This window comes from Equus asinus, chromosome 11, assembly GCF_041296235.1.
Source record: "Equus asinus isolate D_3611 breed Donkey chromosome 11, EquAss-T2T_v2, whole genome shotgun sequence".
In the NCBI taxonomy this organism is placed as follows: Eukaryota; Metazoa; Chordata; class Mammalia; order Perissodactyla; family Equidae; genus Equus; species Equus asinus.
Genome location: NC_091800.1, coordinates 68,792,471 through 69,246,340, shown reverse-complemented (window position 1 = coordinate 69,246,340; position 453,870 = coordinate 68,792,471). Strand labels below are relative to the sequence as shown.

The window sequence follows — 453,870 nt, the reverse complement described above, 5'->3', positions numbered from 1 at the left end:
CAGGCCAACCTCAACAAACCAGAAAAATCTCAAATAAGTAATCTTAAAGGGCACCTAACAGAACTAGAAAAAGAAGAATAAAAAAAGCCCAAGGTCAGGAGAAGGAGGGAAACAATAAAAATCAGAGCAGAAATAAATGAAATAGAGACTAAAAAAAAAAAACAGTAAAAAGGATAATGAAACTTAAGAGCTGGTTCTTTGAGAAGACAAACAAAACTGACACACCCTTAGGCCAGACTCAGCAAGAAAAAAAGAGATAAAGCTCAAATAAATAAAATTAGAAATGAAAGAGGAGAAATTACAACAGATACTGCAGAAATACAAAGGGTTATAAGAGAATACTATGAAAAACTTTACACCCACAAATTGGATAACCTAGAAGAATTGGATTGATTCTTAGACTCATACAACCTCCTAAAGCTGAATCAAGAAGAAATAGAAAAAAAAATAAAGAAGAAGAAATAGAGAATCTGAATAGACCAATCACAAGTAAAGAGATTGAAACAGTAATCAAAAATCTCCCAAATAACAAAAGTCCAGGACCAGATAGCTTCTCTGGAGAATTCTACCAAACATTCAAAGAAAATTTAATACCTATCCTTTTCAAACTATTCCAAAAAATTGAAGAAGATGGAACACTTCCTAATTCATCCTATGAGGCCAACATCATCCTGATATCAAAGCTAGACAAGGACAACACAAAGTAGGAAAATTGTAGGCCAATATTGCTGATGAACATAGATGCAAAAATCCTCAACAAAATATTGGTGAAGTGAAAACAGCAAGACATTAAAAGGTAAAAGGATCGTACACCACGATCAAGTGGGATTTATTCCAGGGATGCAGAGATGTTTCTCGATTCACAAATCAATCAATGTGATACATCACATTAACAAAATGAGGAATAAGAATCACATGATCATCTCAATAGATGCAGAGAAAGTATTTGACAAGCTCCAACATCTATTTATGATAAAAACTCTGAATAAAATGGGTATAAAAGGAAAGTACCTGAACATAATAAAGCCCATATATGATAAGCCCACAGCCAACATCACACTTAATGGTGAAAAATTGAAAGCCATCCCTCTGAGAACAGGAACAAGACAAGGATGCCCACTCTCACAACTCCTATTCAACATAGTACAGGAGGTTTGGCCAGAGCGATTAGGGAAGGAAAAGCAATAAAAGAAGTTCAAAATAGAAAAGAAGAAATGAAGCGCTCACTGTTTGCAGATAACATGATTCTATACATAGAAAACCCTAAAGAATCCATTTGAAAATGGAGTGGGTTTCTTATTGGGCCCAAACCACATCTGCGAAAGGGTGTCAAAAATTCCCCCTTTTGACTGCCGTATCTGTTTCTCTTGTTCCGTGGCAATTTCTTGAGCCTGTAGAAGGAAATCTTTTACTGGGTTAGCAGAGTTAACAGAAAGTAGCAGGCATTCTTGAGGCTAGACAGTATAACATCCTCACTTATCATTTAGTAAGACTCATTTGTAAACCAAATTAAACAATAGAATGCAGTCATGGTCTTCTCTCCCTTGTGATGTTGGAAGCAAGGTAACAAGGTTAATGGTTGGAGCAAATTATAAATTAGTTCCTGCGTCCAGGGAGCAGGTAGTCAAGAAGACTTCTAGATGTCAGAGTCAAAGCATCTTTTTGCAGCTTGAAAGGTCTCTGATGATGTCATCGTGTATTCAGGTATCTTTTTGAGTGGCTTACAGCTTACACAGCAACAGATAGGAATCTCTCTTAAGTTTCTATCAAGTCGTTCAGCTTCGGTTTGCAAGGTTTCAGGAAAAAGAGCATGTTCAATTCTCAACGATTCCAAATGAAAATGAGGTAAAAATTGAAAACATTAGTTTGGAGATTTGTAACCAAATATTTCAGTAGAAGAATTCAGGATCCAGTTCAGTTCACAGGTAGAAAAAGCCTCAAAAACAATTAACAGAACTAGGATCTAATGTCTACAAATGTGCATTATAGTTTTTTCACTGAAACGTAATTCTTCTCTCTAAAATCACCCTCATTTTTACCAAAGATAGTCAAATTAAGACTAATTGGTTTGCAATATAAGTTTAGTTTCAATAAACTTGGCCCAATTATTTACATAAGTGCAGCAAGAATAGCAATTGATCATACGGCTCTTAAATCTGCTTTTGCTGGAATTTTTTTATGAGAAATCTCAGATTGAACCTTAAAGACCTCTCGAGGCCAGAAAAGCCAAGCCAAGGATTTGTGCTATCAGGCCTTGCCTGCAATACCTTAGATTTGGGTGAATTTCTCTCCTTTCTTGAGATTTCCCAAAATATTTCTGGGTTCATTGCACCAGCCAGATAAGCAAGCTTCCTTACTTACCAGGTAAGATTGCTGGAATCTCTCTCTGTAAAGCAAGGTACCAGGCCCATTTTTCCAAGTGGCTTTATTTCCCGAAAGTCAACCTTATTCCTCAAAGGCAGTATTGTCATATCTGAGTCTGTATGTTTCTCTCAAATATGACATTCCAGTCAAAGTTTTGGTAAGATAACAAATGTCCTGTTATAAGGAGAACAGATTCTTATTGAACTTATGCAAATAACTATATTGCCACGAAATAACCATACTCACTCACAAAGAGTTTCCAAATTCTGGAGGGATCAGGTAGGGAGAAAAAGATATATCTTTCAGTTTTGCTCATAAAGGTATAATTCACTAATTGCTATAAGACATAGTTAGCATAAGAGAAAAGATTTCCTTAAATCTGAGAAAACAAAACAACACATCAAAAACAATATTTCAAACAAAAGTCGTAAAAAAATTATAATCATCCTCAGTTCATTCAGTCCTGTATAACCGGTTCTTGATCTTAATCTTCTGTTAGCAGATTTATGAGGTCATCAGTTTCTCCATTAGATTTCTGTAATTTCTTACCCAGTTCAGTTCTATGATCTGAAAGTTTGTGAGAAACCTGTGTTCCAGAGTAAGCGTCAGAGTCCTTTCCATGAATCCCTCCGAAGATGAGACATATTTGCAAAAGCAAAAAGCACCAGAGTAAAACAACTGACTGTAAACAACAGAAGACTTAAAAATGACAATTGACAGAGAAACTTGGTTATTTCTGTGATATACAACAACTTAAACTAATAATTAGAATTATGGCTGATAGCCAGGACAGATCAGAATTTTAGGAATGTTATATAATTTTCAAAACACTTATATCAATAACATTTACCCACATAATACCAACTAAGAAAGATTATCATCACTTATCTGACAATGCTTCCAATGTAATTTAACAGACCAATAAGACTAATTAGTTTAGAATCTTCCACCTTATAGGAAGAGAGAGCAAATTTATCTGTGAAGTCCCCGGGGCCCTCTGAAAATCCTCAGAGAAATTCTCTTCCTTCATTCAGGTCAAAGGAAAACCTTTATTTAGGACTTGAATAATTTTTTTTGAGAGAGAAGCTTGTCAAAAATATCAAAAGGTTTTGAAAACACTTATTTAAGCAACGCTCACTGTGAAACAATGCTTAGGTATCAACAGCAAAAAAAACCTTAATAGAGACACCTCTGTCTTTTGCACCTAGGAAACATAAACATAGATACAACAAAACACAGATCTTTTGTAAACTTACTCAGAAGGAAAACCTTTTATAATCTCGTTATCAAGAGCAGACTAAGAGTTTAAGAAAATTATCCTTTTAAGAGAGAGCGCCAAATTCTAATTTTTGTACCAGTTTACTTTTTTCATGTTAAAACCCATTTACTTAATTAGATTCATCTCAATCTTAGCCAACTTGACCAGGTACAAAACTCTTTAGAATTTCTTTCACAAACCTTCTACAACTTTCTTTTTGCCTTCAGAATTTGTCCCATGCTTTCTTTCTTCCCTTCTAGTACATTAGGACAAATTTATCTTTCTTAACCAAACAAACAAAAATATTTCCATTCTTTATACCTTCTTTACTGAAAACACACATTTTAACTTTCCTTGAATGCAAAGCTGTTTGCCTTATTAATTTTCAATAGCTTTAATTATATATATTAATTAGAACTTTTAACCATTAACAGACAAAAGGTAAGCAATTATGAATTGTCCTTTATATCAGCATTCTAAACACTTCATAATTTCTAGGAACACATCACTTTACAGTAAAAGACCCAAAGACTTTTAGCATCTCTGCAATAAAAACCAAAAGCAGATAAACTTAGATGTTTAGCAACGTTTGTTCTATCCAATCCAAAAATTACCCAGATACTCAGATTTTTATCACTTAACTTAGCAGAACTCAAGATTGTTACCAAAAAGAATTTTGAAGCTGTTTTTCCCTCCCCACCACCATTTTTTTTTTCTTCAGTCTTAGGAATTAGTGATGGGCTAGGTGGTAGTTCCTGGAGAGGGGAGATGATAATCCTTTTTGAGATAAAGGCACTGGGTGGAATCTGAACTGCCTCTAGAGCAGTATTTCCAGTCTTGCAAGGATTTTCTAAGGACAGTTGCTCTTGATTTCCCAGAAACTGGATTGTAACTTGAATGACATTCTAGGTTGATCTACCTGCCCAACTGCATCATAAAGGCACAGAGAAACTCCTCAAGTTTTCGATTTTACAGAAGGTCCAGGTTCTGGTCATGTCCAGCCTGAACTTAACCTTGACTTGGTGACAACAGAAGAGATGATGAGCAAAACAGACAAAGAAAAGAAAAGAAAAGAAGAGATCAGACCTCGCCCCATGGCCTCTTCCAGAGCGTTATCAAGATAAGAGTCACACAACAGTTCCTATGCTGGGCACACAACCCCAGCAGGACAGTTCACAGAATAAATCACAGGTCTCCTACCCTTATAACTGACTCAGTAGGTGACTAAAATACTCAATGAGTCAACTGTCAAGAGAGGACACCCCACTTAGGGTTGCTGGGGTGATCAGGCCCAGAAACCCAAAGTTGGGGCTCCCAGGGGTGGAGCGTTTGACTCTAAAGATTTCTTTGTTTCCCGGTTGCAAAGCTCAAAAGGAGACGAAAATGGCCACTGTAACTCTAAGAGAGATGAAGACATTTGGGTTAGTTCTATTCAGAAAAACCTTTTGTAAGTGCTTACTTTAAGTCAATGGAATAGAGCTCTTTAGAGAAGAAGAAGGAGATGAGCTCTGAGATTCCAAAGGCAGCTGCAGAGGAGATGGAAGGGATAAGCGGGCTGGGACGGTTTCTGACTTCTTATCCTTTCTTTTTTTTAAATTCAGATACAGTCTCTGCCAATTTACAGTTAGTCTCTTGTAAAGAGTTCACTTTATCATTATTATGTTTTGAAGCCTCTAAATGCCAATCATAATAAGCTTCCCATTCTTTTGCTTTAGTTTTAGAGCCAGCTCTGTCTACTTGTGCATGCAAATACAGTAGCTTTGAGATATCGAACATTCCCCACTTTGGCCACTTAAGTCATTCTTAGTTAATCCTTCCCATTTTGTTAGATACTTGCAAGCATTGTTTCCATACAGGAAACCAGGTGGAGTCCCATTGGGAGGTTGTCCATCTGGGAGCTGGCCGGCTTTAAAAGCATGGTTTTCCCATTTTCTTTTTGCTTGTCTTTTTTTTTTTTAAATGAAGTCTGAACAACTTCTAAGGACAGTGTAGTGGGTCAGAAGTGTGCTGCTTGTTGAGTGTTACTCCCTATAGAAAGGTCATAAGCACTCTCTTAAGTGCCTCGGTTTTTCCTCCTGCAGTCTAAAACCACCGTGGGGCTTGGAGCTCAGGTGACCAGCCCTTATGTGTGCGTCCCAGGACGAGCCTGTAATTAATTACCGTGAATGAGAGTGGAGTTCCCTATGGGACCGCTGCACGTCGTGAGGATTGATCCTCTGACACTCCCGCTGAGGTCCTTAGTCACCTAAAGGCACCTTTTGGTAAAGGCTGGGAGGAGCAAGTGTCCCTTTTCTTCGGAGCTGAACACTTTCAGTCTCTCATTTCTCTATCAAGCAGTTTGTTCAGACTTTATAAACACAATTCTTTCCAATTAAAGCCAAATTAAAAGGACAACCAACCCAGCTCACTCCAAGCTCCTCTAAGCTCCTGCGGCTTAGGAATTCTCTCTAGGTTTTTCTCCACCTAGGAAATGTACCGGTACCCCTCAAAACCTCTAGTCTTAAGACCTTACCCAGCTCATATAAACTCTTGGACCGTCAACTTAAAGTAAGGAGTTCCAGGTTTTAGGAGAACTCACCAAGGTCACCTGAAGAATGCAGTGATCCAGGGGGCTCAATGGGCCCTTATTGGTACTGAATGCCGGTTCAGTATAGATTCCAGGTGGCCTCCGGTGGGTTTCTCTGAAATCCTGCCACGACTACGCCAAGAACTGTCGACGAAAATAATCCATAACCAATCTATAAATGAAAATTTGGGTGAGTTTATTTTGAGCTTAAATCTTAGGATTATAACCCGGGAGAGTCTTTCCACAAAGGAACAGAGCACTCCAAAGAAGTGGGGGTACACAGGGTGGTTATATACCCTCAAAGAGGGTGTTTCACATATGATTGAAATGTCCCTCCCACAATAGTCACAAGATTGCCCTGTCGGCACAGCACTTGATGGACACAGCAGGTAGTGGGTCTGCTATCTTGGTGGGCATAGCAGGAGGCAAGTCTATTGTCTCAAGCTGGGCGGTCCCAGGTGAGCACAGCAATCAGTCTCTAGCCTAAGGAAAGATACTTAATTCTTAAGGAGATGCCAAGTTGGGAGGGGGAGGGAAGTTGCACCTTTATCTCAAGGGCCTTTGCTCTTGCCATAGGGAATCTCTAAAGCAGATATACAATGCATGCTCAATGGCCTTGGTCAGGCCCTTTTGGAAAGACAAGGTCAGGCCGAATTAGGTTTACACCAAATGGCTTCCTCATATATTCCAATATATCCTATTACTTGCCATTTTTATTTGTCACCTGCGACTATTATTACTGTGATGGTTGCCACATGGTGATTTTCTAGTTTCTGCCATCCCTTCTACATTTACTAATTGGAATTTACTGTAAAAAAGAGTGTTATGCTCACTTCTAAGTGAGAATGGGTAGGACTGTGTTCGGCTTGCTGGCTGGGTTGCTTGTGGTGATAATTCGTGGTCATCTTTGTCTAAGAAATCAGGAGGTCAATGGAAAGGCACTAGCCTTCTCACTCTGAAGAGAAGAATTGCTTTTCAGATTTTCCATATTGTTCTCTAAATTGTGATATGGTTACATTGCCATGAATTTAATGATAACACTTCTACAGTAAAATAGACCGTAACATGACTGACTAGCTTCTGGGTGACTATATTCACTAAGTCAGAAAAAAAAAAAAAAGAATGAGGGTAGGGTAGAAATAAAATGAAAATTTCACATTCAGTGTCCCCTGCATGTCAGAAACAGAAAAAAGACACACTTCTCAAGCTCAGCATGAATGAACTGATAACCTTTAGGAACTCTGATTGCTTTAGATAACCTAACAAAAGCCTCTTCACTGGACTTGGCTGGAGGCTCAGGAGCTGCCTTTGACTCAAAGAACAAAACTTTCATTTGAAAGAGGTTTCAGTTTCTATCTTTCCTTCATAAGATGAGGAAATACAACCTTTCCTGTCTTATAGAAAACTGCACTCTATAGGTAGAGAAATAAGAGCAGGATCTTTTAAGGGATGAATTCCCAGTGTTTTTGGGTTGGGAACTCACCATTCCTCACAATACTTCCTTACAGGCAGGCTAGGAATAGAGAATGATTAGTCTTTGTGTAAAAACCAAGGGGAGTGGGACACTATTGTAATAAAGGAGAACAAGCTGGGCTCTGCACACAGGCAGACTGGTGGCTAGACATCGGACAACTGCAGCCTTCACTGGTAAGGTTTGTTGCCAGTGACTTATACACCTTCATTCCAGAGCCCTCTCTCCATGGCTGTCATTTCTCAGGGTTTGCTATCCTAATCTCCTGACTTCCCTCATTCAAAAATAAACTGGGAAACGCCCTGCCTTGCTTCATATCAATTCCTTGATAGGACTTTGACCCCACATGAGCATTGCATCGACAAACTACAAAGGACTGAAAAGGAACTCTATATTCCACCTGTTATCTTTTTGCCATCTGGCTATTTCCTGAGACAAACAAGACCAGATTCTTTGTTCAGAGTGGGTGGAATGTGGAAGGAGGGAAGCAGAGAAAGGAGTTGAGGATTGGATCGTCATGATGGATCTGTCCACTGAGACACTGTTGAGTTTATCTTCTTGTCTCTCAAATTCTATCTGCTTATCCCAGCTCCACCTCCACCACAAAGTCCAAGTGATGAATATTTCTCTCCTGGATGACAGTAATAGTGATTAGAGAAGCCCTGCATTCACTCTAGCCCAGTGCTTCTCAACCAGGGACAATTTCGCCCCTCAGGGGAAATCTGGCAATGTCTGGACACATTTTTGGTTGTCACAACTAAGAGGAGGGGGCTTATGGCATCTAGTAAGTAGAGGTCAGGGATGATGCTAAACATCCTGCAATGTATGGGACAGACCCCCCACCAACAAAGAATTAGCTAGTCCAAAATGTAGATAGAGCTGAGGCTGAGAAATCCTGTGCCAGTCCCCCTGCAATACCTCGCATACATAACCATGCACTTTCTTTAAAGAGTGAATCAGGTCATGCTTACAACCTTTCAATGGTTTCCCATTATTCTTAGTATGAAGATTAACAAAAATATCCTTAGTTCCTTGAACCTGCATGATCTGGCGCCCACCCTCCTTCTTTTCTTGTATTTTGTGCAGTAACCAAACTGACTTTATTCCCTTTTTTCTAGAAAGCGTAATACTTTCTCCTACTCACAGGGTCTTAGCACATGTTACTCTCTCTTATAAATCATTTCCCTCTCTCTTGCTGTTACTGAGCCCCAAGGCACTGGTAACTCGCAAGTGAGTCCTTTTGCCTGGAGCCACCCATGCCAATAGAACAAGACTGGGTTTGGAATAGCAGAGCAGAAATATTATTCATTATTCAATGAAAGGAGGAGGCAGAAATCGTATTCTAAAACACCTTCTCCCTGAAGGGAAGGCGAGCAGGGTCCTTATGGGATGTGAAGGAGAAGAGGTCTTCATGTCATTGCTCAGGGAAGGGGCATTTGGGAGCATGCACAGATCTTCCTTCTTGCACACAGCACCTTTGCACACATTTCCTTTTGCACAAGGCACCCCACCGCCATCTTGGACCTTTCTGGTTTGGACTGGTTCTGCCTTTTGGCCACCTGGCATTGTTCTGTTCTGGTTCCTATAAGCAAGCACAACTTAAAAACAAAGCATTAGACATAGAAAATGTTTTAGGGACTTCCCTGTGTGACAAAATCCCTCCTCTGGCTATGTCCTGCTTCTCATTCTTTAGGGGCAATGGATGAAGGTCCATCTTCCATAACTACTTCCAGCTGACCAGGGCCATCATCATAGGGGCCCATAGAGGAGCAGAACTTATCCTTAGCAACTTTGAGATACATTTGGTTGTCATCCAGTTGGACTCCCAAACTATCATATCCCTGGTTAATACCATTTGGAATTTAATTAGTCTTTGGCTAACAAAGGAAACCAGACAGTTTAGGATGCAAGGCCCAAAGAGTAGAAGAAGCAGAATAGCCACTAGAGGCCCCAAAAGTGGTAGAAACCAAGTCAAGCTGGGAAGAGCCTGTTTAACCCCATTCTAAATCTGTTTTGTTGGATCCGGTTGGCCTTTTTCATTTAACCAACTTGCCTCTCCTTGTAGCCTAGTGGTGCTATAGATATAGGCACTCCAGGGGGAGCACAGGTCAGGGTGAGGATAAGTATAGTTATGAGATATCACAGAAGATGAGTCCCAAGACCTCCATGGGGATAGGATGCCAGCCCACCAAGGACTTATCTATGTATCTCTGGAATAAGAGCTTCAGGTCTGAAAGGAGCTCTTACGACAAGTCAGGATAGCTTGGAGTTTCCAAGTCTTCTGGTTAGGGGTCCCTGTTGACTTGGGCATGGTGCACCCAAGGAGTGACTCCCTGTAATTTTAGGGCAGAGTGAGTGGTTAGGATTACCAGATAAGGCCATTCCACTTAGGAATGAGCTGGTCCTGTAGGCTCCCAGTTTTCCATGTTTTTAAGTATAGCCAATCACCAGGCTTGAAGGGATGGAGGGCCAGGTCCATGGGGCCAGGCAGAACCTGGTTGCCATGTTCTGAGTGCTTTCACTGTTTCCCCTACCTGAAGGGCATACTCTAATTGTTCTCCTCTACCTCTGGTATTCCCCAGTTGGCTTTTTGACTGGAAGAATTGGAGTGTTGCCTGACAATTGGCATGGCCTGATAAGGCTTTGATAGATCAAGTTCTTTATGACGGGGCCATACCATTTAGGGCATCCTGTCTGAGAGGATATTGTTTAACATTTGGGCACTTGTGCCCAGGTTTTAGTTCAACAATCATAGGGTGTGCTCAGATGACTTGGGTATTTACCTCTGGTAATTCTATTAAGTTTCCCTTTACATCTTTTGACTCAGTCCCTTTTGTCAGGAGTGTAATCAGCTGGTGACCAAAGGCTGAGGGGACATTTACCTCCAATTGGTCCCCTTTCAAATAAATGGAGGCTCTTAATTTATGTAGTAGGTCCCTACCAAGCAAAGGAATAGGACATTCTGGCACATATACAAGGGAATGGGTTAACCGTTTTTCACCTAATTTGTAGCTTAGAGGTTTAATAAACTGCTTGTTCCCTGGGGCCCTTGACACACCCACTATATTACATTTTTGGCAAGTGAGTTTGAAGATCTGTAGCCATATATTTGAGGTAACTAGAATATTTTAAGATCCAGCCCAGTTTACAGGTAGAAAACAAAATCCTAAAATATAATTAATAGAACTAGAACCTAATATCCACAATTGTGTATTATAGTTTCTACTGAAACATAATTTTTCTAAGATTACCCTCTTTTTTACCAAAGATAGCCAAATTAAGACTTATTGGTTTGTAAGGTAAGTCTAGTTTCAATAAACTTGTCCGAATTCTTCACATAAGTACAGCAAGAATAGCAATCAATTATACAGGCTCTTTCAAATCTGCTTTACTGGAACTTTTTATTAGGAATCTCAGATTGAAATTTAAAGGCCTCTTGAGGCAAGGCCAAGCAAAGCCAAAGACTTGTCATCAGACTCTGCCCGCAATATCTACAGATCCTTGAGGTTCCCTGCAACTGTTGGAGGAGTGTCCTTCTTTACTCACCTGGTGAGGTTGCTGGGAACCCTGTAAACAAGGTACCAGGCCAATATCTCCAAGTGGCTTTATTTCACAAAGTCAACCTTTATTCCTCCAAAGCTGTGTGGTCATAGCTGAGTCCATACATGTTTCTCTCAAATATGACATTACAGTCAAACCTTTGGTAATATGACCAATGTTTCCAATTGTGTCCTGTTATAAGGAGAACAGATTTTTATTGAACTTATGCAAATAACTGTAGTGTTATGAAAACAAAACTCAGTCACTAAGAGTTTCCAAATTCTGGTGGGATCAGGTAGGGAGAAAAAGACAGCTATTTCAATTCTGCTTACAAAAGTATAATTTACAAAATTGCTATAAGTCATACTTAGGTTGAGAGGAAAGAGAAAAAGATTTCCTTAAATTGGAAAAAACAAAACATTAAAAAATCAGCAATATTTCAAATGAAAAAGTCATAAAAATGACAATCATCCTCATCAGTTCATTCAGTCCCATGTCACCAACTCTTGATCTTGATCTTTTTTTAGCAGTTTCATGAAGTCATCAGTTTCTCCATTAGAGTTCTGTAATTTCTTATCTAACTCAGTCTTAGGATATGAAAGTTTATAAGAAATCTGTTTTCTAGAGCAAGTGTCAGAGTCCTTTCCATGAATTTCTCTGAAGATGAAACATATTTTGCAAAAGCATCAGAGTAAAATGATAACTGTCTGTAAATGACAAAAGACTTCAAAATGGCAATTGACAAAGAAATTTGGTTAATTCTATGACATACAACACTTCAGGATAATAACTAGAATTATGACTGATAACCAGGACAGATAAGAATTTTAGGAATGTCATATAATTTTTAAAACACTTATATCAATAACATTTACCCACATAATACCACCTACGAAGTTTTATCACCACTTATTTGACAATGCTTCCATGTAATTTAACATACCAAATAAGCCTAACTAGTTTAGTACTTCTTGATAGGAAGAGAGAGAACAAATTTCTTTGAGTAGTCATGGGGCTAATTGGAAATTCTTAAAGTTTCCCCTCTCTCCTTTTTTTTTAAGTCAAAAGAAAGACTAATTTGGGGGGAGGTTCATCAAAAAAATCAAAAAGTTTTAAAACATTTTAAAAAGTTTTAAAGCATTTAAAACAAAGTTTAGTTACCCATTCAATCAAAGTGACAACAGAAACAATCAAAAAAACCTTAAGAGAGAGACGGTCTTTTTGAACATAGAAAATTATTTTAGCAAAACATAGATTTTCTGTCTTTCAGGTAGACTTACTCAAAAATAAAGAAAAACCTTTTATAACTTCTTTATCAAGAACAGAGAAAAAATTCAAAAAAATATCTTTTTAAGAAAGAAAGCCAAATTCTAATTTTTGCACCAGCTTACTTTCTATATTAAAACACATTTACTTAATTAAATTAGTTTCAATCTTACCAACTTGACCATACACAAAACTCCTCAGGGTTTTACTTCCATCAACCTTCTGTCACTTATTTTTCACACTCAGAATTTGTCTCATTCTTTCCTTTGTTCCCCCCTCCTAGTACTTTAGGACAAATTTATCTTTCTTAACAAAACAAAAATATTTCCATTATTTATACCTTCTTTACTGAAAACATATATCTTACTTTCCTTGAATACAAAGATGTTTTCCTTATTAAATTTTTAGTAGTTTTAATTACATATATTAATTAGAATTCTTAACCCTTACAGACTTTAATTTTTAGTGAAAACTGAAAAGCAAGCAATTATGAACTGTCCTTTACATTAGCATTCTGTGACTTAGCAAACTCAAATACTTTTTATAATTTCTAGAAACATGTTCCCTTTGTCAACACAAAATAACTACTAAGCATTCTATAGATAAGAGAAATAAGGTGAGTTGTACTTGAGCCAGAGTGATGATTATAAACCAGGAGGGCCTTAGAAAGCATTCCAGAGATCTTTTTAGAACAAAGGACATATATCAAACACACCCAGGATACATTTTCATCAAAGTTTCAAAGAGGAATTTAGTTGCAAATTAGCAGGTCAACATGATCCTGATGTTGGCAAAGGGACTAATCCCTGCATTACCAATAGGGCAAGGAGGGGAAGTTTGCATTCTTGCGTTAAGAGAGTCCATTCTTTACTTTAATGGATATGCAGATGTACAATGCATTTTTGATCGGCCATAAGTCAGGCTTCTTTAATACAACTCAAATCAGTTTTGAACCTGAATAGCTACCCCATATACCTCAATATGTGAAAATCTCTTGTCACCTTAAAGTACAATTTTTTTCTTTTCTTTCTTTTTTTTCCCTTTGGTGAGGAAGATTGGCTCTGAGCTAACATCTGTTGCCAATCCTCCTCTTTTTGCTTGAGGAATATTGTCAATGAACTAACATCTGTGGCAATCTCCTTCTATTTTGTATGTGGAACACCACCACAGCATGGCTCGATGAGCAGTGCATAGACCTGTACCCAGGATCTGAACTTGTGAACCCTGGGCTGCCAAAGTGGAGCATGCAAACTTAACCACTATGCCACCAGGTTGGCCCCTATAGTAAAATTTTTTAGTAAAATATGGGACATGTTTACTAATAGACTCAAACATCTTTTAGTTTCTCTGTAATAAGCAGCTAAAAGTAGATAAACCTATATTTAATAATTAATGTCTATCTTATTTAGAAATGATATAAATACTAAAGGAATCTTTATCATTTAATTTAACCTCGCAAAACTTCAAAGTTTCAAGTTACCAAAGACATTTTGGAAGCTGTTTTAGGTACTCATGTCACAAACTATAATTATTGCTAGAAGTTTATCTATAAACCCTATCTCACTTACATCTACATTATTTGCTTGTAGCAATCATATTTAGATTACTCACAAAGACTTTATTTGACACTAAAGCAGTTAGCCATCATCTAAAGTTGTTTTAAGTACATACATCATAACACATAATTATTGTTAAAAAGTTTCCCCCATAACTTTTACCTTTTGTACATTTATTTAGTTTACCTGTTTCCAATAATTATTTAGATTGCCTATAAAGCCTTTGAGACATCAGACAAAACAAGTTATCATTTTAAGCTATTACGTTGCTCACAAATTTGCAACAGGGATACCACAAGCTTATTTGACTAGCAAACTCAGGCTGCATGCCTGCATCATATCCAATGCTGATAATTTTAAGACATGCCTATTTTAATCAAACCAACTAACTTAAATAAGCTTTTATTTACCAAAGCTTATTTCATATCACATTAACTTTAAAGATATTTGGGTAGTTTCTATTACATTTAGAAATAACTTATGTAAATGCTTACTTTAAGCCAATTAAACAGAGCTCTTATCTTCGACCATACCATCCGGAGGCAGAAAAATATCTCACATTTATAACATACATATATAGACACACACATAAACAACAGAAAGATGAAACAAAGATTTTATAGCCTCTGTTTTAAAACTTTTCCTTAGGAGTCAGCCCCTAAGGAAGTGGTGTAGTGGTTAAGTTTGCATGCTGTGCTTTGGCAGCCTGGAGTTCATGGGTTTGGATCTCGGGCTCAGACCTACACACCACTCATCAAACCATGCTGTGGGAGCATCCCATACATAAGATAGAGGAAGACTGACACAGATGTTAGTTCGGAGACAATCTTCCTCGAGCAGAAAGAGGAACATTGGCAATAGATTTTACCTCAGGGCCAATCCTCCTCACCAAGAAAAAAAAACCCCAAACAGGAAGAGAACTGGATTTGAAAATTACAAGTCGATACCAATTGAGATTCATTTACTAGCTGTGTGACTCTGATCTGGTCCTCTGTTTCCTCATCTATAAAATGAAAAGAATAAAGTTAAAAAAATAATAATACTAAATAAAATAATTAAAATGTTCCTCAGATTTTTGGGCAAGGGTGTTTTCATAGCCGTCGCATCTCCAAAAGCTTCTTTCCCCATTTTTTTTCTTTCCGTCTTAGGAACCTGGGATGGTCTGGATAACAGCTCCCACAGGTCACAAGTTTTTGAGATTAATAGGGGTGGTTAGTTACTTATCAAAGGACTGATACACTATCCAGTTACATTATCCTTAATTTGCTTCTTCCCTCTTGGTACCTAGTGTTATCTTAATTTAGGGAAGAAGATCAAGAAAAAAACCCTACCCGCTTCTAATTTGACCAAATTTCTGATCATAAATTACCAAATCTTGTCAAGTTTCAGCTGGGACAAACAGTAACTATTCTTGACAGCATTAAAAACTCCATTATTATTATTATTATTTATTTCAGTTTCCCTTGGCTGTTTAAGGGTAGCAGTTTCCCAGAAAGTCTCTTGGAGTCTCATTCACCCTGGGAGGGGCTCATATTGGGTCCTCCCTCCAAGGTGGACTGTTGTAAAGCCATCACTTAATAAGTGCACTTAATGATTTTACCTAATTGGAACGTTTCTTCTAACAGCCAATGTACAAGTTTTGGAGGCTCACAGGAGCCCCAAAGTGGCCACTGAGATTTTAAATTATCCCTGGTTATCTTGATCCAAAGATTCTTTTCTTTTTGCAATAAGAATCCTTTTTAGAGCTGTTTTGAAGTCAATTTGACCATTTTAAAGTGAGATCTCCTTTACCATGCTTTATTAACATAGCCTGAAGGGTGGATTTCTACGCCTTCACAACATCAGGCAAAGGAAACGTTTCCCAACGAGACACAATATTTCTCTTCGCAATATAATTCAAAATACAATCAGGCATAAGAGATGTAATAATTTTATTCAAAGCCCATCACTCCTAGCAGGTCCTGCTAGAAGAAGATTAGCAAAAACACATAAAGGAACCAAAACCCTGAACAGCTGTTCTTTCCTCCTTCGGTCACCTCCTCAAAACCTCCCACTGCGATGTCTTGGCCGCCAGGGTCGGGCTGCCCCAGCTGTCACCTGGGGTGATCAGGCGTCCCTGATCCCTCACCCAGTCCATCCCTCACAGACTGGGTACCAGTCCTTGGGAAAGGGCCTCCACTAAGGGACCGGCAAAACTATTCCTGATGAGAGGGGCTCCCTCAGTCCACTCCTGGGGAGAAGCCCCTCTTCTCCCTTAGTCCTGCGTGCGCACACACACCCTGTTCTGATGCTACAACGAAGGTAGGCTTTATGTTGCCTCCCAGGAGAGCCTCCTTGACTGGAGGGCAGAAGACAAGAGGCTAAGTGCGGCAGCAGGTGCCGGTTTGGTAGGAGTCAACGGGGAGAGTCTCGAGGCCAAGCCCCGGGCGGGACAGCCCTGGTTTCCCTCCCATTCACGAGCCTCCAACAACCTCGGTGGGTTGTCCCAGGACGTGGTTCCACACCCCACTACTTCACCTGTTGGGAGGCCAGAGGCCAGAATCAAAGCGAGGAGCCAGCGACTATTCCAGTTCTGCCAGACTCGCCATATTGTGTTAGTGAGCCCCAAGGGACTGGTGACCTGCAAGTCCTTTTGCCTGGAGCCACCACTGCCGACAGAATGAGACCAGGTTCGGGATAGCAGAGCAGAAACGTTATTCATTGATGAATGCTTGGCAGAGGCAGAGCTCGTGCTCTAAAACACCTTCTCCCCAAGGGGAAGGTAGCAGGGTTCTTATGGGATGTGAAGGGGGACACGTCTCTGTGTCATCACTCAGGACAACGGCATATGGAGCACGCACAGATCTTCCCTTCTGGCACACGACACATTTGCACGTTTCCTGTTCTGGACGGCACCCCATCGCCATCTTGGACCTTTCCGGTTTGGACCGGTTCTGCCGTTTGGCCACCTGGCATTGTTCTGCCTTGGTTCCCGTAAGCAAGCACAACTTAAAAACAAAGATTAGAAATGGAAAATGTTTTAGGGACTTCCCTGGGTGACATTACCAGCCTCTCTCCTTTTGCCTACTTAACTACTGCCTTCTAATCCTTTAGAAGACCTCACTCAGCTCACAGGCTACTCCAGCAAAGAATCCTTCCCTGACCACAGTGCTGTGAAGTAGCCCAAAATGAAAGGCCCCTTGGAGAGAGAAACCAGTCCATCCTGGCGCTCTCAACCATCTCAGCTCAGGCCTGAAATGTTAGTGAGGCCGTCTGGACACCCAGTGCCCACTGTCCACAAGCACACAGGTGAGCCCAAGTGAGCCCAGCAGCCAAACTGCCTAATCAATCCTCACAATTGTAATAAATAAACAAATAACTGACCATTGTTTTAAGCCACCTATGTCTTGGGGTGGTTTGTTATGAAGTAATAGACAACTGGTTCATTCTTACTGGAATTCTTGAGTTGCGCCAAAAGAGAGCTCCCTGATCAGAGGTGGAATTTTCCCTTCACCTCCCGGCTCTGTCAGCCCTCACAGGACTGTTGGTCAAGACCTGAGCTTCTGAGTCACGGTCCACTTGAAAGAATGCTGCTCTTGTCCCAGCAGGTCAGTGAGTAGAGGGGGAGACACGGTTCCTCCTTCCCGTTTCGCCATCCTGTCCTACCAGCCTCCCTAAGACTGCAACTCTACGCTGGACAGGAATCTTCCAATTCAGTTAACTCAGGAGTTGGAATAAATTCAACAGGGGATTTCAGTGCAGGAGGGAATGGCTAAAGTTTTTGACAACTTGTCTTTTCCCAGATTCTAAGAGAGAAATAGCTTAAAGAATTAGGTCCTTCACCAAAAGATCCCTTCGTGGGAACTCCCCAGTGCCAACATCATTCCTCTTGCCCTTGGGTTTTTATTGAGGGCCCTCCTTCAACTCTCTTCCTATGAGTCTGTACCCACCACCTTCGGGAAATCCATCCTAAAGGAAAGCCTCATTCCCACAAAAGTCTCATCACCTGAATCCATCTCCATTCCTCTAGGCAGTCAGGCAAGTCTCAAGTCTACACCACTCAGTGTAGAGTGGTGGGGGTGTTCCTTGGGGCATGGATCAGTAGGGTGGGGGCGTCTGAAAGAGAAAATGCTCTAATGCTGGTGGCTCCTGGGTTGAGTGTGAGTATGGGTCTCCAGGACAGTGGATTTCGTTCAAGAATTCCACCTCTGGGGGCCGGCTCCATGGCTGAGTGGTCAAGTTCGCACGCTCCGCTGCAGCGGCCCAGGGTTTGGATCCTGGGCGCGGACATGGCACCGCTCGTCAGGCCACGTTGAGGCAGCGTCCCACATCCCACAACTAGAAGGACCTGCAACTAAGATATACAACTATGTACCGGGTGGGTTTGGGAAATAAAGCAGGAAAAAAAAAAAAAGATTGGCAACAGTTGTTAGCCCAGGTGCCAATCTTTAAAAAAAAAAAAAAAAGAATTTCATAAGTGTCTGTTTCTTTGTTTTTGACCTGATGGAACGATATAGAGTAGGTCTGTATAGCTCACCTGACTTTGATCAAGAGGTAAGGCACAAGTTTCCAAGGATGGACATCACTTTTCAGGGGAACAATGCAGACTACACTCATATTTAAGAAAGAAATAGGGGCCAGCCCCATGGCTGGTTAAGTTCACGTGTTCCACTTTGTCAGCCTGGGGTTTGCCAGTTCAGATCCTGGGCATGGACCTATGCACCACTCATTATGCCATGCTGTGGCAGCATCCCACATAGAAGAACTAGAATGATCTGCAGGTGGGATATACAACTATGTACTGGGGCTTTGGGGAAAAAAAGAAAAAAAAAGGGGAAGATTGGCAACAGATGTTAGCTCAGGGCCAATCTTCCTCACCAAAAAAAGAAAGAAACAAGCAAATAATTTCCTTAACTATCCCAGGGCTTCTCCCTTATCTGGATCTCTAGGACATATTACACTCCGTTATTGGGCAGAAGAGGGTTTGATTTCTTCCTGCCCCATCACAGCATGGCCTACTAGAATATGAAGGGGACTACCTTATTTATTTCTTTTCCTTCTTCTCCCTAAAGCCCCCCAGTACCTAGTTGTATATTCTAGTTGTGAGTGCCTCTGGTTGTGCTATGTGAGATGCTGCCTCAGCATGGCCTGATGAGTGGTGCCATGTCCACATCCAGGATGCAAACCGGTGAAACCCTGGGCCAAGGAAGAGAAGCGGGTGAACTCAACCACTGGGCCACAGGGCTGGCCCCCAGGGGACTACCTTATCTTTACTGACTGGTTCCTTTGTTATCCCTAGAGATAATCCTGATGAAGAGGAAGAGACCAATTTCTTCCCTTATGCCTGAAGGTCTCATACGGGAAAGTATTAATATAATATTTTTTGTTTTGTTTTGTTGTTTTTTTACCCATAAGGTAACTCCCTTTTGGTAGAGGCTTGATGTTTCTCCTGAAGTGAGCGGTAATCCCTGGTGTCCTTCACCTGAGGGAGAGGAGTGGGTATTAGTTAAGTGGAAAGGAAAGGGCGTGGACATTAGGGTGCATAGGGAACCAGGTGGGCTCCTGGGGGATGGGCTAAGATGGCGCTGTCAACATGGAAACAGGGTCGCTGTGCTTGTCATGCAGAGGATGAAGAACAGGGATTATACCCTCAAACAGATCATAAATAAGGTTATCTAGATTTAAGAAGAGTTCTTGTTTATCTTCCTATTGTTGTCTCTTAAATTTTAGCAAAGTCTTGTTTCAGCTTTCCTGGGCAGATTTTTTTTTTTTTAAATCAACTTTGCTGTGGGATTTTAAAGGAAGGATGTAACTGGGCCCTCGTCCACTCCCCAGCTGCCCTATACATGCTTCATCTTCTTCTCTGGCATTCTCTCGTCCTGGCTCACACATCCCTGTCAGCCTGCTGCCTCCCATCTCTGAATTTTCCAGACCCCAGGTGGGAAATCAGGGTTTTTCTGCTTTACTCATAACACTAGCTGACAGCATGGAGGTCTCTTCTACAAAGCTGCCAGCTCGCCTGGCTTCTCTCAGGAGGCAAGGCATGAGCCCTCTCTGGGGAGGTTTAGGGGTGGTGACAATTGGTGGCAAGGATCTCCAGCTCTCTGCCTCTCATTCCCAAAGCGTTACTCTCCCCCAGCTTGGGTTTTAACCTCTCTCCTGTGGAGGAAACCTTGGTTGGCTAAGTATTCTTGCAAATTATGTTGTTTGTGCCAGCACTGGTGCCCTTCAAACTAAACACTCAGGAACTCCATTCTTTCCTTCTTTTTGCCCTTTGTGTGGCCTCCTATTTCTCTGATGCCAAGTGGTGAAGGAGAAAGGGCAACAGGGTAACCAAGGCGTCACAGGGATGCAAAAATGACATTGTGCTATTGTGTAAGGGCGCCTTTCCTTCCAGTCACACGAAAGGGTCCAACATCAGGCCATTCCCGCTGCTGCTCCAGAAGACAAGAAGGATTATACAGAAGAGCATGTGACGCCCGGGATCAGACCACAGGCCCCAAGAACTTCAGAAGTTGTTCAAGGAGGCAGAAGATCCCATCAGAAACTGTTGAGGGGGAAGAGGAATCCTCTGACAGAACAACACGCACATAATAGGGAGGAGTTAAGAAGCTGCCAAGCAGGATTTAGCCTACAAAGGGCTTTTATGTCCACCTCTGCCCTGTGTGAGCACAATGTGCACATCAGCTGTTGTGTCCCACCAGGCTGGAAGCTGAGAAATGGAACCAAAACAGAAGTTGCCTGGTAAATGTATTTATTCTGGAGTTTTTCTAGCCTACCTAGCAGCAAAAGTGGCAAAGCTCTGAAATTGCCATGGAGACCTAAATCAACTTTACAAATGCTGGCCCCTGGCCTGATTTCCAGACAAAGGTTTTCTGTATCAGATAAAGTTTCCAGATTCCTGTGCTAATACGTACTATTCGTATAAGCAGGAGACTGATAACTACATGGAGACAAAATGTTTATTTAATATATTCTAAACAAAATAAGACATCCTAGTAGCAAGAAGAAAACATTAACAGCCACTATTTTAGTTTTTGGATAGTCTTTAAAATTCGAATTGAAATAATGATTAAAGGTAGAAAAAATGCTCTATATCCTGTGTGACCCTTGAACCAGCAGCAGCAGCCTCACGTGGGAGAGAGTAAGAAATGAAGGGGCCAGCCCCATGGCCTAATGGTTAAGTTCAGTAACCTCTGCTTTGGCAGCCTGGGTTAGGTTCTTGGGCACAGACCTACACCACTCAGCCATACTGTGGCAGTGACCCTCATACAAAATAGAGGAAGACTGGCACAGATGTTAGCTCAGGGCAAATCTCCCTCAACAAAAAAAAAGAAAAAGAAATGCAGATTCTCAGGCCCCAACCCAGACCTACTGAATCCGAATCACATTTTAACAACATTCCCAGGTGGTTTGTGTAAACATTGAAGCTTGCGAGGCACTGATCTCTGCAACTATAAAACTATTATAAATAGTAAAGGCACATATATGTTCATGAGAACAGACTGAAGTCTTTGGAACAGGGCAATTAATATGTTAAAATAATATTTATTTCATATAAGATACAGGTTGTTATTGTAATTATTACATAATTGTTCTCCATAAACCTTGCGTAGTTTTGATTTTTAAGATAAACATTTACTTTTAGTTCGGAATCCTATGTGTTGGGCAAATTCGCAAAGGCAAGTTGCTTCTAATTTTCAGATCTTCAATTTGAAGACAAATGAGAATGCTTCTTTTTTTCTTTACTTGAGAGTAAAACCAAAGATGATGAGGGTCTTGGAAACCAACTCCAACAGCAGCTCTAGGACAGAGGGTGTGATGGAGGTTGTGAACTAGACGTTGAGCCGGGTCGGGGAGAGCAGGATTCTGAACAGGAAGATATTAAGCTTATTCTGGATGAGAGCCAGGCACATTCAAACAAAATAATGCCTCACGATCACTGGCTGCACCTCTCCCTGTATGTCATTGCCCACAGGAGGACATAGCTGTTACCACCAATTTAAAAAGCAAGACTGAGTGCAGTCCATAGACACTGGGTCAGTGCACCATCCTCATGCTGGTGGGCAATGCTTTTGTTTTATGCAGCTGCCCAGAAGAGGGCATGGCATGGTTCAGCTGAATCCTTGACCACTTCCAGTGAAAGGGACATTCAATGGGCGAGACAGAGAGCATCATGGCAGCCAAGTTTAGGCATTAGGTGGAAATTTATTTTTAGCTGAAACCTAGTTCAGCAGTTACTCTTCTTGACAAATGAACTGGATTTTGAGCCCAATTCCACTGTCACAGTGGGCAGAAGGCAGCAGGCTGTGAGCACAGATGGCTGGGCAAATAGAATCCACATGATCACGAGGCTTGCACATTCCATCCCTCAGTGATATATAAAAAGTAAGAGCAGGCTTATTACAGAGAATTGGAGAGAAGAAAATCCTCCCTAAAATTCCATTGAGTAAAAGACTCTTCTTAGTGGGAACCTTGAGCAATTGCACGCAGAAACCAAGAAATTATTCAACCATGAGTAAGAATGACTCTGATAGAAGGAAGCAAATATCCAACGGACCAGCAAAAGATGGAGAGTGGAATCAAGAGACCCCAAATACTACAAGAAAAAGGGCCGCAAACAAGTCATTTCCTTAGCCATATATGCCTGAGAATGTCCCCAGGTTCCTTATTAAAGAACAAGAAGTTAATATCAGAGTTTCCACTGTACATATTCATAGTTTGTTGCAAATAAATATGTTTAAGTAAATGTTGTAGCAGCAATTCTCAAAGTATAATCTGAAGACTCTTGGGGGTCCTCCAGACCCTTTCAGGAGGTCTGTGAGGTTCCCCCTTTTCCAATTACATGTCAGGGTGAGGACAGATTTTCCTCATGTCCTTCAACTGAAACAACAGATTAAATGCAAAAAGCAGTATGAGAATCCAGCTGTTATCTGTTAGGCTAATGGACACTAAAGAGATTTACAAGTACGTAAAACAATGCCACTATCCTCACTAACATCTTTTCTTTTAGAAAATAGAGTGATTTTTAAATAAAAATATTTATGTCAACCTGAATGGGTTTATCATTGTTATTTTTAAGTGACAATAAACATTTTAAATACTTCTTAGTGTTAATCTCTAATATGGCAAATATCAATAGATTTAACCATACAAACAAAAGCTCTTCAAGAATTCTCAATAGTAGTTAAGAGGGTAAAGGGTTCCTGCAGTCAAAAACTTTGAGAACCACATCTCGAGAGTTTCTCCTTTCACAGTTAGAATCCCTACATTCTCAGTCTGTATGTTAGTGCTTTGAAAAGCATTCAGAAAGTTCCTAGTGGAAGAACCCTGGCTGTTATAAGGGTGTCCCAATGCGAGCCTGAACTGCCAGGATAAATCAGAACTTCTTGAATCTGTCTGCTTTCTTCCTCAAAACCTCCCTGTCTCTCCAATTCTCTCGATAGCATTCTCTATGATCATTTATTATGGCAAAAGACTTCCAGACAATCCATAGGTCTGTGGACTTGTAGTAATTCAACACATTTGCAATGATTTTAGGAATGCCTCTGTTACATCTATCATGAAAAATTAAATTCTATGTTCGCCAGGCAAAAAATCCAACAGGTTATCTCAGCTGTGAAGTTTATCATTAGGATGCACGAGATAGGATTAAAAGTAGCTTGTCTAAACATGGAAGTAGCTCTCACGGTTAATCAGAAAGTGGAAGATCATTCAGGTTGTAGCACAGTTTGAACCACCAGGTTGTCTGTTGCACCACGTCTAAGGGGACCTACTGCTTCTTGGATACTCAAGTGCTCTCTGTTTTCGATGCTTCTGCTAAAGGACTCAGTATGTGTCTACTGAGAGAGAACCGATAGTCAAGGAGTAATCTTTTAGCACAGGGGTTCTATGGGGAGTAGCTTTCAGTTGACTCCACTCAAAAGCTACTGGCCACCCCGTAAAGGATGGTGAGTCGGGCGCCCTCATTGTCTCGCATGGTAGTGGTCTATTTGGGACCAAACATGTCTACCCATGTGTGAAGAACCATTCAGAAGGGGCTGTTGGCATTGTAGGTGCTTTGAGGCTTCTAAGAAGGGAGCTTGACCTGTCCAATGGAAACATGTCATTCTACTGCCTTAAAAATCTAGTTTCAATCCACTTTTCCAGCCATAATAGCTTCCACTTATTGAACATCTTCTGCATTCCAGGAACTGTAATAAGCACTGTCACATAAATAATAACTCTATGAAGTAGGTACTACTTTTTAGTACCCATTTTACAGATGAGAAACTGAGTTCAGAGACTATAAGTGTCATTCAACCAGAGGTGGAAGAGTTGTAAAAGATAGAAGACATGAATATGAATCTAGATAATTTAGATGTCAAAGTATAAAGTACTCATCTTCAAAGTGGGGCTCAGCTTCTGGGACACGAGGGCAGATTAACACAAGGGAACTGGGAGAGATGGGCTTTTGCATGTTACACCCAGGCCACCCGATCTTAAACATCACAGCACACTGCTGGGTAGAAGGAAGAGACAAATTACGCATAAGCAACAGGGACCTATCTGGGCAACAATCAGGGTTGGCTCAAAGCAGCAGGGTGATGAATAGGGGAGATTTCTTTCTTTCTTCATTTCCAATACCTCCATCTGTGAACCCTTCCTGTCCAAGTCACCCAAGACAGGTATCCTGGACTCCTTTTGTGTCCCCATTTTCTCTGCATCTTCTTGGGGTCTAGCTGACAAAGCTCCTCAACCAATTTACCTGTGATGTTTAACTGTAGTTTAACATGAGACTTACCCTTGCCGAGGTAAGACATCTACATCTGGACAGTGAAGAGCCCTTGTTGGCTGGTGAAAAGCCAATACAACTGGCTTTGAGTCAAACGGTTGTGGGTGTATGCCCAGCTCTGAACTGTCACTGAGAAGATGTGTGGCCTGGGCAAATCAGGGGACTTCTATAAGCTCAGATACTTTTATTGTAAATTCAGATAATATCTTCCAACTCACAAGAGTATGTGGAGGATTGCCTGATGTATCCTACCTAAGAAAACCAAGCACCATCCCTGAATTCTGTGAATTCAGTGACAGTACTTGGATCTGAATCTTAATCCATAGGAGAGGGAATTTTAAGTCATCATTAATCAGTCATAGACATATTGGGCAAGGAGCAAAGTCACATTGTGTGGAGATTATATGGGCTAAGTTAAAATAAAAAGAAAGAAAAACTGAAGGTCTCAGGCTAAATTACTCAGTTCTGATGGGACAAGAGAGGTAATGGCATTGAAGAGTAAAGGAGGCACTCCAAACTTTTCTATCACTTTATTGGAAAAGAGAACAAACCTAGAGCAATGTTGGGGGACTTAGCTGTGCAATGATATATTAGAGGTGCTTACAGGGCTTGCCTGACTTTAATTTCACAGTGTTATTGTACGATTCTTCTTTGGTTGAGGCTTCTGAATAGGTTGCATGAAGAATGACGACACTTCTAACACTCAAGAGTTCCAAATGAATCTTTGCCAGGTGTCCATGCCTGACAGCAACTCTAAACAGTTTATTCAATGAATAGTATCGTGACTTCTATAGTTTCAGAACTATGTTTTTCCACATGGTTCCTCTGGAACAGAAGGAGAACTGAGAAAAGGAGACGCTGTTGTGATCACCAGGATCGGCTGAGATAGAAAAACATAATGAGTTTAATGGGTTTGAGCTGTAACTTAAGTAACTTCAATGGAAAGTCTATGTCCCTGCAGCGGGATAAGGGCCTGAGCTGAGGAAGGAGTTACAGAAGGGATCTGCAGACCCACGCCCCTGCTCCTGTAGCATATGCAGGCATCCTTGCCCTTTAAACAGTCTACCTCATAATCATCTCTAGGTGCCTGAAGACTTTCAAATGCCCTCAGCCTTCTAAAGGTCCCTGAACCATTCCACATGGGCATTTCTTTATGGGTGTGTGGTTGTCTCATACTCTTAGGAAGTTCAGTCAAGATCATCTGAGGATGCCAAGTCTAGACTACAGCCCACATACCCACGGATGAGTGCCAACGGTCAGTAGAGGCCTCTAACCTCTTCTGCTATTAGTACGTTATCTTCAGTCTGCATATACTGTAACATGTTCCTCAACAGCATCCAAACACTGACAAAATAGACAGATTCTTCACATCCTGAGATGCCCCAAATAATCCATATGTTAGGACAACCACATCTTTGTCGAGCGGGTCAATGTAATAATGGGAACTGGGCTTTATTATGAAAGAGAAAAATCTTGTGTTTGGCTATGGAACTTTCTATTTCAGAATGGAACCTCTCCATCTCGCCTTCCAGGAGAGGTCCCCCGAGCCCACCTGCAAAGAGAGAGACAGAGGCATTACAAACCAAGAAGGATTTTTGCTCAGTGCACAAGGTCACTCCTTCCTTTGTAGGATTTACAGAACTCCCTTGAAAGCAGAATTAAATCTTCTGAGGTCAGCTTTAGTTTATCCAAGCGAGAAAGTTAAAGCTCAAACTGAGGATTTTCTGGACAATTAAGCTGTAAAATAGCGTTACTAAAATGAAGTTCTCCACTTGCACATCTAAGTTCTGCATGGTCTTTTCATACATAGCATTCTGACTTAGCCCCTCAGAAAGGGACAAGAAACAGAATCCAACCCACTAACTTAAGCAGAAAAAAATTATTAAAGGCTTTTGAATAGTTCACGGAACGTCCAGAAGTGGGGATAACCAGGATTGGAGGCTGTGTCTGCAAGGAAAATATGTCCAAAATTCTGCCACCCATCTGGGCTTGTGAAGATGCCCTTGCTACAGTCACTGGGCACAGACATGGCCCCTCACACTGTTCTTGGACCCTGGATGCTGTTAGAACCATTACCTCCACACTTCTGGAAACTGGCTGTAGTAGCGCTATCCACACGAGAATGGATTCCACCCAGGACTGCCTCTTTGCATCATTAGTTCCTGAGTCAAAATCTTGTGTGGGTAAGTCCAATTGACAGAGTTTGGGCAGGTATCTGGCCAAGTGGGCAGGCGAGGAGACATTGCTGGGCATTACCCTTCTTGGCCCAGCTCCAATTTTGTTCTGGTGTCTATACTCCATGCAGTCCTGTGATTCAGAAAAAATGGATCCAACCATCAAGGAGATGAATCTAGGCCTTTAAGGAATTCTATTCTCTTGCCAAGTAATTGGCTTAAGAAGGGACATATAATCCAATTCTAATCAAGAAGATGTGAGGATAAGTCTGTTACAGGGGGCACTTCTGAGAAAAGTTTTTTGTTCTGAAAAAGAGACATATCAGAGATAGTAGGTTCTTTCCTTTCCTTTTCTTTCCTCCCTTTGCATATTGGTGTGATAGGATATAGTGCTTGGAGCTTTTGCCACCTTCTTGTGACCAAGAGGCAAGGTAACTGACATTCCAAGGATGACAGAGCAGAAAGGATCTGGGTCCCCAGAGATATTTATGAACCATCCCTATAACATTGAGCCTTTGGAGACAATATATTCCATTTTGTTTAAGCCAATCAATTGAGTTAAAGTAATTTTCAGCTAAAAGCATCCTATCTGATACATGGAGGACTCATCATCTCCATTTTGCAGACAGAAAACTGAAGCTAAACAGGGTTAAACAACTTGCTAAAATCCTGTAGACTTTTGTTTTAATACAAAGGAAATTCACTCCTTTAATAGTGATGTGTATATGCCTTATTTATGAAATCTTCTATGAGAATCTGAGCTCCTGACAGTCATCTCCTTTGTTAAAAACCAGTAGTAGGCAGCACCTGCACTGTACCTCCTAGCATTCAGCTGTACACTGGGTCAAATGATTCTGTAGTTGTTTTTCAAATGGTCATCTTTATCCACAATTAGAAAGTAAACTCTTTGAAGGCAGGTCCATAGCTCCCCTGGCCTAGCACAGCACTGGGGTACACAACAAATGCTTAATATAGACATGGAAAACTGATTGACACATGACTGAGTTTGGATTGTACTAACACATTAATAATTTAATTTTATGGGGATAGTATAAGTTTAAAACTCTCTGAAGAGTCCTTTTTTTCTTTTAAGGGTGGCTACCATACATTCATGCTCTATGTGATTGATAATAAAATTATACTAACTACAGCAATAATAGAAACTGCTATTTATTTAGTGCCTATGGGCCAAACTTCCTATGTGTGTGTCCATGTATAGATACACATGCATATGTTTATATACACACACACATATATCTGCTTACATAGATATGTAATTTTTAATCTTCGTAACAGCCTTGTGAGGGACATATTATTATCTCCATTTTACAGATAAGGAAGCATTCTCTGAGAGAGCAACTTAATCATGGAACCCAAACAGAGTGGCCAAGTTCGAATTTAAAAACATATCCCTCTGGCTCCAAGGCCATACTTTTTCTAGTCTACCGTATTGTTTCCATTTATGCTGCCTTGACCTGTTTAGAAGCAAAGAAGGGATGGCATTGATGGTGACAAGTCCCTACTCCCGAATCAGCTCTGGATGAAATTCCAATAGGACCAACTGATGAGAAGTCTACTGCGTGAACGAAGGGGCGTGTTCACATGTGTCTGCATGGGGATTTATCACATTTCATTTAAGTCTGTTAAATGGTAAAAAGATTTCAGTCCTTTGTAACTTTCTACCACAAAATAAACGCAAAATTTTCTTCACCCACAGCCTTTACTAGACACCAAGACACTCAGTTTTAACTTTAGGTAAACAAAATGGATGGAAAAAAGACCCTAAATGTCCTCTGCACCAAACAGACCCTCATTGTGTGTGTGTGTGTGTGCGTGTGTGTGTGTGTGAGTGTGATGTATTGGGGGAGGGCTGGCCTGCTCTCCCCAGGGGATGTGTCAGAATAGGAGTGGGGTGCCCCATACCATCTTTTCCCTCATTAAGTGCTCTAGTCACAGCGTGTGGAACCTTGAGTGTTTCAAGGGCCTATCCCAATATTTGGGTCCAAAAAGTAATTATCAGCTTCCATATATCAAAAGAAAACTACAATATTGATTTCTAGTTATTTAGATATTCATACAACATAACTGGCAACAACTCCGTTCATTGCCAATCTAAATATTCCTAAAAGTTTTGTTACTGAATGCGATTTTAAAGGTCTGATTTTCTCACTGCATAGGAATTCCTAAACATACACACTATTTGTAGGGGTGTCTATAATAGAGACTTCAGAGCCAATCATAGAATAAATGAGTTACTTATAGCCACATAATTTCAAAGCAAAATCCTTTCAAAAATGATTCCAGGGGCCAGCCCAGTGGCACAGTGGTTAAGTTCACGTGTTCTGCTTTGGTGGCCCAGGGTTCTTGGGTTTGGATCCCAGGCACGGACCAACCCACTGCTCATCAGGCCATGCTGTGTTGGCATCCCACATACAAAATAGAGGAAGACTGGCACAGATGTTAGCTCAGAAAACAATCTTCCTCAAGCAAAAAGAGGAAGATTGGCAACAGATGTTAGCTCAGGGCTAGTCTTCCTCACCAAAAAACGCCCCTAATAACCAAAAGTGATTCCAACAAAAAACATACTTTATATAGGATGTGAGTGCCTTTTGACATGTGATCTAATGTGGGTGGGAACCACCAGAAGTGTCCAGAGCCAAGGCCTGCTTTGTGGGCATGAAACCTGTGCATTAGCCCAGGGCGCCATGTTTAGGAGGGCCCTGAGACTGGTTTAATGCTCTGCTGTTGTCCTCTTGGAAGTCTTAACAATTTTTGAACAATGAGCACCGCATTTTCATTTGCACTGGGCCCTACAAATTATGTAGCTGATCCTGTCCAGAAATTAATAAGGTTTTAAAACAGCCCTGGGTGGAGCTATGTATCATTATAAAACAATAAAGCCGTTGCTTCCTTATGCTTTGGCTTGTGTTTAGTTCCTGTGCTTAATTCATTTGAACAATGTTTGAGATTTTTGTATTTCTTACAGGGTAGCCCAGATTTTAAAAGCTGGGGACACTTTATACTACACGAAAAGACAAAACTCCCGTTAACCAGAGACACAGACCAACACTGGGAGGCATTACAAACAGCACCAAGAATTCATGAAAAATAAAGGGTACTTCAAAATTCAAGCCAGACTAAGCACTTCAAAAGGTATTGGAGGCCAAATTGCATCTAGGCTAGGACCCAAGTGTGAACAAACATTACCTCCACAAATTAAGTTTTAAATGGTTGCAGGACATTTTCATCCAGTTCAGATAAAGTTTTAAAATGATCGTATCTACAATCCATCAAAGTACTGTCTAGACAAAGGAGAGCATTTTCTGTTTGGGGAAGCCAGGGGAGGAAAAACCTTGGGGCCACATCCTGCTGATATCCTAGGAGACTCAATGGCAGGATAAGGCCCTGAGTGTTCAGGACCTGGCACAAACGACACTTAACCCTCCCCTTTCCTCCCACGCCCTGAGGAGTCAAGGGCCAGGTGAGGACATTGCCATTTGAGGACGTAAAAAGAGAAGCCCAACCTAGGGATTGGTAAGCAGGCATACACACCCTAGAAGTCTTGAGTGCTCTTTGCACAGGATGAAGAGAAGGTTAGCCAGGGGGAATGGTGTCATTCATCATCATCCTCATCAGTTTTATTATTTAACTGAAATTATTTTAACTTGTGGGCCTATTTTTTACTCTAAAAATTATATCTGCTCATCGTGGAAAATTTAGAAAATATAGAAAAAATGGAAGAAGAAATCACCCATAATTCCACTTCTTTAAGCAAAACCATTATATCATTAATACTTGGGTGTATTTCCTTCTGGTCTTTTTTCCACAATATTGTTTATTTTTACACAGATTGTGTAAAATATATATTCGTATTGTATATGTATAATTTTGTTTCCTTTTTCCTCCTAAGTGGCACAGCACAATCAGGATAAATAAAAAGTAGAAAATAAGATGGTTGAAATGAGGCCAAATACATCTGTTATATAAGAAGTTAAAATTGATTAATTTCACCAAATAAGAGAAAGAAATTGTCATGTTGGGTGAATAACAAAAGGCAGACCTATACTGTTTACAGGAGACAAAATTAAACCATAAGAAGCTATAAAGTTGAAAGAAAAAAAAGGAACTTCAATTACATACCAGGTACTACCAGCTAAAAAATAGCAGAAGCCATAAAAATGAAAATATTACATATCAAATCTTGTGGGATATGGGTGAACCATAGTTATCAGGAGTTATCTGGTATCTGTATCTGTTTTGCAACAAAATGGTTGTTCCAAATTCCTTGATATTCTTGGCACATGTTCCCACCCCGCCCTGCCTCACCCATCTCAGCCTGTAACACACGCATATTTTTTATAAAGGAATGATCAAAATAATCTTATTTGGATAGTTGCTACATAATGGTTACAGACAAGCATGTTCCTAATCCTTTCTACGTTAAAGAGATTATTCTCTTTAGACTTTCTGAGTGCATCAAAGGAAGCTATTGAAGGAAAGGTGAGTTTTCCTCCCATCCTTGGCCCCCTGGTTACTCTCTCCAGGGGGAACAATTGTTAAGAGTTGTAAAGTCTTTTGTTTATACACATACGTGGATGATATATGCAACTGTTTTTGGTCTTTCACAAATGAAACATATATAAATACTATTCTCCCTCTTGCTCTTTTCAATTCATGATACATTTTGGACAGCCTTCCATATCAGCACAGAGAGAACTACCTCAATTTGTGTTTCCTTGGTGCTGTATTCACACCCCACATTTATTTAACCATTCCTCCATTGATGAGCACACATGCTGTTTGTGGTCCTTGCTATTATAACCAATTCGATGCTAACATCTTCCTTCAGAGATGTTGACACAAATGCATGATTATGTCTTTAAGATGTATCCCTCAGTACATAGCTGTGTCTAAACACACGTCCATTAAAATTGTGACATTACTTTTTCCAGAAATTTTCACCAAGACTTATAAAGGTGACTGTTTCCATACCCTAGCCAACACTATACATTTTTTTATCTTTTGCACTCCATGAGGTGAAAAATTGTATCTCATTATTGCTTTAATTTGCATTTCTTTAATTATGAGCAAGGTTGGACATCTTTTCTCCAGTTAACTAATGATTTGCATTTTTCTGCCTATGAACAGCCTTTGGGATGTTTTGTCCAATTTTCAGTTGGGTCGTTTGTATTTTTCTTACTGATTTATACTGTATCATTGTAAATTAAAGGAAAAACTCCTTTTATCTGCAGCATAGCTTGTAATTAGTTTTTCCTGGCTTGTCATTTATATTTTGATTTTTCTTTATGTGATTTTTAACAGTTTTGTTCTCCATGGTGTCTGGGTTTATGTCTCTTTTGGAAAGTCTTCTCTAAGCCAAGATTATTAGAAACAAACCACCTATGTTTATTTCTAGGACTTTTATAGATTCATTTTTAAACTATTTAAATCTTTGATCGATATATATTTTTTCATGTAAGATGGGACACATGCATCAAATTTTGTCTTTTCCAAATAGTTAGCCTGTTACCACAACAGCTTTTCTTGAGGAATGTATTTGTTCTTCAATAGTTTGAATTGCTGCCTTTATCATACACAAAATTCCTTCATGCATTGTTGTTCAAAATTAAAGTCTATTGTATTTCATTACCGTGTTGGTGCGAAACTTTAATTATTTTAGCATAGGTTTTCACATTTCTTCTCTGAAGTGCCAACTCATTTCTAGACCCTTTCTATTTTCTTATCTTCAAGCACATTTATTCCTTAAGCCCTGGAATTTATTCTTGGAGCTTTTGTTTCAGACAGACCATATTTGATTTAATGAATTAGTATTTCCCATTTCACTCCAGATTACTGACATGTGCTGTCAGTGATTTCTGATGGAGGCTTGGCCCCTCAGGGCGAGACTACTCCTTAGGTAAATAGGTAGGTTCCACTGTCTTGGGAGAAAAACTACCTACCTTGGAATTTTCTCCATTGTGCAGGGAGGAGTTGCAAGACTAGTGTCTCCTAATTATGTAAATATATGGCTAGTGGGCCTCTGAGACCTGTAACATGATTTATCTTGCAGTAACCTTGATCGCTCAGCTTAGATCCACATAAGTTATTATATATGATGACTAGACCCATGTTTCAGGGAGTAAAGGTTAACTAGATTTTTTCTCTGTTGAGTGGCTTCAAGTCTCTCCTGTGGAGGAAGAGGGGGAGGTGGATCTGGTCTGAGAGGCAACAGACTCTAGAACATTCCAGATGCAGCCCTTCAGAAACTGGCCAGTATTGTGGGAAGTGGTTGGAGGGCCAATTCTGATTCCCCACAGTCCTGCCTTTAAAATTTTAAGAAGTTTCACAGTCCTTTTGTTTTTTTCCCAAGGAAGATTCACCCTGAGCTAACACCTGTGCCAACCTTCCTCTCTTTTGTTTTTTTGAGGAAGATTAGCTCTGAGCTAACATCTGCTGCCAATCCTCCTCTTTTTGCTGAGGAAGACTGGCCCTGAGCTAACATCCGTGCCCATCTTCCTCTACTTTATATGTGGGACACCTACCACAGCATGGCTTGCCAATTGGTGCAACCTTCCTCTATTTTGTCTGTGGGACACCAACACAGCATGGCTTGATGAAGGGTATGTAGGTCTGTGCCTGGGATCTGAACCCGTGAACTCCAGTCCACTAAAGCGGAGTGCACAAACTCAACCACTATGCCACTGAGCCAGCCCCTCACTGAACACATTTCCAGTCCTGATACTAGATTAGTCCAGTTAAATTAATTTCAGGAGGCAATGATGCAAGTGGGCTCCCAAAATTAGGCCTATATTGTGGAAACAAGCAATCAGGTATTTAATAAGAAGAAGTTCTATGGAAACAAAAAGAAAAGTAAGGTTAATACTTGGAGCAAATTATAAACCAGTTTCTAAGCCCAGGGTACAGCCAGTCAAGAGGATTTTTAGATGTCAGGCTTGAAGCATCTTTTGCAGCTTGAAATGTCTCTGATGATGTCATTGAGTGTTCAGGTATCCTTCTGAGTGACTTACATAGCAACAGGCAGGCTATCATGGTGATCTTTACAAAGTTTATATCAAGTTATCCAGCCTCAGTTTGTAGGGCTTCAGGAACAAGTGAGGTTTCAGTTCTCAATGATTTCAAATAAAAGTGATGGAAAAAATTGAAAACGTTAGTTTGGAGATTTGTAGGCAGTTACTTCAGGAGACTAGAAGAATTCAGGAACCAGTCCAGCTTACAAAGAGAAAACAAAAACCTCAAAGACAATTAACAGAACTAGAATCTAACATCCACAAATGTATACTATAGTTTCTACTGAAACATAATTTTTCTCTCTAAAATCATCCTCATTTTTACCAAAGATAGCTAAATTAAGAATAATTGGGTTGTAAAGTAAGTCTAGTTTCAATAAATTTGATCTCATTATTTACAAATGTACAGCAAGAATAGCTATTGATCATAGTGGCTCTTTTAAATCTTCTTTGCTGGAACTTTTTACAAGGAATCTCAGATTGAACTTTAAAGGCCTTTCAAGGCCAGGAAAGCCAAAAACTTGTCATCAGACTTTGCCTGTAATGCCTACAGATTTGGTTGAATTTCTCTCTTTTATTGAGGTTTCCCAAAATATTCTGAGGTTTCTTGCACCTGCCAGAGAAGTGACCTTCTTTACTCACCTGATAATGTTGCTGGAAACCCAGTAAACAAGGTACTAGGCCAATATTTCCAAGTGGCTTTATTTCATAAAGTCCAATCTTTGTTTCTCAAAAGCTGTCTGGTCATATCTGAGTTTATGCCTGTTTCTGTCAAATATGGCATTCCATTCAAAGCTTTGGTAATAAAACCAATGTTTCCAATTGTGTTCTAAGGAACAGATTCTTACTGAACTTATGGAAATAACTATATTGTCATGCAAATAAGAATATTAACTCACTAAGTGTTTCCACATTCTGGAGGGATCAGGTAGGGAGAAAAAGATAAATGTTTCAATACTGCTTACAAAAGTACAATTTACCAAATTGCTATAAGCCATAGTTAGCTTAAGAGAAAAATTTTCCTTAAGTCTGAAAATTTCTTATAGAAATTACAGTTCAGTTTTATAATCTGAAAGTTCATCAGAAACCTGAATTCCAGAGAAAATGTCAGAGTCTTTTCCATGAATCTCTCTGAAGATGAAAACATTTGTAAAAGCAGAGTAAAACAATAACTGTAAATGACAAAAGACTTAGAAATGGCAATTGACAAAGAAACTTGGTTATTTTGTGACATATAACACCTCAGGATAACAACTAGAATTATGACTTATAATTTTTAAACACTTATATCAATATATCTACCCACACAATATCATAGGTCCTTATGAAACAATGCTTAGTTATCCATTTAACCATGGTGACAATGAAAAAATGTTAGTTGAATGCAGAAAATTAAATATCTGTAAGAAAAACCTTAGCACATGTGATTAAAGACAAGATAAAAAAATACAGGAAATTTATTTTTTTACTTTTCTTTTTTGAGGAAGATTAGCCCTGAGCTAACATCTGCTGCCAATCCTCCTCTTTTTGCTGAGGAAGGCTGGCCCTGAGCTAACATCCACGCCCATCTTCCTCTACTTTACATGTGGGATGCCTACCACAGCATGGCTTGCCAAGCGGTGCCATGTCTGCACCTGGGATCCGAACTGGTGAACCCTGGGCCACCAAAGTGGAACATGCACACTTAACTGCTGCACCACCGGGCCGGCTCCAGGAAATTTATTTTGATAAAACACGAAAACCTTTCATAATTTCTTTACCAAGAACAGACTAAAAGTTTAAAAAAATTATTCTTTTAAGAGAGCAAGAACCAAGTTTTAATTTTGTACCAGTTTATTTTTGATATTAAAACTTATTCACTTAATTAAACTTATTTCAATCTTAGCAAACTTGACCACACACAACTCTTTCCTATGGGTTCCTTCTCCACAAACCTTCTACAACCTTTTTTTCTTTTACATTCAAAATTTGTCCCATGTCTTCTTTTTTTCCACCTAGTACTTTAGAACAAATTTATATTTCTTAACCAAAAACATAAAATATTTCCATTTTTTATAACTTTTTTACTGAAAACATACATCTTACATCTTACTTTCCTTGAATACAAATGTTTTCCTTAATTTTTAGCAAATTTAATCACATATATTAATTACAATTCTTAACTCTTAGAAACCTTAAGTTTTAGTGTAAACCAAAAACTAAGCAATTATGAACTGTCTTTTACATTAGCATTCTGTGGTTTGGAAAATTTATAAATATTTTTCACAATGTCTAGAAACACGCTATTTTATAGTACAATCTTTTAATAAAATACAAGATACGTTTTTAATATACCCAAACAATTTTTACTTTAGTTGTAATAAGAAGCCAAAAGTAGGTAAATCTATATTTAATAATTAGTGTCTAATTTATCTTATTTGGAAATGATTTAGATACTCAATGAATTTTTATCATTTAAATTAACCTAGCAAAACTTCAAAGTTTCAGTTACCAAAGAGATTTTGGAAGTTAAGTACACATGTGATAAACTATAATTATTGCTAAAAGTTTATCTATAAACTCTTATGTCACTTACATCTAAGTCATTTATTCCCAACAATTGTATTTAGATTATCTACAAAAATTTCATGAGACATTAGACAAAATTAGCTATCATTCTAAGCTATTTTTGCTGACAAATTTGTAACAGGGATAACATGAGCTTATTTCACTAGTAAACTCAGGCTGTATGTCTGCATCATATCTAATGCTGATAACTGAGGACACACCTATTTATTTTATTTTATTTTTTTGAGGGAGATTAGACCTGAGCTAACATCTGCCACCAATCCACCTCTTTTTGCTGAGGAAGACTGGCCCTGAGTTACCATCCATGCCCATCTTCCCCTATTTTATACCTGGGATGCCAGCCATAGCATGGCTTGGCAGGTGGTGCATAGATCTGCACCCAGGATCCAAACTGGTGAACCCTGAGCCCCCAAAGCAGAAAATGCAAACTTAACTGATGCACCACCAGGCTGGTCCCAAGGACATGCCTATTTTAATCAAACCACCAAATTTGAACAAGCTTTCATTCACCAAAGATTATTTCATATCATGCTACCTTGAAAGATATTTGGGTTAGTTTCTTTCACATTTAGAAATAATTTATGTAGGGGCCAGCCCCGTGACTGAGTGGTTAAGTTCGCGGGCTCTGCTTCAGCAGCCCAGGGTTTCCCCTGTTCGAATCCTGGGCCTGGACATGGCACCGCTCATCAAGCCATGCTGAGGTAGCATCCCACATGCCACAACTAGAAGGACCCATAACAAAAAGTACACGACTTGGGGCTGGCCCCGTGGCCGAGTGGTTAAGTTCGCGCGCTCCGCTGCAGGTGGCCCAGTGTTTCGTTGGTTCGAATCCTGGGCGCGGACATGGCACTGCTCATCAAACCACGTTGAGGCAGCGTCCCACATGCCACAACTAGAAGGACCCACAACAAAGAATATACAACTATGTACTGGGGGGCTTTGGGGAGAAAAAGTAAAAAATAAAATCTTTAAAAAAAAATACACGACTATGTACCAGGGGGCTTTGGGAGAAAAAGGAAAAATGAAATCTTAAAAAAAAAAGAGGTTGCCCTATCCTTCCAGCTACATTTTTCTAATTGCTTCTTTATATCAGGGAAATTTTTAACTTAAGAGGTGAATCAAAAGATTTGTATGTTCTAAAACTTTCAGGACAATGTACCACATCTTTAAAAGTCTGCACAAAGCACTTAACAAAGGCCCTTTTTCTAAGTGTGCAATTTATCCCTAGACCAATTTACTGGGGGGTGGGAGGAGCTTTTATTATCTTTTTTATTAGCACCTGATGTTAGCCTCTAGTTTTTATCTCCTATGGTGTGGCCTTAGGGCAACCCTATTGAGTTCCCTTTGGTATGTTTAATTCACGTTATCTTAAGGGCAGATTTATATACTGTCTTATAATCAGGCAGGGGAATCATCCCCCAGTGAGACACAGTGTCTATCCACATAATACAATCTCTAATACCACCAGGCAAAAAGAGATGAAATCACTTCACATAAAGCCCATAAACACATCAATTTTCTGCAAAATTTCATCTGAATTCCATCAACTCTTATATCTCTAATCATAGCTTTCATTAGGATTTTATCAATAGGTCTTGGTCTTATAATATTAGATAGGGGAAGCGTTTCCAATCTGACTTTTCTTTTTTTTAAAAGATTGACGCCTGAGCTAACATCTGTTGCCAATCATCTTTTTTTCTCTCCCCAAAACTCCTCAGTACACAGCTGCATATGATAGTTGTAGGTCCCTCCAGTTGTGCTATGTGGGACGCCTCCTCAGCATGGTCTGATGAGCAGTGCCAGGTCCATGCTCAGGATCCAAACAAGCAAAACCCTGGGCCACCAAAGCTGGAGCATGCGAACTTAACCATTTGGCCATGGGGCTGGCCCCCAGTCAGACATTTTTAAAATGTACACAGGCAAAGTTAATATAAACTCTGTCTATAAAATTAGCTCAAACATTCCAACCTTTATAATCTTATCAACATTTATACATTTACATTTTCTCAGTTTAATTGTAGTCAGAGTCAGGGTCTTAAGATTAGTCATTATTATTTTTTCCTTTTTAATTTGGGCTTTTCATAGGTACCAATAAAACAGTTATGATGAGAGATCTCAAAATTTTTTTTTTCCAATTCAGAAGCTTTTCCAATTTTAAATGATCCATCATTTGGCCACATTGATGAGTAGGATCTTAATATCATAGTGACTCATACCAATAAACTTAACCATGGAGGCACGAGGTGTCCCCAAAAGAGATCCAGAAAGTTTACACCCAAAAATAGTCTAAGAAAGCAAAGGCCATCATTGAATAATAAGCAACAAAGTTTGAAATGACAAAGGCCCCTTATAAAAGGAACTGGGATTCCTTATGACAAACTTCTCTGAGAGCTGACACAGCTGGACAAAGAGAGTGTGCCCCAGAACCCCAGTCTATTTGAATGGCCTCCAAGATGTGTGCCAGTACATGCATCCTCTGGATGGCAGAGACCAGAAGGGTCACAAAACCAAGCTCTCAAGATACAGAACAAGACAAAAGAAAAAAATCATCTTATATGTACATTAACAGCTTTAGCTAAGCCTTGGGTCTCTTGGAGCCAATTAATACCAGGAGGGAGTTGCCACAGGGTTGGGGAATGTGTGTGGTTTTAGAGAGTATTTCGTCATTGCACGGACATTTTCTTGAAGTTGGTGGAGGACCTGTGTTATCTACCCAATTTGGTGACCTAACTTATCCTATCATGGGAGACTTCTTGAGGTGGTGAGTGCCCTAATTGCTCTTAACTGCTCCACCCACACTCACCAAATTTATGGCCTTTTTGGCTTCCAAGATGCCCTCAGCAACAGCTTTCACCTCATGCACATATTCCCAGACAACAGGCTTACAGATGCCTGCGTCTTGCCCTATGGTTTTTCCTTTTTATGACAAATGACAAAAAAAGAGACACAGAAAAATAGTGACTATCTCTGGGAGGAAAAGGATCAATTACCAATGAGTACTCAAACCAAATCCTTGAGTCGCTGAATCTAAGAAGCTGGCTTCACCAATATTTTCTCCAGCCAATCTAAATTTAGAAAAGGAAAAAAAAAACCTCACCACTTTCACTTCTCTTGGACCCTGCAGGCAAGGATCTGGGAGACTGATGTGGTAAGAACTCTTACCTCCTGCTAACTCTTGTCAGGAGTCTAGGATCTCTCAGCTGTCCAGGAGCCAGCAGTGTCCAGCCAGTGAAATTTTATCTCGTCCAAGTTGCCAAACTGTAGGGGAGGAAGATAAATCCTCTACCCTCTAGGTCCTTTTGGCAGGTCTATGAATTAAATTTACATGAGACAGAATAACAGAAGAAAATCAAACAAAGCTTTATAACATGTATACATGGGACAGACCCAGGAAAACTGAACAACTCTCCAGAACAGCTGAGGTTGCCAACTTAAATATTATTTTTAGTTGGGGGTAGTGGTTGGGACTTCAAGGGAGAGGAAGGCAATTTACATGGAGATGGAAATGCAAATGGACCAACTATAGACAGTGTGACTTGAGACAGATTTTACATTACATTACAGTTATCTTATGGTATTACCTCCTTCCTGGAACAGGCCCTCCTATTTTAAATTATTTTAGGCAGTTGGGGGGAGGTCAAAGTTTTTTCAGAGTCTTTTGTTCTTAAAAATAATCAAGTCAAAGAGACACATTTTTGGGTGGCCAATTCTGATTCCCTACACATATATGGTATCCCCTACCCCTATATGGTAAAATATATATAATGTAAAATTCAACATTTTAACCATTTTTAAAAGTATATTGTTCTATGGGATTATTTACATTCACACTGTTGTGTAACCATCACCACCATCCATCTCCAGAACTTTTTCACCTTCCCTAACTGAAACTCTGTACCCATTAAACAACTCCCTATCCCCCCTGCTCTCAGGCCCTGGTACCTACCATTCTACCATTTCTGTCTCTATGAATTTGACTACTCTAGATACCTCCATAACTGGAATTACAGTATTTGTCTTTTTGTAACTCAATACTTCTGGCCACCAAATGTGTGGGTGTTTTCCCACAGCAAATAATTCTCCAACTCTCCAGACACCAACTGGGTATCCTACAATTTAACTCAATTTTGACACTATTGTGGGGGATTGGAATTGGCCACCCCAAGATATGTCTCTTTGGCATGAGGATTATTTTGGGCTGGTTGCTTTTAAAAACTAAAGACATGAGGGAAACTCTGAACAGTAGAAGTTACCCTTTGTTAAGAGACATTTACATTTGTAAAGGAAATCTCTGTCTGTAAAGGTGTCTCCCTCTCTGTACCAGGAAGGAGGGATAACCTTCTCTCCAGAAACTCTTAATCAATGTGGAAGGCAAGGACTTAAATCTGCATAATAACCTTACTCTTGTTTACTGTGCTTTTCTGGTAACTTCCCATAACTGACTCCCCCCACCCCCAACATCCTCCTTTGCCTTTAGCTGAGGAGGGTATTTAAGATGAGAACCTCCACCATTTTGGCAAGTTACTCAGTCTTCCTGGGTCTCTCCCATGTATACATGTTATAAAGCTTTGTTTAATTTTCTCCTGTTATTCTGTCTCATGTGAGTTTAAGTCATAGCATGGCCAGAAGGACCCAGAGTGGGTAGAGGAAATGTCTTCCTCCCCTACACTATCTACCTGGTGTTAGTGTTACATTCCACGGGTTAAGGGCTCAGTCCCACCAGACTACCCACCCCTGCTTCAGAAGCCAATTGCAAGTCCAGGTTGTCACTTGTGCTTCTGACCATCTGGGGTTCCCACAACTCCCTCCTCAAGTTTGGTGAGTTTCTAGAGTGGTTCACAGAACTCAGGAAAACAGTTTACTCACTAGATTACCAGTTTACTATGAAAGGATACAACCCAGGAACAGCCAGAGGGGAGAGATGCATAAAGCAATGTATGGGGAAAGGGCATGGAACTTCTAAGCCCTCTCCAGGTGCATCCCTCTTAGCACCTGTGTTCACCCATCTAGAGGTTCCCTGAACCCCTTCAGTTAGGGTTTTTTATGGAGGCTTCATTGCACTGCCATGATTGATTACATCATTGGCTGTTGGTCATTGAACTCAATTTCCAGCCCCTCTGTGGAAGGGTAGGGAGTGGGGCTGAAAGGGCCAAGCCACTAACCATGTGTTTAGTTTCCTTGATAACCAGCCCCCATCCTTAGGACTTTCCAAAAGTCACTTCATTAACATAAACTCAGGTGTGGTTGAAAGGAACTCGTTGTGAATAACAAAAGACACCTTATTATCACTCTTGCCCTTAGAGCTCCTAAGAGTTTTAGGGGTTCTGTGCCAGGAACAGCATGAAGGCCAAATCCATACTTCTAATTGTTGTGTGTTGATTGATTTGATTTCAAATCCACTTGTTTATGACTTATGTGAAGTTGTTTTAATCCACTTGTTTAGGACAAAGAGAAAAAAAAGTTGTTTTGATTTAAGAATGAAGTAAGTAGTGTCAGGATGTCATCATCTCATCCGTGGTAGATAAGAACTCAGTAACTCAGCTGCTATAAGTATTTCATAGATTTTTTTTAAAAGATTCTTTTCTCTCCCTTTAGAATTAAACATAGAATCAACCAGCTTACTTACAATATGCATCCAACCGTGACTGCAGAGGCACCTCCTCTGGTCTCCTGCATGCTCTATCTTTGCCTTAGTTGCAACACTGCTAATATTAGCATATAAATTTTCCCCATCTTCCATTTATTTCTTTTAAACAATGCAGGACAATGTAACAAAACACTCAAATGGATCTACAAACAAGTGTCATAGTACAGAGATGGTTGTTTTGTGGAAACTCAATAAGTTGACTGGTAGGCAGAGATGGACGGCAATGCTTGATATTTAGTTGCTGAGTGAAAGTCTACATTTGAAATAAGAAAAGTGGTTTGAGGTTAGCGGAGTCAAGGGTGAGGTCCCAGAGGACACACAGACGTGTGCTAGAGTAGCCTGCCTGGCTGGTTTGATTAATGACTAGAGACTTAAGTAGCACAGCTGTTGGAAAATGAAAAATCATACACATACACACCTGTTGGTGAAAGGTGTGAAAAAGTGAAAACTTCTGGACCCGAATTTGGTCTAGTTGGGGTCCAGGGCAGGCCACCCCAAAATATCCCACAATGACATATTGATTATTTTGAATTAAAGTTGCCTGAGAAGCAAAAAGGGCATTCTGACCCTCCTGCCTCTGTTTCCCCTGAGAGCAGGAAATGAGTCTCCCACTTGAAAGGTGCTCTCCCTGCATCCTTATCCCCAGAGCTGGGGATTCAGGGCCCAGAAGCTGCATAAACAAACCTTGCTCAATGACTACCTCAAGTCTAAAGTCAGCTTCAATTCCTCACTATTTACATACCCCAAACCCAAGTTTCTTTGTCCTGTCAATTCTTCACAAATTTGTTTCTTTGCGTAAAAGATACATATACTGCCTGCTTTGTTCACTCTCTGAGCATCATTTCCTTATGATCTCTCATATGTACTTATGGCTAATACCTTTTATTAACTCAACTGTGGGTTGTTTCTGGGTTCCTAACATTTGACTGTGAATGCAAATAATCCATAATCAATGCAGATGAAAATTTGGATGAGTTTATTCTGAGCCAAAATGTGTGGACCATGGCCTAGGGCCTTCCCAGGAAGGAAGAGCCCTCAAGATCTGGGGTGTACAGAGCAGTTATATATTCTCAAAGAGGATGTTTCACATATGATTGAAATGTCCCTTTTACAATAGTCATGAGATGGCTCTGTCTGCACAGCAATTGATGGACGACACAGCAGGTCTGCTGTCTCGGTGGACACAGCAGGGTGGCAGTTCTGTTGTCTTGAACTGGGTGGTCACAGTTGAGCACAGCAATCAGTTCCTAGCCTAAGGAAAGATGCTTATCCTTAAGGAAATGCCAATGTGGGGAGAAGTTGCCCCTTTATCTTAAGGCCATTTGTTCTTGTCTTTGGGATATAGCAAACGCTTAAGCAGATAGACAATGCATAATCAACAGCCATGGCAGGCCCTTTTGGAAAAACAAAGTCAGGCCAAATTAGGTTTACACCAAATGGCTTCCTCATATACTCCAATATATCTCATTGCTTGCCATTTCTATCTGTCATGACTATGTCTGTGCTCTGGTAAGTAAGGATATTATTCTTTTTTATTGCCTGCAGTGGGTTTCACTGGATTCTGCCAGGTGACAGTATTTTACCACTGACTACAGTCTACCAAATGAAGGAACCAAGATAAGGTGGCAGCTTTGGATAAGAAGCAAGCAATATGTTAATCTGGTCTTGTGTCAATTTTATTATTAGTCCAGCCATAAGAATCCAAGAAAAGAAGGGGATTTTCCCGTGCCCCAACAGTCTCAATTTAGAGAGAGGAGCATCTCTCACTGAATACTAGCAAACTATACCACGTAGTTTGATTCTGAACTTTGCATAGATACGTGACATAGGGTTAAATGTACCCTTACAGACCAGCTCATTTGAAGAGGTGACTCGTCAGACTTTCTGACCAAAACTACCAGCTTTGGACCAAAGGCCAGCTATGTGTTCTCACTTGCTTCCTATCCAAAGCCATCCAGCCTTCAGGGCTGTAAAAGTGAGTCAATATACAAGTCAAATAGCTGGCTGATCCTGAGTCTTCAGGTAAGGTGACAGACAACATGTGGCTGTCATGAAAGAGAAGAGAATGAATAGAAATGGTGGCAGAGTCTAATACCCTCGCTGCAAGAAGACCTCGCAGCTTCTCTGTTGCTTTCATCACAACACTCTCAAGATAGGACTTTCGTAATTTTTCTGCTTCCATTTCGGCCATTGTTCAAAGCTTGCAATACCATTTTCTCTCTTCCTCTTGCACAATTGTCCTTTCACTTACCTCTTCTTGAATGCTCTTCCATAATTCATGTAGATCTGAGTTTCTGACATTACTTTCCTTCTCTCTAAAGAACTTTTAACTTTTTTCGCAAGGCAGATCAACTGGCAAAAATTTTCCTCAGTTTTTGTCTGAGGAAATCTTTATTTCCCCTTCGCTTTTGAAAGACCATTTCACAGGGTACAGAATTCGAGGCTGGTGGGTTTTTTCTCTCAATACTTTAAATTTTTCACTCCACTTTATTCTTGGTTGCATAATTTCTGACAAGTGGATGTAATTCTTATCTTTGTTCTTCTGTAGACAAGGAGTTTTCCTATAGTTTGAAAATTATATGTATTATATGCCTATTGGTAGGTTTTTTTGGCATTTATCCTGCTTGGTGTTTTATTAGCTTCCTAGGTCTTTGGTCTGGTGTTTGACATTAATTTGGGGAAATTCTGTCGTTATTGTTTCAAATATATCTTCTGTTCCTTTCTCTCTTTCTGAAACTCCTATATGCATATGTTATACCTTTTGAAGCTGCCTCATAGTCCTTATATATTCTGTTCTTTTTTTGGTCTTCTCTTTGCTTTGGTCTTTGAGGATTCTATATATCCTTTAGCTCAGAGATTCTTTCCTCATCTGTGTCCAGTTTGCTAATAAGCCCATCAAAGGCATTCTTCATTTCTGTTACAGTGTGTGTGTTTTTTTATCTCTAGTTCTTTCTTAGGGTTTCTTTTGGTTCTTTCTTAGGATTTCCAAGTCTCTGCTTACATTGCCCATCTGTTCTTGCATGCTTTCTATTTCCTCCGTTAAAGCCCTTAGTCTATTAGTCACAGTTTTTTCAAATTCCTGGTCTCATAATTCCACCATCCCTGCTGTGCCTGGTTCTGATGCTTACTCTGCCTCTTCAAATTGTGCTTTTTGCCTTTTGGTATGCCTTGTAATTTTTTCTTGATAGCCAGACATGATGTACTGGGTAAAAGAAACTGATGTAAAAAGCCCTTCGTAACGAGGTGGTGACGTGGTGGGGGGGAGGTAATTCTATAGTCTTATGATTAGGTCTCAGTCTGTTAGTGAGCCTGTGCCGCTGGACTGTGAACTTCACATGTGTTTCTCATCCTTCCCCTCCTTATGTGGGACAGGGTGTCTAGAGCCAGCTGGAGTTGAGTATTTCCCTTCCCCCAGGTTAGTTAGGCTCAGATAACACCTCAACAGGTTAGGCTCTACTTAACTAGTTTCCCCTGAGGGAGGCCTTCTTAAGAAGAACTGAGTGTTCTGGTATATTTCAAAATGGTTCCTTTCCCCTCCCCCCTGCAGGAAGCCTGTGGGGATGTTCTCTGATATTTACAGAAAGAAACTGGTGGAGCCCCTGGAGGTAAATCTCATAATATAGGGAGGTCTCTCCTAGACTGGGCCTCTCCTGGAGTTTTTACCTCTCAGACTTGTTCACACTGAGCCAGTAATTTGTCAATTATAGTTCCGATTTTCCTGCCCCGGGCACTGGTTCCCTTGGTGGTTCCACTCTGAGTCTGCTCTGGGAAGCCTCGACTCCCTGTCTGCCTCCCCAGTCTTGGGGGAGGTGGTTTGCCCCATGTCCTCCCCTCTCTTACAGGTCCAAGAACAGTTCTCTCTTCTCTTTTTTTTAAATCTACACTCTCCCCCAAGTTATCTTATCCAATGCCATAGAATTTTTGCTTTGTTTTTTTTGCTCCCAGATTTGCACAAGGCTGGCCCTTCCTGGTTTTCATGTTTCAGCTCAAGTTTCTCTTCTGAGCAGAGTTCTTGACTTCCTAACTTAAATCAAGGCTTCCCGTATGCCTCCAAGTACTCTCTTTCACTTCCTATTTATTTTCTTCATAGCCCTAATCAAATCTGAAATTATCTTCATTTGCTTGTTTACTGTCTATCTCCCATTACTTGAGTGTAAACACCGTGAGAAGATAAACCTCATACACCTTGTTTACCATTCATCCCCAGTGCTTTGAAGGGTAGCTGATATATGGTAGGTGTTCAAAAAGTACTTGTTTAAAAGTGATTCATGATTTATTTAATCATTCTGCTATTGCTGAGCTTTTAACTGTTTCTAAATTCTATTATAATAAGCACTGCTCTGATAAACATATTTATACATAAATAAATTTGTACATAAATTATTGTCTATACTGACTTTCTCCCTTAATAATCCTATAAGTGGAATTCCTATAAGTAAAATTATTGACTCAAAGAGGATGATTTTTTTTTTTGAGGAAGATTAGGCCTGAGCTAACACCTGCTGCCAAGCCTTCTCTTTTTATTGCTGAGGAAGACTGGCCCTGAGCTAACATCCGTGCCCATCTTCCTCTACTTTATATGTGGGATGCCTACCACAGCATGGCCTACCAAGGGGTGCCATGTCCACACCTGGGATCCGAACCAGTGAACCCTGGGCCGCCAAAGTGGAATGTGAGCACTTAACGGCTGCGCTACCGGGCTGGCCCCAGGATGAATATTTTTAAGGCTCTTTTTTTTTTTTAAAGATTTTATTTTTCCTTTTTCTTCCCAAAGCCCCCTGGCACATAGTTGTATATTTTTAGTTGTGGGTCCTTCTAGTTGTGGCATGTGGTACGCTGCCTCAGCATGGCCATTTCTGTACCCAGGATCTGAGCCGGCGAAACCCTGGGCCACGGAAGCAGAGCATGCAAACTTAACTGCTCGGCCAGGGGGCCAGCCCCCAAGGCTCTTAATAGATATTGCCAAATTGTTTTCTGAAAAGGCTATTCTAATATACTTTTTTTTTTTGGTGAGGAAGACTGGTCCTGAGCTAACATCTATGGCAATCTTCCTCTATTTTTTGTATGTGGGATGCCACCACAGCATGGCCTAATGAGTGCTGTGTAGGTCTGCACTTGGGATCTGAACCTGTGAACCTGGGCTGCCACACTAGAACTTAACCAGGCCAGCCCCCCAATTTACATTTTACCAATAGTATATTACAGTGCCTATTACCCTTTGCCTTCATTATCCTGTTTTTAAAAAAATCTTTGCTAATTTGATAGATGAGAACAAATATATTTGTATATTTATATTTATTATTTGTATTATTTTGCTGTATTTCCTTTTTACCTATTCTTTTTCCAGATGGTGAGCCTACCAAAAGCAGGGATTTCATCTTTTTTGGTGTATCCTTTTCTGATGACATCTTGGTCACTTTTAGCAGTTTCTGGACAACTCATCTTAGTAATGGACTAATTTTCCAAAAGACTGAAAACAAGATAACTCGAGCTTCCAGTATTATTATCACATCTTAAAGGATGACCAAATAGAATATACTGACCTAAACTGGCCTTTGTAAGCAGTTTTACTTAATTTTTCATACTAGTGGCTTTCTATGATAGTGTCATAACACAGACTGAGGTCAAATGGGAAGTGTGAAGGAAGTAATTACTAATAAAGTCCTGAAGTCTGAGGCTGACTTCTTTTCATAAATTAGAGCACACTCAAGGTTATTGTATAACATGAACGTTATCCATTTGCTTCTTGAGTGGGAGAGAAATTAATGGTGTTAGAGCCTATCCATTAGTTACAGCAGTGCTGTCCACATAAATACAAAGTGAGCCACTTCTGTAATTTTAAATTGTGTAGTAGTCATGTTAAAAAGTAAAAAGGAACAAATGAAATTGAAATTCATGTTAGCAAGATATTTAAAAACCAATGGTCAGGGCTGGCCCCGTGGCTGAGTGGTTAAGTTTGCACGCTCACTTCTGCGGCCCAGGGTTTCACTGGTTTGGATCACGGATGCGGATATGGCACCGCTCATCAGGCCAGGCTGAGGTGGTGTCCCACAACCAGAAGGACCTACAACTAGAATATACAACTATGTACTGCGGGCTTTGGGGAGAAGAAAAAGAAGAAGAAGAAGAAAAAAATTGGCAACATATGTTAGCTCAGGTGCCAATCTTTAAAAAAAAAAACCAGTGTGTCCAAAACACTATCATTTCAACATGTAATCAATGTTAAAAGTCATTAGTGCGACATGAAAAATTGTTTTTGTACTGTCTTTGAAATCCGCTGTGTATTTTACACTTATAGCACATCTCAGTTCAAACCTTCAGGCATTTCAAGTCCTCAAAATCCACATGTGGATAGCACTGCTGGATTGGATAATCCAGAGTTTACAGTACCAGGACTGTTTGGTTTTTTTTTGAGGAAGACTAGCCTTGAGCTAACTGCTGCCAATCCTCCTCTTTCACTGAGGAAGACTGGCCCTGAGCTAACCTCCATGCCTATCTTCCTCTGCTTTATATGTGGGACGCCTACCACAGCATGGCTTGCCAAGCAGTGCCATGTCTGCACCCGGGATCCGAACCGGTGAACCACGGGCCGCTGAAGCAGAACATGTGCACTTAACTGATGCGCTACCGGGCTGGCCCAAGTACCAGGACTTTTGTGGGTGAAAAGCAGTGAAGATATTTTTCAGTATCTGGAAGGACGTTTCTGATAGGAATCTTAGTTTGGGTTCCCACAGTAGCAGACTTTGAGACAAGGATTTGAGTGGAAGTAGCTTATTTTGGAAAACACTTGTAGGGAGCAGAGAAGTGAGACAAGAAAGAAGTGAGAAAAGAAGGAAGCCAATAAGCAGTGTGTTAGCAAGCAAGGTAGTGCTTAGGTAACCGGGCTCCATCCTGCTGGGTAACACTGGGAGACAGAATTATTTCAACTGGCTGGGGCATGTATCTACCAACTCCCCATCCATCATTGGTTTGGGGTTCACAGAGTTACAGCGTTTTGGCTTGCCTTGCATATGGCCCCAAAGTGCCTCCACAGTTAGAAAAAGGCCCTTAAGCAGAGTTGCAGATAAGCAGTAAGCTGTCTTAGTCCTGAAGAGGTGCCCAGAGGATATGAGCTGAAAAGTAATAGCTTCTGCTACAGCAGCTCACACAATCTAAGCAGGGATCCTTTAGCTTCAGGAACCCCAGAGACTCTGATGCCACCAAGACCCTCCTTTATTCACTCACCTGTTTCACTTATATATCCCTAGCTTCTGGAACAGTTCTTGGCACACAGGTGTTTAAAACATAGCTGTTGACTGATGACTTTCCTTTGGGTAGCTGCATTATTCTTTCAGGCATCTCCATCATAATGGAGACATGGCTACTAGCAGTTATGGGTCATATCTTTAAAACTCATTGATCAGAAAGGAAAGTGAGGCTTTCTCTTTCTAGCTCCAGCCAAATTCTCAAAAAAGAAGGCTAGTTGGCCTGGCTTGGGTCATGAGCTTATCTCTGGGATAATCCCTTTGGACACACCCATGGCATATTACGATTGGCTAGATTTGAGTCATATGCCCACCCCTGAGGTTAGGGAGGCGAAGACTATTACTATAAGGTAGTGGAATGACAGAACAAGTGTCACCATATCTGGAACTATGGATGCCCAATGGAGTATGTTCAAATTGTGAATGCCCGGGGCTGGCCTGGTGGCGCAGTGGTTAAGTGCACACGTTCTGCTTCAGCGGCGCAGGGTTCGCCGGTTTGGATCCCGGGTGCGGACATGGCACCACTTGGCAGGCCATGCTGTGGTAGGCATCCCACACATAAAGTAGAGGGGGATGGGCTGAGGGCCAGCCTTCCTCAGCAAAAAGAGGATTGGCAGCAGATGTTAACTCAGGGCTAATCTTCCTAAAAAAAAAAAAATTGCGAATGCCATTTGTCCCATATGTGTTGGAGAAAAATGCTTGAGGACAAGCACTGTCTTAGCTGAAGCATTTTAGTACTGCATTATTAGCTCTTATACTTACTGCAGATTTAACATTTGATGCTTTTGACTATTTGAGAGGGATCCTGTAGATACTTTGCAGAGGCACAAATTTGTATCACATGCCCCCGAGGTTTGTTTGGGAATGAATCATCAAGCACAAGATCGAATCTCTCCCTAGGTGTTCTCCCCTCATCCTTACCAGACTCAATGACCAGCTTCATTGACTCAGCATCATATTTGCAATCTTCAATGTTCATCCATGTTGTAGCATGCATCATATTTCATTCCTTTTTATAAAATGCCAAATAATATTCCATTGTATGTAATGCTACATTTTACTTATCCATTCATCAGTTGATGGACTTTTAGTCTCCCCCTCCACCCTTTTGGCTTTTATGAATAGCTGCGATGACATCTGTGTGTAAGTTTTTGTGTTGACCTATGTTTTCATTTATCTTAGGTATATAACCAGGAGTGGAAGTGCTGGGTCAGATGGTAACTTTATGTTTAACTTTTCGAGGAACTGCCACACTGTTTTGCACAGAGGCTGTACCATTTTACATTCCTTCCAGCAATGTATGAGGGTTCCAATTTCTCCCCGTCCTCTCCAATACTTGTTACTGTCTTTTAGTTATAGTAATAGAACAATTTAAGATCAGTAAACAGCCAAAGCAATCCTGAGAAAAAAGAACAAAGCTGGAGGCATCACAATCCCTGACTTCAAAATACACTGCAAAGCTATAGTAATCAAAACAGCATGGCACTGGCACAAAAACAGATACACGGATCGATGGAATAGAACTGAAAGCCCAGAAATAAAACCATACATCTGTGGATAGCTAATCTTTGACAAAGGAGCCAAGAACATACAACAGAGAAAGAAAAGTCTCTTCAATAAATGGTGCTGGGAAAACTGGACAGCCACATACAAAAGAATGAAAATAGACCATTATCTTGCACCATACACAAAAATTAACTCAAAATGGATTACAGACTTTAATGTAACACGTGAAACCATAAAACTCCCAGACGAAAATATAGGCAGTACACTCTCTGACATTGGTCTTAGCAGCATCTTTTTGAATACCATGTCTACTCAGGTAAGGGAAACAAAAGAAAAAATAAACAAATGGGACTACATCAGACTAAAAAACTTCTGCAAGGCAAAGGAAACTATGAACAAAATGAAAAGACAACCCAACAACTGGGAGAAAATATTTGCAAATCATATATCCAACAAGGGGTTAATCTCCAAAATATGTAAAGAAGTGACACAACTCAACAACAGAAAAACAAAAAACTCGATTAAAAAATGGGCAGAAGATATGAACAGACATTTTTCCAAAGAAGATATACAGATGGCCAGCAGGCACATGAAAAGATGTTCAACATCTTTAATTAGATGTTCAATGTCTAATAATTAGGGAAATGCAAATCAAAACTACAATGAGGTATCACCTTACATCTGTCAGACCGGCTGTAATTAACAAGACAAAAAAAAAAACAAACTTTGGGGGCCAGCCTGGAGGTGTAGTGACTAAATTTGTGTGCTCCACTTCAGCTGCCCAGGGTTAGCTGATTTGGATCCTGGGTGTAGACCAACACACTGCTCATCAAGCCATGCTGTGGCAGCATCCCACAAAGAAGAACTAGAAGGACTTACAACCAGGATATGCATCTATGTACTGGGGCTTTGGGGAGACAAAAAAAAAGGGGAAGATTGGCAACATATGTTAGCTCAGGGCCAATCTTCCTCACCAAAAAAACCCAAAACAACAACCTGCATAAAAAAATAACAATGCATACTTTAAAAAAAAAAAAGGAAATAAATGTTGGAGAGGATGTGGAGAAAAGGGAACCCTCATACGTTGCTGGTGGGAACACAAACTGGTGCAGCCACTATGGAAAATAGTATGGAGATGTCTCAAAAAAATTAAAAATAGAAATATCATACTATCCAGCTATCCCACTACTGGGTATTTATCTGAAGAACAAGAAATCAACAGCACAAAGAGATCTATGCACCCCTATGTTCACTGCAGACATATTCACAATAGCCAAGATGTGGAAGCAACTCAAGTGCCCGTCAACTGATGATTAGATTAAGAAGATGTGCTGTTTATATATAATGGAGTACTACTTAGCCATAAAAAAGACAAAATCATCCCATTCATGACAACATGGATGTAACTTAAGGGTATTATTTTATCTTAAGCCAGACAGAGAAAAACAAATACCATATGATTTCACTCATATGTGGAAGATAAACTAACACATGGATAACGAAAACAGATTAGTGGTTACCAGAGGGGAAGGAGGTGCAGGGATGGGCCAAAAGGGTAAAGGGGTACATATGTATGGTTACGGATTAAAAACTAGATTATTGGTGGTAAGAACAATGCAGTCTATACAGAAACTGATATATAATAATGTACACTGAAAATTACACAATGTTATAAACCAATATGATCTCAATAAAAGAATTTTCAAAAAAAGACCAGCCAAATTGTTAAAAAAAAAAAAAAAGAAAAGATCAGTAAACAAGTGCAGACAGAGGTCTTATGACATCTTCCCCATCTTTACCAGCTCCATGCCTGGCCTAGTGGTCAAGTACCTAGAAGGCATTCACTAAACGTTTGTTGAATGAATGAAAAAGCCACCCTTTTCTTTGTACATTGCCTTAGGTTTTACAAAGTGCTTCCCCAAGTTGTGAGACTCACACTAACCCTGTAGGAAGTGGGAAGAGTGGGGATTCTGATCCCCATTTTAGACCCAAGGATAGTAAAGTTCAGACAGATTAGGTAATAAATGAAAAGTCTAGCTCTCTGGTCCCCTGGCTCCATATCCATTCTTCTCTCTACAATTCAACACTAGTTCTCAGTATCTCTTCTAAACACCGTATTAGTTAACGTCAGAAAAGAATGTTAAGAAGTTTCAAAAGATCTTAGTTAAAAAAAACTCAGCGGAAGCTGAAGGGACTGAGTGTTTCTGGCAGTTTGGGGACTGCTACTTATGGTTCTGAGATCTGTGGGGACTAGAAAGAGCAGGCTGGGACAGACTCACAAGGGGAGGCACCAGACTTCTCACTTTCTTCATCTTTGAAGTAGAATTGGTAGCTGAGCATTTACAGGGCTGGAAAATTTAGGGAGTTTCAGAGAGTACTGTAAATCAGGTATGGGCTGATGATTTAGAGTATAGATTGCATTATCTGAGAAAGAGCTAATACAGAAAGGTAATTGAATAATCGTAGTTTTCTTACAGTGTTCAGCTCTAACTGTCTTTCCTTTTTGTGGGGGAAATTCTCAAACATCATGAAATAGCAAGAAAAGAGCTTTAATAAACCTCCAACACCCATCAGTTGAAAAGTATTCTCAATATTTTGCCATTCTTGTATGCTTGACTTTTAAAAAGTGTTTGAATATAGTAAGGCTTTCTTTAAAAGCCATTTTTTCCCCAGTTTTATTGAGGTATAATTGACAATTAAAAATTGTATATATTTAAGGTGTACAACCTGATGACTCGAAATACGTACACATTGTGAAATATTCACCACAACCGAGCCAACCAACACATCCCTCACTTCACACCTTAACCATTTTCTTATTTCTTCTTTTTTATGTTGATAACTTCTAAGATCTACTCTCTTAGCAAATTTGAAGAACACATACAATATTGTCAATTATAGTCACATTGCTGTACACCAGTTCCCCAGAACTTATTCATCTCGCATACCTGAAAATAAAAGCCATTATTAATGACATCATTTCAGCTAATGTGCATGGAAATTGTCAGAGAATAATAATCTTGTAACAAGCACCACAAACTCGTAACCTTTGATCTTTCTTCATTTAGAGTTGAAGGGAAGAGAAGCTGTTGACCTGGTAAGATGGCCTCGCCAATAGGTGAAAACTTAGTGGGAGTCCAAGATTTTGTTCCCTCAGTCCTACAATCATGCCTTCATTCAACCAGTGTATTCTAGGCAGCTTTTAGGCACACTGACCATCCACCAGTGAGACAGACCATGCAGGACTTGGACTTGAGTCCAAATTGGGTTTCATCAGGTTCTGTCCTTGAGCCTCATCTTTCTCATCTGTAAAATAGGGACAACAATACCTTTTTGACTGGGGCATTGTTAGAGATCAAAGTAAGGTAAGGTCCCCAGAAATGCGCATAACCCGTGTTCTGTAATGTATGTTCTGTTTGTTACTGTTATTCTGCTAGGCTTTGAGGGAATGATGAAAGAAATCACAAGGCGGAATCTCTCTGCTCATATCCCCCTTTCCCAGTCTAAGAGGGTAGCAAAAAAGCTCTCAGAGGTTCCCCTGTACAATGCAACATGTGAGATACCAAAACTCTGCCCCCAATGACGTGTATTCATCTTTCAAAATCATTTGAGTTGTTCTAATCTTCTGTTACCTTTCTTTAGGTCTTGCAGCTCTACAAAGATAATCTGCTAAATCCTGCTGTTGTCTGAGGTCAAATGTTTGGCCCGCAGGTTGGAGAACAGCCCGTAGGTTGGACAATCTCCCACAGCACACCCTTTTTGGTCCTGATGAGGGCAGCGAGCCCAGAAGGCGGGCTGCTGAAGCTGTCATACAGCTTCCTCCTGGTCTTCTGAGAGCCGCAGCCAAGGGGGCGTTTCTGAGCAGCAGGGGCGGGCGGCGCCGGCGCCTCCCCGCTCCACCTTCTGGGTGGGTGCCTTGGCTCCGAGCACCAATTTCGGCAAGTTTGCAGTCAGGTGCCAGCACGTGGACGCCTCCGCGCCGCACCGAGCGTGCTCAGCCCACCCACCTCCATCCACCGGCGCCAGCCGCCTCCCTCGCATCTGCGCGGGGCTCCGGGCAGCGGCGGCCCAGCTCCCGGCTCCCGGCTGTCGGCAGGCGGACCGGGAGGCGGGAACGGGGCGGGCTGCCGGCGCTTCGCTCCCGGAAGCGGGTGGTTGTCAGGCTCCCGCCGAGCGGACCGAGCTCCAGCATCCCTGCCCGCGCCTCCAGGAGCAGCGAGAGCCGCACCGCCGCCCTCAGAGCGCGACCCCGGCTCGCGCCCAGCCCGGCCGGCAAGATGCTGCATGTGTACTCAGAGGGGAAGCCCAACCCGCTGCAGGACGCGAACCTCTGCTCGCGCGTGTTCTTCTGGTGAGCCCCCCGGCCCGAGCTGCGACACCCCGCCGCCGCCGGGCCCGTGCCTGACGCTGCCCGCGCCTTTTGGGGGTGGAGGGCCGAGGGTCTGGGCCAGGGAGCGCTGTCTGCCGGCGCCCGCACCGCCGGGCTTCTTGTTGCCACTGGCGCACCCCCGCCAGCCGGCTGCGTGGTCCCCGCCTGCGCCCCCGCGCGCGGGAGTAGGGCCGGGAAGCGGGGCCGGGGGACCTGGTGGCGGGGGCGCAGCGTCTCCCTGCCTTGCCGCTCGCGGCTCGGTCCACCTCCAGTGCCCAGGAGGAGGAGGAGCAGCAGGAGCACGAGGTGGGGAGACAGAGAACCGAGGCTGCCTCGGGGAAATCACTGCCCAGTGGGAGACAGACTGGCCCTCCCACTCTCTGTCCTGGCCAGCTCGCCGGTACCGCGCGGGGATTCGCGGGGCTCCTGAACTAAAGCTGCACCCTTTTTTCTCCGAAGCAAGCAGCTTCTGAACAGCTTGCTTTATCTAATCTCAATCAAAGCATACTTCGTACCCTGGACCATTGCCATCTCCCAATAGTGTCCCCACCTCTTCCGATATTCCTTACGTGACAGCTGGGTTTCAACTCCACTGGCCTTTCTCTGTGTCTCTGACCATGTCTGTCTGCCCGCCTACCTCTCTTTTTCTCTTTCTCTCTCCCTCCCGTGTACGCCTCTCACTGTGTGTCCTGGTTGCTAGTTGCGGCAAATTGCATGTGGGTAAAAAAACAGTTTATTTTTTATTCAGTGAATGAGGACACTGTTCTTGAACCACTTTTCCTTCTGCCTGGGGCGCACGCAGCCACGACTGCAGGATATCTTTGACCAGCCCCTTTCCCCTGTTAATATTGCCACTACCAACTTGGAGGGTCACTCTCGGGATGGCATCCCTGAAACCTGTGGGGTCTTATCGGGATCTCTGGCCTTTAGAAGCGATCCATGATCTTGACCGCAGGTGGTTCTAAAACTACTGAGGGGTCGGTCCCTGAGCTGGGAGGAAACACACAGGTGAAAACGGTCCAGAGATGTGAGGCTCTTAGTTTTCCGTCTAGTTCACTAATTAGGTGGGCCTGAACCTTTGGCCTTTAATCACACTTGGTTGATTATTAGATCTGTCTTTCTCAACCCTAACCCTAACCTTTTCTTGTTTCCCATGTGTTCTGATCATTACCTTTTTTTAAAAAAATTGAGGTCATATTGTCTTATAATGCTGTGTACATTTCAGGGGACCATTCCTTTTTTTTGGTGAGGAAGATTGTCCCTGAGCTAACATCTGTGGCCAGCCAACATCTGTGGAAATCTAACTCTATTTTGTATGTGGGACACTGCCACAGCATGGCTTGATGAGCAGTATGTAGGTGCACACCTGGATCCTAACCCACGTACCCTGAGCTGCTGAAGTGGGGCAATGGAACTTAACCACTATGCCGCCAGGTGCTCTGATCATTCCTCTTTTTTTGTGGGAGAGCCTAGGGGATCCCGAGGGGATGAGTGGGTCCACGCTTGATTGTGGTGTACTCAGTATGTGTAGGGACATCTCTTGGCCGTATGGTGGCCCTTAGGGAAAGAAGGCGTAGAAGAAGGAATATGGATGTGGCTACTGTAAATAATGAAGTAGACAAAAGTCTCCTTAACTTTAGGCAGGGCATGGGACTCTGGAAGCACTTTCTGTTTGTGGATTTTCAAAATCTGTGCATGGAAATGGGGAGGGGAGAACTTCTCGTTGCTCACTTTGGTAGGCACTCATTTCTGGTTTCCCTGCCTGAGAGAAAGGGGCTCTTCTCTCGGTTTCACACTTCAAGGCACTTGAAGGTTGAGCAACTTGCCTGGGATCACAGAGCTAGTAAGGGGTAGAGCAGGATCCTAAACGAGGCAGTCTGGCTGCAGAGCCTGAGTTCATGTGTTAGCATCCCCTGTCCTGAGCTGCTCCTGTTGGGGTTCTCCTTAAATGCATGGAGACAGCTGTTCATTCCAAGCACAGCTTTGTTCTTGTAGGCTGGAGTTCCTTAAAGCTCCTGCTGTTGGAGATAGTGCACGGGAAGCATCTATTACCACGCTTTAGGGCAGCAATTCTCAGAATGTGGTGCTCACACCTGCAGCATCCGAGGATCCGGGGAGCCTGTTAGACGTGCAAATCCCCTGGCACCCTTTTCAGACCAATTCTGTAAAACCAGAAACTGGGCGGGGTCAACGAGAATTTCAGGTGACTCTGATGGAAGATTGAGGCTCGCTCACTGCTCTGAGTTACTCCTCCCATTGGTGTTGTTATTCCAGTATTAGATTTTTGAGTAAGGGGTGAGACTTTGTGAAGTCAGTTGTTGACCATGATGACCATCCAATATTTATTTACCTTCTTCAGTTTGATAAAATTTAAAGTCTGAGGGACCTTATTGATTTCCTTGTGTACCCCCCTGGCTGCAGGTGGGCAAGCTGAAATCAGCCCAGCCAGGACGTGCCACCCTGAGACAAGGCCCACTTTGTTGAGGAAAAGCGAAGTTTTCATCTACTCATTGGTATTTACCTTTCTTCTCAAATTTCATCTGCTTTCCAGACTTGTGAACTGGTAGCTACCTACCCAAATGATGCCGATAACTAGCTTACTGACCTTTATACAAATGACTCTACTGAGTTTTTGGTGTTTTCATGTCTCTGTTTAGACTTGGCGTCTAAGAGGAGTCGTACATTATGGCTATTGGTAATTGTTGTGGATTTTTGAAAAGAATTTTTTTTTCTATTTCTGTAAGAAATTTAAAACTTTAGAAAAGAAAGGAATAGGATGATTTCTTGCTTTTTTTTTCTTTTTTTTGTGGAAGATCAGCCCTGAACTAACTGTTGCCAATCCTCCTCTTTTTGCTGAGGAAGACTGGCCCTGAGCTAACATCCATGCCCATCTTCCTCTACTTTATTTGTGGGACGCCTCCCACAGCATGACTTGCCAAGTGGTACCGTGTCCCCACCTGGGATCCAAACGGGTGAACCCCGGGCCGCCGAAGTGGACTGTGCGTTAACCGTTGCACCCCCAGGCCGGCCCCGGATGATTTATTTCTGTTAGCCAAGTACACCTGCTGATATTTTGGTTGTTTCTTAGTCTTCCTCTAAAACTTTTTATATACCTGTGCGCACAAATCTTTTCTATAAAATTAAATAGATTTGGGTCCTGATTCCTTCCTAATTTTCTATGGTTAACATTTATTAATGGCATTAAATAATCTTCAAAACATGATATTTAATGATTACGACTTATACAGTCTGTCACTTTTGTTGAACAGAGTTTATTTCTAATTATGATGTAATGCATATCCATACGCATATATTTGGGTGCATAGTTTTTCTGTGTTCCCAGAAGTAAGATAACTGGTGAAAGGTCAAATTGCTTACCAATAGGATTGGACCAATTTGCCCTCTTCGTAGTGGTTCGTGTGCTTATTTCACTGTCAACTTTGAGTTGAATTCAAAAAAAATTTTTTCTGAGTCAAAAGGTTAAAAGAATTATCAAACAATTTTATTTGATTTATAGATGGAACTTTTTTGTATCTATCGATCATTTATTTGTATTTCTTTGAATTGTCTGTTAATAGATTTTTTCCTATGAGGCATTTATAGTTTTGAAATAACTTGTAATACAGTCATGGCAGCATAAAGGGTTTCCATCAACAATGGACCGCATATATGACAGTGGTCCCATAAGGTTAGTCCAGGTGTGTAGTAGGCTATACCATCTAGGTTTGTCTAAGTCCACTCTACGATGTTCACGCAATGGTGAAATCACTTAACACCACATTGGTCAAACATATCCTGTGATTAAGTGGCGCATGACTGTAGTGCTTATAATATTTTCCAGATTTTCAGTTGTCTCAATTTAGTTCAGAGGTTTTAAATTTATGTATCATTAATTACATTGAGCTTTTCTTTTTAGTTTCGCCTGTTGCATTTGTAGTATATCTTTTTTTTAAAATTCTGGCATCATCTAAATCTCCATAAGCATTTTCTTTAGCTCTCTCCTGGTTTTGTATCCATCAATAAAGGCAGCTAGAATTTCATCTAGTGTTTGATGTAAGATAGGCCTCGTTTTTCCACAACAGCCCGTTTTCCCATCACGGTTTATGAAATAATTCCTCCTCTTCCGCATTATTGGAAATAAGTGGCACAGCTTGTGAATCCTGTCTAGCTGGGCCCCAGACTGTCCCATTCCCTGAGGCTGTCCCTGTGATGTACCCGCTCCCCTGCTGCGCCTCTTGCCAGGGGTGTGCTCTGAGTTCCTCTGCCCACTCTCCCCCCGGAGGTCAGCAGGTTGGGGGTTAGCAGCGCAGGACGTGTCCCCAGAGACGGGGGTGGAGGAGGGTTTGGGTCCGATGCAGTTGGCTCACCAGAGAGTGGTTAAATCCTCACTCCCCTGATGCCGGCTCAGTCGGTGAGTGTCACCTTGCCAAGCGAATGCTGTTGTGGAGACGGCCACTGGTGTCAAGACAGACTCTCTGGAGACTTCTCAGAGAAAGCTGCTGACGGAGGGGGAAATGCAAGTGGCTGAGTGCTGAGATGGTTCAGAGGGGTTGGTTGCATTAGGCCCGCAGTAAATATTGCTTGTGAATGTGTAGAAATGTTTTATTTTAAACTAGGATTTTGGCAGCATTTTCAGGATACCTCTTATATTAATCTCTTGGTTGTTCTTCATTCACATTCAGAAACTCAGAGGTTGCAGGTGGAGGCTGGGTTAGCTCTCCAGGGCTCTTTCTGTGGCCTCCGTCTGTTCCCCTTTCTTACGCGTTTAGTTTGATGAGTTTTGGCAATTTTTACAATAACTACAGCCCCAAGCAAGATGGAGAGCGCCCCAAAGATGTATGAAAACTTACTGCTGAGTCTCTGCAGCGAGTAAACAGCAGAACAAATTTTGTAAGTTTATCTCCTATAGTTTGTTCTTGATTCTTTTTGTTTTGATCTTTATCCTTATAATCCTGCATCTTATCAGCCTCAGAGGTGTTCACTGGTATCCATTCAGATGTGTCCAGTGGATAGTTTGTCTTTCTGAGTCTTCCAGAGGGCTCCCCTCCCTCCTTGTGTATCTCTCAGGCTCTGTGGGGTGTGGGGCGCAGGGGTACCAAGTACCAGGTGAGCCTTCATCCTTATCCTCATCTGTGACTTTTCCATGGGGCCAGGGAACCCTGTCCCTCTATGAGGATACCTCCGGGTTTTCCTCTTTGTGTGAGCTCCAAACCCCTGCAGGTATTTTCTGTGTGGACGAATAGCATCAGGGTGGATGCCGGGAGCACCTGTGGGAAGGGCTGGGCTTTGCAGTTGGGTGGACTCAGGTTTTCTCTTCTGTCCTGCAAGTTCTGTGTGCCTCCATGCAAGTGAATCTGAGCCTTAAAATCGGGAGACTGGAGATGCAGCTCACCCAGTCAAGAGTTAAGGCCTCAGGTCCTTGTGGCTGCAGGGTGCCAGAAGACAGGAAGATAAATTTTAGATCCATTTAAAGATTGATCCTTTTAAGATCTCTTTGTATTTTGTACGCACATAGGCATACAGTAACTGACAATGGGAGTATGCAGAGGGTAGGCTTAATGTTTTCTGTAGATGTTAAAACTCATGTTTACCTAGTTCAGCAGTGTTTTCTGATCTGTTGTTAAAAAGCAGTTGCAGAGCCCCTCCCCCCAGGTGTTCTGGTTCTGGTAGGTCTAGGTGGGACCTGGGATCTGCAGTTTAAGTTACTTCAGGGCTGGATGCAGGCAGTTAGACCTCGGAGATCCATTTAGGTAACAATGCTGATAATCACTACCCCTTATTGAATGCGTCCTATGAGCTCAGAATTCTCTCACTGTTTTACCTTTGCCTCATTTAATCCTCAAACAATCCTCTGAGGCAGGCATCCTGAGAATACTTATTTTACAAATGAGGAAATCCAGATCAGAGAGGTTGGGCAGCCTGTCAGGAGCCTCATGGCTAGGTCCAAGTGCCCCAGTTGGGGTTTCACCCACACCCTAAGCACATACTGAGTCCTGCAGTGCTCAGGCTTCTGTCTGCCTGGTTCCAGCTCTGAGAGGTAAATGTTGGTTGACTGAATAAATAAATGAATAAGCTGACTATCCAGCAGACATCTAAAAGTCATGTTAGTGAATGAATATGCTCTTTACATATGTGTGCATCCAAAGCATGTTTTCCTACCTTTTCTTCATTATGCTACCTCCCAAATTGCTGTGTGGATTGTTGGCATCCTTACCCATCCAGTTTTGTTTTTTTTTTTGAGGAAGATTAGCCCTGAGCTAACATCCACTGCCAACCCTCCTCTTTTTGCTGAGGAAGGCTGGCCCTGAGCTAACATCCGTGCCCAGCTTCCTCTACTTTATATGTGGGATGCCTGCCACAGCATGGCTTGACAAGCGGTCTATAGGTTCCTGCCTGGGATCCGAACTGGTGAACCTCGGGGCACCAAAGCAGAGTGCACAAGCTTAAACCCTCTGCCACCACTGGCCCCTCAAGAGTAATTCTTTAGTGTGGCATTCTGGATCCTTCAGAATCTGCGTTCTGAGTCTCATCTTCCATCATTTCTCACACAGCTGGACTTTCCTGATGAAGTGAGGCAGATCTTGTGAGTATTCTGCCTTTGCTGGGCCATCAGAGCCAACCAGGATTGGCGCCCTGACTGATGAAAAGCAGCTGCTGCTGAGCCCGCTGCTGGGTTACCAGGGTCCTGGGAGTAAATGCGAGAAAGCAGGCCGATGCCCACGTCGCTTTCCCAGTACCGTGGCCACAGGCAGGTTTCTACAACACTGAGCCCTAATCCAGGTCTGGTACAGGGGAGCAGCGCCCCATCTGAAGCTAGATTGCCTGGGTGTATATCTGAGCTATGCTGCCTACCTGACCACGGGCAAGTTTCCTCATCTGTAAAATGGGACTAATCGTCGTACCCACCTCATAGGGCTGTTGAGAGCTTTACACGAACCAAACAGCGATAAAACATTTAGGATAGTGTCTGGCAGATAGTAAGCAGTAAATAAATGTTAAAAGAGAGCCCTGCCACCTTCCTCTTGTTACCTAGCAGTTGTAAGCTAACATTTTCATTTGTAAATTGCCACGGTTTATTTCCCAGATAGGTTACAAGTGTAAATTTGAGTCTCATTCCTTACCCATAGGATCATCATCTCTTGGGGGTTCAGGTCAGGGAGAGGTGGTGACATCCTGACATGTTAATTTTTAAACGTGCTTCCTGTGTGATTCAGATCCTAAGTAAGGTTTGGGAACCACTTTTCTCAGGTCTTTCTCAGCCCTCAAAGTCCATTTCTACTTGAGAGCACAAGGGTGCAGATTGGACCCCTCTGTGGATTCAGTTATTCATTCAGCACACATTTGAGTGCCTCCTGTGTTGCCGGTTCAAAACCATGAAAACAAGATTCCTTTCTGAAAGAGCTCAGACAGTTTACTGGGGAAGGCAGTCATTGTACTGATTCTGTAAATAGTGCCAGCTGCTGAAAACACGAGGCCCAAATCTTAGGGGCTGAGTTAAAAAGAAAACAAAACAAGCAAACGCTACACTTTTATTCTCATGTTGTAGTCCACTTTGGGTCGTCTTGTTGGGGGAACTACACCACACACTTACTCAGTAGCTGGACTTTTTATATCTTGTGGCTCGGTCCTTGGGTCCTCTCCATGGAGCCCTCTTTGTTCAGCTGGCAAGAAGTTACATGTGGTTGGTTTTTGTGTTCCAGGCTGGGAAGTGACACACATCATTTATACTCATAGCCTGTTGGCCAGGTCTCAGTCAGATAGTTGGCTGGTGACCATGAGAGTGGGCCTTGTGTCAGCAGGTCAGCTGCAAGATTTCATGACAGGGGCCAGCCCTGTGGTGTACTGGTTCACGCTCTCTGCTTTGGCGGTCCACGGTTCGCCAGTTTGGATCCTGGGTGCAGACCTCCACACTGCTCATCAAGCCATGCTGTGGTGGCATCCCATATAGAAAAACTAGAAGGACTTACAACTAGGATATACAACTATGTACTGGGGCTTTGGGGGGGGGGGAAGGAAGATTGGTAACAGATGTTATTTCAGGGCCAATCTTCCTCACCAAAAAAAGAAAAAAGATTTCATCATAGCACATTGGGGTGTGTACTGTAATAGAGGTATGAATAAAGTATGCATCATTGGGGTCTTCCAAGAAGGAGTTGAATGGAGGAGGAGTCATCCCAGGCAGGTGACAGACATGTGCAGGACACAGAATCATACAAAGGGGTAGAGTGTCCTGAGAACAGCGAGAAGTGTGCTGTGGATAGCCCTCGGTCGTCATACCCCTTCCTGCCAGCTGGTGGTGGTGGATATCATTCAAGGTCATACTTCTCTCGTTTCTTCCCAGCCGATGTTTAGACTTCGCTTCTTCCATCTCCCCACCTGTGCACCATGAACACCTGCAGCCCTTCTCTGGTTTCTGGCTTAGCTCCTTATTCTGTTTCCTGGTCCCATGGCCGCTTCTGTGCTGGTCTCTTGGTGGGGCTAGTTTGTGTCTCCTCTTTCTCTCCAGGCTAGCTCCTGTCTGCTCTCCTTCCTCAGGTCCTGGAATTATGGGGTTGGAAGGGAGAGATCTAGTCAGTACTGGAATACTTTCCAGCTATTGTGCAATGGGGAAATTTACTGCTCTTATGTCTTCATGTTAGAATGCCAGGATTATGTTGTATTGGGGCTGGCCCCATAGTGTAGTGGTTAAGTTTGCATGTTCTGCTTCCGTGGCCTGGGGTTTGTGGGTTCGGATTCCAGGTGTGGACCTATGCGCTGCTCGTCAAGCCATGCTGTGGCAGGCGTCCCACATATAAAGTAGAGGAAGATGGGCACAGATATTAGCTCAGGGCCAGTCTTCCTCTGCAAAAAATAGAGGACTGCTGGCAGATGTTAGCTCAGGGTTAATTTTCCTAAAAAAAAAAAAAAGTTTGTTGTATTGAGCCACAATTTTCTTTCTGGGCAATTTCAACCCATTGTATCTTCTTTTTTATTTTTTGTCAACATGCAACAAGTTGACTCCGCCCTTTTGTATCGTGGCATTTTGGTATTCAAAGACAGCTATCATGAGCCCATTAAATCTTGTCTTTCAGAGAAATGTTTAGTTCCCGTGCTGCCTTTAAATGAGGGTTTTCAGACCCTCTTCCACTTGGTTGAACTGAATGCTTTTTAATTTATCCATCTTTATTCTAATGTGGCATCTGGAACTGGACATAGTCCAGGTTTGATCTGACCAGGTTTGATATTGAACAGATATTTTTGAGAGCTTGTTGTGTACCAGGTAATGTTCTAAACCAGGAGTTGGCAACTACTCGCAGGTCAAAGGCAGCCTCTTGTCTGTTTTCATAAATAAAGTTTTACTGGAACACAGCCACGCTCATTTATTTATGTATTGTCTGTGGGCTGCAACAGAGACTGTGTGACCTGCAAAGCCTATGATGTTTATGATTTAGCTCTTTATGGAGAAGGTTTGCCCACCCCTGTTCTAGACGTTTGGGATATGGCAGTGAGCAAAATAGGTAAACACTCCCTGCCTGCATGGGGCTAAAATTCTAGTGAGAGAAGAAACACTAAACAAGTAAGTAAAATAGAGTGTGTGAGATAGTTGTAAGTGCTGAAGAGAAAAAATAAAACAGGGAAATGGGTGAGGGGTGTGTATGGGGAAGGGAGATGACAATTTTAGGAGGGGGGTGGGGGAGAGCTTCACAGGGAAGGTGAGGGAGTGAGTTGTGCACGCTCTGGGGGAATGGCCAGCGCAAGAGAAGAGCTCTTGAGGACTCTGTTGGCCACTAGAGGACTTGGGCCTTCCTCGGAGTGAAGTGGGGACCCCTGCAAAGTCTTGAGGAGATACAACGTAGTCTGCTCAGGACTTAGTGAGATTGCTCTGGCTGCTGTGTTGAGAATAGACTAAAGGGAGTCATGGGCAGAAGCAGCGAGGCCAGCAGGCGATTTCACAGCAGTTCAGGCAAGAGACAGTAGTGGCTTTGACCAGGAGGAGTGGCAGTGGCAAGTAGTTGTGATGCGGGGTCAGTGAGCCGAGGAGTCAAAAGAAAGATTTCTTGGACTCTCAAGGTCTGGCAGTGGTGCTCCTTTATTTAGAGAATAGTACAGAATAGCATGGGGACAGGACCCATGGGCAGTAAAGAGCTGCTGCCTGGGGACAGGACCCATGGGCAGTGAAGAGCTGCAGGCATGGGGACAGGACCCATGGGCAGTGAAGAGCTGTTGCTGCTGCTGCATAGGGACAGGACCCATGGGCAGTCAGAGCTCCTGCTGCTGCCCTGAGTTGAGGGTTAGGGCTAAATTTCTAAGGCATGGGTACGTGACTTATTTTTACTGGAAAAAGAAAAGATGATGTAAAAAGTCATTAAATGATTTCAGTGCAGATGGGGTCTGATTATTGTGTGGTCATTTAACTTTAGATATGAATCTGGTCGTATAGATCGGCATGTAGGTGAGGATGCCCTGGTCTTCTCTCCCTGCGGCAGCCCTAATTCATACCATAAAAATCCACCGGGTCATATAGTTCGGCATGTAGGCCAGGTCACCTTGGGCTTCTCTACCTGGGGCAGCCTTAATCCACATCAGTTGGAGTCAAGGAAGAGCTTATTTGAAGCTTGATACTAGACAGACTGTGAAACTTGATAGGAAGAGAGAGTCCACGTCACTTCCAAGGGTTCGGCCTGAGTCCCTCGAAGGATGGAGTCTCCGTTAAATGAGATGCTAAGCCTGCAGGAGGAGCAGTTTGGAGAAGACCAGGAGTTTGGTTCTGACCATGTTCAGTTTGAGATGCCTGCTACCGTGGGAGAGGTCGAGCAGGCAGTGGGTCATGAGTCAGGAGCTCAGGGAAGAAGTCTGGGCTAGAGATAAAATCTGGGCACCCTGCGGACAGTTGAGATATACTGGACACACAGTCAGTTGACTTCACAGTCCATGGGGTTTATTCCCACACAACTGCTGTTTTATCCCTGTTTCAGGTCATTTTGTTGATGTCAAAGTTCAGTGTCTCATTGTTGCCTAATGAGAGTTCTTTGGAAACTTCTGTGGTCTCAAGCCAGGAAGGACGGGTCCTGGGACTGTCCTCCAGGTTGTGGCTGATCACTCATGAACACCCTGGGCAGTAGATTACCTTGGCCACGGGTGTCCAGAGCAGTCGTGCCATTTGTTTGATGGGAGTCCAGAGGTATAGCTACTGGGCAGTCACTCTGAGACCCTACGAACAATTGAGGTTAGTTTGGTCTGATTTCCTCTTAATGAACCCAGGTTGGCCCTTGGTGCTGTCTTTCCTAAATATACTCGCAAATTGTCTCCTTCAAATGGTTGTTGACGTGTGTTATTTCCATTAGGCTTGGTAGCTCTCTTTTGTCCAAGTTCTTACTAGTTAGCATGCAGCAGTTTCTCAACCCTCCCTGTGATTGAATTACCTCGGCAGGCGTAAAATTCAGACGCCTGGTGCCTCCAGAGGCCAGTTTGAATCTTCATCTCTGGGGGTGGAACCCAGGCATTGGTATTTTCAAAAGGTTCCCTTGGAGTTTCTGATGGACAATGAAGACTAGGAACCACTGATTAACAGCTGGCCAAAGCTCAAACACATTTCCGTGCCTCTTTCCATTTTTCTGGCCCAGGGTTCCACACTGCCCTCATCACCGCTCCATTTTCAGTCTCCTCTCAAAGCGTGAGAACAACGAGCACAGCAGGGCCTGTTCATCCCTTGATAAGGCATTGGGGGGAAAGGGGGTTTGCTGTGTGCGGGGATCTTAGAGGTGCTTGGTCCTTGGGTTCTTATAGAAACCCCTTGTTGAAGCTGGCTTTGTCCTCATTGTACCCAGGTAGGACATCATGGAGCTCAGAGTTGAGTCAAGTCTGACAAATTCCGGAGCGTGAGCTTCGGTTCCGTGTCACTGTGTTTATTTCCTAGCCCTGGTCAGACAAGGATGCCCGGATTGATTGTGCTTACGAGGGTGATTGAGTGGAATCTCACATTTGTCTATTGAAAGTTTGTGAGTATAAAATTGCTCACCTAATAAATTGCTTTTATTTGCAGACCTTTATTGGTACGTTTTATTGGTCAGGATGTGACTGAGATTATGCAATAAACCCAACTGACTGCTTCTTTGAAGTCTCCCATGAAAGAGATCTTTCACCAGCTGGGCAGTGTGCACTCTTCTCTCTCTACTGATGGTATGAAAGGTGCCTGTCGTGTTTCAAATGGTAGAAGGGAGGTTTATCGATGGCCTAAAACTTTAGGCTGGGCCTGGAGGGGTCTCCGTGTCCCAGAATCCACTGTGGCATTTATACAAATTCTGAGTGTTCACTGAGTGCATAGTATGCTTACCTATAAAATAGACAATGCCTTTTTAATAGACGTTATCTGGAATAGCACATGTAGGTGCCTGCTACATATTAGGGCATCAGTAAATGGAGAGGGCAGAGATTATTGCAAAATTCACCTCTTTATGATGTCTTTTTTATTGCTTTCAATGATCAGGTGTTATTCAAGTCTTTATTCGTTTGTGACTTTTTTTAAAAACTAAATTTTTAGCTCTTTGAGGGCAGAAACCAATGCCTTTTATATCTTTCTCTCTCACTGCCCAGCTGAGCATCTTGTAGTCTTGCACTTAATAGGCTTACTCAGTGATTGTAAATTATTTAATCTTAATTCGAGTTTCTCTAATTTGGAATTGCTGACACCTCTACCTGAGATAAGAGCAAACTGAGTATTATGGCGCGAGTGTCAGATTGGAGCCAGAAGACCTGCATCCTAGGCCATGATCTTGTACTTATTAGCTGTATGACCTTAGGCAAGATACTTAACAACTCTTGGCTTCCATATCCTCGTCTACAAGTTGGGAAAATTAAACCTACTTATGGTGTGTTCCCAAAATTAGCAAGTTCTATATACTTATTTTCTCTGCCACTTGCAATCAAACAGGGCAAGTCAGCAGGGAGGTAAAGTGGAAGTGGTGGAGTATGTAATGTTTATCTCTGGTGAATGGAGAAGTGACCTGTTAGTAACTGCCCCACAGAAATCAAGATCTATTACAAAAAAAAAAAAAAAAGCAACAAAGGGAAATGGAATTTATACCCAGAACGGGGCCATCATCTGTGGAAGCACTTTGAAAATTATCAGATGGTGCTTCTACATCCGCCCGAAGTCTCCTGGAAAGTGGGTTCACAGTGGCGCCCCCGGGCTGAAACCACCCTAGCCACCTTCTCCTGGCAGCTTCCGTCCCTCGGTTGACGGCACTGACACCTCGATCTCGGGCTTGGAGTCAGCAGAACTGAGAGAGAACACATTTCTGCTGGTTGTTGCGCCGTCTGTGGTGCTTTGTTATGGTGGCCCGAGCAGGCTCCAGCACCCCGCATGCCCCATGGAGGCCTCGGTGGAGTTAGTGCCACTGGTTGTCATTGATCCCAGCTGCTCTGTACTGTGGTCGTTTGTTCTTTATTAGACTGAACTCGCCAAGGATTGTGACTCCACAGCCTTACCTTCTACCCTGTTTGCTCCTTAGAGACCCACCTCCTCATATCGTTGGAGTTGACTTCAGGTAAAATCTCTAAAACTCTGCAGATGTGGAGCCAATACTCCCCATAAACCCTTCAGAGTGCTTTGCTTAGGAGGAGAGCGCGTTCTGTCCCTGCCAGGCGGGCCCAGCGTTCCAGTGTAATGATTGCTCGTGAGGTGAGATCACTCATCCTTGTTGCCCTTGGCTCCCTGGGCCCAGGTGGGTGCGTCTTTGGCAGCAGGCTCTCCGGTGTGAGCTGTTGTGTTCTTTCAGGCTCGGAGGCAACTCAGACTGCTGCGCTGAACTTTCTCTTTCATGTCTACATGCAAATTTACCAGATTATTTTGCTTTTGGAAAAACCCCGTGCAAGCCCTTAGTGTATCCAATATTAATAGCCAAAAAAAGAGACAGCTCTATTCTCAGGCAACCTCAAAAACGTCCTTCCCCTTCCCCTTGAGAATATAATGTAGTTGTAGTTTTTCCTTAAAACAAGTATTTTAAAAAGAAAATTTAGTCCCTTTGAGTACGCCAAGTTCAGATTCCTCTCCTCCTCCTCTACCTCTCTCTCGAGTGGATTTTGGTCGTCTCTGCTAGGAGCCACTCGGAAAGTTGAGTTGCAGTCTTTTGAAGGGAAATTCCACAGGGCTGCCTCATCTGCACGGTTCCTCGGGAGCGATTCCTTTCCTGTAACGGGGAGGCACATTTTCTAAGAAACCCTTCCAGGAAGGATGAGGTGCAGCAGGAAGGACTCCCGCAGAGCAGCCGACTCACAAACACAGAGAGGGAATTATCGCCTTTGATTTCTGGGAATTGGCGTATTTGGGAGGGCAGAACAAAGTGAGTAAATCGCAGGCCCGTGTGAATGTGTCGGGCTGTGGGAAAGGTCGCGTGTGAGGTGGGTGAGTCGTGCTGGTTAGGTGGACTCCGCCTGGCCAACTTCACCTGAACCCCGTGCTGATTCTCTCGGAAAGTTTTGCTTTGAGAAGTTGGTGACAGGCGAAAATCAGGAGGCCCAGGCAGGTTGAAGTAAAGTAGGCCAGAGTCTCACAGACAGGAGGTTTGGTTCAAAGCCATTATGTGGTTTCCTCCCTCTCATATATTTAGATCAAATTCCTGGCAGGGATTTCCAGGAAGGAAGAGGTGAGCGCAGACGCTGTCGCAGTGCCCCCGTATGTTGAAGGACCGACCTTGCCAGGCGCTGTAGAGAGTGTAGACATGAGTGAGGGCAGTGTGCCCTTCTAGGATGGTCATCCTGGGTCAGGAAGCAAGACAGCTGCCTCAGCTCGGTCCTGTGGCTCCCGGGGGCCTGGTGAGCTTGGCTGGAGGTTGCATCGCACACTTCCTGCCGCTTCGGTGTCCACTTCCTCAGGCCTCTTTCTGCCTCATGCTCCCGCCTTCCCCTGTGTTGTTTTGAACTGTCTTTGCTCTCCCCCCACCTCAGATGGTCAGCCCCGGATACTGGTTTCCACACACATCCAGGTGCGGTGAGGTTTGGAGATTTTTGAAGACTTGGGTTGAGAAGTATCAGGGGAGGGCTTTCCCCCCTCCCCGCCTCCGTCTTCCTTTCTCAGCTCCCCTGCTCTCTGAAGCGAGGGCACTTTCCCCCCTCATCTTGGGCACTGCCGTTCTCACCACTCCAGGCCCCCCTGAGACTTTCATGAAGAGTTTTCTGTCTTATGCAGATTCCTAAAGTACAAGGTAGAATGCTCCCGTCACCCTGATCATCATTGGTAAACGCTTTGCCACGTGCGCCCACTTTCTTTGCCGGCAGCTGAAGGAATGGAAGTGCAGAGAGGTTAAATTTGTGCCCAAAGCAACACAAGTTAGTACATGGAAGGGGGGTGGGGCTGATTCCCAGCTTCAAATGTTGAATGTCACGTGCAAAGGTCCTTGGAAGGCAGAGGAAGGAGAGTAACATTCAGATGTGTGTTTGCATGAGGAGCTCGTGTGGTCCAGGAAAGGCTTCGTGCAACAAGTGGTGCTCATAAAACTACCCTGTGTTCGAGTTTGTGCAGAAATTCTCTTTCCTGTCCTTAGACCCCTTAAGCGTACCTCTCAAAGCACATCGCCCTACAGATGATGACTCATTTCCCTGGGCTTAGCAATGTGGGGTGGGTGTTCAGGCTCGATCTTTGTTTCTGAAGTGTCCCCTGGTTCTGGACGGGTGTGAACATTTGGTCAGATTGTAGAGAAAAGGGTTTGTGTTCTTTCTCTCCGGGCCTCCTAACAGGCCATGATCCTATGTGTTGTACCCGCATCTTTTATTTCAGAAGGAGACGATTTGGTGTAGTAGCTTCCCTTCCACCCCTCTCTCCAGAAAAGGAAAAAAAAAATCTTACCTTGATTTGATATGAAATCAGACTAATGGTCAACTTTTTGATTGTCTGAGGTGGTAGAGCTGGCGTCAGTCTCTTTTTTTTTTTTTTTTTACCACTTGTACCAGATGGCTCTAACTCTTGGCTTGCCCGGGACAATCCTGGTTTATACCCCTATCACACTGTAATTATTAACAAACCCTGTTTTACTCCTAAGAGTATCTTGGGTTCGATGATAAATAATATGATTGCTCTAACTAAGTTGAAGTTCATAGTCCATGATGTATGCCCTCCCCCCACCATGCCGTGGAGCATGGGCAGGAAGTGTGGACCGGGTGATGCCAATAAAAGGGTAAAAACTAAGAGTAATGACTAGTGAAAACCTACTCTTATCTCCCCTTGAGCAGGTATCCTCAGAAAATAACCCTTCGCCTGTGCTTTGTATGTAAGAATGATGGCTGTGAAAGCTGCAGGGAGAGCGTGTGGTCCTTGAGGTGACACCTGGCATGCCAGGTGGTGCATGCTGGGTGCGTTGGTCCCCCCCGGGTTGTGGGACCCGGGAGAATGTTGACGGTGTAGGGGAAGTGGGAGAATTCTTCCCACCCCCCTGTCCCTTAAGGTTCTTATGGCTGGTCAAATAATTAAAAAGGCAGGTTAGCAGGAGAAAATCAAAGTTTAATAACAGGTATACATGGGTGAAACCCGGGAAAAACTGAGCAACTCAGCTGTCAGGCTGAGGCTGCCTGTTGAAGTATTTTCAGCTACAGATAAGGAAGTTGTCAGGGAGGGGAGTGATTTGGGATTTCAGAGGGGAGGGAGACAATTTATATGGAGACGAAAATGCAAATGTGCGTTAAACAGGTTTTGCTGGGCCAAAGAAATGGGTTTGTTGGTGTCTTTCTATCACAGCTGTTTTACATTATGCTAGAGCTGTCATATGGCACGAGCTCCTTCCTGGAACGGGCCTTCTATGTTAAATTCTTTTAGGCATTTGCTGGGGGGAAGGTTGAATGTTCTTCCTGCATCTTCTGAGCTTATTGCCTTCAGCTCAAAATAATCTGCGTATCAGAGTGGTGCATCTTGGAGCGGCCTGCCCTGAACCCCATCAACAGTCGCTGGGCACACCTCTCACTCATGGTCCAATTCGTGAGGTTGGAGGGACGGTACCTGAAGGGGTCTCCTGAAGATGTGTGTGAGTCCAGCCAGCGAAAGCAGTTGGAAATCAGCCTTTAGCTTTGGAGGTGCGGGGCAGAGAGCGCCAGCTGAATGGAAAGCCAAGGTGAGGGGACTGTGGTGAGCTGTCTGAGGACCATGGTGAGAAGTCCTGGGTAAGGTGGAGAGGCTGAAGGCCCCCGAGATGACTCGGACCTTCACCATCTTAGCTAGCTTAGACAAGCTGATTCCCTTGCGGTTGGGGTGGACTGGGAGAAAGAGTTGGCTGAGGGCTCCCAAGGGCTTAGGTGGCCCCCTCTGCCCTTGGCATCTGCTCAGACAGGCAGCGGCTGAGGAAGCTGATCCTCAGCCCTGATGGAAGGACCCTGTGTCTGAGAAGCCGGGGAGCTCAGTGGACAAGGTCACGCTCCATGGTGACCGTCCTGGCTGATTAGCAGCTGTGTGATCTTAGTCCAGTTCCAGTCTGAGCCAGCGTCTTTGTTTGTCAGTTGAACGTATGAGTATTAACCCTGGGGGTGGATGGAAGAAGATGTTAGCTGTGTTGGCCGCTTTCCTCCAGGACCTGGAGCCTGGCTACCTCTCCCAGATCCTCGATTTGCTTCCTCCTACAGGACATTCTTTTATGATCTCTGCTGAATTTAGAGGCAGATACTTAGTATTTCAGGATTTTTCTATAAGTGCTTTAGGCCTTAGGGCTTCTGCACTTGCTCTTCTCTTTGCTTGGAACACGCTGACCCTGCTCTTGTCCTTTGGGCCTTGGTCCATGCCTGGCCTCCTGGTGAGCTCGGCCTCGCCACCCCATCTCAGGTAGCCGCCCCCACCCTCGGCCATGTTTTATTTTCTGTCTGGTTGTTATTGCTCTGAGCTTGTCTTCTTAGTTTGGTCGTCTTCCCTCTTCCCCTCCCAAATGTGAGCTCCATAAAAAAGAGCCCATTGGAGCTCTGGAACCTAGTTACATGGTGGGCACTTAAGAGTTAATTCAAATTAGTGAATGTTATAACTATAATTCCAGTTTCCAGTCCCACTGTTGAGATTCCTGGTAAAAGCAAGTTGTGGGTTGCATCCTTTTTTATAAATAAAGGCGTTAGACAGTATGCCGTGGTTTGAGAGCATTGGGGGCTGCCTCCTTTGGGATGAAGGAGGAAGATCCCATTTGGCTCTGGCCTCTTTAGAGGGAGAAAGGGGTGGCACCTCTTCTGCTCTTGGGTTACACAGCCGGGTAGTGAAGAGTTGCCCGTTTCACTGTTCTTTACCCTTGCTGGTGGGGTGTGTGTGTGGTGGTCTGTCTTCTCTCCATCCCCCCTTCTGAGGAGGTGCAGGTGACCCCATGGAGGGGTGAGGAGCAGAGAAGCTTGTGAGAGGACATTGGATTAGCTTGAAAACAGCGTTCAGATCATGGGGGTTGGTTTTAGGACTGTGGGGAGACAGGACAGGCCAAAGTGGGGGGTGACAGGCCACCTGTAAAGTATCTCCTACAGAACATTCCTTTCACTGACAAAACCTGTTTGTGGTGTTTTTTTGTGTGTGTGAGGAAGATTGGCCCTGAGCTAACATCTATTGTCAATCTTCCTCTTTTTGCTTGCGGAAGGTGGTCCCTGTGCTAACATCTGTGTCAGTCTTCCTCCCTTTTATGTGGGATGCCACCACAGCATGGCCTGATGGGTGGTGTGTAGGTCTCACCCAGGCTTCAAACCCACTAACCCTGGGTCACCGAAGCAGAGTGTGAACTTAACCACTACGCCACTGGGCTGGCCCTGTTTGTGGTGTTTTTAGTTGCCTTTTTTTCCACCTCTGTGAGTTTTTGTGGTTTTAGGAAACATTTCTTAACGCAAATAGGTGAAGATACCAAGGTGATTAAGAAGGCTGTTTTAGTGTGTCCGAAGATTCACTGTGGAGTTTTCCTCTCTTGATTTATCTCCTACCAGATAAACCCTTTAATAAACCATGTACAGAGGCTTTTCAAAGAATGTTTTTGTTCTTTCTGAATATGCAGCTCTTCAAGCTAGGGTTATGTTCGTAATTGACCCAATGCTTGAAAGAATGAACTGGTTCAGCTGTAATTTTCCTAAAATCTGTCCCATTGGCATAGTATTGGCCAAACAGAAAAGTCTATGATTTATAGTTAGCTTTCACTCCTTAACTCTGAAATAGCAGGCAGAAAGGTTATTACCTTTTAAATTGGTCTTATCGTTTTGGACAGCTGTTCTCAATATTGGGCATAAAATATGGTACCCTGGTCTTACACTTTTTGGTACAGTTGTTTTTGCTTGTCAGAATGCAGTGGACAGATTCCATATTCCAGATCTGGAATCACTCTGAGAGCCAGAAACAGTTGGCGAGGAGAGGGATGGGAGTGATGGTGGTCGAGAGGGACTGACTGGTGTGGAAGAGTGGTGTCGTGTTCGAAGCCAGCACGGGCACTGGGGACTTTTCCATCACCCCTTTACTTCTGTGTCAGGGCTGTGGGGGCCTGTGGTGTTTGTTTATGGAGCTTAAGCAATCTCAGTTATTAGCTCATGGATAATTATCAGAAATACGGACTCAAATCAGTGCTTATTTGTTTAACCTTTTACCTTTTCTCCTAAGAATGTAGGGTGGAGACAGTATAAAAGTTCAGCAAAAAAAACTAGGCTCAACTACTTTAACAGTTCTTCTGTTTACTTGAAGTAAAATCATAGCAGTGTAACCAACTGCCCTTTGTCTCCAAACCTCACACCATTTACCAAAAAAAAAAAAATATATTGGATTGTAGGGCAACCTTGGCCAGGGGCTGAAGTCTCTGTCTTAATGTTCCTCTGTGACCTTAAATATTAAAAATTGACATGGAAGGACCCTATAAGGGTTCGCCTGGCTGTATGATGATACAAGAAAAATCTGATGGCCAGGCCAGAGGAGAAAGGGTTTGGGCAGAGATAAGAAGAGCTGAAGCAGGCTTGTGAAGGAAAACTGGAACCAGCCGGAAGAGGCACTGGAGAGAGGAGGGTCTTTGGTGCTGAACCCAAGTCTTAGGGTCCTCAGCTCTCGCAGTGGACCGGAAGGAAATGCATCCAATGCTGCCTCAGTGGGCATGTTGCCTTTAATTGTAACTTTCTGTATTTTCAATGACCTACTCCTCCAGGGAGTTGAAGGCACAGCTTGAGTCTGATAGGTGGACCTGAACAGTCCTGACCCCAAGGGAAGGGACCGGGAACAAAAGGAAGCAATAACGGGATATTATTCAGGACTTCACACCTCAGCCAAGTTGACAGAGCTACGGTGAGGCTGGGCAAGATGGAATCGCACCCTGAAATTCACTCCTACGTTGCAGGTGGCCCTAGATTGTCAAAGCTGAAAGAATCATCAGGAAAAGAAAGTGTCAAAAAACTGAACATATGTGCTGTTTGGAGACTTTGGGAAAAAAAGTTTGGAAGTTCCGACGAAATTCCAAATAAGTAGGGACCTTGTTCAGAATAAATTGCTTTTCCCTTAGGAGAATAAACTGATTGCTATAGATGCATCTTCCTGAATATTTTATGGCTAAATATCTGTTTGGCTTTCTTGTCTCTTGAGGACATAAAATAAATGAGGTCACATGTTTTGTGTGTGTTACTTTTCTAAGTAGTTAGTATTTAGGTTTGCCTGGCACGTATTTTCCATTACACGGGGTGCTTGGGGGAAATGAAAAAAGTTAAAAAAAAAAACAAAAACCTGTGGCCTCGTGGGGCTTATCATCCACTGGAAGTAGAGGGGATTGATTGAGATTGCATGTTTGAATATAAAATTTGTGATTATTTCAGCAGAAGCTGGCCTGGGAAGTGCTTTTTCCCTGGCTGTGAAAAGTTTTTCGAAGGCACAGGGACAGCATAAATGAGATGGCCTGGAGGATGCTGTGGACTTACTTCCCTGCATGCTGGGTGTGCCCCAGGAGTGTGGTTCTCAGCTCCCTTCCAGGGCATTTCCCCCACCGAAGTTATCTCAGTTCCTCTAGGTGAATCAGCCTGCACCTCTTTGAGTACATTCAATACTTTAGATTTCTCATGAATTCAAATGGCTTTTTCCCAGAGTTAGTGGGCAGAGGCTTGAGATCAATTGGAGTTCCCGGGGGCCGGGGTAGGAGTTTTTGGGATGTTCTGCCTGTTTCCCAGGCTTTTGACTCACAGTAATTGAAGGCTGAGGGAATCCTGGTCCTTCCAGTTTCACGCGAAGCCGTGTAGGGCTTTGTGCTCTGTTTCTTTTAGGCCCAGTGTCTGTTATGTAAATAGAAAAGGAACATGAAGTTGAGTAAACTTCAACTTATCTTTTTTTATTTTTGTTTTTCTTTTTTTAATTTTTTCTGAGGAAGATGAGCCCTGAGCTAACATCCGTGCCCATCTTCCTCTACTTTATATGTGGGACGTCTACCACAGCATGGCTTGCCAAGCGGTGCCATGTCCGCACCCAGGATCCCAACCGGTGAACCCTGGGCCGCCGAAGCGGAATATGCGCACTTAACCGCTGCGCCACTGGGCTGGCCCCTAAACTTAGACTTAAACCCAAGAAAGTTCCACTGTAAACCAGAACGGCTCAATGTGTCCTTGGGGGTTTACTGCCAAGATCTCATCTGCTTCCTGCAAATTCTGGACGAACATGGTCATATTTGTACACAGGTTTTGTAAACACCAGACTGCTAGGATTTTGAGTGCTGAGGTGATGGAAGTATTTGCTGAGGTTTTATAGACTAATAATCTGTTAGTCATAGCTGTAGTCTCAAAGTCGACAGCCTCCGTATGGGTGTCTACGTAAGAACGACATAACTGGTGGGGGCCGCAGTGTGGCCCAAGGTCCATGTGTGACCTTCTTGTCCTCTACTCCTAGGCCAGCGGTCACTGTTCCTGTGCTGTGGCGCTGACCGCCTTTGGAGATCTCACTGTTTACAAGCCCATCCTCTGACTCAGGGTGGCAGATACTGCTTTGATAGAATCCAACCAAGCCGTATCACGTTGCATACACTGGTGTAATCTGTCTGCAGCTGTCTCCAGATTTGTTTGCTGGCTGCACTTTAAGACTGGAGTTAATCATAGGTCTGACCCATAAACTTTATTATGGGTCAAGAGAGAAAGGCCAGCTGGCTGTTTCTCGTTGGGTCTTTTTTTTGGTGTGTCTTCTTCTGCCCCTCCTTTGACCACCATCTCTGAGGCATCTGAAATGAGAACCTCTTTAGTAGGTGGCTCTGCCTAGAGCCTCGATACTCAAAGTGTGGTCTGCAGACCAGCCCCATTGCCGTCACGGGGAGCTTGGGAGAAATGCAGAGTCTCAGGCCACGCCTCAGACTTAATGAATCAGAATTGGTGCTTTTAATAAGATCTCCAGAGGTGATTCATATGCACGGACCTAGGCCAGGCCCCTGTTGTCCTCTGGCTGGTTGAAGCTGGGTTGCTGCCTCATCCAGGTTCTGAGGGTGGGAAGAGGAGACCACAGAGGAGGTGTGCTCGTGGTTATAAGGCGTGGGTCCTGCATGTGAGCAGCACATGTCCCTTCCTTTCTTATGCCACGTGGTCTCACCTAACTGCAAGCGGGCCTAGGAAATAGAGTCAAAACATGTGCCAGGAATCTGGGGAGAAGGAAGGGTCAGACTCATTAATGGCCAAGGAGTGGATTAGGTGAGCTAAGCTGTGGGTTGTAGTTCAGTGGTCAATATTATGCCCCGCTTTCTTTTTGCTGCTGCTTTTCTATTTTTCTTAAATGACTGTATGTATTAGAAGATTAAAAAATAGTACTGCTGATTAGAGAAAAAGATATTCATTTTATTTCTCACAATGGATAGCACCAGTATTAATAGATGAGAGACTCGCTTTTTAGAGAAAACACCTAACATCTACACAAATGTGGACTTCCCCCCAGTTGTCTTCCTTCCCTCCCTCCCTTTTATGATTGAAAATGGCAAGCATATACAGAAGTAGAGGGACCGAACCCCTGAGTACCCATCTATGAGTGTCAGCAATTTTCAACTCATGGCCAATCTTGCCTCCTGACTCTCCTCATACTCACTTCCTGTCCTGGATGTGAAGTGTCTACTTTTTTTGCAAGTCTGATGAGTGAAGAGAATAGTGTTTTGGGCTGAATTGTGTCTCCCCAAAACTCATGTTGAAACCCCAATGCCCAGCATCTCAGAATGTGGCTATATTTGGAGATAGGGCCTTTAAAGAGGTGATTAAATTAAAATGAGGGTGTTAGGATGGGCCCCAATCCAATCGGATGGGTGTCCTTATAATAAGAGGAAATTTGGACACACAGACACCAGGGGTGCACACACACAGAAGAAAGGCCATATGAAGACGCAGCAAGAAGACAGCCATCTGCAAGCCACGGAGACACTCAGAGGAAACCAACCAGCCAACACCTTGATCTTGGGCTTCTAGCCTCCAGAACTGTGAGAAAATAAATTTCTGTTGTTTAAGCTCCCCCGTCTGTGATATTTTGTTGTGGCAGCCCTAGCAAACTGATACAAATGCTATTTCATTTCATTGCATTTTTTTAAAGGGAGGGTAGCGAAACCCACTTTTGTTATTAGATCACTGTATACATTTGTTATGCAATTTTCACAAATATTTCTAGGAAATGGTCAATACATGATTATGTATGCTGTTAAATTAACCATTGAATATCTTCTTAATGTCACAGTTTTTTTTTTCTTTTATGTTGTGAAACAGGCACAGAATATTATGCAGAACAAAGGCATAGTTGAGAGAATTATTTATAAGGGTTAACACCTTTGTAACTACCACCCAGGTCACAGAATAAGATTTTTGCCAGCTTCCTCCCTCTGCCCCTGCAAGTGTCCTGTCCCAATGACAAGCCCCTCCCTTCCTTTAAAAAGAACTAAAGGTCAACTTCAAACTCTTCATAGTCTATATTTCTTTTAAATCTTCGTCGATATGCCTGTAGTGTGTTTCTTTTGTCATAATTTTAATTAGCCTCTGCATAGTCTGATGGATTCATGTTCTTCTTTTAAAAGTGCAATATTGTTTAATATAAATACCTTTTGGTAACATAGGTCTTATGTTTGTCTTTTAAAGCAGCTCTGAAATATATCTTGTTAATATATTTTAGCCACATCCCTTTTTGGGCATTGTAATTTGGCTGCTTTTCAAAGTAGTATTTTGAGTATAATCATCAAATTCTCTGATTCTTTAATTCTGAATCATATAATCATTCATCCTGAAAGTAACGTTCAGCACCTTCTGTGCCTCCGCGTACTGGCCGAGGCACTGGCAAGAGAAGGTGGCAGCTTTCTTTCACAAGAGTTAAAGCTTAGTTCTGTGGAGTAAATTTCTAAAAGCTAAATTTCAGAGGCAAAGGATACACTAGCTTTGTAGATCTAATGAAATATTCCTGGATTGTTTTAAAGAAAAATTGAATCAGTTTGAAATATGCCAATCTTCTAAAGTGCTTTTGTTAACTCATAGCCTGGCCAACATTGGAATGAAACTCCCCCCCCCCCCATTTATATGTATATAAAAATAGTAGGTCTGGTGGTGGTACCTTCAAAGAGATTCTAATTTTGATTCCCAGCAAGGCCGGTGGTTTTGCAGCATGATTTACTATTGGGTTTTCTGTGCATGCTGGCTGCTTATCTCCGACGGCCCCTGAATCAGTGAGGTGGTCCCAGTTCTCTCCTTACAGGTGTCCCTGACTTGAATCCTACCTTCTTCCTGCTGGTGTGACCCTACGTGTTCATATTTCCTTCATCAGGAGCCCTTCTTCTGGGGCCGGCCCTGTGGCCGAGTGGTTGAGTTTGTGCGCTCCGCTTCAGGGGCCCAGGGTTTTTGCTGGGTTGGATCCTGGGTACGGACATGGCACCGCTCATCAGGCCACGCTGAGGCGGCATCCCATGTGCAACAACTAGAAGGTCCCACAACTAAAAAATATGCAACTGTCTACTGGGGGAATCTGGGGAGAAAAAGCAGGAAAAAAAAAAAAAAAAAGAGCCTCCCTTCTGCCTCATGCATGTGGCTGCTGTCACTTCCCAAAGCTGTCTGGAGCCTTGGCCCTGTTCCTCTTCTTCTGAGTTAGTGGCAGTGGTGCCAAGACTGGCAAGCATGAAGGGACACCAGTGACTAGGGCCCGGGGGTCCCCCATTCAGTAGCTGGTCTGCTAGGCAGTGTCCTAACTCTCTGCTTCCCTGCCCTTCCCTTGGCGTCTACCACAGCTAAGTTCTAGGGGGAGAGAGGGATCTCTGACCTATCCTCTCCGAGCTTCCTCAGAACAGGTACCCCAAAGCCTGGCTCTTTGGTCCTAGTTCAGTCATTTAACTGACCTGGACATCTTGGGCCAGTTTTTCTTTCTTGGGCACATGGGCTGTACTAGGTTTTTCAAGCTGTGTTCTAGCTCTAACCCCCTCTGATCAAATAATCGTTTACCATCCACTTTCCTGTGACTGTCTTTCCTAGAAGCATAATTCTCCATGTGGTTCCAGATTAAATCCATGAGGAGTGCTTTTTTTTTTTTTTTTAAAGATTTTATTTTTTCCTTTTTCTCCCCAAAGCCCCCTGGTACATAGTTGTATATTCTTAGTTGTGGGTCCTTCTAGCTTGGCATGTGGGATGCCGCCTCAGCATGGCTGGATGAGCGGTGCTGTGTCTGTGCCCAGGATCCGAACTGACGAAACACTGGGCCGCCTGCAGCGGAGCAAGCGAACTTAACCACTCGGCCACGGGGCTGGCCCCAGAGGAGTGCTTGTTTAAAATGCAATCTTGGCCTCAGATCTGCAGAATCAGAACCTCAACCAGCAAGTGGGGTCTGAGTTTATTTTATTTTTTATTTCTTTATCTATTTAAAGATTGGCACCTGAGCTAACATCTGTTGCCACTCTTTTTTTCTTCTTCTCCCCAAAGCCTGCCAGTACATAGTTGTGTATTCTAGTTGTAGGTCCTTCTGGCTCTGCTATATGGGATGCTGCCTCAGCATGGCCTGATGAGTGGTGCTAGGTCCGTGGCCAAGATCTGAACTGGCAAAACCCTCTGCCGCCGAAGCAGGGTGCATGAACTTAACCACTTCGGCTACACGGCTGGCCCCCTTGGGTTTATTTTTAATAAGCTTCTCAGGTGATTTCATTGCAGATTAAAATGTGAGAGCTCTTTCCTAGAGTTAGAATGCATGGCCGCAAGACAAGAGGAGGGAGTTTTTAAGACATTCCTAGTCTTTTCTTTCAGTGCTAGCGGAAGTGGTGTTCACAGTGACAGCGATGGGCTGGTGGGTGCCAGGTCTGGGACTGTACTTGTGCTTTAAGTGAAGTGAGGTCAGGGAGGCTGTCGGGGAAAGAGGCAGTAAGAGCAGGGGAGCCGGTGGGAGATCTGACCTCAAGGCCAGCAGAAGCTAAGATGTGAGCGCCTGGTGCTGTGTTCTAGGGAGAGACCCCCATGCACTGACTTCTGGCTCCAGCTACCTGGAGTTGATCCAAACCTCACACACACATCCCTCCGTAAGAAAGGCCCTCCCTTCAGACACCAGCTGTGACTTCCGGGGTCCCCAGGCCACCCTCATTTCTGACCAACTGGCTACGAGTTCAGGGGTTCCCATAACCCTCTCATGTTCAGTAATTTGCTAGAATAACGCACAGAATTCAGAAAAGTGCTGTACTTGCAATTACAGATTTATTACAGCATACAGAGAGAAATCAGAACCAGTGAGAGGGAGAGTCACAGAGAGTGAGGTCTGGGAGGGTCCCCAAATCGAAACTTCCTTATTTTATCCCCATGGAGTCAGGACATGTCACCCTCCTGGCTCATCAGTGTGACAATACTCAGAGTATTGTCAACCAGGAAACCTCCCCCAAGCTTTGGTGTCCAGAGTTTTTACTGGGGTTATATTATGTAGGCATCATCAATTGAACCATTGGCCCTGAGATTGATCTTGATCTCTAGTCCCCCTCCACCCGAGGCTGGACTGATGTCACTTAGCTCAAAGGCCCAACCCTCTAATCACTTGGTTAGTCTTTCTGGCCTAGCCAGCCCCTATCCTGAGTCATCTGTTAGCATAAACTTTCCTGGGGCCAGGATGAATCACCTTGTTAGCATAAACCACCAGGGCTCACACTCTCGTTGCTTGGAAAATTCCAAGGATTTAGAGGAACTGGGACAAAGTTCAGGAACTGGCGACAAATGCCAGCCAAAGTCCTTTTTTTCCCCCTAGCTTTATTGAGGGGAGATATAATTGGCAAATAAAATTGTGGGATATTTAAAGTGTATTACGTGATTTGATAAACATACACGGTGAGAGGATTCCCCCATCTGTTAATTAACACATCCATCACTTCACATACTTACCCTTTTTTTGTGTGTATGTGTGAGAACATTTAAGTTCTCTCTTAGCAAATTTCAATTATACAATACATTGTTATCAACTATAGTCACCATGTTATGCATTAGATCCTCAGACCTTATTCATCTTATAACTGAAAATTTGTACCCTTTTACCAACCTCTCCCTGTTTCCCCACTCCCAGCCCCTGGAAACTGCTGTTCTACTGTTTCTGTGAGTTCCACTTTTTTTTTTTTTTTTCCAGATTCCACATATAAGTGATACCATGTGGTATTTGTCTTCCTCTCTCTGGTTCATTTCATGTAGCATAATGTCCTCCAGGTCCATCCATGTCACAAATGGCCGCATTTCCTTCTTTTTTAAAGGTTGAATAATATTCCATTGTATATAGATATATACACACACCACATCTTCTTATCCATTCATTTGTTCACGGACATGTAGGTTGTTTCCTTACCTTGGCTGTTGTGAATAATGCTGCAGTGAACGTGCGAGTGCAGATAACCTCTTTGAGATAATGATTTAATTTCCTTTGGATATATACCCAGAAGCGGGATTGCTGGACCATATGGTAGTTCTCTTTTTAATTTCTTGAGGAACCTCCAAAACTGTTTTCCATAGTGGTTGTGCCAGTTTACATTCTCAGCAACAGTGTGGCAAGGTTTCCTTTTCTCCAATCCATGCCAGCGTTTGTTACCTCTTGTCTTTTTGATAATAGTCATCCTAACAGATGTGAGGAGAGATCTTGTGGTTTTGATTTGCATTTCCCTGATGATTAGTGATGTTGAGTATCATTTCATGTACCTGTTGGCCATTTGTATGTCTTCTTTAGGTCCTTTGCCTATTTTTTAATTGTCGTCTTTTTTTTGCCATTGAGTTGTGTGAGTTCCTTGTATATTTTGGATATTAACTCTTTATCAGATATATGACCTGCAATTATTTTCTCCCGTTCAGTAGGTTGCCTTTTCATTTTGTTGGTGGTTTCCTTTGCTCTGCAGAGACTTTTTAGTATGATATAATCCCACTTATTTTTGCTTCTGGTGCTTTCGCATTTGATGTCAAATCCAAAAAATCATTGCCAAGACCGATATCAATTTTCTTCGAGAGTTTTATGGTTTCAGATCTTAAATTCAAGTCTTTAATCCATTTAATCCATTATGAGTTGATTTTGGTGTATGGTTAAAATACAGGTCCAGTTTTATTCTTTTGCGTGTGATTATCCAGTTTTCCCAACATCATTTACTGAAGAGATTATCCTCTCCCCATTGTATATTCTTGGCTGCTTTGTTGAAAATTAATTGACTGTGTGTGTCTGGTTTTATTTTGGTGCCGTTTTCTGTTCTATTTATCTGTGTGTCTGTTTTTATGTCAATACCATACTGTTTTGATGACTATATCTTTGTAATGTAGTTTGAAATCAGGACGTGTGATGCCTCCAGCTTTGTTGTTCTTTCTCAGGATTGCCTTGGCTATTTGAGGTCTTTTGTGGATTCATACAAATTTTAGGATTGTTTGTTCCATTTCTGTGAAAAATGCCATTGGAATTTTGATAGGGATTGTATTGAATCTGTAGATTGCTTTGGGTAGTATGGACATCTTAATATTTTTCCAATTCATAAGCATGGAGTATCTTTTTATTTTTGTCTTCTTCAGTTACTTTCATCAATGTCTTTTTTTTTTTTTTTGAGGAAGATTAGCCCTGAACTAACATCTGCTGCCAATCCTCCTCTCTTTGCTGAGGAAGCCTGGCCCTGAGCTAACATCCATGCCCATCTTCCTCTACTTTATGTGTGGGATGCCTACCACAGCATGGCGTGCCAAGTGGTGCCATTTCTGCACCCGGGATCGGAACCGGTGAATCCCGGGCTGCTGAGAAGTGGAACATGCGAACTTAACCGCTGCGCCACTGGGCCGGCCCCTCATCAGTGTCTTATAGTTTCCAGAGTACAAGCCTTTCACCTCCTTGGTGAAATTTATTCCTAAGTTTTTTTTGTCGTTGTTTTTTCTGCTGAGGAAGAAGATTCCCTGAGCTACCATCTGTTGCCAATCTTCCTTTTTTTTTTGCTTGAGGAAGGTTAGCCCTGAACTAACATCTGTGCCAGTCTTCCTCCACTTTGTATGTGGGTTGCTGCCAGAGCATGGTTGATGAGTGGTGTAGATCTGTGCCTGGGATCTGAAACCGCGAACCCGGGCTGCTGAAGCGGAGTGTGATGCGGGGTTGTCCCCTTTTTAAAATTGTTTTTGATGCTGTTGAAAATGGGTTTTTGTAGTTTTTCTTTCTGATAGTTCATTGTTGGTATATAGAAAAACCACTGATTTTTGCATGTTGATTTTTCTATGCTGCAACTTCTATGAAATCGTTTATTCTAGCAGGTTTTTGTTGGAGTCTTCAGGGTTTTCTATATATAATTTCATGTCATTTGCAAATAGAGACAGTTTTACATCTTCCTTTCTGATTTGGATGCCTTTTATTTCCTTTTCTTGCCTAATTTCTCTGGCTAGGACTTCCAATACTATGTTAATATGAGTGGTGAGAGTAGGCATCCTTGTCTTGTTCCTGATCTTAGAAAAGCTGAAAGCTTTTCACCACTGAGTATGATGTTAGCTGTGGCTTTAATGTATAGAGCCTTAACTGTGTTGCAATATGTTTTCTCTATACCCAGTTGGTTGAGAGATTTTTATTATGAAAGGATGTGGAATTTCATCAAATGCTTTTTCTCCACTTATTGAGAAGATATGATTTTTATCCTTCATTTTGTTGCTATGGTATATCACATTGCTTTTGTGCGTGTTGAACCATCCTTTTATCTCTGGAATAAATTCCAGTTGATCATAGTGTATGATTCTTTTAAGGTGCTGTTGAATTCAGTTTGCTAATATAGTTGTTCCTTGTTATTGAGGAGGATTGGGTCCAGGATTGGGTCCAGGACCCCCCATGGATACCCAAATCCCCGGATGCTGGAGTCCCTTCGTTGGCCCTTCACATCTGCGGGTTCTGCACTTGCAGGTTCCATATCTGTGGGTTCTGAAGGTTGAATTCATGAGCGCATAACCGGTGGATATGGAGGGCTGACCGTGTTTTGTGAAAGATTTTTGCCTCTGTGTTCATCAGGTATATTGGTGTGTAATTTTCCTCTCTTTTAGTGTACTTGTCTGGCTTTAGTATCGGGGTAATGCTGGCCTTGTAAAATGAGTTTGGAAGCATTCTCTCTTATTTTTTGGAAGAGTTTGAGAAGAATTGGTATTAATTTTTCTTAAAAATTTGGTGGAATTCACCAGTGAAGCTGTCTGGTTCTAGACTTGTTTTGAGGGTTTGATTACCGATTCAATCTTTTTACTAGTAATCAGTCTGTTTAGATTTTCTGTTTCTTCATGATTTAGTCTTTGTAGGTTATATGTGTCTAGGAATTTATCCATTTCTTCTATGTTGTCCAATTTGTTAGCCTATGATTGTTCACAGTAGTCTTTTATGATCCTTTGTATTTGTATGGTATCAGTTGTAATATCTCCTTTTCATTTATAATTTTATTTGAGTCTTCTCTTTTTTTTTTTCTTGGTAAGTCTTGCTAAAGCTTTGTTCATTTGTTTATCTTTTTGAAACACCAGCTGTCAGTTTTGATTACCTTTTCTTTTTTATTTATTTCCGTTCTGATCTTTATTTACAATCATGTGCCACATAATGACATTTTGGTCAATGGACCATATATATGATGGTGGTCCGATAAGATTAGTACCATATAGCGTAGGTGTGTAGTAGGATATACCATCTGGATTTGTATTAGTACACTCTATGATGTTCTCACAATGATGAAATCGCCTAACGACACATTTCTCAGAACGTATTCCTGTTTTTAAGTGGCGAATGACTGTATTTCCTTCTGATATCTTTGAGCTTTGTTTTTTCTTCTTTTTCTCGTTTCTTGTGTAAAGTTAGATTGTTTATTTGAGGTCTTTCTTTTTTTTTAATGTAGGTGTTTATCACTATGAACTTTCCTCTTAGAATTGCTTTTGCTGCACTCTGTAAGTTTTCATATATTGTGTTTCCATTTTCATTTGTCCAAGATAGTTTTTGATTTTTCTCTGGATTTCTTCTTTGACCAGTTGGTTTTTCAGAAGCAGGGTTAATCTCCACATATTTGTGAATTTTCCAGTTTTCTTTTTGTAGTTGGTTTCTAGTTTCATACCATTGTGGTTGGGAAAGATACTCGATATGATTTTAATCTTCTTAAATTTATTAAGACTTGTTTTGTGGCCTAACATATGATCTGTCCTGGAAAATATTCCCATTGTGCATCAGAAGAATGTATTCTGCTGCTTTTTGATGGAATGTTTTGTATATGTTTGTTAGAGTCATCTGGTCTAATGTGTAGTTTAAGATCAGTTTCCTTATTGATCTTCTCCCTGAATGATATACCCATTTGTTGAAAGTGGAATATTAAAGTTCCCTGCTATTATTGTATTGCTGTCTATTTCTCCCTTCAGATCTGTTAATATTTATATATTTAGGTTCCTATGTTGTGTACAATAAGTATTTGCAAATGTTACGTTCTGTTGATGACCCTTTTTTCCTTATATAATGACCCTCTTTGTCTCTTGTTACAGTCTTTGGCTTAAAGTCTATTTTGTGTGGTCTAAATATAGCTACCCCTGCTTTCTTTCAGTTTCCATTTGCCTGGAATATCTTTTTCCATCCCGTCACTTTCACTGTATGTCCTTAAAGCTGAAGTGAGTCTCTTGTACAAGAGAGCATATAATTGGGTCTTTTTATCCATTTAGTCACTCTTTGTCTTTTGATTGGAGAATTTATTCTATTTACATTTAAAGTAATATAGATATGAACTAACTTTCATTTTATTAATTGTTTTTTGGCTGTTTGTAATCCCTTTCTTCCTTTCTTCCTCTATTCCTTTGTGATGTGATGATTTGCTCTAGTGATATGCTTTGGTTCCTTTATCTTTTGTGTATCTATCACAGGCTTTTGCTCACTGGTTACTATGAAGCTTATATACAACATCTTATAACAGTCTATGTTAAGCTGATAACAACCCAACTTTGAATGCATACAAAATCTCTGTATCTTTACACTTCTCTACATTTTATGTTTTTGATGTCAAAATTTATATTATTTTACACATGTACACTAATAAATCATTGTAGTTATAGTTATTTTTAATACTTTTATCTTTTAACCTTTATACTAGAGTTATAGAGGAATCTACCCACCAGCATTACAACATTATTCTGAATTTAACTATAAATTTACCTTTGCCAAGTGAGTTTTATACTTTCACACGTTTTCCTGTTACTTATTAGTATCCTTTCTTTTCAGCTTGAAGAACTTCCTTTAACATTTTTTGTCATGCCAGTCTAGTATATGTGATGAACTCCTTTAGTTTTTGTTTGTCTGGAAAACTCTTTCTCCTTTAATTCTGAAGGACTGCTCTGTTGGGTAGAGTATTCTTGGCTAGCAGTTTTTGTTTCAGCACTTTGAATATATTTTGCCACTCACTTCTGACCTGCAAAGCTGTTACTGGAAAATCTGTTCCATATAGTTTGAAATTCGGGAGTGCAATGCCTCCAGCTTTGTTGTTCTTTCTTAAAATTGCTTTGGATATTTGGGGTTTTTTGGGATTCCATACAAATTTTAGAATTGTTCTTTTTTGTGTGTGAAAAATGCCACTGGAAATTCGACAGGGATTGCATTGAATCTATAGATTGCTTTGGGTTGTATGGGCATTTTAACAATTAATTCTTCTAATCCATGAGCATGGAATTTCTTTTCATTTATTTGTGTCTTCAGTTACTTTCATCAGTCATTGTGTTATAGTTTTTACTGTACAGGTTTTTCACCTCCTTGTTTAAATTTACTACTAGATATATTATTCTTTTTGAAGCAATTGTAAATGGGGTTGTCTTAATTTCTTTCCTGATAGTTTCTTATTAATGTGTAGAAATGCAACAGATTTCTGTGTATTGATTTTTGTATCCTGCAATTTTACTGAATTCATTTATCAGTTAACAGTTTTTTGGTGGAGTATTTAGGGTTTTCTATATATACTATCATGTCATCTGCAAATTATGACAGTTTTACGTCTTCCTTTCCAATTTGGATACCTTGTATTTCTTTGTCTTGCCTAATTGCTCTGGCTAGGACTTCCAATACTGTGTTGAATAAAAGTGGCACAAGTGGGCATTCTTGTCTTGTTCCTGATTTTAGAGGAAAAGCTTAAGCTTTTCATCGTTGACTGTGATCTTAGCTGTGGGCCATAAAGGTTTATTTTTCTTTTCCCCAAAGCTTGCCAGTACGTAGTTGTATATTCTAGTTGTAGGTCCTTTTAATTTTGCTGTGTGAGATGCCGCCTCAGCATGGCCTGATGAGTGGTAACCATGTCCGCACCCAGGATCTGAACTGGTGAAACCCCAGGCCGCCGAAGCAGAGGGCTCGAAGTTAACTACTTGGCCAGGGGGCCAGCCCCCATGGAGTTTTGATTAATGTCTTTGAAATGTTTTAAGGTCTGGTAGTTTCTTTTAACTTTTGAGATAATTTCAACTTGACAGAATATTTGCAAGAGTGGTGCACAGAACTAATATACTCTTCACTCAACTTCCTTAACGTGAGATTCTACCATATTTGCCTTTCTCTCTATTTATATACATTATTCCTTTTTTATCTGAACTATTTGAAGGTAGATTTTAGACATGATGTTCCATTACTTCTAAACATTTAAGGCCATATGTCTTAAAAAATAAGGGTACTTTCTTGCGTAACCACGATATACCATCAAAATTCAAAAATTAATGTTGATACATTGCTACCATCTAATCCTCAGACTGCATAACCAATTTCCCCATGTTACCCTTTTTAGGTCATGTGTTGTATTTAGTTGTCATATTTCTTTAGCGTCATGCAGTCTGGAATGGCTCCACAGTCTCTTGTGTCCTTGATATTTTTCGAAGACCATGTAGATTGTTACTCTGTAGAATGTTCTTCAATTTGCGTTTGTCTGCTGTTTCCTCATAGTAAGAATAGTAAGAATACCAAGAAGCAAATGCTCTGTGCATCACGGGTTCACTTGTCTCCTTGCTGGTGATGGTAACGTTTACCACTTGGTTAAGATAGTATCTGCTAGGTTTTTCCATTCTAAAGTTAATTACTAACATTTTTTTTTAACTTTTTGACCACTTATTCTTTGAAGTTAATATCATGAGTAATTTATCAATAGAAGCCACCCCCCCGCAGTATCATTAGAATATAGTAATGCAGTTGATTTTCATTTATTTATTATACCTCTTACAACTGATGTGCTAGTTTATTGCTCTTAGTAATTTTCAGTTGGAGTTTCTCATTTCTTAAAATTATCTATATACAGATTTTGTTAACTTTTCTTTATCTGTACTTTTTTTCTCCTTTGATAGCTGTTGCCATCATTACTAGTATGTTGATGAGCCATGCCTTTCTAGTATCTTATTTTAATAGGAATGAATTTAATGTGTGTTTTGCTGGAAAGCAAAGTTGCTCGTGGATATAGTTAGAGTTTTTTAATATATGAATTACTGCTATACTAGTTTTAAGGAATTTAATTAAGACTAAATTTGATATAGAATTGTTTCTTCAGCTTATATTAAACAGGATACTTAAAGTTTTTTAAAGGATGATTTGAGTTGCAGCGTTTTTGTTGGTTTCAACTTCCTAGAGTAAATTAGTAATAGGATGTTGAATTTTAAACTCTGATTTCTGATTCACTTGGGTTATCTTTATGGTCGAGTGGTAGAGTCCCAGAGTTAGGATTGGGACCAAGCAAAGGGAGGTGAGATTAGTGTTACTAGAGGGCAGTCAGGCTGCGAGAGTGAATTGGATCTCGTTTACCTGAAACAAGGAATGTGGCTAATTGTACTGGTCACACCTTCTTTCAAATCCAATTCCTCACTGGTTTCCTTGCCTTCCACAGTCCATCATCTACAAAGTGGCTTAAAAACTTGAACTGTTTCTCTTTTACCTTCAGGGTAAAGTCCAAATTCCTAAGTTTGGAATACAAGACCTTTGGATACCCCATTACCACAGCGAAGTCCATGAAGTTTCGAACCTGCTGTTGCCAGGCTTTATGTCTTTGTATGTCTGGTTTTGTTTTTTGGAAAGCTTCTCTCCTCTTTCTCCCCTGTCTCCTCAGTGAACTCCGAATGATTCTCCTGGAGTTCACCGAAGCTGTGTTTCTTCCTGGTCACCCTCCCTAGCATCCGTTGAGGTCCCCCAGGCAGCTGCACATGCTTTTCTTTCTTCTCTGCGCAGATGGTTTCCGGACCTGGCTGATGACCAGAATTAGTGGTGCTGGTGGTAGTGGTGGGAGGGGAGCTTTTAAAAAGGCCACCAGTTAGGTTCCATCTTGATTTAGTCTGATTCAGTCATTTGGGATGGGGCTCCACATATTTGCTGGTCTTTATTTTAAAACTCCCCAGGCTGAGGTTGGGATTTTGATATTTAGCCAGAGTTGGGACCGTTTGGCATATACACCAGATGAGAGCTTCCCACTTGGCATGCCAAAGCACGCTGTCCACCAGGTTCTCAAACTTGAGCCTGTATCAGCATCCCCTGGAAGACTCGATGGGATACAGTTTGCTGAGTTCCCTCTAGAGTTTCTGCTTCGTAGGTCTAGGGTGGGGCCTGAAAACTTACATTTCTAATGTATTGGGGCATGCTGATGCTGCTGGTCAGGGCACCCCACTTTGAGAATCCCTGCCATACAGAAGATGGGTTGTTGGTGAGTGGGGTATTGATCTCCTAGCCCTATAGAGACCTGAAAAAAGCCAAGAAGCAGATCCTGTGCATGGCTCACGACCAGATTTGCCGTGTCATATTGCAGTTCTTTGTTGACGTAAATCCCTCGTGCATTGGACAGTGAGCTCCTGGAGGTAAATTGAGTTAGTGAATACAGTAGTGGGTTTATACTGTTATCTGTGTTTGGGTGGCGCAGGGACTGCTGTCAGTGCCCTGCGGCCTCTCTTTGGGGCCAACCATTGAAGTAAGTTCTACAGCTTTTCCAGAAAGACAAAAAGCTGAGGAGAGTGGTTCTGACCCACGGGATCTTGCCACCCAGGCAATGTCTGAAGGCATTTATAGTTGTCACAACTTGGGGTGGGGAGATGCTACTAACATCTTGAAGATCGAATACATGTTAGATGCTGCTAACCATCCTTCAATGCACAGGTCAGCCGCCCGCAACAAAAGAGGCATCCAGCCTAAAATGTCAGTAAGTGCTGAGCTTGAGAAATCCTACCTTAGGGGGAAGGGCTTCTAATAAGGTAGGATGTGTCTTACTGTGTGATCTCTCTGTGTGCCTCTCATTGTTCCTCATCCCAATCTCTGCTCTTGGACTGCTTGACCCTGAGCGCCCAACTCCCTCTGTCTCCCTGTGCTCCCAGGCCTGCCCTGATGGAGCCTCCAGGCTGGGCCACAGGAGCCTCCAATGACTGGGGCTGGCAGAATCTCCAGGGACAACTAACCAATGATTAATTATTTGTCACAGCTAACAGTGCTTTAAAATACGTTATTCTTTGAACAATAGGTAACTTATTTGAGTGGAGCTAGGGCATTTGTTGAGTGATTGACTGATCTTAGCTGACATAGGTCACATTCCCCTTCTCATATGGGAGTTTAGAGAGTGGGTGTGAGCGTTCTCTGCTTCTGCTTCGCCAGGGGAGAGTCATTCATTCATTGATCCAGAAGAGTTTTAAGTGACTCACTATGTGCCAGGCCCAGTGAACACTGCAGAAAGATGAGTCCTGCCCTCATGGAGTCCTTCTAGAGGGGAGAGAGGCTACATAAGTGGGTTATTTTTTCTCTCAACAAATAGATTGTAGTAAATAGGTAAGGAAAGTAAGAAGAGGGAAATAGAGAATCAAGCTGTGTTTTTTAAGACAAGGTGGCCCAGGGCTTTCTGCAGAGGCGACAGTTAGATTGAGACCTGGAGGAGAGACGGTGTAATCATGGAGAAAATGGGGAAAACATTTGTTCCCAGCAAAGTGAACAGCAGACAGGAGCTTGGAACCATGGCAGGCCAGTGTGGCCGGAATGCTGTGAGCGAGGGAGACTGGGCAGGAGATGGGGTTGGTGAGCAAGGAGGAACATGGTCACAGATGACACCCCATCAGGAATTGAGGTGTGATCCCGCTGCAGGAGAACAGCATGGTCTTGCATGTTTAAGAAATCCTTCTGGCTTTTCTGTGGAAAGATCTTAGAGAAACGAGGAGTGGAAGCAGGTAGCACTGAGGACCGATGGCGGCTTGGGCCTCGGTAGGGGAGCAAAGATGCAGGGCAGGGGATGGGTCAGGCTGCATTTTGGAGGTAGCAGCTGCAGGACTGGTTGATGGGTTGGCTGTGAGGGTGAGGGAAGGGAGGCATCCAGGGTGGCTACCAGGTTTCTGGTTTGAGTGGTGGGCTCTGTGGGGTTGATGTTCACTGAGATGGGGAAGAGCAGTTTTGTGGGGAAATCAGGAGTTGCGTTTTGGACATTAAAGTGGAGATGCCGATTAGACCTCTGAGAGTAGGCAGTTAGCCATAGGAGTCTGCAGTGTCGGGGAGGGGCCTGGCTTTCGGCATTTGGACCGTATTTGAAGTAGTGGATGCACAGGTATCCGCTAGGGAAGGTGTGAGGCTGTGCTCACGTCAGTGGCCTGCAGGGGCCAGACCAGCTGATTAAATAAGAGGATGGCAGGTGCAAGGTCACAGCCATTGGTGGGTATCATGGAGGTCTGAAAGCCCATCTTTAATATATTCAACAGAGATAGAGAGTAAGGAAGGTTCCAGAAGAGACGAGAAGAAGAAAGTGAACAGCTGGAGTTTTGGGGTGCCCTTTGTGTTGGGTGTGGAAGTCACTTGTAGTGATGCTGGGAGTTGGGGCGAAGGGGAAACCTGATCCAGCAACTGATGAAGTTGCCAAAGAATGATAGAATTTTCTAGATGGAGTAGTGAGTAGCCGATGCCATGGCCTTTAGAGGTGCCAGGGGTGTTTACAGCTAGGAGGGATATGGAGGTGGAAAATGGAATTAGAGAAACTGGAGTGCCACCCTGAGGCTGCAGGCAAGCCGTATGCCCTGGGGGCAGCCAGGCCTCCTGCCAAGAGCAAGGCGGCGCTGAGGGCTTGAGGGAGTTTGCTAATCATAGAGGAGTCCCAGGGAGTTTCGTGGGAGGGCAGGGAGGCAGGGTTGGGAACCGGGGTCAGAATGTAGGTGGTAGAGGTTAACCAGGGAGACTTGGTCCCCTGGTGCTGGTGGAGGGGAGCAGGATGTGACTTACAGAGAAGTGGGTGATGTGTGGTCCTCAGTGGGTGGTTTAGTCCAGGGTCTTCATGGAGATCACTGCCTTGGGTGGCTTGTGGCTGAAGGTTGGAGGTGGGGGTCAGAACAGCTAAGCCCTTCGTGGGGCTCCATTATTGGGAAGCTGTACCCATTTGGTGTTCAGAAAGTGTAACAGTGAAGCCATTGCTTTTTCACCTCTCTTCCCCAGAGCTCCCTGAGGGGAAAGGGGGTGAAGGAGTACCCTTAGGAAGTGTAGAAGTGTTAGCAGAAGCAGCTCCCTGCAAGCATGACATTTCTTTGCCAATTTTTCCTTTTTTTTTTTTTTTAAAGATTGGCACCTGAACCAACATCTGTTGCCAATCTTTTTTTTCTTCTCCCTAAGGTCCCCTGTACATAGGGGTATATCCTAGTTGTAAGTCCTTCTGGTTGTGCTATGTGGGATGCTGCCTCAGCATGGCTTGATGAGCGGTGCCAGGTCCATGCCCAGGATCTGAACTGGTGAAACCCTGGGCCACCGAAGTGGTGGAATGCATGAACTCAACCACTCCACCGTGGGACCAGCCCCAATTTTTCTGTTTATTCAGTGTTGATTTTTTGTGTGTGTGAGGAAGACTGGCCCCGAGCTAACAGCTTTTGCCAGTCTTCCTTCTTTTGCTTGAGGAAGATTGTTGCTGAGCTAACATCTGTGCCAATCTTCCTCTATTTTATGTGGGATGCTACCACAGTGTGGCTTGACGAGTGGTGCTGGGTCCCTACCTGGGATCCGAATCTGCCAACCCTAGGCCACCAAAGTGGAATGTGTGAACTTAATTCCTATGCCACTGGCCTGGACCTTGCTTTTTTTTGACTTTACAGTTTACTAAAACGTCCAGGAAGTTGTGCCAAGTGTTTCTGTGGTATTGTGTGCTCCTGGGGCACTTGTGAACAGTCCTTGGGGCTTGCCAGTCGGGCACCTGCTCCATGGGGCACTTGGCCTGGGAACTGCTTATATTGTTTTAGTCATTTTACATTTCACTTCCTTCTCACTTTATGGGAAACAAGCTAGGCGAGAATGGCAGCCAAATCTGAGGTGTGCAAGGAGGAAGGCCTCCACCGAAGAAGCCTCGTTGCAACCCTAAATGCTGATTTATCATCATGGCTCATTTCTGTGTGGTGCAGATACTCACTGAGCTCCAGTGTGTTCCAGGAGCTGTGCTGGGCACTGAGCATGCAGAAATGGCTGAGAAGCCACCCTGCCCTCGGGTGACCCCTGCTCTGCTGTGGAGATGATGGTGTTAAGGGCAGTGTCTGCACAGTAGAGAGCCGTCTATACCCGTGTTTTTCAGACATAAGGTCTCAACCCATTAGTGCACCAGGAAACTAGTTTAGTGGATTCTGACTGGTGTTTCTCTTTAAAAATGAAGAAAAAATTGTGGTAAAATACACATAGCACAGTATTTACCATCTTAACCATTTCAAGTATACAGTTGAGTGACATTAATTATGTTACGCTGTTGTGCAACCGTCTTCACCATCCATCCGCAAGATTCTTCCCATCAATAAAACCGAAACTCTGTACCCGTTAAAGTACAGCGCCCCATTCTTCCCTCCCCCTTCCCCTGGCAACCTCCATTCTGCTTTCTGTCTCTATGCATTTGACTCTTCTGTATACGTTGTATAAGTTGGATCATATGGTATTTGTCCTTTTGTGGCAGGCTTATTTCACTTAGCAGAATATCCTCAAGGTTCATCCATGTAGTAACATGTGTCAGAATTCCCTTTCTTTTTAAGGCTGAGTAATGCAGCGTATGCTTATACCACACTTTGTTTATCCATTCATTTGTCAGTGGATGCTTGGGTTGCTTCCAGCGCTCAGCTATTGTGAATAATGCTATGATTACAGACGTACAATGACTGGCATTTCTTTTTTAAGGAAGTGGGGGTAGAATTGAAAATATCAGAGTAGCATGGGGAAATGTGTACACAGCGTGGGCAGACCTTCTGAGTGTTCAAGAGCACTTGGGAATCTGGATTTTTATGGGAAATCTCCTTATTTCTTTTAGCTAATTTTTAAAAAATAATAATGTGTGCCACACCAAATATATTTGTTGCCAGGATCTTATGTGTGGGCCTCCAGTGGGTGACTTCAGGCAAAAGAGAGTACAAGGGATTTTTGATAAGTGCCACATAGGTTGCCCATGAATCCAAGGAAAGAGAGGTTTGCTGGCAAGAGGGGTCAGAGAGGGCTCCGTGAAGGGGCTGGAACTTGAACAGGGATTGATTAAGTCAGATTTAAAAAAAGGGGGTACAGGGACTCTCATTCATTGCTAGTAGGAATGCAAAATGGTGCCCCCACTTTGGAAGAGCATTTGGTGGTTTCTTAAAAAACTCAACATACTCGGGGCTGGCCCCGTGGCCGAGTGGTTAAGTTCGCGCACTCCGCAGCAGGCGGCCCAGTGTTTCGTTAGTTCGAATCCTGGGCGCGGACATGGCACTGCTCATCAGACCACGCTGAGGCAGTGTCCCACGTGCCACAACTAGAAGAACCCACAACGAAGAATACACAACTATGTACCGGGGGGCTTTGGGGAGAAAAAGGAAAAAAAAAAAAAAAATCTTTAAAAAAAAAAAAAAGAAATGATTAAAAAAAAAAAAAAAAAAAACTCAACATACTCTTAAACCATATGATCCAGCAATTGTGCTCCTTGGTATTTACCCAAAGGAGTTAAAAACTTAGGTCCACATGAAAAGCTGCACACGGTGTTCTTTTTTTTTGTTTTTAAGCAGTCATAAGTTTTTGTGCGTCATATGACATGGCAGTCAAATACATAAAGCTAGAAATAAAGACTTGTTAAAACTATACCTTTCAATAAACACATTGTGCTAACTACACACCAGCTACCATTCATTCTAAGTACAAACACAAATGTCAATTTAATAGGTGTGCATAGACTATACATACATGCTAATAGATGTTAATAGAATATATGTTATTCTCTTGTTAATTCCTTTTTTAAAAATTATTTTACACATGGATGTTTATAGCAGCTTTATTCATAGCTGCCAAAAGTTGGATGCAACCAATATGCTCTTCATCAGTGAATGGATAAATAAATTGTGGTCCATCCAGACAATGGATATCCTTTAACAGTAAAAAAGAAATGAGCTATCGAGCTATGAAAAGACATGGAGGAGTCTTCGGTGCATATTATTAAATGAAAGAAGCCAGACTGAAGAGGCTAGATACTGTGCGACCCCAACTATATGACATTCTGGAAAAGGCAAAACTGTGGAGACAGTAAAAAGATCAGTGGTTGCCAGGGATTGAGGGGAGGGGAGGATGACTGACAGAGCAGGGAGGATTTTTAGGGCAGTGAAACTACTCTGTGATGCAATAAGGGTGGATACATGTTGTAATACATCTGTCCAAACCTATAGAATATACAACACCAAGAGGAGCCCTAATGTACACTCTGAACTTTGGGTGATAATGACGTGTCAACATAGGTTCGTCGATTGTAACAAATGTACCACTCTGGTGGAGGATGTTGATAATAGGGGAGGTTGTGTGTGTGTGTGTGGGGAGGGGCAAGGAGTATATGAGAACTCTCTGTACTTTCAGTGTTGCTGTGAACCTAAAAGTGTGATAACAAAGTTAAGTCTATTGAAAAAAAAAAAAAAAGGATGAAGACCTACCACGTGTGGGAGGAATAGAGGTAGGAGTGTCAGGGTGTGTGCACAGGATAAGATGGAAGCCTGGCCGGGAAAAGGGGTTCCTGTTGGGACAAAGGGATATGTGACTGAAAGGGCAGGTTGGAGCTGCTGTAAACATGCAGGCACTCACACTGGCGATGCTTCTACCAAGGCACAGCTTGGCAAGCTGCATGAGGTGATGCAGCTCCTAAATTAGCCTAAAGGCACAGGTGTTTATCTCCCATGGACTGATAAACTTTAAGTCTATGAAAGCATCAAGATAACTGACCAAATTATATCAGTTCTTTGGCCTTGAGTTAGGTATCCCTTTCAGTTAAGAAAATGTGAATTGCATGTTCACATGCAGGTAATTCAGCTTCTGGAGCAATTCTTTGATCCAAGTAAGGTACTTTCTTTTCTGTGCTTGAGTGGCGTCAAAGGCTGGCCTTGTTAGGCAGTCATACTCCTTACTCTCAGGAGGGATACCTTGAGTTTGGAAACAAGACCTAGGTCATCGCTTATGGGGGATGGAATTTAATAGTTTGCAAGGAAGTTCTTGATTGGAACAAGCACTAATGGCCAGATCTTCAGAGGAGGGTCAGCCCCAGGGACTGATGGGCTCAGAAGTGATCTTGGTGACGATTGAGTCCTGCGCCTTGTGGTGGCCATGCAGCCTGTGCTAACTAGATGGGGTATCACCTGCTGGTTGTGGGGTCCCTTACTTGCTAGTTCCAGCCAACGGTGCCTTAATCCCTTCACAAACTTGTGAATTGGCTAGCAAGAATGGTATCTTACTCATGATTCCTCGTTTTGTTCTCACTATTACTAAATTGTGTGCAAATGTGTCAAGTGTGTGTGTGTGTGTGTGTGTGTGTGTGTGTGTGTGTTTAAGAAGAGGATTAGGATAGTTATCCATGCCCAGTAGTTGTAGATTTTTGGTGTTGGTTGTAGTGTGGGAGAGAGTGTTGGGAAGATGTGTGTTGATAGCACAAGGACACTAAAGAAGTAAAAGGCATGGATTAGCTCAGGAGAGAAAAGGGAGACAAGAAGACCAGGGGTGAACCAGAGAAAGGCTCACAAGCTCCAAGGTAGGAAGTCTCTGCAGTGCTCACAGCCTGGGAGGACCCAGGCAGTGGGAGTGGAGGGAGCTGGGGAGCGCTGGGGAGGGAGGGGCACGCAGTCTGCAGGCTGCTTTGCTTATTTTGACGTGGAAAGAATAGGTAGTAGATGGAAGGGGAAGGGATGAGAAAAATGGATTTCGAGCAAGTTTTAGGAACAGAGGAAAGTCACAGGCACGAGGGAAGAAGATTCTAGCTTGAGAGTTGCCACCTACATTTAATTTGATCTGGCTGTGGGTCGCTCCAGGAAACTTGGGGTGGTGACCCATTTTGAGATAGCTCACCTGTGGTGTGAGGGTTTGATCTCACACTGAATGGATTCCAGTGATGTCTGTGTCCAGGCACCACGACATACCAGGCACTGTCTGGTTATGGAGAGTCCAAGTGGTGTGTGAATAGTCATTGCCCTGAACAAGTTGCGCTGAGGCAGTTGGGAGGGAAATGCTGTTGCTGTCTTCAGTGTTGCAGGAGGAGAGAGTAACACCAGGGAGAGAAGGACTGTTGGGGCAGAACTGGGTTGAGGGAAGGTGCAGGCAGTCAGTGGGTCTGGAATTGGTGAGTACCCTCTCTCAGTTGGAATTAAGGTATCAGTTGACTCAGGTCTCCATGTCTAATTCCTTACTTAGGTGGTGACAGATAATTTAGGCTCCTGTCAAAGTAGGCTTGCCTGAGATGGAAATGAAAACCTTTAGCCCTTGGTGGTACCTGTGGGGCTCAGCCCGGCCTTTTGGGATTTGGGCAGTGAAGGAGATTGGGAGGTCCTTAAATCAAGAGCCATGGTGGGAGAAATTTGCTTAATCAAGTAACTTTATCTATCAAAGTTATTACAGGCTTTCTAATGGGGCCCAAATTGATGACTGGGGAGCTGTCGTGGTCAGGGCTCGTATTTGTCTGGGGGGACTTCGTAGGGTTCGGAGCAACCTGAGCTGACCCTCTCACCAGCCTTGGGAGGTGTTATCTCCAGGTGTTCTGCCCATTTGCCAGAGGCCAATACTGAGAGATTACTATTTATAGCTAGTTCAGGGTCATACAACCAGAAGGTGACAAAGTCTAGACTGTAATGCAGGAGGATTTCCACCTGAGGTGCATCAAACAAAAATTTTTTGTATGTATGAGGAAGATGGGCCCTGAGCTCACATCTGTTGCCAATCTTCCTCTTTTTGCTTGAGGATTGTCACTGAGCTAATAACTGTGCTAGTCTTCCTCTACTTTATGTGGGATGCTGCCACAGTATGGCTTGATGAGCCACTGGGCTGGCCTCTAAAATGTAGACCTTTTAAATGAAACCCATGCATGTAGGATTCTAATTAGATACAGATGTGTAATTATGGATCCATGTCACTTCCCTTTTCTCTTAATTTTTAACAGGTGGCTAAACCCCTTGTTTAAAATTGGTCATAAGCGGAGATTAGAAGAAGATGATATGTATACAGTGCTTCCAGAAGATCGCTCAAAGCACCTTGGAGAAGAGTTGCAAGGGTAAGCAACAGGCAGTAACGAGAAGGGTCAGAAGAAACAGAACTTCTAAGTCTGTGGCTAATGGTTTAGAATGGGGTTTGCCTTCCTTTGGGCCCTTCTGCAGCTGACTTCCCCTGAGGCTGTCCAGACTTAGCCTACTTGGGCGGCTGAGGGAAACTGTTTCTTGTGCATTTGTGGAAGTAGGGGAGCCAGCATTGAAGGCCCTGGATGCCAGGATCTGTCCTTGGAGCTGGTATCACTGGAGGAGGTTGTCTGTACCCATGTCTGCCTTCTTGGGTGGCTCATGGCATGGCAAATCCAGCAGAGCTTGGCAGTAACTTCTTGTTTCCCGAGACTGGGACTTTTTCCCTCAATGCCGGTTGTTCTGGTGCTTCAGATTCTGTGCCACACATCTTCGAGGAGCCCTGCAAACAATTAGCATTTATGGGACAGCCACAGAGTGCCCTAATAAATGCTTGTCTTTCATCCTGCTGCCTCTCCCTGTGGCCTGGTGTGCTGCCTCTTATTGCTTTGTTTCTCATTGCAGGTGCTGGGATAAAGAAGTTTTGAGAGCCAAGACAGACGCACGGAAGCCTTCTCTAACAAAGGCAATCATAAAGTGTTATTGGAGATCCTATTTAGTTTTGGGAATTGTTACGTTTATTGAGGTAAAACCTTTTACATAAGGTCGTTGTTTTTCATTGGACTCAGATCTGTAATGAGATGGGTGGGACTGTTGGGGAGAGACAAATAGTTTAAGGTCTGAGGATAAAGCATGTCTAAGAAACATGATGTAGCTCAGCGGTGGTATTTATCTTTAGAATGAGTGCTGACCTCAGGGGGATTGTTATTTTTCTTTTTTTTTTTTTTAAAGATTTTATTTTTCTTTTTTTGTCCCCAAAGTCCCCCGGTACATAGTTGTGTGGTTTTTTTTTTTAAGTTGTGAGTCCCTCTAGTTGTGGCATGCGGGATGCTGCCTCAGCATGGCACGATGAGCGGTGCCACGTCCGTGCCCAGGATTCGAACTGGCGAAACCCTGGGCCGCGGAAGTGGAGCGCGAGAACCCAACCACTCAGCTGCGGGGCTGGCCCCTATTATTTTTCTTTTAACCAATTAAAGTATGGAGTTGTGGAAGAATAGCACTGAAAAGGAAAGGCATTTTATACCATATTAGGGCATTGTTGGTGCTCAGTAAATGTTATAAATGCTGAGAGTGATCCTTTACCAAAAGGAGATCCTATAACCTCAAGGACTAGGTGCCCTGTGGTTTGGAGGAAGGAAATTTGGCCCAGAGCCCAGAATAACATAAGAATTTTGCAGGTGCTCAACAAAAAATTAACTTGACCAGGCCATATGTTGATAAATGCTTTCCCAAGCTGGTACTCTCGCCTCTCCCCTTCCAGGGGGACAGAACCTGGGACCTTGAGTATGGGCTGGAATTGCCCAGATCTCCCGAGGGCACACACCCCATTTCCAGTTGGCCAGGTTCCGTGAGCCAAAGTCCCTTCTGTGGAGGGGTGTGGGCCTCACCATGCATCCTGGCAAATCCGCGCATCGCCCATTCTGGTTTCTTGTCCCTGGTTGTTGGGGTGGATTGGTGGTTGGGGGGTAGAGTCTTGGTAGCGTGGCATTGCAGAGTGTGGGAGTGGATGTGCAGTGGAAAACCAAAAGCAGAGAGCCATGAGGTCAGTGAACTCCGTCACCCCAAGGGCCCCCGTCAAGATCTTCCAGTAACACAGCTTTCTCCCTGGGGGCACAGTGCCAGTTCGCCTGCCTGTTCTAGGCTGCGGCCTCCTGGAGGTATTCTGAAAATCCGTCTGGGTGGCTTGTGCGCTCTGTGGTACCTTAGTGTACTACCTTAGGAACATTCGTGGCCCTGCAAGTGTGTGAGAGTAGTAGAGATACAAGTTGCAGTTGCTGTGCAAGGGTTGTTTAAGATACAGAAAGGCGGTGAGTTGTCCTTAGTGCATTTTGTTGGGGTGAGATGGGTTGGCCATTTGATTTGTTTGTGGAGGGTGTAGCTCCTTGAAAAGGCTCTGTCCTGAAGGGCACTGTGGGCAGTGGGTAGCTAGGTAGGTGAACTCTGCCCAACACAACTGGAAAAACCGGAGAATCTGTCAGCTGACAGGTGATCGATGGTGCTGGGAGACTGAAGTGCTTGTTGATGGCAAAGGCAGGTGGCCAGTGTGCCAGAGGGCGGGGACAGGTATATGGGGCAGAGTGCCACCTTTGAGAGGGCACCGAGCACACCTGCATACTGCTGTGGACTTCTGAAGGCAGGGTGAAGATGCAAACCAGTGGGACTGACTCCAGGGTCTGGGGTTGCCAGCCTGTGTTTAACCTGTGCACAGGTATCCCAATGATGGTGTTTCTACATGGTGACAATAAGTCTTAGTTTGAAGTAAGCTGGTGTCATCGTGGCCTGTGTGTGCAGGATTTCCTGACCAAATCTGGCGGCCCACATCATAGAGCAGAGCTCTCATGGATTCTGCTTTTCAGGAAGCCCCGGAGCCTCACTATGTGCCTGTGGCCCATGCCAGGTATCCAGTTGGGGGTGGGCAGGGACGAGTGGCCTTGGGGTTTTGTGTTGGATCATGTCCTGGAGCAGGCCTCCCTCTGCTGCCCCTGGCTCTGCAGTTTCCCTTTGCTACCAGGTGCTGAAGAAGCTAAAGACAGCTGGATCCCAAAGGGTGGCCCATGTAGCTGGGTTTGAACTGAGCTTCTGCTTTTCTTCGCTTCATGGGCTGCTGGTCCTTGGGGTGGGGTCTCCAAAACCTGGATGGTGACTCGATCCCATCTCAGGACGAGCTGCAGGTCTTTGTGTGCCAAGATTTGGGATAAGTAGACATAGAGGTCGAGGCCGCAGGAGCTGGGGTTCTTCCTGAGAGGGGACAGGCCCCACTGTGGTGCTGGCAGTGTTGATTTCAAAGTTGTGCAGCCACGGTATTACTTAACAGATGGGGGATCCAGGATGGCCAGAATGGGGGTGGAAGGAAGGTGCAAGTGGAAGAGCACTGGGCTCTCTTTTAGGAGGTTGGTCATTGGGCAGTCATGGCAGAAAAGTGGGGACTAGAGTACCTGACAAATGTGGGAGCTTATACTCACTAGTTTTAGTATTAGTAGTAGCAGCAGCAATACAGGCTCATAGTCAGTAGTAGTAGTAGTAATGGTACTCCTCCTCAGTAGTAATAATACTCAGCAGTAGGAATAGTAGCAGCAGCAGTAGTAGGGCGCATACTCAGTAGTAGTATTACTAGTAGCAGCAGTAGTAGGGCTCATACTCAGTAGTAGTATTACTAGTAGCAGCAGCAGTAGGGGCTCATACTTGGCGGTGGTGGTGGCGGTAGTGGCATTGGCAGCAGCAGCAGTACTGGTTGCAGTATAGTAGTAATAATAGTAAGTACTTGAAAAATATGTATCAGGAACTGCTGTGAACACTTTACATGTAATATTAGTTTTATTCCTTTGGCCGACTCAAACGAGGTGGAAAGTATTACTATCCCCATTTTAGAAAAGAGGACACATAGTGCCAAGTAATTTCTTAATGTGCTCAGGTCACACAAAGCATAAAGGACGGAGCCAAGGTTCGTCTCACGTGCTCTGACATGAGCCTGACTATCTCTAGGACTGATAGCTCGTCCACTGTCAGGAAGGCTCCTCTCGAGAACTTTGTCTTCAGGGTCTCAGATACATGCATCTTGAACTTGGCCTAAAGATAGTAAGTAGGATGCAAAGAACTCCCTGGAGCAGGAAGTCAGATTGGGGATTGTAAGTTAGGACGGAGTCCAGGTGACCATGTCCCTGGGGTGCTAGAGGTGACCAGGGCGTTGACACTAGCAGCAGCAGCGTGGTGTATTCAGATAGACCAGGAGTCCTTTAGAAAGTAGATGAGGTTGTGGCTACCCTGGTGGCGTACGTTCTTAAACATCCACAATCTTAAGACACCATTCAAGGTTGGCTCCCTGAGACGGACCAGTGGGAAGGTAGTGGTCTTGCATGGGACTCGGGTGATCTGAGCAGAGGCTGAGTTCTCGATGTTATTACTTAGTGCTCCTGTGAGCTGGTGTCTCTGAATCGTGGATGGGGTGTGCATTTGCTTGGCTCAGATGAGAACCCCCGGTCAGTCACTAGTGTGGGGGACAGTTCTCCTGTTCTGGTGTCAGAACATACTTTCCCCAGGTGGGATGTGCACCAGGCCTGAGATGTCAGGGTGACAGCTGGGTGGAGCCAGGCAGTGCTGGTAGCAGATAAATCAGAGGTGAGGTGTTGCTGGGCTTTCTCCCACGAGGGTACCTGTGCTGTGTTCGGGACAATATCTTGGTGGTTTACAGTATAAAATTAGACAATGGCTTAAAAGAGCTTGATGACTAGCATATGATACTTGTTCTAACTTTGTCTTTAAAATAATAATTGGCAGAACTCTTAGTTTGGATGCAGTGAAGTTCAGGGAGCTGAAGGTCGTTAGAGTTCAATTAGAAGTAAACCTTGAGGGGCCGGCCCAGTGGCGCAGCGGTTAAGTTCGCACGTGCCGCTTCGGTGGCCTGGGGTTCGCCGGTTTGGATCCCGGGTGTGGACATGGCACCACTTGGCAAGCCATGCTGTGGTAGGCATCCCATGTATAAAGTAGCGGAAGATGGGCATGGATGTTAGCTCAGGGCCAGTCTTCTTCAGCATAAAGGGGAGGATTGACAGCAGATGTTAGCTCAGGGCTAATCTTCCTCAAAAAAAAAAGTAAACCTTGAATTTTTTTTTTTTCTGGCAGTCGAAAGAAGACTGAACTCCAGCGCAGATACTCTTGTTTTCCTAGACTTGCCTGTTGATACTCTGCTATTTTGGAGAAGTTAGAGAGAATTGATTTCTTATGGTGAAGCTAGGAAGGATCAGTTACATTTCAAAAATCATTTTCAGGTGCTGTTTTGGGTTTTCAAGGATTAAAGCTAGTTCCTGAGTTAGATGGAATGAACATTAGTTTAATAATTGATTTTTTTTTTTTGAGGAAGATTAGCCCTGAGCTAACATCTGCCACCAGTCCTTCTCTTTTTGCTGAGGAAGACTGGCCCTGAGCTAACATCCATGCCCATCTTCCTCTACTTCATATATGGGCCAAGCAGTGCCATGTCTGCACCTGGGATCTGAACCGGCGAACCCTGGGCCACCAAAGCAGAACGTGCAAACTTAACCCTGCAGCACCAGGCTGGCCCCTTGATTTTTTTTGAAGTGGCTTCCCATTTTGTGATCTTGTATCGCCCCTGCTTGTTGGTCTTTGTGTTTTAGATATTGGAAGATCTGAACTCATCATAGGGTTTGCTATAAAGTAGACGTTTCCTTTGTGACCTCCAGCCCTGTTTTAATTCTTCTGGTATACAGAACGTCTGGCAGGTTATCCATGATTTCCCAGCACAGCGCGGGTAGGGCCCTCCCTGGGCACTGCTGGCAGCACCAGCAAGAGGCAGGATGATGCCAGGCTAGGCTTCTGAGGTTGAGATTTCGAAGTAGTGGAAACCTCTATCCTATGAGAATTGAGGAATGATTGTAACGCTCAGAGAAAGAAGTACCAGGCCGATGTTGAACGTGCTACTCCTGTAGGCCCACTCTAAGTAGAACAGAACAGCAGCCAGTTCCTAGCGCCCCTCTGTGCACCTCCCCGGAAACTGCCTTGGGGACAGAGCAAGTCTCCACCTGCCCAGAGTCCTCAGGGTAAAGAGGAGGAGCTTGAAGCCTCTGCATGGGCCACATGCCTCTGAGGCCACCTTCCCATGTCATCAGGGCCTTTTCTTGGAGAGATGAGGTTTCTGCCTGCTGGCGTGTTAGTGGGGTCTTAGGAGTCAGTGTGGGTTCGCCCAGTCCCCTTCCACAAGAGAGGAGGAGCACCAGGGGTCAGGTCCTGTTGCATTGATTATTAGTAATGTCCTCAGTGATAACCCTGAGTCATGCTGGAGGGTAATGCATTTCAATCTATCTTCTTTAAGAAGTCAGGGAAGTAGGTGGTTCATTTTAAAAAGATTGTGTTCATAATGGTTAAAACTTAAAAAAATTTGCTTGGAAGTGAAGCATCTGATTACTTGCTTTTTGTGTGTGTGTGTGTGTGTGTGTGAGAGAGAGAGAGAGAGAGAGAGAGAGAGAGGAAGATTGGCTCTGAGCTAACAGCTGTGGCCAATCTTCCTCTTTTTGCCTGAGGAAGATTTTCACTGAGCCAACATCTGTGCCAGGCTTCCTCTGTTTTATGTGGGACACTGCCACAGTGTGGCTTGACAAGTGGTGCTAGGTCCATGCCTGGGACCCAAACCCATGAACCCCAGGCTGCCGAAGATGGGCGCACGAACTTAACCACTACGCCACCGGGCCGGCCCCCAGAAAAGCTGGCTTTTACAAATGACTATTCTGGGAGTTGTTCTACCATGATCGCCTGTAAGCAGCAGTGAGTGAAAACAGCCTGTGCCATTTAGCGTGCAATAGGTCTCTTCCCAGGACTTGTGTATAATAAAAGGGATCCTAACTTCCACATATTTTTATGCTGGTTTGAGAGCACTTTGAGCTGTCATAGCTCATTTAGGTGTCCCAAGATTCCTCTGAGGTAGACAAGGCAGATATTTCCACAGTTAAGGATGTGGAGGTGCAGGAGGGAATGAGATGGGCTCAGGGTCTTGTGACTTGAAGTTGCCGACCTGGCTTCTGAAGCAAAACATTGGTTCCTGGGCTAGTGCTCTTTGCATTCTGTCCCGACACTTTCTCTCCTGCCACAGCTGCCACTGAAGGGTCAGAGAGCCGAGAGTAGGTGTTTTTTTCTGATGACGGATCTGCGCTCCTCTGTCAACTGTTCTTAGGTTTTTAAGAACATTTCAAAAGTACAAGAATAGAGTAGGATTGAAGGGTAGCCGAAAATGCCTCCCCAGAATTTGCGTTTTTGCCATAAAGACTATTTTGAGTTGATTATTTCTGAGAAACAGCTGACACTGGAGAAGCTCTGAAAACAGAGTAGAAGTTATCCTTCTGTAGGGACATAGACATTTATAAAGGAAATCTCCAAGTATGAGGGCATCTCCCTCTCTGTACCAGGAAGAGAAGGATGGCTCTAAATCATAAGAGAATCTTACCAATGGCTAAGGCTTTCAGAAGACTGAAATCTGCAAAGCAAACCTTACTCTTGTTTACTGTACTTTTCCTGTTAGTCTCTCACAGGTGACCCCCCGCCCCCCCCCCAACACACACTTTTCTTTCTTGTCTTTAGCTGAAGATGGTATTTAAGGTGGTGGCCTGGGCCATCTCAGGGAGGTCAGTTTTTCTGGGGCTATCCCTTATATATAGGAGTTGTACATGTTAATAAACTGCTGTTTGCTTTTCTCTTGTTAATCTGTCTTTTATTATGGGGGGTTTATTAGCCAAGAACTCAAAAGGGTAGAGAGAAAATTACTTTTCCTCCCATACTGAATAATGAGCCCCTATGTAACCCTAAACCAGCTTCAATAATTATCGACTCCTGAGTAGTCTTGATTTATCTGAACCCCTACTCATTCTCCCTTCCCAAGATTATTTTGAAGCCATGCCTAGACATCACATCATTTTATCTATAAATATTTTATCATGTATCTTTAAAAGATATGGAATCTTTTCCCTATATAATCTTAATACTATTATTATGCATTAACATTAATGCTAATCCTTTGATATGATCATTATCTAGCCAGTGTTCACATTTCTTTCTCTTTTTTTTCTTGCAGTTTGAATCAGTATCCTAATAAGGTGCATTTGATATAGGTTGTATGGGTTCTTTTTCTGTTTCCCTCTCTCTCTGTTTCTCTACTATTTTTTTTTCAATTTTTTTTATTGAGTTCATAATAGTTTACATCAATGTGAGATTTCAGTGATATTCTAAGTTTTCCCTTCTTCATTTACTAGCTGAAATATTTCCATAATGAGAAACTTTGCTGTTATCCAATCTTTGGTTACTCAGAGGTATGTATAGGAAGGGCAGGGAGAATTCTTAATCTTATTACTTTTTTCTTTTTCTAAATTAGCTTTCAAAATAATGAGTTGGTTCTCCAGCATTCTCCTCTGGGGTTAATGAGTTTTTGCCGTTTTTATGAGTATCAGCGTGAGCTCATGGAGTTAAACATTTCTGAGGTGCTTCAGTCCATTACAGTTGTCATCTGTGTGCTCAACTTTGGCTGTCTTTGGCCACTGGGAGTCTGTTCAAGTTGAGTCCTCAGTCTTTTGTACATACTTTGGTAGTCTTCGCTAGTTTCCTTGTTTTCTGGTGTAATAAGATGTTTCTGGCTCTTCCTGTGCAGTTTTGGCCCCAGTCCTGGAACCAGCCATTTCCAAGCAGCCCTGGCTCCTTTTCTTGGGAATGCTATTTAGAGACTATAGTCTGGGCACTAGAGGTGCCCATTGCTGCTGAGTTAGTTATTGTTTTCTTGCTTTTTGATTGGACAAAGCTGGAACACATGAAAAAAAAATAAACGGGCTGGCCTGGTGGCGCAGTGGTTAAGTGCGCATGTTCCGCTTCAGCCGCCCAGGGTTCACCAGTTCAGATCCCAGGTGCGGACATGGCACTGCTTGGCAAGCCATGCTGTGGTAGGTGTCCCACGTATAACGTAGAGGAAGATGGGCACTGATGTTAGCTCAGGGTCAATCTTCCTCAGCAAAATGAGGAGGATTGACAGCAGTTAGCTCAGGGCTAATCTTCCTCAAAAAAAAAAGGAAATAATCATATCATGAGCTTATATGGATATTTCCAATCCAAATCAGATTCAGGACACTAGTGTTATAACTTGATATCGTTACTCTTACATCTCTGTCTCCCCCCGCCCCCATCTAGTCTCTTTCCTCCCATGCCTAATCCTAGTTCTCAATGATATCAACATAATTATTCATTTTTTTATCTTATAGTATCAGCACTATCCTATCACCCATAATGTGACTTCTGGAAGCACTGTAAGATTTTTTTGCAGTAGTTCTTATTATCCTTAGGGTGGGTATATCACACAGGGAATGTATTTTCAAATTTTGTTTAAAGCTACTTTTAATAGTTCTTTTTTGTATGGCTATGCTAACAACTGGATGGCTGTTTATTTAGCTACATTTGCTTCATTTTACTCTGAAATTTTAGTAATTTCTTTTTAAAAATTTATTTTATGTTTTTATGATTTCAAAGTCAAATCAACAAAAGAGGCTTTTTTTTAAAGAAGGCTGCTGTTATTGTGCCTTCCACTGGATTCCCTCTCTCCTTTTAGAGGTAACTTTAAAAACAAATTATGATTCATCTTTTCATTTTATAAATATGGTCTTTTCTGAACATTGAATTTCTCCTGCTGTGCAGATGGAGGGTTTCAGTTTCATCACCGAAACCTCAGGACTTTGAGTTCATAAGGGCTTTTCTTGGAAGCATGATAATGTGGCATGTAACTCTGATTAAAACTGTTTGTGGTACTTGTCAGTCCTTCAGAGCAGATCTGCAGCCCGTCCAGGCTCAGATGCCGTGATGGTGTGGGAAAGTCAGCAGATGTTTACATGGGGTTAATTTATGCACCGTACAATCTTCAGGGAGAGGCAACTTCAGGCTCCGACCCTGATCATTGAACCTCCCGTCTCTGGAGGCTGGATCTTGGGCATCAGAGTGCTCTTAATGGCTCCAGGGGATGCTGACGTGCAGTCAGGATGAAGACGGCTGATTGACAGAGGACACAGGTCTATCTAGAATCTTGATGGTTATTTTTTCCCTTGATTTACTGCTTTTCCTCTTTATTTCTGGATCTATCTTAGCTCTGCCTTTGTCACCTGTTCCCCCATTTCTAAAAATTAACTGCCTATTCATTTTTCCCAGAAGCTCACTCTTTTCTGCCTATGTTTTACTCAAGCATTTTTTTCTTTGATAGCAGCTGCTTTTTTTTTTTTTTCTTTTGGTCAGGCACTGTGTTGGATGTTTTATAGACATTATTTCTTATAATCCTCCCCAAAGTGAGAGAGTTACTACTGTTATCTGCCTTTTATAAGTAGAAACTAAAGTTTAGAGGTTAAATAAATATCTAAGGACACACAGATACTCAGGGAAAGATTGGTATTCAAACCTGGATCTAGTTTTCCCTAAAGCCCATGGCAGTAACCATTAAATTGTGTGCCCTATGTCCCACTTTATCAGGATCTTCCCATGGATGAAAGTTAATCTTACTTCATGTAACAAATGTTTGCTGAATGCCTCCTCTCTGTCGAGTACTCTTCTAGGCACGTCAGATCCAGCAGTGGATGAAGTGGACAAAACTCCCTGTGTTCTGTGGGGCTCACACTCTGCCATGTTGGAAGTAGCCCATGGCCATATAACTGGCTTTGGCTGATGAAATATAAGCAGAAATGTCACTTCCAGGTGCAAGCTTTAAGAATCTGTGCATAATTCACCACCTTCCCAGCCTTCTGCTGTAGTGATCAGTTCTGGTGGCTGAAATAAGGGTGTCACCATGGTCAAGTTCTGGCGAGGACCATCTTCCCGATTGCAGATGGCTGACTTCTCCTTGTAGCCTCACATGGTGGAAAGAGTGACAGTTTGTTTCTACTTCTTGTATCTTCTTTTTTTTCTCATGAATCCCGGATGGTGGAGTTGGATGGGAAGTGTTTCAAATACATGGGGAGACATGGTGGAGGAACTGTGCCCCCTGGGGAAGTTTTAACATCTAGTTATGAAGGAAGTTACCCTAAGAATCAAGGGGTGGGGCCCAAATGTCAGTTTCTTGAAGGAGGCTGGATACCACCTACTCGACGAAGAAACACCCGCCTCAAAGACCCAGACACTGGTCGAACCTTGAGCCGTGGGGTGTTGTGGTATTATATGGAGCTCTTTTAAAGATCTCTTCTGGTTTCCCAGTTGAGAAAAGTTCTTGTGAAGGAATAAGGACCATATTCTCTGTTGGTTTGTGGAAAGAATCTTCACTAGGTCATAGGTTGGTGTCACAGATGAAGGGTTTGTGTGAGCATTTTTTGACCTTGTTCCTGCTATCCAGAAAGTTTTAATTTGGTTAGTTTCAAGTTCAATAATGAGTATTTTCGCAGTTGTTTTATTTCTTGCTGGTTGAGGGTTAGGATCAGGAATTGATAGGTGAGTGGGAAGGTATGGGCTGTGAACTGGCATTACTCATTAGTGAGCCTGTTCACTTGACTGGATTATTAAACACTCAGCAGAAAACCCTAGATGCTTAGGCAGTAGTGACCTGCCTTCATTTTACATTCTTTTTTGCTGGATTTGTTGCATCTATCAGTATTCTCTTTGATGGGGGACATCACTCTTACTTTCTCTTATAATTACACCCATGTTAGGCTCAAATGGAATGCTCAGTAACAGGCAGCAGTGATTCACAGAGATAGTCATAAGTTACAGGAAAGTTCGGGAGAGCAGGCATTACTGCTTGGCTTCTAGTGGATAGCCCCAGGCTTGCGTGCTGCTGCCTCAGCTGCCTTTAGCCACACCTGGGCTTGGACTGCCTGTGTGTCCAGTTTGGTGTTCTTGCTTCTTTGTATAAACCTCCAGGTTTCCATCTCAGTAAACTCAAAACAGTCTGTTTTACAACCTAGAGTATTAGGGGCTCTTCCACAGACTCTTAATGCCTCTTGGGATGAATGATTGGGGCATGCTGGAAATCTAACAATGGGCCTTTGTGTTCTTGATCTGATTGTCTTACTCGTAGGACTCGAATTAAACAGTGTTCCCAGACCTCTGTATAGTAGATGAAAACTTTCATGACCTCATGGAAGGCGAGGCAGTTGGTGAAGCCTGTGAACGTGTGTGTGCATGCATGTACAGTGGGACAGGAGGGTTGGAGTTGAATGTCACACCCATTTGAGGCATGGGCACCTCTTTCTCTAAGTATCCTGTTAGGATGCTGTTTGGCTGAGAAGATGCATGTTAGTTTTGTTCCGTTTTTGGTGTTTTGGATTCTTCTTCCCTCTCGTGCGTGAGTTCCTCACTTCAGACAAACAGAGGAGAGCTATCAGAAGCAAATTTGTCAGATGTTTACCAATTCTTTATTAATGTGGTGGGATTGCTTAAAAGGAAATGCTTGTTTCAAAGTCCAGTTTTTGAAAGATTTCCAAACTTTGGGCGTTTTGTCTTTTGAGAAGTCCGTGGAGGAAGTGATGTTGAGGTTCTGTGTGTTTGCTCTCAGTGACTTGGATTTGTGTTGAGTGCTTGGTTTTCTTTAGTGGAGGAGATGGGTCCCTTATAAGGAGTTACTAGAGGAAGGAAGTAGGTTGTGGAGTGGAGAGGCCATTTGACAGGGAGGGGCGAGTTTTACTGTTTCTTTGCCTTCAGTCTTGGGAAAGAAAATTGCTTTCCCTAAGCTTTATTCAGGAGGTAAGCCCCAGTGCCTCCCAACTCACTGGTTTAGGATTCTAATGTTTACCTAGGGGAATAGATTGTTAATATTTCTTCAAAGCCACCACCTGGGGCTGGCCTCATGGCTGAGTGGTTAAGTTTGCACACTCTGCTTTGGCGGCCCAGGCTGGTTTGGATCCTGGGTGCGGACATGGCACTGCTCATCAAGCCGTGCTGAGGCAGTGTCCCACATAGCAGAGCCAGAAGGACCTGAAACTAGAATATACAATTATGTACTTGGGGGCTTTGGGGAGAAGAAGAAGAAGAAAAAGAAGATTGGCAACAGCTGTTAGCTAAGGTGCCAATCTTCAAAAAAAAAAACCCACCACCTGCAATGTGTGGCTGATGGAGCACCGTTGATCACATTATTTATTAGCTTGGCTTCTCCTGTTTAATTTGTGACTCCAAGGAGGCAGTACTTCTGGGCATATCCCAGCCTCTGGGAGGTAGAGACATACTCAAGCAGTGCCCCTGGGGCCAGGAGCCTGGGAACCTCCAAAGCCTGGTTTCTTTTTAATACTCTGGCAGATACTCAGTTCCACTCTCTGTGGAGTTTGAGTTGGGAAAGATTAGAGGGCTCTCTCTTCTGATCTGTGTTTGTGCCAATATCTCAGTTCATAAAAGCTATTGAAGCAGGGTATTTATCCAAAGAAGATGGAATCAACAATTCAAAGAGATTTATGCATCCTTATGTTCATCGCAGCATTGTTCGCAATAGCCATGACATGGATGCAACCCAAGTGCCCTAATATGTATGAATGGATAAAGAAGATATAATACACACACACACACACACACACACACGCACACACAATGGAATACTACTCAGCCATAAAAAAGGACAAAATTGTCCCATTTGCAACAACATGGATGGACCTTGAGGATATGATGTTCAGTGAAATAAGCCAGACAGAGAAAGACAAACACCAGATGATTTCACTCATATGTGGAAGATAAGCAAACATATGGACAAAGAGAACGGATTAGTAGAGGGGGAAGGTGGGGTGGTGGGCAAAAGGGGTAAAGGGGCACATACATATGGTGAGAGATAAAAACTAGACTATTGGTGGTGAGCATGATGCAGTCTATACAGAAACTGATGTATATGATGTACACCTGAAGTTACACAATGTTATAAATGAATATGACCTCAATAAAATAATTAAGTAAGTAAAGCTTGTGTTAAGAAAACTAGTATGGCTTGTATTTCTTTGTTTTTGCTGGGAAAAATTTACCCTGAGCTAACATCTGTTGCCAATCTTCCTCTTTTTTTTTCCTCCCCAAAGTCCCAGTATAGTTGTATATCCTAGTTGTAAGTCCTTTTTGTTCTTCCATGTGAGCCACCACCACAGCATGGCTTCTGACAGACAGGTGGTATAGTTCCACAACTGGGGACTGACTCAGGTCACCGAAGCGGTGAGAGCGCCGAACTTTAACCACTAGGCCACCAGGGCTGGCTCTGGCTTGTATTTCTAATTAAGGCTTTTTTCTTTCCTTTTAGGAAGTCATCAAAATAATCCAGCCCATATTTTTGGGGAAAATTATTGATTATTTTGAAAAGTATGATCCCACCGATTCTGCGGCTTTGTATGAAACGTACGGCTATGCATTCGTGCTGACTGCCTGCACACTCATCTTGGCCATCCTGCACCACTTATATTTTTATCACGTTCAGTGTGCTGGGATGAGGTTGAGAGTAGCCATGTGCCATATGATTTATCGGAAGGTAAGTGTCATTCGGTATCAAAATGTGTACCTCACCTGAAGCATCAGTAGTATCTTGGAAAAGTTCTGTGTGATTTAAAAATTTTGTAAATAGAATCATTTAAACTCTACCAGGGAAGCTAACTATTTGTATCAGACTAATTTTTCTTTTTCTTTAAGCAGACTTTACCAATATATGAAAGTTTTCTTCTGAGATCAGATCAGGTCTGCCTTCGGTAACATATGGTCACAGGCTGTTGCAAAATACTAAATTTGTAAAAATCTAATGAAAAAATAAGAATCAAATTGATTTTCAATGTTTTCATGCCTAAATCTCATTTGTGTTTATGGAAATTTTCTGGTGGTTGTTCATTAAAACCTTCGTTTACATCAAAGTTGTATCTGAAAATGACCTTCAGTGAAATTGGATCTATAAAGTTTAGGAGAAAAGAGTGTATTTGAGAAAGGGAATGATGATATTTTTTAAATTAACTATTTAATCATCTTCAATGTGACTCTGTTAACTAAAAGAAAAATACAAATGGAATTCATGCCAAATACAGAATCACTCACTGTATTCTGTAGTTAAGGTTGTTTTTAATGATATTATTGAAAATAGATGTTTGGGATAAGGCTTTCAATTTTACATTGTTTTTAGTAATTTGGAGAGAACTTATGGTTTCATCTATTTTATGTTGCTGTTTATTCAAGTTGTTTTTTTGTATAATATGTTCTTTCCCTTTATTGTGCCTTATAGAAGTTTTAATGATAGGACCTGATTTGATGTGTTCAGTGTTTCTGTATTGAGAAATGCCATAAAATTATCCCTTAGTTTACCCTGGTCTTAACTAACATAGAAGGATTAAGGATTTTAGGTGTCTTCACAAAGGAGTTGCCACAGATACATCAGTCATTAGCTGAAGGGCTCATTATAAACTTGATCCTGGATATCTCTTTGCCTGGGCTGTGTGCCTTAAAAAAAAAAGCAGAACCTCATTTAACTGTATTGTGTTGTTGAAATTTGCTGAAAGAGTAGATCTTGTGTTATATCGTACACACACAAAATGTGATGGATATGTTAATTAGCTTGAGTATAGTAATTGTTTTCCAATGTATATCAAAACATCACATTGTATACTTCAAATATATACAATTTTTATTAAAAAATAAATAAAATCCTAATTGAAAGATAAACCCAAACAATTGAAATTTAAAGTATTGCTGCTTTTATCTAGTTGCTACTTATCTAGAGCTTCTGTTTCTGGTGAATACTTTTCTTGGCAAAATGCAAGATGTCTCCTCCACATCTTCCTTTGAGCAGAGTCTTATTAATCTTTGAATTCTGTGCATCCTGGAGGCCTGGTATCCTCTTGTCTATGGTAGGCTACAGCATGTAAGCCCGGTTTCCACTTCTGTGACAAAGGAATGTAGCAATGACTGTACGCTCTCATCAAGGGGTCTTCATTGTCACCATCATCATCATCATCATCATCATCATCATCTTTGTTATACTCTTGCATTCCTTTCTACCATTTAGGAGAATACTCAGATTTCTCTACAAATTAGCTAGATTTTGTCTTTCCAGAAATAGGAAATTTCACTAGAACTCTACTCTGAAAGCCTTAAACACTGAGGTCAGGTTTGAGGTGACGACAGTTCAATGAAACAGAGCTCTTTGCTGCTCCGGTGAGTTGTCCACCTGTTTTTTCTCCTTTCCCCACTAACGCTTTGGACACTTGCCCTTGGGAAATCCGCCCTGACTTGGCACATTTGCTTACCTGAATGTAAACAACTCCCAAAGGTATCAGTTTGCCAGCTAGGTTAGTCTGAAAGGGTTGTCCCTTTGTGAAGTCAAAAATTGCTTGGGTTAAACCAGAGACGTAACCTGAAATTCCAGGAACGTGGGAAAGACAGATTTCCTCGTGCACTGCCTTGTATCTAGAATCCTGCTGAGGTGGAGAAATAAGACAGTTCTTCATCACAGGTGGGCTGATTCCTTAGGGCAAAAGCTGGTGCTGCAGCGCAGCTCCAACACCCCGCTGCCCTTCCACCTCGGTGAACATTTGCAGGTTATTCTCAGGCCCCACCTCCGAGTCCCTGGTTCTGGGAGAAAATCAGGTTGGGGGTTCTAAGTGGATTGGCTGCTAAGCTCATAGTCATAGTTTGTAGTATTGATGACCTCGTGGGATGCGTCATATATAAAAATGGCTTCTGATTTCTTTACCGGTGCAGAGCTTTGGTAAAATTACTTTCGGCTATTGATCATTAACATTTTTTTTATTGTGGTAAAATATGCATAACATAAAATTGGCCGTTTTAACTCTTTTGAAGTGTACTGTTCAGTGGCATTAAGTACATTCACACTGTTGTGTAGCCATTACCACTATTCGTTGCCAGAACTTTTTCATCTTCCTAAACTGAGACCCTGTGCCCATTAAACAGTAACTCCCCAGTCGCCTCTCCCCACAGCCGCCATCATTCTCCTGTCTGTCTCTGAATTTGACTACTCTAGATACCTCATATAAATGGAGTCCTACAATATTTACCATTTTGTGTCTAGCTTGTGTTATATGGCATAATGTCTTCAGGGTTCATCTAGGTTATAGCATGTGTCAGAATTTAATTCCTTCTTAAGTCTGAATAATATTCCATTGTAGGTGTATACAGCGTTTTGTGTATCTATTGATCTGTCAGTGGACATTTGGGTTGTTTCCACCTTTTGGCTGTTGTGAATAATGCTGCTGTGAACATGGGTGTACAAATACTTGTTCAAGTCCTTGCTTTCACTTCTTTTGAGTACGTCTCCAGAAGTGGAATTGCTGGACTATATATATAGTCATTTTATGTTTAATTTTTTGAGGAACTGCCATACTCTCTTGCACAGGAGCTATGTTATTTTACATCTCACTTGATCATTGATTTTTCTGTTTAACTTCAGGACTAAATGAAGAGAAATTTTTAGGAACTATGATATTTTGTTTGGATCAGTGGCTCCAGTTGGCAGTCTGTTGAAATAGCTCATGGTGGTCTGTTCAGGTTCCTCAGATCTCTTGGGCATTTTTCAGAACATTTTACCAAATAAAGGGATTGTGCAACACAGGCTATACTTTTGTAAAGTCAACAGATTGGCATTAAGAAAGAACACAGGTCCTTCACAGCAATAGTGTTTTGCACATTACACTTGCTCATTTTAGAAAGTCACCACCAGTTGCTGGTCATATTTCCAGCATGGGTTGCTGTCACCTCTGCAGTGGGACCAGTGGCTTACTTTCTGTCTTGTCCTTGACCCAGGAGAAGGAGGACATGTCCAGCTTTAAATCTTGAGGGTTAACTTCCCCAGCTTTAGAGCACAGAACGTGGAGCCAGGCTAGGGGAAGAGGCTAGCTACAGGCAAGGTGCACCTGGATTGAAGGCAGCCAACCGTCTCCAGCCCCAGTTACTAGTGGGAATGCATCTCCCATTTGCCAGCCCCAACCTCAGGCTCAGGCCTGGGTAGAAGTGAGCCTGAATGTTACGGGCCTCTAGACAACATGTAATCGTTCTTGGTAATCAGAATGGTCTTGTCATATGGCACAGAGGTTTTTCTGTATCATAAAATGCATATAGCATAAAGATTTTTCCTTAAGATCGTTAGCCTAGTCGGCTGTAGGTTTCCTGACCTTGTGTCCATGTTGAAGAACTGTGGCGGTTCCCACAGTGGATCCTGATGATGGATTGGTTTGCTCTGAAAGCAGGTAGAGCCACGGCAGTCACTCACTGGGGTCACTGACCCTGTTCTGTGTCACTTGTTACCTGATGTAGATCCTTGTAGAATTAGATCAGTTTGGCCAGACGTCTTATTCTGGCTAAAATCTTTGTCTCCACTCTTTCTAGAGTTCCTCAAAGGATAGTTTGTGGGAGAGTATTTGTCCTTCTTTGTTTCAACTTGTAAGATGAGTTGACTCCATGTGAACATCCTAGTTTCCCTTCATCCTTTACTATAGATCTGTCTCACGAGAATTTACATACGGTCCATCCTCATTATTCATGGATTCTGTTTTTGCAAATTTGCCTACTTGCTAAAATTTGTTTGGAACTCCCAAATCAAGACTCAGGACTCTTTCACGATTGGTCGTTTGTGTGCGTGCACAGAGTTCTAAAATTTTGTCACTTGACACATAACCCAGCTGGGGTCAAACAAGATGACGCTGCCTTCTTGTTTTAGCTCTCATACTGTGAACAAGTGTCCTTTCCATGGTCTATTTAGTACCTTGTTTTCCACATTTTTGTGCTTTTTTTGTTTTGGTGATTTTGCTATTTAAAACGGCCCCTAAGCAGAGTGCTGAAGTGCTGTCTAGTGTTCCTAAGCACAGGAAGACTGTGATGTGCCGTATGGGTTAATACGCGTACACGTGTTGGGTGAGCTTGGTTCAGGCATGAGTTATACTGCTGTTTGCTGTAAGTCTCACATTAGTCAATCAACCATAGATGTTAAATAAGATGTCTTTAAATAGGAACACACACAGAACAAGGTTGTGTACGTACTGATCAGTTGATGAAAATGTTACCAAAGGCTGGCAGAAACCTAACCCTGTATTTCCCCTGGGAGCAATTAGTAATCACTAATTTATTTTCACAGTGACTTTATGAAACATAACTAAACAAATAATGAGAATCGACTGTTGATATTTATGTAATACATCTCAGAGGAGTGACCTCTGTAGATGAATATCCTGTTTAGAGAAATAGTTTTACTTACATGCAGTTTTAAGCATTTAAGTGATGTAGTTCTATTTTTAGAATTCTGTGATTTTGGGGAAAATGGACCCTCCTTGTATCCACACTATTTAGATTTCGTGGTTTTGGGTTCTCTTCATCTCTCTGAATAAAGGACTCTTCCCCTTTCCTTTAATCCTTTCTTTTAAGACCCCTTTTCTCTTGACTATTTTAGTTCTCGCATCTACACACTTCCAGCTCAGTTATATTTTAACATCAGTGGGTAGACCCGCAGCCTTCCTTAATCACAGACTCTGAGAAGGAGGTGAAGGAGCCCATCCAGGATGCAGAGAGCTAAGCTTGCTGATTTCTCCTGAGCAGTGTCTGCAGTAAATGGAGCCTGAGTTTAAAAAAAATCTCTGCCCAGGAGTGTGCAGATTGTGAGAGGGGCGGGTTTCCCATTCCTGCAGCCCCTCCCACACCACACTCTTGCCCCCTTCGTCTCCCTCTGAATTTGCTCTGTGGATTGTGGAAGTCATTTGATAGAAAGTTTTGTCAGTGTCTCAGCCATAAGATGTCATTTCATAGTTCTCAGAACTTGATTTTGTTTTAAAGTTAATTTTATTTCAGTGTAGGCTCTATTGCTTTATATTTAGTCTGGACAATATGAAATCACAGACGTTCAACTGTTTCGGGCTTACAAAAACAGCAACTTTATATAGTTCAATCTAATATTTTGCTTATTAGTCTGTGGTTGTGTTTCCTTTCCGAAGACGTCCAGGGACTGACACCTTGAGAATGTGCCACAGTGGAACTGTGTGGTATTTATGGAAATTAGTGTCTGTCTGGAAGCATGTGATACTTTGGTTGGCCTTTCTCTTCTAATGGTATTTTCTAACCTTCTGACAAAATTAGAATGAACTAGTAATGCTTCTTACACTGGTTAACACTTTCTTTTATATACATTTTTTTCCCTCCATTTTTCTGTTTTAGTTCTGATATAAACTTGAATTGGTGCATTTTGTGAAAAGTGAATCTCATCAAGTGATGATTTGTCAGTGTTCTAGTTTGCTGGGGATGAGCTGAGAGGGGCTGTCAGATGCGGGTGTAATTTTCCATAGTTAGGAGATTGAGCTAACACATCCGAGTTAAGGAAGGAGAGGCTGTTTGGTCTAACTTTCTTCAAAGGGGAAATACCTGCTGCTGGAGAGTTCCTGCAGGCTCCTTGCATTCGGCTGTCTGATAACTTTATCTGCTCAGGGTGGCGGGGGTGGGGTACGGTGCAGCCTGGAAGGGAATCTCTAGCTCAGTGGTTCCCAGAACGTGCTACACGTTGCATTCATGTGGGGGAATCTTTAAAACAACACTGACGCCTGGCCCCTATCCCCAGACATTCTGTTTTAATCGGTATGGGGGCATTTTAAAAGATGCCAGGTGATACTAATAGGCCTCAAATCCATGTTCAGGTTAATTTTATTTTATACCTTATAACCAAGATCTTCCAGTACATAGGGGTAGCATATGGGTTCCAAGTTTAACCCTTCTCATTGGTGAATAACCCTTTTGAAATTTAAGCATCAAGGATGGTAGCCATTCATCAGTCCCCGTGTCTTGGAATCTGGGCTGGGAATCTCAGGCACGCAGCGCTCAGGTGTTGCGTCAGGCGCACGAGTACCTCATAGAAGACACTGTGCCAGGTCGGATGGGGTTGAGATTGTGAGCATGGACTCTGAGAACAGTCAGACCTGAGTTCAAATCCGCTTTTGCCATTTGCTAAATTGTAACATCTTAACAGAAATGAATTCACTTCTCAGGGCCTCAGTTTCCTGATCTTTAAAATGAGGATAAAGAATATCTGCTTCATGGCGCTGTTGTGAGCGCTGGATAACTCTTGCAAAGCACTTATTCAGAAGACTTTTATTAAATTTAGGAAGGTGGGAGGTCATAAACGTAACAACCCTCTGTAGTTAGACTGCTTTTATATGGATCTTAGCTTTCCTCTTTCTGGCTATTTGCCTTAGGCAAACTGCTCTAAGCTTAAATGAAGATAATAGTGCCCAACTCTCATGTTTGTGGTGAGGGTTAAATGAGTCAACCTGTGTAAAGCATTTACTCTAGTGCCTGGCATTTAGCTAGTGTTCATACATTCCTATCATCTTTATTATTGTCACTCAATCATAGAAGGCCTGGATACATATAATTAGAGTAAATGGCAGCATAGGTGCGAAGTAGTGCACAAGTGTGCAGACTTAATGGTTTAGGAAAGGATCCCACTGATTTGTGAAGATGTGCATGTGTGTTGGGGGAGGCATTCCATACATTGAACAATGCTGAGATGGAAAAGCAGAGAGAGTTTATTGAGAGAGCGGTAGTAGCACATTGGCGTAAGAATTTAGGAGAACACTAGTAGGTAAATCTGGAAAGACATGTTGAGGCCACATAATGGAGGACCTTGATCATGAGCTTAAGGTCCTTTGGTATATTTAGTTGACAGAGGTGAGCCACTGGAAGTTGTTAGGTAAAGAGATAAATGGTCAGAGTAGCGATTTAGGAAAATGCATCTTCTGATGGCCTACTGCATGTGGCCACACGTGAAGCGATAAGGGGCCACGTGGAGATGACCATGGGGTTGGAAAGGAGAAGTCAGGTCTGGGAGTATCTTATGGGCTATTCATTCATTCACTTTGAGTATTTCTGCCCATTTGATGAAGCATTTAGTTCTCATGAACTGCTCCTAATGTCCAGCAAATGAGAGTTGTGGGTCATTGTAAGAAAATAATTGTCTTGTTTCGTCTAAGACAGGTGAACCAATCTTGTAAAATGATGTGTAGAAATAAATTTTAAATAAATTAGCAAAATGAATTAGTATGTAGGTCTTTTAATGCATTGTAATGTTCATGACAGATGGAGAAAGAAGCCAGCCTTGGGGGATTAATTAGAAGGGGAAAAAGTCATGTTAGAAAAGCATAGTTCTGATAGGAATCCACAAAGCCAGCCAGTTTTGAAACTTGGGCATTTTCTTAAGCATTGCTGTTTTTGCTTAATGTTGTTGTTCCAAAAATTTGGGAGGACCCCAAAGCCCATCATCCTAAAATGTATTATTTTTGCAGATTCTTCCAGTCTTTGTCTAGCTGCACATACTTATGCACTTACAACCTTATTATGATCACAGTTCGTATACAGTTCTGTCAGTGTATTGACTTCATTCTTACCCCCTCACTGGCTGCATTGTAGTCCGTCCGATGGAGTGCCTGTGTTTGCTAATCGCAGGGTGAAAGGTGTTTATTTTCATGGCCTTACTTTTACTTACATGGTCTGCCTCTTTGGCGCATGGTTTGGGCTGCATACGCCAAAAGTCATCTTCAGATGGGTTTTTTTGGTTGTAGCTCTTTGCTGGTGGCTGAGAATGGCAGTGCACTGTGCCATCCCGCTGTGCTGATCTCATACAACGTGAGTAGTACCCCCTGGAGGCAGGCTGTGTGTGATTCAGGGTAATAGGTTTTCACTAACCAGCCAGTCTCAAAGCACATTGGTCATAATTGCCAGTCTTCCTCTATTTTGTATGTGGGATGCCGCTACAGCGTGGCTTGATGAGCACTGTGTAGGTCCTTGTGGGCCCAGGATCTGAACAAGCGAACCCCAGGCTGCCGAAGCAGAATGTGTGAACTTAACCACTATGCCACAGGCTGGCCGCCATCATGTCTTTTAAAATGTTCTATTCTGGCCCATTCTCACTCTTTTCTCTTTCTTGGACTCCCCTTACATGTATGTTAGACCTTTTGAAATTGTCTCACAGGTCCCTCTATCTTTTTCTCCTTATTCAGTCTTTTCTCTCTGTTCCTTAGGTTGGATAGTATCTATTGATTAACCTAACTCTTTCTTTTCTCATCTTCAAACTGCTATAAGCCCAGTGAGCTTTTTCACTTCAGATTGTACTTTTCAGTTCTACAATGTTCATTTGGCCCTTTTTTTTTTTTTTTTTTTTTACAGTTTGCATTTTTCTACTGAGAATCTCTGTTTACTTATATTTCCCGTTAATTGGTGAACATATTTCCCTTTAACTCTTTGAACATATGTATTAGTTTCTTTATGTCTTTTAAAACCTAACACTTGAGTCAGCTTGGGGTTTTTATTCTTATTCTTTATTTTGGTGGGTTTGCTTTTTATTGTAATGACTCCTTTCTTTCCTGCTATGGGCTACATTTTCCTGTTGCTTTTCCTGTCTAGGACTTTTAAATTGTTTCTTGGACACTATGAATGCTACACTGGAGGTCTGCCTTCTGATCTTCTGAAGATTGTTGAATTTTGTACCAAGAGACAGCTTAATTTTACTGGCTGATCACTTTGAACTTTGCTTTGTTATGTTAAATCTTCAGAAAGCCTAAGATGTTTTTCTCAAACTTCTCTAACTTGGTGAGACTCACCCTTCAAGTCCTGTGTCCTTTGTGGGTCTTATTAGGCCTTGGTGTTAGTCTTTTCTAGGACAAGTCTGGAGTAAGTCTGTTTCAGAGGAGGGTTTCTCAATCCCCAGCACTGTTGAGGGCTGTCTAATTCTTTGATGTGTGTGGAGGGGGTGGAGAATGTGGGGGTGGGCGGCCCTGTGCACTGTAGGATGTTGAACAGCATCTGTGGACTCTACCAACTAGATTCCAGTAGCACTTGTCTAGGTCTAACAACCAGTAACGTCTCCAGATGTTAGCAAATGTCCCCTGGGGTGGGGTGATGCAATCTCCCCAGTTGAGAATCACTGTTCTAGAGAGTGGTCTTTAAGGCCTGATCTTTCTGGTGTCTCAGCTTATACCAGACTTGTTAGTGATACATTAATAAGGTTTCTCCACTCAGGCTGGGCAAGAACTCCAGTGCCCCAGCTCTGCTTGCCCTTCGGGGTCTGTGTTCTGGTGGATGGCACCAGCCCTCTGGTCAGCCCTGGGCAGTCTTGGCCTGGGCCTTTGCAGCCGCTCCTCAGCCAAGGGCTTGCAGCTGCACCCCCTCCCCACCACTCCCTAAGACTGGACATCCTTCCTTTCTGTGCCCCTGTTGACTGTCTAGTGCCTGGCCGTGGAGATGCCAGCTGCTTCGGCTGACTCCAACTCTGACTCCTGCCTTCTTAGCTCAGTGGGGGTGCTGTGTTTTTTGGACTTCAGCTCTCAGCCACGATTCAAAAATGGTCTCCTGGCTGAGAGCCAGAGTGATGGTGGCATTCACCTCCCAGGCATCCCTTCTCTCAGGGGGCAGCCTTGCACTGCCTGTTATCTGATGCCTGAAAACATAATTTTGCCCAGCTGTACGGTTGCAGATGGCGGAGGTAGACGCAGGGGCTAGTCTGCTATCAGTTGCTCACCGGTCTGTCAGAGCAGCAGTCTCTTCACTTCTGCTAGCTGGCTCTTTACGAGCTTTGCAGCCGGGAGCGCTGTGTGTACATACAGGGCGAGGTACTCTGAGCTGTAGGACGTACCTGTTCAACTTTGTTGCCCAACAGGTGGAAGGGTGAGTGTGCGTGCTAGGCTGAGGTTTGCCAAATTCTGTCATGAGTCACCTTCGTGCTTAATAAAAACCCAGAACCCCGGTCTAATGCCAGACCTACTTCCTTGGAATTTCTAAGGAAAAGGGCTGCTAATCTGTATATTTAATCTGTCAGGGATCACGGATTCCTGTCATGGGGACAGTTTCAGGAGCACTGTCCTAGAGCCCTGTCAGCAGTTAGGGGCGGGGGCCGAGGTGGATGCGGTGCCTCCTTGGAAAGTGAGAGGGCGGCGTGAATATCTGCATTCCTTTCCTTGGATTAATGCAGAAATCATGACTGATATTTATTTTTTAAGTTACTAATTAATTAAAAAAATGTGTTTGAAAGTATTTTTATTTCTTCATTCTTTTAAGATCTCTAGATTTAGAATTTTTGGTTGGTGGTTATTTTCTTTCAAGTCTTTAAAGCTATTTGTTTTTTAAATTAAAAAATTTTAAATTTTTAATTGTGATAAAATACACATAAGGTTGAGCATCTAGCATTTTTTTTTTTTTTTGAGGAAGATTAGCCCTGAGCTAACTACTGTCAGTCCTCCTCTTTTTTGCTGAGGAAGACTGGCCCTGAGCTAACATCCATGCCCATCTTCCTCTACTTTATACGTGGGACACCTACCACAGCATGGCTTTTGCCAAGCGGTGCTATGTCTGCACCCTGGATCCCAACCGGTGAACCCCGGGCCTCTGAGAAGTGGAACTTGTGCACTTAAGCACCACCAGGCCGGCTCTTCTAGCATTTTTGAGTTTACAGTTCAGAGGCATTAAGTACACTCGTGTTGGGGCCGGCCCCGTGGCTGAGTGGTTAAGTTCGCACTCTCCACTGCGGTGGCTCAGGGTTTTGCTGGTTCAGATCCTGGGCGCAGACATGGCACAGCTCATCAGGCCACGTTGAGGCAGTGTCCCACATGCCACAACTAGAAGGACCTGCAACTAAGATATACAACTGTCTACCGGGGGCGGTTTGAGAGATAAAGCAGGAAAAAAAAACCCAGAAAAGATTGGCCACAGTTGTTAGCTCAGGTGCCAATCTTTGGGGGAAAAAAGTACACTCATGTTGTTGTGCAACCGTCACCACCATCCACCTCCAGAACTCTTTTCATCATGTAACACTGAAACTCTGTGCTTATTAAACTGCAACTGCCGGTTCCCCCTCCCCCGGCCCGTGGCACCCTCCATTCTGCCTTTTGTCTCTGTGAATTTGTCTGTCCTAGGTATCACATGTAAATGGAATCATACAGGATTTGACTTTGTTTCTCTGGTCATTTAGCATAATGTTCTCAAGGTTAATTTAAGTTTTAAATAGGTATAGGTCATACAATTACTTAGTATCCATTGAAAAAATTCCCATTCCCCGTGATCCTCAACTCTGTTGGTGAACTTTGTTAGTTGTGGAGGAAAAGGAAAGCGTTTCAGAGAGGATTCCACACCTCTCTGGCTCCGTGCGCTGAGCAAGCAGCTCTGTCCTGGGTATGTTTTGAAGTCCTCGTCCGTCTCCTTCTTTCTGCTCCCTCTGGGACCCATTAGCTGAACCAGCTGGGTCATTTTCTTTGTTCACTATCTCTGCGTCATAACAGCTGTTGGCACTCAGCTGCTATTTGGTACCCTGCCCCCAGGGAGAAGGAGCATGTGGGATTTAGAAAAATGGAATCTGATGCGTGTGATGTTTTCCTCATTGCTCTGTGCACTTTTCTCCTAATTCCTTTGTATAGACTGGTGATAGAAATTAAGGCAGCGCTGCTTTTGGTAAGTTTGGTTCTAAAACTGTGTATTATGAATAAATCATAATTTAGACGGCATCTTCTTTTGTCATTTTTTTTCTTTCTGCCGCATGGATTTCTTCATTTTCCAAAAGCTTCAAAGATGATGTTTAAAAGGCAACGAGTCATGCAGCTAGTTTTGCAATATTACAGAAGTGTGCCCGGTTACGTTAGGTTTGCTGCATATCCATCCTCCTCAAGTCCAATACTTTGATAAATATAAACCATTAGGAAAAAAGGAAAATCCCATTTGTAAAATATCCTCATTTTGATGAATTCTCAGTAGAATTATGTACAATGGTTGAGTATGTAGTGGGCATATTAGTTCCCTCTTGTGTTCTTTTGGTCTGGAAGAAGGCACATGATAAGCAAAATAATGGTAAACTTCTTAATAGAAAACATAGTTATAATTGTTATGAAAGACTTAGCATATGGCCTCATGTGTAAATTTTTATGGCTAAACATGCCGTATTTGAGATTGATTATAAACACTTTTGTTTTCATAATTTTTTTTTAAGAAAAATGTGATTAAAAAGGTTTAAAAACAAAGTTGATAGAGGTTTGTTTTTTCCTCCCTTCTAGTGGGAGCACAGTTCATTTACATTCTCCTTGTGATTATCTTCTCTCACCTAACCCTGAAATGTATATTTGCACTTGTGTGTGAACCTGCTCTCCTTTCTCTCTCTGTCATGGGGCTTTTCACACACTCTCTATTTTTCTTTCTTCCTGTTGCCCTCCCAGCTCACCTTTGCCACAACTGTTATGTACTGCTCATTGCTCTGTACTCTCTCTTGTTTGGTAACCAGTCAGGTGGGCCTTCTGTTTCAAACAAGGAAATTAGCAAGGCAGGGTCTGGGTGTGAGGGGTCTTTCAGTGTTTCTCTGGGAATGTGGTACTGCTTTGAATATACTACCATCAAATTGCCTTACATATTCTTTGCATCCGTATTGGTAGGCTTCATTAATTAAATTGTGGTAATTTTCCTCAAAGAGTAAACATTCACTACTTCCCCACTCTTCAAAGCACCTGTTTTTAGTTCAGTGATTAGATTTTCTGAAATGTTCCCAAGGATGGGGACACTTTAGGCATCCAGAGTATGAAGTGAGCGTTTTTCATGTAGCATCGTCACTAGCAAACGGTTGGGTACTCTGTGTAGCGGTCACCAGGATGGGAGCCTGACCGTGCTTTGCTTGTCTTCATCCTACAGGGGCTGTGGAGCCTCAGGGTTTCCAGGGTGATGGAGAAGGCCCCCACGGTGATGGAGAGGCCACCCATGGCCCTAGGGAGTGATGAGGTCAGGGAATGTGGAGAAACTCCTCCTGAGGAGTTCAAGTCTTCAGCCTGACCTCGGAGCAGATATTACAGACTCCCAAGACCCCAGTGATTCTTGGGGGTCCACACTGTGGCCCTCATGCCCACTCTGTACATGTCTTTCTGGACTCTTGACTCTCATAGTTCTAGAGGAATAATGGTAAAAGGTGGCAAACAGAGTTTAAAAAAAAAAAAAAAAGCTAATGATCCTTCCAGGAGGTAAATGCCAAATCCTTCAACGCTTGCAGAGAGCTTTCTGTACAGGTGTGTTTGGTTGTGTGCCAGCCATGGAAAATCAGCAATCCCCCCCGCCACCCCCCCCCCAAAACAAAAAAGCAGTGGAGCTGTCAGATTCCAGAGCACAGGTTGCTGATTTTGTATGGACTTTGTTTTTCATTTCCTTGAATCTTTTTACTTCTACAGAACCATTGGGGGAATCTGACTAACTTTTTGGCATTGTCCTCCAATCATGTTCTTGGGGATGGAAGTTATTAGGCAGTCCTGGGCCCTCCCCTCAAAAACAGAGACTAATGGCTTTAGGTTATACACTCATGAAAGTAGATGTGGCAGCATTACTAAGCAACTCTGGGCAATGATATTGGAAAAATGCAGGCAATTTTCTGCTTCAAGCTAAACATACTCGTTGTAGTTGCCTGTTGCAGGAATACCCAGTTTACCTGGAAAAAACGGCATTACCTGACAAACTCAACTCTGGGGTAGGGCCATGAACCAGGAGGAAAGCCAGAAATGCAAAATAGGTGATACAAGTACCCGTTTTCTGTTCTGAAAGTCTTTTGGGTTCTCAGAGCCTATTTTCTCTGACTACTTACAATATTAGGAGGCTGTATCGTAGCTTAGAGTAGTAGGTAATGGTCAGATAGTCTGATGAAAGTTTGAAGGGGTAGCTTGACAGCAAGGGACAGGATGCAAGTATAAAGTATGCAAAACCCAAAAAGCGGGGCCATCTGGGGCACTGGGAGGAGCGTCCACACACACTGGGGGTCATTGACGTTGGGTAAGGGTCATGTTGGTAACCAGGAACTTGCATCATGAAGATGGTAAACTATACTTTGCATCTTCTGTTTGAAAGGACTGATAGAGAAGGGTTTGGGGAGAGTTTCTATTAAAATAAAGATTGGATTCTTGAAGGGATAGTACTTTTCACCAGTCTGGAAAATTCACTTCTGCAGAAAGAACATTCCTTTCTCCCCATTCCTTTGGTGGTGATACTTAGGTGTCCACACTTGGGTTTTGTGTTCCATTTCTGCTGATTAAAATAATTGAGAAAGGAGAAACAGTTTATTTTTCAAGTGAATGACAAATATTACTTACATTTGCTTCTAAAAAATTGAACGAAATTAATGTTTTGGCCTAGATTATAGAACTCTCTTATAACCCCAGGTGTATTTTCATGGTCCCTCATAGTAGGAACCAACCATAAGTGGATCCCTGCTCTGATGGAGTTTGCATTCCACGGTTCACAATATTGTTCTTAATGGCCATGTAGATTCTATTATAACCAATAATTAGATATTTAGATTGTTTTCCAGTTTTTCTGTATTAACATACAGCAGTACAACGAACATTATTAAAGCTAAACCTTTGGAGACATCTTTAATTTCTCAGAGTGTATACATTTTAAGACTTTTGGTATGCCAGATTTCTGCTCAGAGAGTTGTTAGTTATTAAGATTCTCTCCAGTGAAATGAGATGTCCCCACACCCTTGCCAAGATTGGGTGTTATATGTGTATATGTGTGTGTGTGTATTTTTTTTTTTTGGTGAGGAAGATTGGCCCTGAGCTAACATCTGTTCCCAATCTACCTCTTTTTGCTTGAGAAAGATTGTTGCTGAGCTAACATCCTTGCCAGTCTTCTATTTTGTATGTGGGCCAGCGTCCCAGCGTGGCCCAATGAGCAGAACGTAGGTCTGCACCCAGGATCGGAACCCGTGAACCTTGGGCCGCCAAAGTGGAGCGTGTGAACTTAACTACTATGCCACCGAGCCAGTCCCCTGGATGTTATATTTTTCATGTTTGCAGTTTCACTGATTTCTAGGTGAAAAATAGTGCTGCTTTGTTGTTTTAATTTACCTTTAAGTAATAATGAATTTGAGTATTTGCAAATTTTCATTAGCCATCAGTGTTTTCCTTAGTGAATTTTCTGCGCGAGTTCTTTCTGTGTGCCTCACCCCTCCCCTTTTATTTGGTAGGCTTTTGTAATTCAGATTGATATTTAGGTGCTCTTGATTTATTAAAGATAATAACCCTGGGTTTGGCATATGTAGTGCAAATATTGACTCCAGTTTGTTTTGTTTGACTTTTATTATTCTCATGGTGAAACTGTTTTGCTTTCACAAGGAACAAATTTGACCAAATAGTATTCTTTTATAACATGTCAACTTAAGGAAATGTAGAACCAAACATTAGCAGAACAATGATGCATTGATTATATGTTATTTTTCGCTACCCTGGAGGGGAACTATTTTTAACTATAACATATACACTTTATTAGAACCAAACTTTAATTTTCTACATTAACAAGGAACAGCAGTAAATTGTCTTCATTAAAAAAAAGTACTGAGAGCCTTTTCTCTGTCAGGCAGTCATACTGCCAGTTAATTTTTCATCTGCAAAATAAGAATAATTCTTACTTTGTAAGGTTGTGTCCTATTCAGTTGTTGGGCTTGCAGTAGGTGTTCAATAAATGGTAGTTAGTTTTGTGATCATGGTGGCATAAATGAGTATGACAGCGTCTGCGCACTCACTGAGCTGGTAGCTCCCAAGGTCAACAGGCATATAATTGATTACACTAGATGCTCTTCTGAAAGTGTGAACAGAGTGATCTTTTGGTTTGGTTTGGTTTTGTGGGTTTTGTTTTTGTTTCTTTGGTCTTGGTCTTAGGTAGAATCTTAGATCATCAATTTTCTTTCTTTCTTTTTTTTTGGCACCTGAGCTAACATCTGTTGCCAATCTTTTTTTGTTTTTTTCCTGCTTTTTCTCCCCAAATCCCCCCAGTACATAGTTGTATATTTTAGTTGTGGGCCCTTCTGGTTGTGGCATGTGGCACAGCACCTCAATGTGGCCTGATGAGCGGTGCCGTGTCTGTGCCGAGGATCTGAACCGGCGAAACCTTGGGCCGCCAAAGCAGAGTGCACGAACTTAACCACTCGGCCATGGAGCCAGCCCTATTTCTTTCTTTTGAATGTAAAGCATTTAAAACTAGAAGTTGCCTCTAAGACTTGTTTTAGCTGTATCCTACAAATTATGATATGGTGTATTTTCATTATCACTTATTTAAAAATATTTCTGATTTCCCATATGTTGTTAATTTCCAAATATTTGGGGTTTTTAGAGAGAATCTTATTCCTGATTTCTAATTTAATTATCTTGTCATCAAAGAACATTCTGTGTAACATTTTTATATTTAGAAATCTATTGAGATTTATGGCCCCAGCATATGATCTGTGTTGGAGAACTTCCAATGTGTATTTGAGAAAACTGTCCTGCAGTTACGGTTGCTGGTTCAGATCTTCTGTCTCTCCTTACTGATATATATGTATTTTTTCTGCTTGTATCAGTTACTGGGAGAGGAATGTTTGAAATCTCCTACTATGATTGTAGAGTTTCCTGATCTTTCTCCTTAGTTCTGTCTGTTTTGGTCTCATATGAATCCATGCACATTTAGGAGTGGTTAAGTTGACCTTCTTATCATTATGAAATGTCTCTCTTAATCTCTGGTAATATTCCTTGTCTCACTGTCTGCAGTGTCTGATATTAATATAGCCATACCAGGTTTCTTGTGCCTCCTGTTTGCATGGCATATCGTTCTCTGTCCTTTTACTTTCAACCATTAGTATTTAAAGTGCATCTCACATATACAGCAAGCTAGGTCCTTCTTTTGTTAATCCAGTGTGACTGTAGTCCAATCTCTGGCTTTTAGCTGGAATGTTATTCTATTTACATTTAGTGTAAATATTGATGTGATTGGGTTTAAGCCTTTCAGCTTGCTAGTTGTTTTCTGTTTGTTTATTTTTCTTTTCTCCATCCCTGACTTCTTTTGGGTCAATTAGATATTTTTAGTATTCTATTTTGATTTCTCAATTGGCTTTTTGGCAGTATCTCTTTTTTGTATTTTTAGTGTTGCTTTAGGGACTGAAATAGGCATCTTAGTTTATTACAGTCTTTAAAATTTTTTTTTATTATTTTTGGTAAGGATATTCACCCAGAGCTAACATCTGTTGCCAATCTTCCTCCTTTTTTTCCTTGAGGATGATTAGCCGTGATCTAACATCTGTGCCAGTCTTCCTCTGTTTTGTGATGCCTCCACAGCATGGCTGATGAGTGGAGTAGGTCCACGCCTGAGATCCAAACCTGCGAACCCAGACTGTCAAAGCGGAGCACAAGAAAGTTTAACCACTTGGCCATGGGGCTGGCTCCTGTTATAGTCTTTTTAGTGTATTATTGGAGAAGGGTAGTAAAATTCTGTTACCCTGTTTATTGTAATACTGGACAAAGATAGTAAAATTCTGTTAGACTTCCCCATCCATTGTGCTGTTGTTATTATATATTTTATATCTATACCCACAATCCAGTGTTACTATTGTTTACTTTAAGCAATCACTTATCTTTTAAAGAAAAGGTAAAATATAATCTTTCGTGTTTACCCACATATTTGCCATTTTAGTTTCTCTTTATTTCTTTCTGTACATCTGAGTTTCCATCTGGTATCGTTGCCCTTTAACTTGAAGAATAATCTTTTATAATTTCTTATAGTTCAGATCTGTTGGTGATAAATTCTCTCAGGCTTTGTTTATCTGAAAATGTCTTCATTTCACCCTCATCATTTGAAGGACTGTTTTGTTGGCTATACAATTCTGGGTTGACAGTTACTCTTGTGGATGTTGTTCCACTGTCTTCTTATCTCTGTTGTTTCTGATAATTCAGCCATCAGTTTTACTGTTGTTCCTTGGCATATTATGGGTTTTTCTATGGCTCCTTTCAAGCCTTTTTCTTACTTTTTGGTTTTTGGCAGTTTGACTGATATGCCTAGGCATAGGTCTCTTTGTTTTGATCCTTCTTGGGTTTGCTAAGATTCTTAGGTATGTAAATTAATACTTTCTATCAAACTTGGAAAAATTTCAGCCATTATTTAAATTACGTAAATTTTTTTCTTCCCTATTTCATTGTTGTCTTCCAGGACTCCAATTGCCCAATATTGTCCCACTGAACCTTCAGGTTTAGTTTTTTTGTTTTTTTCCTTCAATCTTTCTCTTTGTTTCCTGTTTGTTCTTCAGATTGTAAACTATAGAAGAAAGGGTTAATGAATCTGGTGACAGATCAGTAGAAATTATCTGCTATTAAAGTTATCTAGGGTTTTTTTTTTTTTTTAGGAAGATTAGCTCTGAGCTAACTACTGCCAAACCTCCTCTTTTTGCTGAGGAAGACTGGCTGTGAGCTAACATCCATGCCCATCTTCCTCTGCTTTATATGTGGGATGCCTACCACAACATGGCTTTTGCCAAGCAGTGCCATGTCCACACCCAGGATCCTAAATGGCAAGCCCTGGGCCACTGAGAACCCTGGGCTAAGTGTGCACTTAGCCACTGTGCCACAGGGCTGGCCCCCCTAGGGAATTTTTTGTGTTGTACTTTTTAGTTCTAGAATTTCCATTTGCTTCTTTTTGATAGTGTCTATCTCTCTCCTGAAAGTACCCATCCATTCTCTTATTATAACTATGTTTTCCTTTAAGTACTTGAATATATTTATAATAGTTGTTTTATAGTTCTTGTCTACTAATCCCAAAATCTGGGTCATCTCAGGATCTATTTCTATTGCCTGTGTTTTTTGTCCTTGATTATGGGTCACATTTTCTTTTTCTCTTTTTTAAAGATTTTATTTTTTCCTTCTTCTCCCCAAAGCCTCCCAGTATATAGTTGTATATTCTTAGTTGTGTGTCCTTCTAGTTGTGGTATGTGGGATGCCACCTCAGCACAGCTTGATGAGCGGTGCCATGTCCACGCCTAGGATTCGAGCTCGTGAAACCTTGGACTGCTGAAGCAGAGCCTGCGAACCCAACCACTTGGCCACGGGGCCGGCCCCATGGGTCACATTTTCTTCCTTTGCATGTCTGCTAATTGTTTACTGTGTTGGACATTATGAGGGATAACATTATAAGGAGTCTGGCTTAAAGGGTATTGAGTTTTGTTCTGGTAAGCAATTCCTGGCAGATTGGTCCTGTCAAGATTGGTTCATTCTTTCTACTTATCTGTCTGTTTATCTCTTTCCATACCTACTTACCTATCCACCTAGGGCAGATATTTCCACTTTGAACTTAGTCTAAGTGCATGGCTCTTTCTCTGGAGTGTGATCTCCGTTACTAAGGCATGGCCCTACTTGTATCTAAGTTGAATGTCTAAGGCACTTATAAAGATGTTTTTCTTCTAGTTGGGCAGATGTTCCAGGGTCTCCTAGCACTGTGTGACCTCTGGAGTCTCCCTTCAGCACTCAGCCCCACTGCCCATGTACAGTGAAGCCCTGGCAAAGTACTCACGGTAAATCCCCACAAAACCTTTCTGGGGCCTACCCTCTACTCCTCTGGCCCACAAATTTCAGGTGTTTCTGCAACTTGGCACATCCATCTCTTCCTCCTTGGCGGGAAACTGCAGTGTTGCCTGGGCAGAAAATGCCCCCAGGCAGAAAACCAGGCCAGTCACTGGGCTTGTTCTTGTATTTCCCTTCTCTCAAGGCTCACAGTCCTGTGCTGCCTGTGTGCAGTGCCTGAGAACAGCTGCTACACAGATTGTGTCCAGTTTTGTAGTTTCACAATAGAGGGCAAGTCCAGGACCAATTATTCTTTCATGGTTGGGAGCAGAAGTCTGGCAGTTTGCCTGCAAGCTGTGTCTTCCTCATTAATAATATTAATGAAACTTCACAGTTTTTTTACTCCTTTATGGAGTATGACTGATTTTCTTTGGACAGATCCTTTATTTCTGTGTTGGCTGCAGAATTATTGTTAACTTATGTTAATACCCAAGTGTCTGAGTTTCCAGAGCCCAGCCTTTTAATCCGTCACTATACCTGGTCATAGAGGTAGCTGAATGACCAGTAGTCCTAATGGTGCTCCCAGAGGAACTTTGTCTTCTGCACAGATTGTCCTCTGCGCCATCCTACCCTGTCCTTCTCATTGTCAGCAGTGGTGGTAGTCTGTAAATGATAATTCCAGTTGGGGGCAGTTGTCTTGAGATTTTTTGAAAACCTTCAGTTTAGAGTGCCATTCTGCCTTAATTTATTTGTTAAAATTAGATATCACGTATCTACTCCATAATGTATTTTCTGCATGAGGGATTAATGTGTATTTGTATATAAAATTGGCTTTAAAAATATTTTCAAGATAGTTTTCAGTAATTAAGGCACAATAAGATATGTTTGTTTCCTTTACAGGCACTTCTTTCTTCCTTTTTTAGGGGATCTGTGTGTATATTTTGTGATTGACTCACTTGCATTTGTATAGCATTTTTTACTTTCAAAGTATTTTCTTGTACATCTGGTCCTTCCTTTCCATTCACACAGCCCTGTGCACAGTCTCGTTACCTCTTACATGGACTGTTTCAGTGACCCCTAATTCTCCCTTCTTCTAAGAATCTTCTGGCCCATCACTTCTACAGTTTAATCTTCCTAAAGTTGAGTTTCTTACTCTTATGTACAAACATTCACTAGTCTGGGTTGCCTTCCAAACTCTTTAACTGTTTTCCAGTCCACCTTTTTAGCCAGATTTTGGGTATTCTTTACTCAGCTGCCTCCACGTTTTCCATTCCCTGACTTCTCTGTGCACTGTTCTTTTTACCCAGTGTGCCCATCCTTCTCTCCATGCAGTTTCTTCTCTTAATCGTCCGAGGTCTCCCCACAGTGTCACTCAGTTGAACCTTTCCCAGTTCTCCATGCCAGTAGCGTCCTCCTGTCCAATTCACGCTTGGATTACAGGTGTTTGTACATATCTGTCCCATCTCCAAAGACAGGAAGACACGAGTCCTCAGTCATCGTATCTCCTGAAGACCTGGTGTCCTACACCTAATAGAGAACAAATATTTGCCATTTCACTCTCGCAGGAACCTTATGATCTAGGCGGAGTGAGGGGTTATTTCCATTCACAGAGCGAGGAAACTAAGGCACAGAGTGTTTAAATGGTGCCACACACAGAATTAATGACTGATTCCAGATTTACAGTCCAAGTTCTGTAATTTCTTTCCTTAGACAGCCTCTTCACTCTCACCTAATTTGGCTCAAAATTACTTTAGTTGGCTCCTAAAAGGATCAACTTAGATCCTTTGATAACTTTGGGCATGCCTAAATTCATCAAAAAATGGGTGGGAATTTTGCTCCTCCCTTTGCTATTCTTTGTGGAGCGCAGTGGCCACCACATTGAGGAGCTGAAGCCTGAATGTGGGTCCCCAGAGCCCTGCCATCATGGGTCCTCCTGCTCATCTTCACGCCACACCAGACCTGGTGCAGAAGCTCTCCGTTTTGCTGTGTCTAAGGGTGACTGACCACTGTAGGCATCCAATTCTCTATTTCCCTCTCTTGTTCCAGGCGCTTCGCCTTAGTAACGTGGCCATGGGGAAGACCACCACAGGCCAGATAGTCAACCTGCTGTCCAACGATGTGAACAAGTTTGACCAGGTAAGCTGCACTGAGGGATCCATTTTCATTTCCCGCTTTTCTTGTGTAGTTTAACTTACTGGAATGTCCCGTGATGGTTTTTGGCCTAGGCCAGGATTTCTGTTGAGGACATATGACCAAGGGTACTTTTTATCCAACTCTCATTTCTTCTGTGTGCAACTTAGAGGTAGTAATACGTGTCGTCTTGTAAACTAGCGTTAGGTTTTTCTAATGTTGCCTATGACATGCTTCAGTAACAAATGGGCAGACAGCAGTGTGCTTGCCTGACTTAGTTCAATGCACGTAGTAGTCCTCCTGGAGAGGCCCTTCTTAGCACGTGGTGCTGGGATTGCTGGCTGAATTGTCTTTCTCCTCCTCTGGATGATGAACTCCTGGTGGGCAGGGTTTGTTCTTTTTCCTGTGCCCTGTACAGTGCCTGCCTCATAGGAAGCCTTTGATAAATAATGCCAAGTGGGTGATCCCTAGCCAGAAATAACCTGCTCTCCTCTATCCTACCACACTTTTTCTTTTTTTTTTTACACTTACCGTATGAATGTATTGCATTATCCAGGGCATTGTAACTGCTGGTCAGATCTGTATTGCACTAGACTACTTCTCTTTCAATTATTCATTCATCAAACATGAACTGAGGCCCCCTACTCATTTTCAGGGATGCATAAGACTTGATTTCTGCCCTGGAGAAAGGGCAGCCTGACAGGGAGATAAATACACAAGTAATTATGTCCTCTGTACACAGGAACAAGTCCTGCCTTGAGGGAGATCTGGCCATTTCCATTTCACCACAGTCCCTTCCCTGTATTAATTACAGCCATTGTTCAGTAGGAATTAGAATTCAGTGGGAGAGACTGGAGAATGTGGGCAGGTATCATCATACAGGCTTTCCTGGGGAGCCACAGGGGAGATGAGGCTGAATTTTGTGGCAGAGAGAGTTTAGGGGAGTCCTGAGCTCATCTGTGGGATAGACAAAATGGAGATCTTCTTTCCAGCCCTGCTGGTTGAGTTCTCCCTGGAGGAGCCGGAACCCTGCCCTGAGCTACCCAGGAATGGTGGATGCTTGGGTGTCTGCTTGAACAGCTTTAAAGCCCATTGTGATCGTTTCTGTTTAGTTTCCTGCCTGTTCTTTCAGAGACGACTGTTTCTATACTGTGTTCTTACTGGTTTTGTTTTTATATAGTCCTAAGAACACTCTGTCTTTTTCTTTTAAGGTGACAATATTCTTGCACTTTCTGTGGGCAGGGCCACTGCAGGCTATCGCAGTAACTGGCCTGCTCTGGATGGAAATAGGAATTTCATGTCTTGCCGGGATGGCAGTTCTCGTCATTCTTCTGCCTTTGCAAAGCTGCTTCGGGAAGTTGTTCTCGTATTTCCGGTAAGAGAAACATTGGTTTAAAAAATAGGTAATGTGGGGGCTGGCCCGGGGCTATAGTGGTTAAGTTCGTGGCCTGGGGTTCACAGGTTTGGATCCTGGGCACAGACTTACACACCGCTTGGCAAGCCATGCTGTGGCAGCATCCCACATAGAAAGTAGAGGAAGATGGGCACAGTTGTTAGCTCAGGACCAATCTTCCTCAGCAAAAAAGAGGAGGATTGGCGGCAGATGTTAGCTCAGGGCTAATCTTCCTCCAAAAAAAAAAAAGGTAATGTGTATTTGGTAACATCCACAGTCTGCCCAGTGGTTTTGTTCAAAAACAGAACACTTTTCGTGTGTCGTTGACCCTTCAGGCTTAGCCAGTGGAGGCTCCAGCTGCAAGCTGAAGGCTGATCTTGAAAGGGGGAAAGGTGGAGACGTTTACTGGCTCCTCCCAGCTAACTTTTCAGGCCCCATCCCTCAGTAACTAGAGTGTCCTTAAGCAGAATTTACATATGTTGTAAATTCTTAATGTTGTAATGTCTTAAGTAATAATACATTTACATATCTTTGAGGCCCAATTCTAGCTGCATGTATTTTTGTTTTGATTTGTATGATTTGTTTTGATTTTCAGGTGTGTATGTGTGTGTCTTGTTTTTAATTCAGTGTTTCCGTTAAGTTTATAAACTCCCTGAGGGCGAAGTTGATCATAATTGTGTCTGATAAAGTCCCACAGTCCTGGCAGCACGTGTGGTAGAAAAGTGGCTGGTGATGAAGAGCCTCATGGTGATGAAGTGAATTGACCTCAAGCAGGTGCAGAGGGTTGAAAGTGGGTCATTGTCAAGGTCGTCAGGAGGATGGAGAGGTTGTGCTCTTAGATGTACACTGAGGTTTTTTTTGTGCCTTTAGTGTGGTGTCTTCTCTCCTTGGAATTTCCTTTCCCCTCTTTGCCATGGAGAAATGTTCCTTATCCTTCAAGGCCCATTCTAAGGCTTCCAGAACCCTGAAACTTTTCTTGCTCCCTCTTTCCTAGTAGAGTTAACAGCCCTTTCTTTTCTGCTCCCTTGCAGTTTATTCCTGTTTTATTATACCATGGCCAACTGTATTCTTGTTATATTCGGGTGCTTTTCTGCCTTCCCTACCCAGCCATGACCTCCTTGAGTGACAGTTTGCATCCATCTCATTTCCAGTCTTCCTTAGCAGATATTTCAAGTTCTCCAAATGACTTCTTGAATTGGGATGAATTGTTGACTTCCTAATTGAAGTCATTTTCCATTTGTACTTTGAGTCGGACCTGCCCGTGTTGTCATTGTGAAAAAGCTGTAGGAACTCGTGATCTTTAGTCTCTGCCTGTGCCCGCTGCTATCAGGAAGTCGGTCTGTGGTCACTGTGGCTCATCTCTTACGTCTGTCCCCTTAGGAGTAAGACCGCAACCTTCACAGACATCAGGATCAGGACCATGAATGAAGTTATAACTGGCATAAGAATAATAAAAATGTATGCTTGGGAAAAGTCATTTGCAGAACTTATTACCAGTTTCAGAAGGTAAGTTTTTGTACGTATCACACCATATTTTTGTACTTTTCTGCTTCCTGTTTTTACTGAATGGTTTTAGAACTCTTACTAAATTTTTGCATGAGGGTGAATTTAAATACTGTCCGCTCCACCCCCGACTGCGTGTGGCAGTAGGGTTAGGTAGAATAGCACAGCACCTCATTTTAACCTGCTCTTCCCTTTAGCATCGTCTTAAAGGAAAAAATGTACATGCATACTTATACAGAAATGAAATTCCAAATGTTCCTTAATACCTCAAATCCCAAACAAGCAGTGATTCTAAGATGTTTGTATTTGAGACTAGGACATTTAAACTAAGACTATCATTTATATTAATGTAGCACAAATAGGAAGATTATAGAGATTGGGTATACTGTATCGGGCCAAACTCTATGAATCAGTATTATTCATTTGAAACAGAGCCATGGAAATACTGCTGCTTCTATTTGTAGAATCTTTTTTGGTCTTTCAATTTAAGTATTTGATTAGTTTTTGTTCTCCAGCATGTGGTGCTATAATTCTCTGCCAGCGCCCTGCCAGCTCTCACATTTGCACTTTTGTGGGTGCACCTCCCTCTGCTGCGAATTCATGCTCACCTTCATCCTTCTCTGGCTCCCACCAGGCCCGACTAACCCAACTCATCCTCTCAGGTTCCATGTGCATGCAACTCACCCTGACTCCACTGTTCTGAGTTAGATGCATTGTCTTCTCCCACAAGTTCATGGGCTCCTGGAGGGATGGGCTGTATCTTTCTGTCATCAGTGAGGTGCCCAGCACAGGACTTGTGTTTACGAATGCTTGTTGAATGAATGTTCAAACCCAGTTTGATTGACCCAAAATGTTAAAGGGTCACATAAACCCTCCATTTAGTTGGGTGAGTGAAGCGGTGATGAAGTGTGTGATCCTTGTGTTGGAGCTGGCCCCAGGGTGTGTGCTGTAGAATATTTCCACGATGTAAGGGATGGTTTTATCTTAATCTGTGTCCACTCCTTAGAAAGGGACCACATGCAAAAGGCACTTGAATTCATGACTTTAATGTCAGTGCTTCCTTTGAAACCTATATCCTACTCTCTTTTCCAGGAAGGAAATCGCCAAGATTCTGAGAAGTTCCTACCTTAGAGGAATGAATTTGGCGTCATTTTTCATTGCAAGCAAAATCATCGTTTTTGTGACCTTCACCACCTATGTGCTCCTGGGCAATGTGATCACAGCCAGCCGTGTGTTTGTGGCAATGACACTGTATGGGGCTGTGCGTGTGACCGTCACCCTCTTCTTCCCGTCGGCCATTGAGAGAGTGTCGGAGGCAGTTGTCAGCATCCGAAGAATCCAGGTTTGGTGCCCAATAACTTTTTTTTTTTAAATTTTTTTAAATTTTAAATTTTAAACTTTTTTAATTGCAGTATTATTGGATTATAACATTATATAGCTTTCAGATGTACATCGTAATATATTTCAAAATCTGTGTACATTACATCATGTTCCCCACCCCAAAATTAATTATAGTCCATCCCCTCACATGTGAGCCTAATCACCCCTTTTGCCCTCCCCTCCCTTCCCCCATGGTAACCACCAGTCCAATCTCCACTGCTATGTGTGTGTTTGTCATTTTTATCTTCTACTTATGAGTGAGATCATATGGTATTTGACTTTCTCCCTCTGACTAATTTCACTCAGCATAATCTGCTCAAGGACCATCCATGTTGTCTCAAATGGCCGGATTTCATCATTTCTTATGGCTGAGTAGTATTCCATTGTGTATAAATACCACATCTTCTTTATCAGTTTGTCCCTTGATGGGCGCCTAGGGTGCTTCCAAGTCTTGGCTATTGTGAGTAATGCTGCAATGAACATAGGGGTGCAAGTATATCTTTATGCCTTTGCGTTTTCAAGTTCTTTGGATAAATACCCAGCAGTGGGATAGCTGGATCATATGGTAGATCTATCCTTAGTTGTGGGTCCTTGGGTCCTTATAGTTGTGGCATGTGGGATGCCGTCTTAGCATGGTTTAATGAGCTGTGCCATGTCCGCGCCCAGGATTTCAACTGGCGAAACCCTGGGCCACCAAAGCAGAGTGCGCAAACTTAACCACTCGGCCACGGAGCTGGCCACTACTTTCATTCTTTTGCATGTGGCTGTCCAGTTTTCCCAACACCATTGATTGAAGAGACTCTCCTTTCTACATTGCATGCTCTTGGCTCCCTTGTCGAATATTAACTGTCCATAAATGTGTGGGTTTATTTCTGGGCTCTCAGTTCTGTTCCATTGATCTGTGTGTCCGTTTTTGTGCCAGTACCATGCTGTTTTGGTTACTATGGCTTTGTGGTATATTTTGAAATCAGGGAGTGTGATAACCCCAGCTTTGTTCTTTTTTCTCAGGAATCCTTTGGCTATTTGGGTCTTTTGTTGTTCCGTATAAATTTGAGGATTCTTTTGTTCTATTTCTCTGAAAAATGTTGTTGGCACTTTGATAGGGATTGCGTTGAATCTGTAGATTGCTTTAGAAAGTATCGACATTTTAACGATGTTAATTCTTCCAATCCAAGAGCAGGGAGTATCTTTCCATTTCTTTGTGTCGTCTTTGATTTCTTTCAAAAATGTTTTTTAGTTTTTGGTGTGCAGATCCTTCACCTCTTTGGTTAAGTTAATTCCTAGGTATTTTATTTTTTGTTGCAGTTGCAAATAGGATCATATTCTTAATTTCCCTTTCTGCTACTTTGTTGTTAGTGTATAGAATGCAACCGATTTTTGTATGGTGATTTTGTATCCCATGACTTGAATGTATTCATTTATTGTTTCTGAAAGTTTTTTAGTTTATTCTTTAGGGTTTTCTGTATATAAAATCGTGTCGTCTGCAAAGAGTGACAGTTTCACTTCTTTTCCAGTATGGATCCCTTTTATGTCTTTTTCATGCCTGATTGCTCTGGCTAGGACTTCCAATACTGTGTTAAGTAAGAGTGGTGACAGTGGGCATCCTTGTCTGGTTCCTGTTCTTAGAGGGATAGCTTTCAGTTTTCTCCATTGAGAATGATATTTGCTGTGGGTTTGTCATATATGGCTTTCATTATGTTGAGGTATTTTCCTTCTATACCCATTTTATTTAGAGTTTTATCATAAATGGATGCTATATCTTGTCAAATGCTTTCTCTGCATCTATTGAGATGATCATGTAATTTTTATTCTTCATTTTGTTAATGTCGTGTAGCACGTTGATAAGTTTGCAGATGTTGAACCATCCCTGCAACCCTGGAATGAAACCCTCTTGATTGTGATGTATGATCTTTTTAATGTATTGTTGTATTTGATTTGCTAGTATTTTGTTGAGGATTTTTGCATCGATGTTCATCAGTGATACTGCCCTGTAATTTTCTTTTTTTGTGTTGTCCTTGTCTGTTGTTGGTATCAGGATGACATTGGCTTCGTAGAATGACTTAGGAAGCATCCCCTTTTCTTCAATTTTTTGGAAGAGTTTGAGAAGGATAGGTATTAAGTCTTCTTTGAATATTTGGTATAATTTACTAGGGAAACCATCTGGTCCTGAACTTTTATTTTTTGGGAGGTTTTTTTTTTTTTAAGATTTTATTTTTCCTTTTTCTCCCAAAGCCCCCTGGTACATAGTTGTGTATTTTTAGCTGTGGATCCTTCTAGTTGTGGCATGTGGGATGCCGCCTCAGTGTGGCCTGATGAGCGGTGCCATGTCTGTGCCCAGGATTCAAACCAGTGAAACCCTGGGCCACCACAGCAAAGTGTGCGAACTTAGCCACTCAGCCATGGGGCCGGCCCTTTTTTGGGAGGTTTTTGATTGCTGTTTCTATCTCCTTACTGGTGATTGGTCTATTAAAATTCTCTACTTCTTCTTGGTCCAGTTTTGGAAGGTTGTATGTTTCTAAGAATTTATTCATTTCTTCTGGATTATCCAATTTGTTGGTGTATAGCTTTTCATAGTATTCTCTTATTGTCTTTTGTATTTCTGAGGTGTCCATTGCAGTCTCTCCTCTTTCATTTCTGATTTTATTTATTTGAGCCTTCTCTCATTTTTCTTGGTGAGTCTAGCAAAGGGTTTGTCAACTTTGTTTATCTTTTCAAAGAACCAGCTCATGGTTTCATTAATTTTTTCTATTTTTTTAGTCTCTATTTTGTTTATTTCTTCTCTGATTTTTATTATTTCCTTCCTTCTGCTGATTTTTGGGCTTGCTTTGTTGTTCTTTTTCCAGTACCTTTAGATGCGCTTTTAGATTGTCTATTTGGGATTTTTCTTCTTTGTTGAGGTAGGCCTGAATGGCTATAAACTTCCCTCTTAGAACCACTTTTGCTGTATCCCACAGATTTTGGCATGTCATATTTTCATTTTCATTTGTCTCCAGGAATTTTTTGATTTCTTCTTTGATTTCTTCATTGACCCAATTGTTCAGTAGCATTTTGTTTAATCTCCACATTTTTGTGGCTTTTCTGGTTTTCTTCCTGTAGTTGATTTCTAGTTTCATACCTTTGTGGTCAGAGAAGATGCATGGTATTATTTTGATCTTCTCAAATTTATTGAGACTTGTTTTGGGGCCTAATATGTGATCAATCCTGGAGAATGTTCCATGTGCCTTTGAAAAGAATGTGTATTCTGTGGTTTTTGGATGGAATGTTCTGTATATATCTACTAGGTCCATCTGGTCTAATGTGTTATTTAAGGCCTGTGTTTCCTTATTGATCTTCTGTTTGGATGATCTATCCATTAGTGTAAGTGGAGTGTTAAAGTCCCCTACTATTATTGTGTTACTGTCTGTTTCTCCTTTTATGTCTGTTAATAATTGCTTTATATATTTAGGTGCTCCTGTGTTGAGTGTATAGATATTTGCAAGTGTTCTTGTTGGATTGTTCCCTTTATCATTATGTAGCGCCCATCTTTGTTTCTTGTTATAGTTTTTGTTTTAAAGTCTATTTTGTCTGATGTAAGTATTGCTACCCCCGCTTTATTCTCTTTGCCATTTGCATGCAATATCTTTTTCCATCCTTTCACTTTCAGTTTTTGAGTATCTTTAGGTCTGAAGTGTGTCTCTTGTATGCAGCATATGTGTGGGTCTTGTTTTTTTATCCAGTTGACCACCCTATGCCTTTTGATTGGAGCATTTAGTCCATTGACATTTAAAGTAGCTATTGATAAATATGTATTTATTGCCATTCTGTCCCTTTTTTTTCTGGGTGTTTTAGTAGTTCTTCTCTGTTCCTTTCTTTTTCTCTTCCTCTCTTCCCTTGTGGTTTGATGGCTTTCTTTAGTAATATTTTGATTTCTTTTGTCTTACTTTTTTGCTTACTTATTATAGGTTTCTGATTTGTGATTGCTATGAGGATCCTATTTAATATTCTACGTATATAGCAGTCTGTATTGAGCTGATAGACGCTTTAGCTTGACCTCTTTCTAAAAACTCTACTTTTTCACTCCCCTCCTCCCACATTTTATGTTTTTGAAATCATATATAGTCTGTTTAGTGTGTGTCTGTCCCTTACCCTCTTATCATTGAAATAGGTGATTTTAGTACATTTGTCTTTTAACCTTCCTATTATCTTCACAGGTAGTTGATCTGCTACCTTTACTATATTTTTACTGTTACAAGTGATTTTATTGCCTGGGTTTTTTTTTGGTTTCCTTTTTTTTTTTTTTTGGTAATTTTTTTTTATCTCTATTTGTGGTCATTGCCTTCCCACTTAAATAAGTCCCTCTGGCATTTCTTGTAGAACTGGTTTCTTGGTGATAAACTCCTTTAATTTTTCCTTGTCTGGGAAGCTCTTTATCTCTCCTTCCATTCTGAGTGATAACCTTTATGGATAGAGTATTCTTGGCTGTAGGTTTTTTCCTTTTAGCACTTTAAACACATCGTGCCATTCTCTTCTCACTTGTAGGGTCTTGGCTGAGAAGTCCACTGATAGCCTTATGGGCTTTCCTTCGTATGTCACTTGTGGCCTTTCTCTTGCTGCTTTTAGGATTCTCTCTTTATCTTTAATTTTGGACATTTTAATTATAATGTGTCTTGGTGTGGGCCTCTTTGGGCTTATCTTGTTTGGAGCTCTCTGTGCTTCTTGTACTTGTATATCTGTTTCCATCCTTAGGTTAGGAAAATTTTCATCTATTATTTCTTCAAATAAATTTTCTGCCCCTTTGTCTCTGTCTTCTCCTTCTGGGACACCTGTGATCCGAATGTTAGCACACTTAATATTGTCCCAGAATTCCCTTAGTCTGTTCTCATTCTGTCTAATTTTTTTTTCTTTGTTCAGTTTGGGTGGTTTCCTTTAGTCTTTCGTCTAGCTCGCTGATGTGTTCTTCTGCATCCTCTGCACTGCTCTTGAGTCCCTGTAGTGAATTTTTCATTTTCAGTATTCTTCATTTCTGATTGGTTCTTTTTTGTATTTTCCAGTTCTTTCCTGATGAGCTCGCTGTGTACATCCAATTTTCTCCCAATATCTGAGCATCCTTATGATATTTTGTTTGAACTCTTTGTCGACTAGGTCGCCTATTTCTGTTTCATCTAGTCCTTTTTTGGGGTTTTGTCCTGTTCCCTTGCTTGGAATGTAGTCCTTTGTCTCTTCATTATGCCTCTTTCTCTGTGCTATTTTCTTTGTATTTGGTGAGTCCTGATCTTGGAGAAGTGGCCTTATGTATGAGATGTCTTTTGAGGCCCAGCAATGTACTTCCCTCTCATCACTGGTTCAAAAGATCCAGGAGTGACCGCTTTGTGGGTTACTTGTGTCCTTCTGCTGTGGCAGGTTTGCTCTTAATGCAGGTACCCAGGGAGTCTAGTCTTTCCTTCCCTGGCCAGCTGTTTGTAAATCTGGTTTGGGGAGCCTCAGCACCATTGGCTACAAGGTCTAACAGCACACTCCTGTTGCAGTTTTCCTCTTAATTGGGTTGGTACCCAGTGTAGCTGGTTGCTAGGCTCAGGGGCTTACATTTGCTATAGGCCTCAGGCCCACAAGGCTGTTGTCAGTTCTTTTAGGAGTGCAGCTGAGTGGGGCTTGCCCTAGGCAGGGAGCACTCAGTTGTTTCAGGCTTTGAAAGGTGGGGTGATCCTTTTTCTGGCTATTTGTGAAGCACAGGTCTCCTGCTGCTGGTAAGCCTCACCCCCAACAGGACCACACACACCATCAACACAGTCCTGGTCTGTGGACACTTCCCAACCCCCTGGAGCATACCCCATCACCACACTGCAGATGTCCCCACATCTCCACCAGTGCCCCCACAGTTCACCTATTCCTCACACAGGCCCTGCCCCACAGAGGTGGACACATTCACCTGCCTGTAGAGGATCAAGGCACCCAGTCAATGTAGGCTGAAAAGTAGCCTGAAGGTTTGCTGTTGCGTGGGGTTGGTCCCTAGGGCGGCTGCCTGCCCTGGCTGAACTAGATTAAATCTGCACTCTAGTGAGTGTGGCAGACCTCTGGGCTAACAGGCCACTGGAAGAACCTCAATGGCGTCTACCAGGGTCTGTGTCAGCACGCCTGGACCAGTTCAGAACAATGGCCCCTACCAATGTCTCAGTCTCCGGAGAGGTCCGTCCTCTTACAAAGATGCCCCCAAAGCCCACCAGGTGAGTCTCATTCACCAAAAGACTGTCAGCCGTCTCTCTGGTGATTTTAGGTTGCTGAAATGAGTGAATTTGTGCATGGGCCCTTTAAGGTCCGGGTCTTTTCAGCTTTCATCTGATAGCTTTTCTGGGGGGTATCCCTGCTGCAGCAAAGCCAGATAGTAAAACCCTCCTCTCAGTTGGGCTGAGTCTGAAGGATGGTTATAGCAGTACCACCCCCGCTCTGGACCTCACTCCTCCAGGGAGGGCTGCGTACCTTAGGGTGGCTCCCGCCTGGCCAGCTGAGAAGCTGCGCTGTTCCCAAAGGTGGCTTTGTTCTTCTCTAGCAGGAATTTCTGCCTCTTCTGCCTTAGTCAGGACTGTCCCTTGTGGTGGGGCTTCTTTTTATCCAGTTTTCAGTTTTGTGTCTTGGGTAATTTTTCCGAAAATAGTTGTGACCTGGTTGTGTTCGTGGGAGGAGATGAGTTCAGAGTCTGCTTATGCCGCCATCTTGACGAGATCCCACCAATAACTTTTTAAAGTTGTTGGTGGATTTTAAGTAAAATTGCGCCTCCTTTGGTTTAGTGTTGGTGTGTTCCTGCTGGTCAGGTTTAGCTCTCTCAGCGCCACAGCTGCCGTCATTCCAAAATGTCGTACAAACTCCCCTGTCTTCTTAGGTCGAGTGTGGTACAAATCACATAGGATTCACTGACCATTTATGATGTAAATGGCAGCAGCACAGGACTCTTGATGTACCGGTGATAACTGTAGGGTGACCAAAATGTCAAAAAGCAGAAGCAGCAAGCAGGTTTCATCTCCTCTGCCAACTCGAGCAACTGGGTAGTGACTGCATGCAGTCCTGGGGTGAACAGGATTCCTCTCTGGGACAGGAAGAAAAGAGCGTGCTCCTTGGGCAGGGGGAGTGGCGTCAGCCTCACCTGGTTCTCTCTGTTTAGAATGGATTCTATTCCTCCGTAGATGCTTTGCACGTTGATTTCTGAGTATGCCTTTTGGATCTCTGCCTTTGCGTCCCTGCCCCTGTTCTGTTTTCACTTTTTCTTACTGTCTGAATGTATCTCTGGCCGGCCTCTTCCTTTCAAATTTGTTGATTTCCATCATACCCGCTATCTCCTTTTCCTAACTAGCTGTCGCTAAATTCCCGGGGACCAGTAATTTATATCACCAAGATAAGGGCCTGACACACAGTGGGTGCTCAAGTATTTGTGTGTTTATGAATAGGTCTAAAATGATGATTAATTGGCTGTGTGAATGGCCTGGGCGTGAACCTGAGTGTCCGGCCTTTACGAAAACTCTGGTTTGTTCCTGCTTCTCCACAGTGATGGATGCCCGGGAATAGATCTCTAAGTGGAGTTAGATAGCTCTGGGTGTGATTTTCTTTTTTTGAGGTGGGGGAGGATGGGGAGGGTCTTGTCATAAAAGCTGAGATTCTTTTATTATGAAATTTTTATACTATAAGATAGTATTACCCATAAAACAGATCAGTTCTAAGGGATCAGTCCTGGTCCCTGAGTTAATCATTCTTTCTGACAGGGGCTTCTAGCAACATTGTTAACAGATGGCCCATGCAGTTCAATAAAGTATCTTTTATGTAGCTTTCACATCTTGAAAGAAAGCATGTAGAAATATACTTTGACCATAGTGACTTTCTAAGTGTGCACTATCCCTTTTCCAGAAGGGTAGCCTCACATATAAATTGAGCTGCTGTAACTTTGTTGTTGATGCTGCTGCAGCCGCCATCTTTGATGCTCCTGTAAGTGCTTACGATGGACCAGGCTGTCGGGAAGCCTTTGCACATTTATCTCATTTAATCCTGACAGCAGTGGAATGAGATAAACATTAATGTCCCCACTTTCCAGGTAAGGGATCAGGTTCCTGGAAATGGTGAAATAGCTTGCCCAACCTCACATTTGTAAATGATAGAACTAGGATTCTGCATCAACCCTGGTTTCTTAACCATTGTTACATTCCTGCACTGCCTTCTTCATACTTTCTGACACGTTGGCTATTTCCTTAAGTGTGGTTTTCATCATCTAGTCTTATTCTGAAGGCCTTCAGATGTTTCCTGTTTCCTGAAGAATGAGACTTTTAAATTCTAGACCGGCCGCACTGTGTTTCCCAGCATGTGACCCTCTACTCTGGCTGGGGTGTTGTCTCTGCCACGTGCCAAATTCATCCCCACTTGTGGGTCTTTGCTCGCTCTGTTTGGTCCCCTGGGTTGCTCTCTCTTCTGTCCTTGATTTAGGCAACTGCTGGTGGGCCCTCTGGCCGGCCCCCACGACGCTCTTCCAGCTTCCACGACTGCTGTTCATGCTGATCTCAGGCTTCCATTTATGCACAAGGCCAGTGCCACACCACTTAACATTACGTCAAAGGGGGAGAATCTGGCTCACCAGGAGTATTTTAAGCCCCTTGACAGCAGATGGCATCTGATAGTTCTTTTGCATAGTGCATGGCCCATGTTGGACACACAGTGGGCATCAAATACTGCATTACTGAAACCACACTTACAGGAAAAGGCTGGGACCTAACAGAGGCCCAGGGTGGCCCAGGCTGTGCTAGAAACCATGGAAGTGCAGAGTGAGGGAACAGATTGGCATTAGGCATTCTTGAAACATTGGGCCTCGGCAGGGGGTTCTTCACCCAGGGGAGCTGGATCTTGTCCAGAGTGGGGATGAATCTCAGTCTTTCCCTTGTTCTCTGTGTCCATCTGTGTATCTCAAACCAGCCTAATGGGACTTGGTGGACTTGTGCCCTGCAGAGTCTGGTGCTAATGTAGACTCTGCCAGCCTGGCTCCTGGGCTATACAGACAGCCTGGCCTTCCTTGGGCCTTTAGGTAAATAGAAACACTCACTTGGTTAACAAAATAAGTCTCACTATTGACTGTCTTACTGGCTGTCATGAAATAAAAGAAGATTAAAACAGTGAGGCTTTACTAAAATGCATCTCAGGTCCAAAGGCAGTCTGGAGACAGAATTCCCTCTTCTTTGGAGGAGGTCAGTCTTTTTTCTCTTAAGGCCTTCAACTGATTGCATGAGGCCCACCCACACTATAGACTTTACTGAAAGTCTACTGATTTACATGTTAATCTCATCTAAAATACTTTCACAGTAACATCCAGATGTGTTTGAGCAAATTTCTACAGACCGTGCCCTAGCCAGTTTGACATAAAATTAACCATCACACCCTGTTGAATCCCCATCTCTTTCTTTGAGCTCCCCAGATATGATTGTGTCCTCCACCCCATATATTGAAACCATCTGTATGGATTTCTTTCCCTCCTTGAACTCTAGACTTCTAAAGGGCAGGTACAGTACCTTGTTCGTCTTTGTATTCCTCACAGATAGCAGGTGCTCAGAAAATGTGCAACTGAAGGAATCTTCCAGCTTTTTCATGTCTGTGGGATTCTTCAAATGCCTGACAATTGAGCACTGTTTAAGTGGAAAGCAGTAACTTTCATTCTCTGATGGGTTACATTGTACATCAAAGAGTGCAGCACAAAAGGGCTCCTGCAGAACGTTTTCAGGGAATCATGGTCAAATATTTTGGTAGGATTTTTTATTTTTTCCAAAATGCAGCTGGACTGTGTCTGAGGCTTGAGATTCCTTCCCATATATATGTGTGCTGTAACATTAAAATTATGACCTGCTGAAAACTTTGACTTTTCCTGTGGCTAACTTTGTGAAGTTACTTTGTGTCCTGATAAAGGAAGCATCTTTGATTTGGTTAGGAAACCTCAATTTCCCCTCACGTGCATGAAGTTTCTGGCAGGAAGGTGGATCTAGGAATTTAGAGACCTGTTCAACAGTCATTATTTTCAGTAAAGACGGGACAGATGGCAGAGAATGAGTGGCGAGAAGGGATTGATGTTAGCATGGCGTACTGCTTCATGGTGGGGTTGAAGTAATTGTTGAAATAGTTTTTTCTTTTAGATCTTAGACTTTTTTTCCAGCCCAAATGGCTTCTACAACCCTTTTGAAATTTTGTTCCCTGGGTCATCAGAATCGCCTACGGTGCTTCTGAAAGCACCTTACCTCGAAGATTCTCATTCTCTAGGTCTTGGCTGGGTCCAAGGTCTTTATTAAGTGCCCCATGTGCCTGAAAATACGCCACATTTGAGAAACATTGTCCTGGTTGCAGAAAAAAGGACACAAAGCCAAAATGTGCTTAGCAAATATAAAAGATGTTAGGATCATGTTAAGACTAAAATCAGTTGAGAGGAAAAGCACAAACCCATGTCTTGGTCTAAGCTGGACTTTTATGGGCATATTTGGAATTTATTCAATCACTCCACAAAATAATTGAGCCCCTAGCTTAAGCCAGGTGCTGTGTTGGATGCATATATACAGTGATAATCAAATGCACAAGAGTTGTTTCTGCTTAGAGTTTATGTGTATCATCAAGCAAGGGGTTAATCAAGAATCAAATGATTAAACTCACTGTGGTGTGCGTTTGTGAGTCCTTAGTCTTTGGGAGGAAAGGGCCGAGGTGCTATGGGATGCTTTGGCAGAGGTGCTGGTGTAATTTTGGAGGTCGTGCTTCCTGGGGAGGCTGAAGAACTTACCTGGAGACTTATGTGCGTAGGGGGTGGGGAAGGTAGGAGGCTGATGCTTTGCATTTTCGTGGGGATAATTATGTGACAGAGGCTCTTAGTGAACAAGAAGGAGATCATTGTATGTGAGGAACCAAAAATGTCTGATGCTGTAGAGTAGAGAGTGCTGGAGGCCTGAGCAGGGGACTCCACAGGGCCCTACGGACAACACTGAGTGGTTTAGATTTTCAGAGCTCACCCTGGCTGCAGCCCGGGGAGTGGGTCAGGGGGTGGCGGTGGGGATTCAGCGTAGAGGTGGGGACATGGCGTCAAGAGGCTAGTGCAGTGAGTAGTCCAGGAGCAAGATATGGGATTTGGATTAGGGTGAAATAGACTTGGCCAGAAAGAGCACGTCCTGAGTTGGGTATGGAGGGTGGGGAAAGGTTTGGCAGAAGGAAGAATCATAGAGTGCTTTGGGTTTTTTGGCTGCAAAAATCACCGGGGGGCTAGCCCTGATGGCCTAGGGGTTAAGATCAGTGAGCTCTGCTTCAGTGGCCTGGGTTCAGTTCTCTGGGTGCAGACCTACACCACTCTGGTAGCGGCCATGCTGTGCTGGCAGCCTGCTTACTAAAAAACAGGAAGATTGGCACCGATGTTAGCTCGGGGTGAATCTTCCTCAAGAAAAAAAAAATCACCTGGATTCATTGAAATATGGAATATTAGAAAAGGACCTTATTTGGGGAGGAGAAGGGCATGATTTTGGTTTTGAAGTCTGAGGCTTTTCAAATACCCATGTCTTTGCCATAAGACCCACTGATGGGCATTGATTCAACCTTCTTTCCTATTATCTGAGAGATGGTAGGCAGTGAATTTAATGAACTGATCTGAGGTTCTCTTCCTTTCCCTGCCTCTCACATAGATGTGTTAATGTGCAATTAGAAGGTGAAAATGTCAGCAGGAGAGGAAGGAAAGGTCGGCTGAATTATACTGAATTAGGCAAGATTTGGCCCTGACCATAGATGAGCCAGAGGCTTGGTAGGCACGTAGAGTTTAGAGAACACTGTCATCTTAAAGCGCGCTGCGGCAGTCTTCTGCAGCCTGGGGCTCAGCAGATTGGGCGGGCCATCTTGCATGATTTCCAGTAAGATCATGTTTGGGAACCCTAGGAAGTAAATCCACCATAGCTTTCCACCTTTGAGCTGGTGTTGTGGTCCATTCCCATGGGGCACACCTATATGTGGGCTTTCTAGTGTAGTGTCTTCTTTTTCACACATGCTTTTCAGTTTCCATTTTTCCATGCACAGAAAATGAATGATTTATTGTGAAGTTACAGGCTCAAGAAGTTCGCTCTATTTTTCTGTAAGTAAGGAAAGAGGACTGATGGTGTTGGCATTGAACGGGTCCAATAGGATTATAAAAGATCTTGTCTTAACTTCAAAGCAATGAAAGTCTTCGGCGACTGCTGCATCGAGTAAAATGTGTCTCTGAGGTTATATTGTTCACAAAGCTGCTTAGGTTTTTGCCTACCAGCCACTCGGAAGTCAGTTTTTTTGGCTCGAGTTCTGACGTCTGATACTTTCCCGCATGGCCTGTTCTGGGTATGCACTTCATGGCTCTAATGGCAATTTAATTTTAGCTTTTGCATCAGCCTGAGCACAAGAGAAAAATCCAGCGAGCGCTTCTGGCACCTTTACAAGCTGTTCGTGTGTTGAATGGAGTCTTATTTAACCACTGGAGATTGTGACTTCTTTCTCCATTCAGACCTATTGCTTACGGGCAAATGCTCAATAGATTTACTGCCTCACTTTGGGCATAGTTTTTCTTTCTTTCTTTTCTTTTTTCAAGGTGGGGAGTTCTTTTTCTGTTATACACACACTGAATATAGAACTTTATGTCTTGGTAATGTGCTTAAGCTAAAATAGAAATTTTATTCTGTCTAGACAAGATTCATAACATAACCTTTTGCTCGTTGCTGTATTAAACTCTGTAAGGCTGTAGCGAAGTGGTCAATGGTTTGACTAACTTGAACCAACCATATGGTCTGTTCATCCCTTTAGCAGATATCTGTGATGTGCTGACTCTGCAAGGCTCAGCATAGCTGGAGTTGGGACCGTGTTTGTAAGTGGGTGAATGCCATAGTGTCTACCCTCTACATGACTTAGTGCCCCTCTGGGGATTCAGAGGTAGGAGGGCAGTGGCAGCTGCGGCCATCCTGAGCTGGTTCCCAGGAGCATTAGCATTTGAGATGGGCCTAGAAGGGTGATTGGGTTTGGTCCTCAGGGGAAACAGGCAGAGGCCACTTTGGAGCCTGGACTTAGGTGCTGATGGGTCACTGAAGGGTTTTAAGCATGGTGGACGTTCTCAGAGGCGTCTTAAGGAGATCAACAGGGAGTGGTGTTTGGCGTAGGTTCCGCAGTGTTGGGGAGTGCTGGGGAAGGAACTGGAAAGGATAGGGAGACAGCGAAAAAAATCAGTATTGTATCAGAATTTCAAACAATTGGTAGGAAGTGAGATTCTGAAATGATGTTATTTCAAGAGGACTGGGGAACTGGGGAGAGAGATGAATTGCGGCAGATGGGCAGGAGATGGTGTCTGGTTGACTATGGGAGAGGTGGTGTGGAGAAAAGAATTCAGGCTGTGGTGTGTTTCAAGCCTGCAAAGGAGCTCTCACCGTCTTCTTAGTCTGTCCTTTCTGCCTCCTTGCTAGACCTGGGCTTGGGACAGGCAGGAATAGCCGTGCCCAAGTTTAAGGTTCTCTGAGCCTGGATGAGTGGAGGAACAAATGAGCAATCTGTCTCCTGTTAGCTGGGTCTTTCAGAGAAATGCATAGGAATGCATTTTGCTTTTCCTACACAGAAGTTGTTTTCATGTTCAATTTTTACCAGTTGTTCTTTTGAAGTAGAATGTTACAGTCAAATTTGTAGCTTTGTGTCGTCGTAGACAAGGATTTTAAGGACTTAAAGGATGTTTACAGTTTTATAGAGTGGTTGTTTTCCTTATTTATGTGTTGTTTTCCTTCTCAATCATTTTCACCTGCTTCTTTCAGTTGCCTCCTCTGGTGATTAGGATTAGGTTTGCCTGTGGGTCCTAGAATACCCGTGTTAAAGCTGCTCACACAAGGTAGTTTCTTTTTCTCTCATGCAAAAATCCGTGTGAGGTTCTCTATTGCGTGTAACAAAGTACTGCAAACTGTATGGCTTAAAACAACAGATATTTACTGTTTCGCAGTTCTGGAGGCTAGAAGTCTGAATCAAGGTGTCCTCAGGGTCACTCCGAAATCTGTAAGGGAGAATCCTTCCTCGCCTCTTCTAGCTTCTCATGGTTGCTGGCAAACCTTGGCGTTCCTTGTTTTACAACTACCATCACTCCAGTCTCTGTCTCCATTGTCACAGGGCCGTTTTCTGCCTGTGTGTAAGTGTCTACATCTCTCTTCTCTTCTTACAAGGACACCAATCATACTGGATTTAGGGCCCACCATATTTCAGTATGACCTCACCTTAATTAGTTACATCTGCAATGACCCTATTTCAAATAAAGTCACATTTTAGGTAACTGGGGTTAGGAAAAAAACATAGCTTTTTGTGGGGAGACACAATTCACCCCATAACAAGTTCTGTAGCTAGCAGGATGCTCCATGGTGTCAGAGACCCAGGCTCGCTCTTTTTTATTACTCCACCGCATGTGGCCTTGACCGAGCTGGCAGTCTCCAAGTGCCAGGCCATTGGGTAGAGGAAGATTCCTGGATGATGTTCTGGCCTGAACCTAGTCACTTGGCTTCACATGGCTGTATGGGAGGCTGGGAAGAGTGGTTCTGGTTTTAGGCTGTCATGCCCCAGTTAAAAATCAGGGGTTTTGTGACACAGAAGAAAGAGAACAGATTGTGAGGATGGCCCACAGTCTCTGCCACACCTTCAAAGTTTGGGTGGGGGATGAGGGTGGCCTGGGTTCTTTAGTCAATTTCTGTACCACCGTAGCTTTTCTCGTTGAATTATGTCAAGCATTTGCAGAGCCAGAGGGAATTTTCCTATGTATCAGGATGTTAGATTTGTAATGGTTAGCAGCACTTTGTTTTATTTAGCTGAATTGCGTTGAATAGCTGCTAACTAGTGTGGAAAATAGTGAGCTGTGGAAGATAACAGCCATTTCTGCTGTTGAGGACAGGTCCTTTACTAAGGAGAAAGGATAAGCGATGGTGAAAAGATGCTTATAAAGGATTATTTTTTTAAAGATTGGCCCTGAGCTGACATCTGTTGCCAATCTTTTTTTTTTTCTCCTTCTTCTCCCCAAAGCCCCCAGTACATAGTTGTATATTCTAGTTGTAGGTCCTTCTGGTTGTGCTGTGTGGCATGCCATCTCAGCATGGCTTGATGAGAGGTGCTAGGTCTGTGCCCAGGATCCAAACTGGCATAACCCTGGGCCACTGAACCGGAGCGTGTGAATTTAACCTCTTGGCCACGGAGCTGGCCCCTAAAACATTTTTTAAGATATAGAAACTTAATAAGATTATTTTCTTTTTAAAACGATGCCTCAAGTTAATGCTGAGTAGTGATATACTGATTTGACAGGCACGAGGAGAAGGGCACAGTGAACTTCAGCTCAGCTCCAGGTCACAGCAGATACGGGCCGGGCCAGGCTCTCATTCATAGTCTGCCATCCGTCTTGTGTTCTCAGCCTGTCCTGTGCTGGCTCGATCCCCAAAGGCCCTGGAACAGCCTGCATCTCTGTGTTTCTCGCATGTTACATGGTACTTGTAACATGGTGGGATTCAGCAAATGTTTATGGAATCATTTCCTGCCAACTCCCGTGTTGATTGTTAGTAACACAAAAGTAAAACAACAAAAATGTCCAGGCTCTAAATGTATTCGAGTTTGGAGCCATATTTTCTCTTTAGGGAAGCAACCGGTATGCGTGTTGAGAAAGTCACAAAGATAGCCTTGTGGCCGTGAACTGTTTATACGTATATAATACTATACACACACACACACACACACACACGCGTGCACTATGTATACTGTATTATGTAATCATATACTATAAAATATATATTATACTATTATATATACTGTGTATTATTTAGTTTGTTGTGATGTGAACCAGTATTTTAAGTTCAGATGATAAAATGGTATTGTATAAAGTTTTTTGTTGCAAATTCCAGGAAAGCGGTAACTTTTGTTTGTGCTATTTGTTCCTGCAGTTTAAACAATGTGTTTCTCCTTTTTCTGCAGAACTTTCTGTTACTTGATGAGATATCACAGCATGACCCTCAGCTGCCATTAAATGATGGTAAAATGATAGTGCATGTGGAAGATTTTTCTGCTTTTTGGGATAAGGTAACAGATCCTCCATTACAAGATCGTGACTGTTAAAAGACAGCTGGTGACAAAGATTTAATAGAGAATGTTGAGATTTTACACATGGTATAAAATGTGACTTGCTCATTTACTGAAAGTATCTTATAAAAATTCTCAAAACCAGGAATAAGATTAAATGCAATTAGATTGAATAGAAAATCAGCCTAAGGCGTTTAATATGTTGTTCTTTGTCTCATTTTCAAGAGAACTTTCAAGGTATTTGAACTTAAAGTATATAAGTTTGGAAGGTTGGAATTTTCAGGATTGGATAAACAAGTGCTGTGGGATGGAATGGGTTAACTTACAAATGTGTTACAAATTGTTAAAGACAAGAGACTTTGGGGAATCAGTGTACGTTTTTTATGTTGATGGTATCAGACCATCTTCTTGCATATTGAGTGAAGCCGTGATTTGGGTCTTTGCTGTGGGGAAGGGTGGGGGCTCCCCATTCTTAGCTTCTGGATGGCACTGGCTACTTTGGTGGCGGTCAAGGGCAGGGAGGAGGCAGCAGGTGGGCATAGTAAGAGCCAGTGATCCCTAATTTAAGGCTTTCACCATGTGGCAAGCTGGCAGCTAGAACTGATGAGCTCGCAGGGATTTTCCAACGCTTGGTTTAGGTATGACGGTTAGGCAAACAGGGAAAACAACAGGGACTGCTCTCAAGAAGTTCTCAGCTTGCGGACTCAGGGCAGCCCCCTTTATGGACAACTGGAACGCTTTTTCTCCTGGTTCTGTGGTCCTTTCTGCACGTCCTCCCATATTAGTGTGGATTAGTCAGGAAAACGGAACCCACACCGTGGGAGAGGGATTCCATGCAGGGAATTAGTTACATAAGGTGATGAAAGAGCCAAAAGGGCAAACGAGTGGGCAAGGCAACCCAGAGATTAGCGTTGGCCGGAAGCTGCTCCCACTTCTAGGCTAGAGGGATGCAGGGAGGAGCTGGCATCTACCAGTAGTCGCCCGTTGGGAGCAGATCCCGGGAGCCCATCTGTTGGCAGGAGTGGGGACCATGGTGCCAGGGCCTGTTCTGTGGGCGCTGGCACTGCAGAGGGGATGTGGTCATGGTGGGGAGGCTGCTGGAAGCAGGTGGACGTGCTCGTGGGTACCAGTTTCTCCTGTCTCCCGGCCTCCAGGGCTGAACTGGAGTTGGCTGGAAAGATTGCAGGAGCCAGCGATCTGGAGCTTAACAGGGAAGGGCGGGGAATGGAGCTGAGAGCCAACGGGTGCTCCACCAGCACTCCTTCCCACCTCCACTCAGCTTTCCCTTCTCCAGTGGTGTGAGCGTCCACACTCTGTAAACTCTTCTTCTCATGCGTGTGCCTCTGAATATTGTGCAACCTGCATCGTGTTCGTCTACTTCTGGTTTAGTGGCCACCATCTACACCAAGAAAACAGTAGTGCATTCCCAAATATGTAAAGCCACATCGTTGCACCTTTGCATGTGGAAGCTCACATAGGCGCATATGAACCCGACAGTTTCTCCTTACCTTAGTCTGGGAGACTTACCTCCTGCTTGGTATTTCTCATCATAAATACACTGTAAGCCTTTATAGAAAGTACCATTAAAATTCCATTATAAAGGCCTACTCTCGATGAATGCTGTTGAGTTAGATAAAGCACCGAGGTTGCTAACATATACTTTGTATGACCCATTACCAAATTTCATCCGTACCAAACCATGCAGCATTGTAAAATAAGCTGTTTTGTTCTTCTAAGTGCTTAACATGGTCTCCAACTTTTTTGCAGCTTGCATTGTAGTACAGAACACCCCATTCTGTTGTCCTGTCCTTGTATCTGGAAGGATTGTGCCCTGTGCTAGGGGGCGATTAGGACCTGTCAGGCCATGTATGAGAGAGCCCTCGGGTGGGCCAGGGGCTCAGACAGTGGGGGTTTTGGAGAGCAGCTGAGGCAGAATGGAGCACATGCTGGGCTGGGAGAGAAGAGAAAGACGTGGACTCTCTCGCCAGCTCCACTAGACATCCAGGCGGGTAGGTGGGAGAAGGTTTTCTCACCAACACACGCCTCATTCATGAAATGATGAGACTTGGTTTCAATCTCTAAGCTTTAAAATCTATGGGCCAGTGGGAGGCTGTAAATCTCCACAGGACAGGGGCTTTCATCTGTGTGGGTCCCTGCTGCATCCTCACGGCCTAGAACCGTGGCACAGAGTAGTTGTTGATGCTCCTTGTTGCATCAGCCACGAAGCCAAGTTGATCATGAGGGCAAGGGGCTGGGCACCGCTGAGCTGTCGAGTGCTGCCCCCTTCTGGTCACACTCCAGCAGTGCCCGGTCCTGAAGCCCACGCTGGGGAGGAACTCCCCGCCTGGCCCTGACAGGAAGCTGTGAGATGTGGTGACAGGAGGCTGCCGTTTGTATGTGGCTCATTATTTTGCAGTCAGAACTAAGTAAAAAGGGAACTAGTTGTTAGACATGAAGAAAGGAATGGAGAAGCTTAAAAAAATATTTGACGTATTAAAAATCCAGCTTCTTATTGACAGTTTTTATAATTCCTGTAAAGTCTGGGGCTTTTTTTTGTGCTTAGAAATAATCATCATTGTTTTAGTATGTGACCATTTGATAATTAATTCAGTTATTTCCAGAGAAATTTTTCGTTTTGAAGGTTATCCAGACCTCTTCTTTCTCCCTGTGCGTGTAGTTTTTGGGGCATTTTAGCAATCACATGTACCCACTTATTTTTTAACATCAGCAGTTACTGAGAATTTTCTTAGCACTTAGTATATGTGAAAACGCACGTGCACCCTTCCCTCTCTTTATCTTAGAATTTATAGATTGCTCAGGAATGCAACTTCTGATTCACATGAGTACTTCATCCTTCTTCCCCTCATATTGGATTGTATGCTGTCGCCTGTACTTCCATGGTTTTTGCTATGGAAGTACTTTCTTGTCTCTGTTTACCCAGGACAGGCAATGCATGCTACAGGTATAAAACTGAGACTTTTATCCCTTTGACCTATGATATGATACCTCATTTCCTTATTCCCACGTTTTTTTGTGGATGGTATTAAATTAGAGCTCTGGTAACAGTCTTGACCATCATTTACAGTTTATTTGCTAAGAGTGACTTTATAAAGTGCCCTTTTGCTTGCTGAGCATTCCTGAGATTATCAAGTGAAAATGGAGATTAGTGATTTCATGCCATGTCCTTGTGCTGCCACCTTGTGGAGATTAATGAAATAGAAGATTAAAACCAAAGGTCATAATGAAAACTTACACATGATTAAAAAACCTCCCATATTGAATATTCTACTAGCATATTATTTTAATGAGTTAGTGTGCTCCAAGAAGTTTTCATTGCAAGAAGGTGCCGTGTCATTTATGCCACTTAAATTCTGTGGATGTCTAGAGCTGTGTCCGTATGGAAATCTGGTAAAAGAACAGGGCTTCCTAAAGGCAGCTAATGCTGCCTCAAACCCCCAAAGAAATATGATGGAATGAAAGGGACTCCAGGACACAATATCTTAAATAGAAAGGAGAAAGAAGTGGGTTATGTTCACGTACCAATGACTATTATGTTATTTTTTCCACTGTTTAAAGTGATCTGTGTTGCTTTATTGAAATGGGCACATTTTTGTAAACTTTAATTTGTAGGCATCAGAAACTCCAACCCTACGAGGCCTTTCCTTCACTGTCAGACCTCGTGAATTGTTAGCCGTGGTTGGACCTGTGGGAGCAGGAAAGGTAAGTTTAATGGCTTTCAGCAGCTTGATGGTATGAGGAGTCCCATATTAAATTATTGGGGTTGAACCCCAATATGTGTGTGTAGCACAGGTTTGAATTAAGTGTATCTAGAATGGCATTTCTCAAAGTGGGTTCCGTGGGACATTAGTTCTGTAAGGAGTCGCATGGCCAAATAAATCTGGGTAAGGCGTGTCATGTTTTCCTTCTTGATGCTTCAAGTTGCAGTTGGGAACTGCTTGTCTGGGAGTTGGACATCTCAGTGAAGGAAATTGTTAAAGTGTGACAGCTCTTCAGGATGGAATGACTGAGAAAATGGGGACTTCTTTTTGTCACAGTAGACCTTACAGGAAGTCTGGAGTTTGTGAAGCCTCTTCCAGAAAGCTTTAAACATTTCCTCATTTGATTTATCCAAGTCACAGCAACACGTGTGTAGTCAGTGTGCGGCCATGTGCTTGGCCCTGTGCTGGGAGTTAAAGATACAGATACAAGCAAGACCCAGACACCTTTGCCCTCTAGAAGCAGCCAGGTTCTGGGGCGAGACAGAGACAAACACAGATTACTTCAGCTCAGTGTTACAAGTGCTGTTATAAGTGGCAGGCACAGACTCATCACATCTGTACGTTGTAAAAGATTTGAAGGACATGTGCTTGTGGATTTAGTGTCGTGTGTTCTGAAACAGCAACATAGAGAAGTCTAAACGTATACACATAGCTTTTCAGGAACAAGTATCTTGTTAAGGATACCTGGGTGCAGGAACAAGTGCATTGAACATCACACATATGAAATATATATATCACGTGGGGCTACTCTGTTAAGGATGTTAAACGTTCTTAATTAGTCTGAGTATAGCGTTTCATTTAGAGGAAACTCTTTTTGGGTGGAGTAGATTGTTATGCAGTCATTTGTTGCTTAACGATGGAATATTCTCTGAAAAATCAATCATTAGGTGATTTTGTCGTTGTGTGAACATCACAAAGGGTGCTTACACAAACCCAGATGGTAAAGCCTACTTACTACACACCTAGGCTCTATAGTACTAATCTTGTGGGACCACCGTCATGTATGTGGTCTCTTGACCAAAATGTCGTTATTTGGTGCAGGACTGTACTCTATTTTATTGATGATCCTTATCAACCATTAGTTTACCAATAGTGTTAATTTCTGTTTTTCTATTACAGCTTCCAGGGCCACAATGTTTATCAAACCCCCTCGGGGAAACCCCACTTAGGGGAAGGCTGTATTGCAGTGGTTTATTCTGTCCTGAGTGTTGCCTGTACACATGTGTTTGTTTATGATCTATTTCAGTCATCACTGTTAAGTGCTGTGCTGGGGGAACTGCCCCCGAGCCAGGGGCTGGTCACTGTGCATGGAAAAATTGCATATGTTTCTCAGCAGCCCTGGGTGTTTTCAGGAACTGTGAGGAGTAATATTTTATTTGGGAAGAAATATGAAAAGGAACGGTATGAAAAAGTCATAAAGGCTTGTGCTTTGAGAAAGGTGAGTATTGACTTTTGATTTGCGTATACTCGAATTTGAAATAATACTAACAGAGTTGATTTAAACTATATGGTTTGTTAAAAGTTTTTTTGGGGAAAGATCTTTGAATGTCATTTAATATTTGTTAGTCTTCTGGGTAAATATACACATGCACACACATACACTGCTGTCTTAATCCTAATGTGATAATGACATTCACAGAATGCTTTTTTTTGGGGGGGGGGAGGTTTGTTTTAGTTTTTAGTTTGTGAAGTTTTATTCACTTTTAACTTTTTTTAATGGACAATTAAAAATAATGTAGAAGTAGAATAGTGTAATGAACCCTCATGTACCCATCTCTCAGCTCAACCATGATCCGCTGGTGGCCAGTCTTGTTGCATTGGTTCCCTGCCCCCTGCTGGCCCCACCCCACCCTAAATTGTTCTGAAGCAGATCGTAGACCTCATATTAGTTTATCTAAATATTTCATTAGTTATCTCTAAAAGACAAGAATGCCTTTGAAAAAAGCACCGTATTATCACACTTGAAAAATGACTGAAATTCCTTAATATCATCAATGTTGTAGTCAGTGTTTCATTTTGTTAGTTATCTCACTAGGAAATCTTGTCAACCACTGGTTTGAATCAGCTCCACATAAGGTCTGCACTTTCTTGCTTTGTCTCCGAGGTCCCTTTCAGTCTATAGGTTTCTCTCCTCTTTGTTTTTGACTCATAATTTATTATTGAAAGAAAACAGAATGCTTTAAAATTTATTTTTAATAATGCATCATTGCATGAAGGAACAGATTGTTTTCAGAAATGACTGAGTTTTGAAGAACATGGCAAGATGAAATGTTTAATTGTACTTTGGGATCTAAATAAAATTGGTAAATGAGTGATGGGAACTGGACTTATACCTGATAGGAGAATATAATTTAGCAAAAAGAAAAAAAAAGGGTACATACTGATAAATACTGTGTCATTCTCTTTGGGTTATAAATATCAATAGTAGCGTTAAAGGGCTGTCCCCGGGGTCTGTTCAGTGCAGTCTGGACGTCTGACTGTTCTTTTATATTGTGTGGAAAAGGCTGGGCAAAGCCTTTTCAAAGTTATGGTGTTGAGGGCTCCAAACCTGTTTTGTCAGGAAATAGTCATTTTGCTTGAGCATCATAGATTGTATCAGGTGAGTAGTATTTTGTGATGATGTGGACAAAACATAATAGCTTGTTCAGTGGAATTTCTTTCTTTCTCCCTGGTTATTGTTAATGACAGATTGCGTGTTTTCAGAAATGATACTGTTAGCGGTCATGGGCCAGATTTTTATGAAATAGGTGTATATTTACTGTAAAATGGCTAGTAGACTCACTTACTCCTCAATAAACTAAGTCCCGTGGCCTTACAGTCGTGTGTGCTAACAGCTCTCACATTTGTACCTCTAGCACAGACCTTCATATCCAGCTGCAACTTGACATTACCAGTAGGCATCTCCACTTACCCGAAAGCGAACTCTCCCAAACCTGCATCCACTACCTTCCTCAGCTCAGTAAATGATGATCCTCTTCTTCCCCTTTCTCATGCCCAAAACAATGTACTTCTCCTTTTCTCTTACAACCCACACCCACCCCATCAGCAGGTCTTATAGGCTCTACCTTCAGAACTTGTCCAGAATGGGACCACTTCTGTCCATGTCCACTACTCACACCTTGGTCCTTGCCACTGTCATCTCTTGCCTAGATTGTTGCGGTAGTCTCCTCCCTTGTATCCTGCCTTCACCTTTGCCCCATTTATCATCTGATTTCCAAAAAGAGGTGAGAGTGATTCCTTAAAAACCTAAGCTGGATCATGTTGGTCTTCCTGTAAGTTCCCTCCCCATTTCACTTGGAGTGAAACTGTGGCCCCTCCTGTTTGTGTCTCTGCTCTCATCCCCCAATTCTTTATTCACTCTGCTCCAGCTCTCCTGGCCTTCTTGATAATCTTGGAACACCTTGGGCATGCATCTGCCCCGTGGCCTTTGCACTTGTCCATTCTTTCACCGGGAACCCTCTTTGTGCAGTTGTGTGCAGGCCCACACTACCCTCCAAGAGGTGTCTGCTTAAACTGCCTCTGATCAGAGCCCTTCCCAATCCCCATGTAAGATGCACTTTCTCTGCTTTACTCTATATCCCCCTAAGCCAGCTCCCTTTTTCTTCTTAGAACTTAGTACTTGTGCTCATGTTACTTTTTCATATTGTTAATTTTCCACCATGGGAACCCTAGGGACTTTTTTTTCACTGCTGAATTCATTGTGCTTAGAGCCATGTCTGGCGTGTAGTTGGTGGTCAATAAATATCTGTAAAAATGGTTAAATGCATAAATGCTGTGAAGACCTGCAGAATGGAAACAAAAAGCCCTGAGAGTTTTTGAGAGGTTCAGGGTACCATTGAGTCACTATGAAACATATCCATTGCTGTTGATCAAAATACATGTGTTAACTAACGCTAAAAGTTTAGGATGACAGTAGAATGCGTTTTAAGTCTTTTTTCCTTTTCTATCTCCTGATAGGATTTACAGCTTTTGGAGAATGGAGATCTAACTGTGATAGGAGATCGAGGAACCACGCTGAGTGGAGGACAGAAAGCCCGGGTCAACCTCGCAAGGTAAATCGCGTTTCAGTTGCCAGTCTGCACATGCCTCTTACGCTGCTTGTAGTGGTGGTGAACTCGTAGGCCCCGCTTACTGTATGGGGGCCACTGTGTGAAGCCCTCGCCGTGGATTATTTCGTTGGCTCTTGTTATGAATATTATCCGAGTTGTTGAACACTGTCATGATTCACAGATGAGATCCAGGGAGCGTGAAGCGTTCTTCTGTCTGATACCTCTTTCTGTTTTCTAGAGCCGTGTATCAAGATGCAGACATTTACCTCCTGGACGATCCTCTCAGTGCAGTGGATGCAGAAGTTAGCAGGCACCTGTTTGAATTGTGAGTTTCCTCGTGCTTTATGTCATTTCTTTTCCCAAGAACTCTGTAAGTGCGCTCAGGAAAGCTTTTGCGCTTCAGAAGATTCATCTCATCCTGCTCTGGTGTCCCTCCTTCCCCTCCCTTTCCTCAACACAGAAGATCATTTTAAAGAAGTTTTGCATTAATATAAGGTCAAGATAGGAAAATACAGAAGGTGCATGCAGTGTGTGGAGGTGAGTGGATATATGCCTTAGGGAGTTGAGAAATTGATGGCAAATCTCCTCCTGCTCCTTGCAGTTGATAATCAAGACACTGTGGGTAGGTCAGACCCCAGGAATAAGAAGGATGATGAGCAGTTTTTAAATGGAAGGGTGGGACTCATACCCTGGGACTTGGCTGCTGGCCTTTTCCTCCATCATTTGTTTATGGCACGTTACAAGTGAACTTTTCAGTCCCAACATAGGGTTTCCATGGAAAGGCCTTGTTGGTTTATGCTGTTTATTCTGAAGGTTTGGAAATACTTAGTAGAGCCTAGAATTTAAGAATGATTTGTTCCTTATCAGAATATGACTTCAATAATTTAATGTTGCTTCATGGATTCTTACTAAAATTAGTACTTAAGACCCACACATGTAGGGTTACCTTGAATTTGAAACTAGGTATCTAGAATCTGGCTTAACTCCTCACTCTCACTTTCTCTGTTTCTGGAATTTATTTTCTTTGGCTCTTGCTTAGCCCCTGAGCCACTGGAATAGAACAACTCTGGAATCTTTTCTGTGTATGTTATAATGTAACAGATGCAGACTGACGCTTCCTGTGTAGTCTAGACCGGCCTTTTCCAAAGCATCGTGAACTTGCGCTTGCTCAGACAGCACCACACCTACCTACTCCACAGTTATCTTGCTGCTGTTCACATTGTTAAAGCCAGTGAGCCCTTCACCTGTCCTTACTGAAGCCCTCCTATGTGCACTGAGATTGATGCTCTTACAAATGTTATTTCACAGACATCTTAGTTTACAAAGGCGGACAGTAAGCCAAGTGAGGGCAAGGGCCCCTACTGGGCAGAATAAGGGAGACCAAGTTTAGATCTTGTTCCTGCCCCTAGGAAATTTGACTCTGCATGGAGTTTGTCAAGACAAATGCATGGGAAAACTTCAGCATACTCAGGCTGAAGGTGGTTTTGCTGTAGGTTAATGAATGCTAAATGGAAGTAGAAGTGGGCAGCCATAGGCATTCACCTTGGAATGGAAAGCTCACTGTGGACTGGGCTTGGCGGGAAGTGCCCTGTGGTCCTGCAGGCTGGGAAGGGTTTGTACAGGCTGAGAATAGGGTTTAGTTTCTTCTGCTAAAAGGAATAATAGAAGTAAAGGTGTAGGAAGAAGCAAGACATGTGAAAAGAACAGCAGGCAGTCCCTGTCAAGTGGAGGATGCATGTTACATAGCAGAGAGAAAGCCGTTTGGAAAGGTCCTGCATTAGCTTGCTCGGGCTGTGTCTTAGTCTGTTTGTGCTGCTGTAACAGAATACAGTACACTGGGTGGCCTATAAATAACAGAAATTTATTTCTCACAGTTTTGGAGACTGGGAAGGCCAAGATCAGGGCAGAGTCGGTGTCTGGTGAGGGCTTGCTTCCTGGTTTATAGGTGGCTGTGTTCTCTCTGTGTCCTCACCTGGCAGAAGGGGGAAGCCAGCTCTGAGTTCTCCTTTATAAGAGCACAAATTCCATTTGTGAGGGCTCCATCCTCATGACCTGATCACCCCAAAGGCCCCACCTCCAGATACCGTCACACTGGGGATTGGGTTTCAACATTTGAATTTCGGTGAGGACACAAACATTCAGTCTCTAGCAGGCTGCCGTAACAAAGTACACCCACAGCGGGGCTTAAACAACAGAAATCAATTTTCCCACAGTTCTGGAGGCTGGAAGTCCAAGATCAAGGTGTTGGCTGGTTTCTCCTGAGGGTCTCTCCTTGGCTTGCCAATGGCTTCCGTCTCACTGTGTCCTCATGTGGTCTTTCCTTGGGTCTTGTGTGCCCCTGGTATCTGTCTCCTTATGTCCTCATTTCTTCTTCTGAGGAGGAGGCCAGTCAGATTGGATTAATGCTGCCTCTTACAGCCACATTTTCACTGAATTACGTCTTTAATGGCCCTGTTTCAAAATTCTGAGGTCCTGGGGGTTAAGATGTCAACATGTGAATTTTGGGGGGACACAGTGCCTTCACAACAGGTCCTAAATAGCGAAGTAATGAGATCCAAGCCATCAGTAATGTGCGCGTGAGACAGCTCTGAGCTCTGGATCCCAGGAGCTGGGCCTCCCTGGCATCCACTAGGCATGGGTCCTGGCCGGGTCCCCTGACGTTCCTCCACCAGAGTGTGTAATGTAGAGTGTGCGTAGTGTTGGGACGATGGAAAAGCTCTGGAGATGGATGGTGGCGATGGTTGCACAGCAGTGTGAATGCGCTTAATGCCACTGAGCTGTGTGCGTAAAAGTGGTTAAAAAGGTAAATTTTATGTTGTGGTTTTTTTTTTTTTACCACAATAAAAAAAAGTGTATAGTGGTGTTGAATCTTTCACAATGCAGAGAGCAGGGCAGCTGACGCTTGGCATGGCGTCCAGCTCTCTGATCTTTTCTGCTCCCTCCTGGTTGTGACTTGAATTTCTCCTTAGGCAGAGAAGCGCCTTGTGGCTTGTTACTGAGTTCAGGCACAGGGTGCTAATGCTGTGACTGAGATCCCCCCCCCTCCCGCCTCGGCACCGTAAGTGGCTCAGCCTCCCTGTTCCCCACGCCCCACCCTGGACTCGTGAATGTCTGTTACCCAGCCTTGTCTGCGTGAGTTCTCCATCACTCCAAAGACAGTTTCTGCTGGCCATTGCATTTGTGTCAGTAGGGAGGAGAGGGGAAAGCATTCTGTTGACTGGGTATCAGTGTGCTTATCGCGAAACTCCAAGTTCTTCTCTGAACATGGGAGCTATTTATAAAGTCCTCTTGCACCTTTCGGGTTTAATGACTTTGGATATACACTTGATAGAAGCAAGCTTGTTAAAATTGTTGTTTGCTAATCAGAACCACATTCTTTGGGGAAACTTCGGGCAGGGAGCACGAATGCAATTTAGGAAATCACTCAGCAGCAACTGGAGAATGTTCTCAACGAGTTAGAAAATTGGATTGAACAATATGCTATGAAAGATGGCGGTTGTGTTGAAGCTTAGTAATGTGAAGTGTTTTGTATTAAAAGTGAATGAATTACACTTCCACTTGCCATTAACACTTTACTTCAGTCGTGAATGTATATCCAAGGTTATTAAGTTCTGCAAGTTTTAACTATATGTTAAGTGGCTTCTATGACATACCGCAGATTAGGGGCCCTTAGATGAACTGATCCTGCTCGAATCTGTGTCTAGCTGTGGATCCTTTCATCGTTTAGAAAGCACCGTATCACCGGATGCCCCCACCTCCGGCGGCATGAGCTCTTGGTAATCAGATCTCCCTTGTTGCTGGCTGCCCTGTGCACCCTTCCTGCTTCAGCCTCCAGGCTCCCCTTCACCTTCCGAGTGCAGCCCCAAGTCCTCAAGGCAAATGAGGTTCTTTGCTTTCTGCCCCCATGAACCTTTCCAGTGTGTCCTCACACAAACTCGATATTCCAGCCCTGCTGGCTTTGGTGGAGGGCCCTGAGTGAGGCGAGCCCTTTCTCCTATCTGCCTGTCGGTGTAGACACTGTTCCTTCTAGCCGAGAGCCAGGGGACCGTGTGCCAGGGCAAAGGAGAAAGCTGAAAGGTGCAGATGCCACCTTCCTGCCTCTCCCTCCTGTCCCTATGGGGGTAACCGTGTGCTTTCTGTCTTCCACTGCCCTCGGTGGTTGTACTTGATCATTTTCGTGTCCTCCACTAAACTGAATGCACGAAGGTGTCTTTGCACAGCTTGTTTCTGTCTCAGGACCATTGCACCTGCCGTACCTTCTTCTAGGGCTATTTCCCCAGATAGTCTCACAGCTCACTTGTCACCTCCATCTAAGATAGCAACCCTCAAGCATGCATCACGACCTGATAGTGCATTTTCTATATTTATTTAGTGTGTCCCCCCCTGCACAGTGCAGAGTATTGCCTGTTTTCTTGACCAGTGGATGTGTTCTCAGCACTTAGAACAGTGCCCGGCACCTCAACAAATGTTTGTTGATTGAATGAATGAAGGTAGTGACTCTTTTTTTCCTTATGTGTATCACCTTCACCGTGGTATGTGATACCTCGTAACACAGTTCTTATATGGGATAAGTTAAACAACTCGTTGCTGAATCAGTCATTTTATATGGCCTGACTTGGACTTTTTTACTCTTAAAAATGAGGAAAATAGAGTATTTTCCTGGAAATTTTGATGAAAAGCATAATTTAGAAAAATTTAAAGCCATCATCTGATGACATCATTGTAATTATTTATATTACCTCATCTGTGATGGAATGGTAAGAAGAAAACATTTAACATATTTTGAGTTGGCCCATATTGGACATAGCAACCCATCAGATTAGATTACCATCCGCCTTCAGGGATTAAAGGCAGGTAATTTTAAATTAAGGAGAAACAATTCCATTTAAAGCTTTAGTACTAAGCCTGAAGAGGGGTTTACTGGGTTAAGAAACTTAGGTATAAAAGCCAAAGGAAGACGTGTCAAAGGGGAAAAAGTAACCCTTTTGGACTTGAATGAAATATTATATGCATCTACATCCTACTCCCTCTACATTCTGGTTATAGCCCAGTCTCAAAAGTGTCCCCTTAGGACTTTCTATCCTGAATCCAAAGCAAGTGGCTGCCTACGGGTTAGGGGAAGAGTGGAGAATGGAGCTAACATTTCCTGAGGGATTAGTGCTTTTATTTCTCAGGACATGCCTGTGAGTTGACATTCACCTTAGTTTGAGATGAAGAAACTGAGGTTCAGAGAGGTTTAGTAGCTCATCAGACATTATTGGGCTGGTGAGTGGTAGAACAGGGATTTGAACTCTTGATCTGACCCCCCTCAGCAGGTCGAGTTATGGCCCATGTTCCTGAGATTTGCTCTGTGTGGGACTCAGGGAGCCCAGCCTGTGGTCACTGGGGCCCAGTGTCTGGCTGCTCGTGTGCCTAGAGGGGTTGCAGACCATTGTGGGATGCAGACTGGGGCTGAGTTCCTAGGGGTCTGCATTTAAAACATAGGAGCACTTTGATGAGTTACCTTAAGAAAAAAAAATAACCTATCAAGGCTCAATACTGAAGTGGGTCTTGGCTAAGAGAATTGGCGTGTCCTTTGACCTATTGGATGATTATCCACTAGGATTTGGGCCATTTGGATTCTCTTCTTTCACTTTCACGTTCAGAAGGATTTTTCAGTCCTAATGAAAGATTTGCTTCCTGAAAGGGATTGGAAATATTGTAGGGACTGAGGGAGGCTGTGCCAGCATTCATTTTCTATCTAATAGTATTTGGGAAGAAGTGTCTAGAAGGTGCACTCCGACAAAGGTTACCGAGCAGCCAAGACTTTTTTATTTTGGTTTATGTGTTCATCACAAGTTATCATAAATAATCACATAGGAAACTGTCTAAGAAAAATGTACACATTTTTATATAATGTAAATCCATCCCTCTGCTGTTTGTCCACAGTGGTAAAGTGATTGTATTTTAGTCCAGTCAGATTTTGGAATCTCAGTGTTGCTCAGTTGTTTTTCATCATGAAATATATAAATAATTGTTAATCTCAGTTTTAGGGGGAAAAAAAACTTAGTGGTTTTTACCTCCTGCACTGGACTGCTTTTTAGAATTTCTTGGTGGAGCTAGACTCAAGTTAGCTGCTGGTGCATTTGATTAATTAATTAGTTAATTGCTGGTGCAATTGCTGGTGCATTAGTCAGTTTCATTGGTTTATGTTTGTATTTAATTTGTATTTGTATTCAGTTTGTATGTAGGTTGGTATTTAAACTACAGGTTTTGGGGGCCGGCCCCGTGGCTGAGTGGTTAAGTTTGTGCACTCCTCTTCCGTGGCCTGGGGTTTCGCCAGTTCGGATCCTGGGCGCAGACATGGCACCACTCGTCAGGCCACCTTGAGGCAGCGTCCCACATGCCACAACCAGAAGGACCCGTAACTAAAATATACCACTATGTACTGGGGGGATTTGGGGAGAAAAAGCAGAAAAAAAAAAAAGATTGGCAACAGTTGTTAGCTCAGGTGCCAATCTTTGAAAAACAAGCAACCAACCAACTACAGGATTTTGACTACTGTGTTGTCTTTGTCTCGTTATGTTTTCAAAATGTATGTTTTTCAATTTGGAGTGCCTGCATTAATGTGTTTTGCATGCTGTACCTTTTACATTTATAGGTGTATTTGCCAAACCTTGCATGAGAAGATCACAATCTTAGTGACTCATCAGTTGCAGTACCTAAAAGCCGCCAGTCAGATTCTGATAGTGAAAGATGTAAGTAATATCTAGAAGTCTGTGGAACTTGCTAGCACTCAGGTATGTTGAAGGCAAGGCTTCCCAGCAGGTCACTCTCCTTGGGTTCATGTCAACTCCCTCTTCTTCCACAATTTTATGTCTTTTCTCCTCAGAGCTGGTATTCATGCCTTTGAGAATTAATCCAAAGACATGTAGAAACGTCACTTACATTCTAAGCCATATAAACCCTAAAGTATGTAAAATTGCTACCTCAGAGTTACTAAATTGTATCTGTTCTAGTGAAATTGTTAAAGATAATGATGCTATTTTATTTAGAGCTTTTTGTTTTCCTCTTCCATGACTTAAGTCAAAGTGTATTATTTGGAAATTAGAGATAATAAGACATGTGCGTATCCATTTGATTGTCGTATGCAGTTTCCCTAAAGGGCATCTTCTGTTAATAACAGAGCGTGATTGGATGGCCCAGCACCCCCTGGTCAGAGGTGCTCACTCTCCTGGTATAGCCACTTGCTGGTCTCACTCACAGGTCTTTTTACATGTCTCATGTGTGGGAGAGCCTGTGCAGCAGTAAGACAAGTCCTTGCCATCCTGGGGCTCCATGGGGTTTTTATGGGGATAGATGTGACAAAAGAGATAGAGGGGTGGGGGCTGATATCATGACTCCTCCCTGAGGAGGTGGCGCCTCATGGGACCTGAGTGACATGGAGGTGCTGGCCATGCAGTCACCTGGGGGAGGGGCATCTGAGGCAGGGGTTCCACGCGTAGGTCCTAAGGAAGGAACTGACCTGGCAGGTGAGGGAGGCCACTGCGTCTGAGGCCGAGTGAACGGGGATATCGTGGAGGGAGGTGGTCTCAGAACAGTGGGCAGCGGGCCCGGAAATGGGACGGAAGTCATTGGACGGTCCAGAGCGGAGGAGTGATGCGTGATTTTGAAAGATCCCTCTTGATGTTTGCTGGAGGGGCAGCAAGAGAAGCAGTTAGAAGTCTAAGTAAAGTTGAGAAGACGACTTCTCAACAGTTTCTAAAACTGCCATAACAAAGTACCACTAACTAGGTGCCTTAAAACAACAGAAATTTATCCTCCCACCATTCTCGAGGCTACAAATCTGAAATCAAGGTACTGACAGGACCTTGCTGTCACTGAAGGCTCTAGGGGGAATCCTTCCTTGCCTCTTCCAGCTTCTGGTGTTTGCCAGCAGTTCTTGGGATCTCTTGTACTGCAGCACCAAAGTCTCTGCCACTGTTGTCAGATGGTGTTGTCCCTGTGTCTGTCTGAGTTTCATGTCTTTTTATAAGGACATCAGTCATTGGATTTTAGGGTCCATGCTACTCTGGTATGACCTCATCTTAACATGATTAGATCTGCAAAGACCCTATTTCCAAATAAGGTCACCTTCCCAGGTATCATGTTTAGGACTTGAACACATCTTTTTGAGGGGGCCACCATTCAACCCACTACAGCTAATATGGTTGGGGGAGGGGTGGAGATTCGTGAGACTTTTTCAGGCTTTGTGGTTGCTTGATGCATCAACCTCGGTTTCTTTGCCTCTGTGCCTCAGCACCTCTGTCGTTAACCATTGTCTGTTTTAACAGGCCCTTAATCAAATCCCTCACTTCATCAAGTGAATTTCTGCCAGAAGAAAGATTATAAAAATGCGGAACCTCTGCCTCTTTAGAAGCAGTTCCATGTCTCGACTCTTCCCCGCTTGTCCAGGAACAGGGAGCTCAGATTCCTCATGCTTGAGAAGGATTAATCTCATGCGGAGGGGTGAATCTACTGTGGTAAAACCCCAGTGTTGGCAGTGTTATGAGCAGGAGAATAACCTGTTCAGCCAGTCCCTAGGTGTTTTGTGGTCCCCTTCTTGCTGCTTTTGAGGACATCACCCCCAATTTTAATAGCATCGAAACAACCATTTGTCCACTGGAGAGCACCATGGATGGGGTGGGGTCCATCCTTACTGTTTGTCTGGCCCCTCTCTAACCGCAGAGGGGGTGGCTGGCCCCTCGGCCCCTCTTGGAATTGTCAGTGCTTGGCTGCTGAGTGGAATTGCTCTCTAGACCGCTGGTCATTCCTGTGCATCTTACAGATGCTAAGTGATAATTTCATCCAATAAGGTGTATGAATTTTGCCTCCTAAGTAGAACAAGTCACAATATATCATGAATAATTTTCTAATTCTGCAGTAGCCAACAGTTCTCAAAAGCTTCACTGGGCTTTCTCAGTGGTCTGACCACCTTGGGATTGGATGAGGGGGTACCGGGTGGGATCCTGGGCCACCGTCCTCCGCCTGACCTGCCTTAACCAGAGCTGCCCTCCTTGGATTTGTTTTACATCCTGGGGTTTTGCCTCATATTTTGTTTGCCACTGAGTAAATCAGCTGAGTCTTGTTTCATGGGGTGAGAAAAGAGTGAAAACACCTGCATGTTATTTTATCTAACTTCATGATGAAGGGAAACTGTGCCATGAGGTGTCACGTGTGTTCAAAGGAAATTATTTGATTGGCTATAGCTTAAGCAGTTGCCTGGTTGGGCAAAGCCTTGGCTGCTGCTGATCGATTGTTCTCAAGTTTCATTGTCTTGGATTTGAGCGTGTGGGCTCTGGCCTGGGTTTTGGTTTGCTTCTGTAGGCTCCCAAGGCATTAGAGCCACCTCCACCTAAGGACCTCATTGTTGGGTTACTTTAACACATGGAATGTTGAATTTTCAGTTGGGAACTTCCTGAGTTTGTAGGGCAGTTTTAGAGTAGAGACCATGAAGATGCCACTCATGGGTTCTGTGTCCAGGGCTGGTTCCCGCACATCTTGTCCCACTGGGGCCCATGATCTATGAGAATGGTCAGCAGAGCTTTGAGAAGTGACTCTTAGCTCTGTAGATGTGCTTGTGTCCAGCTCTGTGTCTGTCTCAAGTTTCTTTCCTGGAATATCCTCCCCAATTGACTCTGTTCTTTTAAATTCTGCTTGTTACGCAAGGCTTCAATTTCCGTGTTGTCTTAAAAGACTGTACTGATACTCTCACCAACAGCCGTGCTTTATGCTTCCTTAAGTGCCCATGAGTTATGTCGGTGACCTCCAGCTTTAACACATGGTTCCACCTTTACATCCCCCGGCATGTGACATAGGATTTGGCAGAGAGCAGAATGCTCAGTTCTGTGTCGAGTTGAATTGAACTAGATTTGTCAACCAGAATTTCAGATCTAAGGATAATTTTCTTACAAAAGTCATGATTTAAGACCAGTTAACTTTTCTTGATTAGTATATTATTAGATTAGTATTATCAAATGCAAATGTTCTCCTTTCAAATTCTTATTTTTATTTTAGGGTGAAATGGTGCAAAAGGGGACCTACACTGAGTTTCTGAAATCTGGGGTAGATTTTGGTTCCCTTTTAAAGAAGGAAAATGAGGAGACTGAACAATCTCCAGTTCCAGGAACTCCCACACTGAGGAATCGGACCTTCTCGGAGTCTTCGGTTTGGTCTCAACAGTCTTCTAGACCGTCGTTGAAAGATGGCACTCCAGAGGGCCAAGATGTGAGTTTCTCATCTTGCAACACGGCCTGGTTCTGTACGCTCCTAGTGACTTCAAGATCTTCAGTTTACACCACTCGTGACATCTTCGTTTGTCCCAAAGTAGATTCTAAGTTTCCAAGGCTTTATTCCATGGAATTGGTAGAATTAAAACAGAATGAAGGGAGCAAGCCTGGTTGGGATTCTCCTTTGGGTATCAGATGGAGAACAGTAGTGGGTGTACCACTTTACATTCCTAGGTGTATGTGGCTCACACTGATACTAGAACTCTTGAATTTACTGTAGGTAAATCCCACTTGCTCTGGTGGTCCCAAGTTTCTCTTCTGCATCCAGAGGCTTAATCTGAAGACACCCTCAGACTGAGTCCTGGTGTGGCCCACATTAAATCAGCTACTTTTCTTATATGTTGGAATATTCTGGTACTGTAGGTGACTGCTGGTATTATTTTGCCCCCTTGTCAGATGGTTTGTGATAGGCCAGAAGTAGGATGTGCAAAGGCCCTGGCACCCAGTAGACACTGTAGAGTTAGTTCTTGTCTTCCTTTCTTACCCTTCAAGACAGAGAAGACATCTTATCTTTGAATCCCCAGTGGCCAGCATAGAGCCAAGGACATCCTGGGCTCATGTGAATCTATAATGCATCCTAAGTCCTCTGGACAGAAATGCACTAGAGCTCCCTTAAAAATATACATGGATATTCCTCAATATCCAAATTCTCACCATCAAAATCCAAAAGCCTGGACGATTCTGCTAAGTGTTCCAATTAGTCCCTCACATTCAAAACTCAGGATCTCTCTCTGAAATTCAGGAACCCAAAAGATTTGGATCATAGCAAGCTCCCCCTTGCTATCCAATCTCTCATTACTCCACCTCACTATTTGAACTCAGTTTGCTGTATTCAGCCAATATTTTGAGTCCCCCACTATGTTTTATGTTTCCATCATTAAGTGACACAAATAATCTGGAGTGATACGTTAGCTCCATACCGTTTTATGTATTATTTTGGAACAAGCTTCTGCATTTATACTTGAGTCGAGTATGTGCATGTGCTAGAAATCACGATATTCTACTTTAAACAAAGCCACGCAACAATGACTAACCATGTATAAATGATATTTCCTTATTTCTCATAGATTCCTAGAAGTGGGGTGGCTGGGTCCAAGAGAAATGTATATATGGTTTGGCTAGATATTTCTATACTGGTCTCCATAGGAGACGTGCCATTTTGCACTCCTACCAGTGTATGAAACCAGTGTCTGTTTTCCCACAGCTTATCCAAAAGAGCACATTGTTTACCTTCTGAAGTTTTTGGGTTCATTATTTAAAATTTTGTCTCTCACTAGACTGAGAACGCACAGGTTACGCTATCAGAGGAGAGCCGTTCTGAAGGAAATATTGGTCTTAAGGCCTACAAGAATTACTTCACAGCTGGTGCTCACTGGCTTATCATCATTTTCCTTATTCTATTAAACATCATAGCACAGGTAAATAAAGACATTTATTTTGTTTTGTACCCTCAGCTTGATATTTACAGTACTGTTTATCCTGTGTTTGTTTATATAGTCATGTGCCACGTAATGATGTTTAACGATGGACCGTATATATGGTCCCATAAGCTCAGTACCATATAGCCTAGGTGTGCAGTAGGCTATACCATCCAGGTTTGTGTAAGTACCATAGAGGAGGAAGAAATTTTCATTTCCCCTTCTGGCTTCTTCTGGCTAGTCTGAGAATTAAATTGACATGAGACAGATTAACAGGAGAAAAACAAAAGTTTAGTGACATGTATACATGGGAGAAACCCAGGAAAACTGAGTAACTTGCCGAAATGGCCAAAGCCCTTGCCTTAAATACCGTCCTCAGCTAAAGATAAAAGAAGATGTTTGGTGGGCTGGGGGGCATCAGGGACTTCAAAGGGAAGGAAGGCAATTCACAGGTAGGTGAAAAGGAGCGAACAAGACATATTTTCCGAACAGAGGTAAAGAACACAGAGGGAGTCCAACAAACAGGCTTTTCTAGGTTCCTCCCTGTCTACCACCTAGTTCATGTTATGCTAAGGTGTTAGCTCACTTCCTGACGCAGATTTTTTTTATCTTTATTCTGTTAGGCAATTAAGGGAGAGGTAACAAGAAAGACTTTGAGCCTTTTGTTTCTTAAAAATAATCATCCTAATGTAATCGTCATGTTAAAGAGACACATTTTGGAGTGGCAACTTTTGTTCCCCTTCGGTACACTCTGTGATGTTCACACAACGACTCAATTGCCTAATGACACGTTTCTCAGAATGTATCCCCATCGTTAAGCGATGCATGACTGTACTGTATTTTGCAGTCCACTTGGATTTGCCTTGAAACGTGCTAGCTATGGGGAACTAAATAAGTGATGCTTGTGGGTGTTGCATGTTTGTTACAAATAACTTCTAGGAAAAAAAAAAAGGATGTCTTTTAAAGATTTTAAAATGTAGTATGAGTTTATTTGACCTGTTATCTGGGATGCTGGGCTTGGCACAGACCTGAGGTGGAAGGATCATCTCTTTTGTTCTGGAGCCTTTCGATGATCCATCTTAGTGAGTGAGAGTTTTGAGTTGGTAAGTGATGTTAGTGTTTGATTTTTGTTTGTTTGTTTCCTTACTCTAGGTGGCCTACATTCTTCAGGACTGGTGGCTTTCATACTGGTGAGTTCTTTCTGGTCTGACGCGAAGTGCTATAAAATTGACGTGAAGCCTCACTTTCGCTCGGAGCTGGGGAGTGGTGGGCTAACCTCCTCTTCTAATCCTCACTTAGTTTCCCTGAAGCAAAATTAAAGTTCTTGCTGGTGGAGTATGACCCGTAATGGTCTCTACCCATGTCTGAGCCTCAGCAGCATCTTCACAGTTTTGAGAACTGAAAGTCAGAATTCAAATTGAATTTTTGTAAGGTAGATGTACACAGGACCTTGTGAGCTGGGAATCATTTTCCAGCATAAAGCGTGTCTCCCAAATTGAGTTTAACTTTTTTTTTGGTATTTATCTACATTCTGTCTATAGTTTAGTATTTTTTCTCCCTTGTTCCATAGGGCAAATGAGCAGAGCGCCCTGAATGTCACTGTAAATGGAAAAGAAAATGTAACTGAGAAGCTCGATCTTAACTGGTACTTAGGAATTTATTCAGGTAAAGTTTAATCATTTTGGTCTATTATACGAGAGTCAGAGGTGCTTACAATGAGCCTGTGTGAGTAACTAGGGCTTCCAGGAGTAATTCAGTAATGTCTTAACAGATTAAGAGTCTGAGTCGCATTTACTCTGTGAATTAATTAGAATAATTATTTTTAAAATCTACTAGAAGAAAGAGGTTGAATGAAGACTCTTAATTTGCTCTGTACTGGATTTTGGAAGTTAAACCAGGATTGAGCATTCAGGAAATCAGCCACTGGAAATATGTGGCTATTGTCTATTCTAATAGGTTGCTTTCGCTAAATCTTATATCATTATATGGATGGGCAAAGGGATTAGAAACGGATCCCCACCCTGTGGTTCGGATTGTTCCAATTCTGTCTGAATAAACCCTGGCTTTTATTGAACTTGGATGAAATCCCCTGGCAGCCAGGCCCCCCAAATAAAAGCATTATTCCCTCGCAGGTATGCAAAGCTCGCTTTACCGAACTGCTCATCTCTTGGGCTTCACTAATTACTTAAGAGAGAAGCTAAGCAGGGAAGAATCCAGTGTCTGGGAATTAGGATTCCTTCTCTTTCTTACCTCAAGATCACAATGTTATCGCATTCCCAACTACGTGATTAATTTAACATTTGGCTCGCCAGACTTATATTAACACAGGGCTCTGTTTTCACAAGAGTGCTTAGCGTGTGTGTAGCATTACATACTTTTTAAAGGAAATCCTCATCTAAAATTTTAAATATTCCCACAGGAAACGCTCTTACAAGCTTTCTGTGAAGATAGAGTGAGTTATCTTTGTAAGAACCCACTCACTGAAATTTGGTATTTATTTCCTTGATCGCTTGCTAAGAAATCCAAATCCATTAGCTGTTTACCTTCCAAATTGGTGGACGATGCGAGACCTAAAGGGAGAAGGAAAATGGTGCTGTTCTACATTTATGGAGGATGGCTGGCGAAGGAAAATGCCCTTGAGGGAATTTAGGAATTTGAGCAGCTTTCAGAGTTTAAATAACAGTGATGCATCATTGGAAGGGGGAAAAGTACATGATGGAATATTTATTACAGAGGTTATCCCCACTCTATTTAGCATTGTGAGATCAAGAGGTGTTAGGAGAACTATTTTAAATTTTATGTGCATAGTTGATATTCATTTATGTCATTAATGAAACAATTTAAATGAATATATGCATTTAAAAATGATTTATATTTATATAAAACCCTTAATGAAAGATTAGTTGCTCATTTAGATTAATTATCTCATGTTAAAATATAATTTGTGTTTTCTTGCATTTCAGTTATTTAAGAGATTTTTCTATGTGCAACTTAATATGGTATTTTCATATTCTTTAAAGCTACTTGGGCATTTTCTGCAAGGAAATGGTAAATCATTTCTCCCGTTTCCTATTAATATCCCATGCTGATATCAAAACACATCACAATTTTAGACCATGGGATATGTTGTAAATAGTGAGATTTGGAATATGGAGACGGGAAGATCAAGTACTTTTGGTAATTTTCCATGTAGTTTCTGTTTAATGAGAGAAATAAGTTATTTCATATTCTTCTTTATAAATGTATTTTGTGAATGCATTAAACTCTTATAGACTTCACATACTTTATGGAATAAAATATACGTCTTTATAAAACTGCCTGACATGCTTTAGCATAATTGAAGAAAAGGCAGAGATCCAGTGTCTCTGAGTGATGTTTCTTTATTTCAGGTTTAACTGTAGCTACCGTCCTTTTTGGCATAGTGAGAGCTCTGTTGGTATTCTACGTCCTTGTTAATTCTTCACAAACTTTGCACAACAGAATGTTTGAGTCCATTTTGAAAGCTCCGGTATTGTTCTTTGATAGAAATCCAATAGGTAAGTCATACACTGAGTTTCTTCGTAAATATGTCTTGTTAACACGTTTAGTATCTGATTACATTTCAGTATTTGAAAATGGAGGAGATGCTTGGAAGAAAATCACTCTGCGTGTTGATTCATTTTCTCCAAAAAGCTTCGTTGATATTTTTCTCCTACCAGAGGAAATCTGAATAGAGGGGGCATACAAGCTTTTATTCCAATTTATGTGTGTGTGGAAAAATAAATGAATGTTTACTTTGCAGAATGATTTAGGAATCCATTTGTTGTGTGGCATAGGAAACACCCTGCATTTGATGCAAACATCTTTAAACGTGGCTGGCTAGTTGCTAAAACATTGGCTGTATCACAGCGTTAAGCAAGGCCATCCTTTAGGAATGACCTTCTTACAAGGAACCTGTCTGACACGAGACAGCCTGGGTGTTTCTTTCTTTCGTTGCCCATCCATTTCTGGAATCACAGAGCTCTTGCATGTGCCTTGACTATGAGGTTTACCTAAAATGGTAGTGAAAAATTAATTAAAATCCAGGATTGGTGAAATGTAAGCATCCTCTTCAATAAAAGTGTTTAACTCAATAATTTTAAAATAGACTTTTGGTTACATATTAGAGGCTTTGTCATGCCTGCCAGGTGGATCTTGTGAGGGTCACAGGGGTTTCCAAGTACTTGATGCCTCTGCCTTGAAGCCTTTCACCTGTCTTGCTTCTGCAGGTAGCCTCCTGACCTGGGTCCCTTTGAAGAGTCAGTTCAACAACGTGTGTCGCCACCTGGTCAGTTGGTTAGACTTGTGGTGAGGCCCAGGGTGGCTTTGTTTGTGCAGGTGATAATCAACAGGGTCTGTCAAGGCAGGGAGGTGGGCTGGAGGGAGCACAGGAGTAGCCTTGGCCTGGTCATTAAGTAGCCTTGTGACCAAGGCAAAAGCATGCAGATACTATTGGGCAGAATCTCAGGGTAGGAGGTTGTTGTGGTTAAAAGTGTGGACTCTGGAGCCAACTGCCTAGGTTCAGTCCTGGTGCTAGTTACTAACAGTAATAACTGGGTATAGTTATATTAATACTTACGTACTAGTTACTTAATTTCTCTGTGCCTCAATTTTCGAATCCGTAAAATAGGGATACTATTTACACCTACTTTATTGAGATATTGTAGGAATTAAGCAAGTTAATCCATTCACAGTGCTTAGCACATATCAGAGTCAAATGATTCTTAGCAACGATGACAACATGATATCTGAAAACCTGTGAAATGCAACTAATAACTGTTGCCCTTCTTGTTTCACAGGACTGTTGTGAGGATTAGATAAGACTGTTCTGGAAAGCATCTTGCGTAGATTTATTCAGCAAATGTTTTTTAGTGCAGGCACTTTGCGAAGTGCAGGGAATTGTAAACTGCAGAGGACCACAACAAATCTATAGTCTTATTATAGCTGTGGTTAGAAAGTGATTGGAGCACTTACGTACTATTACAGCTATAGAGTTGCTCCACTTTGCCAGTTAATTTGAAAACTACTGTCATAAAGTTTGGAGCATTAAGTGGGACTGAATTTCTGTTATTACAGCCTCTGAATGCTCATGACCACAGTTAACCAGGCTCTTCGTGTTCAAGACCCGTAGGCTTCTCCATGTACTGATTTATTTATTATTTAAGGATTTGGGACCAAGTCTCAATCTTTGAGGGCACTAATCTTCGAGCAGCACCCTCGTGTTCTCTTGCCTCCTCCTCCTATATCTATTAGTAGGACTTCATTCCTTCAAGAAAATAGAAGACCAAATGAAGTACTCCAAAGATAGGCCTAGTTTGCCCAAAATGTTTAGGGGCCATGAATTATTTACTCTTTCAGTGGTTAAAAATTTTTTTTAATTGAAATACATTTTAAGTGGTAGATTTTAAGTTTCCATTTGGATAAAATTTGTGCACTTTTTGCAATGGGAAGAACAAGCCAAAACTATGAATTATGCCTCATAGTTGACATCATTGATTGTACATACTTTAGTGGTTATATAATATATAGAAAAATTCCCCTCCAGAGTAGAGAAGCAGACATGCTTGATCTTTAAGCACAATTAAATATCTACATTAAATGTATGCAAGTGCCCTGCATAATGCTGCGGCTCCTGAGTCACAGAGTGTGTTCTCTGAGCAGCATGAAGAGGTCAGGAAGCATATCTTTGTCTTCTCAACACTTCCTTATTCAGAGCATGCTCTCAGGGGGACCAGGGTGCATAAGTTTCCTATGAGCTCAGGATCTTGACAACCTGCCGTGTTTTAGAAAACTGAGGGGACAGGAATAACTTTTGCCAATGTGTAGTTTCCAGCAAACTAGACTTGGAGTGATGACTGGTACAGAAACCAGAAACTCCAGGCAGAGGCCCACTGGACAGGCCTGAACCGCACCCTGGCTTGGAATTGCAGAGGTTCTCAGAGTGCTTTTCTTTACCCATCTCCAGTTCCCACTTGCGCTGGAACATTCTCAGTCATCCTGAGCTGGATTGTGGAAATGCCTTTTATGTTCATTCATGGTGCTCCCACCCCAGATGTGCTGTCTCCCTTCTCATGCTTCCTCCCAGATCCTCATGCATTTTGTTACCTGATGGGTGACCCTTTGCACTGATGCGGAAAACCAGGCCTTCAGTGGAGGGTCCTGAAACACCACTGCCCCACTGAAGGCCCAGGTTTCACGTACTTGGATTTAAGGATAAGGGCAAGGTAAACCCAGAAAAGTGCTTGTTTCTTCTCCATAGCAAAGCTTCTCTGACTGCAGTTTAACCATTCCAGAGAGCTGGTTTTTAAGAAGGTTCCAACTCTCCAAGTGCGTGACTTAGTTCCCTCATTTTGAACTCATGAAATTTGGGCTGCATGAAGTTTAGTTTGTGTAATGCGGTATCTTATTGTCTACTGATCTTTCAAAACCCTGTAAATCTTAAGCTATCTGGGTAAAATTGGAATGAACTAGTGTGTGGCCTTAGAATGGCAAAAGCTAGTTTTCTTTTTCCTTCCTCTCACCCATCTGTCTGTCTTATCCTTTTCTCCTTCAGTGTATTTGAGTAACAGTATTGTGCATGTCTGTTAAAGAGCCACACGTTTTCAGCGGCCCAACATTTCCTATGCATTTTGATTGCACCTTGACTTGAATAATGCCTTTTCAGATGTGATCTGCATCCTTGTGCTGTTCGCTGCATCTGCCACTTCATAGTCAACATTAGTCTTCTATCCTAGCCCCATTTCAGTTCTATCAGATCTTAATAACACAGGTAACACATATCAACAGGACAGCTGTGCATCACTTAACGACGGGGCTCCATCCTGAGAAATTTGTCATTAGGCGATTTCATCATTGTGCGAACATCATAGAGTGCACTTACACAAACTAGATGGTGTAGCCTACCACACACCTAGGCTCTATGTTACTATCTTATGGGACCACTGTTGTATATGCAGTTTGTTGTTGACTGAAATGTTGTTGTGCGGTACGTGACTGTGAAACATTCAGAAATTGAGATGATTTCTGTTTTAAATGTAAATCATGTTTTCCTTGCATAGGCAGAATTCATTTTATTTTTTACATCTGGCACAAGAGGGCAGCATGATCTACATTATTTCAGGGATATAATGTAAGAGCACCTTATTGCAAAACCTGGTTGTTTTTATTTTAAAGCTTTCTTGGAAATTTTGTTGGGTTTTTGTATTTTGCAGCATTGATACAGAATTTTAAAAGCATTGTCATGGTTTATTATGTTTGAAACATTAAACTCTTTATTAAAGAATTACTCACAGTGTTGTCCCGGAATGTCTAGCATTTCAAACAAGGTCACTTGGGTTTCTTTAATTGACATCTTCTCACCTGGTAACTGGAATAGGCAGCCATCGACATCTTGACTGGATAGATTTTAATTCCTAATGAGTAGATTATGGTCGTTTATGTGAACTGTTTCTGTTTTCTTCTTAAACATGAGTCTATAGGGAGAAGTGTGACCACACAGTTTCTTCAGTTTTCTTCCACGCCATCAGTCAGCAGGTACATTTTATTCTCATCAAGTCTCTAGAATTTCATCCTTTGTTCTGGAGACAAGAAGAGTGGATAGTTACCCTTTATTTTATGCCTTATTATGGTGACATAACACCTGGCTGACTGCATTGACTGTAATGGATTCCAGATAAATGTTTGTTTATTTGCTTTTTGTTTGTTAATTTGGTTGTAAGAAACTGAGCTGCTGGTGTTGGTGGATGTTGCATTTGTTTGTTCTCTCAGGGGAGTGCAGCGTTAATAACGGGTGGCGGCCAGTATGTTCATTTCACACAACTGATTTTTTTTTCGGTGGGGTGTGCATGTGTTTGCTTATTTATGCATCCACTGTTAAAAAAAAAGTACAAATCAGTATGATTATATAAGTTTTTCTTTACAGATCAAGTTAAGTTGAGGCTAAAGCACTATAAAAAGAGGAAAAGGAATGTACAGATTTCTTCTTTTGTCATTTTTATTCTCTAGTGGAAGGTACTGTGCTCATCGAGGTATGGAACAGGAATGATAAATGTGTTTGAGGCATATTCTTGTATCTTCCCTAATCAAAAATCTAGAATTGCCCCGAGGATTAAGATTTCCAACTTGATTGAGTGGGAAATGAGGCTCTATAGGTGATTTCACAAATCTAAAATATCCTGAATGAGGATGTGCATCTTGTAGGGATTGAGGGTTGGGGAGAGGAGGATGGTAGAGATTTGAACTGTGGTTCTGTTTCTTGATGCTCCTTGGCATCCACTATAAATTGCCAAATAACTCATGGAGAAGTGGAAAGTGAGCTGAAGGCAACATGGTGAGCTTTTCGTACTATCAGAAAAAGTGTCTTGCCTATACTATTTATAACATCGATTGTTAACATGCTGCTGCCTTGCCAGAAAAAAGAGTCATCAGGAGAGAAAAAAGATAATTGTAGGGATACCTATCTGTTTATTCAGTCCAAAGGACCACTGGAGTGAGTGCTAAATGCATATTTTTAACAAGTATAATATTTCAGCACTGTCAAAATTACCTTGACGATAATAGGTCTGTTAAATTATAGCTCTATAAGTTAGCAGGTAAGATGGCTCTGCTTTGCACACATTAATCTATGCCTGTTCACACAAGTGATTCTGCTGAGCAGGTAGCATGTTAGAACAAGAAATACTGGTCCTAAAACCTCTGATTTATGGTAGGTGTTGTTTTGACACAGCATCATTCAGACGATTTACAAGGCAAGGCTTCATGTTAAAATATTTCACCAATGTCATCATTCGTCACCGACATAAATATTCAGTAGTGATGCCGGAAAATTGGTAATATGCCCATTCATGCCAAATCACTTGCTATGTTTCCTTTCAAGTGAGATCTGTTGTGGATATGGCTAAAAGAAACTATGATTTTTCTTCCTTGAGAGCAGATGAGCTATAAGAAATTGAGAATAAGAATAACAACCATCCTGACAGCTTTCATGTACTCATCTTGCCTAGGTTGCTTTTAATTCTGGCTTAAGTCCCACAGGCTTTCTTTTTTCTTCCTTTCCCTGCTTAGCGCACATTGTAAAGGACATATTTATATGTACATTAGTTAAAGAGACTTTTTGTGTTCAAAGGAAGAAGTTAGTCATCATCAGAAAAGCTTTGTTACAAAACAAAAACACACATTTCCCCTTTCATTTTTCCTTGTTAATAATAACAAATGCAAGTGACTATAAAGAGAATAACACAAAAGATTGCATCAATCATAATGATTCTGAATAGCCACATAAATATTATTTTTTCAGGTTTGAATGAAACAGCTAATAGTTTGAAGTAGGTGTGGTAATTAAATCCTGTTGGGTTGTCACATATTAAAAATAATGTTTTTTCACATAACAATGGTTATGTGTACTTAAACTCTTATCAGAGTGATATTAAGTCATATTTTTATGGGAGTTTCTCATTTACTACTAATAGTATCGTGAAAGCCTTTGTTACAAGTTTAAATAGTTACATAGTTATATATATTTGATTACTATTGTTATTTTGTCAGTAATCTCTATAAAGGTGATTATTATAGCACTTGTCTACAGCTGGTAAATATTGCACCATTTTGCTGTGCGTTTTTAATCTATTAGAATATTCTGATTACTCTTTATTCATATTTTTTCTCCATAATAGTAATACATGAAAATACTGACAACTTAGTAGCACTGTGTTTGTGGTTGTCCAATAAAATATTAAAAAGATAAGATTTGGGAAGCTTGTACTTTATTCAAAGTGGTAATCATGTAATATCTGAGGAAAATGGAAGGATGATATTTTACTTATGTTTTTTATTTTCCAGTAGTGAATATAGTAAGTGACACATATATATGTATCCTAATAAGTTCTTTACTTCATTGTAATATTTGTGTGTTAATATTGTTGAAATTGTTTATATTGTGTGTTAATGCCCCCAAACTCCTAGGTTTTTTTTGGTTTGATATCTGTGTTGTCTTAGAACTTAAGAGCTGGGTACTCAAGACTTCTCTGATGTATCCCAATTTCTGGTGTTAGTATGCTCAATAATTTGGCATTACATGGGATGTGTGATTTATAGTAATTTATTATTTATGACTTAAATAATTTTATAAATAACTTATAAAATATATAAATAATGTAACTTATTGTAATTCAAATACTGCCACCTAGAAGTCTGCCCCCAATTATTACTTCAACATTTTAGCTTTTTGTGGCAGTCAGAAAACACATCAAAGTGTCTTTATGGCATAGTTCATTGCTTTTGTACAACCTTTTCAAGAGAAACTGGAATATTATGTCTGCCAGTTTCAACATGAATAAATATTGATAAGTATATTACTGAGAACCTAAGATATACAAAGCTTAGTCTTCTGACACTAAGTGGGAGTAGATGGGGATTTGCTGGATTTCAATTCCGCGTGGTTTACTGTAAGGCCAGGTGCTTCCCCTCAAAGATTTGATTTTGAAGCTCTGTGGTGAGACCAGGGCTGAACTTTGATTTTCATTTTATAACTAGTCTTCATCTTCTGTTATGATTTCTTCCCCACCCCCTTTATTTTAAACATTATTATTTATTTGCCATGAAAAAAATGGAAGAAAACGTGGATATTTATAACATTGAACCTGTGACATTTTATTTCACATAAAGTTTAAAATTTGGTTGTGTTTTTAATCACTTCTTTATAGTACTTGTCACAATTACAGTTAAATTATAGTTTAGGTAATTATGTGTTGACTGCCTGTCTCTTCTCTTAGCCTTGGGCTCTCTGCCCTCATAGCGCGTATCTATTGTGTTACTGAGAAGTCTGCTGAACCCAAGATCGAACACATTTTTGCTGATTAGTAAATATTTGTTGGCTGGCTAGAAGAAGGGATGGTTTCAGAAGTGTATTTGCATTGCTCCGTGCTGCGCCCATAAAGAACAGGGGAACTTCACAGTGTTGAAAGAGACTTTGAGCCATTTTGTCTTACACTTGGTGTTTATATATTACATTGAACTCCTTCCTATAATTTATTTTCAAAAGTAGATTTTGATAGATTCTACTAAATAGAATAGATTATTTATGGTGGACTTTGTTTCCGGTATGTGATAACATGAAGAGAAAACCATATATGTTGTTTCTTTGGAAGTTCATGAAGCTAGACTCTACAAGGTTCCAAGTTCCCCTGTTGGTACCAATCAAGGGAATGAAACTGTCACACCCCTAATACATTTCCTTGGGGTTTAATTTTGCATTGAAGATGAATTGTTGGCACTGCTGTGGGTTAAATATTTGGTACCTTTTAGTTTTACCTTATGAACTACGTGCCCTTAATTAAAAAGGAGGAATTAATCCATTTTGAAACAACAGTAGAGATGTTAACTTTATTATTGCACAGGGAGTTGAGACGTAGGCTGAGATGTTGCCATATCGAAGTTCTGCTAGGAACAGAGCTTTGGAATAGCTGTGCCAATCACTTCCTTTCTCTTGACCTCAGGTTTCTAACGGGTAAAAAGAGGGGGCTTTTTCACTCATCCTGCGTTTATTGCTCATCTAGTAGTTGTCAGTTGTGGTACTAAGCCTTGGGACAAAAAGACCCTGTCTTCAAGGCATTTGCAAACTTAAACAATTGCAGACAATGGATTGTTTCAAACAACAACAACAACAAACAAACCATCCATCCATTGTCAGTATTCTATGATTCCATATGGAAAGGATACAGACTCAGAATTTAATAACAGCTGTAGTATGGAGACCTCGTATACACACACACACACACACACACACACAATACACAAACAAATAAACATATAGCCTTATAGTGTATTTCTTTTTCATAATCAGTTACGTAAGTGGTTAGCCTTGATTTCATAAAACTCCCAAAAACTGTTCTCGTGCAACTTCAAAACAAATTGTTTTCAAAATGACGTCATGCCAGTGGGAGTGTGAGAGGAATTTAGGAAACAAAATTAAGTGATTCTTTATTTAAGATCCTAATCTCTAACCTTACAGCAAACTCAACGTGGTTTCTAACCGGACTCTTGACTACTCAAATGCTTTCCTGACCCATCAGGGACTGTTTGAGTGCTGGATCTCATCTCCAAAGAGCCTGTTAGAGAAAGGAGAGAGAAGCCAGCACTTCCACTGTTGCCTTTTATAAGTATCAACACACACTTCTCTTTGGGCTTTTTAGAAGTGTGTTACAAATGCTTTGACAGTAGGTAGAACATAAGCAGTGACGTTTTCCCCATAAGTGTTATCATGAAACCTCCTGTGATCTGTTGAGTGTTCTTCTCGTTCTTTGTAACCAGGATTAATTCTTTTAAGAAATTTCCCCCTCACTTAAGTAGGATCTTTTTAATATCTAAAAGAAAGACGACAAGCTTCAAAGTACACTTTGAGTAGAAGTTTATTAAAATACTGTGGTTAAATGGAAAGCTATCAAAAAATCAAGTTCTCTGTTCTAGAAATATTTTCCTTTCATTTCTTCTTTGCATTTGCATTTTAATAGATTGTATCACATGGGGAATGTTTCAACCTCTTGAACACCTGGAAAGTCTATTTTAGACTTCTCATGTGTGTAAGAATCTTTATCCAGACGTTCTTCCAAATACAGTCATGCTCCACGTGATAGGAAAATCCTGCCTCCGGGTTCGCTGTTGGTAGAAAGCGGTGCTATAGAGCAACCTGTTGTTACTACATCAGTAGAAACCAGTGTGTTTGTCTTGGTTGATTTTCAGCCTAAGTCCCTGATTTGGGGATGTTTAAGTCAATAATTAGTTAATAATTTCTCTCCGAACTTCAAGTGGAAGTTTTTAGAAGCTTTCTTTTGATTCAGTGACAGATCTCATCCTTAACTCTTTGACTGAAACATATAATGAAAAAGTACAGTGATTTTGAGGGTGTGGTAAGAAAAACAATGCACACGCTTCTTTCTGTTCTGCACAAAGATTTTTTAACAGATACTGCAGTGTATGTGAATTTGTCCTTAAATATATTTTCTCACCTATTTAGTTCGTATATCTAGATCAGTAACGATGCTTTGAGATGTAGAATCATGGATTAATTTTTTTCATTACTTTTAACTATTTAAAAATAGATTCAGAAGGAAATGGTTGCTTTCTTGTAAGTAGTCATTATTTTTAGAATTTTTTCTTTTTTCTCCTGTTCATGTCAGAATGGCTTGGGCTCATTAAATTTATTTCCTTTGGGGGAGCTATAAATTTATTAACCTCTTTTTTGAGAATAAAATAGTAACATCTTAAATTATATCTCATGCTAATATGAATATTCTCTATATTCTCCCTTTTACTTAGCATAAAAATGAAAAGGGAGTCAAATATGGTTTAATGAATTCCACCAATGAGCTATATTGTAGACATGTATTTCTTATTGGTACCAACTTTTAAGTGTTTGTCTTGGGTAGTCCTGTAAATGGAAGGAAAATAAACACATATTTCAAGATGATGAGTAATTAGTGTTACTAGAAAATTGTTCTTCCTTGACTTCAAGATTAAATAAAGAGTTGTTGACATAAATAGCCAGAGTAATAGAATGGAGCACCTGTGTAATCCAGACAATCAGCAGTTTATTGTACCATCAGATACGCTGCTGTTTACTAAGGAATTGTCAAGTCTCAAACCAGGTGAATAGATTTAACTTATACATTAGGGAATTCTAAAAATTGAAGAAAGAAGCTTTACTTTCCCCTGATGCCAGATTTTCTAACCACTCACCTCTCCTTTCACAAACGAGACACTATAGGAGTTTAATGCTTAACTGACCTGGCCTTCAGGTCTGCCCTCTTCTCTTGGTTCTTGGTATATCAGAGTTGCTAAATTTTTAAAAAATATAGCTCATCTTTTCTCTCCCCTTAGTACATATGTCCACTTTTTATTTGATGCCAGATGAGAACGAACTTTGTCATCAGTAGGCGTTTTTAAACTATCGTTGGACAGGGAGTTGAGATGTAGGCTGAGATGTTGCGATGTCCCAGTTCTGCTAGGAACACAGCTTTGGACTAGCTGTGCCAGTCACTTCACTGGCACAGTCCAAGATCCTCTGGATTGAAGCACAGTTATCTTAAACAGCATTGATGTGGATGGGGGTGTGTGTGTGAGAGAGGAAGAGAGAGACAGACTCATTAATAGTTAGATTGTCACACCACAATAAGATCTATATTATTGGATTCTATTAAAGAGATGTGAAATTTAAAGTTCTAAAATTAACCAGCAAATAAAGTGACCTTTGACTTTACCAACACCAAATGGAATGGTTTTCCTTTATTTTCCAATAGTGGTTTTGAACCACTGTGTAATTCGAGATCCATGGTGCCTGGTGGAAAAGAGAACAGACTTTAGAATGAGCCCACCAGAATGCGAGTCCCAGCCGTGCCACTGACAGATCTTTGCTGAGTTACTTGACCTCTTTTTGCCTCGACTCTGTCTGCTCAGTGAGGATGATGGTACAGTAGTTCTAACCATTTTTATGCTTGTGAGAATTAATATCTGTAAAGCATTTGAAACAGTTCCTAGCAAATAGCTGACATTGATTGGTTTTTGTTTAAGTGACATGATAAAATTTTGGAGGTATTTTTTTGCCTGCTCCCCTTTTTCTTTACAAAATCCAAATGAATATGCTCATTTTGATAAAATAGTGGGGAACAGTGTGTGTGTTTTCCCAGATGCGAAGAAAAATAGATAAATGACCGAGACTAACAAGCCACGAAACAAAATCAACAGTGTGTTTTTTGACTGTTTGCTTGTTTTGTTTTTGTTTTCATCGGGGCTTAGCTTCATTCTGGAGTTGATTTTAATTTAATTTGGTTTCACAATGAGAGCTCAATTTTGCATCTAAGTACCAAACATCTGGTTTACTTTTTGTTTGAAAATGATACGGCTGAAGTTTATTACAGAAGTCTATTGTGTCATTAAGGAAAGACAGTTTGAAATTTTATAAAAATAAGTTCTGTTTAAATGGAGCATTGGAATTATTCCAGGGAAGTGGATATACTTCTTAAGAGTAGCAGGATCTTATTTTTTTTTTAAATGCTATAACTGGTCAAAATGTAGAATTTCTATGTATTCACCTTTTTTAAAAAGCATGAAAAATGACAAATTTCACAAGTGAAAGTTAAAGTTGACCTAAGGCAGTTTTAGATTGTCGAGCCTTCAAATTTTATTCATGGAATGTTTTTAGAGACATTTCGTGTTTTGTTCACTCCAGGTAATTCCAGGCAATCCTTCTGCATTTCTATCAGATGGACATCCTGATACTTCAAAACTTCTTCTTGCGCAAAATATGGTTAAAGCAGCCTGGGAGGCAAATGAGATTTCTGGTTAGTTCTTGTAAACTGTAGATTATATTTTTAAAGCAGTTAAAGGAATAATAAACTCAGCAGAAGAAATACAACTCTTCTATCAATACTGCCTAATTAATGTTAATAAACTAACAATTTAAACACCATAAATTACTAGCTTGGTGTAATAGCATTGAGGTATATGAAGAAATACATGGTTTTGGGTGGAGAGACCTAAATGAAGACAGAGTGCTTGTTAGTTTAACACTTGCCAAGTAGTTGTGTTAGTGGTTAGGCAGGGAGCAACTAACTAGTCCTGAGTCTTAGTATTCAACTTTGATAATGTCTGAGAGGCCTTGGGCTCTGAAATTCAATGATTCTATCATCCTACAGAACTCGCTTAGGAAGACTTTGATAAAAGCTTAACAAAACCAAAAATAGGTTGTTTGTAAAGACTGCAGAGGATTTTTATGACAGTGTTAGTTTCCATACACTCCCTAATGTTTTAGAGATCTTTTGCATGACAGAAGTTTCATATGTTGGCAGTTATAAAATAGTTCCCTATCAAGTTGAAGATCATCCGAAAGTATGATAAATTTGGAATATTTCCCTGTGTCTTGTCATTTTATAGCAATGTCATAAATTTGACAGTTTAAACTTATCAAAATACTGTCACTTCCATTGTTTTCATTTCATCTTTGATAGCAACAAAGCAACAAGAAATCTGCTGCAGTCTCTTATGCCTCTTGAACCTGTACACAGCAGATCCATGCTCTTCTTTACCTTCTTGCTCAGTCCCCTTGTTATTGTCCCCATCAGCTTTTCTGTGGGAACCATAGAGATATGATGCCTGTAAGTGAAAATTAAAGAACCAGATTGTCCCAAATCATTAATCGGCATACAGATCCTAACTCAACATTTATTAAGCATCTCCATATGCCAGTGTGCTGGGAATTTTGCATAAGGTAACAAGATACTGTATTCTGAATTCTTCATGGGCATTTTATACAGTTATGTCACCCATTCCTGTGTATTACAATATCTTGCACAATAATGGTGGCTCTTCAGGTAAAGATTAAATTATGCTTACCACAGTTATTTTCTATGAAATGAATGTGGACATCATATTAATCAGAAGTAATTTCAAAACTAAGAACTTGCATGACCTAGACAATCCATCATATAAAACAGGTATTACAATGTGTATGTAATAGCTGAATATGTGTATCTAAATGTGTGTCTGTGTTGGTACATAAATTTTAATTTGAGTTACAAATATGAGAGTAAGAAATAGTTTAAATTGTTTGGTCTTCACCGTCCTCATTCTGTTTATCCAGCTTTTACATGAGCTTTCTTACTTGTACCAATTTTCAGAAGGATTTCACATTTGAAAATGAATTAGTCCCAGAACAGCGTGGGGTGGATCTTTCATCTGTAGGAAAGGTTGCTGTTTCTGAAAACTAGATGATCACTTTAGCCTCCTCGTGGCCCTCAATTTTTAAGAGACTTTCACCAGGACATTGTCATGACTTTTTAAATAAAGTTTCTGTAATTTCATAACTGATCATATGTTAGGAAGATGTTAGCTCTGAAATATATAGTATTTGGTATTATAAGAGATAATGTGGGATTCCGGTATCCTAGTGAGCTCTCCTTTGGTGTTTGAGTCCTTCCTGGGAGCAAAAACAACACAGCACTTGATAGGAGCTTTTTATATATATATAACTTAAAGAGAGGGAAAGAGGGAGAAGGAGGCAGACAGAATGTTAGTTCTCAAATCCTATCCAATTAGAAATACTGTTAACCATTCTAAGATATCTTTAACCATTTGCATGAAGATCAAACTGCCTTTATGTTTATTTACTTTGGAAATGAAGTTCAGTGTTTAATAGGGCTCATATGAACTTTGAACAGGAGAATAACATGGTTAGAAGTCTTAGTAATTGGAGAGAACAGAATGGAGGTCTGAGAAGTTTCCTGCTGGGAGAGCCACAGCAAAATGACTTCCAATGTTGTAGGAAGCCATCCAGGTGTTCTGTAGATGTAAGGAAACGTGGGGGCTGTAGAAGATTGGGTAAATTCTCCTCTTGGTCTAGACAAACCCAAGTTCAGATAAACCACGTTACTAGTGTCTGGTGGTTCATTTCCGCTCTTCCCGTGGGTTTAGAGCTTATCATAACAGTAGCCTGGAGCCGTAGATGCATTGATCCAGATGAATTTTCACTTAAAAACACCTTTCTCTTTCTTTTATTTATTCAGGCTTTGATATATGATTCACTTTTCAGATACTTACCCTCCCCCACTCACAAATTATGGTGACGGGAATGACAAAGAGAGTCTTCCGTTACCTGTTTTTAGACTGCTTGTGTCTAAATTTTTTTGCCATAATGTTAGAGTTTTCCTTTCTTACTTGTTTGTCTACAGAAGTCAAACAGCATTTGGAAATCTGCTGGAGAATAGTGTCCAAGAAATCTTATTATTTAATCTTTACGTAAGGTTCCATATTTTATAGTGAGATAGTTATTTTTTTGCTCATTTGCTTTATCACAAGTAGTATAAGGACAGGATCTAATCCTAATTTTAGCTGTCTTTTTGTCCTTTATTGTAAACTTAGGTATTTAACTTAGATGTATCACTATTTCCTTTACTTCCAAGAAAACCTGTTTCCAGTGTCCTTTATGTTTTAATAGTCTTTTTAAAAGTAAGAAATGCAGGAATAGGTTTCCTGAACAAAGCCTGCCATTTGCTGTTGGGGGCGTGGCCAGTCCCTGGATGATTGGACCAGCTTCTCCTTAAAGTGACACAACATTGTGGTCTTTTTACCATCTCCCCTCAGCCTCACATCTAAGATTGTTTTCAGATATTGGCTAAAACATATTGAGGTTTGTTTATCAAAAACATCATTCATCCTCCTCATCCCCCATTGTAATATGCAATTGAGTGAGAATACATATGAAGTTTTATATTCACGGCATATTCTGTGTTTTCAGTCTTTATATGGCACCTCAGAAGAGTCTTAAATTCTTTAGCTTTTGAACCTTTTTGTTTTATTCTCTTTGCTGACTTTGAGGACACATGCTAGGCAAAAACAACTGGATGATAAAGAATGCATCTGGACAAAAAGTTAGAGACACAAAGTGAGACCCAGAAAAGAAAGATGCTGTGTTGGGCTCCGCTTTCCATTTGGGTTTCCATGATGCCTAAGGACATTCAATAGCTCGGCCCAGTCAGCCTTGAGCCGCCTTGACGCCTCCAAGTTGTAGCATCTTGGTGAATTAAAGCTCTCTCAGTCCTTTCTGATGAAAATATTAGCAATTTCAGATTTGTGACTAGTGGATCTATTCAGCTCTCAGGAAACCTTTCAGTGAGGAGCAACACGACTTTTCATCTGAGGCCTGTGGAGTCTGTGACTGCTCGAGAGATTGGGATCCTGCGCGGATTTTGCTTCAATATGAGCCTACACCGGTATTATTTAATGCGACCAAGTTTTGAATGCTGGCAAGGAATGCGGTTAAGGTCATGGTCTGAAAGGACTTTGATGTCCTTCGGAAGCCTGATTTTCCCCTAATATGCATGAAAAGCTTGTGCAGTATAGCTCTTAGGAGATGAATATTTGTTCATGTAGGTTACAATAGCAGACGTACCCTGAGAATGATGGGAATGTTGGGCAGAATGTGCATTGGGAGGAAAAAGAAGAACTAGTATGCAAAAATTAGCCATGGAAATTCATAAATACCAGGCCAAGAATATTCCTGCAAACATGTCAGCTGGGTTTTATCGGAATGACGGACACTTTTGCAGATCCTGCCAATACAGAATTTCTGATTTTCTTACAAGTTCAGCTAAATGATTTCCTTATAGATTTCAAACGCTTTTCAAGCCCTTTTCTCGTTACATAGAAATTTCTACTTTGTTGGTAGTTCTAGATTTTTGTGTTGAACACATGAAAGGCCATTATCCTGTGGGTGTCCTTTTAACTGTCCATAAAGAAATGCATGTTAATTCTCAGGGCCAGCCCCCTGGTGCTGTCTTTAGTAACTTGGGCTACTGAGATGGTTTGCTGTTTGTATTGTGTACTTGTGCAAGGAGAAATTTTAGTTCCACATCAGTTTTTAATACACATGCAAATTCCTTGGGTAATCAATAGCTTGCCAGTAGACTATCTTTGTGGCCTCTTATTGAGAGGCCGAGGAAGATCCGTGGACTTTCCCTCCCCTCTGAGGGAGAATGGAGACAGCCCCTCTCACAGTTAAGTAAATGTAATGCCTAGTGAGTGTGTTCATTATGCGGGATGGTGGGCGTGCACTGGGCTGGTGATGATGTGACAGACTTTTGGTGGCTGACATCGTGGTGAAGAGAGACTTTGGAAAAAGGGGAACTTGAGGGAAGGCTGAGGAAGTGGAACCATTCCGAGTGGAATTGGGAGAGATGGGGCATGAGGATGAGCCAAGCAACATACAGAATTCAATTTTGGCGGTGGATTGTAGAACAGATCAGAATGAGTACTAGAGGCCAGGAGGTCAGCACAGAGTCAACGAAAAGTTTTCCATTTGAGTTCTTGCCAGCTTCGTGCTGTGGCAATTATGGAAGCACATGTTGTATAGATGTGATTAACCATTCAAATATTTGGCTCCAGAATCTTTCCCTTATATAACAGCTACCAGGATGAGGAGTGGTATGGGTATGAACTGAGTGGGGAAGCGCAACTGAATACAACACTGGGATGGTTAGCATATCTTGAAGCTGCAAAGAAGGAACATAGAATGAAGAGTAAGATGAATTCTTTGATTTGTTGAGTTTGAACAATTTCCCTAAATCCCGTCTTCCTTGAGGTGGAGGCAGACTAGAACAATGTAAATGTGCAAGTTGTTTCCCAGCGCTCCTGGCCCCATTCAGCATGGGCAGTAGGGGTGCCCAGGCAGGGGATGCTCCTGGAGCTGGGGGTATTTTCGCTCACCCCCCACATAGCTTATCCTCATGCTTTTGTCACAGAGCCAAGTTTCTGGGTTACAGCTGCCACAGGAACAAGCTGGAACATTCCTCTTGTTTTGAATTTGACTAATGGTTATTTTTCTCCCACCTTTTATTGACACCAACCTTTGGTGACCTCTTTCATAATTCCTTTGGGTGGTCAATGACAGCCTCTTGCAAATTGGCCTCAGTTCTCATAATGAAGTTCCCTTAATGTCCCTTTTCTAATGCTGAAAATGTCAGTTTCTAAACACATTCACTTAATCTTCCATCCATCTGTTGAGAAATACTTACTGAGCTCTTATCACAAGTCGGGCATGGTGTCACCAAAACCTGTGTGTCTTCTGCTAGATACCATAATAGTAACAATAGAAGTATGGTGTCATCAGCATTGTGGAAGAGGAGGCCCCGGGGACTTGAGAGTGTTAAGGTGACCTGAGCAGATTTGAGAAGGGGTTTCTGTTGGATCTTCTTCAGTGGAACTGACCAGAGAATGAGTAGGGGTTATCCAGAAAGTGGGAATGGGTGATTGGAGTGACGCTGGACCTGGCAACCAGAACACAGGCTGCTCAGCTGGAGTGGGGTGAGAGTGGGCAAGACTGGTGGGAAGAGGCGTAGCAGAACTTGGCCAGGGTCCAATCGTGTAGGTCGTGTGACGAATTTTTAAGTCGACCCCTAGAAAAGTAGGAAGTCTTTCTGTTGGGTAAGATGCATGATCACACAGCCTTTCGGAGCTTCCCAAAGCTCCATCTCGTCAGGAAACCTTGTAATAGGATAGAATGAGATTTTTGGTTTTGTGGGGTTTTTTTAAACTTGAAGGTATTTTAACATGTCACAAGTTTGTAATTGTCTGATTCCTAGTTCACAGTTAACAACATGGTTTGTGACCATTTGGTTCTTTAATTGTAATTTAATTGTATCAGGTATAACTGTGGCAAATTCTGTCTTCTCTTTGATTATTACTCTTTAAAGGGCCTCACACAACATGTTTCATTACATCTTTAACCCAGAAAAGTATTGCATAATGAGTGAAAATCTGTACGTGTGCACATTTAATTTAAAACTGCAGGACAGATTAATATATTGCCTGGATTTATTTTTGTAGCTATAAATAACGACTAATATTTCATAGATACTCATCTACCACTGGTTATTTAAAAAGTGAATTGCAGTAGAGTTTTGGTTCTGGAATGGCATTTAAGTTGCCTTCTTGTGGGGAGGCAGTTACAGAACACTGGCATCTCTACTCTCCATGCAATTTATAGACTTGAGCTTTTTAAAAGTTTTATTAGTGTCAGAGGGGGTTTATCATAAGGAAGAAATAGGACGTTTTTCTGTAAAAATAAAAATGCTGTTCAGTGATGTTTTTTCCCTCCGCCCCTCCTTCCCTGAAAAAAAATAAAACTTTGGTGCTTAATCAGGGTTCCAGATGTTTGTATGTATGTATTTATTTGGATATTTATAGTGTTTTCTGTCAAGCAGTTTGCCTCCCTGAGTGCATTCCAGAAATTTTGAAAACATACATGGCAAAGCCACAAAGATCAAAGACCTGTGTCTTATGAACTCTTCGCAGCACTTTAGGCCAGTCCCTAAAATGATTTATATGAAAAGAACTGAATAAGAGTCTTACTCTCCACATCGTGTTTTGAAGAATGTTCTGGAAGGGGATGGAAGACCACATCCCAGTTGGAGTTCTTCCTCTGTGTTGAGTGAGAGGCCTTCGTCTGAAACCTTTGTACAGATCGAGGACCTCAGTTAACTCACTGGGACATCTCCAGTCTATTTCTACATTCTATTGTTGATATTTCTGTTATTTCTTCCTTCCTTTAAAATGCAGGAATTGATTATTTCTCCACCTTCCTTGAATTGTATTAATTCTACCACATCGAATTTTAAAGACTGCCCATTGAAAGTATGGATTTAATTTTTTAATATTATTTTTAAAGTATGTAATATCTACCATCTAAATGGAAAACAGCAAGTCTTTTTGTAGTAACAAATTAATGCCACTGTGACTAATATCTCTGAAAGAGGAAGTGCCTTAAGCAGTTGAGGCCCGACAGAGAATCAACCAGAAGCAGGACAATGCAGAACCATTCTTGCCTTCTGAGTAAGAAAGTCCCAAACGAAAATGGCCGTCTTTGATGTTCTTACCTGAATGTTATAAGGATCATGGATTTGGTTTAATGAATCATTGATAAATGTTATAAAAGTAATCAATAGATATTTTCTTCCTTTAACTCCTTGCTGTAAATCTTCTCTTCTGGCTGGGAGCCAGGGTGGAGGGAAGAGGAGCAGGTAAGTGTGTGAAGTGACAGCCTGGAGCAGAAACCTGCTCACCTGCCTTCGTGCCTGTCCTGAATGATGTACACAGGATTCTCCATAGAGCAGCTCATGTAAAGTATTGCCTTGAACCTGCTTTCCTTTACCCCCGGCCCAACTCCGGGGTTCAGCTGTCCAGAAGTATTTGGTGCCTTCCGCACCAACTCGGGAACCCTTTTGCAATAGCACGCAATTGTTGTGATGTGGGGTGTTAACCCAGGAGGGTGTAGCAGGTCAGGCGTCAGGCAGGCTTGCTCTTGGGCACTCTCCATGACTCGTTACATTTTAGAGTGTTTGATTCTCACCCCCCTCTTCTGCCCAGCATGTCGACCACCCTTAGGTGAGAAAAGGGAGTTGCACTGTAGCTAGGTGAATTTAGCTCTAAGGGCTGTGGAATTCCGTGTCTTCTCCAAGTTAGCATGTTTGGAGAGGAACCCTTCAGTTGGAGGTTGGATCTCCTTGGAGGAATCCAGCCTTGTAATCAGTGACTTTAAGAATATGACTTGGCTTAGGCTCCACGGCTGCCAATACCCTCAGAAATGCTCCTCTCTGCCCAAACCGCAGTGACCTAGCTTTTGTTCGTTTGTTTTTGAGATCTCCTTTCCAAATAATAAAAGCCTTGCTATCCCTTAAATATTTATAAAATTATTGGATTACTTTTTCACTCAATGGCTTTTGCATCAAATTATGTCTGAAAACATCATGGTTTATGGACTGTGAAAAATCTATTGTGTTTTGATTTTGTTAAATGTATTGTAAGATACAGGTTGAAATTTAACTAAAGATAGAAGCTGCTTTCATGACCTAATGTTTGGAATTCTTTCAGCCCCAAAACTAGTGGGGTATTTTTTAAATATAGTTTTTATGTTTTATATCTGTGAGATCAGTATTGGTTTCGGGCTGCTGTTTACAAGCACTTCTCTGCAATCACACACAGTAGATACAGGTAATTTTTATGCCTAAGAATCAGGAATTATCAAAACATTTTCTGTTTCTAGCTGTGGTGTTTGGAATGCTAGCAACATCTTGACTTTCTACTTGAGAATTATGGTTATTATTAGAATTTCACCTGATCCTGAAATGTAGGGTTCAGAGAAGGAAACTTTGAGTTTGTGAAATTAGAATTTCTGTGCTCTGAAATTAGAATTTCTGTGCTCCTCGTTTAATTTTTTTTTATTTTGACATCATTGTTCCCTTTAGATCTTTAGCTAAGAGTCTTATTAAATATCAAATGAGCAAAAACTTGAGACAATTTAAAATGGCATAATGGTCAGTGTCATACTAGTGTCTACTGGCGGATGCTGAGTGGTAAAGTAGGTGAATGAATCATGAGATCTCTGGGTCTGGTCTCTGCTACCTTCCATCAGAGCTTATTCAGAGGTTTTCAAACAGCTTCTGCGTTAAGGGAGAAAACAGCTAGTTTTCTTATTGTGGTAAAAGAAAAAACCCACAAAAACTACATAAGCTAATGACTTTTACTTACTGCCTTTTGAAAGTATAAATTAAAATAGATGCCATTTGCTGTCTTCTGTGAAATGAACCTCTGGGGACAGGAGTCCCTCTGTTCTAGACTAGTCATTTAGGGATCCCCTCCCCCCCCCGAGTTTAGACCGAATCAGAATAGTTACACATACTCTGAAAGAGGCCTCAAGCTCCCTGGGAGTTGATCCCTGCTTGGCGTTCCCTTTGATGTTTGGTGCTGCCTCTCTCACCTCTTGTCCGCCCCACATGACATCCCCACATTTGCTTGGAGGGTCCTTTCCTCTATTCCTGCCCACCAAGCTACAAGACTCTTTTTGGCCATTTAAGTGGTTCTGAGGATCACACTTCCCTCAATACACGTTCCTAGATACTCTTTTCTAGAATATTCTGTGGTATTTTTCTTCTTTAAACTCAAGACTAGCCCATCTCCACTTCCCTTGATCCATTGATTTATTTATCTTTGCTATTCATTCCAAGAGACGCATGCACTGGAAGTGCAGAGAGTGTGCACACTTCACTGTCTTCATCCATTCAGATCCACTTTTGTTTCATTTTGGTGTTTCCCCCAGCTCCCTATTCTTATGTTATATAAGCTCACAGAGGGCAAGGGCCGTTAGCACTTCTCAGAGGCTCTTAATCAAGCTTTGGGTGTTGACGACCAAACTAGATTACTACTTACTGGGTTCTGATGGGGCTTTCCTTGACTTGAAATTGCAGAGAAGGGGAGGCTTTCAACATATCCTAGTTGTATCGATTTAGCTATCGTCCAGTGGGGCTGAATTCCGTTTATATTGATCTTTTGCTTTTTAACTTGAAAGTTTTTTCAGGGTGTTGGGGAGTGGACAAGGGGCGGGGGTCAAGAATATTGATTGTGTAAAATATTTTCGAGAAAGGTAAATTGCTGTAGCATTTTCTAAAGGTCAGCCAATGCCTTGCAGACTACAATGTTAACACATTTTACTCTCTCTCCTTTTCTTCACTGTGTGGTGGGTGGCATTTCTGTCTCTGGGGCACCTCTCTCTGCCGAGAGCAGGCAGCCTCTCCCCTTGCTCATTTCCCCCCAGCAGATGCTCTTCATCTTCACTCTGGTACCCTTACCCTACAGAAAGGAAGTTCTCCTCTGTTCAGGGGCCGAGTGGGTCTCTGGAACCTCCTGGTCCCCATAAGTGCACAAGTCTTTCGTCTTCCTGACCAAGATCATGACAGAGGTGGCTGCCACAACAGGCCCCTCCTTTTTGCCCCTGGATCACTGGGGGCTAAGTGTACACATGGAGCTAACCATTCTGCTAGGGTCACCAGGAGTAGATGGGTGTGACAGATAGAGTGGATTCTGAGAGAAGGATAGCTATAAAGTTTGAATCCTTTCCTTTTTCTAATTTTTAAAAATTGTGCTAAGATACACTTACAAATTTACCATCTTAACCGTTTTTAAGTGTACAGTTCAGTGGCGTTAAGTATATTCATACTGTTGTACGATCATCACCACCATCCATTTCCAGGCTTTTTTAATCTTCCCAAACTGAAACTCTGCACCCATTAAACAATAACTACCCCATGCCCACCCTGGCAAGTGCCATTCTACTTTCTATTTCCATGAATTTGACTATTCTAGGTAGCTGATATAAGGGGAATCATACAATATTTGTCCTTTTGTGTCTGGCTTATTTCACTTAGCGTAATGTCCTCAAGGTTCATCTATATTGTAGCATGCATCAAAATTTCCTTCCTTTTTAAGGCTGAGTAATATTCCATTGTATATATATATATGTATACGCACGCACACACACACGCACACACCACATTTTGTTTTTCTGTTCATCCATCAATGGACACTTGGGGTTGCTTTGACCTTTTGGCAATTGTGTCTAATGCTGCTATGAACATGCATGTACAAATATCTGTTCAAGACCCTGCTTCCAGTTCTTTTGGTTATATACCCAGAAGTGGAATTACTGGATCATGGTAATTCTATGTTTAATTTTTTGAGGAGCCGCCATGCTGTCTTCCATAGCGACCACACCATTTTATATCCCCACCAACAGTGCACAAGAATTCCAATTTCTCCGTATTCTCGAAAGCACTTGTTGTTCTGCTTTTTTGTTTGTTTTGATTGTAGCCATCCTAATAGTTGTGAAGTGGTTGAATCCTTTATTTTCTTGAGTAAATCACAGGAGTTGGGTTTGGGCGCCAGTCCTTAGTGACAGCTGCTGTTAGGTCCCCTGGAACAGCTGGGCAGCACATCCCTGCAAACAGGCTAGCCATGTTGGGCCTGTGCTCAGAGGGCAGTTTCTTTGTTGCTAGTCTCCTGTTGTCGCCTTTCCTTGGCATGCTTCCTCTTTTTTAATCCTACACTTGAAAATTAGATCAAATGCAAACCGTGTTTAGATTTATTTACAGTTTCTTAACTCCTTTCCTGTTTTCCTTTTGACAGGCTTGGCATAAGAAGTCTTTTTCAAGTACTAAATTAATTTAGGTAGCAAGCACCCCACCTGAATGTTGTTCCATGCTGGCAGTTTAGATAAATGGATATTATAATCTCAGCACATTTCTGCCCAACGCTACTGTGCTGATTCGCGAGAGTCTACAAAAGTGATAATATTCTGTCAGTTTGGGGCCTAGAAGAAGAAAAAAACAGGGCATATTTTCTTATTTGTATTTATAGGATGCCTGTGGGGAAGCTGGAAATGCCGTATGGCAGTTTACATGGCTAAATACACACGAGAAAAGATAAGACATTTCTTTGTAGGCACATGGAAGAAGAGCGGCGTCAGATCAGTAACTGTCAGCTGTGTTGGAGATGCATTCTCCATTGCGACCAAAGACTTTTTTCCCTTCAAATCACCATTTCCTTGAAGAATGCAGTCTATTTTTAATGACTTTATTGATTTGACGATTGGGTTACAATGTACTTGATTTACTGCTAGAATGTTTCATTCCTGTCAGCGTTTAATGGGAATAAATCTACTTATTTGCACCAATCTGATAGACTGTAAAACTGCTTATATTTGCAGGAAAATTTGTTTTGCTATGGTGTGTTTATGTACAGACGCAGTGTGACCTCCCCCCGTCCCAAATCATTATATGTCATAGTTTAGCCGAGAAATAGACACGTGCAAGGCTGTTGCTATTGTGTACTGTTAGCACAGCATAAAACAAAACATGAGTTTTATGTCTGAGGAATCGCAAAAATAGACTTAATATTCATGATTAAAGTCAGTTATTTAATGCTTAATTCTTTTGCTACTGTGTTAAGACTTTGCAGTTTTCAATTCATAATATATATTTTTTTAAATAGTAAATATACAGTATGTCCTACATTCACTGCTATGGTCTGCCTATGAATATAATATTTTATATCCAATGAGACCCAGTAAAAGTGGATCTTTATTTTCCATTGTCCAATTTATAAGCAAAGTTAAAATACATTTTGCCAGTAAGTTTCCCATGAAGTTTCTTAACTTTTTCACAAAAACAATGTCACATATGTTTAGTTTTGGCTGATTATAATAAATTCATTTAGGGAGGAAGATGATATATATCTCATCTTTTAAAAAATTCTTTTGTGAAACATTACCCTACCCTTCTAAAAATATTACCTAGTACATGTTTTGTTCTTAAATAAAGAGAAGTACAATTTTATTTTACTTTTTGAGTTTTATTTTTAAATGCATGATAAAACTACTGATGACCTAGCAGTTAACAATGCTGGGCTGGGAGCCCCTCTCTAATGAGAGGCAAGTAGAGTCCTGGACAGCATTGCAATGTAACACCGGAAAGCCCGTTTTCAGCCAACTCTGCGATCTGTAATTCAGACTCGAATCAGCAAGGAAGAGCGAAAATCATGCATTTTAAAAATAGCATTAGTGAAACTATGAAAGTGCTTATAGTGCTAGTGTAGGCAAAACCCAGCAAATACAGAGCCCGTGTCGTTTTCCTTGATACGTTCTCCATGGGACGAAATGAACTTGCAGGAAGGTAAAAGAGTCCTTCTGAGAAATGTGGTGAAAAGTCTGGGAATTATCAGCAGAACTTAAAATGGACCTCTGGGTTTTCTTGGCGAGTTGTGTTGTAAAGGGACCTTTAATTTAAAGGAACCAAGTTGATAGGGTAGATGCAGGAAACCAAAAATGCTGAACGGCTTTTTGATGGACAGACAGTTGTGCAGATCAAGGGTTTTGTAGTAGGTCATCATCTGCTGCTTGAGAAATGGCCATAGCTTGTCTTTCCTTGTGGTAGGAGGTAGGTTTCCAGTCTGTTCTTCTTTTCCTCGCTCAGAGTGAATAAACATTTTACATGGGTGTGGCTAGCTGTCCGGCTCTTTACTTTTTTCATGTGGGGGGAAAAAGAGTTGCCTAGCTACAGTATTGAGAACCAAGGAGGACTTGCACACACCCGTGTGCCTAGGAGCAGCTGAGCATATTCTGAATCATTCAACTGAGCAGTCTGCTAAGTGAGGAAGGAAAGAATATCACGAATATGGTTTGATGTCTTTTTGTGGGAGAACAAAAGAGTTTCGATTCTTTCCCTTGGAGTTGAGCCTGGCCATTGTGTGGCAGAGGAGGTTTAATGAATCATTGTTTAACTAAGATCCTGCCAAGTATTTGACCATTAAATAGCTTCCAATGTGTATAGAGTTCTTCTCTGTCAGATTCTTATTTGACTGTGATTAATTGGCATTGAATTGTTATTTAATTACCTCCGTAGAAATCTAAGAACAGTTTGTGTTCTGATCAAGTTATTTGATGTAAAAACATGCATGGCGCTCTGGAAGTCAGCTCCGTCCTTGCTACTGACAGGCCGACCAACTTCTGTGGTTGCTCAAAACCCATGGAACGTTCCTGAGGATGAAAAACCCATACAGAATCTGGATTTTAATATTATAAAATTGTTTTTGGAACTTAAAGTGCGTAAAGCTTTTCTTTTATGTTGAAATTCTTTTTAAATTATCTGTTGGACTATGTTAAACATTTTAAGCAAGTGTATTGGCTTCCTCAGTTCACAGTTAAAAGGTGTTACCCATTTGAGGTGTCCAGGGGGAAGGTCCGCCAGCCGGATGCGTTGACAATGGAGAGGAAAGACAGCAGTTGCCAGGTCTGATTTGGGAATCTCTGTCCCTAAGAGAATAGCCAGCAGCATGAGAGGGGATGAGATGACCATTGTGGGGGTAGAATCCTGGGAGGTGAGAACCTTGAAATACAAGGGAGGCAGTTGTATTTAGGGAATGAGCAAGGTAGCAGGAATGAAAAGAAACAGATATTAAAAGAAAAAATAATTAGATCCCAGAAGCCAGCATACATGAATATTTCAAAAAGAGCGTTATTAGAAGCATGAGATGCTACAGAAAAAGTCAAAAGAATGTGGATCGGGGAAAGCTGGCTATTGGTTTTAGAAACTAGATGGCTAGTGTGTACTGTGGTGTGACGAGGACAGAAGCTGGACTGGACTGGAAAAGATTGTGGCATATGTGGATAGGTCATGATTCCAAGTGAGAAAAAGACGATGGTTTGGTTCAGAGATAATGCGTATCCTAAGCTTCTATAACCAACAGCAAGTAGAATTATAACACTCAGATCAGTGTTTCCAGTTCTTACACCTTTTATTTGAATTTTTAAAAGAAGTAATGCAGTATTTGAAAATGCTTTTTCCCCCTTCCTTTTTAATGTTTTTTTCTTTTTCAACAAAGGTCCACGCGTTTACACTTAACACAGCCCAGCCAGTTTTGTGTAACATTTGTTGGCAGTTTCCAGATATTAAAATGATGCTCTGGAGATAGAACTGACGATCAGATTTGGGTGTTGGTTGGTCCGTCTCCAGCACACCTTCAGTTATTTTACATAGGGTGGGTAGTGGGAGGGCCCATTGTCTTCAGGTTGAGTCATGTTCTCACACCAAATGTTTTTCTGTCCTATTTTTGAGAACTACATATACTTGTATGTGAATCGGAGATAGGAAGAGTTGATAATCACATGCCGAATGGTAATTTCCAATCAGGGTTTTCTCAGTTATTGGGTCTGATACTTGCCTTTGTGGAGGTGGGAATTCTTTGCTTAGATGAATGCTTTATAAACAGGTATTTCTGCCACCACCTTTCTGGGCACACATTTCAGACGTGAGACTTTTCAATGTATTAACCCCTCAGTGCTTGTTCTTTCAGAGATATGAAATAGAGACTTTCCAGTTAGCCTTGCAAGACAGTCGAGGTACAACAGGCCAGGAAAAATTCTTCTGAGAAACGAAGAGGCGCATTCCTACGGCAGGAAAAGTCAAGTGATTGGTGGATTCCTGTTCTTTTAGAATCAGAGGTTCTTAGCAGGACTCTGTGGCCACTCCACTTCCTGTGGCTCATGCCAGGATTTTAGGAATCCCCTGAAATCATGCACGCTCAGTGCATGGGCATTTTCCAGTGGAAAGGCTCCGTAGCTTTCATCAGACACACAGTGTTTCAGAACCACCATTTCAGGGACTCTTCTACCTGTTGGCATCCACTGTTCTCACTGGTCTGTACATCCTCGACCGTACGTGAGCTGTGAGCCAGACTCCTGTGTGGTGTATGCATGAGATCCAGGGTAAAGGAAGTAGTCTGGTCTGGCTTCCTAACTTTTTTCTTTTTATTGCTTAGGAAATATAAAATAATGATCACTTATGGAGCAAAGCATTTATGGCTGCTGTAGTAAAGTGGTTTCCTGGGGCAATTTGTGACGGGTATCCACTCCTTCAAGGTTAATCCCCTGCCATACTTAGCAATAGGCAATTTGGCTTGCCCTGGGTCACACAACAAGTTAAGGCCTGGGATGAAGCAGAGCTAGAGCCCCTGGCCTTTCCTAATCAGTTATTCCTTTCATTAGACCTTAGGTCTTCATTCATTCGTTCACTTGTTAATCTATTTCTTCAGCCTATAGTAATTTAATTTTGAGGTGGAGTTATTTTAAATTCTTTTACTTTAATTATTGTTAGCCAAGAGAGAATTCCTGGAACTCTTCTAACCAGGGGTGATATTCAAAGTACTTAGCATCCAGTGTAGCAGCATTAGCCAATCAGAAGGGTCTTGGGCTGGCAGTGGCTGGTTTGGCCATAGCCACTCATACCAGCTTAACACCAGCCCTGCCTATAAATTTATTGGCTCATCCTTATTTAATAGTGGGTATTTAATAGAGCATTCAAATGTCTCCGGTGAAGTAGCACCATGTCAGGATGTGTTGACATGAGCTTTCTGAATCTCTGTAATGCTGGGTGTGAGTCCTGGCTTGGCTACGGTACAGCTGAGTATCCTTGAGGTTTTTTTTTTTTTTTACTGTCTCTAAGCCTCAACTGCCTGTTCTATAAAATGGGGACTGTATCTCGCTCATAGTTTTGAGATGATATGTATGGTGTGGTTAACAGTTCCTGGCAATTACTTGGTGCTGATGCGGCGGTGGTGGTGGTAGTCTGGAAGCCAAGTGTAAGTGAACCACAACAACCACGAGAAAAAATCCTGCTCAGATCACTGGTGTGTAGCATAGGCACAGTGATGAGTCAGTGTGTGGGGGTCTGTCTGTGCCCAGGAGGCTGAGACAGAATTGGTCCTTGGTCATCTTCTGTAGAGTTCTTCAGACTTTTTCCAGCCTAGGTCAGGTGTGTAAGATGTCCCTCCATCCACACTCCACTTGGCTCCCTCTAGTACTTCCTCCTTACAGCCATGGCTTTGAAGAGACACTGATGAAAGAGGGCAATTAGACCTCTTTCTGATTAAAGGGAATTTCCAGTAAAGGCCCCTTAATGCTTCACTCTTTTCCACTCCTCTTCCACACCCAAGTGCTCGCCAATCTTTGCACACCTTAGGTCATGCGCTTTCCATCAACTAGGCAAATATTTGTCATCCTTTTCCCTTTCCCACCTCTTAGTCTTCACAGATGTCATTTCTCCCACCTGAACAAACTCCACTCTCCATCAAATTGGCCCTCCTTCCAAATTCTGAGGCTGTGTTTTCACCACAAAAGCTTGTTAGGCTAACCCTCCCTAACCCTGTAACTCACACCGTCTGGTGACATCCACTGCTGCTGTGGCTCTCTCATCGCCACTTGCCTTGTGCGTATTCCATGCCACCTGGCTGTGTGCTGGCAGTATTCTGCGTCATTGTGTATTCACGTCTGTGTATTCTATTAACCTGCCACTAAGGTTAGATTATGAAACACCCCAATAGAGATTGCCCTTTATCTTGAAGACATTTGAGTTTTTAAAAGTCATCTTGTTTGGGCAATCCCACCTGGTATCTTCCAGGTGGGGAAAAAAAATGAGAAACATGTCATTAGACAAGGAAGGAACACACACATCCTTTTGAAACTCCTTTCCTCTGATCTGTCACATCACGTAATGAAACCTTGAAACTACAATTTTTAATATGTCTTAATTACATGAAAAGTCAAGAGACTACTAGATTTTGAAAACACAGGGTAATTATTCTAGAAAGGCATTCTTTCACATCACTAGAGGAGAACCCACAATCCCAGGATGGTTTACTGCAGTCATGGTTTTATCTTAACTCCTAGGGAATATAGCAATCCCAGAACATTAGGTGTCTGCCTGCCACCACCACCACTGGGCCCACTCTACCAGTGTATCTCTTAGGTCAGTCGACCCGTGGCTTTCCCCTACTCTCTCCCCCATCAAACTGTAAGCAGGAGACATAGCTGGGACCTGCCCCCTGGACCTCAGTTCTGGCTTTCCCCAGCGTGTAAGCAGGTAGATGGGGTAGGTTGAGGAAAACCAGCAACTGTAGGTACATTTAACCCGTATTTGCTGTGACAAGGATGAAGGGCCCATTGAGGGCCATCTGTAGGACACACTGGGCTTTTTCCTCAGCACAGGGCTAAGCTCACCCTCTCAGGCTTGGTGTCAAGTTCAGTGCCTTAAGAAAATGGTCTGGGTTAGGATGTACTTTTTTAAGCTACCATTTAAATCAAATGCCACCTGTTACGTGGTTTTACCTTTAAGTTCTGGGAGCAGTTCCCAGCTTTAGAGGAATTATAGGACTAGGCCATGGGTAGACCAGAACTTTCCCTCAGTATCTGGTTACCTATAACATTATGATCTATGCCTTCCATTTCCTCTCCTGTCTGTTCCTTCCGTCCTTCTTATCTGTTTTCGTTCCCTGCTTCCTACTCCCCACGTCATCTCTGTCTGCCCTACCCCTATCGTTTGCTTTCTTCTCTATCAGCTGCCACCCACCAAGCACCAGGGACTGCTGCCCCCTCACTCCTCTTTCTCCTCTTTGAGGCCCTGGCTTCCTCACTTTTTGGAGTGCTTTCCTGCTGTCAGGCCTGCTCCTGTGAATTGCTGTATCCAAACTCAGTCAGCAACTGGAAACTTCAAATGCCCTTTGAAGGATCACAGACACATAAATTGCTTCAACAACAGCACAAGGCAAGTGACATGTATGACAAACCAGGCACTTCATGTTGCAACATGAATTTCCCCAGATCAGAAAACAACTGCCAAAAAAAAAGACTGCATGAAATATCAAGCATTAGAAATAGAGACTGAAATTGGAAAACAAGCATTTGTTACTTCTAGCAGAAGGGCTTGTTTTATTTACTCATTCCACATGGAAAAGGTTCTGTGAAACTGATTTTTAAAAAGTTCCATTACTTAAAAAGGTAGTTAGTAACTTGGAAATTTAACTTTGCAAAATCCATCCTTTCCCCAACTAATTTTAGTATCGAGTCTCTTGTTGGACATGAGGTGATTGTTCTGGTCAAGGCTTTTGGGTTGCTAGAGGCAGAGTCTATGCAAGTTAGTTCAGATGAGAAGGGCTTGATGCGAAGGAGGCAGGCATCTCCTGGAGCTGCAGCAGTGCTGACATTCCTGGGAACTTGAGTCGGAGCTGTTGTGATAGGGCTCGAGATGCACCCAAGCCCCTCTGCCTCTCATCTTAGTGTGGGATGGTGAGTCTGCTCCACTTTCCTGCTTCTCTCATGGCCTCAAAGTTCTTGAGACGGGAAATAGAATGACTTGGCAGCTGGTCAGAGCGTTAGCTCCCTCTGGGCACTTTGGGTTGCCTGGCTGTGGCCAGGACTGGGGAGAGTTCCTGATAGGGCAGCACAGTAATCCCAAGCCTGTCCAATAGTGACAGAGAAGTTCAAACGAGTGGCAGATTCCTGGGAGCTACATTTGTCTGCAAGAGTTTTGTGGAGGAGGAAGGACTAAGGCGGAGAACTGGATAGATGGAGCTGAGCAGGGATTGAGGGCTGTTCTGGCAGGTGAACAGGAGGAGGCACCCCCCACCCCATCAGAACAAGGGTACACAGGCAGGAGTGGTGGAAGGGAGGTTAGGGAGGTACCTCTCTTCTGTGTCTCCTCTCCTCACTCTTCCTAAAACTCGATGTATTGATTTAATAGATAAAGAAACAAGGATGTAAATGAGATTATTTTAAATGATAAGACCTGCTGGTAATTATGTGAGATAAAGATAAGTCAAAAATGACTCAAAAGTTTTCATGTTAGGTGTTTGGGCAGAGGTCTAAGGCAACATTTGAGAAGTTGGGTGTGGGTCACTGTGGGTCAGCTTCGAAGGATTCTGTTCAGTTTAGATGTGTTGAGCTTAAGGTGTTTTGTAGGACAGTCAAGTGCCAGAGGAAGCCCTGGGAGATCAGGAGTGGTGATAAGATTCAGGATGCATAAGCAAACAGGAAATGGTTGTAATGAAAGTGAGCAAAGTTTAGGAAGAGAACCACAAAAAGAAAAAAATGGTCAATGCCTCTATCCTTAGAAAAAAATAAGAGCCAGCAAAGAATATTGAAGGAAGTTGTCCTGAAAAGTGGGGTTTCTCATGCCTCCTCTCTCTGCTGTTTGGAAATCCCAAGACGGCTTGGCAGTAGCTCCCATCCCATTATGAAATATTGTTGCATCACCCTGAGCAAGGTTGGACCTTGTCTCCTCATCTCTATTGCAGGGAGCTTGGGCTACAAAGGCATCTGAACATTTCTGTTAGCTGCAGAACCCTTTCTTCAAAGGCCATCTCTGTATGACATCCAGATGGATATAAGGGGCTCTGTTTGGGAGGGGATGGGGGAGTATGGGAGAAAGGTGGGGTGTCTGGAGCTGGGCGGAGTTGGCCCTCTCTTCCTCCTCTTCCTCATTCTTCTGAGATTCTATGGAGAATCTCAGAATCTTCATAAGACCAAGTTTGGTAATTACCAGCCCTGGTGACTTCATGCCCCTAAAGCTCTAAAATCCCCTAATGATAATATGAATGACACCTTGCACATGGGTGCTACTTTACAGTTTAGAACGTGCCTTCATGGGCTCTTTTATCATCATGATCTTTTATCCTGTGAAGTAGTCAAGGCAAATATTATCATCTCCCTTTTACAGATAAGGGATTCGTGTCTCAGTGGAGCTTGGGTGAGTTACCTAAAGTCTATTGCTACTGAGTTTCAGAGGAAGACAAGAACTTTGTGGGCTTTCCACTGATGGTTTCCTAATTCCTGCTGCTCTTTCTGTTTCATGACATTCTCTGAGCAGCCACCACATTGGTGACCAATTCTAACAGTGAAGACGAAGATAATGTTGAACTCCCAGACTTCTGCAGCTCCTGTTCCTGTTGTTAGGCTAGTCTAAGCTGAATTAGATGTGTAGAATGATGAAGAAAGTCCTGGTTGGCTCATCACCCTCATGCACATGGCAATTCTTTTCAGCCTGGTGGACATCTCTGGGCTCCTCTGAACACCCTCTCCTTTGGACCAATCTGCCCCATCGTGTTGCCTGGTACCTGGAATATACAGGTCCATTCTCTTTGCCCTTTTGGAGGGACTCGGTACTCTTGGATTTAGACACCACTACTCACCAAGACTGTAGATTTTTTTTTATGTGTCATCCCCACCGCACCCCTTTACACTCCCCTGGACTCAGAGCCCCACCCAGACCCAGCACTCCTGTCTGACTCTGCAGGGCTATCAAATTAGTCTTATGAAAAGAATCAGGTTCTAGAACTATCCATGAAGCTAAACGTGGGCACATATAAAGAAGTTCATAATATCAAAGAGTTCATGAAAAATATCCACTTTTACCCTCAAGGTCATATGGTGTGGCCTGATGCGGCCTTTTTGCTGGTACCTAAGACCACTAATGTGGTAGAAAATGGGGCTCAAAAGTAAGGAACTACTGACACAGGATACGTCATGGATGAACCTCAAAAACATTAGACTAAGTGAAAGAAGCCAGACACAAGAGACCACATATTGTACAATTCCATTGGTTGGTATGTCCTGAAAAGGCAAATTTATAGAGAAAGAATGTAGATTAGTGGTTGCGTGAGGCTGGGGTGGGAATAGGGAGTCACTGTAAATGGCATGAGGGATCTTATTGGGAGGATGAAAATGTCTTAAAACTGATTTTTGGTGATGGTTGAATCACTTAGTAAAGTTACTAAAATTCATTGACTTATACACCTGAAATGGGCATGAGATGTAAAATATACCTCTGTAAAAATATACCTCAATATTCTGATATGTAAATATACCTCTTTTTTGTTTTTTTCCCAATAAAAAAGGAGGAAGAAGAATAGGACCCAAAGTAGACATGGGAACTTCCAAGTTTTAAATTACAGTTTGGTTATAAGTAAGCTGAGGAATCCTAGATATAGGAAAGGTGTCGGAATTCCAGAGGTGACTAATTCCAGCTTAGATTGTAGAATCAGTTCTTAAAATATGATCACTTAGGAATTTGTATTTTGACAAGAAGTTTGATGACTTTCATGATATTCTATCTTGTGGACCAGATAGAAAAATGTGCACCAGAGCAGTTAGGAGGAGCCTTATTGGTTCTCTGATAATATGGACTTGAGGGTGATCTCTCTCTGTCTATGTCTCTCTCTCTCTCTCTCTCTCTCTCTCTCTCCCTCTCTCTCTCTCTCTCTCTCTCTCTCTCTCTCTCTCTCTCTCCCTCTCTCTCCCTCTCTCCCTCTCTCCCTGTCTCTTCTCCCTCCCACCTCCGCCTCGCCCCCATTTCCTTTCTTCAAAGTGTTTCTCTCCCCCGCTTTACTTTCTTTACACAGTGCATAGTCACAGTAGAAAAATAACATAGAGAAAAAATTAAAATTGCCCATAATACATTATAGACATTTTCAGGCATTTAGGTTCTTTCCTACTTCTGACTTGCCAATTAATGCCATATTGAACATCTTTGATGTACTTACTAACTCCTTGGGATACATTCCTAGAAATGGAATTTCTGAGTCAAAAGAGATGTACTCTTAGAGTTGTTTATACATATTGCCCAGTTGTTCCCAAAAAATCTACCTGTGCAATACAGATGGGAGTGATGTGTCCGCATTGTGATCTGGCCACCAGAATTTACTATTTGTCAGCTTCACAATTGGCTATATCCTGTGCAAACTGGGAGAGATGATCTTAACCACTTTACCCCAAGGTCATCAAACAGTGCCTGGGGTATTGATTTTAATGCTGGGCCCAAGGCATCATCTCAGACTGGCCATGTGAGTCTGGGCAGGAGGCAATGGCCAAGATGGGGCACCATGCCTTCTGAGGGACAATGGAGGCACCAAGGACGAGTTGATTGTGAGAAGTCTGGAAAAGATACAGTAAACTTCCTTCAAGCATTTGAAGGGCTGTCGTGTCAAGAGAAATTAGATTCACTCCTATGGTTGTGAGGGACAATAAGCAGCAGAGATTGGGTGTTCTAGGAAGGCAAGATTTGGTTTAATGTGAGAAAGCTCTGTCTAACACAACTGTCTGAAAACGGGTTGTGTTCTTCCTGTTCACCATGAATCTCCCTTCCTTCTACATCCCTGGAGATATTCCAGCAGTGCCAGATGTCGTTTGGATGAAGAGGCATAGCGTGTGCATCAAGGGAATTCATCGTAAGGATTTGTTTTGGAGACCTTTGAGAAAACTTTATGACTACGAGGCCATGAACTTGAAATCATAGCTCTGAGTTTAACAGTCTATCGCAAAGCCAGATGAAATATTCTGTAAACACCGTTCGTTCTCTTAACGAATTCTCATTGTTTCTGAGAGCCAGGAAGTAACTCTCGAGCCTTCCAATCTCACGTTTTCTACACCTCAGCTCAATGGTGAATAAGAGTTTAGTTTTTTGATCATCTTTGACATTTAGTTCAGTTACTGTAGCTGCTATACCAGGAGATGGTTTTTTTAGTTGTGTTTTCCTTGTATTTTACACTGTTTGCCAACCATGGGTCTCTCAGACCTTAACACTGTGGCATCTGGTAAAAGGTAAAGGGGTGGTTTTTATGTACTATTCATCTCTGGGTAGTTTTGTTTTCTAATTTGACTATTGCTTTCAACATTTTTTAAGCAGAACCATACTTGTATTTCTGAGTCCTGCCTATGTTAAAAAGTTGCACTTTTCCAGTGAGGAAATAACAAGCATTTAAACTGTCTTTATTAACATTTTTTGACATGTATTTTCCTTATTTTGCTATTGATAATTTGAGAAATTAAAAAATAGCTAGGTAGGCCACAGTATCCATAAGAATGTGTGAAAAATCGCCCCTGTGATTTTAACATTCCTAAACTATAACTGATTAAATCATAGTCGAACCTCTTGCCTCTCGGAGCCTGATCTGGGAAACAGCAGAAAGGGCATCACCCCGGGCTCGGGAGGAATGCAGAATCTGCAGCTCTGGCCTATAGCTACCGAATCAGAATCTGCATTTTAACAAGTCAACTTGTGGCAGTGTCTGGTAGACTTTCCCAGGTGACCTGCCACAGAACCTGTGGGTGACAGTAATTATCTCTCACCTTGGACTTGGTTTTTGGTTTTTTTTTTTTTTATTTTGAACACCTGTTAACCTGCCTCACATTATGACTAGGTTCTTTCACTTGCATGAGCCCATTTAATCCTCAGAATCACCTTCTAAAGAAGGTATATTAGAGGCTCAGAAAGTTTTCACTGGGCCTGCTAAGGGTGTCGCTAAAAGACAGTTTCTGGAGTCTGTATTTCCTAAGCCTGAGACAGGAGAATTGAGGCCCAGATTGTAATGGCGTGACCTGGACAAGCACGGAAGCTTCCAGTTGCTCCAGCTTCTCACTTGGGCACACCCTGTGCTTCCCAGCCGAGCCCAGGCTCCACGCCTGGTGGGAGGACTGTGGAGGCAGCTTCTCCCTGCACTGGGAGCTCAGCCCCTAGCCCCTGGCCATTCACCGTCCACTTGGGGCTTGGTGTGAAGGACCTTGGGAGGAAGTCACCTCCGACAGGCATTGGCCCCACATTTCACCTGCAGCGTAGCTTCCTGAAGCATCAATTACAAGAGAAGTTCAGGACCTAGCTACATGCATTTCTCAGGAGTTGCCTACACCAAAATAGGCTGTGTGTGTGTGTGTGTTTTCAAATTTTTTGAATTAAATCATTTGGAAGACTAGATATTTCTTAGAAAGCAGTTCTCATCTTCAGATTCTGAAGCCTTTAGGATATACTGTTTTCTTGAATTCTAAGGGAGAAAATAAAATCAATGATAAGAAACGATTAAATGCTTAAGTTAACGATGAATTAAATAATGATATTTCTGTCTTCCTGTCTACATTCCTCTTGTCTTCTTGGATGTGTGGGAATAAGTCTGTGTTTGTCATACCTGGTGCATCTCTGAAAATAATGACTTATTACCCCAGGTAGTAAACTCACAACTTGAAAATGGCAGGATTCCAAATTTTCCCAAAATGTAAGGTGCCGTGAACCATCCTGGGGAAAAAAAATACAGAGAGGTTACAATTACATTTATTTTAAAAAGTACCAAATAGTAAAATTAATTCTGATACCTAAAGCAAAATTAGTGTGACAATTAGGATAAATGTATGTATTTTGCAGTTGTTTGTTTACTTACTTAGCAGTTGGGATCTAAAAGGAAGGAATATTCTAAAATCCAGCAACCCTTCCTGATACTGTTGCAAGATTCTTTTCCCTCCTTCTTTCAAAAATCAGGGCCAAGTTTCAACTCTCTGCCCGCTGCCATTTGGTGGTATTTTTGTTTTTCTTTAGGTTTCGTCCTTCTTTCTTTTTCTTTACCACTGACGTTGGCTTATTCACATGAATGAGTAATATATTAAATACATATGCATTTAAAATACTGTTTTGATTTGTTTGTGAATTGTTTCTCTTAAAGGGCCTATCTGGGGAAATGAGTAATTTCTCATATCCTGTTCTTGCAGGAAGAATTTTAAATCGTTTCTCCAAAGACATTGGGCATATGGATGACTTGCTGCCCCTGACATTTCTAGATTTCATCCAGGTAATGTAACAGTAATGTCAAGTTCTCAAATGGAAAACCAACATTCTTATTTTTTCGAGGCCCTTTCCTGGGGGCCAAGGGTGGGCCTTTCCGCCTGGCCGTGTGTCCTGTTATCTTAGTAAAAGGCTGTGTTTGTAAAAGAAAGGTGCGGTTGTGATTTGCAGGCTAAGTTAACATGAGTAATACCTCGTGTGTAGGAGTGGCGACACAGTCATGTCAAGGTTGGTTTGAAGCAGCTACATGCTTGGTAAGTGCTTCTCCATCTGCCTTCCAGGTATCTGGCATGGATTTCACTTGACTCGGAGCACATTTCATAATATAGAAACAATCACTCTCACGGAAAGATAGCCTAGATTAACTAAATTATGCATTGTATTACCGCAAAGGACAAATATTTACTGCACCGGTTTTTTTGGATAAAACCAGGTGTGGTTACTTACAAAGAAAAGATTAGTAATAATAAGGTGAAAATAATACTTTGTTAACAAGGACAATAGAGAGCAGTTACTGCAGATACAAAGCCGTGAAAGGCAAGTACGTTTAAGCCAATAATTTGAGTACAGGATCAAAGTCATCTCAGAAAATGCCTTTTTTGTTTGTCTAGGCGGCTTTTCTTTTCACACGTTGATTGCTCCAAGTATTAAGGTGTCTTTTTTTCTTTAAGAAAACCAACAATCCCACAGAAATACCTTCTATAAAGCATTTGTTTTGTCTGTGAACTTGGGGTTCTAAAGAATAATGTTGGGCCAGCTCATCTGTCATCTCCTCATTCAATATTGCTGCTCACGTGGGATGTTTTTTCTGTTGTTTAATTCTGTCTACTTTTCAGTGATTCAGGCTGGGGGACTTCTTCATTTCCAAGTGTTTATTTTGGAAACGAAACGCATTTATCAAAGGCCGCACATGCTCTGAAATCACAGCTGGTGCTGCTAACTCTTCGTGACCCTCTTTCACTTTCCCCAAGCGCCAGTTTACAGTAGTCTAATCAGGAACTCATTTTAAGGCCAGGAAGTTAGAAACGCTACAGTTGGGGTGTGCAATTGTGGCTTGGTCCCGATGGCCCACCCCCCTCTTTTTTTTTTTTCAGTGTTCAAATGCTCTTCAAGTCAAAACTTAGGATTTCCTCTGCAGCCACTGTTAGAAGATGAGCCAGAATTACTTATTGGAAAATTAGCTGTATCAGAAAAATCAGTAATAGGCCTGAAGTCATTACAGGCATTCCTGTTAGTCACACAGACGTGCAGCAATGAATATCTGACTGCATGCAGTGTAGCCCATGGGCAAAGGCATCCTCTGTCTACCAACATGAAGTAAGCTGAGACTCAGAGGCACAGTACTTTTACTGCAGACAAAGTTGTCTGATTTGTTTTTTCCTCTGCTGCAAACTTATTTTATAAACGTGTCCTCCTGGGTTTACCTGTTTAATTTATCCCCCAGAAGCAATCTTTCACCAAAAACAGTTTTGACGTGATTGTTAATTACTTTGAGAAGATTTTACGAAAGGTTCTGTTTCTTTGCAACTGAAAGCTGGGCCAAATTGGGTTTCCAAAGCTGGCCGGCCTGTGCTTAGCACGGAGTTAGCCCTCATAATTAGAATCCTCCACACATTTTTGCATGACGTGTGGAGGGACAGGGGTAGATGTTACCTGACTTCGGTATAAGACATTCTCAGCAGCGTGAGGAGAGAAAATTCTAGTCTTGCTGTACTTCTCTTTACCCCAAGAGACAAGGGTCTTTTTATTATCCGCTCACTTAGTCCTGGTGAAGCTTATCATTGTTGAATACCAGTGGTCCCAATTAGCTGAGTTCTTGAATCTAATAGGAAAAGTAAATCTCGATGTTATTGTCTCCATGATAGGAGTTTTGTATAAAGGATAACTCAGTTATCAATTATGATAAAGATCGATTGTCACTTGTTTTGTTTGCAGGTGTCTTTAATAAGACTTCCCATAATCCCTTCAGGAAGAAATATTTTTCTCCTTTTAAAAACAGTATTAGCAAAACAGAAAAGCTCTGATCCCGGCCATTGTTGTTGATTCTTTGAGGGACATTTCCCAACATCCATTGTTTAAATGGTTGTCAGGAGGAATCAAGTGAAACTTGGTAAACAATGCGGTGACCAGTCCTTCTGACTGTGTGCAGAAGCCTTTCTCCGGAGGATTTGCATTCGATGAGTGGGCTTTTGACGGAGGTATCACTGGGATCATTTTGAAGTATTTGGGCCTGTTGCTATATTAGCAAGCAGAGACTTTTATTAAAGCCACAAAAATGAATTTAACCTGCTCTCAAATAAAGGCCAACAAAAATCAAAATGTAAATTGATTTTTTTTTTTTAAGTTGGCTAGGGCTCTGTAAGGATAAACAACCCGGTGGTGTTCTGGGACTCTTAATGGAATCATGTAAACTTAAAATAAACACTATGATGGTAAGCACATAGAATGAAAACTAATTTTCCAAATCAAGTACATTATATTCAATTCATTTTCCCCAATCAACCAAATGTTTAAAACCTGTTAGTTATAACAGCAATCTTCTGGAAATTAATTAGAAGCCTATTAGCTCTGCTAGCTGAGCCGAATGAAGAGAGTTGCTCCTTACATTTCTAAATAGGCTCCTGAATTAAAGGAAAGCAAGGTCAAAATGACAATGAGCTTCACTCACCTCATGACTTTGCTTAAGTAGTTGATCTAGTTTTTGGGGTTTTATCTGTGGGGGTGGGGGGGGGCGGGAGGGGGTTGTTAGCTTTTTAAAGGAAATTTTATCTCCTTTGATTCAACCCTCTAATAAGTTTTTAAAAATTAAGTGCTACTCAGATAAAACATACAGGTATTATGAATATTGTCTGTATAAACAATAGCACACTCTCCGTTGCTTGGGAATCTGGAAAAAGAAATGACTTTCAGGCCCCTGGTCTAGCTCGTGAACTATTGGCAAGAGTTTTGTTAGCTCCTTTCGGAATTGAGATAGTAGAAAATTTCCTGTCTGCCTTTGTTTTCAAGTCATTAGCAAAACCTGCTGCTGAATCAAGAGGCCCTCCGTTTTGTCTCTCATCAGATTCTTTGGGTCAGAATCCTCATGACTTAGCAGCTCCTCCTATGCTCAGAGAAGCTCACAGAATGTGAAGCCGGCTAAACCTAACAGCTGAGTTTAATTGAAAGAGTTACGTTTTAAAAGGACTGGGAATTTCCTTGGCGAGAGAAGACCCTTGGTGTTATCTCGCAGGAGATGTGGTCCTTGCTGATCTACATATCATCTAGTTTTCTTGAGCCAGAGAGAACTTGGCAGATTTGTATAAGGAATAGAACATAAACCAAAACTCAAAGCTGAGATCTCTTTATGAATAGGGGAGTTAAGCTTTCCACTTGTCAGAATATTCAAAGGAAGACTGTCATGTTTAGTGTTTTTTTCTTACTAAAGATATGCATATGATCATGCTTTTCTGGAGAATTAAAATCGAATAGATAAAGAAATAATGTAATTACATTTATCCATGTGAACTTTTTAATCCAGAGCATGCGTGTTTGATTACTCTTTTTGTGAGACAATAATAGTTTTGTTGGTTTCATAAAAGTTCAGAAATGTGGACCATTGGGTTAGAACTTAATTGTGTTTCCAATTGAGTCTGATGCTGAGGAGTTGAGAGAGACCTGAGGACAGACCCTCCATTTGTGCCATAATGGCGAGAGCTGGTATACTCTGTAGAAGCAAGTCAGAAATCAGCGACAGATTTTATTACTCCACTGACTAAGTGACTGAGGTAAGAAAATTCTGTTTAAAATGTGAGCAAATTTCCTGGCCAGATAGAGGTTATTTACCTAACTTTGTCCCTTGGACTTTTGAACAAAAGATTTGTATTTGTGTGACCATTTGTGGGTTTTTTGTTTTGTTTTGTTTGAATAGTTAGCTGTTCGTATCTATGCTAATAGGAAACAGTGACACAGCTAATTTTGAAAATGTCATTTACTGTTGTGCTACCAGAGTGAGAAATCTACAGGAACAGGGGGGCTAATGTGTGGGGTTTTGGAACCTGAATTGACACAGGTGTGGAACAGTAATGAATAAAGATCAATTTTTTTTTTTTTTAAAGATTTTATTTTTTCCTTTTTCTCCCCAAAGCCCCCCAGTACATAGCTGTATATTCTTTGTTGTGGGTCCTTCTAGTTGTGGCATGTGGGACGCTGCCTCAGCACGGCTTGATGAGCAGTGTCATGTCCGCGCCCAGGACTCGAACCAACGAAACACTGGGCCGCCTTCAGCGGAGCGCGCGAACTCAACCGCTCGGCCACGGGGCCAGCCCCAAGGTCAATTTTTGATTGCCAAGGCATTTTGGAAGGGTAGGCCAGAAATGAGGGAAGTTTTTGAATATACCATAGGAAAGAAATAATTTATCCAATGTAAAATAACAATGGTCTGCAGGTTCCCCCGGGGTTGCCCTGGGCTTATCAGATAAGTTAGCCAATGGCTGCACCTGGCTTATCAAAGTGTTGTTGAAACATGTTTGCTTTTTCAAAAAGCGTAGCAGCTTTGTGTAGTAACAATATTTTAAAAATCAAGTCATCTGTCAAGCTAGAACGTAGTTCTTCACACATTAAAACTAAATATCTTTATGAAAATAGGGATTGAAATACAAATAGTCTAAAGATCATCTAGATCTCAGACATGAGAAATCATTAAGGGGGGAATTCTTTTAATAGGACTTCGGCCTTCAAAACATAATGTATTTGGGTAAACAAACAAAAATATAGAGGCAGAAATTAAAATTAACATTTTTAGGTGTTTGACTTCCTAATACCATAGCACAAATATCAGCAGAATAAACCTACTCTTTTCATTTTCTTAAAATAATTAAAGATACCATACATATGGAATATTTGTGATGTTTAATAGTATTTTAAATGTAAAATTTTTATTAATGATTAAAATAATTTTAATGATTTAATTTTAATAATACTGATATTTGTAATATTAGATTGGCAGATATGTTGTTTTATGAATATATTTGCAAGTAGACATAATGGAGAATCTCGGAGTTTCTCCCAGAAGGAAAAGATTGTTTCTGTTATGTATGTGTATATGTACACTGTTAGATATCTGTCATGTGGATTTGTAATTTTTTTGATATTTCTCATTCCTTAAATGTCTCCCTTTTTGTTTTTTTCCACCAGTCTTTTACTGAACTCCTACTGTGTGCTGGGGATGTAGGGATGAAAAAATGAAATGGAGCCTTTATTTTTCATTTATCCAACAAGCATTTATTGAGTGTGTCTTGAGTGCTAGACACCATGTTGGGCTTGGGGATGTGGAGTTGAATGAAATTTAATTCCCCTTTTCCATGAGACACACACTCCTGGGGGAGACAGATAGGAGGTCAACGATTACAATGCTGTGTGATCAGAGTTATAGTAGGAGGGACACTGTATAGGAGAATGGGTAAAGCTTTAGCTTGAGACAAATCTGGTTTCCAGCCCCAGCTCTGCCACTTTTAGTTCAGCTATCTTGAAGTTTCGGCTCCTCCAGGTGGAGTCCTGTAGGTAGTTGGAAGTATGTGTCTGGCGTTTGGGAGTCCTGGGGTGAGTGTAGAGCCTGTGTATTCTTTGCTGAGCAGGTAGTAGTAGATTCTGTGAAGATGGATAAAATTGCCCAGAGATAGTGAAACATTTTTAGGGGCCAAGATCAGAACCTTATGGAAGCCTCGATATTTAAAGAGAGAGCGAAGAGAGAACCCAAGCAGGAGACACAGAATGAACAGCAAGGAAGAGAGGATGAAAACTGGTGTTGAGTTAAACCAAAGGAGGACAGGCATGTTAACTGCAAAGGAGAGGGTAAGCGGAGGGTTGGCAGTTGGATTTAGCTGTTAGGATGTATCTAGTGACCAGCCGGAGCAGGTTTAGGATAGAAGGAGGTCAGTTTGCAAAGGCTGAAAAGCCAAGAGGAATGGAGGAAGTTGAGGTGAAGGAGCATAGGCCCATTTGAAATGTAGGCTCTGGGGAGGTGTCCTGGGTTGTTTGGGTTTTTTAGTTTGTGTGTCATGTGTGGTGGTGGTGGGTGGTATATGCCTTCTGCCTCCTTCCCGCCGATAAACAAGGATTAGCGTTAAGGTCCACCCTCATGGATCTCCACCAGCCCCCCAGTGGTGGGAAGTGTCCAGAAATTCATCCTTTGCTGAGTTTGGAATCCTGACATCGCTGAGTGCCACAGAGGAAGTCTTGGAAGACAAACTGGTTGTGGGGACTAGAGGCAATTAGGGAGCATGGTCCAGGAGGTGGGCAGAACTTCTAGGAAGTGACCTTTGATCCGAGATGAGAGGAAGAGGCCACTGTGGATGGTGAGGCGGGAAGTGCTGCCGGAAGCCAAGTTTCCACTTGGGATCCACTCTTTTCTCTCTGTCATCAGCTGGGAGTAGGGTCAGAAAGGGGAAGGAGCTTGAAGACAGTTGTTCAGCTTTTGTTTTAAAGGATATAGTTAGTGCCAAGTGTGTTCAAATTCATTCTTGATAATTTTGTTCATCCTTAGTATATTTCATAAACCTTAAAAAATACTTATTTTAATTTTTGTTACTTCTAAAGTGTTTATTCTGTATACTTTCCCTCAGCTGATTCCTTCTTATTGCCTTAAATGAGATCTCAGATAATTTATTGAACATTTTCTAATTGTAAGAAAGGCCCGTCTTTTATTATTTGTTTCTTCTGTCTCTGCCTTATGAATACCATGGTCCGTGGTTAGCCTGCCCATGATCCTCTGAGAGCAGCAGATACCTTTGTTCTGGGCTTTCAAGTGTCAGTATATTAGCTTATTTTGGAACTTAAGTATATTTTCTTCTCTGAACCAGAGACTCTCATGTCACAGAACGTGAGACTCTTGAAGGGATCATCGGATTCTGGCTTCCTCCGTGAGTGGCTGTGGAGCCGTCCCCAACACTAAAGCAGGGACTCACAATCTTTTCTCACACTGCTACACTATCTTAGAATATATATCTAAATAGATTTGTTTTGCTTTGCTTGCCAGTGATTTATGTTACAGAGGAGCCCAGGCTTAGAGAGTAAAATTCAAATTTCCTAGCCCTTAAATCTAATCTCTACAATTCCTGGAAAATAACTTTACATGCCCACTAGACTGACTGCTGATGCACTCCGGTGTGTGTATGTGTATTTGCACATCTTTAACCCATTCTCACATGTACCCTCTTAATTCTTCATGCTTTAAGGATCAGCAGAAGCCTTTCTTCCCCATCAGTGAAGCTTTCCTTGACTGCTCTGTTCTGCAGTAAAACAATCTCCATGCCCTACAAAAAACCAGGGATCCTGTGACAATGGGCCAAATGCTGTGCTGAGTGTGTTTCATTTAAACCTCACAACCAGCCAGTCAATATTTATTGAGTGCTTCTGTGTGCCAGGCACCTTGCTGGGACTTGGTGTGTGAGCAGGGAACCAGGTATCGACTTCCAAGAATTTACATTCCGGTGCAGGAGACAGATAGTGACCAGGTAAATTTATAAGGTAATTCCAGTCGACTGTGAGTGCATTAAAGGAAGAAAGTGTTTGCGGGTGACTTCGGGGCCTGCTTGAAACATGGTGGTCAAGGAAGTGGTGGCATTTGAGTTTGAAAAATAAGAAGGGAACAGCCATGCAAAAGGATTTGGGGGCAGGTGAGCGGGGGAACGTCTGAGGAGGAAGAGCTGCAGAAGCTCAAGATGGGAACAAAGTGGCATGTCCTCGGAAGAGAGAACGCTGAGCAGTGAACAGAGTGGAGAGAAAAGGAAGAAGAGGCTTGAGATGGAGGCAGGGCTGGACCACAAAGGCTGCCCAGGTTAAGGGGTCAGGGCTCTAGGTGCAGTGGGAACCCACTGGAACATTTTAAACGAAAGAGGAACATTGTGCTCACGTTTTAGATCGGAAATAAAAGTATATTTTATGCTTCTCATAGGTTTTAAAAAAATTTCTTAAAATGTTTTAAATCTTCACTATGTGCATAATCCCTTGTAGGCAGGGCTCCAGGGCTGTATTCTGTGTTATGCCCTCACCCACTGCACAGCTTCATAAACCCAGGGAGATCAGTACTTAGCATTTCAGTCATTGAGCTCATGCAAACCGTATTGAGTCAGTCCACAGACGGGAAAGTGGTTCTGTGCAGGCAGGGTGGGCATCTCGTCCTTCTAACAACCCACCCTTTAAGGCAGTGGCTCTCAACAGCAGGTTGCACCTAGCTGGGTTAATATGAAAAAATAAGGGTGATGTAGGGTGTTTTTCACAAAGCTGAATTTACTCAGTTTTTCTGTTTGGATGTCTTGATTTTTTAAATACAGTGGAGCGGCTCTTACCCAGGAGTTCTGAAGTCAGCACATAAAGTGAAGTCTTTTGTAGTCCAAATTACCCATAAATAACAGTAATCCTACCTAACACTTAGTGACTGCTTCCTTGGTGCCAAGCCTCGTTTTAAATCCTTTATTTGTGTAATCTCTCATTTCATTTTCCTGGTAACCCCATGTGGTACACACAGTTGCTGTGCTGTTTTCACAGATGCAGGAAATGAGGCCCAGAGAAGTTACATAGTTTGTCCAGGATCACACAGCTAGTAAGTGATCGGTTGGAGATTTTTATTTTTACATTTTTGAGTTATTCTCATGATGCCCGTGAAGGAGAAGCAAACTGCCCCTTGCCGTGTTTTGAGACCCCCAGAGTATCGTTATTGGTGGAGGTCCCAGGCGGAATCTCTAATAATCATCAGATTATTTGTCCAACTGGTGCCTGCACCTCCTCCCTAGCAGAAGTCATAGAAGTGCTCATATGATATGACCCCAGGGCATTTGAGATACCAACCTTTGTAAAATTGTGGTAGTAGCCTTTTTTCCCCCTGTCTTTAGAATTAAAGGTGGAAAACCTACTTTTCTTCTCCAAAAATGCTTTTGGAAATTTTTGCTGGTTGTCCAATCTAAGAACTACTATTTTCAAGAACTTTCTTCCTTGGCTTTGTGATAAGCCTGGTCTCAAATCCAAGTACCAGAGAAACTGTGACTGTTTTTTAGGCATGAGCATAGTTGCACATTTTTGATGCCCTTTTGTTTGGGTTATGACATATATAACTCTGTAGTAATGCTGTGTAAACAAGAAAGAAGAATTGGCTGTGACGAAAGCAAATGCATATTTCTTGAGATTTTGTTTGAAAATAGAAGCTTAACTTTACATTAAAACTTTATGAGCAGTGGATGATTCTACACTGTTCTAAAATTGGTAATTGGAAATGCGTTCCTTATAGAAAATGACTTGTGTACTAAAGTCAAATTGTTAAATTTAAATACTAAAAATAATGTATTAACTGCATATCATATATCATTTTATTTTAAAAAAAAGCCACTTTATGGTTTAATTAAACTCAGTGTCCAAGTAGCAGTTTGAATTTTGAATACTCTGAAAAACTATCAAGAAAGCATCTAAACTCCCAATCCCAAGATTTTATATTGTAGATGGTAGCATTCTTTTCTGTGAAGATAGGAGTTCTGATATGTTTGCTTTCGGGCAACAGAGCTTGTCAATGCTTTATTATATGTATATTATATGTATATGTGTTTATTATATGTATATGTGTGTGGACGTGTGTAGCATAAATACACAGGCAAGGAGCAATTACACTGTGGATATGTAACCCTTTCAAATCAAGTAGCTTGATGCCCATCTTAAACTGTAAAGCTAGGAAGATAATGTCTGTGGCTAGAACATGGGGTTTATGTAGGGCTCTAGGCAAATCAGGGTCTCCATTTTAAACAGCCTTTGAAACTTGTCTCAGGAATTCATATTTGAACGTACAGACAATTGGCCCCATCCAAGGTCTTTGAGCATGTAAGTGACCGCTCACCATGTAAGTTTAAGGGAAAACAAGAATGTGTGTGTGTTTCTCTCTTCTTTGAAGATGTTATCATTCCCGGTTGGGGGACCTTACTGAAAATCAGCAAGGCTGATATCCTGGTTTGTGTCACATACACACAGTAGTTGCCCCTTAATTGTGCCCATAGTTGCTTCCTGAAAATGATCTTGATGTTTTCAGATTTCTCTCTATATGTGGTCTCCTGAAAAAGTCTTTGTGGCAGAGGACTTCCTCCTCCTCCTTGTTGGCTCTAGCCAGCGTCTGCACCAGTGTCTCAGGATTGGGTAGCAGGCCCCCTTGTTCTGTGATGGGATTCAGCTAGGCTTCACTGGGCTTTTCACTATGCTTTCCCAATTCATTTCAGTGTATGGCAATGCTGGGGCCCCCAGGTTTATTGGAAACCTGACAGTGATTCATGATCTGATTCATTCTATGAGGCTTTCTGTTTTTAGGAGAATTATGGATGAAGCTAGTGAAACCAGTGGTGTTGCTAATATCATAGCTTAATACACGTTTGAGTGAACCTGAAAGTTAAGACGTTAACTACAAACTTGTCCTTGAACCTCTAGAGGTAAATGTTAGCCTTTGCTTGTTTCTTAATTCCCTTGCTAATAAGTGCTCTAGATGGGATGGCGGAGTCAGCAACCTCTCTGATTGTTTAATCATTGCTTCATTTTCACCTGCTTCTGCATTACATGGTCCTCTCCATTCCCACTGTAAACGTGCTTCTGGTGGCTGCCTCTGGTGTGCCCACACTTTCTGCTCCAGAACTCAGCCTTGTTATCTTTCCTTAGTGTCAGTTGTGATTCTCCCTAAACCTGTTCATGCTACCTGCCCTTGTTGTAATTCCATGACAGTACTCATCACCTGAACTGAAAAAATAGGAACGCCAAGTGGAAGAGTTGTTTGCTTGCCAAGTGGAATGCTTTGAAAAGACTTAATAAAGTCTTCACTTAAAAAACAAAAAAGGGCAAAAAAGCTAATTAAGTATGGATGAGATAACAAATGAGTGGGGTAGGGGAAGGAATTGGAGAAATATAGGAGAATTCTGTGCTCAGAGCTTCCCAAGTGTCTTAGAAGTCGTAGATGATGCATTACAGCTATGATTTATACCAAGAAGACCATGACAAACTCCAACATCAGACCTTGTATATGCTTTTAAATTAAAGCAAAACTTTAGGATTTTGTATTAGTTATTATTAGTTCAGATCGCAGCAGCTAGGAGGGCTTCTTCTGTAACCTTGCCTGCGGAAGTTGAGGACAGCTTCCCAGTGATTCCTGAACCTCGGTGTGGGAGGAGGGGACACAGATGGCAGGAAGCCCAGGAGAGCGCAGAAGGTTTTCAGGGACGCCATGGTGTAGAGCAGCTGGATCATGAAGTCTGAGATCAGGCATCCGAGGAGATACAGATGCATAGGCACAGAGGGAGAACATCACAGGAAGACTTACGTCTCAAGCACAGGAGTGTGAATTTGGAGTGTTGAGTGGAGGGCTATGACAAGAAATAAAAGACCACCAGAAGGATGGAGTTTTGCCGACATAGGGAAGACAGGAAGAGACACTGGTTTGGCCAAGTTTCCACTTGGTACATCCGGGTAGTGATGCCAAGTGTAGCTAATGAAAACTTTTGATTCTGGATAGTAGGTCCACACTGCAGGATAGTCCATCCCTTCAGGCAGTGTCATTCATAAAGCCGTATCCCAACACAGGGGCAATCATGTGTTCGAACACCATCATGGATGTTTTTTACACCAGCTCTTATAGCTGCCAGTTATGTTGCCTGTCCAGTCAAATGGTAGCTGCTGGCACATTGGAGCTGTTCGTAATTCCCAAGGAAGAAGGAAGGCGGCATTAAAAAACTAATTTATGTAGTCTATTTAGTGCATTTCTACCTGAGAATGTGAGCACCCTGAAAATGGTTTTTGCAGATGCTCTTGGTTCCCTAGGAAAAGCTTCATATTTTAATGGTGTGAGGGTTGAGTTTGCTCCAGTAAATATGATTATGTGTTAATGGATATCATTTATAATGTAAATAGCTTTAAAGTATCACGGAGTGCTAGAGAGGGAGGGCCTTGCAGTCTCCCTTTCTAAGTTTGAATCCTAGGCTCTACCTCTTACTGTCTCTGTCCCCCAAGAGCCCCATATTCCTTATCTAGAAAATAGAGAAAATATTAACGACTTCATAAGAGTTATTAGGATAAAATGAAGTCATTTTAATGAAATTCTTAACATAACCTCTAAGTACATGTTAAGTACTAAATAGTGGGTAGTTATTTTTAAAACAGTATATATATTTTTAAGGAGGAGAAATGGTGTGATGGTGGCATTATGTTGCATTAAAGTAATTGTCACACACAGTTTTCAGGCCTATAAATATCACCATGTGAGTTAGCATCACGGAGATTCGGTGTTATCCTGGAAGATTTTAACGGGTATTTTCCCATGTAGACTCACAATCAGAATCAGTTGTTTTCAAAATAGACCATTGAGCACTAAATATTTCATGTTCATGTGACTTCTGTACAATTTCTGAAACCTTTGACGTCCCAGATAACGTTCAGTCAGGAGTCTCAATTATGTGGAATTCTTGCCATTAAAATCATCACCTCCAGGATGTCTTCCTACTGGCAAAACAAGTGAAAGTGAAGGTAAGATGCGGAAGTTGGATTTAAGCATTTTAATATTTTTTTTAGCATTTGAGATTGCTTGAGCATGCAAACTTGCACACAGCTGCCCTCAGCAAAATGCTGTAATTTATTGAGGAAAACTGAATTGCAAAACCTTTCTTCCCCACACACCCCTCATCAGGGGGAAAAAAAATCAACAGCTTGACTGAGCTTAAATAACTGACTTTTCATATCCTTTCATGGAACACAAAGAACTAATCCTGAGCCTACTTGAGCCACCAATGCAGGCCGTGGTGGAGACCACCATGGAACGTGTCATTCCCTCCTCACCACACACAAAACACATTGACTGCAGCTTTATCAAGTGAAAATGCCTGAGAAAAAGAAAATGTGAAGGAGGTGTCCTCAGTCATTTTTTTTCCAGAGAGGGAGCGCAAAAGAAAGAGCTGCTGCATCTGGGTATTGAGAACAAAACAATCCTAAGACTTGCGTATAATAGGGCGGGTCACTTGCTTTTATAGAAGCAAAAGAGTGGAACTGCCTTTACTTGTCTCAGTACCACTGACCCTTGCATTTCATTGTGTAGAGATGTCAGGGAAAGTGTGTAGAAAGCATTCCAGCCTCTTTCACTGAACAATGACTTTGTCATTTTGAGATTTCTATGGTGTGTTGACCCCTTCCCCCACGCCCTCCCTCAAATCCCCATTGGACAAAAGAGACTGCCTTGCCCTCATTGGAAGGATCTCTGTTTTACTGACTCTTTAAAAGTAAACTCCTCCATTTTAACCGAGACACAGTGTTTTCATGCTTTTGAAATCAACAAAAGCGTTTTAGTCAGAGCATTTGCAAGGATGGAATATTCCGTGAAAATGCCAGTTGTAGAGATGATTCATGTAAACTGCCAAGTTAAAGTGGGTTTCCTTGTTAGTGGAAGGGAGACTTGACAATATAGGTTACTAGAAATATTTACCAACACTTGACCTTCAGGTTTCTGCTATCGGGTGATGGGGTTCACACATGCCCACTCTTAGGATTCCTTTACCTTTCTTTTTTTGATGAGAGGTGAGATGGTTGGTTTTTTCCAGTGTGATAGTTAGCACACTTAGAAAGCACCATCAACATCAGCATGTGACAGTTAATCACCAGGGACCCTCCCAGGCTGGCAACCCGTGTTCCAATTTGTCTGTCCCAGCATGTGTGCTCCAATGATAATGTTTTTACTTTAACAAGAAGCTAATTAAGACCTAAAGGAAAAAAAAAAAAAAGAAATTTTTATCAAGCCTAGTGGTATTGTGCAGAGCATAGAACTTTACGTTATGGGACTATTGAATGATGTTCATTGCAGAGCAATAGTGGCCGCTTATGGGGCTTTCTCTCCTTGCCATCTTACATCTTTAGGAATGACACAATGGACAGTTGTTACTAGAGAGAGGAAAATGTCTAAATATTTACTTACATTGAGGAGCTTTAGAGTCTCCCTATGCTGTTCTTGATGACATTCAATTTTACCTACCTCATGAGTTTTCTTGATAAGATGATGAAGAAAGTGATGGGCTGGAGAACTTGCTTCAGTTTTAGTAAAATCTTACACTTGCTATTTTATGTATGGTTGTGTCTCTTAAATCTGATGGAAAACATGATTAATTATAATTATACTGTCATGTGATATCTTCTGCTCATGAGTTTCATGACTCACTTGTTTCTTGCAGCCTTTTCTCTGGGTTCATTGATTTAATATTCTCTGATTGTCATCTGCATTGAGTCTCGAAACAGTTAGTCAGCTCTAGCCTCAAAGCTAAGGGCCAGCACCCTATGGGAGATATGTCAAATGTGGCTCAGGCGCCGCTTTTTGTCTGTGACACACAGGCTGGTTACCATCAGCCCTCATGTGTGACTCCACACTTCCCTACCCCCAGTGCACCCAAAGAAGTCACCATGTAACACTGTGGCTGTATTTTACACATTGCCAACACCTGGCTGAGCATGACCTAAGGAATGGGAGTAAAATTCTGGTGTCATAATCTTTTTTTTTAGCCTATTTATATTTTTATTGAGGTATCGTTTACATACAATATAGTCAGTTTTTTCTTTTAGTTTGATGAGTTTTGGTAATTGTGTACATCCCTGTGACTACCACCTAAAACAACATATAGAACATTCCTGTCACCTCAAGGGCTCTTGCCACTTTGCAGTCAAATTCCACACCCCCCACACTTCTCCCAGATATCTGTCAACATAGATCAGTTTTCCTGTTCCTGGGCTATGTATGTGTAAATGGAATCGATACAGTACATGTTTTTCTGTGGCTGCCTTCTTTTGCTTGACATGTTTTCAAGATCCATCTGTGTTGCATGTTTCATTTTTTTTTCTGAGTGATATTCCGTTATATGAAGATAGCACAATTTGTTTATCTGTTCTCCAGTTGATGGGCATTTCGATTGTTGACAGTTTTTAGCAGTGAAATCTCTTGTATTTGTATGTACATAGGTTTTCATTTCTCTTGGATCAAATATGTAGAAGTGGAATTGCTGGGTCATAAGATATGTGTATGTTAACTTAAAAAATTATCGTAAAATTTTTCAAAATAGTTGCCACCATTTTACACACCCACCAGGAATATATGGGAGTTCCAAACATTGCTAATCATCAGGGAAATGCAAATCAAAACCACAGTGAGATACCGCCTCACACCTGACAAAATGCCTGTTATCAAAAAGACAAGGAATAACAAGTGTTGGCGATGATGTGGAAAAAAGGAAACCCTCATGCACTGTTGGTGGCATTGTAAATTGGTGCTGCCACTATGGAAAACAGTATGGAGGTTCTTCAAAAATTAAAAATAGAACTACCATGTGAGCCAGCAATTCCACTTCTAGGTGTATATCTGAAGAAAACGAAAACACTAGTTCGAAAAGATATATGCACCTCTATGTACACTGTAGCATTATTTACAATGGCCGAGATGTGGAAGCAACCTAAGTGTCCATCGATAGATGCATGGATAAAGAAGATGTGGTATGTGTATAGAATGGAATGTTACTCAGCCATAAAAAAGAATGAAATCTTGCCATTTGTGAGAATTTGGATGGACCTAGAGGATACTATGCTAAGTGAAATAAGTCAGATAGAGAAAGACGAATGCCACATGATTTCCCTTATGTGTAGAACCTAAAAAACAAAGCAAACAAAATAGGAACAGTCCTATAGATACAGAGAACAAACTGGTGGTTGCCAGAGGAGGGGGATGGGGGAATGGGTGAATCAGGCAAAGGGGATAAGAGATACAAACTTCCAGTCATAAAATAAACAAGTCACCAGGATATTGTGTACAGTATAAGGAATATAGTCAATAATATTGTAATAACTTTGTGTGGTGACAGACGGTAACTAGACATAGCATGGTGATCAGTTCAAAATGTACAAAAATATCGAATCACTATGTTGTAAACCTGAAACTAATATTATATGTTAATTATACTTCAATAAAAAAATGGGAGTTTCAGTTGCTCCACATCTTTGCAACATTTAGTGTTGTCAGTCTTTTTGATTTTAGCCTTTCTCGTGGGTATGATTGATCTCAGTCTGGTTTTAATTTGCATTTCTGTGGTGATTAATAACATTGAGCTCTTTTTCACGCATACTTATTGGCCATTCAGATATCTTCTTTTGTGAAATAATGCTTCAGATCGCTTGCTGGTTTTTAAAACTTTAAAAAATTGCTTCTATTGTTTATGTATATATTTTTTAATTCTAGTTTTTAATACTAGTCCTTTGTGAATATTTCCTTACACTTTGTGGCTTGCCTTTTTATATTCTTTTTTTTTTTTTTTAAAGATTTTATTTTTCCTTTTTCTCCCCAAAGCGCCCCAGTACATAGTTGTATATTCTTCGTTGTGGGTCCTTCTAGTTGTGGCATGTGGGACGCTGCCTCAGCGTGGTTTGATGAGCAGTGCCATGTCCGCGCCCAGGATTCGAACCAACGAAACACTGGGCCGCCTGCAGCGGAGCGCGCGAACTTAACCACTCGGCCACGGGGCCAGCCCCTTGCCTTTTTATATTCTTAATGGAGAGCAAATTTTAATTTTGTTGAAGTCTAATGTTTACCTTTTTTTTTTTTTTTGGTAGTTCATGTTTTTTGTGTCCTAAGAAATCTTTGCATATCCTTAAGAGGTGTGAAGATACTTCCCTGTTGTTCTGTCTTTTTAAAAATTGATACATCTTGCATTAATTTTTGTGTAAGGAATAAGGAGTTAGTGGTTGAGGTTTATTTTTTTTTTTCCAATTATTCTACCTATGTTTGTTAAAAAGACTTTTATGCATTGAACTCACTTGGCGCCTTGGTTAAAAATCATTTGACTGTATGTGAGCAAGTCAGTATCCGTATACTTCAGTATTTTGTTCCACCAATGAGTTTATCCTTTTACCAATACTTCAGTCTTGGTTATTGTACATTTTAGTGAGACTTGAAATCCAGTAGCTTAAGTCCTCTAACTTTGTACTTTTTTGTCCAGATTGTTTTGATCACACTAGATCCTTTACTCTTCTGCATAAATTTTAGAAGCCTTTTAATTTGTTTTTTAAATAAAAACCTGCTGGAATTTGAATTAATAGTTCCTTTTAGCTGTAGATCAATTTGAGTCTGTGAATTTTAACAATATTGTGTCTTTCAATTATGAACACGGTTTATCTCTATGCTTATTTAGGTGTTCTTTAATTTTGGAAGTGTTTTTTAGTTTTTAGTATAGACACCTTACACTCTTGGTTAACTGTATTCCTGAATATTTCATGTTTTTAAATTCCTCTTATGGGATTTTTTCTTTTTTAAAGATTTTATTTTTCCTTTTTCTCCCAAAGCTCCCCAGTGCATAGTTGTGTATTTTTAGTTGTGGGTCCTTCTAGTTGTGGCATGTGGGATGTCACCTCAGCATGGCTTGATGAGCGGTGCCATGTCCACACCCAGGATTTGAACTGGCGAAACCCTGGGCCGCCGAAGCAGAGCGCATGAACTTAACCACTCGGCCATGGGGCCGGCCCCCCATTTTTTTTTTTTTTTAAGATTATGGGATTGTTTTTAATATCATTTCCCAATTTTTTGTTGCTAATATATAGAAATACAATTGATTTATGTATATTGGTGTTGTGCCTTCAAGCTTATGAATTCACTTTGCATTTCCTGGAATTAGTGATTTTTAAAAAAAATCTGTAGAATTTTCTACATGCACTATCATATCAGCTGTGAATAATGACAGTTTTACTTCTTCATTTCCAGTATTTATGACTTTGTTTTTCCTTTTCTTGACTTAATGCTGTGGCTAGAGCTTTCTGTATAATGTGAATAGAAGTGATGAGGTAAGACGTTCTTGTACTCTTAGGGCAAAATCTTTCAATATTTTTCCATTAAGAATGATGTTAACTGCAGATTTTTGGGTAGATATCTATTATTAGATTGAAAAAGTTTCCTTAAATTCCTAATTTGCTGAGAGTTTTTACTTTTTCAAACGAAGAACAGATGTTGAGTTTCGACAAATATTTTCTCTAAATCTCTTCAGATAATAACATGATTATTCACCTTTACTCTTTTAAATGTGGTGAATTATACTGATTTGCAGGTTAAATTAACCTTACCTTCCTGGAATAAACTCCATGATGTAGCATCTTTTTTTATGTACTGCTCTATTCAGTTTGCTGATATTTTGTCAAGAATTTTTCTGTCTGGGGAAATGCAAATCAAAACTACACTAAGATATCACCTTACACCCATTAGAATGACAAAAATATCTAAAACTAATAGTAACAAATGTTGGAGAGGTTGTGGATAAAAAGGAACCCTCATACACTGCTGGTGGGAATGCAAACTGGTGCAGCCACTATGGAAAACAGTATGGAGATTCCTCAAAAAATTAAAAATAGAACTACCATATGATCCAGGTATCCCACTACTGGGTATTTATCCAAATAGCTTGAAGTCAGCAATCCCAAAAGTCCTATGCACCCCAATGTTCATTGCAGCATTATTTACAATAGCCAAGACATGGAAGCAACCTAAGTGCCCATCAACAGACGAATGGATAAAGAAGATGTGGTATATATATATATATACAATGGAATACTACTCAGCTGCAAAACAGAACAAAATCATTCCATTTGCAATAACATGGATGGACCTTGAGGGAATTATGTTAAGTGAAATAAGCCAGCTAGATAAGGATAATCTGTGTATGACTCCACTCATATGAGGAATTTAAAAATATGGACTAAGAACAGTTTAGTGGATACCAGGGGAAAGGTGGGGTGGGGGGTGGGCACAAAGGGTGAAGTGGTGCACCTACAACATGACTGACAAACATTAATGTACAATTGAAATTTCACAAGATTGTAACCTATCATTAACTCAATAAAAAAAAAAGAATTTTTCTGTCTTGTTCATGAGAGATATTGGTCTGTAATTTGCTTTTCTTGAAATATTTTGTCAGCTTTTAGTATCAGAGTTATGCTGGCCTCATAAAAAGAAATGGGAAGTGTTTCCTCTTTGTGATGGGCAGTTTCATGTGTCAGCTTGGCTAGGCTACAGTCCTGTTATTCAATCAAAAAATAATCTAAGGGTTGCTGTGTAGATATTTTGTAGATGTGGTTAAAGTTCATAATCAGTTGACTTTAAGTAAGGAAGATTATCCTAGATGATCTGGGTGGGCCTGATTCAGTCAATTGAAAGGCCTTAAGAGCCAAGACTTCCCTGAAGAAAAAAATTATGCCCATGGATAACAGCATCAGCTCCTGCCCAAGGGTTCTGGCCCGCCCTGAGTTCCAGCCTGCCCTGTGGATTTCACACTTGTCTAGCCAAGTTCAGTTGTGAGGTATTATCCTTTTTATATTGTTAGATTGAGTGTATTGGTGTGTTTCTTAGTGTTCCTAAGATAGTTTGGTTTCTAATTTTTCTTTTAATATCTTTGGTTTTTATATCATGATAATGCTGGACTCAGATTCTCTGGAAGAATTTGATAAAACTCTTTTGTACAATCTACCTGCCAAGCCATCTGGACCTAAAGTCTTTTCTGTGGGATATTTTAAAATTATGGATTGAAATTCTTAAATCGATATGGAATTATTCAGATTTTCTATTTCTTCTTATGTCAGTCTGTCATTTTTTCACAAAATTTACGTTTTGCATTAAAATTTTTAGATTTATCAGCACAATGTTTATTATACCCTCTTTTTAATACCTGTTGTATCTCTTGTGTTTCCCCCTTTTAATTCATAGTAATGGTAATTTTCCCCTCCTTTTTTCTTGATCAGTCACCGTAGGAGTTTATTAATTTCATTGCTGCTTTCAAAGAACAAAGCTTTGGGTCTGTTGATTTTCTTCTTGGAAGTTTGTCTTCTGTTTGATTAATGTGTGCTTTTCTCTTATTTCCAGTCTTCTGTATACTTTAGTATGATGTTATTTTTCTATCTTAAGGTAGATTTTTAGACCATTGACTTTTAGCCTTTCTCTCTCTCTTTTTTTTTAACTTTATTTTTTTAGAGCAGTTTTAGGTTCACAGCAAAATGAAGAGCAAAGATTTACCACGTACCCTTTCTTTTTTTAAAAAAAATTTAGAGCTATAAATTCACCTCTAAACACTTTAATTGCAGCCCTCAAATTTTCATATTAGATTTTAATTTTCTTTTATATCAAAATGCTTTCTAATTTTACTGTAATTTCTTTGAACCAGATGTTATTTAGAAGTGTATTACTGTATTTCCAAACATATAGTGACTTTCTAGTTACCTTTTTGTTAGTGATTTCTTGTTCAGTCCACTTAGGTCAAAATATATTCTGTCCTTACTATGAATACGGATTTGTCTATTTTTCCTGGGTTTTGTCAGATTTTGCTTTATACATTTTGGAGCTATGTTGTTAGGTTTATATAAATTTAGAATTTTTTTTCTTTTTTTTTTTTTTACTATCTTCTGGGTAAAATGGCCCTTTATTCTTATGAAATGTTTTCCTTTATTTCTAGGAACCCTTCCTAACTTAAGCTTCTGCTTATAGTGGTATAGATAGATACTCCAGCCTTCTTTTGGTTAGTGTTTTCTTGGCGTACCATTTTCCAACCTTTTATTTCCACCTTTATTTTTAAGGTGTGCCTTTTAAAAGTAGTATATGGATGGACTCCAGCCCTAAATTTTGTAAGCTCTAACACTGAGAAAAGGTAGAAAGGAAGCTGTTGATAGTGAGATATGCTGAACAGGAAGGAAGGACGGAGTACACTACCTTTCCCTACTGATTTCTGTTGTGTTGGTTAACAAATTGTAAACCAGACACCACCCTTCATTCTTCAATGGACTTAGCTGTAACTCAGGCTTAAGAGCTAACTGAAGGATACACAAGTCCCAGAGCTGGTGTGGATGTGAAAAGATTGGAGACAACCAAAGGAGAAAAGAAAGGAGTAATTCCTGTATCTCAAGGAAAGGGCAAGGTTAGAAAAGCATAATCTTAGAGTTTGTATAGATCTCTTCATACAAATAAGACACACTAAAGTTCCATAAAGTTCTGATTTAACAGAGTTAACTGAGTTGGGTGAAGTCAGAAGAAACAGAGGTGAAAAAAGGAGGGATCTGGGAACCAGAGTTGGTCTCTGTACTCCCCGAGACACGCGTGGTGCCACATCAGAGTGTAACTTACACTTGCAGACTCAATACCAGCTAGGTCCCTATTAATTTAGGAACTTACATCTAAGGCCTTGCATATTTTTCCCTTTGGTTCTGTTTATCATGTAATTAAAGGGTAGTGAGTATGTTACGATAGGAATTACATTTTATTTCTCTTAATACTTTGAGAGTTTTGTATAGCCTGTTAAAATTTTATTGCCTCCACAAGAATCTTGTATTAGCCAGCAGCACAATCTATGTGATAGTTATTTTGTTGAAAGGTTATTTTTTAATCTCATATTTTCTAGAATAAATAGGTACAAGAATCTCTCCTACACTGACATTAGTAAACAGCTCGCTGATCAAAAACTAGGCATAATTTTTTTCTCTCTCTAAATCAGAAGAAAATCTTACCGTGTTCTCTTTCCAAGAAGTGAATCTTGCTTTGTTTATTGCATTTAAGTCATATCTTCTGCAAAATCAGTAATCGTTTAAGGCAATTTGGATGATTTGTACTTATCACAACTTGGAACAGAATTCTTAAGAGTCTGACTGACAGCAGAATTAAAAGCTTTGAAATTCCTTTGGGGTGTTAGCAATCTTAATGATCCTGATTCTATTTTTTAATACTGTAAACAGATAATAAAAGTACTATCTCCTGATTGTGGCCTTATGATTAAATACGTATTTCACTTTGTGCCTTATATGAGAGCAAGCAAGAAAGAGTTCAAATAAGAATTGAGTGAGCCAAAAGTATGGATGACATTTATTTGCATAAAATAAGAATACATTTTTACTGCTGTTTATAGAAAACATGTTTTTTGGCACAAGCTTCACAAAGACTATCAGGAACAGACTCCCATGGAATTAAGTTTAAAGTAAATTGTGAGTGGATACCTAGGAATTCCTGCAACTGTAAGCAGTTTGGTAGTTAAATGCCAAACAGACAAACAGGTCCTCGTGTTTAAAATTGTGCTCGTGAAGGAACTATGTTAAAATCTGTAGTGCTGGAATACGATGTTAATTCTAGAGGAAGACACTTCCTGGGGGAGATTTTAATGTTTTTACCACCATCCGAATACAGATATTGAACATGTAAAATACTCAGCATCATCTTGTGTCCTTAGGTTTTATGCATTTATTAAAATTAAATTTGGTTCTTTTTTTTTTTCCTTCATGTCATTTTGCTTTCTGGGCTCAGAGCTCATCTTTCTTATGAAACTGGGGTTTTTTTCTTATTTAAAAAACAATTTTTAAATCAAAACGTGTTAGTGTGTCCTATTAGCAAGCATTTTAAAGAGCTTTTTGGGGGGCTGGCCCCGTGGCCGAGTGGTTAAGTTCGCGCGCTCCGCTGCAGGTGGCCCAGTGTTTCGTTGGTTCAAATCCTGGGCGCGGACATGGCACTGCTCATCAAACCACGCTGAGGCAGCGTCCCACATGCCACATCTAGAAGGACCCACAACGAAGAATATACAACTATGTACCGGGGGGCTTTGGGGAGAAAAAGAAAAAAAATCAAAAAAAAAAATAAAATAAAGAGCTTTTTAATGATCAGCTCTGCGGGCTGAACAGGCTATTAGCCTCTAATTAGCTGGGAGTCTGGGACTGGTCACCTCATGGAAGAGACCAGATACAACCACCAGAAACCCAACAAAAATAGAACCTGCAGTCAAAAGAGAAAATATATAAAATAGTATATTTAGGTATTAATTTTGTCTCAAATATGAATCCTGTCTTTTTATGGGATACAATATCATGCAGAAATTAAAAGAATAGGCTTGGAGTCAAAAGGACTCTGAATGATCTCACTTCGGGCAAATTATTAAACTTCTCCGAGATCAGTTTCCTCCTTTGTAAATGGAGATGATAATCCCTCCTACTCAGATTTGATGTGAGAGTGAAATTAAATAATGCATGTAACATACTTCAGAGGTTGGACACATGGCAAGCCTCATGAAATGTTGTCCATTACTGGTATTTGGGAAGGCGGGGCAATTGTACCTTTCTTTGGTTGTCAACTAGCTCTAGAGAATTGTGGAATTTCTTCAGCATTATGAGGAAATTTGCTATTGCCACTAGCAATAAAGCAGTGTCTTATTTTTCAAATTTTTTAATTGGGTGGTTTTGAAAACAAAAAATTAACATGTTTCATTAGCAGTATTTTCTTTTCCTTTATTGCTTTTGTGTACCTTTTTAACAGTTCACTTAGATGCCAGTGTGGTTTGTCAGAAACAGCTGCTCACAGGACAGCATCCTTTCTGAGGATAAAAGGTGTACACTCGACATCTCTTCCATGGGTGGTGGTGAGAGGGTCCTCTCCCTTAGTCATCCTAACATCCAAATCAGGAGGCTTGCTTACCACCTGGAGTGGACACAGTTGAGTTTCCTGGGATTCACTAGTGTGCAAAATCTAGCTTTTGTATTTTTCTTGATATTTACATACACGTTCTTGATGTATTAAGTGTAAAATGTCCAATTGATCTTCTCTTTGGGATATATTTGAATAATCTGATAAGCAGGCATTTGGTTGGTTTTGTTGATTCAGAGGTCCACCACCTTTTTCCTTAGACTCCCAGAAATGCTCAGCAATTTCAGAGCAAGTAAGTCTTCACTAAGAAGCAGCAAGGCTTGAGACAGAAAAAAGGATATGGAATAAGAACAGAAACATCTAAAGAAATGCTTCCATTTCCCTAAGGTTATCAATCTTTTGGAGGCCCAGAATTGAGGAAAAAAAATATGGAGAGGACAGAAATTGTAGTAGGTGTGAGGTTTGTTGGCCATTTTTTTTAACGTAATTTTAATGCCCTCTTCCTCTTTTTTCTTTTCTTTCTTCTTCTTCTTCTTTTTTTTTTTTTTGGTGAGGAAGATTGGTCCTGAGCTAATATTTGTTGCCAATCTTCCTCTTTTTGCTTGAGGAAGATTGTTGCTGAGCTAACATTGGTGCCAGTCTTCCTCTATTTTGTATGTGGCACGCTGCCACAGCATGGCTTGATGAGCAGTGTTGTAGGTCCATGTCCAGGATCCAAACCTGTGAACCCCAGGCAGCTGAAGTGGAGCGCATGAACTTAACCACTGTGCTGCCAGGCCAGCCCAACCATTTTATTTTAAAAGTGCATCTTTGGACAAAATAGACCTCAGATACAGTAGCCAGAGAAAAGCCACAGTCACTTTGGTATGTGTGACGACATTACCACATCTAGGAAACAATAGCACGTGCTCTGAATTGTCCCTGGATAGTACTAAGCTGTTCCACTGGTTAGAATGACCTACCCATGAGGGTCCAACTTCCATGATACTCTTAAGATTCTTAGAGGCCTGTAAATCTATTAGTGCACCATCTTTCTTCCCCCAGCTCTGGCTTCCAGAGCACACTGGAGGATAGTAATAATAGAAATGATAATTGGAGCTTGTATTTGTTAAGCATGACCCACTAAGCACTTTATATACATTATCTGATTTAATTCCCATCACCATCCTTTTATGTTGTTGGTATATTCCAGTTTTTACTGAGATTAAGAGTGGTGGAGGGTCTCACCCTCCCTGTTAATATTCCAAGGGGTTGGCCCTAAACCCTGTCAGATAGCTCAGTACCAGGCTAATGGAATTTCCCCTCCAGGTCCAGGATGTCATTCTCGCAAACTACAGAATTACTTCAAATTGTGAAAAATCAACATGTACTCCCAGGTGAAAGACTTCCTCCAAGAATCCTGTGTGTTTGTTCATGTGGGTTCATGGAATTTGGAGAGAATGCCCAGCTGGTGTGCTCCACATGGGATCCAGGCATATCCCAGTAATGATTCCCCATCGATCCTGGGCGGCAGGGCTTGCATCACTTGCCTCTGGGTCAGCATGTGTCTTGCTGTATGCATATCATTGTCTCTCTGTGCTGTCACATGAGAGAGGTACAGAAGTGCTGGCTGTGGCGAGTGGGTCATCGCATGGGCTTTGAATTGAATCAGATTGGGGGAGTCGTGTGTAGCTTGGGTTAGGCTCCTTGGAATCCTGGGGAATGTGGAAGGAAGAAATGAGATTGGTTTCAAGGAAAGGTTGTTGTGCATTAGAATCTTCTGTTTCCTCCTTCAGAGTGTTAGCATTTTGTTTAGATATTATTTTTTTCCTCTGCCAACTTCCATAAAGAGTTTGAGACACCTGACAGTAAAAGATTCACATAAGTATATACACAAATGCATATAAATGTATACCCATACATTGTATATATGGTTTTTATAATATATCACATCATATCATATCATATATATCCAGTCACCTGGGATGCTGGCTATAGGAAGACATACAAGCAGAAAGAAAACTTATCAGAAGGCCTCTTTGAATGGCTTCAGAATTTTGAAGCATCAAATCTGAAAGAGCTAAGCTGACTTGGGAGCTTCTGAGGACACAGTTACTGGTCTTAATGGGTCCCCAGGAAAAGAGTGTTGGCACAGACCCAGTGGAGCCCTTCATTTTGAGCTTCCCTCTGCCACCCAGGTCATCTGCCAGGCTGAGTTAGCCATAAAAAAGCCTTCACCCTAGGAAGAGCCCAGATAATTGAAACTGGTGAATATTGTCCAATCAAGTGATGTGAGTCTGCTAAAAAATTGTAATTTTGGATTTTTTCATAATTGACATTTCAGCAGTTTTTTTCTCCCTGACAACTAATGATAGCAATCAAGACTTTATGTAAGGCCAGTCTTAGAAGGAGCTGGAAGGATCCCTCCCATGAGCATGAAGGAAGAAGCTTGGCTTCCTAATGTAGGGTGGGATGCATCAGTTAATCCAGTAGCTGTAAGAAATTGTTCAGCTGTAGGTATAAAAGGAGGGAGGTCAGAAAGCCCTATTTTCCTCCATTTATGAGTGGAATTTGTGCCTTCAGAATTCTGTTCCTCTTCACCCATGGTTTTTGATTGATACCACAGTAGAGACTAGGAGAAACACTAAAAGCACATGGGTCTGCATCAAGATGATGCAGTTTGAGGGGGCCGGCCATGTGGTGTAGTGGCTAAGTTCAGCACACTGCTTCAGGGGCCCAGGTTGGTAGGTTCGGAACCAGGGGCCCAGACCTACACCACTACTCGTCAGCCATGCTGTGGCCGCAACCCATGTACAAAATAGAGGAAGATTGGCACAGATGTTAGCTCAGGGCGAATCTTCCTCACCACCACCAACAACAAAAAGATAATGCAGTTTGATTCATGGGTGCTCCTGGCCACGAAGTCACAGTTCTGGAAGTTTCTTCCTTCCTGTAGGCTCCTCCTGCCTGCGGCGATGGCACTTAGATTCCCTGCTTGTGAGCTGCTCCTGCCTTTCTCCACTTAACCTTCCAGCTTCACGTTCCTTATCTGTAAGCGGAAATGGCAGTTCTTGCTTTTCTCATTCACGAGATGGTTGTGAGGATCCTCTGAGAAAACTGGTGTGGAAGAGCTGTGAGATGATAACGTATGTCTCCATAAGGCATTACCCTGCTAATCCTTCCATTGGAGATGTGCCAGGGGCCTGCTGCCCTGGGTGGCCTAGTGGGGAAGGCCCTGGGCTGGTGATCAGAGGATGCAGGTGCTGGTGCTGAGAAGACACACAACCACCTGTGTTAATGTGAGCCAGCAACTTCACCTTTGCAGCCCGGCTCCCTCTTGGTGAGAATTTCCATCAGCTGTGATTACTACCTGCAGATTATTCATGCCGCTCTGTTTGTTAAGCCAGCCTGTGAAATTCTGTTGTAAGTCCTCTCTTGGAATTCTCTAGAAAGTGTGCACGTATTCTTCCCTGTATTTCCATATTGCTCTGTGCCTTGTGGGGATGGTCATGTATTTGTCTCCATCTAAGATCATAAACTTCGGAGCCCTTGGCCCATGCCACGTGAATCTGCCTGTCTGCGCCATCCGACCCCACTGTCATAGGAGGCAGACACTAAGCGTTGAATTGCAGTCATATTGCTTTAAGCCATATACCTTGATATCGTACTTTTCCTGATAAAGATGGATACTTAACTCACCATCATCCAGTGACTTGGGTTTCTGTTCTGCCTGCTGTCTTTTTAGACCAAGATCATTTCCCAAGATAAAATCACCTCCTGGGATGAAGGCAGGTAGAACTCTTAGCATAATGCCTTACGTAAACAGCTGACAGCTGGCATCTGCTATTGTTATCATGAGTAGCCTTTGCAATAGACATTTTAAATACCTATTCTAATGATGGAAAATTTAATGTATATCCAGAGTTTTTTAAAAAACCTTTTTGGACATTGTAAATTGTTTCCTTATTATCAAAACTCTTCCTCAGATTTCTAAGAAATATCAAAAATGTGTTTCATCATATTTCTCTTCTCTTGTCTGTTCTTTATCGGGCATGCTGGTGAACTCTGACATTCCTTAAGTAAGATATTTAGAGGAAAAATGAAAGACAAATTAGGAGGTTCGGAGAAGTCAAAATGTTCTTCCTGAACGATAAAAAGATGGTTGTGTATTGGGGGCAAGTTTCAGTATACCATAATGGCTAATGACGTGGCTCCGTGACTTATGCTTTGCGGTTTTGATCAAGTTGCTTTTCCTCTCCCTGTGCCTCAGTGTCTCCATCTGTAAAATGAGATACTGCTACTGCTTGATAGGGCTATTATGAGGATTAAATGAATTAATAGATGTGAAGTAGTTAATGTGTGGCCCTGTGTGCAGTCAACGCTCAGTAAATGTTAACTATGAATAGAAAACCAAGAAAGAGGCATCCCCACTTCCAAAGGTAAATGGTTAACTTCTTGACCTCTTTTCTGAATGCTAAATTTGTAGTTCACCGCTTCTTTATCCCTACATGTGTAGCTGAGTCTTCTGGATTCCTCATCTGTGATAACCTGCTTGCTAATTTCCCTTGTAATATCTCCTGACTCGTGATAGTTTGGGATTCAAGTCCTACTTTCTCTGAGTCTCAAATTGTCTCATCTGTGAAACAGGGAAAATAGTAATGTCTACCTCATAGGGCTACTGAGTGTATCAAAAGAGTTAATACCTAGAAAGCTCTTATGGTGTTTGGTACATAGTGAACACGCAATAAATAACATCAGGACCATCTGTACTTTTGTTATTTCTTTGGATAGGAAAGCATTCCCTGACATGCCAACAAATCTCTTTAGGAAAGGAGTTTAATCCTAACAAACTAACCCATTAACGTCTGTTTTTGAAAAGAATTCTTGATAAGGATGCCTCTGTATCTGTTTCCGCTATTTCAGTCATTTCTACAAGTGATCGGTGTGATGGGTGTGGCGGTGGCGGTGATTCCTTGGATTTCGTTACCCCTGATTCTCCTCATCATCATTTTCTTTGTTCTTCGGCGATATTTCTTGGAAACATCAAGAGATGTCAAACGCCTGGAATCTACAAGTGAGTACCGGACCTCTCAGGTTGGGGTGGCAGTGCAAGCTAATTTATGCTCTAATTAAGGAGACCCCTGAAAGGTGTAGGCTCTATCTTCTGGAATTTCTCTCTAAGTTAATATAAGGTAATTGAACATTATGGCCCCCATGAGTCAGTGTGGCCCTTAGGACAGATGGAGCTGGTGGCCTGCCAGGTGCAGCTTTGCAGTTTTGCTTGAGGAAGGAGGGAAGGACATCTGTGCAATGATGCTCCACTGCAATGTAAGCACCATGAAGATGAGGACCATTTCTGTCTTATTCATGACATCCTTCCTAACATGGAGCAGGCACTCAATAAACATTTTTAGAAGGAAAATAGGGAATTTTTCTTCCTCTGGAGTTACTAGAAATGATAAGGAAAGGAAAAGATGAGGGAAAGGGAAGGAGATGTCAGGAAATACATGTTAAAAGTGATACACGTGAGGGGCTGGCGCCGTGGCTGAGTGGTTAAGTTCGCGCACTCCGCAGCAGGCGGCCCAGTGTTTCGTTAGTTCGAATCCTGGGCACGGACATGGTACTGCTCATCAGACCACGCTGAGGCAGCGTCCCACATGCCACAACTAGAAGAACCCACAACGAAGAATACACAACTATGTACCGGGGGGCTTTGGGGAGAAAAAGGAAAAAATAAAATCTTTAAAAAAAAAAAAAAAAGTGATACACGTGAAAAATGTATTCCTTTCGCGTGCTCAAAAAATGATAAGTTGCAGTTGTTAAATGTTTTAAAAAGATAAGCATTATTATTTTCAGTTTTGCTCTTTATTGTCACCAATATTTGGTGTAACGCCACACTGTTTGAGGTTTTTTCTCCCCAGGCTATTCACATAAATGGATGCTGAAAATAATCTCCTTAGCTGGAGGACATGGGAGAGGGATCTGTTCAGTGTGCACTTAATCTGCTACTCTGTTCAACTTCCTAGTTTTGAAAGAATGGGGCAAACATTTTGTGATTAATCATTCTATGGGTAATCACAGAGGATGAAGTAATTCAGAGCTTATCTCCTTATTAATGCACAAACATACTGCATTATTATTAAAATAAAAAAATCCGAAGGAGAGTAGAATAGTTGTGTCTTAAAAAAAAAGCTATAAGGACAATAGCCAAAATGTGAGGAAGGAAGGCATTTGTATCAGAAACTTCAATCATAGATAGCTACTCAAATTAACGCCAACTTAGCTTTCTGGAAGCCAAGCTAAGGACAGAAACATATTGAGTCCCATGGTTCTCCGTTTCTACTATAAGTCCATCAGGACAAAGGAGTTTTTTGTTGTGGCACATGTATGTTTCTTTTTTAATAATAATCTCTTGAGAGGTATTTATTGTAAGCATTTGCTTAAAGGGATAGTGGGTGGCAGTTTCATAAAAGCTATAAAAACTTTTTCCGGTCATCGAGAACCAGCTAAACCACCATGCGGTCTGGTTTTGTGAGTTCTTTTGCTGGGATGATGGTGCAGTGTAGTCCAGGTGTGTGTAAACATTGTGCTGATATGACTTGGTATGAAGATAGGACGTGGAGAAGGCGGAAGAATAAATGATGAGCTCCAACCAGTCTTTTATGTAGACATCAAGGCTTCGGACTTTTTATGATTTATTGGCCACTCATGAAATGGAATCATTCATCAATCTGGTTGCAAAGGAGGGACCTGGTATATTTAAAGAAAGGTTGTTCCAGAAGGAATGCTTGATGTAGATTTTTGCCTGGGGCAAGGGTCGCTTCCCACCCACAGGGAAGTGGAGAGAAGGGGACCTCTTGAGGCTTTTTTCAAGAAGCAGTGTAGGGTTTTCTTATTGTTTAATTTGGAGATTCTGAGAACTTTGGCACAGTCCCTGTGGAATATTGGGTTTTCCTGCACCCAAGTAGGCTGCTACAATAAATTAAAGATGGCGACTCCCCCATCCACGCTCCCAGATAACCAAATAGCCAGTCGATTGGTTCTGTGTATTGTTATCTATCTGGGTGGGGGCGTCTGTGCCATAAGTAACAATTCCACTGTTTCCTCTGAGCAATAATTGATAGTATTTCTTGAGGCCACTGCTGGAGCCACCAGCAAAAAGGACACTTGATTACTGTGGCTAGAAGGTATAAACCTACTTCATCCTTGTGCTTTGAAGGACTACTGAAGTTCCAGTGGGTATTTCCAGATGATACTACCTGTCTGCCTCTGGAACCTTAGGCTGACATTTAAGCTGTCTTAATGACAAAACTGCAGTTGATTGTAATAGTTCTTCAGTTTTGCAAACGGGAGTGTGGCAATGGCCAGTCCAAGAGAAGTGCATAAAACCAGGTTGACTTTTGGTTGCGTCACCCTAGTTGACTCTGCTTGTTTGGCAATGTGTGAATTATGAAGGCATATCCAAATTCTGTCTGAAAGGATGTTGTGATCAACTAGTAATGTCTGCCATGGGCATTACTGGGGAGGGTTAACGTGTGTGCCACAAGTTTTCAGGCCATAGATTCTCAAGTGTGCTGTTTTAAGGAGTTCTCATGCCAGACTCCCAGGGACTCTGTTCACCTCAAGGTGCTTAATAAGATGTACAGTAATGGGTAAGGCTGTGGATATTAGCTAAGTAAGATTTTGGGGTTTTCTAAACATAATCTACAAATTCTGGAGAAAAATGCATTTAGTCACACATCATCAACTTTAACCCTGATTATTCTTTCTCTGAGATACTGACTGGGACTAGAAGCACAGCCTTAGGAAGACAACAACTGGGTCTGACACCCGTCTTTACCACTTACTCGGGTTAATTAACTTAATCTTGGGCAGTGCTCTTAATCTCTCAGTCTGTTTTTCCCTCTGTCAGGGATATAATACCCGCCCTCTAGGGTTCTCAGGAGGATTGCTTGAGTTGATCCTTTTAAACTGCTTGCTGGCCAATATGAAAAGCCCTAGAACCTTGAACACGAGGGAGTGAAAAACATATAACAACTAGCAGGTCTCGCATAGCGTTAATGATAACCTGCAGCAAGGCTGTCAGCCCAGGTCCCTGCCTTCCGTCTCCCAGGGAAGATTTGCAGTCCATGTGGGGTTTGTCCCAAAGAGTCCTCGGGGTCGTGGAAAACGCAACTGTCAGCCTTGTGAAATGTGGGGTTACCTTTGTGACTACTGACTGATGCCATGGGTGTTTATGCAGATCTACTTCAGGATAGCCAGCTCAGTCTTTGTGGGGAAAAGGGTATTAAATTCGGCGAGGTAATGCTTTGACACCCCCTCTCCCTCTGTACTAGTTAATTTTCTTTGCAGACCCTCCAATTCACTTGTGCTGGTATCCTGCTCAGCCCTAAGTGGGATTTGAAAGGGACTGCTTTTCACAGGGACAGATTCCTGCTGGGCCACTGTGATTCTTGGGTATGAGGTGAAGTAGCTGATGTGGTTTGCCCGACAGTAGCTAGTTAAAATCTCATTCATCGTGGGGAATGATAACCGTAAAGGATCGTCTCTGCCCAGCAGCATGCAGCCCACCTGCTCCCTTGAGGGGCATGAGCCAGAGCCTGCTGCTCGTCCACAGCATGCTCTTAGAGAAGACAGCAGGGAGATAAATGGCCAGTTGTGTGATATCAGGTCCCAGACCAATGGGAAGTTACTCCAAAAAGAATGGCCACTAAGGCCATAGTCAGATTTTGAGAGGGCGATATCAATGTCATGTGCCACAGTGACCTCCAGATTCCAGGACAAGGTCCAGCAGGGCAGTTATAAAAACACCCATCAGGTTCCCGGAGCCGAAGTGGACTATTCAAAAGCGCTTTGGCTGCCCAGGTCCTGTGGGCACAAGGATGGTACAATACCTAGGTGATCCATCACCCATGAAGAGACTCCTGGCGCAGGAGCAGGCCTGGGGAGATGCCCCAGCCCGTCCCTTCCCCTTACTTCTTACTTACCATGCACCTGTCCTGTGCCAGGCACAGTTCCAGTTTTGGAGGTATACTGACTTTATCCCAGACCTTAGGAAGTTAATAACCTAGGGTGGAGAAGACACATGATAGCTAATCATAATTCCATGTGGTGAGTACTCTACCAGAGAATTAAATTTAAGACCGCCACTGACTCAAAACTTAGTGAACAATAATTTCCACCTGGAGGGGTGCCAGGGAAGAATATGGAGGGAGGCCATGTTTGAGGAGGATCTTGAGTCAGGGAAGAAAGAATTTTGTTATCTAAATCTAGCTATGATTTGAATTTGGTCAAAAGATAGGTTCAAAGAGAAACTTTCATTTGCAGGTCATTAAAGTGAAGTGTGGTGTGACCAAGAGTTTGAGAGTTGAGCTGAGGGTCCTCTCCAGAAGGGGCATCGTCTCTTCTCCCCCAGGCAGCCTGCTGGGAAGCTCCGGGTGTGCTATTTGGTGGGACCACAGAACGCGGGAGGCAGTTGGTTTCCTTGCTTCCAGCCTCACTGACTTTCTCTTTCTTGTCTGTCTCTGCTTCCCCAGCTCGGAGCCCGGTGTTTTCCCACTTATCGTCTTCTCTCCAAGGGCTCTGGACCATCCGGGCATACAAAGCTGAAGAGAGGTTTCAGGAACTGTTCGACGCACACCAGGATTTGCATTCAGGTCTGTAAGTTTCTGGAAACGGTTTCAAAGGATGAGATATGCTGCCTTCTGGGGCTTGACCATCCTCTCAGGTGTCCTTGCTAGCCAGCACCTCTGTCTCGGCCCCACCTACCCCCCACCCCCCAGCCCAGCCCCACATCCTGCCTCTCATGTGTATTATTTTTTGTATCAGTGAAGTTTTTTCTATATAGAAATTTTAGAATTTCCTCTAAGTCTATAAAATCCTGGCCCAGCTTTCCTAACTCTATTGTAATTTGAAGACAAAAATGGCATTTTGAAAGCCACTTGCAGATACTTTTAGTGAGATGGTCGTTTAGGTACTGGCTCCTAAGGAGTAAACACTGTGTTCTGGGCTTGTAGGAAGGGTAGAAGGTGCTGGAAACAAACTGGGAACTGTGTTCTCTGCTGTTGGAGAACTGAGAACAGTCCACCACGTATGAAGATGAGCTTCACATTGAGGCCCAGCACTGCAAGGAATGCACTGATGAGACTATTTTTCCGTGTTCTTTATTACGATCATATATTTGTTTGTAACCTCTGGGTTTAATTTTTCAGTGTGTGCTTCCCACAAAGCCACTATACTGATTCCTGTATGTACTATACATTGTCTTGTGTCACAGCTTAGTTTTCTGGAATCTTCAGGTTCCTTGGGTATGCAGCTTGCTGTCCTGCTTTGTGTCGAAATCTCCTGTAGCTCAAATGAGCAAAATACTCTTCCTCGTTCAAAGCAGTTAACGAGTTTTTCTCCTTATTCATTACGCTTATTACGGTTCACAAATCCAGAGGCTTGGTTCTTGTTTTTGACTACGTCCCGATGGTTTGCTGTGCGTCTGGATGCCATCTGTGCCATCTTTGTCACTGTTATTGCCTTTGGATCGCTGATTCTGGCAGAAAGTAAGTACAGATGTGAATAACTATTTGTGGTATGATTACAATTTATGGGTGCATTTACGGTTATTAAATTAAACTCTTGCCACCTTGTCTAATATCATATACTGTTTAGTTCTAATGAATTGTATTAAAGTATTTGCAGTATGTCAGGTTGGGTGTGATTCTGCAGTGTGGCCCATGTAGAGGAGTCCTTGGGTCTTGATGAGTTCCTTTTTTCTTTCTTTGGATGGATCGAGGTCTGTGCAGGTGTAGAAGCTGACCTTCTGAACATTCCTGGTAGTGTCTGGCAGTTGTGAGGAGAGAACCAAGTTTACTAGTAAGCTTTTTGTCCGGCTTAGAACTGTAGGTTTTAGCTTTAGAGCTATTCAGGTCTCTTGGTTGTAGGAGCGTGGTGCCCTGGGATGAGAAAGATTCTCAGCAGGAAAGAACATTATCCTCACTGCCTCCTGGGTACCAGATGAACAGGTGTGGCATGCATGGCTTGAATTTGCCATCCCTAACTATTCCATAGTAACAACACTGAATCACAATATTTAATAATGCAACAAAGGGAGTAGTATTTTAGATTTAAAAGCACTGGCTTTTACAACCCGTTTCCTTATTTTTAGTGGTTTCCAACTGTGGTTGCGTTAGATGTAGAAAGTAAAATGATGTAATGGACCTTGAAACCATAATGACAAAAGTCTGAATAATGACGTTATTCCTCATCTGTGTAATACTGTCAAGTGTATTATCGATCCTGTTGAGATTAATAAACTCAATTAATTGTCTGAATTCAAAATTTTTCATTTCTCATTGTATCATGGTCTCAATCAACAAATAGTAAAAGTATAATAACTATTACTATCATTATACACAAATTACTTAAATATAATAAAGGGGTATTGTGGGTACAGTGACAGAAGGAGCCAGGCTTGGGGTTAAGAATGGGGCTGACTTTATTCCCCCTCTTCTTCCTCATTTAGCATTGGACGCTGGGCAGGTTGGTCTGGCATTGTCCTACGCCCTCACGCTCATGGGGATGTTCCAGTGGTGCGTCAGGCAGAGCGCTGAAGTTGAGAATATGGTAATGTTTATCGCAACGTTCTTAACCTTTTCAAGTCTCCTTGCCATTAAATGGCATAAAAGCAATTCTTATGTAGAATATTAGAACTGTTATTTTTACATCATAGCTAACAGAGTTTTTTAGATCCTTCCTCCATCTGTTTAAAGTTAATGTAAAATAAAATATATACTTTTTTTCTCAGTCTTATGTATGCAATGTCAGCAGGTTTTATACTCATCACAGGCTGTTTTCAAATGTAATAAATGTCTCTGTAGGAGGGAGGTTCTGAAATCTTGGGGAGGATATGAGCTAATTTCTTAGAGGCCTGTTTGTTTATTTTTGTTTCTTAATGGATACTTCCTTATTCCTGGTAAAAGAAGAATTCAGTTTTTGGAGGTTGTTTCTTTAATTAATAGGTATCTCCCCCGCCCCTACACACACACATTTCAGCATTTATTCTTGTATGTTTTGAAGAGAAACAGAATTTGCTGGTTTCCCTTTCAGGTAGAATAAGCACCTTCTGGGAACGGGTGGGTCAAAGGTGTCGTGTCATGATTGTTTAGGAGGCCTTAGTCAGTATGTAAATTATCTCCTCTTTTGAATATTTGCACCTTCTCCTAAAGGTGGAAAAACAATGAAAACGAAATCTTTCCGTTTTGTTCTTCTAATAGAGTAGAAAGTGACTGATTATTAAAATGAGGTTTGAGAGCCATTAGTTTTATTCTTCTCTAACAGATGGCCCTCCTGTAGCAAAAGATTACTCATGGGTGGCCATAGGATTCTTCTTTTTTTTTTTTTTTGACAAAATCCTCTTGTTTTTTATTCAAGTGTGGAAAGTAGATAAATAAAATCCTAGCATTTATTTCTTGAATTCTTCCAGTTTTAATATGATGTTGAAGGAAGTTGCCGTAAGTGAAAGTGTTAGAAGACGGTGAACAGGTAAACCATCAAAGGTCTGCTCAGACTCCTGCTTCTCTCCTTTGGGATGTTAAGACCTGAGAGATCCTTCCCCAGCTGTGTCAAAAAGCAGAACAGAACGTCTCATTTACAGTCTCTTAACATCAGTAAACGAGACCCACCCCCACCAACCTGTGTGATGTGCTGTGTCTTTCAGATGATCTCAGTGGAACGGGTGATTGAATATACAGACCTCGAGAAAGAAGCGCCTTGGGAATACCAGAAACGCCCCCCGCCCAGCTGGCCCCACGAAGGAGTGATTGTCTTTGATAATGTTAACTTCACATACAGTTTAGACGGGCCTCTGGTGCTGAAGCACCTGACAGCGCTCATTAAATCAGGAGAAAAGGTTTGTTTTGGCCATCGCGTCTCTTTCAAATTTCATCCACAGAGTTAGCACCACGTCTGCTCCTTGGCTTCCCCGCGAATGTGTCCAGGCGACTCTGTTCCTCTGCTGATGCTGATTAAATGCATGATATTATAGGTGAATCTTTCTTGGAAACTGACCATGGAAGGTGGATACCCACATTTCTTTCCTGGTGTTAAGTTCCCCAGGGCTGGAACTTAACCCGACCCAAGACTCTATCCGATATCCGATTATTCATGCCTAAGTCTTAGAAGTCAACCCTGGCTCCTCGTCACTAACCCTCTAATATCTAGTTCCTGTCGATTCTTTCTTCTGTGTCTTTCTCAAATCCTTCTCTTCCTCTCCGAGGTGCCCGTGGGCTGCAGTGTTCCTCCTCCATCCTTTGGATTTTGCACAGACCTGACCTCTAACCCATTCCTCGCATCATGGCCCTGCCCTCCTTCCTGTAGACTGCTGCTTTCTGAAACAGATCCACTCCCTGCCGGGCCCCCTGCTAGCTCCTGGCGTGGATCAGCCGCTGCTGGAACCATACCGTGGCCCCAGGTCCACTCAAGCAGGGGCTGCCTGGCCAGCTCTGTGCCACCAGAGAAGAGCTGGGATTCCATGACCCAGTCAGGCTGAGGATCTGCATTCCCCACCTGGAGGCAGTAAAGGGCCCAGAGACCCCTCACAGTCCATGAAAGGAAACCCAAGGGGGCAGGGGATGATACACGTGGGAGATGGCCGAGAGCTTTGTGACATGGTCCCACCAGTGTCTTAGTCTGCTGGCAGTCCTCCTTTCACCTGGACAAGGCAGTAGGAAGCTCTTCCCCCACCTACCTCTCCAGCCTCGACTCCTCGCATGCGCACACCCCTACTCTTGGGTGGTGTAGGTTCTCCTAAAGCATCGTGTCCTCCCTGCTCCCAGCGTGTGCCTGCTGCCCTTCTGCCTCAGAGACTTCCCTGCCATCCTCTGGCTGGTGAAGGTCTTGTTTTCAGTCACCTCTAATGCATCTGCCTCCGTGAGACTCTCAGTTCATCCAGGGCATCTTATCTATTCTTTTAAGATAGTGTTTATGGTACACCCGTGTTCAAAGCAGCGTAATTCACAGTAGCCAAAAGGTGGAAGCAACCCAAGTGTCTGTCGATAGATGAATGGGTGAGCAAAATGTGTGATGTACATACAGTGGAATATTATTCAGCCTTAAAAAGGAAGGAAATTCTGGCACCTGGATGAACCTTGAGGATGTTATGCTAAGTGAAATAAGCCAGACACAAAAAGGCAGATACTATATGATTCCACTTACATGAGGTTCCTAGAGTAATCAAATTCATAAAGACAGAAAGTAGAATGGTGGTTGCCAGGGGCTGGAGGTGGGAAATGAGGAGTGATTGTTTAATGGGGACAGAGTTTCAGTTTTGCAAGGCCAAAAGAATTCTGGCCATTGGTTGCACAACACTGTGAATGTACTTAACACTATGAACAATACACTTAAAAAATAGTTATGTTGTAGGCTGGCCTGGTGGCATGGTGGTTAAGTTTTCAGGCCCACTTTGGGGGCCCGGGGTTTGTAGGTTCACATCCCAGTGCAGACCTATGCACCACTCATCATGCCATGCTGTGGCAGCATCCCACATACAAAATAGAGGACAATTGCCACAGATGTTAGCTCAGCAACAATCTTCCTCAAGCAAAAAGAGGAAGATTGGCAACAGATGTTAGCTCAGGGCTAGTCTTCCTCACCAAAAGAAAAGTTACGATGGTAAATTTTATGTTATATGTATTTTAACACAAAAAATAAACGATAGCATTCATGGCATGCTTTGTAATTTTGGATTGCTATCTCATCATACCCTGAGGCTTCTTAAGGTCAGGGAGCACCTTATTTTCATCTTTGTTCCCCAGAAAATGGCATTCTGCAGGGCACATGGTGGGTGCCAAGGGGCTGCTGGCTGGGAGAGTGAGTGAGTAACATGCAGGTGTGAAGCAAGCAGTAACAGAAACATACCCACAAGACAACTCCTGTAAACAACCCATTATCTAGATATGTTAAATACTTTAAGAACTTCCCCTTTAAACTCTCTTTCCACCACAGACCCATTTAGTGGACTGTAGCCATAATTTGATGGATGATACCTTTGTGACATGAAAGAATAAATGTTCAACTTAATGCCCAAATTCTACCCAGGGAGCAGCTTTAGAAAGTCACATGGCAAAAGCTGGTTCCTAATCATATCCAGTTTCATTGCAGATGGGGCAGAAGGTATGGACCACTGTGTCAGGCAGGCGTGAACTGCAGCTCCTCATTGTAACTCTGTCCCTGAGCACGCTGTGGGGGATGTTTGCATTTTCAGGGATGGTGTATCCCTCACATTTCACGTTGTAAACGTTGATTCTGTTAATGTGCACGTCTTAAATTTCCCTCGAAGCCATAAAATGAGTTACCAAACAGACTTGGTAGTACAACTGAGAAACATAACAGATTTGTATTCTTCAATTTTAAAACCCCCAAATCATTGGATTATCTGCGCTTCTAAAATGTTTGAGGGAAAATTGAATTTGGAGACTGAATTATGAGAACTGCAATAGCTTGACTTTTGATTCGTGTCCTGGTCCACTCACAGCATCACCTTGAGCTCCACTTACGTGTTGAGAGATTGTATGCAGGCAGCGTCGTCAAGAAATGGTTTTGCTCTGCCTGTGTGGGTCCCAGGCTCATCTCCTCCACATCTGCCCCAGCCCCCATTATTCCAGGACACCCCGTTGGCGTTGCGTTTGATTGAGAGAGGCTGTTGCTGGGGAGGATGTGGGAATTTGCCAACCCAGCAGAAATGACGCTTTATTCTCTTTCAGTCTTTTCCTCTGCTTTCCAGACTCCTGGAAGTTACAGTAAACAGGAAAATGTAATAGGTACGAAGCAGGTTTCTAATTCATGGAAGAAATAGCAAGTAAAAATAAAGAACCAAAATGAGGTAAATAGCACCCTGGGCTTCTTGGTTAGACTCTAAACACTGGCTGCATTTTTCATTTAGATGATTTTGTGGTTGATTTGATCATTTTAGAGAGTACTGGGCCATTTTAAAGCATTTTCCAGCTCTAGAGGTAGATTGGTTTTGGTTTGTTATTTTTTTTCTTCTCAGAGCTATTACTTGGATAATACATTTTTACAGATGTGTACTAGACCTTGCTATAATGTGCAAAAATATTAGTTTCCTACATTTTCATCTTTTTTTACATAATGTTTTCTCAGAAACCCCTCCTCTCACTCCAAGATTGGCCCACTTCCCCCGCTGGCTTTCTAATTCCTTGTTATTCAAACTGTGCTGCCAGGGCCTGCATCATCTGGGAGTTTCTTAAAAATGCAGAGTCTCAGGTCCTGACTCAGATCACATTTGAAGACGCCCCCAGTAAAGCCATCTCTGTCTCATAGGCAATTTTTGACGACTGATAACCTGTGATTTCCAAGAAATGTCCTTTGATGATTTGAAATCGAGCTCATGAATTACCCCAACCCCTTTTGTGACTGACCATGAGGCTCTAGAAAGTTCTATGCTGCTTCCCACCCTACAGATTTATTTACTTTTATGTTTTGCAGATCATGAATTTACATTATAACTTAATTCTGTGTGATTCCAAGTTTACGCATTTATTTGTGTCTTTTCAGTCTAGTCTGTCTTCATCACAGACAGCTTTCGTCCTGCTGTCCAGCCTTCTCCACACCAGCCTCCTGCAGGCACTAGAGGTATTTCACCACAGGCTGGGCCCCACCTGTGCCCGGAGTCAGAGACAGCCAAGCGTAGCATTATCTTTCACCACCTGATGGGATCAAAAATTAGTCTCATTGCCCCAAGCAGGGCACTAGGTCTGTCTGGCCTGTTTCCCAGGTACCATGTGCCCCACTTAGCTGCACATTTCTCTCCTAGCCCCAGCTGTGGGTGCCTCTTCTTCTTGCTGACAGCTAGTCCACCCCACCTCGAGAACCCTCTTTGCTCAGAGATGTTGGCTGTCTTGTCTCACCCGCCACATTGTACCCACCTGTATCCACATTGTGCTTTAAATGTCTGACAGTAGGGTCTGTATGGCAGACCAGTTCCTTTAACTGCCACCATACCTCTCCCCAACTTTCTCTCTTCTAGCTAGACAGAGGGACGTAATAAGGTGCCAGCCGAGTGATAAGGAGGCCATAAGCAGAGTGGGCAAGAGGCAGGCAGACCTGGGTTTGAGTCCCATCCTGCACTTAACAGGCTCTATTATTTCAGACAGGCTAATCCATCGTAGTAAGCCTCGATCTTCTCTTTTGCAAAATGGAAATAAGAGGACCTAACCTGTAGGATTGTTGTACAACTTAAACAAGATAAGACCTGTAAAGCACTGAGACCAGCGTAAACTAAATGCTTGGACAAAGATAGCTGTCCTTACTGTAAGACCATGAGCACTTACACTGCGTCAATTCTCTGCCCCATGAACATGAGAGATTGGCCATTTGCAATTGTATTCGTGGTTATAGGATCAGTCTGCCATGTCTGTCTTCTCTGTCCAGCTTATCGTATACCAAAACAATATGGTAATAGATTTTTCCATAAATTTCTCCAGCCTGAGTTAAACTCCTCAGCTGTCCACAAAATGCTTATTTTGCACAGGATGCCACAGGTAATACAGATGATACAAAGGTGAATCCAGTACGGATTCTGGGGTCACACATGCAGTCCAGTAGAAGACACAAGGGTGTATAAAAATGGCTGCTAGCTAGGACAGAAGGAGGTCACAGTTCTTATGGAAGTTTAGAAAAAGGTGACGTAACACCTGTCAGGGGCAGGAGAGGTCCACATGAGGGGACAGGTAGAGCATTTCCGTGGAATTGGGCCTTTGGGACAGACTTCATGACATGCAGTTAGGATTTCCGCAGGTGGAAATGCATGGGAAAGGCATTCCTGGTGGCAAGACCAGCGTGAGCAAAGGCAGGCTCCCGTGAACCAGTGAGGGAAGGATTGGGCGCCTATAGAGTGCGTAGGTAAATGAACTACCAGGTGTTTAACACACATTTCCATGTTCAGTCCTCACAACTGCTAGTAATCCCAAGGAAGCTGACTGGTGGCACTTAAGCCTAGAGAGGTTAGTTGGACAGTTTAGTAGAAGAGACTTCCTGGGTGGTGTGACCGGCAGAGAGCTGTTGTTCAGAAGTTTAATCTGAAGAGTGAGTGCATGTGGATCATGATGGGAAGATGCAGGAGCCAGGAAGCCAGCACCTGTTGTGTACTCTTAGCAAGACATCTGGGGAAAGTGATTCCACTTTTTGGAATCAAACTGATGTCGATTAAAACAAAGTTAAAACACCCAGGTTTGTGACTGTGCAGGAAAAAGGGTGGGAGTCGAAATTGGTGTCATATTTCTGGAGGGTAGTTTGGCAGTACTTAACAGCCTCCTTTGAAAACGTTGATACCTGTTTCTCAGCAATTCCACATCTAAGAATTTATCTTAAGGAAGTAATTATGGTTGCTTGCAAAGATTTAGCTTCAAGGATATTTAACATGGAGTTATTTAAAACAGCAAAATATTGGAGATAGCCTAAATATCCACAAATGGAGGGTTTGTTAAATAAATGATCACATATACTATAATATGTGGCCACTAAAATGTTTTTATGAAATGCTAAATGAAGACAGATTAAACAATGTGTTCATATTGATCCCTTTTTAAATATATGAGCTTGTATCTTTAAGGACACAGGCACAAGTGCAGGAAGAAAATACATCAACATCTTAAGAATGGTTGTACCAGAGTGCTGGGGTTATGGCTAGTATTAATTGACTTCGCACATTCATTTGTACTGGTTATGATTGATAAAAGGGTTGATTTTGTTTTTTAAAAGATAATGCAGCCTTGCACTCAGTGAAGACTGTGGGGTTAAAATGAGGGGATCGAGTCTTGAAACGTGGTGGAGGTAGGATCATCAGGGCTTGGTGCCGCACTGGACTGGGAGAAAGCTAAAAGTACGGTGGGCGTTTTGATCCCGTGAGCCTGGGAAAGAAGTTACGAGATTAAAATGAGGAGGTCAGCAGAAGCAGCTGTTTTGAGTGGGCATTGGGTACTGATTTTGTTGAGTTTGATGTGTGAAGAGAAATCCAAGTACAAATGTGTAACATGCTGGTGTGGTCATCACAGACCAACCTTGGCCTCGTTGAGAAAACATAAGGGAGTGGTTGCAAAGCAGCTAAAGTAAGAGCATCTCAATGTGTCTCTTTGATGTTATGAATGTAAACTTACTGATATTGGTGATATTCTCCATGGGCGATTGGTAAAACCCATGGTGACTTGTGAGAGACTCAGGCTACAGTTTTGATAACTGAACAGCAAAGGGAAGTAGCCAGAGCCAGGTTTGCTTTGAGTTGCCTTTTTCTTATCCTCAATTGAGTTTAGAGCTCACAGTCCTGGGGTCATGGGCAGCTCTCAGTGCCTCCGGTCATATTTTGGCCATTTACCAAAAGTCTACTAATGTTCCAGTTTGTATAGATGGGTCAGTTTCCGTAGAGGTGATGGCACGGGAGCATTTGCACATTCTCAAGAGACGTGGTTCTTGTCTCTGTCTTGATGTGCGTTGATTTACATATGAGAACACCCAGAAGTACACAGACACCTACCTGAGCCGTGCATATATGCGCTAGGACCTATCTATATGCAGAAATTGGTCCATCTGTGAAATATAAATGAGGACTTATTATAAGGTACAAAATGGCTACAAAGGTAATAAAATTAGCTAAAGCCATTTTTCTTACATTTAATCACTATAAATTCTTTTTTTGAAATGCCATTATTGATTTTATGGATTAAGCATTAAAACTTTGGAGGTATTCAAATGAGAAAATATGTAAAGTTCCCACCTGATAATCAGTGCTCAGAAAGGTTTAGTTTTTTGCTGTTTAAAGCTGTAAGTTTTTTAAATTTACTAAATTAATTTACAAATGGTTGAAAGGATGTCTTATGTCCCTCTTTGATTCCAGATTCCTAAATAGAGATAGCATCTCCTGGGAAGCTCCCGCCTGGGAATTTGCAGTTAGGCAAGCTCATTGGTAAAAAAGGCCAGTTTCTGCCTACCAGTTTAAAGGCACACAGCCAAAAGCCCATTTTTACAATACAGTTTCGTTCCTGATCAGCATTTTACCTGCATTATATTGATTCTTTGATCTTATTGTCAGTGCACCTAATTTCTCTCTACTTTGGTTTTAATAACTAGACTGATACTTGAAACATATCTTTCCCAAGGGGCAACTGTAGGTATTAATTGGTTTGTAAATGCCTTTTGAACTGCTCAGATGAAAGGCCTCATGTAAATAGCAAATGTTATTTGTGTTGACGGTGTTGTTGTTGATCTCATTATGTGTATTTTGGCTGCTCACTACCATCTTTTAAGACACTTAGACCTGCACTTTAAAATTTTAAGATGTTTCCTTTCAAGACAGAACACAACCAGATCTTTAACATCCAGAAGTGATGTTGTTTCTCTACCAAAGATTAATTCCTCTTAAATGATAGAAGTCTGGGAAAATGAATACTTGTTTATGTATACCACTTCTGGCTTGACTTGTCGACATCTGTATAAAATTATCCAAGCAATTCTCAAGGTTCAAAATACCCAGATGCTAGAAATAAAGGTAATTTAAAAGCTGGCTTCTTATTGACCACTTAGGAGACTGCTGGCTTTTACTGCCAGTAGATTGATTCTGTTATTTTTAACTTTTCTTTAGACCAGTGGATCTTAACCAGGGGCAGTTTGTCCCCCACACTCCCCAAGGAGACTTTTGTCAATGTCTGACATTTTTAGTTGCCACAAGTTGTAGGGTGCTACTGGTATCTGGTTGTAGAGCCCAAGGATACTGGTAAACATCCTGCAGTGTGCAGGACAGCCCCTCACAGCAAAGAATTATCTGGCCCAAAATGTCAACAGCACTAAAGCTGAGAAACTCTTCCAGACTACCTTCAATATAGGACTTCCTTAATTCATCTTCAGCAACCAAAGTTTCTCCTAGGTCTGTTGCATATTATTGTTCCTTCTTAATCCCTCCTGGATCTCTCTACAGGTTGGCATTGTGGGACGAACAGGAGCTGGAAAAAGTTCCCTCATCTCGGCCCTTTTTAGATTGTCAGAACCCGAAGGTAAAATTTGGATTGATAAGATCTTGACAACCGAAGTTGGACTTCACGATTTAAGGAAGAAAATGTCAATCATACCTCAGGTATGCAAGTCAGAGCATTCTCACATGTTCTTTTTAGAAGCACACCTAGGTTTAATTGCTTTTAATTTTACTCCCTTTCTTTAACTGAACAAAAAGATTGATCCTTTCCCCCCAATAGAGTGTATTTTTAACAGAAGTTATTCTCAACAGATATTTTCATTAGATACCAGGCTCTGTTTGTTTGTTCATTTCGTGTGTGTATGTGTGAAATTTAATCACTTACCCAGTTAGATTTCTGGACTTGGACTTCCCCAGGTACCAGAGCTTTATGCACAGATAACCACATAATTTGAAGAACAAAATGATAAATGGTTTGTTTAGCACTCGACAGGTTTCTATAGGGAAACATGGATTTTAAGTGTCCTGATGGAATTTTGCTGTAGGAAATAAAATCTACCTTTTCAAAGGTGATTATCTCCTTGGAGGCCTTTCTGTGAAACTATGGGGCTTTGAGAATTACAGAGTGTACACATGATTTGGGGGAAGTTTTTAGAATCTAGCCATTAGTAAATGATTTTTACCAAGGAGGCCACAGTCTAGTGAAGAAGAGCACGGGACCAGGAATTCCATCTCCGCACTTCCCTTTTCTCTCCCTTACAAAGCAGCTAATACCTTACAGTCTCAACTAGAGCTGTTGTGAGGGCTAAACAAGACAGTGTGTGAAGTGCTTCTCACAGACCCAGTGCGTGGTTGCTGTAATGGTGGAGGGTTGAACTGACCATCTCTTCCTGGGCTCTTCATTCTGATTTCTTTTATTCTGCTGCTTAAAGAAATAGGACTTTCAGGAAGTGTTCTAGAGACTGGATTATATGCACAATAGAAGCTCCTGTCATTCCTTGTGGTTAAACCAGTCAGGATAAATTCAGGAAATATTTATTGACCAAGTACTGTCCTCCATGTATATAGTCAAGGGCAACAGACCTTGTGCCCACCGGCCTGTGGTCTCACGTCTTCCATCCTTCCCTCTGCTTTGACACATACATACTCAATCCCAGACTTGCTGTTTTGTTTTTTTTAATGTGGGGGTTTCTTTACACTCTACCATCATCTGACCATCAAGGGAAGCTGAGAACCATACCCACACACTCTCTTGAGATGAGAGACACAGACAGGAGATGACAAAAAGAGCCAGGCAAAGGTGCTTCCCAGCATGTGGATATCAAGAGCTCTGAAATGCCTGTTTATTAGGAAGCATAGAGAGAATGTGGACTTGTATCTCATGACCAACTGCAGCTATTGCTACCTGCCACTGGCCTCTGAAATAATTGAGATTACTGTAAGTAATTTTGAAATCAAGATATCCCTTTCAGAACCACAATGAGATGCCACCACACACACATTAGGATAGCTGCTGTCAAAAAACCAGAAAATAACAAGTGTTAGCGAGGATGTGGAGAAACTGGAACCCCTATGCGTGCCTGATCAAAATGTAAAATGGTACAGCCACATTTTCCTGTGGAAAACAGGATGGAGGTTCCTCAAAAAATAGAATCGTCATATGATCCAGCAATTCTGCTGCTGGGTGTATACCCAAAAGAATTGAAAGCAGGATCTTAAAGAGAGCTGTACATGCATGTTCATAGCAGCATTATTCACAATAACAGAAAGGTGTGAGTAACCCAAGTGTCCACTGACAGACGAATGGATAAACAAAATATGGTATATCCATACAATGGAATATAATTCAGCCTTAAGAAGAAAGGAAATTCTGATGCATGCTACAACATGGATGAACCTTGAGGACATTATGCTAAGTGAAATAAGCCAGACACAAAAGGACAATACTGTATGATTCCACTTAGATGAGGTACCTAGAGTAGTCAAATTCATGGAGACAGGAAGTAGAATGGTGGTCACCGAGGACTATGGGGAGATAGGGAATGGGGAGTTGTTGTTTAATGGGTATAGAGTGTCAGTTTTGCAAGATGAAAGGAGTCTGTCACTGGTTGGTGGTGATGGCTGTGCACCAATGTGGATGTATTTAATACCACTGAGGTCTATACTTAAAAATGGTTAGGGTGGGGTCTGGCCCCGTGGCCGAGTGGTTAAGTTCGCATGCTCCGCTGCAGGCGGCCCAGTGTTTCGTTGGTTCAAATCCTGGGTGCAGACATGGCACTGCTCATCAAACCATGCTGAGGCAGCGTCCCACATGCCACAACTAGAAGGATCCACAACGAAGAATGTACAACTATGTACTGGGGGGCTTTGGGGAGAAAAAGGAAAACTAAAATCTTTAAATAAAAAAAATGGTTAGGGTGGTAAATTTTATGTTATGTGTATTTTACCATAATGTAAAAGAATTTTTTTAAAAAAAGATATCCCTTTCAGGAAAAACAGGAAGAATATACAATCCCTGTATTTAAAGATTCCCTCTGGCTATTAGATTCATAATGTAGTGATTACAGTAGAAAATATGAGCTTAAATTCCCAAGTTTTATATTTTGGTTGTACCCATCTCTGAAATGGGCCAAATGAGATTCCCTGGCAGAAATAATGGGTGTGTCTGTGAAGTACTTTCATATCCTTGGATGAAAGGATCTAGAAATGTGTCCCGTGTTACTTTTAACGCTTCTTAATAAGAAATGGTTGTCTGCTTGTGTACATAAAAGAACTCTATAAGTAAAGAAATAACGTTAGATGATTCTTGGCTCCGCGGGTAATGTTTTGGAAGCACATCTGAGCAAAGACTAAATATACCTTGACATCACCAGGCTTTGGTTCTGTTCCACAGGTTTCCACCCTAGTTTTGAGCAGCCTCTGTGTACATACTCCAGAGAGCGTGCTTACAAAACAGTGCTAAGCTTTGTATCCACGTAGATAATGATCACCAACCATTGTAAACACAGAACCTTTATTTTTTCACCTTATTTGCCTTTGTCTGCAAGGCGCATTGTTGGTTGATTAAAGAAAGAAAGAAAGTCTGGAGAGATGGTGCGATGTGTAAAGGGTCTGAGGAAGCTATTTAGGATGCAGCCAGGGATAGAATCTTTAAGAGCGTAGACTGAGTGTCAGCACAACCACTTTTTTATTCCTGCTCTGCCTCCTCCGAGAGTGTGACCTTGATGAAGTCACTCAGCTTCCAAGCTTCAGTTTCCTCTTCCTTACACCAGGTCTAGTAATTACCACCTCACAGATTTGTTGTGAAGATTTAACTGGATGTTTGTGGCCCCGTGCCTCATTTTTAGGAATGCTCAGTAAATAGTAACTATTATTATTATTAAGGATTGGGGTACTGGCCTTTCGGGTAAGCTCAAAATAACAACACACTCTGGAAGGACTTTGCTCTATAATTTCTCTTTATGTTTTTGTGGTCTCGGGAGATCTTCTTTTCATTTTTTGCTTATAACATAAACCAAATTATTTATATAAATTTAAAGAGTAGAACAAAGAAAGTGAGTAGATTGGGAGTTCTAGGGAAAATTGTAACAGAGAAATCTATCCAACGTCTGTCCCTCTAGGAACAAGAGTGGAGAATATCACTTGTTTTTTCTTCTGTTTTCTGGCTCCCCTCTCAGCAGAGTTCTTTCCCGACCACTACTCTGTATCCCACTGATATGTTGCATTCCTCCACGAAGACCCCTGGCATTTTCTCTCAGCCCTTCCCATATTTCTGGCTTTTTTTTTTTTTTTTTTTTTTTTTACCTCTCTGTCAGGACGGGGAGCTGTGTCTCTCATTTCTCTTGCTCTGATACTTCTTGCAGTCTCTGACAAGTTGCACAGGTATTAATAATAATTCCTAACCTTTGTGGAATCCTTAACACGTTTTAGCTTCTTTCCCTACTATCTCCTACTTAATCCGTACAACAATTCTGTTGTTATCTTTATCTGATAGATTTAAAAACTGAGGCACAGTGAGCTTAACCCAATTACCCAGTAAGCGGTGGAGCCAGGATTCAAATTTAATTTAGAGAGATTCCCGACTCCAGCTCCTGAGCAGCTAACCACTCTGCCAGGGACTTGAACACACTATTGACTGCGGTGCACAGTCAGAACTACTTTATGTGATTCTGTGGGTGCATGTGCACACACACAGATGCAAATAGTTCACAAAACAATATTATTCTTACTCTGTGCCCTGCACTATGATATTTTCTGTTACATCCATTTTATTCTAGTTCATATAAAAGATAAAATGATGGTTGTGAGGCACAAAATTGATTTCATGATCCATTGGTTGCACCTGCAGTTTGAGAAACATTGCCCCTCACTGTTGCCCTATTTAGCTGGACTCCTGGTACGTGTTAGCACCACGCCAGGAGCTTCGTGTATGTTCCAGCTTCTCACAGCAGCCCTGAAAGGTTAGCCCCATTTTCCAGTAAGGAAACTGAGGCTTGGGGAGATTATTAACTTCCCCAAGTCAGACAGCTAATAAGCAGTAGAATCAGAACTCAAGACTATCTGACTCCAAATATATATATATATTTTTTTAAGTCACTATTTGTTGAACTGAATGATGTTCTCATTAGATATTTTACCCACTCTTTTCTGCCACCTCACTAGAAAAGGATTCCTCAAAACCCCAACAGAAGAGAATAAATATAGAGCAAAGTCGGAAGATACTTCTCCTAGGGCTGTGTCCCTCATTTGGACAATTTGGTAGTTTTGAAAGACTGAATTGTTTGTGACTTTTCCCCAAAAAACTCAAGGCACAGTCAGCGCTAAAAGAAAATCATTTTAGAAACAGGTTTATTCACTTAGGTGTCATGGGCTAGTAAGTGTCAGGAGAAGATACTCAAAATCTTACCTTGCCGGAGCCAAGAGCCCTTTCTCGTTGCAATGTCTGACTGGCTGCAGACATGCAGGAGGTCTGTTGGCCGGGTTACTTGAAGTTACTTGTCCATGCTGTAGAAAGCTTACATCCCTCTTCCCCCAAAATGCGCAGGAAGCAGTGTTGCTTGTGTCTCAACACCTTGATGTAGGGACCCTAGGAAGTTTAGAGCAGACTCTGCTGAGGAGGAGCCCAGCGCTGCTTCCTAGAGTTCCCAGTTTATGTGAACCAGGCCCCCATCATCTTCCCTGGCTCCCTGCTCACTGTGACCCTGGATGCAGCAGCGAGCTTTCCGTGGTGCTCTCCCTCTTCTAGGCTCATCCCCGTCACTCTTGACCCCACCATGAGCTGGTCAGACTTGGGGGGAAATGTAACAGCAGCAAGGACCTGCGTAGGAACAGAGGCAAGGGAGTGGTGACATGTAATCAGGGGCCGGTCCTGGAGGGAACCTTCAAAAACAAAAACTGTATTTTTAAGAATATACTCCTCAATTTGCGTTCAGAGTTTCAGGAATAAGCAAAAAATGAAAGCACTTTCTAAATAATTTCCTTAAACAGAACAGATATGTTCAGAACTGAAATGTATGCTTCCTTTGTGCTCATGACTCAAAATAGTTAAATATGTTCCTCAAAGAGAACACCAAGATGAGATTATATTCAGGCAATAGCTTGCTTATCTGAAAGGATCTGGAAAAATGGATTTCAAAAGTTCTTTGGATGGATTCTCTACACCCAGAGCCCCTGTCCTATTGGCACGAGGAAAATGTTTTCAACTGAAGAGGGATTCCTTGCAAATTCAGTATGTATGATAGCACCCCAAGGGTTGGCACAGATCAACAGCTGTCATCTTTATCATGATTAAACAGACTCATTTTTTCTACTTAATAGATTTTTTTAATTCAAAGCAAAGGCTCAGTAGTTTTTAAACAGTCCGCTCTGCTCTTTTGGTATTTCCATTCCCTGGGTTTTCTTCAGGAGGTTGAAAAAGATTAACTAGAGCTGTCTCTTTAAGACTTCTTCTTGATTACCTGGTTTTCTTTCCCTTTTTTCCTTGTTGAGAACAAAAGTCAAAGAGAGAAGAGGTGGGTATGCTGTTACTAGCAAAGAAATACAACTGGATTCTAGCCTAATGCAGTCGGCCCTTTGTTTCTGACACTAAAGTCTTCATTAAAGCCCGCGGAACTGCTCCCCGGAGCTCCTGACCTTGTTGTATCGAAAGAGGACTTTACACGACTTAAATTCTTTTTCCTTTGTTGGCGAACAATGTCCTTTTCTTCTGAATGTGGATGATTATCGGTTCATTCAGAGGCTACAGGATTAGAAAAAAAAAAAAAAAGGAAAGCAAGATTTAAAGTGACTTCAGGTGATTCCCTCCTTCTTGAAACAGGGAGATGAGCTGCCCTTAATAAAAGTTCTCAGATTGGAAGTGAAAATGTAGCTCTTAGGACTCGGGGAAGCGGCAGCTACTCTCTATGTTAGCAGAGGGCCGTTTCCTGGATTGGGACTGAAATGATTAGGGTAAAGTGTGCTTTATCTGGCTTGTCTGTAACCACTTGTATGGTATTTGTCTTGGTCCCGGGTTGTTTGGAGTGTTTGAAGGTTAGTGGATAGGGTTTCTTTTTAGGATAATGAGAGGCTTGTCTTCCAGCAGCATATACAAAAGGTCTAGCAAGACAGCAGTTTTCGGTCCTGCCGTTGTGTCGAGGGATTATCAATTTACTACACTAAGTGCTTTGATTCAGAGTGGCCCTTTTTGGGTCACACGCTTAATATGAACTCGTGTTATGTTAGTAACAAAGGAATAATTACTACTGAATATGGCACAAAGGATTAAAAGAAGTATAAACTTTAAACTGTGATGAAAAACAGGTTGAAACTAACGCTCCATTTAAAAACATTACCTTGAACAAGAATATTTGTTTTCCTGACTGTACCAGGCCACTAACTCTTATTAAATGGGGTTTAATTGTGTACCTTCAGAAAAAATATACTTGGGCTAATAAATTTAGTATATATTTACATGAAGGTTGTGTGTCCTCTCATAAATCTCTACACCGAAATATTCTACTTGCAAACATTTTTACAACACTTATTTATAAGATTAGTTTATTAACTTCATTGCTTAGAGATCGGTACTTTAAATAATATCTATCAGAAATGATAATTAATTTGACCCTTATCTGCTCCTGCAGTATGTGTCTACTGTGAGCACTTTTATTACCTTTTGAAGATAATATAATGGTTTCTTATTTGGCAAGTGGATGAAAGTAGAATGAGTAGAAACCAAAATGCACACCATGCATAAAACACATTGGCACATTAAAGCAGACATTGTCAACAAATTGCCTGCTGGCTTTAAAGAAAAATATAGCTTCAATCAGTTAATGTTTTAAGAAGTCATTCTTTTCATTCAACAAGTTTTGATTGAAATTTTTCTCATTTTGAAATATATATTTGGCATGTCATAAAGAGAAATATTCGTATTTAATAAACTATTTTCTTCCATCTAATGCGGCTTAAATAAACCTGAATAGTTGCCCAATATAGCCTTTCAGATTGACAGTATAGATTTAAGTCGGGACAGTTATTACAGTGGGAAATGCTTACACTTAATTTTTTCGTGTTTGTGACAATCAGCAGTGATTTGGTGATAATTAGCAGAACCTCCTTCAGGCCCTCAGCTTATGTGAGGCCTGTGTTAAAGCTCGGCATAAAGCAGCTGCAGGAGTCACTCAGTGAGCAGCTCCTCTTTCTGCAGAGAATCCCACTTTAGTCCCTCACTCTGGAGGGATTCGTCCACTCGAGTTTCCTAAAGAGAAGAGGTCCTGATTATGAAGTAGGTGATTGATCTTTGAATGTGTGTCCTTGTTCTCTCGAACCACCAAAACCACCATTCCCAAACGTGCTAAATCTGTGAGCCTTTTCATCGCTTAACCAAGAAAGAAAGGTCGGCCTTTAAAAACAAAGCAATTTTTATGTAGATTAGCTTAGGTACCGCCTCTCTAGAGGGTACATTGAAAACGAGGTGAACACTTTCTCAAACCCTAGATGACTTGGTGCGTAAGAATTTGCTCCATGAGAGGAACCTGAGGGAAAAAATGTTCAGGTCATATAAGCCATGATGGGCAAGCAAACATTCCTGTCATTAATATAAGCAGAGACCACCTCTCACTTCTCCCAGTGGGTTCAAAGCTGATTGTTGCACCTGTTCTCTGTCAGTTCGTTTACCTCCTCGGACATCAATCTTCAGAGAGTCCCTCAGTTTGAGCCCCGGGGTAGAACACTGCCCGTAGTAGAGCCTTGGATGGAAGATAGGGGGAGAGTCAGAGGAGAGTGAGGAATAATGGGGACCAGCCTCCCCTCACCTGGCCACATCATTTCTGTAAATCTCATGAAAACAACTAAAGGAAGAGAAATCTCCTAGCTTGTTGGCCATCTTAGAGTTGATAATTACAAAGAATAAGATAAGTTTTTTATTAAATCTGAAGCAGAATGATGCCCTGAAAAGGAACTCTTACCGTTGCTTAGATGATTGTTCAGTCTTTGATCCTAAATTTAGTAGTTTAAGGGAGACCTTAAATTTGGGTCTTGGGATTATTGAGTTCAGTTCAATAACCATTTTGAAACATCGGATGAGCAGTGATTTTTCACTATTTTGGGGGCATATTGGCCGCTTAACTTCATGCAAATAAAGCACCGTTTTAAATTTTTTTTTTAACTTTGGATTTTGCTTAGGGATACATATTTTTTAATGGCACACCATGTGTCTTCTGCATCCATATCTCCCTCCCCAGTCTTAAAACTGAGACAATAGGGAAAGAAGGTATGGGAGGCTCTTTGAGTGTCATTCTTCTTCATGACTAGAGGAAAGAAAAATCTTCTTCCTGATCTCTCTTCTCAGGCTTTTGAGAAGTGAGGAGGCATCGTCTGTCCCTAAGACCAGGTGAGATTTGAGGCTGGTGATTCCCTTGAGCAGTTCTCGGGCACTTGTGGAAGAGTCAAATATTTTGTTCCCGCTTCTGTGCATCTCATTGTTCTACCACCTTCATTGAAAGTAGCCTGTTGGGCTCTTCTCTGCTGCCTATATGCTTGCGGCCTGGGTTATTAGAGCTTTCCAGAAGAAAACTTAAATGGCCTATATAAGCATATGTACAAGATTCTCTCTTGAAACTGAGAAAGGCATATATTTCAAGGGTAATTTAATTATGGCTCCTCCTGAAGCAGATGAATAGGAAGAGCTATTTAAATTAAAATAATTTCATTATGACACACGTCACAATGGGTTTCAGGTTATCCTGCCCTTGCAGTTAATTAACGAGGTTCTTTGAGGTTTGTAATCCTGATGCACAGACAAGATAACATAGGGATTAGATGATGCAAAATCAGAGGCAATCTCTTCATGATTAGAGGTGCCACTGGCCCCATTAGTTTACGTCGTCTTTGGACAACAAAACAGGATGTCCCATTCGCACATGTAGAGAGATTCCCAATTCCAGAAGACTGTTTTGCCAACGGAAAAAAATCACAGTTTATTTTCAGTGCAAATGTGCAAATATTTAACAATTTTGCTTTGAGGCATAAGCTTTAATCATGCTATAGGCATTTTCCAATATCACACCAGTATTCACAATTAATTTATATGGCTCTCTCCTTAAATAATTATATCATTATTTTTCTGGTTAAGCAGATATTTCCAGGCAAGCATTTTTATAAGCCAAATCTTCCTTTTTTCCTTCAGTTTCTTCATAGGATGACACACTTCAACAGTTTCTTTTTTAGTATTCAATCATTCCAAAGATATTTTGGAGTGCATTTTGTACGATGGAAAATTCATAGAGATAATTGTTTTGTAAACAGGTATTTGCAGCCTTATAATTAATGATTATAGTAATTTTTTTAAAAAAATTCTGTTCTGGAATAAAATGAAAAGAGGCTACGGTAATAACATTCACTATTTTGGGTATTTAGGAACCTGTTTTATTCACTGGAACAATGAGGAAAAATCTGGATCCCTTTAATGAACATACAGATGAGGAACTATGGGATGCCTTAAAAGAGGTAATTTATAAAATGTAATTATCTAACTTGTTAGCAGTATATGTATATTTTTGTTTATAACATTGCAGGTAATTAAAGGGAACTTAATGATTTAACTGACTTTGTTCACTACCCAGGAGAGCATTGATGACATGGATATACTTAAAATGTGTATATTGATGATGATGAAATCCAAAAATAAAATGTCTCATGGTTTCATTCTAACTTTGTTCCTAGAATCCAAAACAAGTAGATACGTTATTTACTTGTCCTTAGCAGAACACTAAACTAGAAGTTATGTTTACGCGTTCAAATTCTGCTAGTGACCTAGTGACTGGTTACCTTGCAACATTCATTTTACTTCTCTGTTCTTAGGAAATGCACTAAATGGAGACAATAATAGTTTTTCATTATTAACTAAAAGATAAATGAGATCACACTTGTAAAATGCCTTGAAGTTTTATAAGAGAGTGTTTATAAACGTAAATTATACAGTTAGAATGTAATAATTATTTATTGGCAAACATGTCATTTTAATGCCAGGTAACAGAAACCTGGAGCTTTTGTAAGTTTTTATGCTGATATTCATTCTAGAGGATTTGCTATTATTTGTGTAGTGCTTCCCTTTGGACCACTTCTTTGAATTTCTTCACCCTTGCATAAAAAGGATTTTGACTATTAAGGTGCTGTTGGTTTGTATATTTTAATACTAATTATTTTGTGTACTCACTCTAGTTCTGCAAATTGACTCTAAGCTACTGAGTGGCAGAAACCTCATCTAGACTTCTAAACCATAGACAGACTTCTAATCCCTCATAGGACCTAGCTCAGTCTTTTGCTTTTCAAAAGTCAGCACTTAATAAACATATACTGAATGTTTGGTGGATCTCTTCATTTCAGAGAAGAGTGGCTTATTTCTTTAAAAAAAAAAAAAAAGGCACAAATCCCAGTGACCGGTTGCTCACATCGTTGTTATTTTGAATTAGAGTGTTTGTCATTTAGTGTCATCCTTCCAGGGATAACTCTGAAATCTTGAACTTGTAGATGAGCTTTGACTGTGAGCAAGCCAAGTGGGAGGCCTGGCAGTTTCCTGCCAGTAATTCTGGTTTCTGAAGGCATGTTGGTGCTGAGCCCTTACACACCCACCCTGCTTTCCAACAACTGTGGGGATTTTATTTTCCTAAATCAAGTGGATTACTTTACCTTTTCCTCCTTTAAAAGCGACTGACCTCGGATTTCGCTTAAGTTTGTGAATCTTTCCAGAGTGAAATTTAGAAGAGGCGGGAAGACAGTTAACCATCAAATATAAAGAAAGATAGGATGATCCACTGCTCTTGAACTCACAAGACAAATTTAATGGCGAAATTGTGACACACCTTAAAAAAACAGGAATTACTGGTAAATTATTTTTCTGTTTGTTTCAGAGCTTGAGCTCTCTCTTCACAGATTCTCAGTAAAATTACTGTAGAAATACATTGTTCCATGGGCAGTGAAGAAATGTTAATTGAGAGACAAATCCTATCAAAAACTATCTTAGAACTTGGCCATAACTCATACTTATTTCATCTGTAGGAGCCAAAATTAAAATAAAATTTAGTAACCTCTCAATTCTAAAAATGGTGAGGTGGAGGAAGTGTGGTAGATGATACTAAAATCTATCTTTATTTCAACTACGTTTGTAACTTTCTATAAATAGAAATGGGAATTTATTTCACCACGTGGAGGCAGTGGTTTCTGTGTATTGCTCCTGGAACTGACCTCGTTGCTCTGGTGCTTCCTCTCGGAGTGAGAAATCATCCCGTCATCGTGTTTCTCTAGGAATTATTTCTTTATGACTTTTGTATGTTTTTCAGTGAAAGATTTGGTATCCTAAGTTTTAGAAAACCTACCAAGTCTTTCATTGAAAAGCATGTAAAGCAGTGAGGCCAATTTTCAGGTGGACTAAAAACCCTAGGCAGCTGGTTTATAAATGGTACCAAACTGGAAATGGAAACCCAGACTCATAGAATTGGCTTGAGAGTCAGTAAGAGGTCACTATGTTTTCCTCTTTAAGAACTTAAAAGAAAAGGTACTTTTTTGGTTTGTTTGTTTTTAAGTTCTCTTAGTTTTATCTCCTCCTTCTCCCTTGGATGAGTTAGACATTCAGAAGGGAGACAGTCCTATGGATGTTGCCCATCTCATCTTAGTTATTTTTTTTAATTAATTAATTTTTTTTTGCTGAGGAAGATTAGCCCTGAGCTGACATCTCTGCCAGTCTTCCTCTACTTTATGTGTGGGTCAGTGCCACAGCATGGCTGATGAGTGGTGTGGGTCCTTACCCGGGATCTGAACCTGTGAACCTGGGTTGGTGAAGCAGAGCACGCTGAATTCAACCACTGTGCCATGGAGCTGACCCCTTGGTTCTTTTTTCATATACTGAAACATAGTCAGCTATAAACTGAAGAAAGTCTGTTAGAAATTAATGCCAGTTGGGGCGCCTACAATGCAGCAGCAGCAGTTCTATGAATATAACATCAGTACTGACTAGAGATGAAGCTTTTTATCAGTAAAAGGTCAAAAGATCCAGGTAGATAAAACTCTGAAAATGAATCAGCGGTGTGTTGCTTCTGTTTAAAAAACAAAACAAAACAGCTTTAATACTGGGGTATACAATTAAGAGTGTGGTATGTCATGCTAAGGCTAAACCCCAATACTGTGTTTCATCCTGACTCAGAATTCCTATTTCCTAGGATTAGACTTCCATCATGAGCACAATTCAAGATCACTTGCATAGAAGTGCTTCAGGATTCAGGACACCCTGAAAACGTTGTCCACTTAGTTTTGGTGTTTTGTTATTTGACATTGTAATTCTTTGTCCCTCCTTACCTGGCCATCACTCATCAGTCTGTTAACTCTTAATGTGAAGTGTATTTACTCTCCGTTCCTCTGTAGCTTTCAAGTACAGCCTGAGTCTGGTTCTTGCTCTATAAACTTTCTCTAAAACAAGTATTCATTGAACTGAACTACTAACCACTGTAGTTGCAGATTAACTTTCGCAGTTAACAGTTTTTTTTTTTTCATTTATAATTACACTTTTATGAAGATAGATTGATATAAACACCATCTATCCCCATAGTCTTGGGGAAATAAGATGTTATGTTGCCCTGTTTTTCATTGAGGATTGACGTAAACGTACTTGACTGGCCTGACACTATGGGATTGAACTTGGGGAAGAACCATTCCCAAAATAGGCTCCGGGTATACTAACATATGAGGTGCAGTTTGCAAATGTGTGAGTTTGTATTTTTTTTAAACTTTAAAACCTTTCAAAATGGTAAAGTGCTGATAAGATTGTATCTTTAGAGAAATAGACTTCCTGCAGTAATTCTTTTAAAAATTTTCCCTTTAGTGTATTAACTCCTATACTAAATGTACTTTGGGAAACTTGACTTAGCCATAAAGATCTTTTTAACTTTTCTCTTTAGACTACATTGAGAGAAGTAGCTTCATTTTTTGAGAGACTTCCTTAACTAATTCCTGGAAGGGATTCCTGGTGGAAGTCATGTGACAAGGATGAGGGACACTAAGCTGATTTCTTTTCACCAGCTTTCTTGAAGTATAATTTACATACCAGAAAATTTCCCCATTGTAAGTGTGATTCAGTGACTTTGGTAAATTTATAGTTAGACAGTCATCATGACAATCCAGTTTTAGAACATTGCTATCACTCCAAAAAGTTCTCTTGTGTCCATTTACAGTTAACCCTCCAGCCCCTGGGCAACCACTATTCTCCTTTTTATCTCTATAAATTCCTGCAGTTAGCTTTTGACTAAAAATTAAGGAAAAGCATTTTTAGTTTTTCTATATTTTGCCTTGAGAATCATTTTATTTAGCATACTGCATATTTCTTAATGAAATTGGCATGCTATGGACAGACTGTGCCTACTGATGGCCACAGTGAAGAGTCTTGACTCCCATTAAATTTGTGCTCTTAAGTTAGAGTATTTCTCTCCTGAGTTAACTCAACGGTCTTTCTCAGTGAACCTTAATTGGAAGTAACTCTCCCCATCACATCGCCACACATATAAGATACATGAGAAGTCCTGAGGACTTCAAACTCCAATGTCTAGGAGGCTTGTCTGCTTCAGTATTAGTTCATTTAGGAAAAGGTCATTTTTCTTCTTACATCCACAGGTACAACTTAAAGAAGCCGTGGAAGATCTTCCTGGTAAAATGGATACTGAATTAGCAGAAGCAGGATCGAACTTTAGTGTGGGACAGAGACAGTTGGTGTGCCTTGCCAGGGCTATTCTCAGGAAAAATCGGATATTGATAATTGACGAAGCGACAGCAAATGTAGATCTAAGGTACGGAGCTGAGGTCCATGTAACCTGGAATATGAATTTTTAATGTGGTGAATGGGAAACATTTAATGATGCTGAGAAATTTTTCTAAGTGCTGTCTTTGCCCAAAAGATCTCTCTTAATAATCTCTTTAATTCTGGAAATCAGAGGAGGAAACCAAAACATGTTATATGGTGTTAATGATATTGTTAGGCATCCTAAGAGAGCTAGATTCCCAAATTCAACTCCTGATAGTTTCAAGCAGTTTGGAGGGAAGAGTATTTTCTGTTGTCTTATGAAAAATGATTTTTGTAAGTAGACTTTTTGTGCTTAGTTTTTAAAGAACAAAATCATGCTTAAAGTATTGATTTTTAAAAACATTATAAAAATATCGTATGATCTTTTTAAGTCTGGTCTGTCTTTCCTGAACTAAATTCGACTTCTTTGATTCCAGAACTGATGAGTTAATACAAAAAAAAATCCGTGAGAAATTTGCTCATTGCACTGTGCTAACCATCGCGCACAGGTTGAACACGATTATTGACAGCGACAAGATTATGGTAAGACTCTCACCTCCGGAATTGTAGTTGTTTATGTTCAATTTTTCAATTTATGCTTTCTCGTTAAACTTGATAGAGAGGGGCCGGCCCTGTGGCCAAGTGGTTAAGTTCGCCCGCTCTGCTTTGGCACCCTGAGGTTTCACTGGTTCAGATCCTGGGCACAGACATGGCACCGGTCGTCAGGCCATACTGAGGCAATGTCCCACATAGCACAACCAGAGGCACTCACAGCTAGAATATACAACTATGTACTGGGGGGTTTGGGAAGAAGAAGAAGAAGAAAAAAAAAAAAAGATTGGCAACAGTTGTTAGCTCAGGTGCCAATCTTTAAAAAAAAACTTGATAGAAACCTCCAATAAGTTAATTTTCTGTTAATTTTTCCTCTCATTCCTGACAATAATTCAAGTACTTTACTACACATTCGGAATATGCTATTAAATAATATACCTAGTAATTTTACATTTTCATATTAAATTTATTTGAATTGTCATTTTTCTTTAAGATGGCCAACCATCAAAATATTTCAAATCCAAGATATGGCCTCATATTACAGATTGGTAGAATGCAGTCATTTTTGCTGTGTCACAGTTGTGTCAGCATTTTGGATTCCTTTAATCAAAAAATTAGCCTTTTGTTTAGACTGCCAGGAGGTTGTTGGGTAAGGTTGCAGAATTTCTCAGCTGTTGGGACGTTCATAAGACATGCTGTCAGATTGGAATCTATGAGGAGAAAGGGCCTAGTCAGAAAATAAAGTATTTCAACGGAAAGGATTTAATATAGGACATTTGTTACATAGGAATTGGAGGGCTGGAAGATTGAAAGGAAACACTGAGGTGATAATTTTAGGAAACAACTACCATGCCCTAGACAGATCTCCAGGCCTAGGAACTAGAGGAGAGGCCCTAAAGAGTGTACTTAGACCTCCAAGGACGGGCCACCGCCCAGCTGCTGGTCCTATTTGTGAAGCTGGTTCTCAATGTGTTACTAGAAGACGGAGGCTGGAGCCAGATCCCACTGCTGGGGTGATGCTCGAAGGAGTAGCACAAACCAGGTAGACACTTGCTTTGCATTGCACCTTCAGTCTTCCTTCTAGTGCCTGCTACTGGCAGAACCTAACAAAGAGCCAATTGGCCAAAGAACCTCTGAAATGTGGTTTGCAGCCCCAGTGTCACAGACGAAAGTGTAGAAAGAAAGGTAGATTGAGGCTGAGAGACTAGATAAACAACCAGCAAGTCTTACACAGTAGATCCGGGCACTGCACACATGGCCGGCCCCAAGCTTTGGTCTCTAGATTTAGTATGTAGTATCTTCCTTCCAGGTTTGATTGGCTCTTTCTTCTGTAATAATTCAGTCTCTCCTTATCTTTATTTCCTTCCTCTCTCCCTCCCTTCCTCTCTTTCTTCTTCTCTCGTTTTCTCCTTTCCATCTATTGCTTGCTCAGTTTCAGTAAATCGTAGGATGTAGCTATACAAAATGAAAAGGAAATCATCCCTTAAAGGAAAAACCTTTGGCTGCAGATAAGCCCAAACATGGGAGTTATTTTCAGGCTAACCCCAAGCCTGTGGCAGTGGACAGATTTTCATACATCTTGTGGACGCCAGCTGTTGTCATTAGATACCACAGTATCCAGTGATACTCTAGTGATGAAGAAGGAAATAGATAAAGAAGGCCTGCGTAGTACATGAGAAGCAACAGATGGAGTTAACCAGATTTTTATGGTCTATGCTAATCGAGGTTAAATGATCAGTAATAAAACGATCATTAATATCCATACTTCCTTATGGCCAGTGATAGTGGAGCTGTCTCTTGACTTCTTGGGCATTTTCTGGAATATTACTTCCCACCCTTCTTCACATGCATTGTTGGATGTAATAATCAGTGGGGGCATTGAGAAGATACCAGACTGTCAGCACTGAAGCAGTGCCTTTGGCCTTGTCACTCTCCAGAGCTGGACGTGTAGAGAAATGAGCTCTGGCGAGGTAGACAGCAGGAATGGGGCCTTCCTAACCAAAAGGATGTTTTGAGCCTTAAGCAGTGCAGCTGGTCATCTGGATTAGAATGTCATAGCAGGAAGCAGACCACTCCAGTAGGCCTTTGTGAGTGACCATGTGACATTCCAAGACTGCAAGACAGTGACTCTTAGATTCCAGAAACAGTGTTTATCATTGAGCATCCTTAGTCATTCATTTTGTGTTCTTGAATGATGATTGGAGAAATAACTTTTCATTTCTACTTTTTACCTGTCACTTTGTTGTTCTCATCTCTCAGCGTTGGTTTTCTCAGACTGTCCCCAAAAGTATTCTTTTTCAACAATGAATGAGTGATGCTGTGAAGTGTACCTGTTTCAGGTACTTTGTCAGGCTTTAGATGCAGCAGCAGAAAGATGGCTTGATCTCTGGCTCAGTTGGGGGCCCATTCAAATGAAATCTTTGCTCCTAGATGTACCATATACATTTATTTTTGGGTTTTGGTAGTACAACATTGATGGTAGCAGCTTCCTTTTATTATAGAATACTTAGAAATACTGTCACTTGGGAACATATGGTTGGTTAGGGTAACAGCAGGAAGGACAGAATTTGGCAGACTTACCAGATGGCCACTCCTAAATCTTATCCATCAGCACTTGACCCACAGGCATGAATGTTTGTATCCCCTTAACCAGTCAGCTTTGTTGCCATTATCTAAATATGTCCCGTTGTTGAATGGTTTACTTACCAACATCTGTGGTAAATTTCAAGAACCTCAAATTTTTCTCTCTTGATCAATATCTTTGTCCGAATCCTTAACTTGGTTTTACAAAGCACTTACAGTCAAGCCCCTCCCTCCCTCTCTAGGCTTGTCCCACTCTGCTCTCCCTCTTTCCTTTGTGGTTAAAACCATGTTGATCGTCGTTCAGTTCTTCAGATGCAGCATTCACTCTCACTCTTAGAATTGTGTCCTCTCTCATGACCGGTTGTTGGTGGCTTAGACTAAAGTGCTTGCAGTGGAGGTGATGAGATGTTGGATTTGGGATAGAGAATGCAGTAGAGTCGAGTGAGCTGTGTGATGGATTGAATGTGGGATACGAGGGGAGAGAGGGGAGTTGCTGCTGGTTTCTAGGTATGGGGCCTGAGCATCTGGGTAAGTGAGGAAGACTGAGGGAGAAGTCAGTTTGGAGAAGGCAAATGCAAGAATTCTCTTGAGAGCATGTTACCTCTGCATTGGCTGACCTTGTTGTCTGTGGTGGACCTTGCGTTTTACCATGGAGCTGCCCTTCCCACTCCCAGCACCAGTGTTGAGAGACCTTTCATTTAGGGCTCACTGGCCAAGAGTTCATCAGTGATGTCACAGGAGGTCCCACCAGGAGATGTCAGCTTGGCCGCTTGTTTACATCCTGGTCAGAGCTGGTTTCTGTTGCATGGTAAGGAATGGTAGGATTAGACTTCTGGGGACCCAAGAGGCATGCACTCCCTAGCTTCAGAGTTGGGCACTTGTCCTCTATACTCCACCACCCCAAGTTTCAGGCTTATATTTTAGTCTAGAGCTTCTGGTTACCAGTTGGCTTTCAATTCGACAGAACACCATAAATAATATTCTTTCTCAAACCTGTGATTTTTGAAGCAATTTTTGTTTTCTTGCTTGCTTTAGAAATACCTGTTTCCTTTCCAGAAAGCAAGCAATTGTCTGTTCTGTTATTCTGAGAGCTTTAAGGACATAAAGACAAGTCAATCAGCTGCAAAGCCTAATGCTCCAGAGGGCAGGCGGCCAGCCTTGGGGAGTGGCTGGGGAAGTGACGGATGCTAATGAAGGGCATAACCAACAGTGTTGTCATCATAAAGTCGCGTAATTGCAAGTGCTTAAGGTGTAATAATTACATTTTGTTGCACTGGTGAATACTTCTGCACAAAGACAGATGGATATGGTTTTGTTTACTGTAAGTAAATCAGACAAAAGCCTTGTTGGGAAACAACTGTGACCTAATTAATAGCTTTGCTTATGTGTTGGCTTTCCAAAGGGATTTACCCAGTTTTGGTTCATTAAGCACCATTAATGTGTTAGGCTTAGAATTCTATTTTACAAAGATGTTCTCTCAATTTTAACTTTATTAAACATGATGTAGTCATAATGACAGCTAATTTAATCTTCCTCATTTGCTCAGTTGCCACAAAACAGTGGAGCAAGACAGACAAATTAGAAATCCTCTTTCTCCTAATACTCACCACTATCTCTACATTAAAGACAGCTTCTTCCTTGTAGTTTTTAGGATTAGCTGGTTACTCGAGACCTGTTTTCTCTTCAACCAATAGGACAGCTTTTTCCTCCAATCCCTGCACACCACAGTCCTTACAACACCCATGGATTCCCCCTAGGAGGGTGAGCAAAGGAAGAACATGAGAATCTGTAGCTGTTCTAACAATATTGTTATCTGTATTCAACGTTTTCACTGTCAGCATTAGGTAATTCTTTGGGAATGAATTATGGAGGCCCAAACCAAGGCTAAGAAACTCAGTTGCCACCTCTTCTGTTTATAGGCAATCTTACGGTTTTATCTTCTTCACCTTTCTCCCTAAACACAAACCTCTTTTTAATAGAGTTTTTCCCAGAGAAATCAAAACTAGAAACTCTTGTGACATACCCACCTGGAAGAACACAAAACAACTCAGAGCTAACTAGAGTTTTATTTAAATTCTATTTTTCATCTTCATGCAACTTTTCTTTAATACATGGCCACAATTAGAACATTTCAGAAGAGAAAAAAGCTCCTTTCGAAATAGGCCAAGAGATTTCATTCAAGTTTTCGGAGGGAAAAATAACTAATATGAAGGTAGAAGGCATACACTGGGAGAAGTACTTTATGAGAGGGGGGATACAAGCAATCGCTGGGGCTTTGGGGAACAGCTGTGGAGGTCACCTTGACCCGGCTGAGAAGAATCATTTGCCATTTCAAGATCTAAGGAAGAATTTTGAGTAATACTTCCCACAGAGAAAATCACAGGCACCCATTTTACCAACGAGGGACCCCACTTCCGAGGATTGAGAACTGTCCCTGTGCCCCCTCGTCAACTGGCAGCCGAAAGCAGAAGTCTGACTCTCAGATCCTCTCCTCCCCGCTCGATTTGTCACCAAGTGGGATCTCCCTTTATTGCATGTCTCCATGTTGAAAGCTGTTCCGAACATCTCTTGTCCTGTCGTCAGGCTTTCCTCCACCCTGCCCTGCCCCTCACCTCTCCCTGTAGTCACCCCACTATCACGGATGGCACCCTGCCAATTAAAATGAATTAAATTATTTTGCAATGGCTTCATTTAGTTTTTATATCTAGGACAGCTCCCTGGAGTATCTGCAGATACACAGGCCCGATACACACATCTTCCTTGAGCTTATGTAACTGACTGACTCATCCAACATAATGTATTTTTCCCTAACCCACTAGAGAGCTACAGCCGATTTGAGGTTGGCGTTCCTGGAGAGATCCTGGTCCCAGGGATTGCTGTCACACTGACTTGAATGTGTGGTTTAGGTTGTAGTTTGAGTTGGGTTACAGGGAAGAGTGGGAACACAGCGGGAGACTTCAGGAGCCTTTTCTTATGGATATAAAAATTCAAAATTATACTTGTTTTTCTGTGCAAAAAGGAAATTCGGAGTTGCTTTATGTTTACTTATTCTAAGAACTCTAGAATCTTTGAGGAAACCAGTAAATGTAAAGGCTGCGTGGGTAAAATTCTGTCCGTGGCCTGATTTCCGGCTGTATCCCAACACGGTTGGTGAATCTCCTGACCTTAGTCTGCACTGTACCCTTACTCCTCCCAACCCTCCCTCCTCTCTGACTGTGCCTTCTCTTCTTTTTCTTTTCCAATATTTGGTGTAAATGAGTTTCAAGCCTCCACCTTCAACCCTGGTCTCTCTCTCCCTCACTTTTCCTCCCCTTCTTGCCCGTAGCCATCAGCCTGAGGCATGTAGTCCCCCAAGTGTATATCCATAATCCTATAACCCCAGTATCCTGCTGCCTTAGCATTTCCCAGTGCTGGCTAGACTCTTTCCCCCCTTGATCTCACCCTGCAGTCTTGCCAAACCACACCACTGGGCAGTTACCCACTCATGCCCTGAATTTACTTTCCTTTGTATTTAACTTGCAACCAGCATATATTGTGTGCCTGTTTCTTCTCATGTACAAGACCAGGGCCTGGAGATGCTGCAGTGAACAAGGGAAACCACATAACCTTCCCATAAGTAGTTGACAGGCTCGCCTCCAGCCTTCTTGTCCCATGCTGTTCCCTATGTCTGGAATGACCACTGTCCACCCCCCCACCCCCCCCCAACCATTTCTGCCTGTCCAAGTCTATCCATTTTTCAAGGCTCAGTTCACTGCTCTCTCTCCTTCTGGAAGCTTGTCCTCAGAACCTCTGGCCACATGTCATTTTTTCTGCTGTTAGCCTCTTTTTTGTTTGCTTTTCTTCTTGCATTATAGACACTTGAGGATTTTCTCCTCTCTTTTTTTTCAATATAGTCTCCCTAAAAGCAGAGGTTGTAGCTTACATATCTTTGCCTCTTCCACAGCATCTAGCATAATGACATGAGTGCAGTTAAGTATGTAGTAAATGTTTGCTGAATAAATTCAGGAATTAATGAGAGTTTACTTAAATTTTCTCCAAATGTGCTTTGGCTGTGTATTACTTACTCTTTTAAATCCTGATAGTTTAATAAAATTGATTTTCTTTTTCTGTGAGTATATACCAGCCACACAGTAAATAATTTGAGCCCCGAACATAGTAAAGTTGCAATGGAAAGTGGACAGAGGAAATGTTAATGTTTATAGGCATATTTTCTTAACTTATACAGAGTTAATATACTATCCATATGGGAAGGTATCTTAGGAAATTGAATGTTAAAATTCTCATCTCCCTTATTTCACTTCTGATAATAAATAATCTAACAGTGTAATTCTCTGGGAACTCACATGGAGAGGAAAGAATATAGGTTCAGACCTGGGTTCAAATCCTAATTCTGCCATCTACAGATTCTGCAGCCTTGGTCAAGTTATTTAATTTAACTGCACTTCTGTCTTCATCTCTGGCCGTGAGCTTCTTGACAGACTGTGCCTTGCTCATCTTTGAATCTCCGGTTCCTAGAACAGTGCTTTGGTAATAGGTACTCACTTAATATTTGATGGATGGATGGATTGATGGGAGGATGGAAGAAATGATAGAGGAATGAAAGGATGGGTGGATCGATAGATGAATGGGTAGGTGGGTGGATGGTGGGTGGGTGGGTAGATGGATGGAAATTATTTACTGTGTTTGTCAACTCTATCTTGAGAATTAACAGTGATGACTGTAAAGCATGTGGCACAGTGAGTGCTCAACCCCCAACGATTTTTATTTTCCTCTTCAAATTCAAAAGACTGCTAGTTATGGGATGATTGTATTGATCTTAAAGTAGCCATATTCTTTGTTACACTGCATTTATATACCAGGGCATCCCATCTCTCAAACCTTGTGAATTCATCTATTTGGGGCTATACTAATGCAGTTCATTTGAAAATACTATATTTTGTTTTAATGCATATCAAAAGAGCATTAAAGAGGTATATTTATTTTTACATTTTTAAAGTATTATCTTACAGAAGTTAAAATTTAGCTTTTAATAAATTATCAGGCATTATAGCAAATTACCACAGTTCTATCATCCCCCCCCCCCAAATTGAAAACTCCCCTTATAAAAGATAATGCACAGCCACTAGGTTGCTAAGAGTTACAAGGCTCAAAAAATTTGGCCAAAATGATCTTTCTGTCATTTACATTGTTAATCCTGTTGCTTTTTGAGAGTATTCTGGGTTTTTTTTCTGGTTCTGCCTTTTTAGATACAGGTCAGTTCTGAGAACTATTCATCTCAGTGGCAGGCATGTGTTTTCAGACAATATGAGAGAAAATGGAAAGATTTACTATTCACTAAAATTTTAATAAATAAAGTAGAAAGTTGGACAAGGACAAAATATTAGTAATACTTTGCTTTCATTAAAAATTATATAAAGTCTTTTTAGTCAGAGAACTCATTTTCCACCAACTCTGAAGTGGTGATTTTTAAAAGTTTACTTGTTGGTTTTGCAGAAGATAAAGTTCTTCATTGTATGAAGTAATTTGATTCACTTATTTACTTAGTCTTTGGCATGAGAGAGACCTGTATTTTAAAATTGCATTTTTTCTTCTTCTTCCACGTCAGGAGGAGTGGTTATGGCCTGTAATGCCGTGCTTAAGTAAAATTACACATTCGGGGCATCTAAATTGGCATGCCAAATTATAGGACATTTTAATTATTATGTGGATGTGACAGATTCAGTTATTCTTGAACTCTTTTGAGAAAGCTGCCCTGAGCAGTGATTCACAGTAGTAAACAAAAGATTAACAGGAAAATGCCCTTTATGAGACTTAATAAATGTTTCCGATTGGATACCATGGGACAGAATTAACTGCCCTGCCTCGATGTGAAAAAACAACCTGAGTGTTGCTTAGCGTTTCAGCATATTCTCTTAAGATAAATTCACTCTAAATATGGCCTAAATGAAGAACTAAGTACCACTTAACATCAGAACTGTTTTCCTAGGTATGTCATTTGGGCCAATTGTTTCAGACGCTTTCTTCCCTCTAAAACCATTAGCTAAAGCCCCTAATAAGTAGCAATGCAGAGTTAAGAGCCCCTTCTTCTCCCTTTCAATTTCCAGTGGACGTATTAATGAGCAGTAAAATGGCTGAAAGGCAGGCAGCTGAAGAAAGAGAAAAGAAGAAGCAGGGAAAGATAATTGTGAAAACAGATACTCAGATCCTCCGCAATTCAGATCAGGCTGCCCCCGCGTGCTTTGCGGGCTGTGATCACTGGAATTTGGAGCTCAATTTCTTAATTACTTCTTTAGTCTTATCCAAAAAGAAAATTGGATTTCTGGAGATTTCTTCTGTGCAGAGCAATTATGCTAAAGCTGCTTAGGTAGCAGCTCTTTTAGCCAGCCTTTCACTCTCCGAATAATAAACCACAACCAAAGCCAACTGCACGAAACACCTTAACCTCAGCAACAAGGGTTTTGTCCCCTCTTACCAGCTGACATGTTCCGGGACCCTAAAGAAATTCCAGAAGCATTTCCTTCTTTTCCCAGCATTGCTCAGATTCTGTCAAACCAGCTCGGCAATTAATTTGCTGTCAGGTCACTGCCCTCTGGTTTGTATGCCACCACCCTACTTTTTAGATAAATTGAGTTTGATTTTCTTAAACCAAGAAATTTCCCAACTCTAAATGTACGTATAAATAGCCCTCAAAGCTCAGAGTCTGAGAGCTAAAAGCACTAACTAATGATAACAACCCAAAATGCCCTTGGCAGATAGAAAATGCCACGGGACTGCTGAGTGCCCATAATCAGAGTCTAAAACTTTCATTTTCTTCCTTTCCTATAACATTATAATAATAAAAGGTCGGGTTAGGCCTTTGTCTGCCTAGTAAAACAGGGTAATCAAACCATTTAAACACCAGCCAGACCTACCACCCAAATAGATTCTCTCTATTCTCCCTCAGCTGCCTCTTTCCGAAATATTGTCTCACTTATAATATGTTGCTGTGAAACATTGTGTGCTAATGGGTTTCTTTCTGCTGATTAACAGGTTTTGGATTCAGGAAGGCTGAAAGAATATGATGAGCCGTATGTTTTGCTGCAAAATAGAGATAGCCTATTTTACAAGATGGTGCAACAACTGGGCAAGGCAGAAGCTGCTGCCCTCACTGAAACAGCAAAACAGGTGAGTGGGCCTCGAGGAGTTGTAATTAAAGTTCGTCTCCACCGTTCACTCCTCGCAATCTGGCACCAGGGGTACGGTAACGAGCACTCTGTGCCCTTTTCAATTATAAGTCTCCGGAGATGAAGCTTCATGACTGGGTCTTAACACGTCCCACGTTGAAGTCAGGTCTGCTGAGACTTGGCAGAAGCGGTGGGGGTGGGGTGCAAGCAGGTACCTCTGAGAGGAGAGAGATTTCAGATTGGCCTTTTCGCACATTTGGACTCTAGGATGGGATTCTCATATAGCACAGAATAGTCATGTTTTGCAGACCCATTACATTTCATTCTAATTGGTGCTCAGCACATTTGAGATGGAAATGCTGTCAAGGCACATGCAGAAAATTTGAGAGTTTGAGGGAAAAAATGTGGTATGTTGTTCATTGGGTCTGGAAAGATCTACCACGGAAACGTGTAGATTGCTTTTGTTTTCTATTTTATAATTTGTAAAGAAAACTCCTACATGGTACTGTCACTTTCTCCCAGGTTTCTCCCTCCTTCTTCATTGTTTAGAATTAGGGCCATTTGTTCCTCTTATGCTTCCTCTACCTTCTAGAAGATGAAATTGTTATCAGGAGAAATCCAGAATTTATAATACCTTAATGCTATAGTCTGAATGGTGCTGGAAGAGTTACAACGCATTTTCACAGACATGATGTGTGGGGCAGTCCTAAGCGCTGTATATGCTTAATGACTAACCTTCAGTTTACATGGTTTCTTTCCAACAACCATGATGTCGTAGCATTTCATTCTACAGATGTGATATCTGAGGTTTGGTTTGAGGGCTAAGCCAGTGTCACGCAGCCACCTATAATTCCTTCTGGAAAGAGTGGCAGTTGAATTGATGGAAGGATAGCAGAAAGGAAGGAAAGTGATGTTCTTGGCACTTGAGACACATGGCTTGGGGTAGAATGAGACTTCCAGCTGTCTGTGGTGAGGCTCCCCATCAGAACTGTTCATCTCTGGGTGTCAGAATTATGGGTGCATTTTTCCTTCTTCATACTTTTCTGCGTTTCCCAGATTTTCACTGTAAGTAGACTAAAATTGCTTGTGTAATATTTAAAATATCTATTAAAAACAACAGAATAAGAAAAACATGTCCCGGTATATGAAAGATTTATCTAGAGTACAGCCTAAATTCCCTTCTGTCACTGTTTCTCCTCACTCCTCCTTAGAAAAGAAGAGCTGTACCTTTCACTGTTCATACCTTATTTCTTTGAATCCTGCTTCCATCCTAAAAACTGTTCAGTAAATGTGTGTTTGTGTGTGCACAGTGCTACGCTGGGTACTAACAAATGTGTTAGACATGCTCCCTAGACACTGGCAGTGTAAACCCAAGAACCGAGAAGAGCAGAGATATTCGGTTTGTGTGTTGAGCAACTGCGAAGATGAGGGAAGAGGAGGTTCTGACAGTTCCGTGCCATGCACTGCGCTGTGATAAAGGTTCTCTCACTGTTAGACCTATCTGACAGGCCGAGACTTGGAAAGGGAAAGGAAATTGCCCGAGGTCACATAGCTCTGAATAATTGGCAGAGTCAGAGCTCAAACCTAGGTTTAGGGACAATAAAGTCTGCGTTCTGAACTTTTCCTAAGTACTTACACTCTGTATGAATGTAAGAGGCTACACTTAGAGCCCTGTGTTTTTTTAATGCCTGAAATTCACGGTGTGCTTTCATCTACTGGAGTGTCTCCCAGTCGAAGCTTCCCTCGTAAGACCTGATCAGTCATCTGGGATTCCCTGTATTATCTAGTCACACAACAGCCAGGAATCTTGCAAACTCTTTTGTTCTTTGACCTCAGGCATTTCACTTCAAAGAGATGTGTCCTCACCCACATGCCAAAGTCTCCCATTTTAAGAATGTGTGATCATCTTATATTATCAAGACGTTGAGTAATGAGAAATGGATCACAGAATTTTAGATTGGTCCAGATAACATAAGATAATAGAGTTCAGCACCCTCATTTTGCAGATGAGGAAACTAAGGCCCCTTAGAAAGAAGGTCGCCCTCTCTCTACATAACTAGTGTTACACTCGTTTGCAGCACATACCGAATTTAAAATCTGTTCTTTCAGTAAATGTTTTAATTCAAGTGTAATATTCATACAGAAAAGTACGTAGCTCATAGAATTAGAAATCTTGTGATTCCTGGTCCAATAATCTTGCACCTAATTTAAAAATATTGATGGTAAGTTACATTCGTGTAGTTCTTTATAATTTATTTTACATAGTTTATGCAGTTCTAGCGTATATGATTTCACTTAATCCTCATGGCAGTTAAGTGGGGGATAATCCTTATCCCACTTCAGGGATGAAGAGAGCGGGTCAAGGGCTCACCTAACATCACAGAGCTGGTCCATGGAGGGCAGAGGGTGAATTGCTGGGCAAGGTTGAGTGCCACCCTAAGTACTGCGTTCCATGTCAAGTTTGAAAACGCTGCTCCTTCGTTCGTGTGATATCCAAGGTGGGGCCAGTCACCCAAGTTCACACGGTGGCAGTACATCACTCCTGGGTTTCCGTCCTACCACTGGCTTGGGTCATCTCCATGGAGAGACATGAGGAAATACGTACCTTGATTCTTATCCTAGTTGAATATCTTGACATTATTTCTGCAGATGCTTGGTCCTCTTAGGAGAACAAGCTGTCAGGTTGTCAGCTTTTAAATGTGCAAGCATCAAATGTCAATGCATCATTCAGAGCTGTAACACAGGAGGATTAACCTAAGTCAACAGGCTTTTCACTCTAACAGATTAGAGTTCATTTGTTTAAAAAGGAAACTCAACATCTGGGAAAAGGTACCTCCAAGTCACATTTTCTTGACCACGCAGTTGCTTTTCTGAAAATGCTGGTGCAGCCAGCTGAATCACTCTCTGATTGACCCTTATAGATGATCCGTGAGATAGTAGAGAAGGTACTTTTTGGATACATAAAGCTGAAGGGCGCCTTAGTCTACTAGGGCTGCCATAACAAAGTACCACAGAATACGGGGCTTAAACAGAAGTTTTTCCTCACAGTTCTGGAGGCTGGAATTGTGAGAGCAAGTGTCAGCAGGCTTGGTTTCTTCTGACGCCTCTCTCCTTGGCTTGTAGATGGCTGTCTTCTCTCTGTGTTGTCTGTATCCTAATCTCCTCTTATAAGGACACCAGTCAGATTAGGGCCCACGTATATGACTTCATTTTAATTAATTGACCTTATGTCCAAATACAGTTACATTCTGAGGTCCTGGGGGGTTAGGACTTCAACATATAAATTTGGGGGGCATACAGTTCAGCCTATTAGAAGGAACAAATGCCTATCCTTCATCCTTTCTTAAGATGAAGCAGACCTAAGTGAGGCTTTTTGAAGTTCCTTTGTTCCCAATGTGTAACAGAGGTGCCATTTTTTCTGTTCATGAAATCACCCAATACAACCCCAAAGTTACAGAATCCTAATATCCTAGGTTTGAGGAACATGGACCAATTTGAATAAGTGGAAGAGGCACTTAGCAGCCACATGGCCTTTTATGTCACCCAAGGTCTCTGAGCCCCAGGGTCGTCATCTGTAATGAGGATTTCCAGGACTGCCCGGCTTCTTCACACCGTTATTACAAAGGTCGGATGAGACAGTGTGTGTTCAAGGGTTTTGAAGAATGTAGAGCATTTTACCAATATAGAAGAATCCTACCTGTCGATAATAAAAGTTGGATCATTTTTTTAAAGGCTATAGATTGAACCCTTAATTTCCAGTAGTAACAAAAGAAGTATCCAAAGTTCTTCTAAGTAGTTTAGAGACTCTAGATAATTAAAGTTTAACAATCAGTTTTTTAATAGGTGACTCTTGCTAATGCTACAAAATTCAAAAAGTTTACAGTTTTTTAAAATAATTTTTAAAAATTTATAAATAAAATGTAAATCATTCTTCTACTCCTCTCATGACACAGCTCCTCCTCCAGGATGGAGCCCAGCACCATTTTCAGCTGTTCTGCTGATGTCTTCTGTGCATCAATATGAACATATGCATCTATGGCCTTTCTGTTTTTTTAAGCTCAATATTAGCTGTTCCTTACTTTTTTCATTTAATATTGTATCAATTCATGTGGTTATCCCATTCTTTTGAATGGCTACATAGTATTTATGCTTTCTCCTCTCCCTGCTACCCATTTTTTCCTTCTAATTAAGTCACCTTTTTTCTTTTTTCTCCCCAAAGAATGAGCTCTCAGGTTTACTTACTAGCTTTTGTATTCTGTTTTACAGTTTGTCAATTTCTGCTTTTATCTTTATTCCTTCCTTTGGTTAATTTTGTTGTTGCTTCTTGAATGCATTTGTTTTCATTCTTTGTTAGTATGATATTTTAAGGTTGTGAACTTTCCTCTGAATACTGTTCTAGCTATATCGCATAGGTTCTGGTGTGTAGTGCTTTTGTCATAGTTAAGTTTCTATATATAAATTCTGCAATTTTGGTTTTGATTTTTTCTTTGGCCCAAAAATTATTTGAGAAGGAGGTCTTTAAATTTTTTGTTTGTTTTCTATTTTACTCATCAGTGTTGACTTTCATTGCCTTGCGATCAAAAAGTATGGTCTGTACTGTTTCCACACATACATAGTATTTATTATTTTTTGTGTGTGTCCTAGTACCTCAGTAGTTTTTGTGAATATTCCTTGGGCATTTAAAAAGATAGACTGTTGTCTGTTTAAGGTGTGGAGTTTAATAACTTTTAATTAGATCTACTCTGTTAATTACATTATTTCAGTCTTCCCTGTCTATATCTGTTTTGGTCCATGTGATATGACTTGGACTTAGAAAGGTGAATTAGTCTCATATTCTAACAGGTTTCACTTTGTAGTTCCTGTAATGTTTGTTTTGGTAGTTTTGATGCTATGATTTTTCAGTCTGTAGATATTTATGACTTGGGTTTTCTCTATGAATTCTATTTTCTACTATTTTAAAGTGCCTTTCTTTGATTCATTTAATGCTTTTGATCCTGGATACAGGCTGGTTCAAAACTAAGACGGAGTCCCCTGCTTCTACTTTGTTTTCCTTTACCTGGTGTGTCTTTGATTATTTTTAATTTCAGGTTGTACATGGGTCTCCTGTAAATGGCATGTAGTTAGGTTTAGCTCTGAGATTTAATCTTAGCCTTTTTTTTTTTTTTTAACAAATGACTTGACTCCATTTATATTTATTGAGGTTATAAGTATGTTTTATCTTAGCTCTGTCATGTTATGCTTTCAATTTTTAGTGTTCTTCTTTTTTAATCTTTTAATTTGTAGTCTCTAATTTTTGTTTCTTGGCTCATTGTTTTACGTATGTTCCTCTCATCTAGGAATACTCTATTTCTTTTTTATTGACTCCCGTTATAAACAATGACAATATATCTTCCCTCTCTCTGTTCTACCACCAAATTTAGTTGTTTAAATGGTTTTTTAAAAATTTTTACAATACTTAAGCCTCTATTCTTTGGCTTACTTCTTTTAAATGACACTTTCTTCATCTCTTAATTGGCCAAAGTTTGTCCTCTAGTATAGTGTTTTTCAAACTTCAGATTGTGATCCATTAGTGGGCCTGCAAAATCTGCTTAGTCAGTCATAACCAGCATGTTTAAGAAATTAAATAGAAACGAATGGAATGGAAAAAATAACAATGCATCTTTTGTAGTAATAGTAAGTATTTCATGAAATTCCTTTCAGTATAGATAAATATAGACAATGAATCTGTACGAGTCTCAATGTAAAGTGAAATGGATTTATTATTGTGGGTGATAGTAAAAAAAAAAGGGGGGGGGTTTAAAAACAATGCTCGGTGCTGTCTTAAAGGAGGGTTCATTGGAACTAGAATCCCTGACTTATTGCACATTTGAAATATTTGCTGCATCTCTAAATTTGCTGGATAAAATTCTTGGGTCACATTTTCTTTGGCTTAGTATGTTGTAGTCTTTGTTCCAAGGGCTTCTAGCATTGTTTATTCATATGGAGAAGCCTAAGCCCAAGTTAGACATAACTTGATCTTCTTTCCCAGATGCCCAAAGTATTCTTTATTTTGAAGGTCATTAGTTTTTCCTAGGATATCACGTACTCTTTTGGTCTCTGGATTCAAGTCGTCTTTTGTTTCTGGAACTTTACTTGAATTATATCTTTGAATTTTTTTTATTTGATTAGATTTGCCTCTTTACGGGTATCTATTTTATATGTGTTATATGTCCTTTGACTATTTTATAAAGCTATTTTCTTCTTAATCCTTTTTAATTCTTGACTAATTTTCAATTATTCTGCTTGCTTTCTTAATCCTGTCCTCCATGTCTCATCCTGTTTTTTCAACAGTGGCTAATCTTCTCTGTACTGCCTTCAGTAGGACTCTCATTTCTTTGATGTTTTCGTTTTTCTCTTCCACTTCACTTTTGGCCTCTGTCAACTCATGTTTCATCATCTTCTGTTGCTGTGCCATATTTTCCTATACTTCAGGATCTCTGTTGTCCACAGGTTGATCTACATTTTCTTTGAATGTATTACATTATATTTTTTTTGCAGTTTTCATCTGTTTAGTATTTTTTCATCCCTCATGTGCTTATTTTGTTCCTTTTCCTCACTTTGTGTATTTTACACATCCTGTACTACTTCTTTATTATTATTTCTACTACTCACTTTTGAATTAAGTGAGTTTTTCCTAGACCATATATTTACAGGATAGTTGTACCTGGGGCGTCATTTCAGGCTAAAGGGAATTCTCTCTGCTTGACGTAGAAGCTCCTTATGATCCGGAGAGAGAATGTGTGTGTGTATGCGAGAGAGAGAAATTGAGAATGCGTGTTCATTTAGCCTGTATTCCTCCCTAACCTGTAGAGATGGATGGTCACAATGCTACTTGCATTTCAGAATCTCACTTCTCCTAGGACCTCACCAATGTATGTGCTTCAGGCAAAGATGGGGATTCTCTGATTCCTCATTGACATGCCTTAGAATTCACCAGTTAGTTGGAGAACTATGCCTCTTCCACGATTGCTGAGATCTCCTCCCATAGGTAGCCTCTCTGTGTCTCGCCACAGCCTCATTGGATCCACTTACATATGGCAGCTCATCTGGGTATTTTTCCTTTTGGAATTTCATCAAAGATTGGGCTTATTTTTTACCTCCCAATCTTCTTACTGTTGAGGGTGATTTCTGAGAGGATAAAGGGAGAGAAAATTCATTATTCCATTAACTTAAAAGCAGAAGTCCTCTCTAACTCTCCAGTACTCTGTAACTTTCATAATGCACCTGCCAGCATGTACAGCAAAGTTAGACCTGCTTGAAAGGTGAAGAGTTTGTGAGTTACTGGGATTGACCTAGGGCCATACAGTTCAGTGAGAAGGAACTGACAGAGTCTTGAGCCAGAATTGAATATATTGAATGATGCCTTATGACTACAATGTATATCAAAGCTCTCTTGCTGGCCTTTAACCACGCAAGGGAGCTTTTATTGCTCTGTTGCTTTTAGTAAGATCTAGTTCCATGATGATGACTTTATTGACAAGCTAGAGTTTAAATACTAAACTTAGTTTCATTCTACATTAGAGGAACTGGAGTGAACCAAACCCAAGAGAAGGAAGGGAAGAGGGTCAAGAAAACCAACACCCACGGGTGTTATATTCTGCTTGCTCTGAACTTGAACTTTTATGGTATTGTCTGCTTCAATCTTGACAGCCATACTGAGCTGCCATTATTATCCCTTTTTTAACAAATGGAGAAACTGAGGAAGAAGAGCCCAAGTGACTTCTTAAAGTCACCAATTAGTGAGTGTTAGTACTCCAACTTCCGTAATTTTTTAACTATCTTTCTGCCTCCCAGGTTACCATAGTCACTGAATTAAAGGTGTCTCCACTATGACTCTGGGCTTCTGTAAAGATAAAATCAAAAGATCCACAAAAGGGCCTCCTAGACATTTTGTTTTCATTATTCAAGCCAGATAATGCTGCTGCTTTCCGTGGGCTAAGGGGCCACTTCTCTGAGCAGCATTCATAATCACACCCCACACTTAGCTCGGCGTGTTTTCAGCCTGCAGTGTGTAGCCATTAATTAGCTCCTATGAGGTAAGTCATTGTCTCATTTCACAGATGAGGCAGCTGGGATGGAGAGAGGTTAAGCGATTTTTCCAGGATCAGCAGTGAGTCCTAGGAAAGAGAGCTGAGACTGGACCTCTCCGACCCAGGCTTAGCCGAGGACTCTGCTGACGACTGTTGAGCCAGCTCCACCACCTTCCTAGCCTGCGCTGTGAAAAAGATGCCTTCTCACTTCTGCTGTTAGCTGGAGTGTGCTATAAAACAGGGCAACAGATGGGAAGAAGGAAGGTCAAGGATTTTATACGTCAGGAAGCTCGTTTTCAGTATTCACTTTCAAGTATTTCAGAGCATGAAGCTAAGACCATTTCGGTTAAAAGCTGCTAACAATAACATTTTCTTTATATAAAAAAAAATACATTGAAAGGGTTATGGGGAAAGGAACTAGCTTATTTGGGGAGGACTGTTAAGCAGTAGAAAATGAAATGTATTTCCATTGGTTCTTTTGGCTGTTTTTAGTTTCACCAAGAAATAGCTTTTTTGGAGTACATAAATATGCAACTACATCAAATATGGCTAGCATAAAAAAATAGGTGAGGGGGCCAGCCCGGTGGTTAAGTTCGACACACTCTGCTTTGGCAGCCCACGTTACCTTCCCCAGGGCGGACCTACACCGCTGGTCACTGTAGCGACCCCCATAGAAAATAGAGGAAGATTGGCACAGATGTTAGCTCAGGGCCAACCTTCCTCAAGTACAAAGGGGAAGATTGGTAATAGATGTTAGCTCTGTGCAAATCTTCCTCAGCAAAAGAAAAAAGGCAAGGGGGTGGAGATGATATGAAATTAGCCCCCCCAAAAAGGCCTTATTTTTAAATATTTTTGTTATAAATGCCCTCAGATTTTTCCCAGTGGGGTCCAAGCATTATTGGAGAATTACTTTTTCTCCTTAAGTGACTTTTTAGTATATAGTCTTTCATATGTAATGATGTTTTTGGAGTGGCAAGTATGCAAGCAACAAGAGAAAAAGAAAGTGTACTTAATATAAAGGTAGGTGTCCCCACACTTTTCTTTTTTGTATGTGAAGTCCATTATCTCCCATGGTAACTTTGTTGACAGCACCCACAAATATATTTGAAGCCAGGTTTTATAAAATAGATCCAGAATCTAAGAGACTCAGCTCATGACACGTGCCAGCCTCAGATAGATGGTACATTTTCTGTTTTAAAGACTCAAACAAAACTTTCACATTCTTCTTTTGAAAAAAAAAAAATTACATTTGAAGTCCTTTTTCACCCAAACACATTTTGAGATAAGAGCTCACAAGTCTTGACATTATTTCATTTTGTTATGCGCATCTGTCAAGGAACTGAGATACGATACAGCTACTAAAAACTGATGATTGTGGAACAGAGAAACTTGACAGCATTTCATTTCCTTTATGTTCTGATTATACGTTTATCAGAAAACCTGTATCTCTTCTAGTTCAGCTAGAAATTGGTAGAATTCAGGAACTCAAAGGCTTGGCAAAGATCTGTCCTATTATTTGGTATCGTCTTACATTTTAGAGAAGTTGCTTGGTTGAGTCATTGTTAAAGCTTTTGCTTCTCTTTTCATTATTATGGCCCACTATCCCCAGATCACATTTCTATAGGCCCTATAACTGCTTTGCGGCACAAATTAAACGCCGGGACATTTCATACATGTACGCCAGCATTTCAATGCTTGTCAATCAGAGTTTATAAAATATAAGGATTACAACCTGATATTAACATCCAAATCTATTGTGCTCATTTTATGTGTGAAAATGAGAAACCCTTGTGCAGACACTAGATTTCCCAGTCTCTTTGTCGTCCTATTTTTAATTTCTCTCCAGGTTTTGAGTCAGTAAAATGATTTTGCTTATCACTTTAATATAGTGATAAAACATCTGTGAATCAGAATGATCAGAACTGAAGTGGATCTATAGGTTGTTTGGCGTGAAAGCCACCCCTGTTGAGGGTTGTAATAGGGCTACTTCCTCCAGAGAATAAATGCCTCCTTGTTTTTTGGGGTTTTTGGGGGAGGAAGATTGGCCCTGACCTAACATCTGCTGCCAGTCTTCCTCTTTTTGCTTGAAGAAGATTGGCCCTGAACTAACATCCGTGCCAGTCTTCCTCTATTTTGTATATAGGACACCATCGTAGCATGGCTTGATGAATGGTGTGTAGGTCCACGCTCAGGATTCGAACCTGTGAATCACGGGCTGCCAAAGCTGAGCACACGAACTTGACCACTACGCCACTGGGCTGACCCCCATTCTTGTTTTTTAAATTGTGCCTCTACTAGTGATATAGGATTTGCTTCACATGAAGAAACGGACATAGAAATGCATTACCTCAGGGAGGAGGACTTTAGAACTTTTAAACATGTTCTTTGTATGCTTTTTTTTTTTACAGGTGTACTTCAAAAGGAATTATCCTGCTATTACTCACAATGGCCATGTGGTTATGAACGTGTCCAATGGACAGCCCTCAGCCTTAACTATTTTTGAGACAGCACTGTGATTCTGCCGCATTGTCGTCTAATCTGAAGGCATTTTTTCAATGGTTTTTGCACTGTATAAACTATATTGTACTTTTTTCACACTAGCGAAACATATTTACACAGAGATGTTAGTTTATTTGAATTTTTCCTCCAACTTCACCCAATCATTTCAAACTCTAACAAAATGTTGTATTGTTTTTATTTATATGTGATAGTATTTTTTTTCCTTATCCAAATCAGAGGTGCAGGCCACCCATAAAAACTGTCTACCAGGTTTTGTGCCTTAAGAGACCCCAGACCCAAAGCCCATTTTATAAGGTGTAAGACAAATTGTCACAGATTTTTTTTTTTTACTGCCCTCAAGATTACATATTACTTTCCAGTTTTATCAGGAATTCTGTTTACTTGAAGACTGTGTGACGTTGCCATTTTGTCTCACCACTTTCCTTAACATAACTAGGATCCGTTATTTTCCCTAAAGACCTCTGGTTAAAATAGTACAGATAAAACTAATGGGGGGAAAAATATATATATATACACACACACACACACACTTTAGTTTGTGACATTATAGTAGGAAGGGTCTGTCCCCCAGCCCCCAAAAAAGATAGTATGGTTAAAATACAGAAGGACAATATTTAATTGCATGTTCTAAAAGAGAATGAAGAGAAAATAATGCGTTCTCAAAATAGGAGCCCTTATAGGTGATTTGATATTGAAGGACTCAAGTGTGGTCGTTGATTGACGTATAGACTGCACGACTCTGACATGGTAACCATTGCAGTTTTAGACTCAGCATGGCGATATTTTCAAAAAAGCCCAAACCACTAACTGGAATTCCTAAATAGGAAGTAGTAGTCTTATTTGGATTTCTGGTTTACTGACAGTTAACCCTCTGTTGACTATAAGCCTTTTGGTTTAGCCTTTATTGAAACCCTTTCCCAATTGCATGCATAGGCTCTCCTGACTTGGTGGTGAGAACTGAAAATTGTTGGAAACATTGACTGTAATTATGTTGTCTGTTCTCAGGATGCACCCAGAAGGTCCACTTTCATGAGCCTGCCCCGGTCAGTTTACTTTGGACCACTAAGAGCAGTTTGTTTCAGGTCTTTCTGCTTAGTGATTCAACAAACCACAGTACTTCCTATGGCCTGCTGTGTACTGTATTTGAACTCTGGGTCTTCAGTTTTTCTCGATGGTGGTGTCTATGGTATGTTGAGCTCAAGTTACTAAAGGTTTTACTGTCACGATTTTAAGTAGACTCTCAAGACCTCTCAGAATAAGGTGTAACCACCCTCAAATTGCATATGTTAACATATGTGCCTTCATATAGCGGGTTTGGGGACTCTTCAACAGAGAGAAACAGATGTTTTCTAGAATCAAGCCTTAAAAAGCACACCCACAGCAAATTACCAAAATACATTGAGTGCAGTTGCTGTTTGACTCTTTGTATTTAGGAATAATATAGTTAATGTTTAGTCCAGTAAATTGTTTAATAGTCATGGTGAGTATTTCAGGAAACTGACATGACAACAGTGATAATAATGCGGTGTGTTAAAACAGTGGAAATATGTGAAATATGTCTGTGTTTATTTGGTCTTTATAGGTTAAAAGCAGTTAAATATGTTTCTATTTTATTTCTGTTTTAACGTCATCATAGAATTTTTTAATGAAACGAAATTCAATTGAAATAAATGACAGTTTTCATCTCCATTCAGAGATCTGTATTTTTGTTCTTAGAGGGATAACTGACTCATGTCTCTGCTGTTGAAAGCCAGTGAGTCTTTCTGAGATCAAAAAATATCTTCCATTCTCAAAGGTTCTCTTAGCTAATTAGGTGTACCAAATATTATAAGCAAATAGGTAGGTTTCAGACGGATTGAAACAGTTGCCATTGAAGCAAGTCCAGTTGCACCCCTTCCATGAAGGAAGAATATTAGCTTATGCCCTAGACTTGAACAAGTATTAAATTGTTGAAGTTTTTGTTTTTTGAAAGGTAACTTTGCCCTAAACTAGCAAGAAACATCTGTTGCTGCTACATTTAAAACACTATGGAATAATGGTTCTCAAAGCGTGGTCCCTGGACCGTCAGCATCACCTAAGAACTTGTTAGAAGTGCAGATTCTTGTATCTCACCCCAGATCTACTGAATCAGAAACTCTAGTGGGGACCAGTAGTCTGTGTCTTAAAAACTCTAAATGTGATTCTGAGGCAGACAGAAGTCTGAGAACTTAGCTAGAACATAACTCCTAAAACTCATCAGGAAAAACACAGAAAGCCCAATTAGAGAAATGAACAAGAGACTTGAATAGGCACTTCACAAAAGAGAATATCCAAATGGCCAATAACTGGAAAAGTGCTCACTCTTATTAGTAACCAGGGAAATGCAAATTAAAACCACCATGAGATACCACCAGACATCCAATGGAATGGCTAAAATTAAAAAGATTGAGAAGACCAATCAAGCACCAGTGGAGCAGTGGGAACTCGCATGCCCTGCTGTGTGTATATTGACAAAACGGCTTTGGAAAACAGTCTAACAGCATTTACTCCAGCTGCGCACCCTGTGATCTGTTGATTCTACTCCAAGGCTGTACACATGTGCTCCAAGAGATGTGTTTAAGGATGTTCCTAGAAACATAATTCTGGATAGCCCCAAACCGGAAATAATCCAGATGCTCAGCAGCGACAGCTGGTAAATGAACTATGATGCCATGGAATACTCTACAGCAATGAAAGCGATTCAACTACCTCGACAACGCAGGTGAATCTCAGAGACTGAAGAAGCCCGACCCAAAAGGATATTTATGATTCCATTTATACAAAGTTCCAACAACTGAACAACAGTGTTCAAAGTCAGAACAGGGCTTCACTTTGGGGAGGTGGAAGGTGGTGGTAATTGGAAGAAAAAAAAGGGCAACTGCTAGGATGCTTAAATCATGGGGGTTTTTGGCTGCCTGATGGTTAGATCGGTATTCATTGGGCTCTTCATGTATTTTCTGCACTTTTCTGCTGTATGTCGTACTTCACAATTGTTACCTAAAAAGTTCTCAGCCTTGTCTTTCTTTTAGAATCTCATTCAAGTTCAGTGGCTCAGTCGTCTAACACTGAATATGCATCTGGGAAGTTATCTCTGCTGAGGTCTTAAAATGTAAGGCTGTTCAAGGGTTGTCTGGTGGCCCATAGCAGATGGCCTCATTTGAAGCTCTTGGGGCATGAGTAGTCAAGGTCTATTTTTTCTCTAACCAATTAATAAACCCCACTTACTCTCTTCAATTGCAGCAGAAATTAAAAGAGAACTGTAACATTTTTCTGGCTTCTGGGTTTTTTTTAAATCACTTTGATTGATTTACAAAAAGCTGTACTTCTGTAATATATACAACTTGATGAGTTTTGGTGGTAAGTATACAGTAGTGAAACCAACCCCAGAATCCATGCCATAAACTTAGCCGTCACCTCCAAAGGTTTCCTCCTGCCCTCTTCATTTTTTAATCTCCACTAATAGGAAGGATACAAACAAAAATCAATCTAATGCTAAGTACTTTTAATGACGCCATAAATGGTTGGTATCTTGTGAAAAAACAATTTAAGTCAATTCAGTGAAGCAGTGAGTTAGACTCAAGTATTGTGATGATTTGGTGAGTTGTTAATTTATCAGCTGATTAATTAGTCCCTATGTAAGCCAGTGAAAATCGGTGGTTTTCTTTCAGAGGATTTGACTGGAGATGTTAGAAGCCCATCTCCTCAAACCTGAGTATTTATTTTCATGTCTAATTGGGAAAAGTTTAATGATGTTCAGAATCTTATTCCCTGAAGTGTTAGATTTAACACCTGAATATGTAAGTCACTTTCCACAACCAATTCTGTTTTGGAGTGTTTTCAGTTTACATTTTTACCTAGAAAACTGCATGATGCCTGGATACCACATCTCAAGAAAAAACTTCCTAGTAATTCCTCTAACGTAATTCCAGGAATGGACGAACTTATATTTGACTAAAGGGAAAGAAATCTTTCACTTGGAATGAAGAAAACTAAGAAAGTTCAAATTAAACCCTTCCACCCCCCCAAAAAAAATCTAGAAGCCATGTTTATGGTCAACCCAGTTTAGTCACCAAATGACCTAATTCTCAAAGTTCATTTACTGAAAATTGTGTCAAAAAAAGGAAATTACATTCTGTTCCATAAAAGAGTTATGGACTACATTATTCCACAAGTAGAGATTGCAAAATAGTTATAGTTTTCCTCAAGAAGTGCAATACATGGATTAATTTCCACAAAATGTGGTATATGCATTTTAATAGGCAGTTGATCCTTATCAAATTGTGGATTGTAAACCAAAGGGTAACCACATTCACACACAAAGTCCTTGTTTCCACCATTTTATATTTCATTCTGGATTTAGAAATAAGTACGTGTATAATAAATAATTTTCAAATAAAAATCCTCCCCAAGTTCTGGAGTCTTTTAAATACATGTTGCAGTTTGGTTCTCTAGGATATAGACTCTGACATGGAGTTTAGTATTTGGGATTTTTTTTGTGGGTGCCCTTGGGATCAACACCTGTGGAATCAAGAGGGATAGGGCAGAGGGAAAAATCAAGCTGGAATGCTGGCCAGACTACCATGGCTGACCCCACTGGGGACTCTGGGACTAAGATGTCTCATCAGGGTTGTCCTGCCATGGGCCAGTGACCAGGACTTTATACCTCCACCTTGCTTGGTCATTGCATATAGATTCCCCCTGAAGGGCTGGTGGCTGAAGGTTGCCCACTAGTAGCACTTCCAGCAGCTGGGGAACAGATCTCTAAAGGGAGATCTGGGCAGCACATCTCCATGTTCCTCATGATATGTGTCACAGCTCCAGAGATAGGCAATTAAGATATACTGTGGCAGAAAACTCTTGGTGATTGATGTTTAAGTCAGAATAACTAAGTGATTGTCCTCAATACCCTGTGGTCTAAAAAATAGACAAGGTCCATGTAGGAGAGAGATCCTCATTCTCTAGGGTCAGTCTAGTTTTCATCTCTTGTAGGAAGCCATCTTAAGATCAATCTTCATCCTAGGCAACTTCTATGTATTTCTATAATAATTTGACCATCCCCTCCTTGGTTAAACTGAACCATACTTGATTTAATGTCCTGTTGTCGCTGTCTTGAAATACTTAATTTTCAAACAAAGGGCCTTGCTTTTTCCATTTTGCACTGGGCCCTGTAAATAATGTAGCCTGCCCTGATATAAGGTGGTCTGTTCTCACTAAAACATGAGCTTCTAAAGACTTGAATTGTGCCCTCTTCAGTTTTTAGCCACATCTTCTAGCACAGTGTCACATAGCGGGTGCTCAATAAATGCTGGCCGAATGAATAATGACTGAGAACAAATATTCCTTCTAAACTTTATAATTTTGAAATTTTAAGAGGTAGCCTTGGATTATAGAAAGCCCTCATTTTGGAGTCAGTCACACAGATCAGAATGCCAATTGTGTCTCTGCCACTCGCTAGCAATGTGGGTGACCAAAGAACGTACTGCCTAAAGTGGGACACTGGAGAGTGAAAGGAAAGCCCTAATCAGCCAAGGTGCCAGGACAGTAAACTGGCTCCATACTTGACAAAAGGGGGCACGGTCACTCTATAGCCATGTAGCCCTAGTTTCATGCCCAGGTAAGTGTCTCAACCTTTTAACCTCAGCTTGTGTGTCTGGAAAATGGATATAGTTCCTGCCCTTGCACAGTTACTTTGGTTGGGATGGTTGATGGACCGAGAGCATCCAAAGACAGGTTGGAATCATTGACGCTGGATGGGAAGAGAGTCCCCTCTGCCACCAAGAGAAGAGAGCAAGATAAGTGTAGATAAAGGTGGGTTTCTAGACTGTAGAAGGTATATTGGAGGAAGTCCTTGTCTGACGGCCTAAACCACACTGTTCTTCACATATGGTTAAAATGAAACAAGTGCATGGGGAAGAGCGCAAGTTCTGGAGTCGGTCCTCCAAATTCAAATCCTGGCCCCTCTGCATTGGCTGTGTGGGTTTGGATACAAGTTCTGCTACCTGCTAATTGCAGGCTCTTGGGGTTGGGAAGCACACTATGCTTCAATTTGTTTGTCAAATTGAGATGGGGATAGTACTTTTCTCAGAGGGCTGTTGCAAAGATTCAATGTGACAGTGACACAGTATATGGTCTGTGGGCTAGTGCCAGTCCATGAACTATTTGTAACTAGGAATTTCAAGAAAGCTAGAAACTTTTCAGCCATTTGATATTGCCATGACATCCCAACTTAGGATCGGTAGAATCTTGTTGAACAGGATAGAGACCTGTCTGAGAGTTGAACTTGCATGGTGAGGCGTGTGTAGCTTGAGCCACTTACTGGCCACGTGCAGTTGAATCATCTATTAGTTTGCAATGGCTTAAAATTTTTAAATAACTAAACTGTAATCCCAGACAGTTAAGAAGCACTGCTTCAGAACAGTGCTGAATATGTGGTTAGCTCTCAATAATTACTAGCCTCTTTATTAATTGCTACCTTATCAGGCAAAACTGTTTCATAATATTTGTTTAAAATTAGACCACATAGGCTTTCAAAAGGCTCTATTATACATTACCAATATTTAATAGCATTAAAAAGTTAAAAATAAACTCCTGCTCCAGGTTAGAGTTTTTCTTAAGTCTAAAAAGGTATTTAAAAACAAAATACTGTGCATGTGTTTACACCTATGTTATTGAACCTACAGTATGGTCTTGTTGGAGAAGATAACTGGGAACACATCAAGTCACTTAAAACCCCTTTGGATAACACAATGTTTTATGTGGGAACTGTTGATTTTCCTTTAAAAGCAGAAAGAATATGTATTAACTGATATTTTGCTTTTTAAATCTAAGGATCTAAGGAAAATAACCTCATTCTTCCAAGAACTAAAACAGGAGTGTGTTGAAAAGCCGAGAGGAACATGTTTATTTGAATTTAGAACTAAAAAATAACATTAATAAAAGGAATAACATGCTCCAGCCCTATAAGCCCTCCATGTATACTCCAGGCCCATCTAACTTACCTTGGGGGTCAACATTGGGATTGTACAATTTTTCAAGAAGAACCAAGATCAAGACTTAGATACACTAAGAATGTTTTAGAGAAAGCTCACATTGGACCATTCTGACTAAATTCAGTCTTTCACTCAGCAACCATGCTCATAAAACTAGCCAGCTCACAATTATCCATCCCAATAGATGGAAGCTTTGGGTATTCCAAAACAGTGTTAGATCCAAAAGTTAATCATATTTCATTTTGGAGGGCATTACGTGAAAAACATTTTCAAAATTAAATTTTGCAGACTACCTAGACAAAAATTAAAATGAGTTTCTAAGAGACAGTTTATACCATGCTAGGAGTGTTGTAAGGAAGAAAGGAACAGTCAACAGAGGACTGAGGATTTTAAAACTTTCCATTTTATAACACAATAAATTTTTTAAAATCCATGCTGATTCTAATAAGATAGATGAGAGAGAAACGGGAAAGTTCTTTTTTGCGGTAGAATGCCAGCTAATAAATGTGGAAGGATTGACAGGAAAAGTACCATGTCGCAGCCATCATTGTCATCAAACAAAATTCAACCTTGGCTGCTAAATGGGTGAATGTTTGGGGGGTTAGGGAGACAGGGAACTTTCATAGACTGAAAGTATCTTCCCAGATTAATTAGTTCATAAGGGGAGAATTGTATCTTTAAAGTGGAAAATTCTGCCAGACACCACCCTAACGAAGTGAGCAGAGTTAACATTACCAACAATGGATCAGCTGACACCTTTGTTTCTTGATGTGTGAGGCAATGACAACAACACATCATTTCTGTGGTATTCCTGCCTCCCCACAAAAGAAAAAATATATATAGCCTAAATCAACAGACAAATCCAAATTGAGGACATTCTACAAAACAATGGGGATGTGCTCTTTAAAAATGTCAATGGCAATTAAAGGCTGAGAAAGTGTTTCAGATTAAATGGAAACTGAAAAGATATGACAATTGAAAGCATTGTGTGATGCCGGATAAAAAAAAAATACAGTAAGGACAGTACTGAGAGAAGTGGTAAAATTTGAATGAGAACTGTATAGGAGATAATAAAGTTGTATCAATGTTAAATTTCCTGAATTTACTCATTATACCACGGTTATGTAAGAGAATGTTCTTAGGAAATACTGATGTCTTGAGGGATGAAGGGTTATGATGTCTGCAACTTACTCTCAAATAGCTCAGCAAAAATTATTACATATGTATATATGTTATATATATTACATAAAACATATAACATATAATCATTTTTATTATATGTGATCCCGGATCAGAAATAATATGTTCATCTATTTATAAAGAGAGAAAGCGAATGTAGGGAAAATGTTAAACATGAAGGATACACAGGAGTTCATTGTACTATTACTGCAACTTTTATGTAGATCTAAAATTTTTTCAAAATGAAAAGTTAAAAAAAACTCTGCACAACTCAACCACAGAATGAAGAATCCGCATCCAGAGGAGCAAGAGTTGACTCTATGGTCTGCGTGACTCTATGCGATAAAAATCATCAGACAAGTTTTAGTTCTGTGAGTATGGCTCTCACAACTTCCTCCCAGCTGCAGTGCTCCGGTCTAGCTGGAGGCGAAAGCACACCTTGAACCAGGGAGCAGGTGGAGTCAAGGTGCGTCCTCCAAACAAAATTATTTTTCACAGAGGCAAGATGCAGTATTATGTGATCTTTTAAGGATATAAAAATGCCAGATGCAGATCACTGATGGGCCAGATTTCCAGGACTGTGTCATTCACTCCACTGTTGTTGAAGGGTGTGGCCATTTGTGGGATCCGCCTGCGTTTCAAGTGGAGGTTCTGTCAACGACAGAGCTGCTGTGAGGAGTGGATGCCCAGGGCCTCCAGGGACAGTTGAAAAAAAGCTTGCTCCTCTCTGCTCAACAGAAGCACTGTAGACTATCCCAAACTGTGTGTTCTGATATAAATTCATTTTCTCCACAAGGCTCTCTTTTTTCCCATGATACATAGATATTTCTATCTGGAGTTGTGCCAGTCAAGTTTATTCTGGTGTGCATTTTCTGGATATGAAAATAAACGAACTCCTTTTTACTTGTTTTCTTAAGGACTTGGGTTAACTGATCTGACTCTGCCACTAGCGGACGTTATAAAAAAGCATCATGGCTCTTTTGAAGCTTCTTGTAGCTGTAGTAACCAAGCCAACACACAAGCACCCAAGAGAAGGGTATTGATTCTAGAATTCCTTTCCTCCAAAGAGGAAACCATTTTCAAGGAAGTTCTCCGTGGCAATTTGAAATAATGCTGAGAAATAGAGATGTCTGATTTCACAAAACAGAGATTAACATCTCTAGTCACGTTAAAGTTATATTTATATTTGCTGCTTTCTTTTATGAAACATTTCCAGTTTTTCTTCCTTGTTGTTTTATGGTGAATGCAGTGAAAATAATGAGAATACATTGTGTTTTCCAATTCGCAAGTATTAAAACTCCATACTTACTGTTGGCAAGGCCACAGCAAACCAAGCTCTTTCAAACACGCTGGTGGAAGTGTGAATTGAATAAACTTTCTGAAGTGTCACCTGGTAACAATTGTCAAGGTCCTTAAAATGTTCCTATATTTTGGCCCCAAAATTTCTCTTCTAGGAATCAACCCAAACAATATAACAATAAATTCCAACAAAAAAATACATTTAAAGATATTTGTTGCAATATCAAAAATGGAAATAGGCTAAATTTCAACAAGAGTCCAAAGTTGCTATGTTCATGCAATAAAATATTAAGCAGCCAATAAAATAATCTTTCCAAGATAATTTAATGGTGTGGGGTAAATACCCATAATATTGACGTGAGAAAAATTATCTAAATTTTTTAACATTTTGTAAAGCACATTTGTATCTTTAAAACTCTTTAAAATTAAATAATCGAAATGTTAACAGTTATTTCTGACTGGTTTGATTATCACTGACTTTTACTTCCGTAGGTTTTCTGAATTTTCCAAATTGCCTACAATGAGCATGGTTAATTCTAAAGTCCAGAAAATACATAAAGAGAAATCATAGTGCCTCTTTCAGTTAGAAGAAATTAGTGAGTTTCTATTTTATTTAGGTACATAAATTTATTTTATTTTATATATTTACATATATATTTTTATATATTTTATTTATGAATAATGTCTTATCTTTTTTATAAATACATAAATATTACTGCAAAAGAGTTAAGGGGCCGGCCCATGGCCGAATGGCTAAGTTCCCATGCTCCACATCAGCGGCCCAGGGCTTCTCTGCTTCGGATCCTGGGCGTGGACATGGCACTGCTCGTCAGGCCACGCTGAGGCGGCATCCCACATGCTACAACTAGAAGGGCCTACAAGTGAAATATACAACTATGTACTGAGGAGATTTGGGGAGAAAAAGCAGAAAAAAAATAAAGATTGGCAACAGTTGTTAGCTCATGTGCCAATCTAAAAAAAAAAAAGAGTTAAGAAGAAAATCAAGTTAACAGTGATGAACACAACCGACTTTGTCAATGCAGCTTCCAAACAGCAACAATAACGTTCTGTTCTATATCAGATCTGTTTAATACTGAAATTTTGGTGTCTGAATTACATAATGGGTCTAGATTTCCAGCCACATGTCTGTTGGGGAAGCACCTAAAATCAGTTCTAGGACAAAGGAATATGTTTAGCCAAATTTCCCTGAGAAACTTGGTGTTTCCCCATATTCTCATAATGTTTGTGCCTCTGATACATATGTGGGGGCAGAGATGCAGATGACAACTAGGAACCTGAGACAACTATGCACTTCTTCTGGTGGAATTTGGACTTTCAAGTCCTTCTCAAGCAGCTGGGCTCCAGAGGTGAGGACCGGTAGATAGGTTGTGTCAACCAGCCAGCCTGGCCACGACGTCCAGCCTATGGAGGAGGACAGGTTAGCTGTCTGCAGGTAGCTTTGGTTATCTTCTTTGCCTTCTTACCTTTGTTCCTTCTCCTCTTAACTAGAACATAACTCCAGCTGAAAGGATTTCCTGACTATTAGTCTTTGGGATGGAGATAGTACAGTCTTTTGAGAACAAGTTCTATCTTGGATCAGCAATTGATTTCATCAGTGCTAGGAGCCTCTCCAAGGCTCAGTTTTGGAGGAGGTAGACCATGCATTGTGATTTAAGGAGCCCTGAGGAAATCCTCCCACTGATGCTTGAGGGGCCATCCTTGGTGATTCATTCATGTAGATACCTTGTGCTCTTTCCTTGACGTCCTTTTAAAAATAAGATACTGTATTCTTATGAAGGTATAAAACATTAAACCACTAACACTTCAACGCAAATGAGTTTACCATATTGCTTTCTCCCTAATAGAAGAAGCAGTGGATTCCAGGCATGATTCGGGGAAGTGGGTGTTTGTGGGTGTTTGTGACACATCTGGAAGAGAAGAACTCATCCTTGGTAAACATGACAGAAACTTCACCAGTCAAGATATCTCAACAACCAGGTTACATAACAATATCAAATCACAATAAGGAAATCGCCAATATCCTGGATAAAACATAGGCAATTGAATTTGGCTTCACTTTGTACATCCAGATAAACAGATTTGAGTACCACCCATCTGCCAATCTTGCCTATGAAGGCAAATTATCTCTCAAATCCACTGGGGATCAGAGTTGGTTGAAGGATATTGTAGGACTTGACTTAGAGTCATCATTTTGGGGAGAAGGAACTTGAAGAACCAGGCCTGCTTAGTAGAGAGGTTTAGCTTGCTTAAGGTGCCAAGGGAGTTTTTGAGGGCATCAGAGCCTGGCTAAACATGGCATCTGGACCATAGGAGAATAATCAGTGTTGGTCAAAAGAATGAATGGCTTTCACACTGAGTATTAGCTGAACAGGTTGATCCTTGTGTCAGGCAAACAAGTGCCACCTACATCTCAAAATAAAAAAATTCAGACACGCTTTAAACTTTTGGATAACTAATTGGAGACAGTGCATTTATGTGTTAAGCGTGCTATGTTAGATCAGTTCTTTCTGGTTTTTCTCTGCTTTAATGTAGGAAGTGTCTACTGCTGGCAGGACCCACCCCTAATATTTTCCCACCCACAGCAAGAGCACAAATGGAGGACCACATATCACATGTCTGAATAGATAAAGCTAAAAATCAAGCTAACAAAGTCGTTCAATAAAATATGTGTTATCCTCCCACCTTGATAATCCTTCAGAACTACCTGGAAGGCTGTGATTCAAATTTAGAATTCATGAATTCTCAGAGTTCTGTGCTGAAACATGGAGGCATGGGGAGAGCTGGCCCATGTCCAGAGCCCACACCTTAAAGAGCCTCATTTGAACAAGTAAGGACATCCCAGATAGCACAGTCAAGTTCTGTCTACCCTGCCGGACCCTCACAAATGGGCCCCCAGGCCCAGGACTCCTCAAACCAGCAATGTTGCCTGGGGCTGTGCTGTGGCCCTTGGAAGGATGGACTCGGGCAACAGGCCATGTAAATTCTTGAAGTGGGCTGGGGCTACGTGTGCAGGCCATTCTGGGATCCTGTGTACCTTGAGTGGTCTAGATCAGTGCTTCTGGATCATTAATGTGCATAGAATCCACTTAGGGATCTTGTTAAAACGCAGACTCTTGTGAACATGCTATAGGTCTGAGGGCAGGGCTGAGAGCCTGCATTTCTAACAAGCTTCTAGGTAATGCTGACGCTGCTGGTTTGTGGACCACACTTTGCTTAGTGAGCACCCGAGGAAATGGGCTCTGGATGGGTGTGTCCCCTTGGCTCTCAGATGCTTCACCCCATGGGGACTGGCCAGGTTAGCGGAGGGCCAGAAAGACGTCCTCTAAAGTATGAGCTCAGGGCAGAGGCCTCTTGCCCTGGTCTAAGGGCGGTTCTAGCCCCTTTGCCTACATTCCCATTGCATCACTGGGCTCTGTTCCCACACTGCTGGGCCCTGGTCCTTCCTCACCAGCTCAGCCACCGCCACGCTTTGATCTCCCACCCACTCTCCTCAAGTCAAGTTTCTCTTGGCTCCTCTCTCTGCAGTGTTCCCACTGCTTCCCCCGCTTTTCTTTAATGCCACAAAACAAATGTAAAAATAACATTTCAAAAATATTGAAAATTGATGATGAAATCGTGTTTTTATTTTCTTGGGATGTCAGCAGGCAGTAGCAACAATCAGAGATACAGCCTCTCCAGGGCCTACCTATTGTTTGAGAACAAAATCCTATCTGCTCACCCATTACATGGAATCAGGATTTTCAAACATAAATTCTTGCTGGATTAGAGCAGGGCAGATTTTTCTCCCATATTTTTATTTTGACAAGGCTATGAAAGCTGCTGTCTCACCATCTCAAGGGATCAGATAGGCTGCTAAAAATAACCCCTGCTGGCTAGTGTTACAAACGGGGAGCACCTCTCCCCCGCCCTGCCAGTTACTGAGATGAAGAAGCTTAATCCTTCGTCTTGTGTTCAAGTATTTGCCCTGGTTTTGGGTTCTTCTTCCCAAGGCTGTTTTTCACTATTTGCCTGAGTTATTTGAACAGGTGGCTTTGCAAAACCTATGCTAATGTGCGGCTTTTGTCTGCTTTCAGATTGCATAGGGAGTCGTTTAGGGAGAAATGTTTCTTTCTCACTCAACGATTCACACCTGTTCTGATAACCACCCTGTGTTGAATTAAAATACCACGCCAGAGAGGTCTTCCTCGAACCGGACACTGCTCAGCAAGCCAGGCACTGCCGACAGCACCTTTTCCTCTTTTCTCATGCACACGACAAGCAGCCCAAGGGCCGCGTTCTGTGGCTTGGGACTGGGTGGCCTTGGGATCTGTCTGGAAGCGAGCGGACATTAGGGATCCCTGCTGGGAAGGTTTTGGGAGAGCCTCGCTGCACTTGGCCAATGGTGGGGTGCAGAAGGGCGCATGAGGCCTCCGGGGGGGCCGCAGCAGACCAAGGCCGCCGGCCTGAGCCCGGTTCCCAGATCCCTTTGTCCCGGCCTCTTTCGGCGGGGGCACCGAGCGCGGGGGGCGGGCTGCGCGCTGCGCTTGGCCCGCGATCATAGGCGGGCGGGCGCGGGCGCCCCAGGACGCTCGGCGCGCGCGCTCCCTGGCCGCGGATCACAGCGCCCGCCTTCTGCCGGGCCGCCCGGCAGCCCGGCTGCTGCCTGGAACGCGATCACAGGCCCGGCCTCCCGGCCCCGGGGGCGGGAAGGGCGCCGCACCGGCCCCAGGGGAGAGCGATCGCGGGCGCGTTCCCACGGGGAGGTCCCGGGCTGAGCGAGGCGTCTCCCAGCTCTCCCGCAGGGTGTCCTCCGCCGGTGGGAAGGTGGCTCAGGGAAGAGATGGGAGGCCTTCCGCCTCTCGAGCGAAAAGGAGGCCAGTGCTAAGCGGCCCCAGAAAGGGCTATGTAGACACAAAGGCAGTCATGGCTACAAGGTAGCCACTGAGGATGGACTCCTAACGAAGGGCGCGCTGAGAATAGGCTTTTCTGGAATTTTTTTTTTTTTTTTTTTGAGGAATCTGCACTCTGTTAGTTCCCTGGCCACAAGAAAAGAATGAGGTACGCTTAGGAATAGGCAAGGCAGGCTTGGATATAGTTTAAAGGGATCCCGTCCTGCCCACAAAACGGAGTGTGATGATGCCCATTCCGTTCTCACCTGGTGCGCTGTAGGTGGGCTCCGGAGCTGCCTTCCCTCGTGTTACCCGCAGGCACTCAAGGCAGCCTGAAAGTGTGTGTGTGTGTGTGTGTGTGCGCGCGCGCGCGCGCGCACACACACACACACACAATTACGGATAACCTTCCGAGATCCTGGGCGCTGCAGGGAAGCCGGAAGTGCCTAGCACGCTTCACTTCTAGGGACGACCCATATCTCTACCATGACCGTTCTGTCCCTTATCATCTCTAAAGGAGGCCTAAGAAAGCTTGCAGCTGGTGTATGAATTTAAGGGTTCTCATCCAGTGGACAAAGGCCACAAAGAACTGTTGGGAGGCCATTCCTGGCTGTTTGATGAGCACCAAGCTGTACGTGTAGAGGAAACCAAATGGACTGTCCAGAAAACTTGTAGTGCTGTTCTTCAACTTTATGTAGGGGATGGATTCATAAAAAACAATTTCGTTTTCAAGTGTTGCTGAATGCAAGGTAGCTCTCTTCAAGGAGCATTTGCCTTATCAACAAAACATAGCAGTGCAACTGTAATTGTGCCGATGGTCTCCCAGCATCCGTCTACCCCTCCCCCAATGAGTGGCAGCCACTTGTAGTTGTCTTGGATTGGCCAAAGCCAATGGTTCATAAACCTGGCTACGTATTAAAATCACTTGGGGAGCTTCTCTAATGCCCAGACACATCTACAACTGAATCGGGATCTCTGGAGTGAGGGGTGATTCTAATGTGCAGTCAGAGTTGAGAACGGCTGGTCCAAACCATCGGAGGAATTTCACCCCCTTGCCACCATATTGATTCAGAGATGGGCAGTGGCCTGAAGCCTAAACCAATCAACATATGATGAGGTGATTGGAGGGAGGGCATACTGAAAACCAGAAAGAATATAAGCAAAATCACAGGAGTATGAAATGCACTGGATGTAGGAAATAGTAAGATGTTCAGAAGTCAGAAACAAAGAGCGTGCATTCCGGAAGGTAGTGGATAATGAGGCTGGAAGACAGGTTTAAGGGTGTATTATTAAGAGTTCTAACTGGCACAGCGTATGAATTTATCTTACAGAGGGAAAAAACAAATAATTTTTAAGCCTAAGATTCACATGATCAGATTTGGTTTTTAGGAAGGTAATTTTGGTGTCACTATGGAGAAGGAATCTAGATGGAGAGAGATGAAGGCCAGAAACTGGTTAGGAGATGGATGTGGTGGGCTGGGAAAGAAATTCTGTAGGGCTGCCGAGTTACAAGAAATTTAGAGAATTTTCATGTACTCGAACAAATGTGGTCTTGGTATGGAATTCTTCTTCTTATCTTCTTCACAGTGGCTGATGATGTATTCCAAGGAAGAGAGACAGAAGAAGGGAAGGAAATTTTCCCAACTTTTTTTAAGCCACAGACCAGTGAAAAACTACAACATCTTGACAGAACATTATCAGGAGCTCAAAAAAAGTCATCTTAGATTAAATGCCTGAAATTATCAAAACTTGATTGATACGCTTATTTAAAAATGGGTTTATTGAGGCATACTTTATATAAAATAAAATCCACCAATTTTAAATGTACAGTTTGATGAGTTTTGAAAGGTATATAGTCATGTGACCAACACCACAATCAATATATGTAACATTTCCATCACCCCCAAATTCCCTCATGTCCCTTTGAAGTCATTCCCTTTCTTGCACCTCCAGCCCTTGGCAACCACTGATCGGGTTTTTATCCCTATGGTGCTGTCTTTTCTAGAATATCATATGAATGGAATAATACAGTTTGTAGTCTTTTGAATCTAGCTTTTTTTACTGAGCCAGAGTGCTTTTGAAATCCATCCATGTTGTTGCATTTATCAGTAGCTAGTTCCTACGTAAGCCTGAGTGGTATTCCACTGTATGGATGTATCACAATTTGTTTATCCATTCACCAGTTGATGATTATGGATTATGTAGTGGGCTGAAGATACATCTGTATCCTGATCCCTGGAACCTGGGAAAATTACCTTATGTGGCAAAAGACGTGGTTAAGTTGAAGACTGAGAGGAGGAATTTATCCTGGACTTTCTGGGCAGGCTGTAAGTGCCATCACATGTATCCTTATAAGAGAGAGGCAGAGGGAGTTTTGAGAGAGACTCATGGAAGAGAGGTGATATGATGATAGAGCAGAGAGAGATGCAGCCAGAAGCCAAGGAATGCCAGCAGCCACCAGAAGCTGGAAGAGGAAGGGTTCTCTGCTAGAGCCTCCAGGAGCAGAGCCCTGTCTGCACCTTGATTTTGGACTTCTGGCCTCCAGAACTGTAAGAGAATAAGTTTCTTTTGTGTTAAGCAATGAATGAGAATTCAACCTTCTCTAAATCCTCACCAACTCTTGGTACTGTCAGTCTTTTTAATTGTAGCCATTCTGATAGGTGTGTAGTGGTATCTCATTTGGTTTTGATTTGCAGTCCTTAATAGCTAGTGATGTTGAACATCTTTGCATCTGTTTACTTGCCATGTAGGTTTCTTTAATGAGAGGTCTGTTCGAATCTTTTGCTCAATTTTTATTGAATTGTCTTTTTATTATTGATAATTGATGTGCTTTTTATATACACTATAACTAATAATAACATGCAAATTCAACTTTATTGAGAACAAACTTTATAAAGAATAAGGTAAAGCATCTTTTAGTTTACACTGTGCATTATAAATCACAACAAACTGAATAGATTTTTAATGAACTCTATTTTACATCTCTCTCTTTATCAGGTATTAACGTTGGGAACAATGGGGCTGAGTCAGAACTTCATATCAGGTGCAACATCAAGTCTATTCATTTACTTTGTTTTTGTTGGAGCCCAGAGGGTGTTGTAGCAAAGGGAAGAAGAGCACCACACCACATGTTTTGCAATATTTGGATATCTTTGCAATGTGCTGCTCCAAAAATCATTAATTATTTCATCTTGGATAGCTCATCTTCCAGTTTTTCAGGATGTGGAGGCTGAAATTATTCACCTTCGTTCTAAACTTTTTCTTTGTTCAGAGCCACAAGATTGGCTTTTTGTTTAAAACTGCCATCTTTTAGATCCATTCATGAGAAAAGTTGAGTAGAATAAATTGTTTTAATATATAAAGAACATTGAGTACTGTCACAAATATATGCTGAGATTATGGGTGTCATAACAAGCTGGTAATTATTGAATAGACAGCATGCCGCAATGAGTTGACAAATGTGCTTGCATATCCACGGGCGTCGTACCTTAACACATCAGGTGACCTTACTTCCTGGTCTCCCCAGGTGTGTTATACCATTTTAAAAGGGAGATTATCCTATTTTAACAATAACCTCTGTATAAACATATTTAATGTTGGTCTTACATATATATTTTAAACACAGTTTAGAAGATATATCCCTGCATCAAATTTTTGTTTAAAGAATTGCCTGTTAAAGTCATGGAGCAGTCTGAGAAACCCTGTACCAAACAGATTCACATTCACTATTTCACAGAATTTCATTTAAATTGTAGATCAGTTGAATTCAAACTTTAGCATGTGTCATGGTCACCTGGGGAAGGGGCTTGTTTCAATGCAGATTCCTGTTGCAACCCCCCAGGAGTTCTGACTCAGTTGGTCTGGATGGGGCCTCCGCATGCTTCCCAAGTAATTCTGAAGAGTTTGTCAAGCTTTGAGAAACAATGCACGAGGCCCTCAATTGTCTCAAACTAGGATTGTTAAATTTTCTGATAAAGCTTTCCTCTGATACAGGGAAGGAAATTTAAAAAAAATTAAAGTCTAGTAATAAGCAGGACAAAAGGGCATAAGTCAAGGACCATGTAATAACAAGAAGTCTAATTTTTTTTAAGAGTGCAACCATATGTTCTACACATTGGCACAAACCCTCAGGTCCTGTTGCAACCATAGTTGCCTAGCATGAGAAGATCTGGGTTCCAAGCCTTTACCTAACAACACAAATGGCCTGTGTGGCCGTACATGACCTCCTCAGATCCAAATGGAAAGGAACAGCTTGGGGATCCCCCCTAGTAGATTGGGTCCTCTGAGCGCTGTTTGAATTGGCTGATACTGTAGATCCTTTCCTAGAGTTTTCTGTGATTCTTGATAGGAAGGGCAAAGGCAGCAAGTAGCTGACTCCACTCTTACATCTTTAGGAAGATTAGAATCACCACTGTTCACAAAAAGGTTGGCAAACCCCAGGACTAGATACATTTAAGGGCATTTCAGTTTTACGATTCAGTTTTACCTACAATATAAAACTCAAAGCAGATGACATTTTGGTTAGAGGAGAAACTGAGAGAAAAGGGAAAGAAATATAAAAGTAGAAATAAAGATGGAGAACAAACAGATAAAAACAAAATGAATTTGCTTCACAATGTTCCTGTCTCCCCCTCTTCCCTTCTCTCTCTCTCTCTTTCTCTGTGGTAGGCAGAATTCTAAGATGTTGCCCAAATTCCTGGCCGCTAGTGTACACACATCCTTTCTTAGTTATTCAATAAGATACTAATCTAATTGTTGTTGTGAAGGGATTTTGCAGATGTAATTAAGGTCCCAAATCAGTTGACCTTAAAATAAGGAGATTAACTCGTGGGCCCGACCTCTGCATCTAGAAGCCAGAATGAAGGAAGTCAGAGAAATTTGAAGTATGAAGGGACTAGATGTGAGGCAGACGGTAGAGCCATGTGGCATGATATGCAGGCAGCCTCTAGGAAGTGAGCACAGCATCCAGCTGATAGCCAGCAAGGAAACATGGACTTCAGTCCTACAACCACAAGGGACTAGTTTCTGCCAACAATCTGAATGAACTCAGAAGCAGAATCTTCCCCAAGCCTCCAGATGAGAACTCAACCTGGCTGACATCATCATTAATGATGTTACAACAGACTTCTAACCTTCAGAACTGTGAGCTAATAAATGGGTATTGTTTTAAGCTATTTAAGATAGTGCTAATTTTTTATGCAGCAATGGAAAACTAATACACACACTCTCTGTCTCTCTTTCTTTATCTCCTAGTGTGGACAGCTATGTTTTTGTTGAGACTCCTCACCTGAAGATTAGAAGTTTTAGAGCTGGTTGATCCCTAAATTTGTTACCTTTTAGAGGCTTTGTTTAAAATGCATATTGTATTTTTGCAACTTCAGTCATAATTAAGGACCTCGTATTTTGCCTTGCTTTTAGGATGAAATTAAGCCAAATGTTAAATACAGTTACATCATGTAAGTTCTGTCTCCATTCTCTCCTGCTTTAGCTTCCTCTCCCTCCACTAAACAGCCTTTAATAGCAAATTTATAAAGTCTGGAAATATGATTTGGCCATTCAATTGTACACAGTGTACTATTTCAGCTACTGTGAAAGAGGATAAATGGCCATGAAATATGAGAAAGTAAATTGTTTCCAGTGGCTAGCAAACTATGAGAATGAAGAGCCATTTACCTTTATAAGCCACTTTGTAGAAACATTGTTAAATGGGAAACAATGTAGTAGAGAACTGAGCATGAGCTGTGACTTCAATTAAAACTCTGTTTTCAGCACGGACGCACCTGTTCCGTGACCTTAAACAAGTTACTCAACCTTTGTTAGCACAGGATGATAATCTTAACTTCCAAGATTGTTGTGGTGATTATATAAGATCATTTATGTAGCCCATAGTAGTTACTCAATAAATGATAGACTGTCAAAGCTTAAACATTTTAAAGCAGGACAATTTATATGTTGCCTTCGACCCCAGTTGCTCATCATTGCCACCTATGGAACTTAACAGAAAGTGTCTGAACATCATCTCAGATCTCCTGAATCTGAATCCTGAAGTGCATGGCCCAGGCGTCTTGATATTTTAAAAGCTTCTCAGATCAAAACCATTGTGTCAGTGGTGCTCTTCATGGGCTACTCACCAGCAGCACATTTTCTGATAGGACAGAGCTCTGTTGGCAAAGGAAGAGCTAGAAAGGATGTGTTTCTAATCGCAGGAGTTCGGTTTCATTTTCGTACTGGGTTTGTTTGAAAACTGGTTGTGATAAAGGAGCCAGGCTCCTTGGAGATATGGCTACTTCTAGGGCTGGGGCAGGGAACATACAAGATGAGCACAGAGTTTCCTGAAGTACTAGAAAGTAAGGAAGTGTTCAAACACAAAACAATGGGGCCATATAAAAGGGACACGATAGCCAACCTGAAAGCACTCTTGGTGGCCAAACCTGGGACAATTCTAGTACAAAATAAATGTTGGATTATAACCCAAAGTATTTTGAATAACAAAATAGTGTTGGATTATAATCCAAGGTATAAGACAGATATCTATGGGTCCATACTGATACAAATGAATGATTATAAATAAATAAGTTAATGGGGAGAAGAGACAAATATACTGTACAGAAGAATTCCAAATGATTTATGTAGATATGTCCCTCAAGGAGATGGAGCTTAACTTCCCATTCCTTGAGTGTAGGCTGTGCTTAGTGACCAGCTTCCAAAGAGATTATGGAAAGGGAAGTGGAGAAGAAATGGCAAACAGTTCATCTGCCAGGTGATCAAGATGAACATTATCAGTGATAAGTCATGTTTTCATGTTGCTAGCACGTTCTCTTGATCTGATGTGATGACAATGGTACTTCACCTCTGTGGTCTTTCTCCCCAAAATATATAACCACAGTCTAACCGTGAAAAAACCATCAGGCAAACCAATGCTAGACAACAGTCTACCAAATACCTAACTGGTACTTCTCAAAACTGTCAAAGTCATCAAAAGAAGACAAGTCTGAGAAACTCTTGTAGACCAAAGGAAGCTAAGCAAAGATCGTTACTAAATGTGGTGTGTTACCCTGGATGGATCCCGGAACAGAAAAGGGGCATCAGGAAAAAACTAGTGAAATCTAAATAAAGTATGGAGTTTAGTTATTAGTAATGTGCAAATGTTGGTCCCTTAGTTGTGACAAATGTTCCATAGTAAGTAAGGTAAGATGTTAATAATAGGGGAGACTGGGTCTGTACAACTTTTCTGTAGATCTAAAACTATTCTAAAATAAAAGGTTTATTTAAAAAAAAAAACGTCGTGAAAATTGATGTCTTTATTGTATAGAGCCTGAGGCTAAGAAATTACAGCTGCCGTGAAAAAAATCAGACAATGGTCAATTAAATTTTAGCAGCAATTAGATATAAAATAAAGACTATTTTTATTATTGTCTTGTTATTTAAAACTCCATCTCTTAAAAAACACAAAGCAATCAATTGTTTGTTTTTATTTTACAGAAAATAGTTAAATTTATCAATAAACATTTACTAGCTTTTACCAATATACGTTGTTCAATTTCTGGGCTTATCATTGTTTCCAGGCTCACACCTTTATCCTGGATTTATTTGTCTTCTTATAAAGTGCTTTATTTACATTCTTTTATTGAGGATACAGAGGTCGTGTTATGGACTGAAAGTCTGCGTGTCCCCTTTCCCCCCCTCACCCCCATCAAATTCATATGTTGAAGCGCTAACCCCCAATGTAATGCTATTAGCAGGTAGGATCTTTATGAGGTGATTAGGTCATGATGGTGGGGTCCTCATGCTGGGTTTAGTGCCCTTATAAGAAGAGACACCAGAGAGCTCTCTCTCTGTCTCTGTCTCCCAGCCTTGTGAGGATACAGCAAGAAGATGGCCATCTGCAAACCAGAAAGAGGGTCTCGTCCAGAACTGAATTGGCTGGTACCCTGATCTTGGATTTCCCAGCCTTCAGAACTGTGAGAAATAAATGTATGTTATTTAAGCCCTTCAGCCTATGGCATTTTGTTATAGCAGCTCGAGCAAACTTAGACACGAGTAGTCAACTTTCTTAGTTGTTGTATTTCTGGAGAAAAAAACAATTCTGCCCATTCCCTTCCCCCATCACCACCACCATTACCACCACCACCAGCAGCACCAGCACCACCACCACCAACAACAACAACAATAACAACAACAATGTTGATTATAGTTTAGCTGGGTGTAGGACTTAAATATGGCAATTATTTTCCCTCATCATTCAGGAGATATTACTTCATCATTGTCTCCTGGCATCAAGTCTTGATGAAAAGTCCCCTTTAAGTTTAATTGTTTTTACATTGTAAGTAATCTGTCTTTTATTCATGATAGCTTTTATGATTCTTATCTTTGATGATGTACTATTATGTTATGATGTATTAAAATGTGAACTCATTTTATTTTGTCCTCCTTAGGATTCTGCTTCCTAAGTCTGGAAAGTCATCTCTTTCATCAAATGTTCTTTTGAATATTATTGCTCTGTCATTTCAGAGAGCATTCTCTACTTCTCTCACTCCTATTAGGACTACATTGAAGCACCTGAATCTATCTTGCCTACACGTCTTCAATGTATTTTCATAGTTTTCATCTCTTTATCTCTGTGCTACGTTCTGACTGCCTCTCTCAAGTAGTTGATTTAATTCAGTCTGGAGTTTAATACAATTTTGTATTACATCCATTCTTTTTTTATTTCCAAGATTTCTATCTGTTCTTTTGCGTATATGCTTTTGTTTTATTCCTGCCTGGGGATTTTGACACTGAAAGAGTTACATAGTACAGTGGCTTGATATTGTGATTGTTTAGCAAACAGGTAGTAAGTATTTACCCATTGCCATTATTCTGCCTCCTATTTTCCTCCTTTTTGAGACTCTGATTTCCTTCAGCTATCCATGACGTCAAGAGGCTGGGAGCACTAATGCTTGCTCTCTTCTGATGTCTTGCTTCCTTTCAGAAGCCCCAAAGAAAGATCTTCTGGCTCTGCACTGTGTTCTTTGTTCGGGCTTCATCAGTGAGCTAATATTGTGTCGTTCATGGAGACTGTGAAATCTCCTAAGGCAAAGGCCACATTTTATAAATATTCATTGCTCCTTGGAAGCAATGTGCTTCCCCAAAATGTGTGCTCAATAGACGTTGGATAACACTCTTGCAAGTCAAATAAAGTAGAGAAATATCCATAGACTGTGATCAATTAAGAGCATAACTATACTAATTTGACAGTCAATCAGCGACTTCTGGACATTATAGTCTGATGCCCTAACAGTCATTTGGAATCTTTCACAGTCATAAATTTGGCCAAAAGCACTGATCTCTGAAATGTTAGTGGCTTTCCCTTGCTTTTCGCCTTCTTAATAACTAAATTAGGTCAGATGTGTGGCATTCCAATCAATTCTGCAATGGCCCAAACAACACAAATCAACCGACTATGGGAACTGTACTTATTATGATGACTGAATGGAAAATTATTATGTGTAAACTTTTTTCCAGGCCACACCCTCTACCCATTGGGCATTTGAGGACAGTGTTACAATGCAGACTCTCTTGGCAAGCCACCATTCGAATTTTTGGATCTCATTTCCTCAAACCATTCAGACAGATGAGGACTGCCCTCTCGCTGAGCACATCCAAAGGGGAAATTTTAAAAATTTCCCTGCTGAGTCCTTTCTGGAAAATATGAAGTTGCACAATTCTTTCAGAAGATAGTTCCATAGGGAGCTATTGTTTTCAGAAACTTGCTCAAATTCCGTGTTGTTGCATGAGGGAATAAGGTTGTATGATTATCGTGTGGGACCTTTGGCCCATTTTTCTGTGTATCAAGGCAGAGAACAGATCTGTGACACATCCTCAACTTGGGGGCTTTTCCTATTCTGTAGAAGGGCCCTCTCAGTGACCCTTTCTTCCATTTGGCAGGACCCAAACTCAGGCATTTGATTTGATTACGACTTACTACTATCAGCTGAGCATTCTGCAAAAGAGACTTCAGTTTGGAAGAAACTCAGAAGCAACCACACCAGATTTTGCTTCCTATGTCTTCCTAAAGCATGTAGCTTACACAGATAAAAAGTGAATCCCATGAACAGCCTTGAGTAGCCCCTAGTTCTCTGTGGAAAATATGCAGACAAACTCTAATATAATGCAAAATAGCAAAACCATAAACGTTGCACGTAATACGTTTTTTGCAGACAAACCTGAAAACTGGGAATTTCTCAGCTGAATGGTGTCAGATGAGAGAAATCATAATGAAACGTCAAGTACAAGAAAGCCCAATAGACTCACATTCAAAAGCACATGGTTTGTGGGAAATGCACTGATAAATACAGAGCACTAAATAAGATATTGTAATGAATATTTGAAGCACATCGGCATAGATACCCAAATTCCTTAATTACTGTGTTCAAAGAAGCAAGTATGAAGGTGCAATAACTGTCTCCTAAATGTTTACTTTGGGGATAAATCTTTCCATGGTTGCTTTTAATCCTTAGGCAGTTTTTACAGAAAAAAAGTCATATTAAATCTATCCAGCCACTTCTAATTATGCAAAGGAAGGAAATAATATGCCTTTCTTAATACAAAGAAGAAAAATTACAATTGACTCCATATTCCTTTGATGGAAATAATGTCTTTCATTTTTGTCTCTGTGTGTGAGTTTTTGGTGATGTATTTTTGATATGTAACTTTCCACAGACAAAGATCTAGAAGATCTCTTTCTTTAGGAAGCACCTGGGTGATTATTGACCAAAAGAACCAGAGAAACTGAGCAAAGCTGGAGAAGAAGCTCATTCATTCATTCATTCATTCATTCATTCCTATATATAGAACTTGATGAGAAAATAAGCTGGTAATCGAAGTCACTTATCTTGCAGCTTCCAGAGACTTCGTGGGTAAGTATAAAACAGGACTTGGGCTTTGACACTGGAAGATCTGGAGGGTCATTTCTGATCATTGAATGGAATTAATCTACTTTGGAGGACTTCCAAGGAAAATGGTATAGAGCATGGAAGCCACAGTTTTGGTTGAGAATCCCAGGTTTCCTTGATCCTGGCCACACTAAAGAATTACCTGAGGAGCTTTTAAAAAAGCTTGACACTCCCCCTACCCCCGCCAAATCTGGCTTAATGGTTCAGGGCTGGACTGGTCATCAATTATTTTTTATAAGCTCTCCACGTGGATCTGACGTGAAGCTAGCGTTAAGATTCACTGACCCAAGGACTGCTTAGAACATTCAATAATGAAGCGAAATTGTAGCCCTAACTCTAAGAATCCATTCAGTCAACATGTCTCAGGTGGGACTTCCAGCGCTCTAGAGGTTTTAAATTTCTATGACAGAGAAGCAAAGGGCAATGTAGAAGGCAGGAAAAACTGATTTGTTTTTTTTTTTTTGAGGAAGATTAGCCCTGAGCTAACATCTGCTGCCAATCCTCCTCTTTTTGCTGAGGAAGACTGGCCCTGAGCTCACATCCATGCCCATCTTCCTCTACTTTATATGTGGGACGCCTGCCACAGCATGGCTTGCCAAGCGGTGCCACGTCCACACCCGGGATCCGAACCAGCGAACCCCAGGCCACTGAAGCAGAATGTGCACACTTAACCACTGCGTCACCAGGCCAGCCCCAGGAAAAACTGAATTTGATGACTGATTCCACCTCTAACTGGTGCTGGACTTAGACAAGATACTTCTTTAAGCCTGCATTACCTGAAAAATAAGAATAATACCTCACAAGGTTTTTATGAAGAAATCAGATAGTTAACATAGTATCTAGCATTGTATCTAGTTCTTAGCAAGTATGGGAGGCTGAAAAATAATGACTCTGAAAGATATCCATGTCAAATCTCTAGAATCTGAGCATCTTAATTTTTCTGGATAAAGTGTCTTTGCCAATGTGATTCAGGATCTTGAGATGAGGAGATCATCTTGGATTTTCCAGGTGGGCCCTAAATCCTATAACAAGTATCTTTATAAGGAGGCAGAGAGAGGGGTGAGAGAGACAGAGAGGAAGACAACTACAGAGGAGAAGACTCCCACAGAAGAGAAGACACTCACAGAGGAGAGGATACTCACAGAGAAGGCTCCCACAAAGGAGAAGGCACCACAGGGGAGAAGATTCCCACAGAGTAGACTCTCACAGAGAAGACACCCACAGAGAAGAAGACACCACAGGGGAGAAGATTCCCATAGGGGAGAACACACCCACAGAGAAGATACCCACAGAGGAGAAGGCACCCAGAGAGGAGAAGACACTCACAGAGGAGAGGACACTCACAGAAGAGAAGACACCCAGAGAGGAGAAGACACTCACAGAGGAGAGGACACTCACAGAGGAGAAGGCTCCCACAGAGGAGAGAAGACTCTCACAGAAAAGAAGACACCCAGAGAGGAGAAGACACTCACAGAGGAGAGGACACTCAGAGAGGAGAAGACTCCCACAGAGGAGAAGGCTATGTGAAGACAGGCAGGATTGGAGCAAAGCAGCCACAGGCCAGGAACACCTAGGACTGCAGCCCCCACCAGAAACTAGAGAAGGCAAGGAATGGATTCTTCCTCAGAACTTCCAGGAGGAGCCAACCCTGCCAACACTTTGATTTTCGACTTTGACCTCCAGAACTGTGAGGGAATAAATTTTTGTCATTTTAAGCCACTAAGTTGGCACTAATTTATTCTGGCTGCCCTAGCAAACGAATACAGTAAGAATTCAATGAATGCTGGCTTGCTTCAGATCAGGACAGAACAAGAAGCTCTGGAAAGGAAGCATTAGGGAATATTTTCAGGCAGAAGCCAAGCCCTTTTACAGTGGGTCTAAAGATATTTCTGGAGCTGAATGAACACTCAAACACAGAGAAGAACAAACCATCCACTCAGAAAGTTGGACTAGTGGGGGTGCTTGTCATCCTTCCCCAGGCTCCCCTCTGTGTTTCACACAGAGACAGGATTGGGATGCAGAGGCAGGACCCACAATGACATATCTATACATACCCACCAGAGCCTCTAAAGACTGAATGTGCCAAGTGATGGCAAGGATGTGGAGCAACTGGAACTCTTATACACTTCTCTGGGTGTGCAAAATGGAAAACTGTTCGGGATTTGCTTAAAAAGGTAAACGTGCACCTAACATGTAGCTTAGCCACTCCACTCCTAGGTATTTACCCAAGAGAAATGAAAACAAATGTCCACACAAAGACTTGTACTGAATTTTCATAGCAGCTTAATTTGTAATACCTCCAATGTCCATCAACAACAGGTGAATAGGTAAACAAAATATTGTCAGTTCATACGATGAACTATGGCTTATCAAGAAAAACGAACCATCCACTGATACCCTTAAAAACTGGAATGAATATCAAAGCCATTATTCTGAGTTGAATAAACCAGATACAAAAGAGTATATACTGAATAATTGCATTTATATCAATTTTTAGAAAATGAAAACTAATCTATAATGACAGAAAGCAGATGAATGGTTGCCTAGGGATGCGGGAGGGGTTTGGAGATAGCCGGGAGGGAGGGATTGAACATAAAGGGGCACAAGGAAACTTTTGGAGTGATGGAGATGTTAGTATCTTATTAGTAGTTGTGGTTTCACGGGTGTACACATCTGTCAAAACTGTTCAAACTGCATATATTAGATATGTGCGGTTTACTTCTTGTAAACTATGCTTCAATAAAGTCGTTACAAAAGAAATTTCAGCGCCCACCTCCAGGAGAGCAAGGAGGCCAATTCAGAGGCCAGTGGGAATCCAAAACTTGGGAGAATTTAGAGTCGCCTGAAAGGAGTGAGAGAAGGAAAGGTTTTTTGGGTCAGCATAAGCAGAGGAATAGTGAAAGTTAACAAATTTCATAATGTTTCATAATAATGATTTAAATGAGTAACTGAGCAGTGCGATGAAGCACAGGGTTTCCCCATTTCAATCAGGCTCTCATTTCTCAGTCAGGAGCCTTCCTGAGTGTTGCTCAAGTCTGCTCCCTGGTGCTGGAATAGGATCCTTGTTGTGGGTTTGTCTTATCAAGGAGAGGTGCCCTCGGATGCTCCTATTAATTACTCCTCTCCTCTTCTATGGCTCAGGCTGAGCGCGGGGTGGGGAGAGCTCTCCTGCTCCCTTGGCCTGGGTCTCCCTATGGAAGAAAGGCCGGAGGAGGACTGTGAGCATCCTCACTCCAGCCTCTTGAGCGGATAGCCTGCTCTTCTCGGTGTTTGAGTGTTTATTTTGCTCCAGAAACGTCTTTAAACCTACTGCAAAAGGACTTTACCTTAGCTATCTTTGAACAGAGCAATACAGTTGTTTCTACTTTTCCACTTTAAAACAGGATATGCTTATAGCAAAAATTGAAAAGTGTTGGAAATGGTAATAAGGGAAACAATTCTTGCTAATCCCACCATTCAAATATACATGCATATAACTTTCAATATTTTTTCCACTCTTTTTTCAATTTAAAGGCTTCAAAAAAAAATAATTGTCATTATGCTATATACGCAGCTTTGTCCATGTTATTACACAGTCTTCATAAATATTACCTTTAATGGCTGCACAATATTTCATTGAGTGGATATGTCATTGTTAACCATGGGCCTATTAGCAGAGAGTTTGAAACACAACGAGATGGTGATTTTGCACAAGACAGTTAGATTTCAGTCAAGGTATAGAAGGAGGAGTCTTGATGGGTGAAGGATCCCTGGACTGGAGTAGGTCTCAGGACTTTGGTTCAAGCTGGGTTATTAACTGATGACCTTGAACATGTGTCATTACTTTATTATGGTCTCTTGCTTGCTCATCCATAAATCATAGATCTATTTGCTGTTTAAGGCCCTTCCAGCTTTAAGATTCTGGGATTCTATGATCTTCTCTACTAAACCAACATGCCTGATTTTGGCCATCCAGGCTCCTTACCAATCCATTCATTCTTTATACACCTGAAGCAAAGTAGGTGCATAATGTATTATTTTATATTAATCTGAATTGAAGTCACTTGAGTTCAGTGACTTGAGCCCACTTCAATAGACCTCTTCAGGAGTAAAAACAATTTAATTCCTTCATTTATAGAAATAAAAGTGTTTTAAAGATCTGATTTGTGTCCTGCACAATCACTCAAGATAGTTCTAATTCATTTCATGTCACATCATTGAGAATGACCAAAATCAACACAATGAGTGTCAATTTCAACTGTGACACAGAAATCTGGCAACATAAAAGACCAGGTGAATGAGGACATGGGCAAAAATACACATATTATTAAACATCTGTAATTAAAATGAGTCTTCAGGCTTGGAAAGCTCCTCTGAAGTACATGGAGATCACTGGATTCATTCCATACTTAACAACTTTAAATTTGCAGGATTGTACGCCTCCAAAAATAATAGGAGACTCCTGCCTGGCTGTCTGGAGCCTGATAAACAACTCTATTAATTAAAGGTGCAAGTCATTAGCATATGTTACTACTATTATTCTGTACTTCTCTTTAATGTAACTTACATTTGTTTCGTTATGCCAGGTTAAACTTTCTACTTCAAGTTTTTCCTTTTTTTTTTTTAACCAGCAGTTTCTATTTTATATTTACTGAATAGATTATTATATGAGAATAAATCTAACTTTCAGAATTTAATCACTATTTATAGAAATTTAATATGTGGAGTAAATAATGCTTCAAAAGTAGAAACATTGAAGCTTAGAAATATAAAATCAATACATGCAAATGGCTATTTAACCAATACCCCCAAGTGATACTGCTGTCTAGGGGTTAAAAACTTCACTTATAATATCATATCATGGTCAGAATAACAAAAACAAAAAATATATAGAAAAATACAACAGATACAAAATGATGGCATATCCTTGGTGGTCCTCAACAGAAAAAAATGAGAGATGGTGGGAAACAATGAAAGTAAAAATATATATTCCCCAATTGTTTTATAATTTTTAATAAGACATTTTAGCAAGCTGTTTTCCTATACTGGAATTAAATTTGGTATAAATATACAATCACCGCATTTTCTTTTAGTCTTCAGTTTGCTCTTTATGAAAGGTAGAAGCTTTGGAAAATTGAACTCTTTAAATTACTATGAAAGTCTGTCCTCTCTTTCAATCCTGGAAAAATTTTTATAAGTTATCAGAATCTTAAGAAGATCAGCAATCCATATTTTATATAAGTTCACTAAACTTTAAACAAGAGCCATCTTAATTTTGCTACCTGAGTTCTAATTTATTAAGAAAATTACATTTGAGTTGGTTTAAATGACCAGAAATAATATGTCTATTGATTTTTCATGAGAAGAAAAGAAATTAAATGTTCCTGCTGGACTTGGAAATGTCTTTATTTGCCACAAAAATGCATGGCATGTCGCATTCAATTACTGACGGTACCTTAGGGTAGGAATTCATTCAGTCAGGAGAGCCACTGATCAATAAGAAAGCGGGAAACCCATTCACTCAGTTCATTCATTCAACATATGTGTGGAGTGCTTTCCCTGTGCCAGGTACACAGGAGAAAAAGATTTACTTATGAAATCTTAGACCATGAAATGTCACCATAAAACCTTCCCAGAAACACCTCCTCCTAATTTTAATTCTCGGAACGAATTCTAGGAATTGCTTTCACACATGTAACATATCCTTTCATACATGTCATCAATAATTGTTTACAGAGGGCCTCCTATGTATAAAAAGCTGTGGAAGATTCACAGATAAGTAAGATAAATTCCCCACCATCAAAGTGCTTACCGCCTGCTGGGAAGGGGGAACAATGTTACTAATTACAACAGTCGTTGGGGGTAGAAAGCGCAAAGTGTATGCTGAGGGCCTGCCAAAACTCAGAGAGGAAGGAATTACTTCTGTTTGGGGGTGGATTATAATTATTTGTTAGATTTTCTTTCTTCCCTGCTGTAGTGTAAGCTCTGTGAAATCAGGGCATGGGTGTGTCTGTCTTAGTTGAAACCTCAAGAATGAATGCATACCTGACACACACTAGGTGTGCAAAAGTATTTGTCTAATGAATCAATGACTTGGCACTTGACTTAGGTCACAAAAGATTAGCATTTGGTTACATGGACAAGGGAGGAGGTGGGGGCATTCCTGATGAGGGAGGTGTGGACAGAGGCTAAGCACAGGTGCGTAGCACAGCTTCACATTTCCAGGTTGAATTAGTCAAAGTTAGTAATACAAGATGCTGCCAAACATAAATCCCTACATCTTAAAGGCTTAATACAATAACATGTAATTTTTTTTCTCTCGGGTCAACACTTTTGTGGATTGGGCAGTCCTCCCTCCTTGTTTTGAAGCTACACGGCCTCCAAGGTTGCCATAGCAGTGGAAGAAAGGGGTGGAGGAGCCACCCTTGGTCTTAACAGCCTCGGTCTTTGCACAAAGTCAGTTAGAACTAATCACGTGGCCAATCTAACTGCAAGGGAGGCTGGGAATGTGGGGAAGGACATAGAATATTTGGGAGCACTACTTCTCCGCCATTCAAGTCTCTGTTTATTTGCATATCACGTGTGTGTATACAGTTTTCATTTCCCTCCATTTCTTTACCCTTTTTCAGATCACAGATCAAAACTCTTACTTCCTTTGTCACTCTGGCAAACTAAAAGTAAGTGCTTTATTCTATCTAGCTGCTTAATAAATGCTCACGATAACAATGATTACATTCAAATCCCAAACTGTGCACATGAATAATCTGAATCTTATTCATAAATATGAGACAGATTCTCTATTATAATTTATTTGATTATAATGTATTTGAGTTGGAAATATGACTTAAAGGGATTTTCATTTGGAGCCAACCAAGAGAGAATTTTGGCTAATGTTCATATTCAATCAATCTTTCCATGCCTCAGTTTCTCATCTAGAAATGGGATTATGGTACTCATTTATAAGATACTTTGGTCCTTCAAATAACCCTACTGCTCTGATCAAAGCTGAACCTTGTAACAACTAAATACTTGACTTTTATACATTTCATATAAGCACGTGAAACAATTGGCAGGATGATAGATTTAATGGAAGAGTATAGATAAATATATCAGATATGTAGACTGTCTATTGTATAGTATATATGTGGTCTTTGATATTTTCCTATCATTTTTTCTTTAATTTGATTTTGTTTTTTTATTTTCTCTGAGGATGGAAAATGAGTTGGATTAGTCAGAGGAATAAGAAGTGGATGTTTAACTGTCTGAGAAGAAGAAAAAAGTGATTTCTCTGCAATTTAAACTCAAAAAATAGGAATTAGGATTGATTAGCTGAATATCAGAAAAAACATGTACAAATGAACAAAATCTCATGAATTTTTGGAAAATCCTAGGGTCTTAGTTTTCGGACATAGTGTTAGCATGCAGTTAAAAGGAAATTCTGGTGGCAAAATATCCCCTAAAAAGAGAAGCCATCGAAGGCCCAATTGATAGCTTTGCTTCTAGACTCTGTATGTGGGAATATTTCTCTCAATCGTTAGTTCTCCAACTTCAGGGTGGATCCAAATTACACAGATGCTGAGGTGCCCCCACCCCAGGGATTCTGATTCTCCAGGTCTGGGGTGGGACCTGAGAATGTGCATTTCTAATATGTGCTGCTGCTGCTGGCCTGAGGACCAAACTTCGAGAACCACTGTTTTAGATCCTTGTTTGCAGAAAGGACTTCATAAAGGCGATAACAAGAAACTGTGCACGAAACAAATGTTTCTGGACTTCACACCCGGGTTGTATCTGTTCCTGGTCACTCCACTGGCTGTGCCGGGTTCCACTCAGCCTTTCTTATGATTTAACTTCTGCAGCAGTGATGGGATAAAGGTAAGGATGGCAATCTGGATTGCTTGTGGATAGAGACAAATGAGGAGATCACTTTAGGTTCCACTTATTTCATGGAGTTTGGGGGGTGGGAGAGATGTTTCAAGTTCTTTGATGGACCCTGAGGCTTTGAGAAGGATGTACCATGAGAGAGACAGCTGGGGCTCAGCTGAATCCATTCGGGTTACCAACGAGGTAAGAGAGATAGCTGCAATAGGGTTCTCACAGTCAACACAACACTTGCATCGACTAGATCAACATTCTGTAGGACAGTGATTTTAAAATTATGTCGATGCAAGTTTTGTAAAACTCAGATAGAGACTTTTTCAAGTGTCCAAATCCAAAATACCTGGTTTGGGAGGGACAGAGTAATGACTGAGATAAGTCTGTCCAAGGAATTCTGGAGAAATCAGTCACTTAGATAGCTAAAGAAGAAAAACTAATCTCCAAATTGCTAATTAAGTCATTATGCATAAAGGAATCTTCCATCTTGCATATAAGTAAGTCCCCTTTGCTATAAACAAATAGCGCTACTTAGTAATTTTTATTAACAGAGTTTCTGTATATACAATACCACTTTTAAGTTTGATATCGTATTACACAAGTGCCTTGTAAAGTAGGTAATAAACGCCCAAATTATAAGGAACGTGGAAGTGCTAAGGCAGCCTTGTAAATCTGTATGAAAATAAATCAGGCCATAGAAAGTTTTAATCACCCTGCCACCCACCAGAAGGTTCACATGTAATAAAATAGTGAAAACTATATGGTTTTCCACTTGCTGACGTAAGTTGCTACTCTCCAAATGCCACAAATTATTTTTCATGGAAAAACTAAAGAGATGAGCACATGCCATTTTTCACCTGGAGCCATTCTGGATATTAACTGGTCTAAAACCATGCCTATAAATTCTTCCTTTAGGCTGTCAGAGAAACTCACTGACAAAGAAGATAATTCAATAGAATCCAGAAAAATATTCAGGGCACGATTCCAAACCCCACACATGGTTGGGCTTTGAAAAGTGCCACTTATTGGTAAAGGTTCTTAGGCTCAGGACCTCTGACCTTCCATCTTTGTTCTGATCTCCCACATGTAATTAGAGGAAACACACACACACACACACATTCATTCAGTCTATGCGTATATTTGGAATAGGCAAAGACCTCGTACCTTCAGTTTAAGGGAATCACAGTACATAATTAATGCAAGTGCTTCTTTCACATTCTGGGAGATTCTTGGCACCCTGCCCCCTTAACAATACTTTCTGTCCACTCACTTCCTTCCTCAGATCTGCCTCTAGCCTCCACTGGCACTAGCAGTCTTATGTATTTATCTTGAACTGCTGAGTCCTGCCATACCCTGCTTTGAGCCCCAGAACCCTGTAATTCTTGTAAAAAGTTTGGCAGTCATGCCCCACTTCTCAACAAGACTTAATAACAGTGATCTTCTGTAAGGTCTCGTAATACTAGGTCATCATTATTTGGATAATATGTGCTATTAAGAATTATCACAAATAATTGAAACTAAACTACATTGTAAAAATGAAAGAACAAAGTATATATTGTGGTATGGCCTTGCAGGATGATTCTCCTGGACACAGGGATGAATTAGGAAAGGGTTAAATGAGTGTCATGAGAAACCGACAGTCAAGAAGAGTTTCACTCAACTGTTGCAAGAAGCAGTTTTGATTTGTTGAACTTTGCTTTGGTTTTGTTCACTGATACTTAAATAAAATATTATGACATTTTTAATAGATGATAGCCTAGTAATCTGTACCCATATGCATAACATTCTGGCTAATTAATTTCCTGAGAATAGTAGAAATAAAGTGGATGGCAGTGGTGCAAAATGACAAACTGAGTAATCATGAGAAAAAAAACAGACTGCTGGACTATAAGCCAAGGAGAGTGAGAATGTGACCATGGAACATCCAGTTTCATCAATAATATTAATCATGGCTGTTGTTCATTGGGTGCTACGCAAATGCCATTTTGTCGTTGAAGAAAGAGAGGTGTAAGATGACTTGTCTGAGGTCACATAGCAATTGGCGGAGCTGAGATGTGAACACAGATAGGCCTGCATCGGAAGCTTTGCTGTTAACCAACAGCGATGTACTCTCCTTGAGTAGGAAAATGAAAATTCAGTCACTGGAGGGCCGGGGCTCTGTGCAGTGGTGGGGGCTGCCTCTCTCTTCTCCTGCAGGTCTCAGGCCAACACCCTGACCTTCCCTGCCACACAAAAGTGCAGCCAGTGACTCAAATCTCCATGTCCCAGCAAAGGAATTTGGGAGGTTTTTCCATAGTGTTTCCTGGAGTCTCTTTCTACCACTGTCATGGCAATTGAAAGATGGATTCTCCTGTTGCCCCTGGGTTAGGGAGAGCTCCCAATTAAGGATTAAGGAAAGGAGAGAGATGCCATTCTAGGCCACCACTGCCTGTCAGACAAGCTTAGCCACCCTGAAAGAGCTCAAGGTGAAAATGGGCTAATGTTCTGACGCTATTACAAGGCACAGTTCAGGGATTTACAGAAGTATCACTGCCCTCATCAGCCAGAGGAAGAACGGGAAGTAGTTTCAGTTCGTTTAGGTTCTCATTGTCCCCAAAGCTATATATGAAAAATATTTACATGGGGACTAGGGATGGCCCTGCCAAGATCTAGGAGAGAGACTTGAGGCCTGAGTTGGTGCTCAAACCAGATTTCTTCAGGTAGAGGCTGGCGGAGAAGTTGGAATGAGAATAACCTTGTGTGCACCCTCTAACTCACCAAGTTCACTGCCCACTGTTGGGGAGGACTGCAAACACAAAGCAGTCTCACATAGTAGGCTCATTAGGCGAATGGAGGTAGGGGTGGGGAGGTGGGGGAGCAGGGCATTACAGTAGACCCAGAATGTTTCCTTTCTTCTTTCCAAGTAATGCAGAACGTTAGGTAAGTAGCTAAATACTCCCAGGATTGGTTTGGTCCTGCCCAACATGACCTGGTCAAGAGAACATGATGCACTTGGCTCAGGTGGCATCAAGAAATAAACCATCAATGTCTCCCCAGATTGATTTTGGGAATGCCCTGCCCTCCATCACTGGTTGCTTATACTCCTTCATTTCTAAGATTCCATAACATCTTATAGATGCTTCACAGTGGAGCTAATCCTAGCTCAACGGATGTTCTTTGTATTTTCCTATAAAATCCTCATGACTTTCCACCTGTTCAGTCACCATCAGGAGGACCACTCTTCTTCCACTGGTATGTCATTAAGGTCTGCACAATCATCTTTTTCTCCTTTTATGAATTAACTCATCCTTTTCCAGTCTCATTTGTCCTTAAGTAACTTGTGCCTCATTGCCAGCCTTCTGCCATGAATTTTACTCAAGATGTCTGTCTTTGATGATCCCTTTGATTGTGTTTCTGCCTTCTCAGAATGTGTTAAAAGATTTTTTCATCTTATACTCTCAGCAAATGACACTTCTGATTGCAGGCCCAGCTTCTGTTCTCCTTTTCACTCAACCTGGTTATCATTCCTCACTCAGTGCTTGCTCTTTCCCCCCTAAGAGTTAATGCCTACCACCCTGCCTTCATAAAATCCTATTCTTTACTTTAAAAACAATTCAATAATTAAATAAGTTGGATAAGAGAAAGCTCTTCTTCATAGCAGAATTCTGATTTGTAAGTGTGGGAGGAATGATGGAAACAGAAAATTACCATTTGGCAAACACCACAGTAATAATTGTTGTGGGCAAGAATCATGGGTAGATGATAAAATTAGTGGGCAAAACTATTATGAGAAACAGGATATTTGCACAATCTCAAAGTATCTTCCCATAAGAGATGTATTAATTACAAAGGGAAAATAGCAACCTTTTAGTGGAGAAATCTGTCAGATACCGCCAACCAAATGATCAAAGCTCACGCCACCCAGGGTGAGACATTGTGACATCGTATGACTGAGAAGGGCACACCAGTGCTTCCGTGGAATTCTCGCCAAAAAAGACATCACCTAAATTTAGTGAAGAGGATATATCAGACAAATTCAAATTGAGGGACATTCTACAAAATAACTGGCCAGTACTCTTCAAGTGTCAAGGTCATGAAAGACAAAGAAAGACTGAGGAGCTGATTCAGCTTAGCAGTGAACAAGGCAACATGACTGTGTAATCCTGGATTGGATCCCACCTCAGATAATGGCTGTTAGTGAGATGATTGGTAAAATTCGAATATTCTTATATTAATAGTATCGCAACGATGTTCATTTTCTGGCTTTGATAATTATCCAGTGATTATGTAAGATGTTAACATTTGAAGATTAGTAAAGGGTATCTGGGAATTCTCTTACTGTATTTGCAACTTTGACAGTCAGAAATTATTTGAAAATTAAAGATTAAATTTTTTTTAACCTACTTTAGAAACCAATTTAAGTCTTACCTCCCTAAAACCTGCTATATAAACTTTGGGCAGGCAAACCACACACGCAACCACCTTGGCAGCATGTAAGTTCAGGCTTGGTAGTAAGTGAATAACTATTAATTTGACAAACATTTATTGAGCATCTACTATGCCTCAGTAATTATCCTAGATACTGGGACATCATGGTTGGGTGCTATGCATATATTTAATTCTGTATGTATGCCTTCTTTCCCCACCTATTTGGAAAGCTCCTAGAAGATCAATTTAATATTTCTTTGCACTTTTCCACTAGATGCCTGGGACAATGTCATTTACGTAACAGCCCCTTGGTAAAAATATATTCGGTAATTGGATGAATATTTCTGTCATTCCCTTTCTGTAAGTAAACATGGAAGGTTGATTACTGGCCAGTCCCATTGCCCACTTAAAGGCAGGCTCTACCTGGACCTCTTTCTTCTCGTACCAAGCTGCCCTGGCTACTTCTCCATAGCATAAGGCACACCAGGTCTTAGCTGTGTTTCCACCAACCTTCTTCCTTTTGCCCTCTCCTTCTGCTAATAGCTTGGTGGAAACACTTGGTTGTCCCTGAGACACCAAGTGCCATGGAAACACTCTGGTGAAAAGGTCCGCTTCCTCCCTGACCTTGGGCGAACGGCTTGACCTCCTTGTGTTTCCTTTGCTCTGCCCCTAAAATGGGAATCCTGATAATGATTGGTCAAGGGCTTTGACATCCTTCTTTCCCAAGTCTAAGTGGAAATTATCCCTAATTAAGAGTAAAGATAAGCTGAGCTCCTTGAATGAGTCCGCTCTGCTCCTGGGGAAAGGCAAGCCCATTTCAGCTGCTTAGTGAGAGAAAGCTGCTTGTGCTTAAGATGCTTTTAGTCACGCTTCCTCCTGGGCAAACCATAGCTGGCAAATGCTGGTTTATTCCTAAGAAACTTTATCTAGAAAGTACACAAAATCACATCTCAGATCCCTACCTCATCAACTGCTCTCTTTCAAAAGATCAAAATCGTCAGGATAAACAGAGTAGATTATACATGTGCCCTTAGCAATTTTACAGTAGTCTGAAAAACATAAATAGGAATAAAAAATAGTTATTTTTAAACAACTTTCGTATAAATTGGTCATCTCATAGATTCAGTTGGAAAGAAAAGATGTGCCATTCTAGGGGCATTTTGGGCTAAAAGCAGGTACCCCTACTCCTGCCCTTCTTTCCTGATCCCGAGTTTGCCCCTGTGATGAACAGTGCTGTTTATAGGAAAGCCAGTCTGTTTACTGCACACCTGCAACACCCAAGCCGTAATTCTCAATGGCATTTTAGTGCCTCTGTCATTGCCTAGACTAAAGGGCTCAGCGTACAAATATAAATCTGCTACTTCAGATAGGATGGTTTACAGAACTGACCTGATATTGGCAGCTTAGGAATAGCAAACTAGGCCTTAACCAAGAGATTGGTACAGACATGCACATCCGAAACAAACAGGCGAGGATTTGGAATGAAGAAGGATGCACATTTTAGAACAGCTTGTGAGCTGCTGTGCTTATGGAAACTGCAGCAAGAGATGCAGTGGGACTAAAATCAGCCAGAAGACACAAGGCAAGCATGCATAAAATAATCGCATTGTGGTCGTGTGCCAGAATTCAAAGCAGGCAGGGGCATGTTACTGTTGTGGGAAGGCTTTCTGTAACCATTTCGAATATACATTCAAAGATGAGTACTTCGGGAGATGTAACAGAAAAGGGAAAATCCAAAGATTTTGCTACTCAAGGAAGGGCACAGAGAGAGGATTCCCTAAGGACTGGAAACTAAATAAAAATATGCATGCTGTGGTTGCCGATAATAGAGACTCAGGCTGTGAGAAGGGGCTAGCCGGTTTAGAGATACAGTATTCAGCATATTCGGTATGGGCAAGAGTGATAGAAAAATAATCTGGTTAACACCCCAGGTGGAGGCTGAGATGCTACAGATGCAGCTGGATACAGGATCAGCAGTGTCCATCATCTTATGGCAGGGATGTGGAATATCCTTCAAAAGTGGTAAATTGATGGAGACAGACCAGCTAAAGATGCATGTTTAAGAGAAGGAAAAAAAGGAATCTCCTTAAGTAACTGCAAAAAAAAAAAAAAACAAACAAACAACAAAAAAAACCCAGCACCTAGCATCAGATACACGTGCTCAGGAGAATGCAAGCTCCAAACATTTTGTTCCTGTGAATAACTCCTTAAAATTCAGCTAAGCTGGCACTATTTTAACATAATTCACTCACCCCCACTGACCAATAGACCAATAGCTGGACAGCTAAGCAGCTTTTGAACATGAACCTGAAATATCCTACAGAGCGGAAGCAGCAGTTTAAGCCGACTGAAAATAAACATGGCTCCCATCAGGCACAGATTGTATATTATGCCATCTGGTCGGAAATAAAAAATGACTTGAAGAATTAAAGGTTGCTTTAAAAGATCTCATGGGAAATGGAGAGTTGAACTTTTCCTCTTTTGGTTAATAAAGCTTGATAATGCTATCATTTATGTCTGAGCAGATCATGGAACTTGTAAATGGAAAATCTGACAGCTCACTGTGGAGCCCAAAGTGGTTTCCTCACAGAGGTGGCGTGGTTAGGGGACCCACCACTGGCACACTGGAAGGAGATGCACCGACTCCAGCTCTCCCTGGCTGTCTTGCCATGGCAGAGTTAGGGCATCTCTCTGAATCTCAGGTACCTTTTGTCTCCGTTTGCAAATTAAAGAAAACATCAGTAGCCCTTTCCACCTCCTAATGGTGTTATGAAGATCAAAATGAGAAAACATTGTGGAAGTACTTGGTAAGTTGTGAAACACTGTACGAAAGATGGGCTTCCATGAAAATGTACTAGGTTAGGTTGACAGAAAAGGCTTAGCTTCAGCTGGATGTTGGAAAAGGAACTCAGTGACATTGGAAGCACAGACAGAGTGAATCTCAACAACTGTGTTTAAGAACCAACCTGCAAAGTAACCTTCTCTCTGGACACAACTTCATACAGCAGGTACACAGGAAGGAAACGTAGATGCAAGAAAACTTTAGAGAAGAAAAGAAATAGTTTAGAATTTATTTTTGCCTTAAACGCCTTATAAACTTATGTGCACCATTCGATGTTGCATCTGCCTTACTTTCAAATCACCTATAAGATATTTGATTCTCCTAAGCAAACTTTTCATCTTACATGATTGAAAATCTCCGCAGTTGATTCTTTCAGTTTGGTTGATTCTAACTTCCTCAGAAAAAGGAAACAGTGGCATAAGTTTTAAGGAGCTCATCATTTATTCGTTCAAACCTGTGACATGACAGCCTGCTCCACCAATCAATGCCCAGTGGAGAAACTTTCCGAATCACTATCATTTGCCCAGGTTCCAAAGATTCATTTGTATTTTTTTAGAGTGTGGTAATTAAATTGCAAAGATCCCTTCTGTCCCAAGGATGCTCCTTGACATTCAGATAATGCTTAACTATGCTGAGAGGTACAGCAAGTGATTATAAAGAAAATTTAGTTAGTAGCTGTGGGGTTGTATAGAAGGTGCAGTATGTAAGTAGCTGGAAATGAGTCTGTTTTCATTCTAGTTGAGTTCTTTTTGGAGGAGTGCCTTAATTAGAAGAAACTCAATTTTAACATAGTGGAATAACACACACAGAGCCTGGACCAGAGGTATTAGCTTGAGAACACACATTCTTTGGTACAGACCACCCATGGATAGAAAGATAAATTATTATATTTGACCCATTTCTATACAATTAATTCAAATGAAAAAAATTACATGAGAGGAAGATGCTTAGGAATCATTTCACTAACAATAATGCAATGATAGTCATGTCTGGGTATTTCATCACTATAAGAATTGATATTTAAAAACAAACTAAGAATTGATGGTGAATAGAGCTGCCTAACTTACATTCCTATAACACCTTGCAGTTTATAAGGTGACTTCACACAGGTCGTTGGATTTTCATGCTGCGGGAGGATGGGCTTTGGAGGACCAACTTAGGTTCAAAATCTACTTCTCCCACTAAATAGCTGTATGGCTTGAGAAAGAAATTTAACATCCCTGAGCCTCGGTTTTCCTCATCTGTGAGAAGGTGATAATAACAGCTTCGGGGGGTCATTTTGTTGATTAAATGGGCTAATGTTGCTAGTACCCCCGGTGCAGGTGTAGGTGCTTGAAATGTTAACTCTCCTCTCCCTTTGTGAAAGTTGATGAGTTTAGACAGCCTTTGGAAACTGAATTTGAATGAATCAATAGGAAAAACTCCATCTGGAATTTCACTGATTCCACTGAACAGAGGGACACTACAGTTCTAAAGCAAAGCATAGAGTTAGTACCTCGTGATAAATTATGGATTGCTTTTTCTCTCTCCTAGCAATGCACCTAATGCAGGCGTTAATATTAATGAATGCAATGGAAGCTCCATTCGGGAAGGGTCTGTATCCCCAAAGCTTGATCAGTAACTGGAGCTAGTAGATGCTCAATGAACATCTGTGGAACAAATAAATGAACAAATGCCTCCTGACCCCCGTAGTGTCTTTTCTCTTCCCTACCCTTTACAACCAGTTTTGGCCATTCCTATAATTTACACCCATACCTTTAAAATATACTTTTTTTCATGGATTTTCCTACCTTCTCGCAAAAGGTTGAGAGGACTTCCTCATCTAGACTAACAAAAACAGGTTTGTCATTTAATTTTCTGTAGACATTCCCAGTGCAGAACAGCTGCTCTCTACAGATGAGCATGCAGCAAGCTGTATGGTCCCTGCCCTTGGGAGCGTCCATGCAAGGGAGTCCGTCTGCAGAGTTTCTGGCATGATCCTCATCTCCCACGGATGGACTCGCTACGGCCTTTCTCCTCTGTGCCATTGACACTGTCCTTCTTCGAAGGAGACCTTCACTGCTTCCTGGTTCCAGCAGTTGATAGTCACACCAGCTTTTGATTCAGAAATGTTTCACCAGGAGAAGGATATGGGCCTGTTTTCCAAATTAACTCTAACGGTTACGTGGGAAGTGACAGCTCCTTTAATGCCACTTCCGATTTCCCAATGTTGGATTTTACAAATCAAGGGAAAGTGATATTTGTCTGGTAAATGTCCTCATGCACATGGTTGTTTTTAAGACGTATTTGAGGGACAGAGGGGCAAAAACTGCACTAGTAAAGGAATTAAGCCTTATACAGAGGGCAGCAACCTGTTTATTGATTGTTTTAGTATTCCTAATAACCCGTTCTCTGATTCACACCATCCAATATCCAAACCAGGTGAAATGGCCATTTAAACAACATAACATAATTTCAAAAAAAAAATCAAGAAAATATAGAGTGATGGTGGGGAATCTTCAGTTGTTCACTGCTAATGGTGTGTCTTCAGTATTACAAGACTTCAAGGCAATTCACGAGATGTCAGAGAAGAGAGACTGAAGAACACAAACCTGCATTTTTGTTATAGTATATAACACAAGTCAGACTATTTGTTAATATTTTAAAGAGATTTTGCATTTATTAAGTATTCCATTTACATATACTGTCATAGGTCCGCATTTACAAATGTTGCTGCTTTGCATGCATTTTCAGATTGAGAAAATGCAAAGCTAATGGGCTCAGCTTCCTGACATTCCACCCCCTCTCGGTGAAAGGGTTCCCTTAAAAATCAACAGCTAAAAAATAAATTGGCTTGGGCATTTTTAGAGGAAAGATCAGAACAAACGTTGCTTTTTCTTTTCTTTTTCCTTTGAGGTCTGCATATAATTCGATATTTTAAAATTGAAAAATGTGCTGCCTCATGGACACGCCAAAATCATGGCCTTTGGAAATTTTGGAAAAAGAAAAGAAAAGGAAACTTTTTCTTAAAATGTGGGTGTGCAATATAGGAATGAATGTGTAGTCAAAATATGCTCTACATATAAATTCATCAGAATTTCCAGCATGATGATCTATTAAGCGTTAGAGTTTTAAGTCCATTTAAAAGGTCAAAGCTCCAAGTACTGAGCTGAGATCCTCTTCAGGGCAGCACCTAGTAAGTGATAACTTGCAGGATTCATAGTCGTTAAACCACCATTGACAGTAGAGTTCAGATGAGTTCTGAGGAAGCTATTCTAGCCAGTTGGAGAAGTAATGCATGTATTTAAAATACATTAAGTATTGTTATGCAGCCACTCATTGCTTTCAACAAAATAAAATGCTTTTAAAAACTGCCTGAACCGTGACCAGGGTTCTGCCGAGCACGGTGTCTGATTCTCAATAAATATCTAATGAATGAAATAAAGCTTTGCTAATGTTGATTAAAAAAAATTAAAACCAAGCCTAAGGAGTTGTTACACCTCTGAGCAAGTGGAAATCCACAGAGCAAATGAAAGGGTTTTGTCTGGGGCCCTGACCATCCTGCGGGCTGAAATGGACCGTACTTAAGGTTGAAGAGCCGAAACGCACCAAGCAAGAAGTGTGCCCTCCTGTCTTCTCAGAACTGTAGCTGACCCGAAATAACACCCGCCAGCTCAAGTTCGGAATTTCAGAGCAAGGGCTGGGTGCGGGATAGAATTTCAACCTCAGCCTTTGGCCGGCACAACTGACTTTTGTACGTTCCACCCGACGACTCCTCCCCGAGCCCCGAGCTTTGTGCCGACTCTTCTTAAGTTACGCGGAGTTAGAGCAAAAGGGTATCTCAGATGGAGCTGAAATGACTTCCTTGCTTAGGCGCTCAAGGTAGTCTTTCATTTCTCCCTCTCTCCCTTCCTGCCCCGGGGAAATGAAATGCTGAGAAGGAAATTTTAGGGTGAAGATGAGGGGTCCGTGACTGCAGAGCGGCAGAGCCGAGGTTTGACGACGCCTGTCTGCGGGCGGCGGAGCAGGCGCTCCCAGGCGCTCCGGGAAGTGTGGGGAGAGCTAGGACACGTCTCCGGGCGGGTTACCGAGGCGCCCTCGGGCCCACGGCGGCGGCCGCGGCAGCCGGGAGCTCCGGGCAGAGGCGAAGGGGCTGCGGAGGCGGATCCGCGAGCGAAAGCACCAAAGCCCCGCCTGATGGTTAGACCCCAGAGAGCGAGTGCGCGCCCCCTGCGCCGCCGCCGCCTCTTTCCCGCGCGCCCTGGAGTTGCTGGGCCTGGCTCCGAGCATTCCCGCCCGGGGAGGGGGCCCCCTCGCTCCTCCTGGGACTGGAGGATTTAACTCGCTGCCCGCTCCTAGCTTCCCTTTGCTCTCCGACGGCGGGCCCCCTCTAAGCAGCCCCCCAAAGCGCCCGAGACACCCTACTCCCGTGGGAGGCCTCACGGTGCTGGGGCGACGACAGAAGAGGGAGCGAGGACTGTGCCCAAACCCTGCAGAGGACCAGGAGTGGAAGTGAAGATGGGGAAGCGGGGCCTGCAAAGTCCCCCTGTCCCGGTGGAGCGTGGACGCGCCAAAAGGAGAGGAGGGAATGAAACGCCTGTCTGCCTTCGCCCCCAAACTTCGGGACCGGCCCCGCTGGCATCTGCGATCGTCGGCAGGGAGGCCGTGGGTGTGAAGGGCACCCTGGATGCGACCCCGCAGAGGCAGGGGGTGGGTGGGCAGCAGAGGCCCCGGCCCGCGCTCGGCCGCCGGCGCCACCCTGCGCGGCCGTTCGGTGCCCACTGGGCCGGGTAATTAGGCGCCCCGCCATGTTGTCTTCGCAGCCCTACACTCTGTGGGGCTCGGCATTGGGAAGCGCAATGTCGTCAGTCTGCAGGGAGCGGCCAAATGACAGCGCGCTCGGGCGCCCCGGCGCCCGAGTCTCGGCCGCGCAGCCCTGCCGGGCGCCCGCAGAGCAGGCCGAGCTGCCACCATGCGCGCGCTTTTGCCGGCTCCGGCGCCCGGTCTATTGCTGTGGCTCGCGCGGGGTGGAATAGGGAGGCTGAGTGGTCCCAACGCCCTGTCCCCCCCCCCCGCCCCCCACCCCCCACCCCCCACCCCCGAGAGGCCCCGAGGGAGCCCTGGGGGTCTGGGACGAGCTGGGGGAAGAGACCTGTTGAAAACTCTTAAAGCTAACTTGAAAGACAATCAAATCGCCGGAGCAAAACCCTCTCTCCAATTCGATATTTTGAAATGTCATAAACGCTGCATTGCAGTAAGATTGCGGCTCCCTTAAATGGGCCAATAATTTCCAGCTCTCGCACAAATTCCTCCAACCGGGGATTTCAATGTAAAGCAATTCAAATAAGTAAAAAGCACTTTATTGCTATTCGAAAATTCGCATGCATTTATTCTGCTTAAAATTTGATATAGGGCATTTTTTTTGTATTCCCATTTATCGCTTGCCAAGAAATAATTAAGAATAGGAGCTCGAAGATTAATTTTAAATAAAAAATCTTCTCAAATGAAAATGTCAGGTCATAAAAATTCCTTTTAAATCATAACAGCATATAAATCTTTGAAATTAACCATGTAATTACAATGTCTATCAACTTTTACCTTGAGCTTTGAGCCTCTCTTTTTAATCTTCCATTCTTTTTTAATGAATAGCTATTTTGAAATTAAAAAGTACTGTTCATTACACATGCCCCACTATAATAGGGTTTTTATCATATTTGCTCTATGTAAAAATACTTGCTACTTTGTAATTATTCACACGCCGATCCTTTCCTATATTGAGTAGAAAATAAAAAATGAAATAGAAGTCAAAGGTGCTTTAGAGCTGAATGATTTACACAATTCATTAAGGACGGTGATTTTTCAGTTAGCATCAGATTAAATGGTTACTTACTCTCAAATAGCCCTTGGGGAGTTGAATTGCTGGGTAGCAAACAGATTAAAGTTTGCATTGAAAGAAAAATTGAATTCAGAGGTAATCAATAGCATAATAGGGGCAGTGAGTGGTGCCTGCTGCCTGAAATGAAATTACCATATTTTTAATCTTAATTTTCCACTCTGTTTATCTGACAGTGTGGATGTGCAATCCAAACAGATAATGAGAGAGTGGGATATTGACACTGCTGTCCTCTGGAGTGCTTGTTTTCAGTGATTAAATGCTGTGATCTGTGATTACTTTGTGCAAGGATGTCGGGGCTGCTGGCCAGAACCATGGGAGGGGCACTCACTCAGCAGCTGTAGCTCCCGGCTCTCCCAGGTCCTAATGTCTGAAATTCATTTTCCATCGGCAGTACTGAAAAAATAAAGATTACCTATTTATATATATACCTCGGCTGCACAAATTACAATAATTAATCCCATTATTATTGTTGTCCTGACTCAAAAACGTTTAATTAGATCGATACAAAGGGAACCCTCTCTGCAAGTTTTGTATTAATGAGCCAACAAACTTGCTTCTTATAGGAAGATGTGAGTTATAGAAAGCAGTACGTCAGGACACTTTGAAGAGAAAGTGTATTATCATTAGAGAAGCAGTAGAGAGAAGAAAACCAGGGCCATTGTTAAAGGCATCCAGCCCCGGGGGCTGCAATTATATAACAAGCTGTGATAATTTTTAAAAATGCAGATAGTCTTCTTTGGGTATTGGGAGAAAGTCCACTTGTACATTTAATTAAATTAATATCTCTAGCCAAATAACAAAAATACCCAATCACAAAATTTTAAAGTTATATAAATCCTGTATTTTCTAAATTCATTATCTTTTGATATCTAAATGCCCCTTGGGGTTAGTATAGTTCAGACAAATACCCTATGTAGAAAGCATTATTCCATTTTTGCAATGAGGAAATTTACAATGCTTCATTTTAGATAATGTATTATGGATGCGTCATTTGAATCTGAATTCACTTAATCCTGCTATGGGAATAGATTGACAATAGATGATGTTCATCTACCACTTACACCAACAACTTGCAATGTACTGCCTACTTTTGCTTTCTCTGGGTAAAGTCTGCGTGTGTTTGGAGAGTTTGGTAATTATGCATCGTTAATTAATTTATCCTCTCTTTATACATATGTGGACCCGAATAAAAAGACATGAAGAGAAAGAGTGATGGGAAGCACTGGCTGTCTGATGATAGATTATTACACAGCATTTATTTCTCCAAATTGGAGAGTAGTCACAACGAAAAATGATAGTGCCCAACCTCATTCGGTCATTCCTTAACCTTGGGTAGCTGTATTGTCTTCAATTTCTAATGCATATAATAACTTTATTTTTTTCTCAGTCATTTCTGATATGCACTAATCTAGTAGAGGGAAGAGAGCGATAGGCTAAGTACTCAGAAATGAAAAGTGCAAAATAACTTGGTGAAGAAGTGAAGGAGCTCCATGACTGACTGTCCATTCAAGTTTATTAACTTCCTGATTTGCATTCCTCCCGCAAATCCCCAACTCCCCCAAAGAGTCAAGTTGTTGAAACTGGAAAGTTTTAATAAAGTAATATTTTAACTCTTGAATGGCCCCAGGCAACTCTGCTCTTCGTACACATGTTTACTGGGTAAAGAAATTGGAAGGCATGTATTCGGAGAAATATTGACTGATGACTGTCGCTTTGTTTCGTATTTTAAGCATAGACTACAGATTTTCCCTCATGTTATATAAAACCACAATGAGAATTGTACGTCTTGGTTTTACCACTTGCTTTAGATATGCTGCATGCTGTGTTATTTTGTAAATTGCTCTAAAGAAAGGGGACGTTACATCTACAAAATAAATGAATATAGTCAAATCCCAATGAGTCTATACAGTAATGCTGAAACGAGCTCAAAACTTTTGCTTAGAGTCTTTAAAAAATCACAAAAAGATGTATCAGGCAGATTAACCGTTTGGACTGATTCTTTCACATAGAATTGTAGTACCATTTTGACAATTTATTCAGTATACAGGAAAATCCATAAACTTGAATATAAACTGCACCCAGGCCTGTCTTCATTACAACAAACTCATCCAATTTTTTGATAACTTGCATTGTGTCCTTTAAAAAATTTTTTTATCAATACTTAAAAATGCTGATTCTTATAGCTGTGGAATGTAGCTGATACATATTCATTGACGTGGAAAGTAGTCAAAGTGCTATTTGAACTTTTTTCCCTATCCCTTGACTACCTCTATAATCCAACTGAAACCTAGGTTTTCTAAGGATACAAAAGGCTCCCTTCCCCCTATACCTGCAGTCACCATTCGAAGTTTATTGAGCTCTGGAGCACACAAAGAAAGAGAAAATCCAAACCAATCTCTTTCCTTTCACTTTCTAAATCCTGACATGGTCCATCACCTTTTAAAAATAGTGAGCTGGCCTTCCCCAAAAAGGAGAAAGGAAACCAAATCTCATGGAAAACAATGGGAGAAGGATAATCTAATCTTTAAATAAGGAGACGTTGCTGAAAGCTTAAGAAGGGTGAGTTTCACACTGATGTCACCTTCTCCTGAAAAATGTGAGCCCTCCAGGAGGTGAAGAGGGAAATATTAATGCCATTAATCCATTGTCCCCGAATTCTCCCTAAATAGATGGAATTTGAAGGAAGGCTCTAGGTCACAAGAAGTGGAAGTATTCATGGAAAACAAATGGTTTGCTCCTGACTGGAGTTTAGTTTGTTCAACCATTTACAAGCCAGTCCTGGGAAAACCTAAATGTTTCAATGAACCACACACACACACAAACACACACACACACAAATGAGTAGCCGTTTCTTCCTATAGGTAATCCAAGCCTTCCTTCCAATGCCAGTTTTTTGCAAGCCAGAGAAGAAAGAAAATGTCCTTATCACAGACTCTGGATAATTATGCAGATCATTCTGGATATTTCTGGACTCAGGATAATTCTGGAAATGAAAGTCCAATTTGGGGCACCACTAGGAGGCCTAACGTCTCCTATATATTTTATGGTAAGGAAACAGACCCCAAAAAGTTTTCTTCAGGGAATGCTGGCTCTACTAGACCCAGCTTGACGGCGCCAAATACTTTCATGAATTTTCTTTCACCTCTGGAAGCCAGAGGTGTTTTGGTTAACTTTTGAAGTCTATACTTCCTTGTAGCATTAGGCAGAACCTTGGCAGCAAGAACTAGAAAATAAAGCTCCAGTCATGCAAAAAGAGGAGTGACAATTTCTATAGAGTGAAGGGGAGGAGTAAACTGTGGGCTTCCTAAAACCTGCTTGGGCACACATCTGAGTTATTTATTGCTCTATCATCAGTCTCTAGCACAGTGCCTGGCACATGGTAGATATTGATTATTTGGTTAATAAATGAATATACAAATACAGCAAGAGTTTGCGAACTGTCAGATTTGAATTTAAGCATCGTTAATAATCCAGACCTCAAATGTTTAAGTTATAAGAAAAGGCCAAGATTCTCAGGGCTTGCGGCATTCCCTAGCTTCACTCTATCTAAAAGTTTACCACTCTGCCAAATAACTTGGAAGATGAAGCAATAGCCTAGTGAATGAAGTAGGCTTGCAGATACTCAGCTTCAGAAGGCTTACTTACTCAGATAATAAAGCACAACTGATCACCTTCCAGACACCGTTCCAACTGTTACGCGCCATGTGCGTGGGCTCCACTCACTCAACACATTGTCCCTTCCCTCTCCCCTTTGAGAAGATGAGTTCCTTGAAGACAAGAACCAAGTCCTATTTTATGTCCCCTTTCCTTGGCACAGAGAGGTCTCCTTAAGTATCTGCTGAATGAATTAAGACAAGCCTGTGTGGTATGTGGGCAAACTCTTATTCTGAACTGTTCCTGGTTAAAAAATATAAATAGCATCCCTTTGAGAGTTCCATTCTGAAACTACCTCTGTCTCAGTGTCCCCTTGGGAAGGCAGTTACCGATCAGGATCCCCCTTTCTTCATTTATAAAAGGAAGGCATGGCTCCGCATAGCTTCCAGCTTTAAAATTCTATAATCAAAGTTATTTTTCTTGAAAATTTAGCCCCTGACTAGACTTATTCACAGAGTAAACGTTTTTGGAGACTGAAGTAACTACAGGTGAAAGTCGAATTTTCTAAATCACTTTTGCCTTCATTCCATGTAGAAGAGTCTTGCGATGAAAGAAGAGTTTTCCAAATTATAATTTCTTTCATCTTATGTAGAAAAGCCACAGGAAAAACATATTTTCCTTGGAGAAACATAACTACAGTAAGTATCTTCATGAGTGGATTCATATTTAAATGACTGTAAATAAATCTTTTCATTTATTTTGCTCTGAGCAAGACCCTTCTCACAACCATGAGGTCTGTCTGTCCTCTTTCAGCCAGAGAAGACTCACAACCTTAAAGCAGAGAACAGCCCTTTCTGCTGTTAACTGCTTGGGTACTGTGGTAGCCAGACCCCAAAATGGCCTGCAATAATACCCACCTCCTGGTCTTCACTTCTTTGTGTCATCCCATCCCATATTGTTCCAGAATTATCAATGTGATCAATAGAATACAGAGAAGTAGTCTCATGCCACTTCGTAGCTTGGGTTATAGAAGATTGTGGCTTCAAGGTTGGGCTCATTCTGTCTCTCTCTTCACTTGCTCTGGAGGAAGCTAGTTGTCATGTTGGAAGCTGTCTTATGGAGAGGCCCACATGACCGGGAAGAGCAGCCCTCAGTCTAAGACCCCACAAACTGCTGGGGAAACAAGCTACCACGTCCTTGAAGACATTCAGGTAACCTATGGAGAGGCCCACAACGCGGAAAACTGAAATCCCTGTTAATGGCCAGTGAGGATCCCAGGCCCACAAATAGCCCTATGAATGAGCTTGGAAGCAGATCTTCTCCCAGTCAAGCCTTCAGATGAGACAGCAGCCCTGGTCCACAGCTTGGCTACAATCTCAAGAGAAGTGATTCTTGAGCCAGGATTACCCAGCTAAACTGCCCCCAGATTTCTGCCCACAGAACCTGGGGGGGCTCATAAATTTGTTGTTTTAAACTGCTACGTTTTGTTTTAATTTTTTATACAGCAAGACCTCATATCGAAATACAAGTATCAAGGGTTTTACCTTAGCATCAGATGATATCAATTGCACATCTTCGGGAACGCTTTTTATTTTTAATGACTGTTTTTTGCCTTCTTTAGTGGATGGGAGTCTAAGTATCCTAAACTGTGGAATCTAAATTAATAGTACCTTAAGATGTGGAGGCTGCACAATCAAGATATTTGTTTTTAAATTTTGTGGCAAAATGTCTTCTTGATATTATGCCTCTAGTATTTAAGTTTGAGAACTGCTTTGCTGGGACGTATATTTATAAAATCTCATAGAGATTTGACCTGGATCAATAACTATTTCTCTGGTCAATTAAAAAAATTATTCATGTATCCAATAGACTTCCAGTTTGAATAAGAACAGGAAAAACTATAAGCTATTCATGGATACCAGTTCATTCATTTTGTACTACATTTTGAAAATAAGGGTAATGGACCTATATGGAACCAGAGGAGGTGCTAAACACAGGACATGGTTGTAAGTGCAATCCTTGATATTATTCAAAAGACTGTTTTTCCTTTTAAATTCTCCAAAACCCAACATGACAAGTACTTACGAACAGATTAAAAACAGGCAACTGGTTTGAGGTTTTGATAGAATAAATATAACACATTTGTTCAAAGTAGAGAACTAGAAACCCATTCTACTTTGAATATAAGATATTGCCCTTTTCGTCTTAACCTGGTTATTAAACAATAGCTGTGAATTTATGACAATACTAATAGCGACTGTTTACTAAGAACTTATGTGATTTGCATACACATTTTCACATCTAATTCAAATCTCCCTTTAGACTGAATTTCAGTAATAGATATTATTAGCCCATTTGATGGGTGCGATATTGAGGATGAGAGGATTTAAATAATTTGTCCAGGTCATGCATCTTGTAATAATGGACCCAGGACTCAAGGCCAGGCCTTTCTGAGTCCAAAATTCATGCTCTTAGTACTATGCGATGTTGCCTTCCTATATTATTATTTATATTGTTTTTAGTAATGACAATATATTAGCAACTGGTGAATTCTTTAGTACAGATTTGTAGCAAATCCATAACCATCACTAACAACAAAAAAAATCCTCACGTTCAAAAAGATTTCATATTAAGCTCAAGGTGAGAAAAGGAGCTCCACTTACTGAGAAGATACTCAGAGGGGAACAGTGAAAGGATGATGGTTTTTAGCTTCTAAACTCTGCCTACATGTCTGATGAGAAAGACACTGTCAGCATTTTATGGATACACTTTTATCACATGCCCATGTTTTGTTACTGTCACCGTCTCTGAGTTTGACAGTTGGCCTTTTGTCTCAGAATATTATTTCCTTTTCAATTTTCCTATTGAGGGTAAATATGATTCTAATATATTTCTGAGTATTCAGTGCCAACCTTTAAAAAAATCTATACACATATAATTAGATTTTCTTTTTCCGGGGGAGAAGGCCATTTCTGTTATTCATCTTCCCCTGGAGTCTGAGCTGGAGTCCTTTGGTTTTCTCGTTAGGATTCAAATCAGGCAGTTTCATCAGAGAATTTCCGGGCAGCAGGCACATTGGCGCTGGGCAATGTTTGTTCGTCAGACTTTGAGGGGAATTTGAAAAAGGAGGATGGCAAAGATGGCTAATACTCTTGAGCATGTTAGCACCCTCAGGATTCTGCTTTGTCTGGGGCCCGGCGCTCTGCTTCCTCACTGCTCTGTGAGAGGTCTCAGAGGGAAATGAAGAGGGAAGCAATGCACCTCAGTAATCGTACAAAAGGAAGTTGCTGACCATTTGTTAAAATACATATGGAATAAGGGCAATTATCACCTATTATTCATCAGTTCCAGTAACAACAGCCTGTGTTTTAAAACTCAGAGATAACAAGCACGTAGCTGTTCAGCGCTTTGGTTTTTTGTGTCACTGTGTGTGTGTGTTATTCTTTAAGTAAGAAGTGCTGCAAATCCACTGAATAGTTAAGTAATGTGATTCTCAAGTATTTCTTTTTCCTGCCTATCACAGTGAACTGCTCTATTTTGAGGATGATTTGCTGCAATATTACTGCCATTACTGTGTGTAAATGTAGCTGGCAAACTGAGAGTACAAATATTTTTCAAATAACTGTACCTGGCTCACCCCTCCATAAGGTTTCTACCTCAAAATTTTTACGTTCATTTCCTTGATTTCCTAAATTTTTGGTTTTTGTTGCTTTCTTCTTTTACACCAGATGTTTCTTTGTACCTTCATGCCACTGTCTCCATTTTAAAGATGGTGAAAGATATAAAACATTAGCACTTTATTCGGGACAATGAAGAAAAGTCCCATGGCATAGATGTGTAATATCTGTGAAACAGTCTATGTCTGCTTTATGCACATTGCTCCAGAAAAGATAAAAGTTGTCCCTAAATAATCATTGCCAACAATCTCTATTAAAAAACATTATCTTAACTCAGGTAACTCTTATAACAGCAACAAGAATGTTAAATAGAAGAGTCAAATCAATGATTTCTAATTTGATTAAGTCAGTATGCACCTTTGACTATTTATTTTTTGTGAGGATATTAACTAAACTTTATTTCCATTTGTCTTACTTTGGAGGGCTCTAGACAAACTATATCTATTTGATTTACTTATTTAAACAGCTAATGTAATTAAAAAGACATTAAAATCCATTCTTGATTTTCGTTGTTGTTGTTGACACAATCTTAGACTACCTTGTGAGAGCTCTCTGGTGTGTTGTAGGACACTAATATCCTTCCACATTCCTTACACAATTTTGCAAGTTAGATAGTGAATTAGTAGGTAATGAACGCAGTTTAAGCCAGAGGTCTCCAGACATTTTTGATAGTGTATCCTTACAATTAAGGAAATCTGAGCCTGTACCACCAGCCTATGCACGTTTATTTATAAAGTAAACACATGTACTACTTCATGTAATAAATATCAGTAGGGCTTAGTTCCTTTCTTATCTTTTGGTTTTGCTGAGGATGATTCGCCCTGAGCTAACATCTGTTGCCAATCTTCTTCTTTTTTTTGCTTGAAGAAGAGTAGCCCTGAGCTAGCATCTATGCCAAACTTCCTCCAATTTATATGTGGGTCACTGCCACAGCATGGCTGATGAGTGGTGTAGATCCACACCTGGGATCTGGACCTGCCAACCGGGGTTGCTGAAGTGGAGCGTGCTGAAACTAACTACTAAGCCAGAGGGTCAGCCACTCTACTTTTTAGAGTAAGAAATATCAATAGAAATTATATTTCTCTTCCTGCACTATAAAGGATGATTTTGGGGGTACCCCATTTTGGAGACAACTGATGTAAACTATGGTAGAGTTTCTACTTTTCAAGTGGAGATTTTTTTGCTTTATTTAATGTATTTATATTTTATCATTTATGTACTTAAGTTACAGATATAGCTTTTTAACTGTGATTTTTGGTATTTATGTAGTTTTATTGCAATGTAAATGCAAATGAGAGCCACAATATTAGAGATTAAAGTGTAATGCAGTCCTCTGATATGAAGCGAAGTGCCATGCAGTGTGTGTAATCGGAATGTCTGTTTATCCAGGGTTGCTGTATGCATGGAGGCAAGAAGACATAAGTATTGTCAACTATCTGGAGGTCAATGAGAAAGAGGCTCCTGTTTGTCCCATCTCTTTCTGGAAAGACCATTTGGAATCCAGTGGAAGTCACTGGGAGGCAAACTTTGCTCAACGAAGGACATTTTAATTTACGGATTTATTGACAATACCGGCTGCCCCACAGCAGACCGTTGTCTTCTGATGTAATGAATCCCCCATCTCTGGGACTGTTTAAGTAGAGGTTGTAGCTGTTGAGAATATGTAGATAGATTCCTACATAGTGAGGAAGTTGGAGCAGGCAGTCTTTCCCATGCTTTTCAATTCTTAAGTGTGTAATTTTGTAATAATTAAAGAACAGTTATCCAGAAGGCCAGTCACTTGGAATCTCTTTGCCACGAAGAGACGTGTTGACTATGCTCGGAATTGTGAAGGTTCTGTAGGAGGCAGAGGTTGAGGGGCTGTTCCACTTGTCCAGAAAGACAGGAAGAGATGCAGGTTCAGTTAGACACAGAAACAGTTGGGAGCATCAGTCATGAGCATTCTAGGAAGTGAATTTGGGAAGGTTCTTCCCTTAGAGATCTTTGCAGAGGGAATAAAAAATTATCCCTCTGAGAAGGTCTGAACTTAACTAAGTCAGGGGTAAGCTGATTTTATAAAGTCCCTTCTGGTTCTCTGTTCTTTGGATTATTATGACCATCTGCTATGGTTAATTAACTAAAACTACCAAAACAAAAACGAAAACCAAAAAAAAGGGAAAGAAAATTTCCAGTAAAGTACAGAGGAGAAAGTGTCATCTTAATGCTTTCCTTTGACTTGCTTCTTTAGGTTATGAGAAATTTACTACGAGTCAGTGGGCAGGAGCAGACTAATAATGCATTATCTTTTTCTTTTTTAATAATTAAATATTAGGCTGCATCATTCTGCGTAGATCTAGAACTAAAGGCTGTATGTGGGCTCCTGGTCTCCTCAGTATCTTACAAAAATAGATACACTGAAAGATAAAGATAAAAGTTCCATCACTTGGATGAGAGGCAGAGAACCTGGACCCCTCTTCCCCGGTGATAAACAGGGCCGCTTACCCAGTGAATAGTTCCACTTATTGAGGGTTTCTGGGAGCAGAAATCAACGCTGTTGCTCACGGGGCAGGTGCAGTGCAAATAAAGCCCCTCAGTGCTGTCCCCGGGCTCAGAAAGGCATGAGATCATGCAGTTCACAGGGGCCGCAAGGAAGCTGCCAGCTCTGCCCATCTGGAGGCCGCTGTCATGATAAATGCCCCAAAGGAGCTAGTGCCCGGCTCTTCTGCCTCTTTTACTCAGATCACAGCTTCCTTCCTCAGCATAGGCAGAGCAAAAGCAAATAGCTTCTTTTTCGCGGCCACTAGCTGTTATAAAACACAGATAAAGGAGTGCGTTCCAGTTTTACCAACTGGACAGTCAGCGCTCACTGAATGATGCTATGGTGATTTGTAATCAAAGTTGGGGTAATTTAACATATAAAACGAAAACCTCTATGTCTAATATATGCCAATGATGAGGAGAAACATTTAAGACTGTGCACTCAATAATTATTTAAATATCAAGAACAAGCCAAGTAATGATTTAAGTCTTGGATTCTTTAAAATGTTGCCTGGAATATTTTATTAATAATCTTCTTTAATATGCTCTAAGCCATGAATATTGTCTAAATTTGTGCATATATTTGGTTTCTGCTTGTATTTAAAATAAATCCTTTATGTCATGTGAATATAATTATATTAAGTTCAAAGTTTATGAGGTTAGAATTATTATAATTATTTTTTGCCCTTTCTATTTCTTTTTTTTCCTAAAGATTGGCACCTGAGCCAACATCTGTTGTCAATCTTTTTTTTTTTTCCTTCTCTCCAAAGCCCCCCAGTACATAGTTGTATATTCTAGTTGTAGATCCTTCTGGCTCTGCTATGTGGGACGCCGCCTCAGCATGGCCTGATGAGCAGTGCTAGGTCCGCACCCAGGATCCAAACCAGTGAAACCCTGGGCCACCAAAGCGGAGCGCACAAACTTAACTACTCAGCCATGGGGCAAGCCCCTAGAATTATTTTTAGAGTTTTAGTGGCTTGTCATATTACAATGAGAACAAAAATATAGACAATAATAGTCAATTCTATTGTGTCTCATCTGTTAACTTTGACAGTTATTAAAATTCTGTGTATAATTGTGTGTTTTAAAGTCTAATTGAGTTATTTATTTTATAACAATAATTGAGAAATTGTAATGACTTAGGCAAGAACTGAGCTAATGATATTAATTAACAGTGAAGCATCAAGTATGAGTATTATCCAGAAGATAAAACTATCACTAAATAATCATTAAAAAAAGATATAATTTTCATAATGTGAAATTCACCCATTCTAAGTGTATAATCAATGATTTTTGATAAATCAGAGCTGCACAAACATTGCCACACCCAGTTTAAAATATTTGCATCACTTCAAAAAGATCCCTGGGTGTTCACAGTCCATCTCTGTTCCATCCCCACCAGGCAACCACTAGTCCATATTTTGTCTTGATGAATTTTCAATTTGGGGACATTTCATACAAATGCAACTGTACAATATGTATGTAGTCTTTTGAATTTTGTTTCTTTCAATTAGTATAATGTTTTTGAGGTTCATCAATGTTGTAACATGTATCAGTACTTCTCTTCTTTTTATTGCTGAGTGATATATCATTGTATGGACACACCACTTTTTTTGTCCATTCAACAGTTAATGGACATTTACGTTGGTTCCACTTTTTGGCTACTATGAATGGTGCTGCTGAAAACATTCATATACAATCTTTGTAGGGATGTATATTTTCATTTCTCTTGGGAGAATACCTAGGAGTGAAATTGCTGGGTCATATGATAAATTTATGTCTAACTCTTTATGAAATTTTCAACCTGTTTTCCAAAGTGGTTGTACTGTCTTACATGTCCATGAGCAATGTATGAAAACTTCAGTTCCTCCTTATCTTCACCAAAATTTGTTATTGACTACTTTTTTGGTTATAGCCATTCTATCTCTAATAGTTATTTCATGCCCATTATCTCATTTAACATGTTGGCTAATTGGGGCTCAGGGGCCCTAAGCACCACACCCAGGGCAACACAGAGGGCAAACAGTGGAGTTAGTGCTCAGTCCACTCCATTGAATTTCTCAGCTAAAGGCATTGGCATAATCTCCCTGAGGAGACAGGGAACTGGACATTGGGAGAAAAGACAGGACAAGAACTGCGTATACATTGTATTTGAGCTTATTTAAGAGAGATAATGAAGAGTCATGAGGTTTCCAAAGGAAGAGAGTGAAAAAAAGATAAGAAGAAGGTCAAAGGTGGTGTCTTGGAGAGATTCCATTTTGGGCCCTAAGAGAGTTCGAGAAGTGCTGGTGAGAGAATCAAGAAAGTCAGTGCTGTGGAAACCAAGGGAGACAAGCAGTTCAAGGAGAAAGGGCAAGGTTGAAAGCGTCAAACACTGCAAACTAGTTGCAGGAGATGAAGCTTGAAGAAAGCCATTGGGTTTCAGTGCTGGGATCAACAATAACCTTGGGAAGGTCAGCTCAGTAATGTGTTGGGGAAAAAAAATTTTCAGGGGCTACGGGAATTGGAACCAAGGGTTGTAAACTACCCTTTCGAGAAACCTGTAGAGAAGGGAAGAGGAAAGAATGGTAGAAGAAAGAATGGTAGAAGAGTCCTGAGGAATGGCTGGGTTCCCCTTTCCCGCAAACTCCTGTAGCCCCAAGAAAGAGGGCGACTTGCCTTTGTAGATAAATTTGTAGATTCAGGTTCTAGATCTATGAAAATAAGCCCTCTGTATCGTACTCATCACTACTTGTTGTTGGTTGAATGAAACAATACAGAGGCCAACGTGAGACTCCTCTTGAGTAACCAGCTTACCTGCTCTGGCAGTTTCTGCTGTTTCACTTCAGCATTTCCCAGTCTCCTACACTATAAACCGGGACCTGGGCCCCTCCCTCTCCTTCACCCCACTAAGTGGCCCAAACGAGTTGATTCCATGTCTGCCATATTTTGTGCGTCTTCCTGCTTCCATTTGCACAGACAGATCCTGCTCCCTGGATTGCCCTCATTGGAATGGCCTCTCTGCCTCCAGTCCTCGCCTCACTCTGGCCCCTACCTATGCCACTTCCCTCAGTGGGATGAAGGCATGCTCCTCAGCCTGGCACACAGGTTTGCTCTCCCTCCTGGCCCTGCCACCTCTCCAGGCTCATTGTCCCCCTCCCTGCCCATGCATGCTCTACTCCTAACAAAAATATCTCCAAACATTGACTAATATCCCTGGTGGGTGAGAGTTACAGAATTGCCTCTGCTTGAGAACCACTGTTTTATCATCAGTTAAGGGGTTGTCATTACAGAACTCCTTACACTGTGTTAACATAATCTCTGTCTAGTACTGTACCTGGCATATAGTAAATTTACAGAAAACAAGAATTGCAACATGCACAGAAGTGGAGTCTGAGAACTTTTGAATCAGACTGGGCTTCATTCTCTTCTCTAACACCAGCTATGTGATGCCAGAAAATTATTTGACCTCCCCAAGCCTCGGTGTCTTCATTATAAATGGGGTAATAACGCCATTAGGCTTATGTACAAATTAAATGATGCCATTATTCAAAAGGTCTTATGAGTTAGAGTCATAAAGATTTGGGGCAGAGAGAAAACACTAACAAATTGTCCTAGCAAGAGTATTCCTGCCTGATTGACCTCAGAGGTCCTATTTATTCCTTTCCCATTACTGGGGCTGCGCACAGTGCCTGGCACAGGACGCTTGCTCACCACACTTTTTTGGATGGGGCTAAAGTGATATAGCGAAGATGTACTTACACAAAGTTTTCAGAATTCACAGAAGAGTCAAGCAAACACGAACAGGGAAGAAGTGGACGGGAAGAAAACTGCCAGCAGATGGCCTCTTCCTGCTTTATCTTCTTTGCTCTGGCTTTTCTCCCATTATCTGATCCCTGTGTTACTTTAAGCAACTTCAGGAGAATGGAGATAGAAATCAGCAGCTGAACTCGATGGAGAACCTCCTCGGTGATACAAAGTGCCTTTTATTCAAAGATAAGTGTGCAGATGTTTTACTCTCCTGCCTCGATTACAGCCTGCCTGAGGGTTGAAAGTATTGTGGCTTGTTTAGTTTTATTCTCTGTTTTCTAGAACCATAGTTCTTGACATAGATGGTCAGTAGATGAATAAATGAGTGTCTGATGTTGATAGACCTGCTATCCAGCAGAGCGTGTGTTTTATGGAACTTTCCTCCTGCGGAGGTCTTCGCGATGATCGTTGTACTCGCTGTCACATAGACCTTGTGCTCACGTTGGCAAGATGATGGGCTAGAGTTAGTCAGAATTCAGGGCTTTGAGATGGCTAAATGGGTGCAGCTCCAGCAGAACTAGCTTTTGCTAGTTAATTTTCACTGGTATAAAAGAATTCTCCTATGTGCTAGCAAACCAAGTTAACTGGCAACAGTTGACCCAGAGGACAAATAAGAAAATTAAATGCAGATCCACCAGAAGGTGGAGGTGGGGAGGAAGGAAGGCACCTATACTCTAAGGTAGTTTTTCTCAAAGTGTGGTCTTTGGACAACTTACCTGAGAATCACCTGGAGTGGAATGGGGTGTGTGCTTTTTAAAAATACAGTTTCCTGGGCCCCACACGAGACCTGTGGGATTAGAACATGTTGGGAAAGACCTCCCACGCTTCTTCATTTTTTTCTTTTATACACACTAAAATTTGAGAACCACTGCTCTAAAGAAAAGAGAATTTAATGTATACGGTGAAATTCTGTCAAGAGCCTTATTATACATGGTCTGTGACAATGGGCAGTTTCACTGTCTTTGTAGAGTATTTTTTAAGGTCTTAGATATCATACAGTGTTAGAAAAAGAGCTCTGGTTTGCATTAGAAGTTCAAGAACTGGTCCTGTCAGTGTCCGTGCCTCGGGCCAATCAAACATCCTTGGTCTGCAGACCCCCTCACCTGCCAGAGGAGCTGTTGGCTTTTCTGAATGATCCAGATGTTTCTAATGGCCCCAGAATTCAATGAGGCTGTGGTCTTCAGAACCCTCTGCTGTTTTCTAGCCAAACAATAAGAATATCAAGCATTTCTATAGCGCTTACTCGGTGCTGGGGAATATATGCATTGCTTCTCATACACTGACTCATTTAAACCTCCTCACCAACCCTAGGAGGGAGGCTAACCCCATTGTAGAGATAGTACAACTGAGGCACGGGAAGGTTAAGCAACTGCTCAAGGTTCAACAACTAAATAAGCAACTGAAAAGTTGGTTTCACATCAAAAATAATGATTTCTATATTCAAAAAATTAAAAACATTTCTATATTTTATGCTTCTATAATCAAAATAGTAGAAAGAACGCTGGACAGGGAGGTCTGGGGTCCAGCCTGAGCTCCTAGTATAGTTGTGTGACTATGGCTGGTCACTTAACTTCCTTGAGCTTGTTTTTTCTTCAGTAAAATGACATTCCAGAACATTCTAGGGTCTTTTCTAAAATCTTCTTGTGCTTTCATCACTAATCTTCCTCAATGTATTTGGTATACCCATTATGCTTAAAAAAAAAAAAGCAGCAGCTCAGTATGCATCAAAGAATGATTATCATTACAGATTTGCTTCAAAATTACAGTACTTTAAATTCCTACTTAAAAACCTCCATATAAATTAATTTCTACTAGACAGAGGGATAAATATTTTAAAGAAAGGCATAATATTTTCACGGGTTTATTTAACTTAATAAATTACTTAATTTTCTTTTTCTTTATGCACCTGGTAAAAAATGAGGGGTGTCCTGCCCTGGACACCTCATGTACCAAAAAGAGGCTGCCAGAAATGGTGAATAACTTGACTAATCCAGCTGCAGTTAGCTCTTCCTGTTTTAAAATGAGGGAAAAGCTTCTACAACTATTCATTTTGCTGTGAAAATTTCATCTGTTTTTATAGATGAGTTTTCCCTATGGGTGATATAGAATCCTATAAGTCAGCACACCCCAAACGTTTCCTTTTCATAATTATCTAAAGCACAGACGAGTCTTGAAAAGACAATTGTATAGTTTCTTGTGTTGCTTCATGGGCTTTAAGTGCCCACAAAGAGGATTCCTTATGCTTTAATTTCTCTTTATTTTTCTGACTGTAAAGACCCTTGGGGTAAATGCCAGCCCCACAATCCCGCCGTTATATGGTTACTGTCAGCCTGCCGCAATCATGCTTCCTGTTCACTAGGCCTCCTTTCATCTGACCACAATGTCCTGGCTTTGCTGCAATTCTTAGTCAACGCCCATCTCTTCAATAGCCTGTGAATAGTATTAAATGGTGTTTATGCTAGCTATTGTTGCCTTTTGTGTGGTTTGTCTAATTCACAGAGAAAAGTCTGCTTTTGTGGTCGAAGACCAGCTACGTCATGGCACACCATGTGCCTTCTGATGGGACCCAGTCCTGCTGAGTGATAACATTGCAGGCCTGAGCTCTTTTGCAACACAATCCCGCATTCTTAGCACAGTCAATACTCTCACAGGCAGACTGGTTTACTCTTTTTATTAAGAGGTAGGGGGAGATAAAGCACAAACAAATACCAGATCCTGAAACAAAACAGAAAAGAAGGGTAAGTTCAGCTGATTTGCAACTAACTCAGCCAGGCAAGAAGTGAGAAAAGAAAATCACAGATTTATTCTATTAGCAACCAGACGCGCCAGGTGTACCCACCGTGGCAGCAAATACTTCACATTTCGGGAGTAAGATTGCATTATGGTTTCAAAGTATTGTTTAAAATGACACTTAATACCAGAGTCACTTCTCCACCGGGCTTTTTCTAAAATGCTCACAAAAGAGAAAGGATATAGTATTGATGATTACATTATCCTCTGGTTCAAGAGTCTTTGCAGGGCAGGTATGTTGCTATGTCTTGAAAGGGCTTTTGATGTAAGAAGATCATTACGGGCTCAGTGGTAATTGATCCCTAGCAGGCCTGGCTCTCGGTGCTGTGGGTTATTTCATCCTGCTGCGCTGCGTAATCCGTTTTCCAGCTATCTGCAATCTTTTTTATACCCCTAATGGTGGCTTATATTTTAGTTTATTTTTTTTTTCCTTTGAGAAGAGAAGTGCTTCCCAGACAAAAGGAATCAGGTGCACAGAAAGGGAAAGACTTTACTGTCAGCTGATGGTACTTGTCTTTCCATATGGAAATATGTTTCTGAATTATGGGCCCAGCTAGTTTTCCTCATCTTTCTACTTCCTGACATCAAAACCATCCCAGTATAAAACTGAACCCAGGCACAAAGAAGGAAAAAGAAACCGGGAACCTTTGCTTAAAGATGTCAGAATACAAGTTTTCTGGAAGAGAAAGAGTGCCAACTATATTATTACTTTCAAAAATAGTGACAAGGGGCTGGCCTGGTGGCACAGCGGTTAAGTTTGCACGTTCCACTTTGGCGGCCCGGGGTTCGCTGGTTTGGATCCCGGGTGCAGACATGGCATCGCTTGACAAGCCATGCTGTGGCAGGCATCCCATATATAAAGTGGAGGAAGATGGGCACGGATGTTAGCTCAGGGCCAGTCTTCCTGAGCAAAAAAAAGGAGGATTGGTGGCAGATGTTAGCTCAGGGCTAAGCTTCCTCAAAAAAAAAAAAAAAAAAGAAAAAACCTGACAAAACAGGATGGTTTAATTCCTGTTGAAAATTCAGTTCTTTTCTTTAATGAGGAAGTTAAAGTGAAAGAGTAGAATCCTCCAACTCACCTTCAATCCAAGAAACCAGGAGAACTGCTCTTCAAAGGATCTGGAAGTTATTTTTCTGAGTCATGTCAACCCATGAAAAGCCACCCCTTCCAGCTCGAGTGACAAATATTTATTGTGCCTGGTCTGAATCTAGCATGGGGTTAGCTGCTGTGGTGGGTTTCCAAGAAGTAGAGTTTGTAGTCTCTTGGGGGAAAAGCAACACTGTGAAGAAATCAGGGAGAATTATGTACTAGTGAGGCTGAGTGAAGACAAGTAATGGCAAGTGATGATGTGGAGGCAGGGCAGCCAGTGTGAGCAGGAATAACAGAAGCACAGGGTCGTATGGTTCATCCTGTTCTTGTTCTGAAGACTTGTTCCTCCTGTCTTTAGGCCTGAGCACAGGGAGTGGTACATGATGGGTTCTAGGTAAGTATCGGACACATTTAGATGTCTTAGGTCACTATGTGTCTTGCTGGGAGGATAAAATTTTTTTAAATAGGGAAAGGAAAGAGGGGTCGTTACAAATGAGGAAATAGCTAAAACCTTGCCTGGTGACAGGAATGAACTTCAGGGGAGAAGACCTGAACCTCAAGCAGGGGAGTCCCGAAGGACATAGCCTTTCCTGAGAAGCAGTTCTCCTCTGGTTGGCAAAGTCAACAGCAATGGGGGTGGTGGCACAGTGAGGAAGAAAGGGGAGCCACCAGAAGGGATGAATGAAGTCAAAGCTGGCGACCAGACACGGGTGGGGGGTAGGGAGCGGTCATTCCATCTGAATCAGCCACCTATCTGACCAGACCGAGAGAGGAGAGAGGGTGTCTTAGAAGGAAGTGAAGTAAGGCAGGGGCATGGGTAGATAATGGGAGGCACCTGGATTTAGGAAAAACAACTGTACTCGAAAAGTGTAGTTTTCATCCTTTTATTCATGCATTTGTTCATTCATTTGCACAAATACATGTACATATAGTATCTACCATAATATTTATTAGGCAAACATTGTGTCAGGGACTCTAGAGGACTTCAGGAAAATTTGGGAATCCTTATAATGGCATGCCTGGCTCTCTAATTCAGAAATAGTTCCATCTCCACAGTTGGGGCTACTCAGCTGTCACGTGAGGACTCATTCCTCCTTATGGTTCACTGAAGGAACAGAACACCTGTATCCACAGCATAGCCTCAGCTGTGCTGCTGTTCTTCGACTCGTTCACTCACTCATTTATTCATTTGTCAAATATCTATTGAGCCACAAATATGTACTTGGCACAATTTAAACTCTGGTGACAAAAAAATCAATAGAGCATGGTTCTTAGCTTTGAGGTGCTCATGATCTAATGAGGGAGGCAGACGTATTAAGAATAATTATACTAATGTGATCCTTATGTGGAGGTGCTATTGCAGCACAGAGGATGGAGTGCTTAGCTCTGCCTGGAGAGGCCTGGGAAGACTGCACAGACGAGCTGATGTGTGAGTGATGTCTGGGGGAAAAACTTATCGACCCTGGTGGATAAGGGAGGGAGTGGCATTCCAGGCAGTGGGGACAGCATGGGCAAAGAGAAGGCTCCACGTGTTCACGGAACTGCAAACAGTTTGATGTTGGCAGGGCAAGAGTAGAGGATGACACTTAGAAGGTTAGGCTGGGTCAAGACCACAAGGAGTCTTGGTTTTGCTGAACCTACTTCCAAAAGTTAGTCTCTTGCGTTTTTCCACATGGCCAGACTCCACCTTCTATGTCTGCCTTGGTTCGTTTGTTTACTAACCCAGTTCCTACCTTCCTCTCTTGAAAACTTTCATGTGACCAAACCCCTCCTCACCTCAGACGCCAGCTACCTCTTCCTAAATGTCTGCCAGCTGGCTCCAACCAGCTTCTCCTAACTGAAGCTACATCAGCGTTCCCAGATGCAGAATCTTAGATTCTTAGGAATTGAAGGAGTTTTTAGGAGCATCAGACTAGTGATCTTTCATCTGTTTTTTCTTGCATTAACAGACACGATGGATGAATTTCTCCTGCAAGACATACTTCTCGAGTTGCACCCATATCACTGGCTGCAGCACAAATAAGAGAGGCTGAAACCCTGGTCCTCTCTTTCTAATTCAGCTAATGCTTAATGGAATGCTAGTAGTGGAAAGTGACATTATTACAGGACCAACACTGAAGGTGCAAACATTGGCCCTGTTTAAACCACATGTCACAAATTCCCTGTGAGTGATCTTATATCTGATCTCAATCAATGCTTGGCTCCTCTTACAGCACCCCGAACCTCAGCTTGAATATTCTTGATGATGTAAATCTCACTCTGTCATAAGGCAATCATGTAATTTGTGGACAGCTCCTAATATTCGATGATTCTTTCTTAAACAGAGTAGAAGTCTCTCTTTGTATGACTTCATTTATCCCAGTCCCACTCTCTGTGGTTACAAAGAATAAATATCATCATGCCTCCACACGACAGTCTTTCAAATATCTAGAGATGATCACTCTATCCGCAATACCAGTTTTCATTTTCTAGTTTAAATATCCAATGACATGGTTTCCATTCTGGGGGGAACTCCATTTTGTCAACGAATCTCTTACAATATGACATTCAGGACTGAAACAGTTCTCCCAGTGGAGGCACACCGGCAAAGCATACATCTGGGACTATTAGGTTTTTATTCTGGGTGAAATATTCCTATTAATGTAATTCGAGATCTCATTAGCTCTTCTGGCAATTCTGTTTATTGTGCAGTATTGCAATTTTCATTAAATTAACCCCCCTAAACAATTTTCTTTGAATTACCAATGGCTCAGGTGTCTCTCGTCTTCTAATTGGTCAGGTAGTTTTTTAACCTCATTGCAGAATTTTACATTTATCCCTATTAAATTTCATCTCATTAGTTTTGCTGATTGTTCTAAGCTGTCAAAATCAATTTGAAAATGTATCTGACATTTAGTATAACCATCCTTCTGACTTTGTGCCACTACTAAACTTACCAAGCATGCCTATTTTATTTTAAAACAAATATTTAATTAAAATATCGAACAGGATGGAACTAACACAGAGACTAGCGGCATGCCACTAGAGACCATCTTGTCCTTCTAGGTTGCATTGATCTTAATTAATACTAATAGTGTAAAATATTTTAACCAATTATGAATCCACCAGACCATAATGTCATCTATCCCACTTGGCCATAGAAACATCATGAATGATATTTTTGAAACAGTATCATTTTGGAAGTCAACATAGGCAACTCATTTGGAATAAAATTATTTTGGAAATGCAAATTGAGATTGCCATATTAATTCAACGTGCCCTTATAGGGGAAAAGATGCTCTTTGGAGTTTTCCCTAAGAGAATCAGAAAGAACAGAAACTGTAAAATGAAAAAATGATCAATTTGCTAAATTTTCCTCACATAGAAAAAAATCTTAAAGATAAAAGGTAAAAAACTGGGGAAACTATCTGGAACATATATGACAAAGGGCTAATTTCATTAATATCAAAGAGCTCGTATGAGTTAACACACAGAAAAAAGATGAATAACCCCCCCAAAATGGGCAAAGGATGTGAATAGACAGTGCATGCGCACACACACACACACACACACACACAAATAGCGAATTAACACAGGAAGAAATGGTCAATCTCACTTGCAATTAAAGACACGGAAGTTAAAACACAGATGAGATGCCATTCTTCATCTATCAGCTCGGTAAAGATTAAAAAATCTAATTGTATGCAATATTGTTAAGAGAATGTGGAGAGAAACCCTCTCGTATTATAAATTGTAAATTGGTACCACCTGTGTAGAAAGCAACTTGAAATTATCAATCGAGATTGAAAATACACATACATTTTGATCCAACGATTTTGCATTGAGGATTTTATCCTACAAATACAGTCCCATGAGGTACAAAGAAACAGAGAAGTTATAGAGGATGAACTGGATTTATCGCTTGTCAGCTGTGTGACCTTTGGCAAGTTACTTGACACTTCTGTGCCTCAGCGCCCTTATTCAAAGACTTGGGATAATAATAGTATCTGTGTGGAATTGGAATGTTGTGAGAAATAAATGAGTTCTTCAGAACAGTGCGGAGCATGTACTGAGTGCTGTATTTGTGTTCACTTTTTTACTGCTATCATTTAGAGAGTTGTCTATTTCAACCTAAAAAAATGTCCATCAATAAGAGATAGATGAATTAAATGGTATATGCATACAATATAATATTGTACAGCCATTACAAAGAATCAGTAGTTTTGTAAATGTTGATTTGAACTAATGTCCAAGTTATACACACACTTAAGAAAGAGAAAAAAGCAAGGCAGAACTGTATGCACAGCAGTCCCCCTTACCCATGGGGATACGTTCCAAGACCCCCAGGGGATACCTGAAACCATGGATAGTACCAAACTGTATATATGTTATGTTTATTCCTATACATATATACCTATGATAAAGTTTAATTTATAAATTAGGCACAGTAAGAGATTAACAACAATAACTAATATTAAAATAGAATAATTATAACAATATACTGCAATAAAAGTTACCATACATCTTAGCAACCTCAGCATACCATTTTTTCCTTTCCTTATTAAGTTGAGAACTTTCACCTTTTCACTTAAAGGAAGCACTTAACAGTGTCTCTTCGGCGTATCTGAATTGCCAGCATCACTGCTCCCGTACTTTGAAGCCATTATTAAGTAAAAGAAGTCACTTGAACACAAGCACTGTGGTACCACAATGGTCGACCAGACAGCTACTAAGTGACTGACGGGCAGGTCGCAGGTACAGCGTGGTTACAGTGCACAAAGGGATGATTCACGTCCTGGGCGGAGCAGAAGGGGATGGCATGAGATTTCATCATGCTACTCAGAATGGCGCACAATTTAAAACTTGTGAATTGTTTATTTCTGGAATTTTCCATGCACTATTTTTGGACCATGGTTGATTACCAGTAACTGAAACCTCAGAAAGCGAAATTGAAGACAAGGGGGGATTACTGTATCATATAATATTTGTGTAAAAAATGGGATATGTCACGCATATGTCATATACGCATTAGTTTATTCCTAAGAATAGACTATTGACAGTAGTTATAGCTGGACTGTGACACTGGAGAGGGAAAGAAAGTCTTTTAATTTTCATTTCCTTCTTCACAGTTTCAATTTATAAAAAAATCACATACATCTTGTACTTTCATACTGAAAAAATTTATATGCTGCGATCTAATTCTTACAATCAACCCAAAATAATTTTTTCATGAAAGAGGGCTAAGCATCTGAATATAACGTGCAGGAAAGGGAAAACCAATGAGGAAAAATGTTTCTGAGTGTCTCTAGCACTCTACAAGAAGGAATGGGGTCTTCCGGCACTTGGGAGGTGTGGAACACCCCACAGCCAATCCATCTATAAGTCCTGTTGGCTCTCCTTTCAAACTATATTGAGAATCCAACAACTTCTCACCATCCCACTGCCAGCACGAAAAAGCGAGCCATGTCATCGCTTGCTGGGATTACTGGAATAATTATTGCAATAGAGCCTCTCTCTGCCCTTCCCCACAAAGTCTTTTCTCAAAGGAGCAGCCAGAAGAATCCTTTAAGCGTAAGATCATGCTACTTCTCTGCTCAGAATCCTGCCAAGTCTTCCCGTTTCACTCGGAGCAAAAACTCCAGTGTTCACAGTAGCCTGGAAGGACCCTCATCCTTCTCCGGACATCCAACCTGGGCCCTAACGCTCTCCCCCTCATTCTGCTCTGGCCATAGGGGCTCCTTGCTTGGCCTCTAACATGCCTGGTTGACTCCTGCTTAGGGCTTTTAAATTTACCATTCTTTAGCCCAGAACACTCTGAACACACCAAATACTTGCATGGCCAATTCTCTCACCTATTCAAGTCTTTGCTCAAATCTCATCTTCTCCACGAAGCTCACTTGGGCCACTCTTTCTACCATTGTATTGCACCCCTTTCCCTGCAGAGTTGCAACACAATCCCTCCATCTTCCCCATCCACACTCCCCCCTACCCCGAGTCCCTACCACCTTCTAACATCGTGTATGAGTTTGCTGGGGCTGATAGAACGAAGTTTACAAGTTGGGTGGCTGGAAACGGCAGCAATTTATTCTCTCACAGTTCTGGAGTCTGAAAGTCCAAAACCAAGGTGTCAGCAGGCCCACGCTCCCTCTGAGACTCTGGGTAGAACACTTCTTGCCTCTTCCAGCTTCTGGTGGTGGCCATCAATCCTTGGCATTCCTGTCTTGCAGCTACATCTCTCCAGTCTCTTCCTCTGTCGTCACGTGTTGTTCTTCCACTGCTTTACCAGTCATATCGGATTGAGGGTGCCCCCTACTCCAGTATGACCTGATCTTAACTAATTACATCTGAAATGACCCTATTTCCAAACAAGGTCACATTCTGAGACATAGGGATTAGGATATCTTTTTTGGGGACACAATTCAACCCATACACATACTATATAATTTACTTATTTTATCAGAATTTCTGTTTTTATTGTCTGTCTCTCCCCATAGAAATGAGCTCCACAAGGAATTTAGTTTTTGTCATTTTTGTTCACTGATGAACCCCAAGGGACTGGAACAGTACCTGACAATTGGTAGAGATGCAATAAATATTTTCTGACTGATACTGGCTATCATCACGTGACTGTGCTGTTCATTAACATCAGTCAGTTCCCCCTGCCCTAGCTATCCAACTACTAGGCATCTTTCAGTTTCTTTCTAAAGAAAACACTGACCAGCTCGTGAAATATTCTAGTTACTTCATAGTTACATTTTCCTTGAAAACTTATTCTGGCTTACAACTCAGATTCATGAGTTTGGTTGGCGTGAATAAACCTTGGGTGAGCTGATAAAATCAAATTCCTGAAAATGGAAAGCTGAGGTCATGACCCTGAACTCATGCTCTCAGGAGACCTGAATGAGGAAAAAGGTGGTGGAGATGTAGAGAAGGGGACAGTTGACAATGGGAGCCATTCTGGGGTGTTTGAAGGGGAAGAGCATATGAGCGGCTGTATTTTAGGATGATTAATCTGGCTGTGGTGTGTGGCATAGGGAGGGTGGGGACAAGGAAACAAGTGTGAAGACAATGAAACCCTTACCTTGGGGTATTAGGGGTGTCAAAGGAATGGCAAAATCAAATAACATTGCAAATGGAAAAAGTTAAGACAGAATTTAGGGAGTGGTCCATACACCACAAATAGCAATACGGGCATTACATGAGAGAAGATGGGCTTAAAGAGAACAGGAAGTTAAGAAGGAAGACCCTGTCTTTATGAGTTAATATGAGTTGTTAGCCTTATACTCAAGATGCTGCTCCTTCTTATTTCCTATGTTGCTCTTCCGACTCCCCCCTGGGAGGTGGTAACAGTGCAGGTGGCATTACAACATGCATACTCAGTCTGCGTCTAAAAGGAGCAATCACAGTGAACGAGTGGTTTCGTTTCATGTTCTTCACGAGTAGCTCCAAGTTCAAAGTAGCCCCCCACAGCTCTGCAGACCGGTTGAAACCAGAGACAAGACTCCATGTCTGGAAACATCACATCTGCATTGACACACCTGCCTAGGTGTCTCCAGTCATTCCAACAACCCAACTGATCCACGACGAAGTTAGGATGGGACTGTGGGACTGTAGTGGGATATCAGACTCTCTGAGCTCCCTGTTGTATGTGACATGGTTTAAAGAATCAGAATTTTCCCAGAAAGAAGTAAGTTAATCTTGATTTGCAGAATATTTGGACAATCATGAAAAACCACAGTAAGTGATAATTGTAGGTTCTGTTGGGATTTTACCAGATAAAAATCAGACATTGGTGTCCACCCCATACATCCCCCTCCCTCTGTGCATAAAAATTAATTTCCAATGGTTGAAATTTACATAATAAAGGCAACCTTTGTTTTCAATTCTACTGATAAGAGAGACAATATATGCGACCTCCTCATTGATTGACTGTTCTGTTTTCTGAGATTCACTTCTTGAGAGAATCATTAAACATATGAGAAAATTATTTGTTTCCATTGGTTGGATGATGTGCCCATCTGACAGCCATAGTTTTTATATTAAAGTTATTATGTCATTAATGTAATTTGCAGAATCAAGAAGAAATGATTCAGGTTTTGACTGTATTGCTGGTTATGTTTTTTTAATAAATAAAAGCATTTGTAAAGGAAATAAATCTTGTGACAACAATAATAGATGAAAAGGTCAACAGCTCACTTTATAAATCACCCCACGCTAAAGGAAACTTCCTCTGGTTACTTAAGTGGTGAGTGCTGGAAAACTGGGTTTCTCAAAATGTCCATTTTCATAGTGTGAAATTCTTGAAATTAGTGCTAATTGCAAGTGCTTAGCTAGAACGACTTCCCATTGTTCATTTAAATCCCTTTCTCATTCTCATAACCATTTCATTACTTAAGGTTGATAAGTTATGTAGAGCGTGGTGAAGCCAGGCTTGGTGTGGGTCTCCCAGAAGCCTCCCCTGAACTATGGGTTCATATTGACTGGGGACATTGTGTGCTTGTCTAATTCCCATAACTTTTCTCTTCTCTGGCAATGATTGCCAAGAAATTAATTATGATAGGCAGGGAAGTAACTCTGCTCTGTAGCTTGGCTCTGGCTGACTGCAAAACTCCAGCCTCGCAGTGAATGTTTGGGTGTTGAAATTAAGTGATCCCCTGGAATTTTCTAGAGAAAATTTGATATCAATAAGTGCAATTTGTCGACCGTCTTTCCCTATAACATGTTAAAGCCTTAACTATCACTCCTACTATTACTTTGGGAGCACAGGACTGGTTATGAATATTTTTCTGACACATGACACGTACCCAAAAAAGATCTTCTTTTCTTTTTATCATGGGGGCAGGGCTGGCTTCACAGGCATGTGACTACCCTCGACTTAGAAGGTCCTGGCACTTGGTTTAATGCTCTGCAGTTGCTGTCTTGGAATTCTTAATAATTTTTGAACAAGGGGCCAGGCATTTTCATTTTGCACTGGGCCTGAAAATTAAGTAGCCTGTCCTGAGTGGAAGGCTACTGTGTGGCACATGTTACACGTCAAAGTGATCCCGTTGATTCAATAAGCACAACCCATTTGCACAAGTCAAAGTCTAAGTCTGGAGTGACCACTACCCCTGCAGTGTGAATTTCTTTTTTTTCCCCCTCCTTTCCCTTTTACAATAATGGAAAATGCTGTGATAGCACTATTCATATCTTTGAGGAGTGAGGAGAGGTTAAATACTGAAGATTAATTTTGCTGACAGTGGATACAAAATTCCTTAAGTATAGGCAGACCCTCTATTCTAGAAGAATGAATAGGAATTTTTGAATTTTTCTGTTAAGCAATATACACAGTTTTGCTGTGTTTTAACTATTTTATCATTATTAAAATGTGACACAAGTATTAAAAAGCGAAATTGTCTTTTGTATTTGGGTCTCCTAGGAACATATACCAAGAGAACCTATACTTTTTTCAACATTGTAAAATAAATGTGGTACCTACCCATTATGTGGATAAGAAAGCATAGTCTATGAAAAGATGCTCGACGTCACTAATTGTCAGGGAAATGCAAATGAAAACGACAATGAGATATCACCTCACACCTGTTAGGTTGGTCATTATCAAAAAACCAGAAAATAACAAGTGTTGTAAGGATGTGGAGAAATTGGAACCCTAGTGCACTGTTGGTGACACTGTAAAATGGTACAGCTGCTATAGAAAACAATATAGAGGTTCCTCAAAAAACTAAAAATAGAACTACCATACGATCCATAAATCCCACTTCTGGGTATACATCCAAAAGAGTTGAAATCAGGAGCTCAAAGAAAGATTTGCACTCCTGTGTTCATTGAAGCATTATTCACAAGCTCCAAGAGGTGGACACAACATAAATGTCCATTGATGGAAGAATGGATAAAGAAAACGTGGTGGATACATACAGTGGAATATTATTCAGCTGTAAAAAAGAAGGAAACTTTGTCATATGCTACAACATGGATGAACCTTGAAGACATTATGCTGAGTGAAACAAGTCAAACACAGAAGGACGAATTCTACATGGTTCCAGTTATATGAGCTATCTGAAACAGTTAAACTCATGGAAAAAGAAAGTAGAATGGTGAGGTGCTGGGGTTGGAGGGAGATGGGGAGTTGCTGTTCAATGGCTGTAAAGTTTCAGCCGTGCAAGATGTAAAAGTTCTGGAGAGCTGCTGTACAACATTGGGCTTATAGGTAAGAATACTACATTATAAACTTAAAATTCTGATCAGAGGGTAGATCTCAGGTTATGTGTTTTTTACTGCAAATATAAAAATAAAAAGAGAATAGTTAATTCCTGTCACCAAGGGCCACGCAAGTTGCGTCCATTTGCTTGTTCGCTGTCTTTTGTGGCATACCTGATGCCTGTTTCCTCAACATCATCAACATTCACACACTCAGTGAGTCAGTCTCGATTACTTTAGTGGCTGGTCTAGCTCTACTTTATCTAGAGGAAGGAGTTATATGCAGTTATATCCAAAGATGAGTGCGGCTTCGGGTATTAGTTACCTTTGCTGGGCAAGCTCCAGTTGCTGGGAGAGGAAGAAGTTCAGTATTTTTCTGCACGTATATACAATGTGAGGTTTCTCTTAACTCAATTGATGGTTGAAGGTGACTGTATTTACCTTTGACCTGCTTCCAACAACCAAGCAAGAAGTGACAAATTTCCTGGTGTTCTCTGTGTCAAGTGCTCTAGTAACTGGCATCCTGGGACCCACACTGACTGTAGCTGCCCCTGTCTCTGAGTGTCTCCTGAACTGTGGGAGGTATTATGAAAGGACTAAACAGGACTAAATTCAGCAGTTTATCACTTCGTTAACATCCTCTAGATAAAGGGTGATGTTTAGAAATTGTTACGCAATATGATTCTTGTTCATTGATTTCTATATTTTTCCACTGACATATTTTATAATAAAAATAACTTACATTTGGGGTTCTTAGTTTTGCTCACACATGCGGTAGATTGCAAAAAATAGCCCCAGACCCTTGCCAGTCCCTGCATCCATACCAATTGCCAGGTCACATTGTATGACCCTTCCTTTCTGACAGAGTTTGGCCGTGTGACTTACTTTGGTCGATGAGATGTCAGCTGATGTGATACAGGTAGAAAGTGGAAAAGCACCTTGCCTTATCTAGCTTTCTCACTCTTGAGCTCTGTCATCTTCATGAGAAGGACATGCCTAGGTTAGCCTGCAAGTTCTTGAGCTGAGCCATCAGGGATCAACCAAAAGTCAGCCAACCCCCAGACATATCTGTAAGCCCAGCCCAAACCAGCAAATCTAGGTACTAACCTGCAGCCGGGCCTCAGCTGAGTGCGGCCAGATCAACTTAACCTCATAGACCCCTCAGCTGAATAAATGTGTGTTGTGATAATGTATTGAAGTGTTATGATTGTTCGTTGTGTAGCATTATTGTGGCAACAGATAACTGATCTACATGCTGTTATGTCAGCAGGATGCACATTTCTATGCAGGAGACCAGGAAGGATATGTGGAACGAGGCCCTGAAAACTCTCTAGTGAATGTAAGACTGTCCACGAGAGTGACTGACATAACCAGGTGGGACAGAATAACCAGAGAGGTGGAGAAAAACCCCTCTGAAGTAGAAATGTAGAAGCGTGAGAATTATAGTTGAAAAGCCAAGTAAAGGCAGTAACTGTGTCTCTGTCATCTTTGTAGCTCCAGGATCTAACAGAGCGTGGCACTAAGAGGGAAGGAATTGATAAATGTTACTGGAGGACACTGGAACATTTACTCTTTGCTTTTGTTTGCTATTTTGCACACCTCAGTTCTGGTCTCTACAACTTAGAGCCACCTGCCTATACTCAGACGTTTCCTGAAGCATATCATTTCCTTTGGGTGGTGGCTGAAAGACTGGTTGTTGAAACATTTAAAAATCACTAATTCAGATTCAGTATAACTAGCTTTAAATTTCTCTCTGCTGAACCAATTCATTTTATAGAAATTATGCAAAATAATAGTGCAATTGTTATTCCAGAGTGAGTTTTTAAAATGTTTTAAAGAGTAAATAGTTTTATTCACTCTTGCTTCCAAAACAGACATATTTATCTATTCCTAACATTTGGTGCCTTTGAGGCAATATTTAGTTAATTCTAAATATTAAAATACAGTTTATACTTGAAAATACTTAACTGCATTCAAAAAACTGTTTAATCTTTTTTTTTAAACTTGGCTGGTTTTATTTTTAGCAAATTCAATTTAGTAAAGTTCTATTTCACTTAGAAAAAAATTAATCATGAAACTCTTTTACTTATTTTGAAAGAATCCTTTTTTAAAAGAGTTTAATTTGGAAATCTTAAATTTTCCAGAAAATACCATCCTGCCTCGAACTACCTCCAGGTAGGAATGCTATAGGAATGATCTTGGTGAATAATGTTCCTCTGTCTGAAAGTAGGTTTATTACAAAAGCTAATTTTGTAAAGTATTTTAGAACATCACGTGAAGTCACCTTTTCACCATTTTGTCCCCTCCTCAACCTATTTCTTATCTTTCTTGTAGGAAAGAAGCTGCCACGGAGGATTCTGGAATTGCAGTGTCCTGGAACATTCCAACAGGCCAGCACTGGATGAGGTTGTAACTGGTCATTTCTATACCTGTACTTGAAGTAGAAGGGTGAATTTGGGGATCCAAATGGCTGATTTGGCCCATTCTGACAGCCCCTAAATTATTTCTAGAGACTCTTGCTTCTTCTCTTCAGTGGCTCAGTGATGATCCCAAGAGAACTTTATCTTTAAAAAGCCAAATAGTAAATATTTTTGGCTTTGTGGGCCACATGGTCTCTGTCATAACTATTCAACTCTGCTGTTTTGGCACGAAAGCAGCCTTAGATGACATGCAAAGGGGTGAACGAGGCTGCTGTTCCAATAAGACATATGGATAGTGAAATTTACATGTTATCTAATTTTTACATGTCACAAAATATTAGGAGCACAGATGCTGAAGCCAGACAGCCTGAGTTTGAATCTCAGCTCTGCCTTTTACTATCAGTGTGATCTTGGGCAAGTTTCTTTATGTGAAAAAGCGGGGATATTAATAATCCACTTCAACACCGCAGTGAGGATTGAAGGTATTAATGTAGATAACATGCTTGACATCTAGCAAATACTGTATACATGTTAGCTGTGTTGGTTATCATTGTTACTTACCACAGTTTGGAATTCTGGTTTATTTCGAAACATACAGAAGAACTAGGCTGACCCCATGGAGTCAGAACTGTTGATTCTAATTTAACCCACTTGCCCTATGTTGGAGATTCTTTAATGTGTTTGCTCTTGCAGTTGGCACGATAGTTCACACTCACGCTTCTATAGATGCACCCAGATTGTAAAATTCCCAAATAAAGCCACAGCATTTTCCCCTGAAGCGATATTTATAAAATCATTTGAAATAAAGTTAACCAATTTTAATATCTCAAAAAAATCCTATCACTTTACGAGGAAGAAATAAATACCCTAACCAAAATTTTTAAATGTTGATGCTTAGTTTGTAAAAGGAGTCTTGATTTTTTTCCCCCCAGACCATCCTTTCCAAGGTAATGTTAATAAGGCATGTGGTATATACTATTGGAAAATAAACACAGATAACTCATATTTAATTGCTAATATAATACACAGAGTTTGTTGTTCTCGTGTGTTTTTATTCATTCTCAGAGGATGTTTACAAACTCAATCTAGATTATACGTTGCTTTTGGTACCAAGAGAAATGTTTATGGCATCTTTCTTGATCATAGCACAATGTAGACACACTATTTGTGTCTTCTTATCTGTCTTGGGCTTCTTATTAAAATTTTATCCACCAGTAAAATGAAAAATAACATGGAAGCAACTTTGAAATCAGGCCGTGCAGCCCACACAGCCATGCACAGGGGCACCAACCACTGACTGCACGCCCCACGCCTGGCTCACTGGCCTGAGACAAGGTGACCCAGACTGCAGACAATGTGTCATTCCTTGCCCCCTTTTTGCGACTCTGGGCACTTAGCTGGGATGCCACTCAAGGCAGCCTTTCAGAATATTGGATACAGACAGTTATGGAATGGTCTGGACTTTGCTTTGGTTACCCCACGCTTAAGCCACCCCTTCCCCGACAAAAATAATTCACAACTCTTTGTTATTATTTAGCAACAACACTGACCCTGACACCTTGGTGTGTCATGACTCTGTGTGACAGCCACTACTGTAAACAAGCAACACCTAAGATGCTACTGTCCTGAGTTGAAACACTGACAAATGAGCTTATTTCAGAGGCAGGCTCTTTAGCCCTGTGACTTCTGTCTCTGTGGCTGGCTTAGCATCATAAGGGTAGATCACATTGTATTCAAAGCACATGATGTAACAGAAGCTGCTTTAAATTTTTTTTATTTATAGGAAGGAAAATATGCTCAGTTTAAACAAATTATGCTAAATTAGTATCATATGCTAATAAATATATTTTTCAATAATAGAACCCTAAATCTTTAATAAGTCTTAAACTCAGCTATTTATGTTACATAACGGCAATGGCAAAACTCTTTTATTAATAAATCAGCAATGAGTTGGGAAAGTAATGCCACAGTTTACTGTATAATCAGCAACGTACAATTCATCCATGGATAAATTTATACTCAAGTATGTTTTCTTGGTTGATAAACATGTTAGCCCAAAACAGTAAACCAACAAAACTTATCCCCCTCCATGCAAAATAACAAGGCTTTAAAAATATATGCCCATAATTTAAACACTACTAATTTTGTTTCGCTATTTTAATAAGGAAAAACACATCTGGAAAGTCTGTAGCCATGATGTAACTTCAGCACAAGGTAAATAAAGAGCAAGGATGACTTTTCAGGGCCTGGTTTAAAACCGAGGGGCTTGGCTGTCCTGGTATCAGAACAGGTAGTTTAACTTCCTGAGCAGTCAGGAAAATCATTGCTTCTATTAAATATGTTTTCTGAATGTCAAAATACTAGATTATGAGATGGGGTTTTATTAGCACGGGTACTAATTCTAAATCTTACTGAACCTCTGTTATTAAAACTTTTTCAAGACTTGAAAAGGAAAGACTATCTGTAATATGCAGATAATTGAGGAAAAATTATTTCAAATGTTCCAGATTGTCTGGGTAACTACCTTAACTATCTGCTGCAGGGTGCCAGTGTGGCATCTGTCCCGAGGTGACTGTAAATCCCAGATTTTGGGAAGAGTGACTTTAGGAGACTGACATTGGTGCTAAAGAGGGTAAATTCTGGGACCAGAATTTATGGGGATGAGGATGATTGACTTCATTGTTGACTTCCTGGCCCAAGGGGAACTAATCTTAGACATTTTTGAAGAGAGAAGTATTGAGGTTGCTTTAAGGACAATTAACCTAATGTCTATTCCAATATAAAGTGTCCTCTCTCCTCTGAATGTGCAAGTGTACCTCCAACTCCAAGATCAACATTACACAGATGCTACTGTGCTGCCTAAAAGCATCTGTCAAATCTACACAGTGTGAAATGTCGCTACCAATGGGCTGGGGCAGTGAGCAGATATCAGCGGTCTAGATGTTGCTAAACCCCTGGTTTGACTGACTCATTGATGAATTTTTTCGACCCAACAGACCTTATTTTGGATTAGCTTAGCTGGCAACGTGTAGACTCAGAGCTCTGTCAACAGAGTTATTGGGAGAAGAGTGGGGTTCTGGACACAGATAAGGATGGGCTGGTCTCCAGTTCTTCAAAGCACTTCAGCTTCTTGCTTTGCTCTTTCATAAATCTCTCCCAACAGGGAACTGCAGAGCACACACAAAAGAAAAAAAAAGAAACAAACCAGCTCCTGTCATCTCTGTTGATTTTTCACTTAGTAGACTTCTTTATGGATTAAAAACTTTTTTTTTTCTGCTTCTTGTAAAGCAGTGTTCATTGGAGCTTAGCCAATAGATGGTATCGCCCCTTCCAGAGTCTATGCTCTGGGCGACCTATGGAAGTATATCTGCTCAAGGCATTCATGCAAATTATTGCTTACTGCCCTGTATGCTCATAAATTAATAGCTTCTCTGTGATGAAAAACAGAAATTAGACAACCATTAAGGTTGAACAATGTTTAAAGAATATTAAATATTAATATATGAAATGAAAAAATATTGCGAGTGATATCAGTAGATATGCCAAAAGCATAACAAGCCAAACCTAAGAATGCAAATAATAAAAACATGTTTTCAGCTAGATATTCTGGATGGTTTAATATTCAAATTAAAGTTGATTTTTTTTCCCTTTCAGTAAAAACAAAACAAAGTATTTACAGCTGTTGTATTGTATGAGTGTTCATTTTCATACCCAGAACAAAAAGGAACTTAAGGCGAATAAACTAATAATAAGGTCTGGGTTATTTTGGTCATTGTGCTTGTGAGAAGAATTTTCTTTGCCATATTGAAAATGTATACCGTGAATATTTAGAAAAAGCAGTTTTTTTCTTAATCCAGCATTTCAGTAAATAATTGTCAATTTGACACGTGCGTCCTAAGGACTTTGTCTGCCAGACGCTATAAAATTGGAAGGGAAATTGGGGAAGACTCTTCCGGGTGACAGAATGGAGTGAGCTGCTGCTCCTGGGGTGAGTGGGCCTGGTCATTGGTCTTTGGCAATAAGAAGTTTAGGAGAGAGGTTTTCGTGATGCCCACCCTTAAAATCTGTGTTTCCATTTGGCAGATTTAACATCAGGAGTATTGACCCTGCACAAGCAAGAAGCCAAAAACAGCTCTGGCTCTGGCCCCGCCCTCTCCTTTGAATTAGCTGTGAGGTCCCACGGGAGGGGAGCTCTCTGGTCCCCTCCCTCACTTATGATGTGGGGCTAATAATTCAAACTCTAGGAACTTCACAGTAGTACTGGATTTGGTTGGTCAAATAAGATAAAACTCAAACAAGCATTGTAATATATTCAATTATTCAATATTTTATTTATAGAGCACCTACTTATGCTAGGCACTCAACCAGTCACTGGAGGTCCAAATAATTTAAAAATTAAAAAATGATAGCAAAGGGGCTGGCTCGGTGGCACAGCAGTTAAGTGCACATGTTCCGCTTTAGCAGCCCAGGGTTTGCCGGTTCGGATCCCGGGTACGGACATGGCACCACGTGGCAAGCCACGCTGTGGTAGGCATCCCACATATAAAGTAGAGGAAGATGGGCACGGATGTTAGATCAGGGCCAGTCTTCCTCAGCAAAAAGAGGAGGATTGGCAGATGTTAGCTCAGGGCTACTCTTCCTCGAAAAAAAAAAACGATAGCAAAAATGTTCATATCATAACATACATCATGTATCAACTCATTTCATCCTCACAACAACCTCATCAAGTAGATATTTCAAATGAATCCTTTTCACGGATGATGAAACTGAAACGCAGAGTGGTACCTTGTCCAAGGTCAGATAAGCTAGTCATTGGCAGAGCTGGGATATGATCTCAGACAGCAAGTTTCGGAGTCCATACTCACCCCTACAGTACACTGACCTTGAGACTGTGTCATGCTTCCAAGCCCTCAGAGTCTCATGGCAGAGCCAGACCGCTGTAGAACAACATGGATGCAGTCAGAGGGCTGTGCCCCAGGGATCAGTATGGAACCCTGAGGATGGGCGCCTGACCTGTGTGTGTGAGTGTGTGTGCCCTGGTGATTAGAAGGAGACAGGCCATGGAAGGCTTCCTAAGATAAGTGGGACCTCAGGTGAGCTTTAAAGGATGGGCAGGTTGGGTGGGAAGGGCACTTTAGGCTGAGATAACAGGAACAAAGGCACAAAGGCCAGAACCAGCATGGCATGTGAGGACCACAAAGCTGTAGTCATGCTGGGAGCGATGACAGATGAGGCTGGCCCAGATCTCAGAGGACCCTGCATGCCAGGCTCAGGAGACATAATGGGACGCTCATGTATGACGAAGCTAAATGGTAATATCAGGCTGCAGAAAGTCAAGCAGATTGCTACATAGAGAAGGCAGGTGGGAGTGGAGGTCACGATACAGGCAACTGCCGGAGGTACTGCGGGCTTCTGAGTCTCGTAGGAGTGGTTTGTAAGGAGGGATCCTATATCCCAGTGCTTTTCAAATTTTAATGTGCAAAAGATTCACCCAGGACACTTGTGAAATGCCTATTCTGATTCAGGAGGTGGGGAGTGGTGGCCGAGATTGTGCATTTTTAACAAGCTCGCAAGCGATGCCCATGCTGCCAGCCCTGGACTGCACTTTGAGTAGCAAGACCATAAGGAGCGAACGTAGCCTAGAAAGGTAGTTCTTTGTTCTCTAGGAAACTCTTCAGAGATTACTCCAGAGAACAGGTGTAAACTGATACATCTCAGGATTGCTGCAGAAAATGTGGCAAAACAGCTTCTGAGCCAGTGATGGGTCTGGTTTAAGACTGCTAGCCTCCTATTCCTGAGAAAAACGCATGTGGTCCTCTCCTAGACATTTGGGTTCCCCCACTCCCAAGACCTGTTTCCAGCCCCTTCCTTTATTCTCTAGGAAAGTGGGACTCAGGGATTAACGAGGTCAGAGCAGAGGAGAGAAAGCCTATGACATTGATTCCAGGCCCTTTGGAAATTTGGTATTTGTTCAGTCTATTAGCCCTTACTTTCCCCAAATTGCTTTCCTGAGTATATGCATCTGTGAAAATTCAAGGGAGTGAAAACCATCTGAGGGGCCGGCCTGTTGGCGCAGCGGTTAAGTGCGCGCACATCCCGCTTCTCGGCGGCCTGGGGTTCGCCGGTTCGGATCCCGGGTACGGACATGGCAACGCTTGGCACGCCATGCTGTGGTAGGCGTCCCACACATAAAGTAGAGGAAGATGGGCACGGATGTTAGCTCAGGGCCAGGTTTCCTCAGCAAAAAGAGGAGGACTGGCAGTAGTTAGCTCAGGGCTAATCTTCCTCCAAAAAAAAAAAAAAAATCATCTTAGCTTTGAAACATAGGTAGCATCTTTTTAGGGAAACTGAGGCACACCCAGAGAGGTCAGAAAAAGAGAGCTGGAAAACCCCACCCTCGAGCTGATTCCATGCACTCACCTTTGTGGGAGGGCTCCTTTCAAAGACATTTGGGAGACGCCTTTTTGGATTCTCAACGTGCCTCAGGAGCATCACGTCGTCCTAGGGTCTTTGGGAGTCACAACTTTGGTGCCTGCTATGGAAACTCCAGCTCCCTGAACAAAGTGCCCAGAGAGAAGGAACCAGAGGCCTCGAGGATGTAGGGAATCACACTGAATTCTGCCAGAACTTCTCCCTCCATCCATCACCAAGACAACTGCCGGTGTGGCTGAAATTTGTTCCAGTAATCTCTGAACAAAGAAACCAAGGAAGAAAAGAAAAAAAACCCAATTCAGGATTCATACTAAATAACTTTCATAAGACGTGAAAGGAAGTGTGGTAGCAGCTAGAACACTGACACTCAATATCCTAAAAATGACACGGAAGTTGTCACCTTAGAATTTAGGTTCTCGGACAAGTGTAGTTTCACTGTTGCCTTGAGCATTCCTCTGTCTCCCAACCTAGCAATTCCATATTACCTGGGGCATCTGGAAGGCCCCAGAAGGCTGAATTTGAGTCATTCGCCGATGACTTATTTTCCTAGGATCTCTCTCACAATTTAAGATGCAAAGTTATTATTTTACACATATTTTCCATTGTGTGAGAATAAAATTTGTGTTCTGGAAACTTTGGGGAAAATATCTAAGGTAAGCAGAAAGACAGCACCAACTTTTCAATTTTAATTTTATTTCTTGGAATTTTTCTAGTCATAAGTCGTTGACATTATGGGAACGTGTAAAATTGCAGGAAAAAAAACAAGAAGAATCTGTTGCCTGAAGGCAGTAGAGCTGATCTGGAGCAATTTCACTCTCTGGTCTGTCTAGTGGGAATTGATATGGCACCCGTCGTATCCTAGGTGCTTCCCAAGCAACGGGGAACAGGAGGCTAAGGAAGAGAAGAGTTGAGAAGTAGATTCAGGAAACATCTCAGGACACAAAGGATGTGATGATATAAATAAAATAAAGCAGTAGGTAGACTTTATCCACTCAAATCCAGTGAGAAAACCACATAATGCTGATCATATCCTTCCTTTGTTTTCAAATTCCTGTCAAGTGTCTGTATTTTCTTTCCTTGGGTAATGTACTGCTCTATAACTTTTCTCTTCTTGTTTCATACATTTAGATGAAAGCTTTGGAAAGCAAAGATCAGGCCTCTTACTTGGATTTGGTATCGCCTGGTGGTACCTGCTCTAGCTCAGTGTGTAGCGAGGAACAAACTAGCTGGGCCCAAGTGCTTGTCTGTGAATTTACTAATTACTCTGCTAAACCCATGAGTTAATTCTACTTAGATGGAAAATCTGATCACCCTAATTGGAAGTCTCCACACTGAAAACCCCACATTTCTTTCTGCATTTATTTCAATCAAAGAGACACTGGTTCCTACAGCTCCCAACTAACATTTGAAGTTACTAGATCGATGAAAGATTCAGGGACACCACTTGGATCATCTAGAGTTAGAATTTCTCAGCCTGCCCCACCAGCAACCATGAAAAAGTAAGGAATTTATTACTTTTACAAACTCCTCTGATTCTCCCATTCAACAAAGATTCATTCAACAAATATTAATTGACCACCAGATAGGACCCCAAAGGCATGAAATATTATAGCAATTAGAATCTTGCTGAGTTCTTACTCTATCAACACAACTCAAACCCAAAGAGAGAAGAGGAAGAGGAAAAGGACGTGAGAAAATTCATTTGAAGAAAGCAAAATATGGAGCTATTTCAGATTGGATTCCCTGGGGAGAGACTCTGAGATGGAGCGTTGTGTTGTTCAGGTTTTTCTGGGGAGATACAGCTGTAAAGAAGGGAGGAAGGCAGGGTGAGACTGAGGAGAAGCTGACTCACGGGGATTTCAAATGAGGCCCCAGCCAATTCTTCAGGGAGCTCTGGAGCTGGGACAGCCCTTTGGAGTGTCCAACATTGTGGCAAGGGGTCTGGCATTAGCATCCCTCGTCAGCTACTCACTGGCTGTGAATTGCCCCTGGAGAAGAGGTACACATTCCAGTTATATATTGCTATGCAACAAATTAGTCTAAAACTTAATAGCTTAAACAACAAACATGCCATTATATCTTACAAATTTGGGGGTCAGGAATTCAGACAGGGCTTAGCTGGTTGGGTCTCTCGATCTACCTATCATTGACAGGGGTTGCTTGGCGGTATTGAGCTGGTGGATGGTCTAGTCCAAGACAACTTCATTTACAGATCTGGTTCCTTGGCAGGGGTGACTGGAAATCTAAACTTATCTGAGACTGTCAACTGGTTCACCATCATGACGTTCTCCATCGTGTGGTCTCAGAGTACCTGGGTTTCTTGAGCAGTAGCTCAGGGCTGCTACAGAGTCTTTCAAATGGCAGAAAGTGGAAGTTGCTAGTCTCTTATGTCTTGGGCCCAGAAACTGGCAGGACATCTCGTCTGCTGAATTCTATTGATCAAAGCAATCACAGAGCCCACCCAGAATTCAAGGTGGGAGGCTGGGTAGGATTCAACTCCATCTCCAAATGGGAAGATTAACAAAGAATTTGCCGCCATCTTTAATTCTACCACAGGGCATGACCTTGGACCAGGCAACTCCCTATGATGTTGGGAAATTTCCAGTGAGGGATGTAGCTGTAAGCCATCAGCAGCTGATCTTCCTGGGAGCTGGGAGTTGCATGTGCCAGTTCTAAAGAGGTGGCCTGATGGTGAGCTACAGTGTCCACAGCAAGAGTGATGATATATATTCCTCAGAATTAGCCCCAATGGACAGTTAACATTGAATCGTATCTTGGAGAGGAAAAAGGATTGACAAAAGGCTTGTCTAAGCAACTTGCCTAGTATTGTCCCACAAGGGGGCCTAGGATAAAGTGCAGGTGGTCACCCAGAAGTTAGCAGAGTGATCAACAATAACACAGGATTGCCTTTCAAGTCTACGAATTTGGTGATAGGCAGATGTCTGTTGAATGACCCCAGTGGAACTTGTGCTAAAACCTTTGATCTGCAAGATTCACAGGCGAAAAATGGAAAGAAATAGATTTAGAGTCTCTATGTCCTTGGAAAAGTTTACTCTGGTTTTTAAAATCACAGAATATTAGAGCTGAGAGACACTGGTGACCATTCAGCTCCATTTCCATTTCCCTCTCTCCCACAGAAGAGAAAATATGAGCAGAGAGTGGAACAACTTGTCCAAGTTCATACAGCTGGTTAATGGCAGAGCAGGGAGCAGAATCCAGACGTCCCGCCTGGTTCCCTTTCTTGCTCCAAGTCAATTTTCACATAGGAACTCCTGGCATTAGTGTGGCCTCCAGAGTGCCTCAGGAACCTGGATGAAGGTTGGTCCAAAATATAGCATTTCTGACATACAACTTTGATAATGGGCATCAAAAATTTCTAAATTATTGCTATTAAGAAAAATTTGAGGGGGCTGGCCCTGTGGCCGAGTGGTTAAGTTCGCGCGCTCCGCTGCAGGCGGCCCAGTGTTTCGTTGGTTCGAATCCTGGGCGCGGACATGGCACTGCTCATCAATCCACGCTGAGGCAGCATCCCACATGCCACAACTAGGTGGACCCACAACGAAGAATATATACAACTATGTAACAGCGGGGGGCTTTGGGGAGAAAAAGGAAAAAATAAAATCTTTAAAAAAAAAAAAGAAAAAATTGAAAATGATGAGTCTAGGAAAGAGTTCAAACTTTTGAGTGTTTCTTACTTTTTTAAAGTCTGCATATTCAGGTAACAGCACCTAATGAAAAGGTTAAAATTTCTTTTTCTCTTTGCTTTAGATTCAGTCGAGTCCAACAGACTCTTATGGATCTCCTGAGTGCAAGGTTCTTTGCTACGTGTTCTTTTTTTAAAAAAATTATTTTATTGAGGTCATATTGGCTTATAGTATTGTGTAATTTCAGGTGTACATTATTATATATCAGTTTCTGTATAGACTACATCATGTTCACCACTAATAATCTAGTTTTTATTCATCACCATACATATGTGCCCCTTTACCCCTTTTGCACACCCTCACCGCCTTACCCTCTGGTAACCACAAATCTGTTCTCCTCATCCACATGTTTGTTTATCTTCTACATACAAGTGAAGTCATATGGTGTTTGTCTTTCTCTGTCTGGCTTATTTCGCTTAACATCATACCCTCAAGGTCCATGCATGTTGTCGCAAATGATTGCTACGTGTAGTAATGATTAAAAAGCTGAGTAAAGAACAGATTCCCTGGTCTCAGAGAACTTACCGTCCAATTACATAGGCCCATGAAGTCAGCCGGACAAAGGTCCTCGAAGGTCATTTTCAGCTGCCCACAGACAGTGGGGAGCCGCTGAAGAATTTAGGCCGCGGGAGTATTATAATGAGATCTCTACCTTCTCAGGAAGATATTAGGCGCTGTTTCAATGGTCCAGATGAGCACAAAGAGCCTGAAGCTCTGGGGCTCGGAAGGAGGGGGCAGCTTTATTAGGATGGCGAGGTTTAATGGGAAGAGTCCCAGCTGCAGTTTTCGTTTAATCACATAGCAGGACGCACAGAGCGGACTCATTTATAAACAAGACTGCAAAGGCAGAGTCATGTGGCTCTTGCTGTCTCTGAGATCCCACCTTAGGTTAAGTAAAGTGGTCTCTGTTGTCTAGCAGACGCCTAATAAACAGGCTCACCTCTCAGTGACAAATGAAAACACAGATACAAATTAATGGGCAAAGAAGGGCCTCGTTTGTCTGTTTGTGTTGCTTTACAAACGGCTCAGCAAAAGCATCCCAGTGAGCTTCAGTCATCCCATTTCCCCTTTTTCTTTTCTTTCATTACAGTCATTACTGGTCACAAAAGGCTGCTCACAAAACAGCTGGTGATTATAATTTAATGCATCCTTTCTGAAACCTGCAGGGAAATTAAAGCAGGGAACTACCTGGGGGGAATGGGACAGGGACGTGGGTTGGGCACATCTGAGGCAATACCCTTAAGTGCTAATTGTCCAGCCCTTCCCAGCAGTCTGACCAGGGCTGACCTTGGACAGCTTGGGCCAGCCGAGGCCACTCCCTTGCAAATTGAGTCTGATTGTGGTGGTGTTGTAACCAGAGGATCCTGGCAGGAATCCTCTCTCAGTCTGAGAAATCTGGTGTTGTTCCTGAGCAATAAGCGAACCCCAGAAATCCCTGTCAAGGTCGCCCAGCATCCAAAGTCAGCTCTGGACCAGGCAAGTATGCTTGTCTTTTGGCTTCTGCTCATGGGATCACACAACAGCAAGTGAAAACATTTTCTGCTGGCACTGGCATGCAACCTCACAAACCACCAAGAATTCAATTTGGAATGAATTCTCTTTCTCTCCATCACTCTCTACTACTCCCTCCATCCCTGCTCTCCCAAGTAACTTGAGGTTGGATCCAAAGGATCTGATAATAAAAACCAAAATCACTGAAATGAAGGAGAAAGACACTCATTTAACAACTGAAATAAATGTTTTTCTAATAATAGTCATCCATGAGATATAAAAGTTTTTTTGCAAAGACCCCAGGTGCACTCTCCATTACGGGAGCCACTAGCCATTTGTGGCTATTTAGATGTAGATTAATTTAAATTAAATAAAATTTAAAATTCCCTTCTTCAGTAACACTAGTCAATTTCAAGTAGTCTATGGTATCTTGTGGTTATTGGCTACCATATTGGACAGTGCAACCCTCAGTGCATACATCATAGTAAAATGCAGTAAAATAGGGGCCAGCCCTGTGGCCAAGTGGTTAAGTTCGTGTGCTCCTCTTCTGAGGCCCCTGATTTCGCTGGTTCGGGTCCTGGGCGTGGACGTAGCACGACTTGTCAGGCCACGTTGAGGAGGCGTCCTACATGCCACAACTAGAAGGACCCACAACTAAAATATACAACTATGTACTGTGGGGATTTGGGGAGAAAAAAGCAGAAAAAAAACAAACAGAAGATTGGCAACAGTTGTTAGCTCTGGTGCCAATCTTTAAAAAAAATGTAGTAAAATAATTAAGAATTGGTGAATTTTGAGTATTTATTATCTTTATGTTTAATATAATATTTAAAATAAGTCTATACAATCTAATTTTTTTTTTTTTGGTGAGGAAAATAGGCCCTGAGCTAACATCTGTTGCCAATCTTCATCTTTTTGCGTGAGGAAGATTGTCCCTGAGCCAATATCTGTGACAATCTTCCTCTATTTTATGTGGGATGCCACCTCAGCATGGCTTGATGAGCAGTTTGGAGGTCAGTGCCCAGGATGTGAACCTGTGAACCCCAGGCTGCCAAAGAGGAGTGCACAAACTTGACCACTATGCCACTGGGCTGGCCCCCAATCTAATTTTTTAATAATAATGATGCTTAACAGCCAGCTTATAAAATTCCTGAAAATGAAATAATCAACTCCACAAGCTACTTAAAACCAGGTCCAGCACACCAGCGGAACATTTCCATCATTGCAGGAAGTTATATTGGAGAATGACGTCTCAAACAATGCACCTACCAGTGTGGCAATAGAAATACCCAGACTGAGAATGAGACCCCCAAACCCCTGCAATGATAAAAGATTTTAAGGGGCTGGCCCTGTGGCACAGTGGTTAAGTTTGCACGTTCCACTTTGCTGGCCCAGGGTTCGCTGGTTCGGATCCGCAGGGGCAGACCTACACACCGCTTATTAAGCCATTCTGTGGCAGGCGTCCCACATATAAAGAGTAGAGGAAGACGGGCATGGATGTTGGCTCAGGACCAGTCTTCCTCAGCAAAAAGAGGAGGATTGGCAGCAGACGTTAGCTCAGGGCTAATCATCCCCCCTCCCCCGCAAAACAGAAGATTTTAAGGATCATAATCTCCCCATCAGTCCTTCCCTTCCTCAGACCTAAACCAAATTCCTCGCCACTTCTTTGCAGAAGGTCCTCAGGCTTAATTGTTTCGGAGTATGGTCGTCCTCTCAGAAGCTTTGCGACAAACTCTCTCCTCCGTCATCTGGCACACTCCATAAACCTCCTGCTCCTTCATTTCCTCTCTTCCTCTCTAGACCTATTTTTTTCTCCTAACCTCATCATCAAGGTAAGGCCCGAGGCCCATGATTATCCAAGTCACCTTCCAATTCGCCAGCATCCCTGGTGTTTTGCATAGAATTCAGGACAATGCTGCAGGCTGAAACCTTACCAGAAATTTATACAACGCCATAATGTTCTTCTGATTCCCAAGGCGTGCTTCCCTTGACGGGAGCCTGGGATCCGTTTGCTTTCTTCAGATACCAGAGCTTTTTTTCCTGGCTCAGAGAATTCAGAGCGAGGTTTGTTTCAGAATAGAATAAGCACACAGAAGACTCTTTCTTGTCGGCAAACCCAAGACAGAAGCTTCTTTTCTTTTCTCCAAGAAGAATATGCTCAAGAGAATATTTGCAGGAGGTGATGCCAGTGATTTGGGGTTTTTATTTTGGCTCAAACTAGCAAATGACATTTTGGTCCTGAAGATGAGTGTTTCCAGGGAGTAGGGCTGGGCTGGGGGCCTGTGGCTCTAGATCAAACATTCTCAGTGCTCATGGTGCAGCAGAAAGCTCCAAGAAGCTTTTATGAAACACCAGAGCCCTTGCCCCACCTTCAGAGAGTCTGATTTAATTAGTCTGGCCCTGGTATCAGTATTTCGAATTGTGGTAAAATACACATAAAATAAAATTTATCATATTAGCCACGTTTAAGTGTACAGTTCAGCGGCATTAAGTACATTCACATTGTTGTGTGACCAGTATCACCATCCATCCCCAGTACTCACCTTGCAGAACCGTTAAACAATAGCTCTCCTTTCATCTCTCCTCCCAGCCAGAACTGTCTCTATGCATTTGACCACTCTAGGCACCTCATATCAGTGGAATCATATAGTATTTCTCTATTTGTGACTGGCTTATTTCACTTACTGTAATATCCTCAAGGTTCATCCATGTTGTAGCATGTGTCAGAATTTCCTTTGCTTTAAAGGCTGAATAATATTCCATTGTATGGATATACCACATTTTGACTGTCCCTTCATCTGTCAATGAAAACTTGGGTTGCTTCTGCCTTTGGTATTGTGATTAATGCTGTTATGAACACGGGTGTGCAAGAATCTCTTTGAGATTTTGCTTTCCATTCTTTTGTGTCCATCCCTAGAAGTGAAATTGCTAGATCACATGGTAATTCTATGTTTAATTTTTTGAAGAACCATTCTATTGTTTTCCACAGAGGCTGCACCATTTTACATTCCCACCAATAGTGCACAAGGGTTCCAATTTCTTTACATCCTCACCAACACTTATTTTTTTCTGGTATTTTTGGTAGGAGCCCTCCTAATGGGTGTGAGGTGGTATCTCAATGTGGTTTTGAGGCATCAGTATTTTTAAAAAGCTCTGCAGGTGATTCTAATGTGCAGATGGGGTAAGAGCCCTGGCTCAAGGGAAGCTGACGGTGCGGTAGGTAAGGACATCTGGGTAACATGGTGGACTAACTCCATCCTCCAAGGGAAACTAAAGGATGGAGACTTAGCTTTGGCATCAGATAGTTGTATGTGAACTTTGGGCGAATCACTTGGCTCCCTTTACCTGCTTTCTTGTTTGTAAATGGAGGCGAGTAAACCTTCTTCCATAGCTGTTGTAATTATTACCTGGCACATAAGTGTCATGGGAGGTTAGAATTTTTAGAGATGTGGAATGTCACAGCTGGTCTGTCTCTGAAAGCGAGACGTGAGCAAACTGAGCCTTGACAAGAATAAGGGACTTTTCTGAAGGGTTTACTCGCTACGTCAGCACTAAATTAAAATGCAGGTTCTAATGATACTTCTGTTCATGCCATCCTCTCCTCTTATCTGTGATTCCCCAGAGGGAAAAATTTGAACACATTGTCTTAAAATGATAGAATATAATGCCTAGAAGGGATTTCGTTGATGATTAAATTCAGTAGTTATGAGTCTTTTTGTGTTCATAACACATTTTTCAAATCCAGAATTGTGATTATTGTGCTTAAGAGAATTGAGTGAATTAAATACACGAAACAAGTCAGCAATAACTGCAACTGTAATCCCAGCTACAGCAGATCACTGTCTTATACGGATGGAAAAGATCCACATGCACGGTTGCCCTTCATTCCTGTGTTACTGACTGAAAAGAGCTGTTCACCGCCCCGACCAAGATACCTTAAGTACTCATGAGACAAAATTCTCTCAAATTCTAGAAACAGGATTTTCTTTGGTGGTGTCTTGATGCTATGTAGTATGCGGACCAGTTACTTGCAGCAATTTCCACACCATTCTCTATTTTATCACATAACCCACTCAGGCCACCATGCCATGTGAAAGACTTCTCTGTAATGTACAAAACATAAATTGCCACCAAAGTTCAATTTTAATGTAAGTTGAAATTTGGCAGCATGTCGGGGTGCCTTGGCCAATAACTGAAAACCATTCAGTTAGCCAAAATCCTCCTTTTCTAGATGTGGTCTTACTTGAGGTCTCTCTTTCAGATAAACCAGAACTAGAATGCAGATCTCCTGCTGTCCAGATCAGTGGCCTTTCCATCTCATCTGCCTGCTGCTGCCTCAATTAAATTCAATAGTTATTTACAGAAAATGATGATATATATATATATATGTATATATATATATGTATAAGCATAACTAGATTCATAGATGGAAACAACTATTTCACATGAATAGAGAAGAGGTTGAGTTATACTTATGCTCCCAGGATTTCAATAACCTTGTACGGTATTTCTTTTCTTTTTTTTCTTAAAGATTGGCACCTGAGCTAACATCTGTTGCCATCTTCCTCTTCTTTTTTTCCCCTTTCTTCTTCTCCCCAAACCCCCCCAGCACATAGTTGTATATTCTAGTTGTAGGTTGGTATTTTCACTGTAAGCGTCTTTGCCTAGACATTTTTGCCCCAATCATTTTCAATGCAAACATTTTTGCTGTATAACTAATTGGCCCTAGGCAATTTTGCTGTAAAAGATAAATTAGCTGGTTAATAGTTTGGTTTCAACTGGTTGACAGTTTGCTTTCTTTCTCCATTGATGCAGTGCTCCCATTTTTATACTATATAAATCTTAGCTCCACATTTCCCATAGAATTTTGGAACGTTTATCAACAGACATTGACAGTGTGCCAAGAACAAAGAACAGTGTAAAGTCTTGTCACACCGCAATACAAGGCTCAGTCACAAATATGCATCCTTGTATTTGGAAACTGATATCTCTCTTAATGAAGGAAGAAATTTTAGCAAAAAAGAAAAAATGTGAAGGACACCGAATGAGGAAATGAATAAACAAGCAACAAAACAATGTATACTACTATGAACAAAAGACTTTAAAGGCAAGTACTAAGGTACAACTCACAAAATAAAATTGATTACCTGCGCAGTATTGCCATGAATCTACACATTTTAAATGGATTCAAATATTTTGTATTTCACAATAAATCTTTCTGATTTTGTTTTTCTTTTTTTTGGTGAGGGAGATTGGTCCTGAGCTAACATGTGTTGCCAATCCTTCTCTATTTTGTATGCGGCAGGAGATCTCATCAAGATGGCCGTGTAGGTGGACTCTGAACTCACCTATTCCCATGAACACAACCAGGTTACAACTACTCTTGGAAAAATTACCCTGGGGAGAGAACTTAAAACTGGATAAAAAGAACCCCCACAAAAAAGGACAGTCCTGAGTGAGGCAGAAATTCCTTCTAGAGAGAAAAAAGCCACCCCCCCAAGCTGTGGAGCTTCATAGTCCAGGAGGAGCCACCCTAACGGACGCAGCCCTACCTGGAGAAGCAGAGCCTGAGCAGGGACATGTCACTGCTATAAGCATCCTTCAGACTCAGCACAACTGAGATGAGTCTCATAATATCTGGCTTTGCTGACTATTAACTATTTTGTATGTGGGACGCTGCCACAGCATGGGTTGATGAGTGGTGCATAGGTGCACACCTGGGATCTGAACCTGTGAACCCCAGGCTGCTGAAGCAGAGTGTGTGAACTCAACCACTATGCCATTGGGCTGGCCCCTTGTTATTCATTTTTCATATTTTATTATATCTTTTATAATGTCCCTCTTTTATTTTTTGTTATTTTATCTTTCACAGCAAAATTGCCTCATAGCCAATTAGATATGTGGTGAAAACGTTGGCAGCAAAAATGCTTGTGGCAAAGATGTCTACGGCAAAGATATTTATGGCAAAGTATCTAGAACTCTCAATAACATAGGAAGAGAAGTCTCCAATTTTTTTCCATCCATTTTCTTCTTATTCTACATTATGTCCTCTGCCATCACCATTCTATGGAAATGACTGCCTCTAAAACCACAAATGACCTCCTTCTTGGCAAACGTCATGATCTTTTTTCAGTTCTAAGTCTCCTCTCAGGTTCCGTAGCACTGGACACTTGTTTGCTTCACCTTAAAACTTTGTCCATATTAGGCTTCTATGCTATTGTATTTCTTGGTACCCTAACCTTTTAACTTTTCTTGGCTGGATTGTCTTCTTACCTTCTCTGCCAATCATTGATGTTTCCCATTTCTCTGGCTTTTATTATCTCTCTATTCTTTTGTCTCTATATACCATTAGAGAATTTATTTCTTTTAACTGTTTCTACCCTCATCTTATTGGGATTACTTGGGAATCCATGAATAGCTCTTTCAATGACAATACTCGTGTCTTTCTTCAATTCGAAAAATTTTTTCTTCCTAAAACTTTTGTTAGACATGTGTTGGAGCTTTTAAATCTAGCATTCTCATTTTTTAACTTTTTTTTTCATATTTTTCATCTCCTTGTCCCTGCATATTTTATTTTTGGTGATTTCTTCAGTTCCAGCTTCCATTTTTGTTAGTCATCCCTTCAAAGTATACAACCTAGAATTTTTTCTACCTATTCAGCTTTTCATTTCAAGCACTAAATTTTTCTTTTTTAAGGTTTCTACTTGCTTCTTTTTTTTACATCTGTTTTGTCTTAGTTCATAATTATCTGTATATCATTGAAAGGGGGAGAGGAAGAGAAAAACAGAGATCTCCACTTAAAATGAGTCTGAGAACTACAATTCTAAAACATGCAAGGAAAGCAAACACACACACATACTCATACTCACACATACACATATTCATAAGTCAACAAACTGAATATTTGGGAGAAAAACTTTCCCCCAGTGAAATAAAGGTAATATAATAATATCAAAATGACATCATAACATAGATGGTTGATATCTTCAAAAAAGGGAAAAATAACACCAATTCTAAAGAATACAAATTATGAATCAAAATGAACAAATATGAATAAAAAGTGAACATGAGAAAGAACCAGCTACAAATCCTTACAATGAAAAATACATTTATTCATTTATTAACTCATTAATTGCAATATAATAAATAAATATACTAGATAATAATACATATTTATTAAATGTCTATTGTGTGTCAAGCACTGTTCTAGGTGATGGGAATAAAATAGTGAAAAAAAAGTAAAAAGTCCATGCTTTCAGGAAGCTTGCATTTTTGTGAGGGGCTAGCAGACAATAAGCAGGATAAATAAGATACATAAATGTTAGATGGTAACAAGTCCTAATGACAAAAGAAAAGCACGAAATAGGAGTAGGGTTTTAAGTGCGTGTGTGATTACAATTTTAAAGATGATGTTCAGGGTTGGTCTCAATGAAATGACATTTGAGCAAAGATTTGGAGGAGGACAGGGAACAAGTCATGTAAATATCTTGAGGGAAGAACATTCCAGTTAGAGGAAACAGCAAATGCAAACACCTGAGGCAGGAGCATACGTAGTGTTTTTGAGGAATAACAAGGAGAACAATATGACTGGATGGTACAAATATGGAGAGATGGATTTGAGGGCCAGAGAGGGTAAAGCCTTGAGGCCATTGGAAGAACTTCTTTTTTCCTCTGAGTGAGATGGGAAGCCATTGGAGGATTTTGGCAGAGGTGTGACATGATATGGCATATGTTGGAACAGGATCAGTGTTGTGTTGGGCATAGACTAAAATAGGCCAAGGACAGAAGCAGGTAGACAGTGAGGAATCTACTGCAATAATCCAAGTAAGAAATGATGATGGCTTATATTACATTGGTAGCCATGCAAGTCATGAGAACATTTTAGATTCTGATATTTGTTCAAAATAGAGATGACAGAAATTGTTGATGGGTTCAATATGAGACGTGAAATAAAAAGAAGAGGCAAGAGTCATTTAAGTTTTTTACCTGTGTAACTAGAAAATCAGAGTATCTATTTACTGAGTTGGAAAGGCTGTGGAGGAATCAGGCTTGTGGGAGAAGGTCAGGAGTTCAGTTTTAAATTTGAGCTGCCTATTCATCATCCCAGGGGCAATGCCCAAGGTGGCAGTTTGATATACATATCTGGAACTCAAAGGAGAGGTCCAGGATGGATATACAAATTGTGGAGTCATCAGCATATAGCTGTAATTAAAACCATGAAACTGGACAAGATCTCCCAAGTAATGAGTGTGATAAAAAGGCAAAGAATCCAAAGGCTGCCCTGGGGCCTTTCAGTACCTTGAAGTTGAGGAGATGAGTTAGAAAGTAGTCAATGGGTAACATAAACTCTATAATGGACGTGAAGACAAAACTAGTCAATTGGAAGACAATCCTAAGGAATTTATCAGAATGCAGTGCAGAGATGTTGGAGGATAACAGCTATCATATAGGGGACAAATCGAAAAGACTCTAGCATGCATTCACAGAAATTCAAGAGAAATAATAGAAAGAATGGTGGAAAAGAAGTATTTGAAGAAATGACTGGGAATTTTCCAGAGTTGAAAGAGTCTTATGGTTGAAAATACATACTGAGTGCCCAGCAGAATAAATAAAAACATATTTGTATAAGTACATCATAGAAACAAAACAAAATATTTGGAATAAAGAGATGATCTTAAAAAGTAACAGAGAGGATAAAAGAGAAATCACCTTCAAGGTAATAACAATTTGATTAACAGGAAGCTTTTCATCAGCAAAAATAGATACCAGAAGACAACAGACAAGTATTTTCCAAGTGCTAAAAGAAAATGACTTTCAAATAGGACTTCTATACTCAATTATCATTCAAGAGTAAGGAGGGAAAAAGATATTTTTATACCTAAAAAAGTCTAAGAGAGTTTACTATCCAAATAGTATGAAAAGTGAAATTAGAGGAGCAAAGATAACTTCAAGGAAAATACTAAAATAATTGGTAAACAAAATTAAATATTGGCTGTAGAAAATAATGACTGACGTGCGTGTGTTTTAAGATAAACAATGTTAAAGTTCTTGTTTTATTGGAGAACAAGGTAAAGATACTACATGATTTTATACTTTATTGAAAAATATAAAGTTAAGGATGTATATGAAATATGTAAGAACAACTACAAATAAATATTTCCCTCAAATAAAAAGTAGAAATAAAATCTATAAATGTCAAAACAAAGAAAAAGCACTGTAAGGAGAAAATAAAAATAAGATTATAAGACTTCTGGCTTCAGCTCTACAGGTAGGAGCTTGTAAGTCGTCACTCCCATGCTTAAGACAACAAAAAAGATGAGGAAACTGATAATCAATGACTTCGCTCGGACTTATCAGAGAACTGAGGTTGCAGGGTGCACCAGGCCCCCGAAATGCGGAGAGACAGGCAGATCTGGAGCCATCACTAAGATCTGCTTACCTAGAGCAGAAACTTGCGAGCCAAAAACTGGTAGGAACATTTAAATGACAACTTTGACAAATTTCTGGAGGCTGAGGGTGGACTAACGCAAGAGGAGGAGACTCCTGGGGGCTGTATCTTGAGCATGGGCAAACACTTAGCGCTACCTCCAGGAACTCCATTAGAATCTCACAGTGAAGACCCAGAAAGATCTCCTCATGGATCTGCCAGGGGAGAGGAAGAGTAATCCTTGTGAAACAGACCCAGAGCATCTCCCATAACAAAGGCCTTCTCTTCAGAGTAAAAGACTTTCCCAGAGCATCATCCCAGCCAAGGAAGGGCATTCCTGCCTCTCCAACGCCCTTGAGACTTCCTGTCTAACTTCAGAGGGAGAAAAGCTGTACCCCTTGAGAAACACTTGTGAAGGTCACAGTCCAGAAGCACAGCCCCCCTAAAAGACTGAGATTAATCATAAAATTTATGGAACGCTTCTCCTCCCCCACATCTGCCACCATACCAAGACAATTCTGATGTAGGGCAAGACTTATGCTACTAGTTAGTAAGTCTTATTATAAAGCTATAGAAATTAAAAGGGTGACTATCAGTGCAGGCATACATAAATGAATCAGCAGAAAGGTTGGAGAGCAGAAGCAGAGTAGAATCGCTGGGATGGAGATTCTGGAAACAGAGAAGTAGATGTAAGACTTTTCAACTGGCTGCTGAGACAACTGGTTCTCCATAGGAAAAACATAAACCTTGGTTCCTACTTCACACCATGCATTATGAACCTCGGATATATTAATGTCCTGAATCTGAAAAAAAAGTTAAATATTAAATTATAGAAGAATTTTTTAATTTTATGACCTCAAGGAAGAGAAGGCTTTATTAAATAAGACATAAGAAAACAAAAATCATGAGGAAAACAAGACAAAGACAACTTTATATAAATGTTAAAACCTTCTGAATGACAAAAGAAAACAAAGTTAAAAGAAAAATGAAAAACTGAGATAAATGATATTAAATATACATATAAGGCAAAAATTAGTATTCTGAATATATAAAGAACTTGCATGAATTGACGTTAAAAAGACAAACTGCTGAAATATTAAAAATTGGGCAAAGGATTTGATCAAACATCTCACTGAAGAGAAAACCTGAATGTCCAACTGAAGTGTATTTCTTAATTTCCAAATATTTCAGTATTTCACAGTTAACTTCTTGTGAGTTTTAGCTCTACTCTACTGTTGTCAGAGAACATAATACACACGTGTTTGACATACATCGTACATCAATTATTGGAAATTCCGAGACTTGATTTATGACTCAGCATAAATGACATTTAATTGCAGCATTTAGATCAACTATGTCATAGTTGCTCTGCAAATATTTGTTGAAAGAATTAATAAAAGTCACAGAATAATTTATGCTCTTCTATTTCTGCCCTTTCTCTGCCTCCTTGCTCAGAGCATCAGCATGCCATGATGACTGTCCATGTTCGACAAGGTATAGTGGGAACACTTGGGAATCTGGCTTCAGTTTGAATTTTGGCTCAGCAACTTATAAAATGTCATAAGCTGAATAAATTTCTTTCTCTCAGCCTGCTTTCTCTTCTTAAAAATGTTTACAAAAATCTTTCTTGTGGGATTATGGGTAGAATTAGAAATAAAATATGCAAAAATGCTAAACACATTGTAGGGACAATTGGAGGAAGAGAATTTCACGAAGTTCACCCAGTTGTCTTAAGTACAGTACGTGAAAATTGGTAGTTCAACAACATGGTCAGAATGCCTTCTAGATTATTAATGCAATGACTCACTTTGTTAGAGTAAAATACCAATCTGAGTATGCTCTTAAATAACATCTTTAAAGAGAATAAAAATACACATCTTTTATGACTGCAATTGTGGGTCCCTGAGAGGTATTTCTTTCTTGTGGAATTAATTCAAGAAAAATGCCATTAAAACTCCAACGGAGGGGAAAAAAACAAATCCTCCAAAGCAAAAAAAAGAAAGGAAATTTCTTGAGTACTTGCGCACTTGAATTAAAGATTGTTACTGAAAGCACCCAATAAAAATTTCCCAAGTGAAAAGCAAATAAAATGAACGGCTGTCAAAAAGTCAAAATCCATTTACATGAATATTGGGCAATACAGGTTGCAGCATTTGGATAGCACTTCTCTGGGAACATAAAGCAGTGAGCATATAAATCCTTGGCAATTTGTAGAGCTCATTCAAGCTGAATCATCCCGAATTTTGAGCGTAAACTGGTGCAGCTGCCATTAGCCAACTCGTGACTGTCCCCCACATTGGGAGGCAATCGCACCCGTTATGGAACTTGGCATGAAGAGGTTGAAATAATGGATGGAGGTTTTTCCATGAGCTTTCCACAATTTAGAAAAGAAGTTGTTCACGGGTATAAAAGGAAGCAACTAAAATATTCCCTCATGAAATTTTTGTTTCTAACTTAAATTTAAAAAATACAAAATATTACACTGAGCAAGCTTTCAGGTAAATGGGAAAAGTTATTATTTAAAAATTGTTTCATCAAATTATCACAAATTCCTGGGGCTGGCCCCGTGGCCGAGTGGTTAAGTTCGCGCGCTCCGCTGCAGGCGGCCCAGTGTTTCGTCGGTTCGAATCCTGGGCGCGGACATGGCACTGCTCGTCAGACCACGCTGAGGCAGCGTCCCACATGCCACAACTAGAGGAACCCACAACGGAGAATACACAACTATGTACCGGGGGGCTTTGGGGAGAAAAAGGAAAAAATAAAATCTTTAAAAAAAAAAAAAATTATCACAAATTCCTATCTCATACCCAGGAAAAGATGTCTTCTTTATCTTAAAGATTGATTTGCTTTTATTTCCTTACTTTTAGGTGCTGTCACTCCGTCACTGCGCCTCTAACAGTGAATTTTTTTTTTAAAAAACAGGATGCTGCCATCTTGGATGACATTCTGCCTAAAATATTTGCTCAGGGTGCGTCCCATGATGTTTCCTTCATTGTTATTGGATGTTATGTATCTGAAACTGTTTGCATATTTTCAAGTAATATTAATAATCAAAATCATATGTCATCCCTTGATGATACAGTTTTCCCCTTAAAAGAAATCTCTACATATTTAAGCTTGAAAAGTACTAATCTAGTTTCCTCTTCAACAAGCGGATGTCTTTTCTGTTGATATGTATGATGACAAAGGTCAAGAAAACATGGCTGCTTGGATTCTGTAAAAAGGGGATACTTACTGGATAATTTGGTCACCTGACACTATAGGGCTGTTAAGGGGTGCCTGTGACAGGGCTTTTGCTCCACGGGGGCCCCAAGAGTCAAAACTTAAAGTAACTTTTTGTTAGCTGGTTATAGCTGTCCCCTGGCTCCGGCCTGTGCCTCCTGCAGGCAGCCCCCTGTGGATATGATCTGGGTAACTCACTGCTTCGTTGGCTCAGTGGTTTCTGAGCCTTTCTTGTATGAGGTAGCTTTTTCAAGGGAAAAATATCAGATCCCTTACTTGAAAGATAATTGTACTTTTAATGAAGAAATATGTAATTACATAGACACCATAAATTCAGTAATGCCATTAAATGAATTTTAGAATTTTAATCATCATAATGGCACTTACGTATTTTTAACAAATAGTCTTTATATGCATGAATACTGCTGTTTCAGTCTCCTGAGAAGGCTTGGTATGCATGTGGATGCAAAGACTACTTGAAACAATTCATGGCCCACCAAGGGACCAAGGCCCACCAGTTGGAGCCACTGTTGTAGCTGTCACTGCTCACAGTTTCAGCATAGAAAATGAGTTCTCACCAAAGCAGACAGGCACCACAGTGCTTCTTGACATTGTTAACAGCTATCAGAAGGGCAGCCCCCGTGATAGCGGAATAATTGACAGCTGAAATGACTTACTTTGTCACCTGAGTTGTGCTTGTGTGTGTGTGTGTACATATATATACATACACCAGATATATACATATGTTAAATTTATATATATGCACATTTATTTATATATACACACAAATTTTTATATATATATACGTATATATATACATACACACATATTCAATTCTAGCATCATTCAGTTGCAGACCTAGGGCAGAGATTTTTTTTGGCAAGACTTTGGCAGATTTCCTTATTTATGAAACAGACACTAAAAGAGAAGATTTCAGGAAGCAGAAAACAAATTACTCACTTTTAAAAAACCTCTTCCTCTTCCCAGTGTTGCTACCCTGCAATGTACAACAAACAAAACTCAGAGTGGTGACATGATTTCCTTACAAAGCTTCTTGTGCTGGAAGGGGCAGCCAACTTTGGTGAGTGGCTGAATTCCAGAGCGCTGACGGTAGTCAACTGAGAGAGTAAAAATGTTATCACCTGTTTAAGCACCGCTGACTGATGTCTATTCAAAAACAAATCCAAACAGTCGCGCCCACGTTTCAAGCATCAGGGAAACCAGATGAGACCAGTGTCTCAGAGATATGGTGTCAATGGATACTTTCTCTCTTCTCTTGCAGTGGAGTAGGAGACAAGGAAGAATTGCATTAAAATGTAATGTTGGTCAATGGCTGTGATTAAAAAAAAAAAGGAGAAGAAGAAAGAAAGGGAAAACTTCGTAGCCCATTGGTAGCTAAGGTATGTGGCTATCTGAATGCATTGGTAACGCGAGGGCTGATTAGTCTGGAAGGCTGCCTACAGGTTAGCAGGCCTCATTTCAAATCTCTGACAGCAATATGTGTCGTTTCATGCTTCATCCTCATTCCCCATGTTCAACACAAACCGGGGTCACTCTATATATGGAAATCACTGTCTTCAGGGCAAAAAAATTAAAAAAGGTGAGATTGCCGCTTTAACCTCACTGGCCTCAGAAAATATGTTTTAGTCTGATACATTATACTAGTAGGAATTATTTATCAAGAAGATACAAGCTTGATATTTCAGAAATAATGAGATGTTCTCGTTTTGCAGCTGAAATTTTATGGTCCACAGAGCATCAGCTTTGAATCCAGGGGAATGAAGTAAACTTGCAATGAATGATATACACCATACAGCCAACGAAAAATGGCTGGGGAAAGGGTAATATGAAAGTTATAACACAGTACAAAGCTTTCTACAGCTAAAGTTCCTTTGCTGCTAAGAGAGGAAATATATTTTAAGGAATGTTAAAAAAAGGTCCAATCGTAAAAATCTTTCAGACTTTCCTTCCTGATCTTTTATTTGGCAAATGTCTTACAGGATGAGGAAACCGTAATAAACATTACAGTCTATGGTTTACATGAAATATTAAAAAATTCTCAGCAAAATAATCTGAAGTTTCATGACCTGTCATCATTGTTAATGTGAAAGCTGTAACAAAAATAACCCATAGAAATGGCAAATTAGAAAATGAATAAACATACATGATTGTGCTTTTGGAAATGTAGATTTTGCTTATATATTTCTTGGTCAAATTGACCTAGGGATAAAAGGCCACTTGTCATGTTATACTTCCAGGATTTTAAAGGGACCTCCCAGGAAATAACGAGAGAACACTAACATGAAAAGGATCACAAGCCAACCTTCTACCAGCCACTCTGCCATGTATAGACCTTAGGTGCCCTTCCCACCTCCACCTCCAAATTCTGCTCCTTCCTGGTTCTAGAGCCATTTCCCGAGGTCTTTGAGACCTCTCGCAGTTCAACAGCACACAAAGTCAGGACTTGCACCCCAAGGCCCATCCCTTTAAATCATCAATGATGATTACAGTCCCCTTGGGATGTTTAGCCAACAAGTCTAATCACGAGGGCTCTTCATTCAAGCACACAGCTTTGCAATGCATGCTTCCTGGCACAAAATCTTAGAAAATAAATGTCAATAATGTAAAACCCTTCACAAACATAATTACCCAAAGTTACAGGTTTTAAATCAGCCTCTCACAGGCTTGCACATTTTCGTTGTCAGTCAAGGTCACCAAAAAGCATTAATTCAATACTGCAGGGCAAGAGGTGCTGTGTTAGGCTGTGCCCTAGGTACCAAACAAATAGAAGAATCTCCGTACGCCTCATTTTCTTGGCTTTAAAGTGGAGATAACAACACCTACTTCTCAGAGTTGTTATGAGAATTAAATAAGTGAATAGATGCAGAGCACTTAGGGCCGGGGGTAGAAAGTGTTGTTAAGTGTGGTCAGTTTCATATTGTGACAAAGATGGCTAGTTAACTCCAATATCTGTTCTTCCTTGGTAACAGAATACCTGATTTTTAACTGGCCACATGGAATCAGGACAATTTTTCCCAGCCTCCTTTACATCTAAGTGTGGCCATGTGTTGGGCCAATTGTTTATGGGAAGCATCATGTGCAACTTCCAGAAAGCATTTTTTTTTCCTGAGGAAGATTTGCCTTGAGCTAACATCTGTGCCAATCTTTCTCTCTTTTTTTTGCAGGTAGCCGCTACAACATGGCCACCAACAAGTGGTGTAGGTCTATGCCTGGGAACTGAACCCCGGCTGCTGAAGCGGAACATGCTGAACTTAACCGCTAAGTGTCAGCCCTAAGAAGTATTTTTAAAGTGTCCCTTACTCCTTTATGCTATCTAGAATGTGGCTGCAATGGCTGGAGCTCAAACAGCCATTTTGGACCATCACGGGGAAGCTAAATGCTGAGTAAAGCAGTGCATAAAAGGAGCCTGGGACAATAACAACTCCACAGAACTGCTTTACTGGCCCTGGACTTCCTGTCTCTGGGATTCTTTCATTACTGGAGAAATAAAGTTCTATTTTGTTTAAGCCACTGTTATTTTGGATCACACGTAGCAAACTCTTTTGAAATGAAATGTCTTCTAAATTTTTTTAAATGGAAAAGGAGCTTGCTGGAGAGGGAATTGGAGTCCAAGACATACCTGCTGTGGCAGATATCTCTGAGAGATAAGGCCTTGGTTGAGATAGACATTTATATATTAATATATAAAAAATATTTAACATGTCAGGCATTTATAAGTCAGGAACAGCCCCTGAGTTTCATTTTAACCTTCCTTCTCTTTGAAATTTTTTTTTTGCTGAAGAAGATTCACCCTAAGCTAACATCTACTGCCAATCTTCCTCTTTTTGTATGTGAGCCGCCACCAAACCATGGCCACTGACAGACGAGTGGTGTAGGTCTGCACCCAGGAACCAAACCCAGGCCACTGAAGCCGAGCATGCCAAACTTAACCACTAGGCCACCAGTGCTGGCCCTCTTTTTAAAAAGTTTTGACAATCATGGTCCCTGCATTCACCTAGGGGTGGTCCTAACTCTGGGTAAGAGTGCAAAGCTGGAAGTGGTAGCAACTTTCAAGACAAACTGAGACCATTTCTCCTACAGAAAATGTTGTTTTCAATTGTGTAAGGAGGTAGATGTTTAGGGTCCATCAATGACCATTAGGCAATTTGATCATAACCCAGATACAGTTTAATCACAAATTTTCATACTGCACTTCGAATTGCTAGATGGTTTCAACAAATACACCAAACTGGAATTAAAAATTTAAAAATGTCTTAAATTGTATCATATATTATTTGCATGTATATTCTTGATATTTTATTGGTGATCACTTACATCTTGTATTTTTACACTTGATTGTACAGCTTTTTTCAAAATTCTATTTAGAAAACAAATCTTATTTTGCTCCCCGCTACAGAAACTGTGGGCTGCTTGTCCATGCCTGTTCCATTTCCTCTCTTGCTAACTCCAATTTTGTTCAGGAGAGCAATATGCCCAATGAAGGATAGTATTTTCCCAAATCCCATGAAAATGAGTGGTCAGGCAACACAATTTTTCCCAATTAGAAGTGAATGCATGTCTGATAGGGGAGGGATGGGAAATCTTTTGCTTTTTCCTGCCTCAGATGTTAATGTGGTGCCTGGAGCTGCAGGAGCCATTTGCCTGAGATGACAAGCACGAGGACAGAAGCCAATATGCTAGAAATTGTATAGTAGAAAGGCAGAAGGAGTCTGGTTTCCTCATAACATCATTGAGAAGATGAACAAATACCCTCAATTTCCTCCCTCAAACTTCTATTCATGGACAGAAATAGCCCATTACTTGTTTAAGCCAATGTCAACTGGGTTTTTGTTACTTATGGTCAAAGACATTCCTAACTGATATACTCTCAAGCAAATGAAATAAATATAAAAAGAATGCAAAATTCCTTTCTTAATTAGTCCACACCCAATATGTACATACATGAAAAGTGTTAAGATTTTAGAAAACTTTTAAGATTTTAGTAGAAGATTTTGAACTTAGCACATGTATTTTTACTCCCACTCCAAGATTCCATTAAAATGAAAGTCAAGAAAGTTTTTAAAAGTGTAATCTTATGCACTGAGGAGAAACTGAAGGAGCTCATGAGTGACTGCTGTCCGTCAAATACGTGGAGGACAAAACAATAAGGGAAGAAGTAACCAACCTGGTAGACTCTTGCGAAGACATCATACTTAGATGAGGTAATTGCAAAAGAGGGCTCTTGTGAGAGGTGTGACTTAATGATTACTGATTAATGAGCAAAGAATTAATGACTAGTATATGTCCACTTTACTCAATGAGTCTCCCAGCTGGCAAGCACTGCCCGTCCACACTGAGTTCTCACAAGCCTTCCTGTGGCCTCATTCTTAAATATGAATGGTCAACCAAGAATCACTAGACATTTGAAGAAAGTTTAAGAAGCAAAAAATAAACAGAAAAATGAATCAGAAGAAAACAGAAGATAATACATCCAGAAAATAAAAGTAATATATCATGGAAAGAAATAGCTAAAGAACTCTTGAAAATTAAACTCTTGATTATTGAAATAAAAATACTAATTGGACATCTGAAGGACATTTGAAGAATAAAAAATAGAACACAAATTCTGAAACAAGATATATGAGAAAAAGAATAAGGACATAGAGAATCAATTCAGGTGAGCCAACATAGAGTTAACAAGAGTTCCAAGAAAGAAAGCACAAATAAATTGGAGATGAGGAAACTAGCAAAACAATAATAACAACAAAAGCATAATGAAATTTCCCAGAGCTAATGGGGGCATGAATCTACGAACTGATGGGGAATACTGAGTACTAAATAGGTTGCACAAAAAAATTCCCACACCAACACAATCATTATAAAATTGCAGAATGACAAGAATAATAGCATATATTTAACAGTTTTAGTGAGAAAAAATAGATCACTTACAAAAGACCAACAATTAAACTATCACTTATCAGCAATCTGGATGTTGAGGCAATGGGCAGTGCCTTCAAAGTTCTGAAAAAGAATGCATTTTAATGGATTTTTATACTCAGCCAGAGTATTCCTCAAGGAGGAGAGCAGAATAAATGTGGTTTCAGACGATGAAAATTTGTGAAGTCTATTTTTCATACACTCTTCTCTGGGAAATTATTTGAGGATGTACTCCAGTAAAATGAGAGAGTAAACCCAAAAGAGGGAAGACACAAGATGCAAGAAACTGTAGCTCTAATCCAGAAGAGCAAAGAAGGGAAGTTCCAGGAAGACAGTCATGCAAGAGGCCTAGAAAATAATCAATCCAGACTCATGCAAGTGGATAGAGGGCTCCCTGAAGAAGGTCTCCAGGAATGAAGGGATTCCATCAGATGGTAGAAAAACTGAGATGTCGGAGGAACTTGAGAATTTATGAAAGGCACAGAATGCAAGAGATAAAATGAGGACTAAAAACTTCATGGGAGGGAAAAAAAGCCAACTAAGAAAGTTATGGCCCAAATATGAAGCCACTGGTCCTAATTAAAAGATGAAGTCAGTAGACTTCATGAAAAAGAATGAAATTGGTTCCAAGTAATAGATAGAATGAGTAAGAAGCTAAAAGATACTAAGGATATTGTATGACGGCACATGATTCTTCTCTCAACCAGAAAAAGGAGTCAATCAGAATCTCATGGAAAATAAAAAGCAGTGCAAAGCATGACATGACTCTCAAGCAAACAAAACTGTAGCAGACTTTTCACTAAGTGATGGAATTTAATAAAGATGATTCCATTTCAAGAGTATTTGTTGAATAGAATTGGGGTAATCACTTTGGAACAATAGAGAAGCAAATGCAATCGCATCACAGCACTTGAATCTGCAGTGAACAATATTTACATATTGACTCCGTTTTTTAAAATTTTTATTTCTTAAAAACACAGTATGACCAACAGAAATTGAGAGGTAAAAGGTGGGGAGAGGAGCTGGAGAGAAGGATTGAGGAGCTAGCACCCTCACCTCACAAACTTAGGAGTTAAGGTGTCTCCAGTTGACAGAATGAGAAATATAAGTTTAAACATATTTATTAATTAATAAAGGTAAACAAATAGAAGAAGTAAACACAGTGATGTTAAAATGTGGAGATGAGGAACATAAGTGAAGCCAAGTCTCCTTGAGAAATAAAGAAATGAAAGTGAAGTATGTTGTTTATAGATATGGAGGTACCTCCTCTCTGGGGAGGTAGCTCTCTGGGGATGGGTAGGGTGGGCAAGGAACTCTTTTTTTCCGTTAAAACTCTTTTTCTATTTGGGTTTTTTTTTTTTTAAGTCATACGCATATATTACTTTTATTTTAATTAAAATTCTTTCCACATAGACATTTGCCACAAGAATTGAAACGGATTATCAAATCAATTTAAATGAACTTAAAGCAATAGATTATATGCTGTTAAAAATATTTTCATTTATCCAGGCTGTTTCCCCAGGGGAAATGAATATTATATCAAAGAAATCAACTTCATCATAAAAAATGTTTTTCAATGGTAACACTATCCAACTTTTAATGACTTTATTTGAAAAAGGAGATTTCTCATGGTTAGTTGAATTCAAAGCACTTAGAGTACAATCTGGAAAATTTTCAAAAGGAAACCATTCCTCCAGATGTTTGGGTCTTGTGTACACAGTGTTTCAGAAGCAAATCTGTTGACCAAATACTTAAAACTAAAAGTCTAAGTATACCTTTAGGTAACAAAGAACTAAATTAAATTTAAACAATTCTTGTTTTAAGGCAATCTGCCTTGTATGTTAAGTTTAAAACTTCCAAATATTCCTTTCTTCTAAATTCTCTTCGAATTCTCTTCCCAGCAGCCCCCAACCTTCACCACTGGGCAAGTATCTACTCATATTTCAGGACTTGACACACATAATCCTCTCAGTATCACAATCCTTTTATTTTCTCGCTGTACCCTATACATATGTCTGTCCTTATGTTGTTTATATGTTTATCCCACTTAGAAGTAGACAGTAAGCACTTGTGAGGTTCTTCAGTTCTCGCTTTGTATCCCCTAGTGACAGTAGTCCAGTTAATAGTTTTTGGATGAATAGATGAATCGCCTGTTCTACCTGGATCTGTTTTTGATTTGTTTTGGATATATCAAATACTGAATGCGTTGCTTCATTTAAAAATGCACTAATAGAAAAGGATACAGAAAAAGATTAAAGTGAGAGGAAAAGAGAAGTGTTAAACCGTCAACTAGTGGAGTCTCACAGAGAACATTTTCACATTACTCTTCCATTCCCTACTTTCCTTCCTCCATTATTTTCTCATCTTCCTTCTTCCTTATTTCCCACCTAATTCCACAAAAGGATTTGAAGTGATACACAATAAAATATGTTCATGTGTAGAAAAGAAATAGCATAAAGAGTAAGACAGTTGTACCACACCAGAAAATTTACTCCTCTATTCTATAAATATTTCTTGATAGCCTATGTGCCAGGCAGTGTGCTTTCGTGCTCGGCATCAGGAACAAAAAGGTAGTAGGACCCTGCTCACATGGAGATTACATTCTAGTGGAATAAAATTGTGTCACTAATTGAATAGTAAATTTGTTTCTGAGATTTCAAAATACAAAGGAAAAGGAAAACGTATTAGGATAAATTGTTGTCATTTTGTACGATAAAATGTTTTGGGAAAGACTAGCCATGTACATCAAGAAGATTAGGTGAGAGAATGCATATGACATCAAAAAACAGATAAATGTTAGTTATTGCATAAAGAACATTAAATAATGTTTCAACAGTGGCTTTGCTGAGGATATTGAAATACACTTCATGGGGACCTAATCCCTGGGCACAATGTAAGCCTCTGAGAGCTTAGCCATAGCCCTTAGGAAAGGGAGGAGACTCCAACTGACTAAAATTAGGTTTCTACTACTCCCATGGAATGGGGACTTAAAATACAAACTAAGTTTATAGAGAAAAAATTAAATGTGTTGCTTTCCTAAGTTTGTGGACTGAATCATCCTGATACTTGTGAGAGCTCATCTGAGATTGCTGAGGATCCTTATGCAGTACGTGGCTATATGCACTGAGGATTGATTACAAACCCTAGAATTAGAGCCATCATTTGAGCAATGGCGATAGCAATAGTGCTGCAGTGAAGAAGAATTGGAGAGCAGAGTGATGTGGACTCTTGGAACTCCCTTCCAGAGAACTGCCCTGAGATGGAGTTTGCAAGAATACTATGGAGGTTTTAAACTCTCTGGTCAGACACAGTGGGGTCAGTAGATGAAAAGCAGAGAATTAAGTGTTAAGCCTTGTTAGAGTTTGGTGCTGACATTAAGTGCTTTGATTCCAAAGAGTATATCCAGAAAGTGAGCATCAGCAATATAATAGAATTTGGCTTCATCTTCTGTTTGACTATTGACAGCTTTTAAACCTCGGTCCTTCTTTTGCCATACCCCAGATCTGAGAAAGCTGATAAGAAAGTATGGGTGGGCTCTCCTTTGGTGCTGGCAAGAAGTTCAAATCACATGTGGAACCCCGTGGCCCCATCTCCTAAACACTGTAAAAATCCCAAGTTAGTCTCCTTTCCCTACTCTCTCAAGAACTCCCAAACAACTGCAGGGAATGGAAAAAAGAAACAAACAACAACAATAAAATAAACTCAATCCAATGAGTAAATGAAAGTGGCAGAAAAAGGGAGAAAAGTAGCAAGAAAATATACCTAATAGAAATCATAAAATAAGTTGACACAAGTAAACTCAAATATATTAGAAATCACAATAAATACGAATGAATTAAATTTCTCTGTTATTTAGTTAAATGAAATTTCAAAGACAGTTAAAAAAAATAATCCGGCTCTATGTTATTCATAAGAAACATATGTGGAGCCGGCCCTGTGGTTGAGTGGTTAAGTTTGTGCACTCTGCTTCAGCAGACCAGGGTTTCACCAGTTCAGATCCTGGGCACAGACACGGCACCGCTCATCAGGCCATGCTGAGGTGGCATCCCACATAGCACAACCAGAAGGACCCACAACTAGAATATGCAACTATGTACTGGGGGGTTTGGGGAGAAGAAGAAGAAAAAGAAGAAAAAAAGATTGGCAACAGATGTTAGCTCAGGTGTCAATCTTCAAGTAAAAAAAATTTTAAAAAAAGAAATATGTCTTTTAAAACAGTACATGAAGAAGTTGAAAATGAAGTCATAGAAAAATATATACCAGGAAAATGGGAAGAAAAATACAGTGGTGTAGCAATATATCAAACCAAATCAAATTCAATGTGAAAGCATTAAATGGAACAAAGATGGATGTTTCATGTGATCCAAGTGCAATCAACCAAAAGATGAACTGACCTTCAACTTCTTTTGCATCAAAGACATAGCTTCTAAACATCTAAAGCAACACTAGTAGAAACACAAGGGGAAAAAATGACATATCCATATTTATTAGAGAATTTTTCTGAGAAAATCCATTAATAACTTGAACCTAAGACTTATACCTGGGGGCTGGCCCAGTGGTGCAGTGGTTATGTGCCCACGTTCCAATTCTCGGCAGCCCAGGGTTCGCTGGTTCGGATCCCGGGAGTGGACATGACACCACTTGTAAAAGCCATGCTGTGGTAGGTATCTCACGTATAAAGTAGAGGAAGATGGCACGGATGTTAGCTCAGGGCCAGTCTTCCTCAGAAAGAAAAAACACACAAAAAAGATTGGCAGATGTTAGCTCAGGGCTACTCTTCCTTAAAAAAAAAAAAAAAAGACTGATACCTGGTCTTATATGGAACTTTGGGAAGAATGGAGGTGTTCAGAGATTGGTGGATTTTTCTCGAAGTAGGAGTGTTTAGCAATTGCTTGATATCAACTGATTTTCAGACACCTCTGCACTGATGCAAAATTTTCATTGATCAATTAGGATGTGTATAAACCCAGTTCTGTTGGTTGTTTGCTGCTCTAGCCAAAGAATAATCAGTACTTTTCTATAAGGATAACTTTTATTTTCATGATCCTGCCTTCAAGGAGCCTATTGTATTTTAGTGAGGATAGGCAATTATACAAATAATTGTCATACAAAATGAAGAAGTGTAGTATTCTAATATGAATGCTGAATTTGAAGGTCAGAAATCTGGGTTTGAATTGTGGCTATGTGGCCTTGGGTAAGTCACTTAATGCTTCCAAATTTCAGTGTCTGTAAACTTTGAGTAACAAGCCCTGCTCACTTCACAGTGATGGACGGACATACAATGAATTATTGTATGTAAAAATACTTGGAAAAGTGATATCAATAAAAAATTGACATTAATATTTTGTGCTATAAGGAGACACAATAGAAACTTTTGAGATTAAGAACAAGGGAATCATTTCATCCAACAAGTTAGAAGAGGGAAAGAGGGACTCCTGGAAGAGATGGTATTGGTGTGAGCCTTGAAGAATGGCTTCATATTATAAAGAAGCCCAACACACAGAGGACCAAGGTAAGAACTTTCATGGCAAGAGTAAAGGCACAGATGTGGGGAAAAGAAAGAAGGGACAAATAATCGGGTCTGGTGGAACCGTAGAAAAATCTAAGAGAAGTAGTAGGAAAGAAAGTTGGAAAAATTATATGGAAGCTAACCTTGAATACTAAACTGTAGGTTTAGACTTCATTCAGTAAAAACATACAGTCCATGAAGGATTTTGATCCAGATAGTTACTTGCTTAGACATGTGTCTGGGAAGAGAAATCTGATCTAAATGATTGCAGAATAAATTGGAGGAATAAGACTGGTGGTGGAGAGACAGAAGGGACACTATCACAACAATCCAAGGAAGACATTATTGGAGCCTTAATGGAGGCGACAGTGTGCAAATAGAAGGGGATAGCAACACAGAGAACACTGCTAGGACAGAATCAACAGAGTGAGATTAGGTATGAGATCAAGAGTCAAAGAGGGGTGTGATTTCAAGTACTAGTGGCTAGAGAAGAGATACGGGAAGTCAGAGGGAGGAGATGGTTTGGAGAAGAAGAAGGCAGATTCTTCTTCATGAAAAGTTTGGAAGACATGTAGTGGGCCATGGAACTGTCAGGTCTGGAGCTTGGAAGAGAGATTTTGTCCATATATGTTTGTTGTGTGTGTGTGTGTGTGTGTGTGTTTAGGAGTCATCCATGCTAAGTTGATGGTTGAAAGCAAGAGTAAATGTGTGAGTAGAGATCTTCAGACAGAATTTTGGGGACCTATGTTTAAGAAGGAAGGAAAAGAAGTAGAGTCATAAAAATACATGGGAGGAACTTTAGCAACTTAAGAGGAGACTCAGGAAAGTACACTATAAGTAAAACCTAAAAAGAAGGTAGTAAAGAGGAAACGGTCAGTGAAGTCAAAGGCCGAACATAAAGACAGAGTAATATGAAGTCTTAATCATTGGATTTGAAAAGGAGGTCATCTTCATGAAAATTTCTAGTGAAATGGGAGAAATAAGCCCAATTGCAAGACTAAAGAGAATTAAGGAGAAATGGGTATAAGTGTAGGATGTCTTTTAAAGCTATTTAGCAGTGAAAATGGAATTTAAATAGGATGGAAGTGTCAGGGAAAAGATTTTTGAAATAGAGTAAGCAGAGCCAGGAAAAAGGGAGAGATTAAAGATGCTGGAAAAGAGAACGTAAAATTGATAAAGAAAATTTCTGGGGCATGAGGGACAGGAGATGCATCATGTTCTAAGGGAGAAAGGGCATTTTTCTCCAGAAAAGAAGAGAAGGAAAGAAGTATTTATGATGATGTAGACAGAAAGTTTGAGGTAGAGATGAGGAAAGTTAAAGAAGTTGGAATTGAGCAGTCTTGGTTTCCTCTATAAAAGGTGAACTTATGCAGAAAGAGTCGTGAGGTGAGGGTCAAATTGCAGCTTCAGAGAAGAAATGGCTTGGGTAAGAATGCAATTAGAAGCTTATCGAAAGAGAGCTCAAGGGAGTCAACAGCTACCAAGCCAGGGTGAATGGATAAAGAAAATGTTGTATGCACACACAATGGAATAATATCCAGCCTTAAAAAAGAAGAAAATCCTGCCATTTGTGGCAACATGGATGGGCTTGGAAGACATTATAGTAAGTGAAGTAAGTCAGATTCAGAAAGACAAATACTGTACCATCTCACTTATATGTGGAATCTAAAATAGTCAAACTCATAGAAGCAGAGAGTAGAATAGTGGTTGCCAGGGGTTAGAGGGTAGGATAAATGCGGAAGATGAATAAATTCTGGAAATCTAATGTATAGCATGATGACTAAGATAACAATACTCTACTGTATACTTGAAATTTGCTAAGAGGATAGACCCTAAGTGTTCTCACTTCAAAACAAGGAAAAGGGTAACTATGTGAGGTGATGGCTATGTTAATTAGCTTGACTGTAGTGATTATTTCACGATGCATATATATATCAAATCAAGTTGTACACCTTAAATATATACAACAACAAAATAAGATAGTAGAAGTGGTAGTGGTAGATGACATTGTATAGATTGCATTGTTTTATCTAAAAACCTCATCAGCTTGGCGTGAGAACACAGGAAGTAACATTGTCAGGCCAGAAATAGGCAAGGTAGGCTTAGTAGAAGGTCAAAGGTGAAGGAGATTTCAGGGGTGAAAGGGGTCCACTTCAGAGACTGATCATCAAGTCAAACAGGGTAGGAGTTAGGGGCAAAGCCAAGAAAGGCAGATGTTCTGGCAGAACAGGGAGAGATGGAAGGGCTAGGTAGACAAAAACCAGGCTGTGGTGATAAAGGGGAAGCTCTGAGTTCAAAATCTTGGAGATCGAACAAAACCACATGAATCGAGGTCCTCTGTGTGATAACATCCTGAGGAATGGAAACTTTTTGGAGATGAAGGTTTTCAGAGTTGACATGGTGAAAAAACTATGAAGCCAGTGAAGAAAGAAGGCATTTCAGTGAGGAGGAGGATGTCACCAACAGTAAGCAGAGCATAGGACAAGAGATGAAGATGAGCCAGGGCTGAGGTCATGGAGGAGGATGGGAGATTGTCTAAAAGATGGGTAGCAACTGTGAAAAGAGTGGGCAAAGAGAAGACACAGGTGAGCAATGGTGATTAAAAAGCCATGATAGAATAGCCTCTGATCAACGACTCCTTCAGGAATCCTTTGTGAATGGCTCCATCTGGTTCACTCCAGGGCAGTTAGGAGAATGAAGAGTGGTGGACTTCAGAGGCTTCTCTGAGATTTGAGGCTTAAAACAGCACCTCACTCATTGGTCTCCTGTTTCATGTTGTCATTCACTTAAAACTTCATTTGGCTTAAGGCAACTCAGAGGTTGCTGCCTTTGGTAAAAAGACAATGTCCTGAGAAGGCTGTGCATTAAGCACAATCAATCCTTCACACTGACTGTGGACGGATCTTTGACAGGATACAATGGAGACAGTGCAAGAGTACACTGGGCACCAAGGGATGGAGGGTGGAAATGCCTCCCCAGGAGGAAAGAGGAGAAAAGAGGAAGTCTGCAGGTGTGAAAGACAAGGTGTGGGCAAGTGCATCTGCTAGCCTGGAAGAGCAGTCTTTGGAGGTCTTAGAAAGCAGCCGCCATGGAGAGGAGAGTGCAAAGATGCTCGGCACTGGAATTTGTTTGGAGAGCTTGATATCTTATTGGAATACCAGAGTCAGTCCTCTTACGTTTATAACACCGGCTTAGATTGCCCTCATTTTACATGGCCATAGGTGATCTACATCTTCAATTATACATAACAGCATTATCCAATAGAAGTATCATGCAAGTCACAAACGTAAACCACATATGCCATTTTAAATTTTCTAGTAGATACATTTTAAAAAGTAAAATGATACAGGGGAATTAATTTTGATAATATATTCTATTTAACTTAGTATAACCCAAATAACGTTTCAACATGTAATCAAACTTTAAAAATTATTGAGATATTTTATTCTCTTCTCTTCGTACTAAGTCTTTGAAATCCAGTGTGCACTTTACAGTGACAGCACATCTCCATTTGGACTAGGGACATTTCAAGTGCTCAGTAGCCACACATGGCTGGTGGCTACCATATTGGACAGCTCAGGTACATAGTTCAAGACACACCCGTGCCAAAGATTCAGTACAGATAATACACTGCTTGGGCAATTAGGAAGGGGCCGAGATTAATGAAGGCTGTGGTTGTCAGGTTGAGGAATCCTATATGGAATTTAGGACGGAATTTAAAATTAGGAAGGGTAGAGGGGAGGTAAGAACAGGCTATTCCAAGGTAAAAAGGCTTTGGGAACATTGGGAGAGAGGAGAAGGGAAAGCAATAGAAAACCAACAATCTAAGAACAAAGGGAACAGCGAGAATCAAGAATTGATCGAGTGGATAATTAGCTGAAAGCAGCACAATTGTTGCTCGCCATCATTACCATTGCTGCCTCTTTAGGTGTGGCTTCTCTGCCCGAATTTACACCAAAGTCCCCTCACTTTGCCTCCCCACTGCGAGTATAAAGAGCAAGGCTGGCCTGGGTTGCATTTATGAAATGTTGGTTATCTGTAACTGGGTTTTAAATGTTTAGATTTGTACTTCACTGCTTTTGATCCTGCACCGAGCAGCATTTTACAAGGGTCTACGGTGGGGGGTGAGGATTGGGGGCCAGGAAAGAAAATGTCCTCACAAAACAAAAACAGTATTTTCAGAATTCCACTCTGCTGCTTTCAGACTATTTCCATCAACCCTCTTATTCATTTTGATTTATTTCTATCCATAAGCGGACTAACGCTTCTCTATGCTTTTATTGTTCTTCAAGAATAGGCCTTCTATTGGAGGAAAATAATGTCTCTACGACCACCACTTTGCTCAATGCAGATCTTCATTAATCTGCAGCCACAGAACAGGCTTTTAGCAGCGAGCACTTTGGATGGGAATTGAATTTGATATTGCATTATGGTTGTAGGGCGTCTCACAATAGACTGTGTTCTTTTCTGTGTCTGAGCACAATCAGAGAGACCCAATTAAATAATTTGGTGCAATAATGGAGAACAAAAGAGTATGAGGGCTTAAAGTGAGGGCTTCAGCATTTGTATTCTCCCTTTTCTGTATCATGTTAATTAATTTGCCTCAAAACCAAAAGAAAGAACACAATATAGCACAGCATAGCTCATCTACAACATGTAGACACTTAAAATGCAGATACCATACCAAATGGACTCAAGGAAAGGGCAGTGTATTAGTTTCCTAGGATTGCTGTAACAAAGTACCCCAAACTGGGTGGTTTAACACAACAGAAATTATTCTCTCACAGTTCTGGAGGCTAGAAGTCCCAAATCAAGGGGTTGGCAGGGCCACGCTCCCTCTGAAACTTTGGGAAGAATTTGTCCTTGCCCCTTCCAGCTTCTGGTGGGGGCTGTCAATCTTTGGAGTTCCTTGGTTCACAGCTGCATCACTCCAGTCTCTGCCTCCCTTGTCACATGGCCTTCTCCCTGTGTGTCTCAGTCTTCACGTGGCATTTTCCTCTTCTTATAAGGACACCAGTTACATTGGATTTGGGCCCACCAGAATGACCTCATCTTAACTTGATTATACCTGCAAAGACCCTGTTTCCAGATAGAGTCACATTCACAGGAACCTGGGGTTAAAACTTCAACCTATCTTTTGGTGGGGACACAATTCAACCCATAACTGTCAGTCTGTGAATTTCCAAGTACAAAGTAAAGTTGTTCCTCATGCTAATGCTGAATGATCCCCCACTTGGCTCAGGCGGCCATCTTTGCTGTCAGTGCAGGTGAGGAGAGAGCCCTGGAGTTCCATAATGGCACCTTGCAGTAAATCATGTGACTTTCAAATATAACTGGGATGTGAAAACGAACACAGCTGGCAGTCCAAGAGGACAATGACCTGGTCAGACTCAGTGTTTGTATAGCTTCAAATACTTTAGGCAAGAGCACCTCAGGAACTCTGACTGTCAACTGTAGCTTTATCTAAGGCATGTCTTGGGCATAAAAATGAGTATCGGCCCTGCAGTGGGTGCTTCTGTGGCAGGGAGAACTGGATGGGGAGTTTCATCTCGATGCATTCATCATCTCTAATCCTGACGCAGAGGTACAACATACCCTTTTGCAAACTTTATCCTGGATTTCTGCAAAATCTGATAAAATATACACTTAATAAAGAACGGCACTAAATGGAGGTGGATGTGGGGTCAGTTACGTAGTGTAGTTATGTCTGTCCTCCTGCGCTAAGCAATATGCTGGAAAAACTTCCTACTATCTGAGACCTAAAAAAAGTCCTATCTGAGACCACCTCTTTGTACAGACTGCTCCAGGAGTGTATATTCCTAAAACTTAGCTAAACTAATGTTCATTATATATGTCGTCAGCAAGGGAAGAATGATAATTAACATTGGAACTAAGCAAAGATATTCGTTAACCTGTAAAAGGAACCAGAGGGGATTTATCAGGTCAAGCAGTGTTTAGAGATCACGGCGTCTTGGGAACGTGCAGGTTCACTTTGCAGGGTGACCTGGTTTTAGCTATTTTATAAAAGAAGAGGGCACTCACATGGCAGTGGCACTAGTTTGGGATGGAGTCTTCTGCCTGTGACCCGGAGACAAGAAATAACACATCGGGCTTTGGAAGGAGGGGCACAAGCTCCTCCCTGGGGCCCCTGAGTGGCATTTCCCCGTTGCTGGCCATGCCGTGGTTTGGGAATTGCTTCTAGTCCTCTCTGAGATCAGGTTGCACCATGAGATGAAAGCTGAAAAAGACTGGAGTGGGAAAACCAAAGGATTTGGGGTCAGACCCAGACATGAATTCAGGCTAATCATTGTTATGCAATGGTAACCTGGGCAGGCCGCTTAGTATCTCTGAGCCTGTTTCTTCATCTGTAAAATGGGATTCATGGAACATTCAGTGGGATGATATATGTATCCAGGCAGATGCAATTGCTCTGTAAATGTTAGTTCCCAAGTTTACCTCTCAATATTTCATAGGCTTCAGAGGGCCCGATCACCAGCAGCCTTGAAGCTAAAAGCCTTTCCTTGCTCCTTATAAAGGTAGACTTGACCTGAGCAGCGCTTGCCAACATTTTCACAGCTGAAAATATTGTTCACCTCGGGGTAAACAGATAATACTGCTCACAAGCCACTCTCTGGGCTGAGACTCAGGCATTGATATATTTAAAAAGTGCCCCAGGGCATTCTAATGTGTTGCCAGCCACTTACTGCAGGTAAGTGACGCCCACTTACCTGCAGTAAGGGGAGGTCTTGAAAATTTGGGCAAGCAGCCTGCCCCGTGGCTGAGTGGTTAAGCTCACATGCTCTGCTTCAGTGGCCCAGGGTTTCACCGGTTTAGATCCTGGGCGCAGACCTAGCACTGCTCATCAAGCCACGCTGAGGCGGGGTCCCACACACCAGAGCCAAAAGGACCTACATCTAGAATGTACAAATGTACTGGGGGACTTTGGAGAGAAGAAGAAGAAGAAAAAAAAGAAGATTGGCAACAGGTGTTAGCTCAGGTGCCAATCTTTAAAAAAAAGAAAATTTGGGCAAGCCATTCTTTTGTAGAAGTCAAATTATTCAGATTCAACTGACATATATGGAACACCCATCCCAGAAGTTATTTTTTAAAATCTACTTAGTATTTTTTGGCAATATTTTTTATTGTTGTGAAATATACATACGATTTACCATTCTAAGCATACAATTTAGTGGCATTAAGAGCGTTCACAATGCTGTGCAACCATCACCACTATTCATCTCCAGAACTTTTTCATCTTCCTGAAAAGAAACTCGATACCCATTAAACAATAACTCCCCATTCCCTCCTCCCTCCAGCCCCTGGAAACCACCATTCTACTTTCTCTCTATGAATTTGACTACTCTAGATAACTCACATAAGTAGAATTGTACAATATTTGTCCTTTTGTGACTGGCTTGGGTCACTTAGCATAAAGTCCTCAAGGTTCGTCCATCTTCTGGCATGAGTCAGAATTCCATTCATTTTTAAGGCAGAGTGATATCCCAGTGTACATGTACACTACATTTAGTTTAACCATTCATCCATTGATGGAGCTTTGAGTTATTTCCACCTTTTCGCAATTGTGAATAGTGCTGCTATGAACGTTGGTGTACCGGTATCTGTTGGAGTTCCTGCTTCCAATTCTTTTGGGTATATGCCTAGGTGTGGAATTCCTGGATCATATGGTAATTCCATGCTTAATTTTTGGAGGAACTGCCAAACTGTTTTCCACAGTGCCTGCACCATTTTACCTTCCCACCAGCAATGCAGGAGGGTTTTGATTTCTCCATATCCTTTCCATGTTTTTGTTAATAGCCGTCCTAATGAGTGTGAAGTGGTATCTCTTTGTGGTTTTGATTTGTATTTAGTTTTATGGCTCACAATAACTCTGTGGGGTGAGCATTATCGCCCCTGACTTTAGAGATAAGGAAACTGAGTCAACAAACCTGTCCAAGGTGACTTAGACAGTGGAGGGGCCCTAATAGGCTGTGTAACTATGTCACCCATAATGGAAGTGTCTATTTAAGGAAATTCTGTGGTTAACCTTTCCATAGATTAAAATCCTTTTGTTAAGTAGACAATACCCTTTCATCTTTTTCTAGGTCCAGATGGTCCTAATTCGCTTAAATTGAGGTCAGCTCACCTAGAACCACCCCTGGGTTTTAAATTTCTGCAGTCTTTCTCAAAATATGGTAGTACTCTGTTCCCCTCAGAAAATCCTATGTTTTTCCCACATGTCACCAAGAATTTTGCTAGTATCTCTGAGGGCCACCATGATAGCCCTTAAGAACAAGGACTTGTATCACTTGCCTGGCTGGAATCAGGGAGACAAACCTGTGAGGATCCCTCTCTAATGAAGACTCCCCTGTGCCCTGAGGTTTTTGTATGACAGTCCCAGTCTGTGGAAGGAGGCAACAGGTGAGGAGATCATAGGTGCCCCATCATGGCACTCCAGTCAGTGCAAAGGCAGGCAGGGGGAGTTCAGAGGGAGGGAGGCTGGGAGCCATGATTGCTCCTCTGAGCCCCTCCTTTTCTACCACCTGCAGGAGAGAATGAATGTACTCTGGAGAAATTCTTTGTAGTTAAAGCATCAGATAATAAAATATCTGCATACTTTGTATTTTCACATTTTGGAAAATATACAAATGAAAGGAAGGTTATTTTGAAATCCACCAGCAGAGCATTTTATCATGCAAGGCGACCTCTGTGGAAAACCCTGCCCTGGCTTGCGTGGGTGGTGGAGGAGAAATTCCTCTTATTCTCAGGTTATGCTGGTTTGAGTAGAGAGAGAGAAATTCCTCCCACCTCACCAAGCGGCTGTACAATTGCTCTGCTGGGCTGAAAGTGGTGGGCTGGGTAGAATCCTGTGCTGTGTGATATGGAGTGAAGTCAGAGAGCTTCACAAATACAGGATGTTATTCATCCTTGATCCTGAGATTCAGGGGGGCTAATAAAACCATTTAAAAGGCTTCACTCTAAAGGTAGGAAGGCAGGCAGAGGTTGGTGGGAGAGCGGAAGCTGGGAGCAGAACCCTGGTAGCTTAGAGACTGCTGCTTTCCTGGAGAGGTCACATCCTCTCTCACCTCACTTTAAAAGCTTGGTTAGAAAGAATAATCAAGATTACCTCCCATTTAGGAAGACTGCCTCCGTACTACTAAGTCTGCCTGGTTACCAAGAACATCCATTTTAATGAGCATTTACCTTAGAGTCACAGGCCTTAAAGTTGAAGGAGAAATGGTTATCTGATACCTTAATATCTCAACCCTCATGGTCATTTTGCATAAAGGATGGTTTCGGTACCTTACATTTCAGATGAATGATAGGATATGAACCCTTCTGGGTCCTCCACTCCCAACAGAATTTACCCTACCAAGTATTGCTCAAGGTGCTCAAAACCCAGTCATGAGCTTGTTCATCTTAAGATCCCCGGGATCACAGCTTTTCTGATTCTTCTTCCAGGATGGTTGGGTGCATCAGTGTGGAGGTAGATCAGAGGCCACCACAGGGCCTCACTGGCCAAGTTACTTCTCCCTCAATCAGATTCTATCATGTGATGCCACAGATTGGTAACCCTGCTTGCCCATCAACTTGGGCATGGAACCAACCATCATTACTTTACCAGCCCATTTTGGAGGACTTGCAAATTATCTTTATTGGTACTGTCCATGCTGGTGGCTTCTCAGGCCATAATTGAAATAAACGAGGCATGCTGTTGTTACATTACATTTCTGATTTGCTCAGAGAGGAGGGAGACAGCCTAAGACGGAATGCATAGTTTGCTCAGGTCTTCGTAAATGCCTACAATAAGTGGGCAGGGTTGGGAGGTGGGGGTGTTGCGGGGAGAAGGGGAAGACAGAGGTACCGTCTGCGTTTCCTCATATTCTCAATTAATTCAGCCTAAAAGTATCACTCTTATTCAGCAGCAGTTAAAATAGGCTGTGAGGAGAGCATGACAATTTCCAGCTAAACTAGAGGATAATTAGAAATGCCCTGTAGCAGGCAAGTCAGTGCTTCAATTTATTTGCTGTTTATTACCGAGTCCCTGCCCCTTGGGTGTAATGACTGTAAAACCGCGCCAGCAGCTTCCGCGGGTTGATTTAGTGCCGTAAATGGTGCTCAGAGAGTAGATTAAGCTGGAATGTGATCAAACCTTATTTGCAATCCGATTATACAAACTGCTCCTTGCACTGACCAGATTGAAGTAATTTCCCTATAGAAACGTTACACTCACTTTGGTGTAAAAATGATTAACATTTCCTGACTGTAGGTCAGCCTTTCACTTCCACTGTAATCCTTTATCAGGCAATAAGCCCATCTTTCTCTTAGGTTTGTTGCGTTCGTGTGCTGTGTGGTATTTAACCAAGGCACAGCATCTTAACCAATTTAAAAAAACTTAGAAGCAACCTAGCTTCTTATGGAGATGAATAATGATTACAATAAATAAACACTCTGGAAGAAGTGGATGAACAGCATATTTTCTTCTGGTTTGATTGTTCAACATTATTGACATGCTTAATGACCTAATGGAGAACTCTTACAGACCTCCAAAGAAATTTCCATATCCTCTTGGAAAGGGCTATAGAGGTACTTAGAAGCAGGCAAGGCCTTTAACTGCAGATGGGTGAGATTTTGGGAACCAGCATTAATCTCTGAGCCACTCTTCAAAAAATCATTTACATACCAATGACCACGACGAATCCTTCCTCTTTTAAATAATCACCCACAGAGTGTCTGGGTTCCCGGTAGTCTGCCCCTGTCCTTTACCATATCGGGATTTCTGGATGTGAAAACAGTTTTCATACAATTAGCCTCTGGTAGTGAAACGCAACCAACTCCAAGCAGAACACTGCAAGCAAGCCCTTGGCTCCTCGCATATTTTGTGACAATCAAAGAAAATATTTGAGTCTGAAATTCATTATCATAGCCTAACTCCAATACCCACAATAATATGTTTTGTTGTACAACATATTTAAGCTGATTTTCTTCAGACGTTTTTGGCCTTAACTCTTTAAGAACCATATATTCTATAAATATGTTCCCAGGCTTCAGCTAGATAATTGAAAAATGCCAGGACAGCGGAAGTTAATTACCTTGGTGAGTATTTCTAAGTGATTTAAAAAGATGCAGATGGCATGACACCAAAAGGGCCACATTTAGGTAAATTCTTTGTAGAGCATTTTTGGGTGAAATGGAAATGGTTTATCAATTACATCCAAAGTCTGTGCTGGTGGGCGGAGAGGGCTGCTTTTTGCATTTTCTTGCTGCCTAAAAAGACTATTCCTCAAAGTCAGGAAGCATCAGAGTAACAAAACCAACATAATTTTTAGCTGTGTTGCTGATTTTCTTTGGAATTTACAGTCAACGGACTGTGTAGGAAATTACATCAGACACTTGGACTCAAAGCTTTAGGAGCTGGGTTGCACATTCTTTTCTTTCTAGGAATCAGGGAACATTTTGGAGGCAGAAAGTACAACATCAGAGGACTGAATTGGCCCTTCCCTAATGATGTACGCGCATGTCTGTGCGTGGGTATAGCTAACGGGCAGGGTTTACCTCAACAATCAGGAGTCAGCACATAGATGACAAGGAACATCGTCTTGATTTACCATCTCCTTTTATAGCAACGATTCATTAACGAATTAGAAATTAATTAATGATTCAGAAATCACAGAACTACTAAAAGCCATTCTAAAATCTGTTCTTCATTTTTTTGGTCATAAAAATAACACTCTAATATCAAGCCTGAGAAAACACAGTGAAATTAAAACACACTTAAAGAACATATTAACACTCCACTAGCAAAATGAATTCTGCCTATGGATTTTAGAAATGACAAGAACAATAGCAAAAATAAACAAACAATCCTGACATCGCACAAACCTCTGAGCTACCATCGCTGTCCGTTTGCTTTTGGGTTCTGACACATGGAAAGACAACAGGACACACCTGAGCAGCTACTGCCACAAACCCCTGCTGCAAACACGGCTGCATGTCCACGCGTGAAGGTGGCTGCCTTCGGTGAGCAAAGCCGACCCTCTTCTCTAACAGTTGTGACTATGAACCAGGGTTATAATGCCAGGTCGCTGTGTAAACCTGGTCCCACAGCAAGAGCCACAGCAGAGCGACAGGGTGGGGAGGCTAAAGCAGTCTTCTGTGCACCGCCACAATAGAACTAGCCTTTCAGGGGAGAATCGGGGAAGATGAGGCTGCCCTGGTGAGCCAATGTCAGCAGACAGTCTCTAATTTGGTCCCGTCCTGACCCTGGAGAGATGGGGCTTGGGGCAGCCATCCTGCCTGAAACTCATAGGTAACCTAGGATGGAAATTAGCAACTGTACAAAGAACCAACAAACACAGGAGAACCAGAGGAGAGAGGGAAAGAGCAGTCACCTTCAGCTAGGCAGCACTCTCTTGTCCCCTATTTGTGCCTCACCAGGAACCTGTGCGATAGCTTTCTTTGACTGGTTAAGTTTCTCATTTTGTGACACTCGCAGTACCTGTAACTTTTCCTAGTGTGAAATTTTCAGAATAGTAATTTGTAAGAGCAGGCAAAGAAAAGTACACATATCAAGGAGAAGCCAGGGGACACAATTATTAGTAACTCGTTTCAGAGGCTCTACGGATATATGCAATGTTTTCTGGACATTTATTCTTAAATGATCCCACCTTCAGGGAAAATGCACGGTTGGGACAAGATGTGAAATTTATCTCAAATGTGACAGCTCTGAAACTGTCTCATGAGTAATGCTTTGTCGGCACAAATAAAATATTTTCACATTGAATGTAACGGGCAGGATCTGTTTCTACTTCTGCCCCACATCCCAGAGGGCTTCCTGTTTCATGTTATGCATTTTTACAAAGTGTGCTGACTGGCTAATTTTATAGTGCCATGTATGAAATAAGTAGCATATGTATTGTTTCCAACCTATAAAGTCCTGTATTCAAATATTATAAAACTCACTGACTTGGGGAACATACACATTAATAGGGTTTAGTTTCTGATTTTTCACACTATCCAAGAAAACGAATCAGAGGTAGCAATCCATTGAAGTGACTTACACGTCGCTATTGGAGGATGGCTTCCCATAACTAAACCTTTAAAATAATTGTTGAATTAACAGATGAATTGATAACAAACAAAGCTTGGAGTCATCTTATATAATAATTATAAAATTAGAATTAGAGCCTACTACCTTTGCCTTCCAGTTGTACTCTGATAAAATCATCAACATAATATTCAAGTGATTGCTTTCACTTTTCAAAATACAACCCCTGTCTGTCTGCCCTTGAACTTGACAGTGCAACAGTATACTCTGAAGACAAACGTTCCCAGAGTTCCTCACAAGCCCCAAGAAGCATACACAGTGTGCACCCCGCTCAGCATCTTCAGATGCGCTTTAGACCTCTGACGTTTGGCAGATGACTCTGGTTTCTCTCTGGTGGCCACTGACACTAGAACAAGTCTAAATAATTTTTTGAAGTAGTTTCCAATTATGCAAGAAGTTTAGTTTTTATTTCTAGTAGCTTGAGAGTTCATGGCACTGATTCGTTACTGAATGAAAGTAGACTGCCTTGCTAATTTTCCTTGAGTTTCCCAAAAAAAACCCCAGAGGAACAGAGAGGACTTGTTCTCTCTCTTCTCTCCTCCTTCCTTCTTTCTCTGTTCTTCCCTCCCTCCCTACATGGATCTATCTGGACATGTTGTTAAGTCTGCTATACAAGAAGCAAAACTTTGTAAAACAACAGATGAAAGGAACAAAGATGAATAGCGAGGTCCAGACAAATTTTTTAGGGTCAAAGTCTTAGGAAGTGTAAAGAAAAGTAAGGTAGAGTCCCATTGTGCTGTTTCTTCAAAGGGATTTAGACACATGCTTGGGAAACCCAGGGGCAGAAGTCAGCAGTGTGGATGAAGCACAGAACACAGCTACTGAACTGGTACAGAAATGCGAACCCACATTTTCCGCCTCCCACTGCACATTACTTGTGACGATGGCTTTTCAAACCAGCATTGTGGGTGTTTTTCCTTAAAAACAAAAGAAGCTGTGTATGTGGAACTTACACGTATAACATATCACTAAATGTAGGTGGCACAGAACCACTAAAATTACACTCATCTCTTTCAAGATGGAAGGCCTTTCGGGAGTGACTTCACCAACCCTTCCTTATACGTTTACCTGGACGTGGCACGTTTAGTTCGAACTTGAGGTTTCCCACAGCTTTTCCTTTGCCACCTTTCCGGTCTTTCGTCTGCGCTGTCACAGGTTTAATACACTGCGGTACATGTGTGTACGTTTTGGGTGTGTATGTTTGTTTACCTCTAGTTGTGTGGCTCTTTTTGGTATTTCTGCAGCCATCACATTTTAATTCTGCAGTGGAACCTGAGTGATGGCTCCGAATGACGACGTGGCTAAACCTAACTCTCGTCTGAATGAAAATCTGATGTTCGTTTGTGGTTTTGATGCCTGCTGGAATGACACGGCGACAATAATAGCTGCATCTGCGGCAGGTCACTGCTCCTGTTTTCGAGATACTTTGGTCATTATTTCACCAGTGGCGAAACTGAGCTGTGAAAAAGCCACGCCAAGAATCAAATCCAGACAACGTCCTGATTCGTTCTGTTCATTTAATGCACCCGCTTGAAGTAGCAGGAAATTTCAGAACTTCCTGGTGTTGTGACTAACGGGCTCATTTGGCAAGCTGGGGCATAATTCAATTTTGGAAGCGAGGCGATGGGCATCAGAGGATGTGGCACACATAGCATTTGACTTAAAATTTAGGGACTGAATTCCTAATAAGCACCGTGCCATCTATTTTGCAATATGCCTTGCACAGAGCTTTACGGGAGCATTTGTCAGGCAGAGGTACAAGAATGGCAAACTCTAAGCCTTTTATTTTAAATTAGTTGGTGGGATTGGATGCTAATGGGAGTGAAAGCACAGGCCTCATGCTGTTATAGCCAGCACTCCCAGACAGCCTGGCCTGCCACCCTCCTCCACTGGCGTTTTGTGTCTCTGCAGGGTCTCCTACCTGAAGGGCAACAGCAAAGGGAAGTTGCTGAGGACAAGATGCATCTCCCATGGGAACAGCCGTGGGCTGACTCCAATGGCTGAGAGAGATGCTGTGGACTGTCCTCACAGATGCATCTGCAATTGGGTGGACAGTCTAGTACTCATCCCTCACAATAACTGCAGCGACAGCCAGCCCACCGCTGCCAGCGACGCAAAGCCGCAGAAGGACGGAAAACATCTCACCTCACCGACGTTTCCGCCAAGTGCTTACACAGCTCCTTCCTGCCAGCGGCTTCCTCAGGACACAGCAGCAGCCCCTGGTCCCTGAATTGCCTGGCCAAGAGACACATGTGCCTCTGCCGGCAGGCCAGCGTTTCATCCACCAACCCAAATCCTGCAAATCTGTCCAAATGCTACAGAAAGCAGAAAAGACACTAAATATATTCGGGTCCAAATTAACTCATTTCACGCAGTCAGAAAAGTTTTCAGAGGTTCCTTGGGTTTATCTAAGCCAGGACTCATTTTTAAAAAGGGAAAACGGGACCTTCTTAACTGACACGGTCAGAAGGCACTGTACTGGTTTGTGGCAGAAGCGGGTCTGGCATTCATGTCTCCAATCCTTACAATGTGTTTGTTTTCTGGGTTTCCTGAGGAAGGCTCGGAAAATTAGCTCAAATTAGCTCTGCCTCTAGACTCTGAACCCCCTGAGAACATCTATCTCGTCCTCCCTGGCCCTTGCACAGGGCCAGTTACACTCTTGTTTATTTAGAAGCGATTTGTGTGCCTCCCCAAATGCTGGACACTGTCAGTGTGCTAAATCCATAGCAGTGACCAAGGCAGGCCGGGTCCCTGCCCGCACTGAGCCCACGCTCTGCAACAGTATTCGATGAATAATCTTTGTACGACTGTACATAGGTGACTTTTTACCTGACTACAGTATCGGCAAACTACCATATTTTGGTATCTGTTGACACATTGACAAAATAAAAACAAAACAAAACTCGAAGGAGAAAATATTTAAATCCATTGGTTTAATCCAGTCTGTCCTTAGTTATTCTTAAAAATTGAGGTTGCTATGCCACCAAGGATGCTACATAACAAAAGACTGTTGTAGCTGGCTTTTAAATGTTTATTATTGAACTTGATTGTTTTTAGAATGGCATTGTTTTACGGGTAGTATAGCATTCCTCTGTAATGATGTCGGCTAGGAATATAGGCAGTGGTAACTCAGAAGCTTGCTGACTGCCAGGTGAAGGAGACCTGGTATTAAAAATAAAAACAATTAAACATGGGTGGACTGGAGAATTGAATGTCCTTATTTGCACTCAGTAATAGTTTTGAATTTAGTTCAGTAATTCCTATCTGCTAAAGGATATGTCCAGGCAAGTGAGTCGTCTAAATGGATCCCAAGGGTCAGGCCCAGAGTCCCTTGCTCTTCCATTGTGCAGTCTGTCGGCCTTCTCCACCCAGAGCAGGAACTGGATTGGCAGGAGCCCAGTTTGATTGGCTGTGGTTGGAAGCAGGGAGCGGGGAGTGGGCCATATTTGCATATTAGCGTGATTAGATACAGGTGCATGTAGGCTTTGTATGCAGTGCGCTTTACAACAAAATGTGTGTCTCTGTTGGATGGTGGTTGGAACACACAACAGAAAGAGCAGAAGCATCCCAGGATCCTATAAACTAGCCGGGACACAGCCCGGCTGTGCTCATTGCTTGAGCAGATTCCAATGGATTCCAGGGAATTCGCTTGTGCTCAACATGGAGATGACAGACTCTACCTTTCCATATGAATAATTTAACAGTACGTTTCAGGATTGTTCCTTATTTACTTGATGGACTTAAAATGGATATCTAGAATTGGCCCAAAGAAAGTCATTGAGGAGACGTTTGTCTTACAAAGCTTTCCTACTGTTTCTCCAGGGTCTGCCCCAAGTCCAGTAGGAGTTGCCTGTCCTTCCTCATGCCCAGTGGCAGCTAACCGAGCTGAGACATTGAGTGTGTTGACAGGAATAGTGGTCATAGCAGGATGCTGATGAGTAAGTGTACTGCCCCCTCCTGGCTAGCATATTTACACCTGGAGAAGATTCTCTGGTGCCAGCTCTCTCACTAGAAGATATTACTCTAATGGGGGTTATTTCTGGGATTGTGACTGGATGCCCTTCTCAGTCTTCAAATCACACTCCAAAGATAGCTGCAAACTCTTCGACACATAGGGGCAACTCCATATGCAGCAAACGAATCACTCCAATGATGGTCGATAACGTGTGTGTGCATGTGTTTCTTGAGAAGATACAACTGACAAAGTTTTGATTTTAAAAATCCTGCTTGTGAAGTGATCCTTTTCTCCAAGGCTTTGGTGGGATTGCCACTGCTCATGGAACTGGGGAGAGAACTTTCTGGGTCTCCCTCCATGTACTGATGCAATGCTCAAGCCTTCTACATTGTGATCCTGCTGAGGGCAAGGTGCTTGGAAGAGATGAGCTTCAGGCATGAGTAGCTATTTTCTCCAGAAAAACAGGGCAGAAGAAGCACCAACCCTTGTTTTCTGGGACTTGCTCCCTGTCCCAATCTGTTCCTCCACTTAACACGAAGGGTCAAGGCTTTTGGGGGGCTTCAAGCATGGCATCAGGCCTGATAATGCATTCACCTGCAGAGCCATGGTGTAGGTGGTCAGGGAAGCAGCCGCCCCTCCTCTCCGTCCATAAGTACACCTACTTGACTTCTCACCGTCAAGTAGGCTGTTACGGCCTCGAATGCCTTCTGCCCTTTCCACAAAGCTGAATGCATTGGTCAGCCAGTCCCAGGGAAATGACTCTAGAAAGTGGGCTTGTGAGCTTCTCCATTAGGAGTATATTCTATGGGTAAGTTACTTAGGAAACTGCCAACTCCTCTTTATGCTTGTTTTATAAATTTCTGAGAAGAAACAGCTGTCCGTATTCTCTGTCCTAAATGCGAGAGCCAATGGCCTTATGAAAGGGGTCTTCTGTGGACAAGTAAATTGCACATGGCAATTTGGGGCAGCATTTTCTTATATTTCTGCTAGTTCTCTGAGTTCTCAGATAAATTGCAGAACCCTGAAATTATGGAGAAATAGAAAATAGCATGAATCAACTTTTCTCTGTAGGGTGCATTAAAAAATACCCACCACAATTTAAGCAAACAGGCAAAAACCTCTGGTGAAGTATTTAGAAGAGTCATTGTAACCCCATCTAAGAGATGCTGGAGGTCATTGTCCAGGCATAAAGAATACATTTCAGTAAATAATTAAAATCGTCTTCTCCCTGGAATTACAGCTGTTGTGCAAATATGAGTCCCTCCTTCTATTTTGTCCTTGTTGAGTAATCAATTCTGACTGACATAATCCTTATGAGAACATTAGTTGGTAATCCTCCAATCATTTCCTTAAACAACATCAAAAACTTTTCTTAAAGTATCTGACTTAACCGATAAACAAAGAAATTCAACAAAGAAATGACATGCCATTTGAGGTATTGACTAAGTAAACATTTAAAATGTTAACACTTGGGGCCAGCCCGGTGGTGTAGTGATTGGGTTCATGTGCTCTGTTTTGGCGGCCTGGGGTTTGCTGGTTCAGATCTTGGGTGTGGACCTACACATTGCTCAAGCCATGCTGTGGCAGCATCCCACATAGAAGAACTAGAAGGACTCATGACTAGGCTACACAATTATGTACTGGGGCTTTGGGTAGAAAAAAAAAGAAAGAGGAAGACTGGCAACAGCTGTTAGCTCATGGCCAATCTTCCTCACCAAAAACATTAAAAAAAAAACCCAAAATAACTTCAAAAAATAAATAAATAAAAGATTAACACTCAGGGTTGGTAAAGATGTAGTGAAATGAGAACACTCATTAAATACTTGTACATCTATAAATTGGTTCAATTTTAAAGAGAGCAATCTGTAAATAATACATCTTTTAAAATATTTAATAAAGCAAAAGTCACACATTTTGCACTAGCTTGTCATTTAAGAATCTGTCCTAAGGGAATAATTAGAGATGACAAAAGTGAAAGTTCAAGATTATTTTTTGAAGAATTATTTTCAATAGTGAAGAAGTGGAGACTTGCCGAGGAATGCAACTTCTTCAGTGTACAGAATGGAAGTTGATTAGAGCCATGATGACCAAGGATGTTTGTGAAAATAAGTTTCCAGGTTTCTCCTTTCTAGAATCTGATTCAGAACCCTCCTTCTTCCATCTCTGATCACTTTCTGTTTTAGTGAGGCTCTTTAAGATTTCAGGAAATAATGACATACTAGGGTCACTTCAGATGATGGGCATTGATTGTAAGGGGAGGAAAGAAGCACAGGAAACAATTCAGGGGACAAGAGTAGGTCTAGCCTGTCATCGCTGTGCCCCAGTGCCTCTTTGTCTCTGTGTCTACGTGACTGTCTCTTCCCAGTCTTTGGGATTATAAGAGACGGGAGTCATTGGGATCCCATGGACTTAAGGACAAAAGCTATCCCAGCCAGGAGGTGGTCTCCTTTTCACTCAGGCCTAATGGATGGGACTGCAGACACATGCATCAGAGCTGACTGTTTCAGGCTTTTAGCAGCCTACTGTTCTGTGCTTATCAATAAAGAGATCTGTGGCCCATTGTTCATCATCTTTATTCTGTTATTAAAGGGTATGGCCATTAAGATATGATTTCTGGATGACTCTAGCATAGGTCAATGAGTTTTACAAACTTTTCAGTTGGAGGTTTTTCACAAATTAGTGTCATATTCTGACCCTAGCATTCAGGTTCTACAAATACATACAGAAAAGTACACAAATCATAAGTGCCCAGCTTGATGGATTTTTCCAAAGTGAAAATACCCATGTAACCATTAGATCAAACAAACAAACAAAAAAGAACATTATTAGAACCTCAGAGTCTCTCTCCTGCCCCCTCTCCATCATTACCTGCCCAAATTACCCACTATTTTGACATCTAGCACCATGATATGTTGGCTTTGCCCATTTTTGAACTTAATGTAAATGGAATCATATAATATGTAGTCTTTTTTTTTGTTTGGCTTACTTTACTCAGCCCTAAGTTTCTGAGATTCATTCATATTGTGGTGTGTAGCTGTGGTTTATTTTCATTAGTTTATTATGGTAATAATCCACAACTTATTTATACATTTTATTGTTGATGAACATTTGAGTTATTTCCAACTTTAGGCTATTTTCAACTTTTGGAATAGTGTTGCTGTGAACATTCTAAACTTTCTTCCTGTATAAGTGGGTACACGTTCCTGTGGGGCATAGTCTCAGGAGTGGAATTGCTGGATCATAGATTATACCTACAACCAATCAAACTTAGCTGATATGGTCTAACAATTTTCTAAAGCGGTAAATCAATTTACGTTTTCTCCAGAAGTGCATGAGAGTTTCAGCTGCTCCACATCCATGCTCCACACTCAGAATTCCCAGTTTCAAAACAATTTGTCATTATGGTGGGTGTATATATTATCACATTGTGGTTTTAATTAGTAGTTTCCTGATGAATAATGAGGTTGAGAACCTTAACTGTTTATTTGCCACTTGGCTTTCCTTATTTTATGAAGCACTTATTCAAGTCTTTTGTCCACTTTCTAGATATTTGGGTTGTTTTTCTTTTTTCTTGTAGAGTTGCGGGAGCTCTTTATATATTTTGGATTTTTTTTATGGTGGTCATAATAGTTTATAACATTGTGAAATTGCAGTTGTACATTATTACTTCTCAGTCACCATGTAAGTTCTCCCCTTCACGGCTTATACTCACCCCCCACGCCAGTTCCCCTCTCGTAACCACTAATCTGTTCTCTTTGTCTGTGTGCTTGTTTATCTTCCACATATGAGTGAAATCATACAGGGTTTGTCTTTCTCTGTCTCTCTTATTTTGCTTAACATAATGCCCTCGAGGTCCATCCATGTTGTTGCAAATGGGACGATATTGTTTTGTTTTTATAGCTGAGTAGTATTCCATTGTATATATATACCACATCTTCTTTTGGATATAAGTCCTTTGTCAAATGTGTTAATTGGAAATATTTTCTCTCTACTTTTAGGATGGGTGTCTTCAGATGAACAGTTGTTCTTAATTTCAGTGGGGTCCAAATTGCTAATATTTTCTTTTATGCTCCATCTAAGAAATCTCTGCTTCTCCAAAATCAAGATGCTCTTCTATGTTATCTTCTAGTGGTTTTATTGTTTTAACTTTTCTATTTATCTCTAAATTCAACTGGAACTGACTTACGCGGATGATGTGTGGTAGCTCTCAAGTCCATTTTTCCGTATAGATATTCAGTCGACTTGAATTCTGCTTACTCTTGGCTTATTTGTGTTGCGGTTTTTACTTCCAGCCGCTGCACTTCTCAGTCACTCTCCTGCATCCATTTTGAACTTGTTTCTCTCTACCATACATTTAAAGTCCCTGCAAGAGACTCTGCTTGGGTCTGTCAGGCACCACCCCTGAATAAAGCATCATTTGGGCAGATTTTTATTACCGGGTGGTAAGTCTTGCCACGGATGTGACAAATGAACTACAGTAATGTAGATAGAAGAAGCTGGATGAGGAGTGGCTGGGAATTCTCTGTAATATCTCTGTGATTTTTCTGTAAATATACAACTATCCTAAAATTAAAAGTTCATTAAAAAAATTCTGCCTCTCTAAAAGAATTCAAAAGAATCAAGCCAGCATCTGGGTTCAAGTGGGTCCTTGATTTTTGTGCTTGTTCTTCAGTTAAAAGCCTTGAAGTTGAAGTTACATATACATCTATTTTTTTTTTTAAGATTTTATTTTTTTCCTTTTTCTCCCCAAAGCCCCCTGGTACATAGTTGTATATTCTTAGTTGTGGGTCCTTCTAGTTGTGGCATGTGGGACACCACCTTAGCATGGTTGGATGAGTGGTGCCATGTCCGCTCCCAGGATTCGAACCAACGAAACACTGGGCCGCCTGCAGCGGAGTGCGAGAACTTAACCACTCGGCCACAGGCCGGCCCCAGAAATACATCTATTTTTAAGGTTCATTTTCTTCCCTAGTGAAGAATGGTCTTTCACTCTCCCATACAGCATCCGTGAAGTGATGATCAAGTCTTAATATATGGTACAGACAAACCACTGTCACTCATTCAGGACAATGTTCCCGCTGTGTTGCAGAATCACAATCATGATCTCTGTTCAGCAGCCGTGATTAAGAAACCCTTTGGGGGGGGCCGGCCCAGTGGCGCAGGGGTTAATTTCACATGTGCCGCTTCTCGGCGTAGCGGGATTCACTGGTTCGTGATCCCGGGTGCGGACATGGCACCTCTTGGCATGCCGTGCTGTGGTAGGCATCCCACATATAAAGAGTAGAGGAAGATGGGCATGGATGTTAGCTCAGGGCCAGGCTTCCTCAGCAAAAAAGAGGAGGATTGGCAGTAGTTAGCTCAGGGCTAAGCTTCCTCAAAAAAAAAAAAAAAAAAAAACCCTGTGGGGTTGATCATAGAGCCGACAAGGCTAACTTCTTCCCACAGTCATCCTGAGTTAGAGGTTTATTTCAACCATGGCCCACAGCTTCCTTATCAAAATATAATTCTATCCAGGTAGTGCTGATAGTGCTCAGCTTCCTGACACAGGTGCTTTCTCCAATAGTTAATGAGGATCTTGTTCAGCAATTTAATGTTTGTCGAGTTCTTATATTGTGGTAGGCACTAGCCTGTATCTTAAGTGTCCAGTCAAAGAGCATGCCAAGGATGGCCAAGATATAAGCTCTCTGAGGACAACCACATTGTAATCCCTAAATGCCTAGAATGTACCAGGTCTTAAAAACACTCTATGGGGAGACATCCATGATATAGAGATGGCTGCACCATGAGGTGGGAAAAGCAAGGGCTTTGGACTTGGATAGACCTGGCTTTCAGCCCTAGCTCTTACACGCACTTGTCCCTGGGCAAGTTCCTTACACCCTCTGAGTCTCAGTTGTCTTACGTGGAAATGAGGGTCCTAGTGTCTCCCTGGGGCTACTACTGCCTGGATTGGAGAGTGTATGGGATGTGCCAAGTACATCATAACCTTTCAGGAAGTGGTTCCTTAAGATTATTTCCTGATAGACCAAGAGCTGTGTTAGGGGTTTATGCAGATGACTAAAACATAACTTTAAAAAAACTAGTGTCTTCTGAAGGAGCTCCTGATTTAGGTGGCAAAGACAGTCAGGCAAAAGAATAATGACCATTCAGTGAATTCAGTGGAGAAAGCAACCAGCTCTGAGTGGCTTCTCAATGCCACCTTAAATTAAGTCACTCTCATTACAGTAGGCATGACTGAAGGGGGAAATATAGTAATATATTATCACCCATTAATAATTGAACATGGATTCCGCTGTTTGAGCCAAGAGCTGCTATCATAAATTTATGACCCTGGGACAAAGGACTCAAGATAGGTGTTCAGTCTAAAGACGTGTCTGAACTATACCCCAAAAGGTGTGTCCCAAAGAAGACACTGCCCCTTGCTGCTGCCTCTCAGGCAAGGAACGGAAAGAGGCTGAGGAGAAGGGTGTGTGAGATTTTTATTCTTTAATTCCTTCAACAAATATGTATCAGGCTCCTCCTATCTGTGCACTTGACACTGAGTCAGACAGTGAGTATTCATCTGCAATCAATATACTGATCAGGTCAGACAGTGTCCCCACTTACATTAATAAATAGACAGACAGTAAGGAGCATTATGAAAATTGCCTAAGATAAACTGTGCCTGCCTGGCTTAAAGACTTTCTGCTATCAACCGAGAGGATACTGAGCAAATATTGACAGAGTGCTCTCAGCCACGAATCTAGAATGAATGGGCTTGGATAATGGCACCCACTGAATAGCTTGCTTGAACCTCCTGAATGAATGGGCCTTCCCCGAAGGCTGTGGAATTTGATGGAAACCGCAATGGACCTGGAGTCCAAAAGGATATTTAACATGCTGTCCATTTGCCACCTTAGAGCTGAGTTTCCAAAGCTAAAGCACCAGGAACTGTCAAATAAATCATTCAGATTGCTTTCCCTTCCCTCAGCACTCTACTCTTCTCTCATGCTCTCTTTCCTCCTGATCCACGATCAGCTCTGCTTAAATTTTTTAGAAAAACTACCTAACTTTTCCTTTTCCTTTGACTACAGAAATGTGGTCCATCAGACTTAACCAGTTTCTAGAACAATTTCTTCTGTCTGTTCACTCAGTAAGTAGTTCTGGCTGAAAAGGCTCAACTATTCTATATCATCCATCAGTGTTTGGGGCAACTAAACTTTAGGCAGAAATCTGAGGTCCTAATCAACATTTAAGTAAATAATGTTGTTGCTGTTTTAATATGGAAAATAAATATCAGCCTATAAAAGTTAGTTCTGTTATTAACTACTAGTTATAGGAAATCACCCAAAATTTGTTGCATTAGTATTTTCACACCCACACACTAGAACGCAGAAGTAACGAGTCTTTTCTCAAATTGTCGCTCGGTATATTACTTTGATCCCTTAGAATATCAACTAGCCTTCTACAGTGATTTTATGATGCAGATTTTCTTAAACATTTAATAAGCCACGGTTAAGAGTTTTGGATAAACACAACCAATTGTTAGAGGAAAAAGATCTGGTTCCTAGTCTTTAAAGAAACTCAGCCTCAGTTCCCCGTCATGATTATTCAGTCCCTTTATAACCACAAAATTCTATTATTTCTAACACATGGTGACCTGCTAAAAATCAATTGAGTTAAATAGAGTAAAATCTAACAAATTTCTTCAAACAAAGCCAAAGGAAAAAAGAAGAAAAAATATTGCTATAGATCAATTTTAAAAGTTTAACACCACCTGCCAATTTCAGAAAATTTACTTATGATCCTTATGTATTTTTTCTTAAATATATTGTTATATTTTTTCTTCTTAATTTCAGGAGAGTCATATTACACTTGTGATGAGAATAATTATTTTAAACTATTAATTTGCCAAGATGTAACACAAACTCTTTAAAAGGTGTAAAGAACTTTATTTAACAAGAAGAAACTTCCAGCAATGAGAATGTGCCCATAAAAACTAAGATCAATTGTTTCCCATCACATAACATTCCACTGGTTTCAGTTCAAATGCCTAATGTTATTATGAGTCACCAAAGCAAATATTTTTTTATTGCAAAATCTGCATAATAACACTCTTAATTATCTTCATTCCAATGACTTTTAAATTGCTGATTTACCTCCAACATTTCCCAGTCTATTTCGGTCTTAACTTTTTAAATTCTCATAAATTGTAAAATTTCTCCAGGAAACATAGAAAGCAAAAGTTTAAAACTTTTAAGTCACCTAGGTGAGACAGATAAATACATTAATTTTTTGATTCTTACAGCAGTTTTGTAACTCTCATTCAAACTCCATAATCCAGTGATACTGCTAGAAGTGTGTAGCTGTAACGTGTGTGTCTGCCTATGTTTGTAAGTGTGTATAAAACATAGAAATTCATCAGATATTTCAAACCACTCTAGTCTTATAAGTAAATTTGTAACATCTTGTGCCAAGTAGTGATTTTTCCTTCAAAGCCCTCCAGGTCTTCACAGGTCTTGTTAAAATCGGTGTAGGCACATTCAAAGAGATCTTCAGCAGAAGAAAGTGGCTAGATGGTCTCTCTTTCTGAGCACCATAAAATAGGACAAAATGCACTTAGGATTTAGATTTTAAGCAACAGAAAAGAATTTCTCAGGAATGCCAGGAATGAGTTAACTAATGTCTACTTATTTTAACGTAAGGGAGAGAGCAGCAGGGACGAGGCACTGGGCAGTAATTTTCTTGTGTATTTTTATGTGTTTGAGGGGTAGGAATTTGGGACGTGGCAGGGAGTAGGGGAGGGTAAGCATGGCAGGATGCATGGGAAGAATATTCTGGAGGATGTGCATCTCCATCCTGCTGTTGCACCCCGTCCTATCTGCTGGGTTCAGCGGGAAGGAGGTGGCAGAGGCTATTGTAGGAAAAGGGGTCCTCCTTTACCTGGGCCAGACCTTGCATGGAATCGGGGAGTAAGAGGGTCCAGTTAGCCTGTTCTCTCCTTGTAGATCCCAAAAATAGATAAAGGGCCACACTTTTAAAAATCATATCTGGAAAAGGAAGCTGAGTTCTCCCGTTTCTGCCTCAGCTAATTGTACCCAGCCCTGTTCCCGAGGCTCGCTTCCTTTGCTATTTCCCAGAGCGCTTGTTCACAGCTCTATTTTACGGGAGCACACCTGTTTGCATATTTGTTTCTCTGCACCACTGTGAGGCCCTTGAAGACAAAGATGGGTCTTCCTATTAGAGCAGACAGCATAGGAGATGTTCTGTGTGTGTGTGCGTGTGTGTGTGTGTGCATACACACTTATAAACACACATCATATATACACACATATAAAATGAAGTCACGGAGACTCTACAAACATTGACTTTTCTTATCTGGGTTAGTGATGCTGCTGCTGCTGATAATATAATAATGTTGATGTGTATTTATCACTTTCTATGAGCCAGGCACAGTAGTGAATATTTTATGAATATTATCTCATTTATCTCAACCCAGTTAGAGTACTGTTATTGTTCCCGTTTTAGAGATGAGTAGACTGAGTCTAGCAGAGGTTAGGGAATTTCCCAAAGGTCACACTCTAGGGAATTGGCACAGCTGAGATCCACAGCAGGATCAGTTATAGGCATGTGGGAGCCTTTCTTCTATGCCCTCTCTGTAATTCACATGTTCCCCGCAGTGGCCTCCAAATCTAGTGCTATGACGCTATGAGACATGATTATCTCACTTGACCATCAGATTGATGACTTCCTAAAGAAGGCATGTTAGGAGGGGTGCCAGTGAGGGGAGGTGGCTCTGAGGTCAGCCTCTCTCCCTCCCATGGACCTTCTGTGACCAACAGCACGCTTGCTTGTATGCATTTGTATCTTGCCTTGTTTCCAAAGGGATCCAATGCAACTTAAGAATTTTCCAACTATACAACAAAATAAAGGAAAATGTACTTAGATGAGAAATAAAAAGTTAGGAGCTAGGAATAAGGCTAATATGAATATATTTATTTTAAAATTCTGTGTACTTGCTAATGTGGGCCCTAAATTTAGCTCAAATCTTTCTGTAAGTTCCAAAGTGAGTGGGAACCCTGACCAGTTGCATGATTTACAGCGTTCATAGTAAAAACCAACCAATTATTTCTGATATTAAAGGCAGGGAAAAAAATCCTATCTAGGAAAACTGTTTTCTGTGCAGTGTAATGGACAATATCCTCGCCAATATCTTTGCAATAGACACAGCATGAGTCTCATCAGGGTCTTTTTTTAATTCAGTGACTGAATAAAAGGCCATTTTCTACTGTTCACAGTTTTGCCAAGAAAGTTCCTCCTGGCAGCACTAAGATTCTTACTAGGAAGAAAGAAATTGAATCTGCACTAACATCCAAAAACAGAACTATTTGGCCTCACATTTCTGCCTCCTATTGCCTGAACCTAAATATGAACTTACCCCAATGCCTGAGCCACTAAGGCCATGGGCTTCCCCATCCCTCCCACTTCCAGGGGCCGCACAAGACTCTTCGGAGCCCGAAATGCGCCCCTTCCCTTCTCAGCAGTGGTCCTGTAGTGGGGGTGGGTCACTGTCCTATGAAGAGTGCCCCATTCCCTGATGTTGTCTTCTTGCTGCTCCACCAATAACTGGAAGAGAACTGGGAGCGAAGCAGTGTAATGGCATAATGCGCCAGCGTCCCTCCAGACAGGCCCGCAAGAACTCAGTTTATTTTGCTTTGCTATCTTCCGGATTATAGGGTACCCTGCTCTGCTCTGTGATCTGTTGGAATATGGTTTATAGTTTGGTCATACCATCTCCTCTTCCTAAACTCATTTTCATTCAAACTTTGAATGCTATGCAGTGGGCTTAGAACTGGATGACTGGGGTTCACATCCTGGTATTGCCAGTTCCTTTGTCCCTCTGTGGAATACGGTGGCCTTAACTCCCTGCTCCCAGATTCAATACGCCGAGGTATAAAATGATGCAAATGAGTAGAAACAACCAGCACAGTCCCTGGTACAGAGTGGGAGCACAATAAATGTTTCTGAAAGAACAACTTTGAGAGTGAGTTTTTCTCCTCTCATCCCTACCCTATGTATGCATGCATGCACAGTTGCACGCACCCAACAGAGTGTACGCGTAGCACTGATGCTCTTGCATTGGGATATTTGCCAGCAAGTTCAGGCTACCAATGTACCTGATGAGAGCTCTCAGGACAGAGGGCAGAGCGCATGAAAATCATTTGCCATAAAATAGCATCTGAGAATAGAACCCGAGTGCACTTGCGCATTTTTGTGGCCTGATTTTCAAACCCTAACTATATTGAATCTTGATGTCAAGAGGAAGAACAGTTTCACAATTAAAATTATAGTTCAAGTTGCTACTATTAAGTTGTTAACTTTTATATTTTAAAATTATAGAATAAATATAGCCTTGAAACTATCTAAACCACAGCACTGTACTTCAAAGGCCAATCTATGGGAAAAGTCATGCTGAGGATCATTTTTATTAGTTTTATATACTCCAAACGTTTATAAACATATTTAATAATATAACTTACAAGCCGAAACCAAACAACTAAACACACTATAAAAACAGCCCACTCCCTCTCTCTCTCGGAAAACTACATAACATTGTGTATGTGTATGGATAAGTTTCATTGTTTTAAATAAGTATAAATTACTAAATCCTAAAAGTTGGTATTTTCATTTACCTTCAAATTACAAGTAAATTGAGATTTGATTTTCTTGAGTGGAAACTGGCTCAGCTTTTAACCTTTGAAGACTTCACAATATAATATAATAAATGCAAACTAGGTTGAACCTGAAGTTTTTTATTCTTTTATTAGAATTTTTGTTAACTAAAAAATATAGGGCTGACATGACCTTTTCATTAAAGCAAATATTTTCTAATAATATTCTTCTGATTGTAAAAGGTACACATATTCTCTACAGAAAGTGGAGAAAGTGCGGAGAAGTAGAATTTTCCAAGGATAACTCATAAACTGTGGTCATGTGAGATGCACAGATTTTGGATACATTCTTTTAAAGTACAATAGTTTATTAAAATTCCTAAGTTTTTTGGCTTTTCCATGAATGACCCTGGCTTGGACATGCAAATACTCTGGCTGCCAGCATTATTTTTTAATGTTTTGTTCATTTGTCTTTTTTTTTTTTTTTTAAAGATTATATTTTTTCCTTTTTCTCCCCAAAGCTCCCCGGTACGTAGTTGTATATTCTTCGTTGTGGGTCCCTCTAGTCGTGGCATGTGAGATGCTGCCCCAGCGTGGCTTGATGAGCAGTGCCACGTCTGAGCCCAGGATTCGAACCAACGAAACACTGGGCCACCTGCAGCGGAGTGCGCGAACTCAACCACTCGGCCACGGGGCCAGCCCCTGTTCATTTGTCTTTTTAAGACTATCTATGTACTTCTCTTGGCTAATTTTATTTTCCAGACTTTAAATAGTATTGCATTTGCTTTCACGTTCTTTATGAAACTAACATATCTTTCATTAGTCGATGCTCCATTGGTGTCTCTTTCTTGCTATTCATCTGAATTTTTCAGCATTCCACAAAAGTGTGATACATACAATATAATTTTAGTTGCCATGTAACTAGTAATGATGATAGAATAGGTGTTAACACTTAACGAACATTTACCGGGTACTGGACACCTTGCATTACTGCAATGGCATTTAATCTTCCCAATAGTTCTTTGGGGGCAAGTGAAACCCTGTTATCCCAATATTGCAGATGGGAAAACTGAGGCTTCAAGAAATTAAGTAACTTACTCATACATTTTTTGGATGTATTGTGAAGCAGGCTAAATAGGACTTCTTAGCGGATATGATGCGGGGTGTGAAAAAAGGGGGAATCAGGATGATTCCTGATTTTTAGCTTGAGCAACTGCAAGAATGGAGTTGCTCTCCTTTGAATGAATGACTGAATGCAATCAAAATAGGAAGAAAGATGTTGAACTGGAGACATACTTGAAAAGGTGAAGGAGACAGTAGTCCCTCTGTGAGTGAATTGAATTAATAAAGTCTAAACATCTTGTCCTGGGTGATTTGAAGACATGAATAAGACAGAGCGAATGGTGCAACAAAAGTCCTCATCATTCTAAACAAACCCTGCAAATTGCTGGAAGTTGTGTACAGGAAATACTTCAATGTAGCCGATAGCATTTCCTTTAAATTGAAGAATAACAAGATTGATATCTATTCTGTTCAGTAAGATACTATCGCAGTTGTTAACACTTAGTGATATCCTTCATCTTGATTTGGAGAAATACAAACGATCGACAATTGCAATGATTCCGTGTGAAGCCTCCATTCCTTTAAATATTTTCTTTTATCCTTAAAATGAAGAGAAGATAAAGAACTTGCAAGCCCTTAGATCTCAAGATGCCTGGCGTTTCCCAAGGAGGTAGGCCCCATCTCTGCTCATCTGGATAAGCCTACCTAACCCATTCTCAGAGCCAATTGATGAATCCAGTGCCTCGTATTTGCTAGCCTACTGTCTCCCTTCCACTTCTGTGCAATTATGTTTTTTCAGTGTTTTATGTTGCATGACTCTACCTTGTAAATAGTTCTACGCTAAATGCTATAATTAGTTTAATAACACTTTGACTACATTATATTTGAGGGTGTGCCCTTTTGCATCTTTTGGAGCCATGCCAAGGAGCCTCTGGATAGAGGGAAACTTGTCAGATCCCCCCTAACAGATTAATTGAGGGATAGGAGGGTAAGGAAGGGGTGTAACCTTGAAATACAACTCAAAATACTTATCACAGATGTAGTATTTCTCTCCAAGACATACCACCAACTGGTTCCCCAGTTATGGAAGGCAAACCAAGAGGTCCCTGGCAGGGCAAAGCCCATGTTGCCATGTTCTCATTGGAGACCTAAGGAAGGGGGCAAGTGGGAAGTCTGAGGCTTCCACAAATGAAGCTCCAGGATATCCCCTCTCCCCTCAAAGCTGTTGGGAAAGGGGTCTTTAGTCCTGTCGTAGCTTTCGGGTCCCTGGGATAAATCATTTCCATTTCCATCCCTGGCAGGAGAGGTCTGTGATGCTGGCAGGGAAATGGGAGCTACAGAGGAGCTGAGCTGATTTTAGTACTGCTCTCTTAAGAAACTTCATTACGAAGCTGCAGAGGTTCACAGAAGCCACTCTGGTAGAGCGGTTTTCCCTTTGGGGCATGTTCTAGAAGGAATTGGTGGAAGGAAATCCTCATGAATGCCCAAATTCAATAGATCTGCCAGCCATTACTCAGGTTTATCTCTCACACCAGTCAGCGCATCATTCCCTCTGAATCTGCCCCTTGATAAAATCTGTTTGACTGGTGATGTGTTTTCACCTAAGGAGATATTCTGATTTAACACACATCTTCCTGTAAATCACCATATCTTCATTTTTATGGTTTCCATGGTGCCCTATTTACAGTCTAAACTTTGAAATAAATTCACACACGTAAGAAGGGTCTGTCTAGCATGTGAAATCTATTTGGCATAAATGTCACTCAGAGAGGAGGTGAGGCTGTCCCTATGGCTTCGTTCGATCAAAACTGGAAAATAAGTCTTCCAGGGTCAGTCTTCACCTTTGGAGCCCTCAAACTTGTAAGATTTCAGTTTGGTAACCTTGCAGCTGTGACAGGAGAGATGGTGCGGGCTTCTGCATGAGACCCAGATACATTCATCCATTCATTCGTATGCACATGTATTCATTCAACAAATATTTATGGAGTGTCTACAGTGCCAGCACCAGGGAGATTAGAGACCACCCTCCCCCCCCCCGTCCCCTTCACCACCCCCCAGATCTTGAGCCCGCAGACGGTTTCCGGGGTAGTGAAGTGGAGAGTCACATGATCTCATCAACTTTTGACAGCTATAAAATGGAAATAATGTTTATTTGTTAGCAAGCAAGAAACACTTTTAAGTGAACAAAATGTGTTTTCGCTTCCTGCAGCTTCTCCGTTCTGAACGCTCCCATCTTTTCCGGCCTAAGGTAGGTCCTGATATCTGTGGAAGTTATGTGGTCATTAAACTAAATCAGCCAGAGTCACAGTTTCGGTTACAAAGATGGTATTAATAAAAACATTACCATATGATTATTAAAACAAGAACCATAAAAGCTAGCCCTCTGGCGTTCAATTTTGCTCATGCACATCACAGCTTGAAATAAATTGTTGAAAGTTAACAATGTTGAAAAATTAATAATGCTGTGCTTTAAATACAACTCTTTAAAAATCTTGTACTAAATGTCCCTGGGTGATTGTACCCGAAAAGAACAGTGTACACCGATAGAGCCTTTAAAGGATGTAATAATGCAGTACGCTATATTGGCAAAACTAATCAATTTAAGTTGTAAAGTATGCCTACAGGAAGTTGTAAAGTACGCTTTCTTTGAGAATCCATTCTGTACAAAAACAGGGGCAGTGGGGCCGACCCCGTGGCCGAGTGGTTGGGTTTGCACGCTCTGCTTTGGCGGCGCAGGGTTTCTCCGGTTTGGATCCTGCGCACAGACATGGTACCACTCATCAAGCCATGCTGAGGCGGCGTCCTGCATGCCACAGCTAGAAGGACCCACAACTGAAAATACACAACTATGTAGCAGGGGGATTTGGGAGAAAAAAGGAAAAATAAAATCTTTAAAAAAAAAAAAAACAGGGGCGGTGAGTGGTGACGAAGTTCAGAGTCCCCACGATGGAATCTTGGATAGGCTGTCTGCAGCCTTGTAGCTTATGCGCTGAGTCTCCTTACAGTTGAAAAGGACCTGACTCTCCTAAACCACCTGAAATACGGGGGAGAGGGATACTGAAAATTTTAATGAGATATTTTAATACAAAGTTAATAGTTATAAAAATATCATCTAGGCAAGTAGAGAATGAAAAAAGCGTGTTAAAATTTCTTACCCACCCCACCTCCCATATCCCTCACTCCAACTCACCAGGATTACCACTGTTAGCCATCTGCATCCTTCCAGAACTTAATCAATGCAAGAAAAAAGTGATGATGAAATTTAAAATGTCTGAGGATATAAACAAAGCGAAACCTTCCACCTCCTTTGTATTTTAGTTCCATTTGCCAAAAGTAACCACTTCTCTCTTTTGTTTTTGCTCATGCCTACCTCCATAGATCTAGATATCTTGCTGACACCTGTCTTTCTTGACTTGCAACTTGAAGCTATATTAAGTGACTGAGAACTGAGAGGTCACCTGAATGACCTTCTCTTCTCTTTCTCCACCTCCCGTCAACCTCACATGCTTATTTTCAGTTCTATTAATTAATTTTATCAATTAAAATAACATACTTAATCCTCTATTTTTTTACCCATCAGATTTAGACTGTATGTCTTGACCTCCTACCATGTGATTTGGGGAAATTAGAGCCCCTCCCCACCCCGCCACCTTTTTTGCCTCTCTGCCTAAAATGTCCATGGCTTCCATATTCTGTTCTTTATAATTAAGCCTGGGCTTTTCTATAGGTTTATTTTGGTTTATTTATTTTTGTGAGGAAGATTAGCCCTGAGCTAACATTCGACAGCAATCTTCTCCTTTTTGCTGAGGAAGACTGGCCCTGAGCTAACATCTGTGCCCATCTTCCTCTACTTTATATGTGGGACGCTAGCCACAGCATGGCTTGCCAAGCAGTGCTATGGCTGCCCCCGGGATCCGAACCTGCAAACCCTGGGCGCCAAAGCGGAGCACGAACTTAATTGCTATGCCACCAGGCCAATCTTCTATAGGTTTATTTTAAAAACTCAAAACCAACAACCAATGTTATCATCTACTCTTGTATTGAATTTTAAAATTTCGGTCATCATACTTGATGACTCTTCCTTGTTCTTTGGGTTCCTCTTTTGCAAAGCAGCCTAATTTTTTTTTTAATGGATGCAATATCTTTTCAAAGCTCTAAATAGAATTTGTGAAGCTTCTACTATGTTCACTGAATAAGCTGTGAGGTTGGTTGTTCTCTTTTTCCACCCTGTTCCTTCTTTCTGGTGCCATTGTGTATCGTTGGGTGTCTGGTGGTCCTTCCTGTATCTGTGCAGAGGCTGCTATCTGGCCACCAAAAGCTGCTCTTCTTCTTCCTGGTTCACAACTAAGACTTTGTTTCCCAAATGCATTTGCAGTTAAGTGTTCTAGCCAAGGTAATGAGCCCCTTTCAGGTGGATGCTTTCAAGAGCATGCACATGACTCCTGTATGATCTCATTCCTCTTTCCTGAAGTGTCCAGGCTGAAGTGACCCTGGACACCACGAACTGATGACGGCTGAGCTGCCCTCCCAGAATGACTCATAAGGAGAGTCATGCACTGACTGGTTGGCAGCTGGATAGTGAAATGAACGTTTACGTTTCTCAAGCCACTGAATTGACTGTTAGGCATCTTGTCACCGCATCTTATCCTACCCTTCCTCATCCAGTATCCTCATAAGGAAGCTTGTGGAGATTGGATGACTTCTAGATGGGGGTAGTCCTGTTTCCCTCCAGGCCTTTCCCTTAGAAAAAAGGGCTCGCTGTAAGAAATGTGTGTGCCTGTAGGGCACGTAGACTGGCAGGCTCTCTTTAGGGTCTGACGAAATAGGGAACTGGCAAAACACCTCTCTTTATTATGCCAAACTAAAGAGCTGTGAACTCTGGATACCCGCAGCCACACTCAGTTCCTTAGATCTCCCGAAGCACTATTTTCTTTAGAGAGCAACCACCTCATTTTACTCTGAGACTAAAGGTCCTTCCCTCACATTTGGGGAGGGGGATTGAGAATAGTGGAGGAGGAAGCAGGCATTTGTATAAATGCCCCAGAAACAATCCTTCAATAAACCACTTCCATTTCTGCCTACTTTTCACTCACTCCTGCTCTCTGCTGCCACCCCTGTGCTGGGAGCTTCTCTGGCTCCCCCACCAAGAACACCTCCCACACCCACTGCTCCTTCAGGAATGAGCTGAGTGGTCCCACTCCACAATGTCACTCCCTATGACTCCTTTGGCTTCCCATCTTTCAGAAAGGCATCACTCTTTTTGGCCTGCCGAGGTTTCTTCCTCTCCTTTCTCTAAAGTTCAATTATTCCCTTTTGTTCTTCTTTGTTGTCATCACCATGATATTTTGGGAGAAAGGAGAGTAAAGATTTATATTTAGTCTGCCATCTTGTATTTAGAAGGCAGAACTCATTTTTAGAAATACCGAGACTTTCTGGGGAGAAGGAGTCAGAATTTCACTCTTCTCACAGAAGCCTTGGAAATCAGTATTCAAGGAGCAAATTGTTCCGTAATCATACCCATTAGAAAGCAATAGTAGCAAGTAACCCAAGAGCCACATGCTTCACTGGCCTGTGTGTACAAATATAACCATCTCAACATGAAGATCCAAGTTCCCGAAGCTCTAGTTCCTGACCTGCACATGCGGGGAAACCCAATTCCTTGAGGCTCACCCTCCTCCAAATATTTCAGCTAATTTTCAAGAGATATTTTACATGTTTTCTTGAATCAGTATAGTCATTTTTTGCCAAGCCAAGGCTCTGCTTACTGCTGGCCCTGACCAAATAATGCCACAGCTGCCTCGAGGCCATTACAGCTGGAATTCAGCCCCTCCTGGCTGACCACTCTGGTCCTAGTGCCAGTTGAGCTGTCATTCCACTACCTCCTTAGAGGGGACGCTTGCCAATTCATGCTGGCTGGCAAGGATCTTGTGAAGTTGGAAGGCAGACATTTTCAGGAACAGCTATTTTCTCTAACATGAGCCGGCCATGGCACTTCTACATTAGCTTGAGTCGCCATCTTGGTGCTGATTCCCTTTAAGATTCACTATTTAACTGATGATGTTCTTGACTCTCACAGCGCTGAGATTGCTTGGCAGTCTCTTACGAAGGGAGAGGACAGACACTCTTTGTTCAGTTAATCTCCGCTGGTTGAAAAGAGAGAGGGTCAGATGGGAGGTAGGGATCTCATAATGGACAGCTTGGGCCCAGTGCACTGAAGGGTTTAGTGAAGCAACTCTTCTAGTTCAGAGGAACAACAGTTCATTTGTGATAGCAACACATACAGGAATTCCAACCCCTGTCTAGTTCTTAGGATCTGCTGCTCAGTCTGGCTCATTCTGTGCCTCTCCTTCCCTTTGCACAGAGTCTGGCTTCTGTCACCTTTCCCTGTCCCTAACCACCAGTGTTGATATGCCTAACCACTAACTATGGGGGGGACTCAAGTGTCCCTCACCCCAAAGGAGCTTCCTCAGTCCCATGTAAATCACCAAATGGAAATATATTCTGAGACAAGGCAGTGTCACCTTTGGCCACATGCTGCTTCCCCAGCCTTGAAAGGAGGTTCTCTTTTTCCAGATATCATTTATTCTTCCTCTTGATATCATCCACATACTACCAATTTTCCCTGACTCTGCGGGATAACTGAATCAAAAAGCGACTCTCAAGTATCAGGAGAGCCCAGCAGTAGCCAGAGGGAGAGAGCCCCATTATATAAAGTGCTCCCACCTGGGCTATAGCTAGCATCTAAGCCTGTGCATCAATTTCCATGTCAGGGCTACTCTTTTCTCTATATGGGTGTGAGGGACTGTGTTACATGAGTCAGGGAACTTAGGCTCCTTTTTATCTACTAATGTGAACGAAGATCATCCCAATGGATGGCCAGACTCCAAGGTCAGTCATGCTTCCTGGGACCCTCGATTTTCAGGGAATGTCCAGTTCTCTTCCTACTACAATGAGCAGTAAGGAATAGCATAATAGAAGTAACTTTCAACCCTGGCTCTGCCAAGCTCACCTGCAACCCTGAGAATTTCATCCAGACCTTTTGGACCTCAATGTCTATTAGTAAAGAGATGGATTTGGACTACATCAATGGTTTTCATCTTTTAAGCTGCAAAACCCTTTCTTCAAACCAGCCTAAACTACAAAGCATATAAAAACACAGTGCTCAGGGTGAAATTGGAGTAGAGGGTCCTGGAAGTTGGCTGCTCCCTTTCCTCCTTTGATAACGCAGGAGCCCCTGAGGCACCCCAAGGGGCACTTAGGGTTCTATGGAACACAATTTGAAAACCACTGCCCTCGAATGTCTTTCATATCCCCTTGAGTCTAACATTCTATGACCTCAAGTAATAGTGGGGAGCTCTTTCTTTGCTCTGGAGAGCAAGGCTCACAGTGGATTTCATGCTGAAATGCCTTGGGGTTAGAGCCTACCTAGCTGAGGGGTGCAGAGGTGCACGCAGAACTCCAGAGGAGCAATGATACAGTACAGTGATTCCAGCCCATGACCTGAGCCAGAGGACTTGAGTTCAAGTCTCAACTTCACCATCTATCAATTCTGTGTGTTAGTTTGCTGGAACAAAATCCCACAACTGAGTGGCTTTAAACAACAGAAATTTGTTGTCTCTCAGTTCTAGAGGCTAGGAATCCAAGATCAAGGTGTCAGCAGGGTTGATTCTTTCTGAGGGCTGTGAGGAAGAATCTGTTCCATGCTTCTCGCCCAGTTTCTCGTGGCTTGCTGACAGTCTTTGGCATTCCTCAGCTTGTAGAATCATCACCCTCATCTTTGCCTTCATCTTCACATGGTCTTCTCCTCGTGTGTGTGTGTCTGTCCAAATTCCCCCTTTCATAAGGACATGGTCATACTGGAGTAGGGGCCTCCTGGACTCCCATATGACCTCATCTTAACTAATTATATCTGTAATGACTGGATTTCCAAATAAGGTCACATTCTAAGGTACTAGGGGTTAGAACTTCAACATTTGAATCAGGGGGCTGGGGAGTTGGGGAAACACACAATTAATCCACAACATTCTATTACCTTGGACAAATTATCTTACCTCTCTATGCCTTAATTTCTAATACCTATGACTTAGAGTTGTTGTGAAATAATAAGGCAAGTAAACTGTTTAGCATGGTAAGCATTCAATAAACATCGGCCACTATTATGAACATGTTTTTTGTTTCATTTGCAGTACTTTTTTTAGAGTCCCTTTGGTACTGTTTTATTGCAGCAGCAGACGGAGTCCATATCCCTGGGGAGTCATCTATAGTGACTTTCTACACCCTCTGATGATTTCTTACATAATCATTACTTTTCAGTTACATGAAAACACACTATTTTGTTGTCTCCTTATCCAGATTCAAAAAACAATACTTGTATTCTGCTCCCAGTTGTGTTTTGAATGGGTAGCTGAGGGAAAATAGTAAATAAGAAACCACTCAGTACTTGCCTAAAACCCACACATAGAGGAAATGGGTAGGAGAGCTCCAGGGCCCTCTTGCTCAGCCTTGTGAGTTTTCTGGAATTTCTGGGTTGGTCGGTTGGTCTGTTTTGCTTTGTTATATTTTGTTTTGCTATGATCTGACTTTTTCTTTTTCATATCCATCCCATGTGCCAGCAGACAGGAGGTATGTAATCCATGTCTGTGCTCCCGACATATGGGATTCTTTTTGCTGCCTTGATGGACAATAATCATACATATTCTGTCAGTCAGTGTGTGACATCCTCACTTTTTGCGATTTTGTATCCAACTCTTTTTCAGAGGATAAGTATATTTGAACAGACATCCAGAGTTCTGATATCTAACGTAAAGAAAAGCATTCCAGTGTTCGTTATAAGCCTAATCCGAGACGTCTTCCTTGCTGACCGGGAGGAAGGCAGCGTAAGTAGGCATGGCTATTTGACAAATAGTTTTCAGATCCCACAACACTCATCTCCAGGCTTTTACAAATCAGTCTGACATAGGGTTTGTCTGCCTATGTGTATATTTGTCATTTCTGCCAGAGGAGCAAAGATGAGTCAGGCAGACATTATTTCTTCTGTGTCTGGAAAGAAGTGAATGAATTCTTAAAATAACCTAATGTCAAACTTTCTTGCTCTGGGTTGTGGCTGTAAGTGTGGCATACGGGCTAGAAGGTCCTTTTTAAGAGCAAGGGAATAAATTAAAATTTTAAATTGAGATGATAATAATATGTGATTGGGTCAATTCTCCTAACACACAAAGAGGCTCTGTCGAATTCCCATTTTATTTGAGTTTTTCTACATACTGTCAGATTCAGAGATTTCCAGTAGAGTTAGTTATGTGCTCATGCTTTTTGGCAAAAAATGAAAAGTGATTTCTTCCTTTTTAACTTTCCTTTTCTTCCCCCCCAGTTTTATTGAGATATAATTGACGTATAACTTTTTTCTTTCTGAATAAATCACACATTATTGAAAATAAACATAAAAGTATAATAATTCAAATAGAAAGAAAAATCAATGAAAGTAGAGAGGTCCCCAGGAATATAGTAATTATAGATAGCATAGATACAGGAGAGAGGGAAACAAATAACAGGAAAAAGTATTTGACTTTAAACATCTCTAAGCGGGTGGGCTGGAATGAGAATAACAAATTGTAAAACAAAAATTTTTAAAACCATACCCCTCATTCAAAAATTTTGCAAATTATTATTCTAATAATAAAAAAAAAAAACAGAAAAAGATTGCCTTATGGGAATTACAGCTATCCTCCAAATGCCTGCTTCACTAAACTTATATACTCCCTGGTCAGTATGGAAAATACAAAGAGAGCATCCAAATCCTACAGAAAGTCATTGCTTTGGGAACATTACTGACACTTTAGTATCTGCTCTGAGAGAAGAGAAATGGAAGGCTGGAGTTCTAGAGGTAGCTGAGTTATGTGACCTCAATATATAATCAATGAATAGAATTAACCATCTATTCATAAAATGTGCATAATATCTAATTTTGATCTTTCAGATTAATTTATAGCTTTTCCTCTCCTTAATTTTGAAGGTCAATATCAAATTGAACACCAAATATTACAGAGAATAATGGATCCATGTGTGTGATAACACGATGTACACCTCCCGAAGGACTAAGATGTGTGACTAAGAGTTTACTTCCACAACAGGAAAAATTTTCCACCTAACGCATTTAGGATAGCCCGATGTCAACCAGCCATTGATGGATAACTGCAAATGCAAGGACTTCAGCTCCACAGCATACTGCTCCACCAGATATTGACTCCATATTCACTGTTGCCATTAGAGATAATGAGTTTTCTCCCATTCGAAAACTTTTATTTAAAAAACCCACAATATCCTCCGTAACCTTCACCCACACTGTGCTTACTGAACTAAAGCCTTCTATTTCCTTCTGAATAGAAACGCCTCCTGCCCAGACCTTGTGCAGCTAGGGATTTGAGCGCAAGAGACAATTTCAAAGACTGCTCTTTCTACTTAACAATTGATGCATTAGGCTAAAATGTTCACACAAATGCAATAGCAACAGAAGGGGTTTGCAATGTAGTGACAAGGTCTCTCTTTTACCTGGATCTGGAGAATGATGAATGAGTATTAGCAGAATATTCTGGCCGTTAGGTTTATCTTGATCTTCTCACAGAATGCAAATTGACATTATACCCACATTTCTATGGTATTTATTACCATGGTCATGATGTGAGGGCTTTTTCAATATGAATAGTGTAAAAGGGGAAACATATTACTGCAAAGAGACATTATTGTGCAGGGAATGTATAAACAGATGAGAAGAATGGAGCGACATGCTCATAATAGAAACTGAAAGCTCCTCATTTTGTCCCGATTGTCTACCCTTCCTTTTTAAACAACCTTCCTTTTTTCTAGCTATCAATACAAAGTTCTTTTTGGTAAAATGAAGTGCATTCATGCTGCTTGAAAGAAGCTTTTAAAGTTGATCTGTGCCCACACAAAAGAGAGGCAGTGCTGGGTCCGACCAGTGGAGGAAGCAAACTTGGTCAATGTTCATTACTCATGGCTCGACACTCCGGCCTCCATATCATTTTGTAAAGAATCAGATAAACTTTCCTCATGATAAACAACTGAAATAATTTTTCTTAGCTGTCAGCTCCCTTTCTCCCTTGCCCAGCCTGTTCTCACACTCTTCTCTGTTCGTAAAAGCAACCGAGCGAAGCTCTTTGGTCTGATAAATGGGCTCCTTTCAACTGGTGGCAGGCTTCAGGAAAAAGATAATCCTGGATAATGTGGACACAGTTTTCATTTCTTGTCACCCAATTAAACTGCAATTATCCGGAGTGCACCAGCAGAAAAACTGGAAAGAATGGCCGCAGAATGTGGTGCGGAGGCTCCCTGCGATTCTTTATACCACGCGCATCAGCCTAGATTTGTTCTGTTCTGATAATAAAGTGGTGCCGGCCTCAGCACTCAGGCGCACAAAATCGCCGCCAGACCAGCTGCAACCTGTAGCTGCCTATGAAATGCTCCCCCAGACTCTATGAGAAATAGCAGTTCAAGTCACCGTCGCTCTTTTCCTAGATTATTTGCGTCCAAAGCCCAGGTCTGCCCAGCAACCGCATATATCCCATCTTTAGTATCCAAGTAGCTTTGTCTTTCCACAGACAGGACAAGGTGGGGATTCCTCATGAGAGGAGAATAAAATACTTTCTCCACCATGACAGTCTCAGCACCGCATGAAACGCCGTCTCAAGAGGCAATTATCGAATTCGAAGAGAGTGATAACTCTGTTATTACAAACACGTTTAATAAACCACGCAGAGCGATAACAGTCTGAGGCCTGAATACATGTAAAAATTTCAGTGAGCAGTTGTCTCATCAATTGGGAGGTTTTTCCTTCATTTAAATGTGGTGATATTCAACCCTATGAAGAGCTACAGCTATGAGATGGGAAGTAGAGAAAAGGATCCATCATCTCACATTTAGAAATTAAGCAGTTTTTTGGATTCTCAGGTTTATAAAACATGAGGCTTTCAGTGGAGGAAGTGAAAGACAATGCAAACCTTCAGAGTGAGGCTTCAGTAAATAATTATGGCCACATCTGTAAACACAGTTGTGAGAAGATTAATAATAGTAGAATTCACTGGGAGAAAAAAACAATACAGTGGAATGAAAAGGACCTTTGAGTATGACATTGTCAGAATACAGCAAGATAAAATAAGGCAGGGCCCAAACTCAGAAACTCCAAAATAAAATTGCCATCACCAGTAGCATAAATCTTTGGATTTATGAATGCCCTCCTCAAATGAACCATACAACTTTACCAGCTGGTCTATTTAGTGATGAATCAACTACTTTAATCTCATAAAATGATTCTCTTGTGGGCCGTTAGGCTCTATAGCTCTTCTTCCTTCCTCTTTTTGAAATGGATCCCATCTTAATCTTTTTCTGAATAGCCATTTGCGGCTGCTTGAGGTAGCACATGTGATAGAAGAGTCTCTCAAAGTTGGTTTTAACCAGAATGACTCATTAGAGTTTGGCTGTCAGTGGGCCTGGGGCCCTGCACCCTCTTGCAGGCTCTAGTCCAACGAGGCTAAGAAAGCACCATCCTAAGAGATCCCACCTGTCTCCCATTTTCCCCAGGTGATGTCTGAAGCCCAGGGTGCTGTCTTACCCCAGGCCATTAAACAGACATGGAAGAACACACCATTGCAATCACACAGGAGACATAAAAAATATTGGAGCGTTGTTGAGATGAGTTTGAAAATTGGTTCATTCTTCAATAACCATAAATGCAACAATAATCACAGCAATGATTCCAACACAAGACAACATGTACGTGCCTTTCATCTAGGCTCAAAGCACTAGACAAATAATGTTCTAGGCTAGCATCCCATCCTGCGTATGGGAGAATCCACACAATGACAATAACATAATGACACCATGATAACAATAATAATACCTATGTTTACCTAATGCCTATCTCTGGGAAACCTAAAGCAGTTGAGAGATGCTAATCTAATTATACCCCAGGTCCCTGTCAGAGAAGTAGAGGGCAGGTATTTTTAATTCAAACGCTGTTTAAGGAATGATGGGAATACAAGCATCTACTACCTCCCTTCCTCCTGGGTATTTGTGAACATAAAGAAAAAAAGATAGCTCAGATTTAAATCTTCTAACTCCATGGAAGAACAATGATAATAATTGAATATAATAATAATACTGTTTAGATCACTTTTCATCTGATATACTTGTCTTTCAAATTATGGGTTGAATTCACATCCTGTCGTCTTTCACGGGAGATTTTCACACAGCTCTAGCACTTGGAGGGAAAGATGGGTATGTTGTGTGGGAGCGAGACATCCCTTCCTACTGGAAAGCCTTCCATGGTTCCTTCCCCCATTCCTCCCAGGGTGTAATTTCAGCTTTCCTGGGGATGCCTCTCTAAACATTTCACACAGTTAGATTATATAAACCCAGATCCTTTGAAATGGATGTCTTGGATTTGGAAACATTGAATTCAGAATAGTAAAAGAATACTACTACTAACGAAACTGTAGTTTTGCTCAACCAGGGAAGAATTCAGATGAAATAAAACGGCTAAGTGTCAAGGAACCTCCTTGAAATAGTATACTTTACTTAGGCAAATTCAGTATAAGGAGAGTTTATATAGGACCCCTTCCCTTCCACTGATTACTAGATTCTTAAAAAAAAGCTTTGCTTTAAAACAATCTTATAGTAGTCATAGGATTTATCACAGTCTGTAAGTATGCTGTTTACTTATTTACTTGTTTATTTTTCCCCACCGGAAGATGAGCTCTATGAGGGTAAGGACCATGTCTATCTAGTTAGTTATTATATCCCCATGATAACGTGTGTTTAGTACATAGTAGATGGTCACTATTTCTTGAACGAATGAATAAAGGAAAGAAGGAAGGAAGAGGTTCCAGCATAGTAAAATGGCTGAGTACCTGGACTTTGCAGTCATCAGATCTGAGTTTGAATCAGGACGCCACTGCTTACTAGGTTGGCAAACTTGGGCAAATCATTTAAGCTCTTTGAGCCTCAATTTTCACATCTGTAAAATGGGAATTATATCTTTTAGGTTTCTCATATGGATTAACTGAAATGATGAAGATAATTTATCACAGTGCCTAAACACTTAATAAATATGAACTATTACTTTTTTTTATGGCTTCAAAAGTAGAATGTTAGTTTGACGCAATTTTTAAGGCCAATCGTGTGCTTCGGAAATGTGTAGCTTCCCCCTTCCTCCTTCCTGCCCAGCTTACCTCGAAGAATCATCATCTAGTACAGACATGAGGCTTCCTTCCCCGGCACCATAAGCCATAGCATTGCTTTAAGAGAAGCAACCTCACATACCCCTGTCCCCATTCTGAGGTCCTGGACAGGCTCTGTCTTGGCCTCTGTAACTGTATCCAGGTGCTGCTGACATTTAACCCCCTAGGACTGCTAGGACTTTAGTGGCACCCCTGGGCTGATATTCTCTTATGTCTTGGCTCTGCTCACATTCAGGCCTGACTAGGGGGGCAAAGGAAGATGCCTCCACTCATCTGCACTCCCTGCTTCACAGGCTCCCCAGACTTACCCTCCTGTCCCGGATTGGTCGGCAGGGAATCTTCGGACAGTGACAAGGAGGGAGAGGCAGCAGGGCCTTAGAAACCATTGTGCGCCCCTGACTTCAGGATGGAGGGTTGGCCCAGCACTCTCTCTCTCATGCTCCTCCATGCATGCTCCAAGCGCGAATGCTTCTGGGGAGACGCGGGAGCCTGAGGCATAGAGGGCAATCTCTGGAGAGCCAGAGAGAATGCAGATGAGGCAGGACCTTGGCCTTGTCCCATTCATCTCTTTTTTTTGTCAGGATGGGGACATCCTGGGCAACGTGCCAAACCTTGAGCAGCTGTTTGGCAAATCTGCTCCCGGCTAAGGAAGCTGGGAAGAGGCGGGAAGCTCTGTCTTGATCAGTTTGGAAAAAATATGGGCTGGTGCCATGAGGCTTGCAGGGTCAGGGAGAGAGGATCCTGATCTCCTCTGGGCCTCCACACGGGCCTGAATCAGGAGGAGGAAGTGGGCCTAGTGCCTAGGAATCCAGTCAGGATGGCAGGCATCCTTGCTCTGCTACTTATGGCTGCTTGCCCCCTGGCATGTTATTGAACCTCTCCGAACTTTTATGACCCCTCCTCACAAGCTTGCTGTAAGAATTAAATGGGATCATACACATAAACTGCACAGTACTGGCACATACGAGGACACATCAATAACAGCTATGGGTGCTATTTGTGGGCTGTATTTGTAATAGCAAAAGGAGAAACAATCCAAACATCCACCAATAATTGGTTATACCATGGTAAATCCACGCCATCATACTTAGAGATGTAAAATGGAGCAAAGAACGTTTCTAACATGGAGTGAACTGCAGGATATTGTTGAGGGGAAAAAAGGCAAGGTGGAGAAAAGTGTAAACAGTACATTAGTTATCAAAAAAGTGGGGGCTTGTGTTTTGTCTGTATATGTATATGTTTTTTAAAGCAATGGAAGGACAAAACAAAAATGGTCAGAGCTGGGAGATAAGAAGGGTTGGGGGTAAGCCTATGTTTATGCTTTGGATTCTTACAAACAGGTTCTTCAGTTCTTTCCCTCTAATTTGTTGCTGTTGTTGTCCTCATCTTCATCATCAGCCTCAGAGGAAACAACTACAGTTTACAGCTTTCGTGATTTTAATGCTTTGCAAGTACGGGGTGGGCCACCCAAAGTTTTCTGCGGCTCACTACAGCCTCAGGAAGGAATGGTGGTCGTTAGTGGTGGTCAGCTCCTAGGTTTCCCTGTTTGGGGGTAGCTGGTGGAGACCATGTCCCTCCCAGACTTTGCATTAATTATTTCTATCTGGCTTCTAATTCTTCTCCACATCCTTGGACATGTGCAAAATACTTTCTGCAGCCTTTGGCAGCCTCCAGTCCAGACTAGGGGTCATCAAATTACGGACCAAGGGCCAAATCCATCTGTTTTTCTGCAGCCTCTGAGCTGAGAACGGTTTCTACATTTTTAAATAGTGTAAAAACCAAAAGAAGAATAACATTTCATTACATGTGAAAATTACATAAATTTTAGTTTCACTGTCTGTCAAGTGCCCGAGTTTTATTGGAACACAGCCATGCTCACTTGTTTCTGAGGCTGCTTTCACACTACAA

The 453,870-nt window shown here is 41.3% G+C and overlaps 1 protein-coding gene and 1 long non-coding RNA gene across 2 annotated transcripts; one reads left to right on the top strand and one right to left on the bottom strand.

Moving 5' to 3' along the window:
- Positions 1-54,785: 54,785 nt before the first annotated feature.
- On the top strand, positions 54,786-297,574 carry ABCC4 (ATP binding cassette subfamily C member 4 (PEL blood group)). Its single transcript, XM_014864856.3, has 31 exons — positions 54,786-55,292; positions 100,010-100,120; positions 100,647-100,767; positions 113,959-114,183; positions 136,031-136,120; positions 137,326-137,489; positions 138,888-139,013; positions 140,103-140,352; positions 156,342-156,446; positions 160,077-160,166; positions 161,472-161,663; positions 164,183-164,277; positions 164,513-164,599; positions 170,915-171,011; positions 174,310-174,519; positions 175,859-175,999; positions 177,152-177,189; positions 177,570-177,664; positions 179,389-179,535; positions 216,246-216,325; positions 244,652-244,802; positions 249,265-249,384; positions 250,168-250,278; positions 251,241-251,341; positions 252,435-252,626; positions 260,700-260,855; positions 270,591-270,680; positions 274,833-275,005; positions 275,436-275,541; positions 285,163-285,297; positions 295,774-297,574. Exons 1-31 carry the CDS (start codon positions 55,219-55,221, stop codon positions 295,879-295,881), a joined length of 3,981 nt encoding a protein of 1,326 aa, XP_014720342.2. The 5' UTR covers positions 54,786-55,218; the 3' UTR covers positions 295,882-297,574.
- A 75,656-nt stretch (positions 297,575-373,230) lies between these two features.
- On the bottom strand, positions 373,231-452,429 carry LOC139046512 (uncharacterized). Its single transcript, XR_011506631.1, has 4 exons — positions 452,271-452,429; positions 451,633-451,739; positions 378,642-378,910; positions 373,231-375,388 (listed from the first exon to the last, which is right to left on the bottom strand). It is a non-coding gene; the product is annotated as an uncharacterized lncRNA (long non-coding RNA).
- Positions 452,430-453,870: the final 1,441 nt, after the last annotated feature.

What these genes read in the sequence shown, in the direction of transcription:
- ABCC4 (XM_014864856.3), top strand. Translation starts at nt 55,219, where the DNA reads ATGCTGCATGTGTACTCAGAGGGGAAGCCCAACCCGCTGCAGGACGCG. An exon ending in CTTTGATAGAAATCCAATAG is followed by an intron (nt 179,536 to 216,245) that starts GTAAGTCATACA and finishes CTGTTCTTGCAG; the next exon opens with GAAGAATTTTAAATCGTTTC. An exon ending in TCACTGAAACAGCAAAACAG is followed by an intron (nt 285,298 to 295,773) that starts GTGAGTGGGCCT and finishes TTTTTTTTACAG; the next exon opens with GTGTACTTCAAAAGGAATTA.